The sequence below is a fragment of the Phocoena phocoena genome, chromosome 17 (assembly GCF_963924675.1).
Source record: "Phocoena phocoena chromosome 17, mPhoPho1.1, whole genome shotgun sequence".
Lineage (NCBI taxonomy): Eukaryota > Metazoa > Chordata > Mammalia > Artiodactyla > Phocoenidae > Phocoena > Phocoena phocoena.
In genome coordinates, this window is record NC_089235.1 from 72,450,779 (window position 1) to 73,027,494 (window position 576,716).

A 576,716-nucleotide genomic window follows, 5' to 3' on the forward strand; every position below is an offset into this window, starting at 1 on the left:
GAAGAATTTTCTTGGGTATTTTCGAGTTAAAATTTAAAGCATTTTAGCCATTAGTTAGTTTTAATCCCCATCTATTCATTCTTTTAAAGTAGTTAGCTTTTTAATCTCCCTTTTCTTAATTCATTGTTAAGATTGCCTGCAAGTTGTACAGTACTTTACCTAGAGGTATTGGTAATCATCATTCAAATTTCTTAAAAATTTGGCAGTTATTTTAACTTCTCATGTAATGTTTAAAAAATTCTGTTTAATCCCTTGTGCCTTTTATGCATCAGAATCTAATTTTTTTTTTCTCTCTTGAGGTAGTGAAAAGAGAATTCCGAAGAACAGGATCTCAAGATGAGTAAAAAGCCCCCAAATCGTCCTGGAATCACTTTTGAGATTGGTGCTCGTTTGGAGGCACTGGACTACTTACAGAAATGGTATGGAAAATACGGAGCCCTTGACCTAAAGCATGATATCTGTAGTTTTACATGGGCTGGTTAATTGCTCTTCTTCTGACAGTGGCAGAAACATTAACTTGTTCACATTTTGAATAAACATATACATTGTTTATTTAGTTTTCCTACTCTTCAGATTTTGCAGTTATCAGTACTCTTTTGTACTTAATATGAGCTCTGTGGGTGGTAGGAGGGAGAAGATTAATCCAGATAACCAGATTCCCAAGTTTCAGATAAAACTTGATGCAAATCTACTTTTTTTGGCCTGTGTCAGAGGTGGTCTTTCAAACTGCAGAATATGTTGATGGTTAGCAGAGTTGTCATTCACTGTTCCACCTAAAACCAAAACCCAGTTTACCTCCTCCTTCCCCAGAGTGCACTGACCTAAAGGCAGGTTGTTACTGTTTCCAGTTTTAAATGAGTAATCCTTTCAGGCCTTCTCTTATTTCTTCTCCTATACCAGCCATCTGTGATAAGGGGTGAATTCAGACACCTCCAACATACCCCTACATACAATGGTGTAGGAGAAATTGGTTACCTAGGATAAAATCACCACCTGGAAAGGAGAGAAGGGGAAATAGCACACACCAGGATCACTGGACTGCAGTAAGAATGAGAATTCCCTCTTTCTCCTAGGGAATGCCTTCCTCATTCCTGTTAGCTGGCCTCCAGTTCTGCTCTCTGGGTGGCTGTCTCTTGGTTCAGCCTCAGTTCCTCTTGAAGCCCATTTATTTTGATGAGGGGTCTAGCAGTTCAACAACTTTACCAGCCTTTTTGACATTTTCTTTTCACTACAACTCCCTTTAAAATGTAGTGGGCATTTTGTAGATTTGTCTTTGATGGATTTGTATTAAGTCAACTTCCTGAGTTGGCATTGGCAGGCAGAGAAATCTTGATTAGTCATGATACTTGACTTTAGACCAGCCTGGGGTTTTTTTCTATTAGCAAAAACAAAGGTGTTGGAACTCTGCAAACGTCCGTGACCCCCAGCTTAGTGGGCTCTGCTTGGGACAGTTTGAATCTACAATTTGAGATGGGAAGGCACAGTTATTTGGCGTCACGCCTCCAAGCTGCATCTCAGTGAGTGCTTCTTTTTAGGGGGCTTAATTACCCTCATCAGCTGGAGAATGTACACAGTGTTCTCAGGAGGGGCTTGGAAAGCACCTGGGAACCAGGCAGTAGCATCTCTCCTAGTCACAATGGTAAACAGTGTGTCCAGATGTTGTCGAATGTTTTTTTTGGGGGGGTGGGGGGGTGGAGGGCTTATGTGCTCCTGATTGAGAGCCACTGCATTAGACCATACAATGAAAGATGCTATTTTAGTCAGTAATTGGCTCTCTTTGGTTCTGATTTTGACCAAAAGAAGCTTTTTGCTCTGAAGGGACACACTATTGAACCTCTCTGTGATGCAAGAGTATGAGAAATGCTACTTCTTTGATGTTAATCTTAAATTATTTTTTTTCTTTTTTTTAAAGTTACTGGCTTTTTGAATTATTAGTTAATTCATATTACGCTTTTCTTAGGCTTCCAAACTGACAAAGTTGCGATTGAACTAGCTTCCAGTTTCGGAAAAGCACATAGTTTATTAGTTCTCCCAATGGCCTTAAGGGATATTGACATAATTAACTGGTCTTAGTAAGAAACTCACTTTTAGTGGTGAAATGTTTCCTAATTCATCAGCTGTTGAATCGGTGATTCAGTAGTTAAAAAGATTATGGAAAAGAACTACTTTAAAAATTAAGTCTGAGTTTGCTTTTAGAGTATTTGGAATGTCCGAAAACAAATAAAAGTTGTAGCTTAATTTTTTCATTATCTTATGCTTCTCATCAAAAAATTCCCAAGTGCTTAGATAGAGTGATATCATGCAGATGTACTCATTGATGAAGGTTAGATTTAATTTTAATGACCCCAGTAATAACGGTCTCTTTAAAGTGAGTACACATTAGCCAGAATAATCGCATACGATAATCACTGCAACTTGCTGTCAGTTCGATTTTTGTGAGCTCATTTATATGACGATTTTAGCATTCTGCTCTAGTGGGGCTTTAATTGCAAAAGCATTAAGAGTATTGTATATACGTATTCTAGGTAATTGAAAGAAATAATTTTCTTGTGACTTTGTTACTGTCAGTAGTCTCAAGCAGTGTTTCGGCTTGGGTGGCCCTTTAATTTAGTATTAAAGTACTTTACTGTAGGACAAGTAATTAACTGCTGAGATTTATTGAATTTTATATGGGGCACAAAAGAAGTTCTGTGAGACATGGTGCTCTTAACAGATTTTATTTTTAAATGAGATAAACTTTATTCTTTATATTGTTTCTTTTGTTAAGGGCCATTCTGTATCCCCTATAAATTCCACACATTTTTGCTTTAATATCATGTAAAAATATAGAAGGATTATTTAAGTGTTGAGAAACTTTGATATTCTTACGAGGGCAAAACAGTTAATCACTGAAAATATAGTGAACTAATTTCCTTCCGTCTTTCATCCCTCCCTCTCTACTTTCTTTCATATTCTCTTTGGGTTGCATCCATATTGAGTGCTTAGTCTTCCACATTTATTCATTCAGTTGGAATAGTATTGAGGCCCTACTCAATACTATTCCATAAATGTCTTTTGAATTATAGGCATTGGACAGGGAGGGACAGGCAGAAATGCAAGTATTACTTACTCTCTTTGTACGTAAGACATTTACAATAAGCAGTATAGCTGTTACTAAGAAAATGACTTATATGTTGATACATTAGCTTTTAAAGAGAAGTACGGAGGGAAAGTTGTGATAGTAGGGCACCTGAATGCCCATTTGTCTTATATGTAGAAGGTGTCCTATGTTAAAAAAAGGAAAATATTTTTTAGTATGTACTCTAGAAATAAAAGGATAAACTCTAAATTTAGTGGGCAGAAATTAAAGTTAAGCTCCCACATTTAGGTTTGGGGTAGATTTAAGAGGAAGACTCAACCTATTTTTTGGGGGGAAAGTACATTATTATTCCTTGAGCAAACCATATCACATATTCTTTAAAGTTCGGAAAGATACTTCATCCTCGAAAATACACTCCACATTTTAAGTAGCAGTTTATTACTTTTTGCTTTCAAAGTAATTTTCCAGTTACATCGGAAAACCCTGGTGGTTTGATTATTTACCAATACTAATGAATGCAGGCCCTGAGAAGCCAGTGAGAGGCCAGTTGCCTTCTGTTCCAGTGAGTGGTTTTTGATACCTGGATCTCTTCTTCTTCTTCTTTTTTTTTTTTTAACATCTTTATTGGGGTATAATTGCTTTACAATGGTGTGTTAGTTTCTGCTTTATAACAAAGTGAATCAGTTATACATATACATATGTTCCCATATCTCTTCCTGGATCTCTTCTATATGGACTAAATCTAACTCCTACTGAGAAGTGTGGGTTGCTTTAATTTTTAAAAAATTTGTAGTTTTACTCAAAACATTTTAATGTCTTTCTCAACAGTCTTTTAATTTAAAAGGCTTTGAAAAGACTTTTAATGTGTTAATGTTCACAGCTAACACAGTCAACCATTTTCTGTCTTATCTCACTCATATATGCCACTGCAGCCTCTGTATATCCAAACCTGAACATATTAGCTTTATAATTTCTTGAATGCAGTAACATCATAAGAATGAAGATAAATACAGGTCGTTGATACAGGAGTGTGTTTGGGGAAAGAGAAAGTTCAGAGTTGAAGTTATATTTGAGACACTATCAGTGGATTCTAAAGAGGAAAGAGGCAGGTTCAAATTCAGACTGCCACTTTCTGATCCTGTAAATATGAGTTAAGTCCTTGAACTTGGTTGGCTTAGCAGTAAAATGCAAGCAGTGTTACTGACTTTTACTTACAGAATTATTTTAAGGATCAAATAAAATAATATATTTAAACTTGCTTCAAATTATATAAAATAATACATAATTATAAAGCACTGAGGTAAATGCAAGGGAAGAGGGAGAGTTGAAAAATATATCTTTGGGGATCTGAAGACTCAATGTGTAAGTTTTTAAATGTAGCCTTAGTGTTGACATGAGAATGGCCTGGAATACAGAAGGAATATCATGTCATTGCAACATGCTATAAAACCTTTTTGAGGTGATAATGAAATCCTTGTTTTTGCAGAGTTTTATAATTTAGAAAGCACCCTTAAAAATGTTAAAGTATCTAATCATTCTGAACATTGTTCAGTAAAAAATGTGATAAACCAGTTTTGACTACTGATTTAACTTTTTGACTGAAATTAGAATACTCTATAGCAAGTTTTAGTTGTGAAAACAAAACAAAGTAATATGCTCTGCTGTTACTCTTCAACTTGAAATTATAAAGTCATTTTAAAATATTCAGATGAGTTACGCTCGTCCAACCTTTATTGGAATATTTCTATGTAATTCTCTTCTAGATCTAAAGGAAAGGAAAATGAAAGATAAAAAAAATGTGGAGATGTCTGCAAGTACAGAGTTTGATAGAACAGTATAAATTTGAATTGACAAATGCTGTTTCCACACATTTGGAGTTTTTTGAACTGTATGGAACATTTGCAAATGTGAGTTTTTAAACTGTTCATGAACAGAATTTTAGTAGAGTGGGAAAATCAAAGAAATTTAGATTGTAGGAAGTACAGATACTTTCTAATTTAAATAAAATTACATATTGTCTGAATTAAAAGGGATTGTCTTTTACTGATTGGATTTGCTATTCAAAGGAAAACACTAGTAGAGATAAGTTGTGTGATCTATATTTGGAACAGAAGTGTGCTCCTGAAAAGTAGTATGTAGATGAAATTTAAAAACTGAAAACACATTTAAATTACGTTAGGTGAGTTTGGAATTTGTAAAACCATAGGTGAATACTTTTAAAAATATTATTTTGCTAATATAAATAAAATTTGTCCTTTTGTATGTTGACCTTTCCTAAATCTCTTTGTACTTGGAAAGTATTGATTCTGAGTCACCACCTTTGACAACCTAATTTCAGCTGTAGACTCAGAAAAATGTACCATCGTGTTTATATACCAAAATAACTGAGTAATATATATTATGGGTGGTGGTAGAAAACTTACCCGTGGACTCCAGATTAAGGACCCTGCCTGTAGAGAATTTCAAATTGAAATTCATAAGACTTGTTTTTAAATTCTGAGATTCTTTACATTCAGAAAGTCGCAAGTTTTGAATCCTAAGATCTAAGTGAACCCTCAGTTTAATAATCATCAAACAGGTCTGCACCAGTATACAGACATTTTAGTAGTTTAATTTTTTAAATTTTCCACGAAAGAAAACCCCATGAACTTTTAAAGATAAAGTTCTCCCTTCCCCTCCCCTTTCCCCCCCAACAAAAGAATGTTGAAAGCAAGATTAGAAATAGTAGACATATTTATTTTGAAACACACCTGCTTTGTTCTTATTGTTCTTTCTCTAATAGTCTTCCTTTCATTATGTTGATTCATGTTTTTTTTTAATTGAGCTTTTTCTTTTCTGCTCAAATTTTTTGCTTATCCTAGATTTCTTGAAAGGCAAGAGAAAAGGAATATTGAAAAAAGTAAATTTAACTAAAGTCAGAAAATGTGGGTTCTAGGTGCTGTTCTGCCATGGACTGTGGGACTTTGGAGACTTACTTTTCTGCTTTAATGTCCTTAAAGTGAAGGTGTGACATATTCAGTGATCTCTCAGATTGCTTGAACTGGAAACTCAAGCTCTTTTATCTACTTTTCACCTATTCAGGGGTGACAGGTTTTTTAATCTCACTTTTAGATAGGTAAATAACAGCTTGAGGCAGAAGTAAAGTAGGCAAGGACTATAAGTCCAATGTAGTTTGCCCAAAACTGCTGGTCTCTAGAAGAAGAGAAAATGTATTGAAAAAGGTGGAGAAAGGTGAATATAATTGGGAACAAAAATATAGGGGTTTGAAGTATTTGTAGAATAGTGGTATTGGGCCGGTAGTTACTCTTTCTACATCCTGCTCTCCCATCATTTAAATGCTTTCTCATTAACTGTTTAATTTTGAAATTACTTAGAATCATAACTATTGGCTTTAGTACTTTAACTCACTAACTTTCTGTGTAGTACCCATTCACTAACACATTGGTTCTCTTACAAAGTTCGTTGATCCTACAGTTTTGAAAGTGATTCAGGTGAAGTCTGAAAGAGTAGTTCTTAAACATGAGCCTGCGTAAGAATCACCTGAAGGGTTTGTCAGGCACAGATTCGTGGGCCCAACAGCTACAAGCTTCTAATTTAGTAGATCTGAGGTGGGGGCGATAATGTGCATCCTAACAGGTCTCCACATGATGCCGATGCTGCTGGTCTAGGGACCACATACGAGAACCACCGGTCTAGACCGTACAGAATTGTTAACCTGAAGATACAGTTTTTGAGGCAGACAGCAGTGGAAATATCCTGGATTATTTTTTGAATTTATAGTCTGTTTTAACTGTTTATGTTAGTTGGAGGAAGTTAAAATGTAAGTATGGACAAAGTGATGCATGATCCAGAAACCCTTTTCTGTTATTTTTCAGTACAACAGAATATATTGAGCTGCGTGTGCTCTGGTGTGCGTCAGTTTTCTTGCTCCTCTTTCTGTAGTCCCAAGCGCTATCTGGCTGGATAGTTGTTAGGGTTTAGGCCCTTGTTGCTTTATTAAAAAAAAAAAAAGGCTCCCTGTGGTTACGGTTAATCATGGATTGACTTTTATTGTTCTGTGCCTTGTGTGCGTTCATGTAATGGCAAGGGTTGGATCACGAGAGAAGACAGTTTTATTTGCTTATCTGATATTTGGTTGAAGTTCGGTCATCATCTATCACACACATCCAGTTCCCTATTTGTTACATTTTTCCTGCTGAATATTATTATTATGTGTTGTGAGATTTTACACTTGTCTTACCACATTATGTAATGCTTTGTTTTGTGGTGAGTAATTGATTAAAGTCAGTAATTAGGAAATAATTTATCTGTGGTGGTAATCAATTTTACAAAAAGAATGTTTTGCAATTCTAGTTTCGCTGACAACTGTATCTGCAGATGCTTAAGGGTTTTTAATTTTATTTTTAAATGATTTTTTTAACTGAGGGAGAGAATACTAGCTTTAAGTTTTAAAAATTGGTAGTATAATTTCTTAAAAGAAATTAACATGGTATTGAAAAGGCAGCTTAGTTTTGTTATTCTTCATAAGTGTTTCAGTGTTTTAGTATTTTATATGGCTTTGTATTGAAGAACTATTGACCGTTCCTCCTACCACCTCCTACAGATCATTGATCAGCAGATAAATTTTTTCTTCTTATTAAATTAGAAACTAGTATGTAAATATTACATTATTTCAGTCATTAAAGTCAACACAACTTGGAGAGAATTGTTGCAATAAAATTGAAGAAAGAATGTGGATATTTAATATTCATTGTGTCTTAAAAGTCTGTTTTCTCATTGCCAAAAAACCAACCCTCTTCAATTAAAAATGAATATGTTTCTCCTACATCATGGGTAGGTAAAGTACTGAAGAATAAGCTACTGATGTGAAATGAATTATATACAAGGCCTAGCCCCTTTTACTCATAGAAGGTGCCCAGCAAAATTCATTGCATTTTGGTGGGTTGGTAAAGAATGAGCCCAAAAGTTTTGGGGATATTCTGAAATCTGGTTACCATTGCAGAACACTGCTGCAAATGGATTGTGACTTACTGGTTGAAAACTAAGCATAAAATGATATTTGTCAAACTATTATGAATTACACAAGGGAGGGGGGATGTTTATTTTGTACAGTATAATAAAAGCTGTTTTCCATACTCTCTGGGCTGACGAAAAGCTTTACACATTTTATTTTGTATCAGAAGCAGAAGAGTAAATTTGCAAGAAAAAATAAACACTTGATTATATAAAATATAATACTTGATTATATGAAATATAAAACACTTGATTTTATATTGTTTTTGTTTTCAGGACCTCTTGATAAAGAGCCCCCTATATTTGAAATACTGCAGTAAGTTTTACAAGAGCTGAAAATGATCAGTTGTAAGATGCAGAATATATAATGATCAAAAGCAAATTCTTTAAGAGATAGACAAACCTCCATTCAGGGATCCACCACTGTTTCGACTTGAGAAAATTACTTGACTTTCAGAGCCTCTATGACCTCCTTAAATAACTGGGAACAGTAGTAGTACCTAACTCAAATGGTTCTTTGAGGATAAGCAAGACAGTGCACATTTAGAGCTCTTCATGTTTCCTGCCACATGGTAGGCACTTAATAAATGTTAGCTTTATTAATAATAGCATGAATATTAGTTATTCTAAGAAAGTAGAATCTAACAGGAGAGGAGTCAGTGTAAATTCTTAAAACTTTAACATAGGTGTGTAAGCATATATGACTATCTGTAGTATTAAAATAATTTTTAAATGCTAAATATTAAGGAACAGAAACTGGGTGGACTGCAACCTGCTAGAGTTTGGAGTTTTGTAACAGAATTAAATAACAAAGAATGGTCATGTTGGCCTGAACAAATTATATGAAGTACATAAACTTTGAGTAGAATACTGGTGGCGTTTTTGGTGGAGTGGGAAAGGAATTTTTGATAGTCTAATTGATTCTTACGGCAGGAGACGGTCATGAGCATAAAGGCTAATGGGTGGGCACTTTGATTTGGTCAGCACGGATGGTATGAATGAATGTAGGCATGGCAAGGAGGTAGAGAAGAACAGGAGTTTAAATAAATCCAGTGATTTGAAATGAAACCTTAATTTGAAAGGTGGCTGCTCCGAGTTACTGAAGCAAAATACCTAGCTAACTCTGATCTTACCCATTCTTTGCTGCAAAGATTATGGACAGGTAGGAAGCAGGGTGGTCTGGCTGCTTGTGTTGAACATGTGTCCTTGGGGATAAATGAGTCTGAAAAGAGGGCCTGAGGGATAATGCACTGAGATCCTTAGAATTCAGTGTTGTAAAAGATGTGATTTTGACATGTATAACCATCCTCTGAATGTTCTTGAAATTGTTAATAGACTCTTTGGATTTATACTTTATTTTGGAATATCAGGTTTGAATTAATCAAAAGGGTTTTGTTTTCAGTCTGTTCCTCAAGTGTGAAACAAATTAACATGCAATACCTACAAGCACATCATCTAAAAGTACTGTAATAATGGGTGACATTGTTGTAGAGAGTGAATGGTGAGAAAACACTAGAAAATTACAAAGCATAATGTAAATGTAAAGTATTTCCAGGAAGCTAAAATTTTAGAAGGTTAGCAGGTTATAGGAATATTATGTTTGCTTTGGACTTCGTTCTACATTAATTTTTATTATTTGGCAAATAATCCTCTTCCTGACAATTGTATGTAAGGAAGGTCTCTATTTCTATCTCTTGCAATATGTTTTAGTTATTTTTTATGATGCCATGTTAGAGTTTCTGGCTTATGCAATTCTTATCAACAAAACTGTTCTGAATTGTGAATTCTAACTCCCAAAGATTCTGCTAACATTTAAATTATGTCTAAGTCGTATTTTAAGTGTGTTTCATCCTTTAAAAATCGAAGAACTACTTTATCCAAGAGAACATCTAATTTAGGTACTCCTTCTATGTGCTATATTGTAATTGTATTAGCTTATTGATTCCCTTTTTCTCTCCGCTCCCTGCTGAATCTGAGTTTGTTGATTGTTATTTGTATTTGTAGCTTTATTCCTAGTTTAGTGTCTGACATACAGTGAATTAGAGACTCAGTGTTGAGTTAAATGAAATGGATGAGGAACTGTCAGTTTTTAAATTTATATAAATTAGAAATTTTATTGTCTTACCAATATAAACAAGAACAGGACTATTATTTAAAATACATAATTTGAATAATTTATTGGGTTAATTACTGTTTTGATGTATACAGCACTTATTCAAATGATTAGTTAAATCTCAGAGTGAATTCTGATGCCTTTTGGGACGTTTGATAAAGTCTGGCCTTGCTCAGGGGGTTGTAACCTATCAATGAGTAGTTAACAACCATGTCCTTTGGCTTAAGTGTAGGAGATTGTAGGCCATCAGTGTATCAAGGAATTTCCCTTATCATTTCCTCATGGTTGATGTTCTTTTTTTTTTTTTTTTTTTTTAAATTTTTTTTATTTATTTATTTTTATTTTTGGCTGTGTTGGGTCTTCGTTTCTGTGCGAGGGCTTTCTCTAGTTGCAGCAAGCGGGGGCCACTCTTCATCGCCGTGCGCGGGCCTTTCACTGTCACCGTTTCTCTTGTTGCGGGGCACAGGCTCCAGACACGCAGGCTCGGTAGTTGTGGCTCATGGGCCTAGTTGCTCCGCGGCATGTGGGATCTTCCCAGACCAGGGTTCGAACCCGTGTCCCCTGCATTGGCAGGCAGATTCTCAACCACTGCGCCACCAGGGAAGCCCATGGTTGATGTTCTTTATCAATACAGGTAAAAATCTGGATGTATCAAACTAGGTGATAAATCAGATTGAGTTCTCTGAATTCAAATCATGTTTAATTGTTTTACTGTTACTGCATTGAATATAAAAGTATTTTTTTTAATCTATCAGACTGTAGTTCTGGCATAGCTGCATGCCCATCATTTCTTTCTTCCTTCCAAGGAGAGTGGGGCACCTATAGTTTTCAGTGTTAATAGATGATCTTGCCTTCCAGAGAATTTTTTTTTTTGATCATGGACCCCTTTGAAATCTGATTAAAGTTGGGAACCCCTCTCTCAAGAGAATACTCATACACATCTACACCAAAGTGTTTTTTTCATATAGCCTCAGGGGATCATGGTTTCCTGATCTAGCTGTCAGTCAGGATCTGCCCATGTAAAACAGTTAACACCATGAGCCAGTATAGTAATTCATCTGTAATGGTAATTCCCATTTTAGGTTTCTCACTTCTCTTTGTGTTTTGACAACACACAAGAGTTGATGTTACAGGGAACCAATACAGTATATTCAGTGTGTAGCTAACCTCTTTGGTCAGTATCTGGTTCTTATTGGGTTACAGGTTTAGTTCAGAATCCATAAATCTTGATTCTCTGAACGATCTTGTGTAAATGGGAGGCACCAGTGACAGTGTTAAAATGCTGGTATTAGATGAGGCAATAAAGAGTTACAAGAGTTCAGAGAAGGTGAAAATTATTTTCGTTTTTGTTAATGGTCTTGCTGTACTCTGTTGTTACAGTTGAACTTGACCATTAGAGGATTTTGACCACACTGATTTAGAAAGAGTCCTAAGAAATCAATTGAGAGATTACAGTAGTAGAATTGCATGTATGAGAATTCTGTTAAATTCAGCAAGAATCATTGTAAATGATTCTTCAAATCATTTTGAAGATTCAAATCAGTGTTTCTGAATGCTATTTGTTTCCATTAAACCTAATAAACAATTTAGGGTGGATTATTTTTCTTGCTAAGTTTGCTTAGAGTAAACTGTGTTCTCTAAGATTCAAGTGCAAAAGACATATGAGGGCAAGGTAGGCCCAGAGCAATGGAGGCAGTCCCTTAATTTCTATACAAGTAAATATCATTTAAACAGTGCAAGCATTTCAAAGTGGGATTATAATAGGGAAGACAGTGGCAATTTTATGGTATTTTGCAGTGACACAATAAGGAGTAATAGAGCTCTATGTAGAATTTTGGCGTTGAGGGATCATAGTCCTAGTGAGGTTGCCTTCTCTCCATCTCTTTCTTTGAGCCCTGGAGAGATGCCAACTATGTTTTTATTTTCTTTCTTTCTTCTTATCTCTAATTGTTTTAACTCTGAAACCCCAGTCTCCTACTTTTCAAATCTTTTCCCGCATCATTTATAAATGTTTGGGACTCAGTGTAATCACTATTCTTTACTCTTAACAGCTTTCCATGATTCATTCTTTAAAAAAAAAAAGAAACAAAATATCATGATATCTACCAAATTCAGTAAGAGAAATCTTACATTCCATTCACACGCAGTTATGATAAAACATATTGTGCATCAAAATAATATTGCTGTCGTTCAAGATCTAGAGGCATTTGTGAATGCATTTGTTTGGAAGTATTTTTTATTCACTGTGTGTATCAAGGCATTATTACTATGGGCCGTCTTGAACAAGGAAATCATTTCACTGTATAGAACTATCTGTTAAATTGCCATTTTGTGCATTTTACGTGTATAGCAAAGATGTTGATGTTAGGATTTTTTTCTAAGGTGTAACTGATAACCAAATTAAGTACAGACTTTACGGGATTCCCTGTTTGAATGTAATGAATGAAGGGTCATTTCATTAGTTCACTGTTTCAGAGCCCTTTAGTTTGAACCTAGCTAACCAGTCCAGTCTGATGTCCTACTGTTCTCCTTTACTCACCTTAACTGCTTACCATGTAGCCTAGCCAAAGGGAACTGTTTCCTTGAAGTGCCCCTCCAATCTCTGATCCTGAGGTCCATGAGGACAGAAACAACAGTCTACTTGTCTGAATCTTCCTTGTCTGGTCGATTGCTTAACTCTGAGTCACATGATGGTTTTAAGTAAATGAACATTGATTGAGTAAATGAGCAATGCTTTATGTATACACTTTACCTTCGTACCATGTTCATTAGGTCTAAATCCTTAAAGTTCCCCACCAAGACCAACATAATGTCTCCCAAGAACCTTCAGTGAATGCTCCAATTTTCTCTGAACAATTAATTATAGCATCTTATGTCGAATTTTTGAAAAGTCAGCTATACGTCAATGAAAAAAATAAAGTATATTCAAATTACAAAAAAATATATAGTGGCAGAGAGAAATCATCGTCAAAATTAGCATGAAGTTAGTATCCCACTGCTCACTATCTTCAGGAAGAACTAACTAAACTTGTTAGGAAATCTGTTAATGAGAGAATCAACTCTGACAAGAATTTTTGTTTTCTTTTTAGATACCTTTGCTGTATGTTGTCATTAACCTCATGCTATGTCAAAAGCATAATATCTGGGCCCCTACCAAATAATTGTTATTATATGTCCACCTCAATATTCATGGTTTTTCAGAAATAAAAGCTTGATACAAAGGAGAAAAAAAATGTTATATATACTTACCAGTTTACCATGTATGGTATAATTACTTTGATACAGGCCTTATCCCATTTCTCCTATAGGCTTTTTGTGCCAGTTAGCTTTGACTTTGAATACTCTTACCATGTGTATCCTTGGACAGTCTTCATCTGTTAAATGGTGACTGTGTTATCTGTACCTTGGATGGTTACCAGGATCTAATGAGATAAGGTATATAAAAATCAGCTGATGCTCAGTAAAGAAAGAACATAGGGCCTGACGGATTTATGACTGTCAATATTCTGCTGCTTCTCTCTCTTCATCTAACACTAAGCTAAGCTCCTTAAAGAGAAGAGTTAATTATGTTTCTTTTTAACCTACCATTTAATTGTGTACATTTAGAATTTGAAGGAACTTATGGAATAAACCTTTAATTTTTTTTCAAAATCAGAAAGATGTGATAATAAACACATAAATTAGAAACTTAGAACTGATAGAACATCTGTTTATAGTAAAGTGGCTAGTGAATGTTGAAAAATAAACTAAAGGACAGCCGTATCTCTAAGCTTCCCTTAATGCTACTGACATTTTTTATGTTTTAAAAACCAAAGCAGCAAAAACAAAGCAACACTGCAAAAGACAAGCATTACAGCGCTGATTCTAAGTGAGTGGAATCGGCATATCCACCTCGGAGTATATTAATCCCCTAGGTTTTCTTGTTTTCATGCTTTTCTTGGACAAAACGTTTCCTTACCCACACCTATACCCTCAAAAAGTCTTAAGATCTAACATAAGGTTATAATTGGATCGACAGCCTTCTTAGTTCTGAAGAAATGTGCAGATTTTCTTTCTTTAACGTCACTTCTTATTCATGCCGAGCATTCCCTGAGTAGCCAGTGTGTGTCTGTCACTGTGAAGATGCTGGGGGTACAAAGGTGGCCATGACTCAGTCCCCGAAACTCACAGGCCAGAGTAGTTGCTAACATCATGTTCCTTAGACCTCTACTCTCTCAGGAAATGTTCATAAATACTTTGTGATGAAAGGGTGACATGGTTTGATAATAGTGCATGCTTTATTTCTGTCTTATTGGCAGGACCAAGAAGTCTTTCAGTAAAGAAAACAGTTTATTTAATCCAGTATTTTCCTAGCTTATTTGACCACGGGACCCTTTTTTTGTGTCACACGTATTAATGTCTCAAGGGCTGTAAATGCTCCACAGCACACAGTTTAGGAACGTGCGCAGAGATGATTATGATGAGACGGGTGCAAGTGAGAGCACCAGGGGGCGGGGAGCTGGGGAAGTCTTCACACAAGTGACTACATGTTAAACCAAGTCTTGAATGATGAGCGTACAGAGGAAGGGAAGGGCAGCTTAGGTCCAGGCAGAAAGAACAGAAGGTACAAAAGCACAGACGTTTGACAGTGCCTTGTTGTGTTTGAGGAAACTCCAAACAGTTCAGTTCCTTAGACTGAAGTAAGGAAAGAAGCTATACCAGAGAACAATTCAGGGCCCTGGAGACGCATAAAAAGCCTTGAACAGCATGAGGGATATGTGAAGCAGGTAGTAATCGGTGCCTAGATTTCAAAGTTATGTGAGGTCTGTTGTGCTTTATATTTAAATTTATGTTAACAATATAAATTTACATTTATTCCACAGGGAAAATAAAAAATTGAGATTTATCAAAAACCAGCAAAAGTATGAGATAAACTCTATGGCTGAATCATCTACCATGTGCTGCTGTTGAATTCTGAATGTTATTTAATGTTACTTTTAAAAAACCTTTGAGTCACTGTGAACGTTTAATACAGTACATTAGGAATGAAGAGGCCTATTTTTTTTTTTTTTTTTGAAGAGACCTTGTTTGTGTTAAAAGTTTCAAGTTAGCTAATTTTTATTTTGGAATTCATCATAAGAGAATCAGCACACATGAAGACAGAACAATGTGATGTTATTTTTATATTTTTAAATTGAAGGTTTGAGCTTTCCCTACCGTCATTGATGCCCATTATAAAATATTGAAAGTGTAGAAAAACAGAAAAGAGAAAGTACTTTTTTTTGCCATATAGAGATAAATGTACATGTTGATATTTTTTGCTAGACAAATTTATTTTCTATACTTATAATTCTAGTGAACATAGTACTACTTTTTTACATTTTCCTACATTATAAATCGTTTGTAAGCATTACATTTAAAGTCTATATAATATTCCATTCAGTGGATATACCATTGTTTGTATAGTTATAGACAGTCTTCAGTTTTCTTAATCATATGATTTCTACTTTCTGTTATTATAAATGTTTTGTGTATATAGTTCCAGAATTGGAATTATTTGGTCAAAAAGGAGGGATATGTTTAAGGCACTTGATACATGTTATCAAATTATTTCCCGAGACAGCACAATTTATATTCTAAATTATATAATTTATATTTCCACTGGGAGTGTATCAAACTATTTCATTAGGTCTTAAGAACAATCATTAAAAAGAAAAGACAACGAATAAAGCAAACTTTGTTGGTCAGTAGTTTAAAAATATGGATCCATATTGTTTTGTTTATGGTTGTAATAGTAAGCAGTATTTCAGTTAATACTTTGTACAAACAAATGTAAGAATTTTCTTTTGATATGAAGGCTCTTTTTATTTTTGAGGTATCCATCACGAATTGAAAAAATCGACTATGAGGAGGGCAAGATGTTGGTCCATTTTGAGCGCTGGAGTCATCGTTATGATGAGTGGATTTACTGGGATAGCAATAGGTTGAGACCCCTTGAGAGACCTGCATTAAGAAAAGAAGGGCTAAAAGACGAGGAAGACTTCTTTGTAAGTAGCAAGCTTTTCTGTTTGCCAGATATGTAATGATGTATTTTTAAAAGGAATTCTGTTAAATTTTACAAAAGCTTGTTTTTTATTAAGGAAGTGCTTATTTATTATACATGGTATTGATCTTAAAAGTTGTTTAAAATAGGATTTTAAAGCCGGAGAAGAAGTTCTGGCTCGTTGGACAGACTGTCGCTATTACCCTGCCAAGATTGAGGCGATTAACAAAGAAGGTATGTGTTTGGAATGATCTGAGAATTAAAATGGGATTTATAGTAAAATTTAACTACATTTCTAATTTTAATTAATGTATGAAATTGTTACATATAGCTGTTGCGTCTCTTTGTTTTATACTTTACCTAATGAATCTTCTAATAATACTCTTTTTTAGGGGCATTCAATATGTTATATATTGTATAGAATAAGATACATAATATACTGCCTAAATAGACTGTTTAAATTAATAGAGGTAAATAGATGCTTAAAATTTTTCAGCTGACAGGCTTATATTATATGCATTTTATTTCTACTCCTCTGTTTCCAGTTTGCTGGCTAAGTTATTTTATGAAGATCTCAACCTGAGTGCTAAAGATATAGGAAAATTCAAATCAGTTCAACTTGGAAGTGAAACAGCACAGTTTTCTGAGGAAAGAGTATAGAACTTATCAATTTGAGGATTTCCTTTATTGCAGTTTTCTCCCTGCTCTTTTTTTCTTGATTTCTGTAGATAATTGAGAATTAAATAGCCTTTTGTGGTATCTAATATTACTACTGAGCAAAAGTTACTGAACTTATCAGAAATGTTGAAAGTACCACAGAAATCAGGTGTGTTAGTGTGGCATAAAATGAGAGAACCTGTTGGACAGGTAATGAATTTTAAAAATTGTAGATTAATTTAGAAAGGCATTAATTTAAATTATTATTGGAAATATACTTAAATATTTTATTTTTTAAATTTCTTGTTTAAAATCTCATTTAAAACAGTCGTGAAATACTTGTAAGTATATTTTCCAAAATACATTAGTTTTCTATTAGTTATTTCTTAAACTCGACCACTCATTCATTCTTTTTACTAAAGAAACACATTGAGGGAATTCCCAGGTGGTCCAGTGGTTAGGACTCAGCACTTTCACTGCCGAGGGCCTGGGTTCAATCCCTGGTCGGGGAACTAAGATCCCACAAGCCACATGGCATGGCCGAAAAAAAGAAAAAAAGAAAAAAACACATTGAGTGATAACTTCTTTGCAAGAAGGGCATTTAACCTAAGTAAGGGGATACTTACTTTAAACTGTATCTTGAAAGCCACACAAGTTATCTAGAAAAGGACGGATGAAAAGGTTTTTCTGTCAGAAGAAATGGTGTCTGCAAAAGAATAGTATAAAGGCATGCCATTTTTAAGGAACTGCAAATCTTTGATGTGACTGGAATGAAGGATTCCTTTAAAGGTTGTAGAATAGCAGAAGAGGTGGGAGAGAGAAGCAAGGATTGGCATATGAAGTATCTTGTAGTCTTCCTAAAGAATTTGAATTTTACTCGGAGGTGATGGGAACCATGGAAGGGATTTAAGCTGAGAATTTAAACTAACAAAAAATGAGAAAAATTGAGGTAAGAGAAGATAGAAGAGGAAAACATTTAAAAAGACATATATTTAAAAATGTTAGGTGTAAAAAAGTAAATCATAGTTGTCTAGCTAGAAATGATAATGTAACTTTACAAAAGCCAAGGTCCAATTTATTGGTTTACCTAATTGAAATAACAAATATGGCTATGAGTTTATTACTGGTCACCTGAGGGACATCTCAGTTATTAAGTTTGCAGGTTACTTCTTTTCTAGTGGGGCCTTTAAATCACTGTTCACTTAAACTTCTGGAGAGCTGTGTTATGGAGCTCTTATTCCCGTGTCTTAACTCACACTGGCTCCCCAAGTGTCTAGTCCAGAGCCCAGCACAGAGTAGGCAGTCAGTAACAATTTTTGGAAGGAAAAGAAGTATTGAATCAGTTTTGTAGGTTAATAGAATCTACCCAAAATGGAACAAAGCAAAGCAAAATTAAACAATGCTCTCTCTTATCATTAGGAGAGATTTCTTTAAATGTGTGAGCTTTGGGACCTTTCTTCCATGCTTAAAGCTTCTTTTACAAGTCTATGCATACACACATACAACATACACAAAAACAAACCACCTTCATTTTTTATTCTATCCTGTTTGTTCATGGGCATGTTATATAGAAATTTAAGCTTACATCAGTGGAAGAGTGATGTTACTGATTGCAGCCTCTGCCATTTCAGCAGTAGTTTTGAGTAAGCCCTTAGTGAAATATTGGCAGATATAACTTGTTTTTAAAAAAGTTCCATGGGAAGTATTAATTTGGTCATTTTTCTGTATGTCCCACATGGTGAATGAGCCTCCCCCGCCGCCTGCCACTATCCCCCCGCCCCCCCTGAAAAAAAAAAAAGAAAGAAAAAGGAAGCCCTCAAAGAGTTTTCTGTTCACTACAAAAGCTAAACAAAACTAACAAATGTGAACATTTAGGTATATGTAGTATGTCTTAGAGAAGTTGAAGAGAAGGGGCAAATCAGTGTAGATTGGAGTGGTCAGGGAAGTTTTCATATTATGGGTGGGATTTGAAGAGCTGATCCTTGAAGAGTGGGCTGGAGTTAGGAAGGAGGACAGCATCACAGCAGCTGAAGCAGTGTGAGCAACGGCAGGGAGGGATGAATGCACGGTCTGCGTAGTGAAGAGCCTGCTGCTGTCGGCAGTGCCCTGTGGAGGAGAGGAGGACAGGGGCAAGCATGTTGGGGTGTAAGGGGTTCGTGTGGTTTGGCATTCTCACAGTCTTTCCAGATTCTTCACATTCTTGCTATTCAGTTCATCAGTTGTTTTCATAACTTGGGTTTAGATCTTTATATCTGTGATTTGTACATTATGCTAATTATAGAAAGATATGAAATCAATGGTGTTATTCAAATTACAAAGAAAAGAAAAATCCTTATGCGTAGATTTATTGGCTTTGGCGCCAATTGTTTATACCTCTTTCGTAAAGGTCAAGTATCTGTTTACTTGAAGTGGCACTCTGCCCTCATTTGTATAGGAAATGATAGAAGAACATTGGAATTTCCATAAGTATAAAATCTACGTAACTGATATATTTTCTGATAGTACTGTAAAAGACTTGAAAGCATGGAGTCTGTAACAAAAAGTGAATATGCTTTGAAATAGCCATGTAAACAGAATATTGAGTCCTAAAAGCAGAATGGTTCAGTGGGAAAGACAGAGGAATCAGGGTTTTTAGTTAACGGCTGTGCTGCTGCCTAGCTGTCATTGGATGCAGCATTTCGCCTCCCTGGAAGTCAGTGTTCTTATCTGCACAGGAAGACTGCTATGCAGATGATATGTATATTTTCTAGCTGAAAAGCCTGTGAATCTATAATTCTTGTTTGCCAGTTAATTAATCTTGCAAAGGAATAATCCTTTCCTGAGAAAATGATTTTTTCCCTATAGCAGATCTTTCTCTCCATTATTTAGAAGCTTTCAAAGAGAGCAAATGATGATTCTTAGAAATATTATACATTTTTATAATTAATGATTTTATTTTCTTCAGGTATAATGTACCTGATATGTTACTTAAACATATACTTAAATTGTTATAAATTTAAAAATCCTCCAGTAAAAATCAAAATTACATGCAACTAACTTATCAAGATTTAATTAGTATACTTTATAAGGGAAGTCAAAGTTACTTTTACAGGGGAAGAGACAATAAACTCAGTAAACTTGGTGGGGTCCTTAGCAGGGGTGTGTGTTTGCAGTTATTGCAATCATAGGGTGTTTAGCATTACTTGTTCTATATCATGTGTTGCTGTGAGGTTGAATTATATTTTCTAATGATGCTGACTCGCTCCTATTTCAGGAACTTTCACAGTTCAGTTTTATGATGGAGTTATTCGTTGTTTAAAGAGAATGCACATTAAAGCCATGCCCGAGGATGCTAAGGGGCAGGTAAGAGTGTTCAGCATTCCTAGCTACCCACAGGGATGTTTTCTTGAATGGTGACTGATCAAAATATATATATACAGACATATATATATTTTAAAGTGAACTAATTGTAGGATTATGTGCTGATAGCCCCAAATAGCAGCAAGAAAGAGAAGCTTAGAATGTAAAATAAATTATACACTTGATTTTTGCTTCTTTGGCTTTAGACCTGCTAAAGTTATAGGTCACTAGTTTCTGTTCCAGGTGAAATCCCAGCATCCACTAAGCTGGTGTTGTCCTATCGACCCAGCTGGATCGTGTAACCAGTCTATGGGAAGTGAGGTAAGTGCCTTTTTTTAATTTTGTTTTGTTTTTCCTGGTATATAGTATCATTTAGAAAGTTAATTTTTAATATAAAATTTTATATTGAGTTTCTTATCTTCTTCTTTTCTTCTATAAATCATAGTTGTTAATCTTCTTTCAAAAGGCGCTTACCTGACACTCTGTAGGCTGTTTCAGGTAGGGCTTTCTGAGTTATATGTTGTAAGCAGTGTATTACATGTTTTGTCACTGCTCAAAGCAAGAATGAACGGTAAGCATTTGAAGGAGAATCTGGGATGAAGTTAAACCCATAATTCCATTATGGTTGATTATGTTTCCTGAAATACTGGAAAGAAAAGGTGCCGGTAGAAATTTAAAATATTTTCTTTTATGTTCTGCTGTTATTTGGGATTTTCAGCACCTGGACCTACAATTAATTTTAAGAAATTGAAAGTGATCTATAAAAATGTCTAATATGGAAATATGCTACATATTTATTGCATACCATGCAGTAAAAAATATCATCCTGAACTGTATTGAAATCACATGGTCAGTTCCAGTCAAGTGTATATATTTAGTAGTCTAGAAGGTAGACTATCACAGTTAAAAAAATTATTTTTGATGTTTTCTGAGAAATGCGTGAGTGTTTTAAGTGATGTGGTTTTCAAAAATATAATTTCGAAATCATCAGCTAGCAGAGTTTTTTTTTCCCCCAATTAATGTGGAAATGCCATTTAAAATGGAAATGCTTTTGATCGTGAAATTGCTTTGTGTCTTCTTACTTGTATGTATAAATAAAATGTTCTCTTAAGCATTCAGTGGTGTGATTCCTTGGTTACTGCATGGAAAGATTGATTTAAACATTGGGAAGTTAGTACCTGTTTAATTAAAATTCTCAATTTTTTTTTTTTTTTTTTGCTTTAAAACTATTATTTTGTCATTCTAGTCATTCAAATGTTTATGAGATGGCACTAACCTTGAAACTTTATTTTTTCCAAAGAGACATTGAGCCAGTTTGGTTCGTGGTAAAATAATAAGTTGTAAAAATTAATTTTTTGGTTGTATTGGATGTTTATTTTTAATTAGTATTCTAGTCACACCATGATGTATTTAACATTAAAATCAATGTCAAGTACAAACTCGAGAAGAAAATATTAGTAGTATATTTCCTTTAATTTTACATTTTCTTCATAATTTTTAATTATGAGCATATTCAAAACATTTGTAGAATTGTTTTTTATAAAATATTCTTATTTTTTGAATGTCTTAATAAACCAGGTGTTGTTTGGGCCATGCTAAGAGAATCCCACTTTGCATATTATCATCTAAATTTTGAGTCCTTTGAGAATTCCTTTATAAAACTATACAGTAAAATTTCTTTTATTAAACCAGCAAAGGATAAGGAATCAAATAAATGCAGTGTGGAAATGTTCTTCTTTAAACTTTCTGTAGCTTCTTCTCACCTATTTTTCTTCTTGAGAGTGAGCTGATATAAAATTTACACTGTAACTCACTAGTGTTAAAGATTGGCTCATAAGATCCTTTGCCATTTTTAGAACATTTTTTGTATACATTGTTTTATTGGATTCTTATAGCAAATCCTTTGACATAGGTATAGCTGATATTTCTATTTCACAGTTGAGGAATTCAGAATTTAGAAAATGACTTACCTAAAATTTCACTCAACCATAGTGTGCAGAGTGACTGAACTCATATCTGATTTCATTATAGTGTTCATTATAGTGCAGTGCTCTGTGTTATCTACAGGAAACTTTGAAGCATATCTTTAGTTCTCATTCATGGAAGGATCACACCAGTTATTTATTTATTTAAAAGATTTTTTTGACGTGGACCATTTTTAAAGTGTTTATTGAATTTGTTACAATAGTGCCTCTGTTTTATGTTTTGGTTTTTTGGCCCCGAGGCATGTGGGATCTTAGCTCCCGACCAGGGATCAAACCCACACCCCCTGCATTGGAAGGCAAAGGCTTAACCACTGGATCTCCAGAGTCCCTACACAAGTTCTTTTTGATAGTGAATCTTTCCAGTTAAAAAATGGAAGAACAAAATAATGGGAGAATTCTTTAATCACACAACTGCAGCGATTCCCTGATTAACAAGTCATGTGATCAAGAACTGTTTTATCTAATTTCACTTTTAAAGAGTACAGCATGAATCTCTTTCTTCTAGTTTTCTCTTTATTGGAGAGAGAAAACAACTGGGCTTGGAATTTATCCCCGGCATCTTTTAGCATTTCTCTTAACAACTTAAAGTTTTCCTTGCAATGTGGAACCCAGAATTAAATGCCCTGTTCTTAATAAGACTGCAAACATATGATCTCTGCTGAATTATCACTTTCCTTTGCTTGCCTGTTGTACTTACTCCTGTTTTTCTTTCTGCTTTGTTGATGGCACTCTATAAGTTGTTTTCATTGGTGTTGCTTTTTTCCTTCTACTTAAATGTTAGTCTCAAGTCTCAACTTAGCCATGATACTTAAGTCACCCAGATTGCTCCTTGACCTTAAACCCCTCTTTCTTATTAGTGTACACTTTGCCACCCCTTTGTTTAATGGTTTTCCTTTTGCTTGGAGTGTCCATTTCTTGTTCTTTGCCTTTTTCCCTAGCAAATTCCTACTTTAGGGTTCAAATCATTTATCACTTTCCCTGAAGCCTTCCACTAGTCTTTCTCTTCAGGCAAAATTTTGTTGTTCTCCTGTAATATTTTGTTTATTCTCTACTGTCTCTCCTGTCACATTGTCTTATAGTTACTTTTATTTGCCTGTCAGTTCGTTATGGGCAGGACTAAAAAAGGAGGTGGTTCTAAGTAAAACTTGGATTGGACAATACTGGTGCATCTGGTGTTCTTTGGTTTTACAAACTAGAGATATAAATTTTATTTCACGGGGCTTCCCTGGTGGCACAGTGGTTGAGAGTCTGCCTGCCGATGCAGGGGACACGGGTTCGTGCTCCGGTCTGGGAAGATCCCACATGCCCTGGAGCGGCTGGGCCTGTGAGCCGTGGCTGCTGAGCCTGCGCGTCCAGAGCCTGTGCTCCGTGGCAGGAGAGGCCACAACAGTGAGAGGCTCGCGTACCTCAAAAAAAAAAAAAAAAAAAAATTATTTCACAACTTTGTCATAATTCATTTTCTAATAAGACATGCATTGGGGATGTAGTTTAAAATACGGGGAAATCTGGATATTGAGTGTCTTCCAGGCAGGAGCAAAGATGTGGTCACTCCAGGCCAGTGGGTTCCTGGGGTTTTCATCTAGCATCTTTTATTAGCTTAGCATGTTTCCTGGTATATGTAATAGGGTATCCAATAGAAAATTGGTGAATGAATGTGTTAGGTGGAACATCGCATGATGTTTTCAGTTCATTTCAGTCATGGGGGAGAGAGAGACAGATTTTGTATGTTTGCTTTTAATGGCTTATTGTCTCTACCATATATTTTCAAGACTGAGGAGTCATCAACTTGAATTGCTTAATGGCCTATGTTTGTTCATGTAACCCATGAATTAAATGCATTTGATGTTGTGAAATTGTTTTTAGTTGCTTGGACTAAGAATTTAACGTATTACACATTTTGGTTGGGTCTGAATCAGTGGTCTATTTGATAGCTTAGTGGCATCAGTCATCAGTTGAAGATTAACTCTGTAGAGATATTATAAATATTTGTTTTAAAAGAGTCTTTTTGACTGTGAAAATTTACATGTTAGTACCACTTCTTTACATCTTTCCATCACTATTACAATAAGTGTTTTTAGTTAAAAGTAAAACAGTAAAAATTATTTAGCCACAAACTAAAAAAATTATCACAGGAAATATAAATATTTGCATCTCAGAAGAATGGTAACTAATACAGATTCAGGAAATTGTAGAGGGAGGGAAATTAAACTGGGGTCTGACAGTGTGTACTTTACCTAGGTCAAGTCAAGTAGCTCTTTTTTTTTTTTTTTTTTTTACTAGTAATATTAAGCTGTTGTGATAAATAGGTATCCAAACTTTAAAAGCTTTAAAAAATAATAAAATCATACGTTGATTTCTATGAAATTGACCTTACCTTGGGTGATACATTCTTCCTAATAAGGAATAGTAATTTGCTCAGTGGTAATACAGTCGTCCCTCATTATCTGCAGGAGCTTGGTTCCAGGACCCTCATGGATACCAAAGTCTGTAGATGCTCAAGTCCCTTTTATAAAATGACACAATATTGCATATAACCTATTCACATGCTCCCAAATCATCTCTCTAGATTACTTACAATACCTAATACAAGGTAAAAGCTATGTAAATACAGTGTAAATGCTATGTAAATGGTTGCCAGAGCATGGAAAATTCAAGTTTTGCTTTTTGGAACTTTCTGGAATTCTTTTTCCCAACTATTTTTGATCCGCAGTTGGTTGAATACACGCCTGCAGAACCCAAGGATAGGGCGGGCTGACTGTATGTTTCTTTTAATCTTTGCAGAATTACAACATAAGCTTTTTTTTCTTATTACTTTTATGATCTGTTGCATTATAGAGAAGAAACATAATTCAACGTTTAAACCCTAAAGTTACCAAGGTAGAATGTCATGTAATATTCCACATTTGTCATAGGTTTTCTTATATTTTAGATTTTATTCCATCAAAAGAGTCTTTGATATTGAATATTTTCCCATTTTATGTAAGATCGTGTAACCGATTAGATCGTTAAATTTGATAATCTACCATGTTGATGATCTACCTTGTAAATGTAGTTAATTTGATTTTTATATTTGTGTGCATGTGAGTGAAAATAGCTTTGAAAATGTGATACATGTTTTTATTCATTAGTATCCTTAAATTTTAGTTAATTTTTAATGCTTCACATGTTTTGTGTTTTTCCTTTGGAGGATTGGATAGCTTTAGTCAAAGCAGCTGCTGCAGCTGCAGCCAAGAATAAAACAGGGAGCAAACCTCGGACTAGCGCTAACAGCAACAAAGATAAAGAGAAAGACGAGAGAAAATGGTTTAAAGTACCTTCAAAGAAGGAAGAAACTTCAGCTTCTATAGCCACACCAGAAGTTGAGAAGAAGGAAGATCTGCCCACATCTAGTGAAACATTTGGTACAAAATACGTTCTTACATTCATTCCCTATGGCAGTGGTAAACTCACATAGTGAATAAGTCAAATCCTTTGGCTGCCTGTAATTTGAACATGTATCGAAATTATTAGGATTTTTTCCCTAGCGTAATATGATGGTTAAGTTTTTTAGCATCTTACAGATCTGAAGATTAATGGCCTAATATGGGTGCTTGATAATGGTTACCCTCAGTATTCTTGAATAGAAATGCATTGAGAATTTGATTTGTAACTTCTACCAAGTAGGTTTTGGGATTTCTTTTGTGTGGGTTTTTTTGTTTGTTTGTTTTGTTTTCTTTAGCCTTTAAAATGTTTCTGCATGCATTTCAATATATAATACAGAAAAAGCAGTAAGTCATTCCTTTCCTAAAGCATAACTGCTTAGTAGTGTTTTTATTTCTAATATATTGGTCTAGAGAGATTTGTGTTTTTTAAAGTTGTGTCAAGCACTAGATTGAAAAAATTAAGTGCAGATCTTTTGTATTATTTTGCTATTTTAAAAATATTCATGTGTTTTAACTTTGGATTCTAGATAAACTCTCATATATATATTCTATTAAAAGTAGGACTTCATGTAGAGAACGTTCCAAAGATGGTCTTTCCACAGCCAGAGAGCACATTATCAAACAAGAGGAAAAATAATCAAGGCAACTCATTTCAGGCAAAGAGAGCTCGACTTAACAAGATTACTGGTAAACTACAATGATTCTTTTTGGGGGGAAATGGAGGGTTTGATTTTATGGTAGTTTGTTTTTAATAAAGGAAAATGTATCTATTGGTTTAGTGAAGCTAACTGGTTAATGAGAAGGACAGTTGCTTTGTTTTTCAAGGTCATCCCTTTCAACACCAGGGGCTTTTTCTGTTGGAAATGTGAAAAGTATCACATATTTTCTACCTACCTCACAGGGATGTTGTGAGGATCCATAGGATCAAATGTTACAAAATTCCATAGTTTTAAAATCACCTGCATGGCAGGAGTAGTTTCTCTAAGAATTGAATTATACGCTTTTGTCAACTTGTGATGACATAATGTCTGAGGTTCTAAATATTACACATTCTTACTCTTGACTGGTCTCATTAAAGATGGTACCATATATGGTTGGGAAGATGAATACTGAATTAAATTCAGCTCCCAAATTTGTTATGCCCAATGTAAAAGTACTTCTATACGTTTTAAAAATTTCTATTCTTATCTTCAGGTTGGTCTCTAGAATTTGGACTTATTTCTCTATGCCTTGTTGTTATTAGGAAGTAGAATACTAGAACGATGAAAAGCACTGGAAATTCTAGCCTGGTTAGTGTTTACAGAAGAAGGGACCAGTCATACTAAGACCCACAGTTCCATTCAGCCTAATGATTCTAATCTTTAAAAGAAATTGTGAATATATTTAATTTTTCTGAGTATATGTTATAAAAGGGGAGGTAAAATATTTTAATTAATATTCAGTCATATGCTCTTATTTTAAGGACAAATGAATTTTTGTGCCTTTGGCCTAATAAAGCTATGTAAATCTTTGTTGACATTCTTTTAAATAACTTGAAAAAGCATGGTTTCATTGTCAGACCCAAGAATAAATGTAAATTAAACATTTTGACCATTTTCTAAAGAGTAAGCCCACTGAAAGATGACTTTGCAACTGAGGGTTCTTTAGAGCCACTGTTTTATTACAATGTTCATCTAAGTAATTATAATTGGTTTCAACAAGTGAGAATATTTAGTCTTTCCATTGTTAATATTATTTTTGTGCCTTTCTCTGATAAAGGATATATTTGGCCCCAGGACAGGAAATATTTCAAATCAATTTACCCATTCCCATTCCACCTTTTCCTTAGAAACTATTAGCTTTGGAGAAAGCCAAAATGTTACCTTAGTGATTATTATGATGGCAACTTGAGACTTCCGTTTTGACTTAGAATAATGGAACTCCGAGCTCTGTACTCTGGAATAGTACTTCTAACTGCTGTGATACCAAGATTGAAACAGCCTTATTGGGGGAGCCAAGATCAAGGAAGATGGAAGTGACACTGACGCTACAACTGCCAGTTTCCCAGCATCATGGTTTTTCCTACAATCTGGATAATCTGATTTTAGTTTCAGTCAGTATACTCTTACATGTGTCTTACTGAGAAGTTCAAGCTCACCATTTAAAGAAGTAAGAAAACAGCTCAATCCACAATGATGCAGTATTTCCGCTTGGCCTTGAAAAGACAGTAGTGGGGGGGAAACCATTTTACCATGTACCTCAAGGAAGTTCTAATACTGGTTGCTTTAGTAACACCCTGTGCCTTCTGTGGAGGGACTTTGTCTTCACTTCCTCTTGGGAATCTCAAATCAACAAGTAATAGTTTGGGCAACAGTAGAAAGGCATAAGATTTTACGAATGTGAAACTGGTATGATCTTTTCCCTTTATTTACTCAGAAGATGTATGTTAGTTTTTTTAATAGTTCATCTCTGCATCTATTTCTGATTTCATGTTACAACTATACCATGCAAAAAGATAATAGATATTTTAAGATTGTCTTTTATGATTGAAACTCTGGCTTGCCTCTGTACAGTAAATTTCATCTGTGGACCATAAAAAGAGATGAGAACTAATATGAAATAGCAGTTTTGTTATGGAATTATGGTATATTTTAAATTTCTCAAGCTCACTTATATCTGTCTTTTTGTCCCTTTACTACTGAGAGGAATAGGCTGGTAACATGGCAGCATCTCAGCCTGCTCTGAGGTATTACCCACCACGCACACCATTTTGTTTATTTTTTAAATAGTTCTAACAGGAAATAAGTGGACCAGCAGCTGGATAAATTTAATTCATGTATTTATTCACTCTCTTTCTGTTTCTTCCTCATATATACACCCTACAGAGATTCCAAACATGATTTCTCTACAGAGAATGGAATAGAATGGCTTTCTTCAAAATTTTCAAATAAGTAGACACTGAAATTATTGTTGCATAGTATATATATGTTCTTCCAGAATCTTATTTTTCATTGTCATGTACCTTATTGATAATTATTGATACTTTATGCATACTGATTTAGAACAAACGATTTTACAAAGATAATAAAGTTTATACTTTGGGACAAAGTTGCAAGCAAACTGTAAGCAAATTTGAGTAGATTTTAAAGTACGGGTTGTCAGAGAGTAAAAGAAGAAACAGCAGTTAGTGCATGGTCTGTTTGTAATAGTTCTAGGAGTTCCTAGACATTCAGCCAGTTTAGATATGTTTGTACAGCTTAAGAAATTTAAAAAATAATTAAAAGACCCCAGAGATTTGAATTGGCCAGTAATAAGTTATTGATAATAATATCCAGGATATTTGGTTCTTAATCTAAGCAAGAATATTGTGTTTTGGAATCACTGGATGAAAAGTAGACCATGAATTTAACCACTTTGCTCTTTCTGTCTTCCCCATTACCAGATGCTCTGGCCTCTGTCCTTTTTATTCCTATCAGCAGTGAGAGACTAACTCTATTTTATAGCTGAAGTAGAGTATTGAGAAATTATCACTTTGTGGGTGGGACTTATAAAAATTTATATTCTACTTCTATCTGATATTTAAATAATTTCTTAAAACTGCATAACACATTCTGTTAAAATGTTTGTAGATATCTTATTTGGATGAGGACTTGTTAGTAATATATTGATAAGTAATATATTGATAATTAATACATATTTGCAAATAACAAAAATTAATTTGTATTTATTTTCCTCCAATTAATTCTTGAAGGTTGTGATCTATTTTATCTATTGATGTGATTTAAAAGTATTTCCACCACCTATATGAAAGGAAACGAAAAACATAAAGTGTATTTAGTAGATTGAATAGCAAATATTTGTCCTCTTTGAGTACCCCTTCGAAGTAGGGCCTCTACTCAGTTCCCTACAAAAGAAGAACCTAATTTCCTAATTCTTTTTCTTTTTCTTTTTAGTAGTATTTAACCTCAGAAATATTAGCTAGAGAAGAAAAACCTAGTGAATGCAGCTTTAAATGTTAAAGAAATATTCTGTGCTACATCTTTTTTAGTCATCTAAAAATGTGTTCAAAAGTTATATTATTATAGTTAGGATTGAATTTATGATTTATAAACTATTTTTGTAAAATTACTTATACATTGGGTCTTTTTTCCTCCATTTAAACCTACACTTAATACTGTGTGGGACTTGAGCAATATGAATTATGTCAAACTGCACCAAATAGCAGTTTTAATACCAATCATTGCTGTATCAAAATCATTGTTTTATTCTCAGCCTTTGCTGTTTTGAAGTACAATTCTGAGTGATAGATATTCAACTTTATTATCTAATAATGGAAAGGTGCCTTTTGCCTGATTTAACACTTGGCTCTAGTACTACTTTGAGAATACAATTTTAATATTTGAATTTCCACTTAGATTACTTAACATCTTTGAGATTGTTACGTGAAAAAGTCAAGCGATGTTGCCACAGGGTAGCTCGAAGTTAGGTGGCATTTTGGGGCACCTTTTTTCTCCTATTAAATATGATGTAGACAGCTTTAATAATATAATGGTACAATTGCTGAAGTAAGTTTACTGTTATTTTGTCAGGTATTAAACATGCTTCCTTTGAGGCCAAGGTTTTGTGTGCCTGACTTTGAAATGACACAAAAATGATTTTTGGTGACTTTTTATGTGCTTGGTGGCCATAAGAAGCAGCAAATAAATTTGATTCCATTGAGGGTACCTATCTGGTGCTTAGCAAAGAATCTTGACTAAGTAAATGCCTGTAATTTCTAAATTAAAGCAGAGTTTTAATGTCTTGTAAATTTAATTATATATACTCCAGATAAAATATTCTGTCTTTTGAAATTCAGAATTAATGGTATATATTGGTGAAAACTGGAACTCCCAGTTTATTTCATTAATTGTAGAATGAGGCTATAATATTAAGTAAGCTCAAATGTTGTAGGAAGGATCTGTACTCTTTTCCATTAACATAAAATGGATGCATCCATGTTTTCACCACTTTTGTAAGAAGGTAAGCTACAGCTGGGTATAGAAACAAACTTGTAAAGCTTAGGTTAAAGGATCCAGGTGAAATAAAAAATTGGGAGTATTTTTTTAACTAATAATCCAACAACAACAACAATCTTATTTTATATTCTGGATGCTTGGAAGGATTCCTTATATCTTAATATTAATTCCATATTTTATTTCAGTTGTATAGACAAAGCCTAAGTATTAACAATCTAAGCCATCTTAGGTTTTGGAACATTAAACCATAGAAATTTAAATTTGTACAGAATAAATGTGTATATGTGTGATTTTTTTAAAAGGGTATTTTTAGTTAATTTTTTTATTTTAAAAACTTAATTGTGTAAGCAACTCTCAAGTTCTAATTCAGCCCCTTGAGCCATTATTAAGGGTGTTTGTATTTTTGACAAGTAAATTTCTGAGAGTGTTGTATTTACTTTCTATAAAAAAGTATAGGGGATTTCAACTGCTAAAATTTTTGAGAAGTTAATTAGTGTGAAAGTTGATATTTTTTCTAATAAGCAATTTCTGTACAATTTTTCTCAAGGTTTGTTGGCATCCAAAGCTGTTGGGGTGGATGGTGCTGAAAAAAAGGAAGACAACAGTGAAACGGCTCCAATGCTGGAGCAGGTATGAAATGGTAGCATTTGATTTTTTTCAAGGTTCCCAACTGGAATGATCAAGGAGCTATAGTATCCACATAATTGAAATTGCCCTTTTGATCAGATATGGGAATAGGAAGGTAATTAATTGATGCTATATTTTTAACTCTGCCTTCTCCAAGGTATACAGATAAACTACAGACTTCATTAGTGTTTATTTTCAGTAGGCTGGCATTAAAGCCTTTGTCCCCCAACAGTTGAAGGCCTGGAGGCAGGCATCCCAGGGTATAGGCTTCCAGCTGGATCACATTTAATTAGCTTACAAAAAGACCCTTACACAAATACTTTTCATTTGTGAGTTAAAACAGGGTTTTTTGACATCTAATAAAGCTTCTTTTGTAAGAAGTTTCTTTTATATTGTAACAATTGGTGTTGTTAGACTGACTATGTGTTTTATGAATTGATCAATGAGCCATACATTTTTGCTAGGATGTATATTTTAATAACTACAAAAAAAATTTTTTTAAACTATTAAGGGTCTGTCTTTAAACCACCTAATAGAGGAATTTAAAAGTGAAGGTTGCAGTTGCTAGATTTTGCCTTGGCTACCTTCAGATTCCCACAATACCTGTATATAGTGGACTGTGCATGCTTTTCCATTTTCTAAGGGCTTACCTTCTTGGGCACTGTAAGACTATAAGAACACAGTAATAGCCATAACTGGATTTCCTTGGTTCTCCTGTTTTAAAATCTGAGCCTTAATGTAGTTTTAATATACCCTTTTTGTATTATTTTAATTTTCTTTATTAGTAGCCTAATAAAGAAGACTTTAAAATGAGTACCTGTTGCTCTTCTCTATATGCGTTTTAAAAAACAGTCCAAATTTAATTGATATTGTATTGAGTTTTTCAGGGTTATTTTAGGCCTGATATGATAACAGTGCATTGTTTTGGTGCCTCCATTAATGTTGTATTGAATCAGTGATCTTTTAAATTGATAAATATGTCAGCGAATCATACCTTCTGATTTTCTGTGGTCATCAAACGGTTAAGTCTTTGCCGTTATTGTCAGTATATCAACCAAATTTTAAGTGACTTTTTTTACTGTGTATTACTATATTCAACGTCCCAGATATAACAATATTTTGTATTTTCACCACTGTTTATGGTATTCTCAGAATGCAATAAATCAGGGACTTGGGTAATAAAATGTTTCTGGAAAATTCATTACAATGTCAATCTTTTATTATGCACAATCCTGCTGAGATGAATGTGATTGTGAAAATTATTTATTATATGTGAAAGTTAGTGTAGAGGGCAGTGCCCATTTCAGAGAGAAGTACAAAATTTTGAAACTGAGCTTAAAAAACAGAAAAAAAATTGAGTAACTCGGCTGTTTTTATTTACATAATTTAAAAAATTTTGAGAGTCCTTCCCAGTTTTGTAACAAAGAGACCAATGATTATTAATGAAAACTTTGTAAATTATTTTATATTTTTAAGGAACAGGATGCTGTTCCCCCCCCCTTTTTTGTCATTCAGGTTGATTTCAATGTGAAATGTTTTGTAACCATACTCTTAATTTTTGTGCTAAGTGTTTGCCCTTCTTCAAAGTTAAAAAGCCGAGTTATAAAATTCTTAATTACATCTCGGTATCAACAATAGACTTGAAGGAGAGAGATTGTCACTAACCTCTGTTGCCCTAATGAGTAAAATAATGCCACTCATGACGTAGATTTATAACAGGCCTAAGGCCAAAACTTACTGTCCTAAGGGATTTATTTATTTACATTTAAAAAAAACTCAAACTCTGTGGTCTTGAACCCCAGTTCTCAGATTATTAATTATAGATTATTTAATTGTATTAGGGAATTGTCATGTTATATTTACTTTTGGATAAAACCTGCATTAGATGCATAATTCAGTAAGTTTAAAAAAATGTTAATTTGTCCTTGTTTAGAGGTTAAGCACCTTATCCAGATATTAATTTAAGTATTAAAATCTTGTTTTATAACTTTGTAACTTGAGAGTAATGGATGCTGTAGTGATGTCTCTCACATATGTGAAGATGAACAATAAAATTGTTTATTTACAAGTAATGGCTCTAATTACTTTTCTGGCAACACCTTTTATGATAAGCTTAGGAATCCTTTCTGTATATGGAGGTTTTTTTTTCAAATGATTAATCTGCACTTATACACATGTGTAATGAGTAAATTCAAGAATAGAAATGATGACAACTCAATGAATGAGACACTTGACACCAGCCCTTTTATGTGGTATGTCCAACATGCCATCTGTAGCACAAAGGTGCCATACTTAATACCAAATATTCACTTTTTTTCCACCAAAATTTGAGCGCTTTATAAATTTTTAGTGGGAACAGAAAGCTGTTTGGTCCCCAGACAATGATCTTCCATATTCCAGAGAACTGCAGACTGCAGACCTGATGGTCATCCCTCACAAAAGATATGGAAGTAAAAAGGTATCTTGGGGACAAGCATGTTGTTCATAGAGCTAGTAGCTTGGTTCTTTATAAAAACCTATTCTAGTATAGGTTTTTTTAAAAAAAGTGTATCTCATACTTTGCTCTCAGATAACATATATCAAAAAGAGATACAGTATAGGCATTCCAACACCGTAGATTGCAAATCCATCTAATGTGGCTGTTCTCTGTTGTCTTAGGACACATTCACATATAGTTTTACATATGTAGGACATTTTACTGCCAAATGAATGAAGATATTCTTTATGAAAGAACTGACAAAGTTCTAATTTTTTTTTAAAAGTATCAGTTGGCAGGAAGAAGGTAAAAACTCTCATCTAAGAATGCGACGTATTTTGTTTTTAAATCCAATGTTTTTAACTTACACTTGGTTTTACTCCTTGTTTTTTTTTTTTTGTTCTTGTTGTTGTTGCTTGTTTTGTATTGTTTTTTAGTCTTTTAACTCTGTATTGCTGGTGGCTTTGATTTCATGATGCATTATGCTTATGAAACTCTAGCTTTCAGCATTAAAATGAGTTAAAGAAAATGTTTCGTTAATTTGATCATTGTTTTCCTGTTGAGATCTTTCTTTAAAGGGAAATTGTCTACTTAAACCTCTGCACTGAACTCGATAAAGGAAATTATTTTATAAAAAAAATCTGCAAGTCAGAACCTTAAATGTATTCCTCCAATGCTCTAAAACTTGAAAATGCTGTTTATTTACCTAATTATTATCAATGTCATTGGTAATTATGGTGTCAAAAGAGGTATATTTTAACTCAATACAGAACATATTTGTCCAGTTAGATAACATTTTATTTTCTGAGAATATTATAAGTAATACATTTTAAAAAACCTAAATTTAGACTACAAGTTGACAGCATCCCTTTAAAGACAGCCTATTCAACTTTTAGTTAATAATTTGTGGGGTTCTTTTTGGTTTTTCATTTGTAATAGAAATGTTATATGTTGCTTAACAATGTTCTTGGATACTAAAGATGCTTAACAGTCAAAATAGAAAACAACAAAAATGAAGAAACCAAAATAAAAATATCAATTTTTTATTATTCATTCAGGCGATTTCACCTAAACCTCAAAGTCAGAAAAAAAATGAAGCTGACATTAGCAGTTCTGCCAACACTCAGAAACCTGCACTGTTATCCTCAACTTTGTCTTCAGGGAAGGCTCGCAGCAAGAAATGCAAACATGAATCTGGAGATTCTTCTGGGTGTATAAAACCCCCTAAATCACCACTTTCCCCAGAATTAATACAAGTCGAGGATTTGACGCTTGTATCTCAGCTTTCTTCTTCAATGATAAATAAAACTAGTGAGCACAGATTTTTAAAAAATAGTTACTTATCCTATAAGATACATTAAAAACAGTTTGGTTGTAGTTATATTGTATTTTTATGAAGTTGCATTTTAAAAATTCAAACTTAAGTGGATATGATAGGGAAGAGTTGAAACTATTTTAGGGGCAAAAACCATTTACATTTCTGACTGATGTATTGTACAGAGGTACAGTGACTATACTGCTGGTTAAGAAACCTTAGCATTTAATAACCAAATTCCACTGTAGTTTGACTCTCCTCAACTAATAATCCAAGCACAATGAGAGGCCTGATTCATTACAAAAAAACAGAACAAAACCATTATGAGATACAAAAAGACCCATGGTGGATGTTTTCCTGAACTCCTAAGACTATTCTTATGGATAGATTTAGTTACTGTCCCCAGTTGTCTGTACCCTCTTCGGCAATACATTTTATTCAGTTCTTATTGTAGGATTTAGAGTGCAAACTTCAGTTTAATCTTACTAATGAAAGAAGAAGATTGCTTCCTTGATCTTATATTTAAAGATTTTACTGTTTCAATACCACTAATCTTTCAAGAGTTAACTTGGTCTTTTTTAAATAGCCTGTTGACATGGGTTTGGATATATATAAGACAAGATTTGTGTTGACTGTGTGTTTCTCATGTTTTAGTATTCTAAGTTAGAGACATATGAAAAATAATTACCTGAAAAGTCACTGGGTAAAAGATAATTTTGCTGTTTATACAGTGAATGAATTAGTAACCTGGTTATTAAATGAATATGACACATTTCCTATGAACTTCTCCATATCATATCTTCCACAACAATTAAAAATGGTGACATTGAGAAGACTTCTATCAATCAAATATATTAACTTCCTCTTGCATTCCATTGCTATATTTTTTTTGCCAAACCGTGTTTTTCAATTTTTGATCAGGTTTTGGCACTTCTTTGTTTTGGTTTGGTTCTTTTTAATAAATGAGTAGAAATGATGGAAACAGAAAAACTCAATTGTTTCTTTATAAGCTTCATTTCATTATGGCATTTATCATGAAATAATATCATTAGTAGTCACTACAATGTCACATGACATTGATACGTAGTTTATTTTGCAATTGTTTTGTATTTTGGTATTATGACCAGTGTTACAGCAATTGAATTTTATTCTTTTTTTTTTTCAATTATCACCATGTCTTTTCCATTTTGACTTTTGTAAAATTATTTTTAAATACCCAAAGCATCAACCTTTTTAAACTACTCATTTCCTCCTGCTAAATTAACATGCATATATTGGCTTATGTAGTCCTGCCTGTTCTAAATCATCAAACATATTTACATGCCGTGTAGAAAGAAGAAAATGAAAGGTTAAAAAAAAAATTTCCAAATTCTGTTAATACATAGCTAGAAGATGCTTAAATGGCTCACCAAGTTAGTTTTTTAAAACAAAATAAAGAACACGCAAGGGCAAGAACAGTGTCATATTCTTTAAAAATCCTCGGGTTTTGCCCATAATGAGTCCTTAAAGTTGTTTGTGTTCAATTTTTTTTAATGAATCAGGCCCAAATATGTGTTTATAAAAATCCATTTGCGGGAATGAGGGTGGGATAAGATTACTTACATTAGTTTTACTTTGGCAAGTAAAGCACTAACTCTACAATGCATGTCAGATTTTTGTCACCTATGCCCCTGCCTTTTTTTTTTCTTAGAGTTTCTAGATTTGTAATGTAGCAAAAGGGACATATATATATACATATACATATATATATATGTATATATATATATATGTATTTTTTTTAATCTTTGGCTATACAGAGATTATTTTCCCAAAGGAAAAATGGCAACTAACAAGGATCTGCTATTAGAGAATTAACTGTAGTCTGTTACTTGGGAAACTACCTGAAATTAATGTTCCATGTTATTTTCTTTTGGTTCTAGTAGGCTTTAGATTTTAGAAGTTTTGATTAACCCTTGTGAATGAGGGCAGTTTTTGCCTTTGATTACTTTTGGAACATGCCGTTCCTTGTGGATACCTTACAACATCAGAGGGCAGAATTTGAATCATTTTTCCCATTTTTCTCCTTAAGTATTATAAGATGAACCTGGCATGTATCTGCTTCGTGAACATTGAAGATCTTTTTCTAGGTCCTCCACAGCCTGTGAACCCCCCTAGACCTTTCAAGCATAGTGAGCGGAGAAGAAGATCTCAGCGTTTAGCCACCTTGCCCATGCCTGATGATTCTGTAGAAAAGGTTTCTCCTCCCTCTCCAGCCACTGATGGGAAAGTATTCTCCATCAGTTCTCAAAATCAGCAAGAGTCTTCAGTACCAGAGGGTAATGTATATTGCTTTTCTATAGAACCAAACATAAAAGAAGACAAAACACTGAGATAAAGATTATTAGAATATTAAGAAATTTCTGCCTTTTCCTTAACAGCTTTTGGACTTATAAGCACTTCATTTAATTCTACAAGTATTTATTTAGTGCCTTCTTTATTTCCAGGCACTGTTTAATTTATATAACATTTTAATCCACATGGATATTAACCGAGACAGTGTATTTATATTAACATATTACATTCTTTATTTTGTGTAGTGCCTGATGTTGCACATTTGTCACTTGAGAAACTGGGACCCTGTCTCCCTCTTGACTTAAGTCGTGGTTCGGAAGTTACAGCACCGCTAGCCCCAGATCCCTCTTACCATAATGAATGCCCCAGGGCAGAAAAGGAAGATACACAGATGCTTACAAATATTTCTTCCAAAGCAGTAACTGATGGAAGAGGAGCTCCAACAGCATCAGGTAAAAAAGATTCATTTTACAAGTTAGCTAGGCTTGCATTTATACAGTAAAAACAGTTTGATGTATAATTACATTATTTTAATATGTAGTTCCTCTTTATAAATACTTCTCCATAACATCTGTGGAAGATAGGGTTTCTCAGTCTGTTTAACGTCCTTTTGTGTGACCATTTACTATCATATTCTCTGGAAATACTTCTTATTTTGTCACTTTAATCTACTTCCTTCTCCCTATTTCTTTCTTATATCCTGTTTCTACTAAATAGGAATTATTAGAGCTAAATATAATTACAGAAGTTTCTTGGTTTTGAAGCCAGAAAATAACTTAGTGGGCTCAATACTTAGGTTTAAGGATTTAATAGAATTTAATATTTAAGAAACACTTAGCTTAAATTAATTTATATACCTGTATCTTACATATAATCCCATATTTTGGAGCAGAATCTCCAAAATTTAAATGTAATTTGTTTTAATGTTATTTTGGGAGTCTAATGTGTAAAATCAGCCATACTCAATAAGACATTTTTTGATGATTTTATGACACTTATTGTAATCTGAAATCTTTCGGAGGTATTTTATCAAGTTGATGTTTTAATCTAACAGAATATTAGATTTATATTTATTTATATTTCCCTTATATGGTTACATTGTTTTACTTGGAAGTATTATAGAATTTTAACCTCAACCAAAGAGCCCCTACAGTAAAAGAAAAAAAAAGGCAAATACTAATTTCAAATGCTTTTCCAGTAAATTACTAATTTGGAATTATCAGTAGATGGATAAATAAGGTGAATTGAGTCAGTTCAGAAGTAGGGAAAAACATAAAACTGTTTTTTGATTAGCAGCCAGAGAGTATTGGGATAATCAATTTTAGTAGTATCTTCTCTGAAACCACTTTATCAAATCCTTGGGTGAAGTATAAAATAGAGCTTGCTCTTTTCTGGTGGTGGTGTATATTAAAATGAAATGACTGAAGTAACTTAAGAAGCATACTTTTTATATTACTGCTGTTACCTTCTTGTTCCTTCTTTCAAAGTGAAAGTGTAACTAATATTAAACATACAGTGTTCTACAATTCCATTAATCAATAAAAGATTGAAGTTATTTTGTACATGATAGTGTTTCCATATCTTGTTTTAAAAAAAATCAGAGCCCAAATTTGAAGATTTGTAGGCTTTGAAACATTTCTTGTCATTTCCCAAAACTGATCCATTGTCTTTGGACAATTTCTAAGCCCCTTCTACCTGTAGGGTAATTAATTTTTCTTTTCCCTGTTTTCACAAGATTTCTGAATTACCTTTAACCCTTTGAGATACTTTTCCTGGTGAAGTTCTTATGAGTTCTTTAACAATCTGGAATTTGTTGCTATACTGAATATATGAAAAATATGTTCAAGTTAAAATGATATATATTGGGCTTCCCTGGTGGCGCAGTGGTTGAGAGTCCGCCTGCCGATGCGGGGGATGCGGGTTCGTGCCCTGGTCCAGGAGGATCCCACATGCCGCGGAGCGGCTGGGCCCGTGAACCATGGCCGCTGAGCCTGCATGTCCGGAGACTGTGCTCCGTGACGGGAGAGGCCACAGCAGTGAGAGGCCCGCATACCGCAAAAAAAAAAAAAAAAGATATATTCATTGGGGAATTTATTTTTATTTATTTATTTATTTAAATGATAAAGTCATTAGTTTTTAAAATGTGTATATATATATATTTTTTTTTAAATGTATTTATTTTTTGCTCTGTTGGGTCTTCGTTTCTGTGCGAGGGCTTTCTCTAGTTGGCGGTGAGCGGAGGCCACTCTTCATTGTGGTGCGCGGGCCTCTCACTATCGTGGCCTCGCGTTGCGGAGCACAGACTCCAGACGCGCAGGCTCAGTAGTTGTGGCTCACGGGCCCAGTTGCTCTATGGCATGTGGGATTTTCCCAGACCAGGGCTCGAACCCACGTCCCCTGCATTGGCAGGCAGATTCTCAACCACTGGGCCACCAAGGAAGCCCCCAATGTGTATATTTTTAATTTATGTATTTAATTTATATATTTTTGGCTGCTTCGGGTCTTCCTTGCTGCGTGCGGGCTTCTCATCGCGGTGGCTTCTTTTGTTGAGGAGCACGGGCACTAGGCACGTTGGCTCAGTAGTTGTGGCTCATGGGCTCTAGAGTGCAGGCTCGGTAGTTGTGGCACACGGGCTTAGTTGCTCTGCGGCATGTGGGATCTTCCCAGACCAGGGCTTGAACCTGTGTACCCAGCATTGGCAGGCAGATCCTTAACCACTGCACCACCAGGGAAGCCCGGGGAATTTATTTTTAGATGTGCATTTGAAAACGTTTGTATTTTCTTTTACATAGCAATAGTAACAAGACTGAAAGATAGACGAATGTAAATAGTTGTATAATAACTAAGTTATGTTAGTTGAATGATGTATCCTAAAATGTCAAAGTAGTGATTGTACATGGAAATCTTTAATTCCAGTGATTTTGTGTCTAATCAGAGTACTAGCCTAGTGGTTTTTCGTTTTTCCCCCAGAATGTCTAGTATATTTGTGGAGATGTAGCTAATTATCATTGGGGTGTGGTTCTTGTTTCTCATAATGGTTAAAAAACGTACTGAGGTAGAGGGAAGGCATGATATTTTTTTCCTTTTTAAGTATTCGAAAACTATTTGAGAAAGTCAAAGTTGTAAGATAGTTTTCTGGAAAAGTGAAAGGTAGAGAGGAGTTTGGATTTATAATGTGATGTATTTGTAAGTTTGTTGAAAAGTGAGGATCATCTTAAGTATGGTGATGACTGGCAACTTTAATTGCTTAAATCAAGGAAATGCATGGATTTAAATGTTGATTACTGGAAGTCCATTTGTTAGAGGGTTGAACACAGTCACAGCATTTGAATGTGGGGTTTGGGGGGATTCTGATTTATTTCTATTACCCCTTTTCATTTTTTGTTTTTTGAGGGAAGTAATGGAATTCAGGTCATGTTCTAGTTGGACATCTTTTGATTAAAACCTTGTGAACCTGTCTGACTTGCACTGAAATTCTCAGTGGTCTGAGTGCTTTTCTCTCAACACTTTTGTTAGCTACCCTCTCGAAACTGTTTCGTAGTATTTGTTGGCCTTCTGTCTGCTTCCCAAGTTGTCTTTCATCTGCAGTCAAAGTACCAGGAGTTTTGTTTTTGTTTCTTCTTTCTTTTTAATTTTTTAATTTGTTTGCTTGGTTTGTTTCATGTTAATTATAAAAGTAAATTTTGTTACTGTTGAATTTTAAAACTTCTGTAGAAAGCATTATTTACCAGAACTTGTATCAGAGACATTTTCTGGGGGTATTGTTATCAAATTGGAATTTTGGGGGTATTAAGAATGATGAGGATGTTAGTCATTAACTGTGAAATAGTTTAACAGACTTAGAGTTTTACTTTTTCGTGTGAGTGATATGTGCATGCTCATATCACAGTCATGGTAAAGAATTAATGAGATTATGCAAATTATCCAATTATTATATACATGTGTTCTTAATAGGTTAACACTTGTTTTTCCAGTATAGATAATGAACTTGCCCTAATCCTCTGCATTCTTCCACTGGGAAGCATGCATAGAATATGACTAATCAAGGTTAAGAATACTACTGCCCTGCCGCCCTCACTACCAAAAACAGTCATTGGTGCCCTTGTAAAAATCGATGCCTTTGTTTTTATTTTATTATCAGAATACTTTCTCTAACAGAGCCAACCAGTTTTAGGTAAGGATAGAGTGTTAGTTCTGTTACTAACTGGGATGTTAACTGGTTTTCTTATTTATCTACTGGATATATGTACTGATATAACAAATACTGTATTACTCTGACCCCTTCAAGGAGTTAAAATATGGAAGCTCAGTGTATGGACGGGTGAGACAATAACAGTCACATTCTGACTTGTGGGGACACCAATTTCACATTTACTTTCTAAAAAGCCTTTTTGTTTTAAAGTGTTTTTCAGTTTTTTTCCAGAATTGTACAAAACAGAACTACAGCCAGAGACTCCGTAATCTCCCTCCACCCCACAGCAGATGTTCATGGCTTGTACAGAGCCTGGGGTTTCCATGGAGAGTCTCAGGGATAGCCTCCTTTTTTGCCAGGAGAATCAGATATTTAGCACACTGCCAAAACCTCTCCACATTACTGCGCCTTGCAGGATGTGAAAGCAGGCATGGCTCAGAGATCTGTCACTCTTGCTTTAATCTAAAGCGCTCCATTCGTTTTTTTATTGTGTTTTTCATTTGGCGGCGGGGGGGGGGGGTTGTATTATGTATTGGAATATTACATAACATTTTGTTTGACGAAAATGTTCTGTTGATAAAATTTAGTGTAAAAACCAGTATCCTGTAAACTAATATCCACGTACTTTGGTTCCCAAATTCTAGTGCATGGTGAAATAAGGACAATGTAGAGAACGTCTCATAAAATGAAATTGATTCTTTTGTAGAATTCTTGAATAGATCTTTTTTTTTTCTATTTGGGCATGGGTGTTTTTAAAAGTCCTGCCATTATTGCATATAGGAATATTTATTTTAATATCCTTAATTGTGTAAAATGTTGACAAGCCTTTCTCAGTTCCCCAATTTTACTTGCAAAATTTTATCAGTTAAGAAATATAAAGGTTTGGGACCCACCAGAACATGTGAAAACAATCTAGAACTGGTCCTCCTGAAAGCACTCTGCTAGTTACTGAATCTGTTCTGCTGTGCTGACCTGTGTTCCGGAGCTGAGGTTCAGGACCATTTTACTTGTCTTCCAAGTACCTGAGGGATCCCGCACATTCTAGTCAGGAAAGGCAGCCCTGTAAGGCAATTCCTTCCATTTGAGTCACCCCAGGGGATTCTGGCCTTGCTCCACCTTTCACTCTGGAGATTCAGTGCTCCTGGGGATTAGGGAGGGACCTACAAGGCAATAATCATGATCAAGGGCTGCTTCTGGTATAGCTCTACTATCACAGAGGATTTAGAAAGCAAATCTCTTACTGTTTCCGTTGTAAATGCCTTGTCATTTTCAAGAAAATTGCATCAAATTTGTGGAATTTTCATGGCATTAATTGTTAGTAAACAGTAATTAGTAAATGTAAGTGAGGCATTTGTTCAACAGTTTTGATAATAAGGAAGTTTAATTGTATTTCTCTTTGCTCTGATGTCCATTTCATTTTTTTGTCATAAGAAATCTTTTTGTCATGGAGATTATCAATATTTTTACTTAATTTGAAACTTAATTATTAGAGCCTTATTAGCATTTAATTCAAGTTGAGTGGTATTTTTACATTTTTATTGTGTTTTATTTAAATTATGTAAATTATTTGCAGTAAGATGAATAAAGTGCTAGCTTTTTTGATACTGTACTGCAGTGATTTAAAAATCAAAGAACTCATAACTGGTGATATTAAAGCATAATTTAATAAACTGAAAGTGTATTTTAAATGCACTAGAGTGTTTTTCTTAGATTAACCCTGTACACACATAAGATATTAGCATTAGTGGTTGAATATGAGTTGAGAAGCTTGGTTAAGTGTGTCTGTGTCAGCAGCACAGTTCATGAGGTACACTATTGGTTTAAAAATGTATTTTGGACTATTAGGTAATAAGACCTAAGTGTGCCACTAAGGTTGAATATTTTGTATGTGATAATAAGCCTTTATATCTTACATTTGGATAAAGACCAAAATAATTTATAGAATAATTCTGTTTTGGCTTTTATCGTTACCTAATAACACATTCATGATGGAGTTCAAAGGTACAAGTTTGTTCTAGGCAACAGAGGTTAAATATTAGTTTAAAAATTTTATGCAGATTGTTGAAAACCAGTATAATTTAATGTGAAATTTAATCTTTCATTTGGATGACTGGAATAGCATTTTGTCATAATTGTCACAGGAGCAGAAATGTTACGTGGACCTACCACTGGAGTGCATTTCAACATGGACTGCCAAAGGCTGTGATGCCAGAGTTGATCTTAACTGATTGCCTAGTGCATTTATCCTAACATTTTTTATGTTCAGACCCATATTTATGCTATTTTTAGAACTGATGTAGTCTCAAATTATTACCCCACCATAAAGGAGAAAGTGAGAAAAAACACTTAGTAGTTATCAGACACTAAGCATTTTATCAATACACATTTTGACTCACCTTATACTGATAACAACAGGAGGTAGATGATGCTCTTAGTCCTATTTAACAGATGCGGAAACTGAAGCACTGAGAGATTAAATGATTTACTGGAGGCTGTGAGCTAATAAATGGTGGAACTAGGAATCTAATCTGAGTAGTCTGAGGGAACAAAAATCATTCTTAATTTATTATTCCTTTGAAGTAAGAAATCCCACTTCTTTGTTACTAGTTCAGGCAATAAAATAATGTAGACCTTTAGGAGAAAAGAGTCTTAGGTAGAGTTTTGTGAGCAATTGTAATTTAAAACATTGTCCCATACTTTTAATCCTTTCTGACTAAACTTACATATTTTTCCCCTAAACCTGCAGGAATATCGAAAACAGAAAAAAAAGTGAAATTGGAAGAAAAAAGCTCAACTACATTTGGTATGAACAGAAAGTAATCTTTAAGCAAAAGGCTATAGATGGCTTGGCAGTGGGAGGACATAGTCTGTCCCTTACTTTTTACCGTTAGTGCTCCTTTAGGTGTAAGTGATCATCTGTTTTAGTGTTTATTAGTGTTATTCGGCTCCAAATATGTGATTTCTTAAATACATATCTTGCAGTAGTATGGGTATTTTTTGTCAAGGGAGTCTAAGGCTTTCTCTGAGAACTTGATGTTTTTGAACATCTTTAAAACTATGACTGTTTAAAAATAAGCTACCATTTAATATTGTTGAAACTTAGAGAATGGATGGTAAATTAAAATAGCCTTTTTTTTCAGCTTTTTTTTTTTTAACTTTATAAAAAGTTACTAAGTTTTCTGCTGTCTTTTCTGTCTTCTGTGCTATAATGACTGAAAGTTTTTCTGCTATCTTTTCTGTGCTATAATGACTAAAAGTTTTGGAATAATGGATAATAGTCTTAAGTATTATACAGATTAGCTACCTGGAGCTTGAGTTACTGAAAGTTGGTTTAATATGGTTGATAAGTTATGGGCTAAACCTTTCTGAGTTGGAACAATAGTTGAATATATGTGATGAATTAATTTTAAATAAAATACTCTAGGAAGCTGTTTTAACATCTGTTCATTTTCTTTAAAGTGCATATGATTGGGAAAAAGGAATATTTTAAAATTTGGGGACAAAATTTAGTTTAATGAAATAAGTTTTTTTTCTTTGTGCTTTTAATTTTCATTCTTGTATACACTGGGAAAGTATTGAAAGACTGAAGGAATTATTTGTGGAAATGATCTAGTTTTTTTGTTTTTCCAAAGGAAAAAAAATTCAAGTTTTAATTTTTTTATTTTTTAAGCTTCTAGTATATTTTCTCATTAAATTTTGTGTGGAAATGCTGAGTCTCCTCAGTCAGGTCTTTCTTAAGTTATGGAGTTTATTTCTTGCCACATCAGGAAACTGAGTTATATTACTCATTTAAAGATTTTAACTACTGTCTGTGTTAACTTTAAGGTGTCAGGAGTTGGGATTTCTCAACACTGCTAATGAAGATCCCCTCTTATAGCCCAATAAGCTAATCAGGAGTTCCAGACTCATGACAGGAACAGTTTAATTGAATCCATCCACTCTGGGCAGGTGACTGGAATAGCTGATTAAAACATAAATGCTGCTTTTAGGTTAACCACAGAGGAACAACTCAGGATCAGTCATGATTACTAACTTACTCACTTTGGTCATTTAGGTAAGAGAAGAGAAAAGGATAAAGAAAGAAAAGAGAAGAGGGACAAAGATCACTACAAACCAAAGCAGAAGAAGAAGAAGAAAAAGAAAAAGAAATCTAAGCAGCATGGTAAGTCCAGTCCTCCCTCAGTATCCGGTTGGTGGGGAGGGGGATTGGTTCCAGGACCCCCAGTGGATACCAAAATCCACTGATGCTCAAGTTTCTTATATCAAATGGCATGGTATATTCAGCCCTTCATAACTGTGGTTCCATATCCTTGGAAATTGAAAATTGATCCGCAGTTGGTTAAATCCCCAGTCGCAGAACTTGTGGATACAGAGGGCTGACTGTATGCTAAAATGGTGATTCCCATTTTTTTTTTTTTTTTTTTTGCGGTACGCAGGCCTCTCACTGTTGTGGCCTCTCCCGTTGTGGAGCACAGGCTCCGGACGCACAGGCTCAGCGGCCATGGCTCACAGGCCTAGCCGCTCCGTGGCATGTGGGATCTTCCCAGACTGGGGCACGAACCCGTGTCCCCTGCATCGGCAGGTGGACTCTCTACCACTGCGCCACCAGGGAAGCCCCTTGATTCCCAGTTTTAAAAATTCTAAGATGCTTTCAACTGTCCTTTTCTACCAAAATTGTGGTAGGACAATATTCCCATGTTCTTGACAGCTGAGAAGTTCCTGTAGTAGCTTTCCCTTGTCTTGCTAATTTTGAAAATACGCAGCTCTGTTTTACTACAGTCTGTAAGTTAAGTGGTTTGTAAATTAATCACTGCAACTGATAGAGTCTTTCATTGCCAGCATTTTGGTGGACTGGATACCCTGACCAAGTACCCTTCTGTGTACTGAAGGAATTATTCTCAATCTAGAATCTTACAGTCCCTTGAATTAGCTTTCAAAAATGAGGGAAAATATTTTTAGAAAATCCTGGAAAAAACCAAGTTATTTTTCTATCAATAGCCTGTCTCTAAAGGATGTCCTTTTAGATAGTCATTAAAGCAAAAATCATTCCTGGAGATAGGAGATTACCATATAATGATAAAGGTTCAGTTCACTTTATATCTTTCTAGACATACAATTTCTAAATTTCATCACTGAGTAACATCCTCATATCTTTCTTAGTAATTAATAAATTAACAAAACTCAAAAGTATCTGTAAGGATACTAAGAAAGATGGCAGCTGCACAGTTGATCTAATAGACCTGTCCAGGACACTGAACTCAGCAGCTGCAGAGTAGACAGTTTTATCAAACAGACACAAACGTTTATTAAAATTGACCATGGGATGCAGCTTCAAGCAAACGTCAACACATTTTAAAGATATTATAGTTAACTAAAATCAGTATTGAAAAGACAAAAAAGCCCCATATGTTTAGAAATCAAGCAAAATATATTTATATAATTTATGGATGAAAGCACAGTACCAAAGGGAAAGTAAGATGTTAAGAACCTGACAGGTGATGAAAATGTTATATATGTGTCAAAATTTGAGAATGTAGTTAATATGGCACTTAGAAGAAGAATATCTATTGGTGTACATGCTTATAGTAGAAAAGAAGGCTGAAAGTCAGCTAAGTCTTGAGCTTAAGAAGTTAGAAAAGAATAAGTCCAAAAAAAGTAGAAGTGAATATGATTAATGAACATATGAGCAGAAATTAGTAAGTTAAAAAGAAATGCTAGGAAGAAATGAACAATGCCAAAATTAATTTTTTTGTAAAAAACGAGTAAGATCAACAAACCTCTGGGAAGGCTGTTAAGAAAGAAAAGACAAAATGTACAAATAAACTATATTAAGAATAAAGAGAACATAACTACAGATGCTCCAGACATAAAAATAAGATAATGTAAACAACTTTATGCCAGTGAACTTGAGAGGTTATTTGAAGGTGTGGGCAATTGCCAGAAACCAAACTTATTCAGGAAGGTAGAAACCTGAATAGTCTTCAAACCTTGAAAGAAATTTAATCAGCATTTTAAAATCTTTTCACAAAGAAAGATATCCTGGTCCAACAAGTTTTGCTGTCAAGTTCTACCAAACATTAAAGAAGCAGATTATTCCAAACTTACATAAATCATTTTAGAATTTAGAAAAAGAGGGCGCACTCCTGTAGTGGGATGAATCATGTCCCCCGCAAGTAGGTGTCCAACTCCTGACCCCCATACCTGTGAATATGACTGCATTCAGGAATAGGATCTTTGCTGATATGATTAAGATTGAGGTCATCTGGGTTTTGGAGTGGACCCTAAAGCCAATGACCAGTGTCTTATAAGAGAAAGGAGAGGGGGATTTGAGACACGGGGAGAAGTCTGTGCAAACACAGAGGAAGTGTTTGGAGTGATGCAGTTCCAAGCCAAGGAGCTTGAGCCACCAACAGCTGCAAGAGGCAAGGAAGAATTTGCCCCTAGAGAATTCAGAGGGAGATGGCCCTGCTGAGACCTAATTTTGGACTTCTGGCCCCCAGAACTGAGGGAGAATAAATTTCTATTGTTTCAGTCCACCAAATTTGTGGTAATTTGTTGGGGCAGCCCTAGGAAACTAATACAACTCCAAATTCACTTTAGATGATTTAAATAACTTTGCTCTCAAAATCAGAAGAGAACAGTATGGGAAAGGACAGTCACGGGCTGTTCTTATTTATGGACAAAGATGAGAAACACATAAATAAATGTTATGGAATTAAATCTAGCAGTATATTTAAAAGTATGACTGCATAGGTTTGGAATGCAGAGTTGGTTTGACATTAGAAAATCAATTAATGAAATTCACCACAGTAACATTACAGTTTTGATAAATGTAGAAAAACCATTTGATACATCCATGTGTACTTATGTTTAAAAAAAAAACTGTGAATAGCAGATTATAAAACTTTATTTAGAAATGTGAAGAAGGCCTAAACAAATGGGAAATAATTCATGTTCATGGGGTTGTAGATTCGCTATTGATGTCACTTCAAATAAATCTATAGGTTCATTACTGATTCTAAAACTTAATATGGAAGAGTAAAGAGCCAAAAATAATACAGTCACTCTTGAAGAAGAATAAGGAGAAGAATTACTGTTCAGTTATAGTTATTACAGCAGTGAGGTATTTTGAAAAAATAGACTTATTAAGAACAGGATAATCCAAAGCAGATCCATACGTATTTCAGAACTTGGTTTATTCAAAGCTGACATCTTAGTATAACAGGTAAGGGATGAACTTTTCAGTAATTGGTATTAGAACAATTTATAATCCATATGGTGAAGAAGAATGAAAATGGACTCCACCTTACACCGTACACAAAAATCAATTCCAGGTTGATTAGAGACTTAGTATGTGAAAGACAATATTACAGAACTTTGAAAGTATAGGAAAACATCTTTATTATATTTGGGCAGAGATTTCTAAACAAAAAATGCTAACCCGAAACAAAAAGGTTGAAAATGTGACTAGACTGAAACGAACTTTGGTTCATCACAAGCATTATAAAGAGAGTGAAAACGCATCACAAACCATAAGAAGATACTGGCAATGCAAATACCTGACAAAGCATTAGTATTCAAAATATATTTCAAACCCTTACAGATCAAAAAGGAAAAGAAAACCTAGTATGAAAATGGACAAAAGGTTTCAACAGGTATTTCACAGAAGTGGAAACGTGAAAATGATAAAATGATTATATAATACAGTGCTCACTCTTATGAGCAGCTGCATAATGCAGTTTTCAGAACCTGGTGAAATCTATTTCCTATCTGCCACATGGGCAGAAATTACAAGGTGGATGATGTCAGATGTTGCTGAGGAGATGGAGACAGCTGTACGACTGCTATGGAAAAGCAGTGATGCTTTTCTGATGAGAGTAGAGTTGACGATGTGCTTACCACATGACCTCACATTCCTAGCAAAACTCACACAGTAGGTACATCAGGAGACATATATAAGAATGTTCACAGCAGCACTGGCATTGGCCCAGGTGTCCACCTGTCCATTCGGTGGACTCCGTATCACTATGTAAATAAATGGATTATACCCACTGGAATCTCATCAACAAAATGGTTAAGCTAAAAATCAAGTCACTGAATTGGTTCAAGATGGCAGAGTAGAAGGTTGTGCTCTCACTCCCTCTTGCGAGAGCACCAGAGTCACAACTAACTGCTGAACAGTCATTGACAGGAAGACACTGGAACTCACCAGAAAAGATGCCCCACATCCAAAGACAAACGAGAAGCCACAATGAGACGGTAGGAGGGGCACAATCACAATAAAATCAAATCCCATAACTGCTGGGTAGGTGACTCACAAACTGGAGAACACTTATACCACAGAAGTCCACCCACCCGAGTGAAGGTTCTGAGCCCCACATCAGGCTTCCCGACCTGGGGGTCTGGCAACGGGAGGAGGAATTCCTAGAGAATCAGACTTTGAAAGCTAGTGGGATTTGATTGCAGGACTTCAACAGGACTGGGGGAAACAGAGACTCCACTCTTGGAGGGCACACACAAAGTAGTGTGTGCATCAGGACCTAGAGGAAGGAGCAGTGACCCCATAGGTAACTGAACCAGACTTACCTGCTGGTGTTGGAGGGTCTCCTGCAGAGGCGGGGTGGGGGGTGACCGTGTCTCACCGTGAGGACAAGGACACTGGCAGCAGAAGTTCTGGGAAGTACTCCTTGGCGTGACTCATCCCAGAGTCTGGCATTAGCTCCATCAAAGAGCCTGGGTAGGTTCCAGTGTTGGGTCACCTCAGGCCAAACAACCAACAGGGAGGGAACCCAGCCCCACCCATCAGTAGACAAGCAGATTAAAGTTTTACTGAACTCTGCCCACCAGAGCAACAGCCAGCTCTACCCACCACCAGTCCCTCCCATCAGGAAACTTGCACAAGCCTCTTAGCCTCATCCACCAGAGGGAAGACAGCAGAAGGAAGAAGAACTACAAGCCTGCATCCTGTGGAACAAAAACCACATTCACAGAAAGATAGACAAGATGAAAAGGCAGAGAGCTATGTACCAGATGAAGGAACAAGACAAAACAACTACATGAAGTGGAGATAGGCAACCTTTCAGAAAAAGAATTCAGAATAATGATAACAGAGATGATCCAGGACCTTGGAAAAAGAATAGAGGCAAAGAGCGAGAAGATGCAAGAAATGTTTAACAAAGACTTAGAAGAATTAAAGAACAAACAAACCGAGATGAACAGTACAATAACTGAAATGAAAAATTCACTAGAAGGAGTCAATAGCAGAATAACTGAGGCAGAAGAATGGATAAACGACCTGGAAGACAGAATGGTGAAATTCACTGCTGCAGAACAGAATAAAGAAAAAAGAATGAAAAGAAATGAAGACAGCCTAAGAGACTCTGGGACAACATTAAACACAACAACATTCACATTATAGGGGTCCCAGAAGGAGAAGAGAGAGAGAAAGGACCAGAGAAAATATTTGAAGAGATTATAGTTGAAAACTTCCCAAACATGGGAAAGGAAATACCCACCCAAGTCCAGGAAGTGCAGAGAGTCCCATACAGAATAAACCCAAGGAGAAACACACCGAGACACATAGTAATCAAATTGGCAAAAATTAAAGACAAAGAACAATTATTGAAAGCAGCAAGAGAAAAACAACAAATAACATACAAGGGAACTCCCATAAGGTTAACAGCTGATTTCTCAGCAGAAACTCTACAAGCCAGAAGGGAGTGAGTGGCATGACATATTTAAAGTGATGAAAGGGAAGAACCTACAACCAAGATTACTCTACCTGGCAAGAATCTCATTCAGATTCGATGGAGAAATCAAAAACTTTACAGACAAGCAAAATCTAAGAGAATTCAGCACTACCAACATAGGAGCACCTCAATACATAAGGCAACTGCTAACAGCTATAAAAGAGGAATTTGACAGTAACATAATAATAGTGGGGGACTTTAACACCTCACTTACACCAATGGACAGATCATCCAAGCAGAAAATTAACAAGGAAACACAAGCTTTAAATGACACAATGTACTAGATAGATTTAATTGATATTTATAGGACATTCCATCCAAAAACAGCAGATTACACTTTCTTCTCGAGTGCACACGGAACATTCTCCAGGGTAGATCACATCTTGGGTCACAAATCAAGTTTTAGTAAATTTAAGAAAGTTGAAATTACATCAAGCATCTTTTCTGACCACAGCACTATGAGATTAGAAGTCAATTACAGGGAAAAAAACTGTAAAAACCACAAACATGGAAGCTAAACAATACATTAGTAAATAACCAAGAGATCACTGAAGGAATCAAAGAGGAAATCAAAAAATATCTAGAGACAAATGACAATGAAAACACAACGATCCAAAACCTATGGGATGCAGCAAAAGCCGTTCTAAGAGGGAAGTTTATAGCATTACAAGCCTACCTCAAGAAACAAGAAAAATTTCAAATAAACAATCTAACCTTACACCTAAAGGAACTAGAGAAAGAAGAGCAAACAAAACCCAAAGTTAGCAGAAGGGAAGAAATCATAAAGATCAGAGCAGAAATTAATGAAATAGAAACAAAGAAAACAGTAGCAAAGATCAATAAAATTAAAAGCTGGTTCTTCGAGAAGATAAACAGCATTGATAAACCATTAGCCAGACTCATCAAGAAAGAGGGAGAAGACTCAAATCAATAAAATCAGAATGAAAAAGGAGAAGTTACAACAGACACCGCAGGAATACAAAGCATCCTAAGAGACTACTACAAGCAACTCTATGCCAATAAAATGGACAACCTGGAAGAAATGGACAAATTCTTAGAAAGTTATAACCTTCCAAGAGTGAACCAGGAAGAAATAGAAAATATGAACAGACCAGTCGCAAGTAATGAAATTGAAACTGTGATTTAAAATCTTCCAACAAACAAAAGTCCAGGACCAGATGGCTTCACAGGTGAATTCTGTCAAACATTTAGAGAAGAGCTAACACCCATCCTTCTCAAACTGTTCCCAAAAAATGCAGAGGAAGGAACACTCCCAAACTCATTCTGTGAGGCCACCATAACCCTGATACCAAAACCAGACAAAGATACTACAAAAAAAAAATTACCAGTATCATTGATGAATACAGATGCAAAAATCCTCAACAAAATACTAGCAAACAGAATCCAACAACACATTAAAAGGATCATACACCATGATCAAGTGGGATTTATCCCAGTGATGCAAGGATTCTTCAATATATGGAAATCAATCAATGTGATACACCATATTAATGTATTGAAGAATTAAAAACCATATGATCATCTCAATAGATGGAGAAAAAGCTTTTGACAGAATTCAACACCCTTTTATGATAAAACCTCTCCAGAAAGTGGGCATAGAGGGAACCTACCTCAACATAATAAAGGCCGTATATGACAGACCCACAGCAAACATCATTCTCAGTGGTGGAAAACAGAAAGCATTTCCTCTAAGATCAGGAACAAGACAAGGATGTCCAGTCTCACCACTGTTATTCTACATAGTTTTGGAAGTTCTAGCCATGGCAATCAGAGAAGAAAAAGAAAGAAAAGCAATACAAACTGGAAAAGAAGAAGTAAAACTGTCACTGTTTGCAGATGACATGATACTATACATAGAGAATCCTAAAGATGCCACCAGAAAACTACTAGAGGTAATCAATGAATTTGGTAAATTTGCAGATACAAAATTAATGCACAGAAATCTCTTGCATTCCTATACACTAATGATGAAAAATCTGAAAGAGAAATTAAGGAAACACTCCCATTTACCATTGCAACAAAAAGAATAAAATACCTACGAATAAAGCTACCTATGGAGACAAAGATCTGTATGCAGAAAACTATAAGACACTGAAGAACGAAATTAAAGATGATACCAACAGATGGAGAGATATACCATGTTCTTGGATTGGAAGAATCAATATTGTAAAAATGACTATACTGCTCAAAGCAATCTACAGATTCAATGCAATTCCTATCAAATTACCAATGGCATGTTTTACAGAACCAGAACAAAAACGTCTTAAAATTTGTATGGAGACATAGAAGATCCTGAATAGCCAAAGCAGTCTTGAGGGAAAAAACGGAACTGGAGGAATCAGACTCCCTGACTTCAGACTATACTACAAAGCTACAGTAATCAAGTTAATTTAGTACTGGCACAAAAACAGAAATATAGATCAATGGAACAGGATAGAAAGCCCAGATATAAACCCACACACATTTGGTCACCTTATCTTTGGTAGAGGAGGCAAGAATATACAATGGAGAAAAGACAGTCTCTTCAGTAAGTGGTGCTGGGAAGACTGGACAGCTACATGTAAAAGAATGAAATTAGAACACTCCCTAACACCATACACAAAAGTAAACTCAAAATGGATTAGAGACCTAAATGTAAGACTGGACACTATAAAACTCTTAGAGGAAAACATAGGAAGAAAACTCTTTGACATAAATCATAGTAAGATCTTTTTTGATCCACCTCCTAGAGTAATGGAAATAAAATCAAAAGTAAACAAATGGGACCTAATGAAACTTAAAAGCTTTTGCAAAGCAAAGCACACTATAAACAAGATGAAAAGACAATCCTCAGAATGGGAGAAAACATTTGTAAATGAAGCAACTGACAAAGGATTAATCTCCAAAATGCACAAGTTGCTCATGCAGCTCAATATCAGAAAAACAAACAGCCCAATCCCAAAATGGGCAGAAGACATAAATAGACCATAATTCAAAAAGACACACGCACCCCAATGTTCATTGCAGCACTGTTTACAATAGCCAGGTCGTGGAAGCAACCGAAATGCCCATCCACAGACAAATGGATAAGGAAGATGTAGTACATATACACAATGGAGTGTTACTCAGCCATAAAAAGAAATGAAATTGGGTCATTTGTAGAGACGTGGATGGATCTAGAGACTGTCATACAGAGTGAAGTAAGTCAGAAAGAGAAAAACAAATATCGTATATTAACGCATATATTTGGAACCTAGAAAAATGGTACAGATGAACCAGTTTGCAGGGCAGAAATTGAGACACAGATGTAGAGGACAAACATATGGACACCAAGGGGGAAAGCAGCAGGGTGGTGGTGGTGGTGGGATTAATTGGGAGATTGGGATTGACATGTATACACTAATATGTATAAAATGGATAACTAAGAAGAATAAATAAATAAAAATCAAGTCACTGAAGAAAACATGTACAGTAATATGATTTCATTTATGTAAAGATCAAAAATTTGTAAAACTAAACAGTATATTTTTTAGAGATTCAAATGTATGTAGCAAAAACATGAAGGAAAGCAAGAGAATGATGAATAGAAATTTAGGATAGTGATTACCTCTGAGGTGGACGAAGGAAATTTATTAGTTCAAATTGGAAAGTGGCACAAAGGAAGCTTCAAAACTGACAATGATATCCTCTTAAATTTCATGATGAGTACCTAAGTCTTTTGTAGTATTTATGTGCTTTATGTCATACCCATTTCTTCCCTGTATTCATCAAACACTTAAAAAAAAAAACAGTTTTAAAAACTGTAAAGCCAACGAGGTAATTTCGGAGTTGGTAGTCACTTTTGGTAAATTCTTCAGATTTTAACTCTATAGGCCAAAAATAACATCTAATCTTTCCACAGGATATGAAATTTCTACATTTTCTAACTCTAAAGCTACCAAAGTAAATTTAAAGATATGGGATCAAAATGGGATTGAAAAACTTGAAACCACTTCCCAGAGATTGTCTTGAACATCTCTGGACACTTCTGTGTCTGCACTGGTCCTCAGCCTTTCTCCTCCACCCCACCCCTTCACAGAATCCATACTAGAGAGAACCTAACGTTAGGAGGCTCTGGAGCTCTGTAAACGGAAACCATGAACCACAGATTCCCTTGTTTAGTGACTGCCCTCCCGTGATTATGTATTGGAATGCCGAAATGACAAGCTTCACACTGCAGACCAGACTGCCAGATGTACTCCCAGCTGAGCAGAGGCTGAGGGGATTTGGCTGCCTCGGGTATTCCAACAGAGACACCGAGGCGTGAGTAGAGGAAGGGCCAAGCTTTTTAAGTCACCTTAGGTTGCATTGGCAAACAGGTCTCTTCCAATACTACAGCAGCAGATGCAGAATCCTGTGTACCAAAACACCTGTGAAAGTGGGGAAAAGATAACAGGGAGGGGCTGACAAAGAACAAAGTAAGAAGTGGGCCATACCTGGTAGCAAAGTGAGGGGTAGTTATGAGAATGCAGGAAGTGGTAACTTGAAAGAAAGGAGAGGGATTAGGATTAATAAGTCTTAGAGAAAAAAGTGCAGAGAAAATTTGCACCTCAGAATTGTAACCCACCATTACCTATGGTAACCCTATTTATAAAGAGCCATTAAAAAAATAAACCTTTAAAAAATGTTTTAAAATCAGATCTATAAGTGAAAATCTTAACTTTGAAAGTAGAGTCCTGGTAAATACTAAAGATGTAAAGAAGCATTGCTCTTCATACACGGCAGGAGTTGGGTCGAGTAATTACCAACGTCTTTGCAATTAGTTATTACATTTGAGGAGAATTTTTTCTGGGCTATTTACATTTATCTTGGAAGTGACACTTTTCCCCAGATGATTCAATCAGAAGAGTGTTCTTTAAACTGGAAATAGGGGGGTTTAAGTAACTTTGAAATTTCAAAGACATCTTAATTTTAAAGAATTCACATTATTACTACGTGAGGTTCCTAATAGAATATGTATTTTAGTCTGCAATTACTGCCATTAAGGAGTTTAAAATAGTCTTTCTTTTCATCAGTGTGATTTTGCATATCCTGCTGGTGCTTATTATATACCAAACACTAAGCATTTTACATATACTAGGTCATTTAATCCCTGCATTAACCTTTTACGGTGAGGCCTGTTATCCCCATTTTATAAACAGTTAACTAAAACAGAGAGATGAAGAGAGTTGTCCAAGCTCACATGGCTAGTAAGTGGAGAAAAGCAGATTGAAACCCCGGTAGTCTGGCTTCTGAGTCTTAATTTTAACTTCAACCATCATGCTGTGTTGTTAATCTTACGTCCTGTGTCTTAAAGATTGTTTATTAGGCTGTGTATCCTTCCCTCCTTGTGTTTGTTGGCATACTAAGTCAGTAGTTATCTGTTTAAATGAAGTTATGGAAAGTAGTAATTGAGTTAAGTAGTTCTTTATAATTATCCCATTCAAGAGTGGGTTGACATGTTTCAATTACCAGAATTAGTTTACATAATATAAAACTAACATTGTGTTCAATCTGTGTGTGTGAGAAATTGCCGTGTTGGATTCTATTTAAGAGTGACATCTTTGCCAGTCTTTAGCTTTGTTATTTTGAGCAAATCTCACCATCTCTTTGTCTTTCATGTATCCGTAAATATGAGAAAACTGAAGGCATACAGAGGTTTAAAAGAACTAGAATGAGAAATGCAAAGAGAATCCAAAGTATCGTGTAGTAAAAACCAAGATTCCCTTCCAGGCACTTGTAAGCAAGCGTATATGTTAAGAGTGGTAAAAAGCATGCATAAATATCTAGGAGGAAAGGTATGATGTATTTTGTGTGTGGTAAAAGCAGTACAAAATAAATTCTATTTAGAGAAGCTTTATGTAGAAGATTACATTGCTCTAACCCTGAAACAGCAGTAGACTTTTATTCATAATAGCCTGAGGGCATGGGAGTGGGGAATACAGGAGGGGTGTAGAATGCTAAGAAATTTTGTTCAGTTGCTAATATAATGTAAAGAGATTAAATGTCAGCCGTGTTCTATTTTTAACACCAAATTGATATTTTTATACTCAGCCAGTACTTCTGCTTTCACTTTTGCTGAGAGGGCATTAGAGCATGTCATGGATAAAAGGGCAGCTTTTGAGAGCTGAGTGTGTGGGTTCAAATCCTGCTTGCAACACTTAGAGCTTGGGTGACCTTTGGCAAGTTATTTAAATGCTATAAACCTCAGTTTCCTCACTTGTAAAAGGGTAATGATAGTTTCTGCTATGTAGATTTATTGTTAGGATGCCTTAAGGTAATCGTGAAGTATCGATACTTAACCCAGTGCCTGGCTAGCGTTTAATCAGTGCCCTTCACATTTCCACGCCTGTGCTTGAGTAACACGGTGCTGGCAGCCCTGCAGTTTCTGGGAGGCTATGAGAGAAGGCTCTGTAGGCTGACAGCACCAGCATCATCTGGGAGTGGCCCCATTGCTGAATGATGCAGGTGTGAGGCCCAGGAAGTGGTTTGAACAAGCCTTCCAGTGTGTGTACACGTTAAATGTTGAAATCCACTAGTGATGCTTTTTGTTGAAGAGTAAGGCTTCTGTAGTCAGGCTGTCTGGGCTCAAATGTTGGATTTGCCATTGATAAGCTGTGTATTCTTGGGCAGCTTAACCTTTTCTGCCTCTGTTTTTTCATTTGTAAAACAGCACTAGCAGTTGTAGCTCCCTTATTGGATGGTTGTGAGGATTACGAGTTAGTACACATAAAGCACTTAGAGTCCAGTTTGGTACATAGAGAGCTCTTGGTAAATGTGAGCTCTGCTGTGATATTTACGATGACCACTATATTCGTTTCCCATTGCTGCTGTCACAACTACATAACAGTGACTTAAAAATACACATTGATTATCTTAAGGTTCTGAAGGTCAGAAGTCCAAAATGGGTCTCACTGGGCTAAAATCAGGGTGTCAGGACTGCACTCCTTTCAGGAGGCTCTAGGGGAGAATCCGTTTTCTTGTCTTTCCAGACTCCAGAGGCTGCCAAGTGTCCTGGCCCTTGTCCCGCTCACATCTTCAAAGCCAGCAGTGGTGGCTCGAGTCTTTTCTTACTTTACATCACTCTGACACTGACTCTTTTGCCCCCTCTTTTACTTTTAGGGACCCTTGTGTTGATATTAGGCCAACCCAGATAAGTCAGGGTAATCTCTTATTTTAAGGTCAGCTGACTTCCAGCCTGATTCCATCAGCAACCTTAATTCCCCTTTGCCATGTAACCCAGCCTATTCACAAGTCTGGGGATTAGGCTGTGGACGTTTCAGGGGACCATTATTCTGCTTCCCACACTACCAGCTTGTGATGGATGATACTCAATACACACCAGCATTGGACTGCGCTTCTCTTGTAAGCTTGCTTTTCCACTCTCTACCTTTCTTCAGCTTTTTCTACCTCTTATTTATTCCCTAATCTGCATCAGTTTACATCCTTTGCCTCATACTCAGTTGAGGAAATAGAAGCCATCGGATGAGCACTTGCACACCTCTTATCCGCCACATCCACATACTTACCTGAATATATCAGTCTTCTCCTTTGACTCTACTACAGTGAAGAGACTGTCTATCTTTCTCTTCTTAAAATCCTGGCATTTCTCACTGCCTGCCTCCCCACCCCCGGATTTTTAGATTTATATGGACAGTATGTAGGATCTCCCATCTTTAAAAAGCCCTCCTCTGAATCTGCATTTCTCCTCTGATTTCTCCATCTCCCATTTATACTTCAGCTCCATCTCAGAATGCCAGTTTCAACACCTAGTTGTTCAAGCAGAAACCTGGAAATCGCCCTGGAAGGTAGCATCTCAGCCTTCCATCTCCAGTCCACAGGTCACTGCCTCTCAAATGTCACCCCAGCTGCCTCCCAACCCAGGCCGCTGCCTCTGAACTGTGTCCCCAGCGCCTACATGTGCTCCCTGGACTCCTTCCTCCATTCCACAGATGAAAAATGGAACTGGATGTGTGTCACATCTTGCTTCCCCTTACAAACTTTGACTTTCTGTTGCTTTCAGGATAAAACTTAAAAACAAAAAAAAAAACTTTAACCTGATCTGGCTGGTGTCACTCCAGCCTCGTTGCTCATCTCCCTCACTCAGTGTGCTCCAACCACGGTCTTGTAGTTTGTCGGATGTGCCAGGTATTCTGCTTTGTGGCCTCCCCATGTGCCTAGACTCATACCCTCTCCTGTCTTTGCTTCCCCACCCCACTCTGCTTATCCATCTTCATGACTCATTCTAAGCTGAGGAAGACAGAACTAATTTCTTTCAGGACCATTTAATTTAGTTCAGAGGTTTTCTGCTGAAGAATTTATTGATCGAATTATCACTATAATAATTGACATGCTAGACATCATGAGAACCTCTTTAAAAAAAAAAGGTTAATTTCCATCTTGCACATCTTACTGCAGACATAGCTGTGATTATAATGAAGAGAAAATGTAGCTATAATGCTTTTTCACTTCTGGACTACTTAAGAGTTTATGGGTACCAGTTAGAACATGGTGCTCCCTGCTATGTATATACTGCCTGGGGTGTATTTCCCGGGTGTCCTTGCCAAACCTAGTTCATCAGATGCATAATGATCTAGCTGTTCATGGATGAGAAGAGAAAGTGGTGGCATGATTATTTATGTATCATAAAACATGACTTCCTCATTATTTTTATAGTGACTCTTCTTGATTACTTGACACTTTATTAATATTTCTCTATGTATCTTATGTTGCAGACTATTCAGACTATGAAGACAGTTCCCTAGAATTTTTGGAAAGGTGCTCTTCTCCACTAACTCGATCTTCTGGGAGTTCTCTGGCTCTACGAAGCATGTTTACGGAGAAAAATACAACATATCAGTACCCAAGGGCAATTTTGTCAGTTGATCTTAGTGGTGAAAGTATGTGTAACCATGTAATGCTTAAAACAAGTCTTAAGATTCTTAAATGTGGAACCGAAAATAAAACATACTTTAATGAGGCCTATCTGAGCAGGGCACACAATTTAAAAAGTTATTCCATGAACTAATATGAAAATCTCAGTATTAGAAATTTGAGCTACTTTTTAATTTATATAAAGTAAAATTGGCATTTATACTTAACTGTAGGACAGGTAGTAAGGAAACAATTAGTGTCTACTGTGTACTGGTCTTCTGCAGGTGTTTTTACATGTATTTTCATATTCTTCACTACCAGCTTATAAAGTAGATATTGTTACCCACACTACATAAACAAGCAGAGGCTTATGGGTTAAGTAACTTATGGGGCTAGTTAGCGTTAGAATTAAAACTCATACCAAGGTCTGTCTTAACTCCTAAGGTAATGCTTTTTCTGCCAGATATTTATCGTAGTCTTAAAAATGCACTTTGACTTCCTGATCACAGATATGTCTGTAACCAAAAGTCTGGAAATGTGGTCAGATCAGTGATTTGAACACATTCAGGTATTAAGCACGTAGACAGAAGGCCATGTTAGGTGGTGACACGAGCCCTGCAGTTGGAATCTCTCAGGTTTTCCTGTAAGTCCAGTCCTGACAGTGGAAGGTGTTGAGGACTCTTACCTGCCAGTGTTCTAAGCAATGGGAAGAGGAACTCTCCCAACTGCAGATATTGATGGCTTGAGACCAGAGCTCTAGCACAGTAGGAACCAGAGTCAAGGAGTGAAGAGTAAGGGATGGGGGTTCGTCCTATGTAAAATCCCAGGGATATTTATGGGGAGTGCCCTGTCTTTTCCTTAAGTGCCCTACATGGCAGATGGCAGGTCATGTGTTTTCTCTGGCACTGTTACTGCCTATTCTCTTCCAGGCCTAACTCCCCTCTAGCTCACTGTGGAGAAAAGCATATTCTTCCCTTTCCCCTAAAATAAGCACATAGCACTTTTGAGATTTTTAAATCTCAAATCTAAAAAAAAAAATTGGGGGGATTAAGAAAAAGTTCTATCCCCTTTTCTAACAAATACAAGTCCCCATTTCCCTTTTGGGCCAGTGGTTCTTAACCTCAGGTGTACATTAGATTCACTGGTGTGATGCTAAAATACATGATATCAGGTCCTTCAGCGGAGTACAAATCTGGGATTTCTCGGAGGGTGGGTCCTGGCAAGACAGCCCCAGTAGCCAGGGTTGAAAATCACATAACACCCATACTGTGAGCCATCAAGGTCTCAAAATTGCCTTTTCATACAGAGTGATGGAGAGTGGGAGATAATATCTGGATGACCGGTGTTGCTGGAACTAGAACACTTGAGAGAGGGCTGGGAAGAGTGTCATGAATGTGTACCCTCAGTCCCTCTGTCTTTCCCCTGCCCTTCATGTGTTCGAGCATTGAGCTCTGAGAAGAAAACTGGAGAGGTTCTCAAATGTTACTGTGCGTAAGAGCCACCTGGAGAGCTTCTTAACACACAGCTCTGGGTCTTACCCATGGTATTTCTGATTTCGGACAAGTTCCCAGGTGATGCTAATGTGGAAACCACACTTTGAGAATACTGTCTGGGGAAACAGCAATGTCAGTTCAAGGGGCAGCAGTCATAAGAGAACAGTGTTCTGTGGCCACTCGGTTGGAGCTGTTGTCCAGGTGGCCATTTCAGTGTGAGAAAGAACTTGTACTTGCTTTTCTTATTTAACTTTCAACCCAGTGGCCCGTTTACTTAGCCTCCAGAATTCAGCCAAACACTGCTTTGATGCTTGCGAGTTAGTCGAACTGGATTTTCTGGCCAGTATTTTAAATTTGCCTTCTGGCACCGTAAAGCCTGGCTGTGTTGGCCATACAAGCCTATGTGAGATATACACTAATTCCTTTCAATGATAGTAGTTTTTAAATTAAATTCATTGCTAACCCTGTTATGATTGCCATTCATTGAATACCACATACGTGCTGCAGCAGTGTTTGAAACTGTTCATCCATGTTCTAGTCTGCCATTTTGAAACATGAACTTGTATTCAAGAAAGCCCAAGAGAAAATACAAATTTTGGGTTTAAGTTAGCAAGATTATGAATAAATGAAATTTACTCTTCAGGTTCTCAAAACTACCCATATTGTTAATATTAGAAAGATTTTATAATATCTAATTGATTTACTTCTGGTTCCTTGAATGTTTTTTTGTATTTCTGTACCATTGTCTCATTTCTACTGACCTTACTCTCTCCAAGATGTCCTACAATCCTGAAGAGAAGAAAACATTTGTTTTTCTAGAAAACATTAACTTTTTATAAATCAGAAACAAAACATTCAAAAACATTGAGTTGGGGAAAAAATAAGCACGATTAGAAGCTGATAAGGAAAGCACTAAGTCATGTGAAATATTTAAAATATAAATTGCATGAATTATTTAGTTTGAATTCAGGCAACTTCCCCCTGGTCTGATTAAGTCTGAAAAATTTTTCTCTATATAACGACTCCCTCCTTCCCTCTTCCAGAAACATTCTGGAGTGGCTATCATATGTATCAGGCTTCATCCTAAGCACTGACTACAGAGCATTCAACAATGCAATGGACTCTTGCTTGCTCTCATGGACTCTTGACATTCTAGAAAGGGGAGATGAAAGCAGCAGGTGAAGGAATGGTTGAGAACGTGACTGCAGGTTAGGGTGGTGAGGTAGGGAGGAGCCAGCTCTGCTCTCTGTTCTGAGGAGCAGCCTCCATCCCAGGAGCCTGTGAGCAGTGGTGAGGTCTTGTGTCACGTGCCATGTGATGACTCAGTTTCCCTAACATTTCTCCACCCATACTCCGGCAAACCTGTAGTGCCCTGTCATCATTTCTTTCCCTTTGTCATGATTAAACATTTCCTTATATTTGCCTTGATATTTTTTTTCCTCAATAGCCTGAGCTAAATGATAATCTTTGACTCAACGCTGTTATAAGTACAACCTAAAGCCTAGGATTTAAATAGAGTTGTATATAGTGGTCATCGATATAACCTAACTTCTAGGGTATACTTATTTATTTTTTTAAAGATTTTTATCAAAATGAAATTTAAACCATTTTAAAATTCCTTAGGGAACTCATAATCCCAGTTTAAGAAATGCTGAAATCATTGAGAGCACAGGTGGTAGAGTCAGGCGGTCCTGGTGTGCATTTACCGCTAGCTGGTATGTCATATTTAAAGTGCTTCGGGTGGTACCTGGTGTATATTAAGTGCAGTGGTAGTTGATGATACTGTTACTGTTAAGAATCACAGTACTGCTGTTAGGACCCTAGGCTAGCTCCTTCACCTCTCTGAAGTGCTGTGTAGCTGTATGGTGCAAATAATGGACGCTGTTCTTTTTACAAGCCATTGTTGTTGTGAGGATCAGAAGGGATAATGTTTGTGAAAGCATTTGAAAACTGCAAATTTTAATTGTTAATATCAACCTTAGCCCTAACCTCTGTAAGCACCTGGACTAAGGGATACTTTCTGAGTTACTTGTAATGGTGTTAACATTAAGATGTAAAACAATCATAGTTGCCTAAGCTTCAAAAATCATTTGTTTCTTTGTCTAGAGACAAATGCTGTATTCCCATTCGTCTGCCCTCCCTTTCTAAATACTTAATAGCTTATAATCACTTCTCATAGTGCCTTTCTTTCTAGAAAATGATGTAAAAATGAAAAAAAATGCTGAGTATGCTTTTATGTATATTCTAGACTTATCGGATGTGGATTTCCTAGATGATTCTTCAACAGAGAGTTTGCTCCTAAGTGGGGATGAGTACAATCAGGACTTTGATTCAACCAATTTTGAGGAATCTCAAGATGAAGATGATACGCTTAATGAAATTGTGCGATGCATTTGTGAGATGGACGAGGAGAACGGCTTCATGATTCAGGTGACCTGCCTTCCCTTCAGCACAGAATGAGTTAGTTCAGGTGCTCAGCACATTTGCTGGGGCATCTGTGTGTTCTCTTTTTCCTCACCGTCCTTTTGAAGGTGGAGGCTTCTACCAGTTGTAATGATTGGCAGATTGCTTCTTCAGATGAAGTAGACTGTTTTCTTATCTGAGGATCTTTCTCCGGGTTGTTTATTTTGAGGTCTTCTAGCTGAAATTCTTTTCAAGAGCCATTAAGGTGGCTAAGCGTCCACACTGAAGGGTAGACCATAGCAGTCCTTTTCCTGCTGGTCTGGATCCTGTTGTTTAATAGTTTGTGGTATATAGTCACCCTTCAAAGGGTAGAAAAGTTTCCACAGTATTGAAGATTAAAGGAAAGCTTTGTTGCAAGGATTACCATTACAAATACCCTCTCCCTGTAGAAAAGGTATCTTTAAGAAAAAAGGAAAGCATAACCCATATTTTGTGGTTACATTTTGAAGATTCGGAGATGTTAGTTACAGAAACGATGAAAAAGTAATCATCTTTTTCCCCCTTTTCAGTGGTTTTCTCAATAAGGGAACTACAAATTTATAGGTTCACCACACAGGTAGTACTTTAAGAGGTTGTTGCCTAACGCACTGCTACAAAGTCACCTATTTTTTTTTTTTAATTTCTGCACTTCAGTAAGCTATTTTTAAGAGTTCTAAGGATGTGTGAAATAGATGGGAGAAATAATCTTACGCCTTTTTTTATGATTAAGCCCGTTTATCAAAGCACATTTTAATGGGTGCAGCGAGAGGAAGTGCTTGAAATAGCTAGCTGTTTCAGAAGTGAAATTGCTCGTAAGTCATCGCTTGCTTTTGTTGCGTGGATTAAGAATTGAACTGGCGGCCGCTGCCGCAGCAAGACTCAGCCAGCTAGTTGAAGAGAAGGGGGTCTGTCTTGATTTCTGGCGAGTAAAGCGCGGTTGTTCCCCGGCAGTGTGAAGAGTGCCTGTGCTGGCAGCACAGCGTGTGCATGGGGCTGCTGGAGGAGAGCATCCCGGAGCAGTACCTCTGCTACGTCTGCCGGGACCCTCCAGGTAAGCTTTGGCCCCTGTGCTCATCGCAAGGTGTCTGGAGGTCTTGTTACGTACAGGTTCCGTTGTACGTCAGCTGACTGAGACACCATGACCTCTGTGTCCGCTAGACTCCGCTTCCATGTTAAAATTTAAAATTCACTGTTTGTTATAGTTTCATTTTCCATATTAATTATTTAGGCAGAAGCATTAGCATAGATTCCTCAGCATAAGTACCTACCTTACTGGAAGGAGAGGGTTGTGGCTTTCACCTGAAAAGAACTAGCTCCTTAATCTACTCCTGTGTATTGATTTCTAAATAGGTTAACATATGGCTATTTGAATGGACTCGGAGTCTGAACTCACGCTCCTCCTGACGTGGTTTTGAACGAGTGTCTGATAGTGCAGCAAATGAACCTAACGTCAGAGCAGATGGGATGTCCAGTTATCACGCCCGAGTCCTTTAGTTTACTGACGAGGCAGCTAGGGCACAGAATGTCGCATGCCTCGTGCACAAGGATGGTGCTAGACTGGCCGCACCGAGAGGAAGACCTGTGCCTTTGGGCTCCCTGTCCACTAGGTGCCTTCCTCCACGCAGAGGCTCTCCGGGCAGCAGTGTTCTGCATGTCGTGTGCACTTCCATCTCCGAGGCAGAACCCATCTAGACATCTCAAATGAAAGGCTGCTGCTGCCTTGTTCTGTCTATCAGAAATAATAATAATAATAACATTAAGAAGGAGGAGAGTTATCCAAACCTACATGAAGGTAGGCATTTGTTCATTCGTTCATCCAGCAGCATTTATCAGATGCCTTCTATTTGCCACAATCTGTGGTGAGAGGTAAGGTGATTGATTCTAACCACGCCGTCCTCTCTCTCACAGCATAGTAGGGGCACAGACATAGAAGCAACTAATTGTAATAGGAAATAATTACTATCGGTGGTGAAGATATAGGATTATATTGGATTCTGTGAGCTCTTAGATGTGAGGGAGGGGTCCTTAGTCAGTTAACTAGAGCTCTTTGTTTCGCCCAGTTCAAAACAAATGTTAGTGAGAGAAACAGGTACCCCTGTCTAGTTTCTATCGAGCCCTTTTGGCCTTTTTAGAAAACAGATGACAGAGACATAAAAAATGGAAAGCAACACACTCAAGGTTCCTCTGCAGGTGTGACCTGCCACTGACCACATCCTTCATGGAGTTCGTCCTGCTTACCAGGCAGGACATCTGAAGGTGGGAGGAGCTCTCACAGTGCCAACTCTTCGATGACGCACTGTCTGACTCGTCTTTTGAATTTGTTCTTGGTCCTAGAGCTCGCCTTGTTCACTGAGTGATGTTAATCGGGTAGCAGTTGAAGGGAAATCTGAATAAGTGGAATCCTTTGTCACTTTAATGTCAACTTTATCTACAGGTCAGAGATGGAGCGCAAAATATCGTTATGATAAGGATTGGTTGAATAATGGGAGAATGTGTGGGTTATCATTTTTAAAAGAAAACTACTCTCATCTCAATGCCAAAAAGATAGTTTCCACACACCACCTGCTTGCTGATGTCTATGGTGTTACGGAAGTCCTGCATGGGTTACAGCTGAAGATCGGAATCCTAAAGTAAGTGAAGGGTGGCGAAGGGAGGGGCATACTTTAGTGTGAATTTTAATTTAACTAAATCAGTTGGCTTTTTGCAGGTTCAGATTAGCAGCTTGGAAGACAGAATAGATATTTGAACAAATTTTAACTTTAAAAAAAAGGAAAGGTTAGTAACTTTTTGGATGAATAGCTCCTTCATGCCTATTGTCCTGGAATAGAGAAGCGTGGGTGAATAACAACGGCGTCTAGTATTTCAGCAAATGTTAGTCCCGCCACACTGTTTTGTGGGCTTACCTTGTACACAGAAGTACAGTTGCTGTGGTGAACCCTTTGGTGTGTGTCCTCCTTCAGGAATGCTGTCACGATGAAATAGATGAATGGTATATTTTTAAATTACCTTAAGATTGGCTTTGAAGGGAGCCAACAGGTCATGTAATCCATTTGTCTCCTGTGCACCAAATATGTTATAGTCATCCCGGGCAATTTCTCCTTAAAAACAAAGCAAAACAAAAACAGAAAAAACACTGAGCCTCCATACATATCAGAATGTTCTTGAAGTCCTTGTTTTCAGTTCTTCCTAATACCTCCCTAGAATTTCTCTTTAAAAGTATACATATTTTATATAAAACAGGGTGATTCACTGGTTCTTCACAAGATTTTCTTTATTTTGACTCACTTGCCTGGGCCGGAAACGTGCCCCTTCCCTTCCTTCCATCTCCGTCCCGCCCCTCCCACAGTGGCGAGGCCCACTGAGTACTCTGTCCCTGTGGTTCCTTACCGTCCCCGTCTATACTTTGTAAATTCCCGGTGGCTCCAGTCTTCTGCTCTTTCAGTTCATCCTTCATACTGTTGCCAGTGTGATCTAGTAAAAGATAAAGAGGAGTTGGTCTCTTTGGAGCTTAATATACCATCGTGTCTTCCTGGTGCCCAATGCGAAGAGTGCAGGCTCGTTCAGCATGCGCTCTGAATCCTTCCACGATGCGTATTCTCTCTGTCATTTTGTTGTCATGTCTTCCCTCTCCTAATTTTTCCCCCAAATGTTCCAGCTATACCAAACCATAATCGCTGAATGAAGCATGCTTTTACATAGCTCCAGGCCTTTACTCACAGCCAGAATAACCTTCTACCATTAGTCCTTCTAGCAAATGCTTTTTCATGATTACCTTCCCAACTAGAGCTGATCGCATCCTTGGCAGACTCCATGCGTACTGATTTCAGGCACTTTGGTGCACCTTGTTTATGTCTGCCTCCCCTTACTAAGCCATGGGTTCCTTGAAGGTAGGGCTTGTGTCTTATTTATCATTTTATTCCTAGAGGTTAGTGGAGGGATAAGTACTCAGTAATTGTTAAATGGAATTTGCTTTGGTTGTATGTCATAAACCTGAATATGGATTTCTTTATAAAAAGGCCATGCAAATGCTAAAACTCACTAAGGAGAAACTAAATTATTAAGCTAAGCTTTTTTTTAAAACCTGGTTGTCCATGACACCAATATGAATTTCTGTACATTCATAATTTCACTAAGGATTTCAACTGGACAAATTTTGCCTCATGCCTATAGGCTCTCTTTATGTTAATATTTCTAATAATAATAGTTATTATCACTAGCTACTATTTATTGGAAGTCTACTACAAAACCTGAAATTGGTGGTTTCATGTGCTATTTCATTTAATCCTTACAGTAAAGTTCTTACTTTGTTTGGTAGATGGGTAGTCAAAGGTAGAGTTTCTGTAACTTGTCCAAACTCCTCCTCTGAGGCTCAGCAGGATTCAACACATTGGACTATTGAATTACAAATCTAACTTTCCTTCTACTATGCCTTCTACCGTTGAAGAATTGTTGTATTTTCTGGCTATTAAACTATTAGGAGTTCAAAAGATAAAATTTATAATTTCAGAAACAAGCCTTATTATTAGAAAGAAAACTAATGTGTCTCCTGGTATTTATCTAATTTGGAAATTATCAGTTCACAAACATTATTGAGCCTTCTCAAAGGTTTATGCCTCCAGACTATCCTCCTTTTACTTACTACAGAATATGATGAATGGATTCCTCTTTTGCTTACTACAGAATTTTAATTACTACAGAATTAACTGTGCGATATCATGCTCACATCTTTAGTGAGGATGGGGGAAAAGGGATATTATCATGGACTGTTAGTGAGCATGTAATTAGTACAGCCTCTTTGGAGGCCACTTTGGCAGTACCTGTCAGAATTAAAATGTGCATACATTTTCTAGGAATTTCATATCTAGAAATTTATCTGACTGATAAATTCCCACTTGCGTGCAGAGGTACACACATGCAAACACACACACGTGTATTGGCGGGGAATTGGTTGGTGAGACTAACCTGCAGCACGTTAATACTGTTCAGCTACTAGAGTGAAAGTGAGGGAAAATCTCTGCTGACAAGGCAAGACGCCCTTATGTGTTATATATGAAGAAAGCAAATTGTATGAGAGCCCCATTTGTGTACAAAGAAAAAGTGTGTGCTTACCCACTTCAAAAATAATTTCATATGTACAGAAAAAGTGTGGAAGATTATACTTCAGTTATCTGTGATTGCCATGGCAGGGAGGTTTTTACTTTGTACACATTTATAATCTGAATTTTTTGTCATGAGGAAGTATCACTTTTTGATTGACTAAAGATGTTAAAATATGCTCATGTAAAAGTTTTTCATGTTGTACAGTTTTAAAAAATACAGTGAAAAATGAGTAAAAGAGGTGCATATATCAGATGATGATGTGAACCGTCACAAAAGTACATTCATTATTGCTTTTCCACCTGAGTTTTATTTCTGTAAAATTATGAAAATTTACATTTTGGATGAAATTCTGGGCCAGGTTAACCTAGAAAGTACCTTTACTTTTGTCTTGAGTGCCTGACCTCCTGCTAACCTTGTTTGCTTGGCGGTGCTCTAGGTCTTCAATAGAGAGGTGGGGATCGGTCCACCTAAGTCAGTACACTGAACATACAAAAGGCATGGATAACTGAGGGTGAACTATGTAATTGTACATTCTGAAATTTATTGTGGCATTATACTTGTTACTGGACTTTTTTTTTTCTGAACTTCTCTTTCTCCAACTTTATTTTAAGGAATAAACATCATCCTGACCTTCGTCTCTGGGCTTGTTCTGGGAAGAGGAAAGATCAAGTAATTGCTGGGGTAGAAAAAAAACTAATGGTGCAAGACACAGTTAATGTGGAAGAAAAGAAGTATCATGTACAGAACCATAAGGAACCACCTCGTTTGCCCCTAAAAGTGGAGGGAACTTATATAACAAGTGAACACAGCTACCAAAAGCCACAAAGTTTTGGTCAAGACTGCAAAACTCTCGCAGACCCTGGGAGCTCAGATGATGATGATGTTAGTAGTTTTGAAGAAGAACAGGAATTTCACATGAGAGATAAAAACCGTTTACAATACCCAGTAAAAGAAGATGGAAAGCCCGGAAAGGTATAACTAGTTCATTTGTCTTTGCTTGGAAATACGATAGAACAAAGGAAAGTTTTGTGAAATAAAACATACTGAGATTCCAGATTTTACTTACATTTCCAAGTTCACAAGTACCTTGTTAGGGTAAAGACATTTTTTGCGTTCGCTATAGGAAAACACTGGCCATTTGAACATTTAATTATCCCCTAATTCAGAAATGTCGTAATTCATTAAACTTTTGCCTTAACAAAAGTTTCAAGTTTATAAGTACACTTAGATGCCTCTAAAAACCATGAGCCAAATTTTTTTCCAAGTGAGAATGTCTACGTGTGAAAACATGAAAGTGCATGGGGGTGTGTATATATTAATATAATTTGTGTTCCTTTTGTATGTGTTTTAGATAAAAAGTGGCACTTTTTATCTAAAAAATCATCTTTTTAAAAATTATAGCATATTTGTATATGCATATCAATCACATTGTGCACTAAGTTGAACTCTTACAGCCCTGTGGACATTGAATATTTGTAAACTTATTTCTTGTTCACAACTTAGAGATGTCATGCCTTCATTTTTTATTGATTTTTCAATTAACAATACTGCTTTAAAATTAGTTCTTTATTTTTCTGGCCTCTTTTATCAAGTAAGTTCTATAAATAAATACTTAACTGAATTTGAAAAGCTTATATTAGCCAAAATTTTGCGGTAAATTATTTTGTCAAATTAATATCCCTCTTATGAAATGAGTTATCGCTGGTGAAACTGAGGTCAGATTTTGTGTGTGTGTTAAGCAGTCTGCACTTTTTCAGTTTTTAAGGGTTTTTCTCTCCCCCTCACCTCATCGATTTAGCTGCAATAATAAAGTCCAGTCTGCAGTTAATTAGGCTTTATACTAGCCTTTGCCAACTATCTTAATTTTTTTCCATCATTGCTTTTTGCCTTCACTCCACTTGTGACACAGCTTAGATTAACTGAGGAAGGGGTCAGTCTAAGTTAGCTGGGCTTTCTAGTTACAGAATATAATTAGCTCCTTCATTTCTTCAGCAGGTTTTATTGAAGGGCTTCTACCCTGTGTAGCGCTCTGCTAGGCATTGTGAAGAGACATAGCAGGCATGTCTGCTTTTCAGGACCATCAGATGTAATCTAGTTATGTGCTAGTACTTCCTTTACAAATATTCTGGGAGTCAGGTTGGATTTTACCTATCATTGTGGGTAGTGATGTTTTTAATGCATCTTTCCCTTTATGACATTACATTTCATCCAATTCTTTGTTTTTTCTGTTGGCTCTTTGGAGAAGAATTCAGCTGAAAGGAATACAGTATTTGTTTATAATGATAAAAAGGGCACTGAAGACCCGGGAGACTCACATCTTCAGTGGCAACTCAATCTCCTTACACACATAGAGAATGTGCAGAATGAAGTCACCAGCAGGATGGACCTGATAGAAAAAGAAGTTGATGGTAATTTAAGAAAGAATTGAAATACAATTGCTGTAGTCTGTAAAGTGTGTTTATTGCACTTTTGAATAATTTAATTGAAGTTATTTGAAGTTTTTAAAATTATGGGACAAAAACTACAGATGCTGTCCAGGCTGATGGAGCTTTGCTGCTCCCTTTACATTGTATTTAACACATCTGGCATTTAGGGTCTTTTAGTCTCAAGACAATATGACTGGATATTTTAGGGATTTTGTTTTTTAAGATGGATATTTATTAAATATCGCCCACCTGCCAGGCTCAGTATATACCATATGGAATATTTATTATTCAATGAAAAATAATAATATTATTCATTGAATAATATTATTCAATAAATTACTATTCAATAAATAATATTCAGTGAATATTTTCATTGAACTGTGTTTTTTTTTGGAAGTCAGCCTAAGGACTTTAAGCATATTTGAAATGTGGGGGAAAACATTTTGTTTTCACTCTGGACAGTGTTTGTTAAGGGAAATTAACAACAGAGAAGTCCTGCAAGTTTAAGTAGATAAAGCTTACGTTTGCATATACACATTTTCAAATGTCTTCTTTTATATTTAAAAATTTTATTGCGCTGGAGCCCTAAGGAGTGGACAGGAAAAATGTCATCCCCATTTTATAGTTGAGAAAATAGAGTACCTTAGATTACTAATCTAGTGTTTTCCTATGCTTTTTGACTGCATTTTTTTAACCTCATAGATTGTATCTCCTGCCCACCCCCCCCCTTTTTTTATTTGCGAAAGTATGTGCTACTTTCATCCCCCAGTAAGTTAGAGTTCCTACTGCTTCGTTTTTCCCTGTGAAAAGAAGAAATGGAAACCCATTTCAGAAGCATCTTCTCTTTGGTTATAAGCCAGTTGTAGAGTTAGTTTAGTTAGTTTTAAGTAGATTTTTTTAATATATAAATTTATTTAATTTATTTATTTTGGTTGCGTTGGGTCTTCATTGCTGTGCACGGGCTTTCTCTAGTTGAGGGGAGCGGGGGCTGCTCTTTGTTGTGGTGCGCAGGCTTCTCATTGCAGTGGCTTCTCTTGTTGCGGAGCATGGGCTCTAGGCACGCGGGCTTCAGTAGTTGTGGCTCGCGGGCTCAGTAGTTGTGGTGCATGGGCTTAGTTGCTCTGCGGCATGTGGGATCTTCCTGTACCAGGGCTCGAACCCGTGTCTCCTGTATTGGCAGGCGGATTCTTAACCACTGTGCCAGCAGGGAAGCCCTTAAGTAGATTTTTGAAGAAGAAGAAAATGCAACTTGATGCTATCCCCTATTATTATTAACAAAAAGTATAGAATGTAATTAATTGCATTCTGCCTGAACTTCTAATACGCTTCTTTTTTTTTTTAAAGTACTGATAAAATAGTGGGAATGAAAGGACACTAAGAAATTTCTACCTCCTTTCCTTTGTTAAAAAGAACTTCTAGATTTAAAAAAATGGTTAGAGTAGCTAAGTTTCATTTAAAATGGAGATGATTTAAGCCTAAATTAATAGAAAGCTTGAGCAGGAACAGGGAATGTTGTTTCCTGTTCCAGAAGAGAGTAAAGGAGACACTCAAAATGCAGTTACTTTATATCTTTAAAAGGAAAAATTACCTAAAATGACGACAGGTAGAACAACAGATAAAGATTACTGAGAGGGGCTAGAACTCTTGTGGGATGAGGTGTAGAGGATGCTTAACTGCTCAGAAGTGACTTCTGTAGATTGGCTTTCTAGCGAAAGGGAAGTGAACTCTTTCTCCATCACTTTTTCAGCCTTCTAATTATACCAGTTTTTGACTGTGTTTCCAGTTGCCGTTTAAATGTGTTTGTTCTTCTCTTCTCTCTTTTAGTTCTGGAAAGCTGGCTTGATTTCACAGGGGAGTTGGAGCCACCTGATCCTCTCACGAGGCTGCCCCAACTTAAACGCCACATCAAACAGCTCCTAATGGACATGGGCAAAGTACAACAAATAGCAACTCTCTGCTCTGTATGACAGCAGTGAACACCTAATGCAAAGAATGTGGCTCTGTTCAGTCGACTAATTTTTATTATCCACACGGCTGCTAAGTGGATAGTTAAAAAGCTTAGTGATGTTTGGTCATTTACTGATTTGTGACATCAATAGGATGGCACCTTGGAAAGGAAAATGAAGAACAACTTTATCAAGGAAGCTAATACTAAAAAAATTTATGAGCTAGATACAACTGATGACGTGTCATATGCCAAGGATCAGTGGAGGTAGAATATAATCTGTGCTAAGGGAATCAGATTGGCAGGATTTTTGAATAGTTGCTAACGTGAAGCTCGAGATACCTGTAGAAAGAAATATGGTGTATTACGTAGTTTTTAGTAGAAAGATCTATGTTTATAAACCAACATTTGGCCCAAACCAAAATTGTAGAGGAAATTTAAATTCTGGAGAGTTCTGTAAGCTTGTTGTAAGAACTGTCTTCTCTGCAGTTGATCTGCGTGCACCGAAGTTTAGAGTATTGAAACTTTTATAGGATCATGAGCTGTTTCTTAGGTGATGAATGTCCTTAATCAGAAAACTGACAGTAGAAGTCTCACTTCTGAGGAAAACAGTTGTGGAATTCTTCATTCATTATGAATATATTGTAAAAACAAACAACAAACTAATTGGAGTTTATTGCTGGCATTAAGCTCACTGTAAAAAACAGAATGTCTCGCAGAAGGGTCAGTGTGCCAAATGATGATGATACTGCTGGAAAGAGAATTGTAAATCCTGTGGGAGTTCTCTCACCCAAGTCTTACATAATGCCATCAGCCCATCCGAAACACATATATCACATATACTATATAGAGAATATATATGGTCAAATTTCAATATTCAGGTTTCAACGTACAGTTTGATCCTGAGTATGCTTGGTATTTGCCTTCAGAAAAAAAGAAGTTGTAAATAACCTCAGCTGGGATGAGGAGTGACAAAAATATCAAAATAATTTGTGGCTGTGGATTTTTTAACTGCTGGTAGTGGAATACTGGAAAAGCTTCATCTCTGAAGATGAATTTTATTTTTAAGAAATACATACGCACTCAAAACTCTTAGCTTTGATCACAAATGGACAGATTTCTGAAACCAAAGGCAACTCAGTTGCTGTGTCAGCTCTTGCTGGATTTCGAGCCCAGGCCCTCCCGTCTGCCAGTGTTCTTGTGAGTTGTGTGCTGCCCCCAGTGCTCTGCGTGCAGGTATGCGTTAAGTGTGTGTGCTTGTTTGAAACAAACACTCAACGTACATATGTACATAATCTACACATATTTATATCTACACATATCTAGTTTTATTACTATAGACTATAAGAACTGGTGGTTAACATGAAATGTTACCTTTTAACAGACTGTTTTTAAAAATTAAAAATGTATGTACAGGTTTTGAAACTTTTTTAAAAAGAGGAAAAAAGACTGTTAGGAGGCTATTTGATGACATATGACACTTGAATATTTTATGCCTCGTTCTGTTGATCAGTTCTAGCAATCTGTATAAATGCATTTTAGAACTGATGGACAGTAAACTTGAATTTATCTTTGATAAGAATACATGCCACTGTACATTCAGATATTATTTAAATTTGCAAACACACTGTTCTATATGTAAGGTACTGTATGTAAAACTCTTTATTAAAACAATTCCACATATCATAAAATTTCAGCTTGCCTTTTTGCAGCCTTATATTTTGATGTAAAGATGATTAAAAGAATGTGCAAAACAGTCATTAGACATTTTTATTGCCTTTTGACATTCTCCAACTTGACAAATGTGCCAAAGATCACAGACATAAGATACAGCCCTGTGTATTTACTTATGATACATTAACTTTGTCAAAAATCTTACTGAGAAATGAAAAGCTTTAGTAGAGGGATATGAGGTAGTTATTAAATTTGCATATTAAAGTAAAAATAATAGTGCCTATATTTCATGTGTGGAGTAAATTTGCTAATGTCTCTATTTCAAGTTTGATACTTTGTCTTTCATTTGTGTTTTAAAATAATGGCTCTAACCTTTTCCCTATTATAGTTAAATTCTAGACATTTAATTTATGTCTTTTTTTTCAGAATGGAGCAAGTAGCATCCTTAACAGGCTGTGAATAGCGGTGTTGCCTAGATTCTTGTCACATGCACAGAGGACCCTTTGTACCCAGTGGCACTCATATTCTTAATCCCTGATGACCACAGTTAAGTTAATGTGCATTTGTTCTTGGAGTATCTTAAAATTAGATCACTTTGTTCGTTAGCAGCCAGCAAACTAGAAGTTCAACTAATAATTAGAATATTGAAATTTTGCTCTGCTTTTATGCATATGCATTGGGAGTCTGAATTTTTACTTTATATTTTTAAAGTAAATCTGTATCAGGTTACTTGTATGCACATACCCACTTAATATAGAGTATATCAACAATTGGTCGAAGCCTTTTAGCAACTAGCAGGCCGAGTCATTCCTTATTTAGGAAAGTGAATTCATTTTTGAGAAGTAAGTCCATTGTGTGAGGTTTCAGATGAGTTTTCTTTCCACTTAGTCTTACTTAAAAAATGTGAGTATATATATTTAAATATAAGCAATAAACTAGAGAGGGTGTTTCTTGAAAAGATAACTTTTCATTGCTACCCAGACAGAATAGACTGACATTGGTGGGGAGGGATCCTTCTTAGTATGGTACTGATAAGTATAATTTGTACTTCTTCATACTCCTGTGTGTTTCTACTGACTTATTATTTTCAAACTTAAGAGTAATGCACACTTTCCTTAAAGGAAATTGATTATTCTCATAATTTCAGGTAAAATACTTTTTCCTAACACTCACCTTATTTCCACTGACTTACGTCCTCTCAGATGTTCATATTCTGTGTGTTCAAAATGAAGGAGCCCATTTCCCCTCCAGCCAACTGGGTCTCCTGCCAGCTTCACTCTCTCTGCTTTAATATCACCACCCTAAGAGCCCCGGCTTGAAACTTGCAGTCCCTCCCCCTTATCCATTTCTTCACTAGATGTGCTGGTTCCTTAAAATGGATGTTGTCATCTTCCTCCTTCTCAATCCCACCAGTAGTACACCGTCTTTTACAAAAATCATGTCATGGAGGTATTACTGTGGGCTTAAGAAATTTTAATTTTCTCTTCATTCTGATTCATCAAAATGGTCACTGTCAAGCTAGGGGATTAACATTGAGTGACTGCTCTGTGCCAGGTATTGTACATGTTACCTGCAGCGTCTAATTTCGTTCTTTTGTGGAAAGGTAAGACAGGATCATTTTCAAGATGGGGAAGCTGAGGTTTAGAAACATTTAGAGACTTGTCATAGATTAGTGACAGGTTCAAGATGCAAATCCTGTGCTGTTCAAACTCATGTTCTTTTCCTAGCAGGTGTGTTTCACCTATTCTTGTCATTTGGGTTTTCTGATATCATTAGTGACTCCCTATTTCAAACCAAGTCAGGTCTGTGTAATCTGGATCTTTTGTATTTTACCTAACCAATTCTCAAATCCATTTAAATATAGCCTCACTGTTTAGATAGACTATGCTTGTTTCCATCTCTTGCCTTCATATTATTTTCCTCTTCTGGAAAATTCTTCTTTGTTTGTTGTGTCTCTATAAATGCAGACAGTTCTTCAGGTTTCAATTTCTCTTCCTAAGAGAAGCAGTCCATTGTTGAAGGCCTCTTATAGTATCCTGCGTTGTACTGACGTGCAGGAACCACGTCAGTGAATCATATATTTCCTGTAGTGGAGCAGGCGTGAGCTTTGCAATTCTCTCCTCAGATTTTCACTCTGGCGGTTTACCAGCAGTGATCTCTCTTGAGCTTTGGTTTTCTTATGTATAAAATGGGAAGAATACTTAGGCTAGAACCTGGTTTTGCGAGTTAAATGAAGCAAATAAAGGATTTAAATTATAAAGTTGAAAGTTAAATATAGGGGACACATTGAATGCCATCTGTGTGCCAGCCATTAAGTCATATGGTTGGTTATGGAGTTAATGTTATTGGAACCACAGTCTACAGGCTAACGGAAACATTAAAAAATATTTTTTTCAACAAGATAGGTGATAGCAAAGAGTATAAGGAACCACAGAGGCAAAAGAAAGGAAAGATAACTAGACTTGTATGTAGGTGGAGAGGTTTGGGGGACATAGAATATATATGTTAATTAAAGTGGTGGTCTTTGAATGTTTTTTGACTGTGACCTCTCTGTAGGAATTTTGAAAAATTGTAATTCATTTCTGGTACCTGGAGATCTGGAGACAAGACTTAAGTGTATTTTGTTTATTTAAGAGGAAGTTTGAGTGAGTCATCTAAGGAAGTTGGAGTGAGGAAGAGGGAAAAGTAGGGAAGGGGAGGAAAAAGCCAAGGTAAATATGCACAATTGAGAAGAGTGCTACGGGCAGTGGGGCTTTGATTCTGCCATTTGAAATTGCTCATCATAAATGTAAACAGTTGCAAAGAGTGTGATTTCTAATTTATAAATATTGGCCTATTAAAATCAACCTGTTATCATTTTAAAATGTATGCAATAGAATCAATACAATTTTGCTACTTACCAACATCTATTTTAAAAATACACGAGCAAGCTCTTCTTTAACATTTGAAAATTTTACAAATTTTATATTCTGTTTTCTGCCTTTCCAGTTTGCTTCCTAATAGAATGTTATCTTCTTTTATACTTACAGGCCTTTGTCATCCTCTTGTACTTTTGTCCACATACACACAGAAAAGTAAATTGCATTTTTAAAACGTATTTATAGGCTTCTTAATAGAGTATCAAAATACATGAAGCAAACACTAATATCACTGAATAGAAAATAGAAAAATCTGCAATTATAGTTGAAGATTTTAGCCCTCCTTTAACACCAACTGATAGAACAAGTAGACAGAAAATCAGGATAGAAGACTTGAACAAAGATGAACACTCAACTTGACCTAATTAACATTGATAGAATGTTCCACCCAACAACATGAGAATACAAATTTCCTTTTTAATACACATGGAACACTCAAAAGATGGACTACATACTAGACTATAAAACAGCTCTCAACTCATTTAAAATTGAAATGCATAACATGTTCTCCAACAATAATGGAATTAAACTGGAAATCAGTATTAGATAACTGAAAAAACCCCAAAGTGTTTGGAAATTATCACATACTTGTAAAACAATCCATGACTCAAAAAAATTACAAGTAAAATTAGAAAATATTTTTAATTGAATGAAAATGAAAATACATCATGTTAAAATTTGTGGGATGCAGCTCAATATTAGAGGGAAATTTACAGTTTCAAATGCTTATAATAAAAAGCAAGGTACAGACTTTAGCTAGACTTGTCATTTTGCAATATATACAAATATTGAATCTTATTGTACACCTGAAACTAATGTCAATTATACCTCAATTTAAAAAAATAGACATTTAAATATAAAAGTTACAAAATCACTGGTTTAAGATTTAAAAAAAACAAGAAAAACAAATTAAAACCAAAATAAATGGAAAAAGAAATGTGCTGAAATCAATGAAATACTAAATGGACGAATAGTAGGGAAGCATCAATATAAATGAAAAAGCTGATTCTTTGCACAGAACGATAAAATTGGTTGACTCCTACATAGACTGATCAGAAATTAGAATGGAAGCGGGAACATTAAAACATCCAACATACAGTTTTTTTAAAAGGGTGTTATGAAAAACCAGTGCCAATAAGTTTAACAGCTTACATGAAACAGAGAAATTCCTCAAAAGATACAAGTTAGCAAAACTGGCTCAAGAAATTAAATAAATTGAATTTGAAATTGAAAATGTTCCCTCGGAACTCCAGGCCTTGTGCTCTATAGCCCGCAAGCCACAACTACTGAGCCTGCGTGCCACAACTACTGAAACCCATGCGCCTAGAGCCCATGCTCCACAACAAGAGAAGCCACGGCAATGAGAAGCCCACGCACTGCAATGAAGAGTAGCCCCTGCTCGCTGCAACTAGAAAAAGCCCGTGCCTAGCAACGAAGACCCAACGCAGCTAAAAATAAACAAATTAAAAAAAAAAAAAAGACCCAATCCCTTCTTTAAAAAAAAAAAAACAAAAACTCCAGGCCTAAACGTGACTTCTATCAAACATTTAAGGAAGAAAACTTGATTTTACACAAGCACTGACAGAAAATAGGGAAGAAAGGTACACTTGTTTCAAGACCAACTTTGACCTCATGCCAGAACCAGAAAAAAACACTGCAAGGAAAGGAAATTACAGACTAATACATATCCCCTTTGAACATAGACACAGTCCCCACAAAATATTAGCAATGTGAACCCAGTCATATACAGTAAGGATAATATATCAAGATCAAGTTGGGTATTCCACAGGAATACCAATACAAGGAAACCAATACAAAGTTGGTTTAATGTCAATAAAATAATGAAATTATGTTAATCTCACTAAATTAAGATAAAGGTTTTCATAAATTTCAGCATCCATTCATGATTAAAAACTACCAGAAAAGGAATAGAAAAGAATTTGCATAAGAATAGAGGGCATCTATCAAGAAACTTAAACCTCATAATGGTAAATGAATACTTTTCTCTAAAATAAGGAACAAGTCCAGAATATCCACTATCACCAATATTATCCAACATCAATCTGGAGGTCCTGCTAGTGCAATATGGCACTGGACAATAAAGGAGGAAAAATAAAAGGCATAGCACTTGGAAAGGAAGAAGAAACATTTGCAGGTGACGTGCTGTGTACCTGGAAAAGTCTAAGGAGCCTATCAAAATGCCACTAGAACTAATGTTTCTGTACATTAGCAAGGAGATATTGGAAGTTAGAATTTTTAAAATGCCATTTTCAATAGCATAAAAAAATACTTAACAGTAAATCTGAAAACATGCAGAACCTGTACACAGAAAACTACAAAACAATGCCTAGAATAAAGATGAGATAAATGAATAGAAAGATACACTAAGAACATGGTTTGGAAGACACAGTACTGTTAACATTTGTCAGTTCTTCCAAAATGGATTGATATAATGCAATCCCGAGTAAAATCCCAGCAGACTTTTTGAAATAGAAATTAGTGAACTGATTCTAAATTTTATATGGAAATGTAAAGGACCTAGAATGCCCTGAACAATTTTGAAAAGGAAGAACTAAAGTTGAGGGACATATAATTTCTGATTTGGTGGCTTAATAAGCTATAGTAGCCAAGACAGTATAGAAGTAGCATAAAGATAGAGATGTAGATTGATAGTACAGAATAGGGTATCTAGAAATCAACCTAAAAAAATATGGTCAGTTGAATGAAGGAGAGTTTTTGTTCCACATCCTTCCTTGCCAGTGTTTATTTGGTGTTTGCCAATGTTTTGGATGTTAACCATTTTAATAGGTGTGAAGTGATACATCCTTTTAATTTGCAAATAGATATCCAATTGCTCCAGTGCCTTTTGTTAAAAATATTATTTTCCCTTTGAGTTACCTAGGTCCCTTTGTCAAAAATCAATTGACCATAATTATGTAGGTTTATTTCCATACTCTTCCCATTGATCTATATGTCCTTATGCAAATGTCACACTATCTTGATTACTGTAGCTTAAGAGTAAGGTTTGGAATCAATTGGATGGTGTAATTCCTTTAATTATGTTCTTTCTTACCTGTTTTTGCCAACTTTGGTTTTTTTACATTTCTATAAAAGTTTTAGGATCAGATTTGTTACCTTCTTTTAAAAACCTGCTGGAATTTTGACAGGAACTGCACAGAATCTACAGATCAGTTACCATTCTGACACTATTGAGTCTTTTGATCTAAGAGCATGCTGTGTTTCTCCATTTGTTTAGGATTTCTCTATTTTTTTTTTCAGCAAAATTTTGTAGTTTTCAGTGTTCAGATTTTGCACTTGTTAAGTTTATTTCTAAGTATTTTTTTCTTTTTGATATTGTAAAGGGAACTGTTTTCTCAATTTTGTTTTCAGATGTTTAATTACTAGAATATAAATAAAATTGATTTTTTTATATCTTGTATCCTATGACATTGTCAAACTGACTTATTAATCCTAGAATTTTTGCATATTTCCAAATATTTTCTAGGGAGGAAACTAAGGAGACCTTATAGGTAAATGAAATGTAAGGAGATCAGGAGACTATTGAGAAGCTCCATCTTAAAGCCACAAATGGAGGGCTCACAGTAAGAGTGAGGGGGAACCATCCCTTTATAGGGGAGCAAAATTTGCCACCCCCAGATGTCTCTTCGGCAATGTGGGTTATTTTGAGCTGAAAACAATCAAGGCCCAAAAGACTCAGGAAGAAACTTTGAGCTTCCTCGTAACTGCCTAAGAGAATTTAGATACAGGGCTTGTTCCAGAACAGAGCTATCACTGGAGATCTCTGCAAAGAATATGGGCTGAGTGGGGTGGGGGAACTCAGCAGGGCCTGGAGATGAGAGTCCACTCTGGGTCTCATTGTCTCTGCTTGGCCCAGCAAGCATTTGTTTACCAAATATTTGCTTTTCCATCTCCGTGCCAATTGCTTTCCTCCCCTTTGAAGTTCCAGATCGCTACCCCTAATATCCTTGTTTGTCTGTAGCTGAAGATAGTATTTAAGGTGAGGATTTAGGCCATTTGGGCACATTATTCAGTTCTTGTGGGTCTCTCCCATGTGTACATGTTATTAAACTTTTGATTTTCCCCTGTTAATTTGTCTCATGTTGACTTAATTCTTGGACTAGCGAGAAGAACCTAGAAGAGTAAAGGAAAATGTCTTCTCTCCAATACCTTGAATGGGCCATTGTGTGGGATGCTTATAGAAAATCTAGACAAATGTGAGAAGATTGGACCAGGAAGATCAGCACAGAATACTCCAAGTAATTTCAGTGAGTTTCAAGGTGAGGCAGCCACCTTCATGCAGAGGTAGAAGTACAGATAGTACTTATACCCTGCAGAACATGCCTGAGAAATTTATCAAATGTTGACTCTAAAGTTAAGGCACACAGATAAGAAACCCATTGAAGGGAAGCCAGGCAGAACAAGACAGCATCCGTGTTTGCACGGCAGAATGCCTTGACTGTGACAGCAGAGGAAATGGCAGCAGACAAGATTGGGCTGAATAACTGATGCTCTGCCAGTCCCTGAGCTTCATGATTTTTATCTCTTCCAACTTGAGAGACCCAAAAGGACAAAACCTAGAGACATACATGAGACATAGATGTTAAATATATGTATTTTCCATAAGGAAAAGGGGAAAGAGAGAAACTCAAATCCAGCGAACAATACCAGTCAAAATGAACCAGAGAAGAGAGTGACTTAAGAAGCTATTTAAAGCGTTAGAAAATAGGCTGAGCTTTCCTGAAAGCAAAAGGAGAGCCACCATGGAAATTAAAATGTCAGCATCATATTCCTCTGTTGCAGAAAATAATACAGCAAAACACATACTGCTCAAGACCTGAAGAGTTGAAAGTGAGGAAGAGCAGTGATTCAGGAGCATCAGGCTTCTGGCTGCAAACAAAGAAGAACAAAGAGTGCTGCTCATCACCCAGTTCTACGAGGATTAAGTTGTCAGGCACTGCAGTCAGTGACTCACTATGCACCCTGTGAGGAACTCAGGATGAAGAACAGAATGAGGCACTCTGTGCTTTGGGAAAACAGGCCCCTCAGATAAGATAGTTAGATGTATATCTCAGGAAGCATTTTAATGAATCCAGATTCTTGCATCTTCCCATACATAGAAAAGCACTAAATTATTAACTCAAGGTATCTGTTCTTTGTGACTAGCAGTAGTCTTTTACCAAGATGTATGCCTGCCTACATGTATTGCCTAGGCAAAAAGCATTTAGAAGCTGGTTTCTCCCCTACATCTTCAGAACTACTAAAAGGCCATCTCCCAGGCTACAGTCCTCAGCAAGATTCCTGAATAAAAAAACCTCACAACTCTTACATTGGGCATTTTTCTTTCAGTTGACATGGTCCCACCAGTTCCATGGTGCCATGGACTTCAGAAGCTTCAATGAACTGAGAATGATTCTACAGCTGAAAAAAATGGTGATGAGGAGGAAACATTGCCAAGGCTAAGGTTTAAGAGGGTGGCAAAATTCCAGGACGGCAGTCAGCGTGGGACAAGGCTGTGAATGACTGCCCACCCAAGCTAGTGGATGAGGTATTGCCAGATAAACACCTGCCTTCAGTGCAGCACATTGAGCTTAAAGAGGAGATAGAAGTTGAGATTTTAAGTACGTTGACTGATGTCTGGTGCTCCCACCACTGGAAATTTCTCAGTTTTACAAGAAAAAGAACATTGAGTGCTTGTGTGCCAGGCCCTGCACTATGCATCTTATATTTATGTATTTAGTAATCACATCATCCTATGAGTTTGGGCACTAATAACATTACAACTTCATAGATGGAAAAATTGGGGCATGGAGAGATCAAGTAGCTTGATGGTCATGCCATTGGTACTCTTGGTAGGATCTCATTGAGGTGGGAGTAGGACTACTCTGATGGATGATCTTTTCCTCTCCAAGACTTAGTCATTTTGCTTTTAATGGTTAAGACTATTGGATTTATGGATGGAGGAGTATGTTAGAGAATTGTTAGAAGGTAAATGCCCTGCCTTGTTCTTGGTTTTCAGTCCATGAGAAGGGATTTCCCCCTAAGTGCTCTTGGCCTCTTATTCCACTGCTTACTTTTCCATGGATGTTGTTAGTTACCAGTTTGGCAGGTGACTTTCCCTTTTTTCTGATGTAAACATTGTGCTATAAATTTCCCTCTCAGTACTGCTTTAACTGTGTCCCACAAATTTTGATATGTTGTGTTTACATTTTCATTCACTTCAATATATTTTTAAATTTCCCTTGAGACTTCTTCTTTGACCCATGGATTATTTACAAGTCTGATGTTTAGTTGTTTGAAAATTTTGTTCAAAGAACTGTTGTCTTTCTGGCATTGATTTCTAGTTCATTTCCATTGTAGTCAGAGTATGACATCAAATCTTTCATATTTGTTGAGATTTGTTTTATGACCCAGGATATGATCTTAGTATATGCCCCAGGGGTGTTGCGAAGAATGTGTATTCTGCTCTCGTGGGGTGGAGTGTTCTGTGAATGTTGATTAGATCCTCTGGTTGATGGTGCTGTTGGGTTCTTCTGTATCCTTGATACATTTCTGTCTAGTTGTTCAGGTTGGGTCATTTTTATTATTCTGTCTTCAAGTTCATGAATTCTTTGCTCTGTTCCTTCTATTTTATTGTTTAACCCGTATATAAAGTTTTTTTATTTTGGTTATTTTATTTTTTAGCTCTAAAATTTCCATATGGTTCTTTTTTACATCTTCTGTTTCTTTGTTCGTGACTATGCCTTTACTGAAACTGTCTATAGTTTCACTTGTTTTGAGTATGTTCATAATTGTTTGTTGAAGCATTTTTATGATGACTGCTTTAAAATTCTTTTAAAATAATTTTAATATCCGTATCATCTTGGTATTGGCATTTGCTGATTGTCATTTCTCATTCTAGTTGATATTTTCCTGATTCTTGGTAGGATGAGTGATTTTTGGTTAAAACCTGGACAGTTTGGGTGTGTGTTAAGAAAACCTAGATCTTATTAAATCTTCTGTTTTAGTAGAACTCTTGACATCACTGAGGTGGGAGAAAAGGGACACCACCTCATTGCTGTTCATAAAGATAGATGTCCAAATTTTTGCTCCATCTCCATTGCCCCCTGACAGATATCAGTTGGTTGGGTGTGGGAGTTTAGGCTCCCCTGTCGGTCAATGCTGATGCAACCCTAGCTGGGAGGTTTGGCATCCTTACTGTTGCTGGCTGGGAGTGGGTGGAAGTGCAGACTGCCCACGTGGTCTCTACTGACCCCACAGAGAGAGGGGGCTCATTCCAGCCCAACTGGGGTAAAAATTCTGGCTTCTCACATGGCCTTTCAGTCACCACCCTGGTGGGGGCTTGGAGAGCCTCCTTAACTTGGCAAGGGTGGAATTCCCAAGTCTCCCCCACTGGCTTTTGCTGGCATGGGTTGGGGTGGAGCCACAGTGTTTTCCTGTGGGGGTTGCTGGAATAGAGCAATTATTGTCTAAAAGTTTTCTGTCTTGCCAGGCTCCCCTTTCCTGGACCTTTGGCTCGAAAAGCTTTTCTCGGGGCTTTTTTGGGGGTCTGTGCTTATTGGCATTTCTGGTTGCTGTCTTCTCTAACACCCAGTCTGAGATACATGAGGCAAAATAACATTCAGGGAACTTGCTACCATATTGTTCCTCTGGTCCTGAGGTTGCTTGATGGCTGTCTTCTTCTTTCCATCTTTTAGTGTCTTCTTCTGTTTGTGTTACATATAATATCCAGGGGTTTAGATGTACTTAGCAGGAGCAGTAGGGAAAAAATGTGTCTATTCCATCTTCTGGAAGCAGAAGTCTAGTTCCAGGAATTTTGATTATTGCTCTGGCAACCAAGGAGAAAGAGGAATGTGGCTTTGAGTCACTGGTTATGTGGGAGATGAGAGTAGCTGTCCAAGGCAGTGGCAGGGGACCCAGCAACATGGCAGCAAGTGGAGTTCTAGGAGAGATGGCTGGTAAGCAGTTCTCTGTGGTGGGTCAGAAAGAGTGGCATCTGATGTTTGTTTTGAAGCAGTTTCCTCCTCTGGATTCCAGTTATTCTCCATTTCCCCCAAATCCCCAGTAGGTGCTTATTATACCTAGCACCCTAGTCTTCAAGAATGAAGGAGATGAATGAGAAGACTAAGTGATTGTATTAGGATCGAGGCGGGAGGGAGAGGTGACAGGACCAGTGGTGAAGAGCCTGCCAGAGTGGTGGAGGCCTGAGCCAGGAGCAGACTGGGGGAGACCAGACTAGGGCACTGCCACTCAGAGTTACCACAAAAGCTTGTACGTCCTCCCAGCTCAGGGGGAATCAGGTGAGAGCAGTGACAAGGAGCTGAGTCATCATGAGAAAGGGGTTTTCATGGTGAGGAGGCAGCGTCTTGGTGTGGTTCTCTCCAAGCTTACCGCTCCATCGCTTGGGTGGAGAGAAGCACCTCTCCTTCCAGGTATGCGTCATGCTGACTCTGAAGGAAGCCCATGTGGCTCTGGCCCACTGGCTGCACGCTTTCACCCTCATTGACTCCACTCTGTTACTTGCCAGAGGCCAGACCAGCGAGAATGACTCAGCACACAGGCTGACCTGTGCAAGGTCCGTGCATGCGTGTTGGGAGTAGTAGGAAGTATGGTGAGTGGGGTTTCTGGTAGACCTCTGACCGTGATTTCAATGTTTTAGAAAACTCGTCTGCTTTAGAACACCTGGACCTGCAGAGATGGCAGGGGCTGCAGAAGGCTATGCTTATTATATTGTTATAGGGTCTCCATAGCATGTGTAGAACTACCCCGTGTAATGGGGGTAGCAAGGGGCCACACGGGGGGAGTTCTAATTTTCCAGTAAATGCCAACACATCTTCTCAAATCACCTTTGCCTGAAATCTAAGTCTCGTTGTTAGTTATCTCCCTGACCCCACGGCCAAGTGCTCTTCAAGACCTGCCCACGCTTCCTTCTGAGCACCTGTGGAGGGCGCCTCCATCCCATACCCCTTCCGGTGGAGAAGCGAATGGAGTAAACACACTGATGTGCGAGCTTCCTGTGGAAGACACAGTTCCTGCTCTTTTTGGTTGGCGACATCCGAAGTCCTGGGACAGAAGGGAAAGGAGGATAAATATGAATATGAATGTGTATGTGCGCGTGTCTGGCTTCTCTCACTAAAATTCGTACAGTCTGTATTAATGGTTCTGACTTTTGTCCTCTGCCATCTCCTCATTGCCTAGAATACTGTCTGCTACACTTTTGGGCTCTAAAGAAACATTGTTGGAAGGAAAGAAGGAAGGGAGGGAGGGAGAGAGGAAGGAAGGAGGAAGGGAGGCGGCGTTGCCTTTCCTTCATGGTGGGCCTGAGCCCGTTGCCCAGAAAGCCGCAGAGCTTTGGCCTTTACCCCTGAAGATGAATTTTGAAGTCATGCCCCCCAGTTCTCCTCCCCGACAGCTGCACGAGATTCTCATCACCCACTGGCCACATGAGTGTCCTCAGAGGGAGCAGACGCAGGTGGAGGACCTCCTCGTGGCCAGCAGAGAAAACAGGGCGGCGCTGCTTCACTGAGCGCTGGTGGCGGGTGGGCTGGGGCCGCCCCCGTCAGCTCTATAAAGGCTCCCTGGCCAGAGCCCAAGGAGGCAGCGGCTTCTACCTCTTCGTCCCTGGAAGGGCCCAGGAAAATGGCCCTGGCCCTGGCGGTCTTCAGTCTGCTAGGCTCAGCCTGCTTGGTGTCAGCCAACAGCTTTGGTGAGTTCCGAGCCTGAGGCCATGGAGCGTTGGGTCAGGAGGGAGCTCTCAGGCCAGCCCCTTGTTAGCCAGGATTTGCCCCAGGGCCTTGGAACCTCTGTGATCTCATTTAATCCTCACAGTGTCCCGAGCTCAGTTACTTGCTCTTCCCTTTTCAGATGAAGAGACAGAGGGTCTTGAGAGGGAAACTGGATGGTCTGAGGTCACGGAGTCAGTGATTTGTGGAGAGGAGATGGGAAACCAGATATTCTTCGTTGGATTCTAGCTCTCCCCCACCCCACCCTGTTGGCAAATTTTGGCATTGCCGTTGTTCTTTTTATTCTCTTAGCGATCTCAAGTACTAGGTTATCCGTGTGGGGTATTTGAGAAATAGCAGGTAGTGAAAAACACAAATCTACTTGTGGCATGAAATAGACCTAACTTCTAGCTGTGGCTCAGCCACTTACCCTGTGACTTCGGATAAGTCTCAGCTTGCTTCCTCGCTGGGAAAGTAAGCAGTTGTGACTGTGATTTCTGCATAAGCTCCTGCATGTTACACGCATTCTCCATGGAAAATAAGACACATGGGAGTTATTTTGTATTCCCATGCGGGACCAGGAAGGTGCTCTGTCCGCAGGGAGTGCCTTGGTAAATTCAAGAGCACCTCTGTGGTGTTCTGACCTGACACAGCTGCTCGCTGGGGGAACGTGCAATCCAAGGGTTCACTTTGAATCCTCCTCCTGCCAGCTGTATGATCTTGAACAGACAACATTCCCTGCCCAAGTCTTAGGGCCACATGGGTAAGGTGGAGATAATGCCTCCCAGGGGATTACGGGAGCTAATGTCATACTTGGAAAAAGTGTGAGTAGCTGCAAAATTGCAAGTTAGAACATACTTGATGATGGTGCTAGAAATAAAACCCGGAAGAGCATCTGTGCCTTTAGGGAGCCCGTCTCTCTTACTGGAATCCAGACCAGCAACTCCTCTCTGATGAGTCACTTCCTTTGTGCAGAGTACCAGGTGGACGCCCAGCCTCTCCGTCCGTGTGAGCAGCAGAGGGAGGCGGCCTTTCTGAAGGGAGCAGACTACGTTCCCCAGTGCGCTGAGGATGGCAGCTTCCAGTAAGGCCTACTCCAGCCATGTGGACTCAGGGGCCTTGGAGGCCTTAAAGCACATCTCATTCCTGTCCCCTGTCCACCCTTCCCACCCTCCCTTTACTCTCCTCCTTGAACATGAGATGTGGCTACTGTCACCTGGAGGGTGCCTGCCACTCAGATCCTCAGACTAATCAACACTGAGTCATCTGACCCAGAGCGCCCCAACCCGTGCTCCATTCCAGCCAGAACCAAGGATGTCCCCTCCTTTCCTGCCAAAGCTTTTACCCTAATTACTTTAATAAGGGGCGCAGGGGTGGGGGGATCAAATGATCAATGCTTTGGTGCCTCTTCTCCTCCCTGCATCCTCTTGATGAGTCAGAGGTGGAGGGAAGCAGGGACCTCTGAACTCTCAGGTCAGTGGCTGCCTCCAAGCTGTGCTGAGTTCGGCTCTCTGGGCTGCATGACGCTGTCTCCCCACTGGGCTCCTCTCTGAAAGGGGTTTTTGGCTGCCCTCGCAAGAACTTGGAGCCCGGGACTCTCTCCCGGCAGAGTGGGGTGATAACACACAGGAACCCTTTGCATGTGTTTCACTTTCCCCACGCTGTTCCAGCCACGTTTGAACAAGGGGAACTCCGTCTCTAGGGCTGTGTTCTGGGAAACATCCCTGAGACATCCGTCACCCCCCACCCCAGCTCCATTTTATTCACAAGCTTGCTTTGTGTGCCTAACGAAGCTCGTACCTACTCCCAAGAGCGAAGGCCAGTGCAAAGGCCAGTCCCTGCTTGGAGCTCTGGGAATTCTGGAGCAGAGGGGTTAGGAGGATGGTTCACCTTTGCCGCCTTATTTAATCAGTATCTAGCTGTTCCCGTGTCTCTTTCCTGGCCACGTGCAGGTTCAAGCCAGCCCTGCTCCTCCTCAGAAGGTTTTGCATATGAAGTTCTCTTTACCTGGAACACCTTTTACCTTCTTAGGCCCCTGGTATAACACGTGTCCGCCCCTCCACCTCAGTTTAGCCATCACTTCCCCTTGGAGACCCATGGAGCGCTTCCTAAGTAACCATAACCCAGGCCACTGTCTGCCCACTCCTGGTCCATGTAAGGGGCACCTTTACCCCCTGTAGCCTCCATGGGGCAGGAGCGTGGACACCAGGGTGGCCTTTGCTACAGGGCTGGCAAACTGGCCTGGTGGAGAATGAATGTGCGGGGCTGTCACAGGTGTCAGCGCTTTCCCTTTCTCTAGTCACCTGCCCTACTCCACACCAATCTCTTCTCAGTTTAAATGAATTAAAGCTTGGAGGGATGGAAAGGAAGAAGAAAGGTACCTACCTGACTGTGTCTCCTGCCCCCAGGACTGTCCAGTGCGGGAAGGATGGAGGCTCCTGCTGGTGTGTGGACGCCGACGGCAGGGAAGTGCCCGGCAGCCGGCAGCCTGGGCGGCCTGCATCCTGTAAGTTGGCAGGGGGGACCCGCTGGGGACAACTCACATCCTGGGTAGAGCACTAGGCTTGGGTGTGTCAAGGGTGAGTCTCCCCATGGGCTGCTGGATCTTCCCTTTTGAATTCGACCCTATCTCCTACAGGACTGCTGTGAAAATCAACTTGACAAGTCATTTGTTTAGCTAATCGCCTCTGAATTCCCCCATGTGCCAGGCTCGGTGCCTGGTGCTAAGTAGGAAGCAACAGGGAACAGACATCAAAGGTCTCTGAAACCAGAAAGCAGCCACGTGCACAGGAAGTGTTCTTTCACCTGGGGTGTTTCTAAAATTTAAGACCGAGAAAACTTTCCTGTTAAAATCATTGTTACGATGAGCAGTCAAAGAAAGCCCAGTCCCCATTTAAAGCATATCACAGTTCAGCCTAAAACAAAGGTCAGTTTACACTGGTCATCTTAAAATTGTGAAACTGAGCTTGGAACCACGTATCCTTTAATGGAGCAAAGCTCTGTTTTGGGCACTGGTTTTGGGGACCAGCATGCCGCTGGTTCCCATGCTCTCACTGAGTTCTTGTTCCTTGTCTGTAACAAGGATATAGTATCTGCTATAGGATCAACTGTGATGGTTGAGAGGATTTAAAATGCACATAAGACACCTGGCCCACAGTAGGTATTCAATAGGGTCGGTAATCACTAACGTCACTAGTCCTCATGCACCTGAAGAAGGCAGTTGTATTTTAATTCCGTAGATAACGTGAGTGGGGCACAGAGAGGTGACAGACTTCCTCAAGGTTACACAGCAGGTGTGCGGGGAAAGTTGAATTCAGACAAGCTGTCAACAGCCAGCCTGCACTCCATTCACACTGCACCTCTGCAGCGGCAGGGCTGCGGGGTGTCCCGGGGACCCATGGGACACGATGAAATCTGCCCTTCCAAGCTCGGTCCGCAGGATGTCAGGAGAAATCCTGGGGTACAGAGTTGGGCAGTTGGAACGCTGGTCCTGAGGCTGTTGCCAGCTCATCGAGCACCCATGGGCTGTGGGAAGGACCGCCCTGCCTTCCCGCCTCTGGGGAGGGAGAAGGGTCCTCCTGGGTTACGACCCCTACGTCGTCCCTGCTGTCCTGCTCTGACGCCACTCTTTGTTGCCACAGGTCTGTCGTTCTGCCAGCTGCAGAAGCAGCAGATCTTACTGAGCAGCTACATCAACAGCACGGCCACATCCTACCTCCCTCAGTGTCAGGATTCGGGGGATTACGAGCCCGTGCAGTGCGACCTGCGACGGGAGCAGTGCTGGTGTGTGGACACCGAAGGGATGGAGGTGTACGGGACCCGCCAGCGAGGGAGGCCGACACGATGTAAGTCCCAGCGGTACCAGCACCCCATGAGGAGGCGGAGGCTGTGGGCGGCCTCCCATATCGGAACCAAAACGGGGTCAGGGCTCCCCGAGAAAAGGCAGAGGACCTGGCCCTCGACACAGAGAAGGAAGGGATTTTAGGAAGGTTTTATTCCTTCTGATAGTTCCATATGGTGGACAGCAACATTCACGGGCTGATCATTAGAAGAGTAAGTAGGATTTCAAGGAGCATCTCCTGTCCCAGGCCTTAGTCCCTGTTTGGGATGCTGTCACGAGTGTAGTATGAACCCATGCACCTACACTGCAGAAGCGTACACACCTCCTTGTATGGGAGAATTAAAAATTGTTTTCTTGGAAATGTTTAGGTCCAGGGAGCTGTGAGATAAGAAACCGCCGTCTCCTCCATGGGGTGGGGGACAAGTCCCCGCCCCAGTGTTCTCCAGACGGAGGCTTCATGTCTGTGCAGTGCAAGTTCGTCAACACCACGGACATGATGGTCTTCGACCTGGTCCACAGCTACAACAGGTAAGGGCTGCTGGGCCCCTGAGCGTGCTCATCACGGACCATCCCTTCCCATCTCCTGCCAAAGCTCCCGCTCGCTTTGGGGCTGTATGCTGGGATGCGCACGTGCTCACGCGCGCGCGCGTGTGTGTGTGTGTGTGTGTGTGTGTGTGAGACACGCAGCCCGTGGGAACGGACAGAGGCCTCACGCTCCTTTGCTGTGACGGACGTCTGAAGGGCTACAGCATTCCCCACAGAGCGGGCTGGCGATAGCCATTCAGATTAAAAATAGGCGAACCTTCTGGCCTGGCCAGCCCATGGAGATGAAAACACCACAATGTGAAGATGTATGTTCTGGGATGTCTACTGCATCGTTGTTTATTGTAGCCAAAAACTGGGAACAAAGTGGCTGACAACCCAAGGTGGATGGCTGGATAAATGTGTACCTGCCATAAATATTTCTGCAGCCCTTTAAAAAAATGCAAATCAACTATTCCAGTTGATTCGGAGAGGATTCTGCAGCCCATTAAGATAATATGATACACAAGGTACAGATAGTGTAAGAGGATTTAATTTTTAGAAAACAAACATCAGACAGGTCCCTTCATGTGCATATATGATTCTATATTATGTTCATATTATGTGATCGTGCTTGTGTCCATATAGGATTAGGTGAGTGCAGAGAAAAACATGAATGAGCACATACTGTGTGGTTATCACAGCCGCCTTGAGGGCCAGGTTGCTGTGGAGCAGGGAACCAGCAGAAAAGGAAAAATGATGGCTCCGTAAAAAACGTGGACCGTTTTTATAAATTGCATGTATGTTTGCACTTATCAAGGAGTTTAAAGGTTTAAATAACAAATATGAAAAGGGAGATGCATCATAGATCTTGGCCCAAATAACTGGATAGCTTCTGGTTATTCAAGATGGCTACTCTATTACTGTAAAGGGCTCGCACAGACTTCAGATATAATTGAAACATTCTGAGTGAAAATAAATAAGAATATTAGTCTGTGAATACTGATAGGAATTCTCTTGGAGAACCTGAGCCTTTATGTGGCTGTCTTTCAAAACAACAAGTTTCTTTCCCTATGAGAGAGAGGGATGTGCCAGGAGGGGTCACAGATAAAAGCCTGTGACCAAGAACTGTCCCAGAGATAAGTCTCTTTGAGCTGCATAGTGTTTTAAAAACTGGGGGATTTTAAGTAGAATCCTGTGAAATTTCTGTTTGTGTAGGTAAAAATAGTTGAACATCAGCAATTTTATATGTTCTACATGATACACAAAATTCTGAATTCCTGATTCTGAAGAACAAGGGTGAGGGCTACATGCATTGTCGCATGGCACCAAGAAGCTGATTCTCTTTGGACTGAGCGCCCCCCCGTGCCCCCCACCCTCCCACCGCTGCTCTGGGTCTCTCCGTGTCCTGCTGCCAAATACCTCTGCTCCATCTGTTTGCACTACCCGCCTGGCCCCATAGCATTTGCCCTGTGACCCTCATTCTGACTCTGTCACTGCTGGCAAAGTGACCTGGTCACTTACTTCTCTGAGCCTCAGTGTCCCCATCTATAAGGACAACACCGGCTCATTAGGTCACGGTGAAGATATGCTGAGCCCTTGTCTGTAAAACCACTGCAAAAATTGTAAATTATTATGCATCTGTAAGGAAGATCACCAGCTTCAGCAAATGTAGGTTACATTCAGCAAATGTAGGTTACATTCCCCTCCCCGCCCCACAAGGCCTGCCCGCGTGCACATAGGAATCTGCAAACAGCCTGATTTACTGATGCTCACTGATACAAACCAGCGTGTGCTCAGTTCAAGTTCAACTGGATGTTCACTATATACAGGGAATTTGAGATCCTTTCATTTACTTCAATATTTACAAAAATAATTGGAACTGATGGTCTCTGGCACACAATGGGGAATCTGAAGCACAGAAGTTCAGGACCCTAGCCTAGGAATCACAGTTGGTGGGTCCCAGAGCTGTCTGTCTCCTTTTACCATCCCACAAAACCTCAGGTCATCTCTGTTCCCCACAGCATAGAGCACAGAGCCTTGCATGCAGTAGGCCTACAGTCATCAGAGAACTTCTTGCAGGTGCCAGCTTGAGGCACAATTCATAGCTGCTTCCACCAGAGGGCAGTCGAGTTAAAGGCAAACATTCAGGACTAAGCATCCATTGTTAAGGAACAAAAAAAGTTTACCCTTGAAATGGGAGCCTTTCTTTTATGTAAGCAAGCATGTCTCTGAGCGAATTCTGATTTAAGAAGGTCATGGGAAGGGTCAGGTGGCTGGTTACTGGAAGCCCAGCCATATTCAGGAATTTTCTGATAAGCAGACCTGGGCAGTGCCAGCCCCAGTGACTCCACTGGGGCAAAGTGTCAGGAGCCACGGAGGCTACGTGGAGAGTCTAGATATACACCTAGGGTCGCCAGTTGAAAAAACACCGGATGGCCAGTGATATTTGAATTTCACATAAACAAGGAGTAATTTTTAGTTTCAGTACATCCCCAATACTGCATCAAGAATTTTAAGCCTGAGTGGGAGTTGGGTATATCTTATTGACCATCAGACTTGGATTTTGAAAAGAATGGACTGGGGTCAGGGAAGAGCAGAATGGGTGCCTGGGGGTGACCCTACAAGTTCGGAGGCTACTGTACTAGTCCAGGTGAGAGGTGCTGTCAACTTGGACCAGAGCAGGTGATGGAGAGGACCATGGTGAGATGGAGTGGGATTGGACAAATATTGACTTGGTAGACTCCATGGAACTTGGTGAAGGAACATATATGGGAGGTGAGGGAGAGAAAAAGTTAAGGAGGACTCCAAGGTCTGGTTTCTGGATGGATGGTACAGGAAGAGTCTGGAAAGGAAAAGGCACAAATTTGCTTTTGGCATATTGAATCTGAGGCGATTTCTATGGGAAATTCACATGGAGAAGTGGCATAAGGCAGTTGACCTGTTTCCATGGGGCCACAGGGAGACTGGAAGCCTCATTTGCCAACCTGTTTGTTGTGGGTTCTTGATGTGCTGGGTGATGATTTACACTTGAACTTGGCCACAGCATTTGCCCATCTAAGGCAGATCCTTTTGCCTCTTGAAAAAGGCAGCTGTTAACTACACCTGTTTGGCCGGTGACCAAAAGAACATGTCATGATGGAGTGACGTGATGGAGTGAGCTTTGCTAGTCCTTCTGGCCCCTCCCCCACCTTTCACATTGCCCTTACCTAACCACTAACTAGGGAAGCGTATTCTGGCTAAGCAGATTGTAGTAAAGGGCTTAAGAGCCGATGCCATTATCAAGGCTTTAGTGACCCGAATTAAATTCAGTTGGTTTCTTTATCAGTTCTCGTCCTTAGTGACTGAGCTCGTTCAAACATCTTCAAATGCCTTGGCAACCCATGCGATACAGGTGATCCAGGGGGAAGGAGCAGATGCGTCATAACATGTGGTAAAGGGGCCTCGTTACCTGAACGTGTGAGCGACTGTGTGTGGAGACATCCTCGTGGACTCATCACCTGTTACCCTCACAGGACCCTCTGCAGTGTCTGCAGTGCCCCAGGCACTGTGTGAGTCACAGCGCTTGACTTTGAGGAGGGCTCTGCTAGTCTTCATCAATGGCGAGATGTCTGGAGGGGCTGTCCGGGAGAGGGTTGGAGCATCTGACTGAGTAGGGGGTGTTGGCTCCCTGGGTCCAGGGGCACGAATCCTACCCTGCAGGTGAGCAGGACCGGACGCCTGGCAGGGCCTGACATTTTGTATCGCACGGAGCCTCATTTGTGATTTCTCTAACTCTGTGTTGGCCACAATCTGAACATAAAAGCAGAAACGCCATCATTTTCCCCTCTACTACAATTTTCCTTCTTGAGGACTCTTTTATTCTCATCCTGATAAAATCCAAAGAAAGGGAAGCATCCTTTTCCATTAGTTGAAGGTTGAGATGGGTCTCTGGGTTGAATTGGTGGAATGTGGGACTGGAGTGATTTAAACTTCCCGTACCTCATGCTGGAATGGGCTTCAGAACCTCGGGCCAGCTGAGTGACCCATCACTGTCTATTAGATGCCAGGAAAAGCTCAGTGTCCAGCCTAGAAAGAAGAGTGTCAAAACAGAGGACTGCCTCGCAGGATATGGGGCACACTGCATAACACCATTAGCAGAGATCACGTGGTGGTGAAGCCCTGGATTTGAACCCCCGTTCCCACCACTGGTTCAAGACCCATGGCCAATACACCTCACTTTTTTAACCTCTAAAATGGGCATGAAAAAAATACCACCTGCCTTTTAGGAGGGTTAAATGAGTTAAATGAGTCAACATATATTGAACATTTTGCAGGTTGTCTTCTACAAATTAGTGTTCAATAAATGGAAGTGATTATGCTACTATTATTAGCACTTTTGTAATTGAATTGTCCCATGTTCCAATGAATGAACTTCTGTCATATACCTCCTGTCAGTGGGAGCAACTGGGCCAAGTGAGTTTTTAGTTTCTTTTATTCAACTCACTTAGTGTAACATTCTTTTTAATTTAACTCACATACACATAGTCACAGACCAACTACATGGAAAAAATCCATAATTCTACAGTGCGTTCATAGGTCTTGTTTTGTGCATTCATTTCCATTCAGATTAACTAATGCTCGTGCACCCTGTGTTCAGGCTCTGAGCAGTTCCTGCAAACATACTCCCTTCCAATACTGGTTCGTGTGCATAGGAGCACTTGTAGTATATCTGTACATGCCATTGTGTATTCTACCCTTTTTACATAATATTATGCATGCATTCGTTTGGGGGGTTTACTATAATTCACTTTTAATTTTCGTATCTTTGGACATTAAGGTGGTTTTCAACATTTTGCTAGAATATATTACACAGCAATAGACCTATCTGTGCAGAGAGCTGCTTTTCTGCTAACTTATTGGTTGGGGATATATTTCCAGATGTAGGTAGAAACATACTATACTTGGTTTCATAGACTTGCTATATAGGGCATAAAATAAATCTCCCAATGTTGCATAAAGATGAACAAATCTTCTCTGGTTGCTCTGTCATTGCACGTGGGAAGAACTCCTGATACAGCTTTACGTCACTCACCTGGGCTTCACATTACTTCCAGGATGGGGAGCCCAGCCAATTAGCTCCCTTTAGCAATTGCTGGGTCAGGCAGGATTTAGGCATCCTTTTCCTCAATTTATGGCAAGGGATGTATAGTCCTTGTTAGTGATGTCACATTGATTTGGTGTTTTTTTTCAACTATGGGACTGGGAAATGGCCTACATAAGAATTTCCTATCCTGGAATCTGGCTTCTTTTCAAGCTCTTGAAAAGTTGTAAAGGGATCTGAAGTCGTCTGATCTCCCCAAATGAGATCATCTACAATGTGTACCATATGTCTGTAAAGCACACTTGGCCCTTAGTCTCTAGGGTTATATTCTAGTAAAGGAACTTGTTAATGCAATGCTCATTAACTGTTTTCTGCCTGGTCCTATGAGACACACGCTTGGGCATAAATTGGTCAAATGCCACGAGTGAGAAACATGCTAATTAGTAGATGACAGCCAAGCACAGCTTTATTTTCACAGGTCCAGCCTCGCTCTGGCCAAGGACAACCAATTTAGAAAAAAAAAATATATATATACATTTACTGCAGGAAGCATGGAGCAAATGGCATGAAATAAAGAAGCAGCCATTTCTTTTCCCCAGATGAAATGAGGCCACATTAATTTATTTCTACAGGAAGGGCTCATGATGACTTGCTTTTTATGAAACGGTGGTCATAAATCCCATTGTCTCTTAGGTTCCCAGATGCATTTGTGACCTTCAGTTCCTTTCGCAGAAGGTTTCCGGAGGTGTCTGGGTATTGTCACTGTGTGGACAGCCGAGGGCGGGAACTGGCTGAGACAGGTAAGCGCATTCGCCAGACCCGAGAGCCTAAATGTCACTCCCTGTCAATCAGAAATAGTGGCTGGGCTGCCCTGGATATGGAGGAGGGCGTGGCCTTCGCAGACTTCCAGGGGCGGTCCTTTAAACACAGCTGCTGCTAGTCTACGTGGTGCCTTTGCACACGCTGGAAAGAGGTGCCCGGCCCCTGCCCCGCCCCACCCCGCCCCTGCTCAGATGCAGCTCCAAGCATGGCAAGTAGGACCCAGGATGGACTGCAATCTCTCACTCTCTCAGCTGTGCTCCCTTGTGCTGTGAACAAACTGTGCAACCATACACAGCCGCCGTGACTTTGAAAACCATTAAAGCCTTGTTCAGACCTGAAGCACAATGATGCCAGTGGAGGCTCTGGCCTCTTCATATCTGTTTACACAGCGAGGTCAGGGCCTCCTGTCTGAATGAACCCATCCCTCCAAACGCTTTCTGTCTTGGCTCAGGTTTGGAGCTGCTACTCGATGAAATTTACGACACCGTTTTTGCTGGCCTGGACCTTGCTTCCACCTTCACTGAGACCACCCTGTACCGAATACTGCAGAGACGGTTCCTAGCGGTGCAGCTAGTCATCTCTGGCAGATTCCGATGTAAGTACTAAGCCGACGGCAGATGTGTGTGTTTCTGCTAGGAGAAAACCACTCGGGTTTCAAGTCGCTGCAGTCTCTGTGGCTGTCCCAGCAAAGTGGGTGCGGGGATTGAAACAATCTTACCAGTGCCCAGAATGCATGCTGTAAACACACCAACTGTCCTTTCCTTTACCACGCGGATCTCTTGTAGGCCCCACGAAATGTGAAGTGGAGCGGTTTACAGCCACCAGCTTCGGTCACCCCTGCGCTCCGAGCTGCCGCCCAGATGGGGAGTACCAGGCGGTACAGTGCCAGAGGGACGGGCCGTGCTGGTGTGTGGACGCCCGGGGACGGGAGATCCAGGGGACGCGGCGTCAAGGGGAGCCTCCATCCTGTGGTGGGTGTCCTCTCCAGGCCTCCTCTCTTGTTCTCGTCAGGTCGTGTGACTTTAAGTGTCTATCCAGATGGACCTCTTCATAACCCATTAATTCCACTGCCTCCTGAGGGTGCCCCCACAGGCCTTTCAGGTTCAACATGATGCAAACCTGTTTATCATCATTAATTTCCAGCACATTTCTTGTCCTGCATCAGGCATGGTTGCCTCCTCAGGGAGCTCAAAGAATAGTAGAAGAATTAAGTGTACACGTGCCCTGAGAGAAGTGTGTGCTGATAGCTGAAGGAGCACAGAGCAGAACCGGGTCAATCCTATCTCGTAGCATGTATGGCAAGGAAATATCCAGGAAGGCTTCATGGAAGAGGTGACATGTGATGAGCATCTTCTAAAATAAAGATGTTTCCTGAAGGAGGAAAATAAAGAGAGGTGTTCTCTCTACAAAGAGCAGGAGAAACAAAATTATAAGGATATAAATATGAAAGGGTCCCAACTTACGATGGTTTGACTCACAATTTTTTGACTTTGCAATGGTGCGAAAATGATACACATTCAGTAGAAACAGTGCTTTGAATCTCGATCATTTCCCGGCCTAGAGATATGCGGTATGAAACTTTCTCGTGATGATGGGCAACGGCAGTGAGCCGCAGCTCCCGCCATTAGCCACTCGATTGTAACCCATACACTTATGACCATTCTGTACCCAGACAGCTATGCTGTCTTTCCCTTTCAGTACAGTATCCAATAAATTGCATGAGGGAATTCCCTGGCCGTCTAGTGGTTAGGACTTGGCACTTTCACTGCCGGGGCCCATGTTCAAATCCTGGTCGGGGAGCCAAGATCCTGCAAGCGTCGCGGTGAGGCCAAAAAAAAAAAAAAAAACTTACATGAGATATTCAGCACTTTATTATAAAATGGGCTTCGTGCTAAGATGGTTTTACCCAACCGTACGCTAATGTAAGTGTTCTGAGTACATTTAAGGTAGGCGAGGCTAAGCTACAACGTTGGATATTCAATGCGTTTTCGACTTCATGATATTTTCCGCTTACGATGGGTTTATCAGGATGTCACCCCACCACAGTGGAGGAAGATCTGTAATAGGCATTGGTGAGCTAATGAACAGTGAATCCGCGAGAAGGATAGAGAAAAAGCATGTTGGAGTATGTTTGGGGTGGGGAACTCTGAAAGGCAGGGGTAGTAAGGTCTTTCATAGCAAAGCAAAGGCTTGGGGGCTTCATCCTGGAGGGTCAGAGGAGCTGTTGAGGGTTTTTAAGCTGGAGAGTGCCATGTGGGGTTGGTGTGTAGGAAAGACAGCCCAGGCATTTTGGAGGACAGATTGTACAGGAGCATCAAGCTGCAGGTAGTGGGGTGTTTGAAGGTCATTGCAGTGTCCTGAAGAGAGATAAGGGGCCTATGTTACTTTCCTGGGGTGGCTGTAACGGATGACCACAAACCGAGTGGCTTAGAACAACAGAAATATATTCTTGCACAGTTCTAAAGACTAGACATCTAAAATCAAGGTGTCAGCAGGACCATGCTCGCTCTCAAGGCTTCAGGGGAGAATCCTTCCTTGCCTCTTCCTGGTTTGTGTTAGTCGCCAACAATCTTTGTGTTTTTAGACAGAAACGTAATTGTTTTATTTTCTTATTTTTTAATTTTTATTGGAGTATAGTTGATTTACAATGCTGTGTTAGTTTCAGGTGTACAGCAAAGTGAATCAGTTACACATATATCCACTCTTTCTTAGATTCTTTTCCCATATAGGCCATTACAGAGCACTGAGTAGAGCTCCCTGTGCTATACAGTAGGTCCTTATTAGTTACCGTATTTTATACATAGTAGTGTGTATATGTCGATCCCAATCTCCCAATTTATCCCTCCCCACCCTTACCCGCTGGTAACCATAAATTGGTTTTCTACATCTGTGACTCTATTTCTGTTTTGTAGGTAAGTTCATTTGTACCCTTGTTTTAGATTCCACATATAAGCAATATCATACGATATTTGTCTTTCTCTGTCTGACTTACTTCACTCAATATGATAATCTCTAGGTCCATCCATGTTGCTGCAAATGGCATTGTTTCATTCTTTTTTACGCCAACAATCTTTGGTGTTCCTTGGCTCGTGACTGCATAACTCTACACTCTGCCTCTGTTGTCACATGGCTGTCTCCCTGTGTGTCTGCCTCTATATCTCATCTCCTCTTCTTGTAACGACACTAGTTGTATAGGATTAAGAGCCCACTTAATCCTATAATTAAGAGCACTCTAGAGTAGTAGAGCCTACTCCAGTAGGACCCCATCTTAACTCATTACATCTACAATGACCCCGTTTCGAAAGAAGATCACATCTGAGGTTCCAGGAAGGACATGAGTTCTGGGGAGACTATTCAGCCCAGGACAGGAAGCAATACTGAAGTAGAAGTAGCGGGCTGTGGAAGAGGGTGTGGACTTGAGACATGTCACCAGGCATCCCAGTAAGACTCCATTCCAGGGACTTCCCTGGCGGTCCACTGGTTAGGACTTCTCCTTCCAATGCAGGGGGTGTGAGTTTGATCCCTGGTCGGGGAGCTGAGATCCCACATGCCTCGTGGCCAAAAAACCAAAACGTAAAACAGAAGCAATATTGTAACAAATTCAATAAAGATGTTAAAAATGGTCCACATCAAAAAAAGAAAATCTTAAAAAAAAAAAGACTGTTCCACCTTGCAATGAGACCCTGAAAGGTGTTAGCGGTGGAGCGGAAGGAATCCAGGAGCACTTGCAGGCTTCCAATTTAGGTGAACTGGATGGCCTGGGCAAGATCTGAAACAGTGAAGGAGGAGTACAGTCTTTTTAGAGGCTCAAAATAGACATGTGTTAATGTTCTTTCAATACTTCCTGGTAAACCATTTGATTTCTCCAACTTAACATTTTGAGTTCTTGGCACAGTATTGGGTACCTTCCTATCTGCTAAGTGTGAGGATGTAGAAAAAGAACATTCTGAAGCTCTGCCTTGAAGGTAGTTTTACAATTACACTTTGGTTCTATTAAAACCCAGAGAATATTGTGCCCTCCAATTTCCAGGTGAAAATGAAGAACTGTGATCTTCCAAATTAAAACCCAAAGTACTTCCAAATGCATGGATCATATATATTTTTTTTTACTTTTTCTCTCTGGTGTATCAGTCCTGTGTCCATGGAAACAAATGCCAGATGGAACGAATATCTGAATTTTCTTTTTTTTTTTTTGCCTTGGTAACTCTACATAACAAATGAATGGACACAATATGCTCTTAATTTGGAAAGAGAGTAAGCCGAGCCGTGAGCTTGATTTCTTCCATACCTTGCTGTAATATCCATTAGAGGAAGCTGTGGCCTCATGGACGGATGTGTTATGTGTTCAGATGTTGCCAGTCTTTCTCTCTCTCTCTGACCGCAAGTTCCAGCTCTTTCTCTATTGCCCGGTTACAGAGGAAAATTGGCTGACTTCCTTTTTGGCACCCATGTGAATTGAGGGAAAAGAATTATTTGGAAAAGTTGCGGGTGAGTGGATTGCAAAGGACTTCTAAGATTTATGGTTTTATGGAGAAAAATGGAGCTTTCTCCCTTCCACCTATGTGACTGAGACAATCGGAGTTTGAATTTAAAATCTTTTCTCTGAATGTGGGATGACAGTCAACTTAGGATATTCAGATAGAATGACCTGACCACGCATGTATTGAGTTGACTGAGTTAATACCATCTAATTAATAATTTCAAGGGAAGGTCAAGGAGCCTGGGGGAATGTGCCACGTGTGTTTGCTGAGTGGGCATTATTGTATTGTATTATGGGAAATATCATAATTCCTAAATACTGTATCAATATGTTGAAACAGGAAACTATTTCTAATTATGGGAAATACCAATAGCACTTAAAGTATGGTTCTTATCCTCAAACAGACTACAAACGAGTTAGCCTAGATGAAATGACCCACAAGGAGGAATTGGAAGGCACATGAAGAGCATATAATGAAGCGTTAAAGACCATTAAGAATTCCAGTAGGAGAATACTGGAAAACAACATTTCATTAAAAACAAATAGGAATTTGTTGGTATAGTAGTTTCCTGGGGGGGGGGGGGGGCGTAAGAAATGACCACAAACTGGGTGGCTTAAAATAACAGACATTTATTCTCTCACAGTCCTGCGGCCAAAAGTCTGAAATCAAGGTGTCAGCAGGGCCAGGCTCCCTCGGAAGGCTCCAGAGTAGACTCCTTCCTTGCCCTTTCCTAGCTTCTGATGTTTGCTGGCAATCATTGGCATTCATTGGCTTATAGCTGCATCACTCTTGCCTCTGCATCCATCTTCATGTGTTTTTCTTCCCCGTGTATCTTCTCTGTAACATGGCATTTTTTAAGGACATCAGTCATTGGATTTAGGGCCCACCCGAATCCAGTATGACCTCATCTTAACTAATGACATCTGCAGAGATGCTCATTCCAAGTGAGATCACATTCTGAGGTTCCAGGTGGACTTGAATATTGGGCGAGGCAGGACACCTGGTGAGGAGACACCATTCATGGTGGTGAATGTGTGGTCAGGGTTCCAGATAGTGAGCTGGTGTCTCTGAGCCCGGCCTGAGGGGGAGGTCACCCTGTAATCTAGGAGAGAAAGTCAAGTCACCTGGAGTCCTTACTCCCCAAGATGGGAGCCACAGGTTCTGCTCAGGGGGAAGGAAAAAAATGTTAATCAAAAGATACAGAGAAGCAAGAGGTATGAATTTGGTCCCTGACTTTTTCATCTCACTACCAGAAAGATCTGAGGCCTTGTGTCAGGGTTACTGGTGATAGTAAAACCATTTCTCTGTTTGCATCTCTGTTTGCATTTCTCCTGCAGCTGAAGACCAGTCCTGTCCCTCTGAGAGGCGGCGGGCCATTTCCAGACTCCGCTTTGGGCCCTCGGGCTACTTCAGCCGGCACGACTTGTTCCTTGCTCCCGAGGAAGGACCGGGCTCTCAGAGAGTCACCGGATTTGCCTTATCCTGCCCCTCCTTGATCAAGGAGCTCTTTGTGGATTCTGGGATTCTCCACCCAATGGTACAAGGGCAGGTTACACGGTTTGCTGCCCTAGAAAGTCTCCTCAAAGAAGCCATCAGAGGGATTCTTCCCTCCCAAGAGCTGGCCCGTCTCGCCCTGCAGTTCACCACCAACCCAAAGCGACTCCAGCAAAACCTCTTTGGAGGGAGATTTTTGGAGAATGTCATCCAGTTTAACTTGTCTGGAGCCCTGGGCCCAAGAGGTACGTTTAATTTCAGTCGCTTTTTCCAGCAACTTGGTCTCCCAGGCTTCCAAAATGGATGGGCACTAGCAGATCCAGCCAAGCCCTTCTCCGTGGGACTGGATTCAAATCCTGCCAGGGAAGCCCCTGAAGCCTTGAAGATGGGTGCTGCTATGAATAAGCCAGTTGTGGGCAGCTTTGGCTTTGAAATCAACTTACAAGAGAATCAAAATGCCATGAAATTCCTTTCTTCCCTCCTGGAGCTTCCAGAATTCCTTCTCTTCTTGCAGCATGCTATTTCTGTGCCAGAGGACAAAGCAAAGGATTTAGGTGACGTGATGGAAATGGTGCTTAGCTCCCAGGGCTGTGGGCAGACACCTGGCAGCCTTTTTGTCCCATCATGCACCGCAGAAGGGAGCTACAGGGAGGTCCAGTGCTTTGCTGGAGAGTGCTGGTGCGTGGATGCCCAGGGCCAAGAACTTGCTGGCTCCAGGGTCAGAGGTGGACAACCGAAGTGCCCCACAGAGTGTGAAAAGCAAAGGATGCGCATGCAAAGCCTCTTGGGTAGCCAGCCTGCAGGGTCCAGCCTGTTTGTCCCTTCTTGTACCAGTGAGGGGCACTTCCTCCCTGTCCAGTGCTTCAACTCAGAGTGTTACTGTGTGGACGCCGAGGGTCAGCCTATTCCCGGAACTCGAAGTGAACTTGGAGAACCCAAGCAGTGTAAGTCTGTTGGGTATTCAATCTGCAGACTCTGATTCTCCCCTGGGCTCCTGACACAGTGCCTTACAGTCGTAGCTAAAGCCCCAACTTCTGTTATGACAAAATACGCTGGCTGGTTTTTTTTTTAACTTTTAATTATATATCAGAGTATAGTTGATTAACAATGTTGTGATAGTTTCAGGTGTACAGCAAAGTGATTCAGTTATACATATACATGTATCTATTCTTTTTCAAATTCTTTTCCCATTTAGGTTGTTAGATCATATTGGGCAGAATTCTCTGTGCTATACAGTAGGTCCTTGTTGTTTATCCATTTTAAATATTATGCTGGCTGATTTAAAAATTGTCCAGAAAGGTCTTGATAATGTTTACCATTCTAAGGAGTGAATAGGGAGATTTATTTGGCCTTAAGGAGCTGCCACGTACATGTCTGCCGTGCTGACAACAGCTGGTCTCAACCGTGTTGATTTAGTGATGGGGATGTTCTCTTTCTGGATGATATTTACAAATTTAAGGTTGATGGCATCTCTATGGTTGTATAAGGTGTTAGATGGAGTTTGGACAGTTAAGGTCTTCCATCTCGGTCTTCGGGGCTTATTAAACTTCTTAACCTGACGTGCCTGTGCTTTGTTCCTCCCCAGGCCCGACACCCTGTCAGTTACAGGCTGAGCGTGCCTTCCTTGGGACGGTGCGGGCCCTGGTCTCTAATCCCAGCATGCCGCCCACCCTCTCCAGCATCTATATCCCGCAGTGCAGTGCCAGCGGGCAGTGGAGACGCGTGCAATGTGACGGGCCCCCCGAGCAGGCCTTTGAGTGGTATGAACAGTGGCGAGCTCAGAACCGTGGTGGCCAGGAGCTGAGCCCTGCGGAGCTGCTAATGAAGGTCAGGAGCTACAGAGAAGTGGCTTCCAGAAGCTTCCGTCTCTTTATTCAAAGTCTGTATGAGGCTGGCCAACAAGACATCTTCCCAGGGCTGGCAAGATACTCCTCAGTCCAAGATGTCCCGCTGGCAGTGTTGGAAGGGAACCTGACGCAGCCCGGAGGGAACATCCTTCTGGAGCCCTACCTCTTCTGGCAGATCCTAAACGGCCAGCTCAGCCGATACCCAGGGCCCTACTCAGACTTTAGCACTCCACTGGCCCACTTCGACCTCCGGAGCTGCTGGTGTGTGGATGAGGCTGGTCAAAAGCTGGAAGGAACCCGGACCGAGCCCAGCAAGGTCCCAGCATGTGAGTTAAACCACGAAGACCTGAATTTGTGGTTTTTAAAAACAGGTGTCTGGTGGGAGTGTATTGTCAAAGCTGGAATGGAGTTTAGAGAAGGCCAGGTACATCCCTTCAATGTATGGCTGAGAAAACTGAATGTATTAGTCAGCTCAGGAGGCTATAACAGAGTAGCAGACTGAGGGGCTTAACCAACAGACATTTGTTTCTCACAGTTCTGGAGGGTGGAAGGTCAAGGTGCCGGCAGACTTGGTTCCTGGTGAGAGCCGTCTTCCTGGCTTGCAGAAGGCAGCCTTCTCACTGTGTATTCACATGGCAGAGAGAGAGGAAGAGCTTTGGTCTCTTCATTTTTTAAGACACTAATTCCATCATGAGGGCCCCACCTTCATGACCTCACCTAAACCTAATCACCTCCCAGAGGTCCCACCTCCAAATACCATCCCATTGGGGATTAGGGCTTTAGCACATCCCTTTGAGGAGGAGCCAAACATTCAGTCCATAACACCGAGGCTCACAGAAGGGAAGTGAGTTCCCTACATCTATGCAGTCAGGCATCGGCAAAGTTAATGTAACTCAGTTTTAAATTTTCATATAATCGATTATTTAAATCAATGCCTCAAATTTTAACTGGATGTCTTCTGTGTGCAAAGCATTATCTTAGCCCAGTGAAGGCTATAAAGTGAATATGACCTGGCTCTTGCTCCGTATGGCGAATGCTTTAGTAATCTGTCCTAAGTAGGTGCATCGTTTGGTTAACCAGCACATATTGTGATGGTTTTGTTACTTATAAGGACACTGCTAGGTGCTCTGGACCTCAGGAAGAGCTTCTGTCTTCAAAGTGCCTTTATTTATCGATACTTGAGGGGGGTTAACTCAAGGGCTAATTGAAGAGCTGCTGAAGGAGGTCTGTGAGTTCAGCTTTGTGGCAGAAGACTTACAACAAAGCTATGGTGTCTGACATAAACAGAATGAAGCTGACTCTGTGTCTTAAACTAAAATGCCTTACCACCAAATAGCCATGCCATCAGTTTGAAAGAGCAACGAGACAGGTTCAACACTGGTATTACCAAAGCAGAATCTCACTAACTAGCAGTTGTTAATTTTACAGGTAATATTATAGCTGTTTAAGTCCAATAACATCTCTCCATTCATCCTTTGCAATGTTCAACATTGTCCAGACCTTTCTGGCTATTGTTAAAATTAATCAGACAATTGTTTTAATTTTATTATTTAAAAATTTAAAAAAATTTAAACGGTTTTTAAAGGTTACCGTCCATTTACAGTTACTACAGAATATTGGCTATATTCCCCATGTTGTACAATTCATCCTTGAGCCTATCTTATACTCAATAGTCTGCACCTCCCACTCTCCCATCCCTATATTGTCCCTCCACTCTCACTGGTAACCACTAGTTTGTTCTCTGTATCTGTTGAGTCTGCTTATTTTTTTGTTATATTCACTAGCTTGTTGTATTTTTTAGATTACACGTATAAGTGATATCATACAGTATTTGTCTTTCTCAGTCTGACTTATTTCAGTTAGCATAATGCCCTCCAATTCCATCCATGTTGCTGCAAATGGCAAAACTTTATTCTTTTTTTATGGCTGAGTAGTATTCCATTGTGTGTGTGTATGTGTGTGTGTGTGTGTATGTGTATACACCACATCTTCTTTATCCAGTCATCTGTTTACGGACACTTAGGTGTCTTCTATATCCATTCATCTGTTTATGGGCACTTAGGTGGCTTCCATATCTTGGCAATTGTAAATAATGCTGCTATGAATACTGGAGTGCATGTATTTTTTTAAATTAGTGTCACTATTTTGACATTAGCCGAAGTTTAGGCTTTAGCAGAAGTGGGTTTTGGGTGATAGGAATATGGGATGAGAACGGTAATTCCTTGGGCATCTTGAACAGCCTGGAGACCCACTACTAGGATTCTCCTTTAACATGTCAAGTCCTAGCAATGGGCTGACCTTCAAAGTCAACACACAGATGTCAGCATGACTGTTGTATAAGAAGTCTCATTTATTTTTTGAGATTCTCTGGACCAATGGTCAGGTCTCCTACACGGGGACATTCCTGTATTTTTAGATGATTTAAGACTGAATTTGGTCCTCTTTGGATCTAATTTTTGGGGCCTGAGTTGCTGATACCAAAAGCACCTAGTAAATTCAGTAGCTAGTCTTATTCACTTTGAGACCTTATTCACCAAAGCGTTGGAGCTGAACTTAGAACATACCATCTCTTTCATTGAGTAATGTGAGGTTGTGTAGAGTAGACCACCCGGGTTTATAGAATAATCCACTGGGAAGAAAGTATTAGAACTTCCATTTATACTTAGTATTTTATCTCTTCCTTTTACATTTCTGTTTTTGTTTTTGCCATTAATTGTTGACAGCTGAAACAGCTGAGAAAACCGTACCCAGCACCTTATTATACCGGTACATACATATGCTTTATAAATAAAGAAATGCACATGTTTTGGGGTGCATGTTCAAACTCTTTCGTTGATAGGGGTGTGTTATCAGAAGGGCTTGGTGGCCATTGGTTCAGAGCCCTGATGCTCAAAGCATCAGACTCGAGCAGCATCAACACCACTTTGGAAACTTGTCAGAAATTCAGAATCTCGGACTCCATCTGCTCAATCAAAATCTGCATTTCTGCCAGATCCTCAGGTGGATCTAATGCTCCCTAAAGTTTGAGAAGGATGGACCTAGAAGACAGAGCCCTAGGCATCTTGAATCCGGGTTCTGTTACCTCCTACTCTGTGAGCTAGAGAAAGGTCGTCTGTCTTAGTCTTAGTTTCATCTGTAAAATCTGGGTTATGACAGATAACTACTTCAAAAGTGTTGGTGTGAGAATTATAGCAGATAATAGATAGAAAGTGCCAGGTCCAGTACATAGAAAGTCCTCAACTAACTGGATTAATACAACTGACAGTAAGTAAGGAGGTGACCAGTAACTTCCTACACACATGCAGGGATGATGACTCCTGCCTTTAGGGGTATGATGTCAGGTCCTGTCCATATTGCCATCTCTGGCCTGTTTGCAGTTTGCTTTCTTCACTTCATATGCATTTATGGACCACCTACTGTGTGCACTGTGCCATGTGATGGGGAAACAATCATGAGAAAGTTATGGTGTCTGTCCTCCAGGGGCTCAGAGCCTAGTGTGGGAAACTGACTTGTCATCGGGTAATAAACTGAAATGATAGAACAGAAGTGTGAACACAGAAGACACAATGGAGGATGCCCAGAGAATGGGGATACTCACCAAATGGGGAGTTGGGGAAAGATTTGCATGGCATCAGCTTCTGGATCGTGAGGGATGTTTGCCCAGCCCTGCCTGACAGAGGAAATAGATGTGCCGGGTCAGGGAGACTGTGAAAGGGTCTGCTTTGTTGGGGATGGGTGGAGAAAGGTGGTAGGAAGGGGGGCAGGGTACTTAGGAGGGAATTATAGAAGGAGAGACTAAAGGTAAATTGGGGCCAGATTTTCAAAGGTCTTAAGTGTCCAGTTATGGAATCTTCATTCTATTCTGAAAGACATGAGCAGTAAGCATAGAGTTTTGAATATGAACTTTTGCTTCAGGGATTCCAAATCTGTGGGATTGAGAGAATAGATTTTTTGATCAAGAACATCCACAGAAATCAATGTCTTCAAATCCTAGATGTCAAGAGTTTCTGGTAATCCTGTGCTCTCAAAAGAATCTACTGAACACATTCACTGTTGAATTCAGTGTGATTGATTGAAATAAATATGGCTCGGTGGCTTCTTATAGTAGTAACAATTTCAAGGACAACATGTACCAGACAAGTGCCAGACACTTCAGCTGCCACACTCATAGAATAATTACAAAAACCCTATGGGGTAGATTCCCTGATTATCCCCATTTCACAGATCACAAGACTGAAGCTCAGAAAAGTTAAGTACATTATTACACAGCTGATAAGAGATCATGCTGACCTTTGAATCCAGAGGTCTCTGAGAGTCATGCTCTTTCCTTTTCACAAGAATAACTCTTTACTAAATTACAATGCCTCCTTTCAACTTTTTTTGTTTTGTTTTGTTTTGTTTTGCGGTACGCGGGGCCTCTCACTGTTGTTTGTAGCCCCTCCCGTTGTGGAGCACAGGCTCCGGACGCGCAGGACCAGTGGCCATGGCTCACGGGCCCAGCCACTCTGTGGCATGTGGGATCTTCCCAGACCGGGACACGAACCCGTGTCCCCTGCATCGGCAGGTGGACTCTCAATCACTGCGCCACCAGGGAAGCCCCCCTTTCAACTTTTGATATCCATCTATCCATCCACTCATCCATCCATTCATCCATTCTCCCATTTATCCATCCGTTCCCCCATCTATGGTCTATACATCCATCCGTCCATCCACTCATCCATCCATCCATCCATCCATTCCCGCATTTATCCATCTATTATCCATCAATCCATCCATCTGTCCATCCTTCCATTTGAGGCAGCTGGTCAACATCACTGGTTCTAGAGTCATACTGACTAGACTGGTATTCTGAAGCAACTATTTGCCAGCTAAGAGCTTGTTTAAAGTTATATGAGTTCACCATGACTCAGTTTGTCATCTGTAGCACGCAGATAATAATAACATCATATTGGGCTGTTTAATAAATTAAATTAAGTTGTTTGTGTAAATGTTCATAGTACAATGCCTGGCATGAAATAAACATTAACTACTACTAATCTTCTTACAAAATAGATACTCCATAAATGTTGAGTGAATGCAATTGTGGAGACAAAACAGGAAGAACATTTCAGGTTGTGGAAAGAGCTGAGGTGAAGGAAACAGCTGAGGCAGAAATATGTGTGCGAGTGTGTGTGTGTGTATCTGTGTGTGTGTCTACATGCTCACATACTTCAAAGGGGTCAAAGGGAGCAACACGAGGTGGATGAATCCATCTGTGATGTCTTTACTCCCCTAGGTCCTGGCTCTTGTGAGGAAGTGAAGCTTCGTGTCCTAAAGTTCATTAAGGAAGCAGAAGAGATCGTCATGGATTCCAACAGTTCTCGGTTCCCTCTGGGAGAGAGTTTCCTAGCGGCCAAAGGAATCCGGCTGACGGACGAGGAGCTGGCCCTTCCTCGCCTCTCCCCGCCCCGGGAGACTTTCTTGGAGAAGTTTCTGAGCGGGAGCGATTATGCCATTCGATTGGCAGCTCTGTCCAGTGAGTGCCCCATGCTTCTGGTTTCTTGTTCCTTCTTTGGGGGAAGCAAGAGCTTGAATTAGTTCCTCTTCAGTCATCTTCAGGACTGTGGTTTCCCTGGGCCCATGGATTCCGGAAAAGACAAAGGCTTTTTGTGATCCCAGCCAAAGCTGGAATTTTGCACACCTCTCCAAGATGTCCCCCGATCCTCCAGCAGAGCCCCTTGGGGGCAGGGCTTCACATTTTGTATGGCAGGTGGTGCCTGCCGCCCACCAGGAAGCCAAGCATTCTGGTTAGAAGGTTCAAATATGTGAGCCCCAAATGCTCCCATTCCCCTCATGCCCTGTTCTGAGGCTTCCCCCCATTTCCAAGGATTCAGGAACACCCCTCCAAGGGGGAAAGGAGAGGAACCCTCCTAACTGAGGAACTTCTGGGTTTAAGCACCTTCCTCATGTGAGCGAATCTAATCCAGGTAGTAATTCCAAAAAGCACAACTTAGTACCTGCATATAACAGAACTATGCTCGGAGGACTGACACTGCTCTGGCCTAATCGTAGCTCAGCGTTTCACCTAATTGAAATGTACCTCTGGCCAGGCACTTGCTGTGCTGAGCAGATTAGCGCATCTTTGCATTTGACCCTCCAGCAGCTCCATGAGAAGGATGCTGTAATCCCCATCTTTGATTCTTTTCAAATGTGGAAACAGAGGTTAAGTCACACGCCCAAGTTTACCTAATTAATAACTAGCAGAGCCTGGATGCGATGCTGGTGGTTTGGCCCCCGGGCCTCTGTCCCATGTCCCTGCTGCCTGGTATGGCCAGGCTCGGAGCCTAGATTGGTCTCATCCCAGGGCCCCGTCTCATCCTCCAGCACCTGCAGCCTGCTCTGGCAGCAGGGTCCCATGTCCCTGCAGTCCTCTCGCTGACCCTGCACCAACTTGGCAGGGAGGACCGATTCGTCCATCTCCAAGCAGACCCGAGTTCCCAGCCCCTTGTCAGCTTAGCTGATTCCCTGTCAGGGGTTCTCTGGGCTTGGGCCACAAAACAGCAAAGCAGTGTTCCCCTCACATCTGTCCTGAGATGACGAGCGCCCACGCCCACGGGCTGGAGCCTCCCTGCTTTCGTGTTCCTGGCATGTCTGCCGCCACCTTGACATTGGGTTTCGCATGTCTTTATTTCCTTAACCACATGTGAGAGTCTCCCAAGAGCCATCTTTGTTTCCTGCTTCTCTCGCTCACCAGCCGTCGCTTTGGGAGGACAGGGCACCCGTCTTATTCTTTTTTTTTTTTTTTTTTTGCGGTACGCGGGCCTCCCACTGTTGCGGCCTCTCCCGTTGCGGAGCACAGGCTATGGACGCGCAGGCTCAGCGGCCATGGCCCACGGGCCCAGCCACTCCGCGGCATGTGGGATCCTCCCGGACCGGGGCACGAACCCGCGTCCCCTGCATCGGCAGGCGGACTCCCAACCACTGCGCCACCAGGGAAGCCCCCGTCTTATTCTTTATATCCTGGGGCCTAGAACAGCACTCAACAGATAGTGGGAACCTGGAGAACGTTGCTTAACCACCCTTGATTCTTTCCTCCTCTTTTTTTCTCTTCTCCTTCCTTCCCTCCCCTCATGCCCAGGTACTTTCTTTCTCTGTTCCTTAGAGACTTGGAGATTCTGCTTTGGGCAGGAAACCAGTTTTTTAAAACTTTGTGCATGGGCAGGGTATGATGTAATCAAAGAGAGGGGGAGGGACTAATGCCCCTTGAGTTGTGACCACATTGGTTAGAGAGGGAAATTTAGAGGAAGGGAAGAGAGAACGGTTGGCACCATAGGGGTTTATTCGCTGAATGGTATGATGGCATATTCCTCAGAAGTCAGGCTAAGGAAGTTGCCCTCCACCAAGCCACTGGCTCTGATTTTGCATGTCTGACATCACTGGGAAAAAAGGAAGTGTCTATAGAGAAGGACCAGGGTTGGTCACTTTCCTTGGCATCCCTGCAAATGAGAAGAGGCACGTCTACTGTTGCAGAGGAGAGGAAGCTCTTGGTGTGCAAACCTCCATGTCCTGTAGAGTACGGGGATCGAAGGCCCAGCGCAGAAAAAGATTGAGGGCCACAAAGTGTCTTTGACCATCAGAACCTGGTAGCAGTGTCCCAGGTCCTCGTGAGGGGGAGGGGTGAGCGCAGGAGGAAAGGTAGCTGCTACGCAGCTGTGCGTGGCACATAGTCAACGTGTGATAAGTGTCATCAGTGATCACTGCTATCTCATGTGCCTGAAGACACTGTGTTGACCTGATCAGCTCTAAATGAGAATTCCTGAAGAAGGAGGAACAGTGATTCCATTCCTTCAAACTTCAGCCGACACTTTTCTTTTCTTTTTCTTTTTTTGGGCCGCGCCTTGCAGCTTGTGGGATCTTAGTTCCCCCACCAGGGAGCAAATCCGTGCAGCCTGCAGTGGAGGGAATTCCCATCAGCTGACATTTTAGTTTTATGTTTTTTTACATTTTTATTTTTAATGGGCAATCTGGTGAGTGCCTACCCACTGCTCAGTGAGCCTATTTTGGGTGGAAGTGTTTGTCACATAAATAAAAAGGCTGCCTATGTTGAAACAGGGTCTGTGTGGCTGTTCTCAGGATGGAGCCTACGCGGCCCGGGCTTTGCCAGTCAGGCACTCACATCTCTGCTCCTCTCTCCTGACTCCAGCCTTTGACTTCTACCAGAGACTCCGTGTCCACCTGGGCAGATCCCCACGGGCATCCACCCCTTTGCGGTCCAGCACCTACGTGCCCCAGTGTGACGCGTTCGGAAGTTGGGAGCCCGTGCAGTGCCACACCGCAACTGGTGAGGGGGGCGGGTGCCCTGGGGAGGCCAAGTGACACCACTTAGAGGAAAGAGCCCGGCTCTGGGGGCAAGTGAACTGGACCCTAGGCCCCTGTTTGGCGGCTGGGGGCAAGTCCTTTAGTTTCTCTGGCCTCTGGTTGTCCCATCTGTACAATGGGAGCAGTGGCCTTCTACCAGCCCAAAGGTCACGTGAGTGGTTGCTGAGGTTTCTGGGTGTTAAGGCCTGTGATTGTGGACAATGTTGGGGAGGGCAGACAGATGGGAGGATGGGAGAGGGACCTTATTGGCACTGCTATGCATGCAAATAAGGAAAGTTTTTTAAAATTTGTAAAAGATTTTTATTGGAGTGTAGCTGATTTACAGTGTTGTGTTAGTTTCAGGTGTACAGCCAAGTGAATCAGTTATGCATATACATATAACCACTCTTTTTTAGATTCTTTTCCCCTATAGGCCATTACAGAGTATTGAGTAGAGTTCCCTGTGCTGTACAGTAGGTCCTTATTCGTCATCTGTTTTATATATAGTAGTGTGTATTGCGGGACACTCGGGGCAGGTCCCTCAGGGCGCTTCCTGAACTCTGGCTGTGGCTCTTTTCCAGGGCACTGCTGGTGTGTGGACGGGAAGGGAGAGTACGTCCCTACCTCGCTGGCTGCCCGCTCCCCTCAGATCCCGCAGTGTAAGAGAAGCCCCCCTGACCCGGGCGGTGGGTGCTCTGGTGGGTGGTGCCCACTCCCAGCCTGGGGAGGCTCCGTGGGCCAGCCCTTCAGACGAGCCCCTGAGGGCAGCCAGACCACACCTCCTCTAGTCCCCAGGCCTGGAAGACTCTCCCTGACCTTGGCCCTTCCTAATTGGTGCTCCTCGTTTCCCAGGTGGAGAGAGGCAGCTGCGGGGGGAGAGGGAGCCCCAGGTCTCCCCGCTGCACCTGCTCCCTGGGCAGTTTCTGCCACTTCTGTACTTTCAGCAGCCACCTCGCATCTGGTCTGTAGTCCAGCCTCTCTCCTGAGTTCAGACCCGTGCAATCAAGCGCTCACATTACACCTCAGAGATGATACGTTCCATGTGGGTCTTTGTCCCAGAATCTCAGCCTGCTTCTTCTCTGAGGTTCCAGCTCTATGTATAAGGCACCTCCATCCACCCAGATGCACGGCTCTGACACTCGGGCCAACCTGGGCTCCCCACCCTTCCTTGGCACCCATGGCCAGTCTGTTAAGAGGTCCTCTCTCTCCCCGCCAGGCCCCACCAGCTGTGAGAAGTCTCGAGCCAGGGCGTTGCTTTCCAGTTGGAAACAGGCTGGTTCCCAAGGAAACCCATCTCCAAAAGACCTGTTCATCCCAACCTGCTTAGAGGTAAGCCTCTGAAGGCCCAGGAAGGTTTGAGAAGGAAGCTAGAACTTCCTGGATGGTAATTTTTCTAGTTTTCAATAAATTTGTTTTAGTTGAAAACTCACAGGAGTTCTAGACCTGGGTTTTTGTCCCAGCCCTGGCTGACCCTAGCTGTGTGAACTTGGGTAACTTACTTACCTTCTCTGTGCTTCCCTGTACTTTGTTTTATCCTAAGATCAAGCCACATTTTAATCTTCCCTAGCGCTAGGATTGTTTTGAGGCCCTAAGGAAATATCTTTAATGAAAACTCTTTGGAAAATAATCTACGCATATATAGTTTCTGAGGCCATTTGCCACATCACCATGCTCATCACATTTTAGCTTCTCAACATGAATGGGGGACGTAATATATTTCCCTCCGCAGCTCCGTGGATGGTTGTCATGATTTAGTGCAGTGACTGATGTGAAAGCTCTTAGAGAAAAGCTTCTTGCTGGAATCAACCACTTAGGTGCCAAATGATGGAAATCTCTGTGCCTCAGGCCCCTTTCCCTGAAGTAGGGGTGATAGGAACACCGCCACCCACTCTGCTAGGCTCCAAGGGGCTCCAAGAAAATCAGATGAAATCAGCAGTGTAGAGGTTAGTGAAACTGCAAATCACTGAGCAAAAGTTTCCTTATTATTATTCCTCATTATTATTATTGTTTGGTGCTGTAAACATGGACCCCAATTATGATGGAGTTTTATAGAGAAATTTAATCTTTCATTTTGGCTCACAGCCCCCTACCACTGGAATGAGAGTCTGCTCCATCATCCGGGGTGGCGAGTTCACCCATGGAGGAGGAGAGGCAGAAACCACAGCTCTGACGGAGGGAAAAGGGGTTCAGAGCAGGTCCCAGAGAACTTCTGATCGTGTGGTTTTCCAGCCTGTCTCCTGGAGCACCCAGGTGCCAGGAAACAGGACCCAAGACGTCCACTGCCCAAACTGGATGGCTATACCTTGGACCCAACTCCCGAAGAAAAGTCACGTTAATGGCTAAAGTGTTCTCAGTTTTAAGCCTTTATCCCATATTTTCTCAAACCTTTGCTCGGCTTTGACTCTTACCTGTGTAGCTAAAAAGCTGTGCGCCCAGGAGTGCATCACCTGATTTCTCTGGGCCTCTCTGAGTAGAATGAGGAGAGTGGGCTCCCTACCTCCCAGGGACTGAATGACACCCCCGGGGTGGGGGGGCCTCCTGGTCATGTTCTCTGTAAATGTCGGGTGTTGTTATGATCGTCATTTCTTGTCTGTGAACATGGCACAGCAGAGTATAAACGAACAAGTGCCCAAGAAAAGCCAAGGAAACCTCCAGTGACGGCCAGGAAGCTTGGGGGAGCTGCCCTCTCCCGACACCTGCTGTTACACACGCTCAGGAGAGATGATGTTTTCTTCCATCAACGGTTCTGAGAAGGAACGTGCTCAAGGGTCCATCTAGTCCCACCTCCTTCTTTTTTAGATGAGGAAACTCTCCCTAGTGAATCGAAGGAGCGTTCCCAGCATCTCCCAGCTGGCCCTGGGGCAGGCCGAGGAGACAGGGGCCCCGGTCAGGGTTTGGGTGGCTGCCTTTTACCTTTTCTTTAACACCTGTTACAGGTGTTACAGACTCCCTTTCTCCGAGGGATGCTTGCTGAAAATCATTTCTGGAATGGGAGGCATTATTTCAAGAGAGTGGCTGGGCTTTGGGGCTGGATGGGTTTAGGCCCAGCCCGGGTCTGCCACTCCCCAACCTATGGGATGTTGTTCTGTCACTTTCCCTCTCTGAGTGAGCCTCAGTTTCACCTGCCCTAAAATGGGTTAACTGTGGTTCTTGTTCTCATGGGGTTGTTAAAATCAACTCAAATAATGTGTGTAAAGGGTCTGGAAGAGGATAGCACCTCCCCCCACCCCTTCCATTTGGAGAAGCCATCCCCAGTGGTTCTGAAGGAACATTCTTGACATCTGGCTACCGACCTATCAGCTACAAAATCACCTGCCCTTGGTGACACGACCTCGGCTTTGTCTCAGACAGGAGAGTTTGCCAGGCTGCAGGTGTCAGAGGCCGGCACCTGGTGTGTGGACCCGGCCTCAGGAGAGGGCACACCGCCTGGCACAAACGGCAGTGCCCAGTGTGAGTATGGCTCCTCCCCCGTTACCCCCTACCCCACGCATGAGCACCGGGTATGGAGCCCCAAGAGCTGGGGCTTCACGTCCCAGCCCGGCCACTTCCAGAGCTGTGCGAGCCTCTAACCTCACTGTGCCTCAGTTTTCTCACCTATGAAATAGGGACAATATTCCTCCACTTCAGTGGGTTCTTGGGAGAAATACACACAGCAGGGATTGGGGCTGCGCTTCGTAACTAGAGGCGCAAACCAGCGCTGGTCCCTATTAAGGTGGGCACTGGTGCTTTCATGGGGGACCAGCTGTGCAGCATGGATGCCACCACAGGCTCCAGCCTGGCTCCGCCGTCTGGTTTCCACGGTGAGGTCAAGACGATGTCCCTAAAGTGCAGACGTGTTTATGTCCCTCCTCTGCCTGGAACCCATCGACACTCCCCATGGTCCTTAGGGCCAACCTCTTTGCTGTGGCTCATGGGCCCTGTGTGTGTGGCTCCTGTAGCTTCTTTTGCTTCTCTTGTCTCTCCATCTCAGCATCAAGATCCAGGTCTAATAGACTGTAGTCAGACGTTTCAAGCAGGCAGACACTCTCTTCCCCCGGGGGCCTTAACGTGTTCTGGTTCAGCCTCTGCAAACCTCCCACCCCTCCCCCTACCAGCTGGCTTAATCTTACTCAGCCCACCCATAGGTCCCTCCAGGAAGCCTTTGCGGGCCTCCCCCTTCCATGGCGGAGTTCACTACCTTCCTACGGACTCCTAAACTGCCCTGCACATCTCCTGTTGTTGCCCTTATCATCTGAACTGTGGTTGCTCGTGTGTGTGTGTGTGTGTGTGTGTGTGTGTGTGTGTGTGTGTGTGTAGCAGATAGGGGAGTACAGACCTGAGCGAGGCCCAGGCTTTGCCTTGTCCTAGTTCAACACCCCAGTGGGGAGGCACCCCAGACCCTGGGGCCCTGCAGGCAGGTGGCAGTCGGTGGTGGGTGGTGACAAGGGCTATGGCAGCTTCATGGACAAAGGGCCCATGAGGCTTGTCTTTGCATCAAGGCCCGAGCCTCTGTGAAGTACTCCAGAGTGGAGCTCCCTCCAGGAGAGCCAGCCCTGGCTACACCCCAGCCTGCACGGCGGAGGATGGAGGCTTCTCCCCAGTGCAATGCGACCCGTCCCAGGGCAGCTGCTGGTGTGTCCTGGGCAGCGGAGAGGAGGTGCCTGGGACCCTCGTGGCTGGGAGCCAGCCGGCCTGTGAGAGTAAGTGGTGATGCTGCAGAGGGGCTCCCTGGGCTGGTGGGGTCCTGCTCATCTCTTCCTTTGTCCCGGCTGGGGTTGGGGGGACTCCAAAGGTGCCAGGACAGTGGGGACAGGAAGGGAGACAAGGGAACCGCAAGAGGGATGTGGTCGCAGTTGATTCCAGTGATGCGGAAACTGCGTCTACTTCGTACCAATGCCCAGCCCTAGGGCTCAAACCAAGGAGAGCCCGTGCGGGGACCTCCTGAGCCGGCACCTCACAAAGCTCAGGCCTGCTGAGGGGTGCCGGGTCTTGATCTCCCCATCCTCGAGTGGGGAGGAGGGTACACACAGCAGGATCTCAGTGTGGGTGGGTCCATCCCAGCCGGGGAGCTTTAGGAGTCCGTGGAGGTGTCGATCTGTTTATTTTTGTTTCTAGTTTAAAAATCATTTGGATATCAGATATTGAAACATATCTCTCATGAATATGTATTATACTATTGAAATACATTATTACTTATTAAAATATATTATTTAATTATCAGTTCCTTACCTTTCATTCCTCCTATATACTCAAGTCACAGGACATTGCAGTCACGCTAAAATTTATGGGCACAGGTAGGTCGCATTATCTGTGACTTTCGTTTCAGAACAGTAAATGAAGACCTTGCAGAATATTTATTACAAATTGGGATGTTGGGTCTGGCAGGGTTGAGGGATGTTGTACTAAATACTAACTTTATTGCAACTGCCTTTCTTTTGCTGTCCTTATTGTTTCGTCGCCTTATTTTTAACTTTTGCCGTCTATAAGCAACATTTTGGAACTGCGGACACATTTAATTAGGTCCGGTGATTTCTATGCGTAAAGAGAATTTTTATATTTGTAAATTTATATTTATATTGTAAAGAGACAGGGGGTCTCTTCAAAGGAAGGGTGGGAAGGAAGAGTCATCTGCTCTCTTTGTGGGGCTCTGTCCCCTTCTGTCCATTTCCTCACCTGACCCTAACCTGTGGCGTGTGCCCACGGCTCTCACCACACGCCTTTTCTCCCAAGCCCCCAACTCCCCCTCTCTGTACGGGGCCTGCTTCAAGGGCCTCAGTAGCTGCCATCATGCAGGGAACATAGTAGGTGCTCGATGGGTATTTATGAGTAGAGCTCCCTGCCAGATGCTGCCGAGAGAAGTGATGTGGCAGCCTTAGGGTCGGACGCCATGCACATTGAACTTGCAGGACATCTAAGAGTGGTCTGCACTGTTTGGGACCCAGGAAACAGCCTGATGTGTCTCCTGCAGGAACAGGTCCGGAAGCACAGCTCTTCTGAGGGCTGAGAAGACTCCATGTGGCTTGGCCTTGCAGGATTCCACGATAATAACTTACCTGTGCAGAGATTTACCTGTTAAAATGTGCTTTTCACATTACTTATCCCATTTTTCCTCCCAGCGATGCAGGTAAATAGAACAGTCCTACTCCCCATTATACAGATGGCAAAACTGGGACTCACAGAAGCTCGTTAATATGTTGAAAGCCACACCTCTGGCAAATGGAACAGCCAGCGCTAACGAAGCCCCTTCCTGCTGACCTACTGCAGAGCGTGGTGGAGAAAGCCCAGATGTAGGGGCCAGACAGACAGACCTGAGTGTCAGCTCTGCCACCTCCCTTGCGGGTGACCTTGGGCTAGTCCCTTAACCTCTCTGGACCACAGGTTCCCAATCTGTGAAATGGGCATGGGAAATTGTAGCTATTTCTTAGAGTCATTGTTAAGATTAATTCAAATAGTCTCTGTAAACAGCTTCACCTGGTGGCTCAGAGGGCAGCCTCCAGGGCCAGGCCTGGCTCCCCACTTGCTGCTGTAGGACTTAGGGCAGAAATTTAAGGTCCCGCTTCTTCGGCGTCCCCACCTGTGGGATGAGGGTGACAACAGTCTTGCTTCACAGAGAGGCTGTGAAGAGGAAATCAGTTCTTGGGAGATGCTTGGGCGGCCCTGGCACGCAGTAAATGCGCCGTGTGCACAAGCTCCTGTATGAGGGGCTGGAAGCAGGATCTGGTTTCTAGTCCAGTCACCAGCACGTGCCCCAGGCAAGCCACTCAGCTGCTTTGAGCCTTCGCTCTCCTAGCCTCTAAAATGGCAATGATGCAGTTATCCTTTGGAAGGACTGCGTGAGATTAAGGAGGTAGAGTGCCCTCTCCATGCTGGCCCGCTGTGGGTGTTCAGTTCACGTCAGTTTCCATACTTCCTCTTTTTTCCCTCCTCCCCGACCATGGAGGCTGGATGAGTCAAACCATAGCCAGGGAGTCTGCATTTCAGTGAAACTGGGGAGGAAGGCCGTGGGAAAGCAGGTCGGCTGGGCAGGGTGAGACGCTGGCGAGAGGAACGTCCGTGTCTCAGACGACGCGTAGACCCCAGGAGGAGATGCCTTCCCAGCCAAGTCAAAGCACTCACTGGCCCACTCCCAAAAAAGGCCATGGAGGGGAACCAGAAGAGCCCCAGGGTACAGAGCCATCCTGGGGGCCTGGAGGGGAACCTGCATTTATTGAGGTTTACTCTGTGCACCAGGGGCTCACATGTGCACACTCCCTCACTGACACCTCGCTTTTCACACACACATGCACACACACCTGGCACACTCGTGGAGAACATAGATTCTGGGGTCCGGTTGTGCCGTGTCCTAGCTCTCGGGTCACAGGCAAGATATTTACCCTCAGTGTGCCTCAGCGTTGGCATCTGGGAAATGAGGATAGTGGGACCTACCCCTCAGCTTTGTGGGGAGAATTGAAGGAGTTGGTATTGGTGATGCTCTTAACAGTATCCCGGGCACATACCAAGGGCCGCACAGTGGTTTTTAAATAGAGGTGTGGTATTGGAGGTTCAGATGGTGAGGGGTTTTCCCTGGGGTCCCGCGGGAAGGATGAGAGCCAGTTCTGGGCCCACATATGGGTCCAGCTGGGGATCCTGCACGAGTCCTGAGAGGGGCCTGGCCGAGTACTTGCAGGAAGCCTCGGAGGACAGAGGAAAGAGCGTGGGCTGGAGATGCGGGGGCATGCAGGTTCCAGTTCCGCTCTGCCTGGCGTGAGGAGGAGCTTGGCCTCGTCAGCCTCAGTGGCCTTGGCTGCAAATGGGGGCCTGGCTGCTGGTGTGGGAAGCCCCTCGCAGGTCCTCGGCCCGGGGCCTGGGCGCCCTCCCACCTGAGAGGTCACAACTCAGCGGTGCTCTGGCTTTCCAGGTGCCCAAGACCTTCCCTCCTGTACTTGGCCCGCCTTGGTGGTCGGAAGTGCCAGGGACCTTTATCGCCATCCTAGAGGTCGGACACGGAGGCTCAGAGACGTACGGGGCTGTGCACAATCACGTGCTCAGCACGGAGGGGTGGAGTCCTCCCCCAGCCTGGCGAGCCCTCTGTCTAAGCCAGAAATCGGGCCGCGGCCTGGGAGACGTCCACGAGCCATCATAGCACCGAGTGTTGCGGGCTCTGGAAAGGGTATGCTGGAGCCGGGGAGCCGGGGAGCCCAGGGAAGAGCACCCTTCCATCCCTCAGCAGCGCCAGACTAAAGGGTCTTTCCCTGCTGGGGTAGTGCTTCGGTTCAAAGAACCAGCGCTCAAGCCCTGGCTCTGTCCCTCCAAATCCTCAAACCTCAGTTTCGTCATCTGTAAAAGGGGGGATGATAAAGCCGGGGATCCCTGCTTCATAGGGCTATTTTGAGTGAGGTCCAGTTAAGTATTGATCATGACAGAGGTAAACAACCTCTAAAATTCGTGGTAAATATCAGCTATTATTTCTCTCAGAAGTTTACCCTCGTGGTGCATCAAATGCTATTTCATTGCTCTGAAAGGGCGAGTTCACATCCTATAATTTCCAATCGGGCAATAGTGTATTACGCTTGCTGTTATTGTTAATAACAGTAACATTAATGACCATTTATTAGCTGCCAGTAACTCCTCTGAGCTCTTTACATGCCTTAATTCATTTTGATTCACACCATCCCTAGGTGGTAGGCACTATTGCTATCCTCACCGTTTGATGGACAAGAAAACGGAGTCACAGAGACAGTAATTAACTTGCTCTAGGGCGCTCAACTAGTAAATGATTGAGCCAGGATCCAAAGCTTGCAGGCTGGCCCCATAGCCCACAGGCTGGCTCTTGCCATCCCCAGCGTATACATGGTACTTGGTAAGAGCCAACTCAATAAGCCCTCAAGCTACAGTGCAAAATTTTGGCCAGAGGCCATCGTCTTTATTAGATCGAAGACCCAGGCTGCCCCCTGGAGATCAAAATGGGTCATTCTCCCTCTTTGAGGCCCCCAGATACTCCTGAGTCACGTGTGGGCTGCAGATTTTAAAGCCAGACACATGCAGGCAGCAAGACTGTACTTCGGTCGGATGATGAACCAAACCTCTAGCCAGGTGTGAAATGGTCACACGGAGCACGTCTGTCCTGTAATTTACTTAGTTACCCACTTATTTAACACATACTCATGGAGCTTGTGTTCTGGGTCAGCACTGTGCCATGGCCTGGGTGAACAGAGGAAAGGGGTCCTCTTTCCTCTCGGAGCTCAATCCAGTGGGGAGACCAGAATGCAGATAGAGTCTTGAATAATTGATAACACGGCGGGGGTGGGGTGGGGGGTGGTCTACTCCAAGTGGCCTGAGAGCTTAGAGAAAGGAGGCCTAAGTCGGCCTGGGAGAACCATGGAAGGGTTAGACAGCTTGAGGGGTTGAGCTGATAACTGAGGACCTGAAAAGAAAACTTCTAGGCAGATGAGCAGGCAGAGGGAAGGGCATGGAGTGTGCAACCAGCCTACGGTCAGGGAACGACAACTATGGGACAAAACGGGGCTGGAAGAGACCAGAGCAGAGAGAGGGAGTTGGGTCAGCAGGCGCTCGGGGGGTCTTGAGAGCCAAGTCCAGCTCCATTTCTTTGCCGGCGGCGGGGACTGGACTGGACACGGGAGCAGAAGGGCAGGGGATGAGGCCCAAATGCGGGGAGCTGACGAGGAAGCTTCGATAGCCGTTCAGGAAGAAGATGACGGATGTCTAAATGAAGGAAGTGCGGTGGGAATGAAGAGAAGTCGAGGAGGTGTGAGCCACTGCCTCGACTGATGGGCAGAGGAGGTGGGACCGTCTTGGCTGCCATGTTCCTGGCTGGAGATGGCAGGCCTTGAGCTTGGGGTGATGAAGCCAGAGCGGGTGTGGGCAGCAGACACTGAGCTGTGGACCCGTTGGCCTTGAGGTGGAGGAGACTGGCTGGGAATGGGACTTAGAGATGGAAGAGACGGGAAGAAGCTCGAGAGGGCCTGAGCTGGTGGTGGAGGAACGAGAGTCAGCCCTGCTCAGGCGTGTGATAAAACCAAGAGAGGATGGGCTGGGCCAGGCGGAGGGCGGGGCAGGGTGGGGGCAGGCCCAGGCTGGCCTGAGGGAAGGGAGGACAGGGCCCCCCCACCCCCCCACCCCGTGCAAGTGAGTGGCAGTGAGGGGGGGCAGTGCTCAGCCCCGGCGCTGGGCAGGTGCCCACAGCTGTCCCTTTCCTTCTCCTAGGCCCACAGTGCCCACTGCCCTTCAACGTGTCGGATGTGGCCAGCGGGGCCCTCCTGTGCGCGCCAGCCTCAGGCCCAGGAGGGGCTGCCGTGCAGCGGTGCCAGCTGCTGTGCCGCCCGGGCTACCGGAGTGCCTTCCCGCCAGGGCCGCTGCTGTGTAGCCTGCAGAGGAGACGCTGGGAGTCGCAGCCCCCTCAGCCCCGTGCCTGCCAGCGTGAGTGGCCCCAGGAAGGGCTGCCCGGTGCCCCGCTCCCTCTCAGGGCTCGGGGCCGAGGCCTTCATTTTCCCCACCCGAGTGTAGCGTGTCCACCGTAAGCCAGGTGGCATCAGAGCAGGAGAGAAGGCCCAATGGAGCATTTTCTTCTAGAAGGAGCAGATGTGCTTCCCAGACCCCTGCGGGGGGAGCTCTATTTGTGGCTTCTCTGGAGCAATCTGCCCCTTGAGACACCTGCCATCATTTTGGGCTCTTGGATACAGGACTGCATTCAAGATACAGGTGATACACTGGCCGTACTGGTTACTATGGTGTTGGCAAGCTTAGAGCTGCCGGTCCGGCCTCTGAGAGGGACAGTGACACTGCCACGCCAGCCCTGCCCCCAGGTCCATCTGGAGCTCTGGGGTATGGCATCCTTTCTGATCACTGTGGGCCTGGGCCGTATTTAAATATGGGCAGAGCTCCTTCCTCCTGTTCTCGTAGCAAACCCACTTTCACATGCACATGGCTATGAGGCCACATCAGGCTCTGACTGCATCCGTCCTGGCAAAGGCTGGCTGTGGTTACTCACAGCCAGGCCGGGGGCAGACTCGGGGGACCGGTGCTGGGTCCACCCAGGGCAGCGGGCGGGGCGTTCAGGAGAGAGACCCAGATCCTGGGACTGACTGTCACAAGGCTCTGGGTGGCTGGTAGAGCATCAAAGGACAGTATTCGCCATAAAGCATTCTGAAAGAGAGAATACTATCCAGAAAAATTTCAAAATATTATTTGGACAAATACGTGGCCTGTTTCCCTGGATGATGACAGAGTGGCCTGAGCCGAAATTAAGACCAGACTGGTCACGACTGAGCAAGGGACTTGGGAGAAGAGAGGCACAGGTCCTGAGCTCCTAAAGTGGAGTACAGGGCTGCTGTGTACGACTGTGCAGGTTGTGCACTGAACAACCTTAGAGAAAGCCTTTCACATAGGCTGTGGTGAAACTCTTAACTGGCCAAACCAGCTGCAGTGGCCCTGTTTGAGTGCAAGGTAGTATGGAAGATTTTCCAACAAGAATGTCCAGGTCCCATGTAAATGTAAAGCAGCCTGGTTTAGAGCCTGAGGCAGGACTGAGTTTGCTGTGAGGGTGCGAAGTAATTTGAGACGAGCCGGCATGCTAGGAAGTAGTTAGACTCAGAGGGTGACAAGCAAGATGGCAGTGCTCGTGGGCTCCAAGCTAAATGAAGAAGGGTTATTTTTGCAGAGGAAAAACCAAACAGGGCAAAGAAAAGAATCCCACAGCTCTTCCGCCCCTGTCTGCTGACCTCTGGTGCTTGTCTGCAGGGCCCCAGCTGTGGCAGACTCTCTGGACCCAAGGGCAGCTCCAGCTCCAGCTCCCGCCAGGCAAGGTGTGCCACGCCGACTACGCAGGCTTGCTGCCGGCTTTCCAGCATTTCCTATTAGACGAGCTCACAGCCCGCGGCTTCTGTCAGATCCAGGTATGTGCCTGGCCTTCCCCACAAGGGGGGCTTGGACTGAGCTGAGGGTCACCGGGCAGAGAACCTCAGATTTCAAATGAACTTACGGTTCAACCCACGGTCCTTTTACCAATGGGCAAAATGAGGCCCAGGATGAGACAGTAACTCAAACAAGGCTAATGACATAGAGGCAGAGGCGGATGTGGTAGCCATCTCATCACTGGCCATTCTTTCTGCATAAAGATAGCAAACCAAATGCGTGCTGAGTGCTTAGATTGTGCCAGGCCCTGTGCATCCCTGCATGGGTTAGTTAATGCGATCCTCACTGGAGCCCTATTATTGTTACCGTGTTATTACTAGAGAGTAAAAATAATTGGCCAGAGTCACAGCTGGGAAATGGTAGAGCCAGGCCGGCTGACGTGAGGACAGAGCTGTGGTCACCATATGGTACTGTCCCCACCCATGAGGAAAGAGCCTGGGAATGGGGCAGGGAGGCTGCAGTGCTGCGACACGCTCTCTGAGCTGCTATGCCGGGCCGGTCCTTAAATCTGTGAGGAGGCATCATGGATCCTCCTTGGAAGGAAAATGTTACATGCCAACTGGAGAGACATGGTTACCAAAGAGTTTTTAGCTGTGTAATAGGCAAGGACTTTGGTGATTTGAAGTCCCAAGCGTTCACAGAGGGAGTCTTTAAAAGTCACTCAGTTAAATAAGTCCTTGTTCTGCTCAAAGGCTGCTGTCTCATCAGAGCAACTCATTTCTAGCACCTCATGTTAAGAATTTCGGAGAACACACATTTTCACAAAACCAAATACAAAGAGTATTGATTTTAAAACAAAGAGAAATAAATCTTGCCCCCTTTTATCTAAAGAAAGGCACTTGACAGCAGTATCAGCAATATTTATGGGTTAGTGAGCACTGGTTGTATTCCTGGTGCCAGGCTGCAAGTTCAACTTTTCTTATCTCTAATGATTACAGCACCCTGCTCAGTGGGTATCATTAGCCCTTCATTGGTAAGTGAATTAACTAAAGCCCATGGAGAGTAAGTAAGTTGCCGGAGATTTCACATCACGGAGTAAGTCTAGACTCTCACTACACCACATTTGTTCATTCTTTCACTCATTTTCTCCCTCCTTCATTCTTCCATTTAACAAGTGTTTGGGTGCCTGTTACAGGCCAAGCATGGTTTTAGGCACTGAGGACTGTCAGAGATAAACAAAGCCAGACACTAGTTACAGCGGCCAGGACAGATTTTCATCAGTAATATACTGATGCTTCGCAGCCCCTCAGCCTCTCTGAAGCTAATTCAATCTGTAACGTGGGGTAATGACAGTTCTGACTCCACAGGCCTGTTTTGGAAACTAAACTAGCTAACATGTTTAAAGCGCTCCACGCAGGGCCTGAATAATGGAGGATGTTCAAAAAGTGTGCGCATTGCCTCCCGGGAATGCCAGGTACCTGGCACACAGCAGTTCTCCTCCAGTGACAGCGGCACGAACCCCACGTCCACTGGCGCACCTGCACCCTGGGCATCGTGGGGTGCACGGCACACAGTAGGTGCCTGGTACCAGTCTGTGGTTTGACCTGCCATTCATGTTGAATGACCTCCTGCAGCTCAGGGCCTGTGTTGAGAGGGCATCGTCTGGACCCTGAATGAGGTGGTCGAGGTCACTCGTGCAGCAGGCTGACAGCCAAGGCCCAGATCGACTCTGGATCGTGGGTTGGACAGATATCACTTTCCTTCACAGACCCTTCCTTTCACACAGAACCTTCTCATTCACCTCTAGATGCCCAAGCTTCTGATAAACTAACACCCCCTGGGGCTTGATATAGAAGCTCTTGGGATTTGGCTTTTGAAAGAGCACGATGGGAAGAGGGCCTAATGAGGCTTGTGTTGAAGCCCGGCCCCTGCCCGGCACTGTCCCCAGGCTAACCAGGCACCACCACCGTCCATCCGCCCACCCTGCCCTGCAGACGGTCAGGGGGCACTGAGGGCCGTGCTCAGGTTGGGAGGAGAAGCCAGGCCGTGTGGTCACAATGGAGGAGCTGGTGCTTCCCGGGAGGGAGGGTCGTGTCCTGCTGGATGTAGGTGTTGTGAGGACATTGGCCGAGTCAGCAGAAGTTGTTTCTCCAATGAAGTACAGCCCCGTGAATTCGGAGTGTTTAGGCTTTCTTTTGTGTGTGTGTGTGTGTGTGTGTCTGTGTCTGTGCCCTTTTAATTTTATTTTTTTGAGGATCTTTATTTTTTTCTAAGTATATTTGTTTTCTTTGTAGTTTTTATTTTATTTTTACATATACGTGTATCTTTCTCTTTCAAATTCTTTTCCCACTTACACTGGCTTTTACTCTGCTTGCACCTCTGTCTGTAGGCTGTGTGACCTGAGCAGGTGATTCAACCTCTCTGAACCTGGAACCTCATTTTCCAGCTCTCTCAAGGCTGTGTCCTCCCAAACAGCTCCCACTGGGGACAGGTGGTGGGTGTAGAGCAGACCTTCTGAGGACAGGGGAGGGCTCAGGAGCTCTGATTGCCTGGGGCCAGTTCCCGGGTCAAAGGGAGGTCACAACCCCTCCACAACCTCCTCTGACAGTAACATAAGCCAGTTTAAGGGCCTGGCACGGGCTCGGCAATGCTGGCTCCCTGCTCTGTGTTCTTGAGCTCGTGTCTCTGGGCAGGTGAAGACGGCTGGGACCCCTGTCTCCATCCCCGTCTGCGACGACTTCACGGTGCGGGTGGAGTGTCTGAGTGGGGAGCGGTTAGGAGCCAATGTCACGTGGAAATTGCGGCTGGAGGATGTCGCACCCGCCTCTCTCCCGGACCTGCGTGATGTTGGTATGTTTTCCCGCACTGCTGCTGTGAAGGGGCACAGACTCGCTGGGTCTCAATGCTCCTATCCATCAGATGGAGCCACTGCGGCGCCAGCGCCTTCCTGTGGGGCTCAGGGAGGGAACCATGGGAGGGTTCCCGTGGGAGGAAGGGGCTAGTGGGAGGGGCTAGTTCCTGAGAAGTTTATAAAGAGCAATAGAGTTCTGGTCCATAGCTGACTAGAGCTAAATAATATCACCCGACTGTGCTTTTGTGAACGTTTTCTAATTCTCATCTTCGTTTTCTGGGCACAGAGAAGGAAGACAGGTGTGAAGTAGGGGAGGGTGGGGCGGGGTGAGGGCGTCTCCATTGGTTTATAATTTATGTCCTGCCTACTTCCAAACAAGAATGTCTCAGACCACTGACACTGTTTAAACCCATTATTAACACTATTTAAAATGGAGTGGTAATGATATGGATGAATCGAGAGTAGGAAGATCTAAAGAGAAGCAGAGTGGATCTTATGATCAGTACTCTGAACCAGGGTGGGACATAACCCATGGGCTTCTGACCAGAGGGTGGAAGCTTCTCCACTTCCTCTTCCACTGTCTGGTGGCCAAATGCCGAGGGTCGGGGCTGGCTGGAGCTTGACCTCTGTTCTATGAGGGGGAACTTGTAGACAACGCCACAGTGTAACCCAGGAGGCAGACTGTATCTCAGACATTCTGCAGTGCCTGTGACCCTAATTACCATCTCCCCCCAGTAGCGTTATGAATTAAGGGTCACTTTTTTTTCTCTGGAAACAGCTGGCGTAATTTGGGTATGTTTGAAGCTGCAAATGGATGAGATGTTTATTCCTGGCATCCATGGCCTGGGACTGCCTTTACAGTAGCCGTTGTGGTGTGAATGTTCGTTGCGTGCTGGGACCCTCCCCAGCTCCAGATGTAGTGCTCACCCATCTGCTTTCTTCCTAGGAAACACTTGGAGTTCGACAGCTAGAGGCCTTCTCAGCGTTTAGCTGAACCTGAGACGGAGGCTCTGCCTTCCCTTTGATCGGCCCCATCACATTCTCTCTTGTAATCCTCACCAACTGCAAGAGGGGCATTCCTAGCCCCATTTTTCAGATGGGGAAACTGAGGCTCAGGGATGGTGGCTTGGCAAAGGTTGGGACAGTCGTGTATCTGGATAGTGTACCTTAGACGAGTGACTGAAGTCATGATATCCTATACCAGTGGGGGTCACATTGCTGCCACAGAAATGACAGGAGCTGGAGATCTGGTTTGGAGTCCTAGCTGTGCTTCTGATTCTGTGTATCTTTGGGTCAATCAATCCCCTTCTCTGGGTCTCAGTTTCTCCCTCTGTAAAATGAGACACTGGCAAAGGCCTATGTCTCCTTTCGCTGTGGATGTGCTGGGTGGCTCTGTCCCTGTATCCTCCCTGACCCTTGCAGGAGCAATGACACTCCTGCCTCACCTTGTGTCTTGCAGAGGAAGCCTTGGTGGGCAAGGATCTCGTTGGGCGCTTTGCAGATCTGATCCAAAGTGGAAAATTCCAGCTTCATCTGAATTCCAAGACGTTCCCAGCAGACACATTCATCCAATTCCTCCAAGGGGACCGCTTCGGCACCTCTCCCAGGACACAGTTTGGGTGCTTGGAAGGATTCCACCAAGTCTCGGCCACCAGCAACGCCAGTCAGGACCCATTGGGGTGTGGTAGGTTCCCCCTCTCTCCCTGGACCGCTGTTACTGAGCCATGCGAGGTTGTGGGAAAGGCCCACAGAGCTCTGATAGAGGTTATTCTGACATACAGAGTGGAGACTCATTCATTTATTTATTCGATGAAAGCTTTTCAGTTGTCCAAATATACTCACAGGCATATAGTTTTCACCCACCAGGTAGTAGCTGAAACTAGAGGCAACATGACAGAGGAAGAGCCCCCATGTTCGAGGTTATCCTTCCTCTTAGTCCTTGATGAGCTTGGACCCTGTGGCCTGGGCTGCGCTGTCTTGGTGGAGAAGGCCGATGTCTACCCCGTGTGCTCCATGACTTTTCCCAGTCTGGTTATGGCAACACGTCACTCACCACCATCCCCAAATGGTCAGCGATCATCCCAGGACGTGATGGTTCAGGGGAAGTGATTCCTGGTGGAGGTTTACTGGGCTGTTCTTGGCCTGACACATCAGCAGTCTTGGAAGCCATTCTCACTAGACTGCAGCTGCCGGTTCGCTGAAGAGAAGCTGTGTGATTTGCTGCCCTAACAAATCGCCACAAATGTCGTGGTTTAAAACAACACCCACTTATTGTGCTATAGTTCTGTAGGCTTGAATTCTCACACAGGGTCTCACTGGGCTCACATCAAGGTGTCAGGAGGGCTGCATTCCTACCAGAGGCCCTGGGAGGGAATCAGTTTCCTGATTTTTCCAGCTTCTAGATGTTGCCCACATTTCTTGGCTTGTGGCTTCCTTTCTTCATCTTCAAAACCGGCGGTGTTGTAGCTCTCGGGCCGTTCTTCCGTGGTCACAGCTCCCTTGCATGCTGTCTGTCACTTCTGAGGACTTTATGATTGCACACAGCTGGGTAATCCAGGACACTCTCCCTATTTTAAGGTCAGTTGACTAGCGACCTTAATTCCATCTGCAACCTTAGTTTCCCTTTGCCATGTGACCTAACATATTTAGTTTCCAGGGATTAGAACATGGACCTCTTTGGGGGCCATTGTTCCATCCACTACTGAAACTTCCAGGACCTCATGGTGAGAAGTCATCCTCCCACATGGCATGAGACAGAGGCATTTTTATTGAGCTGAAGAGAGAGAATATGTTTCTCAGTTATTTATTTTTCCACTATTCATGTTGGTTGCAACATAAAAGCTATAAGGCCTTTCCTCTTACGAAATCCATGCCAAATTCTAAGCTCCACACTGGATTTCAGACGCAGCTAACTCTTAACACAGAAACCAGAGACACAACCACTTCTTGCTAATATTTACAGAGGATTTTGCAGTTTACAAAGCACCTTCGCAAATACTTAACTCTCACTATCGCCCCCGGTGGCAGGTCATCTCCCCATTTGACAGGTGAAGAGGCTGAGGCTCAGATGAAATGAGGTCATGTGTCTGTAGTGCCCAGAGCAGGGCTGACTCAAAGGAGGGACTCAGTTCTCTGTGGATGAGTTACCCCAGGTCCTCTGGGACCAGAGCTCACGATCCTTCCACCTCAACAGAGCTGCCCAAACAAAGAAGATAAGAAGTAGAAGCAGGCGTGGATGGTGCCGCCTGCCAGGGTGGGAGAAACAGGGTCACAGCAACGGAGGTGATTGAAACACCTGCCACTGTGTTCTCAGACTTGCTGTGAAGAGCCTTGGGCTCCACTGCCAAAAGCTCACTCTGTGTGTGTGTGTGTGTGTGTGTGTGTGTGTGTGTGTGTGTGTGTGTGGTCTTTGTGCACAAGCATGCATGTATTGGGAGGAGGCTGCTTTTATAATCACCCCAGGCGGTGTTGATAAGGGGGTCTGGGAGCCCCACTTGAAGAGGCTCACCCACCTCGGGTGCCCCCTCTGGAGCTTGGAGCCAAGAGGCGGGACAGCAGGAGATGGAGAGAGGGACCAGTCAAGCGCCAGGTCCCCATTTCCTGAGCGTAAAATAAAGGGGGTGGACTGGGAATCTGGTCCTCGGTTCCCTCTAGGGAACTCGGTTGATGGTTACATGGCCATTTCCTGTCTACCAGGACAGGTAGTGCGGCTCAGCTGGGAAGTGGGAGGGGAAGCTGAGCCAGGAGCACAGACAGACTTGCCTGACGGGTGTCAAGCAGTGGAGACCCAGGGAATCAGAACCCGGCCTCGGGGTGACCGGGCTTCAGAGAGAGTGGGAGTTATAGGGTGGGCCTGAGAATGAAAGGTTTGGCCAGGGCTGCACTTGCTGCAGAACAGGAGTGGCCACCTTTTTCCGTAAAGGGCCAAAGCAAGTCTTTTAGCCTTTGCAGACCATTCTGTTTCTGTCTCGTGGACTCAGCTCGTCCATTGTGGGGAGAGAAACGTGGCTGTGTCCTAATAAAACTTTGCTTGCCAAACGGAAGGTGAGCTGAATTTGGCCTGAGGGCTGTAGTCTACCCACCCTAGCTCTACACAAACCTACATTCTGTTCTTCAACTGCGGCAGCTTTTTACCAAGTTACAGAGCATTGTTGATCACACCATTCAGCCCCACCCCTCACTCCAAATGGTTAGAAAGGTCCAGAGTGGAATTCACAAAAGCTGTACCAAAAGCCCTGGATTTTCTCCAGTATCAATGATAACATCCATTCTCTATTGAATTTCTGCATTGCTCTGGTCCAGGATGTCAGGTATTTTTAATGCCATGGGGTGGACGAAGCAGCTGGGGGGCATACAGTTAAGAGTGTGAGGAAACTGCCCTTGGAAGTCAGGTAGACCTGGGTTCAAGTCTTAGCTCCAGCACCTTCTCAGTGTGGGTTCTTGGGACACTGCCCACCTTCACTAGGCGTAATCTGGAAAACAGGGACAGTAGTACCTATTTCGTGGGGACTGTGGTTTGCATAGCTGAATATAATGGATACAAAGCACATTGCTTCACACAAAGTGAAACTTCAGCACATTGTTTTGTTGTTAATTGTCCGTGTGAGATTTAAACTCAGCCCTGATGTTTCCAAATTCTTTGTTCTGTCCGGTGATTCACAAGTCTCCCTTCTCAACAAGGGCTCTTGGTGAAATCACGCCCTCGGATTCTTGTATCTATTCTTACTGGCTCTTTTTCCTTCTGAAGCACATCTGGAATACAGCTGTGAGGCTACAAGCAGAGCATTGTCCTGTGGAGATAAGGCAGGGTTTCTGTGTGTCGTCTTGGGGGGCCAATCTGGATGGTCTCCAGGGGGACAGTGACTCAGGGAGACCGGTGGGAATGTCCACCCCCCTGACTCAGGCAGACGTAGCAGCCTTAATCTAGGCAGTGCCTACTGCAAGGGGTGGAGGCTTTGTTTGCACCTCCCACGCGGTCAGTTATGTTCACCCTCTTGCCTCACTGCCAGCCAGGTGGCTTCCCCTCAGAATTACCTCCTGGCAACCTTCATACCAGGTTGTTCCATTAAAGAGAATCCCAGAGAAATTGTCTGGATTTTCCATTTCCATTCTGAACACCATTCACTGTCACTCGTTCACTGCAAATTCTTATAATAGAGCTAGTTCTCTACAGATTTTTTCCTGAAGTAACATGTTATGTCTTGTTTCCTTCCTCCCTCCCTCCTTTCCTTCCTTCCTTCTTTCTATTCATGCATCTGTCCATGCAAGCATCCGTCCTTCCTTCCATCAGTCCTCCCATCCATCCATCCTTCCATCCATCCATCCATCCATCCATCCATTCCATCCAACCTTTCAAAATATAATTATGTGTCAAATACCATGTGACATTCTTAGGGAAGCAAAAGTCATAGCTCCAACTTTCAAGGAGCTCACAGTCTAGCTGAAGCGAGGTTAAGTGAAAAGACAGCTAAAATACCATGTGAAAAGCCTTTTGCATCCCAGTCAGGGCAGTCAGGGACAGCTTGCTGGGGTAGTAAAGGCCGGCGCGAAGTCTTAAAGGCTAGTTAAAATTGTCGCTTGGACAAGAGCAGACAAGAAGGGGTGTGTGTGTGTGTGTGTGTGTGTGTGTGTGTGTGTGTACGTGTGTACGCCCCCGTGTCAAGTTCGCTAAAGTGATGAAGCACATTCCAGAAATGGAGATTAGTACAAAAGCAGGGAGTTACGAGGTGCTGTGGCATTATGGGGGCAGTGCACGTGGTTTGCGTGGCAGGAGAATGGGGCCTGAGAGATAGGAGAGGACCAGAGTGGGAGAGGCCTGGGGGCACAGCAAGGGGCTGGGTTTGGTGAGGTCACCAGGGGCGAATTTTAAGTTGGAGAGTGACGGGGCCAGGGGTGGGGTTGAGCAAAGCAGGCTAAGGAGTGAAGGGCAGTTATGCTTCCTCAGATATTTTTCTTCAGCAGAAACACGACTGCTGTTGTTTGGGGACTTTGGGAATGGGTTGACTAGACGGATGGCATAACCCCAAAGCTCTGTGAAACTTGCAAACTCAAATTGGCCAAATTGCCTCATTTTACGGCAGAGGGAACTGAGGCGCCAGGGATTTCCCAGTGATTTCCATGAAGGGATTTAACTGAGGGATAGACATCCAGTTGTTGCGGCGGACTCAGGGTCTCTAGGAGGACCCACCTGCTGGGGAAGGAGGCAACGGAGCCTCACCGTGATGTTCACAAAGGTTCCTTTGGGTGGAAAAGACTCTTGACGTCAGATATGGAAAGAAACAGAACACAGGTTCCTTGCGCGTGGTCGAGAGGCCTGAAATGCATGGCAGCAAAAATTCCCAGCTCTCCTTTTTCTGCCCCTTCACCTGCACCTTGGGTTCAGAGGCAGCAACTAAGGCTGGCTTAAAAGGTTTTGTTTTCCTTTAGCAATGAACTTGGAGACTACTTGAGAAAACAGCCACAGTACTGAGGTAAAAATACCAGAGAAGATCAACAATGTGGCTCGTAGAAGTAACGAAACCCCGCTCTCTGAGTGAGGATGTGCAAGGCACAGGGCAGGCCGGAAAACACACCATTCAGTTTCCAGGGTGTGCCTGGAGTTTCTGATTTACTCAGAAACACCACACACATATGCACGCTCAAGAGAGTAGCTCTCAGATCCACACTGGCTCCGTTTGAGCACATCCTACACGTTTGTGCTCACTTCTTCGTCAAAGGAAGGTGGTTGAATTGGTGTGTGGAGAAAAGGCTTTGGTTTGGCGAGAAGGGGGCTTGAATCCCACCCCTGTCATCTCGCTGCCTAGTTGACCTTGCCCTTGAACATCAGTTTTCTCCAGGCTAGAATGGCGCTGATAGCTTTCCCATAGCATGGTGACATTGTAATACCTGGCACTGTGCTTGGCACGTTCTATAATTTTACTTCCTCCCTGCCCTTTTCAGAAGAGCATGCTGGGGGCGTCATGCATGAATGTCCTGAGGCTCAGCTTTCTCATCTGTGAAGTGCGGGTAGAACGCTAACTCCTGGGTATGCTGTAGTGATGTACACGTGGCACATAGAGGAGTGCCAGGCACAAAGCACCCCCAAGAGTGGGCACGCTTTTGGCTCCCACCCTTACTGGGTAGCAGCTCACTTCTTCTAGAAGTTATTTGGAAAAATCTCCAGAACACAACCCTGAATCAAGAAAAAAGACAAAATAGAACCTCCTCCGCCATCCCCTTCTCTGAGCTGTCGGAATCCGTGTGGCCAAGTTCACGCACTCGTCTCAGAGCAGGGCTCTTGGACACCAACTTAGAACCCTTATGCGGCATGCATCTGTCCAGTTTGGGTTTCTAGTTTCTCAGCTCGTATCATATTGGAGGAGCCAAATTAGGAAGGGTTGGGAATGTTAGAATCAGGGGGACAGAAAGACTGCTGATTGACAGGGGAGCACAGGGAGGAGACGAGTGAGGTGAATGAGGCATCCAGGCTGCAGGACGTGAGTAGGTCCTCACTCTCAGGGTCACACTTGGAGTTTCTGAGTAAATCAGACTCAACAAGCCAACTGTGAGGGCCTCTGTCAGTCCTGTACCCTGGGCGTCTCACTCGCCTCCCGGTAGTCCCAGGTCTGAGCCATGCCATCACCGACTGACCAAGCGGGAGAGGCCACATGCGAGTGAAATGGTGCTGAATTGTTGAAATCACCCCACAGAGGGAGGGCACCCTGTTTGGACAGAGTAGGTGCTGAGGTTGGCTGCCAGGAATGACTCCCTCAAGTCTAGAACGAATTACCATGTGTTGAGCACCTATGAGTCTGGCATTATGATATGTGCTTTCTGTACATCATCACTGCACTCCAACGGGATAATATTATTAATCCTTTTTTTACAGAGGAGAAAATGGAGCCTCAGGGAAGTCCAGAGGCATTTAGGTAGAGTGGGGTGGGGGATTTTACCTGATCTGTCTGACCCCAAAGTTTGCACCCACCACTGTGCTCTCTCATATTCCCACGGCAACCTATGGAGGGGCACTCATCTTTCAAGATGTTCTCCACTTCACCCCGTGACAACCTTCTCTTTGTCTAGTAAGCTCTAGCTCAGCAGCTGGCTTTTATCTTTCCATTCCTCGAATAATCCAAACTCATTCCTGCCTCAGGATTTTCGCACTTGCTGTTCTCTCTGCACAGAATTCTCTTCTGCATCTTGGCCTAGGGTATTCCTCACCCATCAGGTCTCACGTGCCACCTCTCAGAGGGGCCTTCCTCACTATCGTGCCCTCTGCTTCTGCTTCATTTCACTCAACTCCGACATTCTGGTTGGACACCCTCTCATCCTACCAGCCCATCAGCTCCTGGAGAGCAGGAACTTTGTCGACCCTCTTCACGGCTTATCCCCTACTCTTAGAGCCTGACGCACAGCAGATTCTCAGTGGGCCGTTTGTTAAATGAATGAGCTCTTGTCTGATTTTGGAGTTTCAGAGACCCTGTGTGTTCTGAGGTTGTAACTATAAAGCTAGTGTCTTGTTCTTTAACCTCATTGCTCTGTTTCTCTTTTCTAGTTAAGTGTCCTGAAGGAAGCTATTTTCAGGATGAGCAGTGTATTCCCTGTCCTGCTGGATTCTACCAAGAACAGGCAGGTAGCCTGGCCTGCGTCCCTTGTCCTGTGGGCAGAACGACCATTTCCGTTGGAGCTTTCAGCCAGACTCACTGTAAGTTCTAAAGGGTCCCACTTTGAAAGAGAAACCCTACAGTGTCACGGGGACACTGCAGGACATCTCGACCTTGTTACTACTGAAATTTTGAGACAGATAATTCTTCGTTTTGGAGCGCTGTCCCTTGCATGATAGGATGTTTATCTGGCAGCATCACTGCTCCTTACCTATTAGATGCCAGTAGTACTACCCATGCACACCAAGTTGTGACAACCAAACTGTCTCCAGACAATGCCACATGTCTCCTAGATGGGGGCAAAATTGTCCACCCTTGAGAACCACTGGATACAGACCGTAATCCAAAGGGCACCACCTCTGAATGCCTGTGCTCTGTCAGGAGCTAGGCCAGACATTTTGCCCGTGTTGCTTCATTCAATCCTCCCAACTCCCCTTCTAGGTAAACATTATGAACCCAACTTTTACGTATAAAACGGCTAAGGCTCACGGAAGAAATTTAGCTAAAGTCACTCAGCTAGAAAGTGACGTAGCTGGCCTTTGATCTTGGCATTGTCTGATTCTGAAACTTCTGATTTTTGTAAGTCAGTGTTATCAGATTAAGAAGTGGAAGATGTTTTCCACCTACGATCATTACCACTGTGTAGCTCATATTCCCTTTCTGGCCCCATGAATCTGTCAGGACTGTGTGTACCAGTGGCCTTCCTGTATGTCATGTGATTTCACTTGGCCTATTTACTTAACAGTCAACTGGAGAGTGTTGGGTTTTCTCTAGCAGGGGCCCATAACTTGGCTTGTCGCAAATCTTTTCATGTTAGTCTGAAATGGTGTCAACATGAGGCATTGCTTAAAATCAGAGTAGTGTTTAGAATTGTAAAATAATCAAAAGAGGTCAAGTCACCTTCTGTGACAGAGGCAGTTTCCTTGGTCAGGAGAGCAGTGGAAATAGGGCAGTATTTCCAAGAAAGTAAATAGAGGAATTTCCTAGGCCGGAAGTCTGACATTCCTTCTGGACGAGAAACTCTTCCCCAGGAACTCAGAGTGTCCTTGACACCCGGGCGTCCCGCTCAGTTTGCACACGTTGGCTCCAGACACTGTGGTTTGGGATGACATGAAGTGTTGTCACACGGCCCCGAGGAATCCTTTCTTGAAAGGAGGTCCCTGCAGAGCGCTGATCTTTGTGGAGCGGGTGCTGCCTACATGGCAGGGAGCAGAGGGGGAGGCGGAGGCTCGCCGCCCCCCAACCCCATTTCCATCCCCATGCTCCCTCCTACTGGCACTGTGACCTCGGCCAAGTCACCTTCCTTCTCTGAATGTCAGCTTCCAGAAATGGGGATAAAGACCAAGCACATATTTCTTATTATAAATCACAGTGTCAAAGCCTGGGACGGGTAGGAGGCTTGTATTATATGTCAGACACTGAGCAAGGTACTGGAATAAAATAGGGAGCAAAGCCAGATGAGGTCCTTGCCTGCTTGGGAGGGAGTCAGACAGCTGCAAACCGTTCCTTCCCGCAGACCAATGGAAATGATAACTGTGCCGGCTCTGAGCAGAGGTAGGGGTCAAGAGGCGAGTGTGTAACACTCGGGCGTCAAGGGGTCTGGGGGCTTCCCTGAGGAAATGAGGACTGGCCGGTGAAGAGTTAACTCCTTGCAGACTGGGGAGAAGGGTGCACCAGGAGAAGAACCGGGGGGCAGAACCTGAGTCCCAGCAAATGGTATCAGAGCAGGCGGTGCGTTCCAGGCCGACTGTGGACACACAGGGGCACGTGCAGGGTCAGATGGGCGGGGCCAGGTCACAGCGGCCTTAGTGGCCCAAAGGCGAGCCCAGACTTTGTCTTTTGGTCGGGGTGGCGACACTGACAAGTTTTAAGCTGGGGGGTGTCTGGCTCCAACGTGTGACTTGGACGTCTGATCAAGGACTGGGAGCCTGGGGTCCGGCAGGGAGGGGACCCCAGAGGCACGGCACTGAGAGCTGTATCCATCTTTGGTTCCAGGTGTCACTGGCTGTCAGAAGAATGAGACAGGCCTGCGGTGTGACCAGGACGGCCAGTACCGAGCCAGCCAGAGGGATGGGGCCAGCGGGAAGGCCTTCTGCGTGGACGCCGAGGGGCAGAGGCTGCCGTGGTCAGAGACGGAGGCCCTGCTGATGGACGCCCAGTGTCTGAGTACGTGCAGGCCGTTAAGTCAGCCACTCCTGGGGACAGGGCCTGTAATCCCAAGGGCTTTCTAGAAGGGGAGAGACATGTGAGATGCAGTTGTCCCCAACCTTTCATTTCAAAAACTTTTAACCTGTGTAGGAGTTGAAAGAATAGTAGGAAGAACAAATACTTGTCACCCAGATCCAAAAATTGTTATTGTTTTGCTCTTTCTCTCTCTCTTTTAATCATTGGAAAGTATATTTCAGACATCATGAAACCTCACCCCTAAATGCTTCAGCATCATGAGAAATGAATTTAAAAATCATTCGTCTGCTGAGGTTTCCTTTCTTGTGGGCAGCTTGCCTCCAAAAAGCTGGTCAGCGTTTCTCCCTCAGTGGAATGTTGGGGGAAGACCCGAGTGCCAGTCCTTCTTCCATGTTACTTGCTGGGTTACCCAGAGCAAATCGCTCAACTTCTCTGATGCTCATCACCCCAGAAGCCTCCTGCTTGCCTCCTGAGACACCGTGAGGGTCAATATTATCCTATGAAGATACCAAACATTGAGCCCAGCTCTTCAATGAGATAATGGGTGCGAAAGAACTGACAGGAGTCCTATAATCCTAGGTGCGTGGGAGTGGGACCAGAACTAACTTAATCCCAGTGGTGCCCTTCCCTGGTCGTGCAGTGCTGGGCAAGTCACTTATATTCAACAGTTTCCCCATCTGTAAAATGGGATTGTTAATGCCTTAGTGAAGTGTTAATGAATGCCAAGGGTGTGTGTGTGTGTGTGTGTGTGTGTGTGTGTGTGTGTGTGTGTGTGTGTCTGTCCATGGATAAATTGCAAATCCAATGAAAATCTTTATTATTATTTGTCAGTATCCCTCCTCTTGGGCAGAAATAGCAATTGGGGAGTTAGAGCTGGAAGTGCTTTAAGAGATCAGTTAGGCAGATCTTTGTTATCCTTTACAAATGAGGGAGAAGACGTCCTCAGAGGGAAAGCAACTTGCCCAAGGACCACGGTGATTACTGGCCATTCTGGGTGCTTGCATCTTAACTCTGGCCCTCTTTGCATCCGTACCGCGGCTTGGCTGTGCGGATTGTAATGCGCACTTTGTAAAGCATTTCCTGGCTTGTTCTGCCCTGTGTTCATCTGGAGCAGAAAGACCAGTTTAATCAGTGGCACCAGAAATGTTTATGAGGAGCAGCTCAGCTTTGCCAACTTTGATGACGCCTCCCTGAAGTACAGGTTTATGAATAGCCTCCAGGTTGGTCCTCAGCATCTTGGCTTCTTATGCAAAGCTTGGAGCTTAGATTTCCCTTTCTGGATATGCAGGAGGATTTCCATGTTAAGAAGCTGGGCCCCCACTGGGATGGCAGCACGCTGTCTCAGAATCCTTTCAACTTGACTTTGAGATCTTTCTCTTTGGGCATGGAATTGAAGTCTCATTATTGAGGTTTTTGTCCCCTAGAAAAGGCGAAGCGCATAGAGGTCAGCTGTGTAATTCCCCGAAAAGGTATCCACCAGCGAGGACGGTGCCCCTTCCACATCCTGACACCACCTCCCTCTGTCCGACCTGGATCCTCAGACACGTGGATCACTGCTGTAGCCTCCTGATTCATCTCTCTGCTCCAGCCTTGCCTCCATCCAATGACTTGCCCATGGTGCTTCAGAGCAGTTAAGAGGCAATTCTACTTATACAATTCCCCTTAAAATTCTTCAGTGAACCATAATTCAAAAAGTCATGTACCAAAATGTTCATTGCAGCTCTATTTACAATAGCCCGGAGATGGAAACAACCTAAGTGTCCATCATCGGATGAATGGATAAAGAAGATGTGGCACATATATACAATGCAATATTACTCAGCCCTAAAAAGAAACAAAATTGAGCTATTTGTAATGAGGTGGATGGACCTAGAGTCTGTCATACAGAGTGAAGTAAGTCAGAAAGAGAAAGACAAATACCGCATGCTAACACATATATATGGAATTTAAGAAAAAAAAATGACACGAAGAACCTAGGGGTAAGACAGGAATAAAGACACAGACCTACTAGAGAATGGACTTGAGGATATGGGACGGGGAAGGGTGAGCTGTGACAAAGTGAGAGAGAGGCATGGACATATATACACTACCAAATGTAGAATAGATAGCTAGTGGGAAGCAGCCGCATAGCACAGGGAGACCAGCTCAGTGCTTTGTGACCACCTAAAGGGATGGGATAGGGAGGGTGGGAGGGAGGGAGACACAAGAGGGAAGAGATATGGGAACATATGTATATGTATAACTGATTCACTTTGTTATAAAGCAGAAACTAACACACCATTGTAAAGCAATTATACAGGATACAGTAGAATTGCACCGCCTCAGGGCCCTCTCTGGACTCTAGCCTCATTAGACGACATGTTCCTTTGCGGCTAGACCTGTATCTTTCTTTTTGTTCTATCCGAGAGTAGCTGGCGCTTGTCGACACAATGAATGAATGGCTCTAATTATCTGGGCTTCTTTGGAACTATTTCCTAAAGGTCATCAGGGAAAGGGATTCTCCCACCACCTGAATTCCTGCAGCCAGTCTGACAAGCCCCGACACCGAGGCGGGGTGTCCCTGCAGGGGGCAGAGGGACCCAGCATTTCCTGAGTTGGTACCAGGTACTCCGTGCTGCTCTGTTTATTCCTCACACCAGGCAGCTGAGGCTCTCAGAGGCTGAGACATGCCCAGGACACAGAGCTGGTGAGGGCGGTGGCATCAGGACTGGCTGACTCCAGAGCTAGTGCCCCTTCCCCATTGCCAACTGCCTCCACACCTTATCTCTCTCTGCTGCAACTTCAGCGTGGCCCCCTTGATCTTTCTGACATTGCCTGTGGTAAACCCTTTGTTTAGACCTTGGCCGGTGGAAATATTTCAAGCTCATCTTCCCTTTAACTCTAGATCCAGTTTTCTAGTTCTGCCCTTTGTTGGTCCACACCAAAGACTTCATATTCCATGTCAAGTGCTCAAACAGAGGAATACGCCTACCATTGGAATTACACCGTCTTCATAACCTTCTGCCCTGGTTTCCTGGTGTTGTAATGATTTTGGCAGTCATCCATCCATCCAATAAGTAGGAAACTAGTATATATCTGTCACTATCCTAGCTGGCGGGTGTTCACATATCATCAAAACATTATCCTTGTCTTGGAAAGAGACAGGCACATAAATAGCCACAGTACGCTGTGCGGAATCGTGATCAAATAGAGCGATGTGCCCAGATGCTGACCCTTTATACTTTCCCCAAAACATTTGCAAATATCTGTTATGTATGTAAATTCGTAACTATCTGCAAGGCATGTGGCAGATTACACCAACAGAATGTATAAATCTGCACACTAACTCAATATTCCATGGAATCATTGGTAGCTCAGTTCATAAATTGTTTCTGTTCTGTTTGTCAATGAGCTTCTTCACAGAACTCTGAAATGTCAGGACCTCCATCACCAAGGTGTCCCTTGTGTGAAAACCAGCAGATTCTCTAACTGAAGTGCTAAACTTACAGCATTTATGGCTCCTGAGAAGATTTTAATTGGAAACTGAAAAATGTTTCAAATTTTATTTAGTCTCCTAGAATGCTGTAAGCTGCTGGTCCATATCAACCAAGCCTCAGGGACACTGGCTGCATATAACGTGGTGTTTGCTGGACTGCAGCTTCTGGTCCCTATAAATAAGATAACAAGGAGTATAAAAAATAAAAAAGAGAGGAGGAGATGAGAGTGGAGGGACTGAGTATGGGCTGAGCACATGAACTTGGCAACTTCAGTGATCAATGAAGGACCACTTTGTAAAATTAGAATTTGTTTTTTACTTTGTAAAATTAGAATTTGTTTTTTAACATCATTATTGGAGTATAATTGCTTTACAATGTTGTGTTAGTTTCTGCTGTATCACAAAGTGAATCAGTTATACGTATACACATATCCCCATATTCCCTCCCTCTTGTGTCTCCCTCCCACCCTCCCTATCCCACCCCTCTAGGTGGTCACAAAGCACTGAGCTGATCTCCCTGTGCTATGTGGCTGCTTCTATTTTACATTTGGTAGTGTATATATGTCCAAGCCACTCTCTCACTTCATGCCAGCTTACCCTTCCCCTCTTCTCATGTCCTCAAGTCCTTTCTCTACATCTGCGTCTTTATTCCTGTCCTTCCCCTAAGTTCTCCAGAACCTTTTCTTTTTTTCTTTTTAGACTCCATATATATGTGTTAGCATATGGTATTTGTTTTTCTATTTCTGACTTACTTCACTCTGTATGACAGACTCTAGGTCCATCCACCTCACTACAAATTACTCAATTTCCTTTCTTTTTATGGCTGAGTAAGATTCCATTGTATATATGTGCCACATCTTCTTTATCCATTCATCTGTCAGTGGACACTTAGGTTGCTTCCACGTCCTGGCTATTGTAAATAGTGCTGCAATGAACATCGTGTTACATGACTCTTTTTGATTTATGGTTTTCTCAGGGTATATATGCCCAGTACTGGGATTTCTGGGTCATATGGTAATTCTGTTTTTAGTTTTTTAAGGAACCTCCATACTGTTCTCCATACTGGCTGTACCAATTTACATTCCCACCAACAGTGCAAGAGGGTTCCTTTTCTCCACACCCTCTCCAGCATTTATTGTTTGTAGAATTTTTGATGATGACCATTCTGACTGGTGTGAGGTGATACCTCACTGTAGTTTTGATTTGTATTTCTCTAACGATTAGTGATGTTGAGCATCCTTTCATGTGTTTGTTGGCAATCTGTATGTCTTCTTTGGAGAAATGTCTATTTAGGCCTTCTGCCCATTTTTGGATTGGGTTGTTTGATTTTTGATATTGAGCTGCATGAGCTGCTTGTATATTTTGGAGATGAATCCTTTGTCAGTTGCTTTGTTTGCAAACATTTTCATCCATTCTGAGGACTGTCTTTTCATCTTGTTTATGTTTCTTTTGCTGTGCAAAAGGTTTTACATTTCATTAGGTCCCATTTGTTTATTTTTGTTTTTATTTCCATTTCACTAGGAGGTGGGTCAAAAAGGATCTTGCTGTGATTTATGTCATAGAGTGTTCTGCCTATGTTTTCCTCTAAGAGTTTTACTGTGTCTGGCCTTACATTTAGGTCTTTGATGCATTTTGAGTTTATTTTTGTGTATGGGGTTAGGGACTGTTCTAATTTCATTCTTTTACATGTAGCTGTACAGTTTTCCCGGCACCACTTATGGAAGAGGCTGTCTTTTCTCCACTGTATATCCTTACCTCCTTTATCAAAGATAAGGTGACCATATGTTCGTGGGTTTATCTCTGGGCTTTCTATCCTGTTCCGTTGATCTATATTTCCGTTTTTGTGCCAGTACCATACTGTCTTGATTACTGTAGCTTTGTAGTATAGTCTGACATCAGGGAGCCTGATTCCTCCAGCTCCATTTTTATTTCTCAAGATTGATTTGGCTGTTTGGGGTCTTTTGTGTTTCCATACAAATTGTGAAATGTTTTGTTCTAGTTCTGTGAAAAATGCTATTGGTAGTTTGACAGGGATTGCATTGAATCTGTAGATTGCTTTGGGTAGTAAAGTCATTTTCACAATGTTGATTCTTCCAATCCAAGAACATGGTATATATCTCCATCTGTTTCTGTCATCTTTAATTTCTTTCATCAGTGTCCTATAGTTTTCTACAAACAGGTCTTTTGTCTCCTTAGGTAGGTTTATTCCTAGGTATTTTATTCCTTTTGTTGTAATGGTAAATGGGAGTGTTTCCTTAATTTCTCTTTCAGATTTTTCATCATTAGTGTGTAGGAATGCAAGAGATTTCTGTGCATTAATTTTGTATCCTGCTACTTTACTAAATTCATTGATTAGCTCTAGTAGTTTTCTGGTAGCATCTTTAGGATTCTCTATGTATAGTATCATGTCATCTGCAAACAGTGACAGTTTTAGTTCTTCTTTTCCGATTTGTATTCCTTTTATTTCTTTTTCTTCTCTGATTGCTGTAGCTAAAACTTCCAAAACTATGTTGAATAATAGCAGTGAGAGTGGGCAACCTTGTCTTATTCCTGATCTTTGTGGAAATGGTTTCAGTTTTTCACCATTGAGAATGATGTTGGCTGTGGATTTGTCATATATGGCCTTTATTATGTTGAGGTAAGCTCCCTCTATGCCTACTTTCTGGATGGGTTTTATCATAAATGGGTGTTGAATTTTGTCGAAAGCTTTCTCTGCATCGATTGAGATGATCATATGGTTTTTCTCCTTCAATTTGTTAATATGGTATATCACATTGATTGATTTGCATATGTTGAAGAATCCTTGCATTCCTGGGATAAACCCCACTTGATCATGGTATATGATCCTTTTAATGTGCTGTTGGATTCTGTTTGCTAATATTTTATTGAGGATTTTTGCATCTATGTTCATCAGTGATATTGGCCTATAGTTTCCTTTTTTTGTGACATCTTTTTCTGGTGTTGGTATCAGGGTGATGGTGGCCTCATAGAATGAGTTTGGGAGTGTTCCTCCCTCTGCTATATTTTGGAAGAGTTTGAGAAGGATAGGTGTTAGCGCTTCTCTAAATGTTTGATAGAATTCTCCTGTGAAGCCATCTGGTCCTGGGCTTTTGTTTGTTGGAATATTTTTAATCACAGTTTCATTTTAAGTGCTTGTGATTGGTTTGTTCATATTTTCTATTTCTTCCTGGTTCAGTCTTGGAAGGTTGTGCTTTTTTAAGAATTTGTCCATTTTATTGGCATATGGTTGCTTGTAGTAATCGCTCATGATTCTTTGTATTTCTGCAGTGTCAGTTGTTACTTCTCTTTTTTCATTTCTAATTCTGTTGATTTGAGTTGTTCTTTCTTTTTTTTTTTTATGAGTCTGGCTAATGGTTTATCAATTTTGTTTATCTTCTCAAAGAACCAGCTTTTAGTTTTATTGATCTTTGAGATCGTTTCCTTCATTTCTTTTTCATTTATTTCTGATCTCATCTTTATGATTTCTTTCCTTCTGCTAACTTGGGGGTTTTTTTGTTCTTCTTTCTGTAATTGCTTTAGGTTTAGAGTTAGGTTGTCTGTTTGAGATTTTTCTTGTTTCTTGAGGTAGGATTGTATTGCTGTAAACTTCCCTCTTAGAACTGCTTTTGCTGCGTCCCATAGGTTTTGGGTTGTTGTGTTTTCATTGTCATTTGTTTCTAGGTATTTTTTGAAATCCTCTTTGATTTCTTTAGTGATCTCTTGGTTATTTAGTAGTGTATTGTTTAGCCTCCATGTGTGTATTTTTTACAGTTTTCTTCCTGTAATTGATGTCTAGTCTCATAGAGTTGTGGTTGGAAAAGATAGTTGATATGATTTCAATTTTCTTAAATTTACCAAAGATTGATTTGTGACCCAAGATATGATCTATCCTGGTGAATGTTCCCTGAGCACTTGAGAAGAAAGTGTATTCTGTTGTTTTTGGATGGAATGTCCTATAAATATCTGTTACGTCCATCTTGTTTAATGTATCATTTAAAGCTTGTGTTTCCTTATTTATTTTCATTTTGGATGATCTGTCCATTGGTGAAAGTGGGGTGTTAAAGTCCTTTACTATTATTCTGTTACTGTCAATTTCCCCTTTTATGGCTGTTAGCATTTGCCTTATGTATTGAGGTGCTCCTATGTTGGATGCATAAATATTTACAATTGTTATATCTTCTTCTTGGATTGATCCCTTGATCATTATATAGTATCCTTCTTTGTCTCTTGTAATAGTCTTTATTTAAAGTCTATTTTATCTGATATGAGTATTGCTACTCCAGCTTTCTTTTGATTTTCATTTCCATGGAATATCTTTTTCCATCCCCTCACTTTTAGTCCATATGCATCCCTAGGTCTGAAGTGGGTCTCTTGTAGACAGCATATATATGGGTCTTGTTTTTGTATCCATTCAGCCAGTCTATGACTTTTGGTTGGAGCATTTTATCCATTTATATATAAGGTAATTATCGATATGTATATTCCTATTACCATTTTCTTAATTGTGTTGGGTTTGTTTTTGTACATCTTTTCCTTCTCTTGTGTTTCCTGCCTAGAGAAGTTCCTTTCGCATTTGTTGTAAAGCTGGCATGGTGGTGCTGAATTCTCTTAGCTTTTGCTTGTCTGTAAAAGTTTTAATTTGTCTATCGAATCTGAATGAGATCCTTACCGGGTAGAGTAATCTTGGTTTTAGGTTTTTCCCTTTCATCAGTTTAAATATGTCCTGCCACTCCCTTCTGGCTTGCAGAGTTTCTGCTGAAAGATCAGCTGTTAACCTTATGGGGATTCCCTTGTATGTTATTTGTTGCTTTTCCCTTGCTGCTTTTAATATTTTTCTTTGTATTTATTTTTTGTTAGGTTGATTAATATGTGTCTTGGCGTGTTTCTCCTTGGATTTCTCCTGTATGGGACTCTGTGTGCTTCCTTGACTTGAATGACTATTTCCTTTCCCATATTAAGGAAGTTTTCTACTATAATCTCTTCAAATATTTCTCAGTCCCTTTCTTTTTCTCTTCTTCTTCTGGGACCCCTATAATTTGAATGTTGGTGTGTTTAATGTTGTCCCAGGGGTCTCTGATGCTGTCCTCAATTCTTTTCATTCTTTTTTCTTTATTCTGCTCTGCAGTAGTTATTCCCACCATTTTATCTTCCAGGTCACTTATCCATTCTTCCGCCTCAGTTATTCTGCTATTGATTCCTTCTAGAGAATTTTCAATTTCATTTATTGTTTTTTTCATCATTGTTTGCTCTATACTTCTTCTAGGTCCTTGTTAAACATTCCTTGTATTTTCTCCATTCTATTTCCAAGATTTTGGATCATGTCTACTATCATTACTCTGAATTCTTTTTCAGGTAGACTGCCTATTTCCTCTTCATTTGTTTGGTCTGGTGGGTTTTTACCTTGCTCCCTCATCTGCTGTGTATTTCTCTGTCTTCTCATTTTGCTAAACTTACTGTGTTTGGGGTCTTCTTTTTGCAGGCTGCAGCTTTGTAGTTCCCGTTGTTTTTGGTGTCTTCCCCCAGTGGGTGAGGTTGGTTCAGTGGGTTGTGTAGGCTTCCTGCTGGAGGGGACTGGTGCCTGTGTTCTGGTGGATGAGGCTGGATCTTGTCTTTCTGGTGGGCAGGACTGCCCCTGGTGGTGTGTTTGGGGTGTCTTTGAACTTATTATGATTTTCGGCAACCTCTCTGCTAATGGGTGGGGTTGTGTTCCTATATTGCTAGCTGTTTGGCATGGGATGTCCAGCAGTGGAGCTTGCTGGTCGTTGAGTGGAGCTGGGTCTTAGCTTTGAGATGGAGATCTCTGGGAGAGCTCTCGCTGACTGATATTACATGGGGCCAGGAGGTCGCTGGTGGACCAATGTCCTGAGCTTGGCTCTCCCACCTCAGAGGCTCAGGACTGACACCCGGCCGGAGCACCAAAACCCTGTCAGCCACACGGCTCAGAAGAAAAGGTTGAAAAAAAAGACAGAAAAATAAAATAAAATAAAGTTATTGAAATAAAAAATATATATATAATAAAAAAAATTAAAAAATAATAAAAAAAAAGAGAGCAAGGAAACCAAGAAACAAATCCACAATGATAACAAGCACTAAGAACTATACTGAGATAAACATAAAAATCAGAAACTAATCAGTTGCATACAGCAAACCCCAAGTCTACAGTTGTTCTCAAAGTCCACCACCTCAATTTTGGGCTGATTCATTGTCTCTTCAGGTATTCCACAGATGCAGGGTACATGGAATTGACTGTTGAGATTTAATCCACTGCTTCTGAGGCTGCTGGGAGAGATTTCCCTTTCTCTTCTTTGTTAGCACAGCTCCTTGGGTTCAGCTTTGCATTTGGACCCGCCTCTGCATATAGGTCGCCTGAGGGCATCTGTTCTTTGCCCACACAGGACGGGGTTAAAGGAGCGGCTGATTCGGGGGCTCTGGCTCACTCAGGCCGGGGGGAGGGAGGAGTACGGAATGTGGGGCGAGCCTGAGGCGGCAGAGGACAGCATGACATTGCAGCAGCCTGAGTGGTGCCGTGCATTCTCCTGGGGAAGTTGTCCCTGAGTCACGGGACAATGGCGGGCTGCACAGGCTCCTGGGAGGGGAGGTGTGGAGAGTGACCTGCTCTCGCACACAGGCTTCTTGGTGGCTACAGCAGCAGCCTTAGCATCTCATGCCTGTCTCTGGTGTCTGTGCTTACAGCCGCAGCTCGCACCCATCTCTGGAGCTCGTTTAGGCCGTGCTCTGAATCCCCTCTCCTCGCACACCAAGAAACAATGGTGTCTTGCCTCTTAGGCAGGTCCAGAGTTTTTCCCAGACTCCCTCTCGGCTAGCTGTGGTGCACTAGCCTGTTCAGGCTGTGTTGACGCAGCCAACCCCAGTCCTCTCCCTGGGATCCGACCTCCAAAGCCCGAGCCTCAGCTCCCAGCCCCCACCTGCCCTGGAGGGTGAGCAGACAAGCCTCTCGGGCTGGTGAGTGCCGGTCGGCACCGATCCTCTGTGCAGGAATCTCTCCTCTTTGCCCTCTGCACCCCTGTGGCTGCGGTCTCCTCCATGGCTCCGAAGCTTCCCCGCTGCCACCCACAGTCTCCACCAGTGAAGGGGCTTCCTAGTGTGTGGAAACTTTTCCTCCTTCACAGCTCCCTCCCAGAGGGGCAGAGCCCATCCCTATTCTTTTTTCTCTGTTTTTGCTTTTTTCTTTTGCCCTACCCAGGTACGTGGGGAGTTTCTTGCCTTTTGGGAAGTCTGAGGTCTTCTGCCAGCATTCAGTAGGTGTTTTGTAGGAGTTGTTCCACATGTAGATGTATTTTTGATGTATCTGTGGGGAGGAAGGTGATCTCCACGTCTTACTCCTCTGCCATCTTGAAGGTCCTCTCAAAATTAGAATTTTTTATATCAAGATTTTTGAAGGCTTAATACATGCCATTTCTATTATATTAATACTGCCCTCTCCAATTCCCACTCCAAAGGTAATAAACTTTTTTCTGCACTTATTATGAAAACTGAGAATATATTGCTTTGGATGGCTTTGAATTTATCGACGTAATGAAAACCAACTCAGACACAGTCTCTTTTATAAAGCAGTGGATGTGTGAGCAAATGAGGGCTTACGTACATGTTTATAATCACGTCTGCAAAAAACTAGTACTCATGCACTTCAGGGTTTGTTTTTGATAGTTACCTGCAAAATATTGACACTCTTGGGCATTTTGGCTTGTCAGATAAGTCTCATTCCTTGAGAGTTACATGCAATGCTTTTTGCTTGGTGAAAAGTGAGTTCCAAGTCTCATAGCCTTGAGAAGTTTTGTTTCTTTCTCCTCTCTTACCTAGTTCCATGAGCATGTGACTGTGTCATTCCTACAGATAGGAGCTCAGGTGTGTTGACGGTACCTGGGAAAACAGATGCTAACATATTTAAACAAATACTATCATAAACATATCTGAGCCTCATGACACATTTTCAGACTTACGTGAACTCATGTGCACGTTTTATTTGTCTTTTAAAAATAACTTACTTCTTTCCAGAAAGTGGACACATTGTTTTAAAATAAATATGAGATATCATTATAAATAAAATATTTTATTTATAGAATTATACATAAAATAATTATGAGATATCACTAGCATTCAAAGATAAGGACAATGGGCTTCCCTGGTGGCGCGGTGGTTGAGAGTCCGCCTGCCGATGCAGGGGACACGGGTTCGTGCCCCGGTCCGGGAAGATCCCACATGCCGCGGAGCGGCTGGTCCCGTGAGCCATGGCCGCTGAGCCTGTGCGTCCGGAGCCTGTGCTCCGCAATGGGAGAGGCCACAGCGGTGAGAGGCCCACGTACTGCAAAAAAATTAAAAAAAAAGATAAGGACAAGGAAATATAAATTTAGATAGAAAATCAATATCAATGTGAAAAAGGAAGTTGTGAGGACTAATACAATATTAAATTATTCTTCTTACTTCCTGACAATGAGGTGGAAAAAGGAGACATGGCAAGTTATAGCTCTCAGTATTAGCCATGAGGCAGCATTCTGGAACTACCCTTAAAAGGGAATTTCTCTTTTTGGAACACCTGTGTGACCAAGGGCTGTGAGTGGGAAGTGATTTCTTGACCTAAAACTCTTTTTGGCTTCTCTGCAGCGGCCCCAGACCCCTCAGAGTCAAATCTCACAGATTTGCTTTCCTTTCAGTGATGAGGAAATTTGAGAAGCTCCCAAAATCTAAGGTGATCTTCGATGCAGATGTTGCTGTGCTGGTCAAGTCCGAAGTTCCCGGTTCTGAGTCCTCACTGACGCAGTGCTTGGCAGGTGAGGGGCCGGGCACCTGGGTGGTGCCATATGAATATGCTGTGCTGATCTTGCAAGACACATCAAGTACAACCCTTGAAATGATCATCAAATATACGGTATAAAAAATACTTTGTAAATCACTCGATTCTCAAAATGTGCATCCAACTCATAATTTCAGTTAGAAGTTTATAGCGTATCCACCACCTGCCAAGAACGAGGCTCTGCCAGATGTTAGGGAGCAGAATTGAAGGACATTCGTTCCTTCTAGAGCATTTTGTCCAGATCAGGAGATGTATCTGTTTATTTCAGCGGTCAGGCCAGGGATGGGTAATAACAACTACCACTTATTGAGTATTCATCTTTACGAGCATTGTCTCATAATCCTCCAGTCCTCCATGAATAGTCATTGTAACCCATGTTACTGTGTGTGTGTGTGTTTGGGGGGGCGGGGAGTAGGGGTATGTGTCCGTCTGTCCTCAGCATCTCCTGAGGGACAGGTGGGTGACTGTCCCATGGTGCTTGCAGACTGTGCACTAGATGACACCTGCAGCTTCTTCACAGTGTCCACGGCGGGATCACAAGTCTCCTGCGATTTCTATGCTTGGGCAAGTGACAACTTTGCCTGCACAACTTCTGGTCGGGTGAGTCATGGCAGCTGCATGGTGGGTCTGTCTCTTGTCTTACATCAGACATGCCCTGATTGAATTGACACCACTTTGATCAGGTGATGGAATGAGATTGTCAATAGCTGATCCCACGTTACCTCCATTTCTTCAAAACAATGGGACTTTGGGAAATTGGAACTGCAGAGGACCAGTGATGGCTCAGGATGAAGTTAACTTAGGGACTGTTTATCTGAGCAGCACCATTTTCAGACAGATCCATCAGAAGAGGATTTCAGTGATGAGCCCCCTCCTTCTGTCCCCCACCTGTTTATCTCATTGGGTAGCTTGGGCCACTGGACACACCAGGACATTCATTGTCCAGAGACCAAAATACCATATGTCTCTCTGAGCCCCAGACCCCAGCATTCCTTCCCATTGTAGAAGTAAAACATGATTATGGCTTAAAACGGAAAAGAAAGTTAAATATTAGTTAGAACCACATGAAATTGCTGTTTCAGTGAGTGAAAGCTGGTCGGGTATCAGCAATTTCATTGTTACCATGAATTAGGACAGAAAGGTATGCAGTGAAAAGCAATTCTCCTAACTTCCTAACTCTTAGCCACATGCAAATCTCCATTTTCACTCCTCCATTCCTTATGGGTCCTTCCAGAACATTTCTATGTGTTTATAAGTGTTTATTACATAAAAACATTTTTGTTTACATGCTAATATTTTACAATACATATTCTTTTCTACCTTGATTTTCTTACATAATATTTACCTTTCTGTATCTAAAAAATGACCCTTGTTCTTTTTAATGGCAACATACCAATCCATTCTTTGCATAGACCTCATTTATCTCACATTTAAGGGCATATAGATTTGTTAGCAGTTTTTTTTTAATACATTTATTTATTTTATTTATTTATTTTTGGCTGCGTTGGGTCTTCGTTGCTGCATGTGGGCTTTCTCTAGTTGTGGCGAGTGGGGGCCACTCTTAGTTGCGGTGTGCGGGCTCCTCATTGCGGTGACTTCTCTTGTTGTGGAGCACGGGCTCTAGGCGCGCGGGTTTCAGTAGTTGTAGCACACGGGCTCAGTAGTTGTGGCTCACGGGGTCTAGAGCGCAGGCTCAGTAGTTGTGGCGCATGGGCTTAGTTGCTCCTCGGCGTGTGGGATCTTCCCAGACCAGGGCTCGAACCCGTGTCCCCTGCATTGGCAGGTGGATTCTTAACCACTGCACCACCAGGGCAGTCCCCTGTTAGCAGTTTTGCATCAGCACCAGGTACCAGTGCTTGTGTGCAAGTGCATATTCATAAGTGACAGCCCAGAAACCGCATGGAAGGTGGACCCCTGGATTTTAGGACTCAAGCTGGGGCCTGGAGCTGTAGGATCTTGAGAAAAGTAGGGAGCTGTCTTGGATTGAATCTCAACCCTGTCATTTTGGGGCTGTTTACCATGTGCAGGTTCCTTAACCTCTGTCTCGTCATTGGTAAGATGGAGTCTGGTGAGGATCTGAGAGACTAACTCCATACACACAGTAGATTGCTGAGGACACGTTCACTTCTTTGAGTTTAAAGCATTTTGAGGAGGATGACGGCGCCTTTGTTTGTTTTTGTGATCATGATTCAGACCTGCCTTAAGATATATCGGGGGAAAAGGGGGTGGGGTGGGGGAGGGAGGATGGGCTAGTAGACTGGTGACACTCAGCAAGAACTCACCACCTTAACCCATTAAGGTCAGTACTGAGCCGTGCTCTCAGTGTCACCTCTCCTGCCCTGGGACAGTGCAGACAGGCTGGGCTTATTTGTTATCAGGGTCCAGGTGGTGCTCCCACATCTTGGCTGGTCCATGGTGAGTGATTCTGCTAATAATGGGACACCTCTGTCCAGACTTCTGTCAGGTCCTTTGTGGTCTGAGGGTCACAGCTGTCAGTGACAGTGGTTCCCTAGGCAACTGTCACATCCTTGGGAATCCCTGATCTAAAGAACGTCTGCTACTTGTGTTTCCCTAAGGGATCAGAACCAGCTTATAGAATTAAAAATAACAGAAGGAGCTGACATTTGTTGAGCGCTTACTAAGCACCTGGCATTTCTGTGAGTCAGTATCTTAGATTATTGATCATCTGACCCTCTGCTGACAGCTGCTTGCTCAGTAAGTGTGGATTTTAGTCTACAAGGTATACAACATTTCATTTTATTAAAAAAGACAAAAGAAGAACTAACTCTAACTTCAACCCCTCAGCCCACGAGAGACACTGTCTTACAGGGAGAGTAGTTAGAAGGCGACTCTGGAGCCAGGTTGCCTGGGTTCAAGTCCCAGTCTCACTACTTGCTTGTTGCTCTTTTGCACCTTGGTTCTTCAGAGCCCCCATAAATATGGGGTGATAACGGCACCCGCGTCACAGGACTGTTGTGAAGTCATACATGGGAAAACTCACAGGACAGTTTCTGCTGCAGAGGAAATGCTCAATGACCTTTGTCCTAGTCGTCACCATGGTTGTTAGTGTCTTATCCACACATCAGGTCGACGGGGATTCCATCTCAACCATTAGTAAGGCTCCTCTCCGGGGCCGGGGCCCTGCAGTGCCTTTGACTGTGAGGGATCAGTCCACTCAGCCCAGAGCCGAGGCCATGGTCCCAGGAGCCAACTTCAGGCCCCTTGGCGCCACTGGGTCTGGGGCAGGCTGGGGTGGGGAAGGGACTCTTGCTGAGGCAGGGGCCCCGTGCTTTGGGTTACCTCCGCCCCTTCCCTCAGTGCCCACCGCCACCCAGCAGAGCCTGACTGCAGACGGGGCCAGGGCTCCTGTAATCTGGGACCCAAGACTCAGGTCCTTTTCAGTCTGCAGGAATCCCGCCTCCTCAAAGGCCCTTCTTCCCTCCTCAGACCATCATCTGTTCAGTGAGTTTGGGTTTTTTTCAAAAAGCAAGGAGAGCTGTTGCCTTCAAATAGCCTTTGTTTTAGCCTCTGCCCTCCCCAAATTCCCAAAATTGCACTGGAAAACTCAAAGTTGGGCAACTTTGCAGGGGGTGGGGGCAGGGAGGGGGCAAAATACTAGAAACAAGACAGAAATTGATACAGATTTAGCCTACCACGCCCACACAGCAAGAGCTCTGGACCTAGGGGTCAGAGGCACTGGAAAACAGCAAGATCTTTAGAAGCCTGACCTCCCCGTTTCCAGGCTAAAGAACCTTCCCCTGATCCTCCCTGTGTACAAGCTGTGTGCCAAACAAGGTCTTCCCTGGGCTGGACCCTGCCTCTCTCTCTCTCTCTCTCTCTCTCTCTCTCTCCCTCTCCTCCCATCACACCCCTCTCATAACTGACAGTCCCTGAGAACAACTAGACCTAGTTAATGAAAACACCCACAGGATCCCACGTCTCCATCTCTGCCGTTTCTTCTGCTTACAATCCCCCTTCTCTTGTTTCCACCTGACAAACTCTTATTTATACGTCAGAACCCCACCCAGATTCACTTTTTCTGGGAAAATTTTCTAGCTCCCCTTTCTCAATGGAGTTAACCACTCCTTCTTCAGGGGTAATTATCTCCTCTTTTATTACACATGTCTTTGCAGCTAACACTCTGGGCTGGAATTTACTGCTTACATGTCTGTGTGCTTCAATAGATGGGGAGAAACTAAGAAGCAGGAATCTTCTATTTATCTTTGTAAGCCGCGTGCCTAGCTTTGGTTAGAGTTTAATAAATGTTTGTTGAATTTAATTGTTAAGTGTCACCGGACAATAATTCAGCCTCTTTCCACGTTTAGGAGGAAGATGCACTGGGGACCTCGAAGGCCACCAGCTTTGGAAGTCTGATGTGCCAGGTGAAAGCGAGGAGCAGGGGTGGAGACTCTCCAGCTGTGTATCTGAAAAAGGGTAGGTTGATGAGCTGGGTAGCTCGGGGCCCCAATGGCTTAGCCTGTTCAGTGTCTGGGGCTGCTTTCCCGCAAGACGCGTTTAGAGAGGAGCCACGCTGCCCCCAGCGCAAGGGACAGGGAGGCCCATCCTGCAGGTGAGCGATTCAGTTGCAGAGCAGACACGAAGGCTGCGGGCAGAGGCCAGCTGAGTCCACACCGTGTGCCCTGTGCAAGCTCATGTGGCTGCCTGTGATATGGGGGTGTCCCCAGTAGGGCCATAGGCCCTGGGCTCTCTGCAGCTGCCCATCCTGGCCCTCCATCTCACGGAGCTTCACTCCTCTCTCCCTTTCCTGTCCACCCTCCCCAGAAGCTGTCAGACCTTCTCATAAGCAGCCAGACCTCCAAGCTCTTGTCTCTCCCGGCCCTGCACTCAGGACCTCCCGGGCTGCAGTGTGTATGCACGTTACCTGGGGGCTGGTAACACTGCAGATGCCGAGTCAGTAAGTCAGGGTAAGGCCAAGATTTTGCCTATCAAATAACCTCTCAGGGACGCCAAAGCAGCTGGTCCCTGGACCGCACTTTGAGTAGCGAAGCCGTCTCGTGTTTTATAGTTTACAGCTCACTTCCCCAGACACCTTTCATCCCACCCTCATGGAGATTCTTGAAGGAAGTTGAAAATGGAATCATAATCCCTGTTTTACAGATGAGAAAACTGAGGCTCAGAGAGATTAAGAGTGTTGCACAAGGTCATATTGCTAGTAAATTGGGGATCTGGGTTTGAATCTAAGTGCGTCTGATTCCCCTACACGGCCTCACAGAGGGGGTCAGGGAGATACTTTTGGTCGCTGTAACGAAGCAGTGGGTCTTTCCCAAGAATCCTACAGCCTGCACGACTCTGCCCTATCCATCAGGGCCAAGAGAGGGGACAGCAGTGCAGGGTCCTGAGCCCTGGCCCGCGACTACGCTCTGCCGTGAGCTATGATGCCCTTTCTAGTCACCGCTCTCCCAGCCTCGCTTCCTGTGGTTAAGGGTGAGGGGGGCTGGAGCCCACCTGGGGGGTTGACCCCAGCTCTGCCACCACGAGCTGTGTGTGACGGTGGACAAGTTCCTTGACATTGTAGGCTGCTGTGATTCCGTGAGTCAAATAGGAGTCGCAGGTGAACTGAGGTTGTTGGGGGGTGGGAATGAGGATGCTTTCAGAATGATGCAATGCTTTTAAAACACTGTGTGGCATGTGGTAAAGAGCCAGAGGAGGGCTTCTACGATCCTTGTCACTCTTGCTAACAGTTTCCCGATGACCCGAGGCAATGGCTGTGGACCGGAAGATAGGCCAGGGGACCTGGGACCTGAGCGAGGACTGGGGTGGGGGTGAGGCGTTGGAATGAAGGTGGCAGGCATGTCACTTCCTTAGGTCTGAAGCTCCGGGCAGGCAGCCTGCTCCCAGCAGCTTCAGAATTGCGCTGCGAGCAGCTGGCGATGGAGATGGAGAGGATGCCTTGGACCAGGGCCAGGGCCTCGACCGACCTCGGTAGCAGGCTCAGCCCACGGCAGGGACAAGCGTCTGTGTACTTTTGTCTCTGGTCCTTCTTTCGCCTAATACCTCCATCCTGTCTGAAATGAGAGCTCCCCTGGGAGAATGGAGTCCAGCAGAGCTGGGTTTTCTCTGATCTCTGGCCAGGTTTTAGAATTTCTGCCCGTGTTTATTCCAATTATTTTTACTACCCATTTTGAAAAATGACAGAGCACAGAGATTATTTTCTGAAAAGGAAAAACAAAACAAGTAACCCCTCTCAAAAATGTTCTTTAAAACCCTACTTTGGCCTTTTATCATATTTTTTAAAAAAGGCAATTGTATTTCTTTTTAAGTGTTTGTTATTTTTTTCTCCTCCTTGTCTCCTGAAAGTTTATACTTTGGGGGAAAATTGCAAGGGAAATTGTGAAGCTTCTTTGCTGCCAAGCTAAATCAAGGGCAGAAATGTTTTTTGCCTTTTTTTGTTTTGTTTTGCCTTTTTTTGGTTTTGTTTTGTTTTGCCTTTTATATTTTCAAGCAGAAAATGCACAGACCCAGCCATTGTGGGTTCTGTTGTAATGAAAAGAGAAGGGAGGTAAACTGGATCTGGCTTTAGACTCCCCCGCTCCCAATGTACTCGTTCTATCTTTGATCAGGAACAACTTCTTTATTTTACTTTCTGTAAAGTGGCAATAAAGTGGCACAGCTGAGCAGAAAAGGACACAGTTTCTGAAAGTCTCCTGCACAGTCCATGGCACCCAGTAGGTAGTCAGCATGTCCCTCCACATGCCTGCACTTAAATGACCTGGAAGATGGGACAGCTTGGTCCATCCTCCAGGGCCGTCCTCTGTCCATACCCACTTAAGGTCCGTGGCCTGGACTGTGGAGGAGGAGCCATGTGATTTTTCAGTATCAAAGGAAGTCAGGACCTGAAGGTTCCTTGGAGATTATCTAGCCCTCATGTCACAGGTGAAGCCTAGAAACAGGAAGCATCTTGTCCCACTGCATCCAGGTGGACCAAGGACTGTAGGCCCGACCTCCCCCAACTAGGGAACATCTCCCAGACCTGCTCCATTGTCTAGGACCCCACCACCGTGTGGGTGAGCCCAGCACTGCACGCCCCATACATGTTTACTGAGTGCCCGTGGAAGGATACACACTTTGCAGGTGCTGTGGATGCCGCTGTGATCGAAACAGACAGAATCCCTGATTGATAGAGGAACTGGTCCAGCAATAAAAGCACTTCAAGAGGGTGATAAGTGCTTTGATGAAAATGAAACAGGACTTTGGGGTAAAGACGGACGTGGACTACCTAGAAGAGCCAAATTCATGGAGAAGAAAGTGGAACAGTAGTTACTCAGGGCTGGGGGAGCGGGGAGTGGGGAGTTAGTATTTGACGGGGACAGAGTTTCAGTTGGGAGGATGAAAAGTTCTGGAGGTGGATGGGGTGATGGTGCACGATATCATGAATGTTCTTAACGCCACTGAACTATACACTTAAAATGGTTAAAGTGGTAAATTGTTTGTTATGTATATTTTATGACAATTTAAAAAGGAAAAGAAAAATGAACATGAGCTGCTTTGGGTGCTCAGAGAAGGAACTTCAGAGAAGGGAATGTCGGAACTAAGGATGAGAAGGAGCCCACCATGCCCAGATCTCAGGGCAGGCGGTCCTCTGTGCAGGCTGTGGGAGGATGCCCAGTGAGCTGAGACGCGGCCCTACCATCCAGGGCAGCACTGTGCAGTAGAACTTTCCGCAGGGATGGAAATGCTCAGTAAATCTCTGCTGTCCAAAATGACAGCCAGTAGCCACAGGTAGCCACTGAGCACTTGGAATGTGGCTATGGCAGCATGAACTCTGACGAACTGAAATTGATCTTCGAGTAGTCACACATGGCTTGTGACTCCTGCTTGTGAGAGCGGGGACTGTGTCCGGGGAATCACAGCTGGTGGGGCAGCAGTAGCTGTCTCAAGTGGCTTAACTGTAGCGTGAAGGATGACAGAGCCTTGGTAGAGGCACAGACAGAATGTAAGAGAGATCAAGGGAGGGAGATGAATTCTAACCGTATAAAGCTGGGAGATGGGCCCTTTAAGTCAAGCTGGGCTTTAGCGAAGGGTGGGCGGGGGCTTGGCCTGGCAGAATTAGAGGACAGTCAGGCAGAGGGGGGCTGCGTGAGCGAAGGCTTGGAGGAAGAAGATGCTGGCTTTTTGGAGACCTGTAATGTATCTGCTGAGCATCAGCTAAGGGCCAAGCTCATGGTTCAGCCGTTTAATGTCCAGTCTATTGTTTCATCTGCTCAGCATCTGTGAGGATTATATACCATCCTCGCCGGTTACAAAAGGGAAAGCTGAGGCTCAGAGGACCTAAGAACTCACTTGCCAGGGGTGCTGCGGGGATTCGCACTCGGGTCCACCTGGTTCTGAAGCTTGCACTCTTGCTCCCACGCTGTAAGGTCTCCACCACCTTTAGGTGCATGTGTTGGTTAAGACCTGGTGACCTGTCAGGCCACTGGGAAGTCAGGGTGGCCAGGAGCACAGGCTCTGGTGTTCTTTCTGCCACCAGCAGCCGTGTGAACCTAGGCCAGACTGTTCACTCGTTAAGGTTCCCTTTCCTCAAGTGCAAAATGGACATAATAATAGAACAGACATGTTGGCTATAGTGAAATATATATATCTGAAAAAACCTCATATTTGCAAAATCATGCTCTAAAAATAACTGGGCTTTTATGGGAAAACGAGACTCAGGGACAGGCAAAACTCAAACCATGCCACTTCTGGCCAGAGGACTGACAAAAACAATAACAATCCTATTTAAAATGCTAGCAAAACTTTAAAAAGAGACATATTGAATCCGTCACAAAGAAATGCTACAGTAAATGTGAAGGGCCTGTAGCTTGATGGGGGAGGGGAAGGCCTGAAGAGGTTGAGGCGCACAGATGCCCGAAGAGAAGGGAAAATGGCAGTCCTCACTCTGAAGACAGAGCCGCTGGCCGGTCTGAGGCAAGAGGAAGTCCGTGGGCTGATGGGCATCACGTGGTCCTGTGTTTCTGCAGCTTGCTGCCTTCAGCTGCTTGTGTATGTGCTGCATTCACCCGTAGCCGGATGACACAAGGCAGCGACAAGCTGGGGACACTGCAGATCAACCAATGCAACCTCAGCATTGCAGCGGCCTAGCTGCCTGTGCACCCCGTGTTCAAACCACTTTGCCTTACAGAAACACACGTGACAGCAGAGTGGTCCGAACCGAACTCAAGGGCAGTGAACATTACATGAGGCCGTCTAGGTAAAGCACGTGGCCTGGTGTCTGTGTGTATAGTTAGAGCTCAATAAATATTTGCTGGCAATAATAAAAACCATAATAAATGCCATTTCTCCACACCTCCCCTTCAGACCCTCAAAGGTGTGGTGGGTGTTTGTCTAGGTCTGCTGGTTTGGGGCCATGGCTTTGGTGGGCTCCATTGCTCTGCACACACGGGAGGCCCAGGATTTTCATGGCACAGAGAGCATCTTGGTGCACCGCACCCTGTACCTGGTGTGGTCAGAGGGCCCACTGTCATGTGACCAGCACGCTCTGCTCAACTCTACATTGTTTTGAGATCTTAAAAAAATTTTTTTTCTACCTTTTCCCCAGGCCAAGAATTCACCATGACAGGTCAGAAAAGCTTTGAACAGACTGGTTTCCAAAATGTGCTCTCTGGAATGTACAGCCCCGTCACCTTCTCAGCATCAGGCGCCAGTCTGACCGAAGTCCATCTCTTCTGTCTTCTTGCCTGTGACCGTGATTCCTGTTGCGATGGCTTCATCCTCACGCAGGTCCAAGGAGGTAATATGACAGTGAGGGCTGGGACTTCCCTTTTCCACGACCTGTGGTCTACAAAGTTTGGGGAAGGCGCGGGATTGCAGAAGACAGGATCCACAACACGGAGAATGCCTGGGGAAGCGGCCACACTCACTTAGAAAGTGATATTCACAAAATTAGGGACTATCACGGCCCTTCCAACAGGTCACATACTATGTTGGCCACTTTGCGTTTGAATACCACGTTTTTCCTTAGTGCTGCCTTCAGAGGAGGTATTTCGAGCTCCATTTTCACAAACCAAGAAACTGAGGCTCAGAGAATTCAACTAGCTGCTCCTAATCACCCTGCTCATGACACAGTCACGAGTGATGGAGCTGAGATTTGAGCCCAGGTGTATCTTCAACAGCATCTCACTGCCGCCTCTGAAGCCTGGACCCACCACATTGGGTTGAAAACTGTTAGTTCATTCCCATCACCCATGATCGTTCATTCAGTGATTGATTATTTATTGAGTGCCTACTGTATACCAGGTCATGTGACCCATAGGGCTGGAATTTTCAGTTGTCTCTCAACAGTGGGAATAGACTTCTGTTTACAGAAATAAATCCGTGTCCTTGGCTACGTAGCCTCGTGGTTGCTGAGAAGGGGCTTAGGTCAGACGGACCTGGGTTCTAGTCATCACTCTGTAACTATCTCACTTTTCTTGAACAAATTGCTTAAACTAAGTTGTAGGTCCCTTATCCATGAAAGAGAGATAATGATAATTCCTATTTGACTATTCGTTATAAAGATACTGGGTGCAAAATGCTGGACTTGAGCTTGGCTCCTGGTATGCTATTAATTTAGTGACAGAGGGACTTCCCTGTGACCAACTGCATGATTGGCAGCTTCAGCTAATGGAGAATTCTGAAGATTAAAAAATATATGAAGTAGTCTTATATATCTTTTTATGACCCTCACTTCCAGTCAGCTATAAACCTTAAGTGATCACCATACCTGTGAAATCCAATGTTCCAGGTATTGGGAATCTATAAAAGGAGCTTAGAATGCGGTCGGGGAGGTGAAGGTACCGTGAAGGACCATAACCTTCACTCCCTCATCTGTGCTGTCATCCAGGCACGTATGGAGCTCCGCTGTGCACCAGGCTTGATACACAAGGCGACACAAGTGTCTGAGGCCGTAGGAGGCTTGAGTGTAGAGGAGGGAGATGTCAAGGGGGCTTGGTGGTCAGGGAGAGCCTTCTGGAAGAGGAGAGACTTGATCCAGGCTTTGCGGGATGGGTAATGTTTTGTTGGTAAGAGAGGAGAGAGAGTCTGGTCAGAGTGGGTATTCCTGGGAGCTGAGCTCAGTCGGGGAGACCACGTATTCTGGGGAACATCATCTATGACACTGGACTTACCGGTCCACAGACCCAAGGCTATGATCAATTCCAGCATCTGTACATCATTGCCTCCAGACTCAGAAGTAGATACTTTTGGCTGTCTAGCTTGGTCACCTGATGGGACAGTTGTATGGTGAGTGATAGAAGATATCGGATGTCAGATTTGGTGATGGGAAAGGGAGATTTGGGAAGGTCCATATGGAGTGGGTATATGCTAAGTATGAAGTGGCTTTAAGACATTCACAAAATGTGGACTGAGCTTTTGGATACAAAGATGCAGAGCTCAGAGAGGGAGTCTGGGTGGGAGATGGAAATGTGTGAACTGCCAGCGTTGAGGTAGTAGCAGAGGTGTGGGTACGGATGGATTTCCTAGGAAGGGGGTGCTGGGTGAGAAGATGCAGGAGGGTGGGACTGATCCCTGGGGAATATCTACATAACTGATGAAGAATCTGCATAGAAGACAGAGAGGAGGAGACCCAGGAGAGCAGCAGGTCATAGAAACCAGACTGGAGACGGTTGAAAGCTGAAGGAAGTTGTCAACAGTTTTGAATGCTGCTGGGTGTTCAGACAAGGTGACTCCTGCAAAATGCTGAGGTCAGCTCGCAGTGGTCAGCAGAGGCTACAGTGAGAATGTTTTGTTGGAGGTCAAAGGAGCCCCGGCAGGAATGTGGATTGAAGTAGGTTGAGTCCTAGAATTCCTTCTAGGTTTAATGCCTTGTGGTTATGTGATGCGCATTCACGTCAGTGTTTAGATGAGCAAAAGAAATAGACATTGTACACACACGTATACACAGGCACACGCACACAGGCACACCTCATTTTATTGTACTTTATCGTGCTTCGTAGATGCTGCGTGTTTTTACAAATTGAAGGTTTGTGGCAACCCTGCGCCGAGCAAGTCTATCGCGCCATTTTTCCAGTGGCGTTTGCTCGCTTCGTGTATCTGTGTCACATTTTGGTAACTCTCAAAATTTGTCAAACCCTTTCATTATTATTACATTTGTCACGGTGATCTGTGATCAGTGATCTTTGACGTTACTGTTGTAGAAAAGATTACAACTCGCTGAAGGCTCAGATGCTGGTTAGCATATTTTAGCAACAAGGCACTTTTAAAGTAAGGTATGTACTTGGTTTCTTTAGACGTAATGCTATTGCACCCTTAGTAGACTACAGTGTAGTGTGAACATAACTTTTATAGGTCCTGGGAGACCCAAAATTCCACGTGACTCACTTTCTTGCAACTTGTGCTTTATTGTGGTGGCCTGGAACCAGACCTGTGACTGCTCTGAGGTGTGTCTGTATATGTCTTCTTGATGTGTGCCTATATTTAGAAACACTGCAATTCAAATCCAGGGTGCTTTCTGCCTTCTTTAATCTTAATGTCTTTTCTGAGGATACCACAATTTCCCCAGATGTTCGATTACTCACCAGACCACAAGATTTTTCAAATTGGAAAGGTTGACTTCATTTTCCTTAGGATCATCTATGGAGTAATTACTTTGTTCTGGGGAGCGGTAAAGCCCACACAATCCTTTTTTCCATGACATTTCTGGCTAGCAGTTTGCCTGTCTTTCCCTCCCGGTGTAACCCGTGATCCGTGAATTCTGTTGATCTGAACAGTCACCTCGCAATGCTGCAAGTTAAGCTTTTCTTTGAGACACACATCAAACATCAGGCAGATGTTTTTCCCAGTCTCGTCTGATGGGCAGTCCTGGAATTTTAACTTGTGAAGCTTTGGCTGGATCTGCTGATGACCAGGAACAGAATCCCGCTACATGCTTTTACTGCAGTCTGGAAGGGCATTTAATTTCTGGTAGAGTCCCCCTCCTCCCCGCCCCCTCCTCCCCTGCAGGACTCCAGCCCCTCCGACCTCCAACCCTGAAATGGCTTTGTTTCCACTGATAATTATTAGTGAAAATCCATGAGACTTCTGGACCTACATTTCATGAGCCTACTTGTAACACAACAAGGAGTCGAGGCAACTTGGAAATGGGGTTCAGTGGCACTTGTGTGGCCTGAGGCTCCAGGGAGCGTAATTGAAGCTGGCTCACGTGATCAGCAAAGTGATTTCAAATCTCCAGCTGGCGCCCACCTCTCAGACACCCGGAGTTCTCATTGACACTTGAGCGTTAGTTAAAGAAGAAAGCTGCCTGCGTTTCTCTTCCCAGGTCTGAGAGCCGGAGGAAAAACGTGCCCCACCTCTTGTTTAAGTCCATGATTCTTTCTTTGGCTTCGGAGAGGGGCAGCCGCAGAGCTCAGGCTTCCTCTGGGCTCTCGGCAGGCGCTTTCGCACCCCTGCTGCCCTGTGCTCGGCTCCGGCTCTGGGTCCGGCCAGGCCGGGCGAGGCACTCACTGCCCTCTGGTCCTTCCTCTAGTTCTGTGCAGTCACTCAAACAGCCCCATCTGTGAAGTGAAGTGGCCTCACCAGCTCAGGGATTCTGGGACCCGGCTGTGCGCTAGGATCACCTGTGGTGCTGTTCACAGGACTAATTCCCAAATGCCACCCTTGCGACCTGTCAAGTCGGAACCTCTGTAGTTGGTGCCCAGGAACAAGCACTTTCAAAACTCTCTCTGTGATTTTGATATAATCGGTCTAAACACCCTGGTTTGAGAACCACCGAGTTAGTGGGTCTCTCAGGTAACTTTTTACCACAGAGATGCCGCTGGCGATAATGATGACGATTAGTTTTAACTACTCAGGTTAAAGGTGGGACAGGAGAGAACAAAATGTCAAATTCATAAGCCAGGCATCCGTGAGTCACCTACATTGGGGAAATTTTGGTGCAAGAAGTTTGAAACTTATCTGGATTTGGACATAAGTTAGGATAAAGAAGGGAGTAGGAGCTGCGGGGTGGTATGTTTCCTTTTTCTTTTCTTTTCTTCTTTTCCCCCAGGGGAATCTGAGCAACTATACTACCTAGCAGGGTTATGTATCCAAACAAGACATAAAGTATTTAGTTTCTAGAGCTCAGTAAATTCGGGCAATGTACTTATATGAAGCTCAGTTTCCTCATCCGTGAAATGGAGAAAATAATGTCAATAAGAATTAAGGAGATTAATATACTTAAAGCACTTATCATAGTGGATGGCACATCACAGGCATCCAAAACATTTGAGCTACTTGTATTTACCAAACTAAAATCCCTATCAAATTCAGTTAGCGTGGGGGTAGGATTTTCTGCTACTGAATAAATTCATAACATTAGGGTAGCTTTTTTAAAATTCAGAGTTAGAAGATATATTCAAGACAAAATAGTCCAACGCCTTCCAATTACCAAATCTAGTAATGGATTTCTCTCTATGCATCCCGGGGATATGGGCACACAGCCTTGGCTTGGTTACATCCAGAGACAAGGAGCTCATTTCCTAACAGGGAAGCTTGTGCCATGGGTGTATAGCGCTTGGCTCTTAATAGTTCCTTACTTTGAATCTAAATACTGCTTCCTGAGCTCCTTCAAGATTGATCTCCTGTGTGTGTGTGTGTGTGTGTGTGTGTGTGTGTCTACGAGAATGAGAGACAGAGAGAGCTGTTTATTTCCTTGAAGCCTCAAAAAGATGGAAAATGGAGACAGAGGATTCTGGCAGTAAGACCCCTGGTGGTATCAGAGGTGTCATTGCTGCTGTCCCCATGAAGAAGGGCTCTCATGGAGGAGGAGGTGGTGTCCCTCCTCTCAGGAATTTTCCAGTAAGACAACTGCGGGATGATTGGGGAAGGATAACCCAAATTAAAACCAGGCTCCTGATCTCCGGTGTCCACTCCCGAGGAGTTGTTGCCTGCCCACAGCCTACAAGCCTCTCAGGGCACAGACGCGTGTCTCTAAAGGGGCTCTGCTTGGTCCCCATCACACTGACCTCTCTCCCTTCTCATGACTCTGTAGGTTCCATCATCTGTGGGTTGCTGAGCTCTCCCGATGTCCTGCTTTGCCATGTCAGAGACTGGAGGGACCCTTCGGAAGCTCAGGCTAAAGCTGCGTGTCCTGGGGTGACGTATGAGCAAGACAGCCGCCAGGCGATGCTGCGTCTGGGAGGCCAGGAGTTCAAGAGTAAGCCTCTGCCTTCTGCACGTGTGCGTTCCTTCACAATGAGCTGTCCTCACCAGCAAGGTCTGCTCCTTTGCTGTGAGCCCTCTCCATACCCTGAGGTGTTTATCCTTCTGAAAAGAAACTGTACCCAAGAGGGGCAGAAAAAACAACCAGAGCATCTCAGCAGCGCTCCACGGGAAGCGTGACATAGCTCTGGGGCCGCAGGTTGGCTGTGGGGAGGCTGGCTCAGCAGGGCAGCTGCACTGACCTTGGCCGGGCTCTTTCACGTGTCTCGGGGGTCACTTGGTGGTTGAGCGCTCTTGTCTGGACTTGGCCAGGGTGGCCTGGCCCTACTTCATGTGCCTCTTCTGGATGAGCACATTCTCCTATGGGCAGAATCAGGAAAGAACAAGAGAAACAAGCCAGGCCGTTGAAGGTTGAGGCTTGGAACTGTCCCTGTCACCACTGCCTCACTGCACTGGCCCGGCCAGTGCAGTGGAAGTCAGGAGTGGGGAAACATACTCCATCCTTTAGTGGCAGGAACTGCAAAGTCCAGTGTAAAATGTGTGACTACAAGGTGGGGGGAAGAACTGGGGCCAAAGATGCGGTCTGTCCCCCAGGGCTATCTCCCTGGGTGTATTTCCCCTCTGTCAGTCAAGGAATTCCAGGAGGTAACCACAGCACTGCCCATCCTAGATACAGGGGCCCAAGGAGCTTTTGGCCCCCGACAGGGGCTCCACTGATAGAAATAACCATTGAGCTTGCTCCTTTCCCTTTTTTCTTTCAGAAGCTCTTCCAACATTTTCCATAAGCGTATAAGCACTGGATCTAGAGATCACCCCTGAGATCATCTGCCCCACTCCTCATTTTACAGGGAGGGGCCTTAGCACCCGAGGCCCCGGCAGCCAGTCAGCTGTCTCTCTGCCTCCCCCAGCCCCGGCCTCTGCTGCCTCTCAGCAGACCTCCACCAGGGAGGAGTGGAGACTGCTCTGTCCTGAGCCAGGGATCACCACGCCAGGGCTACTCAGTGTGGTCGGGACCAGCAGGCTTAGCATCACCAGATGATCATGAGAAATACAGATTCTCAGCCCTCTCCCCGGACCCCAGGGAGGCCCCAGCAATCTGTTCTAACAGGCTGTCTGGATAATGCCATGCCCGCTAAGTTTGAGAAGCACTGAGTAGGTGACCTGGAAGTTTCCCTCCGACCTGGAGAGTCTGAGTTTTCAGCGTGAACGGGGCCCGGCTGCTCACTTACCTCTTCCGGACCCAGTGTGCAGTTGGCGGCAGCCTGGCTCCATCTTGTCTCCTCTCTGCTCTATTTATCTGCCAGCCTGTGAACTCAGAACTTGACCCCATGGTTCCAGTCCACCCTCTGAGTTGAGAGGGGTGAAAGCACGAGCTGGTGTCAGCCAGATAGAGGAGAGGAGGGGACTGGGCAGAGGTCAAGGGAGCCGTGAGATGCCCTGGAAGGTGGTCCTCTAAGGGCTGGCAGAGACCATGTCCTTTCTCCTGGAGAAGTTTCCATGCTTCTCAGTGTACTGCAGCCCTTGGGGTTCTAATGGCAGAGAGCTCAATGTCAACTCCTCCCAAAGCCCTCCCTGACTACCCCTGCAGGGCTTATTGCTTCCTCCTCTGCAGAGCTTCGTGCATGCTCCATGCATTGCTCTGTTAGACAGTGCAGTGGGCAGTGCACCTAAACCCAGCCTTTGCCTGGCTGCTTCTCTCCCTGGCCCAGCTTAGAGTTTGCCCCCTGGTGTTGAATCCCACCTTTGGACACCAGCTGTGTGACCTTGAGCAAGCCAGTAAATACCTTCAGGCCTGATTGCTAATGGAGTAATGACAGTTTCCCTCTCACTGGGTTGTGAAGATGAAAGGAGAGGGTAAACAATAGCAATGGTGATAGAAACGTCTTGCGTGGTGCTCGCTAGGAGCCAGGTCCTGCTCCAAGGTCCTGGCCTGTTCTAACCAGTGAATCCTCAGCACAGTGCTCTAAGGGAGGTACTACTGGGACTCCCCTGGTGGTCCAGTGGTGAAGACTCCCGCTTCTGCTGCAGGGGGCATGAGTTCCATCCCTGGTCGGGAAACTACAATCCCGCATGCTGCGTGGTGCAACCAAAAAGGAAATAAAGTTGAATTTAAAAAAGGGAGGTACTATTATCATTATCCCCATTTTACAGCTGAAGACACTGAGGCACACAGAAGTGGGGTTTTTCTAAGGTCTCAGAGCTTGCACGTAGAAGGGAGCTGAAACCAGGCATTCTGGCTCCACAGTGACTTTCTTAACTGCTTCCCTATATTGGCACTTACAGATGATACACGCATAGAACTTAGTATGGTATCTGACACATAGTATTAATATTAGGTGATTTTATTATCATTTAAAAATCTGTCATTTTTTGTTATATTTAAGAACTGGACTTACTATATAATATATAATAAGAACTGTGTCTTATTAATTTCTGGATTCACACCATGGAGCATAAAACCTGGCATAGAGAATATACATAGTATCTGTGGAATGCCTATTTACCAAAGCCTGGAAAAAATATTGCAGAATTTGTGGAATTCCATGAGGTTTAGTTTCTTTTGGGGTAAGTAAAATCAAATAGCTTATTTCTATGATGGATAGTAAACACATGGTATCCATTACTCTGAGAGGTAGCCCAGTGTGGAAACAAGCATTTGAAGAAAGACATATGATCCATTCATGGGCAATAAATCCAGAGTGAAATGCTTAATACAGAGTGTGTGCTTGGTATGTGCCCAAGAAGTGAAGACTATGCCCTTGTCTGGCCTCCCTGAGGAGGAGGGATTACCGAAGACTTTTGAAGTTCTTTATATTTTTCGGTGCCCTCTGTGTATATATATATTTTGGGGTGCTGGCAAAGCTTTAAGAAGGGAACCCTTTGATGGGGATTTCAGGCAGCCTGAGGCATATTCATGATGTTCCAGATTGAAGGTTGACTTGCACACAGACTGATCTGGAGGCCACCTCCAACTGGGAACAATAGGACCAGATCCTCCCTTCCCACAATAAGACATCAGCCTTCAGTACAATTAACCCTTGAGAAAATAAACATAGGGGTTTAAATTCTTACTAGAGTGTGAAGAGCTGATAAGTACCTTTTCCTAATGGCAGATATTGATGGAGGGATACTGATGGAGGGAAAGAGGAGTGAGGATTCCAGGTATCCGAACAACTGAAGGAGACACTGTGGAGTGGATTGGTAGCACGTGGGAAGGGGATAGGGATAATAAAGAGGATTTCTAGCCCTCCCACGGTTGGTTGAGGGCCAGCCTCTTCCTTCCATTTTGCAAATGGTTAGATGGTCTTTAAAATACAGACTCTGGAATCAGACCCCAGGATTCAAATCCCAGTGTGAATGCTTACTAGTTATATGAGCTCTCTGTGTCTTGGTCTTTTCCAATTATAAAATGAGGATAATGGTGACTTCTGACGCCTGGGGAGATTGGGAGGATTATAGGAGGAAAGCATGTGAAGCACTTGGAATAGTGCTTGGAGCGAGGCGGGCACTCAGTAGATACTGGAGACCCTGGAGCAATGGTTGGCATTTAAAGTACTGCAGCTGAATCCTGCTTCCTCACCCATCCCCCAGTTCCGTGACCTTGTTCAGAGCACCTAACAACCCTGAGCCTCAGGGTCTTCATCTGTAAAATGGGGGCACACTTTTAAAATATATTACATAAGGCAGTGCTAACGTGCTCTACAGGCTGTAGTTTAAGGTATCTCTTTCCAAACCCCAAGTCCCTGGTCCCCCGGTTGCACATCCAGCAGAGGCACTCTGTAGGATGTCGGGTCTGGACATCCATTCTCACTGTTCAGCTCACCGGTACGGCAAGGGTCTGCTTCAGCAGGTGGTTCATGGAGAATGAGTATTTTCTTATAAAATGTAAGTGAATTGATTGCCAGTTGTAGGAAATCACAACCCAGCGGAACACACTAAATTCAAATAGTAAGCGCGTCAGCATCCGTGCCACATTTTACAAAGCATTTTCACATCCATCAACTCAACTGATCCTTTTGACAATCTGGTGAGGCAGAGGCAATCTGAGGCAGAAGTATGAGGTTATATCACACGTTTGCTCATGGGGGTGAATTTTATAGCCGTGATGTGTCACACTTCAAGAAACTATCTCTGCATTATGTGCCATGGCTGGGGCTTCAACTCAAGCTTTGGAGACCGGAGCTGTCAGGGGCATCTCTCAGTGTCTGCTGCAATGGCCCTGCATCTAATTTACCGGAAGCAGAAACGTGCTTCAGAGGTACCCTTGTATCACACCAGCAAATTAAGGAGTCTGGTAATTGAGAATTTTGCTCCCTGGACATCTCTCTGGGGCTGCTGTACTCCAGATATTAGGGAATGAAGGTCATCTACCAGCATATTCTACTTCAAGATTTTAAAGAGCTGTGGGGAGAAGGGAACAAAAGGTGCAGGAAAGGCAGCGGGTCACGTGTGCACTGCAGAGGTGAGCTGGGAGGGGCACAACAGCCATGGCGAGGGGAGTTGCTGAGCTAGCCCAGCTATCACTCGTCCTGACAAGCAGCTGGGTATGAGGTGCCAGGCCAGGTAACAGACTACAGAGACAGGTAGAGTGGTTTCTGCTCTCAAGGAGCTCACAGGCTAGTTGGGGTGACAGATATGGACATTATTAAAGTATAGTGGGCCTCCTATTTGCTCATCTTATGGACTGATGAAGGACTGTGGGACGCAGAACCCCCTTTAGCACTTCTCTCCTCTTTTGTTAAGCCAGCCAACTCCATGGGAGTAGGGTAGACTTCTAATATTACCCAGAACAAACAAATACACCCCAAAACAAACAACCCCACAAATCACCCGGAAGCAGTCTTACCAGCACGTTTCACTGGCTGTGAGGTTTCTCTTCCTGTCACTGATTTCTGTTTAAGCTGGTGCCGGGTTGACGTGTGTCTCAGTAGAAGAGTCCACTCAGGGTCTGCCTCTCCCAAACTCCCAGTGGACGTGTCAGGTGTGTTCAGCTGTTCGGTGTTGTCTGGATCATCTTCTTATTTCTAAGAAAAAAGGCTCGGGAAGCTCTGGGGCTGCACGTGCCTCATTTCTGACAACACCTTGCAGTGCAGATGAATTAAAAAATAGGCAGACTGAACATCCCCTAGTGCCCACAGGGATTTAAAATTGGGTAGGAAAGACAGGCCTTGGAAGAAATACTCCTGAGTTTTTTCTACATCCCAAAGGCTTCATGTTGTTGATTAATGGTGAGGCTCAGCCCGATGGCTGGCGTTCTCTTTGTGGGAGTCTGTTTTGTATCAATGATTGTCACTACCTTGGGGTGCTGGGAGCTGAGTGGAGGAACTTACATGCATCTATAATGTTCATGGTCACCAACGGCATCTGGAGTAGATGTATGATGGACACCTAGACACAGGATGCCTGTCTTAGTTCTTTACAGTAGCTGTCATTAGCAGGAAGCTAATGACATTCAGAGCCTGAGACAAGGATTCAGGAGTGTAGTTTATATAGGAAGGGCAAGGAATATAAGTAATGACGTGATGGAAGTGATGATACAGAGAAGATAAAATGGCCTGTAAAAGATGGACTCTGGAACCTAGGTTTTCCAGTTTAGGATCATGCCCACTCCCACGTCGTAGATTCAAACTACCCATACCACACGCCCCTCCCCCCCAACACCCCAGATGTAGCACGTGATCTCTGCAGAAGTGTCCTAAAGTCAATTAAGACCGCACAACACCCATCAACCCTCGAGAGTCAGGCTCCCTGCCAAAGCCCCACAGTTCTAAATGTGTGTGTGTTCCTGCAGCCTTGATTACAGAGAGAGCAGATCACCTAAGGCAGAGTCTGCAGGCCTGTTTGTGCAGCAGGGGTATTTTAACTCAGTTACTGTGGAAGGCGTGGGACGATGTCTGGAAAGTCTAAACCATTAGCCAGGAAGAGGAGGGATGAGGTTTCCTTCTGTTCTGTGTATCTTCTCACCATCAACAATATCGAACTGGGGAAGTCTGGGGGAATGGAGTGCAGGATCAGAAGTCTGCATTAGGAAAACTAATTCGGTGGCCAGCCTTCTTGTGCTTGGGCAGATGAGGCTCTGCACTTACTTGGTGGGCTCCAAAAATCATCGATTGCTTTGTTTTCCCTCTTCGTTTGTCTCTGCATTCGTTACGGTGCTGAGCACTGGTTCTATGGCAGGGATAATAATAGGTGTGGGTGATATAAAGAGGAATAAGGCCCATTCTCAGCCCTGGAAGCCCACAGTACATTCAAGGAGCTGGAAAATTATGGTCGAGCATGAGGTTGAAGGCAGACATTCCCAGCCTCACAAATACCATCCCCATTTGCCAATGGGGCAAGACTCTCAGAGGACGTAAGTGACAAGGAAAATTAACACAGCTGTTGAGGCTTCTATGTGTTTGGTTCACTTTAAACCAGTCCATAGTTCCTTAAGTGATTCTCAGTGTCACAGGATCCTGACCCCTCCCCACAGTAGTCCTTCTGGTGCTCTAAGAAAGACACGTGGGCTCTGGTTTTGGAGGATGGAGGGAACGAAAAGTGCCCACTGAACTGAGACGGTATCTTGACACCGTAAAATGAGGCAGGCAGCTCGAAATAATCAATGGGTCTATTTATTATAGGGTAACTTACTCACAGGGTGGGATGGGGATTGAGCATCAATGATCTGGAAGCATTAGTAGCTGCACTCTGCACTACTGAGGAGCCACTAGGACAGTTTTATAATTAACCTAGAGTATGGGGGTACGTGCTTGGAAACAGGACGTGCATTCCTAAGTGAAGATTTATGAATGGGTAACTAGTCTCATGGGTGCTGGGAATACATCAGCCAAGGTCTTCATCATTGTTTGGAGGCTACCAGAGCATGGAGGCCACCTGGACCTAACGATCATTAAACAATATCTATTAACTACAAAGCCCTTGATGACAGAGAAGTGATTTATGGCACAGTACGGCCCTAGGCAGGGTCAGTGGAAGGACAGAAAGGATTGTAGGGGCCCAAGATGGCATCAGTTACGCTAACATCCATAATTCTGGCCAGCTCTGGTTTTGTACCAGCAGCTGGAGGAAAGCTTCGAGAAGATTTGGGGATGCGCCTTGTGTGGGAAACAGAGTTTCAGGCCCAGGAGGGGCCAGTGTCGGGGAGGTAAGGCAGTTATGATCATGGTGGGTCCCCAGTAGGAGCAAGCACACTCAAGCTCATACAAATAAACATCTTCTTTGCAGGTCTGACCCCCCTGAAAGGAAACCGGAGCACCTTTACCAGTTCCCAGCAGGTTTATCTCTGGAAAGGTAAGCTCTGTGGTGGGGGGGGGCGGTGAGCAGACACTGATCACAGGAGACGGTCTGGACCCACTTCTCACTCACAGGGCACTCTGCTCCCCAGAGAGATGATGTAGAGATTTACTTTCCAAGTGAGTGCTCTGTGTGGATAGAAGGGCCCCAACTCTCATCATAAGATAAGATACCAAAGTGTAAAACAAAAATGAAAAGTGTGGAAACCTAAGGAAGGATGAAGGAAGTAAGCACTGGTTCCTGTGAGATCAAGTTCATTGACCACAAGCTGCCCTTGTTAGTAGGATGGGAGCTCTGAGGCCACCGCAAACTACAGGAGGCATTTCTCCAGGGGGCCTCGGCCGCAGGCCCCTCCTTCCCCGAGGCTCGGTGAGGGACAGGACCCCAGGTGGGTGTGCCATGGGCTCCTGCTTAGAGCTGATGCTACCGTGGGTTCATGGGACAGGTTGGGCTCAGATGAAATGCATATTTGGCATCTCTTTTCTGCTTTGTTTGTTCTCCTTTGAATTTAATGAACATTGACCTAGTGCCTACTCAGAGCCAGGGACTGTGGAAAGCATGTACGATGAGTCTAACATGGTGAGAGAGATGAGTGAGGCACAGCCTTGACCTGGAAAGGGCCCCAGCCTCAGGAGGGAGCAGACAGGCAGGGATCCTAGGTGTCACGGTCCTAGGTGCTGGGTGAGAAGCATGAGGAAAGATCCCGGCCACTGTACCACTTCCCTCCTCTTCCCATGATCCCTCCTGACTGATCTCCAGTCCTCTAAGAGATAGGACTGGTGACCTGATTCTATGCCTGTGAAATAGTGTGAGAGAGCACAAACGGTGGGCTTAGAGTGACTGGGTAAGAATTCTGGTTCCTTTACTTCCCACCCGTGTGAGCTTGAACACATGGGTGACAAGGCAATAAAAATGGTCCTGGCCTCATAGAGTTGTGTGAGCATTGGCTCAGTAATTCCCATAATGTACTTAGTACAGTACCTTGTGCATCATGCATGCTAATTAATGTGAGTGATGGTGGATGATGAGCAGGAGAAGGAAGAAGAAGAAGAAAAGGAGAGGAGAGGAGAGGGGAGGAAAATGAAAGGAAGGTGCCCATCATCGTTTTCATTTTAAGGTGACATAATGAGATGATACACTTCTTTTCTCCTTTAGTAATACCCATATGGTACATGCGGGGGTTGATATTCTGTTCACTTTTCAGACAAAAAAAAAAAAAGAGACTTGGAGAGGTTAAGTGAGATGCCCACAGGAGCATCTCAGGAGATGGTCCTGGGGTGGGACCCAGACACTGGTTCCAAGTCCAGTGCTTTCTATTTATTAGAAATCTCTGTGTTGTACAGTATAGCCTTGTAGCTTAATGACTATAAATGGAGTATACCCTTTAAAAATTCTGAATCACTATATTGTACAACCTTGACATATAATATTGTACGTCAGTGATACTGCAATTTAAAAAAAATTAAAATTCTGGCAAATGATTTGCTAGCTGGTGAAAAATTAAGGACTTGCTTCTCCCCAGGACATTTGCCCCACTAAACAGAATCACCCAAAGACCTGCCTAAAACCTGGTTCCCCTGTCACGGAAGACCTGTTCCTGACTTGGGAATTTCATTTAATTTTTTCAACTTCCAATTCATCTACTTTCCACCTGCATGTTCTGGGATAAGTTATTTCAAGTCTGTGAGTCTCAGTTTTCTCAAGAGTAAAATGGAGGTCTTACTCCTTCCCTTCACAGGGGGTTGTAAAGACCAATATTTATAAGCATATTCTGTTAACTCTAAAAGACTTTACCAATGCTAGCAATCTCAATATCAAGGACAATAATAGTTCTCTGATGGAGAGGTGGGCTGACGTTCCACAAGAGGCCGAAGAATGCAGACCTGTGCCGCTGGATTTGTTCCAGACTGTATTGGGGCACCTGGCTGTGGACCATGAGTGTTTCCTACATTGTCATTACCATTTTGTTGACCAGAGGAATATCTCCCCTTTTCCTCCCCAGTATTAGAACAGCGATCCTTTTCTTTTTTTCTCCTAGATTCTGACATGGGGTCTCGGTCTGAGTCTATGGGGTGCAGACGAGCTGTGGAACCAAGGCCAGCATCTCCAGCAGAAACAGGTACCCACCCAAAACCTCTTAATATACTTGGTGTCTGGCTGTGGAGACAGATGGTGATGCCGAGGGTCTGGTCGATGAGTGGACCCATGAACACCACTGCATTCTGCAGCCATGGACCCCGTCTAAGCTTCTAATCCACTATCCATTTCGTTAATACGGACCGCTCCTCGGAGGGGCAATTGGCACAAAAAGTAAGGTGAAATGACTGCAAAGTCACCACTGCTGCTGAGAAAGAAAACAACCATAATAACAAATCCAGCAAAAGACTATTAAAGAGCAAAGTTCATCTGAAGGTGATCAGTGCCTTCGATTATGTCCACGCTGAAGAATGCAAGCAAAATGTTCATGTTCTGGAATTGTTTAATGGATGAGATGTCTGTGAGGGTCTTTTGAGAGAGAGTCATTTTATGCAGTAGAAGATGTAAATCCACAGCTTCCTAGGGGCAGAGTGTGTGTGGTGTCTGAGGCTTCTCCATCGCCCGAGGCTGCAGTTGTTTTTCCTTAGGTGGAGCTGAAAGTCCGGGTTGGGGGCAGAGGGAGAGGGAAAGAGAGCCAGATAGAGAGAGAGAGAGGGGAGGGGAGGAGGGGGTAGGGAGAGGGGAGGCAGGTCAGCCTGCAGCACGGTGGTGGGGGACAGCACACCAGAGGGGAGAAACACCACATTGCACAGCAGAGAGACTAGGGCTGGGGCGGCTTTTGGCAACTCATTACGAACTGCATGGCCATGGGTACTTTGCTCACCTCCTATGAGCCTCGATTCCTGCTGTGTAGAACGTACCTTGCTTTCCACTTATCCTCTTATAGAGAACATACCTGGAAGACATCTGGCACATTGCCTGGTACATAATATCCCCAGATGCCCACACAGTGGTAGTTTCTTCCCTTTCCCATGGCTTTGGTGCAGATAAAAATGAGATCATGTTCATAAATCATTACAACTGGGGCTCATCCCATACTAGCTGTTTAGCAGTTATGAGTTCGCTCTGTGTCCATAGAGCTGAGGGCTCGAGGGCTGTGTCCTGATTCAGAGTGTGGCCCTCAGGTCAGTAGAGCAGGGTTCGAATCCCAGCCCTGTCTACATCTGCCTGTGCAACCCCGAGTCATCTTCTCTGAGCCTCAGTTTCTCCTTCTTTAAATGAGAGTAATAGCAGTCCCCATGAGACGGGATTAGAGGATGTAATTCTATAAGTTGCCGTGACACAGAGCAGGTGCTCAAAAACCGGTAGCTGTTATTATGTGGTAGTTGGGATTATGATCCTAGCACCGAGCCTGGCTCGTAGCAAGCCTTCCCGAAGGTTCTGTCCCCAGTCCATCTCTCTTCCTGTATTGCCTGTCGGACAGCAGATCCCAGCTGGGGATCGTGCTAGGGTCACGGTGCATATTCCCATCCAAATGCCTTAGCAGCTATGCCCTTCTGCACCTTCAGAGGTTTGTAGTGGCAGCTTCAGTCTTGCCAGCGAGCTGGGGGGAGTGGGGGAGTGGGCACCCTCACAGGAGCTGTCTCCTTCTTGTTCTCAGGTGCAAGCATTTAGCTGGGTCCCTCCTGCACAGAGACCTGGGCCCTCTCCTGTCCAATCTTTGCCTGCACTGGCAAATGGGCATATTGGTTGTGTGCTGGGAGCCTCCCAAGCCCATGGCTGCTGTTCAGGTTTCTCTGCTGCCACAGGGGCAGGGGGAGTGAGCTCACCAGGCAGGGGAGCAGCAGTGAGCCCGCTCCTCCTTGAGACTCCTGGGTGCCGGGCCCTGCCTCTGGTGCTTCAAATCCATCACCGCACAAACGTTGACAGCCCTGCTCATCGCTGTCATTCTTCCCATTTTACCAATGAGCAGTGCGGGGCTCAGAGTGCCTGGTAGCCCTCGCTTCAGCCGGTCCAGTGCTAAGAAAGCAGCCACGCTGGGATTCAAACCCTGGTCAGCTGACTCTAAGGCCCAGGTTCTTCTAGAACACAAGCTGCTCCCAGGTGCAGACAGCATGGACTTGAGAGCTGAGTCTTGGTGGCCCCTGGCAGACAGGGCAGACGGGTTCTGTTTGATTTGCAGAGTAGACTTCTGATTTTATTTAACGGAGCCAATATTTTTAAATTGGAAGATTTTATATAAAAATTCAGATTTCCAGCTTCTGTAGAGAAAAACAGAGGAAAAGCTCTAGCAGCGCGGACTTCAAATTTCTGCCTGGCGACCGCCCTCGAGCTGAGCTGAGCTGCCCCCGCCATGGGGTGTGGCTCTCCTGTTTGCCCCTACCCCCAGCACCCTACACCCCTGCAGGCCAGCCTGCCCTGGGGACATTTACGTTCGTGATCCCCAACCTTAGCAGCGCCTCTGAGCGGTAGACAGAACGCTCACGGCCATGTAAATGTGAATGTTTTCCTGGTACTTGAGAATGTTCTGTAAAATCCGTCATTATCCACTGTGCCGGGCGCATCTACAAAGCTATCACATGATTCCCACAGGAAGGCCTGCCTCTCCTCCCCCACCGGAAGACCCTGGAGGGCTTCAGGGTGAATAGACAAAGCCCAGCTTGGGTTTCCCCTTCCCAGCTGATGACATTCCTGGACTTGAGGAGATAACGCCCCTGCAGGAGAAGCCCCGTTGATGGGCTCCCCTGCAGTGGGGTCACTTCCCTGGCCGGTGGTCCTCCGTGCTCCCCAGAAGGGCCTTTCCCAGTCACAGCACAGCGAGGAATGTTCCCCTTTCTGCTTCCAGTTACTCCGAGTGTCTCAGACACACACAGAAAAGCAGAGAACAACCTCCCAGCTGGCAGCCCCCTATTGGCCTCCTGGCCTTCAAGAGGATTGCAAAGTTTTGAGAGAACAAGTCGAAAATGGATTCTTCCTAATGCAGCATCAGGGATAAACTGAGAGGCTACAGTATCCATTCTTTCACCCAGCAGACATTTTTTGTGCACGTACTCGGTGCCCTCAGAAGTTCCCAGGCTGGTGAGAATTCCCATGTGCCAGCCACGGCGGGCCAGGGTCGTGAGGGCTGCGATGGGGTGTCAGTGCAGAGGGATTGCAGGGAGGGAGGATGCTTGGCAGCCTCCAGCAGGTAACAGGGGCTTCTCAGAGGAGCCTGGAAGATCTGCCAGGCATTTCCAGAGAACACCTGGGTGAAGGAGTTCCAGGCAAGAGGGACAGCCTGTGCAGAGGCTCTGAGGACAAAGTGTGACTCCAGGATCTACAAGTGAGCCTCTAGGCTGGCTACGTTGTTTTTCCTTTCTTCCTCTGCTGTCTTAAGGGGTGGCATGTGGGCTCCTACCTATGCCAGGTATGGTTCATCAGGGAGACAGGCATGCAACCAGCCATGGTACAGTAGCATGGGAAGCAATAACCCAAAGGGCGGTGGCTGCACAGAGGAGGGGCTGGCGACACGGTTCCTGGGGTCTCTGTTTGCACTAAACTTCTGGCCCTGCCAGACCTCATACACTTTTATCCCCTTTGGTGGTAGTTGTTGGTGAGGAAACCCAGCCTTTGTGAGCCTGCTTTAAGTGGCCTGAAGAGTGGGCTTCTGAGAAGATGCTGCGGTCCAAGGCAACGAGGGGCATGCGTGAGCCGTAGAGCCCCTCATTCCAGAGCCCCAAGCTAAGGGATGCTGTAAACCTGCCCCAGCTCATTCCATGATCCGCTTTTTGCCCCCAGTGAAAGCCCCTCTGGGAAGTCAGAGCCCTCATGAGGTGCAGAAATGTGCCCCTACTCCTGGGCTGGGGTGCTAGGTCCCTCAACGCTGGAGACCCTCTTTATAGAGCCACTGAACATCAGAGCAGGAGGGAGCAATGTTGGTCCTTGAAGCCCAGGAGGACTAGGCAGATGACGAGGAGGGGGGTAAAGGGCGAGTGAGCATGGACAGTAGTCCTGGGGCAGCAAGCAGTGAGGTGATGAGCTGGAATTACCAGTGTTCTGGGAGCAGAATAGCAATTAACTACACGATTAATGTAGTGTAATGTACATGCTTCTTGAGTGTGAGTTGAAGCAATCAGAGATGAAGCTCCAAATGCAGGTAGAGCCCGGACCAAGAAGAAAGCTTGGACTGCCATCCCGTGGGCAGTGGTGTACCCAAGAAGAGCCTTCAGCCAGAATCATGGCGTATGAAGACACAAAGAAAGATGGGGGTGGGGTGAGGTGGGAGATATGAAAGCTGGAACTTTCAAGTCTGGGGCTAAGCGGAGCTGAGAGCTGTCTTCACAGATGAAGGCTGCCATTGGGGGGAAGTTAGAACTTCCACGTGGCTTCGGAAGACAGAAGGAGCATCAGCGGTTCACATTTACAAAGGGGCAGATTTGGTTCCTCGACTTCCTAATGATGGGGTGGGTGGCTGCGGTGGGCACAGACATGTCACGCAGGGCTGCAGGGACCTCGGCCAGAAATATCGTGGGGAAGAGTTCTGCCTTAGGTGAAAAGTTAAACCAGATGGCTCCCAAGTTTTCTCCCCAACCAAGATTCTAAGGTTTTGCAACTCCATAATTTTTAGGGCTTTCTGGGACCTTCTGAATCTTTCCTGCCTGACAAGACTCCCAACCCTATTGACTCCAGACATGTTGTGGCCTCACACAGCCTGCAAGTGTGTGTGTGTGTGTGTGTGTGTGTGTGTGTGTGTGTGTGTGTGTGTGAGGCAAACAGGCAGACAGAGAGACAGAGATTTTCACCATGGAGATAAAGGCAAAGGAAGTTGACTTGCCCCTTTTTTTTTCAGATTTGACAACAGAGCTTTTCTCCCCTGTGGACCTTAACCAAGTCATTGTCAATGGAAACCGATCCCTGCCCAGCCAGCAGCACTGGCTTTTCAAACACCTATTTTCACTGCAGCAGGCAAATCTGTGGTGTATTTCTCGTAAGTATCCTTAGACCTCCTCCTCCTTCTCCACCCTGTGGTCAGGCATCTCAGGCCTAGTTTAAAAACTCTTGAGACACAGATATGATCAAATTCAATAGCATAACTCAGGGGTCACTTCAGTGTTAGTGTCATGGGTGATACAGAAGACAGGACATAACCCATATCTTCAAGAAGCTAATCGTGTAGTTAGTCTCTACTCTGCTCTTAGAACCTATCATCCATCCATCCACCCATCCATCCATCCACCCATCCATCCATCCACCCATCCATCCATCCATCCATCCATACATCCATACATCCATTCATGCATCCATCCATCCATCCACCCATCCATCCATCCACCCATCCATCCATCCACCCATCCATCCATCCATCCACCCATCCATCCATCCACCCATCCATCCATCTATCCATCCATACATCCATACATCCATTCATCCATCCATCCATCCATCCACCCACCCATCCATCCACCCATCCATCCATCCACCCATCCACCCATCCATCCATCCATACATCCATACATCCATTCATCCATCCATCCTTTACCTAACAGGCACATGCTCTGTTGCACAGGTGCTATGATCTAGGCCTTGTGTTTCACCTTGGGAATAAGAAAATAAAAATCAGCCATATGCCTCCCCATTAGGGAGCTCACGTGTGCCAGTGGCAAAGTCTGACACGGGACTGGGAACAGGGGAGATTGTTCACAACGCCACCAAATTTTACATCCTGTGGTCTGTGGTCTGAGGTCCTGACTGCCTCTGAGATGGTCCTGGGCAGATCCAATGGAATCTTACCCTCTTTGCTCCCATATTGCTGAGTTTCCAGCTGACCCCTCACCCTCTTGGACTTTGCCTGTTTTTGGAGCCACTGGACTCCCTGTTTCATGCATGGCCCTCTCCCCAGCTAGGAGAACCCTAGTGTTTTTCTTGGGCCTTCCAGACTGGACAGCCTTGACTGACCTGGGCCTCTTCCCTGCCTGGGAAGAGTCCCCACAGGGCATTTCTCCCAGAAGGTCCTGTAGAGGTAACCCTCCACTGCTGGCCTCCCTAGGACTAACACCCAACTGTTCTCTTGCCTGTAGGCTGTGTCCAGGAGCCCTCTTTCTGTCAGCTGGCAGAGGTAACAGACAGTGCACCCTTGTACTTCACCTGCACCCTCTACCCAGAGGCCCAGGTGTGTGATGATGTCATGGAGTCCAGTCCCAAAGGCTGCAGACTGATCCTGCCCCGCAGGCCAAGTGCCCTCTTCCAGAAGAAAGGTGAGTGCTTGGTTGGATCAACCCAAACTGCGTTTTTAGTGGGCTGCTGGCTCTGTGGCTTTACAAATATCCAGATCAGTTCTTCTTCTTTGAAAAATAGACTTCCCTGGCGGTCTAGCTGTTAAGACTCTGCGCTTCCACTGCAGGGGGTATGGGTTCGATCCCTGGTCGGGGAGGTAAGATCCCGCAGGCTGTGTGGAGAGGCCAAAAAAAAAAAAATGTCTAAAAGTAAAGTTACCCAGGCTTCTTGTAGAGATGCAAAGGCATTTAGAAATGCAGCAAATTGACTAGAGAGAATAATCTCACTCTGGAATCCCACTGCTCATAGAAATCATGTTTTTTGCACATAGCAGGTGGAATTCCAACTGGCCTTTTATTATAGAAAATCCCAACAACTGTGGCTTCAACAAGATAGAAGTTGATTTTACCCCTTTGAGAACATTAATGATACTATTTGGGTGGAGGGGGGTTCACCTTGCCCAGTGTTCATTTCTTCCAGCATGCTGAGATCTTTTATTTACTGTTCTATCTTCCTTGCTGGAGGCCTTTCTCAGGTGTCTGGTGACCCTTGATTTTTCCACTTAAATGTAAGACAGGGGCCCAGAAACTAACTGGGAAGCTCTGAGTGTGTTGTGGGAGCTTGTTGACTTGGGCTTTCTTGGTAGGATAATCTAGTTGGGCCACCCTTTGGGGACTCCCTCGTCTGTATGTCTAGGCCCTTCCTCCAGAGGAATCTTGTAATATCTGGCCTGGGGGCGTGAGCCTGGCTGCTTGTGGTTTAGATGCCAAATAAGATGGGAAAATTAGGGGATCTCAATATTCACCATGTAGACTGAGTGGAAAAATTCCCTGGCTTCAGTGTGGTACCCCCTCCATTACAACTCAACCTGGCACCCCCGAGAGACCCCATCCTTCCATGGTAGGAAGGGGCAGTTGTTGGCTGTGGAAAAAAGATGAGGGCCTCTGGAGACCTAACTCCTTCTGCAGAAGCTTTCCAGCCCATTCTGTTTTAGCTCACTTTCATCCCACTGCTGCTGATACTGAAACTTTGGGGGATTCCGGAAGGTGTATGGGGTTGCTTCTCAGTTCTTCCCACAGAAAAGTCGAGAATTCAGCTTTCTTAGATTTATTAGGTCAACTTTTACTCCTCTGTGTTTTTTCTAGCTTCCAAAATTTCTCTCTCTCTCCCCTCTCCTATCGTCTTTTGCCTTGGGGGTATATGCCTTTACTATTATTTTAGTGAGATTTGGGGTGGGAGTAGACTGTAAGTATATGGGTTTAATATGCCATCTTAATCAGAAGCTTTCAGTATGGTTTGTATACCTTTGTCCCCCTACAAAGGTATCTTTATGGCTACAGCACATCTCTCCTTACATAATATGTCTTTCTTCCCTCTGTGTAGTTGTACTGCAAGATAAAGTGAAGAATTTTTACACTCGCCTGCCGTTCCAAAAGCTGACAGGGATTTCCATTAGAAACAAAGTGCCCATGTTTAACAAATCCATTTCCAATGGGTAAGCTGTTTCCATTCACTCCCGCCCCACTGCAATACTTAATAATGACCCTTCTGTTTTCATAAAGATGGTGATATATCAGTTAAAGGCACAAGCATAAAAGACTGAAAAACCCAAAGCCAAGGGTGAAAAAGTAATAAGGAGGTAACTATCTAAAAACCATGGCTAAGGTCAGTTACTAATAGTCAGCACAACATTTAGCCCTGAATATCTGGTCAGCTGACGCAAAAGGGAAACACTGACCCGTGTTTTATCAGTTAATACAAGTTATCAAGCATTGTAATAAATTGATCAGCGAAGTCTTCCTGTGCTGTGCTCGAAGTCCAGAGAGCAAGCAGAACTTTCAGCGGGACCATAGGCATATAACGACTTTAATTTATTTAATTTTTTCTTTAAAAAATGTATTTTATTATTGATTTAATTAGTCAGCCGTAATTTAGTTGTTTTCATTAAAGGTGATGTTTCTCTCCACCAGTCTGTGGATCTCACCCATCAGAATTACCAGGAGGACTTTTTAAAAAATGCATTCATTCCTGGGTCCTACCCTGGACCTACTGAATCAGCATTTACAGGGGGCTCAGGAATCTGAGTTTTAACTAAGCTCCCCCTGTTGAAGTTACAATTTGAGAGTCATTGATCTATGAATTGTTGATCTACGAAGTGTTGTTGGTTTATGAAACTATGCCATGCTGCTGGCATTTAAGATCTGCTTTTGAAAATGCAGATTAAAAGGTGATACAGGATAGTCTGCCTTGAGTTCTGGCTGGGCACCACCCATGCCGACAGGAAGGGGGACAAGAAGGAGGGTGGGAAACGGGGATCAGTCTGACCCTGGTGCTGGGATGGGCGCTGCGGGAGCAGAGCTTGTGTGTCTGGACTCAGGAAAGGGTCGTCATAGAGGGCAGGCCCCCAGAAGTCAGTGGTAGCGATTCAGCCCGCCCCATAGGTCCTGCCCAGCACAAACCTTCAGGCCTGCTCTTTTCCCCTCCCGCCAGCTTCTTCGAATGTGAACGACTGTGTGACGTGGACCCGTGCTGCACCGGCTTTGGCTTTCTGAACGTTTCCCAGTTAAAAGGTAATAATGGTAACTCCCTCTGGTCTGCATACAGCACTTTACAGTCTAGAAAACCCGTTCACATCTACAGTCTGATCTAATCCTCAGCACCTCCTCGTGTGGGTGGGGAAGAGTGCCCTTCATTCACAAATGGGAGGTGGGGGCTTGGAGAGGGGAGGTGGCTAATAAACATGGTAGCTGGGACATGGCTCCTGGCCCAGTGCCCAGTCAGCGTTACACGACTCTTCTCCCTGACCCAAGTAGCCTTCCTGCCATGGCTCACTTAGCTGTCTTCTGCTCAGCTTTCAAGACCTGGGTCAGGCAGCTTGGTAGGGTGAACTTTGGATCCATCCGTAGGATCTGCATTTAAATCTTGATTCTGGACAAGCGACTTAATCTCTCTGAGCCTTGGTTTTCTCATCTGTAAATAGGGATAGAAACGTTATCCTCTTCCTAGGGCTGAGTGAGGACGAAGGAGTATGATGCAAACACAGCCCCAGCATAGCCCTAGGCACACGACAGGTCTGTGCTGTCTCCATCGATGTCCTCTTTGGTCAGAAGCTCATTAGGGTAGCGGGTTTTTCATCATTGACTAAGATCGTCGCTGGAATGGTGTGCTGTACCTCAAAAGTCTGCTGAAGAATGAGTTTGCAGAATTCCTCTCGTTCCGTTAGAATCTTCCATCATGATCATTTCCCTGGTCCTCGTTATTTTTTGCTCCAGGAGGAGAGGTGACATGCCTAACTCTGAACAGCTTGGGAATTCAGATGTGCAGTGAGGAAAATGGAGGAGCCTGGCGCATCCTGGACTGTGGCTCTCCCGACACTGAGGTCCGCACTTATCCCTTCGGGTGGTACCAGAAGCCTGGTAAGTGATATTCTCCAAGCAGCTACATGGACATCTTTAGTCGACTGCTTCTCAACTTATGTTAGGATGATGTCCTTGGCCCCGGGAGGAGATTAGTCAGGATTCAGTAGGTGCAAGCAACAGAGACAGATTCTATTTAACTTAAGCAGAAGAGGGACGTATTGGAAGTCTGCTTGTAGACTCAAAGGAAAGATGTCCAACTAGGTCTCAGCTCCGTGGATGTATTCAGCAGGAGTGAATGGACAACCTCTTCAGTGTGACACTGTCTTCCTCAGTCTGCCCCAGAGGGTTTTGGTGGTTGTGTTCAAGCTTTAAATTTAAGGGAGAGAGTCTGGCCCTGGCCTGGTCCTTGCCCTAGAAATGAGAGTAACAGGATGGCTGACCTGAAGGAACCTTAGAGGTCTGTAACTTTGATTTCACATTCTGCATATCACCCAACACAATGCTTTGCCCAAAGTAGGAAAGGAGAGGAGAACTGACATTCCTCATGTGCCCACTGTGTGTCCGCATGTGTGCTGTGGCTTCTACACGGGTTATACAATATATTACTCAATGCCTCCATGGAGTAGACATTATTTCCTCCATTTTAAGATGAGGAGAGTATGGTGTAGACAGTGGAAGTTATTTGACCCAAACCACATAGCCGTCAAGAAGTATAGTCAGGTCGCAAACCCAGCTCTCAAGACTCCAGACTTCACTCTTCCCCTTTACCTGCTGCCTCCTGGCAGGTCTCCCATATGGCATGAGTGACTGTATGTGAAACTGTCTGGACACATTGCCTGAATGGTTTTCCCCCAGCTCAACTCAAACAACCATTTGACCAATAAACTGAAAAAATAAAGTTAATAAACGAAACCAGCAGTAGGTTGACCTCTTGTTCCAGAGCTATGTCCAGCCCGAGAGGCTTGGGATGGGGCTTTTTGGTGGAATCTGGTCCTTGACATTTGTTCATGAGCCTACTAATCCCCGAGACATTCTGTGGCTTCCAGGCAGAGTCTTTTGGGGTTGATTGTTACCAGGCTGAAAAGAATCTTCCTTGCGGATGTCTACTTTGAGCGTCCTGTGACTTGATCTGAGTTCACTCTATTTATTACTTTTATTTTATTTTAACATCTTGAATTGTTTTAAGAAGAACATCAGGAGTGTATGATGAAACATCCTCAGTGGGTTTCTATTTAGGGGGGAGGGATGTGCCATATAGAGGACGGGGAGTGAATGCCTGCCTAGGATGGTGGCCCTGCAGGAGATCCAGTGCCGGCTCTGGGTATTTAGGGCCTTCAGAACTGAACTCTCAGCCCACAATGCCTCCTCGCCCAGCTGTCCTCCCACACCTCTTCCCATCTCCTCACCCCACCGAAAGCTGGAAAATGTCATTTTTCATCTTTCTATTGCCTAGGGAAGAATTGGATAAAAAGAGGCGAAGAAATAATTCATTTGTTCAGAAATATGGGAATCATATCAGAGGGTTACAACATCTGGCAGGAGTTAGCAAGGAAAAGAACCCAAGGTGCTTATTGCCCCCACTTTTTCCATCTGTTCTGTTTCTTTTTATCTGACTGCACAGACCACTGACTTTTTCCAACGTATATTCTGTGGGGTCAGGCTGGGGACTCAGGAGTTCTGACCGAGAACTGCAGGGCAGGGAATTACAAATTCATTCAACAGACACTGACCGAATGTCAGCCATGCCCGGAGGCCTCTGGTTTTACAAATCTAGCCTCTAATCCCTGGGCTCTTACTGTGTGCCTGGCTGGATGCCAAGCACTTTATAAGTGTTATCTCACCTAATCCTCATAACCACTGTTAGCTGAGGTTCAGGGAGATTAAGTCACTTGCCCAAAGTCACACATAGCAGGAAAATGACAGAATTTGGACCCAGAATTTTTGGACCTAGTCAGAAAGAACTGGGTCCAAATAACCAACCATATAACCATATTATATGGCTATACTCAGCCATATGACATATTCACTGTGTTATATGGCTGAGTTGGAATAAGAAATGATTCCTGTCCTCCAGGCGCTCGCAACTTGAGGAGGAGTTACAGCCTGTAGATAAATAAGCCGTTCTAGCTCTGGATTGCTCATGTCGTAAATCTAGAAGTTTTCAAACTTTACTGAGTGTCCATACTGGGTCCTGCACTGTGCTGGGCACTAGGAAGTGTGGGGTTAATAAGATGTAGTCATTTTTTTCTTAGGCGCTCACATCCTAGTGAAGAAGATGCGGGCACATTTGATTAATTGTAGCATCATAGGCTCAGTACTAGAACAGTCATATGCATGAAGTGCTGTGGGAAGATGGGAGCAAGAAATTAATTCTGCTTCAGACTGGTGGAAATCCATTACTGAAAGCCTCCTACACCCTCCTTTATGCTTCAGGGACCACCTCCTGCAGGCTCTGGCCCGCTGGCCTGGAGCTGCCCAAGCAGGCAGGTTTTCACCCTGCATGCCGCCTGCTTTCTGTGTTTGGGTGAGTGGGGAGAAAAATCGAAAAATGCCAAAATGGCGTCAGTCTCTCAGGACCCGTAGGTGAGAAACACCTCGGGATGCACATGGCTTATGGCCATTCTGGTGTGAGTGACTCTGAATTTTCCATTTCAGAAGAGGGCCAGCTGCAGGGGTTCTGGTGGCCTGGTGTGACCCATGACTCTCCATCGGAGCAGAACTAGGTCCTCACTGGTCAGTCTTTTTCCCTTAAGTCGTCTTCACCACCCATTGCGGGTGGTGGGCTAAGTCTTAAGACTTGATGGATCATCTCCTCCTAAGACCCAGGCAGAGAAAAGGAACCTTACTCAGGGAAACTGGTTCGATAAATTAGACCATTCTCTCCGCTGGGTCATATTGACCTAGTGCAAAACCACCTTCCGATTTGTGATATATTTTGAGCCAAAACACACGCATCTTCTGGATTCTGAACCTTAGATGGTGGTGTATTCTGTTTTCTGTAGCAGACAAAACTTCCCTAGTGTAGCGTTGGAAAGTCCCAACAGGCAAGCTGACAGCGTCCTTACTTTCCCCACATCCTTATCTTTGTATTATTATTTTTTTAATTGAGTGGTTAGATTTTTTTTTTTTTTACATCTTTATTAGAGTATAATTGCTTTACAATGGTGTGTTAGTTTCTGCTTTATAACAAAGTGAATCAGTTATACATCACACACAATAGTAGGAAGTAGGGCCCCTGCAGGGCCAGGGAAGCCTGCACAGCGGGGGACCTGAGCCTTGAAGGATGACCTCTCTGTCAGCACAGGAGACACGGATTTTTTACAACGGAATTCTTGCAAAGAATTTCCGTTAATAGGCTTTGCCCTCACTTCAAATCCATGGTTTGGTCATTTAGTGTACTGGCATCTCTGTTGAGTGATGAGCACAGACCCCTGATTTGACTGCAGGCTGAGAGCCAGACACAAAGAAGGTAACACGGGTCCTGTTTCTGAAGAATGACACTGAGGAAGGGGAAAGGAAGGGCTATTTGCTCCTACTATGTGTCAAACACCATGGAAGCATCAGGGGTAGAAGGTCCTCCCCAAAAGCGTTTAGCTTGGCTGGGAAGGCAGAAGTGAGAGACATGGACGTCTCTCAAGCACTTACTAATGTCAGAAACAACTCTCCAGCACTCTCCCTGCATTCACTTACAACGCCTGTGGGGCTGGTACTCTCCTATCCCCTCACCAGGAGGTAATTATTCCCTCTGTATCAGAGAACTACTCAGCCCTGTGGCTTGTGTTACCGTGGGGGGGACCCACGGGGGCTTCTGAAGCAAAAAAGGGGAGCAAGAAATTTTGTTCTATAAGGGATTATGCAAAAGCCACTCTGGGGGAAAATCTGGGCGTAGATAAAGGAAAGCTGGGTGAAGGGCACAGTGGCCGCTGCGTAGGGATAGTGGGTGGGGTGGCCGTGGTCCTGCCCTGCAGCCCCGGGGGCCGCAGAGACCTGCACACGGGCAACATAACCCTGGTACTGGGCTGTGTTCTCAAAACAGAAGTGGGAGTTGAGTCTCCTAGGATCCAGGAGAGAGGCACAAACCTAGAGCAGGGAGCGCCCAGAGGGGCCCCCAGAGAGCCTGCAACCGTGTGCTTTCTGACTGCTGTCCACAGAGAACAGAAATTTGCATGGGTCTGAGCACCAAACTGAGAGGCTCAGGCCAAGCAATTATGATGCAAATGAGGCTGTTGGCAGCCACTTTCCAACAGCAGGACCCAACGAGGACGTATCTTAGCAACCAAGGTGGGAGTGCAGGGTAAGAAGGCTGCTCTGCAGTCCAGCTGCCCCAGAGCTCAGGGCTGCCTGGAGGGGGCGGCCTCTGGGGCACTGGTACCTGCTGCTCTCGGAGAACTGGGCTGCCATTCGCTCCGCAGCTGTGCGTGACTTGCAAGTGGGGCAGGATCTTTGGTTTGTTTACAAAGTCAAATGCGGCATCTAAAAAAAACAGCCGAAGCCTCACACTTCCTTTGTTCTTCTGTTAAGCAAATGTACTTGGACCCTGTAGCTATTCTAGATATGGGAAATGGAAAGGAGATGACCAGCTCTTCTCATTATGCCTCTCTGCAGCCCATGTAGAAACCACCACACGTAGGAGAATTTACTGTGCAATCCGCTCTTCACATCATCACTCACATCCCCTCAAGAGTGTCTGCCATTTACCTAGCACGGAGTGGGCTCCAGGGCTAGGCTAGTGTTTCGCAGGCAACATCTTATTTGGTCCCCAAAGAATGTGATGAGGTTGGGTCTATCCTTACCCGCATTCTCTGCTGTGCTGGCAAATGTGTTACAACTGGGGAGGGTGGCGGGGGCCCTGATTTGTTGTTTTGTAGCGGTTGCCACTTTCCGTGGTGTAAATACTCCAGCCACGGCCCATTTCATGCCACCAGCTTGATGTCACTGAAAGCAGACTGGGAAGAAGCAGAAGGGTTACCATCCATCTGTTTAACAAGCATGAATTAGCTGAGCAACTTGCTCAAGGTTACACGGTATGATTCTCTGTAAGGGCGTCCCCAGGGACGGAGTCCTTCCCAGGGGCTGAGGCTCAGTGCCCCGCGGCCCAGGGAAGCTGAGAACTTTCAGGGCTCAGCTATTCCTGTACAGTGAAGAAGGTCCCACCCAAAGGGCCGACAGCCCCCCGTCAGGAAACACTGATGGAGGATGAGGAAAGGTAAGTAGAGCAGCAGCAGCCCCAGAACTATGTGATGAATGCCTGGCTGAGACGCGCACACAGTAATTCTCCCTGCGGATGTGTGGCAGCTCGCCTCACTGTTCTCACAGCAGTAGACGTATACGGTTTCCAGTGTTTCGTTAGTGCTGTAAAAATGTTTCCTTTGCAAACCGAGCTTGCTTTGAATTTCCAGATAAATTTCCAGAAGCAGAATTACTGGGTCCAAGGGTGTGGGCATCTGAATGCCCTCGATGTAGATTCATCAGATTGTTTTCTGAAGATTGCACTGACTCTCAGGGTCTTTGCTCTGAGAAAGCAAAGATGGACATTTAAATAAACAAGCTGGGCCCCTGGGTGCTGTAGAGCATGGTGGGTGGTTCTGAGTCATTCTGAGTTTTGTGGGAGGAGCTCACAGAATGTTGGGTGACAGGAGCCTTAGCTCAGCAACCCTCAGAGTGAGTCCCTGGACCAGCAGGGTCAGCCTCACCTGGGAACGTGTTAGAAACGCCGGATCTCAGGCCCCAGCCCACACCTGCTGAACCAGACAGTCAGCGGATGGGGCCAACGTGGTGTGTGTCATCAAGCCCTCCAGGGGATTCCAATGTCTGCCAAAGGATGGGAACCAGGGCCATAGAATGATGACCAGGAGCAGGTGCTTCTAGGCAGATGGAGTCAAGCAGGAGAGACACACGACAGCTGGGGGCTCAAGAACTCAGGGAGGCTGGGTCGTGGCATGTCTGACCAAAGTGAGGAAGGCGGCGGAGGGGATGGGATGGGAGGGAACCCAAACCGGGACTTCGGGGACCAGAATAGAGCATGACTCTGACTCGAGGCTTTTCATGGAGGCAGACAAGGCCAAGAGTCAAGGACAAGGGTGTGTCACTGTGAAAGGGCGATATTAAGAGTGAATAGTGGGGCTTCCCTGGTGGCGCAGTGGTTGAGAGTCCGCCTGCTGATGCAGGGGATGCGCGTTCGTGCCCCGGTCTGGGAAGATCCCACATGCTGTGGAGTGGCTGGGCCCGTGAGCCATGGCCGCTGAGCCTGCGTGTCCGGAGCCTGTGCTCTGCAGCGGGAGAGGCCGCAGCAGTGAGAGGCCCGCGTACCACAAAAAAAAAAAAAAAAAAAAAAAAAAGAGTGAATAGTGGCCGGCATTTATTGAGTGCTTACTGTATGCCCAAAGGTTTACATACAACAACTCATCTAAGCCTCACAACCCTGAGAGAGGTACTGTCATTACCCCCATTTTACAGACAAGGAAACTGAGGACAGGGAGGTGAAGCAACTTGCTCAAGGTCACACAATCTCACCCTGGGTTGCTGACCCTTGACTGTGAGCCCCACCCATGACCCTTGACCCCTGACCATGCTACACCATAGCTCAGAGAGGGAGAAGATCTGACAGCACTCCTAGTTTGGGCCACTGGAAGAAAAGGATGCTGAGGCTTTGAAGATTTTGATTTGTTCAGTAAGGGAAGAGGAAGGGGAAGGGGATAATGGGCACTCACGGGTCACCTGCTGGGTCTGCACGGTTTCTCATTTAATTCTGACATGATCCTCATGTGCCAACGCCAGAACTGGGTACAGAGGAAGCCAGGTAACTTGTCCATCTGCCCTGCTTCTAAGAGGCATATGGAGGTTCGAGCCCAGCTCTGTCTGCCCTCCTACTCCAGGCTCCATCCACCTGCCACACAGCCTGTGGTGAATAGCGGCCGTCTAGTGAGTTCTCACCCTGTGTCTGGCCCTACACTACCTCCTGTCATGCCCACAGCCATTCTCAGCATATGTTGTGTCATCCTCAGTGTACAGATGTGGAAACTGAGGCCCAGAGAGGCTAAGTGCCCTCCCTGAGTGAGTCAGTTAAGCCATGGTGGTGGGCGTTTCACTTGTTCACTGTGTGTCCCTGGGTGCTCACTCTCTGGAACATGGTAGGTCTGCACTTCTTCACCGCTGGCTTTGGAAAACGATGTGAAGATGACGAGTGCTGTGTGTCACTCGTCGGCAAAGCTGTGAGAGCAGGAGTGAGGTCCCCTGCCGCAGCGTCTGTGAGGCAGGGGCTTGATGGCGCCTCCCCGGCCTGGGCCTCGAGGGAGGGTGACACAGAGGAGAGAAAGCAGCCCAGCTGCAGTGAGCGTGTGGTGCCAGGTTGGTTTAAGCCCCTGAGATGTCAGGACGTCCCTTCAGCACAGCCTAGCCCGTTCTGACCAGGCGGGAGTGGTGCCGGGCACTGTGGGCCCACCGTCTGCCTTCCAAGTTTGACTTTTCTGTCACCAGGTTGGACCTCTAGTCTGCCTTTCAGGACTCAATGATCGAAAGGGTGAAAAAGAGCTAAAGGGCTGCCGTTGTCTTCTTTTGCAGTTGCTCAAAATGACGCTTCCGGTTTTTGCCCTTCGGTGGCTTTGCCTCCCCTCACAGAGAGCGGTAAGTTCATTGTCTTCCTAATTTCTCCGATGTGATGCGGCCTCATCTTTCTCCTTGCTTTTGTCCCGTAGTTTATAGCTCCCACGACCCTCTCACATCCATGAACTCAAGCCCCTCTCAGTTCACACATGCATAGAGAGGGCCAATGCCAGCAGCACATCGCAGCAGTTTACATGCCAGCCAAGGAGCGCGTCCACCTGGCCGCAGAGCGCAGCGGGAGCCCAGTCCTCCTGCTTTTCATTCTAAGGTTTGTTGCACCCTGTTGTGTAGTGACTAGGCCTGCACAAGCCCGGGGCCGTGTCAGGAAGAGTAGCGCTTGGGAACTATGTGCAGAGGAGTCGGGGCTCCGAGCCGTCGGTGCCCCGTGCGGCACAGTGACATCTGAGGCCGGGCGCTGGCCCTGATCCCAGGAGCACCACCTGGGCTGAGGCTGCCATCGCCTTCTGATCCCAGGAGCACCACCTGGGCTGAGGCTGCCATCGCCTTCTGCACATGGCACCGTCCCCACCACACACACCCTGTCTGGCGGCAGGAAGCGCGGGGCGGTGGTCGCCATGGGACCGGGCAGGGCAGCGTGGGCTTCGCTGCATGTCCCTTTTCTGCTTCCCCTTAGTCAGGAAATGAGAGGCTGTCATCATTCCTGTCCTGTGACATGATGTCTGAGGGGCACTAGATGTCTGTCATTATGGTCCTGGCTGAAGGGACAACATGTAGCTCGCGTAGGAGAGAATCATTTGTCATCAAGGCTGGGCTGAGAGTATAAATGTCCTCAACCATGTTGTCACTTCCTTCCCTCAGTTACAAGAGCTGACTTAGTGTGTATTTTTTTCCCCTGAGCATTCTGTACAGAATATCGATGTCTACATAATATCGATGTCTACAGAATATCGATGTCTCTAAGACATTTGATCTTCACACCAACCTCAAGGGGCAGGTCCTATTTTCCTATTTGTTAATTACAGAAAAATTCAAACAATGCTGAAATACAGAAGGAAAAAATCACAGAATTATTTAGAAGTTACTCCATGTCAGTTCATACATCGGTTTATTTCCTAATCTCCTTAGACTTTTCTGTATGGAAAAGTAGTTGTAATCTTGCTACAATGTTACGTGTCTTGTTTTTACCTAATATTGCATCATGTGTATATTTCCAAACAGTTATATATGTCTAAGCCATTCATGTATGCATGGGTGTATTCATTCATTCATTCATTCATTCATCTGTCTATGTTCTTCCCCTTAAAATGTTCCCAATCTGGTGACGAAGAAACAAAGACAGTACAGTGATCAACCACGGTTGTCACATTATCCTACTAGGTCGACGCACTTTCGTTCACTAACTCATTCCTCTATTTCTGGGCATTTGATTGTTTTTGACTCTTCACTATTACGAAAATACCACAAGAATACCTTGGTACATAAAGCTCTTTCCAATGTTGAGATTATTTCCTGGGGGCAGACTCTCCAAAGCAGAATTACTGGGTTTGAAAACTCTAGATTTTTTGACTCTAGATCTATATTGCCAAATTAGTCCCAAACACTTGTTTGTTGTTGCAGACTTACTAGCAGTGAATCAAAGTGGTTTCTTTTTTGTTGTTGTTTTTTTAATAAATTTATTTATTTTATTTATTTATTTTTGGCTGTGTTGGGTCTTCGTTGCTACGCATGGGCTTTCTTCAGTGGCAACAAGTGGGAGCTACTCTTCATTGCAGTGCACGGGCTTCTCATTGCGGTGGCTTCTCTTGTTGCAGAACACAGACTCTAGGTGCTTGGGCTTCTGTAGGTGTGGCTCGCGGGCTTTAGAGCACAGGCTCAGTAGTTGTGACACACGGGCTTAGTTGCTTCGCATGTGGGATCTTCCCAGACTAGGGATCGAACCTGTGTCCCCTGCATTAGCAGGCGGATTCTTAGCCACTGCGCCACCAGGGAAGTCCCTCAAAGTGGTTTTTTTTCCATCATGTGCTTAGAATCCTTAAGTATTATCACTAAAAATATCATTTATTAAATTTACGGATAAAGAAAACTTCCGTACCTAATGTCAAATGCATATATTAGATAGGAATCGATCAACACATAAACCTCTTCAGGTGATTTTACAATGCTTCCAGTCTGTTTTTGCTAAAATTTGTATTACTGAGACTTGAGTTACTAACAAAAGAAAGAAAAGGTGTAGAATTCCACATCTCCCTTCACACACACACAAAGTCTATGGAGCTGAGTAGATGTTTTGAAGGCGGAATGAGATGTCACGGTATTTTCAAATGTGCCTTTGACGAGTGTGATCTGAAAGCAGGAGAGATGGGGGGCCGACATTCCACGTGTGCTTAGAGCTTCCAAGTTGGAATTAAGAGGTTGAGCATGTTCCTTTGACGGGAGTCAGAGGGAGGACATCATTCTGCCCTCGGGGTATTGGTATGTCTATGTGATTGTGACATGGATTGTGTGCGTGTGCACGTGTGTGTGTGCTCACACTTGCATGTATATACCAAGCATACGTAAAACCCTCATCTTTATGCACTTTTTATTCGGGGAGAAAAGGAAATATTTATTAAATACCAAGCAGTTCATAAATCATTTAATGCTCAGAAGAAAGTTAGATGGTAACAAGGTCAATTTTTCAAATAAGGAGATTGAAGCTCTGTTAGGTTAAATGATCAAGCTGGGATTGGAACCCACATGTGCCTGCCTGGCCCCCCTCAGAGTTAGATGAAAATATTTGGTTTGAACTTCTGGAAAGGGTGACAGAGATGGACTTCCCAGCCCCAGACTTGTCGGGAGACCTAAAGTCTCAGCCTTGTTTCTTTTATGAGATTGTGTGTATAAGCTGCCCATTCAAAGCCTCTTTGAAAATGGGATTCTGATGAGCTGATTGGTCGATGGGGATGGTGAAGCCCAAGGTGGCTTGTGAAATCTCAGGGGCCTGTCTTGGGTACATACACTCTAAACGCTTGGTCTATGTTGCTCCCGAGAACGCTTCAGACACATTAACGGGTGGGGGGCGGGGTTTGAAGACAGCGGGAGTTTGTCAAATGGGTGTTTCAGAAAGTCTTTCCAAAGACACTGCACGTGCAAAGGCCCAGGACCACAAAACAGCCTGAGGCATTCAGACATTGGAAACGGTCCAGGGTGGTGGGCCTAGGGCTGTCAGTGGGAGAGGCAGAAGATGATCAGTAGAGAAATGCTGTAGCTTGAACATGGAGCCGGCGTGGGACTTCGTACTGGGTTTGGAACTAGACCTTGGCAAGGTCTCTTGGGAGCGCTAGGGTGGGCACGAACAGAGAAGCGTGTTATGGCAAAACAGATTCCTCTTTCACTTCAATTTAGTTCAATCTGGTGAATATCTATTTTGGAAAATGGTATTGGTATGTCTATGTGATTGTGACATGGATTGTGTGCGTGTGCACGTGTGTGTGTGAATTGTCACTTACGTTCCAGGAAAGGTGTGCTGTGTTGAAGGTCTTGTTTGCAAAGAGAGTATCCCACCTACTAATTAGGAGAAAGGCACAGGAAGAAAGAATTTAAGGAGATGAGCCACTTACCAAAGTGAAGGCACTTCCAGTGGCAGTGGGAGCCTGGGGAAGGCTCCCCCCAAATTCACCACAGACAGTGAAAGCACCCAGGCACATCATGGCCAGTCTGTGCCATAAAGGCCAGTGTGCATTTGTCAGATGGCCAGGAGGGGGCAGGGGGCATCCTGGGCAGAGGGCAGTGCATGGACAGAATCCCGGGGCCTGCATTAGCATCGCACGTGCAGGGAAATACAGGTAGCTTAGGACTGCAGGGCCAGGAGGGAGGCTGGACAGGGAGGGGACTGGGGCCAAACATTCGAGTGCCTTGGGTACCACAAATCCTTGAAGGGTTTTAAGCAGTTCCATAATGAGCTTTAAAATGACTCAAACGCTCCCCCTTTGGGCTGTGTGGAAGATGCACTGGTGCCTGACGAGCGAGGCTTTGAGAGAACGAGGACAATTGCGTCGTCTGTATGTAGAGTGCCGTTGTACGCTCTTTAGGGAAACGTTGTATGCTTTTTTAAACGGGCAAAACAGTAAAGGTGATATTTCTTCATAAGAGAAAATGTCCATTGCTTCTTAAAAGACCCATGACAACCCAGCTCAGGGTTAGCATGAGATGTCTTTTCAGATGTTGGACCCTGTCTGTAGAATGACCACTGTCTGCCCCCTCCTGCAGGCCAAATGGGGGGCGGGGAGGTCTTCCAAGGGCTAATTCCCAGGAGAATTGACGTTTTGCTTGTCATCCACTATCGCAGAAGCTCTTCTCTTAGAGGTGCCATTGAAACAAATTTAGATTATCTAGAGTATTTAGATTGCAAGCGAGGGGAAAACACAGATGTGAGTCTTTAAAAAGTTATACCTGTACTCTTAAGTTCCTTTCACCTGAGGAACTTCAAAATACCCTTTAAAAAATGCCCCAGCCCTTGACTGTGATCACAGGTTGCTACCAGCAGATCGAGGCTGTGGGTGAAGCGGCAGTTGAGAGGGTGTGACGCATGGCTGAGAGGGATGCCTGGTGAAAGTTTGCCCTGCTCAGCGTCACCGGCCTGGAGCCCAGTGACAGTAACAAAGCTGTCCCTGGGTATATGGAGATAGAAGTGGCCACACCAGCAGTCTTTTTTGGGACCTGCGATTTGTAGTCAATCACTTTTGTCTGCCTTGCCTCTGGCTTTTCACAGCTGTGCCAAAGGGTTGATAGAATTCAGTTGATCTTTTCTGCAAATATTTTCCAGTAAGCTGGAGACAGAGTCGTGTGATCCTAAAAAATGTCAGCACTGGCAGGAGTGTGTGCATCATCTAATTGAGGGAAACATCGGGGCATTCTGGTGTGGAGATGAGATTTGAAGTCCGTCTGCCCAGCTTCCAATCCTGTTCCATCACTTAACACATGGGTACTCTGGGGCCAGATTCCTCAGCCTTGGCCTTCGTAAAATGAGGATGATGGTGAAAAGTAAGAAATGTCAACCTAGTAGGCTTGTGTTGTGGAATAAAGTAGAAGGCTCGGCACAAAACCTGATAAGAGTGGGTGTTTAAGAAATGTCAGTAATAGTGCCCAAGTCCAAACCCATCTTTTTATAGAGGAGGAAACTGAGGCAGAGAGAGAGAAAGTGACTCTCCCAAGTCACAGCCAGTTAAGGGCAGAGCTATAAAATCATGAATTTTTATATTCCTAGGTATTGAGTGACTTAATATGTCAATCACTATGCTAAATGCTTTCCATATTTTAATCCCCACAACTGCCCTAGGCAGTGTGCACCATTATGTCCATTTTACAGATTTGGAAACTGAGGGTCAGAAAGGCCCAACGTCACATAACTAATGAATGGTAGAGCTGGGGTTCAAACCCAATCTGAATCCAAATCCAGAGTCTCCCCACTGAAGATGCTGACTGTTGCTGGTTGGGTTCCTCAGGAATCAGACTCTGAGTTCAGTATGCAGGTCATTTTTTAAGGGAATGGAATCAAGAGGGGTGGGAGAGGGAAAGAGAAGGGCAGAGGGAGAACTTGAGCTTCAGTGTAGCCTTAGAGGAGGCCTCAGCTGACCTCTAGGGATGCTGGGACGATCTTCAAAATTGTTATGCCCTCACGTTGGTCACTCACTGATACGGGCTGCCCTTCTAGGGGGTCACTCTCCCTGCAGGGGCTGACAGTGGGGTCTATCTGCCAGCAGCCCTCCTAGTAGCTGGGGAAGAGCCCTTCATTAATGAAGGGGGATCTGGAGGACATCACAGCCTGCAGCCTAGTGGTGTTATACTTTAATAATCTCATCTGGGGCTTCCCTGGTGGCGCAGTGGTTGAGAGTCCGCCTGCCGATGCAGGGGACACGGGTTCGTGCCCCGGTCTGGGAAGATCCCACATGCCGCGGAGCGGCTGGGCCCGTGAGCCATGGCCGCTGAGCCTGCGCGTCCGGAGCCTGTGCTCCGCAACGGGAGAGGCCACAACAGTGAGAGGCCCGCGTACAGCAAAAAAAAAAAAAAAAAAAAATAATCTCATCTGGGGCACATTTGAGGGTGGAATGGGTGCTGTTAAAACTGTGCAGGCTGCCCTGCACCAACCCTGGGGCATTGTCACCTGCCTGCTGTAGCCACGAGTCTGGTGGTGCATTAGCCCACACAAGCTAATTCTTAATCCCTTTGGTCCTTGGGCTGAAAGGGCCATGTGAGCAGGCACTGACTCCAAAATTGCCTAATGTTTGTATAAAACTTAAATCTCCTTTCCAAGTATGCACAGAGCTGATGTGCGCACACACAGACACAGACACACACACACAAACACACACTTTCTCTCTGGACCTCACGGTGTACACTCTGTCCCTACTTCACGGGAAGTGCTGTCCAGGGGAAGATCCCGTATCCCAGGGCCCATCAAGGTGAGGCTGGCAGGCACGCACTCTTTCCTACCTTCAGTCTGTCAAGAGTGCTGGGACTAGTTGGTAGCTGCGTGCCCAGACTAACACGTGCGGCCAGGATGCACATCTGCCACGGCCCCGAGGCGCCTGGGTAGCTGTAACTGGCAGGGCTGAGTGTGCTCTGGGCACAGCCTTACATGTGGCAGCTCCCCTGAACCACTTCTCTGCTTCTCTGAGACCCAGGGGCTGTGATGGAAGAACAGCTGGCAAACTGGGATCACAGCCACGGCAGACTGAAGGAAAGTGGGACACGTGGGGAAACTGGGCCCCAGCTTGGAAGGCTTCACTTCTCTCCACGAAGCAGGAGGGAGCCTCCGGCCAGCTGGTGAGGTGCTGGATTTGGGACACAGTTATAGTTCCTTCTGCCTCGGCTGCCATTCCCCTGTTCATTCGCTTATTCATTCAACAGGTGTTTAGTGAGCGCTTACTCTGTGCCTGGCACTGGGTGCTGGGGCTACAGCAGTGAACAGAGCCTCAGAAAGCCCGGCCCCATGGAGCCTTCATCCTAGTACCTCTTCAGGGCTGGCTCCTCCTCTGCTCTGAGCTAACATCACCGCCTCAAAGAGACCCCCCTGACCACCCCATCAAAGCAGCCTCTTCAGCACTCTGTACCCCTTCACCTTGCTTTATTGTCTTCTTATCTTTTTGCTATGAAATCTTCTCACTTGTTTACTTCTTGAGTATTCGTTTGCCCTCCTCTAAAAAGGAAGCCGCAGAGGGCAGGGACTTTATCTGGCTTGTTCACTGCTATTTTAGCTCTTAGAAGAATGACTGGTACCTAGTCAGTTCTCAAGAAATAGTTACCAAATGAATGAATATATTTTTCTTGCTTGCTTGCTTGCCAGATTTCGTGCTCCAAAGGGCAGTTATTTTGTAATTCATGGTTTGATCCTAAACACTTAGCAAAGTGTCTAGTAGACTCTCAGTCTTATTTTATTTATAATTGTTTGGTTTTTTTAAAAAAGAAAAAAATATATAAATGTTCACTTTGCTCTAGGTTAATATTTAAAACCAACAGTGATTCAATTAATGCTTGTTGAAAGAATGAATAAACGAATGAATGGTAGCCACATGAATGGATTGGAACACACATGGGATACAGGAATCCTATCTTTGCCACTCCTTAGGTATGGGAACTTGACTAATTTAAAAGATACTTGTGAATCTCAGTTGTCTCACCTATAAAATGGAGGTGATGATGTTTTCAAAGAGACTGTTATTAAGCTGGAAGGATATATTATATGTAAAATTGCTGCACCCAATGTCTGGTGAAGGCTGACTGTGTTGGAATAGCTAGATTAAGTCAAGCACTGCCAGTTCTAAGGGATCCTTTTCACAGGTCATCTTTGTGAATGCTGCCCCTGCAATTGTACAGTATACAACCTGTGCATATGTACATAGTGGGCCTGGGAGGCATTTGATCAATGTTTGCTGAATAGTTGTGTCTTAAACCTTTGTTAGATCTTTGAGGCTGGAGAAAACAGAGGATTTACCTTGATAACTACCTCCCCAGACAACAACAGTTTTGTACCATCAAGGGTTTATTTGCTCGACTGAGTTGAAGGGAGTAGAACCAAGAACAAAATATGCCCACCTAGGACCTACCTTCTTTTTAATATAATATTTTCTCCAAGAGTGGTAACATTTTAACAAGTGGGTAAACCAGAAAGATTTTGTTTTTAAGGAAATTCAGACCATTTGCTAAGCATTTGGGGGAAAATATTTTAGACGGTTTTTTACCCTTCCTAGGAGCCCTCTAATCATTCTGAGTAGCTGACTATGGATTAGACCATTCCTGAATGCAATCCATCAACAGTGGTAGATTTCCTTTAGTTTTATAGATTATAACAATTTTAGCTGTTGATTTAAAAAGGTAATACTATGTTACCAATGGCTACACAGTTTTCTTTAACTAAAAAAAATTTTTTTAATGATCCTTTGGTCATTCTTCATTGATTTTTTTCCCCCCACTGTTGAGTCTGTGCTGAATTCTCTGGCCTCCTTGGTGGAACTGAATTCAATTTACCAAGGAAGCAATCACCTTCCCTCCCCCATGAGTAAAGTCCAGGAGGGGAGAGGAGCCTAGCACGGGAGAGACCGGGGGAGGGGCTTCAGTATAGACAGAGCATCTGGCGTCATGGGAGGGGCAGTGGGTGATGAGGTGAGAGGCGATGGGGTCAGAGGACGGAGGAAGAAGTCGTGGTGTGTCCTGCTGGGATGGAGCAAGGTGGAGAGGATACGCTCCCCGTTAGTGGGGTATTCAAGCATGTTGGAGATTCCCTCACTGTGCGGGGGGGGGGGGGGCTCTAAGTTTCTCTTTTAAGTTTTCTATTTTGGTCATTCTAACGATTGGCTCAGTTATGCTTTAAGGTGTTTTGGTTTTTTTTCTTCTGTTTTTGTGATAACTTACCCACAGACAAGCAGACGGCTCCTGGCAGATGTTTTGAGAAGCAGAAGCAATGAAGCAGAGGGACCTTGGCACTGGGCGAATCTGGGTTTCAATTCCAGTTCTATTCCTCCTCTGTGTAATGGGGGCCAGTCACTTCACTGCTCTGAGCCTTGGGCTCCTTGAGGCAGAGTTTTCATAATATCACCTACATCCACAAGTTGCTGTGAGATCTGGAGGAAGGCGTGTAAGGCAGGTGCTTAGTGCAGTGCCTAGCGTGCCTAGTGGATGCATGCTGAGTGGCGACAGCAGCAGGGGCCCTACCCTCACACTGACTGGAGAGGCAGAGGGCGGGAGTGCAGTGTTGGGAGTTTGCCCACCCGGGTTCAAACCAGCTGTCAGACCTTGTGCAAGTTACCTACAGTCCACTCAGAGGTCAGGATGGCCTCCGTCCCACGCTCTTGTTCAGTGTCTCTGGGGAAGCCTCGGCATCATTGGAATTACTTTACTCAGCTCACATTGGTTCTTATATGCATCTGTGCCTCCAAATTCCTGCAATTTCCCCCAGCTCCCTGGGATCACTCACAATGACCCCAAGAAAGAGGAATTCAGATGCTCTCAGTAACCCATTTAGCATGCCACCTCCCAGGTAGCCTTTGCATGTGGGTGGAATTTGGGGGGTTCCACTTGACCGGAGTCAAACTTCCTAGAGAGAAATCAGATTCAATCTGAGCCTTTGAATTTCCACTAGGAATTTTGCTTGCAATGCATTTAGTGATTTGTCATGAGGACATGGACAGAGTATAGCTCCAAGTCTGGTCTCATGTGTATGCTTTTTTCTTAGACATTTCTCTAGAAGTGTCTTTGAAGTTAGCCGTGTAGAAGATGACTACTCACCAACCACAAGCTCATAATCTCAACAGATGCTGGACCATTTCCGACATCTTTGAAAACCCCTGCCTGAGATGTACATGCCACTAAAGGGAACCAATTTATGAGTCTGGAGTTGAGCCACGGGGAGAAAGGGGCAGCTGTGGCGGGGCGGGGCTTGGGAGGGGGCAGCCAGCCTGGGTCAAGCCCTTGGCTTGCCCATCATGAGCTGTGACTTTAGCCAAGTTATTCCCCACCTCTGATCTTCAGTTTAGTCCCTTGCAAAATAGTAAGAGTGATACAGTGAATGCACAGGTTGATGTCATTATTAAATATCACAGTGTAAGTGAAGATGTTTCACAAACTAGAATGCATCACATAAACGTGAGATATTATGAAATCAAATGCCCATTACTTGCTTCCTATGTGATTAATTGATCAGCTAATTGATTTATTCAATAATTATTTACTGAGGTCTTGTGGTATGAGAATAATTCTAGCGTTAATCTTTATAGAGATGAAAAAAGGATGAGTATCTCATTTCTCCTTTATTAATTAAAGAGCTGTGTTCATTCACTCATTCCTTACATATTTATGGATTGGGCAGCTCATGCGAAATTGTGATGACGTTATTCCTGTTTAGCGTGTAGATCCCTTAATACATGCTAGCTACAGCTATATTACTATTTCTATTGTTAATATTCTTATATGCTCTCATGATAGGTCTTGGAGAATTAATGAAAGCTAAGGCAGAGTCTTTGATCTCAAGATGCTCATAATTTTAACAGAGAAAAGAACATAAGTAAGTTTCGAGGCAGCATATTAGTGGAACACTAGACATATTTAGAAGATACTTAGAGCAGAAGAAAAACTACGGGGGCGTGGTGGAGGAAGGAGTCTTTCAGCGGGGTTTCCAAGGGAAGTGACATCTGAGTTGGGTTTTGAAGGATGATACAAGCTCATCATATGCATAAACTGACTTCACTTTGTCAGTGTAAACAAGGGGAATAGTGAACAAAGTCAGACAACACAGAGTGTGTTGCTAGCCCGCCAGATGTGAATTTGGGGTGGTAGGAAGTGGGCAGACGAGAAAAGTGTCTGGAGAGGCAGGCAAGGGAGGCAGCAGACAGAACGTGAGGAAACTTGGGGGCCGTGCATTTTGCTAGCAAATCAGATAAATGCACTTACCCCATCCACTTACGATGGTAGAATCTGAAATTTAGAGTTGAAGCTAATATTCATTTTGACTTTCCTTCTATAATGACCTTTCTAGATGGGCGTTCAGTCTACTGAAACACCAGGTGAGGATAACGTTGAGCGTTTCAGGTCAGGTAGTCCCGTGGGTGGAGTGCCAATTCTCAAGATAGAGAATATAAGGAGGGGACCAGTTAAAGAGTGTGGGTGAGGATGGAAGTAAGATGTAAGTGTTCAGCTTTCAACGTGCTGAGTTTGGGATGCTTCAGGGGCATCTGCTTGGAGGTGTCTAGTGAGCACTGAGTATCTCAGCGTGAGGCTTGGGCGAAGGTCTGGCCTGGAGATACATTTGATTATTACTGGCATGTCGGTAGTATTTTAAGTCATGGGGATCATGAGATCACCCATGGAGAGTGTGTAGGGTGCAAGCAGTAAAGGTCAGGGGCAGGTCTCTGAGGAATCGCAGTTTTTAAGGGAAGAGCAGAAGAGCAGCTAGAAGAGCAGCCAGAAAGCTGGAAGGAGCACGTGGTGTCATGGAGACCAGGGCTGGGTCAAGTGGTCAGCAGCTTCAAGGAAGCTGGGGACTGCAAACAGTCCCTGGGTTAGTCATGAAGAGTCCTTTGCAGATTTCACAAAGTGATGAGGGAAGAAGCTACATAGTAGTGATTTGAGAAAATGGAAACCACAAACTTTCCCAAAAATCTTGGCTCTGAAGAAAAAGAAAGAGATTGACAGCTAAAAAAAGAACTGTAGAACATTTGTTAGTAACTATCAACTTTTAGGTCATGAATCACCCACGAGAATGTTTTGAAAACGACATACTCCTCCATACGTACCGAATTTTGCATGTATTTTCAGGGAAACAGACCCCCTTAAACCCAGACCCTAAGTTAAGAAACCTTGGGCTAGAATAAAGGGTTGTTTTAATAATGGAGAGATGTGTGTACGTTTTTATGCAAAGAGTGAAGTGTCAGTGTTCAGGGGTAGACTGGGCATATAGGAGGGATGGGAGTGGGCCTGGATGGGGGGATAGTCGGTAGATGGATGTCCCTGAGGGCGTGAGGACAAGCTCTCGAGCACCGATGGGGGAATTGGCTTCAAACAGCCACCCTTTCTCCGTTCAGGAGAAACAAAGAGGGAAAGACGGGACGGTTCATAGAGAGTAGATGGAGGGTGGGGAGTTGAAGCCGCCGCTGATAACGGTCCCTCTTTCTCTGGCTGCAAGAAGTCAGGCTCCTGCTGAGAGTGCAGAGGTCATGGTGATACCCAGGCCTGGGGAGAACGCAAGAGAGAGACGACTGCATTGTCAGGCTGCGTTGAGACTTCAGTGGAGGCCGAAGATCCAATAGTTGTAAAGGCGCCAATCTGTTTGTCTGTGGGTATTTCTTTAGCCGTACTCAGGCCAAGACAAGTTGCAGAGGCAGCAGGCCCATCGGATTAACCCAACGGGGAGGAAAGGGGGCTGAGGGCAGTGGCAGAAGGGAAGTTGAAATGATGGACCCCAACCAATCGGAGGCCTTGGTTTATGAGCCAGTGAAGATGGATAACATGGTGTGGAGGGTGAGAGAGTAGAAATCACAGTGAAGTTAAAGAGCTGGTTTTGATGGAATAAAGTACAAAAATGCTAGAAGGAAGGAGGATTGTGGGATGTAACAGCAAGTGTCCCTTAGACAAGTGGCATTTACAGGGTGACGGAGCTCAGTGCCGTGCCAGGGTTTGGGGTGCGATTGTGGAGGTACTTGGCTGGAGTGAATGCAAATACAGTTTTCTGGGATTAAAGAGGCCAGGAAACTGAGACCAGACTATGAAATAGGCCATCTACTTTCCCCATAGATGACAAAGTCCCCCAAGGTTTTAGCAGGATTTGGGGTGAAGATGAAAATTACCAGCTGGCTGGCAAAGAATTTGGAGAATGTGGGAGAATGACCAGGCACGCCTAGTTGAGGATGAGAAGTACTAGAAGGTTTCATAGCTGGAAGATTGTGACTCAGAATGAGGGCAGGGGACATTATGGTAAGAACCCTTGTTTCCAGGACACAGCGGATAGGGAAGGATGAGAAGGGTTCGGGGATTCGCTGCGACAGCAGGCGGATGGTTTCAGAGGGCTGGCAGCTGCAGAGGCTGGCTCAGGAGTCGGGGGAGACCACCTCCATGTCGAGAAGACAGGCAGGGCTTGGATTCTATCCTCGGGCTGGAGGGCAGCTCACGTTTGCCACCTTTTCATTCTACCAAATAAGAACCCTTTTAAGAAAACAAAACAAACGAATCATTTTGTAAAAGGACATTAACATGCCAGGTTAGGAAGGAGAACTATCAACATGTCATAAAATTACGATACTTTACCTTCCAGATGCCATTTCCCAGATGGCTCCTCATTCCCGGAAAAAGTACAAAACTCCCTGTCGAGTTTCCTGTTGGATTTTTGGTTCCCAGAATGTAGACCCTCCATCCGTCATGGTACATAGTGACTGAACCCCTGTCCCTTCTGTCTCTGTCTTCTGGCCTGGTGGTCGCAAACCACAGCCTGCAGTCTGTTTCTGTGCAAGAGGTGTAGGCTCAGAATGTGACATAGAGCTAACGCACAGCAGAGAATGAACGTGGCCAACAGTGCTTAAAATACTGACATTTACTATTCGGCTTCTAACAGAAACTTCTCGCTCACCCCCGTCCTAGCCTGAAGATGTGCTGTCTTCTCCATCCTTCCTCCCAAGTCCCTGAATCATCAAAGTGGGTCTTTTCTGGTCTTCCTGGGCCATATAACCAGACCTAACCCCCACTGTGCAACACTCTTGACCAGGAAAGTGGGGGGGGGGGGTATGTGTGGCAGCATTCCTATCAGTACTATTAATGCTCGTGTTTTGGTTGAAAATGCCCTGTTTTACAAGTAACAGCGTGTACGCCCTTGTGCATTCAGCAACACGGCAGAGCTAGAAGCTCTGGTTTTGGGGTCAACACACGGTGGGTAAATCTTTAATAAATGTTACTGAGTGCTTGTTATGCTCCAAGCAGTTTGTAGGCATCAATCCATTCAGCCCTCACCCTCACCGTGTGTCCAAGGCCCACTGACTTTTTATGCCACGACACACACTGGGGACAACGATGTGGCATTGGGAAAACCAGATGGGAGGACGGCACAGCTGCTTCCACCCCTCCCCTCAGGGAGGCTAGAAGGATCAATAGCAAGCTGTAACCCTTAGCATATGGGAAACCCTCTCTGTGACTCAGGTGACATCAGGTGACACGACTATTCCAGTTTACAGAGTACGATCTACCCCATGTCAGAGCTGGCAGTGGGCAGAGCTGGGATTTGGGCAGGCAGGGTGCTCCCAGAGTGGTCCCTCCTTAAAATGTGCACACAGTGGTGGCCAGGACAGCCATGCACATGGCTGTGTGTGGATTAAATGAAACAACACACATAGCACATCGCAGCACATCTGGCAAATAGGAAATGGTTGGTAAACAGCCATGGTAATATGTGTTATTTGACATGATAAGAATTACCATTACAATCAGCATTTCTAGGCAACACGGGTGCAGCAGGCTCTCCGTGAATCACGGAATGTTTGTTTTTACTGCATAGTCACTCCCTGTATTAGTTCGGGCTATGTAACAAAATACCACAATCTGGGGGTTTAAACAACAGAAATTTATTCTCTCCCAATTCTGGAGGCTGGTAGTCCAAGATCAAGGTACTGGCAGGGTGGGTTCCTTCTGAGGGCTGTGAGTGAAAGATCTGTTCTGGAACCCTCTCCTTGGCTTGTAGATGGTAGTTTTCTCCCTGTGTCTGCATGTCATCTTCCTTTAATGTCCATTTCTATGTCTAAATTTTCTCTTTTTATGAGGACACCAGTCCTTTTGGATTAGGGACCATTCTAATGATCTCATTTTAACTCGATGACCTCTGTAAAGGCCCTATGTCGAAATAAGATCATGTTCGGAGGTGCTAGGGGTTAGGATGAATTTGAAGTGTGAATCTTGGGATTGAGGGGGCACAATTCAACCCACAGTACTCACTGCCATCCCTCTGCTAAGCTCTGGAGGTGCAAAGTTAAAGATGAAAGCATGCTTCCTGGGTAGCTCAAAAATAGGTATTTGGAGGCTGAACAGAGGTAAATACGTCTCTGGGTATTTTTCTAGTGTTATAAATGTTAAAACGGGTCCAGTGGGGTCTGCTATGTCAAGCATTTCTCTCTGAAGGTATAATAGACCAACAGCTAGCTCTGGTCACATTTTCATCTCTCAAATAGTTGCAAAATAACAAGGGACATCTTTTTTCTTCTTTCTGTTATCAAAGGAACATCTAGGGTTTTTTGGGGTTTTTTTTTTTTTTTTTTTTTTGAGTGTTAATGAGGGTAAAAATAGACCAGTGTGACGTGGTTCTCACTTGAAAGACGGTGTCTGGTGAGAAATCAGGTTGTCTGAGTCTTGGTCCCATCCAATAATGACAGCACACAAGTGTCTTCTGCCAGCGAGAGCTTGTGGCCGTAAGCTGAGAAAGCAGCATTAGCGAGCCTGTTATACTCTGCTGACTCCAAGGTCACGGAGGCTTGCTGGTGCCTGAAATGTTTTCCTGTGTGAAAGACCTTTCCTGCTGAAAGGCTTCAAAAGCGTTGATGTTTTTTCCCCCTGGCCGGCCTGGGCATGGAAACCACCTCCAGTATTTCCTCAGGCTTTTTCGATGTTCAGCACCTATCCCTTCGATAAGCCTTGAGGAGCAGAAAGGAATTCTTCTTGGTTCTGATTGCAAGAAGAACAGTAAGAATCCTGGATTCTTTTCAGTGCTTTAGAGTGTCTGCTTGTTATCTTCATTCTTGGTGATTCTTAAGAAAATCACATTGATCTTTTCATTTAAAAAATGGCTCTGTGATTATTTGAACGTTGGAGAGAAGGTCAGGCATTTGCGACTGGCTTGACATTTCTGCACTTTGATCTGATTAAAAAACTTTGAAAGGCTCTTCCCCCCTAACCCCACCATTTTTCAAATGAGAGAGAGGAGGGCCAGAATGGGAACTTACCCTTGGTTACTTACCCAACCAGCAAGCGAGAGACCTGTTCCTCCTGTCTTAACACAGGTCTGTAGTTCCGTGGGTGTTTGTTTTGTTTTAGCTATTTTTAACAGCTGGAATTACTCTCTCTGGGCCTTGAAATCAAAATCAAACATTTCTTTCTTTAACTGATATCCCTGTGGAAAGGAACAAAGGAAGGCAAGAAGACAAGAAGGCAAGAAAAGAGGAAGAAAGGAAGGAAGGGAGGGAGGAAGGAAAGGGAATTAAACACAGTTTTCCATATATTGGTGGAAATTTTCAAACATATTTTAGTCTAGTGATTTTTTTTAAGCTGAGTCTACATTAAAAGGGAATAATGCTGCCTGGAAGGGAATGGAAATACCTTGATATCACCCCAAAGCCTGCCTGTACCAAGGTTGCAGGCCGTGCTGCCCCTCTCGTTCCCTCCCCTCGGCCCTGCCCACCCTCAGCAATGCTTAGGTGTACAGGGCAACCTAATGGCACAAGGCTGTCCCGGGTTCCAATGCTGGCTCACTACCTTTTAGCTGTGTGGCCTTGGGCAAGTCATTGGCCCTCTCTGGCCCTCATTCACTTTTCTCTTCTGTAAAATAGGGATAATGTTGTCCATCTCAGCATTGTACTGTAAGACAGAATCAGATCATCTTGAATTTGCCAGCCCACTAGATGGTAGACTGTCTGTCCCCATCACAGAGGTAAGGGCTGTGTGACATGGGTGAGTCTCTCTTCCCTTCAGGGTCACCCTTTCCTTTCTGCTAATGGACAGGCAGGGCCACGTTCTTCTGAAGGCGTGTTTCCTCCAAAGTCTTCAGACCTGTTGGTGAACTATTTCATATGTAGGTTGTTTACAGTATGAAAGAGTCATCAAGATTCCACACCACAGGTTTGTGTCAAGGGCTGAGAGGGAGTGCATTTGCTGCTGGGAAGGAGGTCCCAGGCTACAGCCAGGCAGATGGAAACCATGCTGGCAGGGTCTGAGACCAGGCTCTACCCTGTGACCTTGGGGGGTGCCCGGTGACCTTGGGGAGTGCCCTGTGACTATTCCTCCCGGTGGCTCATTGCCTCATCTGCTATGACTAGGATGGATCTGAGTTAACATAAGTAACTCAAATTATGTAGTAAAGCAACATCTCTTTCTACTTATGATTATACAATGTGTTTGGTGTATGGGTGACCATGGCAAGCACCCAGGCCCACCATGTGAAAGTGAGAGGGGTGTGATATAGCTGAAGACCTCAACAGACTCGCCCTGTTACCCCGAGGACATCGGGCAGTGGGTGTCGTAATCAGATTTGGAGGTGACCCTGGTCGCAGTGTGTCGATGGCCTGAGAAGGGATGAGGGGGCCAGTGACAGGGAGGCCCATTTGGGTCTCAGTAACTGGAGCATCTGGAGTGAAATTGATGAGGGCAGAATCTAGGCGGAAAAGAAAGGACAGTTCCCAGAGGGGCTGAGGAGGCAGAACTGCCAGGACAAAGTGAGGGAGAAGGTGATGAAGGTGGTGGGATTTCTGGGTTGGGCAACAGGGTGGGTGGTGGATGCGGTCCCCGAGGAAAGAAAGAGCACGGTGTGGGAGCAAAGAGCAGGCTGGAGAGAGGGGGCGGCGATGGGTTCATCTGGGGTGTGCTGGGCTCACAAAACCTTGAAATGCTGCTGTTTCCGAAAGTTGCTGTATTCGGCAGCAGGCCTCCTGGTCGGGCACGCGTCCTGTGCTAATGGCCTGACCAGGAGTCCCAGGGCCGGAGGCGGGAAGGGAGATGCTGACAGAGGCCCTCCTGGGCAGGCACGAGGCTGCGGTGAGGGGATGAGGCGAATTCAGCAGGAAGGTTTTGAAATCACCAACAGTGATTTGTGCTCCTTTACCCCTTAGAGAACTTCCCCCAGCACCTCAGTCAGGCTCCTACCTCTATAGTTTCAAAAAGACAGTGACCCAAACACAGCAAGAACTGAGCAACTCGGCCCAGAGGGAATGGGATCGGCTGATTTCACTACTCCTACCCCGAGCGGGCTCTATGCAGCTCACACACAGTAGCTCATTCTTTCCCAATGACCATCTTAGAAGAGAGCATCTGGTAATATACCCATTTTACCGATGAGGAAACTGAAGCTCAGAGAGGGTGAGTGCTTTGCCCAGAGTCACAGAGCTGTTAAGTGGAGGAGCTGAGATAAACTCCTGGAACCTGACTTCTTAAGCAAGTACGTGTCATGTATGCCGTCATGAGTTACAGCTGCTGGATGGCATGTATTCCCTAAAACTGGAATCTACTGTGGACCTGTTTCCAAAGTAGCCACAGAGATACGAGCCTGAGCTTCAACTGCGTCTGTGAGTTACATTCAGAGTAGGTTCAGGTCCTGTTAGAAAATAAATACACACAAATACATAGCTTTCCTTTTGGTCAACTGTAACCATTTAAAAAATATGATGGGAAACAATCCCATTCCATTCTTAATGACACCGAAAATTAAACAGAATAAAATTAAAAATCTTTTTCTCAAATCAGTTTTTCCAAATAACATCCACAAAATGTTTTCCTGAAACTTGACAAAGTGATTTTCAATTTCATCTGGTAAATAAACAACCAAAAAATATTTTTAAAGGAAAAATAATGTGGGAAAACTTTTACCATTTGACGATAGAATATAGTATAAAGTGACTCTAGTTTAAGCAGTTTGGGAATAGAGCCAGAATTAGCAGAGATGAATGAAAAAGAATTGGTACTCACCAAAGAAAACTCATTTACATATAAGGACTTAATATATGATAAACGTGGCATTTCAAATTCAAGGGGAAGTGATTTTCTTATTTATTTATTTAGCTAGGTATTGGCCACACTGGGCGGCTTGTGGCATCTTACTTCCCTGACCAGGGATTGAACCCAGACCACACAGTGAAAGTGTTGAGTCCTAACCACTGGACTGCCAGGGAACTCCAACGATTTTCTTTTTTAAATAAGTTATGTTGACAATGCAGTCTGTAAAATATATTTTAAACAAAGGAAGAAAAAAGTAATTAACAAACCACAGATGCTGCATTTCGGAGCAGACTATCCCTTTGGGTGAGTCTGAAAGCTGTCACCATCTCATTCACCCGGAGAGGAGGTCTGCCTTGGAGTAAACCGTGGATTCTGAAGCTGAAGGAGCGGGGCTCAAGCCCAAGCACTGCCACTTATCAGCTAAGCACTTTGGGTGTGTTTACTGGATCTGTTTCCTCATCTGTAAAATGCGCACAGTAGTGATGCCCACAGCATGGGTTATCGTGAACATTAAACAGCAATGGTATTGCGAGGTTCTTGGCAAATTAGTAAACTCCTGTGAAATGCTACCAAGATCACCCAGCTTTCGTGCTTCACTATGCTTTTGCATTCACAAAGAACTTGTTCTCAGAATTTTCATGAGATGCATGTGGAACCCCAGATGTTAGATTCTGCATGGCAGCAATGGCTCAACCGGGGGTCCTGCCAGCCAGGGGAGGGGGACAGTTGCGGGGTGTGGCAGAGAGCTGACTCCAGGCCCTGGGATGGCGACAGATGAGCTGACTCTCACTTTGGAGGTGAAATTCACCCTTTAATTAGAACGCTTTCCCCTAGACATCAACCTAAATAAAGGTGGAGGGCAGCCAAGGCTTCCATTTTAAGACCATAATTGGCAAGTTCCGTCCTGAAATCCCATCATAACTCTTCTCTGAAATTGCAGTGTGCTCACCATCTAAAAATATGCACCTCGGTTTGGCCATGTTGCAAAAATGCCACTTGTAATGACCATGAAAATAGCAGCACGTGGAGGATGCTTAAGGAAATGAAAGCCCAGGGTCTCTTACAGGGAAGCTGGGTCCCAAGTTCAGAAATACACGGCTCCAGATTCTGAGGGTGGCCCTGCAGCTCTAGGACAGGTGTGGGGCTTTCACTTCCTCTTGCTGAGTCCACGCGAAATCTGGTTGCATTATTTGGCCACTTCTCTGGATAAACCTTTTTTCTCACTCTCTTTTTCTTTACTTTCTTCCTTCCTTTTTTTTTTTTTTTTTTTGTCTATAAACAATGTTAAATTTATTAACAAAAGTCCCCTCACAGAGCAAACTTCAGATCTAGGTAGTTTCACTGATGAATTTTATCAAAGAATTCCATTCTTTCTCTTTCTTTGTTTCTTTCTTTCTTTGTTTCTTTGTTTCTTTCATCGAAAAGAAGGGTGGTGGTGCTAGATCGGTTTGCTACTTTATTTACCATTCTAATTTTAGTGATGCTCAGTGCTCTGGTGTCAAAGACAAGTTCAAGATAAAAATGACAGTCTTCCCCGTGTAGCCAAGAGCATGATGCTGTCAAAGACAACGACCTTTTCCTACCTGGGGATAATTTTCTGGAGAGGATGCTCAGCTCTGTAGGAAGCTCAGAGGGATGGAAGGAGCCCTGGTTTAGAGCCAGGAGGCCTGGGTCCGTCTCTGGCTTGGTCACTGTCCAGCTCAGCATTCTTGGAAAGTCACATACCTCTTCCAGCTTCCGACTCCTTATCTGTGAAGGAGGCATTAGAGTCCCTTCCCCACCCCCATCTGGGGTGCTGCGAGGATCAAACATGATGATGTTTTACAGACAAGGAAACTGAGATGAAGGCGTATCAGCCCCAAAGGGCTTGGGCGATAAGTAACGGCACTTTGTAAAATGTGAAATGTTACACCTAAGATTGCCACTGTGTTTTGCTAGCACAAAGTAGACACTCACAAATATTTGTCATAAGGGTAAACTGCTACCGTCTTCTGGGAAAAAAAAAAAAAAAGTCAAAGACAGAAAGAAAAAATAAGTAGATAGATTTTCTCCATTAACTATCAGTGCTGTACCCACTGAACGGTTCCATACAGTATTCTGGTATTAGCACTCCCAAGTGGTCACGGAGGCCTATTCTGGGAGGTGGCATCGTGCCTAGTTTGATGCCATTTGTGGACAGAATAATGCACTCATCCCCCTGGACCCACAGTCCTTCCTCACGGTGGAAGCTTAAGCCCCCCGTGCAGGGTCACCTCTGTCCTCACAGGGACACAGGTGCTCTGGCAGATTTCTTTGCCTCTGCCAAGCATCTCTGTGACAGCCACAACCAGATATCCCTCCCTCTCGCCATGACAGCATGTCCTGTGCGAGGACTGGGAAGCAGCAGAGTAGAGCAGTGGGAGGCACAGGCTCTCTGGATGCAGAGACCTGCTTTCCATCTTGTCCACTCCGAAAGCACAGCACGCTCTCGGGCAAAGCTGTTTCCACATCCCTGTGACTCATTCATTGTCTTCATCTTTTAAAGAGGAGGTCTTAGCTGAGGTTTTCCAGGAAACAGACTCTGAGGTGCAGATTTGCATGCAGAAAGTTCAGTGCTGAGTGCTCTTGGGAGAAACACCTGTAAGGAAGCGAGGGGGCAGAATTGGGCAGGGGGAGAAGTAACACATTGATGCAAACCAAACAATGGCCGCATTGACACCTCAGTGAGCTGTGAAGCTGGCCGGCCCTTGGGAGTTGGCCCATCTTGAGGCAAGGGGGCTGGGCCTTTGTATACCCACAGGGACTAGTTTGGGGATGAAGGCTGACCCTGTGGAGGGGAGGCAGCTAGCCTAGACCTAGGTAGCTCCTAGAGAGGGACTCAGCTGGGAGCCCCAGCCATAAGCCTCCAGCAGCTGGGAAATGAGAGCCTTGGTCCTGCAGGCAGCCGGGCAGCAGATCACACTGACGAGCCTGTTCTTATCATGGTTACTAGCGTTATTCTGACTTTTGCATTATAACAACTGTACTACAGTGTTTGTCTTGTCATTTCACGTTCTCTCCCCTCTACTGTGAGCTGCTCAATAGAAACGCCCATGCTTTGGTTGCTTTGGTTGCTTTGTTTTTCACCCCTGTATCCCTAGACTTGAGCACGGGACCTTGGCTCATATAAAAAAAAACTCTTAAAAATCACAGTAGAATGGAGAGATGGATAAAGAAATGGGGTCACGGGGCTTCCCTGGTGGCGCAGTGGTTGAGAGTCCACCTGCCGATGCAGGGAACACGGGTTCGTGCCCCGGTCCGGGAGGATCCCACATGCCGCGGAGCGGCTGGGCCCGTGAGCCATGGCCGCTGAGCCTGCGCGTCCGGAGCCTGTGCTCCGCGACGGGAGAGGCCACGACAGTGAGAGGCCCGCGTACCGCAAAAAAAAAAAAAAAAAAAGGGAACGGAGACCACCAGGAGGGAGCCCTTGGGCACCCTTTGGGGGCATCGGGTGGCACTCCACTAACTGTCCCTGCTTTCCCTCCTAGTCGCTCTGGACTCGTGGCAGTCCCTGGCCCTCTCTTCAGTAGTTGTTGATCCATCCATCCGGAACTTTGACGTTGCCCACATCAGCACCGCTGCCACGAGTGACTTCTCTGCTGCCCGAGACCGCTGTTTGTGGGGTAAGGGGAGTTTCCACCTCCAGGTAGGGGGTTGATTGGGACGGGACCCCTCTCACACAAGTGCTCCTCAAAATTCTGACCTCAAAAACACATAGGAGACCCCGAGATCACCTGGGGTGCCTGGCCGGAAGGACCTCACCTCGGGGAGAAGACCCTGGCGGGGGGACTCTGCTCTGTAGTCTACTCATCCTCCTGCAGTGTTGGCCATGGTCACGGTCTCCAAGGGGCTAAGCCAGCCAGAAAATGCACAACATTGAACCCGGTCAGAGGAAGATCAGAGGGAGGACCTAGGGGGTTAGTCTGAGATGGAGATGCATGGAAGCTGTGACGGCTGTCCTCAGATTACAGGTGGGCCGTCGTGGCCAGGAGGAAGGATATTGTTCTGGCCAAGCTCATGGAGCAAGCAAAGGCCTATGGGTAAAACTCAAATTTCAAGAGACATTTTTCAGTGCAATATGAAGAACTTCCTAATAGGCAAAGCTGTCCACGGATGCATACTTCCTTTACAGGGTTTCAGTCACTGGTATTTAAACAAAAGCTAGGTGACCATATGATCAGAATGTTCTGCAAAGGCTTCACCTTGTGAAAGAGGCCAAGATTGGGTAACATTTACACTTCTTCAATTCTGAGATTACATGGATCCTCTCCCCTACAAGATTGGATAACAATATGTGCATATTACAGCCAGGGCCACCATGTACGGTTGTATAGGTTGTACATCACGCAATTCTGGGTGGTGCCACAGCACAGAGACTGGGCTATGGATAAGGCCTTTAGGCGATGCACAACTTGCTCAATCAAAGGAAGCAGCAGTCCTTTCAGAGCTGTTTTTAGGACTGAATACCCTAATGCCATGAATCTTTTAAACAGTCTAGTGCATGACCTGGTACACATGGAAAAGGACGTAACCCCTGACGGAAGGTGGTGGGTGTGATGGGGTTGGGGAGGCAGAGGGAGACGAGGCTGAAGAGGAAGGCAAGGGCTGGAGCGTGAAGAGCCTTGTCTGCTACGACTTCAATCGGAGAATGACAAGAGCACATTTGTGAATAAATAACCAACCAATATCCGGACTGTTGTGTGGAAAATAGATTGATGGGAGGGTTGGGTCCTCCACCACCACTATTTTATTCCCAGCCCCTAGCACTGTGCCTGGTGTTTAAATGAAGAAGTGAGTGTTTGTATAGATGGATGCATGCATGCCTCGTTGGATGGATGAATGGATGATGCATGGGTGGATGTACAGATTCATGAGGCGCGATTGGATGGAAGGATGGCTAGCTGGCTTACCCCCTTGGACACTTTGACTTTGGGCTGACCCTGAAGGGGGATGAGGAGGCTGCAGCAGAGAGCCCACCCAGGGTCATCTCTCCCAGGTTAAGTATTTCCTGCTGGGCATCCCAGGTTATCTTGGGATGAATGGAAGCATGGGTGGGTGGATGATACACAGATTTATGGATGTAAAATTGCATGGATGGTTGGATGGATGATGCTTGGATAGATGGAAGGTTGCATGCATGGATTCATGGATGCATGATTAGGTGGTAGCATAGATGGATGGATGGATGATGGATTCATGGATGCATGATTGGATACATGACTGAGGTGATCTCTCAGGCCCAAGCCCCACTCATCTCCTCCTCCGCAGAATGCTCCCATCACCAGGCCTGCCTTGTCACCACTCTGCAAACCCAACCTGGCGCTGTGAGGTGTATGTTCTATGCTGATACCCAGAGCTGCACACACAGCCTGCAGGCCCAAAACTGCCAACTTCTGCTCCGTGAAGAGGCCACCCACATCTACCAGAAGCCAAGTAAGTGCTGGCCTGTGTCGTTGCAGCCATTCCTGAGGGCCTGGGTGTGGCTGGGAGGGACTGTCCGAGCACCTGGTGACTCATGGGCAGTGGCTTTTGAGGTTCTTAAGGGAAAGTCAGTCAAAGTCATCCTAGGCTCTGTGGCACTCACATGGGATGGACTGAAGGAAGGTGAAAAACCCTACCTCTGACCTAGAACTTCTCTGCACTGCCTTTATTCATTACTTCCTTTGAGTTATAGAAGCCATTTTGGCCTTTGCATTTCTGAGTAAAATAATTAAATAGACCGCTTTTTAACTACTATTTTAGAATTTAGAAAGTTGTTTCACATGCCTTATCCCATTTGATACTCACACTATCCTGTGAGGTGGCAAGATAAGGGTTTTATCCCCGTCTTAGAGATCAGGAGACTCTGGTCCAGGGAAGTTAAGTTATTTCTCTGATTTCGCACAGCTAGCGATGACAGAACGGGGACTTGGAGCCAGATCTCCTATCTCTAGAGGCAGTCCTTTCCCATAAAACCGTGTCACCTAAAGACCACACCACAGTGCCCGGAGAGAGCAGCTGCTTCCGGCTCGGTTTAGTTTAGAAACATTGAATAACGTGCTATTATGTGTCAGCCCTTGTGTTAGGTGCTGGTGATACAGGGGTGAAGCAGGCAAGGAGAGAGCCGCATATAAGTGCATCCCTAAGTGAACTAATAAGAGCCGTGGAACAGGAAACGTGGGAATCGAGGGCCTGGGGGACACACCTCCCCCGTTAAACATGCTTATGGGATGAAATGAATAACTTTTTAGAAGTGTTGGCCATGTCTGCCATCTTATCTTCAAGAGCAGATGTCAGCAAACTCCCTCTGTAAAGGGCCAGATCATAAATATTTTAGGCTTTACAGCCACAAGTCTCTGTTACAGCTACTCAGCTCTACTGTTGTAGCAGGAAAGCGGCCACAGACAACAACAAATCCACAGGCATGGCTGTGTGCCAATAAAACTTTATTTACAAAACCAAGTAGCAGTGGGATTTGGGCCCACCCTGTGTTTGAGCATTAACTGTCCTTCAGGCCCGTCTGGATCCAGTGATGTCTCCTCTGCCCACTCCTGCACCTCAGCCTTTAGATCCGGAGAGGGCCCCCAGGGCTGGGAGTGCTTTGATTCCTGTAAACTGAGGTCTTGGGCCCTTAATCTCAAGGCTTGTCTTCTCTCAGGACGTTTATGTCATTCAGTGAGTTAGACAGATTTCCCCCATAGTGTAGCTAATCTGCATGGTAGTCCTGCTGAGAAATGCCTTCACTTCGAGGTCTGAGTTCTGTAAAACAAATCCGACTGCTTCTCTCCTAATTCTGTGTGTCTCAAATTCAATGTGAAATGCTCACTTTCCAGCAGAAGATGCACGCCCACATTTATCTACATAGATGTTATTTGTTTGCACCTAATATATATGTAGAGCTACAGATAACTTTCTTAATCCAGATAGTCACAGGGCCTAAATATGTGGGTATTCTGAAAAGAATCCACATTTCTGCAAAAGATTCCAAAGGGAGAAATGCACATCAAACGTTTTCCCCATGTTGGATCTCTTTCAGTCTGGGATTCACTGGGCAGCCTCTGGAGGGAGGCTTAAATACCACCATCTGTGGGAAAGCAGGCTTGCCTTCCCTCGAAATTCTTTAGCTTTTACATTTTCTGTCTTCGCTCCCTGCTTCAGATGCTGCCACATTGGTGAAATGTGGCTGTTTCCTGCAGAGCTGACCTCAGATGGTTTGCTACTTTAGCGCCCACAGTCCTGAATGCTGGCCGGAGAGCCTGTGATTTGCAATTGAAACAGGAAATCTTGTGAGAAGGAAAGAACCGTGGGAGTGAGAGCAGTCATGATTTGTGATCAAGGCCAGATTACAAATCGGCAACTGTTTCTTTCCATCCTGAGTTTCCATTTTGAGTTCTAACTCACATGCCAGTGTTTATGCAACAGAGAAGTTTTCACTCACTGTTTCCTTCCTTCCTTCCTTCCTTCCTTCCTTCCTCCCTCCTTCACTCCCTCCCTCTTTCCCATTCACTCATTCACGTGTTGATCTCCTGTCATTTGCCAGGCACTGGGCTTGGGACATTACAGGCATTGTGTTATTTATTCCTAACATCTTTGCATTGTAGGGACTGCTACTGTTCCTATTTTGCAGATGGGAAAATTGAGGATGGGAAGAATTATAGAGGTTTTCTAAAGTAGCTGGTCCATAACACAAAACACAGACCTGCTGGACTCCTCAGACCATCCATTGTTTCCTCCTCACCACATTGACCCTCAGTGGCCTGGAAGTCATGAGTGCACATCACGCCAGGGAGTCTCGGCCCTGGCACCATTGACAACTGGGAGCAGAAGTCTCATTGTGGGGACCTATCTTCTCTATTGCAGGATGTTTAGCAGCTTCTCTGGCCTCTGCCCTATGAGATACCAGTAGCTAGTATCTCTCCCCAACCCTTATGGCAACAAAAAGCGTCTCCAGACATTGTCAAATGCTTCCTGGGGTCAAAACCACCTCTAATTGAACCACTGCATGGTACCAAGCTTTTGAGGAATGGATAGACTTCCGCCTGTCTGTCTGTCTGCCTCCTCTCCCAGGCTCAACATGTTGGAAATAATGAGAGACCCCCCGCTTGACACACACACATAGACACACACACACACACACACACAGACACAATCTCTTCACCAGTGTTGGTTTCCTCCGTGTAAGGCCCTAAGGCCTGTGGGGAACCAGGCACAGGCCTGTCTTAAGTCCCTGAAAATGGCATCTGGCCCTGAGCTGGGGCCCAACAGAAGTTTATTGAACCAATGAATGAATGTGAGAAATATAGTGGAGGGCATAAGATAGGGCTGAAGAAAGGCTGATAAGTGTCTGGAGGTTAGCACTACAGGGGGGGATGGAAGGCCTGTGGAGCACAGCGCAGGGTTCGGCAGCACCAGTGTGAACTCACAGACTGGGTGGGATCCAGACCTGCGCAAAGGGGGATGCACACTGCAGACCTGGGCCGAGGCCTGGCCTTGACCCTTTGTGAACCTCTGACCCTGTGGTCAGAGTTGTGGCTCAGAAAAGTATAGCTTTGAATCCTACATCACTTTGAAGTCCTGACAGCTGCCCACCCCCAGACTCTAAACCTATTTCCTCACCAGTGAAATACAAGTACCGGGTCTGCAGTGCCTTAGCTGCAATTCTGAAATCCAAACACTCTAAGAGTCAGAAAAAAAATTTTTTTTGTAAGTTTGTGGCAAACTCGTTTGGTGGCAATATCTGACCTGAAATGATGGAAGAAATGATATTATGTGTTCATCCCTCTTAGTAGGAATAACCTATACATTTCATCCCAGAAGTAACTGGTGTGTCTGTTGATGGGTCTCAACTCCACACCCCCCTGGAAGATTGAACCTTGCCCGTTCTGTGCCCCTCTGTTCTTTTTAAAATCCAAATAATTCAGAACTGTGGTAACATCTGGCCCCAGGGTGCTAAGTCAGGGGCTGTGGGCCTGGGCTACCTCTCTGGGAAGAGCTTGAGATGGCTCATCTGGGGGAGGGATTGCTCAGTGCCTGGGGAAGATCAGGTGTCTTTGCTGGGTTTCTTTTTTCTTTTTTTTTTTTTTTTTCCCACATTGAACACTAACATGACTAGACTTAAGCTATTGGGGCCTGAATGAATAACTAACATTTTTTTTTTTTTTTAATGCAGAAAGCAGTGTTTGGGCTTTTAGATTTGTTTCTTAAAGCATATTCGGAATACCTGTGAATAGAGCACCAGCTGCTCTCTCTCTCTCTCTCTCTCTCTCTCTCTCTCCCCTCCCAGACGTCCCTCTGCTTGGCTTTGGAGCATCTGCACCTTCTGTGACCATCACCACCCACGGCCAGCTGCTGGGCAGGTCCCAGGCCATCCAGGTGGGCACTTCGTGGAAGCAAGTGGACCAGTTCCTGGGAGTTCCGTATGCCACCCCACCCCTGGCGGGAAGCCGCTTCCGGGCTCCAGAGCCCTTGAACTGGACAGGGTCCTGGGATGCCACCAAGCCACGGTAAGGGTGGAGTGGAGTACATTTTGGGGGATGCCCAGGGAAGCCTTCTCCCATTCTAAGCCTTCAAAATGAGACTTGATAACAGAGCAGTACGTTCGAATTTGAGCCATGCGTGGAGCAGGGGTTATGTTTGTTAAGATGGTGTTGAGTGCTTTAACACATAAACTCCCACTTGTCGGTGACTTAACATTGTCTTGGTCCTGCACAATCCCGTTGGTGATGGAGGGGCAGGTGGGCTTTGCTCCATGCGGTAGTGCGGGCACCCAGGCTCATGTGCCTTCTTCAGCACAGACCTTCTAAGGTTCCTTCTAGGAGCCTTCCTTGACTTTGCATCCAGGAAAGAGAGGCTGTGGAAGAGTCTGCAGGGGAGGTCTCCACGGCCACAGCTGCAGGTGGGGCGTGCATTCATCACGTGCCCCAGTGTGGCGGTGACCAGGACTCAGCCTCCCGGCCACTTCTGACTTCAGTGGGGCTGAGAAGTAAGCAGAGAAGGAAAAACACATGAGCTAGTGAAAAAATAATTTAAAAGGACTTTGATTCCCCCAACAGGAACAATATTAAAAGGAATTTTCCAAAAAGGGGAAAAAAAACGGAATATCTTATTTTCCTTCGTCATCAACTGCTTTCAATGTTGCCCATTCCCTCCCATGCATATACCATTGTAAAGAGGTGACAGATTGGATACGATTTTGTGATTTTTCTAAATTAAAGCGTGTTCAGAGCGTCTGTGGAAAGAGCACCCATGTCTCCCTCTCCCATCCCCATGGCCTTTCCCCTTCCCACAGGGGTCCACAGTTCTGTCTCAAGGCAGCCGTATTCTCCCTGTCCATCGCTCCCATGGCTGGCTGCTGGGCAGATCTACAGGCCCAGGGCCAGATGGAGGGATGGGCGGGAGGCTCTGGACTGCTCCAGGCAAGCAACAGTGGAGGCTTAAACTAGGACAGTGGCAGAAAGATGCAGAAAGTCATGGATAAGTCTCCACCATTGGGCAACCAGAGAAACAAATATGGACTAATTAGAACACTTTAGCGTGTTAGGATACACCCATTTGACAGATGAGGTGGTTGAGGCTTTTGAGTGGAGAGTAGTTGGAGAGCTAGGTTCATCAGAGCCTAGTGCTAACAAGGCCTGGGCGGGTAACCATCATGCCTCCATTAGATGTGTCCCAGATGCAGTCTCAGCTCTTATGCCAGGAGATGTTCCACTGGCACACTTGGACTCTGTACTGATGTAGAAAACCGGTTGGGACACCTCATCCCAGCAGGTCTGCTCACTTGGAGCCAGGAAGGGCCCAGGTTGCAGGTGACACACATTTTCCTCTTTATCTGGGCATCCTTCTCTCTGGGCCAGCCCTTTGTCCCTGTAGGATGTTCCTCAGGCCCGTGGTAGAGAGAGGGATGGGCATGCTGCTGTTTCCACCATTTACTCAGCAATCCCTTTAACCATTTCCTGAAGCTGCCTAAATGCTGGTGGGCCGCCGGGCTTTAGGAATGGGGCAGTGGGCTCTGCCGCCGCTGATGGGAAGGGGGCTGGGACTTGTCGCTTTGGTTGTTTTCCCTGCAAGTCATGCCTTCTGTCTGTCTGTACTTGCAGGGCCAGTTGCTGGCAACCAGGCGCCAGGACGCCTTCGTCCCCCGGGGTCAGCGAGGACTGCCTGTATCTCAACGTGTTTGTCCCTCAGAACATGGTGAGTGCTGCAGCCCTGAAAACTATGTTTGCCCTGAAAACTGCCCCATTAGAAATCCCCAGGCCCAGAGCGGCCAGCACGGTCTGCCCTGCGCTCTCCTGGTGGGTTCTTGGCTTCCTGAGGCCTGAGTGGCTGAGAGCAAGCCTGGGTCCCCCACGGCCTCACCTGATCTCCCGCACGGGAGCATGTGCGTGGCTATCCGGCTCCGGCCCTCTAAGAAGTATTCATAAAGCGCCCGTCACAGGAGGGGCTGTTCTCAGTGGGAGGAGCAGAAATAAACAGATAAGCAGATAAATATTGGACAACTGTGGTATTGATATGCTTGTGAAGAAAAACACAGCAGGGGAGGAGACGGAGCGGCAGGAGGAGTGAGGTAGGTGGTGATCAGGAGGGTGCACCTGAGCAGGGGTGCGGACGAGGTGGGGTGAGAGCCACGCGGGCAGGTGAGGGCCAGCCGCTGATGCAGGGCCCCCTGCAGGGCCGTGGGCTGGGGGAGTGTGGAGCTGGATTAAACTAATCCGCAAATGAGGAAACCAGCGGCCCTTCTTGGAGAGACCCTTGGAGAGACCCACCTAGCGGGTATTTCTTTCCATGTGGTCTCTCATTCGAGGCAGTTCTAGAAGGTGAGGTTTGGGAGGTGACCCTGACTTTGGTTAGGTCCTACTTTGAAGGCTGTATCTGCCTAGGTAGCAGCTATTATCCTGATGTTGAGTGTTTGAGTTTCCTGTTTGGGGGGAAGGGTCGGAGCTCATGAGAGAAAACAGAACTGAAGAGCCTTAGGAAACATGAGTTTCTGGTGACGCCAACCCTGTACTGACAGATCCCATGGTACATGTGACTGGGCCACCGCTTCCTGGGCCCCTAGTTTACCAGCAGTGAGAGGCGGTGTACTTTGGAGGCTTGGTCACAGCAGGCTGACCTGAGTAAGCTTTGGAACAAGGGCGCCTAAATGTGCAGGCCCTCCTGGGCTGCATGAATGGAAGAATTCTCTCTTGCTCGCGTGCTACTCAATAAAAATAACTCAGGGTGCTTTGAGGAGGGGATACAGGGCCTGTCCCTGACCTCTCTGGTGGCCCACAGCAAATGAAACCAAGGCCACCTGAGCTGGCCTTTTTCTATGGCATTTAAAAGGCCTCCTATTGGAAGAATCAACAAGCCCACCGAGTGGTGACACCTACGAGCAGGAGTGTCCCAGAGGGAGGGAGGGGGCTGGGGTCAGAATTCTGCTCAGTCCCTTCCTCTCTGTAGCTGTTTCAAGAAGCCACTTCACTGCTCTGAGCCTCTGTTTTCACACCTGTAGAATGGGGGTGCTTAGAGTCATCTACCTTGTGAGGCGGAAGCTCTAATCAGACGTTCTAGGTGAGCACACTTAGCACGGCACCCACCCGGGCAGGTCCTTGGTCAGTGTTTGCTGTTGGTGTCGGAGCCCAGGGCACATGGAGTAGAGAAGTCACAGCCCAGGGATTCAGGGCCTGAGTGAGCGAGAGCCACCTGGGGCCTTGCATTCACCATGGCCTGGGGCGGGGTGTCAGATCCCCTAGACGGAACACAATATTCTGATAGGAAGGGGTTAACCTGGGTTCAGATCCCAGCTCTGCTACTCGTAGCCATGTGACCTGAGGCAGGCTATTTAACACCAGGAAGCCTCTGCTTCCTCATCGGTAAAATGGGAGTAACGACAACACGCCAACCTCACGGAGCTGTTTGAGGACTGAATAAATGGCACACACCAATAGTCAGCATGGTGCCTGGCGCTCAGTCGGGCTAAACAAAGGTGGCTCTGTGTTAACAAGATGGGGTTCCAGGCACGGTGACCAAACTCAAGGACTCCCCAAGGAGGACACAGAAGCGTCTTCCAGAGTAGACGTGGGCCAGGAGCTGGGCTGCTGGGAGACCACGTGGCTGCATGGGACAGGTCCCCGGCTCACTTGGCAGCGTGGGCAACGTGTCTTCACTTTTTAGGGCGCTCTGGGTCCTCATCCGGGAGGTGGGTTTTGCTCCTTTGCTCAGTCTGCTCTATCAAAGTACCACAGACTGGGAGGCTGAAACTACAGAAGGGTGTTTTCTCATGATTTTGAAAGCCAGAAGTCCAAGATCAAAATGTCTACAGGGTTGTTTCCTTCTGAGGCCACTCTCCTTGGCTTGTAGATGGTCATCTTCTCCTCCCTGTGTCTCCACAGGCCTCTCCTCTGTGTGCATCTGTGTCTAAATTTCTTCTCTGTATGAGGACGCCGGTCCTATTGGATTAGGGCCGTCTCATTACAGGACTTGTCTCCAAACACAGTCACAGTCTGAGGCAGCCAGGGTTAGGGCTTCAAGATGTGAATTTGGGGGGCACGCAATTCAGCCCCTAGCTGAGACTAAATACGCCTACAGGGCAGAGGTGAAGGAAGAGTCACGCGTCACCTCACAGTCGGACACCTGCATGGGGAAGGTGCCCTCACCAAACTCTGGGGGGTGAGAGCGGCCGCCTGGAGCTCCCACATTTCTCCAATCCCTACAGGCCCCCAACGTGTCTGTGCTGGTGTTCCTCCACAACGCCGCAGAGGGCAGGGCCAGCGGGGGCCAGCCGGCTGTGGACGGCTCCTTCTTGGCTGCTGTTGGCAGCCTCATCGTGGTCACTGCCAGCTACCGAGTGGGTGTCTTTGGCTTCCTGAGTTCTGGTGAGTTGCTGGCGTTGGTGGGGACCGCTGACCTCCTGAGCCCGTTGTGTTCTTTGTGTGCGTTTAGTCCTTTCTTCCCCAAGGCCCATCCTTCCCAGCCGGCTGCCCTCCTCCAGCCTGCTGAGCGGGGAGTGGTATGACCAGTGCATTCACGAGACCCTCCAGCCATGCTGATGCCCATAGATGAGAGTCACAGTTACTACTGATTACACTTATCATGTGTCTGAAGCTGTTCCAAGTACATGTTTTATCTTGTGATGTATCTGTGTGTGCGCGTGTGTGTACCGAGACCCCAGAGGGCTAGACCCTTGCTCAAGCTCACGTGGTCAGGAAGGAGCACAGCCAGGATTCATCACCAGGGTTGACCTGCCCTGGAGACTCTAAGGCGTGGATTAGAGCTCTTGGGCCCTCAGGAAGCCATTTACTGGAGTGAGGGCTGCATAGACAATGATTTCTGATTCCCCTCGAATTCCAGCATCACTTGTGAATATCCGGCCTGTCCCCTTTCCAGTCACAGATGCCTTTATCACTCTGGTTATGCCCTCCACCTTCCCCACCAGCCCACAGGGCAGAATTGAGGCTTGGACCAATCCCAGCGTCATCCACCCATGTCTTTTCCTCCATCTCCCCACCCCCCCACCCCAACCCCCAGTGGTAGGGCAGTCGTTTGACAGGCAGACATGGCAGAGGGCAGACACGCTGGTCTGGGAATCTGAAGAGCCAAGGGTTGTCTGTGTGACCTTGGATAAAACCCTTCCTTTCTCCAAGTCTCAGTTTTCTCCTCTGTAAAATGGGAATAATTTTACCCAACTTCCAAAGTCACTGTGAGGCTCCAGTGATACGCTACACGTGAAGGGACTTTAGAGGTTGTGATGGGCTTTAGGAGTCCTCAGGGACAGGCACCTAGCAGCATCTCTGTTCTCTGGGGATCTCAGTTAAGACCTGGAATGTCTTGCCTGCTCAGTATGGCTGGGTGGGTGGGAGGTAGCCTGGCGGGAATGACGGACTCCTCTAGAATGTGCCGAGTGGAGCAGGCGTCCTGTGTGAGCAGAAGCCAGGCAGTGCTGGGGAATGAGGGCTGGGTGGACCACGTGGCAGGAGGCCTTGAGTGTCATAAAGAAGATTCTTCGTCTGCACAACAAACATGAAACAGGCAACAAGTTAAGGCAACATGCGACCAGGTGCCAATGAGGAGAATGTGGATGATGACCAGATTCCAGACTTTCCTTCAGGGGTGCGGGGGCAGCTGCTGGAGCACTGAACGCCCTGCCCGGGTTTTCTTTCCTCTTTTCAAACACACGACTGACAATCTGTTCAATCAGGAGCTCCTTTCTCTAAAGAGATGGTGAAACTCAGAACCCAGCCTGTGGGACCCGCTCAGGTGGAGCTTTTCACAGACACGGCTGACTCTGGCTCAGAGCATTTCCAGACACAAGAGAGCGAATTTCCATATGCCATCCCTCTGTGAGGGGGCGGGGATTGTGATTTCATGGGCTGTGATCTTATGGAGAATTCTGTGGGCTTCCTGGAAGGGAAACTCATTTCTGCTGCCGGCGAGGCAGAGTCCGGGGTTGGAACTCTTCCAGAACACCCACACCTTCTCACTCCTGACTTGCAACACTGCCTGTTCCTTGTGCTTAAAGCAAAGCTGTCAGCAAGAGAGGAGAGTTACCCTCACCCAGCGTCCATCTCTACCAGACATCTTTCCTGGGTGACGTCATTTCAGTCTCCAGGCACCTCTGCAAGGTCAGCCCTGTGCGGTCATGTCATAGAGGAAACGACGAGGCTCAGAGAGGTTAAGGGACTTTATGCTCCGCAGCCGTGAGTTAAATTTAATGTCACACTGGGCGTTGAATCCCGTGGATGAAACACTAAGAGAAATGATAGCTTGCTCCCTCGATGTTTTCGGTTTTATTGTTGTTGTTGTTTTTGCAACTTTCACAGTCTCTTTTAATTCAGGACAGTTTTAAAATATCTTTAGCATATAACTTGAGTGTTCAAGGAAATAGGGAAAGGAGAAAAATGTTAACTTAGTTGTTTCACAAATATAATCTCTTTTAAAACTGAAAAAAACCCCAGCTCTCTAAAGTTGACATGTCTGGAAAAGTTATCTGTGCCACTCCCTCTCCCCCCCAAAGAAAAGAAAACTCCTCAAAGAGAATTGCTTCCTCTTAAAGTTGCACATTTAAAACTGGGGTTCCAGGAGTTTCCATGGTGTTTGCCTTCCTGTTTATGTGTGTTGTCTGTGTAAGGGTCCTCTCAAGAATTTGTGGTGTTTGTTCTATTTCTTAAGCTGGGTGGTGGGTTAATGTGTTTGCTTTTTTCTCATGCTTTATATATCGTGCTTATATAACATATATGATATATGATTCATGTAAGGGTAAGCTATTTTTTAAAAAGTGGGGATATATATATACGTATAACTGAATCACTTTGCTGTACAGCAGAAACTAATGTGATACTGTAAAGCAACTATACTCCAATAAATATTAATTAAAAAAATAAATGTAGGAGACAGGGGATACAGAGGAAGAAAGAAGAAAGAACAATACTTAGCAGTTAATGTTAAAGATTGAGAATAGGTATCATTTTAAAAAATAGTTTACTCTCCCTTGGTGTTTAGAAATGCCCTACAGATTCCTCATTCTTCTGTGTACAGAGAGGATCAGTGTTTTTTGGGGTTTTTTTTTTTTGTTTGTTTGTTTTGTGGTATGCGGGTCTCTCACTGCTGTGGCCTCTCCCGTTGCGGAGCACAGGCTCCGGACGCGCAGGCTCAGCAGCCATGGCTCACGGGCCCAGCCCCTCCGCGGCATGTGGGATCTTCCCGGACCGGGGCACGAACCCGTGTCCCCTGCATCGGCAGGCGGACTCTCAACCACTGCGCCACCAGGGAAGCCCAGGATCAGTGTTTTAATTCATTTAGGCTCAGGCAGCTTTTCTTTGCTTTATTCTGGAGACCTCCTAGTACTTCCCTCCCACATTCCTGATCTTTAGCATCTCTTACCTGGAGCTCCTTGCAGTTCAGCCCCTAGGGGAGCCATCAGTCAATCAAGAAACTGAGACCCAGAGAGTGGCCGCCAGGGCCGGTGGGTGGAGGGGCAGCAACACTAGGACACACACACAGGCTCCTGGCTGCAGACGACCACCTCCTGCCAGACACTGAGCATCCCACGGCAAGGTCCCAGGTGGAGAAGGTGTGCACTCACAGCAGAGGGAGAAAAGAGCAGGTGTGCGATTCAGCTAAGCCCCCAATAAACTTCCAACACAAATACATCATCCCTTTCCCATTAAAAAAAATATATAGGGAATTCCTTGGCGGTCCAGTGGTTAGGACTCGGCGCTTTCACTGCCGAGGGCACAGGTTCAATCCCTGGTCGGGGAACTAAGATCCCACGAGATGAGTGATGCAGCCAAAAAAGAAAAGAAAAACATACATATATGTAATAGATTTCATTATTTAGATGATTTTAAATTTACAGAATAATTTGAGCATAAATTACAGAGTTCCCATATGCCGCGTCCTCCCCGGCCTCAGTTTCCCCTGTTAAGGTCCCGCATTGGTGCCACACATTTGTTACACCCCATGAGCCCATAGTGGTATGTTAGTATTGACTAAAGTCCATACTCTACAGCAGGGCTCACTCTTTGTGTTGTACATTCTGTGGGTTTTGACAAACATATCATGACGCGTGTCCACCAATCATACAGAATAGTTTCACCGCCCGCCCTGAGACTTGCCTGAGCTCCACCTACTCATCCCTCCTCCTTTCCATTTTAAATAGTTGGAAACTGTGGTTCAGGACAGGTCTGGAAAGAGCTGGGTGACTTCAAGTGCCAGCCCCAGACTGGTGTCCTGCACAGTGCACAGCATTTGCACCCGAGAAGAGCAAGGTCCAGGAGCAGCTCCTCGCGCTGTGGGGCTCAGGGGCTCTGGGCGGGTCCCTCGGTCCCTCCCTCAGCGTCCCATCCCCTCCCAGGCTGCCCGTCTCTCAGGAGATCAAGAATGTGAAGGCAGACACCGGGAACCTTGCTGGCACCTTGCAGGGGCTCCCGGGGGCTAATGCCCCTTTGCTTTCCCTGGCAGGGCCTCTCCAAGCCAGGGCTCTGCTGCAGCCATGTCCCGGCCCTGCATCTGGCCACCAGCAACTGCAGCCCCTGGCATTTACTGAGTTAGGCCAAGCTGCTGCTTCATGTACATCGTCTCATGTGATAAATGTGTGCACCATCTACTGTTGTAGCCCAGAGTGAAGATAATCCCCCAAGAGCTCCAGACTCCAGAGGCACATTAAGAAAGGGATGGGAGGAAGCTGAAAACAGCAGCTCATGCCAGGCCTGCGGCCGACTAGACAAACTCACGTTCTCTGCGAGAAACCCAGCAGTACTTAAAAGGAGCACGATTCCTGATGAAGAGCAATTGGGAAGGAAGTGAGGGGGTTGGTGATGGGCCAGGGAGGCCCTCTCCCAGCCTGGACCCTGCCGGTGGGACAGACCCCAGGGCCGTGGGGCACAGTGATTATCCTTCTCTCTCTGGCAAAGCAATGCAACAAGGGCAACCCGGGCCAGTGGCGTGCAGGGTCAGAGGAGTGGGTCGGCCATGGCTCGCGGGCCCTCTGCAGGGTGTGGGAGCAGAGGAAGTGGGCTTTGGCTAGGGAGACAGACCGAAGGCCAGACACGTAACACACCCATCACCCCGTCATCCCTGGGGCGCTTGGAGCCTCCCCTCTGAGGGGGTCTGCTCACCATCCTAACCAGAAAAACAGGCACAGAGTCCTGCCCCCGTCACAGGTGTAATTTTTGCTACTAAAGACAAGGCAGACTGTGCAAGGGGCACCTGTGAGATAATGCTGGGACCTAAACCTGTTTCATTTTATTTAAGAAAAACCAAACAAATTCCAGAGTGCTTTATGCCAGGCATTGCACTGTTCTGTTCCTTTTACGGATATTAACAAATTCAATCATCATAACAACCTATTGAGGTTGGTACTATTATTATTCCATTTTACAGATGGGGAAAGTCAAGTCACATTAAGTAACTTGTCCAGGGCCCCGCACAGCTAGTAGGTGTTGGAGTGGGACCTGTGCCCGGCTCGTCTGGCTCCATAACCTGCCGGCTAAGCCCACACACCATGATGCCTTCTATTGATGGCCATCAGCAAGAGCTGGGGGAGAACCTGCTGTGAGCCCAGCTAAGGAGCTTTAGAGGGACAGATGAAGAAATCAAATGGGATAGCAAGAGCCGGTTAGACAGTGAGGGAACAGTCGAATGTTTGCTGGTGTGTTCTGACCAGAGAGGTGGGAGCGTGGAGCTGGGGGGCCATCAGGGCGGTGTGAGGCAGATGGGGGGGAGCGACGTCACACTGTCCGGACACCTTCCACTCACACCCGTCTCCCTCCTGGACTGTACACGCCTGGCCAGCAGAGAGCAGCCCTGTCCAGTTTCACACCCCCAGCAGCACTGCACGCTATGTGTTTGTGGCGGGGCTGAGCCAGGTGAGACGGAGTCCTAGAGGATAAAGAGAATGGAGCTCAACCAAGGCCAGACTGCAGGGCAATGAACACAGGTGATGAGCAGACGCCGATGGCTGGACAAGGGCAGGTGTTAGAAAGTGAAGGGACCCAGACTGTTCAGATGGGCTGAAGTCAATCTTAGAGGAGCTGAAAAGCCAGGAAGGAGTTAGACTTGATGCGGCAGGAATGAGGGAGTTATGAAGGCTTCTGAACAGAGAAAGTTCCATAAATAGAGTACTTAAATTTTTTAATGAAAATAACACAGTGCCTTGCACACCATAGATTTTTTGGACAAATGTTTGTTGAATTGGATTGAATGTTAGGACAAAGGGCTCTGAGTGTGCATTGGATTTAAGTGCCAACTTGATCTCAAATTTGCTTCTTGCACCTCAACAGACTCTTTCCCTCTCAAGTCTCAGGTTCCACCAGGGGAGGAAAGGGTTGAATTAGACCATCTCAGAGCAGCTAGTGGCTGCTTTGTGTGCACGTCCCGGAGGGCGTCTGCTTCGAGGGCCAGGATCTTGTCTATCTTGCTCTCTGCACTACCCAGCACAGCGCCTGGCATGAGGTGAAGCCCAGTTCGGACTTGCCTCCTGAATGCACCCTCATCTCTGACATCCTAGGGGTCTGTAGACCCCAGAATGTCAGCATTGTAAGTGGGAAGCTGGTACATGGGGAGTGAGAGTCAGGGACAGTGGTGTCCCTCCCTGTTGTCACTAGAAATGCAGGCCGTGGGCGTCACTTCCCAGACTGGGTCCTGCTCAGCTGGTGCCTGGCTTTCCTGCCCTCCCTCAGACCTTGGAAACAAAAGCACTCATCCTAACCAATGGAATGTGCGTGTAATCCAGAAAAGTCCGCAGAGAGGATGGTGCCAATGGCTTCATTAAACCCAGAACATGAGAAATGCATTTGAAGAAATTCTGAGTGTCTCCCCAGCTGGAAGAGTAATTCGTACCGTTATGTCCACTGAGCTGGTGTCCTCGTCAGCTTTGTGAACACCAGTTTGGGGAATCGGATGCAAGGTCTTTCTGTTTTTCTATTTGGGAATATGGGTTCTTTCTGATAGTTTTTCACTTGACGTTGAATCGTGTTCATAATAACTATAGTCATTTCATTCACCTAACATTTCATAAGGACCTACTCTGTGCTTCTGGTTTTCATGGGGGGCAGAGTCTAGCAGGGAAGCCAGTGGTGACAAATACTTTGAAAGGGGCCCCTCACTTCCCCTGAGGGCTGCCTATGAGTTGATGGTGTAGCTAAGACTTGGAGGATGACTGGGCCAGAGGAGGGAGTTGGAGAAGGTCAAGGGGAGAGGGCACAGCTCTGGGTGGAGGAAATCACATGTGCAAGCACAGGCATGGGGGAGGGCGGGGCTGGTGTGTTTGAGCCTCTGAGGGGAAGCCTGGCTGGTTGCAGCACAGGACAGTGGGGAGATAAAGGGAGATGTGGCCTGACAGATGGATGGCCCGGTCCCGGCGGGCTTTGAATGTGCTAGAAGAACTGAAGTGGTGTCCTAAGGATGATGGGATGAGAGGGGAGATTTTACATAGGACGGGGCACGGTGTGTGTGTGTGTGTGTGTGTCAGAGAGAGAGAAAATCAAGATTCTAAGTTTAGAAGACCACTCTGGATGCGCCATGGAGAATTCACTGTAGGGAGGAATGTGTGGATACAGGAGGCCAAGGAGAAGCGTGGAGGAAAGAGGGTGGCGGTCAGTGGTGGGAGAGCCTGCAGCGGCTGGGGAGGACGGGGACACGGCCGAAGGAGGAGTCGGGGAGACCCCCGCGAGGCCGTGCAGGAGCAGGGTGGGCGGTGCCGCGCTTGAAGGAGAAGGTAAGAAACTCTGCCGAGGCCGCCGGTGGGAGCGCTCAGGAGACTTAGAATCAATTCCCTTTGGGGCTGAATGGACTTGAGGTGCCTGTGAGACAGCCTCCTGGGGGAACTCGAGGGGCCCAGGCCTGGGAGAGTGCCCTGGGCTGCGGACACAGTCCCGAGAGTCGTCGGCACGTAGGCGGTGGTTGGAGCCACGGGTTCTGCTGGGGTTTCCTGGAAAGAAGCCAGAGACAAAGGGCATGAACCTCGGCTCAAACCAGAGCGGGCCTGGTGTTTCAGGGCAGTTAGCGGTGTAGACTGATAAGAAGAGCCGTTGAATTCAGAGGACGCCGGATGGGCCTGGGCACGGCATGTCCCAAATGCCAAGGGGAAGGGCATGTGTTGGCTATATGGTTTCTTTATATCTGAATCATTCGATTCAAAAAAACATGCTGAGCTTTTGATACATGTTTACTGAATTCTATGAATAAAAGAGAGATGGACTCAACTGAGCGCTGCATATGTGGTCATATACATGACTGTAGTCAAAAGATGTGTGCTTTGGAAACAAGCAACAGCATCAAATGACAATCAACAACAAACAAACAATGTAAGAAACTTGAATTGCAGCTCTGCCTCTGTTGCGAAGGTCATGGAAGGTAGTGGGAAGAGGTGGGACCGAGAGTCTCAGCCGGGCCTGGCCATCATCGGGGGGCAGGAGACACGGAGAGTGGGGGGAGATGGGGGGCCGGAAATTCAGCTCCTTCTCGTCGGATGCGCCAAGCCTGGGGTCGGAATGTGCAATGCCTCTCATCTGAGAAGCCGCCCTCCTCACGGGCAGTGGGGGGAGATGGGGTGGCCGTGGCCCACAGAGGTGGAGAGACATGTCTGCAGTCTCCTAGCTGAAGCGAGAATCCGGGCCGGGTGGGCCTGGTTCCGGAGCCCAGGCTCTTCCCACTGGCCCACTATATTAGGAAACCACAGTCCAGACCTATGCGGGCAGGAGCCCAGGCCCCCCACCGGCACCCCGTGCCTGGCTTACACAACACAAGGATGGTTACATCCCAGGTTGCAGAATCGCGGAGTGCTGAAGGCTTTCCTCTTTCTGAAGGGTCTGGCGAGTTGAGCGGCAACTGGGGGCTGCTGGACCAGGTGGTGGCTCTGACCTGGGTGCAGACCCACATCGGAGCGTTTGGTGGGGACCCTCAGCGCGTGACACTGGCAGCAGACCGTGGCGGAGCCGACGTGGCCAGCATCCACCTTCTAACCACCAGGGCCACAGACTCCAGACTCTTCCAGAGAGCCGTGCTGATGGTGAGTCTCCTGCTCTGCCTTCAGTCTTGCTGAAGGTGGTCCCTCCTTGCCCCAGTTGGCTTCAATTGCTTGGACTTGCTTTATCCTTTGTTCTGAGTGGGTGTCCTGCCCATGGCCATCTTTCCGTGTTCATGTGAGCCAGGATGCTGCAGGGCTCCCCTGACTGCTGTCCACTCACAGCTAAAATGTTAATAATTCTAGACGGGGAAGAGTTTCTATTTCCTGGGAGTTCCTCCTTAGGGTTTAATAGCAATTAAAGCAGTGGAGGGCAGCTGGATCTGTTACAGAGCAACAAAGGTTTGGCCAACTTTGTTGCTGACTGGTGAGTGAAGGCAAAGCATAGAACATAACACTCAGGATTCCACTGGATGGTCTGAAGTACCTGCTGAGTGATGATGATGATGATGATGATGGGATGACGATGGTGTTGATGGTGATGATGATGATGGTGATGATGATGGTGGTAATGGTGATGATGGTGATGGTGATGATGGTGATGGTGATGATGATGATGATGGTGATGATGATGATGGTGATAATGATGGTGACGATGATGACATGAGAATGTTGATAGTGATGAAATAATTATGATGGCGGAAACAACCTATTGACCACAGCATATGCTCTGATGGCTATTGTGTCACTGATGAGCTTCTAATGTTATTGAACATCCAACTGGTGCCAGGTGCTATGCTCATTTTTGGAGGTGCCATGCTAAATAATACATGACCTCGTTCTCAGGAAGCTTGTAGTTTACTGGAGAAAGAGGTGACAAACATTTAAAGCAGATATTTAAAAGAGCATCTTAGAGCAGCTCAGAGAGACGCTCCCAACCAAACTCAGGGGAAAAAGAGAATGTCCCAGAATGCCTCCTGAGAGAGAGACTGTGCCAGCTGATGTTGAAGGCTGTGTAGGCACGTAACCAGAGTCCTGGCACCAAGGGAAAGTTTGGCTCTTTGCTGGGGTCTGCCCATGATGCAGTGCAGCTGGAGGACCGGGTCTGCGTGGACAGTGGTGTGGAGGCAGAGAGCAGCCAGCCTGCAGTAAACACCTTGGGTGTTATCCTGAGTGCATGGGAGCCTTCAGCGTCTTTTGTGTGCTGCTGGTTTGGTTTCCCGTTTTAACCAGTACTAAGTGTACAATTCACTGGCATTGAGTACTTAACAATGTAGTACAACCATCAGCATGAATTGTCACCAGTACTTTTTCATCGTCCTAAACAGAGACTCTGTACCTATCAAACACTAACTCCCCATTCTCCTTTCCTCCCAGCCCCTGGCAACTGCTACTCTACTTTCTGTGTCTGTGAATTTGCCCACTCTAATATGAATTTACCTCATGTTAGTGGAATCCTAGAAGATCTGTCCTTTTGTAACTGACCTATTTCACTTAGCATAGTGTCCTCAAGCTTCATCCACGTTGTAGCATGCGTTGGAGTTTCATTCCTTTTTAGGGCTGAATGATATTCCATTGTACGTGTACAGCACATTTTGTTTATCCATTCATCTATTGATTGATGTTTGGGTTGCTTCCCGCTTTTGGCTACTGGAAATAGTGTTGCTATGAGCACTCTCGTGCCATCAAAGGGTTTTAGGCAGGTGGGAAACTTGCTTAGACTCGCCTTCAGGAAGACTTCTCTTAGAGCTCGGCGGAGGATGCGTGTAAGAGGGGCAGTGCTGGAGGAAGAGAAAGCAACGAGGAGACTACTAAGTGACACAAAGGAAGGTACGAAGGAGAACCACTGAGGCCAGTGCCATGGACCTGCTGGTGATTCTAAGGCCATCAAACCACATCTAGCTCTCTCCAGCCTTCCCAGGATCCAAACCTGTGATCATAAGCAGGGTGGAGAAGTGTCACTGTTTGAGCACAGTGGAGGTGGGATCAGCATCATTGCTGTCCCTGCCAAGGAGCAGGGCCTCCTGCCACTTCATCTCTCCCCTTCAGCCACGGGAGCCTTCTAGTACTCCTTGAAGGGTCCCTGCACTCGTTCCTGCCTCTTACTGGTAGTTTCCTGTGCGTGGATTCCTTTTCTCCCATCTTCCTCTTTGCCCTCCCTACTCGTCTTTCAGGGGCTACTTCCAGACTTTCCAGCCTCGAACCAGGCCCTCTTCCTATGGCTGATGCCATCTGTAAATCTCGTACGGCATCTCTCCTGCTTCCCCACCGGTACATAATTACTCCTACTGCCATGTATGTTTCTCTTACAAGACTGTCATCTCCAGGATAGTCGGGGATGCCTGGCTCTCCACAGAGCCCGGGGCACCCAGCACTGCTGTCTTAGGGTCAATGCTCCGTGATTAACATCCGGGCAGTAAAGGAGCTCATGAACCTGGGAGGGGGGGTTGTCAAGGGACCCACTGGTTAGTCCACTTCTCGCCTTCCCACCTCTTTCTTTTGTTTCTCGTCCTTTGCTTCAGGTTTTCTTCAATCTGTCCCTTCATGCTTGGTGCATCTGAGTGTCAGGGGGCCTGAGCACAAACATCTTTCCGTTCCTGGTATTGAAAGCAGACCTTCCTGACTTTGAGTTGATCCTAAAGGGCTGCGTTGATTCCCCCAGGGCCTGCTCAGAAGCCAGACACTGAGTGGGACCCAGAAGGCAGAATTTTCCTTTTGAAAGTTGTGGAGGGTTTCGATGTTTAGGGAATTTCAAAAACTAATCTGTTTTAACAAATGGTAGTATATTTAAAAATAATCCCTCCATCTGTTTTAGTCATGTAGAGGTAGCCTTTACAACTGCTCCCTGCAGTTTGGGGGGATGCATGTGAAATTATTTGGGAATGAGAGAATTAAAATACTTCAAGATATTAGCAGTTCTTCAATGTGCTCTCTACCAACAGATGTTTGGGGGAATGAATGTGAGTTGGTGCTATATTCTTGGATAAAATCTTCAGTCTTTCTACAAATCTTGGGACCAGAACTGTTGAAATTTGGATGAAACAGACTCCTGTGATAATTAATAACTTATATTTATTTGTTTAGCATGTTTGGGACCATAAGTCACTTCGAATATATTACCTCATAGATTCCTCGCATTAATTTGCCAGGGACATTTATTTTATTTCTAATCTAGACAAAAGAAAGCCAAGGCTCAGAGATGTTTAGTGACCCGCTAAAGAACACACAGTAAAGAAGGAGCTGCACTAGGGGTTGGAACCTGGAGCCAAATCCTGTGTTCTTCTACACTGTGAGGCTCCTTCTCCAAGAGCCTGTGACTCATTCGGGGTCTCAATGTGTCAGAGGAAGAGTGCAGGCCTAGGGTCAGACAAGCCAGAATTAAGATGCTGGCCTTGGGTGAAACACTTTACCACTGCCTTCTTCATGGATAAAATAGGTGTGATTAATTCTGTCTCCCACGGGCTCACGCAGTCACAATATAAGGTTTGTAAAGTGCCCTGCACACTGTGGGAACTCAAGGAACCCGAGCTCCCCCATGTCCCATGCCAAGCGAAGGCAACTCCAGGCAAAAGCAGATCCTGAGTGTTTCACCTGCCCTGGGGGCCAAATTGAAAAAGGAAGATGGGAACCATATTGCAAGCCTGAATTCTGTGGCGCTGACCCCTTGGCCAGTTTTGAGAGAAGGCAGAGGAGGTCATGTCCTCTGTGCTGTGATTCTCAGGACCCAGAAGAAATTTCCATTGCTTTCCTTTGACATTGCCTCAATTCTGCATTCCTCTGAGTGAACTCCAGGCCTCAGAAACTGGCCTCAAGCTAAATTTTCCGGTCTCCTTTCCCACATGAGCCCTACAGTCAAGGCTCAGCAGCTCTGCCACCATTCCTAGAAAATGCTGTGCCTTCCTCTAGATCTTTCCAGGCTCTTCTGTGGTCAGCACATCCTGTTTTCCACCTGGAAAATCACTCCACCCTTCAGGGCTCAGCAGAATTGGGCCTCTAAGGCTTTCTCCAGCTCTAAAACAGAAAGATCTCACGGTGGGGAAGAGACTTCTACATAGCGATTTTTAGGAATTCCGACTTGTTTTCCATGCTTTTTAATTTTTCTAACACATCTTATTCCATTTCTACTGTGACTCGGTGCTTGATTGGGTACGTGATTTATGCTCTTAGTAGCTCTTAGTACGGCCTTAGCACTTAGCTCAGCTCCTGGCTCAAAGAGGGCACCTGAGACCATGCTGAGTCCATTAAACCAGCAGTGGTGGAGAGCAGGGGATGCTGGCTTGGGCCCAGAGCACTGATTTTTCCTGTTTTCATACAGACCTCCCAGTGGGAGCCCTCGCCCCATTGCTTCCCTTAATCAAAACTGGCCTAGCTATTCACAGGCTTTGATGCTTCCATATATATTCTAGAATAAGTTTACAGATTTTAAAAAATATTCCTGATGGGAATTGGATTGTAGTTTCATGTAATTTTTCAAATCATTTCAGAAAAATATCTATGTTTTTAGGATGTTAGTTCTTATATCCATGGATCAGTTTAACCCCATAACCAGGAACATAGTATTTTTGTCTCCTTACGTCTTCTCATGGAGTTTTGAACTTTTCTCCATAAAAGTTTTGCGAAGTTATCTTGAGGCGAGACCCTACGTAAATGGTTTCGTGTTTTCTGTTTTACTTTCCAGTTGGTAAATACGGGTGTAGCGGAAGAAGTTGGTTCCGCATCTGGCGAGCTTTCTTACCGCCTCTAATATTTGGTCTGTCGTTTCCGTTGGATTTTCTATGAAGTTATCTCAGTATCTGAAAATCATGGCGGGTTTATTTCTGTGCGCTTTGGAGCAAATACTCACCTGCTCTAACAAGGAGACCCATCACAAAAGTAGCTTAAATAACAAATGCGTTTCTTTTTTTCCTCTTTCCCATAATGTTTCCCCAAGTGTGGAGTACAGGTATCTCGTGATCTCTCGGGGGCCGGCTTCCTTCTAGGTGTTTCTCTGTCATCCCAGGACCTTGCTGTCATCTGCAGGGCTGAGCCTGGGCTGCCAAGGATTGCAGGCTGCGGGGAGGGGATGAAGGAGAGGAGAGCCACCCCTGCTGACGTGGGGAAGGAAGGGCACATCTCCCGGCTCTGCCCCGCGGGGACCTCCTCTGGTTTTACTGCAATGGCCCCAGCACCCAAGACAGTGTCTGGTATTTAATAGGTGTCCAAAAACATATTTGTAGAAAGAAACTCTTGGAAGAACAAATAGCAGAGGTATCAAAAGTAATTTGCAGGGGTGTCTAGGTGAGACAAAGTTTTCATAACAATTGCTAAGAAATTGTTCTCTCCCTCGATCCCTGGACATCCACCTTCAAGTTGGATGAGGCACCCTCAAAAGTCATAAAACCCTGGTTTCTTAAGGCTGCACCTCAAGAAGAAACCAAGATACTAACCAATACGGGTTAGTCTCGTGTTCCCTGGTCTCCTCTTTCTCCAGCTGCAAGTTTATTTGAAAATTCGAAACCCACAGAGCTTCTAGACGAACCACCCACCGGCCTCACCCAGGAAGCTCTCCCCACTTTCCAAGAATTAAATATTCATTAGGTTTATTTTAATCAGGAATACATACATGAATTAGCAAAGCGTAATGCTTCCCACTTAGAAATCCCTCTGCCTATTCCCCAAATGTTCCAACCACGTGAATCACAACAGAAAACAATACAGAAGATGCTGTACACACAGGTGTTCACCAGGTCACCCTGCCTTATGGCGGAAGCCGGGGTCCCCAGAGCTACATTCATTTCCCATACATTGGCTGGCTCTATAGAAACAGCCTTTGGGGAATGTTGAGGAAACCACAAGTGTCTTCTTGGATAAACACACTGGAATCTGATGATACAGAAAATCATGTAAGCGTGTGTGCACACACCACCAGCACAGTGATCTCAGATGGACAGAATGCATATATACTGGACAGACAAACCTTTCCTGTTGGCAGTGCCCCTCCTCCCCCCGAATCCCTTTGCAACTGGGAAAATGCGTCACGATGACATCTGCAGCCCCCTTCCTAACAGAATCTGGAGGTAAAGGCTTCTTCTGCTCTAGAACTTTGCTATGTTTTCTCTTTCGTCTCTTAGAATTATGTTTGACAGAATTAAGCCACTCCAATTCCCATCTTTTCTAGAGCTGAGCATTTTTATTCCTGTGGCTGCCAGACTCTTTTTAGAATAAGATACTGGATGCGTTATTCCTTTAGAACTTATCAGTTTCCTTTTTTCAAAAAATCCAACCATTCTCACTTACCCAGTCCAACCAACCGTTCCACTGTTTAAAGATCCAGCTGAAACATGAGCTCCTGGGTCACCCTTACATGACCCCACTCCCACCCAAAGCTGTGAGCTGATTTCTGCTTTTACAGCCCCCTTTCACAGTATTTGTTTATACACTTTTCTCCCTGTCTACACTGCTGGGGACTCTCTCTTTCTCTCTCTCTCTCTCTCTCTCTCTCTCTCTCTATATATATATATATATATATATACACACACACACACACACACACACACACACACATTTTTGACCTGACACCTTACACAGAACTTAACACCGTGCCGCTTCTGGCAGTCACTGTCATGAATGAGTAATTGATGCATTAATATAGACAAGAATCTCAGCACCCCAGGGAAGCTCTTCCTGTGCTGCGAGCCGTGGTCGGCGACCTCATGAAATCTTGTGCAGTGCCAGGCCTGCCCTCGCGCTTTCACCGTCAGCAGCCACCCCCCTCCCCCATTACTCGTGGTCTCAGCAGAAGTAGGGAGGCCATCTGACTTCCGCACACGTAGCTTTGGAACGAGAAGCCCAAAGGGATCTCCCCATTCAGGGCTTGTAAGGAAGGTTAGCATTTAGTGTCACTGAACTCCCTTAAAAAGAGAGGAGCCGTATCCCAGAGGTCTCTTTACAGATTGGTTACAAAAGTTCATTGCAGGAGATCAATTTGCAAACCCAGACTTTCTGCCAGGCCACAGTTTCTGGCTTATCTTCTTCTCAGGCTTATCTCATTCAGAAGTTTTCCTCAGGGACCTCAGAGTGAGGCCACCTGGGCGGTGTGTTGGAGAGTGGTCCCTGGTTGGGCGCGTTCCTGTGAGAGAGCATCTTTGTCTTTCCCACACATGTGGTACATGCACGCACGCAGGGCTCTTCTGAACCCTCGCCCGAAGATGCCAGGAGTCCCCATTTTGCAATGTGCCTGATCAAATGCCAGAGAGGGGTTCCCTTTGTCATGACGCAGATAGAGAAGATGAGAGTTCAATTCTCCATGTGGCTTCTCTTGGCTTCTGGAAGATGTGGGGTTCCCCAGGGACCAGGAAACCGTGCCTTTCTGCAAGATCCCAGGTGACAGTTTGAACCTCTGTTACTTTGGGCAAACACCATGGTGTCTGTTCTCGGGCTAGTCTTCAAAGTACGGCGTCGACGAGAAGAAAGAGCTCTTTCTTTTGCTTCCACTGTACATCAAAGAGACGCTTTTCTTCTTTCGATCGAAGGAGGTGCTGTCATCCCCGGTCAGGGACAGGTAGGAGGCGATGCTTTCCCGAAGGCCGTAGCTGAAAAGGGACTCATCCACACTGAGTGGGTTCTCAGCCCCCTCCGGGTCATCTTGCCGTCTGCGAGTGGGCAGAAAGTAGACAGAGAAAGGGGCAAAAGAGAGGGACATAGTGGGATGGAGGACAAAAGAATGAGAAAAGGTAGAAAAACAAATGAAGAGCCTGGTTAATATATATCTAACATTCTAATTCTGCTTCTTGCATTTGCGGCTGTGTAATCTTGGAGAAATCACTCAACCTCTCTGAACTGCCATTTCCTTGGATGGCTAAAACGTCCAACTATAAATTTTAATGAATATTCTTCATGATATTTACAAGGAGGAGCTGTTTTATTCATTTCCCAGGCATTTCTGATGACTGATTTTCTTTGAATTTGCCAATGGGTTGTCTGGATCGGTGTTTAATTAATACAACAACTCCAACTACAGATAATTCCAACTACAGATACCCCTGAAAATGCAATAGCTGACAATCAAATAGGACAAATAAGGGAAGATTTTTTTTTCCCTTAAAAAAATGAAGTTGCCTTAGGATTTTGCTTGTATGTTTACCTTCAAGATTGTTTACAGTAATATTAAATTTGTACAAGATTGATTTGTGTGTTATTCTCTAATTGTTAGGATACTAACAATTAGAAAAAAGCAAGATGGTATCATTCAGCTAGAAAATATTCAGCTAACACCAAAGGAGGGCTCAATAAATGTTTGCACAACTGCGGGGACTGAGGCCATGGTGGGGAGTTGCTAGGGCCATGCCACCCGGGGCATGAGGCCTGAGGCTGGGTCTGCCTCCCAGGGGACAGTGGGATTCCTGGGGTCTGCATCTGCTCAGAGCGAGGGTTTAGCAGGGCCAGCGGTAACTGGCCATGGTGTTCACGTGCCAGGCTCACGTGCTGGTTTGGGGCTTACACGTTTGTTCATGGAGGACACACACACACACACACACACTCACACACATGCAGACACACACCTGGACGCCCTCTTCCAGTCAAAGGTCTTCTGGCGCAAGGTGACAGGTGTGTCGGGGGCCCTCACTGCCGGGGCAGCCGTGGTCTGAGTGAGGCAGGGTGTGGTCAGCACACAGCAGAGGCCGTCGGCCACCTCTGAGGAGGGAAGCAGAGAACCAGTCAGCGACTGTGGGATGCCCCGGCCAGTGTGAGGTGCGGGGCCCTGGATATTCACAAGGGGGAATGGGGGCTGAGATCTGAGAGGGGCTGAGAGTCACGTGCCCAGCTGTTGAAGAAATATTAACGTGTCCTGGGTACACACCATGCTTGGCTTGACACAAGTAAAGAGAAGGGTTTAGGATCCAGAATCCACCAAACTTGGGTTCGAGTTTTAGCTCTGCCCGGATAGTGAATCACCTTGACCCTCTCTGAACCTGTTTCCTCAATTGTTGGATGAGGGGACTGTGCTACTAAGAGAGAACAGCTGGCAGAGCACTCGCATGAGGGCCCAGACTCAGTGGCTTCACAGCAAGGTGCAGGGCCATCAGCTTCGGGTGAGCCTCCTGTGTGTGCGGCAGTGGGGGAGATGTGTGCAGTGTGTGTTCTCCCACAGCACACAGAAGGGGCTCAGTACAGCATGGGGCTAATGCATCTTTAGGAAGAAAGGGAGATAAAGGAAACAAGGAAAGAAGACAGAAAGGAAGGGAGAGAGAGAGGAGGGAGGGAGGGAGGAAGGAAGAAAGGGAGGAAGGAAGGGAGGGAGGAAGATGGAGAGAGAAGGAGGGAATGAGGTAGAGAGAGGGAGGGAGGGGAAGAAGCAAAGACAGAACAAAAAGGATAAAAGACACAGAAATAGGAGGAGAAAAAAGATAAAAGGCAAATGGAAAAAATGGACAAAGAAAAAAAGGAAGAAACATCTCTCTTCTCTACCCTAGATACAAAGAGGATGAAAATTAAATAAATCCTTTCCTTTTATCCCTCTGCTAGTAGGACATAGCTGAGTTTCCATGGTCCCCCACCTTTCCAGGAGCTTTAAGATAGAGCCTCCATCTCTTCGAAGCCTTCCCGTAGCCCACGACATCATGAGAAAGACTCGAGCCTGCTGGGCTCAGATGTTCTTACAGATGGAGGAGATTCTGTGTGGCCCTATTGAGGCCGAAGAGCGCAGTGGGTCTCATGTCCTGGGGGAGATGAGGTGGCCAAGGATGTGAGCTGCCACTGGCCTCTCAGCACAAGGCCACCCCAGCCCCGAGCACATAAATCACCAGGGTTTAGGAAGCTCATCGCCCCTAAGGCAGGCTCCACCTCCCAGCTTATTGATGCAGCTCTTGGGGTGTCCTTGCCAAAGAACAAAAGGTAATGGTAGCTGAAGAAGCAAGCCCAGGCTGTCAGAGGGTGGCAGTCAATAATGCTTCGTCTCCACGTGATTTTCCCTGTGAACTCAACTGTCCACCCACACTGGCTCACACTGAGAAATGTGAGATTGGACCCTGAGGTTACAGGGAGCTTAACTGGATGTGAATCTGAAATAATTACCTGTCACGGGTTGGAAATTGAAACGCCCTCCCAGATCAGGAGGCAAAGGAGACTGAGTCAGACACAAACACAAAAGAAACCAGCTGCAGTAGATAGCACAGGCGGGGGAACCTCCTTCCTTAGCAAGGTTAACACTTAGGCTGAGAAATACATTCTGGCACAGAAGAAGAGGACTAACGCTTCTGAGCACGGAGGCTGAGCCTGGTGCTGAGCGAGCTTGGCATGTGCCAGCTCAGGGAGCCCCGAGCCAGTCTGGGCCATCAGTACTGTTACATCCATTTGGGGAATGAAGAAACCAAGGCCCCTGGGGTCAGGATCACAGCCAGTTCACAGGCATTATTTTTTTTTGGTCCTAACAATAATCCTATGAGGCATTTTAATCCCCATTTTATAGATGCAGAAACTGAGGCTCTGAGATATTAAATAATTTTCCCAAGAGCACTGGATAATAAATATAAGTAACTCATAAAACAAAATCGTTCACGTCGCTTAGCGCACATCTTCTCTGATTCTGCGCCTTTAGGAAGAACCTGGTGGGACGTAAATTGGCCACATCATTCCCACCTTGAGGTCCTGAAGGCACCGGAAGCCTTTCAGGCCTCCATCCAGACCCTTTTCAGTCATTCACAGAGGTGACTGCTGACTGCGATCCCTGTGCTGATGCGATGGCCAGGGGTGCATTTTTGGAAGGCGCTGCTTCTGCCCTGGCGTGAGATCCTCGAGCGTCTGCGGCCTGGAAGCCGTGTGGACCTCCTGGTCCATAAAAATCTTTGCTGGGCCAGCATCCTTTTCATGTTTGCTTTTGTCTATGCAAAACTTATGGTCACCACACCTCTCAGATGATTCTTATTAAAAGCCAAATACCACAACCAAGTTTGACTCATGATCAGTAAAAGCTGACTGTTTCCAGGACTCCCTTCCTCTTTCATTTTTAGCTAAGCTGCTAGGTGTTTGGGTATCATGGGAGTAATACTTGTTATCATTTATTTTGCATCCTCCATGTGCCAGGCTGTGATAAACATGTTACGTTCACCTTCCGGTTCAATGATCATGACAACCACCTGCAGGGGGCGCTGCTCTCAGCCACCTTCCGTGAATGGGGATCCGGGGCTCTGAGAAGTGAAGGTATTTGCCCACGGTCTCACGGAGCCCATACCAGAGCCTGGGCCTGGGTCTCCATAGCGGCCATTCCTCCTTCCAGACCTGCACTTCTTCCAGGCCAGGTGTGATAACCCAGCCCCGTGGACTCCTCCTTTCACCTTGAAGTGCCCTTCAAGATCCCACATCCTAAAGAACCCAGGGTGTGGGGTCAGACATCCTGAGCCCGGAAGGGGGAAGATGCTTACAAAGGGAAAGCAGCTTCCTCTTCCTCCCTTTCACAAGGCAGAAGCAGGGAGGAGGGAGCCCTCCTGGCCGGGGAACAGTGGCTCACATAGCAGGAGCCCACGTCTGAGTGGCCGGCGCTCTCGTCAGCACTTTCCGTGCTCTAACTCAGCGGACCTCACAGCATCCGCGCGGTAGGAACAGTCAGCACCTGCATTATCTGGAGAAATGTGGGCACGAAGGTGGACCGCCAGCCCAAGGTTGCCCAGATCTGAGATATGAACACAAGAAGGTTCCAGAGCCAACTCTTAGAAATGCAGCCACCTTTTTACTATTTCTCCCTTTTCCATAGGATAAAACTCTAACTCCTGACCCGGCATTCAGGCCTTTCCCAATCTAACGCGAAGGTCCTCTTCCAACTCTGCACACTATATCATCGCCTCCATCAAACCCCACTCTGCTTCCACCATCCTGGAGGATGCGCCCCATCCTGGTCAGCATGAAACAGTTGGACTTCTCTCCTGGGCCCAGGGAGGACATATGGATGAACAAAGTATAATCCCTGGTGTCTAAGAGCTTGTTGGGAAACACAGACTAGTACACAGTTAACTAGGTCACTGGGCAGGACGCCCAGAGTTCTAGGGAGAAAAACACCTGACATGCTAGGAGAGCAGAGAAAACAGACCATTAGTTTTCTGACTCTTAGGGCTTCATCAAGGAAGTGGCTTCCTGTTGACCTTGAAGGTTGACGAGGATTTTGACATGCAGAAAAGGGGAAATGAGCGGCATTTCGGAACAAAGCCCCAGAGGCCCAAGCGTACAGTCCACTTAAGGAAGTGCAGACTGTCTGTGGTCGTGAATGTAGGGGCATCCTGATTCGTTTCACTTACAGGTAGAGAGGGGGTGAAGTTGAGGTTGGCTGCATTTTACTTACTTAGGCAGCCTTCACATTCAGTCTGTTTTAGCCTGAAATTTACAGTCTGAATTAAAAAGAAAAGAGCATATGAAGAAGCCAGGATGGGCAAGAGAGCAAAGTAAACCACCTGGCATGTCTTGGTGACCCGTGTGCAGCCTGGACTGAGTGTCCGGGGTAGGGGCGGTTAGCAAAGAGGGGCGTCATGTGTCGGTCCCAATGGAGTGTTTCTTACCAGAATAGTGGTTCACCAGGTCCTCCAGGCACTGGAAGGTGAGCCTTGGGGAAATGTAATACCAGTTGTTTGGCAGACGGAAGATGCGGTAATGCTTCACCTGCCGGTGTCTAACCGAGAGCGAATAAAAACCTGCAGGAAGTGGAGGACGAGTCAGTGGCATTCCATGTATCCCCACCCAAGGGCCGCCAGCTAAGGAGCCCGCCACCGCTGAGGCAGAGAGACCTTCTCAGCCTTGTGATATGATGGTGGTACCCAGACACACGCTTTTGTGTTTTGAGCAACAGCTACTCAAACCCTGTCTGCTTGGTTGTAGCTCACTCTTTAGAGACCCCAGGAGCATGGTATTTGAGCAGCCCAGTTGCATTAACCTTGTTGCAATGCAGGTGTTCAAATGCAAGGAATAAGTCTTCGCTTTGTGAGTTGCCATTCTGGGGGCTTCCACATCCTTTTGTGGGTCCTTAGACCAAATGCAATGACTAGAGTTGGGTTGCACCCTGTACATCCCGGATCTGCGGTCATTCTTGAGTCTTTCCCAAGTTCACGCTCCAAGATATTTGTGCTATCATTTTCCTCCGTCACACAGTTGAGGGGCCCTTACAGTTATGCCCCCTTTTCCTGGTCCGTTTTGCCTCTGACTTATGCTTGGTGTTCCCAGAAATTTAGGAACTGTGGCAGTTAAGATATTTTTCTGAGTATTCCTAAGCGACATGAAATGTGTTTAGTCTCCTTCAGCACCATGAGAGTAATGACCCAAGATGGGTTAATCAGAGTAGAACTTTGGGTGAGCACCCGCCACTACCTCTCTTAGCCTCGACTTCCCCAAATGGAAAGTGAGAGAATTGAGCTTAGGTCATGTTTAAGAGTCCTTCCTGCTCTGTCTTCTGAGGTTCGAGGAGTGAAAAGGCTGGCGAAGCAGTGAGATGGAGGGGCACTTGTACTTGCTGAGTTTTTGCTGCATGTGCTGGGCTGGGGGCTGAGCTATTCCATAGCAACGTCTCTGATGATTCTCAGAAAGACTCTGGGAGGTATTGTTCTCAAATACTATATAGACGGAGAAACTGAGGCTTGAGCACTGCGTGAAGTAGCCTGAGGCACACAGCTTGGAAGTGGCAGCCCCGGATGGGACCTTTGTCCCCCTAGAGCAGGCCTCCGAGCATTCTGCTGGGCGTCCCTCGCCGCTCTGTCCCAGGCCCGCCCTCTGAGTCAGTTCAGCATGTGTCTTCCGGTAATGTCAGCAGGGACTGGAAGTATGGTGAGTAGGTCAAGGGTAGCAGGTGGAAACTTAAGAGAACTTTGCATACCCAAGGGAGCAGGGCCTGGGCCCCCCACCTGGGCCCCAGCTCGGCCGCAGCTCGGACTGATTATTTTTAGATCAGCTCTGGCAACTCACATTGGGTCCGCCCCCGCCACGCCCCGGCCATGCCGGAGTCTGGGTCTCCTGCGTCGGGAGATCCCTGGGACCTGCACAGGAAGTTTTGCCTTTGCTTTGCTTTTGCTCTTACCCGGCTTATTCAGGTTTTGGAGAGAAAAGCTGTTCCTGGATTTTTAAAAAAATTTTAATCCACATATATGTGCTCCCTGCTTCCCCAAAGGAAAGCTGATGCCCATTTTGGTGGAGGGCTCCATCCGGCACCAGGTAGCTCTGGTGCTTAATAAGTGCTCAGGAAATAGTCTCAGATACCACATTTTCTCTTCTTTGATAGCGAACGTACAGGAAGCAGGCTAAGACCTTGAAAATATTTTCTATATTTAAGAAGTTAATATCAATTCTCAGTTAGCCTGAGTAAGCCCAGGCTTTTAATGTTTTGCTTCTGCGAGCTTAAGCGTATACGCCATTCCAGACACCTGCCAAGTATTTTCCTATTATTAATCCCATGTTATAAAGCAGGTAACTTAGGCTTAGAGAGAAGAGGTGACTTCTTAGTAATTCACGCAGGCCAAACTAGAGTTCGGGACCCTTGCTTCGAACCATGACAAAGCCCGGCTATTTCTTTTTCACTGAATTACTTAGTGCGTAGGATGTATGAAAATTAAAACAGTGAAGGTCGTGGTGAACCTGCTGGTCCCGATTCTCTAAGCTGCCTGATTTCATTGTAGGGCACAGCCAGGACGAAGAATGAGGGTCTGCTGTGTAGTGAGAACACAACAGGTCTGCCAGGCCTGCTGTGGGTCAGAGCCTGCACCAGCGACGGCCCCCCCAGCCCCAGGTCACTGCCCCCCGGCTTCGGTGCTGGACGCACTGATGGTGTGTGGGCTGCCGGAAGCTCACCGCGCCGGAGTGATTTGCATGCCTCATAGGAGGAGGGAACCTGAGCCAGGTAGTGAATGAGTCAGCCCGGAGCAAAGCCTGCATGTCTGACCCATGTACGGAAAGATGAATTGGAGGCTGCTCACCTCTCTTGGTCTCACTCTCCCTGATCATGAAGGAGCCGATCTTCGTGTCTGGCAGCTGCAGCAGCTCCTCAGCTTTGTCTCTGCCCAGCCCTTCAAACAGCCAGCTAGGGAGAAGAAAGACAGCCATGAGTATCCTGAATACACCCTCCCCCAAGAAAGACAGGAGGGATGCGGAAATGACCCAGGTCCAGCTAACATAAAACCCTCTGTTGGAATTAAAAAAAAAAAAAAAAAGAGCAAGGCAATCAATGGTTCATTCATTCATTTAATCTTTCAAATAAAATTTCCAAGTACACACTGCAAGCCAGGTGTTACATTGGATAATTAGGACACAGAGATGCACAAAGCATCTTTCTTAGCCTGTTTCTCAAATGCCAGCTGCACTGTGCCCGTTCCGTATTATATAAAAGCATCCTAAAATGTGATAAGGGACCTATTTGGTAGTTTATTTAATGTCTATGTCCCTGATACTCTGACTACCCGGCTCCTCCAGCCATGGGGGCAGGGACTGTGTCTGTCGTTTGAGGTTTTGCCTTTGTGTCCAGGTTATCAAGCTTGGTATATATCTGTGAGTGAATGAATGAATGAACATGAGAAAGGAAGGAAAGAAGGAAGGGAGGGAGGAAGGAAGGAAGGAAGGAAGGAAGGAAGGAAGGAAGGGAGGAAGGGAGGAAGGAAGGAAGGGAGGAAAGAAAAAAGAAAAAAATGGTGGTGCCTCATTTCACCACCTGATGCCCCACCTTGCATTCATTCTATTTCCTCCTTGTCTTCTCTTTTCAACATATTTTAAACTCAGTTGTCATTGCATGATGCATTTCCATATGTTTCTTGCTTTTTTTTCACTTAACAATTTAAAAAAGCGGTTGTAATACTGTAGTCCAGCTTTTCAATGTAATGTTCACCTTCCAGAGGAGAGTGGGCACTTTGAATACGCTTTAGAAAGCAGCTCGGGACACAAAGGAATCTGTGTTCTAAAGGGAAGGGCCCTTCTCATTTTTCAGACCAGGCTGGGCCAGATCTCAGCGTGGAAGGAAATGCCGTTAGCAGCTGGCTGGTATGTACTCGGAAGCAATTGTACATCCTTTTTTAACTGACTCTGTTTCAGTGAATGTGCTCTGGCTTTCAGTCACACGTCTGGATGAGTGCACGCTGTGACCAATATTAACACTCTCCCTGTGGCATGAAAGCGGGCCATTGACGGGGCTGGCTGAGGGCTCCTGAAGCACCGTGTGTGGGAAGACATGCAGGCATAACATCCCGTACCGTTTATTTATGTACTGGTCTCCAAGAAAGATTTTGTTACTAAGGTCATGATGACACCATATTCGGCCAAATAGTTCAACTATTCCCTTAGGTCTCCATAGTATGTGGCACATTAATTACTGCAGCATACATGACATTCATCCTTTCAAGTCCTGACATGAAATTCCACTTATAAATATGAAGACAATAAAACAATGACAGTAACAACAGCCGTGCATGAATACTAATTGTCGGCCACACACCATATTACGCACTTGAAGTCTAAGCCTCGTGTCAACCCCCTGAGACAGGTAGTATTGTCTCTCTTTCCCCGATGAAATACTGAGGGGCAGAGCAATTAAGTAATTTATCCAAGTTACCCACATTGCAACTTATAGAACTAGAATTGAGGTGCATTTTTCGAATTCCATAACCACTATGCTACAACACCTCTCTTCCTGTTATATATTTTAAGAACATTTATTGCATCTGCTAGATTGGAAGTGCTATAGTGTCAGGATTACATCTTATTCATCTGGGTTCCTCACTCCCTGCTCCTGCCAGCATTCAGCACCACATCTTCAACATGAAGGTATCCGTGCACGATTGCTAAGTGAATGGATGGATCAATGACACACAGCTGATGAGAAGAGTTCCATGACTCACTTCTCCTTCAGAACATAACTCTCATAGTAGCTACTGCCCCGCCTCCGCTCAGCTTTGTCATCCTAAGCACAGAGACAATTTTGGGTATTCATCATCAAAATCAGTAACGCTGCAAAGAATTGCACTGAATTCTATGCTTCAAATATTCAGGCAGTTTGCTCTGCTTCCCCAGGTGAGCAGGTGTCATGCAGAGTCCTTCTCTGCCTGTAAGGAAGTTATTTCTGGATCCCTCAAATGGAAAGTGGAGTTCCCTTCTCCCTTCCTATATGCCAAGGTCTGGCCTTGGTAGCCCGACAGATGAGGAGACTGTGGCTCAAGGAGGTTAAGGAAGTTTTCCGAGGCCCCACCAAGGAAGCAGGGCTGAGACACACCTGTCCTGGCCTGGGTGTGCTGGCCACCAGGGCCACCGTCCTGTCACAACTGCAGGGGAAAGCAACGTCCTTGCTTTCTCATCTGCTGTGCCCAGTTATTTAAAGGGTCTCCTTTTCTGCTTGACTTCTCCATTTGTCAGGTTGGGTACATAAGCGTTTTTGTCAGAGCCTGTTCTCTGTGTTCTGGATACGAATTGGTAAGAATGTAGCTAATACGTACTGAGTGCTGATGGTAATGCCAGGGATGGTTTCAAGAAGTCTCCATGTATTGTCCTATCTCATTCTCCTAACAACTCTAGACTTGTCCCACTACTGTATATTATTATTCCTATCATTCTATACTATGATCTCTGTTTGACGCGTGAGGAAAGGAGACTGATTCTTAGAATGTTGAACAACTTGCCCACTGTCACACAGCCAGTAAGTGACGGAGGCAGGGTTTGAACTTAGACTGACTTTTGGCTGCTGCACCCTGTGGTCACAGTTCCTGAATCCTTGTTGCTCCAGGAACACCGCATTAGAGCTGCAAGGTCCATCATTTGTCTTACTATTGAGGAAATCGAGTCTCAGAGGGGGGAAGGTTAGCCCAAGGTCGCACCATTCCTTAGGGACTGAGCTGAGAGTAGAAGTGACCCTCTCGAACCAATACCTTCCTTGCCACTGTCCCAGGCTGGGATCTCTCTATGCAGATGTCTGAGTCACTTGCATAAAGATTATGCTTTATTGATGCTATTTTGGAAATGTACTCACCCATGGTAAACTCTGGCCACACATATTCCAGGAATGTAGCTCTCTCGACCAGTGCTAAGGGAAATGGCTTTCCACCAGCCCCCTTCACTAGAAGGACAAGAACAAATAGAAAAGAGTGAATAGGGGAGTGTCAAAATGAATGAACGAATGAAGAGAGTAATCAGATTTAGCCTGGGATACATTGGGATGTTCCTTTTTTAAGGTCTGTCAATGGCCATGTTAACTGGAATCTCTCCCTATGATAATTTAGTTTTTAAGTGTATCTCCCCCATTCTGAGCTAACAGGAAATCTTCCCACAAGTTGGCAATAGCCACCTTTCAGGGATGAGCAGATGCTGTTTCCAGCTGATCTTCCACAGTTGGAGGTTTTTTAAAAATAAGCGTTTGCTATGCTGAAATAGACCCTGAGATTTAACCAAGATAGTTTCGCATGTCTACATCAATGAGGATCTAAATAAAAGGTGCTCAGAGCCCCTATTTCTTTTATAGCCTATTTCAAATCATGGAGAGACAACAGGCTAGAAGGCAATACCTTTCTGTTTATCATCAGAAGTTTTTTTCAGACCTCTGTGTCCTCTTTCTGAGTCTGCACTAATATATAATATCAACCCTGTCTGTGTCTGGGAGATGAGGCCAACATAAGAAGAAGACGTTGGATCATAAAGCGCCTCAAAAGCCAAGTTAAGGAATTAAATTTTATCCATCAGGCAATGGGGAGCCATGGAAGGCTCTAGAGTACTGGCAGCACTAAGGAGGATTAAGCATGAAGGCCTGCTGTATGGGCCAAATTTCTCACCTCACAACAGGACCAGGGCCCATGTGGAATTGGACAGCTATAGCTAAAATCTAATGATTCCCACCAAAATCGAGTTCTTCTTTTGGGGGCTTTGTAGAAGTTTTGGAAAGCTCACTCACTCAGAAATCACACGCAGTTTCTCCCCACGGCGGAATATCGGGGGGCTGATGTCAGGAGACGGGTAGTCACTCAGCACAGCCAGGAAGTCGCTGTCCAGTCCTGGGGAAACAAAGGCAAAGGGGATGTAGAGGCAGAGGTAAGATCTTCCTGGGGACTTTTCAGCTAAAGACACTTGATTGTTTTGAAACAGCAGTTTTCAGCTGGTCCTCCTCTCTTCAGGGATGGTGAGACAGGATGCTTGAAGGAACCCAGAGGGTCAGGTGACCTACTCTCATGATCAAGTCTGCCCTGGCCCTGACCTTCTCATCTGAGAAATGGGGATCCAGAGGTCCTTGAGCTGAGGTCACAAGATCTGACTCCATGGTCCGCCCCTGTGTCTACTGATCCATATAATCTTGGGCAAGTCCTAGAATGCCTCCTAGCCTTGATTTTCCCATCTTTAAAATGGGGCTAATAATACCTCTTTCCAGGATTTTTTTTTTATGAGATAAGATGAAAGTATGTAGCAGCATCCATGAATAATGAGATGCTGTGAAAACCTCCCATCTTATTACCATCACCTCAGGTACCCTCCTTGGGGCTTGTGGGCCCCATGTCTGCACCGTATCAGGGTTGGGGTGTCGGGCTTAGGCTCTGTGAGTTCTGAGGACCCACCAGGGTCAGGAGATATTAACTCTGAAGCTCAACAAAGCCCTTCTTCCTTGTAGAATGGAAGGTACCGTGTCGGGAATCTACTTAATAGGGACTTCTGCTGGGGAGGGAAGGTGAAAGAAAAATTAAGTACTCATCATACATATGTTGAAGGTAATTCTGGTGAAGTTTTGAAAAGGAAAGCATGCTCTCTCGTTCATTCTGGTTCAGGTGACTACAGCTTACTGTAGACTACAGATAAAGAGATAGCATGAGAGTTCACGTTTTGACACTAAACAAAGCCTTGTTTCACAGCCTTAGTGATTTGCCGTAATTCAGATCACTTAGCTGCAGGGGAATATCGGGGTATGTCTTTGGGGAAATAGCATATCCTACAAATTGGCAAATTCAGTCATTGTTTGCTGTGATGTTGCGTTGATCAGTCTGTCTGCTGGCTGGGCATCTGAACTCAAAATTCTGGGTAACATACCATTTATTCATTCATTCGCCAATTATTTATTGAGCACCTACTGTGGGCCAAGCATGGCGAACAAAGCAAGCCAAGTCTCCCTGCTGTCACGGAGCTCACGTTCTAGAGAATACGCCAATAATGGGGAGAGGGGTCATTCCCCGCCCCCTTCACCCCAAGAAAATCTGTAGAAATTCCAGCCAGCACTTGGGCACCTCAGGCTTGGTGGCCACTTTCTAGGATCCAGACACCCTCATGCGGGACCTCTAGCCCCTGCCCCTTAGAGCCCACATGTCCTGTAGTCTCCAACTCACATGTCCCCTATCAGACTAAGTCGAAAGAGAGCTTAAGTATGAGGATGAATAAGAATAAATGAGAAACGAGTGATCGCTGTGGAAGAGCGCACTCAGACAGCTTGTTCACTTGGGGAAGCTGAGTCACAGACAGTGAGATGGAAATCAAGTGATTCACGGTGGCCACAGTCAGTGAAAGCAGGGAGGGCTCATGAGAAGGAGTGGAGTCGCCAGGGAAGGGCTGACAGCGAGGCCTCTGACCTTCCCTGAGCCTGTGCGGAGGCCTCCCCACACTCCGCTTTGCTATAAAAAGAGTTCTTCCCTTGTGTAGCTCTGGCCCAGTCCAATAATTAGAGGTGGCACTGCAGTTGGGCTTGAAGCCCGGAGTCCTGAGTTTTAATAAGGGATGGGTCCAGACTTGGTGGGACACGAAGCCTATACACATTTGGAGGTCCTCTTTAAGAAAAAGAGCACGAAATTGCTGATACAGTGTTAGGTAGGGGCCCTAGGAAGGTGCTGGGCAGTGAGTGGGGCCTGGTACATAGGGTTTGACCAGCTGCCCGGTAAATCGGCCCCGGTTCTGAGGCTGATTTGCCACTCTGAGAGTGGACCCATTTTCCCCTCTGAGGTGTGGGTTAGTCTGGGAAATGAGGGGTTGGAAAATGCTTTCATGATGGAAATCTGTCCTTCCTGGACTAATTGCTCCCAAATATGAAAGGACCAGTTAGTAACGTGGTCTCCACTGCCTCTGAAGCTGTGAGATAGGCCGTTGTGTTTTTCTCAGCCAGCCAGGTTCCCTCATCCTCAGAGCCTGTGAACAGTCTGTACCCTCTGCCTGAACTACAGTACACTCTGCTGTCCCCTTTCTCACCCTTCCTGCGTCTATCAACTCAGAGGTCACCTCCCAGAGGGGAGGCTAGTCCGATGCTCAGGAGAGGCCCAGCCCTCCTCTTGCACCCCCTCTCGGGCCCTGGGCTTTTCCTTAGAGGCAATCAGCCAGGGTTGTGTGTGTTTTTGCATTTGTGTGGCTGTGAGGGAATGGCTGTGAACCTCAGGAGGAGCTGTCTTGTGGCCCCTAGCCCAGCACCGGTCCTGTCCCACCCAGAATGCCCAAGGCGGGTTTACCAAATGAAAACATGAAGAGGTCCCCATGCTACTAGGCCCTTGGAAAGTGCTACTGGGCTAAGGTTTTAAAGGGTCCAGGAGAAGGGAACCCGACCTGCAGCAGGCAGCATGGGGTGGGGAGGTCATCACAGAACCAGCCCCTTTTGAAAAACAAGTGTGGAAATGAGAGGCACAGCATTTATCTGTGCCGATAATGGAAACTTGAAACACGTTGTGTGTCTACAAGAGGGGCTGGGCCTTTGATCTCTGATTCAAGGGTAAGGCTGTGAAACAGAACAACCGTCTTTTCATAATGCTAAAAACAGAAACAAAAACAAAATCCCATTATAAAAAAATTATTTCAATCGGGGAAAACAGGCTTAAGGGGCTGGAGAGTTTCAATTTTACAATAACAGAGTTGAGTTTCCTGTGGAATTTTCGTAATAATGATTTTTTTTATAGCTATGACACAAACATTGCTGAGAAAATCTTGCAATGGAGCTTCCGCTTCAAGGTTATGGACTTTGCGTGGTCATTTGCCAGGGATTTCAGGTCCATCCCTATCACCTTTTTCCCCAGCATTGGAAAAACAGAAGACAAAGTCAGTGGAAGATAGAAAGTTCAGTTTGTACTTTTGTGGGAAGGGCGGCCATTCTAAGCAAGGTCGGGGGCCAGGATCCCAGCTAAGTCTTTCCTGAGCTTAGGTCCCTATGGTGAAATAAACGCAAGATAGGAAATTTAAGTTCGCTCATAAAGTTCAAACACATTATTATGGACTTCTGGAGCCCCTGGCTTTGTGGAGAGCAGAGCATTTGAATTAAGTCAGATAAATGAGTGATACAGGGAAGCGGAGCTCAGAGGAAGCAGATGGGATTATGGCAGAGTCAAGACAAGGAAACAGATTAAGTGAAGAATACTGTGCGGGGCAGACAAAAGAGAATCTGGGGAGAATTTTCGGGAGAGAGAACCGGCTTTGAAATAAATCAGGCCTGGCTTAAATTCCACCTCCTCAACTTAATTGTTCTGCGAGCTGGAGAAAGATTTATTTTTAACCAATCTGAGCTTGATTTCTTCATGTATAAAACTGGGAAATATCAAAATGGGCTTCATCTGATTGGGTTAGGATTCATGAGGAAGTGTCTGTATAGAGCCTGCCTCAATCAGTGGCAGCTGGTATCATGTTTATGGCACAGGGTAGGGTTATCATGCCGTAATGCAAGGCCAGTCTCAGCCAGTAGTGTTCTAAATTTTGAAAAGCCTCTAGTCCCATACATTTGAAAATATTCTTATCTTCTAAAAACAAACTCCGTTTGCTGAGAACAGAAGATGAAATTCAAGAGACCAAATATTGATGATAGCTCAACTCAGAAATGAATCAGATTGAACACTGCACAAAAGTGTAAAATAGGAAATGAATCCAAAAAAGGAAGGAGACTGAGGCAGAACTTACTAGCGACAAATATTATGTGGTCAAAAGAGGAGAGGCCCTTTTTCTGCATTATTATTCCTTACAGTAGTATTATCATTTCTTTTAAAATGCTGAAAATCTTTTAGTAGATCCCATTTATAACCATCTTGCGAAAGCAGCCATTCTTTACTTCCTTTGCTCCAATACAATGCTGTGGAACATATATTCTTACTTAAAGGGTGAAGGAACCAAGGCTTGGGGGCATGTTAGGAAAATGTCTAGGGGAGAGCATGAGGGTTTCCAAGCTCACGGTCAGGTGCCTAAGCCACTCAGGCCTTTTTGAGACGTAGTTACCAGGCTCTTCCCAGTTGATCTTGACCCCTGACAGGCTGAGACAAAGGCTGATGTGAGGGAGCCTTCAGAGCTGGCACAAGGAGCTCAGTGCCGCTGGCAGGAGAGGAGTAACCAACCCAGTGAGTTCAGCTTCTGCTTTTGCATTTCCTTGAGTCATGCTCAAACTCACGGCCTCGGGAGGGATGAAAGCAGGCCTTACTTTTAGTATCTTTTACTGGAAATACACCCGCCACCCCCCAAACACACACCGAAACAATAAGACAGGGCTAGGCAGACTGGCCTGATAGAAGATCTACTGAGTTCTCTTGGTTACCACGAACCACTTGTACCTGTGGGTCCTGTATTACGGGCTGGAAAGTGAGACCCAGTGGCCCAGAAAGCTCTTGGCTTCTCCATCGCTCAGATGGGGCAGAATGGGACTGAGCAGACCTCTCAGATAGTACAGCCAGGTGGAGAGTCTTGCCAAGAACACACAACCAGTAAGTTGAGGGCCTCGTTTCGGAACCAGGTAACCTATCAGCAGAGGACGCAGACCCCATTCTTGATGACCTGGTCTTCTCCTGGTCACAACTGAGTACCACCTACACTACCACTTACTTAATAGCATTTCTCTTCATGTTAAATTCAGTTTCAAAAAACCTTTAGTCCCCTCCTAAGCAATGTGAAATCAGGGGTTTGATGGACTAATCATAATTTGTATGGTATCCATTAAGTATACGAACATTGTACATTCAATATAAACGTTCAATTATCATGTCGCACCTAAAGCCATAGTATGTACCAGCAGTGGGGTAAGTGAGACCGGATGGGAAACCTGCATCTAGTCAAAGATCTGACGCGGTTCCCGTCTGTGTCCCTCACAAGGGCACTTGAGTGTCTGTGTCATTAAATCTGGTGACCATGCTCTCTCTCACTCCAGAAAACACGTGTGCTTCTTGCAAGTCCGTCCCCTCCAGGCACGTGATGCGTGGGTGAAGAGGGGGGACTAGATTCAGGCCACTGACTTCAAATCCCAGCCGTATGGCCTCGGGCAAGTAACTAACCCTGTTCGTCCCTCAGTTTCCTCAACTGCCAAGTTGAAACGATAATGATAATCGGGATCACCCCTGCACTGTGTGAGGATCCAGGGTGTCTAAAGCACGTGGCATGCGCAGGCACATCCGAGCACCACTCGAATTACCCCCATGTTACCAATGAGGACAGAGAGACCCTAGGGAGACAGCTGGCTTCTCTCTCTCTCTCTTTCTCTCTCTCCTTGTGTGCTGGTGTAGGGGTAGCTCTGTGGTCTGCAAGTTTTAGGGGACTTAAGATGCACCAGGGGGCTTGTACGAAATCAGGTGTGGGGCTCCCTCCCGCCACCCCTGGATTCCCACAAGCAGGTCTAGGGTGGGGCTCAGGAATCTGCAGTTTTGATGATTACCCAGGGGATCGAGGCAGGTGGTCTGAGCACCACTCACTGAGAAGTATTCTGCTGTCTCTGAGGTTCCCTGCCCCCTCTTCCTCCCCCAGAGCCCCACCCGCCCCTCTTTCCACCCACCCTGGCAGCAACCTCGATGCTATGTAAATGCACAGTTTAGCATTATTTCCATCCTTGCACAGAAGGGGGTCTGGGTTTGTGTTACCACCTCTGCCAGTGAGATCTCACTTTAGGCCAGGGCAATAAGAAGATAAGGAACGGGGAGGGGAAAAGATCAAGCAATGTGACTGAAAGCTCTTTTTAAGGTGGAAATATGCTATTTTCCTACTCCTTGGGAGTTCCCTGGCTCTCATTCAACTTTGTACCGCCTATGTTGGGCCCAAAACAGGAGTCTGAACCATGTGTAGAATTTGCAGAGAAAATGAGCTATGTGGGATGATTTGGAAACTAGTCACGGAATCCCCAATTCTATCACTTTAAAACTTTTTTGGGGGGAAGGCCATTTAGACACAGCCTAGTGCAATCAGATAGCCTTAAATGGAGTTAAATAAAAAAAAAAGTTCTTCTACCCACATGTATCAGGTAGCTGCTTTGTGCTGCCATTACTGCTGGGGAGGGATCGCTCTGATCTCCATGTGAGAGCCTCCCTCGTGGGAGGCTGTGTGACTTACCTGTGGTCAGGTAGCTCCCAGGGGACAATACGAGAAGCCCAACAAGGTCATTTGACTTCCAGACCTGCCCTATTTCCATCAAGCCCTGCTACCTCTCTGGGTTTGTGATATTCATCTCTGGGAACCAGACGAATCAGGAATGTTCTTGAAAGCTTAGTTTAGGAGAAAACCGATGGGCAAACCCATATTCCAAAGCATTCACAATCCTGCTCAGGACACTTGTTGGTCTAGAAATCCACAGGTTGGCCTCCTGCTGACCCCTGTGCGGGGTCTGGGGCCTCAGGCCCGCCACTCAGGCTGATGTCAGAGGAAGCACTAATTGTTTGTTGGCCCAAAGCAATGCACTCCCGCGTGACCTCCTAGTATTTGAGACCAATCAAATGAGTAAGCAGGAGTGTTACCTGAGAGGTGCTTGTTCCATGAAAACCCACATTCTTTACATCATTTGAATCAAGACTAATTAATGCAGCATCAACTGTACCACCTGTCCCTTATTCAACTAGGTGTCAGAGAAAAGAGGAAATCAAGTCAGGACTGATCGCAAAGGAAACTTCTCAGGGGCGGGGGGTGGAAAAGCCGCCCCCCACCAGCGCTTGATGTGGTTGTGCCTGGGTCACACACTGGGTGCGACCTGGGGAATTCTCCGAACCAGGGGGCGGAGGGGCGGGGAGACCCCTCTCCCTCCTCTCTAGAGGTGACCTCCCACCCATGCAGTGGAAAAAGAGAAACTTATTTCATGACGATTTGCATTGAGAAAATAAAGGCAAATGGGCAAGTCCGTGGAGGCCCGTGTTTTCATGGGGTTTGCTCAAGCATGCCGCCCCTGCCAGCCCCGTGGGAGGGGCGACCACACACGATGGGCTCGTGGGCGGTGCCTCCCCTGCCCTGGAGCTGGCGCCCCCGGCCTGGCAGTGTCGGTCCTCCAGAAGTGGCCATGACCAGAGGAGGAGACTGAGACTTGAGATGGGTTGGAGGAGGTGAGGGAAGGGGCCCAGGTCCTCCCCCACGGCAGCAGGAGGACTGCACGCAGCTCTGAGCTTTGCATCGGAGGGAAAAGCTTCCCCCGCTTGCTCGGGGGGCCCACGGCGCAGCTCCAGCTAATCATGTGGTCCCATCTCCGGGAACATTCTTCCTGTCTTCCCCCACTTCTGTCTGGGAGGGGTATCGAGGAGCTGGAAAGGAGGGTTGCTAGAATCGCCCCGCATTTTACTGGAGCTGGGGACAGAGCAGGAGGGTCTCTGCATGGTCACTTGGGGACATCTGAGGAGTCATGAGACTGTGCATAAGTTGGGGGTCTCCGCTTTGGAAAAAGTGAGAAGGCGGCTCCTTTCTGAAGGGCCCCGGCAGTCACGGAGTGAGTGGCAGGCAGCGTCATGGCACCTGGCTCCGTCCCCGCTCCGCCCGTGGGGAGCTGTGCTCGGCACACACCATGCTGGGCGTCTGTGCCTGTGAACGTGGCCCAGTTCAGTGCTGCAGGGGATATGGTGGAACCAGCTGGGGTCACCCCCACCAGGAGGGAGGGACCAGGCCCCGAGTACTGTGATGTAAGGCGGGAGGCCCAAGTGTCCCAAATCCCCCACGACTCACCCTGGGGACACTGATGGGTCACCCATCCTCCTGACCATCCCCTTCCTAACTCCTCAAGGACCCACAGGTGCACCCACACTGTCCTGCTAGGAAATAAAGGTGAGGGTGTTGGTGGCCACCAGCACCCCTGAACCTGGAGCTCGATGGCTTTGCTCTCAGCCTTATATGAGCTACAAGGAAATTTTAATAATTAAATTCCTATTTTTTAATTTGTATTGTTTGAGTTTCAAATTTATAATCTCTAATATCATAAATGCTTACCTTATGTTACATGCCTAAATCATCATTGCGGATGTCCCCTCCCAGCTCTCGGGCCATCCCTGAACGAGACTCTGTAGCTTTGGGGGAATGGCTCAGCCTGGCATCTCTGGGAAGAGCTGATTCTTGTCATCCTCAACTAACCCATCACATTGTGCCTTCCCCCTAGAACGCCTGTCCCCTGTGATCCTACCAACGGATACAAGGTTTCCTGTACTTTCAGGAAGATTTCCTAGGGCTAGTGGCTAGCTAGCTTCGTAAAGTTACACTGAAAACACTCCAGCAGAGCTTTGATAACATTATATACCCATGATAATATTATATACCCATGATAGTATCATATACTCATGATAGTATTATATACCCATCATAATATTATATCACAGCTGGCAGGCTATGGTACGAAAGAGCCTAGGTTTCAGAACCAGACCCACCTGGCTTGTAAATCTGACTCTACCAATAGCTAATATACAAATTACATTTGCTTTGTGGGCCTCAGTTTCACCACCTATAAAATAAAAGGATCAGGGCTTCCCTGGTAGCACAGTGGTTAAGAATCTGCCTGCCAACACGGGGGACACAGGTTCGATCCCTTGTCCAGGAGGATCCCACATGCCGCGGAGCAGCTGGGCCTGTGCGCCACGGCTGCCGAGCCTGTGCTCTGGAGCCTGTGAGCCACAGCTGCTGAGGCCCGTGCGCCTGGGGCCCATGCTCCACAACAGGAGAGGCCACCACAATGAGAAGCCCACGCACAGCAACGAGGACCCAATGCAGCCAAAAATAAATAAATAAATTTACTTAAAAAAAATAAAAGGATCGAACCAGCTGCTTCGAAGGTCCATCGCAAAGTGCCAGCGATTCGGCATCCTTCCGGGACACCATTGTGGCTCTTTTTTTAACATTTAACTACAAACATGTTAACGCAAGCAAAGCGAGAGAGACAAGTATAAGGAAGCCCAACGTACCCACTGCCCTGTTTTAACAGCTCTCAGCACCCGCATTGCCCCGTCTTCGCCAAAGAAGCCAGACTTACCCTCTGGGCTAGGCAGAGGCCTCTCGGGAGGCGCCGGGGTAGATCGCATGCTGTTTCCCATTTTTCTCTCTCCCCGGGCTGTCGAAGCCACTCGAAGCCAATGGCTCAGGGGATCCACACGGAGAGTGAGCCACGAGCCCTCTGGGTGGAGAATGACCCAGTTTAGAGTACATCCTGCATCATTTTTTCAGGCAGCTCCCTTCTTGAAAGGCGGGTGTTTTTATGTGAAGATGAGATTCGTGAAAGTTGGTTACATTTGTGCAGCTCTACTTCTTTTATCAAGGGAATGACAGAGAAAAACCACAGAGAGGGAAGTTGCTAGCAAGTGCTGTCGGTGGAGAAAGCTTCCATTCCTCTGCACGGCTGACAGCAAGCAGCCAGCAGTGTTTGTGTGACAGACTGAGTGCCTTTCAGATCCCCCCACCCTGCCTCTCCTGAGCCCTGACCCTCAACTCTCAGGGTCCTGGCATTTGGAGCTCTTAAAACTCAGGAGTTATGTGGCTCCACAATCAAAAGGGGGTGAGAAGAGGGTACTTTCTGTTTCCACTTTCTCTCTTCTGTTGGAGTTTCTCAACATGCTCTAAGCAACGGTGACAAGTGAAAAACCCTGACAATACACTTTGTTGGCTGCCTGCTTCCCGTGCTGCTACAGCACTCTGACACCTGCTGTTACTTTTGACTATCATAGAATCTCTGCATCCCTAACCCCATTTTGCAGAAAGGAAAACTGAGTCTCAGAGAAGGTAAGGATTTTGCCCAAGGTCACACAGCGTGTAACCGGAGAGCTGGGATTTGACTGGCTGAGGCTAAGTCTCCGGTTTGTTCCATAACGTTCAAATTCTGGCTCTGCACGTGCAAGCTAGGTGACCTCGGGCAAGTTCTCGACCTTTTCCTGACTGTTTCAGGGAATAATAATAAAACAACATTGGGTTGTGGCTGCAACGTTAATAGATAAAGCCTGTGAAACACTTAGAACACGACCCGGCATAAAATCCTTGTAGGTTATTGCCATTTACTGTGTGTTTTCTGTTAGTCCATAGTGAGAAAAGCTTGAATTCTGGGTCTTTGTATAAGTATTTTGGAAAAGGACTTAAATGATTCCAGCATAGACGTGTCCTCCCGGGCTGCCTGAGGCACAGAGAAGAAGGCCACATCCTTAGACAGAACTATTTCTGTCTCCTGGGGACAAAGACAGTTGATGGGGCAGAATCCCCCAGCTGGTGTCCATCCCACTGGGAAACTTGCATTCCACCCCATTGTTTGTCTCCAGTTTAAGATCAATGCCTCATGAGTTTGAAAGGGTCCCAAAGTCAGCTAGTCCAACCCCCAGCCTGGCCTTACATCCTTCCTTTATGCATTACAGTTTCAGATACTCGAAAGATGGATGCTCTCAGAGCAAGGCCTTTCCGAGGCTGAGGGAGATCTGCACCGCTTCCTAACTGGGGGGAGGGGATACCTGGTATATTATGAAACAAGGAAAACCAGAGTGAGTGTTCTTTGAAAGTTAATCTATTTTAACTACTTACATGGACAGTTTATCACTTACAGCTCAAGCCAAGAGACTGTAGTGTCATTGTGCTGTCCCCAAGATAATGGCAAGACTTGCAAAAACCGTAAACTTATCGTGCACTGCAGAGAGTGTGGCTGGAATGGGCCACGTGTTCAAATGAGGAGTCCTGTCTTCTGATCCTGTTGGTCTTTGTGACTGGACGCAATGGGGATAGTTTAAGGGCGAGGCCCCTCCGGATGCAAGGTCGGGGCCCTTCCTGCAGGCGGGGCATGTTTTAACAGCAGCACCCTGGCTCCAGGGGGCAAGGACGAGTTTTCTTTGTCCCTGGCCGGTCCCTGCTCTGGCGTAGGCGCTCCCAGAAATGTGCTCCCAAAAAGTGCTGGGGAAACCACACCAGTGGAGGGACTGGCAGCCTCGTTCCCTGCAGTTCAGCGTCTCCTGTGCGGGACCCTGAGCCAGTGCCCGGAGGAAGGCGGCCCACGGGGTCCCACCCGGAGGACAGGGAAGGCCACCGCCTCTGGGGCCCCACCTGAGGTTGGTCCAGGGAAGGAGCGAAGCAAGCAGACTGCCTGGGGGTCCAGCGCCCCACATGAGATGCACAGATGTTCGAGAGGCACCTGCTGCCTCCATCCTGCTCCCAGTGCCTTTCTAGAGCCCACAGCCTCCCCAGTCCCTCAGCCTCCCTCTCTGTTATCACCAAGGCCTTCAGGCCTCTAGAGAAAGCTCTCAGGACAGGTGGAGGAGAGGCCCTGGCAGCCCTCTCATGCGGAGATGACTCTGAAATGTGTGCTGGCCTCACCCCTCACTCTCCCAAGGGTCCTCACCGCCTGCCCCGTCACCTGACTCCTAGAACAATGCCACTCTGCTCCCTGCAGCCTGATGCTCGGCCTCCACGATCGGCTAGACCCCAGGGCTTGTGCCTTTCACCCCCGACCAGAGCACCAATAGGCAGGTGAGCTCCCACCCCTGCAGGCATCCCAGGCCCCTTCTCTGCAGCTTGTCTTAGCCGTCCCCCTACTCCGTCTTCTCCCCAAGCCACTTCCAAGCAACAGCCTCTAGCCATCATGTCCAACACTGGTCTCTACATCAACAACTCCAGAAAAGTCGTGGGGAGAGACTTTCTTATCTATCCAAGTGAATTCTAACTTCACCTCTCTGTCCAACAACTTTATGATTCTTCTCTGGCATTTGTGTGCTATTTGGAGGAGTTCAGGGAATCCAATACAGAAAAACAAAACAAAACAAAATATTGAAAATTGCATTTTACAGATGGGAAAACTGAGGTCCATCCGAGGAAAGAAACATACCCACGGTCTCGAGATGAGAAAGTGGAGTGGAGGCTGGGGGCCCGGGTTCTCGGTCCTCTCCTTGTTTCTGTCTGGCAGGTGGGCGCAAGCTGTGAGCAGGGGCTGGGCTGGGCTGCAAGCACCGTATCCTGCCCGTGCTTTTCAGAAAAGCTCATCGGTCCAGCTGCCCCTTAGAGGTCTGCTCGCTGGCTTCCTACCGACTCCAAGTAGGAGTGAACTCATCTGAAAGAGGCTTTGATTTGAGAAGAGCGAAAGTGCCTCCAGAGACTGAGAGCTGGGGTCTCCCTAATGAAATGACTGAACAATCTGATTTAATCTGTGACAGTTTTATGCAGTGGCTGGAGGTGGGAGCGAGGGTATGAGAGACAAATGCTTCTAGAAACAATAAGGAGAGAGCCACAGAGAAATGAGTTAATTAACATTGGCTGTGAACAGTCTTGCTTTCCTTCTCCCTTTTCTTTGTGATGTCAGAGGATTGAAACTGGCCTCCGCCTCTTCGTTTTCCCCCAGTCTTTGGATCAATGCTTCTTTTTCTCTGCATGACCTTGGGCCCCAGTTTACTCTTCTTAAAAATGAGATGAGTAGAAAAGGTGATCTCCAAAGAGAGAGCCACTGAATCCCTTTCAATTCTAGCAATCAAGACTCAGTGACCTTTGGAAAATTATTACTAAGAGAAAAGACCCACTGTCACTTTCTTACGAAGTCCCATTAGACAGAATCCAAGCCTTGTCTTTACATCCCTCAGGATCCAGGCCAGGCAGTTCAGGTGTGCTGTATGCCCACCTCCTGCTGGGCAATCAGCAGATGCCACTGCCTTTTATCTTCCCAGCATCCCAGGAGGCAGAGTTTCCCAGCTCACCTTCTCTGTATAGGGGTCAGCCAGTTAGCTCCCCTGCCCACACACCTGGGGCTGGAGCCCCGGAGACCAGGGATGCAGGGGCCTACCTTACCCTCCTGGCTTCAGAGCCCACGTCCTTTTCCCAGGGCCATGCTGCCGTCTCCACTGGAAGCCAGGTCCCCGAGGGACTCTGTTCAGCAAATGGCTGGCCACCCTTTGAGCGGACACCTGGCGTGGAGAGGTCCCGGGAATGTGGGCTGTGCCGTCTCCAGCTGGTTTCTCTTTGACCAGATCAGGGATCCTTTTGTCGCGTGCTCTGCGTTATCCTGTGGACACAGGAGCTCAGACTTCTCAGAGCCTTCCACTCCCAGGGCAGCATCCCAGGACAGCTCTGTGCATCTTATCCACTTTGTGCTTCTAAAAGCCAGGCCTCGCTGTGGGAAAGGAAGTAACCTGAACCCCTTCATCGTATGGCAAGGGGGCGACAGCCCGAGGAGCCCCAACCAAGGGAAGGCAGGTCTGGGACAGTTGGGAAACCTTGGCGACAGTCGGAATGTGAACACCTGCTTAGGGATGGAACCCTCCCTTTCGCCCTAGGTATTTCTTCCACAGAGTGTGACAGCGGGAAGCCCACCCACGTGACCTGCTTTTAAGGTGTGGGAGCAGATGGCCCGGGTGGGGACCCTCTTCACCCGTCACATCCAACCCCCCACAGCAGCAGTCATGTCAGGGCCACTGCCACCACCTTAGGTCCTCAGCCCTTCCTCTGCCAGGCACCTGGCTCGGCATTGTACAGCCTTCGTCCCCTGGGTGGCTCACAGCAGCCCTGCTCTACAGGCGACATAAATTAAGTAACGTGTCCAAGGTTATACGATCAGTAAGAGGACAAATGGGTTTTAAACCAGGTCTGCCTGACCCCAAAACCCCTGCTCTCAACTGACCATGAAATGCTGTCCTGCTTCTCTGCCCTCTGGTCCAGCCCAAGAGCTCAATGGAAAGTGATTTTGAAAGGTCATCAAAGCAAGCTTCGGGGACCATAAACTTTAGGGTGAAACTTCAGTCCAGGGGGCTCAGAGGTCCCGAGGGGTCTCTTGGATGTCAGGTGGCAATGTTTGGAAGCCCAGGGCTGGGGATCTGGCTGGGAAGGGCGGGCGGGGCAGGAGAGACAGGAGAAAGAAGCCAGTTAGGGCCTGCTCAGGTTCAGCTATCATGGCCACTGTTAGGTCGCCTGGCATGGTCAGAAGGGCAGGAGTGAATCGTGTGGGATGTTTTCCAGCCTTTCAAAGCATTGTTTTAAAGAACTATTAATGCTATGGGGGAAAAAAAGAACCCCAAACAAACAAACAAAACTAGTCATGTTCATATTATCTCAATTTTATAAAACTTTAACATGCATATGCATATATGTAGGAAAATATTAAAGGAAATCATTGCCAAGATGTTTCCAAGGGCTCTCTCTGAGTAGTGATTTTATAGGTGAATTTCTCGATTTCGTATTTACTCCTTTCTAAAATGTCCCGATTTTTCTCCCATGTGCCTGAATTGCTTTTATGATCAGAAGCAGAACTAGAGAAGAATGAGGGTGCCTTGCAAAGAGGGTTTTCAAAGCAAGCAAGCCTGAGTTCAGATTCCAGCTCCCTGGCCTACTGGCTGTGTGTCCTTTAGCAAGTTATTGCACGTCTCTGATCCTCGATTTCCAAAGGCAGACATTTGAGATATTAACACATGCCCTGAGGGGTTATTCTGAGGATTAAATTAAGGTCATATTTAAGCAGAGATAAGTTTGGTAAGATGGGATAGCTACGGATTTACCCACGCTGGATCCCTTGGGGGTACTGGGTGGCCAGCTAGGTCACCGTGCAAGCTTGAGCAGTCCTTCCCCTCCTTGGGCCTCGGCTTCTCAAATATGATGAGGAAAGAATTGGGTCAGACAATGGCTCACAGCCCTTTTGCCTCAACTACCATGCCCCCCACCCCCTGCCCCGTGCCCCGTGAGTGGTCCCGGGTATCCGCCCAACTGCCTTGGTACTTGCTCAGGGCTGCCTGTGGTCTGCCTTCCGCACCAGGGGCAATAAGAGCTGGGACAGGGCCTTAGCATCAGTTGGCTCCCCTGCCAAGGATCTCGCAGGATTTCCGGGGGGCACCCCACCACATCCTGACCTCGCTTGGCAGGTGCACCACCCCTGTGACCCACATCGTTCCCTGCTCTCCTCTCCGGGCGGGTGCAGCCACAGACATGTCCTCCCTGCCCCCCCGGCCCACCTTCTCCTCCTGACACTCCATGGAGAAGGAGGCTGCGATACAGTCTGCTGGTTGAAACCTGTTTTAACAAAATTGCCCCAGAAGCTCAACATGAAAAATAGATCAAAGCAAGCTGCCGGTTGGAGGCTGGGGGCTCAGCACTCTTGCCCCTTTGTTTCTCCTGAAAGGACTCCCTGATCCTAGGATATCATAAAGCACCAACTGAAACAGAGCAGTTGAGTGCCCTCACATTACAAAGAAAAGGCTCAGAGAGGGCAAGCCATCTGCTCAGGGTCGCTCAGTAAGTTTGGATAAGTGCTATGACCCCCTGTCAAGCACCCTGTCCACCACCCTGTCCACCACAGAGAGCCATTGCCCATTTGCCAGCACTGACCCACATGTCCACGAGCCCCTTCCACCCTCGGGTGTCCGGAAGGGGATCTCATATGCCCTCAGGATAAAAGGGAGGCTTGGCTTTACCCTAAGACCAGGGTGGGTGCATCCTAGAAAACAGTTTATGGTCATTTTAGGATGTCGTAGGAAGAAGCCAGATTTGGGACCTCTTGGTGCTGGGGCAAATCTCAGTTTCACCTCTTAGGAAGTCACTAAACTTCTTTCCACTGTTTTTTGTTTGTTTTTATTTAAAAAACGAGCATAACCATATCTGCCTCGCTGGATTTTTCATGAGTAAGGATTAGAGAGTAGGTGTTACAAAACGAGCACATTGCGGGGCAGGGGCGGGGGGCTCTCTGTGGCTCAACTCTCTGCTGGCAATAACTGCTACAAGCAAGTGCCTTCTCCCCGAACCTACGGGATCCATGTGAAGCGGTGTCCAGCACGGAGAGGTGGGCAATACAGTCATTCCTGACATGGCTTTTAACACGTCATTGAAAGCAAAATTTCAAATTTCCCCATTTCTTTTTTTTCTAGATCAGCTTTTCATACTCAAGAGTCCCCCCGCCACAGCCAATACCCAGGGCTGGTGGGATATGGTACCTCCAGTCTGTGAGCCTGTTGGACACTGAACACGTCTGACAAAAAAATGGTACAAATGAGGTTCAGGCCCCAGGCCAGGTCCTGGATACCCTCATAACCTATAAGCTAACAATGAGAATCCTTGGCAATGAGAATAATCCTTGGCAATGAGAAAACAGTCGTAAAGACAATTATTTTGATGGTAGATCACACAGATACACAATTGGACAGAATGGGACAACAGTGAATATGAAATAGGCTTTTCCTTTCATTTCAAATCTGGATGCTTGGGAAATGCAGGACTCCTTACAAAGAGGAGGGCATCTGGACACCTGGCAGGGATCGTGAAGTTAGTGATTCCTCTATTACATTGCTTTTCCCAACAAGACTTAGTTTTGCTTTTGGGTCATACACACGAACCACCAGCAAGGCTCATAAGCTTATGGAGCGAGATGAAAATTCATATCTTGCCTCCTAACGGCATTTGCATGTGCTGAGCCCCGCGTGAATCACTCGTCGAAACACACAGGTGCCCGGGGTGAGGACCCCCGAGCTACTCTTTTTCAGCTCACCATTCCATCCTTATCTCTTCGGCGTCACCTGCATTGCCCCTGAAGTAGATTATGACTCTGATACTCACTTCTGTGATTGTTTGATGAATGACTGTAAGTGCCGTGAAGACAGAAGTCTGTTTTCACTCAGAGCTGGAACACAGTAGGTGTTCCATAAGGAAATACAAGGAATAGATGAAAACTGAGGAGACACTGTGCCTGGGAGAGACACGCCACTGTCATTATGCCTCTTGTATGATTGAGGAAACCGAGGCCAGAGAGTTTACAGCACTTGTCTGAGTTTATCACCAAGCTGGTAAAAGAGAAGGCAGGGTTTGAACCCAGGCGTCTGGCTCCAGAGCCCGACTCTTAAGTACTCTGCTCTGAGGCATAAGGAAATGGACGGATGGTTCCATAAAGCTGAATTGACCCCTTTTTATGGCAAGATCACAGCACTTCTCTTGTGTGCTAGAGGGTCAGGTACATCACAGGTGTTCAGTAGATGGACCAATAGGCATATTGATAAAGTAGTATGTTGGGAAGTGGGTCCTGAACCCTGGATGCTTAGAAGTTCTGTTCAGAGGATGTAATTTTTTAGCTGACTGTCCATGTGACTTGGAAGGTCTGGAGGTCTGGAAGAGTAGGGGAGATGGCACATCTGTACTTTGAGAAGGAGCGCGGCCGCCTGCCAGGGTTAATATGAGAACTAAACTTAAAGACTTCAGTGACAACTGGCTCCCTTCTGCTCTCTGTCCTGGGCTCGGTGCCTTTCGTGGCTCACGCCACAGTTCGTCATTATGTATTTGTTTCTTTAACAACCCCAGGTTATAGATTCCCTGAGAACACGATCCCATGTCTATTATATTGCTCAATGAAAAATCATTACCTAGCAGGTGCCTGGCACATAGTAAGCGCTCACTGAATTCAGTCGGGTGGATAAAATTACCATCTACAAAGTACCCAGCACAGTGCAGGCAGGTGGGGCTGTGCTTTCAGGGGCAGCCTGACCCTCTCAAGGTGGCCCTCTGCCCCTGAGCACAGTCGGGAGGACGACTCCCACTTTCTTCTGAAGCTCCTTGAGTCTCCCCACCTTCCCTCCCCCCTCCCCAACCCTGAGCCCCCCGGCCATGGTCCCAGCTGCCTGGATGGTGCCAAGGAGGGAAGTGTGACTTTGCAAAGCTGTTTGACAAAAATAGTGAGCCACTTTGAGGCCACACAGTTTCTGTCTGTAGCTCAAGTTACCGTAATTAAATGAGACCCCTCCCTTCGTGGTTCTCAGATAGGAGGAAGTGGTTCGGACCCAGTGTACTTATTTCCTTTGGAACTCTTGGGGAGGAAGGAGAGGGAGGAAGTCAGTCACACAGTACAGCCTCAACGCATATTCATTAAGGGAAGGAGAGATGGATGCACGGGTGGGCAGATGGATGGATACATGTGCTTACAGGGCCCTCAGGTTGGCTGACAGGAACCAAATGCTCTAGCCTCACATGCCGGAAAATTTTAATGAGAATTTTAAGCTCCAGCTTCTTTCAGAGCTGGGGGAAATAAATTCTTGCTGAATGTCAAATGAAAAATTAAAACCCAGCAGCATCTATTAATGCAGGAAGCTGATTGGGGTTTATTGAAATGAATCATTTCTAAGTCTTTAAGAAAGATCCACTCCCCTTGGAAATACATCACCCGCACTCGAAGCTCAGCGTGGGGAAATTTTTTCTGTAATAGGAAAATGATTTCAGTGCAATACAAACCTACCCATCCCCTGCCTGTTTCACTTATATGAGATGGAGGAACACTTAGAAATAAGCGTTCAGAAAAATCAAGAAGGAATGTCCAGGTCATCGCCTGTGCAGTTTGACCCATCGCATTTAACACAGTCTGCTACTGTTTACTGCCTAGGGGTATACAAGTAACTTGGGGTACTTTAATTGTCTGGGTTAGGAATGATATTAATAGCTGCTGTTTAGTATTTAGCATCTCCTACATACTGTATATAATTTAAACTTCTTACTAACACACACGGAAGCTGGTCTTCTTTTTACGAGGAAAAAACTAACCCTCAGAGAAGCAAAGTAACTTGCCCAGAGTCATTCAGTTAGTTCACTGGTGGCGGACCCAGAACGTTGGCCCAGGTGTAGCTGATTAAAACAATGGGTTTCCCTGGTCTTACTTCCCTGATTCTAGATCCGTTTAAGACGCAGGAGTCTAAATAGCTTTCAGCCTGTCTGTTCCATCGTTTGTTTTTTTTTAATTACTATTTTTCTTGAAGTTTATTTAATTTATTTTTTATACAGCAGGTTCTCCTTAGTTATCTATTTTATACACATCAGTGTATCCGTGTCAATCCCAACCTCTCAGTTCATCCCACTACCATCCCCGCCCCGCTTTGCCCCCTTGGTGTCCATACATTTATTCTCTACATCTGTGTCTCTATTTCTGCCTTGCAATCGTTTTTTAATATTATTACTATTATATTTGTCAGAGCATGTTAAGCACTCTTGAATAGCATTTTTCCAACTGGAGACTAAAGATTGCACCAGATTTTGCCAGAACTTTCATTTGGCCTTACCTCCCCAGTTTTAAAAGGACCACAGCCCCAGTTTGCGGCACCTTATAGCAAACTACAGAAAGACGATTTGCAACTATGGGGTGTTATTTCTCCTAAGACAGGAGCACTGCTTTAAAGACAAACTTTCGTCCTTCCCACACCTGCTGTCACTGAGGTAAGGCTCCCGCTTCCCCACCTCAGCCCTTGGAGCCCTCAGAGGCTCTCACCAGCTGTGTGACTTGGATGAATCATCAAGGTTCATAACCTCTCTGAGCCTCATTTTCTCATTTGTCAAAAGCAAATAATCATCGTAATCTTACAGGCTTGTGCCGAGGAGTGCAGGAGAAGAACCTTTCATGCAACACCCCTCCCCTGCCACTCAGCTTCGCAGACTCTTTCCCTTCAATCTGCGTGCATAACCCCGATTCAGGACAGTCTGAGGCCAAAACCCAGGTCACTTCCCTGACACCAGGCTCTCTGGACATCTAAGAACCTAAAAAGATGTGCAGTGTGCCGCATTCCTGAGGGGATTCTGGTTCTCCCAGATCTCTTCTGCTCCTCACATCTTGTTTTCAGGTTTTATGTGCCTCACATGTTTGCCCTACCTTTAATACTGCTCCAGCCCTGTACACAGCCCACCTGCTTGGATCCTTGTTGCTTATTATCATCCGCTCTCGTTGGCATCTTCCCACAGAAGATCCACACTCCCAAACTCCTAGAAGCACTATTGTGATGTCCACCTGCCTGGGCTCCACGTACCTTTAGACGTCCTGACTCCACACTGATAGCATTTATTGAGCACCTACTATGTGTCTGAAACTGGCTTGGGCACTTTGCATATGTCAGCTCATTTAATCTGCTCAATACCTGTGTGAGTTGGGTACCATTATTCCCGCCTCACAGAGGAGAGAATGAAGGCCTGGAGAGGTTTAAATGTCTCACCCAAGGTCACGCTGCTAAAAAGTCTAATAGCGAGCAGGAGAGCCCTTGGTAAGAAGCCTGCTATGTGCTAGGATGTTCTGTGGCTGGAAAAAATCTCCTCTGTCAGGAGCGTGCCCGTCCCAGCTCTCCCAGCCCTTCCTGCCGTGCGGTTCCCCATCACTGAGCAGCCACGACGTGCCAGCCACCGCGTTAGGTGCTGAGCCTCGCTTGGGACCAGGTTCTGCCTGTCCTCCCAGAGCACATCTGTCTCCAGAAAGTCCACCTGCTACCAGCTGTGTGCCTCTGGGGTCCTGAAGCCTCCCCCGCCCCAGACCCCCATGCCCCCCCAGATACCTTCAACAGCTGGGCATGGCCTCCCCTGGGAGTAGCTGAAGCAGGGCTGCCAGGAGCACCGTCACCGCCTCTCCGTCAGCTGCTGCTCCTGCAGCAGAGTGAGCCTTGCACGGGTGCTGAGGAGCCCATGCTGTCGAGAAGCGCAGTTGCTAAACCAGTTACAACTTCCTCTGCTAGAAACAAGAAAGGCTTGCAGAAGGCAGGTTCCTGTTTTCAGCAACGGCACCGAGCAGACTTCTCTCTGTAAGGACAGGGCAGATAGCAGCATTGTTCATTTTTTTTGACAAAGCACTTGGGAATATGGGCAGCTTGATTCTAAATGTCTGGGCCACGCTTGGCTTTCAGACACTGGAACTTTTTGTCTCTAATTAAAAGGCAGAGGAGGCCAAGAGGCTGCTCTCATGGTCCCCAAAGCTCCCTGGGTCCAAGGAGGCTGTAGTTCAGAGCTGCAGCTTCTCTTTTCTCAGTTTATTGATGTCACTGCCCAGTGGACCCTGGAGCAGAGCTTCTGGCCCTGGCTTCGCTGTAGATGAGTTTTTAATTGGCAGAGGCTTGAAATAGTGGACATCAAAGACCCTTTACAGAAAGGAGCAACCCACCAGCCTTCCCGGGGAGGCATACCACCCCTCGGCTGTGCTACAACCAGAAGAAACCAGAAAGGTTATGAAAAATAATCAGCTTCTCCAGGTTTCTGCTTCAAGTTGACTAAGAAAACGGGGTAACTGAATGTGTGATGCTGGATCCTAGATCAAGGGAGAAGGACTAGAAAAACATTGGGATGGAGGTGGGGGATATTCAAATATATACGGCATGTTAGGTCACTTGCGTCGGTGGTAATTGTCCTGGGTGTGAGAATGACATTATAGTTATGTGAAGAAAGTGTTAATTTCTGAGTATTTAGAGGTCAAGAGGCATGGCGTCTTTAACTTTCAAATGGTTCATTAAAAAAAAAAAGGGGGGCTGCCCTGGTGGCACAGTGGTTGAGAGTCCGCCTGCCGAAGCAGGGGACATGGGTTCGTGCCCCGGTCCAGGAAGATCCCACATGCCGCGGAGCAGCTGGGCCCATGAGCCATGGCCGCTGAGCCTGCGCGTCCGGAGCCTGTGCTCCGCAATGGGAGGGGCCACAGCAGTGAGAGGCCCGCGTACCGCAAAAAAAAAAAAAAAAAAGAAAACACACACGCATACAAAGAGAAAGAGAATGAGAAATGTATTTGAGAAATTAGAAAGCAAATGTGGCAAAATGATGGGTCTAATAATTTTTAAATGATAGTGTACAGCTCCCTGTTCATAGCAAGTGAGTCTCAAGCAGGAAAGCCCAGGCACATGGGGCGCAAGGGCTTGTTGGTGGCAGAGATGGAAGCTGCCGGGATGCCGACTCCAGGCGGCCCGCCCGGAGTCGCCTGCGTGATCTGGGAACACCAGATGAGTTCCCTCTGAGAGCCCTGGCCCAACCCGTGCTTCACAGAGAAGACAGAGCATCCAGGGACTTGCCCAGAATCACACAGCTGGTCCACAAGCAGAGCCAAGGCCAGTGTCACGGCCCCAACCCAGCAGGGCCAATACGGCCAGCGGGAACAGTCATTTAGAAACCTCTCTCGGTGTTGTCAAAGATGAATTAAAAACACCAGGGCTGCTTCTAGATTTAGCAAGAACTCTGCACTAGAGAGATGATCCCTTAGACAACTCGTAAAAGCCCCTGCTCTGCACAGGGCACCCTGGGAAGGTGCAGAGGAGATGGTGCAAAGACTGAACGGATGATTCGCCTCGATGGGGAAGAGCGGGTATGCAGGGAGAGGCAGAAGTGGAGTTTTTTTCCCCCAGAATTCACACAGAGGAGGAAAAAAGGTTTAGATTGATAGTCAAAAGTCATGAGCTTTCGGCAACTTTTCAAAAACTATTTACTGAGAATCTATTGTGAGTTAGACTCTGAATTCATTCCCTCATTCAATCATTTATTCAATGATGTTTTCCAGGCACTGGAGTTCAGCCGTGCATGAAAGCCCCACCCTCACTGAGCTTATTACCTCCTCCAAGGAGCCAGGGGATAAGGACTGAACTATAGTAACTGTCAATTCCGGTGACTCTACAAGGAAATGACATGGCCAGTTTGATAGAGGGGCCCGGGGTGGGGGATGGGCCCTCTGTGCCATTGGCTGAGACCCACGGGGGTGGAAAAGGAGCCGGCCTTGGCACAAGCTAGGGGGTTAGAGGCCCATGCAGACTCTGGAGGGTAGGGGAAAGGCACAGTGGGGCTTAAGGAAGCTTCGAGTCTGATGGCGGAGGCCGACAGCAGGCAGGCAGGGACCAGAGAGCGGTCTCCATCAAAGGCAGCAGTCCACACCCAGGAGAAGCTGCTGCAGAAGGAGAAGCCCAGAATTTGGAGCCGCAGGAGCCCGGGTGGCGGGAACCACTGTGCCCATGTCCAGGGGGTGACTGGGTAGCCTGGGACTGTTGCTGACTTGCCCTGACCCTGGTGTTTCACTACCTCCCTGGCACCCCCGTGGTGACCGCGCCGAAACAGAACGTGTGTGAGAAGATGTTCTTGAAGCTGTCAACCGCGCTGCCAAGAATGCTGGGCTGCAGGCCGAGCAGGGGGACGGTCCGGAGGTCGGAGCCCACCCTTAGCAGGGGCTGCCCCTCCAAGGTCCTTAAGGATAAGTCTTGGGTCGGTGACCACGTCGTGTCCGGCAGCCACACTTTAGAGCACATGGAGACACTCAGGTCCATAGGTGTAAAAGCACCTGATTTCTGGAGGGCTTTGTGAGTTAATTCGCTGTTAGGACCCAGGCTAGTGGCCACAGGCAGGTTAGCAAGATGCCCCCATGAGTTGAGATTTGCTCGATTAATTTCCTCGTACTTATGTGCAGTCATCACCTTATTGAAATGAAATGTTCCACTTTGTAAACAACCAGATTTACACACTTAATATTGTCGGGAGTCGGGTGTAACCTCCCCACCTGGGGGTCCTCAGGTCTCCTAACCCAAGCAGGACCAAGCCCACTTCCCCAGCGTCAGGTCTCAGAGGGGCTCCAGGCTCCAGGAGGTAAAGGTGACTCAGCGTCACATGGCAGGGGATGCAATGCTTAAGCCCCACAGTTTACAGCTTGGTCCAGTGTTAGCAGCTTACCAGTTCTACTCGAAAGCACTTTTCCTTCTTTCTACATAAATGTTGGAAAGGATAGAGGGTGAAAGAGGTGACCTCAGTACTAGTAAACCCCCTGTCAACGGGGAGAGTCAAGTATCAGTTAGTTCACTCAGTAGGGAAGTTCAATAAGCAGGTACTGAACGTGAGACTTGTACTTGGTGCCGTAAAACTGTCGATGGGCTTCTCCTTTTCAAAGGAGTTAAACCATACGAGCTTCAAGATCCCATGCAAGCTACTGGGTTCTCTGAGAGCCAAGTTCACGCACCTCCTATGGCTGGATAGGTACTTATTCACTCATTCAGTCATTTATTCAAGAACCATTTGTTGAACACCTGCTATGTGCTAGGTGCTGCCCTCGGTGCTGAGTTAGAGAAATGAACAGGTAATGGCATAGAAGGTGGCTGAGAGAGTGGGGACAGCAAGGAAAAGGCTCATCTTGGAAGAGAATTCTGAAAAGATCCCAGAGTGCCACCAGCATGAAGATCAAGGGGAGGAGTCGTCAGGCAAAGCCAAGGGCATGTGCAAAGGTTTGGGGTTACAAGTTCTCGCAGCGTTCAAGGAGCAGAAAGCAGGGAAAGGGATCTCATATTGGGGGGGGGTGCCAGGAAAGGAACTCGGCTCTTGCTATGGCCCCTCTTTCTTCTTTCCAGTGGCTCTCTGTGTCTAGACTTCACCCGAAGAAACCGAGGTTCCTCAGGTTTAACTTACTTGCTCTGGGTCCCCCATCTGATGAGGTCTAGACCTGGGAGGTGAGCTTGCTGTCACTGTTTTGCTGCCTCCTGGTCCTCTCATGTCCCAGTGCTCTGTCGCTCTGTCCCAGCCCTGTATGCCTGAATGAGACTTAGCGCCTGTCTCCATCCTCCTCAAGTACCTGCGGAAGACTTCTGCATTCTACAGGACCGACTCCATCCCTTTTCAACGTTCATCATGGTTTGTCCTCCCATGAGTCCCCACTCAAGGCCTCCACGCCCCGTGCCCTGCAGTGACCTCCTGCGCCCCTCTGCGCTGCAGCCAGGGCTCCTACCCCTTCACCATGTACTTTGCTGCTGCCCTGCCCTTCCCTTCCCTGGGTGAGAGGTCCTCCCTCCTGCCAGGCCCAGCCCAGAGCTCACCTTGTCCTTACGAGTTCCCAGACCTCCCCCAACCAAAAGGGATTGCTCCCTCCTCGCAACACCCCTTGGAGTTTTACCTGCCCCTGCAGAAATAGGGCACATGCATATTGGAGTCAAGAGAAGAGAGCGGTTCAAGGTATTTTGGAGCTGCGTGACCTTGCCAAGGTTTCTGAATCTCTCTGTGAGCCAAAATGGTGTTACTATAATCCTACTTCTTTCCTAGATTGTGAGAGTCCATAGGAGGATGTGTGTAAATTACCTAGCATAGGGCAAGGCACGAGGTGGGGCACAGAATATGCACGCCCCCCCTTTCCTTTCAAAGTGGAGTATAAGCTGGGGAGGGCAGGGACAGGTCTAACACATGACTGTGAGCCCAGCACCCCGCCTGCCCCCACAGATGAGCCATACCCATCCATCAAGTGTACAGATACATGAAGGTGGTGGATCTGCTTTCTGAATGAAAGCATGTACACTGTGAACACTGGCTCTCCACCTCTGGGGAGCACAGTGAGCTAACCTTGAAAATCACCTGGGAGACGTCAGACCCTATTGTTTCTCTAGAAGTGGGAGTTGTTCATGTTTCTGGAACCATCTCCCAAGCAGGGTAAGTGGTCCATCTGGATGAGCTGGATTCTCCAGCTAGAGTGGGACCTGAACGTACATCATCAGAATCTTTGCGCTTCTCTGGGAGACCTCTTGGAGCTGACAATGTTCTTGGGAAAAAGAGAAGCAGAGGCTCTGTTTGCACTGGGGTTTTCTGCTGTGAGGAGTTGCATAAATGCTGCTGATTCACCAGAGCTGTTCTCTTCTGTTCTTGCTCAACCCGACCCCATTGTGTCCCCCTCAGGGATAGTGCATTCCCAGAGCCGGGGAGGCTCTCTGAGCAGGGAGCCGGTTTCAGCCTTCGCAACGTTGCAACTTTGCTTTCCTTATTAACTTCCTCTAGACGCACTAAGATGCAAACTCTTTTGTTTTCTAGATCTAACAGGTGTTTATTTATGTAAACAAATATTGTATTACATAAATATTAGCCTCACGCCAGTCATGAGGCTAAGCTCTGGGGGCATAAGGATGACTGGGACACATGCCCTGTCACCCAGGAGGTCAGGGATGGACCACAATGACAGGGCAGCACTGTGGGAAACCAAAGGAAATGGTTCTGAATGTTGCAGTGGGCCCGAGGCTCAATGGACGGGTGGTGTTCAGCTCACCTGTGAACACGAGCAGAGTCCACTGAGGCTACACACTTGCGGGTGCTGGCCAGGACGTTCCGTTTGTGCCTTCTCGTTTTTTCTCGTTACGGGATGACAAGTTGCATCTGGTCTGGAGGTGGAAGTGCCTCCAGTGAGGAGGGGCATCTGCCACTCACCGGTCATGCTGCCCCCTGTGATCTCCTCTTCCCTCTCAAATGCACCTGGGACAGGCTGATGAGTTGAGCCTCCTCAGACCAGTTCAGTCTCAGCCCAGACCCGCCCCAGCCTTCCACCCACCCTCCCCACATCGTGCTTGGCATCTGTGTGGATTCCTCCCCGGTCCTCACGGCTCCAACCTGCCGTCTCAGTGACCTTCCCCTTTCTCCTACTGCCTGGCAGGCTCTGATGGCTTTGCGTCTGAACTTACTTCTATTGTTCCCCTCATTTTAGGATCTGCCAGAATCAGGGATGAGTCTCCAGTCCAGGCCAGCCAGGGCTTGATCCTTTCCTCTTAGGGACTCAGAGCCTGGCGGAAGGGCTCATGTTCCCTTTACCCCCTGCAAAAGGTGGGATCAAGCCCTGTGCCCCCAGCTCATGTCCTCTGTCCTAAGGTGATGTTCTTCAGCTGTCCCAATGGCCTATTCCCCAGGCTGGCTCCTGCCCCGTGACATTGGTGGGGAGGAGGGATGGAAGATGTGGTGCCATCTGTCTGCAGGATCTTAGTTCCCCGACCAGGGATCCAACCCGTGTCCCCTGCAGTGGAAGTGCGGAGCCCTAACCACTGGACCTCCAGGGAATTTCCTAAAAAAAAATATGTTTTAAAAGGTTAAGGCTACTTAAGTGATATTTATAAGTAACTATTTTAGAATTTTCTTCCTGTGCTCCAATGGATTGTCTCGTGCACCCTATTTAGGAGACCAAGACTCTAGTAGAAGCATAAAGGAGGAGACAAGGCATCATTTCTAAACGAAGAGCGTTCTTAGCAAGGAGTTTGGAAACATTATGGGTTATCTTCTCTTGGGGCAAATATATAGTCAGTCTTCTGGGAAGGGCACAGAGATCCTTGTGAATTCCACTTAGAACAAAGACAAGAGGCAGTCTCCCCAAGAGAAAGAAGAGGGGGTGCATAGTGGCATCCGGTGGTATCAGGCCCCATGAAGGGAATTTCTTCAAGGGTCTCCTTAACATCTCCCTTTCCCATCTCCATGTTGGTCTGACTTCCAGAACCGTTAAGTTCCACGAAGGCAAGGAGCCTACCTGTTTTGTCAGTGCTTGATACGCAGCACTAGCACCTTGCATGGCCAAAGTGGCCGTCAAGCATTTACTAGGAAGCAGGAAGGGCAGGGAGGGAGAATTGCAGGGTGGGAGAGAGGGAGTAAAAAAACAAAAAAACTCCCGTCCCTGTAGATGACAAACTTTCTGAGGGTTTTAGTCATCTTCAGGTTCCCTGCAGCATCTGGCATATAAGAGGGGCTCAAAAATGCCCCCGGAATTATCCTGATAGAGGACTAGCTTCTAGCAGCAGAGCAGGCTGTGTCCCTGGGCTGGTAGAAATAGCTGGACAGACATTTAGAGATCAGGCCTCTGTGATTAGCTTCCCAACATGACCAGAGTCAGACCTCTTAACTGCTTTGCCCCTGTATTTTCATCTCGTAAACAATAATAGCAATTAAACTCGCCCAAACACCTCGAAATGCGCTTTCATGGCACGAAAGGAGGTTACGATCTATCACAGGATGGTTGTGGCTTTTATTAAGGTCCCCTTTCTAACTTCTAACTTGCTCGTTCTACGATACCTTAACACTTCTGTGAGATAGGCTTTTCACGCGTGACGAGATTCTGTGGTTGTCCTCTAAAGAACAAGCTCAGAACTGGCCTTGATGTAATTTAGAACGGTGTCATCCATTTACAGGCCACTGGATGGGTGTTAAATTGTCAGCCAGCCTTTACTGAGCCTCAGCTGGGCCACAGCTAATTACACCCAGCATGATCAGGCCGCCAAGGAGGGACAGGAAAGGACAGACAAGCTCAGCTGCTTAAAATATCCTTGGCCAAAACAGAAGTTCAACCCCAAAGCCTTCTTTAGACTGGAGAAAATTTCACTATTTTTTTAAATTTTAGTTTGAGTAGCAATAATGTTATAAATAATAATAACTGATCTCTGACAGTGCTCTACAGGTTATAAAGTATTTTTCAAACCTGTTATTTCATTTAATTTTTGCAAGAACTCTTTGAAATATCAATTCTGAGTTTAATGACGGCTACTGTTTATTAGAAACCTAACACATGTAAGCACATTACCTTTTATGTCACCAACTCATCTCAACAAGCAAGTGAGGTAAATATCCTTCTTACCCCCATCTTACATTTGAGGAAACTGAGACACGGGGGGTGTAAATAGCTTTCCTGAGGACACACAGCTGGTAGGTGGGGGATGCTGGACTTGAACCTGGGCTAATAATTGACATACGGCCCATGCTCTCGATGCCGTACCTTGAGACACTATTATATACCCATTTTACAGGTGGGGAAACTGAGACCCAGGGAGTAAAGCCACTTACCGAGTTGTCAGCTCAGGACTCAGTAAGATTTCTCTAATCCCAAAGCCCATGCTCTGCCCATTCCTTTTTCTACACTGTATAATAATTTATACTTGTTTTCCCTGACAAATTTGAAGGGGATGGAGTTGCAAATGATGTGACATGGACTCCGGGAGCTCAGCTGGGGCAAGTATTCAGGAGGGTACCTATTTAGTTCATAGCAATGCATCAGCACCTTAGCCAGAGTCCCCTGGGATTATCCACACGGGAAAGTTTGGGGAGCGGGTCTGCCGGAATGATGGGCCCCGGGGTTACCCTCGTTTACAGGGTGGGCGCTGGGCTCAGACTTCACACCCAGCTAGAGCTAATGCAAGATAAGGAAGTGGGCAGTGGAAATGCCAGGCCCAACTGAACATGCAAGGCCAAGTGCGGGAGGGTTGGGGTGTGAGGCTCAGGCCCGAAGGCACAGCCATCAGGACAGGCCTGGGTCGCGGGTTTCACTTCAGCTCGTTGTGCAGACAGTTCGCCCTCTGCAACCTCAAAGAGCAAGTCCACGGTGGCCTCTGTGGCCCGGACGTTACGGGAAGCCTGGACAGTCCATTTCTGGCGCGGCCTCTGCCTCCAGGCCTCCTCCCCACCCTCTGTGGCCAGCACAGGGGCTCACATCCTGTAACCTGAGCCCAGCACCCTGTAACTGAGCTCCCTGGGGCAGCCCCCTCCCCACGCCTTTGCTCGTGGCACCCAGGAAGGCCCTCTTGGGCCAGCGCCCTTCCTCCCAGCACAGGCTCTTGCCGAGGTGCCCCTCCTCAGCTGACCTCTCCAGGGATGTCACACCCACGCCGGCCACACCCCTCCTCTCTGCTCTGCTCGCTCCACCCAGAGTCACCACCACTCATGTCCACACAGCCCAGGTCACCCCTCCTGCTGCTACTGTCCCCTGAGGGGACACCCTATCCCCCAGCCAGTTCCCCTCCTGCACACACAAGACCATCCACACCTGCCAGAATCTCAGAACTTCCACACACACTGTGCTTCTGCAGGGCAGGCACAGGGAGCCCTTTCTTGGGTCAGGAGCTGATCGGGGCCATTTACTCCAGGAGGGAAGGGAGAAGGAAGAAAGCAAAGGAAGGGGAGATGGAGAGAGGGAGGCAGTCGGGGGTGACGGGGAGGAAACTAGTAATCAGACATGGCTTTTGCACTCCTGGATGTCTGGTATGGGCTCTGCCATCTTCTAGCTGCTCATGTTTGGTGGGGAAGTTCACGCACCACAGCTGAGTGTGGAGTCAAACTTACAGGGAAAACAGGCAGCTCAGTCTCTCCCGTGGGGCAGAGTGGCCAGGCTTCGGTTCTAGGCCAGCTTCCTCGGGGCTGGGAATCCAGGCAGTGCCTCTCACCCCTCCATCTTTCCACCTTGAAATTAGATGTGCAAGTGCAGCCCTGGGCAAGGGCTGGCTAACCCCCAGAGCTGCCGTCAGTACCATTTATTCATGTATCCTGATGTCACCAACCCACACAACAAAACTAAGAGGGATGAATAAAATCCCGACTTTACAAAATGGATTTGGTGAAGTTAACTGATTTGGTGAAGCATCACTATGAACACGACAAGGCCACCAAGGGACAGAGCAGAGGCTCAAACGCAAGTCTTTCTGATTTCTAAGCCCGTGTTCTTACCACTTCTCTACACTGGTTTTGCTTTTCAAAATTTTTAAGAGCACAACAATGTAGAATTAGTCAGCAAAAGGCTGGCATTCCTACTGGGGGGACCCACAGAACTAAGAGGAAGAGAAAGAACGGAAGCCAGTGAAGCGTTTGCTCTGCCCCAGGCCCCGTGCTGAGCTCCTCACACTGTGCTTCCCACACCTCTTGCAATAAGGCTGTGAGGCACGTGCTGTATCGTTGAGGGGACTGAGGCTTAAAGGGGTGACTGATTTGTTCAAAGCCAAAGAATAAGAATGTGGGAAAGCCTAGGCTGACATCCTCCGAGGCCAAGACTTGCCCTCTCTTCCACACAGTCCCAGCTGCCCTAGGCATTATTCTGGGCCAGCTGGTCCCTGAAACAAAGCCACAGGAGCACATGACTGGGAAGAAACATCTAGGCACTTTTACAAGTTATAATTTTGATATTATTTTTAAAAAGCGACACCTGCCCACCGTGTATGTATGAATTGCTTGTTGAGAACAGGGAGAAAGGCTCAGGAGCCTGCCTTTTCAATTCCCTTTGAAATAAAGGGGCAGCCATTGCCTTGGCCATCACTCAGGGTGTCCCTTTTAAAGGGTGATACCTTTGCCTGGGAAAGCAGTACTTTTCAAGTGCCAAGAGTGTAAATGGTTTCTGACAGCCAGAAGGTGACTGAGGCCGTTGGATGTAATGTTTGTGACAGATGGAAAAAGGCATTTTGTCAAGTCTCCAAGAGCCCGGAGGAGAAAAATGACAGGAGAGCAAGCTCTGTTCTAAAGGGGCCAAGCCAAGGCCGAGTAAGTGCCCAGGAGGCTCCCCGACCCGGGAGGGCTCCCCACAGCAGAGACCTGGGCAAGGCCTCCACACAGCGCATCCAGGTACAGGGGACAATCTGTAGCCAGGTCCCGTGGAGAGTACCATTTGCCAAAGGTGTCAGGAGAAGGGAGGCTGAGAGCAGATAGTTGCCTGGTCCCTATTCCCTTTGGCATAGGGAGGCCGGACGGTGCAGCTGCTTTGGAGACAAACAGACTGAATCCAACTCGGAAGCAGTGGGTGATTTGGGGCAAGTCATTTATCCTGTCTGAGGCTTTGTGCCTCTTTCATAAAATGGACACGGCCTTCTCTCCCCAGTTCCAAGGTTTAGAAGATGATGTAAAGGGCGTGCCACGCAGCAGGCACCCACTACCTGCTGGCATCTCCTCCTCTTCCTTCCATGTGTAGACACGGTTGGTTGGTGGGTTAAGTTTGCAAATAATAATGCCTTTTTGTAAGGCATTTTCGCAGCACGTTATAAAAAAATGTTTTAAAAATATGTATAGTTAGAATGCTAGGCAGGGCTCCTGAACCTTGGCTTAAGCAGTGGTTTCTTATATATGACCCCAAAAGCAAAAAACAGCAAAGAAAAAAATAAATGCATTGGGTCTCACCAAAACTAAAAACTTTTGTGTTGCAAAAAATACCATCAAGAAAGTGAAACGACAACCCACAGAATGGGAGAAAATGCTTACAAATCATGTATCTGATAAGGGACTTGTATCCAGAATATACAACGAACACTAATAACTCAGTAACAAAAAGACAAATTATCCCAATTTAAAAATGGGCAAAGGATCTGAATAGATGTTTCCCCAAAGAAGATATACAAATGGCCCATAAGCACATGAAAAGATACTCAACATCATAGACATTAGGGAAATGCAAATTAAAACCATGATGAGATACCACTTCATACCCACTAAAATTTCCATAACGATAATAAAAAAGACAAAGTGTTGGTGACGGTGTGGAGAGATCGGAACATTCGTACATTGCTTGTGGGAATATAAAGTGGCACAGCTGCTTTAGAAAACATGGTGGCACCTTCTCAAAGGGTTAAATATAGGGTTACTATATGACCCAGCATACACACATACATACTCCTAGGAATACAACCAAGAGAAATGAAGACGTGTAACCACAGACGCAAAATTAGACACGGATGTTCACAGCAGCATTGCTTATAATCACCAAAAAGTAGAAACAACCGAATGTCCATCCGCTGATAAATAGGTACACAAAATAATCGTATATCTAGGCAGTGGAGAATTATTCAGCAACCAAAAGGAATGAAGTACTGATGCTTCCATGCTATAACATGGATGAAGGCCACGGTATTGTGTGATTCCATTTATATGACATGTTCACAATGAGAAAGTACGTTAGTGGTTTCCAGGGGCTGGGAGTGAGGGTGGGGGATGGGGACTGACTCCTAGTGGGTACAGGATTTCTTTGTGGGATGATGAAAATATTCTAAAATTAGATTATGGTGATGGTTGCATGACTCTGTGAATATAACTAAAAACCATTGAATTGTATGCTTTAAGTGAGTGAACTGTCTGGTATGTGAGTTATAGCTCGTTAAAACCATTTTTTTTTTTTTTTTTTTTTTTTTGCGGTACGTGGGCCTCTCACTGTTGTGGCCCCTTCCGTTGTGGAGCACAGGCTCCGGACGCGCAGGCTCAGCGGCCATGGCTCATGGGCCCAGCCGCTCCGCGGCACGTGGGATCTTCCCGGACCGGGGCACGAACCCGTGTCCCCTGCATCGGCAGGCGGACTCTCAACCACTGCGCCACCAGGGAAGCCCTAAAACCATTTTTAAAAAGTTAGCTATAGAGACCGAGAAACATGGTTTAAAATACTATCTAAATGTTTATCATACATATACAATACAGAAATACTTCCAGTTAATAAAGGTTTTCACACGGCATCTATTGGGAAACGATTAAAATATTACGTGAACTGCTCATTCAATACGTTTTCATTATCTCGCAGAAAAAACATACGTACACCTTTTGACCTAGTAATTCTTTTGTATATGAAAATCATGATGGCTATGTGAATAGATTTAGCTACAAGGATGTGCATTTCAGTGTTGTCTAAAACTAGAAACAATAAAGCTGTCATTTACTGAATACTCACATGTGTAATGCACCCTGTTGTTATATGAAAATCGTCTTATTTTTCGCTACAACAGTCCTCTAGGGAAACTCTCAGCATCATTACACTCCTTCTTACAGATGAAGGAAGAGTCCAAATCAAAAAGTACAAATCAGAGCAGGGCTTTGCATCCAAGTGTGACCTGCAGCTGCTCCTAACCTCTCCATGACTCTCTCCCTCACAGCCTAAATACCCGATGCACGATGGCTTTAGAAAATCTCCTAAATGGCTAGGTATCAGCACAGACTGATATTCACAATGGACTGTGAGATAAAAAACGACAAGTTCAAAATCAATATGGTTTAACCTGCTTCCTACTTATAACACACACACACACACACACACACACACACACACACGGAAGACACATGCTAGGAGGATAACAGTATTTAGCAGTCATGATTGAGAGGACAGTAAGTAATTTTAATTTTCTTTGTTTTGTTCGCCTGTATTCTCTACCATAGACTTTTGCGCTGCTGTTTTTGCTTTAAAGATTGCAAAGGTTGCCATTCTGCCTTTAACTAAACAGGTGACACCGAAGGCTGTAGGACAATGCACGTTAGCTTTTTTCCAGGGTGTGAAGAAGATTGCCATTTCGGCAGACCTGTGATGCGATGATGCAAGGCTTGTTCTTGGGACCACTCCTCTCGGTCAGGACGGCCTCTCCTGCCCTCGGGGGTCTTCCTCTTATTTCCCCTGCCAAGTGTCCTTCCATGGTCTTGGCCTTGCCACTCATCCACTGATCAGTGACTATGGCTGCTTTCCTCTTGACAAGAGTCAGGTTATGTTTTAGTATGGAACTGATCTTTTAAATGTAATTAAAATTCTTTCTAATTAAAAGTAATATAAATTCATTGGAGAAAAGTTAGAATATTCTGAAAAGTGTAAAAAGCCCATAAAACTCACCCATCATTCCCTCTCCTGGAATTAATAGGGGACTCTGGGAATTGGCAAAGTTGGGCTATCCAGAGAGCCTGGTGGAGTGATAGGCAGTGGGGAGATGGCGTGAATTTCACAGGACCCCTGCCCTCCATCAAGGCAGCATGGCATCATGGGAAAGCCACAGCATCTTGGGGTTCAGGAAATCTGGCTTCTTAACCTCCTTCACCTGGTACCAGTAGCTTGCTAAACTTCTCTGACACCCTTTCCTGAGTATACCCCAATTTCTTTTTGGAGTGAAGTAGGGAACATACAAAAGAGTGATTAAACAAGTAATGTATTTTCTTTTTAAATACTATTGGTTCTTCCTTCTTCATCAGGTGGGTGAGCATATTGAAATGAGATTGAGTGAGCACTCTGTATAAAGCAGAGTGTGGGACAATTGTAAATGCACATCAAAGTGACCGAGGGTGGGTTCTGGTCTGTGTGGCTTTTCCAGGCTGCAGAAATAACGAGGGCATGACAAGGGACCTTTGCGAGCCGTCCTGTGTGACTCTTCCCCATTCGGCACTCCGGACACAGGAGAAGCCAGACTCTCCCCGCCTTTCCTCTCTCTGTCCTGGCCACCCTCGCAAAGATTTTGTTTGCGGGTCATCGCCCATAAGCCACCCCGAGTGGCGTGGAAAATAAGGGTGTGATGGGCTGAGTTCTTGTTGTTTCCAGCCATAGGTAGGACAGTGTAGGGGAGAGACAGCACAAGCTTTATAACCCTGGCTCTGCTGCTTTTAGTCCCAAGACCTTGGACAAAGTACGTGCCCACTCTGAGCCTCCATCTATAAAGTGGGGATGATAACCCATATAGGGCTGTTGCTGGAATCACATGAGAAAATGTGCATGAGTGACTGGCTCTTGAAAGGTATGTTGTAAACATTTAATTCCCTTCCACTTCCCTTTAAAAGTTATATAAAGATGGAGCAGGAATTCCCTGGTGGTCCAGTGGTTAAGACTCCGTGCTTCCAGTGCAGGGGGCTCAGGCCCTGGCTGGGGAACTAAGATCCCACATGCTGTGTGGTGTGGCCAGAAGCTTTTTAAAAAATGTTTTGACGAAAGTTATATAAAGATGGAGAGACGGAGGTGGAGAGAGGCTGTGGAGGGCTTAGCAGGCGTCCCAGGGCTGGGAGGAAGCAGACCTGGCCGTGAAGCCGTACTTCCTGCTCTGTTCCCTGCGCCTCAGAGGGACCAGGCTGTTTGTCTTTCCCGCAGGTTCTGACTCCTGCCATCGGCTGCAATTTATGAAGCGCTACCCCACTTGTCCACACTGGAAGTTGCTTTCAAAGGTTTGAAGAGAATGACAAGGTAGAATTAGTCACCAAAGGGCTGGCGAGCTGTTGTCCTATTGGGAGGACCCACAGAACTAAGGGGAAGAGAAGGAACGGAAGCCAGTGGTGAGCGTGTGCTCTGCCCCAGGCCCCGTGCTGAGTTCCTCACACAGTGCGCTTCGTACACCTCTTGCAACAACGCTGTAAGGCTGGAGCTTTATAGCGGAGAGCACTGAGGCTTAGAGAGGTGATGCATTTCGTACACACACACTTTTCCGTAAGACGGGGAGTACTCACGGAGCCTCTTTCCAGCCTTGCCTTTCACGCGCCCCCCTAGGTTACGATTCATCCCTGAACTTGGTGTTAAGATGCTTCGAGGCAAGGGCAACACTTCGTCTGATATTCAAAGGACATTAACAAGGGCTAAGATACAGCTTTTTTTCCTCATCCAAATTCCCTGGGCTTTCACCAACTAAAAACAAGAACTGCTGATTCCTAAGAAGAAGAGGAAGGGGGAAGCGTGCTCTTATGCCCTCAGACTAGGGTTTCAAGATGAAAGTTGTGTTAATTATCATCCCTTTGACTGAAATTTTGCCAAACTCGAAGTGTTACAAATTAGACTAAAACTCATGCTTTTAGGGATCAAGAAAAGAAGACGATTTCGGTGTAGAAAAGATTAAAGAGAATACTAATATTAACTTGGATGTACAGAAGGTTTTTTTAAAAGTCTATCTCTTGCTTTAGTTTGCAGAATTCTGAGTTGTCCGCCTCGATGGTGTCCCCCGGTCCGGCTAGTCTACAACATTCTGGTCTCAACCTTCCAGGTTTGGGCCCGTTCCTAGGAGAGGGTCCTATGCAGGGCAGTGGCAGTGATGCTCTGGATCACGCCTCACCCCTTTCTCCTCTGGCCACACGAGCCTCTGCTGGGCTTCCTGCCTCAGACAGCACCTCTCCCATTCGTCCCACTCAGTGGTCAACCCACCATCCAGCCATTCCTTTGAGTTCCTGCTCACCAATGTTTAGCGAAGGTCTGCCGTATGCCAAGCTTTGTGCTAGGCTCCGGGGGTAAAGGAATAACCATCCCAACCTCTGCCATCAGAAGTTCATCTTCAGGAAGCTTCGAGGCTCATTTGCGGAGAGGCTATTGAAAGCTATACACTATTTTCTGCACCGAGATGCGAAGACAAATGACTCAAGGACGTTCCTAAAGTACCTTCTCTAACACCTGTTCAGAAGCCTTTACTGACTCCTCGCCGCCTGTGAGATACCTGTCCTGTATCTTGGGGTTTACTACCTTCTAATTGCACCTCTTGCTTAGGCTGGATTTAAAGCCCTCTCCCTTTTGTTCCTCACTACCTCTCTATGCCCATGCCTCTCTTCACCCAGGAGAATTAATTGGTCCATCCATCCACCCATCCATCCATCTACCCATCCACTTACACAGCCACTGGCTCACTCATTCAGTACATATTTTTCTGAGTTCTAAGCCCTGTTCTGGGGATGCTGGGATACTTGCAACGAGCTGCTACCCCCTACAGCTCCCTTGGGTAATCAGACCCCTGAGTTCACCTGCCATCCCCGCCTATTCCCCCCAAGAGTGGCCACCTGGCCTCTTTCCTTTTCTCTAATCATTTCCTCCCATCAAAGCCCACTCAAGTCCTACTTCTGTGCAGCTTCCTCTGGACCCCCCTCATGCTCCGAAATCTCTCCCTACTCTGAACTTTGAAAGCATGAGAATTCCCTGCTCTCTCTTGACGCTGATGATAGACAGACTCATCTTGAGGCCACTAACATGTGTGTCCTATGGATATAGTCCGTATTTTCAAAAAGTAGGAAGTGCATGTGAGCAGAAATCCAAGACAGAGATTGCAAGGGACTCGCTACCTGTCACTAGGTTTGTAACAACAGGTTTAAGTAAGTGACTTTGATAATGATAATATCAAATGATAGTACGTCAACTTGTAGGAGTAAAACACCTATAGGTAACGGTATTCATCACGGTGATAACAACTAACTTTATCGAGGGATGATTCCACGTTAGGTAGTTTGCACCCATCATCTCGCTCACTCTGCGTACCAGCCCCATGAGTGTTCACCAAAGTGTCCCCATCTTTCAGATCAGGAGCTGGAAGCTCAGAATGACAAAGGGACTTGGCAAGATGGCAGTAGGTGGAGCTGGGGTCGAAACCCTGGTCTGCCCGGGCCCGGAGCCATGACCTTCCACTTTGCTTTGGCCTCACATTCACGAGGGACGGAAAGGGACCGGTGACCAGAGGCATAAGACTGAGGGCTCACAAGGTTAGAACATGCTACTAAGGAGCCAGCTGCCTGGGTTCAAATCCTGGTGCCCTCGCTCCCCAGCTGTGAGACTCGGGGCAAGGAGCCTGACCTCTGCCCTGAGCTTCATCACCTGCAAGGCTGCGATAACCCTGTCCCCACCTTGTAGGGTTGTTCTTGGGCGTAAACCAGCCTCTATGTGCACAGCCTCCTAGAGTGTGTGGCACATGGTGAGCGTTGTTTAAATGAGCATTATTGCCATCATTGTTACATCTACATGCAGGGCACCTTCGCAAGGGCTCGGCGTGAATTAACTCCTTGATTCCACACTGTGCCCCCGGCGGGCGCCCAGCTTCCCACCCACCCCCTCTTTCCCCATGAGGTAACATCACCGGCCCCCTCACGGGTGAGGGATCCATTGTGGGGGGACGGGTGGCAGAAGGTGACGGACTCGAGGAAGGAGATGAGAAGGAACGGGCACCTCCTGGAGGGCTCATCTGCCACCCAGAGCCACTTCCTTGGACTCAGCTGTCCCCCTAAGAGAGGGCCACCAGGCCCTCCTGGGACGGCGTGTTCATTACAGAAACTCCCCCCTCCTTGGTGCTTTCTGGGGAAGACCTGTGAATGGCTCACGGAGGTGTCCATTTCAAGAAAAGTCTGGTGTGTCTGTGTGTGGCTGAGTGTGTCTGTGTGTGTCTTTCTATCTGTGTCTCTGTGTGAGAGTGTGTGTCTGCAATGTGTGTGTGTGTCTGTGTGTCTGCAATGTGTGTGTGTGTGTGTGTCTGTGTGTCTGTGCGTGATTGTATGTGTGCACGGCTATACTGTGAGTGTGTCTTTCTGTCTGCGAGCACGTGCTCTGTGCCCGTGGTTGGCCAGGGGCATTCCCTGACTCTCAGGTGACCATAGTGGCTGGCTGAGGTCAAGACACCTTCCTGTGTTCAGAGGTTCCAGAAAGAAAAAGCAGTGGTCAGCAATTGTGGTTTTGCCCTGCACTATTTTTAAAGTTAATAAAAACAGCAAGCGGAAATTCACTGCCACTCGATAGCTAGGTCAGATTTAGATAAAGCGCGGGCCCAGGGCTGGGGATGGACGGCTGGCGTGACAGGCGGGCTGGAGAGACCGTGCTGCCGGTCCCCGGTCCCCTGAGCCCCGCGGCGCTCACAGCAGTAGGGACCTCACCTCCTGCTGTAGGGAAGATGCAGCCACCTCCTCTGGGCATCTTCACCATGACCTGTGGAGTAGGTTCGTCATCCCCATTCACAGATGAGGAAACCGAGGCCCCCGGTGTCACTCACCTGCCCAAGGTCACTACATCAGCGAGCATCAGGGCTGGGGTTTGAACCTGCTCCTTCTGCCCCCAAAGGCCCCGCTCTTTGCACGACTCTGCGCACCACACCCTCCTGCCGCCCCCAGTTCTCCGTCTTCAACCAAGTGCTTCAAGGTGAGGGCTGAGCCGGCCGTTGGCTTGTTTAACCACTGATTTTCCATGAAGAACGTGGCTTCCTTCAGAAAGATCGATTAAAACAGAGTTCTTGAAGACAGGAAAGTTCTCTGAGTTCCCTCTTGCAATGTCAGTGTAACCCACGCCTTTAACCATTTCCTCACCGTATCAGGGACTCTGGCTTCTTACATCTGTAGAAAACGTAGAACGCATTAGAGGGCCCCATCCTGAAGTCCGCACCTCCTCGCAGCCTCTCTGTGGGCAGAGCAGGCTCAGAGGCCCACCTCATCCTTCTGCACTTTGTCAGCTCAAAGCGCCATTTAGAACATGGGGCTTTAACCTTGAATATCGTGAATGTGTATTAGTGTGTGTGTGTGTGTGTGTGTGTGTGTGTGTGTGTGTGTCTTCGTGTGTGTGTGTTTTCCCTTCAGACTGAGCACATTCAGTGGTTCTCAGAAAGGCTGACGTTCTCAAGCGTTGGAAGGATAAACCCACGGGCACAGGGACTCCACGTCAGGGTTCAACCATCATGACCTTTACTTGCCGACACCATTGCTGAGCTCCAGGTTGGCTGGCATTGGCTGGCATATTACTTTTATCACTGCTTAGGACTTGCCCTGGTTTGTAGACGCTGAAGCTCAGAGCAAGAGCCCTTGGCTGGAGGTCCACAGCGCCTCTCTGTGCCTGAAACCCCCTCCTCTACAAAATAGGGTGCTAATTCCCCCTGCCTCGTGGGATGGTAGTGAGGCTTAAGTAGATTAATATCTGTCGGATACCGAGGACGCACAGAAACGCTCCATTGAGGTTGGCTCTTGTGATTCTTGGGCATCCCAGCCGCCCCAGAGGGACCACGTGGATCGATACTTCTGTGTCAAGGTGCCCAGGAGGAAAGGTGCCGAGGAACGTGTGAAGTCAGCCTGCAGACTTGGGGCGGGTCTGGATCACAGAGCTTCTACTTTCGCTGCATTTAGCTTCTGGGATTTGGAGCCTCGACGTTCCGTGTGGACAGGCCCAGCCCCAGGCCCCAGGCCCCAGGCCCCAGGCAGAGGGCTGCCTGCCCTCTGGGCAGCTGCTTGGCCCAGTACTGCCCTCAGCTCTCTGTCTACTCTCAGGGCGGCCTATTGCCATTGCAGTGCCCATGCTTTGCCCGTGACCCTCAGTCCTGACCTGAAGCACGAAGACCCCTGGGACCTCCCGGGGGCAGCGCTGGAATGTACTCCCTATTTCAGGGAACTCGTCCAGCAGGCTCTCAGGAGGGTTGGTGTCCCCGCCTCTAGACCTCTGTCTGTTGTCTCTTTTACACGGTGGGTAGGAACACAACGACCCAGGGGAGCATGGGCACCGTACTTTACAGTTTCCAGACGGAATGCTTCCTCTGCATTACCTCAATGACCCTCTCAAAGACCCAGAGAGAGCTGCACCTGCTGGTAAACCCATTTCACGTATGAGGAAACCGAGCTCTGTGTTGCTGGTGTTTTTAGCTCAGGGTAGGGCCTAAAATGGAAACATATACCATGGAGTCAGCCAGTGTTCTCTTTACATTGGAGCAAGGGGGGCAGTTCAGCTCCTGGACGCACCTTCTTGTTCTGGATGTGAAAACACACCTGGCATCACGGGGGCCTGAGAGCACAGCCCAGGGGTGGGCTGCTGAGACTGGGGTCCCGGCCCTGCCACTCACCAGCTGTATGACGTTGGACAGGATACTGAACCTCTCTGTGCTTTACTTTCCTCCTCTCTAAGATAAGGGCATAACTAGTATTTACCTCCCAGGGTTGTGGCAAGGATTTATTGAGTTAATACATGTGAAGTACTTATAAACTGTGGTTGCCAAGCTCCTAGCTCCTGGTATATATTAGGTACTTGATAAGTGAGGATTCTCCCTTTCCTCTTGGAGCCTTAGTTTGCTTGCCGACAGGGCGGGGATGACAGTTGTACCTACCTTGTGTTCTGGTTGTGACGATTACATGAGACAAAGCAGAAAAGGTTCTTGGGAGGGGGACCACCAGGCAGGTAGCAGTAAGTGCCCCATGACCAATACTCTCCAGCCCAGCTGCCCCTCATTACAGAGGCTGGTCATAGATCTAGAGCTTTCCACCTTCTGCCCAAGGCCCTGGAGCACAGCAGACTCTGGAGCCCAGCTGTCTGAAGCCACAGGCTGGTTCCACCTCTGATAAGATTTTTGGCCTTGGCCAAGCTACTTAATTTCCCTATTTCTTTCTTTCTGTATTTATAAAATGGAGACAGTAACAGCCGCTAACGTACACATCTCTAATGAGGATCCAATGAGATAAAAAGGCGGAAGGTCTCGAGATAGTCTAAGTCCCCAGTCGACGGCCGTTCTGTTACTATTATTAGTGGCAGCATCACGAGTAATGGTAGCGGTGGCAGCAGTCCAGTCCCAGACCGTCCCTGATTCCATGGTGGGCAGTAGCCCGCGTCTGAGCTGGAGGGAAGGGGTGACCCACAGAGGATGGGCCCCGGGGTCCTACCCTGGTCAAGACCCCACTCAGCTCACCTCTTCCACCCCTGGTGGAAGACCCAGTTCCACCAACAGTCCAGGCCCGGAGAGCCATGTCCCAGAACCCAGTAACCACCACCTGCATTCTTAGAGAGGAAATGCTCCCAGAGACCTGAAATTTGTACGGAGACTTACAATGACTTTGATGATACAACTTACTTTCACAATGACTGTGTTTCCATCACCTTTAAGTGGGCATCTATTTTAAAGTCCAACTCTAGCTTAACTGATCCAGGAAAGCTTGCTCTTTAAGGAGCCCCCAGGAGGTGCTGGTGGGATGTATCCACTTTTGCAGAGTCCTCTTCTCAGGGCACAGTTCTGATATTTGTCCCTGTTCAACCACCATCAACTCTGCCTCAATATACAACTTTAGTTCATAGCCAAGACTGAAGATCACTCGGTCCACTGCTCTCACTGTTTCTCACAGGTGAGAAACTGAGGCCTAGGGAGACTCACTCAAGAGCTCACAACATGTTGATATAATATTGATCAGCTCTGACTTCCTAGATGCCTGTGGGTATCCCGGGAAGGGTCCTGGGACTCCCGTACCTAGAAGAAGGATGCAGAGCCCTGGTGAGGCCCTGAGGTCTCTGGGCTGAGCAGAGGATGGGAGATGATCTAGACTTCGGGTCCTGAGTCTGCTTTGTCTTCCAGGGCGGCTCCGTGCTCTCCCCCGCCGCTGTCATCAGGCCGGAGAAGGCTCGGCAGCAGGCAGCTTCTTTGGCGAAGGAGGTTGGCTGCCCCACCTCGTCCATCCAAGAAATGGTGTCCTGCCTCCGCCGGGAGCCTGCCCAAGTCCTCAATGACGCCCAGACCAAGGTGGGCACTTGTGTGCGAGTTGGGAGGGACACCCTCTGATCTTTTACAAATGGAAACCAGACCAGAAAGGAGACAGGACCCACCCAAGGCCACGCAGTAGGCTGGTGACCAGCTGGAACCGAGTGCGTATTTCCAGAGCCCCTGTGCCGTGCGTAGGCCACAGGATGTGATGGACCAAGCACAGGTCCTGAGGGTCGGCAGATCTCTCTGCTCATCAGATTTTATCTGTACAATGGCGATAATGATGGGAACCTTACAGAGGAGGAAAAGAAAATGAAGTGACATAGGTAAAGGGTCTTGCTGGCACCCTGGTGGCACCCCGTCAAGCCACAGCGACATGTACTGAGCACTGTGGTCACGGCTGCAGTGGAGCGAGGCCAACGTGCCTCCTTAGGCAGGACAGTTGTCCGCTTCCTTCTCCAGCCTATAAAGACCCTGCTCACAGCCCCCAGTCTCTCTGGCTGGCCCTGATATTAACAAAGGGGACTCTAGCAGGAATAACTTGTCATCTGAGCTGACACTTTCATCCCTTCGGCAATGAGCCTGGACTTGCAGGCGCGGCGCAGGTCTTATCCTCAGCCCCTCCAAATGTGGGCTAATCGGATGATGGCTACAGCTGATGAATTCCCCTGTCATATCCTGCCTTTGGCCACCACCTCCTCCTCGATCAATATCTCTCGCTTCACTCACTCAACCACAGGCTCAGGCTTACCCGTTCCTCCCTGTGGATCTGTTGTCACTTTGGCGGGAGGCTCTGGGATGCTCCCCTAGGGACCGACCACTGCTCAGAGCAAGACCCCCGTTCCCGGCGCTGTCGCCTGGTGTCCCGCCTGGCTGTTGTCTGGCCACGTTACTCTTATTTCCCAGTAGAGTTTTGGGTAAATAAGCAGCGCTGGTGTTCATTATGGTTCAGACCCGATTAAGTGAAGCAATGCAACGGTGATTCCGGTACCATTTTTATAAAGGACAAAGTCCATATAAATCATTGACACCCCTTTGCTCCTGGCACAGCTTCTGGCCGTGAGTGGCCCTTTCCACTACTGGGGCCCTGTGGTCAACGGCCAGTACCTCCAAGAAGCTCCAGCCAGAGCACTGCAGAGAGCTCCGCGGGTCAAGGTGGATCTGCTCATCGGGAGTTCTCAGGACGACGGGCTCATCAGCAGAGCCAAGGCCGTGAAGGTAGGTGGGAGGAGGCCTCAGGGGCCCCTGCAGGCTGTGGCCCAGTGACTCTGGACCTACGTCTGACCTTGGTCAAGAGTCATCGACTTACTTGCTTATTTTCGAAACAGTCGCTGAAAAACTACATGTGCAAAGGCTCTATAAGAAGCTTGGGAGGTGGTAGGGGTGGGTGGGATTCAGAAAGAAGACACCTGCCGAGTTGTGAGCAACACAGACACATCCACAGATTACAGTTGCGAAGGAATCACCGTGGGAAACTGTCAGCAGGGCTGCCCCAGGAGCTCTGCAGCTTCAGGGCTCCAGGCCGTGGGTACCGCTGCTCCGTGAAAGATGCCTGTCCCACGGAGGCTGGGAGAAGGAGAGGCGTGGGGATGAAGAGAGTCCCGGCAGGGAAACCCAAACACCAGCCTTCCAAGCTCCCAAGCTTCCCAGCCGTCCCAGGAAAGTGTGGACCAGGCCCAGGGCAAGAGCAGCTTCGTGTGTCTTGTCGGAGACGCAGCAAAGTGCGAGGGACTTGTGAGGTCATTTATCTGCCTGAGCAGACACTTCCTGCTCAGACCAGAGAGGCCATCACTCCTCACAGGATGCAGTCACCCAGGAAGAGGTCGAGCACGCTCCCCCCCCGGCCCGCCCACCCCTCCTTGTCAAGCTGCTCCTGATGGGTCCTCTAGGTCATCAGCCTGGGATGGTGGCCCCAGCACATGACACGAGGTGAGGACCCACACTCAGTGTAGGGCTCCGTCTGGCTCTATTGAATATAAGGCAGTTTCATTGGAACGAATCACAACAAAGAAAGAATCATTAATGCAGCCAAATGGGGTCTCGCATCCTTTGGATTATGCTGTTCCCTTGGGCAATCTACCCCACTTAGGGGAATCTAGCTCACAGCAACAAAAGCACCACTTTGACATGAGATATATATACAAGGGTATTAGTCACAGCATTGATTACTGTGGCAAAAGCATTGAAAGCAACTCAGATGTCTATGAACAGGGAAATGGTTGACTAGATGAAGATACTCACTATTCAATGAATATGACGCAGACGGTGAAAAGAAGGAACCAGATACGTCTCTCCTGGCTTGAGGGTGCCTGTGATATGTTGTTAAATGGAAAACAAAAAAATCAGAATGCAGAGGAGCGTGAAATTAACGTAGCATTCATATATTTAAACCAACCTGTGTGTATCTGTAAAATGTAAATAATTGTACGTATTTCTGTGTGAAAGGATAGAGCTGCAGAAAGATACACAGCAAGCAATTAACATGGGCGATCCCAGGAGGTGTGGCAATGTGAAAAAGAATACTACGAATTCAATGTTACTAACGTTACTGATATACGTACGAATACATCACATAAGCATATATGTGTGCATATATATGTATATGTATAAATAGAGAGCATTGTGTCGCGTTGTGTGTGTGTGTATTGGGGGGTGGCATAGAGCAGAGCTTAGGTCACTAACAGCTTCCATCCCGTTGACTCACAGCCATGGGGAAGGAACTTTTGCCCCTGATCCATCTCTACATTTTTCTGCCGAGCGCCCATATATGACTCAGCCCTTTACTTCAAGGGGCTGCAACTTGATTATTGAACCAGACTAACACTCAGGAAACACTGAAACAATGCCACTCTCCGCCACTAGCTCTGGGCTTTTCTTCTCTAAAGTGGGGGGTCTTCAAATCCCCACTACTTTGATCAAGCCCGTCATCAGTTAAAGAACAGTAAGCACAGTCATTTGAGTATAAATCACATACATGAGTACTCTTATACTAAGCATTATAAAAGATTCACAAAAACAAAGAATTATAAAGCAAGAGAAAGAAACGAACGTCCTTACATTTGTGCTGCCCTTCCTGCGTGCTGCCCGAGAGAGACGATGCCCTACAGCATGGGAAGACATGGCCATCGGCCCTGGACCCTCTTCCATGCAACACCTCATTCCACACTGCCCGTCAGGGGAGGATGTGGAAATCTTTGTGCAGAACATGCTATATCCTCACAGCTCTGGTTCTTTGGACCATGCGCTGGAAATGCATCCCAGCCATCTCCGACCTTAGAGAGAGAGGAGAACTCCATTCCCGGGAGCCTGGGGAATCATCCTAGAAGCAGGCCCCAGCAGCACGTTCCTATACTCCGCCCACCCCCAGTGGAAGAGCCATCCGTCGGGGCTGGGGGGAGGGGAGCTGTTACTGGCAGTCTCGGTGCTGGGGTTGACCGCAGGGCAGCTCAAGTTTATATTTTCGGGTGATGTCAACCCATTGTAAGAGGATTGTCTGCGGCTGCCTTGGTGTTTCCTGGTCCTCTCCCAGCAGCATCTTGGGAGTTTCCCAACTCTGCCCTGAATTTCTGCACCCCCTCCAGCAGGGAACCTGCATCCAGAGGACTGGAAGCCCTCCTCAACAATGCATTGAGTTTCCCTCTGAGGCTTTCAAGGAGACGTTTCCTTGGTCCGCTTGCAAAGGAAGATCGTGTCTGCTGACAGAGCTCACTGCCTGCACCAGGAAGGAGATGGGTGGGAGAGCATGCCCTCAAGTCCAGACACCAGAATAGGGAACCGGCTGACTATTCCTGTCTGATTTCCCTTCTCCATTTATTCTCCTTTGAACAGGCGCTAGTGCAGTCGCTGGGTGGTTCTTGTGAGCCTGCATCCCGCTGGGAACCCACCTAGGTGCTGACTGCTGTGGACAGTTGGGAGAAGCAGGGATGCAGTAACAGTCGGGTTTGAGGCCAAGTCCACACTTGCAGTGCCATTACATGCCGGCATCTCCTGAACGTGTACCTCCAGCCCCACTCTGTACCTCCCGCCTGGGCTTTTCCCTTGAACTCTAGACTGGGTTAGCGCAGGGTCTACTTGACGTCTTCACTTAGATGTCTTATCACTTCTCAGTCTTAACACGGCCAAAATGAACTGCTGATTCCACTTATGTCCCCACCCCCAACCAGCTTATGCCCCCGCTGTCTTCACCATCTCAATAAACAGCAACCCAGACTCCAAACCTCTCTCTCTGCCTACCAGCATTCCATCAGCACGTCTATCTTCAAAATGTTTCCAACCCCCTCTCCCCACCTCTCCTGCCACCACCCTGATGCTTGCCATCATCTTTCTCCGGGAGCTTTGCAGTGGCCCCCAACTATCTCCCTGCTTTTGGCTTTGCCCCCTTTGCTCTATGAGAGCCACAGGGGCTGGAGTAATCCCTTTATGGTGTAAGTCAGATCACATCACTCCTCTTCTTAAAGCCGTCCAGTGGCCTCAGCTCATGCAGAGGAAAAGCCACAGTCCTTAACGCCCACTATCTGACGTGGCCACTGTTTGTCCTCTGACCTCGTTCCTGCTGCCCGCCTCCTCCCGCTGACTGCGCTTCAGCCTAACCGGTCCCTGTGGTGTTCCTCAAGTCTGCCGAGCATGCTCCCACCTTAGGGCCTTGGCACTTTCTGTTCCCCCTTCTAGAATGTTCTTCCCCAGGTACCTCATTCCCTCACTTCCTTCAGGGTCTGCTTCTTTGGAGAGAACATCCTGGACCACTCTGGTGCAAAAGGCATCCACACCCCCAGCACCCTCTCTCCCCCTTATCCTGCCCCCCGTCCTCAGCACTTGTTCCCCTTGACATGTTCTATATTCATCTACTCTGTTTCTTCCTCCTCTGGAATGTGAGCCCCAGGAGCTCTGAGACTTTATCTATTTTGCTTTCTGCTATATCTGTGGTGCCTACAAAAGTGGCTGGCACACAGTAAGTGCTCAATGAATCTTTATTCAATGGAAAGAATGAAATTATGGATCTGACCTAGGAGTCTTCAAGGAGATCATTTGTTCCCAAACGACCCTATGGATCAGGGATTATTATCACTAATGCTCAGATGGGAAACCAGAGAGAAGCCAGAATTCAACTCCAAAGGCACCCTTTTTCCATCCCAGCCCTCTGGGAAAAGCCAGGCCTTCCCTCCACGAGCTTGTCGTCCAACAATGACAGCATATGCCGGGTGGGCACAAACCCAGCTAGAATCAGGGCGCCTCGGTGCAAAGGGCTTTGCAGTTGCGCCCACATTCTTCTTTTATCTCAGCCATGATGCTATGAGCTCCGTACCCATGAACCAACATTTACCACCATTGTACGGAGGGAGAAGTAAGTTTCGAGAGGTTTAATGATTGTCCCAAGGTCTACTAGCTAGTCAGTTGCAAAGCCAAGTCTCCACTGAAGGTCCTCTGGCTCCAACTGGGGGCGCTTTGTGTGCTAAACTCTAGGACAGGGATGGAAATGCACTAGCACCACCTACACCACCCTACAGCCAGATCATAGCCCAGAGGAATAATCCTCAGAATCATGCCCAACACAGAAATGCCACGGAGTAGCGTGGACACCCAAGTGGGAACCGAGCTACCAGCTGCCCTCTGGAGGTGGTATTGAAATTCCTCTTTTATTTCCAAACATTCTGTTCACTCGTGCCCTCCGGGTTGCCTTCCCTTCCTCAGCCTGCTCGAGACCTGTATTCAGCGTTGGGTTGTGGGTTTCTCCATTTCCACCTGGAAGGCTCCATAGCACCTGAGTCCAGCTGCCATTAGCCAAGGAGAAACCCAGGATGGCACATTCCTGAGGGCCTCCATCCCAGCGATTCCTTTCCCGAATCCTCTGTCCATCCATATGGGCCGAGCCCTTCCCACCCTGTCTGTGCTGAGAAGCAGAACATACCTGCAACCGTAGAAAATTTCCACATCCGCCTAGAACAGGGTCTCAAGTAGGTTTTCCCAACACAGAGACCTATTCACTGAGTCATGGGGATACTCCACAAGGTCACTTACTATGTGCCAGATGCTGTGCTAGGTGTCTGGGGGCATCAATACAAATTAAATCCTGCCCTCGGGGAGCTCAGTCAAGTAACGAAATAGAAAATGGGCAAAAGTAAGTAACTAAAATGCAGTTTGATACACACTATTTGGAGAGATGGTCGTCCTACTGTAGGACCTCAGGGCAGTTAGGGAAGGGGGGGGTCACTGGACCCACAGTGGCACTGCCAGCAGTAGTGACCCAGTGACGAAGGAACTGACCAGGACCCTGTTCCCCCAGCTGTCTGTCAACGGAGCGGGGAGAGTGCCCTGGGTGTCCATGGATTGTAATCAGGGGTATTTGAGTTCTCCAGAGCCTGAGCCTCAGTTTCCCTATCTGTAAAATCGGGAGATTATTAGTACATATCCTCATAAAGATATTGAAGGAAATCATACATGCAGCAATGTCTGGAAAATACCATGTGCTCGATAAATATTCGTTTTTCACTTAATTCTTTAACTGTGCTACTATGGTCAGTATCCAAAGCTATTGTCCCCAATCCAGAGAAGAATCCCGAGAAAGCAGGAATACAGAGGACACACAATCACTAAATCACCTCGCCTGACCTGAGCCAATTTTCCAAATCCTGGCAGACGCACACACATGCTTTCTCCTCATGCCACCCTGCATCAGTGCCATCCGGAGCCCAGCCCACAAACACACACCACCCAGCTCCCTGGGGGAAGCCGCAGGAGGGGCAGACGTCCCTCCCACCCCAAGTGAGCCCCCGGACTCACGCGTCCATCACATCAGCGGAGACCCACTAAATTCCCGCAGCCCAAAGAGGTTGGGTAGGGCTTCCAGAGATTCCACGTGAACACCCTCACCCACTTACCATCCCAAGCCATCTATGGCCCACCCAAGGAGTCTTAATGATACCAGCAAAGTTAACCACATACCCGCGGAACATCAGCGCTGCCTGAGATGCCTGGAAAGGCTCTGTTCGCAGAGAACGATCTTATTTTCTGAAGTAGCAGCTTTCTGTTGAAATTCTTCATCAGTTGCCATGGTGGGGATTTTTCCCTCTCTTCTCTCTCCCTCCCTCCCTCTCTCTCTCTCTCTCCCCCTAACTGGTGAAACTGACAGTCTGCCTACATTAACCGGGCATTAATTTGCATGATCAAAAGCAGATTTGTTCCAAGAGGCGATGCTCTGCCTTCTCCTCCAAAGCACAGCCATCTCCAAGGAAGGCGAGAAAAATCAGAATCGCTGCCGCTGAGGTGCCCCTGAGCTTGGCCGGGAGTTGGCCTCATCCAGGAGCAGGTGGGATGGGGGCCCTGCGGAGAGTAGGGAGGGGGAGGGCAGCCCGCCTGAGAGTTGGAAAGTGGCACCTGGCAGCCCCAGGCGCTGGCACGAGCTCCAGCCTGGGAAAATCAAGCCGTTGGTGACAGATTATAGCAGAGGACGGTACAGGAGTCCCAGGGAAGTACATGGATTTCCTGCGGAGAGGGGCTGCTGCACCGAATTCCGCAGCCCTTTGGGGTCGGGTGGTTCGAGGATCCCAACCCCGGGCCTCGTGAGGCTCTCTGGAGAGCCCAGGACCTGGAATCAGAAAAATGGGTCACAATTCCTTGCTTTAGCCATGCAATTCCGGCAGGTTTCCTAACCAGTTGGAGCTGCCTTCTCTTTAGGCTTTGAATGGGCACAGGGTGACCAGCCCTGCAGTTATGAGAGGACTTCTAGGTGAAGGAGACAGTACCCAAGCCCTGGGCACCACGCTGGGACCCCTCCACGCCAGCGCTGTAGCCACCTGGCCCTCAGAGTGGTCACGCACACACGGCACCTTGTCTAAGTGTCCCCGGCCCTGATGCTTGGGGTTATCATTCTGAGTGCAGAGGAAGCCAGGGATTGGCGGGGTTGACTTGTCCCCCCAGAAGAGTAAAAGTATTTTCTGACTGTGCAGGTAAAAGATGAATTAGACTGGATTCATTCTTATATATCCATTATTATCATATTTATTTTTTCTTCTGATTTTAAATTAAAAGGAACGTTTTATTGTGTGCCCCTGCAATGATGGTGGGGTCTGGACACCGGGCCTGCTGGATGGTGGAGAGATTGACCCATTGTCCCGTCACATCCACACCCGGTGGTCGGGGCGGGAACGGTCCCGAGCTGATTCGTGCATGCAGCCAACACATACTCATTGAGGGCTCTCCTCCAGGCTGGGGGGGAAAGTTGTAACCTGAACAGATAAGGCTCCTGGCTCATGGAGTTTCTCTTCTCGGGAGAGGACACAGACAGGGATGCGTAAGCAGAGAAAGTAAGAGTTTCAGATCTTGAAGAGTGCTCTGAAGGAAAGTGTAACGGGAGAGGAAGTGATGCAACGGGGGAAAGCACTTTTGTACAGAGTTCAGGGAGGTGGTTTCTGGTTCTCAGTGATGAGAAGGACCAGCTGTGGGGCGAGTGAGGCGAGGGGCCAGTGCAAAGGGCTGAGGCAGAGCTGGTTTGGGGGACACAGAAGGCCAGGTGCTGGGAAACCCAGTGGATGATGGAGGAAGCAGTAGGAGAGGAAGGCAGATGTGTTGCAGGGACCTGTTAGGTCATCAGAAAAGTGACTTATTCTACTTGCAGGGGGCAGTTATCAGAAAGTTTTAAGTTAGAAAATGATCTGATTCATCTTTTTTTTTCTTTTTTCTTTAGTAATCAGGAAAATTCACTTTATTATTATTTTTTAAAATAGTTTTACCATACAGATACAACATTGTAAATCAACTATGCTGATTCATCTTTTTAAAGAGCATTCTGGCAGCTCTATGGAAAATTGACTATGGAAGGGTAACAAAGGAAGTAGAGACCAGACTGAGGTCCATTGCAAGGTCCAGGGAGCAAGCTGCCATGTTAAATGAAGGTTAAAGACGTGGTAATGGTGAGAATTGCCCAGATTTGGGATATATCTTAGATTGGCAGCTGAGTAGATGAGTTGGGAGTTCAAGAAAGAGTTCAGAGCTATAGATATCGATTTGGAGGAAAACCAGGAAACTATGATGTCACAGAAAGCCAAGAAAAGAACGTTTTTCTGAAAGGAAGCCGAGGTCAAGTGTACAATGTCATTGGAAGTGGTGTGAGTTGAGTGCAGAGATCTGACCCCTGGACCTGACAGAATGTAGGTCCTGGGCGCCCTTGGTAAGGGCCATTTCAGTGGGGTTAGTGGAAGGCCTGACTGATCGGAGTAGGCTGAGGGGAGAGTAAGGAAGTGGTCATGTGCTTCCCAAACTCACCCTCTTTCCACTTTACCTCCATCTCCACTGGACACCAACCCTCAGCCAGGTTTCATGACCACTTCGTTCATTACCACATTACCTCTGCGACCTTACCAGGCTGTCCCATGGCAAGATCTGTGTCATGTTCATTTCAAATCCTCAGTTGCTGGCCAACAGTATGTCTTTCATTTATGCCCATTAAATGAAAGAGTATTTGTGTCTCCACCTACCTCAGAGCTCTAGAGAATTCTGGGGGCATTTGTTCATTCATTCATCCTTTCAGAGTTCACCCAATTGCCTTTGGAGATGCTGCCCCAGGTCTCTCTCTTCTCAAACTTACGAAGTCATAGCTATTTTGCATAACATCAAGAGTAATCAATGCACGAAAGTTAATTAACTATCTTCCATGTACAAAGCACTCCTCCTGCGGTCCCCACTCCCCAGAGAACATTGTCAGTGCTTCTGTCCCAGGGTGGGAAGGAGAGGAGGAGGGAAGGAGCCCCGATGGGGCAGTAGGAGTGGACAGGAGGAGTGTGTTGAGATGTCCTCAGGAGGAAACTCAACAGGACCGTGGTACAGCAGAGCACTGGGGAAGATGAGGAAGTGGGAGGAGTCTGGAAACATCTCTTTTCTAATCAGGTCACTGGGCACTGGTCTTCATCACTGAGCTTGGGAAAATAGGAGGGGAAGAAGGTTCTGGAGGTGAGGAAGCACACATAGGCTGGAGAGAGATTTAGGAATCGTCAACTTAAAGATCACTGTCGAAACAAAGGGAGGAAATGGTACCACCTCATGAGCATGTGTGGACAGAAGGGGATGCGAAAGGGCAGGGGTGGCAACTGGGGGGGGGGGGTGGCGACATCAGCATTTAAAGTGGGCAAGACAGCCAGGTGGCGGGGAGGTTCAGAAATGAGCCCGAGATGGAGAATTTTATGGAAAAGGAGATGGGGAGGGTCACCAAGTCCAGGCAAGAAAGAGCCCCAGGCTGGGATGGTGAGCTGCGCCGGCACTGGCGCTGACCATCAGCGACCTTGGCAAGCATGGAGGTGGGGGAGTCGAGGGGCCAGGTAGCTGTGGGGTGAGGGGTGAACTCCCTGTGCTGGGAACGCGGAGGTGGGCAGACAGACACCTTGGCTGGCATTTCGCTCGGGGTGGCGGTAGGAGTCACGGAGAGTTGCACATCGCATGTTCTAAGAGCGGGGAGATTTACCCAGTGATGTCGCTGAACAAGCAGAGGGGAGTGTCCCTAGAGCGCCGGGCAGTGAGGCATCAGCCTCAGAGGGAAGGAGTGTCCCTTGGTCCAAGAAGAGGGAGGGGATTCGGAAAGAGTCCCTGAGAGTAGAGGATGGTGTGGGTGTATGGAGAGCTCTGAGGATCACCTTGGGGTTCCGAGCAGCCTCGTGGGACCCACATGGCAGAAGAGAGGCAGTAAGAAGCAGCAGCTCCTGGGCTCCCTCCTGGGGCCCTGCAGAGCCCACACCCAACACCCGCTTCCCTCCAGTCTCAGCTCTGCTGTCCTCCACAAGGTCCGAGGCCCATCTCATGAGCCCATTTACGATTTCAACCCTCACCAGCCAGCACCCTGTGCTCTCCCCAACCCTGCTTGTTCACTTGTGCCATAGTGATCACCACCGAACCTCCTCTGTTACAAAGATTTGTCCTGTGCCATCCCTCCCCCGAACTCGACTAAAAGCCCCCAAAGGGCCAAGAACATGGGCTGTACGGTTCCCCGATGTACCCCAGATGCCTGGAGCTGCTCCTGGCACATGCAGGCGCTTGACAGAAGTTTGTTGACTGAACAGTGACTTGAAGATAAAGACCCTGCAGCAACGTGGCTGTCATCCTGTTCCTCAAACTTGGGGTGATCACAAGGACACCTACTTTTAATAATTTACTAACCAGAGGGGAGAGAGAAGTAATATCTACTGTCACCCATTTGATAATAATTAATTTTCTTTTGATTCTAACATCAGCCCCAGGCACAGAGAGGGGTATTCAGTGAACGAACTCACTGACCAGCAATGAGTCTTCTGAGGTTGCCTGCGGAGCCAGGTCCGAACCCCACGCTCAGTCCCCTAGGTCACAGGCGTCCAAGGTGACTGTGGAACCCTCCACAGTCGCTAAATGTTTCCCAGGGCTCTAACTTTTCTACGGGAGGTGTTAAAGGCGGTCCTTTAAAACTGCGCACCGCACCTGTGCCAATTCTTGGTGGCCCTTAATGAGACCAGGCCCAGCAAACCCACCTCTGAGGCACGTCTTGCCTGTCATTACAGCTTGTGGCTTCGGCCCTGGCTTGGCAGTCACGTGGTAGCCACATCCCTCCCGCTGCCTCTCTAATTAAACCAGCAACAGCATCTGCGCTTCTGTCCTCGACAAGAAGGAAGAGACCCGGGTCTTCCTGAAAACGGGCCCCTTCGCATCCCCACGCGCCCCCCGGGGGCTCAGATCCGCACTCCAGCCGTCTCTTCAAAATACTGACTGTGGATGCAGCCACGGCCCAGCTTGTCTCAGGGGCTCAGATCCCCTCAGAATGGGAAACGAATCGCAATCTTGTGGAAGCAGAACCTGGGCCCCTCCCTTTAGCATTCTAGCCATGGAATTGTTCAGATTGTTGGAGGTACTTCTAGCAAGGCCCAGGGCTTGGTGCCCTGCTGCTCCTAAAAGGTGCATGTTATGGAAAGAGTTTCCGCAGCACCCGTGAAGGAGGCTCTGTCCTTTGGGTGAGGTCAGTCGTTTTCTAGCAGTGATCCGGAAGAGGAGTTCCCAAGGATCTGGACCCACAGCCAGCAGGACCAGCCTGGATCAGGCCTGGCTCTAAAGCATGGGCTCCCCTGGGCCAGCCGAGCCGCAGACACCTAGCCGCCGACATCATGCTAAGAGTGTGTAGGTGTCATCTCATTTAACCTCAGGGCAGTTTTATGAAGAGGGTGATATTATTGTGCCCATTGTACAGAGGAGAAAACAAAGGCAGAGAGGGATTCAGTAAGTTGCCCAAGGTCACATAACTAATACGTAGCAAAGCTGGCATCCAAGCCCAGGTCTTTCCAGCTCTGGGATTTGAATCTAGGAGGTTTTACTTTGGACTTGCAGCCTCACCTGTGTTATCTCTGTGAAGGTCAGTGTCTCTTCCATTCATTTGTCCAACACTTATTTCCTGGGCACCCGCTAGAGCCCTGCGTGCCCCTCTGCTGCTTCGTAGTTCTGGAACACTAGGCGTTAAACTGACAATAACAGCACCTGGGGATTCAGCGCAGCATCTTGAAGCACCCCAGGGGCCCCTGCCTGCGCCTGGGACAGGGCAAGAGTAAGCGCTCTCCGCTACTGACCATGTGTGCCCAGAGCTGTGCTAAGCCCCTTAGATGCGGGTTTCACTGGAATTTGGCAATGATTCTATGCAACTGCCCAACTCATATGGTGCTTTTGATACCTCAGTGAAATACACATGCTAAATGTTTGGCAATAATTGGAGTTATGCGAATGGTGACTAATATAATTTTTGTGATAAAATATTCCAAAAACTCAGAAAATAACAGGGAATAACATAATGCAGGTTTCCCCCTAAACTATTAGTAGGCTGTGAAGTCAATTAAGTAGATTTGAGGCAGGCATTTTTGAATAGACTAGATTAGGCTAGACTAGAATAGAATGGAAACTCTCAGATTTATCATGTGTGTCAACAGCAATGAGTATGAATGTTATTCGTGAACGTTACTACAGGCATTGACGGTGAGTGTGTGTGTGTGAATTCTGCATGTATAAAATGTCTTTTTTATTATAGATCATGGTCAGAAATATTTGATATAAAAAAACACTGATATAAGAAACATCACTATTCAGATTTAACAGATATTAATATTTTGCCACATTTGTTTCAGATCTTTTTCCAAGGAATAACCCGTTATAGATAGATAACGACGATAGATAGATAGAATATAGATAGAATTCAAATGAAGCCCTTTTTGCACACCTCTCCCTGTCTCCTTTCCTCATCCCTCCTGAAGCTGGTGTGTGGCCACCAGCAGACGTGCCTCTGATCAGTGATTCCAGCCACTGGTCCAGCCTCTTGGTGAGCCAGGCTGAAGGCAGTCCAACCCAGAACCCCAGGATGTGCTGAAAGAGTGTCTCGGACGGAAGGGGTCACTTACTGATCATACCCACTCCTTGAATTCTAATCACAGTTCCTGTGTACTTGGTAATGTTTAGAAAAACAATTTAAACATGTCAGGATATCCCGATAAGCACATGTCAGTGTTGAAATAAGAGCCTAGAAATATGTAAACACACATCCTAGGACCGTACAAGGGCCGAGGGGTCTGGATCTCCGACACCAGAGCTGCGTCACTGATACTCCCTCCCCACCCCTCGTCTTCAGAAATGAGGGAACTGAGTCCTGAGGGGATGACATGGCCTCCCCAGACTCTCCCAGGCAGACAGGATAAGAAAGGAAGGAAGGGGGAGGAGGAAGACAAATACCATATGATTTCACTCATATGGGAAACAAACAAATGAACAAACCAAACCAAGCAAAAATAAACACGTAGCTACAGAGTAGTGGTGACCAGGGCAGGAGGGTTGGGGCGAGGGCAAAATGGGTAAAAGGGATTAACTTCAGTTTCATTTACTGACTCAAGTGTGTGTGACCAGACGGAAACTGAACCTTTGGTGGTGAGTGTGCTGTAGGGTACACAGAAGTAGGAATGGAATGTTGGACACATCAAACTTATATAATGTCATCAGCCAATGTTACCTCGATTTAAAAATAAATCTTAAAAAAGAAGAGAGAAAAAAGAGACTGAGGAAGAAAGAAAAAGGAGGAAAGAAGGAAGGAATGAAAGGAGGGAGGGAGGGAGGGAGAAAGAATTATCTCCATCTGGACACACATCCCACAGAGCTCCCTGCCTTCCCTGCCCATCCTATATAAAACAGCCCTGCCCCATCCCTTCACCCTGCTCCGTTTCTCTTCATAGCACCTGTCCCAGATGAACTGCACAACTCTTGGCTTATATTCCGTCTCCACCCACTAGAATGCAAGGCCCTTGAGAGCAGGGAGCTTGATTAGCGTGTTCAGGGCTGTTTCCCAGGCCTAGCAAGCCGCTGGCCCTGGACCAAGAGTGTGTCTATCAGTAGAAAAGGGTACAGGCGCCCTGTCTCTACGTTGAATGCTTGAGTCAGTGAATGCTGACTGAAGTTGGCTCTCCTAACAAAACCAGGTGACAAGCTGGCTGAGAGCCAAGTGCACGAGCCACGTGAGACCTGTGATCAGCCTGCAACAAAGGCTTGTGTTCAGTGAGCACTTACTAGGCACCAGGCGCCATTTTCAGCGCTTCACGTGTTTGAACCCTTTTAACCCTCACCGCCACCCTGCTTGGGGGCTCCACTGTGTCCACCTTCAGGCAGGCACAGAGGGGTACAGGTGCTTGTTTAAGGCCACACAGCTGGAAAAGGGCAGAGCTGGGATTTCCACCAGGCAGTCCGGCTCCAGCTCCCACGCACTTCTCGCCGGCTTCCACTGCCTCTGAGAGAGAAAATTCTAGACCAAGGGCTTGAGCTATGCTCAGTCGGGCCTTTCAGAATCTGACTGGGGATTTTCCGTATATTTTCTTTTAAGCAATTTGAGGAAAGTCAAGGCCGGACCAGTAGCAAAACAGCCTTTTACCAGGCGCTGCAGAATTCTCTGGGCGGCGAGGCGGCGGACGAGCGCGTGCAGGCTGCGGCGACATGGTACTACTCCCTGGAGCACCACGCGGATGACTACGCCGCCTTCTCCCGCGCCCTAGAGGCGGCCGCGAGGTGAGCCGCCTGGGCGCACCGTCATGCCTCCGCCTCCCCGAGGCCGTGGGGATGCCCAGATCCTCCGGGAGGACCGGGGCCTGGTGCCGCTGCTTCATCTGTGTCGGTCGTTCAGTCCACAGCGCGGGCTGCCTGCCCGCCAGTGGGCTACACGAGGGGTGACCCACCCCTCCCCTCCGTGGTGCGCGCGCGCCGTCAGAGGGTGCCTGCTTGCATATGCCCCGAACCGAGAAGCTGCGCTCAGCTTGTGTAGATGGAGAGCGGGCGGGGGGCAGTCCAGCAGAGAGGGCCCCACCTCCAGCCCAGTACCTGGACCCCTGCTGCCCTTGAGAACAGCGCGAGGAGAGCTCCAAGGGTGGCTAGAGCCCAGGCCTCGTAAGCATCGGTAGTTTTCAAGCCTCCCCCAGGTGACTCTGCTGGGCGGCCAGAGTTCACCTTCCACAGGAAATGGAGGCCTAGACAGGGGAAGGCTTGTGCCTGATGTCACACCCAGAACAGAAGACCCGGGGCTCCTGACGCCGTACATCCCCTTCCCGGGGGTGGGGAGTGCTGTTTCTGCACTCACTGCTTATGCGTCTTGTTGCTCAAGTCCACTGCTTCGAGCTTCCTTCCCTGGGAAAGTCCGCCCAGGTCCCCCAACCCAAGAGGGGTTAGTGGGTGCCTGCACCCATCACAGGCTCTGCCGTCCCCAGAATGTCCCTCTCAGCACCGTCAAGAGATAGCCAGGATTCCAGTTCTCTCTGCCTGCAGAGCCCCCTGGGATGAGACCGCAGTGGGGACTCCAGCTCTCGTGTCACCTTTGAGTTCCTCACGGGCCGCTTGACATGTTCTGTTTCCCTGACAGGCCCCCCTCCAAGCCGGGAGAGCGTGGTCAGGTGGTTTCCGCATCTTGTAACTTCTTTCCTGTCCTCGGGGAGGGAGGTCCACACTGGCCCTTGCTCACTGTCGCCGGGGACAGAGCCACTGTCGAGGCTCAGAGGCCCTGCTGAGCTTGACTCGGATGTTGAGGCCCACTGTCCTGCTTGGTCATTCCTCCCAGGGGCCTGTGGTTTCCAATCGGAGGCTCACTAGCTCAGAATAAAGCTTTGTGCCACCCCCTGGCATCTTGGGGACAGGAAGGCTCTAATTTTCCTTCTAGTAGAGAGCTCAGCTTTGAACAAAATAGCCAACACCTATTCCTGGAGGCCCAGCCCCAGACTGGACCTGAAGAACTCACAGATGTCCAAATCCTGGACCCTGAGAGGCTCACAGCCAAGTCGGGACTGGCTTAGATCAATGTTGTAGAAAGAGCTCAGGGCTAGAGTTCAGAAACCTATGTTCATTCTTGCCCCAGCTTTGCCTGTAACTGTGTTTGAGGACAGTCTGTGAACAGGGGCAAGAGCAGAGGCCTGAAGGAGGGCAGGTAACCAAAAAAGGCTTCACTGAGGAGGTGGACTCTGTTCCTCCCTTAGGCCAGGTCCTCATTCTCTCCTGGCCAGACTGAGGCAGCAGCCTCCATGGGCCTCCCTGCCCCCAGTCTCCTCGGCAAGGTCCATCCACAGCGCTGCCAGGGTGGAACCTTCCACTCCCAGCTGTGACAACCAAAAGTGTCCCCCAGACATTGCCAAACGTCTTCTGGAGCGTGGAGGCATCCCAGCTGAGAGCCACTGGTCTAAAGGTGTCATAACCTGAAACGTCCCTGAGGTCTCCATCTTCCTTCAGAATGCACAATTATTTTATGTTCAGCTTCATAGTATATTATATTTATTTTAACATAAAATGTTTTGCTCCCAAGTCTTTGAGTAAAATTGATGTCCTGGGAAGATGTTTGTCCCATGGGACTCTTGACCCTGCGATGCATCGTATGGACATAGTGTGTGATCGTGGCCCTCCATGAAGCAGGCTGGACCATGCGCCAGCAGGGGGGCCAGCAGGGGCGAGAGGAAAGCTGGAGGGTGTGAGGAGGGGCGGGGGGTGTTCTCTGCAGGCCTATGCAGAGGGGCTGGCTGGTGGCCCAGGTCCCTTGCCTGGGAGAAGCCTTTACCCGGCACTGTTGTCCATAGAGCTGTGCATAGCTAGACCCCATCCGCTGTCCTCCTCTCACCAGGGACTACTTTATCATCTGTCCTGTGATCGACATGGCCAGACACTGGGCAAGGAGAGCCCAAGGAAACGTCTTCATGTATCACGCTCCTGAAAGCTACGGCCACAGCAGGTAAGGTGGCTGCGTGGCCACAGCGGGTGTTGGCACACAAAGAGAATCTGGCGGAGGGTCCCTGTCACTTCTGTGATCCACAGGGCGGCAGAGAAAAGAAGGCAGGACCATCATACAAGTCCTGGTTCAATGACATGGGACGCGTCACTTAACTTTTCTGAGTCTCAGTTTTATCATCTGAAAAATGGGTGGAATAGTAATCACCACTTTATCTCACAGCCTTGTAGGAAGAGCAAGTAAAAGAAAAGATATAAGAAGCAGTTTGGAATTGCAACATCAGACATTCGTTGACTGACCTGGCTTGGGGGGAGGAGCCATCTTTATTAATCCTACCTGTTTATGTCTCTAAAAACTGAACACTCAACTTAATTTAAGAAGATGACCTTCCAAAGTATAAAAAGATTTCTTTTGCAACAAAAGGAGTTTTATTTACCCCTAATTTATATACCCTTCTAACTTCCAGAATAAGTTCAATGTATCTTGTAATAAAAGTCTCAAGTGCAATAAAATTATCAAAATGGAAAAGAAAAATAAGAGACACAAGCAAAAGAAAACCAGTGATAAAGGAAGCGGCGACCAGTGGGCCCAGGATGTGATCCTAGTTTCCCGGAAGCCAAAGAAAAGAATTGAAAAGTAAAGAAGAAAAGAACAAAGGTTCGGTTTTCATAGCGCCATCAGCTAAACAAAGGAACAGAGAGGAGTGGTGTCATAAGGCATATTTGGTCTCGGCCAGTGGGAGGGCAAAGCCACGTGTGTCGCTGGGGCGCAAGGTTTCCAGGGCGTTGGAGGGAGGACTGTGAGGCCGCGTTTTCTACTTCTTCATGACCTTACAGTCCTGAGCTCTTCACCTGTGCTGGAGAACCCCAAATCCCTCCAGTGCTGGGCCAGTAACTTCCCACATAATCTGATGTGATTCCCACAAATTACATCAGATGAGCCACTTCACATTGGAGCTCCTTTGGTAACAGAATGTCAGCGGGTCAGGTGTCACAAGATGCCAGAGTGTGTTGCTTCATCTCATACGAGAGTATGAAGCAAGGACACATGGAGCAAGGACATCCATCGCCCATGTCCATGGTCTGTTACTGAGTGTAAGAAAGTCAACTTTTTTGGGGGGCTGTGTTGGGTCTTCGTTGCTACGTGTGGACTTTCTCTAGTTGCGGTGAGCGGGGGCTACTCTTCGTTGCAGTGCGCAGGCTTCTCATTGTGGTGGCTCCTCTTATTGCGGAGCACGGGCTCTAGGCCTGTGGGGTTCAGTAGTTGCAGCGCACGGGCTCAGTAGTTGCAGCACGCAGGCCCTAGAGCGCACGGGCTTCAGTAGTTGCAGCACGTGGGCCCAGTAGTTGTGGCTCATGGGCTCTAGAGCACAGGCTCAGTAGCTGTGGTGCACGGGCTTAGTTGCTCTGCGGCATGTGGGATCTTCCCAGACCAGGGATCGAACCCGTGTCTCCTGCATCGGCAGGTGGATTCTTAACCACAGCGCCACCAGGGAAGTCCCGAAAGTGAACTTTAGAGCTGAAGGATGAGCTCCACTACTAGCCAGCTGTGCAGCCTTAGGCAGGCTCCTTTGCCTCTCTGATCCTCAGTTTCCTCATCTACAAAATGAGGCTAATGGTTTCCTCTCACCGAGTTGGTGTTAATAATACCTGGATTATAAATTATCCCTCTCTAACCTGTGTTGCTTTGCACCAGCATCAAGGGACGTCTTACAACCATACACGATTTCTTATTATAATTGGCAACATCCCTATAGTAGGTTGAACAATGGTCACCTGAAGATACCAGGTCCTAACCCCTGAGATCTGTAAATGTTCCCTTATAAGGAAAAGGGGTCCTGCAGATGTGATTAAGTTAGGGATCTTGACGTGGGAAAGCTATCCTGAATTATCCCAGTGGGTCCTAAATGCATTCACAAGTGTCCTTATAAGAGAGAGCAGAGAGAGATTTGCTACACATAGAAGAGGAGGCAACGTGACCACAGAGGCAGAGATTGGAGTGATGCACCCACAAGCAAGAAATGCTAGCACCCACCAGAGCTGGAAGAAAGAGGAGTGGCTTCTTCCCTAGAGCCTCCAGAGGGGGCCTGGCCCTGCCCACACCTGGAGTTTGGCTCAGTGAAACCGGTTTTGGACTCCTGGTCTCCAGAACTGTGAGACAGTAAATTTCTGTTGCTATAAAGTCATGAAAGTTTGTGGTAATTTGTTACAGGAGCTATGAGAAACTAATACAGGCCCCCAAACATTCTAGTTTTCCTAAACAAGCACTCGTTACCTGGTTTCCCCCAACGGGTTAGTCAATTTATAACACTTCACGGAACACCCATCTTTGTGAGGCCAGCGGTGTTGGAAAGAGCATCTCTGTGTTACAGATAAAGAGTCTGAGGTTCAAGAAGTTCCACGTGATTTCCCCAAGGACAAGCAGCCGTTGGTTATAGAGCAGTGACCTACTCGTAGCTTCTCTGAGCCCCAGAATTCTCTTTCCACTAAAATACGCGGTCTCTCTGCTTAGAACTGTTTATAATTCCAACTTGATTTACTTCCTAGATTCAAGCAACTGCCTCCAGGTTGTGGGAAGGGAAGTAAATGCCAGGCCAGGGCTCTGGTGAGAAGGCATTCGGGAGAGAGGGAACGGTGAGAAGAGCCGAGGGATTGGACAGAGATGAAAGGCGGTCTCATAATCCCATGGCCACCACGTCCAGGAGGCCAGACCACATCCAGGGAGGCCAGGCCACATCCAGGGAGGCCAGGCCACATCCAGGGAGGCCAGGCGTGGGAAGCCATTCGTGGAGTGCTCTGGCAGCACCTCCCCAATGCCAGGGCTCTCAGGAGTTCACACCCAGAGCGCGAGTTCTTCGATCTGGTTCTCCACCTTCCCTTCTCTGAAGGCAGAGATTGTAGCAGAAGCCGCGATACCCCTGCAGCAAGTCCATCAGAAGCCTTCAATGCGTGCGTACAGCTTGGAGCTCCAAAAGTTCCAAGTGGCAAAAAACTAAGAACTGCACCTGTTATATGAGGACAAAAACAATCAAAACATAACGTAGCAAAAGGATCCATATGATTCCAACCAGCATCAGTAATGCTTTGAGCCCACCTGTATTTGGTTCCTAGGGCTGCTGTAACAGAGTACCATACCCTGGTGGGTTTAGAGCAACAGGTATCGTCTCACCACTATGGAGGCCGGGAGTCTGAAATCGAGGTGTCGGCACAGCCGCGCTCCCTCTGGAGGCTCTAGAGGACGATCTGCTCCAGGCACCCCACGCCCCAGCTTCTGGAGGCCTCAGGCATTCCTTGGCTTGTAGACAACACCTTTCCACTGTGTGTCTGTGTGCAAATTTCTCCTTTTTATAAGGACACCAGTCAGACTGGATTAAGACCCACCGCAATGACCTCATTTTAACTTGGTTATCTCTGCAAATACCCTATTCCCAAAGAAGGTCATATTCTGAGGTCCTAGAGGTCAGGGCTCCGACATATCTTTTAAGGGGGACAGAGTTCAACGCAAAGCACCACGCTTCTCTCTAACATGACAGCCCTGCTGGGGAGGCTCCCGAGGGGCAAGGGTGCAAAGCAAGCTGTTCTGGACCTGGGATCAGGGTGGTTCCCAGAGGAGCAGCCCTTGAACGGGATCCAAACCACACCCTCAGTCTCTTGTGGCCAGTTTGGGTTTCTCTGTTGCTGAAAAGCATCCTCACGCCCCTCTGGGAACCCACAGACAGGACGCCACTGCGCGGATCCACGGAACCCTCCTTGAAAGGAAGCCACACCCATGCGTCAGAACCACACAAAGTGCCTCCCGGGTCACCTCAGGGCCTAGAGACCCTCCTGGCACAGAGGAGGCATAGTAGGTGCTCAGGAAATCATGCTGAAGGACAGAAGCTGATCCAACTACCTCAGTTGACAGGTGGGAAAGGGTCTCTTCCACTCTAGTTTACAGGCTCCTTGGGGCTCGGTTTTGCTATCTGCAAAATGGGAGTAAGGAGGTGGGACAGGTCAGGAGTAGTGATTCTTCACTGGGCTCTGTGGACCCGGGGGAGAAGGAGAGCGAGATGGAGGGTCCGAGCTTCCCAGCCCCTTTCTCTGTACTTCATAACTGAGCTTCAATTAAAATTTCAAGGTCATTCAGTTTACAGAGATATGAAAAATGTCTGGGCTCAGTCACCTCTCAGACACCTTCTGACTCTGACATTTTATCAGTTTGGGAGGAAAGAGACACTCAGAACCACTGAAACATTTGACAGGCAGAGATGTTGCCAACTGTACAAAGGCAGAAAGTGTCCTGGGTAGAGCAGCGACTCTGGGCCAACTGCCTCGTTAGAAACCCATCTTGACGCTTATTAGCTCAGGGACCTAAGGTGAGTCACTTAACCTCCTTGGTGACAGTTTCTTCAACTGAAAATTGGAAGAAGAATAATCGTACCTACTTCAGGGGCTTATTGTGATGATTTGTGTATGGAACAGGACCCGGCAAACAGAAAACGGTAAGAGTGTCTCATTATTCTTGTCCATCAGAACACGTTCTTGATATCTTTCCGGGCATGTATCATCTCTCCCCACCACGACCATAATATGGTGCCATCTATATAGTAGATACTTGAATCAATGAATGAATCATAGAAACTAACCCATTTAATTGTTGGCAAGTTTATCTTTTCTGCTCGAAAAGACATCTCTCTCACTCTGCCCTGGAGCTGTCACACTCTTGTTTATTTCTGGCTGAAATCTACAGACTTAAAATATATGCGCGTGCCTTATGGTTTCAGCCATCTGTCTGTGAGCATATATTAGCCTTCCTGGCATAGCTAGTGAACAAAACACAATAAATTACCACTTTCTCGCAGACTCTTGTTAATTGATCACAGCATTGCATGCTCACCTGGATTATGTAGATGAGATTTGCATCTCTGAAATTGAGGGCCAACTTTTGTGAGGAAAGAATAAGTGTAATGGATGGGGGAGGAGACAAAAACAGGAAAATCTGCAGTGTGAGAAGAAGGTGCAATTTTAAGATCCAGATTCAAAGAATCATAGACTATGTAAGATGATTTCATCCAACTCATTTTACAGATAAAGAAACAAACGCCCAGAGAAGACTGGAGTTATGTCCCAGTCACAGAGTCAGTAAGCGGCAGTCTGGATTCAAACCCTGCCTCCTGCCCTTTCTCCAGTTTCCTTTCAATTGCACCCACTTCAACCCAAAGCCTCTGAGTGCCTGCCATGGCTAGGTCCACCTGCTAGCTGTGCGACTTTGGACAAGTTGCTTAACCTCTCTGAGCCTCCATGCATCTTTATCTATCCAAGGGGAGAGTAATAGTGCATGTCCCACAGGGCTGCTGGAAGGGTTCAAGGGTGCAGTGTCTGCATCTAGGGTGTGTTCGTGGATGTGTGTACGTGTTTGTACACACCACAATGCCTGGCAGCTTTGCTCACCAAGACTATTGACACGGGGACAAAACTTAGCAATTTTCTTTTGCTCAGTTCTGCTCACTGGGGAGATTTTGAGCCAGTCTCCTCCATGGCTCCCATCTATAGCCCGCTGTTTCATGAAGAGGGATTTTCAGTGACGATTGTAATCCAGGGTTTCTCAACTTGGACGCTGTTGACGTTTCAGGCTGGATAACTCTTTGCCATGGAGGGCTGTCCTGTGCAACCTGTGCTGTTTAGCAGCAACCCTGGCCTCCGCCCAGTCAATACCAGAAGCACCTTCCCAGTTGTGACCACTGAAAATGTCTCCAGACAAGGCCACTGTCCCTTGGGGCCCCAAATGGTCCTCTGTTGGTAAGCACTGCTGGCATCCCTTAAAACGGGAGTTGTCACTAACACCACCTGGAGAGAAGGTGTGACCCCCTTTCCCAGATCTTATCCCTGAATCAACACAAGATCCCCCCACCGCCAGGTACTGTCCCTGGTCCCACGGACCCTCGGGCAGACCACAGTGCACCACAAACAGGAGCATCTGGCTCTTCTGTTACAAAGCTCACCTGGAAGGCGGGCAGGCTCTCTCCCATGGTCGCACCAGGCAGGACCCTGGCCTGCTGTCCACTCCTAGGTCTGAGGCCGTGGCTGTTCTCTCTCTTGCCCGGCTGTGTCTAGGTGCCACCTCCCACGCTCTGCTGGGACTCTTCCCTCCCTGCCAGTCCCGGCATCGCCGTCTTGTTGATGACAGTTGATGTCTTGCTCTCTAACCAGCTCCTCCCATAGGACACTCTCGCCCAAGTGTCTTCCTAGGAGGGACCCACATTGTGTCCTCTGCCACTCACGAGCCACGGACTCCAAGACCCTGTGGCCATCCCTCCAGGAGCCAGGCCCCAGCGAGTGTAGAAGAGAGCACTGATGTATTCTCTGACGTTGCCTGTCCTTAGGGGGCTTATCCTGGCTCTGCCTCTCACTTTGAGCCTCTGGCAAGTGACGACCTCTCTGAGCTTTGGTTTCCTCATCCGTAGTTGGAGCTAATAATAGTACACTTATAGGAGTGTGTCGGGATCAAATAAGACAAAACACGCAAACAGCCTAGCTAGCTAGCTGGCATAAAGTTGGCACTCAGTAAGTGCTACCAATACTGCTTAATGTCTTATGCTGGGAGAACCCACGTTGGAGTGAACAAGATCCAGGAAGAAAGCAACCACAGAAGAAGTGGTTTTTGTGTACTAGCTCCTGAAAGATTTGCTGTGGCCACTTCAGAGGGGAGATGGGGACCCATCATCTTAAGATTCCTGGGGGTGGTACCAGTTCATCGTTTCCCATGGAAATTCACCTCGGGGCTGTGTGCGAGCCATCACGCTTGAATTATGTGCTGTGTTCAGGTCCTTATTCCAAAGTCCTTCGTCCCCAGAGTCCTGAGATGTCATTGCCACGTCTCAGCAGTGCAGAGGCATCTTAGAGAGATGAGACTTGACTTTGAATGGGCAGTGGGGTAGGGCTCTTGGGATTAAACACCTACCCAGGCTCCATGTAGGCTGTTGGACCAGTCTTTACTTTTGGGAAAAGCAGTTCAGTGTAGTGAAAGAACACATCCTTGGAGGTTAAACCAACTAGGGTGTTAATCCCATTTCTTCCGTTTGTTAGCTGTCTACGTTTGAGCAAGTTCCTTCACCTTAGTTTCCTCACCTAGAAAATAGGTGTAGTTACCTCTCCTTCACAGTGTGAAGATTCAGATCAATGTACATTAAATGCTTGGCATGTTGTAGATGGTCAGTCAATATTTGGGTTATTTTCCTTTTAGGAAAAATAAGGTTCTGAGAAGAAAAATTATCAGAATGACTAAAGAGGCAGTAACGTTCCTCCTTCACAAGTTGTCCCAACCCTGGAAAAACAAAGACATCAATTCCAGGCTCAAGATATTTTGTACACCACTGCATTGGCATTCTAGATGTTTCTGTGCATTCCAGGGGCCTTTAACATTCCAGATTCCAAATATTATGTTTTTACTTGACTGTCTTGGTGAATTAGTTGGAATTAGCAAACCAAAGCAACTATTAAGTGGTTGAATTCTTGAACTGGGTCCATTGGCCTGGCTACATCCTGTGTGATTAACAAGATTATTTCCCAGTAAAGATGGAAGTAAATCATTTTCTGAGACTGAAGCCAAATTCATGACGTATAAGGGCTTGTGCTATATATCCTCTTCAACACTGATTCGACAAATAATTACTGTCTTCTCTGCCCCAGATTCTCTGAGATGGAGATCCTAGAGATGGAGCAGCTGGTAAGACAGAGAAGGGACTTGGGACTAACACTGTAGTCAGGGGGGTGGGCTGATGAGGGTCTAGGGCTAGGGTGCAAAGAACAGACAATACACAAATAAATATGTAAAGTAAATTCAGATAACTGCCCTAGGAAGGAGAAAGGGAAAGGGATTGACATGTTTGAGGATAAAGACGGACAGAGAGCTGGAGTTTATTGAAGAGGAGGAGAGTAGTTGGAGATATGGGGAAAAAAGACAGGGTCTTGCAGTTCACATAAGAGTTTGTAAGCTGTGGCAAGCAAAGAGACAGTATTTTATCTGAGTATGATGGAAAGTCATTGGAGATTTTTAAGACAGGTTATATAGAACGCACCTTGGTCTTTTCTCTCACACTCATAACACAACTCACTAAAAACCAGATTTTTAATTGAATGTAGAATAGAAACCCTGTTATCCAATATGATGGTCATTTAGTTAATCAAAAAAATCAATTAAAGTGGGAACTTATGACTAATGAATATGCCTTAAACATTTAATTTTCACTCTAAGCGTACAAACATGCATTTACTTGCCATTCTTCTCATGCAGGGTCAAAAGTTTGAGTAGGAAGATGTGGTTTGGAGTTCTCCCTTTGAAATTTGTGCAAACCCATAACCATAATGCAAGTGAATGTCCACTTCTGGTTTCTTGAAAGTGGGGCATCCACGTGATATGTAATGCAGTTAATTCAGCTCTATACTTACAAGAAGAACTATTACTGGCACAGACCGGTCAGTGATGAACACAGTTGGTTCTTGGTAAACATCTAACTTCCTGGTGAGAGTAGATGTGTTGGACCAGGAAAGTTCAGCCTTTTCTGAGCAACAGTTGTTACATCTCATATAGGGAATAAAATGTCCAGGTTTATCCAGCAAGTCCTCTGAAAGCTTCGCCTGATTTGCCAAACCATATATCATCCAGCTGTGCTGGGCTTTAGGGAGTTATGGAAATATTGTAAGTGTCTCATCTGGGGCCGGGGGTGGGATTGAATTATTTAAAGTATTGCTGAGCGAATCTCTTTGTAAAACGCGAGCCAAAGCATATAATTACTTCTTGATTAATTCCTAGGCAGAATCTGAACTTTTGCATATTAGATTTGCCCAAAGAGAAGTACACTGGTAAGCTCCTATTTGTAAGTTATTTAACAATCCCTCAAAAAAAAAAGAAAAAAAATCCTGGGAAGCAGAAGGGCTTTTATTCCTCCATGTTCCCTAATTTCTTTTGGAGGAAGTTATCTAGAGATGCTGGCTAAAGATTAAAAAAAGGAGTATATTTTATGGGGATGAGGTCAACAAGCCTCCTCTTTCAGACAGAACAGCAAGGATAGAAGTCTCTGGAACAGCAGACTCTCAAATCAATCCAGTGAGATGGGGTGGAGCAGTGGGCCCCAGCCAAAAGCCTCTTCAAGCCCTGGAAGGTAAACATGTGGCCTGTTTATGTCAAGAAGGATCCTACCCAGTCCCTCTCCGCACCCTGATCCCCAGCTCGGGTCACTGTGCCAGCAGGGCCCAGTGTCAAGTGCGTTCCTCTGGGGACACCATCTCAGTCGTGCTCCCTAACGAGCCCCAGTGTCCACACGTGATGCCTCTCTTATACCGGAAGCAGAGCTCAGGTCAGGAGCTTGTACATGAATAGTCTCTGAAAGGTGGCTTTGGCTTTTGACTTGCTGGAATGCAGGATGACTGACAGGTAAGGTCGGGGGTCAATCTGTAAAAAGAAGCAAACTTCTGTCTCTCCTGGATAACTGCAGCCACCCTGTGATTTCTCAGTTCTAAGCTTTCTTCCCAGCCCCCTCCGGCAATCGTTCCGAAAGAGATGCAGCCTGTGACTGGCTTGTGTAGAAACCACCAATGTCCTTTTTCCCTTAAGATGTGGCCCTCAGTTCCTCTGGCCTCAGTTCTCATGCCTTTCACAGGACCGGAGCCTAAAGACCTTAGCGGGCATGCTCTTGAGTGGTTCCCAAACTTTTGACTTTCCTGGATCAGGAAAAACTCCAATTTCATTTTTCAGCGTGATGCACTTCTCACAATACATGAGGCCCAGAGCACTGGAGAATCCGTCACCTGCCGCCACAGCTCCCCGTCCTGCCTCCACCCCTCTGTGCCAGGCCACACCTCCCACCCCATCGTCCGTACAAAGCGCAGAACCCAGTCTGTGATTCACACACCCCGAGTCTCTGCCCGGACACCCGTCCACACTTCACCCACTCCTAGAGACCTCCACTCACGTTTCAAGGCACAAATCAACCGTCATTTCTCCTTTCTGACTTTCTACAAACTCCTCGCCATTCCCTTGCCTGAAACAAGTAGTATTGCTTTTCTGTCTCTTTTTATGAAGTTTGTAAGCAATTCTATCATTTGATATCTATTTATCTATCATGCAACCCACAGAATTTTATTTTTTTAATGTTGGCTTGTTTGCATTTCCTGTCAGACTGTGAGCTCCCTGATGGACGGCAGACTTACGCCTCTTTTCCCCCAGCACCTATTCAGAGCATGGTGCGCAGTAGGCATTTGGCAAATATGACTCGAGCGCAGTCCTGCCCCGACAGGCAGTGTTTTGCCACTGTCCTCACTGAACTGTATTCACATCCTGAAACCGAAGCCCACGCTCAGTTGTCCCCCGGACTGTGTGGTTGCTCAGCTTTCCCGCCCTCTGGCTAAATGTACCGTCACCAACACCAGCAACAGTAGCTCTTGCTTGGATGGCAATTCGTAGCTTTTAGAGAGATTTCCACCCGCCGTCAGTCTGTGAGCATCTGGTAATGCCACAGGGGAGGCTGAACAGGGATGATCAGACCCATTCCACAGGTAGAGCAGCCGAGAGTCAGTGGGGTTTGAGCCAAGCTCACCCAGCCTGGGCAGGGAGCTTTCCTAGGCCCCACGTCCACATGGGACGATGGGGAGATCCAGACCTGGTCTGAGATGGATGCGTGACTATCAGGTTAGGGAAGGATGATGGGAAGATTATTATCAAAGACAGCAGATGACACCGAAAAGCTAAATAAAAGCAGGGTGGCCATATGCCCACATGAGTGCCACAAGTCTGGGTATATGACGTACCAGTGATCAAAGCCAGCACAGAACCTAGAAGCCACATTAACAGGCATGAACTGTCTACCTCAACCTGCAGCACTGCAGCCATTCAGCTAGCGAGTTCCTCCTTTTACCTCGTCAGTCCCTGGAGTGTCCTTCCGTGTCCCCCTCTGCCGACGCTGACTCCAAATCCCTCTTCTTCCTCCAGAGGGTCAGGGACTCTCAGCCCAGACTCCCTGAGGCCTTGGTGCTCCGATCCCATAAGCCCTCTTCCAAGGCTCCCACTGCCTGCCCCTCCTCCAGATGTCTGTCTTCAGCAGCTTGAAATAACTCCAGCATCCTGGTAAGGATCAGCCCTGCTCAGGAACGAGCAAAGCAGCCGTCCTCGTGTACAGCGAGCCCTCAGATGAAACAGATCAGATGCGCTGGAAGGCCAGGCCTTTCCCCAGGGCAGTGCCCTGTCAACTCTGGGTGGCGGGCTGGAGCCAGCTCGCGTGTGCTCCCGGGAGCCGCTGTGCACATCTTTCCCCAGCTTCATGTTCTATGACATCACTTTGGGAGTTTGGCATCGTCTCTGGTGGGAGACCGTGGAAACTGGCAAAAGCCAATCATTAAGCGTTTACCATCACACCATCGGCACAGATCTTCTGGAGAACGTGATGAAAACTATGAAGCTTCTCCCAGGAAATCTGCACATACGCAGTGTCACGGCATGTGTTATACCGAATTTCAGGGACTTGTGCTCCTCTGAAACCCTGTGCTGGACCCTCAAGTTAGAGACCCTTATTCCTAAGCTTTCTGACGGTTCTCATGGGGAAACGAAAATAGCGATGAACACTGGAGCCAGATACTGAGCAAGGGATTTGAAAAATTTTGTTGCTAAACCTCATTCAATGTTTGGAAGCGTGATTGTGTCACCATTTTACAACCTCAGAGAGGTCGTATACCTTCCCCAGGATTTCATAGCTTTAAGTGGTTGAGCCAGGATTTGAATGCTGTTCACTGCACCATTTGGAATGCAGCTTTCTTTGGAAGAAACGGTGGAAAAGGCCACTGTGGAAGGCAGGATATGGCCCCTCCAAACATCCACGTGTGAATCCCACCCTACCTGTGAATATGTCACCTTACGTAGCAAAGGGTCTTGGCAGGTGGGATTAAGATTCAGGACCTTGACGTAGGAGATGATTCAGGATTACCCAGGTGGGCCTGATCTAACGACACGAGTTCCCCAAAGCAGGAGAGGGGCCAGAGGAGTGGGTCAGAGAGATGGGACGAGAGAAGGACTCCACTGACTGTTGATGGCTTTGAGGGTAGAGAAGGAGGACCGTGAACTGTGGCCTCTGGGAACGGCCTTCAGTTTACAGCCCGCGACAGAACGGGAACTTGGGTCCCTCCCCTCAAGGATCTGAATTCTGTCACATCCCCGATGAGTAGGAAACAGATTGTCCCGCAGCCACTGCCAAAGGAATGAAGCCCGCTGACCGCTTGATTTTGGCCCGATGAGACCTATGCTGGACCTTTGAACTCCAGAGCCTGTGAGATAGTATACGTGTGTTGTTTTAAGCCCCTTAGTTTGTGGCATTTCTTAGGGGGCAGCAGTAGGAAAGGAATAAAGTCACTTTCTCTTCAGGGCCTTCCGCGACGTTTCCCTTCCACACACTGTAGGGGAGGAGTGGGTTCGGGGGGGAGGGGCAGCGGGGGGAGGGGCCGACCCCTGCGACTCTGGGCTCCCCCGGTTCCTATGCAGCCACTGAGATGCACAGACCTCAGCCAGCCCAGTGTCGGTAGTGGTGCCGGTGGACGACCCCGTGCAACAAGACCAAGAGGACAGCGGGCCTTGGAGTCCAGACCTGGTCCTGGCATCGCTGCCGAGCTTCAGGGCCTTGGGAGGAAAATGGCCTCTGGGAGCCTCAGTTTCCCCCAGTGTAAAACTCCATGAATCATTCCAATACCACCTACTCACGGGGCCCTTGAGACAATCAAGGTGACAGTGATTTGTGAACTACCAAGCGTGGGTATTAGTGAGAGATTTTTTATCGCCCTTCTTACGACGTCTATCTTCCTGGCATGTTTTTGTCCTGTGTTCCTTTTCCTTTTATGGCTCTTAAAACACCACTGAGAATTTGGGGCATTGTTACCCAAATTAATGGGTATTGATTTGGTCCTCAGCGCTGCACCCCCAGAGGTAGAGTAGACAGAGACAGGGTTTGGGGTCTGGGAAGCAGCTTCCGACCCTGGCTCTCCCGTGTCCCTTCACCTTTCTGAGCCTTGGGTCATTGCCTGGAAACGATGCAGGTGATACACTTTGCTTCCTGGCTGGTCCTGAAAGTTGCTGATCAAAGACCAACCACAGTCCCTGGCGCATCTCAGGTGCTCAGGAAACAGTAGCTCCGAACAGGCGCTCAGCAGGGCTGGCCACCGACTCTGGGCTCTCGTCTGAGCTTGACCAGAGCTGGACAAAGGACTTGGCTCTTCGGGTCCCAGGACCTATAAACTCTGATGCCACTGCCTCTTTCTGCTTCCTGCTCAGGAATGAAGTAAAGCTTACAGCTGCTCTAAGAGGGTTGGGGTCCCTGACAACAGTTGCAAAGAGACATCACCCTTTGGGACTGTTACTCTCTCCATCCTGACCGAGTGCTGTCCATCCTGTGTGGCTCACACTGTCTCGTGTTCCTTCTATGATGCCTTCCAGTGGAAGTGGCCGATATTCACACATAATAACCATAATCACAGCAGTCCCTGGCATTTGTGAAACACTTGTTTTAATAGCTTCCACGTGCGATGGCTGCTCTGGTCTGTATCTCACAATGTAGAAACTAAGCCTCAGAGAAGTCAAGTGACTCATCCAAAGTTCCACGGGTGACAAGTGACAGAGCGGGGTCTCTGCTGAGTGACTCAGTGGCGTGTCGTTTCTTCTGCGCCGTGCTCCTAGTCACGTGTACACCTGCTGATAATTCTTATGATGGAAGGAGGAGTTCCAGCTCTCGAGCCCCTCAGAAGTCCCCAGGCTGGGCCAGGTGCCTGGCTTCCAGCTCCAGCCCCGCGCTGGTGGGTCACCTCAGTTCCCGACATGAGCAGGCAGGGGTAGCAGAGAAGGCCCCCTCTTGGCTTGAAATGTTCCCCTTCACATCCCTCATCTTGAGGGTCCCCTTTCCCGTCTCTGGGGTCATCACGGTGAGTCACCCTGAGCCAGCGTCACACTGTCTATTCACACAACTTTGCATCTTGATTTAGAGTAGTTTAGCCTCTGTACAGATTGCCTTTATCTAGGAGCCACCTGGTCTGAGCCCTTTCCCAGGACATCTGTCCAATCGGTATATCTGCCCATTACACCGGCGTGGATGAGAGTCACTGGTCGCCTGACCAGAGACACTGCTGCTACCTTACAGATGGTTGATCACATCCGGAAGTATTTAGAATGATGGATGAGAAAGCAGCGGGCCAGGCCTTTAAGTACCTACTGCATATACACCGTCTTATCTCCAGCTTCACAGCAACCCTGTGCCATAGGTATTTTATACCCATTCCGTAGACGACGAAGCAGGGAATCAGGGAGGTCAAATAATTTCCGAGAAGTCACACAGCTTGAAACTGGAGGAGCCACGACCCGGGGATGGCGCCCCTGGGCCCCTCCAGGCCTGTGGTTAGCATCGTGCTCCCTAGCAATGTTCCCGACCCGACCCTGCTGCTCAAGTTACAGCGTGTCTCTGTGTCAGTCAGGAAACCGCTCTGAACTTCATCTGTAAGATTAGAGATTGGCTCTTGTGATAAATTAGGCCAATTACAAGGTCACAGAACACAGTCTCCACCCAAGATCGTGCTCATTTCTAACACCAAGTGCAATTCGGGGGGGGTTCCCCAAGTCACCCTCCGATCTGATAATTCACTAGAAAGACTCACAGACCTCACGGGAAGCTGCTTTATGCGTGGTTGAGGTCGTCACCGGGAAAGGATGCAGATTAAGATCAGACAAAGGAAGAGCGACATAGCGGCGGGCCTGGGGGGTTTCCAAACACGAGCTCCGCTGTCCTCTCCCCATGGAATCAGGAGGGCTCACCCTCTGGGCACTGATGTACGACGATGCACACAGAGCGGTGCCGACCAGGGAGGCTCCCCCAGACTTGGTGTTCAGAGGTTTGATTAGGACCCCGTTACATAGGCATGATTGATTGCCTGTGTGGTTGGTGTCAGCCTCCAGGTTGACTGTTTCCATGTGACCCAAAGCCCCCCACCCTAAGTCACGTGGCTGGTCTTCGGCATGGATGGCCCCTGCGCTGAGACTGCTGAGTGAGGCCACATTTACAGAAGGTCCAGCGTGGCCAGCCGCTGCCCTAAACAAAGACACTCGTATCAGGTGTGACATGGATTACCTCCCAGACACCAGAGGGCAAAGGCCAGACTTCTTGGGAAAAGCCAGTTTCTCTACTACACAGCTTTAAAGTCCCTCCAGCTTTTCTCCCACTGCTCACTCCCATGGCCCCCTGTACCAGTGCCAACTCAGTCCATTTAAACCACTCATCTGGCTTCCAAATCTTTATTCCCCCCGTCTGCTGCATATTAGATATCCAGTTCAGCACAGCATATATATTACTAACCAGCTATGTGCCAGGCACTGTGTTAGGGTTGGTTCCATGGATGAATAGCAACCGTGAAGAGCTGGAAAGTATAAGCCATCTATGAACAAGGACTAGCACAGAGAAGGGGTTGAAAATGCAGGCTGTTTTGAACAAACAAATGTTCAATTGATACTCTAAGTATCATGGTTGGAATGTGGTCAAGAGAACATTCTCTTGGAAAATTGCTTACAAACTTACAGAGGTTGTTTCCAGGGAGTTAAGTGCTCAGCACTGAGTACACTTTAACCCGTAGATTTGCCATGGATCTGCCCCAGTGGGGCCATTGGACTAAGGGCCAAGCAGCATCTCTACTAAACTAAGCACCAAACAGTAATCCTAAACATAAAGAGAGAAAAATCTTCGCTGGGCAAAGAATATTGGATTTTGGCTCCTTTGGTTCTTCCAGCAGTTTATTATTCCTTTAACTTTTGCTCCTTCTTCTTTCCGTGTGTTTTCCCAGCTTGGAATTGCTGGCAGATGTTCAATATGCCTTTGGGCTTCCCTTCTACCCTGCCTACGAGGGGCAGTTTACTCTGGAGGAGAAAAGCCTTTCCCTGAAAATCATGCAGTATTTTTCCAACTTCATCCGATCTGGGTGAGTGGACCACGTGTGCCTGGAGGCTGCCCCGCGCATTCCCTCCCCTCATTCTGAACTCAAAGGCCACACTTTGCGTTGATGGACTCACCCTTTCCTCCCTACCACTGGTCTCCCCAGCTCAGCCTCCCCTTCTAGCCAAAATGACCTTTACATAGATTAATCTTAACAAAGAAACATCCCAGTCACACACTCCCTTGTTCAGCCACATTTGATGGCTCTAGATCAGACTTTCTCACCCTCGGCACTGTTGACACAGGGCTGGATAAGTCTTTGCCTGGGGCCGTCCTGTGCATTGTAGGCTGTTTAGCAGCATCTCTGGCCTCCACCCATGAGATGCTGGGAGCACCTCACCCCTGTACCAGTTGTGAGAACAAAAATATTTCGGATATTGCCAAATGGCCCCTGGAAAGCAAAATCACCCCAAGTTGAGAACCACTGTCTTAGATGATCAAATGAAGTTACGACACTCGAGACCCTTCCTTGTCTGCCTCTGGCCTCCCCACAAACCTCTATTCTAGCCCAGCTATAGCATACTCACCATTCCCACTTCCAGAACTGGTTCCTGCCCTCCTTTCCACCCTGTGGTTTACCTGTCTCCCTTTACACCAGACAAGCAGTGCTCACCTAGCACGGTGCTCAGCCCCCTGGAAACTTCAAAGGGAAGTTGACCTTCAAAAGGAAGGTGGCCAACAGGTTTGCCCAGCTCCTGGCCCACCTTCCTGCACAGGCCTTGGGCAAACAAAGGCATTCCAGACACTGTCTGTGGTGTCCAGATAAAGGACGCCAGGACTGAAAGAGACACGGTGACGTCTTGAGCGTTCAGAGAGTCAGAGGGCAGCATTAGGTCCTGAGTGACACTGCTGGGTCGCGAGCTCACACCTTTCCTCTTCCAGAAATGGCCCAAGAGCGATGAGTTCGGGCATCTGCAACCTCTGTTGTGTGTAATGCAGCTGTTAAGAGCACAGCCCTGGAATCCCACAGGGCGGGTTCAGCTCCTGCTCCGACACCTGAAGATGTGTGACGTGGTCCTCAGAGACCACGTGTAAGTGGGGAGTGATCCCAGGTGATGAAAGGAGAGAGCAGTTTCCCTCACGGGGAACTTTCTTGCCTCCTGGGGAACTTTCGTTCTTTCTTCTCATTCCCCCAGAAATCCCAACTACCCGCACGAGTTCTCCAGGAAAGCGCCTGGATTTGCGCCCCCCTGGCCTAACTTCGTGCCCCGTGACGGCGCAGAGAGCTACAAGGAGCTCAGCGTCCTGCTGCCCAATCGACAGGGCCTGAAAAAGGCCGACTGTTCCTTCTGGTCCAAGTACATCCGGTCCCTAACGGCCTCAGCAGGTAGGGATCCAGGGCCACTGGGTTATTGGGATGCCATTGGCATTGCCCCTTCCTGTGAGGAACTCACAGTCTTTGGGGGGGCGGCTTCTCTTTGTCAAGGGCCTCCTGTTCTGATGGGGGATGGGAGGGGCACAGGGAGAAGATACTGGGAGGCCCGGGCTGGGGAGGGCTGGGCGGGTTCAGTAGGGAACCGATGGCAGCATTGGTGTGGGGAAGGAAGGCAGGGTCTTGAACCTCACGCCCGCTGCCCTTGGTGGCTCGGACGAAACATCTTGGAGAGGGATTCCTAGCCGGGGGAGAAATGGGTATTTCACTGCTTCCTGTTGAAGAGAACTTCCTGTTGCAAGGGTGCTGAGAAGAAGTGAATCATAGTGACGGCACGGGGAATATAGAGATCAATGCAGTGCCCTAAGAAGCTTCCAGAAGAGTGGGGGAGTGAGTGACAGAACCCAGCGAATGTCCTTCAGCTTTTTGGGTGCCATGATGGAAGTCTACCCCCAAGCTAGTGAGACCCCCAAAGGAGGGAGGACTCACATCTCCCCGGAAGCCTTCCTGGGGGAGGTGGTGCAGGGCTGAGGTTTTCAGCGTGACAGGAGCTCTTCACGTGGCGAGGGGCAGAGTCTAGCATTCAGCAGGGAAGCGACCTTTTGCCCAATATACATTTTAGACTCTCAACTCTGCTTTTATCTTCTCAGTTGATGAACCCAAGTCCCTTGTACCCTTAGCATGTCCCTAGAGCCAGGAGGTAAGTCTGGTGCCCCACCCCAGAAATGTCCCTCTGTAGGGCATTAGTAGGGAACTCCCATCAGAGGCTGGGGTCTCTTTGGGCCAGAGGGAAAGAGACGAGGGAGGATGAGTCCTGAGCCAGGTTAGACCAGCCTTGCCTCTCCTGTTCCAGGTGAAGCTGAGGATGGGCCGTCGGCAGGGACTGAAGAGGAAGGCCATCCGTTTGGCCCTGGGCTGACAGAAGACCTCCTAGGTCTCCCAGAGTTTGGCTCCAAGACCTACAGCAAGTGACCAGCCCCCGAGATCCACACCCCCACCCTGCCAGCCTCACCCCAGCTGCCACCCTGGACACCTTATTCTCCAACTTAGCCACTAACTTTCAATAAAGTGTCTACATGCAGAGAAGCATTGGTGACTCAGATTTGTTCATTCAAGAACATCCCTGGGAGACACCAAACTATGTCTTAATAATGCTCCCGAGGTTTGAATCCCAGGCTGCTGTTTCCTTCCAGTAAATGTTGATGGAGCATCCTCTGTGCATCAGGCCCTGCTGGGTGCTGGGGACGCAAGGACCCAGGGAATGGGGATCCATCAAGGGCAGGCCCCAGAGTGACACAGCCTCACCTGTGTGTTAGAAAGAGTTCTCTTGTGAAGGTTCCAGAATGGAGGTAGGAGACCAACTCGGGTTGGGACAAATCTCTGAGTGAGAAACAGTATGGTCTGGAAAGAGGCCATGAGGGCAGAGATGGAGGGGAGGTCCAGATCCATGGACTCTGCAGGAAGTAGAATTGGCCTGACTGAGTGTGAGAGGGCAGAGGTGCAAGGATGCAGAATCTTCACCCCAGCTATTGGTTGCATTTCCAGATAAGCACCTGAGTTTATCATTCATCTCCTGAGGGACACATTTATGAAGGCAAATCTTCTGTTTAAAACTTTTTCTTCCCCACCCCATCCCCATTATACATACACGCAATTAACCCAAAGTCAAAGCAGGTGGGGCCGGTTAACAGTCTGTCATTTACATGGCATGTCATAAAATGCGTTCACACGTCATTTCATTTGAACTCAGACCAAAGTCAGTGAATATTCATATGTTGGGACTATCACCCCCATTTTGCAGATATGGAAGGCGGAGCTCGGAAAGCCTTATGTTACGTCTGAGTTCACACAGGGGCAAAAGCGCAGGATCAGAGTTCAACTCAGGTCTCCTGACTTCTCTGTTTCCTCACTCTTCCTGGACTTCACATACATCTATAGCCACATCATGTGTCCTGTAAAACCTATTTATATCACTGAAAACCCCAGGTAACCTCTAACCTTCATTATAGGATTTTTTTTGTTCCATTTAAGTAAACAAAGACCCAACTACAAGGCCTTAACTAAAGAAGACTCCCAGAGGCAAATGGTCCCAAGATTGATCAGTGGCTCAGTGATGCCATCAAGGACCCAGACGCTTTGTAACCTTCCTCCTTGCTATCTTCAGCACGTGGATGATGGCTCACTTCACTAACACAATATAGCTGCCACAGCTCCAGACATCACATCCCCTCCTGACAGCATCCCATGCTGGAAGCAAGCAGAGCAGGGTACCAAGGGCCTTGCCTTCAAGTGCCTCTTTCTTTTCTTGGAGGAAAATCTTTCCCAGTAATTTCTAGCCAATTTCCCTTTGCATCTCATTGGCCAGAATAGAATTGTATCCCCACTTTTAGACCAATCACTGACAGTGGGGAATGGGCTTACCATGATCTGATGAGACCAGGCATGACTTATTCCCTAGAGTAGGAGATATTGCTGTCCCAACAAAGCTGGGTGAAGTTAGCAGAGATGAATGGAGACAGTTGTTGGGTAGGTAGCTGTCATTCTGCCACATAAGCAATCTTTGCTCCCAAGACCAGAAGAGTTTGTCCTGCCCACTCATCCTTGGGGCCATTCTTGTTTGACCTGGAGTTGGAGTTGGCCCGCAGCACCTCTACCTCTTCAGTCCAGAGTGGGCTGTAAAATCAGGTGAGCATGAGTGCCCCCGTGTCAGAGGTCATGGCCCTGGTGCTTCCTGGTACCTTTCCTATAGGATCAGGCTCCGGGGCCTGGGGACTCAGACGGGGGGCAGGGGACACAGCGCCGAGAGGCAGTGCTCTGCCTTCCCAGGCTTGTTTGGCTCTTTCTGGGGATCCAGAGGTGGAGGTGGGTGAGATCTCTCTTTGTTTCCTGTGGCTGCCATAAGACGTTACCATAAAGGGTGAGGAGGGTGGTCCTAAGACAATAGTAATGAATGGTCTCAGTTCTGGAAGCCAGAATCCAACAGGAAGATGTTGGCAGAGCCAGTGTCTCTAAGGCTCTGAGGGAGAATCCTTTTCATGCCCCTCCCTCAGCTTCTGGGGGCTGCTGGTGACCCGTGGAGTCCCACCAATCTCTCTTCCGTCTTCGCACGGACTTCTCTGTATGTGTCAAATCTGCCTCTCCTGTCTCTTACAAGGACACCCTACATCCAAAATGATCTCATCTTGAAATCCATAATTACAACTGCAAAGGCCATATTTCCAAATAAATTTATATCCACAGGTACTTGGATGAAGACTTGGACCTGTCTTTTGGGGGGACACAATTCAACTCACTGCAGGATTCAAGACCTGGGGGGTCTGACACTGTGTCAGGGAGGGATGGGAGGGAGGCTGATGCCCAGGTGGCCCACCCAGGACTGATCTGGGAGAGCCTTGAGCTCAGATTCCCGCCGGGGGAGAGAGAGGAAGGGGCCAGCGCGAACTTTGGGGTGAGGCTTCACGCACCCAGAAGGCCCTGCTGGCCTTGCTCTCTCCACAGCCCAGCCCTAACAAGACCAATAGCAGCATCACCATTTTCTGAGGTCTCACACCCTATGCCAAGTTTTGTCCTATAAGCACTGTCTCATTTTTCTCTCCCAAATGAAATCCTGTTCTCGTGTTGCCATCAGGAAATGGGTGCTTGAAATTCTACCCCTGAACCTTTGTTCCCTTGGTTTCAACTACAGTCTGTCTCCAGTTAAAGTACCAATTCCCTGCAGAAGAAATGAAGGTTTCTCCTCTACCAGCACCTAGTGGGGGCTTTGAAGTAAGACAGGCCTGAGTGCAGTGCCTGCTTTTTCAGGAGCTCACAGTAGGGCAGTGACTTGGAATAATTCCTTTAGCCCAGTGGCTCCAGGCCTTGGCTGTTGGTTAGAATCATCTGAGTGTTTGTAGCAAATCCCAGCGCCCTGGCCATACCCCAGATGGATTAGATCAGAATCCCAGAAGGGTTGCGGGGGGGGCATCAGGGGATTTTAATGCACAGTCGAGAATGAGCCCCGGGCTTCCCTGGTGGCGCAGTGGTTGAGACTCTGCCTGCCGATGCAGGGGACACAGGTTCATGCCCCTGTCCGGGAAGATCCCACATGCCGCAGAGCGGCTGGGCCCGTGAGCCATGGCCGCTGAGCCTGCGCGTCCGGAGCCTGTGCTCCGCAACGGGAGAGGCCACAACAGTGAGAGGCCCGCGTACCGCAAAAAAGGAGAAAAGAATGAGCCCCATTCATAAGCTCTCTAATCTTTAGTTTCATCACCTGTAGAATGAATTCAGCTGTTTACTGGATGAGCAACACTCAGCAATGGGTAAGCGGGAAGTATTTGTATTTTCTCCTACCATTTCCCATTAGTGGTCGGCAGAATGATGGCTCCCCAAAGATGAACGCAGCCTAATTCCCATAACCTGTGAATAAGTAGGGCTACAGGGCAAGGGGACATTAGGGTCGAAGATGGAGTTAAGGTTACCAATCAGCTGACCCTAAAATAGGGGGAAAATAGCTGGGATTACCTGGGTGGGTCCATTGTAATCGCAAGGGTCCCGAAAAACAGGAGGGGGGCAAAGGAGAGGACCAGAGAGACGCCAGCGTGAGAAGGACCTGGCCTGACACAGCTGACTTTGAAGATGGAGGAAGGGGTTATGAGTCCAGGAATGTGAGTGGCCTCTAGAAGATGGAAAGGGCAAGGAAGTGTGGATTCTTCCCTAGAACCTCTAGAAAGAAATGCAGGCTGCGGACACCTCGATGTTAATCCACTGCGAGTCACGTCAGTTTCTCATCTACGGAGCTGTAAGATAATAAATTTGAGCTGTTTTCAGCCCATAAATGTGTGGTAATTTGTTACAGCAGCCGTAGAAAACTAATACATTGCTGTGCTTGTTCAGAGTATATTTTCTCCTGTGCTTGGACCAAAGATCAGGCATAGCTTGTTAATTTCCTGGTAATAAAAGCTTCACTCCTGTCCAATATCAAAACCCCAAGTTCACCATCGATAGCCTGGAAAATGGGGCATTCACGTTCTTTAACCTGGCTGGGGTAGGTGATGGACTGATGCTCACAGAGCCCGTATGGCCCACCGACTTTGTAAACCCTGCACGTAGGGCCTAGCACCGGATGCCACCGGCTACTCGTTTGCAGCCTTTGAAAACTGAGACAGAAGACATCCCATTTGAACATTCTGTCATCATCCTCATGCCGACTTTGCAGATCCACCCTCTGCTGATGTGCTGTGTACAGGAACAGAACACAAGAAAGTGCTGTCCACAAAGCCTGGACAGTTAGCCATTGATTCAGGCTACCTACTGCATACCAGGCAGTCCGTGAGAGAGGCAGGGATGGGGAACCAGAGGGTCCAAGGGCCAGGCCGTCTTGGCTCTGCCCTGGAACAGCTCTCAGAAAAGCCTGGCCAAAGAAACACATACAGTAGTTAGACCGTCCGAGCTGGAGGAGGCCTGAACCCACATCACGAGGAAGGAGCTGAGCGGGGCTCGCCCAGTCTCCACCGCCAGCCCTGCCGGGGCTGCTCTCAGAACTTGGGCCCAGCTCCCATTCTAGCACTTTCTCCTGCACTGCAGACATGCCTCTGCAAGTCCCTGTCTGTTCCCAGATGGTCTGGGCCAGCCTGACGTGTGGCAGGGCAACCATGAAGACGTCAAAAACTTTCCCCGCCTCTGCTAAGGGCAGGAAGGCCCCAGGACACCTGGCATCAAGGCGAGGGTCACCCTGGAGCCAGGAGGTGAAGGGGGCAGCACCTCCCCCTGAGAACCATGGTGACCTTGGGGATCAGTAAGGCAGGAATCAGGAAAGGAAGTGATGACATTCACCGTGAGTCCAGCGTCGTTCTGAGTCAGCTTCCTCCTGAGCTGGAAGCCAGACAGACAAGGGGATGAGGTGAGGAACTTTCTCAAAGGGAAGTTGTAGCACAGCTTCAAGTCCCCCAGCTCCAGGCCCCAGCACAGAGGCCCCGGGGTGTTGGGAACTCGGGGAATCCAGGGTCCCCAGTAGAGCTGGGAAGACAAGGGCATCTCCTCCCGGACCATCCAAGGCTGTCGGGCCATCGGTCCAAGAAAGGTCTGAGCGTGTGAAAATCACCCGAGGTTCCTGTTCTCAAACTTTTGAGGATACGTAGGTCTCGGGTAGGGCTCCTAAATCTACATCTTCAAATAAACAATACCGCTACTTAAGGAATTCCTCCCTTGTTGCCCCCTCTGCCATAATCCCATTTTCCCGACTTCTCACAGTTTTCATTTTAGTTCAGTCTCCCCGCCGTGACTGTAGACCGTGAATGTGTTTCTATTTGTGATTTATCAGCGTCATACTAAGACTATTGATTTCCTGCTGAGAAAGCTGAAGACTTAGCTCACTTCACCTCGCCCAGCCTCTCCTCACAAACCTCCAAAAGCCCAGGAACGGTATAATTCTTATTTCTCCTTTTGGACACTTCTGTAATTCTGAGCAAGATATTTTTTTCTTACGCCACCAATTTTCTAACAACCCCTATCTTGCTAGTTAAGTGATGAGTGTGTTTGTATCCTGATATCTCTTCTTCTTCTTTTCTTTTTTTTTGCTGTCCAGGCTCTTAGAATCATTCTGTCCTGTAGCCTCCCCTAAGCCTTCCACGCTTTGTCCTCTCGGTGATTTCTACAGTTAAAATCCAGTTAACTTCATTTACCAGGTTAAGATTTTATATATATTGCTCACAGGCCAAGCTTTGAGCTAGAATTACACATTCTGTTCTCTTGGTCTGTGATGCAGCCTCTGGGCATTTCCAGAGGCCTATTCGTAGCCTCTAGATCAAATAGCTTCTCTTTTACTAGACTCCATCAGTTCCTTAAAATCATGCTATGTGTTAGAGCAATTTCTCTTTAGACTATAGTATTATAGTACAACTTCTTGTTTTATCTAACATTTATAATTGCTTTCTTTCCTCTTCTTTTCTCTTCCCTTCCTTCCTTCCTTCCTTCCTTCCTTCCTTCCTTCCTTCCTTCCTTCTTTCCTTCCTTCCTTCCTTCCTTCCTTCCTTCCTCCCTTCCTTCCTTCCTTCCCTCCTCATTTTCCTCTGTATTTTTTTCACATCTTCCAGGAGTGTGTATGTTCTTACATCCCCCTTAATGAGTCTCAGCCAGGTTTGGGTATCACTGCCTTAAGGATGATATATGGCTTTCAGATTCAGACAGGAGTCTGAGTTCTGACTCAGCAGCTCTCCCACTGAATGACCCACCAAACCCCTCCACCAATGGGGCATTAGCTCCACCTGGAAAATGTGGACACGTCATCACTCTCCTGGCCCTGCTGTGAGGCTCCTATAAGGCAAGAGAAATCAATGTCCTGCATAATTAGAAATTGATGGACAATCATTGGAAGATGTTTTCATTACGAATATATGTTTCTGTTCAGCTCATTCCCCACTTTGGGCCGAGCCCTCTACTCGGGGCTGAAAATACAAAGATAAATAGTCCCAATGCTTGAGGAGCTCCGGGTCTAGAAAGAGGCTCAGACAAGTAAGCAGCGGGTCTCAATTCAGGGCAACGAGTGTGCTGATAGAGACAAAACTGAGGTTTCAGGAGCCAGAGGGGGCACCTAAGTCCGATGGGAGAATGTCCTCCAGAAAGGTGGCCCCAGGCTGAATACAAAGGATGAATAAAAATAATCCTGGCATAGACAGCTTGGGCAGGTGGGGATGGTGTTCTAGGCACCCCCCATCCCCTGCAGGAACAAAAGCACAGCTGGCTCCTGCAAGAACAAAAGCACAGCTGGCTCCCAGCAAGCGTACAGGAGCCCCTAAGGCATGACAGCATCTAGTAAGCTCACATGTTCAGGAGCTGCCTCCCTCCAGCCCGGGTCCCAACCCGCCACTTGCCGGGGGAGCCCCAGGTCCCTTCTGAGTTTCTTTCCCATCAGCTCCCCATCCTCCCAGGTCTCCTGGGGTTGCCCCCCTTCCCCTCCCTCAATGGTCCTGCTTCCACCCTCCACCTGAGCAGGCGCTCAGCTTCCGGTACCTGGAGCAAGTCTGCTCGAATGCCGTGCCAGCGCCCCCGTCCCAGTGGTGCCTGTGTGAGCCAACCTTCTGGGCCTTTCCAAGGTCAGAAAGTGAGTCACAGTGGGGAAACAGACAAGTGAGGGAACTTTACCAACGAACCTGGGGGCAGTGACCAACGTCTGGGGCTCTGCCAAAGCACTGCCTGGCCTGGGACGTGGGCTGCCTTGAAAGGGGAGGTAGGACCAAAGTTGGTCCCAGGCCTTTGCTGGCTGACCCTTCTCTAAGATACCCCTGGGATCGTCTCATCCTCTTTGTTTCTTTATATTCAAACTGGAATTCACTGGGTCTCCCCTCTCTCTGAATGAACCCTCCACCTCCCTCCCTTGCCCTCGTCCCGCTGTCCCCAAGCATCCTTGAGTCCAGCTGTGTGCCTGGTCAGTGGTGGGGTAATGAGAGAGAAGGGGAACATAAACCTCCTCATGAGGACATGGCATTTGTGTGTATCTCACTGAAGGACTAGAACCAGTCATGGAAGAGCTGGGGGAAGGGTGTTCTGGAAAGGAAAAATAGCAAACCAGGACAAAGCCCCACCCCAACAGCAGAGAGAAGACCCAGGAGTCCTGGGCCTGTCCCATTAGGTGGAGAAGTCAGTGTGACCTCAGACACCAGCCCAGGTGTCTGGACCAACACGGTCCCAGAGAAGGACAATGCAGCATAGAAATGCCAAAGCTTGGCTTCCAGATTCACAGCCACCATTCTTTTTTCCTTCTGGTGGTCCTTCTAGCCCCGGGGTCCCGGCTTTTCTGAAGCTCGGTTTGTTTCACTGTAAAAGCGGGGAAGGAAATGACCAACAGCACAGAGTTGTGTGACTACAGTATAAATCAGGGACCCAAAGGGCTCGCTGGTCTCCACGTGGCCTGGTTGGTTGTGAGTTGGCAGAGGGCACGCCTGCCCCTTTGAATCCAGACTCTGCACCTTGCCGGCTCTGTGTCCTAGAGCAGGTTACTTAACATCTCTGAGCACCTCCAGACTTAGTGATGAAATCCCATACCTACGCTTCTCAGGAGCCATAAGGAGTAAATAAATTCACATCTATCAACGGCACCTAAAAGCATTTACATGCAGCAACTGTTCGAGAGGTGATTGTCATAATTAAGAAGAATATTAGTAACTGGAGGTGAATTGCTCTTATGATGCAATGCTTTTTATTTGGATATTTCTGGCTTTTGGCCACCGCCCTTCTCACTTAGTTCAACAGCATGCATTAACACCTAATTTGTTCCCAGTTGTCTACAAGACTGTAGTCTGAAGCCAACTGCTCGTTACCCTTTGAAGGATGAGCTATAAATACATCAGGTCATCAGAAAGAGGAAGGAGCACACCTGGGCAGCCAAGAACATGTAAATTTGGCCAAAGGAGATTTCAGGGCCCGGAGCCCACCCAGCACCCTCTGGCATCTGCAGAGCAACTCTGGGCATCCATGTCAGGGACTGCAGGCCAGCTGGCTCCCCCTCCAGCTTCCTTGGGAAACCCCCCGGGGTCCCTCAGGAAGACCACAAATGCAGACAGCCTCACACTCTAGGGAAGAGGGAAATGGCCCCCGGTGCGGAGGGTCCAGGGCTTGGTCCCAGCAGGTGTGGTGTTTCCCTCTGTGGACTGGAGGTGTCCGGAAGGTCTAGAACCTGGACGGCCCAGGAGGAACGAGCAGGTGAGTCCTGACTGTGCAACATATAAGCTGGACGATCTTGGGTGCATTGTTGAACCCCTGAACCCCAGTTTTCTCATCTGTACAATGGGATGTTCTTGACCATTCTAGAAAATGCATGAAGTCACCTGCCACATCGTAGGTGTTCAAGAGGAGCCAGTTTCTTTTCCTCTTTCCTCTTAGTAGTATATTATCATTTCCATGTTGTATCCCAAACACTTAGAAATTTCCTGGCACCGGGAATGCTCAGTGAGTGCTTTTCAGAAGGATGAAGGAAAACTCAGAGACCCCAGATCAGACAGAATTCTCCAGGTGGGACAGAATTCACTGCAGGGCGTGGCAGACTGAATACTGGCCCTGCAAGCATGGCCATGCCCTGATACCTAGAACCCATAAATAGGTTGTTACACGCCAAGGGGGGCTTTGCAGACATGACTCAGTTTAGGGGCCTTAATACAGGAAGATATCTGGAGTGTCTAGTTGGGGTGGGGGCCAATCTGGTCACCTGACCCCTTAAAAGCAGGGAACTTTCTCTGTCTGGAGGCAGAAGAGATGCTGCAGAAGGGGAAGGCATGGAGATTCCAAGCATGAGAAGGATTCAACTTGCTGTTGCTGCCTCTGAGATACAGGGGCCTGCATCCAAGGACCAGGCAGAAGCCTCTGGAGCTAAGAGTGGCCGCCAGCTGATAGCCAGCAAGGACCTCAGTCCTACAACCACAAGGAGCTAGATTCTGCCAACAACCTGAAGAAGGCTGGAAGTAAATTCTTCCTCAGAGTCTCCAGTGAGAAATGCAGCCCTGATGACACCTTGATTTTAGCCTGGGGTGGCCGTGGCAGACTCCTGACCTACAGAAACTGTGATAGAAAAAAATCTGTATTGTTTTAAGCCAATTTTCTATGCTAGTAATAAAAACCAATACACAGAACCTCCAGGTTATGAAGAAGTCAGAACCTCTAAACTCCTTGGCTACTGTATACTTTTACCAAGCATACTGGAAGTATAACCATCACCACTCTTTGTGGTGTCTGCTGAGAGCCAGGCTCCCATATCCCTCTCTTCCTTAAACATATACCATCCTTCAAGATATCTTACCAAGACCCATGGACCGTTAGACTTTGGGCCCCTAGGGTACCAGGTAGGGTCAATTAAGACCAAGACTTTTTGGCTGGGAGAATCTTGGGGGGATTTCACTGGAACTAAACATATCCCATACAATAGAATTCAAGTAATGTTCCAGACAAAGTCAAGATTTTCCCCAAAGCTTTCACAAGTGCCGTGGTGAACTAATGTCCTGAATCCCTTCCCATTGATGGCACCCCTCCCAATTGTGTAACGGCTCACGACCATTTGATGGGTCATGCTGACAGGTGGGGATTCATGGGGGTGGAGGGGATGGAAACAGGGAGGGGGTGGGGGAAACTTTGCTGGGAGGACAGCTTGTTGCTACTTCCACCTTGAACTCTGATATCACGTCGGGGGGGAAAATCCTTTAGTTGTGGTTTCACAGGCCATTAAGGTAAAAGTCACCATTCTCCTCTCTTCTCACCCCTTTTCTTATTCACAGAGGCTGCAACTGGGTCAAGGATTTGGATGCGTGATGGTTCAGAACAAGATGTGGCAAACGCGATCAGCTGGGCCAAAAAGAACCAAAACTGTGGCCTGGTCTTTCAGCGACCTTCCCTTTAAAGATCTCCAGGGTGCCTGGGAGAGAAGGGAGACCAGCTGACCATCTCTTTCTGAGTTCATTTCCAGTTTTAATATCGGATATCTGTCCTGATTTAATCATTATTTCCATCCCCCTTTTTAACTGATGAGAAAGTAATTCGGGTGGGTTTATGTAAGGTGCCACAGTGTCCAGAAATGTCCAGGAGAAGCTACCATGAGACACAAAGGAAGGTTATTTGTCATGAGAAGCAGCAAACAGTAACCCGGACCCAGGCCGAGCTCTGCCAGGATCATACATGAAATTCCTCGTATCGTTCTCAAGTGAAGGGAGGGGTGAAGAATCCATTTCCCCGAAATCCAGAGGAGTGAGAAATCTTGCCCAAGACCACACCCTGTAAGAGGGATTTGGCCCCAGAAGTCTGGCACGAGGGCTCAAGCCGTGAATATCCATACCACGCTGCCTCTGTGTGACCACAGAGGAGGGGACTTGGAAGCAGGCTCTTTGAAGGATGGGCTGAGGTTAACCGTGCAGGGGTCGGGGGCAGGGGCTGCTGCTGGGTAGAGGGCCTATCATGAGACGAAGTTCAGGGTCAGCCGGGGATGCAGAAGAATCATCAAAATTGACCTTGAAAGCCTCCTGCAAGGTACAGTAGACACAGTCATGATATGGGCCCTCTCGGTGGTGGAACAGCAGGAAGCATGCAGGCTGGGAGGACTGCGGAGGGCCCGGGCATGCCAGTCCCCCGAGGGTAGAGGCTTAAGGCCAAACCCGCCAGTCCTAGCCAGCTCCTCCTTTTCAGCCCTGGAGCTTCTTGGGCTGTCGTGGTGGATTCCTATAGACCAAGTCCAGGGGAGGCAGCTTCCCGTGCAGGGAACAAAGGGGCCGCCTCCAGGGACTGCCCCACCCCAGTGACTTCACTGGTCACAGAGCCACACACGCAGACAGCAGATGACATCATAACCACAGCCGTGGGCCGGCCCGCCGGGTGACATCACAGGCCCCGAATAGCTCCGACGTATGTTAGCAGTTGAGAGAGAGGGAGCAAGGTCACCGGGCCCTCTACGGCCAGCCTCTGCCGTTCCTCCTGGGCCCTCTGGGGATTCTTCCCCAGCTGCTCCTTAGATCAACCGGAGACTTAGGACTTGGATTGCAGAGGCATAAGAATCATTACTGAGAGAAACGAAATCACCCCAAACCCCAGTACCCAGAGAGACACACTCACATCGTTCAGAGTTACATCTTTCTACTTTGAGTGTTTATGAACATACTCCCGTAGCATATGATTATTCACACCCTTAAACAGCAAAAAAGGCACATATACTATACACTATTTTGTACCCTACTTTAAGAAAAACTTTTGTAATCAAATGTGGGCACTTACTGCATCATTAATTATTCTTCTAAGTAAATTTTAATCACGGTGTATTACTTTAGTACTGAATTTAGTACTAGTACTAGTATTACTCTGAATCTTGCAGTGTTGGAGGGAGGTTAGGCTCTGATATCTTGAGTAAAAATCCTATACAGCCAAAATTAACCTCGAAAATCTCCTGTAAATGTCCAATAGGTACAGTTGTGGTATAGAGTACGCCCCTTTTACATCTATGACCGCTTTTTCTCTGATGTTGGAGCAGATCTCTGTTCTTTTGGTTCATCACAAAAGAGCAATAGGTAGCTTGTATTTATAGGCATTTGATTTTTTAAATTTCCATATTTCCATCATACCATTATTATTACTGTTTACTTAGTGCACAGAGTTGACCATTCTGCAAACACGATGCAGTTTCACCATGTTCTGCTTTATTGAACCTTCTTCAGCTCCATTTCGACCTCCTCACTGAGGACCAAGGAGGAGGTCTGAAGGTCCAAACAGTCCCACCACAGAGACCACATCGTATAGCACTGTAGTCGCATAGAAGGTCAGAGCTTGCAGGGACATCTGGGATCATCTTGACCCCTCTGCCATTTTCTAAATGGAAACTGAAGCTTGGAGAAAGGAAGGGACCCACAACAGGTCAACAGCAGCTGGACCACGTGTTATCAGGGCCCCCAGGTGAGGCTGGCAGGGACACTGGGGATGATGTATCCTGGCCTCACCTTGACTGGCCAGGTGGGGTCACCAGACTCCCACTCCTGGCCTCTTTTATATAAACATGACTACCTTGGGGTGTCCACAGGGCATGGATGTTTATAACTCGTCTGGTCTCCACACCAACTTGGGCAAGTAGGCCAGAGAGAGAGCAGTTATCATCTGCATTTTACAGATGGGAAACTCAGGCTCAGACGGGGTGAGTGACTTGCCCACCATCACAGAGCTGTTCCCTTGGGTCTCCTTGGGTCATTCATCTGACACACTCCGGGGCATTTTTTCATCACGGTGCACTTCCTCTCGCCCAGTGTGTCACGCTGTGTTTTGTAAGATGGTGGGGAAATAGAGCCCCTTCTAGTACCTTCCGAGTAGCCACAGTGGGATTAGAGCACAGGGCTCCTAACTGCAGGCCAGTGTTCTTGGAACTCTGCTCTCCATATTTATGTTGTTGGCATCTATGTCGTTCAGAACAAGCTGCGCCCCTCTGGGGAGGCCCCTGTAGCTTCGTGGCCTGGTGACAGGCAAGAAGTGGACTTCAGCCACTGCCCTTAGCCCACTGGTGGGGATAAGCCGATGCCGCTGTGCAGAACGGGACGTCCTCCGTCAGATACAAGGGCGTGTCTGCATTGCCTAACCAGTTTCTCCGCTGTTGACTACAGAGCTCTATCCCTCTGGCTGGACATCTATTTGGAATAGTCATATTTTTCCTCGTCAGTTCTTTGTTCAAGTTTTTAAAGGCGCAGAATTTCTTCCAGCCAGGCCACCCCCTCCTCAACCCTGCTGGGAAAATGGGAGGTGACGGTAGACCTACCTTCATGATACAGGGCTGAACACCCAAGGCTAGAAGTTTCTGCCTGAGATGTCACGCTTTTCCTTTGTAGACAATGAGCTCTGGGGAGGGCAAGAAAGAATAGAGTTTCAGACCTGCTCCCTGCAGAGGCCAAGCCAAGCCTCGGGGTCGGACGGCGTCACACCCTTTAGCCGTTTCCTCTGCCCAACCTCCCACTTGCTCACCCATGGAACTCTTCCTATATTTTCCTCTTCTCTTCTTTCCAGGCTCTGGCCTCTCTCTCCCTGCCCATCAGAAAAGATCTGGAATCCCTATTATGGTATCAGGTGGGTCATCTTCACCTACGGCCAATCTGGGTCCACGTCCCGAGGAGTGTGGCAGAGAGAAGTGTGCTTGTCCGAACGCAGAAGGCCCTCTATGGCATTTTTCTAAACCAGAGAGTCACCCGGCGTCATCAGTGATACCATCCCTTCCATCATAATCTATCTCTAGCTACATCAGGACAGTTCAGAGGCTTTGCAGGCGTCCCTCAGCGCACCCCTCGATGGCTTCCACCCTGCCCCTCCCCAGCTACTGCACCCAGGCAAGGCCCCAGTTCCAGTGGAGTTGCCCATTGGTCACGGGTTGTGTCACTTCTTCCCTTCACACTAGCACAGCAGGAATGAGCGAGTAAATACTGCTTCTGTGTGGCAGGGAGGGTGTATGCATAGGTCGGGGCCGGGGGTGGTGTGAGTGCGTGTTGCACATGCGCGTGTGACAGGCTGGAGACTGTGCGTGGGCATGTGCTCCCTCGTGCCGGTCCTGGCAGTGGCGTGTGTCCTCACGTATGCCCGAGCTGGAGGTCAGGGGGCTGAGGGGCAGGAGGACATTTGTATATGACTTGAGGGTTCCCAGGCCGCCTTTCGCCAAGTGGTTTCCTCTGAAGCTCAGAATCAGCCCACACGGCCTGGGACGGAAAATACCAGCGTCAGCAGCCGGTCCCTGACTCATTCCGAAAGCCCGCAGTCCTGCCGCCGACAGACGGCCCAGAGTCTCCGGCCTGCGCCCCTCAGCTTCCAGGTGGTGCCTCTGAAGACCCGTTTCCTTGCCCACAGCTCGGAGGCCCGTGGAAACCCTTTACCACCTCCATCCCCTGACTCCCTCCCTCTGGCTGGTTCTTCTACCCAGAACACAGCTCAGCCTTCCACCTTTGCCCTCGGTGTTCAAAATCTCCCCAACCAGAGCCTTCCCAACTCGCCCCAGGAGGTCCTGGAATGTCGCCGAAGTCCCACAGGTCCCGGCGACCATGTCTGCCCTGCTGTCCCTTTCTTTCTCTCCTACTCACGCTCCCTGTGGGGACCTGTCACCCCAGAGCCACGTACATGTGACTCAGCATCAGCTCTGCTGAGACGGGGCACTGGGACAATGTCCAGCCGAGGAACCACCAAAAAGTGCACATTTTCATACCCCAGAATGCGCACCCCAGACGCCTCACCCCGTCCGAGACCCTTCCCCTGCCCTGTGGTGACAGCCCGGGGGTGGGGGATGGTACACGGGGCAAGACAGGGGAATATTTGCAAGCACGTCAGTCAGCAGGACAGGTGTCCATCATACAGTCAGACCAGGGCACCCTGATGCATCGAAAGGCCACATCGAAGGGCCCCAGGGTGGTGCCGCCTTCTGTGCTGGACGTTGTATCCCATAGGCGGGTGTTGCCCTGAGCTGAGGCTGCCCTGTAATTTCACGGGTGTACCTTCTGCTACCACGGAGAGAACCAGTGCTGGTGTTTGGCTGGAATGCACTGGAGCCACCACGCTGGTGATTTACAGGCAGCAAGCAGGCTGGAAAGCTGATTCACTTGCCCTGCCTGTTGTTAAATATTCGCCCCTTGGGGTCGGGGAGGGAATCCCTCCCACCCACTCCCCATCCACCGCCCCCTACACTCACTCATGCATTTGGGACCTCACTGCCATTAAGGCACCCCAAAAGCCCCCTTGCCTCTCAGGTTAGCAATTTCTTCTGAGTGAACTACATCATCTATTTCTGCCTCTAGCCCCCTCTTCCTTGGTGTCAATAGACGGTGAGCAGAGCCAAAGGGAAACTTCACACAGCCTTGTCTTCCCAAATCCCCTCTCCTAGCTGCTTCACTACCTAATCCCTCCCTCCTGTATCTGTCCTTGATTTCTGCCTAAAGCCCCAATTGCTGCTGGACTCCAGGATGCTCTCTGGAACGACCCGGGCACCAGCAGGACTTCCACACAACCCAGGAGGACACTGCCTCGCAGAAACAAGGCTGGGCCCAGGAAAAATAGATGCTCTGCTTACAGGCTGTGTTATCGTTGCTTGAAAAGCCCTCAGGGAGGAAGTTCATTACCTATCACCTTCTGATCACTATTGCAGTAGATTCTGAATTTTACTGTCACCAAAACAGATAACAAAAGTTCAACTTAAAGTCTATTTTGAGGGCCCATTTTTGCCAGGTAACAGAAAACACAATGTAGTCATTTCTTGACAAATTGAGTCACTGCAAGTACATGTGGGGACTCTTTGGGGTGACCAGGCAGGAACAGACATTCCCCTGCCTCTTCTCTCACCAGGAAACGTCTGAATCCTGGATCTCAGGGCATTGACAGGGACTGGTTGTCTGGTTCATGTCCCCTTATGTCCCTTAATGATGCCCACCAGATGTAAATGTTCTCTGCCAAGATTTGGTCTTTGCAAGTTGGGGTCTCAGGAAAACAGTGGTGGGGCAGGCTTAGCTCAAGGTGGGAGAGGCACAGCTGGACCACAGCCTGGCACCCTGGCCGCAATCTGCTATTCTTGTTTCAAGAAATGATGCATTGATCATGTTGGTCAATCTTTGACACATTGATTAGAAGTACATGCCGCATATTATTTTTAGTAGCTCTACATTTTAATCCCCAGTGGTGCTACAGGTGAGGTAAAGGAAGTTGCTGGAGAAGACTTGGCCTCAACATATAGAAGCTACTACTTGGTATGTAGTAGGAATATGGGCTTTGGAGAAGACAGATGTGCGTTTGTAATAAGAGTGTGAACTCCTGGGCTTCCCTGGTGGCGCAGTTGTTGAGAGTCTGCCTGCTGATGCAGGGGACACGGGTTCATGCCCCGGTCCAGGAAGATCCCACGTGCCGCGGAGTGGCTGGGCCCGTGAGCCATGGCCGCTGAGCCTGCGCGTCCGGAGCCTGTGCTCCGCAACGGGAGAGGCCACAGCAGTGAGAAGCCCGCGTACCTCAAAAAAAAAAAAAAAGAGTGTGAACTCCTGACACACAAGAATTAAAATATGTTCTGAAAACATTGTGGACTATAGGATGAGGACTTGGGCTTGAAGGGTCTTCCTGAGGAAAGAGACACACATTTCTTACAAGGTCTCTATTTTTTTCTTTTAAGATTATCCATTACTTTTTTAATTGTAAAAGTCACACAAATTTGTTATGGGAAATTTCGTAAAAATGATATGAATAAAAAAATTTAGTCACCCATAATCCCCCCAGAAATGCCGGAAATAATTGTCACAAATATTTTGACAAAGTTTCTTCTGGCCTTTTGTCTCTGTGTGTGAGTATGCGTAGATTTACATAATTATGCTACTCTTTTACATACACTTTGCATCATTTTTTGTTGTGTTTTTGTTCGTTTTCTTGTATCTACTATTATACCATGAGCTCTTTGAATTTTCCACTAAGATATCTGTGAAGCCACCAAAGTACAAGGTGAAAGAGAAACTTAAATTTTCTTTTTTTTTTTTTTTTACCTTTTTAGCATATTATGTTCTGGTCGCTGAGTGTTTAATATATTACATATCACCTCTCTTCACAACAGCCATAGAAGGGAGGTACTTTTCCCCCCATTTTACAGATCAGGAAACTAAGATTTAGATGGGTAAGTAATGTGTACGAGGTAACAGATAGTAAGTTGTGGAAATAAAATTGAATTGATTCCACACCATGCCATTCATCCATTTATTCATTCACTCTACAAATGACTGAGTATTTCCATTGCCAGGCATTGCTCTGGAATACATTAGTGATCAGAACAGGCAAAAAGAAATGCCCTCATGAAGTTACTGTCTATTGGGGGTCAGTGGGTTGAAAATAGAAAATGAATAAAATAAATACAAACATCTTATAGTATAATAAATGGTTATGAGTGCTATGAAGAATTAGCAGGGAAAGAAGAGGAGGTGAGATGGGATAGCATTGCAATCTGAAATAGGATGCTTAGGGTAGATCTCAAGGAGACAGTGATATTTGAGCAAAGTCTTGAAGGAGGTGAAGGAGGACATCGGAAAGGATGTCCCCCAGAGCCGGCAGCACATGCAAAGTCCCTGAGGCCGAGGGTACTTGGACCGTGGGCAGGAGAGAGGGGTGGAGAAGATAAGACTTGAGATTTGAGTCAAAGGGTCCAGTCAGTCTTGTAAACCAATGTCGAGACCCTGGCTTTTCCTTTAGATGAGATGGGATGGCATTAGAAGACTCTGAATAGGGTGACATGGTCCAGCTTGTATTGAAGAAGAATCCCTCTGGCTTTCGTGTGGAGAAAAGGCTGTAAAGGGAACAGGAATTAAAAAGAGCAGAGTTAAAACTGTACTTAGCATTTTGTAATAACCTATAAAGGAAAAGAATCTGAACTGTAATAGGTATATACACATATATGTATAACTGAATCACTGTGCTGTACACCTGAAACTAACACGACATTATAAATCAACTATACGTCAATTAAAAAAAATTTCTGTTTAAAGCATTAAGAAGCTATTGCAATGATCCAAGCCAAAGATAAAGGGGGAGGGGTTGGACCTGGGTGATAGAAGGCAACGTGGGAAGTGGTCAGATTCCAGATCTCCTTTGAAGGAGGCAGAGAGGACACAGGAGTGTGGGCGCCCTGAGAGTTACTCCAGGTGATACTTGAAGCTTTCAGGTTAGATGACGTCACCTGAGAGGTGTGTTCTAGAGAAGACAGACGTCTGAGAACTGAGCTCAGGGCCATTTAACAAGCAGAGGCTGAAGAGGAACCAAGAAAGTTGAGGTGGTGAGATGGAAAATGAGTCTCTTTTGAGTCTGAGTTGATCCTCAAGCAAGTTGAGTGAAGTGAGTCAATGCCTGAGGTGCGTTAGTTTATCACATCCCCACCCTTCATCCTCTCCCCAGTTTATAGATGAGGGAACTTGACGTTCAGAGACAAGAAGGGAATTATCGACGGTATCAAATAAGGATGTAACGGAACTGGGATTGAAGCCTTTTTCTGGGTGATGTGGTGATGGGCAGCTTTCTTGGACTGGCTGTGTCCTACACCCACGCGTCAGACAGGCTCATGTGAAAGTGTGCATTTCTACACCAGCCTTCCACCAGGACAGAAAGGGAGTTGATTTATACACACTCCAGCGTCCTCCCTCCATGAGTGGGATAATTCTGAGCCACAAACTGCACTCCCTCCCAGAGCTCCCCATGGGGTTGGGCTCCCGTTGCCCTGGTCACTGCTGTGTGTTGACGATGTTCCTTGCATTCCCTGTGTCCCTTGACCATTCTCTTACTGGGATTCCCCAAGTCACCTCCCAATAACTCCCTTGCACTTGAATTCTCATCTGGACCTTCCTCTGAAGAAACTCAAACGTAGACTTGTTCGCATTCTGGACAAAGAATGTCGCCTGTCATTTCAGTAAACAAAGGATGTTGCGGCCATAAAGCCACCAGCCATTGCAGCTGCCCCTGCCGCCCTCCCTCAACTGTGCACCTTGAGGGGATTCAGGATGGAGAAAACCAGGATGCTCGCCCTATATAGTGAAGGTGCACATCAAAGGAATAATTTCATTTAGCCCAGACTCTTGCATCTCCTCATACGTAGAAGAGTGTTAAATTCATTAACTTGAGAGGTCTGTTTTCTCTTTAATTAGATTATTATCTTTTGATGTTTGACCATCTGTTTATGTTTTCGGTTTTGGACAAAACTCCTATATATCCCGGCCGCTCCCTTACCTCTTCGGAACAGTCCCCCAGAGCAATCCAAGAGGCTGTATCCTGGGCTAAGTCCTCAGTAAGACTGCTGAGTAAAACATAATTTTCAGCTTGTAGATTGTGCATTTTTCTTTTGTTTTTTTTTTTTTTTTTTTTGCAATACGCGGGCCTCTCACTATTGTGGCCTCTCCCATTGCGAAGCACAGGCTCCGGACGCGCAGGCTCAGCAGCCATGGCTTACGGGCCCAGCCGCTCCGCGGCATGTGGGATCTTCCTGGACCGGGGCACGAACCCGTGTACCCTGCATCGGCAGGCGGACTCTCAACCACTGCGCCACCAGGGAAGCCCAGATTGTGCATTTTTATTCAATCGACAGTATGACGAACAAAGTCACAGAGCCTGGGGAGGAGAATAGACACATCTCAGAGGCCCTGCTGTGTCCCTAATCCAGGGGGGGTGAGGAATGGCTTGCCATGCACATCGAGCCTGTGTGTGTGAGACACGTAGATCTGGGCACGCATCCTCGTGTGCATGTGGGTGGGTATCCATGTCTGTGGGCCAGCTCATAAGCTAAATATAGGAAAGGAAAATGTAAGCAGCTTCTTATGTAAATATTGGGCAACTGAATAATTTTCTTTTCTTTCTAGTCATTTCAGTTTCTGAAACTCTGCTGCCCTTCCCCTTGGATGGAGGGTAGGAGTAGAAGTGGTGGAAAATGAGGTTATTTTTGTCCTGGGGATTTCAGGGTTCCTCCCTTTATGCATGTCTCACCTCTCTCACCCACCTGAGCCCCCAAAGGGAAGATCTACTGAAGAGAGGAGGTTCTTGTAACCTTGGCAAAGAAGACAGTGCCTCTGCTCGTCTGGATAGCAGATAATCCACTGAAAGACACAGACCCACCCAATGGCTCCCCGCTGCCATCCCGCCTCTGGTATCCCAGCCCGAGAGAAAAGGGGTGGGCAGGCACCAGAGCTGAAACAGTTCTAGATTTGATGATGGAACCACAGGTTTGCAATTCACCTACATTTGTGACAAATGTAAGTCATTCAACCTTTCTGAGTCTAAGAAAGGGGGTGATGGAGGCTGCCTTGCAGTCCTCAGGGTGGCTGTGAGCTTCAGATGTGCTTAGGAGCCAGTGGAGAACATCTGAAAGAACAGGTTTTAGAACGAGACAGACATAGATTCAAATCTTGACTCTGCCGTTCCTATGACCTTGAGAAGTAAATTAATCTCTCTAACTCTGTTTTCACATGTGCAAACATACTGTTCAATGAATGTTTAAATAAGTATAGTTGACCCTGGAACAACATGGGTTTGAACTGCGTAAGGTCCATTTACACACAGATTTTTTTCCAATAAATATTTTAGAAAGTGCTTTGGAGATTTGCGATCATTTGAAAAAAACACAAACAAACCATGTGGCCTAGACATGTTGAAAAAATTAAGAAAAAGGAATGTCATCAATGCCTAAATGTAGGTCCTAGTCTATTCTCACATAGGCAGAAGGTGGGTGATATTTAATATAACATTAATAATGTGTCCGTTTTCCTACTGTTTCATAACTTTGCTTTCAAACAATTACATTACTGTACAGTATGCCCCTCTAATAACAGGAGAACCTGCTATCAGCCTATTATCACAAGTAAGTGGTTTTTCTGAAAAAAAGCAACAATGTTTCCAATACTGTATAATGACTATGACTCCAATACTGTATGGCATAAAAATTTTATAACAATGTATTCATTGGTGTACAGGCCAAGCTACAGTGAAGCAATAATATTGATCACCCTAGGCTACTGTAAAGCAATCACGCGGCTGCGTCTTTGTTATCAATGCGTGAATTGTTATACTTGTAAATAAATGTGAATTTCTTTTTCACATTATCTTTTCTGTTTTGATGTCTAGTGTTAGTAAATACCTACAGTGTTTTGTGTCATATAAGAAAAAATTGATGTAGATACTGATAGAAAATTCATCTTGTTAAACAGACATCATAAACTTACAGTATCAACAGAAGTAATATTCTAAATGTATTTTCTCTTCCTTATGATTTTCTTATTAACATTTTCTTTTCTTTAGCTTACTTTATTGTAAGAATACAGTATATAATACATATAACGTACAAAATATGTGTTTCACAAGTGTTCATGTTATTGGTACGGCTTCCAGCCAACGATAGCTTATTAGTAATTAAGTTTTGGGGGAGTAAAAAGTTATTTATGGATTTTTGACTCCATGGGAGCTCTGTGCCCCTAACCCCTGCATTGTTCAGGGGTCAGCTGTAATGCTACATTACACCAGGGAACATTATGGGATTATTTAAAATCCATATTTACATTACATCAGTTTGATTTATAGAATGTATTTTTGAGTGATACAAGTGAGATGCAAAGAGGTGTGTTTACATTATATTATGTCATTCTGGTAAAGCAAACTGATCAAAAAACTGTATCCATGGATGTACACATACGTGGAGAGCAAAGCAGATGGGGAATGTGCACATCAGGTTGGGAACACTGATTATCAGGGTGGGGTCCAGGGGTGGGGGGGCTTATGACGTGAAAGGAAGAGGGTGAAGGAAGCAGAAAGACAAAGGAAGAGAAAAGCAGGTCAGCGAGACCAAAAGCACATACAATATAATCTCATTTTGGTGTGTGTGTCTACATCCATTTAAAAATTCAGGAAAAGAAAAGATTCCATTAGGTGTACAACATATGACTCAGTGGAAGGACATGGCACGTTGTTGGGTAACATGAAACTAATAACTATAGTGAAAATGCCAATGAGTAGGACTTGAACTTTGAGTGACGTAGGGAAAGGACAGTCCCAGCAAAGGAAGGAGCAGGTGCAAAGACTCAGACCTGAAAAGCGGGGGTGCCCTCCTGGCCTGGAGAGGCACGTCCCAGGGTAGTGGGAGAACAGATACTAGAGAAGTGGCAGCAGGAGTGTAATTAAGATCACAGAAGTTTTCCTCCTTTCGTTGGCAGTGGAATGGCCAATAGAAGTTGTGAGAAGGTGGAGAAAGGAGAGGAAAACGTAGGGAGTTTAAGGGTCCTGATGTTCTCATCGTAAACAGTAGAAAATGAATTGGCCCCGTGCAAACCTGACGAATTAGAAGTAATTAAAAATTAAGAGGAGTGAGAGAGATCTCCTAAGAGATGATACATGTCATACCTCTTAATTAACCAGCATCTTCAGATGACTAGAATATTCCATTTCCCAAATATTCTGGAACTGCAAAGTTCATCACTCAAACGATGAATATTTACAGACTCTTTTGGAAGGAAGAGGCATAGAAATCTCACACGTGTAAGCATATCCTGAGTCAAAGGAAACTTCAGAAAAGTTTTTTATATCCCTTCTCCCATGTCTTAGCAAAATCTCCAGTGCTGATGCAACTCCATGCCCTCTCTCTGATGGATCAATTAGCAGGCGCCATCCAGGGAGGAAGCTGGGATCGGAATGGTAAGAATGAGGAAGGAAAGGAATCACTAGGTTCAAGACCCATCTAAGAGGTGAAAAGAGGATTTGTTAAGACAGGTAGATAAGGAAATGCAGAAACATCCCCATTTTTCTGGCATTAGCCAGCGAGTGGATGGTTGTAGCTTTGTTAACATGGAGAGACTGTGGGAGGGCCGTTTTGGAAGTTCTACCAAGAGCTGAGTTGAACATGTTGTCCTTGGGATGTCTACGACAGATCCGTTGGACATACGAGTCTCAGGTTCGCAGGAGAAGACTTGCCCGGAAGTGTCCATCCGGCAGTTGCTGGCATACTGTTGTCATTTAAGAGCACTGGAATGTGTGAGGTCACAGGTGAAGCAGAGAAGAGATCCTTACAAAGTTCAAAAACCAATTCAGTTATTTCCAAACAAAATACCCAGATCCTTGAGGATTTTTGAGATAAAGGATTTGGAAGGCTTTCCTCTGAGGAGCTTTGTTCCGCTAACCATCTCTGGCTGCAGGAGTGACATTGCAGCCCCGGACCTTGGCTGGCCCATGCGGTGCAAAACTGTCTTGAAAACCGCGTCTCCTCCAGCGGTCCCCGTGCCAGACCCTGTGATCCCACTTCCTCCCGTTCCCCTCCTTCCACTCCACCTCTGCCCCATGAGATAATGGGACTCTGGTCTTAGAGTTCTGGAAGGAGGGATTTAACAAGGGTTAAACAAGGATTTAACAAGATTTTGCCTTCTTTTTCATATACTACAACTTCAATTAATATTAGTCACAAATGTCCAGAAAGGAAATGAGAAAGCCAGGTCTGTGGGATTGTGTTTTGGAGATGCCTCAGTTCCAGAATGAACAGATACTGGGGGAGGTCCAGCAGGGTAGACACAGAATAAAAGGGAGGGCTCTGGTGTCTGCGCAGGTAGAGGTCACCGCAGAGGGAGGAAGGGGTGTGAGCAGCTTTCTCAGGTAGAGCGTGGCTGCGGATTTCAACATCCCTCCCCTTCCACAGCCCATCCTCCACACAACAGCCAGGGTCTTCTTGCTAAAGAGTGAGATGACTATGCCACCCCCATGCCGCGGGTCCTTATTCTTAGAGCTAAACCCAAACTCTGTGGCCAGCACTGCGGTCCAGCTCCTGGCTAATTCTCTGTTTGCATCTCCCTCTGTGCTTCCTCCTATCACTGTGCTTCTCCACACTCACCTCCCTTTTGTCCTTAACCATATCACCCTCATCTTGCTTCAGGACTTTGCAATTCTCTGTTCCCTCTGCCTGGACCACCCTTGCCCCAGACCATCCTGTTTCTCTGCCTCTTTCTAATCATTCAGGTTGCAACTCAAGTGCCACCAGCTCTCTGGTCTTCCCTGAACTTGGCTAAGGAATTGGCTGCCTGAGTCTCCATCCACCAATATTACCTTATTTTTTGTCTCCATCACAGCACCTACTGGTACCTGCCAGTTTCTTGTTTATTTAGGTAGATATTTGTTATCTGACTTTCTTCTCAGAAGGTCGGGATTCTGTCTGTCTCTGACACTTCTATATCCTCCGTGTGAAGAAGAGTGTCTAGCACACATACGGCACTTAATAAATCTTTGTTGATTGAGAGTTAACGTTTAATAACCCCTCACCTTCTCCTGGGAAAGATGTTCTATGAATAAACTTCAGATTTTAGTTCATATGAGCTATGTGGTTTCTCCAGCCTACTTAACCTCCCCGAGTAAACGGGGAGATAATAAATGTTTGTTGTTGTGTTTTTTAAAAAAAGAAAAAGAACCCTTCCTTCAAGGAGGTGAAGATGCAAAGGTCACTGGAGTTGAAAAGATCACCTGTTTGTTGAACACTGCCTGTTCTCCCATTTAATCTTTCCAACGGTTCATCTGGAATGAATGTTTTTGTTCCACTTGACAGATGAGAAGACTGACACTCAGAGCAGCTAAAGGATCCACTGGCAGTCACACATGCAAAGTGGCAGAGCAGGACCTGTACTATCCACACCGACAGCAGCGCTCAGGCCTTCTTCACGTCACCTCGAGCTTACACTGGGCCTGTGGGCACCTATCCAGCTCTCCTCCTTAGTTTGCTGTTAGCCTCTCTTGGCCTCCATCTTCCTGTCTGTAAAATAAGCAGATGGTCCTGATACCACACCCTCCCACCTCTCAGCTAGCTCCCATCTGTGACCCACAGCCGGGCTGTGAGGACACGTGGGGCTGAGGCCGGCCCTCACTCCATTCCTGGAGTGTCTTGTTATTCTCCAAGAGTTACTCGTGGCAGAGAGACAAAACCCACAGCTCAAGTCCATGAGGTTTAGGGGGTTTAACTCTGAGGTCAAATGCTGGCTTTGGGTACCCCTCGCCAACCACAGATCTGCTCCAAGCCCAGGGCAGGCTTGTCTCACCCAACCCCCAGGGCGGCTCGCCTGGCTCCTGAGTGAGTGCACGGTGGGCGAGCAGTGGGGGGCCCACGGGGTCGGCTCAGATTGGTCCAGCACATGGTCCAGCCATGAGAGACAGCTTCCTTCCAGATGTGTGGAATGGCCTGAGACCAGGCGTTTGCAGACGCCTGGAAAATGTTAGCTCTGGAGCATATTATCAGCCAAACCTCAGCTCTGTCCGTGGTTAGACCGAGAACAAGGAAGACAGCAGGAGAGAAGGGGCAAAGGGCATCTCCTCATGGAGGTAGGACAGTGATGGGAAAGGGGATGATGCGAGCGGGCGGCGGCACGGCCTCCCCTGCTCCGTCCGTGAGTTCTTCTCCCCGCCTGACCTTGTTCAATCCAACTGCTCTTTTAGAGGCAGTCTTTCTTTTTTCTTTTCTTTTTTTAAATTTAACTTAATTTTATTTTTTATTGAATGAAAGATCCTTTAAATTCTATAATGCTTTACAATTTTTTAAAGTTTCATGCACGTGATTTCATGTAATCCCATAATAACCCTTTTATCCCCTACCGTTATATTGCCCCTCCCCCTTCCCTCCTCCCACAGGTAATCGCTACTTTGTTCTCCATATCTGTGAGTCTGCTTCTTTTTTGTTTTACTCACTAGTTTGTTATATGTTTTAGATTCCACATATAAGTGATATCAAGCAGTATTTGTCTTTCTCAGTCTGACTTATTACACTTAGCAAAATGCCCTCCAAGTCCATCCATGTTACAGCAAATGGCAAAATCTCATTCTTTTTTATGGCTGAGTTGTATTCCATTGTGTGTGTGTGTGTGTGTGTGTGTGTGTGTGTGTGTGTGTGTGTGTATCACATCTTCTTTATCCATTCATCTGTTAATGGACATTTAGGTTGCTTCCATACCTTGACAATTATAAATAATGCAGCTATGAATTTTGGGGTACATGTATCTTTTCAAATTAGTGTTTTTGTTTTTTTCAGATATATACCCAGGAGTGGAACTGCTGGGTCATATGGTAGTTTTAGTTTTTTGAGGAACCTCCATACTGTTTCCATAGTGGCTGTACCGATTTACATTCCCACCAACAGTGTACGAGGGTTCCCTTGTCTTGTGGACATCTGATTTCTAATGGTAATTAGGCTCCAGGCCATTTATTATGTAGCAGAATAAATTGTTTAAAGGTACTACTAATTGGCACCAGAGTCCCTTCAATTCATTCATTTATCCATCCTTGCAAAAATATGTGTTCAGGCCCTGTGATATGCCTACACTCGTGTGGACTTTATGGATTTAATAGTAAAGATAACGAAGTCCCTGCCCTCCTCAAGTTTACATTCTGATGGGAAGGGAAACAATAATAAACATGGAAACTATGTATAGTACAGTCGTCCCTTGGTATCTGCTAGGTATTTGTTCCAGGACCCTTGACAAATACCAATATCCAAGGGTCTCAGTTTCTTTGTACAAAAGGGTGTGGTATAATCAGCTCTTTATATCCACTGTTTCTGCATTCGCAGATTCAATCAACTACCTGTGGTTGATACGGTGAGCTGACTGTATTAGGTAGGAATCAGTGCTTTGCATAAAGTAAAGATGGGTAAAGGGGTAAAGAGAAGGGGGTAGTCATTTTTTATATGATTATCTGAGAAGCTTCTCTTAGAAGGTGACATTTTCGCACGGATGATTGTTTAGAAATCACCTTTGATCAGCCCCTTGTGGAACCTGAGGGTATAAATTAGTAAGAGACAAGAACTCAAGGAGTGTTAGAAATAAAGATGGATTTGGGGTCAAGGGATGGGGAGAAAAGAGAAGAGAGAAGGCCAGCCACATGGCAGAGAGGCTGGTGACCCGGTAAGATGAGAGACGGGTCTAATTCTTTTTTTGAGCTGGTGACCCGGTAAGATGAGAGACGGGTCTAATTCTTTTTTTGAGCTGGTGACCCGGTAAGATGAGAGACGGGTATAATTCTTTTTTTGAGCTGGTGACCCGGTAAGATGAGAGACAGGTATAATTCTTTTTGAAGTCGTTTGTATTACTGTGAAGAAATTTTCCTCCATTTCCTCAAAGCTTTATGGTAAGCTTTGCTACGTACAGAGGCCCTGTGTGTGTGTGTGTTTGTGTGTGTGCATTTGTGTGTGTGTGTGTGTGAAGTAGAGGGCTGAGCCCCAAGTTTGCATCCATCTCAGGACAAGTTGCAGAGTCAGAACAAAAATGCAGAGGTGGCAGAAGGATGTGACAGCTGGAGGTGACTATCTATGGTAAACTGCAGTCTTTCTGAAGCCCCAATTTTTCTCCTAGGCAGAGGGAGTTCCGTGAGTGTATCATCCTCCACGCTTTCTATCCCGTCACACACCCGGTCCCAGGAAAGAATAACTGGGCAGCTTAATGCAACTCTTGCCCTGTCCTCTGAGGAGAGAGCTGCCCTCTGGGAGCAGGCATCCGTCTCTGCTCTTCTAAGCCCAAGTCTTACCTGGACAGGTTCTCCACATGGATTCCATGGATAATTCCACCCCCAGAATCAGGTTGAAAGATCCACTCATCCAAATGTTAGTTTTCATTATCATAAGTGCTACTGTAAGATATAGACTGAGTCTTATATAAGCAAGCAGATTCGGCACACAGAAAAGCCACAGATCCAAGACTTGGAAAATCCAGGCAGCTTCCTGGAGGAGGCATTTCAGTTATCTATTGCAGCATGACAGACTACCCCAAGCTCAGTGTCTTAAAACAATCATTCTGTTTTGCTCACAGTATGATGCATTGGTAAGGGCTCAGCTAGGTGGTTCATCTTTGATGCACGTGGCATTAGGTAGGACGGCTGGGGCTGGAGCCCTCACTTCCAAGATGGCTGCTTTACCTTGGCACTTTGGCAGGGATGGCTGGGAGGCTGGGCACCTCTGCCTTTCCACATAGTCTCGGGACCTTTCCAGTACGCTACAAACAACCAACGAAGAGGCTTCCCATCCTTTTAAAGGCAAGACCCCAGTGATTTCTGCCACACTCCGTTGGGCAAAATAGTGATGGGACCAGTCCAGATTCAGGGGCAGTAGAAATAGACTCTACCTTTTGCTAGAAGATTCTCAAAGAATTTCCTATCATCTGTAATCTTCCAAAGGAGGTGATGCCTGAGCTCAAGGATCCAACATTTATTGAACACTTACTACGTGGCAAGCATTGGTCTGAGCACTTCAACTTTATATGTAATAGCTCCCTTAATCTTCATCACATCCCTCCAAGATAGGTATGATCATTAGCCCCATTTTAATTTGTGATAAACGAGGCTCAGAGAGGTTGAGTAACTTGCCAAATACCACACAGATTTAAAGTGACAGAACCAAGATTAAAACCCAGACTGCGTGACCCAGAGCTCACCCTGTCTAGCCCCACTCTTAGGAGGTGGCCAGGTGAAGGGGCTTGTGAAAAAACCTAAAATCAGGGATGTGTCTTCCTGGCCAAGAGAACAGGATGAGCAGGGTCCAGAGGAAGAGAAAATGAAGAGTCTGAAAGATGCTGGGGGTCGACGGGTCAGGAGAGACTGTATCCCAGAGGGGTTTGGGTCCCAGGTTTAGGAGTTGATCTTACCTTGAGAGCAAAAGGAAAACTTTTATAGATTTTAAGAAAGGGAATGTAACAGTCAGGTTTCTCTTGTAGGCCAATCACTACAGCAGCCGGGAGAGGAGGAACTGGAAGCAGAGGGCTGTAGAGAGATCAGAGAAGAATTTGCTGCGAAGTGAGAAGATGGATGCTGAGACTCGTTGTAGGAAGACGTCCACACGCAACAGGAAGAAGGGGTTTCATCTGGCACTTATCAGTGTTTAGTCCTTTTATCTGTCCCAGCCCCTAGCAAGGTTTTCTTACATGTGGAGTAAGTAGAACGAGAAACACATGGTTCTGGGTTTCTCACACTTAGGAAAACAAAAACAGCTCTACAAGAGAAACTTCTGAACTCGTGCTTTGAAGCTCTGGGCCAAGCCCTGAAAGATAGGAAAAAAAAAAAAAAAAAAAAAAGATTGTCAGCAAATATCACGCTTTTTACCCATGTTTATACGGCATCTCCCCTCACTCCACTTCTTTCTAAATCCCTTAATCTTCTCCCCTCTCACCAGGCAGGCCATGTGGGGAGGAGGTGGGTGCAGGTCCTAAAGAGGGTGTATCTGTAGCTCCTTAGTGAGATGTGGGTGGAGACCAGGCTCCTGGATTTCTGGAGGGAGGCCCAGGGAGGAGCAGTGGGGAGTGCAAGTCGGGCAGAGATGGAGTTTGAGAAACTCAGAGACATTGGCAGGTATTGAAGCCTCAGCCCCACAGGAGGATCTTGTGGGTAATACAATCATCCAGGGCTTTGGTCCCAGACAGACCTGGGTTCACATCCCAGCTGCGTGTCCAATGACAGGGGATTGTTCTCATAAATCACAATGGGTCCACACACAGGATATCATGCAGCTAATTCACCCCAGACTCTCCCAGAAAACTGAAGGCACAAAATGTTTAGCTTAAAATATCAAGTAAACAGTAAATAAATAAAAGTAACAAGACCTCAATTTCTAAATATACATGTAATTTGTACATATACAGAAAAAAATGACTGAATGTCACTCAGTGGTAACAGGACTTATCTCTGGGAGTCAATCTTGGTGTATTTTTTGATTTGCTTCTTTAAAAATATTCCTGTATAAGCGTATGTTGTTTTTAAAAAATATAAATTATATATACATATATACACATGTACACACACACATATGGTATTAAAAACATTTCTCCATGTATCAGACATTTGGCGAGACTCTTTGTAAGTGTTCTATTCTAATTCTCACAAAAGCCCTTTCTGGTCAATTATTAGTAATTCTTCTTTACAGATGAAGAAACTGCTAAAGATATTCAGCAAGTGAGCAGAAATTAGATTTCACACCCGCGGCTTCTCCCCCGGGGCCTGGAATGCCCGGCCGTGGGCCCCAGTGCGCTTCCAGCCCCCCAGGAATCAGCTACATCTGTCGAGTGTGGACATTGGGGTGAGTTGCTTTGGAAACCAGTCTGGGCTGTTTTGCCTTGGAAGATCACACTGGTTCAGTTTGTTGACAAATGCCAGTTTCCCACTGACCTGGCAGCTTTCTCCAGAGCAGAATTTGCTGAATCTCATAGAAAATAGGGGAAAAGAAAAAAGTAGACAGATTATCTAAGCCAGATCTGGAAGAGAGAAAAGAGGCAGCATTGTGTCTGGGTGAAGCATGCAGGCCGGGCACAGTGGGGACGAGGCACCACACACGCAACCCCCCCTCACCCCCTCAACCCCCGGCAAGGCTGCCCACGCAGAGCCAAAGATGCCCTGGAATCTGCAAGGCAGACGGACCAGGCGCCATCCCGCTGGCCAGTGGGCCAAGGGGCTATCCTGATTCCCTCATCCAAGGACGGAGCTGAAGTTTCCCAGGCAAGTCAAGGACAGTTGGAGGTGAAGTTTCAGATGGTCCGTCCAACCCCTCATCTTACAGAATAGGAAACTGAGGTACGGAGAGGGGAAAGACCAGCCCAAGGACTCACAGTGTGGTAGTGCCCAAATGTACTGCAGAAGCCAACACCCCTTGCCCTAGACTCAGAGGGAAGCACGCTGACTCTGCACCAGGCCGGGGTGCAGCTGTGGGCAAGAGCACAAGCTCATTGCTGTCTGGACGCCACACGTCCATGTGATAAGCGCTGTATCCTAATTTAACAGAAAGGGAAACTGAGAGCTGAGGGATTAAGCAACTTGCTCCGAGATCACTCAAGCAGGGATACTTGAGGTCTTCCCTACTGTCTTTGCACACACAGATTCGTGAGTAGAAATAGCCCTGAGCTCAGGGCCAGGAGTCAGGTCTTTAGGCCCAGTTCTGCCCTACAACCAGCCAAGTGACCCTGTCATTCTCTGAGACCACCAGACCGCAGATCGCAGGGCTAGCCCTGCCATCCCAATGGTTTGCAAAAACTCTAACATTGCTCTTCGGTTCTCCCACATTCCTGTTTCTTCACCCATTTAATCACTATCTATCCATTCATCTGTCTGTCTATCCATCCATCCACCTATACATCCATTCATCTTTCTAACCATCAAACCACCCACCTATATATTCATTTTCCCAATTCAGTCATCTTTTTCTTTATTATTTTTGCTCTTTATGCTTCTTTTCCTTTTTTTCTTTCCTCTTTTCTCCCTCTCTTCCTCTTTCCGTTCCCCCCTTCCTTCCTGTAAACACTTAACCTGAACAAGGTCAGACATTATTAGCACAGGTGTACCCAGCTAAACAAAGTCGCACTTCTGACCCCAAGTAGTTCACAGTCTGTCGAGAGAGTTGAAAGTATATCCACATGATTATAATACACATAATATACGTGTATATTTTATGTGTAACATCTGTAACTGTCTTTTGAACCGAACAGGGAAAAACAAAATGCTGTAGGAACGAGAGATGGAGTGAGACCTCTGGCTGACACCTGCATGAAGGAGAAACGATGGATGTGGAACATCTGAAAGCATTCGGAGCAGCAGGGATGGGAGACAGAGTCGTGCTCTGGTCTGCAAGCCCGCTCTTGATTTCAGTGTCCAGCCTCTGTCTCCATTACTCCTCCAAGGGCCGTGCACTCTGTGGGGATCCTAGTCAGCTAGTTCCCCAGCCATACCCAGTGCCGAGCGCAAGGCTGCAACTTTGATGAGCTACTCACCTCTATTCTCACCTTCACTCACGCTGCTTTCCCCCAGGGGTGGAGTTTAACCCGTGTCTCCTGAATGCCCAGATTCTAAAGTCAATCAAGCTGGCAGCTGTCACAGGTGTGTTTCCACCTCATCAGGTGTCCCTTCTCCAGCCTGGGACCCCAGCCTTCACACTTGTCTCCCCTCGTATCTGCTTTCTCCCCACCACTGCCAATCCATCCATCCATGCGTCATTCATTGACCTCTCATCATGTCACCTCCTTCTCAGAAGCCCGAGGAGCTGCCATCACCTGGAGACCAAAGTCAACTGTCTCCTGACATGCTCTCCTTTCCCCGTTGAGCCTTTCCCTCTACTACACCCCTGGTGTCCCCCGAGCCCCAGTCTCCCCGCCACTGTACCCTAATCGGCTTCCAGCTGGACCCCCGCCAACAGCTCTCTCCTCACCAGGCCTTTTCCTGGTGGCTGCCACCAAGAACATTCTAGAAGATCTGACCACAGCACTGTTCTGTCGACACCTTTTCAGTGGTTCCCACAGCCCTCAGAGGGACCCCACACTCCTTAGCAGGACCGCAAGGGTTTTCTAGTTCTGGCAGCTCCCCGGACAGGCTGGACTCTTCCCGGCCCGCAGACGTGCCGTGCCCTATGTCCTCCACCTGCAAACTCCCACCCACCTCTGGCCCCGTAGACCATGCCTCCCCCAGGCTGAGTGTATCCCCATAATTCCCTGAGTTTGCCTCAATGGCAACTCTACTGCTTAGTATTGAACTTGACTATTTCTTTATATGTTAATGTTTTGGAGGCCAGGGCTGTAACTGGCCACCCTAACCCCAGCCCCTTCCAGTGTCTGGCACACAGTAGGTGCTCAGAGAACAGAGAACAGCGAAGGGGAGCATCCCCATCAGGCCTGTAGAGAACTAGATGGGAACCATGTTAAGGAGGTAGACTTGGAGCCAAGCTCTATGGGTTCGAATCCCACCTCTGCCACTTATGAGCCATGAAATTTGAGGCATGTGGTTGAATTTATCTGCACATATAAAATGGAGACGAAAGGACTGCTGTGTTTTGCGGTGAAGATTATTGAATGAATATGTGTAAAGTGCTTTACAAGGCACTTGGTACAAACAAAGAGCTCAGTAAACACAGGATTGCATGGTGAATCTGTGCATTCTTTCCTCTGCCTGGAATTTGACTCCCTCTCCACACCCTACCTAGCAACCAAACTCTTATTCATCCTTACGTGCCCTTTAGATCCTGCCCATGGCCTTCCCAGGTTTGCTCACCTTGATGCATGCCTGGATGACCTCCATCTGCCATGTGGGGAAGTTGCATGTGGACCTGCTATGATCCCCATGGCTCTGCAGTGACCAGGACCTCAGCTTATCCCTTTGGTCACCTTGGGGTCACCTCTGTAAGTGAGGGCCTAGCTCCCGGTTGGGTCTGTAGACAGTGTGGAGTTAAATTAACTCACTTTACACAGATGTTAGAGATTTGAGAGTGGGGAGGACATCTGAGTTGGTGCAGAGTGAAGGGCAAGGGTCAGGAGGCGGTCATGTTGCTTCCCCACAGTGACATCTATGTCTCCATCTGTTCACACACACTGGACACAGAGCTGGGGGAGAGTATGAGACATCTGGCACTCAAGGACCATGATGCCCAGAGACCAACATCGCTGCTCAGAGGTACCGGGAAGAAATCATAGCCATCTCCAAAAGTCCCAGACGGGCTTGGCAGGAAAAGATGCCAAACCGGGGATGCTGTCTGACTTTTGGGACCTCCCATGCGCTCAGAGCTCCAGGGAATCGTGTGGGACTCCGGCCAGCTGGCCTCTATGTTGAAGCGAGCTGAGCGCTGTGGCCAGGGGAGAGAGGTCATCCCAGCCCTGCTGCAGACTGGCCGTTCATCCAGAAGAAGCTCTGCGGCTCAGAGGACTGTGCACAAACCCACTAGCCACCTGGCTTCCCCAAACCCCGGCCCACGGTCCGCTAGGCTGTCAAGGCCCTGCCACTTACCACGTCCACTTGCCTGTCCCCGGAGAATTTGCCCTGATGATTGATTCAAGGGAATTTGGCAAGGATGTGTGCAGAGAACCAGGGCCAGACCGGTCGCTCAGACACGGTCAAAACAGACTCATGAGGATGTTAGGGCAAGCGAAGCATCACGCTGTGTGTGCTTTAGACCTGGGTCATCTGTGGGTGGGCAAAGGACCGAACGGCCCCGAAGGTTTGGGTTCAAGTCCGGCTCTGTTGATTACGAGCCATTTGTTATGCGCTGGGTTGGATCCCTCCCTAAAATTGATGTGTTGAAGTCCTAACCCCCAGGATCTCAGAACGTGACTATATTTGGAGACAGGGTCTTCAAAGGTGTGACTACGTTAAAATGAGATCACTAGGGTGGACGCTAATCCGTTGTGACTGGTGTCCTTATAAGAGGAGATTGGGAAACAGACACCCACAGAGGGGAGACCTTGTGAAGACACAGGGAGACATCTTCTACAAGCCAAGGACGAGGCCTCATAGACACCAGCCCTGCTGACATCCTGGTCTTGGACATCCAGCCTCCAGAAATGGGAGAAAATAAATCCATTTCTGTTATTTAAGCCATGAAGTCTGTGGCACTTTTTTTTTTTTTTTTTTTGCAGTGCACGGGCCTCTCACTGCTGTGGCCTCTCCCGTTGCAGAGCACAGGCCCCGGACGCGCAGGCTCAGCGGCCATGGCTCACGGGCCCAGCCACTCCGGCATGATGGGATCACCCCGGACCGGGGCACAAGCCCGTGTCCCCTGCATCGGCAGGTGGACTCTCTACCACTGCGCCACCAGGGAAGCCCCCCTGTTTAAGTCTTTCATTCATCTTTGGGTTCACAGGTCTCGCCTGTTGCTCTGGGCAAAACTGTACGTTGTTTCTCCGTGGTTTGCATTGTCCACAGGGTTTACTTCCCCGTTTTCCCCACGTGGACACCAGGCCCCCTCCAGCGTCTCATCACCTCAAGCTAAACCCAGATTAACATCTTCCCACGTATCCCTTTATAGTCCCTGGAAAGAGTCTCGGGGCGTATACACAAGAGTGGGGCTGCCGGGCCATAGGACGCACGCCTGTTTTATTTTATTGATCTTATTAAACAGTGCCAAATTGCTCTGCAGAGTGGCTTCCCAGCTCACGCAGGGAAGGGGGCTTGGCCATGTAAGCTTCACCTTCAGCCGATCATCTCCAGGAAGGTGGGGGAGGGGGTAGGTGTGGCTTTAAGGAGGCAGTGACTCCCAGCCCTTGGCCCCAAAAAGCCTCCAACAGTTGACAGACAGGACCACCCATGGCAGACACCTGCATTCCCCATCCAGAGCTTGGGAGAACTGAGGATATAGCAGAATGTCATGTGTCTAGAATGTTTTTCTCCCTAGAACAAGGATGCAAACCAGTAGATGTGTGTGTGTGTGTGTGTGTGTGTGTGTGAGCCAACCCAACACCAAATCCTGGGGCAGCTGGATTACAATGCAAATGGAATTCACAGCCTTGCAAAGAAGGAGGAATTGGGAAAATGAGACCATCGATATCAGACTGAGGGCATGTGGGAAGATTCCAATGAAGATTCCAAGGACCACAGAGTCCCTAATTCTATAAGCTTCCTTTTCAAGTAGAAAACGGCCCTTCCTCCCCGTCTGAGAGGCTCATCTTCCCTTGTCTGCAGAACCTATGAAGAAGAGTCCTGAAGGGACTGCAGGTGGGGCAGTGTCAATCCTCCCCGAGGTCTACCTCCACCAGCTCACGTTGCTCCTAGATTTTCAGCCAGATGCGTCTTCCAACAGCACTAAGGGATGCGATGTATCACCTGTAAAATTTTGCTAATTGGGCTTCCCTGGTGGCGCAGTGGTCAAGAGTCCGCCTGCCGATGCAGGGGACACGGGTTCGTGCCCTGGTCCGGGAAGATCCCACGTGCCGCGGAGCAGCTGGGCCAATCAGCCATGGCTGCTGAGCCTGCGCGTCCGGAGCCTGTGCTCCGCAACGGGAGAGGCCACAACAGTGAGAGGCCCGCGTACCGCAAAGAAAAAAAAAAAAAATTTTTGCTAATTTATATGAACAGGCACTTAGGTCATCCGTGTGTAAGTGATTCATAAGGATGTCGAATCAGGGTGCAAGGAACATGATACTGAATCAGGTCTTATTTGTTAACATGATCTAACTAACCAGAGAGTCTGGATTCAACATGCCAGCTTAAGCAGCTGTGAGTAGTTTTAACAGTTTGGTAAATTCACTGAAACTGGCTCAAAGGTGGTCAAAACAGAACAAGGTTGAAATGTCAGAATTTCCTTGGACTTAGGGAGACTGGATTACTAGAATGGGTGGGAGGGAGGGAGACGCAAGAGGGAAGAGATATGGGAACATATGTATATGTATAACTGATTCACTTTGTTATACAGCAGAAACTAACACACCATTGTAAAGCAATTATACCCCAATAAAGATGTTAAAAAAATTTTTTTTAATTAAAAAAAAATGGAATGGGTTTTTTAATTCAATGTGCTCACCCACCCCCGAGTTAGTTTCCCCAGGAGGTTCAGTGGACATTCCTTCTTCAAGCCTTTGGGATACACACTGGGGAGGGGGCTCCAGCATCCTTGAAAGCCTCTGATGGCAACGTATCCTGCAGAGCGGTATTGACAGTGGGAGGTGTTCCCATCAAATGTGCGCCCTGCGTCCCGCAGGGATACCAGAGTCTCAGAGCAGTAACTGCTGGAGACCCAGTGAGCATGGGGGTCACGAGGGGCAGCAGGGTCAAAATCAAACTCTGGTGGACTGATTGGGGACTGTTCCCTGACCTCACCTCTCCCCATTCCTCCCTGTTCAATACTCATGTGTGTGAGCACTAATGCCGAAATTCCCATACAGAATAAATTCCATAAATTCCTTTGTGCAATGCAAGGAATCTGTATTCCCGTTATGCTTACGGCAATTCCTTTCCCCCTCTGAATCCAGAGTGATACAGAAGCTTGCTGGGGGCCGTAAACCCTGAGCAGATGCTTGAAGGATGAGTAAGAGTTTGCAGCAAAGAAGCTGCTGAAAGCCTCGGTGGGAAGAGCAGAGACCAGGGTGCAGCCTGGCCCTGTGGGACATCAGCCTGGCCTGGGCGGAGGAAAGTGAGGGGTGTATGGTGGGACATGAGGCTGGAGGTCACCAGGGACAGTGTTGGGTACACGGTTAAGGACATTGGTCCCTCATGTCTAGAAAACCCCACTTTCCGCTGGAGCCCTTGATAATCTCTCTTTCCTCTGCGCCAATGCTGCCTACGCAGTAGAGATGTCATTCAAATGCAGAGCCCGGGGCCTCAAGGCTGCAGAGTGGAGGCCTCCTCTTCATCACGTGGATGGGGAACTGAGTCCCGGAAGGGCCGCTGATCTGCTCCACACCCTCAGGAAATACTGAGCAGCTGGGCTGATTCTCAAAGCCCCGACACCCCCGAGGGCCTGCCAGACTGCACCCCTGCATCTGGTGAGGCCCCGAGTTCCACCACGGCCACAGCACTGCACCTACGGGGCCAGCCTCGGCTGCATGCCCAGCCATTGGAGTGGCTACCAGACCTTCTCAGGACTCTCCCGGGGCTGACACTGTCCCTGGTGAGCCCAGGTCACAGGACCTGAATGGTGGCAGTGGAAGTGGTAAGAAGTGGTCAGGTTGTACATTTATTTGAAGGTAGAAAGAGCAGAATTTACCAACAGAGAAGCAAGAAAGGGCAGGAGTAGAAGAATACTATTTATTGAGCCCCTGTGATGCCCCAGGCCTTGTACTGAGAGTTTTCAAATATAGGGGGTTGAATGGTAACTGTCCCAAAGATGTTGGGTTGGCCAAAAAGTTCGTTTGGGTTTTTCCATAAGATGTTATGTGAATGCGACCGTATTCAGGAAAGGGGGCTTTACAGATGCCGTTAAGTTAAACATCTCAAGGTGAGATCATCCTGGATTATTTGGGTGGCCCCAGATCTAATGACAAGTGTCCCTTATAAGAGACACACAGTGGACAGACACACAAATAGGAGAGGAGAGGCCATGTGAAGACAAGCAGGAACCAGAGCAATGTGGCCACAAGCCAAGGAGCGATGGGGCCCCCCAGGACCTGGAAGAGCTGAGGAACAGTCTCCCCCAGAATTGGAAGAAAGTCCAGCCTGGCCGTCACCTCGATTTCTGATTTCTGGACTCCAGAACTGTGAGAGAATACATTTCTGTTGTTTTAAGTACCAAGTTTATGGTCATCTGTTACAACAGCACCGGAAAACTAACACAGTTTTTCATTTCATCCTCATACCCTCAATGGAACGTATCTTATTACCCCATTTTACAGATAAAAAATCAGAGGCTCAGAGAATGTCCACAGCTTCTCCAAGATGAAACACTGACAGGAGCCGGGATCAGACCCAGGCCAGTTTGTATCACAGCACAGGCTTGATGACTCTGACCAGTTTTTCAAGTCAGGCTCCAAGGAAGCCCTTCTTCAGACTAACCAGGAAGTGTTTGTTTAAAAGCAAATTTGCAGCCTTTTCCAGACACACTGACTCACAACCTCTGAGTTGCAGTCCTGGGAATGTGTACATTTTAAAAGCTTCCAGGTGAATCCCATGCACAGTTCCTTTCAAGAATGCCCAGTCAACACTGGGCTGCATCTGAGGCTGGTCAGACACCCAGGGGCTCAAGAATGAAGACACAGTGGCTCCCCCAGCCTGGTGCAGATGCTGGGGTGTCTCCTGGCACAGGCTGGTGTGGAACCTTCTTGAATGTTCTTTCCATGAACGCTTTGGAAAGCCTCAGAGCCAAGGACAAGGGTAACATGACGCTCCTTTCCACAGCGGGGCTGCTCTCTGCTTCCCAGCCTGGAACCCAGCTTCCTTCCCGCCGGCTGCCGACCCAAACCCAGTGCAACCTGCACAGTCCAGCATGCACGTAGCTTTTTCACCAAACCTGCCCAGGACCCCAGACCATGCTCTTCCTCGTCTGAGCACTCAAGAGCCCTGGAGCCCCGAGAGCCCCTCCTCCCTCAGAGAGTCATAAACCTGGGCAAGGGCACCAGCATCCTGGGGTCCAAACCCCAGCTCCACCCCTCATGTGACTTTGGGTCATTACTTACTTCTGTGAACACAAATTTCCGCCTGAGTAAAATGGGGATGACGTTAGTGACTGCCTGTCCAGTGGCTCTGAGGTGATGAATTAAAACAACAGTGAGATGCTACTCTACACCTACTAGAATGGCCCAAATCCAGGACACTGACAACAGCAAATGCCGGTGAGGATGTGTATCAACAGGAACTCTCAGCCACTGGTGGTGGGGATGCAAAATGGTAGATACACTTCGGAAGACACTTTGACAGTTTCTTACGACACTACACATAGTCTTACATACAATCCAGCAGTTGTGCTCCTTGGTATATACCCAGATGAGTTGAAAAGTTATAGCCACCCAGAAACCTGCCCACGGATGTGTATTCCAGCTTTATTCATAATTGCCTGCGCTCAGAAGCAACTGAGATGTCCTTCGGAAGGTGAATGGATAAATAAATAGACAAGTGCATCCAGACAATGGAATATTATTCAGCACTGAAAAGACATCAACTATCAAGTCATTAAAGACAAGGAAGAAACTCAAGTGCATATTGCTAAGTGAAAGGAGCCAATCTGAAAAGGCTACATGCTATAAGATTGCAACTGTATGACATTGTGGAAAAGGAAAAACTACAAAGAGAGTAAAAGACCAGGGGTCTCCAGGGGCTAGGGAGGCAAGGGGATGAATGACAGAGCTCAGAGGACTTTTCGGGCAGTGAAACTACTCTGTGTGATACGGGGATGGTGGATATATGTCATTGTATATTTGTCTAAAACCATTGAATGTACAACACCAAGAGTGAACCTAACTGTGGACTCTGGGTGATAATGTTGCATGAGTGTCAGTTCATCCTTGGTAAGAAAGGTACCATTCTAGTGAGTGATCTTTATAATGGGGGAGGCTATACGTTTGTGTGGTCCGTGGGTATATAGGAAATTTCTGTGCCTTCCTCTCGATTTTGTTTTAACCCTAAAACTGCTCTAAAAACTAAAGTCTTTAAAAAAAAAATGGGAGAGCTTGGGGGAGAACCTAACACATAGAAGCAACCTGTGTCAGCTCCTATCCCAGGGCTCGGAAGCACTTTCTTTGATTTAATGCTCACAGAAATCCCATGCAATAGATGGCATTATCCATCTCTAAGAGGGTGAGGGAGTTTTGTTTTTGTACCTAAAGTCTATTGAGTGACTCTGCATGCCTAGCAAAGGGCCAGCTCCCAGGGGGCGTAGAGATGACAAGGGTGTCCTGTGACCCTGTGTCCCTTCTACCACCCACAGCAGCGCCTTGCTTTTGCCCAGGAATCCTTGTAGCTGGAGCCCAGGTCCGGGGCTGGAGGGGGTCTCTGGGTGGGAGAGTTCAGGTCGCATTTACATGTGGTTCTGAAGGGGTCTTCAGTGAGGTGACCCCGCCTCCCCTTTAGGGGAGAATTCCCAGGGTGTTGTCAGGGGCCAGCAGGGAGTGAGTCAGGCCAGCCAGCACTTGCTGCCTCTGTCTCACCGGTTTCATTTCGCTTTCCTCACCTGCGCACACCCCCAGTCAATTTCATCAAAGAGACCAGCAGAAACACTCACCCTGAGGACTGGGAGATTTTACTGGAGGAGGCGGCGTGAAGAACAGGGGACGCTGTGTCCCAACCTCAGCCCTGCTGAGGACAGGAGACTCATAGCTGGAGGGGAGGGATCAAGGTGACCCGGGCGGAGGACACTGGAAGAGTGTCTGTGATGAAGAGCAAAGAGGAATATTAATAACAACCATATATTCGGCATCTACCACATGCTGAGCACTAACTTCATCTCCATCACAACCCTGGGAGGTAGCCGTTATCATCACCCCCATTTTACTGATAGGAAAACTGAGGCTCAGAGAGGTGAAGTGGCTTCCCCAGGATCTCCCAGCTTGTACATAACAAAGCGAGAGTTTGACGCCGGCCCCCCTAACCCCAAAGCCCTTGCTCTTCTCTTCCACCTTCCCTGGGGGCCCCTACCTGTAGCCAAGGCTGGCGCTAGAGGTGAGCTTCTGTCCAAGTCAGTCGCAGCTCAAGAAATGAGTAGCAGCTGTGGAGCGGGCCAGGGACTGCCCAGTGACCCTCCCAGAGCCGCCCTAGCTGTTTAGTCTGGGGCAGGAGGGACAGTTACCTTGACCTTGACCTCTGAGCAGACCTGGAGCCCAGGGTCACCCTTCATCAGTGCCTCCATTCTCGCTTAGGCCCCAGGAGGAGAGGTAGAGCCCCACCTGTGCCACCGCGCCAGCATCACAGGGAGGCGGAAGGCAGAGCAGACCAGTCCCAAATCCTCTGCTTTCTAAAGCAGCCGTGTTGGTTCAGCGGAAGTGGCCTCTGCTGGCCCGGCTGGGGTGTGGGGTGTGCATCTGAGTAGCCCCGGGAGCTGGCATCGTGCCGCCATACTGTATGGGCTCCGTGCACATTCGTGGGACAAATAAACGACAAACAAATAGGATGTGAGCAGATCCGGGGCCTCTGGATGCCTGGTCCCGAGCGTCTCTGGAATTCTCTGTGCATCTGGCTCTGGTCAAGGAGGCCTTATTGTTTGGCGTCGCAATGCTTTCAACAGGCCTCTGTTCTTAAACCCCCTCCACCAGCCGCTCTTTGGAATTTATTTACAGCTGCTCTGGGAGGTCTGTTAGAGAAACCGCTGAGAGGTTGGGCTCAGACTGAAGGAGAGCTTACGAACAGCTGGACGCAGGGACCCTCGGCCGGGAGAGGCGGAAGTGGAGCCGTGGCCTCCTCGGGCAATGAGGCCAGAGCCCTGACACTGTCCCCACCCCAGCCTCTGTCCTCCCCGCCACATACGTCCCGAGTGCCTGCTCTGTGTCAGGTCAGGTTGCAGGGCCCAGACCTGGACGCCCTCGTCCAGACCCTGCCCTTGAAACACTCCCGGCCCAGAGTCCAAAGAAGAATATTCATCACGGACCAGGGGCTTTATTGAGCATCTACTATGAGCTAAGCGTGTCTAATACATCCTCCCACAGCACTTACCCTGTGCGAGGAGCAATTCAGAGTGATCAATACCTCTCTCATCCCTGTTTTAGGGATGAGGAAGCCAGCACACAGAGAGATTATGTGACTTCCCCAAGGTCACACAGCAGGAGAGTGGCAGGGGGCAGGAGACTGACCCAGGCTTGTGCAGGCAGCCCTGAACCATGGACTTGATGCCACATGGGAATGGCATCAACAACGGGAACAGCTAAGGGTGAGGCCTAAATCCCAGAGAAACTCCCCAGCAGGCCTGGCAGGTGGGGAGTCGGAGGTCACAGGAGGGCCCCTCACTAGGGGGATGAGATGAAACAGGACCCGAACGTCGCACACTGGGGAAACCAGGGCGACGGTCAGAAGCCACACACTGGAAAGAGGTAGCCAGAGAGGTCGGAAAACTGGAACAGACCGGGGGAAAGGAGAAATGACGGGGCTGGAGCATCCCGCCCTTTACCTAGAGTACAAACTCACACGTGTCCTCTCTCTGCCATGCATCTGCTCTCTGCTGCGTGACTGCTGTGTCACCTCCTGCACGGTCCTTTAGCTCCTCGTGCCTCGATTTCCCCAAATGTAAAGAGGGGATGAAATGAGCACCGACCTGAGAGATTCTCAGAGCAGAGCTTAGCACATCATTAGTGCTTTACACGCAATTATTAAATTGACAACCATTCCATACTTTATAAGGCCACATATATGCACATTGCTCAGGGATGTGGATCCTGCTGTCGAGTGTGGGGAGAGGTGTGGGAAATGGGGACGAGGGGAGCAGCAAGTGCTGGACTCAGAGGGGCCCTGTGTGGCCTAGGCAGCGCACCGTGAACCCTCTGCAGTGCAGATAGAAATGAATTACAGACAGAGATAAATAACCCTGTGCGATGGCCCTGGGCCCCACGCCTGGGTGATGTAGTCTGTCACCCAGCCCCACCACACATTCCTGCTGTCAACCAGACACAGCTCAGCCCCGTCTTTCCTGTACTCCTGAGCTTCCTCTTTCCACAAATGGACTCTGAAGACCTACTATGTGCTACGCAGACCTACTATGTGCTATGTGCTTTGAGAAGCAGAGGCATGTGGTCTTGCTGGTCTCTTCCTCTAGGCCTGCCCGCCTTCCTCCTTTTCTTCCTTCCTTCCTTTTATTTCCTCCCTCCCTCCTTTCCTTCCTTCCTTCCTCAATCCATCCCTCTCATCACCACGTCACTCGTCTGCTTCCTTCATTCATCTGGCCCTTCACTTGAAGTCTGCCTCTAACACGTGCTGTGCCGGGTTCTGCGTGTTGCTGGGCTTCAGCCTAGAGAGGCAGACAGGTGTAGGCCTGGCTTTGCCCGTGGATCTCATAGCCCAGGAGGGAGACAGTCAATAGCTGAACAAACAAGCAGTGGCGCTTGGGCCAGGGCGGTGAAGGAAGCCAGTGGGTGATGGAGCTGAAGAGTTAGGCAGAGTGGTCAGAGAAGGGGCACACAGATGCGGAAAACTGAAAATGAGGAGCCCATCCTGGGGAGACCTGGGAAATGGAATATTCCTAACAGTGGAATCATCTACTCACACATTCAGTCATTTGTCCATCTGCCCATCCGTCTGTCCGGCTACCGTATTCATTCATTCCTGCGTTTATTCCCTTATTGGTTCCACTCATGAGACAGCTTCATCTACCTGGAAAAAAAATTGTTTTGGAGTCACACAGGTCTAAGTCCTGATGACAATTTTGCCATGCGTGTGCCAAATGGCTGGGGAAATTTATTTCATCTCTCCATGCCTCAGTTTCCTCATCTGTAGAATGGGCATGAGATGACTTGAGATGAGGATTCAGTGAAATGGCAAGTGTCTCCAGGGGCGCAATAGATGCTCCATAAATGCAGCTACTGTTCCGGTCACCACCAGCCAGTCACTTAGAGATTGCCCAGCTCATGAGCGGGAAGTGCCAGGTCCTGGACCCACACTCACCAAGGTTGACCCCAGACACACACCCAGGCTGCAACACGAGGTCTGCCAAGACGCCTAAGCCCTGACGTAGGATGGGCGCAAGGCCACCCAATCAGACCGGCCTGGGCTGCGACCCATCCTGGCTCCTGCACTCGCAAATGCTGGGACACGCCAAATTGTCTGCTTAGGGGGCCTCCCGACAATCACACAGGGTAGGCACTCATATTCTCCTGCTTCTTCAAGCAAACAAAACTGAACACAGAGACGGCTTCCCTGGTGGCGCAGTGGTTGAGAGTCCGCCTGCCGATACAGGGTACACGGGTTCGTGCCCCGGTCCGGGAAGATCCCACGTGCCGTGGAGCGGCTGGGCCCGTGAGCCATGGCCGCTGAGCCTGCGCGTCCGGAGCCTCTGCTCCGCAACGGGAGAGGCCACAGCAGTGAGAGGCCCGCGTAACGCAAAAAAAAAAAAAAAAGAAAAGAAAAGAATAGAAAAAAACTGAGCACAGAGAGACTGCTGGTTGTCCAAGGCCCACAGGTGAGCAGCAGGGCTGCGGTGGCGCCCCAGGCGCTTTCCCTCCTAACCCACTGCCCTGCCTGGCTCACTGTGTCAGCTGTCAGCTTGCTGCAGGTTTCCTTGGCGATGAAGAGCGGCAGCTGAGCCCTCTGAGGTTCGCCGGCAGGCACAGGGGCAGCATTTCGAGCATGATTTGGGGGATCTGTTGCAAGTGCTTGCTGCAGTCAGACTTCCCAAAAGCGATCCTGGCATCCTCTGGGCTCAGCTTTACTCTTATTACAGAACATTGAGGGACTTTAGCTGGTGACGCCGGCTTGGAAGGGCTCAGTCGCTGTCAGGGTTCAAAGACTTTGGTTCCAGCCCCCCTCCTGCCCCTACTTTAGTGCATGTTCCGACATCACCTGGCATCTCTGAGTCCCCGCTTCCCCTCCCCCATAACATGGGGTAGTAATACCGTCCACCTTGTGGTCATGAGCTGTCTCTTAGTACAGGGCCTCTACTTACCTGGTGTTCATCAGAGGGTCACTGAACCTGGATTAGCACCTAACACTTTGGGTGATTCCTTTAATGACACTTTTCCGCAGTGCTTGCCTCATGGAATTTGTTTTAAGAGCATCAGGTGAGTTCATGAGAAGAAAATGAGGATTGATGTTTACTGGGCAGTTTCTTTGTGACAGATACCCCACTGCCACTTTACATCCATGATTTCTACAAATCCTGTATAGTCATTAAGATTATATGAGCAAATTACTCTTAATCTATGGCTTAAGCAATAAGTCATCAAATTAATTCATACAGTGGGAAGTCTGAAGGTCCAGGTTGAATTCAGTAACACCTTAAGTTCCAAGGACCCAGGTTCTTGCCCTCCTTCTGCTCTACCATCCTCAGCATGTTGGCTTTTCATCCTCCAGCTTGTGCCTTATATGCACAAGATGACTGCTGCAGCTCCAGCCATCAACTTTGAACTCAAGGAAGAAAGAGAATGCATAGAGAAGATTTTTCTCCTCCTGAGGAATGGAGTCCTTTCTAGGAGCCCCCAGCAGAGTCCTCTTTCTGTCTCATTGGCCAGAATTGGGTGAGAGGCCCACCCCTAAGTCAATGAATGGAGAGATCATCAGAGTCACCTCTTATGGAGGTTGTGTCTATGGTCATAATCTCCCTCCACAGGCACAAGCCTGCCACCACCGCCGAGCAGACACACATCGTTCAGCATCCCCTTGTATATGTTACAGTAAAAGGGAAGAGATGGCGTAATTGTTATGAAAACCACAGGGGAGAGAGTTCCCACTGAGGTCCAGAGATGAGAATTTGCTGGGGTGTGAGAGGAACAGCAAGGAGTCCACCGAGGCTGAGTGTAGTGCAGGGGAGGGAGAATGGAAGGAGAAGAGATGAGGGAGGCTGCTGGCCTGGAGGCCACGCAAGGGCTGGGAATGCCATGCTAAGTCAATGGGCAGGCTTTGGGAGGCTGGAGCCAGGAGACCGCCATCACCTTGGTTCTATTTGCCAAGGATTGTTCTGGTGGCTCTGAGAAGTGTGGACGTAATGAACAGGAGGCTGGGGGACCAGTCCAGAGGCTGTGGCTGAGGTCCACGTGGGGATGAGCGGGCTGGATGAGGGCAGACCAGGCTCCAAAGGAGACCCCTCACCAGTGTGGCAAGTGTCCAGCAAGGGGTGAAGGCCAGGCACCCCAACCCACCAGGGGTAACAGGCACCCAGACATCAGGAGACAGCTCCAGTACCCAAGGGCTTCAGGCTAAAAGCAGGGGTGGGAACGCCTGTAAATTGGAAACCAGAGCTTTAATTTGTAGAGGAGGTGATGATGGTAACCAGGGCCCCAGCCCTGAGCTCATTTGTGAATTCATACCATTTCATGATCAGTGGACTAAAGCCACCCTCCTTTGCTTGCAGCCAGGGAGAGAGGAGTGAAAGATGACAAATGCAAACCAGAAGTAGGAGCAGCCGGGAGGGAATGGAAGGGAGTTTATTTTCTCCACTGGGAGCGCTTTCAAAGCCCGTGCCAGCGCTGGCCCCTGTAACTGTATCTCCACCTCCGCCTGGTACCCTCCCACCATCTCCCCCGCCCCACCTTTGAGAAACGCCTAGGCAGGATGACCCCAGCTCCTTCTGTGAGAATTTACCGCCCTGATGTGAAATCATAGCCCTGTAACTTTCCCTTTAAGAGCTGTCAGAGCCGGGGAGGCTGGCCAAGCTTGGGCTGGAGGTGGGGACAGAGGGAAGAAAGAAAAAAAAAAAAAAAGAGAGAGAGAGAGAGAGGCAGGAAAAGTTTTTTCAGAGGAAAATGCAGGGTTTGTCCTTAACCCTGACGTCAGATCTTGCTTTAATAAAACCCCCTCAGGGCTGCGGGAAGAGGCATATCTGGCACTCCCGATGGGCCAGGTCAGTCTCGGCCCAGCTCCCCCGAGAGGTGGCCGGATCCTCTGGGCTGCTCCGTAGATGCCTTGGCCACTGACCTCCAGGCATGAGGTGGTTCCTGCCGTGGGCGCTGGTGGCAGTGACAGCAGTAGGAGCAGTGGGCAGCACCCCGGCCATGGTGAGTCCTGCCCGGAGGGGCACGGAGAGGGGTCCCAGCTCCCATCTCCACCGGTCCTGCTGCATGGGTGGGCAGGATGAGAAGGGCTGGAATGTTAGGGGGCAGGGAGGTGTCCACTGAGGAGCAAGGGCGAGACGCAGGGTGAGGAGTAGAGCTGCTGGGGACAGCTGATCCTGGCAAGGGGAAGAGCAGAGCCAGCACCTGGGGAAACAAAACGAACAGGACTTCCACGCCTTTTATTCCCACCTGAAATGCAGCAGAAAGGGACACTCAAAGGAACAGAGTCAGGGAGCCTGGACGCCAGACGTAGGAATGCCCAGACTGGCTGTGTGACCTTGGGCTAGTCACTCACCCTCTCTGAGCAGCATAAAGTAAGGAAAACTATTGTTAAACTTCTAGTCTTTGAGTTTGGAAAATGAGTTTCCAAGTGTCGGAGATGCTACAAGGCAGGGGGTGGGGGGTGGGGGAGTTAGAAAAGGCGAAGAAAAGTTGGAAGGGATCATGTCAGCTCCCAACAAAAGCACTAAGGGTGGGGGGTGGGGGAGTTAGAAAAGGCGAAGAAAAGTTGGAAGGGATCATGTCAGCTCCCAAAAAAAGCACTAACTTGCACAAACAGTGCTTGTGCTGATTCTCTAACCCAAATGCGGCCGCCTTGGGCTTGCACAGCCCTCTACAGTTTATGAAGCATGTACATTCGGGTCTGCAGAGGAAGCCCGCTGTTTCAGGGGAACCCTAAGGGTTCTCTCTCTCCCACCTCCATCCCAAGGCACACGGAGGGGAAGGGAGGAAGGTCTGCACCTCCGAGAAGCCAGGGAGTAAGACACGTGGCAGCACAGAGCCAGGCGGCTGGCTCGAGGCTTGGAGCAGGCACGGGGCGGGCAGGAGGTGGGCAGCTGTGAAGAGCTTCTGAATCCAAGATCCCACAGCCCGGGCCAGGGCCTGCTGCCAGTAGTAAGGCCAAGAGAACGAGGGAGGATGGCAAGAGGGAGTTTATTACCCATGGACAGCTTTCTTGGGGACTGATGTGCCCCATTCCTAGATGAGGAAGCTGAGGCTTGGGGCTAAGCTACTTGCCCGTGGGCTCAAAGACGCTGGTTCTGAATCAACCAGATCTGAGGCTGAGAGCTGATGGCTGACCACAGGCCAGTTGCTCATAGGCGCTGGGTGATGGATATTCCTCCAAGCACGGTAGTGTGCATTGATGAGATCAGGGAGGGCGTCTGGGTGACTTGCTGTTAAATCCTCCATAACTTGTGCGGCTTCTGAATGTAGCTGGTGCTGAGCCATCCTACCAAAAAAAAAAAGAAAAAGAAGAGGGACTTCCCTGGCAGTCCAGTGGTTAAGACTCTGCCCCCACAATTCAGGGGGCACGGGTTCCATCCCTGGTCAGGGAACTTTTAGGGAGTTTGGAGTTTGGGGTTGACATGTACACACTGCTGTATTTAAAATGGACGACCAACAAGGACCTACTGTAGAGCACAGGGAACTCTGCTCAATATTCTGTAACAAGCTAACTGGGAAAAGGATTTGAAAAAGAATAGATACATTATACGTATAACCGAATCACCGTGCTGTACACCTGAAACTAACACAACATTGTTAATCAAGTATGCTCCAATATAAAATAAAAAGTTTTTTAAAAAAGGATATTAATTCCATTTTACAAATGAAAGAAATGGAGACAGGGCAAATAAGGGACCTGCCCAGGGTCTCACAATTAATAAGTGGGACGGCTCAAACTCAGATCGTTTCCTGCCAAATCCCACTCTCTCTTCCATAGCTTTCCTGAAAACTGGAGCACCCAGAAGACACCATATCAGCCTTTATTTCAGGGTTGCAATGTCTGGGAGGACAGGGGGTGGATGGAGAAGAGGTGAGAGGGGTAGGGTAGTGAGGTCTGAGTGAGGAGAAGGAGAGAAGTATGTGGGGGGTCCCAGTACAGGGGAACCCCAGGTACCTCCTCAGAGCAATCTGCACTAGGGAAGAGGGGGTACAGACCCACAGGCTCAGCCGAGGGGACGCACAGCACAGGAGTTGGGAGTCCAGGCAGCAGGATGGAGGGAAGGTTTCTGGGAGGAGACAAGGTACCTCTCTTCGGTGCCCCTGTCCGGGGACCTTCTGTGGGGACCCATACTTCCCCCCTGCAACACTGTTATCTGATTCAGGAGCTCTCCGGATAGAGCCTTAACCCCCCAGTGAGGGCTGGGAGACAAAGGTCAACCTGTACTTTCCTTCAGAGCCAAGTTCCTTCTGTGGTCATCTTCCCCAAACTCATACATAAAGGGAATGTGAGTCCATTCAAGGTCCCACTGAGGTTTTAATGGGAAAAAATGATGATAGATGTGTCCATATGGAAGAAAAGGTTCATGAGAATTGCCAAGAAAACTTCTAGGAAGTCGAATTGTGAGGGGGGACTTGCCCTGTCGGATAGTAAAACATTATCGAAAAGTTCCGTAATTGAAGGAGGAAGAGGCCAACCCAGGAAGAGATAAATCCAGGAGCGGGACAGGGCAGTGAGCTCAGAAACGTAGCCAAGTGTACCCAGGAATGTAACATATGATAAAGCTGAGCTAGAGAAAGACCTTGTTTTTCCATCTCTTTGTTCTTTTCTTCCTTCTACATGTAGTAAGTACCTCCCTTGTGCTAAGAGAGAGGGTCTACATTTGGGGGGGGGGGTTGCCAAGCACTGCGCCAAAGCCTATATATTTATATACGTAAGACCTTCCTCAGTTCATCCACGTGACATTTATGATTATTTATTAAGCATCTCCTAAATTCTCATAGCAATACTATTAAGCAGATGTAATCATCTTCCTTTGTAGATAAAAACTAAAGCTCAGAAAGGTTAAGTAATTTGCCCAAGGTCACACAGCTAGTCATCTGTGGAGCTGACCTTTGAACATAGGTCAGCTCTCAACAACACAGCCTCTTGCCTCCCTGGTCCATGTACTTCTGCAAATATGAGAAGCACAAAGTCCGTGACCCTACTGAGCTTACAGCAAGTCCCCTAACCACTCGGACCTTCCCGTCCTCTCTTGTTAATCGGGGCTGACAACCTGAGCCCCATCAAGTTCCCCGTTGCCGAGGAGTGAACACAGGGCTGCTTGAGGGAAGCCTCTCAGAAGCATATGACCAGGTACACGAACGCTGTGCTGATAAATTCCGGGGCACACGTTAGGTCTCTGGTTGTCTGTGTACAGCTGAGACCCATATACCTTCTCCCATAGAAATGTGTCTTGGTGTGCACAGGGGTAAAAGCGTGCATGTGTAAGTGACTGCGGCTTGTCTGAAGGTATAAAGTCCCATGGTGTGTGCGTGTGTGCCTGAGGATACGTGGGCTGAGTGTGAAACGCAAACCCACTTTCAGCCCCTCAGACCAACTACAGAATCACGTGGCCCCGGGTAAGTGGCACATCCCTTTTAAAAGATTGCAGGATGGCTTCTTTACACTTCCTGTGTATAGCTGGGATCTGAGCTAGCATTTCAAACCCCACACCCGCCAGCTCCCTGCTCAGAGCCTCTTCCGTCAGATTGGACACTCTGCTCCCAGCTCTGGGCCCCTCCTGCCCACTGCTTGTCCAGGATGCTGGCGAGAGCACGGCTCGGGCTGGCGTTTTCCACCTGGGCACGGCCCTTGGTGAGGGCTCACCCTCTGGAACGGGCACGGGAACGGTGCTCCTTGGGAGACCCGATCCTGACCTTGGGCTGGGCAGTACCTCCAGGCTGTCAGCGGCACCACCTCCCCAGGTTTCAGGAAAGGCCCCTGCCCCACGCCGGCCAAGCAGCCCAACGCCAGGAGGCTGTCTTTGTACAAACAGAAACCCTGGAATTCCTCCCAGGAAACTTTGCCATCTCTCTGAGCGGTGGGAAGGGGCTGCTACACACACTGTAGGTTACATATGGGAGCAGGGAGGTGAGCCAGCAGTGGTCCAGGGTGGGATTGTGGGAGGAGCTGGGAGGGATGCCAACCACAACCCAGGAAGTAAAGCCGGGTAGGAAGGCCCACAAGAGAACCGTGTAACACTGCAGACGTCTGCGGGCGAGGCTTCAGCACACTGTTCATTCATTCAGCAATTCCCGTGGAGCACAGTCCGTCACAGTAACATGGATGACGATGGGCGCTAACACTGATCCAGTGCTCACTGTGTCCTGGGCACTGCATCCCCAGCATCTGCGTACGTCAGCTCCCTTGAAAACCACACACCTACAAGGCAGGCTTATTAGAGTCCAGACCTGCACTGCCCAACCAGTAGCCACTTGTTACATGAGGCCGCTGGGCGGCTGAGATGTGGCTGGTCCCAGCTGAGCCGAAAGGCTAAAATACACACTGGATTTCAAAGACTTAGTGTGAATACAAGACCGTGAAATTCTCATGATAATTTTTTTCTGTTGACTCCATGTTGAAATGATAATACTTTCAAGATATTGGGCTAAACAAAATATATCATGAAAATAAATTTCACCTTTACGTTTTAGTGTGGCTGCCAGAAAATGTAAAATTCCATTCAGAACTCACATTATGTTTTACTAGACAGTGTTGTCCTGGAAAGACACAAGTGTACATAGAACGGTCGTAATAGGTGGGGAAGGGAAAATACTGAGCTCCTCTCCTTGCAAGCTGTGCACCCTCAGACAAGTAACCCAGCCTCTCTGAGCCAGTTTCTTCATCTGTAAAACGGTATAATGTTAGTACTCACTTCTTGGGTGCTAATCCTCTTGGGAGGCTTAAAGAATAAAGGGTAAAGACCCCAGGCTCAGTACCAGGTGGGCAAGTGGGGGGGGGCAGAGTAATTGGTGGGCTGTGCTGGGCTCAGTGCTGAGTTGGTCTTCAGAAGATCTCGAGGTTTCCACATCCTGGCCAGCTTCCCAGAACATGTAGAGGGAGTCAGTAAAGGCTTCTGGATTATCACGTAGGAGAAAGAAATACTGATGATGATGATGGTGATAATGTTGATGATGATGGTGGTGATGGTGATGGTGGTGATGATGAGGCTTGAAGGGGAGACTTGTGTCTTACAACCCTGAGTCAGGTTGACAACGACAGTGATTTTCATAGCCCATCCGCTCACTTGTTCCATGGATGTCAACAGTGTGGCTATGTGCCCAGCCCCTTCCTATTTCTAGAGATGTGGCGATAGATGGTTAACTCAGTCCCTATCGACAAAGACGGCTCACGTGTTGGAGGCAGATATTTTTTCCCTAGCACAGATGAATGTGTTGGAAATCTGACAGGGAAGCTTAGAGGGCTTGCAGAAGAAAAAAACCTAATGTTGGGGCCCTGAGCCTGAATTCCTGGGGAGACCTCCCACCCCCAGCCCCAGGCACCTGTACATTAACTGGCACCTTGAAGATTCTTACACACACATGGTTTCCAAAACCATCGAATTAGAGAGACTCTGGTATATCCTCCAGCCGTGACGTCCTGATAATCCACCAGCTCTCCTACCCTTCTTCCTTCCATCGTGGCGGGGGCGGGGTGGGGGGGAAGAGAGACAGAATCAGAGAAGGAACTGGGCCTCTCAAATGTGAATAATGGGCATTCCAGGGGATGTGATAAAATCTGCTCATCTCATCCCCCTAATCTGGAAGCAAGTCCAGGCTTGGGGCATGGGCCTGGGCTCTGCTCGGCCTTGGTGATGGTATAAGGGGGAAGACGGAGGAAACGAGAGCCCAGGCCCAAAGGACAGGAAGGGAGGGGTCCTCCCCTGCCCCTCCCATAATCCTGCATCGAGTCTTAGAGTGGAGAGAGGGGCCATGTGCCCTGAGCCCGCCCAGGGCTGAAAGGGGCAGGAGGAAGGAAGTGGTCTAAGGGTGGAGGAATATTCTGAGAGAGCTGGGACTCAGATCCCGCTCCTGGGGCAGAATAACGCACTCGCGCAGAGAGGTAGTCATCACCGCGACATCAGACAAGCCACGTGCCTTCATAGCGCTCATTTGCTAATCTTGAAAATGAGGAGGTTGGACTTGACCCCAAACTTGCTTCCAGCTGGAGGCGTGAGCCACTCCTAGGGGCCACAACTCATTCATCAGGTGGGCCAGTCACAGGGCTCGGGTGCCATGATTCTTGTAAGGGAACGCATACTGCTGCCTCTTCATTAAGAGTGTGGTTGGCCTGACACCCCAAAAGCCCATGCTCTGGAATGTTCCTCTAGATATGCTTCCTCCCTTCAAGGTGTCCCCAGATATTCTCCCTTTTTCCCACGTCTCCTCTTTCAACTCTCAGAGCGTAGTCCTGGTCTCATAAAACTGGAAAGCATACCACCAGCTTAATCTCCAAGGGTCCCGCCATCTCAGTGGTACCCGGTCAGCCCTGGTCCTTAGGATGCCCGGGTGTTGCTGCAAAGACCAGCGGTGCCTCCCCTGGGCCTACTGAGCTGGTTGAGCAGCCATCCAGGACTCCAGAGTTTTGATACTTTCGACCACAGTCAATCCTTGAGGCCTCGCAAGTTCGAGAAGCATCCTTGTAAATACCATTAAGAGCTTGGTCCCACCTGCCTCCACATCTCCGTGAATAATGCCTCCATCTGCCCCATGAGAAACCTGCACCGTTATCCACCCTTTTCTCCCTTACCCAGGGCCTCCAGCTCCCCGCTCGGACCCGGTCACTAAGAGGACTGATCAGCGAGCCATAGCCACGGGCGTGGTTCCTGAGCACAGAGCAAGGAGTCACAAGACCCCATTCTAGTCTAGGCTTTGGTTTCATCTCTGAGCCTGGATTTCTTCATCTGAAAGTGGAGACGAGAAACCCACTCTGCCCGTGCTCCCGGCAGGATGGAGTGGTGGCCGAGGGGAGATGGCGGCACAGCACCTGGGGCTGAGAGCCAGCCCCCCACCTCCGGGCTGGGCCTCAGCTTTTCATCCATACAAGGGACCTAAAAGCCCGACTCACAGAGCCCCAGCGACAGAGGCAGAGAATGCAGGTTGGATGCTGAGCACGCGTCGAGAAGGAGCTTTGGGGCCGCGATGAGAGAGTGATGATCAGGGTGCTTTGGGGTTGGGGTGCTGTCTTCTAGGCTTTTCCGAGAGCTCCTGGGCAGCAGAAGCTGGTGGGTGGGTTCTATGTGGACTGGGGACTGCAGCCGTCTACACGTCCTCCCTACTGCTGCCCTTGGTGTTCAGATCTGCCCCCCATACACACACACACTCACTCCAGCTGTCGCTGGCCCTATACCCCAAGTAGCCACGTCCTGACAACTGCAAACTTCAGCTCTTAAAGGATCAAAAGCACCAACCCTTGCTGGGACCTCGCTGGGGGCTGAGGACCACACGGAGCTCACTGAGCCTCACTGAGTATCACCCCCACTTTACAGACTTGGAAACTGAGGCACACATTTTGATGACCTCCCTGCGATCCACGCTTCAAGAACACCCCCAAGCTCCCCACACAGGGCTGGCAGGGCCCCTTCCCAGGGTGTCCTGTGCCCCAGCCTCTTGTCCACGTTCTGCCCTCCCCACCCGAGACAGGGCCCCATCCAGGAGGAGGGAAGGGGGAGCGGTCGGGGTCCAGGCGGTGGATGGAGGGGAGGCCTTATCGGAGGCCCAGCTCAGTGAGCCGATGGTCAGAGTCAGACGGCGCCAGAGGGATTGCCTCAGCCCACTTGCCCCTGCCCTGTCAGGGGGGCAAGCAGCTCGTCCAAGGCCACAGTCTCAGCATCAGGGCTGCAGCCCAGGGCCTCCCACCTACAGGTCCACCCGTAGGGGCTGAAGACGGTTCCCTCTGTGCTACTGGACGGCTGCTAGCTCTTCCCTGGTATGCAGAACAGGCTTAAGCTCAGAGGGCAGCTTCTTCCCCCTGTGTCTGTACTGGCTCTTGCTCCAGGGCTGGTCCCCTCCCTGGTCAGCCATGGCCACCACCACAGCCAGGCCTGGGATGTGGAAGGCTCTCTGCTCCTTTTCGTGAGTTGAATGAACTGGAAATCAGGCAAGAACAGGGTCTCTTAGAGGTTGCTGGGGGAATACGAGACCCAGAGTCAGAACAGAGTGTATAATTGTCTTGCTGTGTCTCTAACCTCCACGGGCCTCAGTTTCCCCATCTGTCAAATGGAGACCATCAGCACTGCCCTTACAGGGGTGTTCTGGTCATTGCCTGGCACAGTGGGTTGGCTGACTCAGGAGAGATCCCCGTTTTCCCCCCAGCAGGCGCACACGTCCCAGGCATGGCCCTTAGGTCCTCTGGCCATGAGGCCTGCTTGTCTTCCCCGTGTCCTTGAGCCCTAAGCCCCAGCAACGGTGACCACTGGTCATTCCTGCTCCATGCCACTTTGCAGCACCCACACGCCCCTGCTTATGCCGTTCCTCAGCTTGGATGTTCTCTTTGCCGTTCTGGTCAATTCTCACTCCTCCTTTAAAGATGCAGACCAAATGGCTCCTCCTCCAGGAAGCCCTCCCTGCTTCCACGGCCCCATCCCTTCCCCTCTCACCTTGCTCTCATAGACCCTAGACTCTGCTGAGATACCCCACCTTGTGGCCCTTGGGTGTGATGCCTTAAGAGACTGATACTGGTTCAGATCCCAACTCTGCCACTTGTGAATGGTCTTGGGCAAATGATCTGACCTTTCCGTGGCTCAGTTTACTTATCTGTAAACTGGGGGAGATGATTCTAAAAGCAGCCTGCCTCTTAGGGTTCTCACAATGACTAGATGACTTAGCGTGGAAACTAATAAAAGAGGCATAAAAGGCAAAATGCAGACCATGTAGACCTCATTTTGATCTTGATTCATAGAAACCATCTGATTTTTTTTTAAAGCGTTGCGGTAATCAGTGAAGTCTGAATACGGACTAAGTATTTGCTATAGGGAAAATTACAAAATTGTAACCAAACTAAGTTAATTGGTGTGAAAATTGTTTTGTTTTGTTTTGTTTTAATTCTCCATACTTTAGAGACACTCTCTGAAGAATTTCAGGTAAAATCACATGATGTCTGAGGTTTGCTTTGAAATCCTCAAGAATGAAAAAGTATGTGTATAGGCGGGAGAAATAGAGCAAAGGAGATGGACAGAGGTTGGTTGATAATTATTGAAGCGGGAATAGGTATGTGAGATTCATTATATTATTCTCCCAACAGTGTGAATATTTGAACACGTCCCCCAAAAAGAATGAACACGTTTTAAGTTTGATTATACGTAACCCTGGTAGAAATGCCCACCACTGGCTATACACTCCGTCAGGGTTAGCTCTTATTAATAGCGCTGTCACTCTATAACAGAAGTTAGCGATCATTTCCTAAAAAAAGACCAGAGAGTAAATATTCTAAGCTTTGTGGACTATAGGCTCTCCATGGAATCTTCTTTTTTGTTTTTTTTACAGCCTTTTAAAAGTGTAGAACCTGTTCTAGTCTGTTACAAAAAATGCTGTGGGCGGGATGTCCCTGGGGGCTGGTTTCTGATCCTTGCTCTATAATGCAATTGCCTTTTTCATACTCCTGTCTCCTGGGGAGGCTGGGCGCTCCCTGAGACTTTATACGGGGAACTTTGTAGATGCTTTATATTCATTTGATGAATGAACAAATTCATGAGGGCTCGTTATTTGGAAAGAAATCTGGCTTCCTGCCCTTTTTACCTTCTCCATATAAAGTCGACTTTTCCAAACAGACGCTCATAAGACTGCATGTTTGCAAAACTAATTAGCAGAAAAGCTCTACAAACCTTCCACCTCCCAAGACGTGCAGCCTGGCCAGCGCTGGGCCTCACGTCCCTAGAGATCCTGCCATCGGAACCAGAGTGAGCATGGAAGGCTCTGGGCAGTGCTGGGACCTCCAAACACTCAGGCCAGGTGCCTTGGGGAGGTTTGAGCTAAGAGTTTTCCAAGACGGTGACCCCACCTGCAGGGCATTCCTACCAAGCCCTGGGTACAGACCCCTAGGGGTATCCTCGGAGGAGGAGATGCTCAGAAAATGTGTCCACCAGGTCACATGGTGGCCGCCTGTCAGTTACACCAGAAAAGTGAGAGCAAACGGTAGGAGAGGGCTGACCACGGGGCATTCCCCAGCTCTGGACCCAGGTCTGTGTCCACATTCTCCCACTGCCCACCGAGGCGTCTTTTCAGGGAAGGAGCAAAACAGAAACTGATTCCAGACAAGGCAGCCCTTTCCTAAAACCCCCAGGGCCCGCTGAGGCTGGCTCAGGCCATTCCTGTCTCAACCCTGCCCCCTGGTGGAGCATCTGGGGGTGGCCGCCCAAACGTGGGCAAGCCCAAGCTCTCTACCATCCCTTCCATTCATGAAGCACTAGCCCACGGTGTGCCAGGCTCAGTGTTGAGCACCTAGGAGTCAAGAAAGGGCAATGTGTCCCTGAAAAGCCCCGCGAGAGGCTCCCATCTCCTCTTCCACCTCTTCCAATTGTCACCACCCCGTGTTGTAATCTTGTGTGTGTGTCCATACTGTGACTGCCTTCGGGTAAGAACCACACGCCTTGTTCATCTGAGCACCAACCGCGCAGGAGATGCTTAGTACACGTTTGTGATGGGAGGATGGAGGAATGAATGTATGGATATGAAAATGAAGGAATGAAGGAGTAGGGCAGCGTGGTGATAAGTCCCTCTGGAGGGACACTCTGGGGACACTCAGAGACCCCTTCTCAGCTGTGAGACTGTGAGCAAGTTACTTAAGCTCTTTGAGCTTCAGTTTCCTCATCCGTAAAATGGAGGTAAGACTATAACTGCTCATTAGGGCTGCTGGAGGATGCTGTCATCATTAATATTTTACAAATGAGGAAACAAGCTCAGAGAGGGTGAGCACGGCCCCAGGTCACAGAGCCTTGGGAAATGGGCTCCACTCACTGCAGATGCCCTGCCCTTTCCTCCTGGTCCCAGGCCCTGTTCATCGATGAACCACACACACTCTCAGAGGATGGTGGGGTCTGGCTCCATCATCGATCAGGATGATTAAGGTCTCAGGGTGGCACCCCACCACTGCCAGCCTCCTACTCTCTGCTCCCATGCCTACCACCATTTATTGTTGTAAAAATGTTTTCCTTCTTAATTTTAATCTGCTTAAGTTTGTCCAATAAATATGATTAAATGGATTGATTCATTGCTTTCAACCTGCCTACTGATTACCCTCCCTGCCCGGAGGGTTAAGTAGCAGACATGGTCTTAGCCCCTTTGGGCTTCTTTAGGAAACCACACACCGGGTGGCTAACAAACAACAATTTGTTGCTTCTAGTCCTGGAGGCTGGAAGTCCACGGTCCAGGCCAGCATGGTCACATTCTACATGAGGACCCTTTTCATAACTGGCATCTTCTCATCGTGTCTTCACATGGTGGAAGGAGCCAGGGAGCTCTCTGCGATCCTTTTTATAAGGGTACTAATCCCTTCCATGAGGGCTCCACCCTTGTGACCTCATCACCCCCCAAAGACCTCACCTCCTAATACCATGACCTTTAGAGAGGTTAGAACGTCAACATATAAATTTGAGGGGACACATTCATTCAGTACCCAGCTGACACTTAGGGGTCTTATCATGGACAGCTGCTCCTTTTCTATTTCTTTCATTTTTCATTCTTTCTCACAAAACAGTAAAAGCAAAGTACATCATTTTCAATTAACTACATGAGGCCTGCTTACCGAAAACGTTGTGTGTTCTGCAGTCTGGCCTGGACTGCTTTGTGGAAGGTTGATCAAGCTGCCGACAGGTTAGGCGTGTAAGTGATGTTCTAGAAAAGTCATGTTAAGAAAGGAAAATGGCCTAGAATCTCCCCATCGTACTCTCCCCTGGCCCAGTTCTCTAAGACGAGGGTTCCCGTTCTCACAAGAATCACCAGGGGTGCAGGTCAACATGTACATTCTGGGCCCAGCATAGAAGAGCTGAAGCTGAATATTCCAAGTGGGCTTCAGGCATCTGTATCTTAACCAGGTCCTTAGGCAAGTGGACCCTTGTCACCCTCGGCTGCAGTCAGTGCCCAGGATTCTGCCCAGACCACTTCAGTCAGGCTGTCTGCGGACAGTGGCCGGGCATCAGTGTTTATCAAAGCTTCAGGGTGGTTCTAACATATGGCAAAGTTTGGGAGCCACGGTAGGAAGTGACTGTGTAAGCCACTGCCCTGGGGTCTCTGAGGATGGAGGTGGGCAGTGGGCTCAGCCCGGGAACTGAGGGGTTGAGCGGGCAGAACCAGGCAGGAGCCTGAGCCCTGGGTGCCCAGCCCGGGAAGCATCAGGGCACAGCCCCACCCTCCTGTCTTTCCTGTAAACACAGTGGTGTCCGCGGGGAGTCCACATGCAGAAGCACATTGTAAAAGAGACTCTTATGTGAACAGCTGCAATTTGCAAGTACCCAGGGCTCTTCTTGATTCTCTTTGGCTTTTCCTCCAGACGATAGATATTCTCCTTGCTTTCTGACTGCTTTCCTTCCCTTTGTTCACCCTTAGCTTCTGCTGTTATAAAAAATGATGTAGGCCCAGTGAGTTTGCAATAGTCCCTGTACCGTGACCAAGGGCAGGCGGACATGCAGTGCCATCTTGGGTATTCAAGGTGGCTGATGTGTGTGTGTGTGTGTGTGTGTGTGTGTGTGTGTGTGTGCAGTCACTTTCCCTGGGGTGTGGGTGCTGGACAAGGCAGTCGGGATTCAGAGGGTCATGCACCAAAATGAGGAGTCCTCAGGCCCTGGGGTCTAAAGGTCTTCCCACCCCACAGCTCTCATCCAGGACCTTCTAGGGATGGGAGATTTCTACCACTAGATGGCGCCAACAGCAAGGGCTTGGCTCGGCGGACCCGGGGCCCCTCCCTCCACTGCCCCACGGTGCCATCACCTGCTTCCCTCATCCAAGGCGGGGGGCCTTCTCTGCAGCTCCCCTTGAGGAGCTGAGTGCCCTGGGGCTCCCGGCATGTGTTTGGAAAGGAGGCTTCCTTCTGGGGAGGTTTAACTTGGTATGGAGACAGCAGGATGGATAGTAACCACGTGGAGGTGGTTACTATCCAGATTCCAGACCATCCCAGCTCAGTTCAAAATGTCCAGACCCCCAAGTCTTGTGCTGGGCTGTGTGGGTGCGAGGCAGGGCGCACAAGCAAGGGAGCGCAAGGGCAAAGTCGTGCTTTCGAGCGTCTGCCCTTTTCCAGGCCTGCATACACAGTGCTTCTGCATACACAATGCCTCCACCCTCCCAACAGTTCCCGAGGGGGCATTACTGTGGCCATTTCACAGATGGGGATGTTGAGGCTCAGAAAGTTTGTCCAAGGACACAGAGAACCCACTTCTGACTGTCTCAGGTCCCATGCTGTTTTCTTGACCCTCAAACTTAGAGCAGAGAAAAAAGCTTCCAAGATGGTAGACCCTGAAAAATCAAGAGACACCAAAGCCCCTTAGAGTCAACAATTCCCCATCCATCCATTCCACCAGGCGACACTTACACAGCCCTGCTGTGGGCCGTGAGCCGTGTTTCAGGCCCACACAGAGAAGTAAGGCACAGACTCTGCCCTTTACAAGTTCACATTTTAGTGGGGGAGGCAGCACCTCTAATACAACCTGGGAAAGGCATGGAAGGCTTCCTGGAGGAGAGGGTTCTTTTTATTTCCTCTGCCAAGAGTAGGTCTTGAGGGTCTAGAGACTGTCAGAGGTGGTCTGGGGGACTCATAAAGCTCCAGGCCTCCACTGCCACAGACTGACAAGGAAAAGTCTCTCTGCACAGAGTCAGAAAGATGAGGGTGTGTGAGTGTGTGTGTGTGAGTGTGTGTGTGTGTGTGTGTATGTGTGAGTGTGTGGTTTCATTGATTTGGGGGTTTGGGGTTTTGTGTGTCACGTTGTACTTTTCGAGGAAAAGCAAACAAGGGAAGGTAACCTAAATGTTTCCCGATGAACACAGACCAGCCCTGCCAACCTCCAGCGCAATCTGCTCCCCACCAGCAAACCTGCCTGAAACCAAGCCTAGAGGTGACGAAAGCCTCAAATCAACGTTTGCATTTTTGACTTTCAAAGGCCCTTAATGTGTCAAATCAATATTTACTGCACTTGTTATGTGCCGAGCACAGAACCAAGAGCCCAACTAATCCAACACTTCAACCTGGACCATCTCTCCTGGCCTCTGGTTCTCACAGCCAAGCACTCAAGGATGCACACCACTCACCTCGGCAGAGAGCTTCCTGCCCCGGTAGTCAGAGAGCTCCCGGGGCTGCCCCGGTGCCCAGCACTCACACATGTCTCTCCTATAAGCTGTGGTACCACAAGCCCAAGACGTTTTTAACTTCATCTTCAAACGCCTAAAACTTAAGAGAGACAGTGAGCTAGCTCAGCAAATGTTTGTGGAGTGACTGAAAGAGCCCAGAGGGGGCAAAGGTAAAGGTCCCAGAAATGAGAGCTTGGAGAGTCATTTGTGCCTAGGCCCTGACATGGGCCGTGTCATCCTGGATGTGTCCCTCTGCCTTTTGGATCTCGCTTTCCTCCTCAGGAAAAGAAGGAATCTGTCGGAATATCTCAGCATCTATTGTTCAAAGAATGAAGCGCAGATCTGTAAGTCCACAGAGCAGGCTCTGGTTCAAGATGGAGGAGCTGGCCCGTGAGGCACCCCGCACAAGCCCTGGCTCCACCTCTGCTAACCTCAGAATTCAGGAGCCCCAGACAGGAGGCTCCCCAGCAGGAACCACCGCCTGGGGGTGGGAAAATGCAGCCTCCACTCTCCATCCTCAGGCAATTCCCTTCCTCCCTGGGCCTAGGTTTCCTCCAGTATAAAGAGTGAGGGGCCAGGAGGGCTGTTCAGGAAGGCAGCCGGAGGGGCCGGGCGGGGGACTGGATCCCTGAGATACAGGCAGTTGGAAGTTCCTAATACTGGCCGGCACCCCAGAGCAGCCTCCCGTTCTATCTGCCTGATCTTCAGCGCAGGGGGGGCTCTTTGGGACTTATGTCTCCTTCCCCGCTGGCCTGTTGTCGTGTCCATCATATTTGCCAGCATAAAGATGAATATATGGGCTAGGGGATGGGAATGGGGTTCTGGGGAGGAGTACAGGTGGGGGAAGTGGAGTGGTGGTCCGTTACCCTTAGCACAAAATAAGACCCCTCTCTGCATGGTTTGCACCAGCAACAAGAGCATGACTCCCTTCCCTACGGAGGCAGAGCAAGCCAGCTGCAGGAGGCACGAGGCTGGACACCGCTGCCACCCATGCAGCCCTTTCCTGGGGCTCAGAGGGGAAATAAGAAGGAGAAGAAAATTAATAAAAATACCTGCCTGAAACCCGATGTTAAATATGCATATCACTTATATGTGGAATCTGAAAATAAAAAGATACAAATGAACTTACTTACAAAACAGAAGTAGACCTACAGCCATAGAAAACAAATGTATGGCTACCAAAGAGAAAGGGGGTAGAGGGATAAATTAGGAGTTTAGGATGAACAGACACACACTACTGTATCTAAAATAGGTAACTGACAGGGACCTACTACTGTAGAGCACAGGGAACTATACTCAATATCTCCTAACAACCTATAAGGGGATATAATCTGAAAAGGAATTTACATATATGTGCATGTGTCTTTGTATGTATGTATAACTGAATCACTGTGCTGTACACCTGAAACCTCAGTGGAGAGGGTAGATCTTTAGGACGCAGAGAAAAGAGCAACCGGTTGATGGGGTGTGGGCCGTGCCACATCAGAAGGCATTTACTCAAAGCTGTAGCTCCCTCATCTTCCATCGAGGCCAACTCAAGGACCTCCCAGGTTTCGGGATGGCCAGAAGGGAAGGAAACACCCATGGGGCTCAGAGATCTGACCTAGAGTCTGCCCCTGCCCCCCGGCCTACCAGCTGGGGAATTCGGGCAACTGGCTTAAGTCTCTGAACTCCGGCTCCTCCTATGGTTGCACCGAGGTGAAAGGAGACGTCTGGCTAGTAAAAGCAGGGTGGAGAAACATAATTTCGCATAAGCCTTTTGAACACCATGAAGATGGGAAGGTGACTGCAGACCTTTGGCCTCTGAACCCCTGACCTGGCACCTCCCTTTATGTCTGCCCTTCCCCTGCAGGCCCTCTCTCCAGCTCCCACGGCCACGGTCTTCACCCCGGCTCCCCTGGAGGACACCTCTGCACACCCCCAGTTCTGCAAGTGGCCGTGCGAGTGCCCGCCATCCCCGCCCCGCTGCCCGCTGGGGGTCAGCCTCATCACAGACGGCTGCGAATGCTGTAAGATGTGTGCCCAGCAGCTTGGGGACAACTGCACGGAGGCTGCTGTCTGTGACCCCCACCGGGGCCTCTACTGCGACTACAGTGGGGACAGCCCGAGGTACGCAGTAGGAGTATGTGCACGTAAGTGACACCCCACGCACACCATCCGGCCAGCCCCCAGCATCCCCAGCTCTGGCCCAGGGACCCCCACCCATTGCCCTTCCTCTGGCCTGGCTCCAGTTCTGCAGGAAATACCCCCCGCCCCCTACCCCAGGCCGTGATTAGAGGCCAGAGGCTGGGCTCTTTCTGAGGAGGGAGGGATGCTGCATTCCTCTGGCACCCAGAACCTGGCTGTCTTCTCTGTTCTCCATCCATGGATGAGTCCAGGGAAGAGGCATCCCCCAGTCAAGACCTAAGCCTGGCTCTGTTTTCTTAGTGGTAGAACTCTTTGCTGGTTGCCCATGGCCTCCCAGGGGCACCAGGACCCTGCAGAGCTCCAGATATTTCAGTAATATTGGAAATTAAAGTAACATGGCTCTAAAACATTTAGTAGCCTTGAAAGAATAAAACCCAGCAGCCTGAAACCATCCCTTCCTACCACCCACCCATGTTTCCCTGGTTACTACAGTCACTTTTAACTTTCAGCCCTTTCTTCTGGTAGCTGCAAATACTCAATACATGTCTTCAGTTATATATTGATCGGCTTTAAATATCAATTGTGGATAGTCTATGAATGATCCCTATATGGTAGCTAATGTCTGAGTTCCTTAATACCACCTGGCATCTCCCCTATCTTCCAATATCATTGTCATATTTTTGGTTATAAACCACTATCTACAATATTAGGATTATGTAAACGTTTTTCACTGTGACCTGAGATAGTGCACTTGTTTGAATGTCCTTTATTATGAAGCCTTTTGTTTTTCCTGGGGTTTCTATTTGCCTTTGCTTTTTCTTTACCCTTTGTCCTTAGAATAGCCCCATGCCGGGGGAGAGGCTGTTTGTTGTTTGTTTGCTCTTCACAGGGTTCTACCATTTCCTTTGTTGTTCTCAGAGACCTCCTTTCTGGGACTTTCTGGTCTCCTGCTTCTATCTGGACTGTGATTCACTTAGCTTGAATCATCTAAGTATTTATTCAAGATACCTGATCCAGCATGATGACATGATGACACAGCAGGCTAACTTCTGAAAAGTTACGCAAAGCCTCATAAACCCAAGAGCTCCCTTCTTCCCTTAATGCTGAATCCAGCTGTCCCCGTAACTATGATTCTAATACACACCACTGCATATTCACACAGCAGACTCTCCCATCCTCAGTTAACCCATTATATTTCCTGAAGTGGGTTGTTGGTGAGGGTTATGCACGAAATGCCAAGTCAAAACGATCATGGTTAACTTATGAGCACTTTCCGCTCTTTTGACCTCAGTTCATGCCTCAACTTTCATGCCAAGTCATCTGTCTCTAGTGGTCCAAGTAACTACCATTGATTCTGCCATCTTTCCATTTTCCCCCTTTTACTGAGACTCATGATTAGCCCCACAAAACTCTGTTCAGTGAAAACGTGCAGATTCCATCCGCATAGAATCATCTGACGTGTTGGTTAAAAATGTTATTCCTGAGCCCCACCCCAGACTTACTCATTCCAATTCTCTGGAAGTGGAGATGGGAATCTACAACTTTAACAAGCTCCTTGGACCACCCTCATACTCAGGTTTGAGACTGCTAATGTAGGTAGCCACTCATATACTCTCTCCCCGTACCCAGGTAAGGAAACCAGGCTGAGCCTTCCCGCAGTAGAATCCCCTCCACGTCTATGAGACTGTCTCATCATTTCTTTCCCCTTTTACAGCTGTTCTTTAAGGTCATTAAAAGGAAATTCATTGTGACTATACGATTCCCTAAAGTTGCAATGACATCTCACCACGTGCCAGGCACCACAACTCTATAGACATTCTCTCATGGACCCATAGACTGTACAGACCCCGGGACGGCCTATCCTGCCTGCCTTTACCACCAGGGGCCTGGAAAGCCACCTTCCCAATCCAGCACCAGCCCTGTGTCTTTAAATGTCAGCTCCTGTGTTCCCCTGGCTCCCTCTCATCATGAGTCTGTATTTCCATTCCTTGTATTTGAAAAGAAGACTGTGGTTTTCGGGAGACTATAATGAGTATCACACTTGCCAAGTGTTCTCTGGTCGTATAGGTCTACAGACTTCGGAATAAATAAGGTTTAGTAAGTGAAACAGAACTTTTCAGAGGTTTTAAACGTTCACGTCCATTGTCAAATTCCAAAAAGAGAGCCGTCATGAGAGGACTTTTGTTTTTGAACTTATTTGCACAGTGAACACGTTTTTCCAGGCAGATTTTTACCCAATCACCCACCTACCCCACCACACACACTCACTCAGATACACACACAGCATGCATACATGTGCACCCACACACACACACACACACACACACACACACACACACTTCACCAGTGTGCTACTGAACATCTTCCCGGAAATGCTGCCATAGTGTCTGAATTCATGAGACCCTAATGCGAGAAAGAAGAGAGTCCAGGTTCTGAGACGCTAGAGAGGAAGAGGCTTTGGGGCCAGAGGGGAAAGAGAAAGAAGTGTTCCTCTACACACACAATCTGTCAGCAAATGGCCAACAACCAATGGACGATCCCCAGGCCAGGCTAAATCTGTCCTCAGAGATGTGTGTGTCATTAAGCCAGGACAAGGAAATAAAAATAAGCAGTTGCAACGCTGGCACAAATAACTCAAAGAGAGGACCACAGGGGTTATGGCAAACTAGTGAATGCAAGCTTTGGCCACTGAGGCCAGGCGGAAAAGTGAGCTTGGTCTGATCCAGTCTGCTCCGTTTTCAAGTGAATCCAGAAAGAAATCCAGATTTGTGTAGGATTTCTAAATGTTGGCAACACATTGAAAACTTTTTTTAAAAACACTCCATGGGCCAAACAAAACACCTCTGTGGGCAGCGAGTGACCTCTGGATTAAACTGTTTGGCTATTTTCGTGGACAAACATGACTGCATTCAATGCAGCTGGGTCAGGATTGAGGGCAGTGTGGTTTGCTGGAAGGATCATGAAATTTACAGGCAGACAGACTTGGGTTTTGCCTCCTGGCTCTGCCACTTACTGGCTACGTGACCTTGGGCACGTCACTTAAGGAGCTTGATCCAACCAGCTTTGCGTGGTGGTTGAGGCTGAAGCCTAAAACGTGGTCGGCTGCTCTTGGTGAGTGTCTCATGTGCTTCAGCTTTCCTTTGTAGAAGTTCCCTTAGCCTTGTCCACGGTCATCCTCAGAGTTTGGGGGCAGGGCTGGTTCCAAGTGCAGACTCTCCCATCTGAAGAGTGAGGGAGTAGAAAACCCATGCATGGGGTTTGGAGCTAGACGACCTAAGTTCGAAGCCCAGTGCCGAGTGAGGGAGTAGAAAACCCATGCACGGGGTTTGGAGCTAGACGACCTAAGTTCGAAGCCCAGTGCCGAGTGAGGGAGTAGAAAACCCATGCACGGGGTTTGGAGCTAGACGACCTAAGTTCGAAGCCCAGTGCCGAGTGAGGGAGTAGAAAACCCATGCACGGGGTTTGGAGCTAGACGACCTAAGTTCGAAGCCCAGTGCCGAGTGAGGGAGTAGAAAACCCATGCACGGGGTTTGGAGCTAGACGACCTAAGTTCGAAGCCCAGTGCCGAGTGAGGGAGTAGAAAACCCATGCACGGGGTTTGGAGCTAGACGACCTAAGTTCGAAGCCCAGTGCCGAGTGAGGGAGTAGAAAACCCATGCACGGGGTTTGGAGCTAGACGACCTAAGTTCGAAGCCCAGTGCCGAGTGAGGGAGTAGAAAACCCATGCACGGGGTTTGGAGCTAGACGACCTAAGTTCGAAGCCCAGTGCCGAGTGAGGGAGTAGAAAACCCATGCACGGGGTTTGGAGCTAGACGACCTAAGTTCGAAGCCCAGCGCCGTAACTAGTACGATGGTCTTAGGAAAGCTGCTTAACCGTTTTAAGTGTCAGTTTCCTCATCAAGGAAAAATGCAATGAATGAATAACGCCTACCTCTCTGGGTGGTTAGGATGTCGAGTGCCTGATACACAGTAGAAGCCCAATACGGAGTAGGTTTCACCCCATCTGACATCCATCCATCCGTCCACTGATTCATTCATGCAGTGAACACAGGTTAGTGATAATACAGCAATGGGGTTACAAGGCATGGCCCACTGTCCCTGCTCCCAGGCAGGTGACAGTCCAGCAGGGGTGGGGCAAGGGGAGTAGAGATCCAGACGGCACAGCAAGGTGACTGGAGTTCCTTGAAGTCTGTCAATAAAATGAAAGCCCACCAGTTCATGCCTGGACTTGCACATCTGAACGGGGAAGGAAACTCAGCCAGCTTCCCCATCTAGCCAGGAGCTGGTCCTTCAATTAGTCAGAAATAAATCGAATAAGGAAGGGGTGCCAGAGTCCGCTGATGAGACAATCCACAGCCATCACACCTACCAGCCATCGCTTGTCCCTACCCCCGAAACCTCCCAGGAGACTGGGAACAACTTCTAGAGGCAAAGGTTCCCAATGCTGGCTGCAAACTGGATTCATCTGGGAGCTACCGAGGGCAAAACAATAAAAAATACTGAAACCCAGGTCCACCCTCATATACTGGAGCATGGTGTGGGCATCAAAATTTTAAAGAGCTCCCTTGGTGGTGCCATCGTGCAGCTGGTGTTGAGAACCACTGTGCTAAGGACTCCCAGCACCCAGCGCTGCCCTCTCCACCAGAAGTTCCCACACACGGGCAGAGACGGGCTTCAGCACTCCTTTCTCCCCCTCCACCAATACACACGCGCACACGCGCACGCTCCCTGGAGCAAAAGCGCACCGCCAGGGGTGACTCAGACACAAAGATCAGTGATTCACCCAGTGCTTCCTCTGCTTTGTTTTGTTTTCCTATTTCCCCTCCTTTACTGGTGTCTGGTGGAAGGAAATGGATGGTGGAGTCAGAGCCCCCAGGCTTTGGGAGCAGCTCCATGAGTCACCTGTTGGGTGACCTCGAGCACTAACCCCACACCCCCAGTTCCCGTCTCTGCCAAAGGAAGAAAACAAAGCTCTCCTAGGGCAGTCCCTGCGAGGACTGCGTGAGATACCAGATGGTGCCTGGCTCCAGATCAGAGGGGCAGTAAGTGTTAGCGCCTTTCCTTTCTGTACCTTCTCCGGCACAATCACCTCCCAAGGAAACCGGCAGTCACCCCAGTATTCCCACAGGCTGCCCTCACTGCTCCGCTGAGCTGAGCTCTGTGACCTTAGGTGCGTGATGCAACAGCGCTGAGACTCAGGTTTGCTGTAGGTGAAAATGCAGATGAGGATGTGGTATCGTTTCCTTATGGGATGAAATCAGCAAAGCAAGGAAGCCTAACGCAAAGCAGGTCAGGCAACCAAGAACCCTCACTCCTGTTAGATACAGGGATGATGATGACGACGATGACGATGACGATGATGGTGATGATGAGATGATGATTCACCTTCGGGTGGATCCAGGAGATAAGCTGGAACTCTTGGCAGACTAGCTCTCCTCGGGTGAATGCCCTTGCCACCCTGGGCTCTCTGCTTGCACTTCCAGACACTGTCCTCAGGGTGGAACCCGGCATCAAGGGTGGGAATGCTGGTGGGGGCCCAGCAGCCCCAGATCTCTCCTGGAACTCCAGGCTTGCAGAACAAGCTCCACACGGCCACTCTGATGTCAACCAGGCATCTCGTGTCTAGTGAGGAACTTGAGTCCACCCACCCCAACCTTGCTCCTCTGAGGACAGAGCATCCCTCTCCTTCCAGGGCTCAGGACGTAGAACTAGGAGTCCTTCTTGATGCTTCTCTTCTCATCCTTGCATCCTGTCTGTCAGCCGGTCCTTCCAAATATACTCAGAAGCTGAGCCCTTCTCCTCCTGGCTGTCCCTCACTGGTCCAATCACCACCACCTCTTATCTGGATTCCTAGTGTGGCCTCCTGACACCACCCATACCCATCAGTCTGTTCTCAACTCAGCACCACAAGTGTTTTTGTGAAACATAATTCATATCATTGATTCAACAGTTACTCATTGAGCACCTACTGTGTGCCAGCCTCTAAGAGCTTTGTATTTTCCGCTGAGCCTCCAGGGAAGCCCCCTCTCACCTCATCTCCTGCCTCCTGACTTTCTCTCACCCTTCCCTGCCCTCTCCCACATCCCAGGCTGCTCCCACCTCGGGCCTTCCTGCCTACAGCCCCTCCCGGCCTGGAAGGCTCCTCCCACAAGACCTGGGCAGCTCACCTCCTTCCCATCTTTGTTGAATCATCCTCACCCTCCGTGAGGCTTTGCTGGCCCACCTTGTTTAAATCTGCAAACCATCCCCCCCCTCCACTCCCCTCAACTGCTTTACTGGCCCCATCAACTTTCTAGACGGTCCATTGTCTTTCCTCTCTCCCCCACTACAATGTAATCTTTTCGAGGGCGTGGTTTTTTGTCTCCTTGCTTCACTACTAAATCCCCAGCACCTAGACTACTCTATAAATTTGCATTGAATGAACTGAGTCTTTGTTTCCAAGTGTTCGAATTGGCTTTACTGCCGGGCTCAGAACCGTGACCCTGGAGGCAGAAAATTGTCAGGACCAGGTTTTGTGCCACTTGATGGGACAGGACCAGGGGCTAGCCACCTGGCTCCCCGTCCCGGCCTCCCCCCGCCCCGCTCCAGGGTGGCACCGCGTATTTCTCCGCGGGTTAAATGAACTGGCGCGGCCTCTGCTCAGGTGCCACCGAACTCCCCCCACGCCGCCGGCTGGGCCCAGTGGCTTCTCACTGCTCTGCCTTCGCCCCTCCCCTACGACGTGAACGTGGGGGGGCGTGGTCCAGCGGGGGCGGGGCTGCCCTGCGGGGGACGCCGGAGCCCACCTGCCTGACCCTCGGCGCCTGTGTCCGCAGAGGTGGTCGGCGTGGGCTGCGTGCTGGACGGCGTGCGCTACGACAACGGCCAGTCCTTCCAGCCCAACTGCAAGTACAACTGCACGTGCGTGGGCGGCGCGGTGGGCTGCACGCCGCTCTGCCTCCGCGCGCGCCCCCCACGCGTCTGGTGCCGCCACGCCCGGCGGGTGAGCGTGCCCGGGCGCTGCTGCGAGCAGTGGGTGTGCGACGACGCCGCCAGGAGGCCACGCAAGACCGCGCCGCGCCACACGGGCGCCTTCGGTGGGTGCTGCACGCGGGGCGCGGGGCGCAGGGCGCGGGGGCGGAGGGCAGGCCCTGGGGTCCGGGGGTGTGGGGGCGGACACTCCCGAAGCTCTGACTGCCCACCTGTGACTGACAGGAGCCCCCGGCCCCCAGTCCCCAGTCCAGCACTCAGGAGCGGTGTGACCTTGGGAAAGTCACATTTCCTCCGGGACCCTATTTCTCCACTGGTAAAATGGAAATAAGACCACCTGTCCACCTGTCTTATGGGATCCTTCATGCGTAAAAGGAGGAAGTGCTTTGTAAAGAAGGAAGCAGAGGCCTGCGGTTCCTTATTCTCCTACTAAGGAGTTTAGGAGGGGAGGGGCGGAGGCTGAGGAAGGACCAGTGTGAGGGTACCCCGGGAGGAGAGGCTTGAGCAGCAGGTGGAAGGGCAGAGAGGGAGTGGATGGCTTCCCGCTCACTCTGGGGGATGGGTGGACAGGTGAGACTTCAGCCAGGTAGGCCAGGCCAGAGGAAGCTCCGGAAACAGAGGACAGGGACAGACCTGTTTGTTTCACCCACAGCTTACATGAGCCTAGCCAATGCCAGACACTTAGCTGGTACCGAATCAGTGTTTGTCATATGGATGGATGAATGGATGGAGGGATGCATGGATGGATATGTGGGCCGAGGAGACCTGAATTGGGGCAGTGGGAGCAGAGGTATCAAGGAAGGGACAGATGCAAGAAGAATTGAACAAGTAAGACTGAAGGGCTCGGCATCAATACAACGGGTGGGGGGAAGGAGAGAGAGGGGTAACAGAGACTCCCCGGGCTCGTCATTACTTAGGACAGAAAGCAGGGAGTACTTCTGGGGAGGAGAGCGCCCTTGCTGGAGACAGGCAGAGGCTGAGGCTGGGTGCCCTGCCCATGAGATCACCCAGAGGACCGTCCTGCGGGGAAAGCACTGGAGGGGGGAGGTGGGGCGGAGAGAGAGCTCCGGAAGTCTCTGGCCCAGAGCTGCTGAGGGCCTAGGGGTAACGTGTTGGAGGGGCCTGGGGCAGAGGTCTGGGGGGCTGATGTTTGAGGGAAGACAGAAGAGGAGACCGAGGGGGAGACAGAGAAGGAGAGCCAAGCATGTAATGGGAAAACCAGGAGCATCTGATGACGTGGGAGACAGCAGATGAGGACACTTCTAGAAGGAAGTGTCCACCAGGCAAGTGGACATGAGGGAGTGAAGAAATGGCAATGGAGTTTGGGCGTTCTGAGGGTACTGGTTGTTTTTTTAAAGTTATAAGTGCGTGAGAGATGGTGCTCAGAGAGATTGCGTAGAGCAGGGTTTCTCGACCTCAGTTCTGACCTCATTTTGGACAGGATCATTCTTTATAGAGGGGACAGTCCCGGGCTTTGTAGGAGGAGGTTTACACCTGGCCCCCACCTACTACGTGCCAGTAGCACCTTCCAGCCAAGTAGCGACAACCAAAAATACCTCCAGACATTGCTAGTTGTGACCTGGGGGGCAAAATCGCCTCGATGGAGGACCACTGATGTGGCCCTGCGACACCACCATGTAAGGTGCGAGAGAGAATGAAGCTGAGGAAGACAAATCCAAGAGGCAGGACGGATACAGGAGAAAGAGGGTTTCAGAAGCCAAGTGAGGGAGGATTTCAGAGAACAAACTGGACAGGAGAGGGGAGGAGAAGGGAGGGGAGGGGAGGGGAGGGGGGAGTGTAAAGGCCAGAATAGAGACCTGTCCCCAGGCTACCTGCCCCCAGGGGTCTGACTGGACCAGGAAGGAGGGTGGTACTGCCACCCCTACAGTTCAGGGATGCACAGCCTCTCTGGATGGGGCCTGGGGTGCCCCACCCGGGGCTGAGCAGCCCCCTGAAGCAGCAATCCCCTGCCCATGGAGGAGGTGGCCGGGGAAGTTCTGTCCCCAGCAGGCCTCCCAGGGCAGAGCACAGGAGGGTCACGGGGTGAGGGTGCAGGGCAGCGGCTGTTCTGCCCATCATGTCATTGTGTGTGGCCCAGTGACCCCGTTCTGACCGAGCACAAGCAGAGCCCCTGCCGAGTGGCTGACCCAGAAACCAAAGCCCTTTCATCCTTCCAAGCAAATCCCTCCCCACTGCCCTCTCCATCCGTGCTCGCAGCCCCAGCTCATCCCAGCCCGGACCCTCCTCTCTTCTGTCCTCAGAAGCCTCTTTTTCCTTTCTTCTGTCTTGTGCGTCCTCTTCTCTTGCTCATTTATTCCTGCGTTCATTCACCCATCTCCCCTGCACACCTGCTGTCCCTGCCTGTTCCTCTCTCTGGTCGCCATGCGTGTGTGTGCCAGGTTGGACTGGCTTCCTCTTCCAGTCTTTCTCTCGGGTATCTTGGTCTATCTCTCTGTGAGATCTCTGCTTGGTCTTCCTGGCTTTTTACCTGCCTCCATCTCTAGCTCACTCCATTTTCCATGTTCTGCATGCCAGGATACACGCGTTGATAGAACCAGCCAAGAGTTGGGGTTCAGTTCACCTTTACTGAGGGCTTACTAAGGGCCAGGGACAGCTTGAGCGCTGTCACGTGTCTGAACCCATCTTTTCTGTCCCCAGCCTGGGAAGGAGGGAGAGAGGTGCTACTGTCAACCCCTCTTACAGGTGGGGACACGGAGGTGGGAGCTAGTTTATTGGAAGCTATCCAGCTACTAAGTGGTGGTGCTCAGAGCTGAACCCAGGCCATTTGCCTCTGAGACCTGTGTGTCCCCTTAACCACGATGCCCGCGGCATCGCCCAGATGAAATCCTGGTACTACAGTGCAGGCATTTCCCTTTGACCTTCCCCACATAACGTAATCTCTGCAGGGGCAGGAACAGTGTCTTTTAACCTTTTGTTCCCAGCCCCTTGCAGATGCCTGATGGGTACTCAGTCAGTATCTGGACCCTTTTATTGCCGTACTAGCCCTGCAGGGCAGATGTGATTATTCTAGTGAAGCCTGAGGCCCAGAGGGACACAGCCTCTAGGTGCTCAAGCAGGAATTGAACTTAGGTCCACCTGTCTCTAAAGATGGTCCTCCCTCCGGAGAGGTGTAAGGAGCTCAGAACAGCCCTCCTCTCCCTGGGAAACTGCTGGTTAGAAGCCAACTTGCCCTCTTGCGCTGAGGGACAGCCCACCTCTGTCCTGCCTGAGGTTCAGGGACCCCAGCCCTTAGGGCGGTGGCGACAGGAATTGGGGGCTGACAGAGACTGGAAACTCACAGGGCATCTGGTTCCCATCCGCAGCAGCCATGGATGAGATAGAGCCGTGGCACAGGAACTGCATAGCCTACAGCAGCCCCTGGAGCCCCTGCTCCGCCAGCTGCGGCCTGGGGGTCTCCACCCGCATCTCCAACGTCAATGCCCGGTGCTGGCCTGAGCAGGAGAGTCGCCTCTGCAACCTGCGGCCGTGTGACGTGGACCTCTGGCCACACGTCAAGGTGGGTCCGCCTCCCAGGGTGGGGCAGGTGTCTCGGGCGTAACAGACAAGGCTGGCTTTGAGCCCGGCTCCTGAGCTTGCTTGTGGGGGGTCCGTTTGTATAATAATTAAGCCCACGTTGTAGCAGTTTCTTGGGATAACCTGTGTCACTGGTGGGTTGTGAATTTCACTCAGTGGAAGTGGTGACCATGTTATTACAATCAAGGTGACTCTGGAGAGATCCCAGGGTCCCTCAGAAGTGCTCTCCTGTGGTGATTCCAAAGACCCCTCACCGACTGCTCCTGGGCCAGCCCCCACTCACGTGACAGCCACACGGGGCGGTAGGGGACAACGGGACTCAGGACTGCTGGGGTCAAATGCCCATCTGCTGCTGACTCTGTGTGACCATGGCCAATCTCCTTGCATCTCTGAGCCCCAGTCCCTTCATTGGTAAAACACCAGAATTGATCTCGGACATCCCTTCCAGCTTTGAGAGTCAAAGATAATTAAAATAAAGGATCAAGGGTGTAGTGGCCACAGGAGGCTAAGACCCAGTCCTTGGAGTTAGAAACGGATCTGATTTGCTTAACCCAGGACCTCCTTGCTAACGCCTTAGGACTGGTCATCTGCCTTGGTGTCACGTGAAAAATAAAGAGAAAGAAAAACTCAGCACTGATTCCTCTTGGGGATCATTGGTGGTTTCTTGGGGATGCTGAGGAGAGGGTTGTCCAGCAGACAAGACAGCCTAGCTTCCCACAGTTCTCCCCTTGTCTCTTTTCCCTCTCTGATTAATTTCCCCTGCCCTACTAGCCTTTGTATTCTTGGTGCTTGGTACTCAGCAAACATCTCTTAACGGAAAGCATGGGAGGGAAATTTACCAGCAACAGGACAGAGCGTCCTGAATGCATGGTGCATGCGAAGTAGGGGTGGGCTTACCACCAAACGAATTCACGTCCCTTGCTGTTGCCTCTTGCTTTCCACCCAAGTTCATTTCCATAATTATGTGCCTAAGAGAGCTCTCAGATCAACCATACAAGCCTCAGACCCACCCCACATCGCCTGGCTCTGCTCTACCCCCGTTTCTGGCATGGTGCCGGTACAGAGTAGACCCCGACAACCATTCATTCAGTGAGTTTAGTAAGTGCTTACTATGCACCAGGCACAGAATCAGACTGCAGGGACACAGAAAGAGCCCCACTCTCGAGTGGCCCACAGCCCTGTGGAGAGACAGAGCTCCCTTTAGATAATGGCAATCCAGTTGCATGGAAAGGGTGTGTGGGAGAGTCTGTCAGAGGCAGAGGAGGAGGAGAGTTTAGGGTAAAATGCATCCCCCGATCAGGAAGGCCATGATGGTTCTGCCCCTAACCAGCGAGGGGTACTTGATTGGCTAAAGTGGCCGCAAAGGCATTCCGTGTTAGTGAAACTGACCAGGGACTGGACATTGGCAAGGCAGGAACACAGGAGAGAAAGGAAATTGCAGGTTGAGAGGTACCACCACCGCAAGGCAGCCCCCTCCTGTGCTCTTGTTTCCTCCTGCGTAATATGACTGGGTCTTGCTGTATTTGGGGTGGTCCTTCCCAGTTGGAAGATGCCGCAAATCTGAAAGTGAGGCGTGGAGAGTGAAAAGGGAAGAATTGAGGGCTTGGAGGGAAGAAAGTGGCTGTTGATCCTCTGAGCATCTCAACTGAAACCTCCTTTCCTGCAGGAAGGGAAGAAGTGTCTGGCCGTGTACCAGCCAGAAGCGCCCGTGAACTTTACACTGGCCGGCTGCACCAGCACACGTTCGTACCGGCCCAAGTACTGTGGGGTCTGCACAGACAACAGGTGCTGCATCCCCTACAAGTCCAAAACCATCGACATCTCCTTCCAGTGTCCCGACGGGCCTGGCTTCTCCCGCCAGGCCCTGTGGATTAATGCTTGCTTCTGCAACCTGAGCTGTCGGAATCCCAACGATATTTTTGCCGACTTGGATTCCTACCCTGACTTCTCAGAAATTGCCAATTAGGCAGGCACAAAACACGAGCTCCAGGCCTGGCCCCATGCTTGTAAAGCAGGCAGCCTTCTGAGGCCCACACTGATCCTTCTTTTGTCCACCTTACCCTGATCCGGACCCGTGGCCCCCTTTCCTGTCTCCGACCACCCAAAGCACCCATCGTGGTGCCGCTCAAGCCCAGACAATGGGTCCTCTCCTTGACAATTCCACGTACACTCCAAGGAAAGTGCCTGTCTCCAGCCGTCCTGGTCAATACCCAAGGCTGATCCGGCCTGTCCAAGTCACTGGACGTCTTGCTGGATCTTGCCCAAGTCTCAAGGAACAGAATCAGCTAGGCATGCAGTGTCACTAATTCCTTCTTTAAATACCAAATCGTAAGACTCTCTGGGTCCATTCAGAAGGATAGATGGGATTTAGAACTACTCCGATGGACAGTTGTGACCACCGCACACCAAAGTATCTCTCATTCCAAAGATTTGTGCCTCCCAAGGTCACCCAGCATTTGCCGAGTGAGGTGAATTGCTGTTTGGGTTTGGTTTTTTTAATGAACAATTGTATCCATTATTCCGGGCATTGTTGAGGTCAGGTTTCTCTTCACCCCTGCCCTGTGAAGGGTGTACATTGGGTTCATCCCAGTCAGAAATGCAAGATGATAAACTTCCTTCTTGTTCCTGGGAGAAGTCCCCAGTCAATACTCCAGGGTCAGAGCAAGGTCCGCCAACTGTCAGAAGGAGCGATTGACCCCAGCACTGAATCTGCTGCTCGTGGACAGGGCAGGGCGCTGGGCAATCGGCCAGGCTCCTCACTTCTGGGTCCTCTCCCTGCACGGGGGCTCATGGGAGTTGGTGGAGTCCCCTGGGGTGATGTCTCTGACCCCTGAGAATGGTGCCCTGTGACATTCCTGTGCTCTTAGGGAGCCTTGGGTCCAGCGTGAGTGTGGGTCAAACCAAGAAGTGGTTTCAGAAACCAAGAAGTGGGTCCAGTCTGCATCAGCCTAGGTTGGCAAGGGTCCCTGGGCCCAGGACATGTCTCTTTCTGCCTCAGTGACCCATTTCACAGACTGGGGGTCTACTGACCCATAAAACCCAGTTCTGGTACAAAGACAGAGGTTAACCAGTTGTTTCAAAACAAGTATATTTAACAGGGATGAAAAGCTGAAAGGGCTTGAAGCTATTCAACAAAAGGAAGAGAAAGTTGCTATTAATGGAAATGAGGCTATTATTTATTTTATTAGTAAAGTATAAATATTTACTGCTATAATTCTTTTATATAGTACCTTCTATGTGTCAGACATTGTTCTCAGTGCTGTACGTAACCGTTAACACTAGCTCATGGAAACTTCGAGGCCGTGTTGAAAAGCGCCCGTTACTATTTCTGTTCTTACAAATGTGAAACAGAAGCTCAGAAAGGGAAGGGAGCTTGACTGAAGTCACCCAGATGGCCAGTGGAGGAGTCGGAATGCAAATCCAAGTTGAAGTGACTCTATAACCCATCTTTCCCCTCTACTTTTAGAGCTTCCAAATGTGTCAGAGCAGGAAAACGTGTCAGGACAGGCGATTCTTGCATCATTTTTGCTTCTTATTGTTGTCTCTCTAGCTCTTTTCACGAGAAGAGAGTGTCTGACTTTCAGATTATTTACGTGTCTAAGCGTCAAACAAAATCTGGGCTAAACCAAAATCCATGCCTCCCCTACAGCTCGTTCCCTCCTTCAAAGCTGAACCAGCTCTCATACGTGTTTGAAGATGATTTTGTTACCCAGTGCTGCAGACTGAGTGACGGGGCGGTTATTCCTGAGGGAATTCTGGGTGGCGAATTGTGGGTGGGATTCCTAGACGGGGAAGAAGGGTTGAGAATGTGTCCTTAACGGTGGCCTCCGGAATGCCCGATGCAAGGCATACAGTGGCGCTCAGTGTGTATTTGATGAATAAAGGAGATTGTGTACACGTTCCTACTTGTATTCAGAAGATCTCTTTCTTCCAAAGTACATGACAATCCGATTTTTATCAGCCAAGTCTTAAATGCCATAGAAAGACATTTACTATTGAAAGAAGTGTACATTTTTTTTGGAAAAAAAACAACACAAAAGAAGAATTCCTGTGTCAAGAGAATTTACCCCATGAACAATCTCTTCTCAAGTGTACGTGGAACATGTTGGATTTTCGTAGAGTGAAATCACCTGCCACCTACAAGCTACAAGGACTAGATGAATGCTGACCCCATTTGAAATTCAGCAGACACCCGAGAGCTAGGTTCTTACTGAATTTGCTTCCCAGCTTGGGAAAGTGAGCATGGCTTCCAAGATCCTAGGAAGCCTGGTTGGTGGAATTGGGGGTTTTATCCTGGGAATGGGTGGGATGGCGTGGCCGGAATGCTCCGGTTTGAGAAGTGGATCTGTCCTGTGCAGGCCCCAGAGGGAACGTCTCAGCCCCGTGTTTTGAAGTCATGGGGAAGGAGCTATGGGCCCAGCCGTGGTGTGCCCTGAGTCAGTAAAAGTTAAGAGTAATAGTCATAACGAAAAGCTGTCCCTCTATTTAGAGTGCTTGCTTGGTACCAAGCGCTCTTAAGTTTTGAATTATAGTACTAATCATCACAGCGATTTTGAGTAAGCATCTCTTGCCCGTTTTATAAATGGAAAGTCTGGGACTCAAGAGGCCGGGAAATCTGCCCCCCAAAGTAGCAACCCAAATCCCAGCTTATTCCACTCTTCCTTGCTCTTGGGGAGGCCTCCGGGGAGAGCCTGAATGAGCCCTATCGGAGTGTCACGTAGGCGGGGGGCTCAAATAGAGCAGGAAGCTTGCCACTCTAGTCCCCTGTGACCCCATGTTCTGGGGGAAAACGAAAGGTATGCTAAAGATTTGTCAACTTTCGGTGAAGAAATTTATGTAGGTGCTTGGAGTGAACATCTCATGTGTGTGTAGGTGTGTAGGGGAAAGAGGAGACCTGAACTTACTGAACCACCGATGCTTGCTAAACCTTATTAGCATCTGTTGAGCACTTACCAGGCCTTCTACTGGGCCCTTTACTGCAGTGTCTTATTTAATCCTCAGAGCAAACCTATGAGATGTGGCATTATTATCATTTACCCATTTTAGAAATAAGATAGCTGAGGCTATTAGAGGTTAAGTTATTTGCTCAGAGTCTTACCAGCTAATGAATTACAGACCAGGATTGCAAACCAAGGTTAGTCTGACGTCCGAATCAAAAGGCACAAGACGTGCTTTACTGACAAGAGCTGCAATTTTAACTTTGAAAGTGATTCAGAGAGTGATCAAAGAAGGTAGATTGAAGTGATATGATTGTCTAGACTCTCATTGACATTGTAAGTACTGTGTATACCTAGAGGTTGTGGGGAGGTAATGTAGCCTGTGACTATTATACTGAATTAGGTCACTGATTTTTAAAGACTTACTTGATCCAAAGTAACTGCAATGATAACCCTGCACAGCTGGGAATCATGGATGGTCAGAATGGCCAGCTGTGTATTTCTGCACATATACATACGTGTTGTATGTATGTGTAAATATATATATATGTGTGTGTGTGTATCTGTTTTCAGACTATGACTTAATATTTAAGTATTCCTACTGCCATTTTGGTGACTACAAAATACATATGAAGAAATGTCTTGGAATTTCCCAATAGGGGAAAAGTAGCACTTGGGCAATCTCGCATGTTTTACAACAGTCCTCATTTTTCTCATGATTTATGTAGCACGGAACGTGTTTATTTAATGTGAAGGGTTTTCATTGCTCAAATTCCCTGTTTATAGCTTTTCGCCTTAAAGCAATATATCATCAGCAAAGTGACTTACTGGATTGGGTGAATTTTCTTGTATATTCAGTTATTATGAGGCAATGATGGAACATTGAACACGTTCAGTAAATGTGCAGATGGTGGAAATTAGGTCCCAGATATTTTATACATGACAATAAAAATAGCTAAAAGTTTGGAAATGCACTGAGGAATATGAATTCTGGCATGTAGAAAACACCAGGGGTACAAATGTGTCCAGGCCGGAAGACATCTCATGTAAATATAAAATGAACATTTGGCATTCATTCACTTACTCATTTATTCCATGCCTTTTTATATCCCCAACTGCCCTGTGGGTACCTGGGGGTCAGAGACCATGACTGCATCCTCTGAGCCTTGTATGTGTCAGGGACTGGGTAGCAGGGGTTGGATGGATGGAGGGATGGGTGGATAGAGATCCATTGCCAGCTGCCTTGGGAACCAAGGGGAGTGAAATGAAGTATAAGGAGGGTTGCAGGACGCAATGGGACCAGTTCTGACTTCGGGAGGCCGGTGGATCTTTCTATCTTTTATTCTTTACTGGAATTCCTCACTTAACCGATCTGTGCTTCAGCGTCCTCAGCTGTGAAATGCAAAATATGACAGTACCTTCCTTGTGGGGGTGATGATGTGATAACCAAAATGCATGAAAAGCTTTAGAATAGCGCTTGGTACGTGGTAAGCACTTAACAAACGCATCTATTATTTAGCTGAGTCGGTTTCCTTATGAACTGGGAATAACCCGCAAGGCGATGGTAAGAATTGAAATCAGTGTTCGTGTCTGCATATTTTTAGTCCTATCGCAAAGGTAAAGGAAACATGTCACCGATATTCAGTTGAATGCTTTAATATTTTCATCCTACGCTTCTCGATCCCTTAACTTTTTATTTTTATGTTTTCATTTTATGCTGTAATTTGATTAAGCAGCTTCTTGAAGGCAGGAAGGGTGCCATACTTTGTGTCTCCCAAACCCAGTGCTGTGCATAGCACATGCTCAGCTCTTTGAACAGACGTGCAGATGGCTGAGAAAATGAAGTGAATGGTGCACTTGATACCTTCCAGCTAAATCCCCCTCATCAACCCAAAACACGTTATGTTATTCTAATAAAGTCTAGGGGAGAATCCATTCCAGTACAAAAATAATTGCCCCATGAATCATTTCCAAGTACACTTCTATCCTGAAACATATACTTTTTTCAAAATTGGAATTCAGATCGTGGAGTCCAATGGATGCCTCCAATTAAGATGCGTGTGTGGACTCTGGGAAAGATTTCAGATGATATCAGGTGGATGAAGTTTTGGGAAAATGGGATTCAGGGAAAATGGCCAGAGCATTTTATTATGAAGGTGAAAAAGCATACAGCGGAGAAGCCACTGTTCTCTCTCACCCTCCACCGACGAAACAAAGATGCAGAAGCATCCTATATATTCAGAGGTCCCAGTTCCAGCTGAACCTGGGCTCTTTCCAATGTAGAACTGAGCAAAAATGACTTCTAAGGAGATGAAAAGGCTGGCACCAAACCCAGGTATGGTTTCGTATATTATATGCTGTAAAGAATGTTTCCAGATCTCCATGCTAAATCTTATTTTTCACACACCACTAGCGAAAGTGGGTTTCTTAGTCCATCCCATAAAGAGGAAAAGGAAGCTGCTAAACCTGGCTTATTGATGGCCATGAGAAAAATGTCAGCCTGCCAGCGAAGGAGGAGACAGAAGAATTAAGAACCAGATGAAAGATACGGTAAAGGCTGGTCACCGCCTAGGTGGGACTACTTAATGGAGGGACAAATGTCCCCATGGGCAGTAAAAGCCGCAAGGTCCTCTAGTTTATTAGTCCCAGGAACTAACCAATGTTCTACAGTCCCAAGACGTCAATAGGTGGCTGCATTAGTCATGTTCTCAGCCAGCTGTTTTCCAGACAAGAGGGACGTAATCCATTTTAGAAATGGTTGCACAAGCCATTTCGTCTCTGTGAGCCTTGGCTTTCTTATCTGTGAAGCAGATAAAGATAAAAAGGGAAAAGAAACTATAATAAACGCTACATATTACTATTATTAGTGATGCATTCTCTGCAGGGTGCCCTTGTCACGAGGTCATATGGTCAGTGCTTCCTGGGGAGGGCGGGGTGTTCAGGAAATTTCTCGGAGCAGGAATGAGGAAGGGCCTTTCCTGCAACAGTGAGTTTGGCTGTCAGTGGGTTTAATGGCAAAGCACATAGCAATTCACCGGCTACAGCTACATCAACTACTCGGAATCCTGCCGTGTGTATGTGAGGGAGGGGATGGGAGTAGTGTGAACTAACCTCTGATTGCAATGTAGCGTCTCTCTGACCTAAAGGTGGGCCACAAACCCTAACGTCACCAGTTGAAGTCACATATATTATCACAATGGTGACAGTTATCTCGAGATGCTCTTACGCTCATAGCTGATTGGACAGCGGCTGGACACGTGAATCAAGCTGGTCCCGTTCAATTCTTACCCTTGAAAGACACAAAGACCCGTTTAGTTCCAGGTCCAAGAACCAGAAGGTCAAGGATCCCATCGGTTTATGCTTTAGAGATGCAGGGAAATCTGTTCTTAGAAAGAAGGAGGCTCGTCTGCTCACTGGGCCCCCTCCCTAACCCCATCTCCAAACCCATAAGGACAAGCTTCCCCTCTGCCCTTGGATTCCATGTGGAACACAGTTGAAGGGTTTCCATGCAGCCTGAGAAGCCCAAGATGGATTTAGGCTGTATCTAGGGACCCATCCAGTGACCAATAGTGAGGTGGTGTCTGAGAAGAGGAATGAGGAAGGTGGCAGATGGGCCTCAGTTGCCCCTATAGAGCCTGCACGTGGTTGGTCTTGGTGCACACTTGGTCTCCCAGCTGCTGCCGACACCCAAGGGTCTGGGGATTGAAACCAAAATAAGCAGCTAGGAAATCAGAAATAGATCCCCAGCTGGCAAAACAGCCTCTGGGCAAACCATCTCTAAATAGCATCTGATACATGCAAACACCTGCAACCGTTCATTTCTCTCGTTGGAAGCCTGAGCTCCAAGGAGCTGATCGTGGCAGGTCCAGGGGCTCTCTGTGCCACATATGCACCCACTGCCATGGTGATTCCTTGCTGGCTCTTCTATGCCTGCCTTTCCTTTGCTCCTGACTCTCACACAGGATCCGTCACAGAAAAGGCCCTTATTGTGAATGGAGAATAAGGGTGAGCCTACACGCTTCTCCTCCTGCATCGAAAGCAGGGCTCCTTAACCTCGGGTCCTTGGACCAGGGATCCATGGATTAAATTCAGGGGTTGTGTGCTTGGATGGGGGGAAATGAATCTTTGTTTTTACTCATCTCTAATTGCAGTGTGGCATTGTGGGCCACAAACCCTAATGCCACCAGTTGAAATCACATGTATTTTTCTTACCACAGTTGTGGCAGTTTTCTCGAACTGCTGTTATGCTCATCACTTCCTTGAGACCTGCCTCCACATCACTATTTAGTAAAGAAACGTCACACAATCGGAACATTTGGAGAATTACACTTCACCATCAGTGGTTTCTTCTGCAGTTATGTGCTGTATTTCATGCGTTAAAACCCTTCCTGACGTGCACACCGCACACGGTCACCTCCTCCTTCCCTGCCCAGGCGCCTGCTGCATGATGATGTAGGCTGCAACGGCGTTTACAGCTAATTATGCTAAGAAACTCTTCAAGGTACGTGAAGAAAAAACCAATATAATAAACGGTAAGATGGTTGTTTAAAAAGGAGGGGCGTGTTAAGTGTGGGCTGCATTTAGGGACTCGCTTCCAAAGAACAAGTATGGGGCTTCCCTGGTGGCGCAGTGGTTGGGAGTCCGCCTGCCGATGCAGGGGACGTGGGTTCGTGCCCCGGTCCGGGAGGATTCCACATGCCCGGAGCGGCTGGGCCCGTGAGCCATGGTCGCTGGGCCTGCGCGTCCGGAGCCTGTGCTCCGCAGCGGGAGAGGCCACAGCAGTGAGAAGCCCGCGTACCGCAAAAACAAAACAAAACAAAAAGAATGAACAAGTATGGAAAAGCAGAAAAAGTAACTTAACAGTTGAGACACCTGGCAAACACGACCTCAGCCAGGCGATCAAAGTCAACCTCATCCGTGTTAAATCACGCTGGTCCATCATGCTGACAGCACGAGGTGATGAGAATGGCACTGAGCCTCCGGGGTCTTCATTCCAAAAACTCAGAACCCCAACTGAACCATGAGAAAACCACATACGCAAACCTCGATTGAAGGCCATTCTACAAAATGCCCCACCAGGGCTTCTCAAAACCGTCAAGGTCATCAAAAGCAAGGATAGTCTGAGAATCTCTTACAGGCCAGAGGAAGCAAAGCAGGCGTGATGACGAAATGTAACCTGGTATCTGGACGGGATCCCGGGACAGAAAAAGGACAACAGGGAAAAACTAGTGAAATCCCAAGAAAGTATGGAGCTTAGTTAATAGTAATCGATCAGTGTTGATTTCTTAGCTGTTACCAATGCACTGTAGCAGCATAAGATGATGATAATAACAGGGGAAACTGGAGGTGGGGTATATGGAAACCCTCTTACTATCTTTGCAACTGTTTTGTAACTTTCAAACTGATTTTAAATAGAAATGGGAGGTGGTACTGAAACCTGTTGTGTCTACATTTTTTTTTTAAAATACAAGGGCCAGAAGCATTGCAGGGATTGTCACTGGGTGGTCTTTCCACATGCTTTTCTATAATAAAAATAAAATGTGAAAAAAGATGTTTCCTTCTGATCACAGGTTGAAAACCTTGATCCCCTTATCACTGTATTATGCAGCTATTGAGCGCTTGAAACGAGGGCTGGTCTGGATTGAGATGTGCTGTGACGTAAGACACACCCTGGATTTCGTAGTAGGAAGAAAAGAATGCATGATACCTTAATAATTACACTGATCCTATGTTGAAGTGATAATATTTTGGATATGTTGGGTTAAATGATTAAAGTTAATTTCACTTGTCTCTACCTTTTTTAATGTGGATACTTGAAAATTTGAAGTTACATCTGTGGTTCGTATTACATTTTTACTGGACAGGGATGCTGTAAAGCAAAGAATTCCAAAGGTGAGGGGCATGTGCTAGGAAGCCCCAGGTAAGGAAAGACCCATCCCAATGCACGACCTCTCAGGCGGAGGAAAAAGACACAAGCCACTGCAAAGTTACAAATTTATTGGTCTGGAAATAAATACAAATATCTCATTAAGAAACTCCTCTGGAAAGACTTGTACACAACAGTTTCTTGTTCTGATTCAGCCATTTCTGCCTCCCAGGGGCTAGGTCGCAGATAAACTGAGTCATTATTCCCCCAAGCTACCTAGAAGGCTTGACTATTCCTCCCAGTAACCACCAGGCCCCGGCGGCTGAGTCACAATGTTCCTTTCACTCTGATCAAACTTCCTATAAGAAGATCCACGGTTAGCCAAAGTAAAAATCAAAAGGCAGTAAGTAGTACAGGAACTTGACAGCTACGCTGACGTTGCCCAGAAATGTCAGTGGTGCCACCCCGTTCAGCGAGAGGTTAGAGGGGCAGGGTAGAGGGGAAGGCGGGAGAGGGAAGGAAATCCCATGGAATACACATTCCAGAATCCTTGCATCTTCTGGGCCACCACTCCCCAAGGGAATCCCCACCCCCTACAAGAGCGAACAGTTCTATCTGAAGATCCCGGAAGGTCACCAGGTCAGAAATGTTTGGCAGTCAAGTTCAGATTCAACCCGGGTTGTCCAAGATTGGAAGCTAGATTTAACTCAATCACACATGGTTCCTGGGAACCTGATGGGATCAACTGAAATCACAACTGCACTGGACTCCATCACAACCACGAGGAATCCTTTACATCTAATAACCAAAAATACCAGCCCACCTCAATGCCCCCGCCCCCCTCCCCCGGCCGCTGCATGGAGACGCATCACAGCCAGGCACGGCCCTCCATTTCAAAGCAGCAGCTACAAATCTACGTGATCTCCCCCATGAATGAAATAATCACTCGTCCATGTATCTGGGGTAGGAAGTAGGCGACGTGGAGGAAGAGGCAGGCAGCAGAATCAAAGCCTCAAACCCCCGATACCAAATGTTTGCCAAGACCGTCTCCTTGAAAAACTGGGAGATTTTGTCACCTGCTTCTGTTGTCCATTAAAAAAATGCCAGAAAAACAGGCTTCTGGCATCGGCACTGAAAAGTGTATATATGCACCGACGTTAAAAATCTACTTCTTCAAGTTCACAACAGAGATCTGCTCTTCCAAACACTTCGGAGCCTCTGCATAAATTCCACCTCTTTCCCCGCTTCCTGTTTGGCTTTGTTAAAAGAGCTCGCCACCATTCCCCCCTCTCCCCCTCTCCAAATCAGAAGGGGTTTGGTTTCCAGAAACTGGGTCTGTTTTTTCTTTAGTTGGAAAGGAAACAGGAAGTAGGTGGGCTGGGCTTCCAACAAAACGTTCCTTCGCGCCAGGATGCTCAGGTCAGCCCAGCCTTGGATTGATCAAGTGTTTGCTCTGTTTCTTGTTTTTGGCAGTTTGGTGTCTCTGAGGGAGGGTAAGACAGTGGCCTCTAGGCCGCTCGCTAGTGGAAACAGGACACTGAGATGCTTCTTTCCCTTTGGTCCACTCCACCCCGCCCTCGCCGGAAGGGGAGCCCTCCACAAACCCAATCTCACTTTGTCCTCACCAGAGCTCACTCGTACAAAATAAGCTTTGGATTAATACCGAGCTACATGTGGTTGGCAGGCAGGGGCGGGGAGGGGCCGGAGGAGGGGCAGCTACAGCGATTGATCCCAGAGTCCAGGGGCGGCCGTCCCCAAGGCCACCTAGCAGGACACCTCCGTGGAGTTGGGCCCTGCGCTGCTCCCGGGGCCGCCGGAGTTGGGGACGATGTCCAGCCGGGCGCCCTCGCTGGTGTGGGAGCGGCTGCGGGCGCCCTCCAGGGACGTGACGCTGGAGCCCGAGGCTGTGCGGGACCTCATCAGGCGCGTCATGCTGGCGGAGGGCACTGCGAGAGAAGAGAGAGACCCGTGAGGGGATGGGCCAGCGCTGGAAGCACCTGCACACCGGGGATGCTGCCTGCTGTGCGCCCCACCCGCCTGGGCACCTTTGCTCCTGTCCATCCTCGCAGCCACCCGGCTGCTGGGCTCCGCATCGTTTCTGTCTCTGCCCACAGAGGTGGAGCGCAAGACCCAGGTGGAGTAAGGACTTGCTACGATCCCACAGCGGCGTGAACCCACAGCTGGTCTGAATCCCAGCTCTGCCTGCTACCCGCTACTTGAATCCCAGCTCTGGGGCTTTGGGAGTGTCCCTCTCTGAGCCCCCGGCCCCCCCCATAAAATGGGAATACTACCACTGACACCCTGGTAGCAGCGCTGGGGTGTGTGTCCACCACCCTGTAAGGCCAACAATTACCAGAGCGGGGAGGACATTCAAGGTTGGCCAGGCTAATCCCTGCATGCCACAGGCTGGAAACCAAGGCCACACAGAGTGGTCAGCTGTCGTCTCTCCCTTCAGGAAACCTGCGAGCTCCCAGGTACTATCAACGGCACTGTCCATTCCAAAGGATTTAAAATGCCCTTGAACACAGCAGGTGGCTTACAAGGTGGAATGAAGACAAAAAATCGCCCCGTCTGTACTGGGTGGAATGGCATCCCCCCAAACTCACGTCCACCGGCACCTCAGACTGTAACCTTCTTTGGAAATAAGGTCTTTTCAGATCTATTTAGATACGATGAGGTCACCCTGGGTTAGGGTGAACTCTGATGCCATGGCTGGTTTCCTCTTAAGAGAAGGAGACACAGGTGCACACGGGGAGAAGCCATGTGAAGACAGGGCAGACAGAGGTCAGAGTGATGCAGCTACAAGCCAAGGACTGCTGGCAACCACCAGAAGCTGGGACAAGGCAAGGAAGGATTCTTCTTAGAATCTTTGGAGGGAGCATGACCCTGCCCACATCTTGAGTTTGGTCTTCTAGCCTCTAGAACTGGAGCACTGTGAGAGAATAGATTTCTGTTGTTCTAAGCCACCCAGTTTGTGGAGATTTGTCATGGCAGCCCTGGGAAACTACTACACCACCCGACTGAAGCATCATTGCCAAGGCCATATTGAATAATGGATATCACACACTGAGGCAGCTGATAAATACACAGGCATGTAAGGGTTACACTATTCACTCAATGGGCATAGGTCCTGGCTTTCTGTGGCAGACACCCACAGACAGAATTCATTCTTGCTGTACCGAATCCTCTTCTTACAGAGCTAGTTGCTGAATCCGGAAAAAAATGGGATCAATTCTGTATCTGTTGCTCACATATTCTCTCTGAGCCCCTATTTCTTGACCCCAGATCTGGGGGCTTACTGACCTTGCAGGGCTCTGGTGACCCTAGCACGGTGTCATGGATGCTGAGGGCTCATCATTCTGGCCCGCTGCTGAGCAGGCACTCAGTAAGTGAATGATTCCTTTGTCTTTAGTTGATGCCTCCAGCTCTCTCTGCTGTCTTTCCCTACAACCTGCAGGATGCTTCAGCTTTCTGGAAATAGAAGCTTATGTGGGGGGCGGGGGGGAAACAAGGCCTGCCTTTCACTTCCTTTCTCCCCAGAATGCACTTTCAAAGCAGAAATCTAAACCCAGGGCAGGTCCAAGACAAACGAGTTGCAATTCATGGCTGCAAGGTAAATGAAGGCCGTCTCCAGTTACTGCCTTTGCCTGCACATTTTCTTGGAGGGAGAGAGGGTGGAAAGGCAGGAGACCCACGAGTAGATGGAAGAGGGCACGTTGGGACAGGGATCCTGTCCGAAGCATGTAAATCAGGCTCGTCCACTCTCAGCCACTCCAGAAACTAAACACGGCTGAGGCCAACCTTAAGACCGCATTGCAGTCAGTTGACCAAACATAACGTTACTATTTTAAATGAGCAAAAACAGTTTAAGCCTCAGCAAAAAAAATGGGGGGCGGGGGGAGTGATGAGACGCTGAGACTTCCTTGTGAAGGCGGGCACATGAATTATAATTCCAGGCCGCAGACAAAGAGCCACATCGGGGCCGGAACCGTGGCTGACACACTGACATATACCAAAGGGGGCTGCTGCCCAGCAGTGCGCTGACACTTGGTGTTGCCTGTCCTGGTCACGGGACCGCACTTCTGAAAATGTGTCTGTGAATAAATGTCTGTAAATGAACGATACTCATAGCGCAAGAAGCTCCAAGTTCGTTAATTGTGCTTCTATTTACCTTCAATTCCCAAACCTAATGATTTAGCAAAGACATGCTCTGTCTTGAATGTAAGTGGCTTTATCACCCACTTGTTCAGAGCTTTACATTTTTCAAAGGACTTTCACAGATCCCCACTCTGCTCCTTACTTAATCTCTCAAAGCCTCAGTTTCGTCATTTGTAGATGAGGATAAGAGTATCTCCTAGGATTATTGTGATGATTAAATAAGAGAAAAATAAAGGATTTATTAATCTGTCATCACCACCACCACCACCATCATTGCCATTTTACCAGCATCGCCACCATCACTACAAGTCTCTTAGAGAGTATGTAATCAAAATTTAAAAGATTTTCATGGTCTTATTGTTTGTTGTCTTCTTTGTGCTCAGAGGGGTAATCCTCACCTAAACCTTAAAACACTCCCTGGTGTGAAACAGCTTCTGTTCAACAATGGAGGGAGAATGAGGCACTGTGGTATGAAGAGATACGGGAACCCCTGCCCTGCGGCCCATCCTCCACACACCTAAATACTTCTTCCCTGACCTGCCCAGTTTGCAAAAAGCCTGAAGCTGGCCGAGGTGATACAGAATACTGTACTCATCCCAACCTGGTTCCAGTTCCCACACCTACCCTTCAACCCACCGCCTGCCAGGAAAGGCCATACTCACTGTATCCCATGCCCTGCACGAAGTACTTGAAGGCCTCGGCAAGCTTGGCCGGCTGCAAGAGAAAAGAGGGGAAGTGCTGTCAGTCACCAGAGGTCCAGATCATGCAGCCATGCCTGTGGGCACCTTCGTTAAAGAGCTTGGCCCAAGATACAAGGCCACCTCAGGTGGATAGGACAAAACACAAAAGGAAAGGAAAGACTATGGGATAATTATGGAGACCAAAATTAGCTTTGACCAGAAGTTACATGACCTGTCTGAGCCAGTTTTCTCACCTCTAAAATATGGGCAGAGTGCCACACCTACTCCTGAGGGCTTCTCTAAAGAAGACATCATTGGATAAAGTGATGTGTCCAACTCAGGGTCTAGAATGTAATAGCCACTCACTGTGCTAAGGGCTTTGCAGCATTATCTCATCTTCCCGACAACAGCCTTACGAGGTTAGTACCATCTTCATATATGTTTCACAGCTGAGCAGACTTGGAGAGATAAATAATCCGTCCAAGGTCTTATGATTAATCAGTGGTCTTGTATATTAACCCAGGGCTTTCCAAACCCCATAACAGTTTACTCTCAGCCTGGCTGGCTGGATGAAAGGATGGTGGATAAATGGATAGATGAAAACGAAAAAAGATCGATGGAAAGAAGGAAGGAAGGATGATGGATAGATTAATGAAAAGAGAGGCTGTATGGATGGAAGGAAAGAAAAAGATGGTCAAAGAAGGAAGAATAGATGAATGGATGAATGGATGGATGGATAGATGGATAGGTGAACAGACAAATCAATCAACTGGGCTACTTTAAGTAAAATGAGTTGGGAATGCTGAGAACACACCCAGTTCTACCAATTACACTCAAAAATTTAATCTAAATGGGAGGTGAAGGCCATATTCGCAGGCTAATTAATTCCAACTCTTTTTTTTTTTTTTTTTTTTTGCGGTACACGGGCCTCTCACTGTCGTGGCCTCTCCCGTTGCGGAGCACAGGCTCCGGACGCACAGTCTCAGCAGCCATGGCTCACGGGCCCAGCTGCTCCGCGGCATGTGGGATCTTCCCGGACCGGGGCACGAACCGGTGTCCCCTGCATCGGCAGGCGGACTCTCAACCACTGCGCCACCAGGGAAGCCCTAATTCCAACTCTTAAATGCAATGTCCTGGGTCTATTCTCACACCCTCTCATTTCACTGGTGAGCGGTCATCGGGGAGGGAGTGTCCCTGCCCACCTCCACCAGCTCCTGCCACTGTTCTCAAAGAGACAAATGACATTTAAAGAAGAGCCTGTGCTGCAGTTGGCCTCTGGGGGTCACGTGATGATGGTAAGAAGGGGACGAGAGTTGCAGGGACATCTGTGTTCAACATGGCGGACAGAAACAAGAGGACAGGCTTGGAAAGGAGAATATCTGGGCCCAAACTCGGCTCCCCTGGGTGACCAAGGGCAATCTCTCCCATCTGTTAGCCTCAGTTTCCCTTCTGTGACTGTGACAGAATGCATGCTCTTCCTTCCTCTAAAGACTGTTGCAAGGATTGAATGGAATGAAGGATGGGAACGCCCTTTGTAAAAACACACCCAACTTGCAAGGGCAGGAGGAGGAGGGATTACACAGTTACTGGTCCTCACTGGGCTGCTCTCCTGGGAGCCTGGGCTAGCTCAGCTCCTGCCATGACATATAAAACGTGTTTTAACTAAGGATAGAGTTAGATTTTTCTCATTTCAAGTAGAGAAAGGAATAAAGGAAGGAAGGAAGTGTAGGTGGAAAGAAAAATGGCGCCCCTCCTCTGCAGCCAGCTTAGGTGGCACTGTCTCAGTAGCAGTGTCGAGCGGCCTGGGTGGACGGACTAGTCACCAGTGTGCACGTATTAATCCTGTTTACCTCTAAGCAGGGCTCTACTGGAAAGCCATCTGTTCCCTCTAGAAACTGAGACAGCCCACCCTTCTCTGGCTACTCCAGCTATCAACTGGGCAAAGCACAACAGCAGATAAAAAGTTGAAAATAATTTGTTCTTTGCCAGTGGGAGCAGAGAGAGACACTGGGAACAGAAGTTAAGAGAGCCACCCGAGGCCACTTGTGCCTGCCCACTCTGCAAGCGAGGCTCCCAGGGAGCTCAGTGGGACTTGTCAGGACCGGGGGGGCACCTAGAGCTAGAAAAAGGCACACATCCGATTGAGAAATCGCTGGATTACTGAAGCTCTGAAGTCCCTTTCAGGACTGGAGGGAGAAAGAAGGTCAGGGGACAGTTTGGTGGAAAAGACAACCCAAAATGCACAAAATATTTCATAGTAAGATAGAGTGCAAAACTGTACTGATAGAAAATTATAAGAAGAGATAAAAAATTCATTCACTTGTTAGGTGGGGGGGCGGGTATTTATGGGTGGAGACCTGGAGGGGACAGTTACTGTGCAGCAAACACACTACAGTGACGATACGTTTATACGTGCACGCACACATACGTGTACACGCATACACGTATACATGTGCACACACATACGTGTACACGCATACATATACATACACGCATACACGTATACATGTGCACACACATACGTGTACACGCATACATATACATACATGCATACACGTATACATGTGCACACACATACGTGTACACGCATACATATACATACATGCATACACGTATACATGTGCACACACATACGTGTACACGCATACATATACATACATGCATACACGTATACATGTGCACGCACATACGTGTACACGCATACACATACATACACACATGCATACACGTATACATGTGCACACACATACGTGTACACGCATACATATACATACACACATATGCATACACATATGCATATACACACACGTATACATATACACACACATGCATATACATATGCACACACACATACACGTATACATACACACATGCATACACGTATACATGTGCACACACATACGTGTACACGCATACACATACATACACACATGCATACACGTATACATGTGCACACACATACGTGTACACGCATACACGTATACACACACATGCATACACGTATACATGTGCACACACATACGTGTACACGCATACACGTACATACACACATGCATACACGTATACATGTGCACACACGTGTACACGCATACACGTATACACACACATGCATACATGTATACATGTGCACACACATACGTGTACACGTATACATATACATACACACATATGCATACACATGCATATACACACACGTATACATATACACACATGCATATACATATGCACACACATACACACATACACGTATACATACACACACATGCATACACGTATACATGTGCACACACACGTGTACACGCATACATATACATACACACATGCATACACGTATACATGTGCACACACATACGTGTACACGCATACACATGCATATACATATGCACACACATACACACATACACGTATACATACACACATGCATACACGTATACATGTGCACACACATACGTGTACACACATACATATACATACATGCATACACGTATACATGTGCACACACGTATACATATACACACATGCATATACATATGCACACACGTATACACACACATACACGTATACATATGCACATACACATACGTGTACACATATACATACACACATACGCATACACATATGCATATACACACGTATACATATACATACACACATACACGTATACATATACATACATACACACATGCATACACGTATACATATGCACACACACATACACACATACGCGTATACATACACACACATGCATACACGTATACATATGCACATACACATACGTGTACACATATACATACACACATGCATACACGCATACATATACATACTCACATACACACATACGCATACGCGTATGCACATACACACATACACACATACACACATACGCATACACGTATACACATACACACATACGCATACACATATACATATACACACATACACACATATGCATACACGCATGCATATACATACTCACATACACACATATGCATACACGTATACATATACACACTCACATACATATGATTACACGTATACATATACATACTCACATACACACATACACATACACGTATACATAAACATACATACACATGCATACACGTATACATATACACATACGCATACATGTATACATAGACATACACACACATACGCATATACATATGCATACACGTATACATATACATACATACACATATGCGCACACGTATACATATACATACATATGCATACACGCATACATATATATGCTCACATACACACATATGCATACATGTATACATAGACATACGCATACACATATACATATACATACACACATGCATACACATATACATACATACACACATATGCATACACGTATACATGCATACTCACATACACGTATACATATACATACTCACATACATATACACATGTGCATGCACACACACACACAAACACAGAAACACACCCTTTGGTCCATCTCTTCTCTGCGCTCCCTGCTTTGCCCCTGGGCTACAGGAGCCTGTGGCTCCAGCGGAAGCCTCTGGTCTTTGCGGTCAGGCACACCTAGATTCTGGTGTGCGACTGCCAAGCTGTGTCCACTTGGCAAATCCCTTCACCCCTGTGAACGCCAGCATCAACTACTCCACAGGGGCTTCTGGGGGACGACCAAGCAAGTCCTGACATGCAAGCACCTTTCATAAACGGTAGCAGGTCCAAATGTGTCATCAGATGTAATAGCAAGGTGGGCGGCCAGCAGGCAGTGAGGGAAAGGGGGGTAACGGGTCACAGAGGCAAGTGCCCTCCACCTGGGGAGCGGGGACAGGTGTAACTCACCTGGGAGATCTGTGGGAGGCCGCCACAATCCGCCATCTGGGAGAAAGAAAGCTGGTTAGTGCCAAAGGCCTCACGTGGAGGGGATGCCGGCTCTGTGGACCAGCTCCAAATGGGCATCCACTCTGCCCGCTGCCCTGCCCCGGGCCTGCCTTGCTGAGGGGGGGCCTAGACATGTTACAGGTGGGGAAACACCCACCTCACCTGGCACGCCTGCTTTGATTACTATCTGTCTCGGCATTAAACTCCGCCTTCTTGGCAACCATTACTTGCAGCTTACAACAGGCCAGGCGCTGTGCTAGGCCCCGTAGATGATTTCTCTGCTCCCCCAAAACCCTGGAAGGGACGACTGTCCCACTTTAAAGGCAGAAACTGGGCCAGAGAGAACTTGAGGAACTTGCAAAGTTCTGGCCACGGTCTGTCTGACCGGAAAGCATTCACTGCACGAGGCCCTGGACACACAATCTCTTTAAAGACCCCTCAGAAGGAAACTGCAGGATTCAAGGCTTCAGGCCTGATGGGGCTCCTGGTTGGCCACCCTTGGTAAATGCTATAATTTCCAGAGTTGCTAGTAAATCACCAAACCCAAAGCCATCATCACTGCTTAAAGCCATTCCAGGCATGTGTGAATATTTATCCAAAGCCCAGGGTTCTGGAGCACTTGGGCAGCGAGGTGAGGATGAGGAAATAGGACTGGAAGGTCTCGGTGAGACTGAGTGGGGCTGTGGCCAGCCTATAGCCCAGAGTCTCAAGACTAAATCCCAAGGGCTAGCCTCAAGGTCAGCTAACTTGGGGCAGCCTTCAGCCCAACGGGAATGCAGCGACAGAACTCCAGGGGCCCATTCAGCAGGGCAGGGTGGTGCAGTGGGGACAGGCTGTCTAGAATCAGGCCCCACCCACACAATCCCTATCCATCCCTCTTCAGAGCACCATGGCCGGCAGCCCGTAAACTCCTGGGGTGCCAGAGAGGGATCCCCTCATCTTTGCAGCCTTGGGTTACCAGCTAGCACCCAATAGATGTTTGTGAACAGACACATTAATTCACCATTTCTGTGATTTCTGACCACCAGCTTTGCCATAATCAGGCACAACTCAAGTTTGCAGGAAACTTAGGGATTTCTGAGAGAACAAATGTAACCCTCCATCATTTTCCCTGTACCTTGAGAAGAGTGGTCTTCGTTGGGTCCAGTTTCGAGTTGCACTCCACCTAGACAAGAAGAGGGAGAAGAAATTTGCAAATTGTCTACCTGGAGCCAAAGTCATAAATTTTCCCCCTCTCCCTGCCACTCTGCCACCATCACCAGGAGCTCCAGTATTCCTACTGTCATGGAAGAAAGAATGTGGGCTTTGGGATTCAACAGATATGGCTTTAAATTCCAGCCCTACCATCACTAGCTATATGACCTTGGACAAGTTACCTAACTTCCTTGAGCCTCAGTTTCCTCATCAATAAAATGGGGATAATATCTTTTTCAAAGGGCTGTTGTGAAGATTAGCTAAAATGTAGAAGGTGCTCCAGAAACAGCTACTAAATGAATGGGCTTGTTTAACCAGCTGCTTCCAGTAATTCTTTAGATTCAACAACCCCAGTCCCAACAACCATTCTTCAAATGAAATCATATCCACCAAGATGGTTTCTTTCTTCAGTTTGTCAATGACCCTCTTAAAAGTGCATCTAGAAGTAGGCAAAATACCCACCCGTAACGTGTGATGTTCAAAATGCCTATGGTAGAATTATCACCTCCCTTAACATAAAGAATATATCTTTATTGATGCATCTTATGATTATGTCCAGTGGACTAGATTGCAAGTAATTCATGGTTCATTTGGATACCCCAGGTCTTTACTAAATGAACATTTGCTGACCTTGCTCTAGCCTACTGCACAAGGCATGTCACTACTCTAGGACTCTGCCCACTAGCCCCCAAGTCTCCCGTGTCCTCGGCTATGGGGGTGTTGGAAAGATGGAGTCCGTTTTGCCTCTACCACATCACAGGTGGGAATTAAGGGGTGAAATGAGCCAGAAAACCTTTCCTAAGCCCCTCTCCCCAGAGGCCTGTCTGCCCCATCAGATGGATCAGGCTCCAACCAGGTCTGAAAGCTCCACCTGATTCCCAAACACGCAGACAGTCTCCTGGCCAGGAAGCCAAGCAGAAACACGCCCGTATAAACAAGCCAATGGGAGGCAGATCGGCAGGTGAGGGGGCCTGGGAGAGGAGACAGAGGTCCCACTGCCAAGCAACTAGGGCTGGCAGTCACCAGGGAAGGAGGCTGGTGGCTGGACCCTCTGACCAAAGGCCAATATGGCATCTAGAAGATGTCACTTGCCCTGATGGGAGCAGAGGAGGGGAAGAGGGTGGGCAGGAAGACTTCATACCAAGGTAACTAGAATTGGACCGTTGAGTTAAGCACAGAAACCAGTGGTTGATTTCTACATACCACAGCGTCCACAGCAGGAGAACTGTCCCCAACCACCAACAAAGCAGGACACCTGGGGGCAGGGAGACAAGGGGGAGTTAACACAAGGTTCACTGAGAGATTCTCATGCCCCCAGCCCTGCCAGGCTGGGGCCAGAATTAAAAAAAAAAAAAAATTGACTTTGTTTTCCCCAGTACCTTTGGCTCTTTTTACTACCTTCATTCTCTATCCTCTGCTTTATTCTTAGGAAAAAACGGGTTAGTAGTCATTTACACCTTAGTATGAATTTCAGCCAGAGAATTTCCATGCCCTGATGTTTTATTTTCAAGCACCCTCTCCGTAAGGAAGGATGAGTAGGACTTTGCCAGCAATCAAAAACAGAGATGAAAACGACATGCCTGACATAGAAAATGGCACGTGCGAAGTTCAGGTGTCAAATAATACGGTTCACTTAAGGAACTATAAAAAGACTTAGTGTTACTGTTGGAATCCAGGTGGCTGTACCCACAACTGTCTTTTCCTTCTAGCTCTATAGGGCACTTCAGGGTGGGTCCTATGTCTTATTCATCGCCAGGCTCTGTGAAGCAAAGCCTCACACAGCACTGGGCACAGAGCAGGTGCTTCATAAATGCTGTCCAGTTGTGGTTATTGGCATTCCTTGTTCGAGGTCCAAGGCTCCCCCCACAGCTCTCAGGGACACCCTACAAACCAAATTCCTGCACAAGGGGAAGACGAGTGAGTCTGGGCCGTGCCCAATCCCTGGGCAGAATCCATGCAGTTCTCGCTGACTGGGCTGTCCTAGCACAAGGGGGGGCAGTCCTGCCAAACTCAGAACTAAGGTGCTGCGGGCAACGGTAAGCACAGCTAAAGAGACGGTGCAGGAGAGAAGGGCAACTCACTGCAGGGTGACCGTGTGGGTTCCGGGCATCGGCCGCTCAATCTCCAGGTCCCGCCGGCTACAGACAAACAACAAACAAACATACCTTTACATCGGCAGACCCTCCCCTGGAGGAAGCCCCTCCCACCGAGCCAATCCCAGAAGCTCCTGCACTGGCCCCTCTGGCAAACACCCACCTACATCCCAAGCTGTGTGAGGTCCCACCCCAGCCTCTCTGGGTCCATAGAAGTGGCTTCAGAGACAGCGGGACTCATGGACCCCACCTCATTGTCCCCCAGGTGCTTTCTTCCTTTTATGTACAAATCACACCCTCCTCTACAGAGGGTCCCTGCTTCCCGTCCCCCCTCGTAGGAGCCTCTACCTCCCAAATGGTGTCCAGCCTCTTCTCTTAGCCTCACTCTCACTCTCGCCCCCAACTCTGAGTCCCCTACATAGTAACCAAACCAACTCTTTAGAACTCAGACCTGATCCTTTCACTCCCTCGTTTTAAACCCTCCCATGGTCTCCCACTGTACCCAGTGTGGGTCCATTACTCTCCCCTGCAGACGGGCACCAGCCTCTCCCTGCCTGGCAGCTCCCACCATGAGACACCCTTTCCCAGCTCACAGCCCGGAGCCAGACCGGCTGCATCCAAATCACGCTCCTCTGCTTCCTAGCTGTGTGACCTTTGGCAGGATGCCGAACCTCTCTGTGCCTTCACTTCCTCAGCAGGAAATGATGGTGAGAGCACCCTCATCATAGGGCTTTTCAGAGGCACCAGTTCGTCCCTGCAACATGTGGGGCAGCGAGGGGTTGTTGCTCGTCTCCTCTGGGTGCCCACTGCCCAGGTGAAAGCCTGCCCTCTCCAGTCCTCACTTAGCACTTGCTGAATAAATGAGCACTCAGCCTCCGTGTCTTTGGTTACACGCTGGGGCCATTACCAGTCACCCCTGCACTGAGAGGCTGGGTGGAGGGTAAGAGGAAAGGGACACGAATGCCCTTCATAAAGTCAAGTTACTAACATGTGAGAGACACAGAGCCCAGGAGGCTTATTCCTGCCCACTCTGTGGGAGCCGCAGGCTGAGTTCCCTGGAGATTCCAGAACCCCTGGCTGCTCCCAGGGGCCCCGAGCTGTCCCCTCCCCTAGCTGAGCCCCAGACCAGCACTCAGGTATCCTTAAGAGGGCTGCACCCTCGCCAAACGCCATGCTCATGTGTCCTTATCCTTGGAGTGACTCCTTCGCTTCCCAGCAGCCTCCCTGGATTCTTCCCGTCCTCTCCCAGTGCTTTGCTGCCCTCCCGCTCAGCTCTCCCCACATCCGGGCCTTCCTTAGGGTCAGCGTTGGCACAGGCATGGACGCAAACCCTTTGCGATGTGACTGTTCCCACTCGTGCGTGCGCCCCTGGTGGTCTGGAGTAGAAGTTCAGCTCCTCGCAAAGCACTCAAAACTCCAGGAGGCACCTGACTTCCCAGGGGCCCTCACTGGGCACCCTTGTTCTGTTCATCTATTTGCTCAGGGGCTGCATCTTATATTAATTTTATAATCCCTCCTCTCTTGCCCCATGTTCGTTCCGGAACTACAAAAGGAGCCTGACAAGCGGCCATCATGTGGCCCAGCGGCATCCTGGTACCTGTTGTAGACGTTGATGAACAGGTGCAGGTTGCCGGGGTTCATGTCGTTCACGATGTGCTGGCGGCAGGTGTGGACCACCTCCACGTTATTCTGCATTTCCTCCTGCATTGACAGAGGGGAGAATGTCGTTCGTGGGAACTGCGGCCACGGGCCGGTCACTACCCCCACCATTCTTCAGGTTATCCAGCTACATAGTGAAGGCAGTAATGCCTACTCCACGAGCCTGCTATGGAGCCTGAGGGAACCTTCAGGAAAGCGGAAGCCGCACCCAGATGCAGACTGATGTCTGGGTATCAGCTGGGAGCAGAGGGAATGCAAAGCTGGGGGGCAAGCACGCCCTGTTGGGCTCAGACTTCAGGAGTTTTGATCTGAAGTCGGTCCTCTCGGCTCCGTCACTGCCCCTTAATTGGGCGAGTGCTTCACCTCTCTGAGCCTCAGCTCCCTTTTAAAAAAAAAGAGTGGGGATGACATTACCCGCCTTCATCAAATTGTAGGATTTATCAGAGGTTGGCCACTCTGGAAAGCTCACTGTCAACAGTAAGCATCGAGGCGACTGTTAGCAATTACTATTATATTCTTTTTAATGGGGAGAGGTGAAAAGGAGATTTTCATGTTTGCAAAACAAAACCAACTCATGCAACAGGAAGTTGCCGGAATGACGGGCAATGTTGATTTCCAGGAGGGCCAACCAGACCCTTGCAGAAGGCTGGCCTCAGCCTTCCCTCTCCCTGTTTCCTTTTTGAATGTGACTTGGGACAAACAAACAAGTTATGAGCTTGCTCTGTTTCTCATTTGTGCGACAGCGGATGCTACAGTTTTCACGAAAGGGTCTGATGTGATTGACAACAGCCAGATCAGGAGCGAGAGGGAGAAAACGGGGCCCAGTGTCTCCCCGAGCTGTGTCAAGACAGTCCACCGTCACTGAAGCAACAAAGAGACCAGTCTTATCCCCAAAAAACATCAGGAAAAAAATAGTCCGAGGAATTGTGCTGGGGTTACAGATTGAAACACAGCTGCAGCAACTCGGGGGTACCAACATATACCCCAGGTAATTTGGGGTCCAGTCAGGCAAAGTTCTTACTCTATACTTGACACCCCTCTTCCAGGAAAATACAGATGCTAGCTCTGATCTTTCCCATATTGCTGTCAGATTCAGATTATACACTCAGGGTGGAGAAAATGTATTGCAAACCGTGAAAGGAAGCATGAGAAAGGAAAGGGGACTCTAGTGGGCTACAAGGTGGCCCCAAGGACATGTTTCACATCAAATTCCTGGACTCTGCGAACGTTATTTGGAAAAAAGGTCTTTGCAGATGTAATTTAAGTTAAGGATCCAGAGATGAGGTCATCCTGCCTTATGCCGGTAGGTTCTAAATCCAGTGACAAGTGTCCTTGTAAGACAAAGGCAGAAGGAGATTTGAAACAGACACAGAGAAAGCCGCGCAAAGATGGAGGCAGAGAGTGGAGTGAGAAACCACAAGCCGAGGAAGGCTGAGGCTACCAGAAGCCGAAAGAAGCAAGGAAGGATCTTCCCCTAGTACCACGGGAGGAGTGTGGCCCGGCCAACACTCGGTTTCAGATTTCTGGCCCCCAGAACTGAGAGAGGATATATTTCGGTTGTTTTAAGCCACCCAGTTTGTGGTACTTTGTTAGAGCAGCCACAGGAAACTAATACAAGGACCAAACGCAGTGCACACTTTAGCAGGCCAGCAAAACCTCTGCTTCCCTGGGTGTCATATGGTCACACGCCAGACGGTCACTCTTCAGCTAAGGAGGCAACAGTGGTGTGTAGGCCACACACAGTGAACAGACAAGTCACCTCAAGCTGGGCAACTTGAAGGCCACGTCAGACCCCTGCATCAGAGCAGTACATCCTCCAGCCCAGCAGGAGGTACAAAGCCAGACTCAGGGGCCACGCCGGCCGGGTGGCAGGGCAGAACCACACACCACTCGCGTGCTGCCAGGGGCTTGGTTCAGCCCATGCTCAGTGGGGATAAGTGCACCACAACCCACCTGAGAGCCAGGCTCCAGCAGAGGCACAGATGGTTACCGGAACCCACACTGGAGCGAGACTCATAGGTTCAAAACCCAGCCCCTCTCGCTCGCTGTGAGACCTCACACAGCTCACTCAACCTCTCTGGTCTCAGCTTCCCCATGTACAACTGGGGAAAAAAACAGATCCATAACTAGGAATAAAAGGTCCTCCTCATACGGGTCATAGAGTCCTTAGGACCAAGGCTGACGCACAGCAAATTCCATGGATGTGTTTGCTGTAGGCTTTGTTATAGCCCAGAACTGGAAAGAACCCAAATGTCCATCAACAGGTGAACGGAGAAGCAGCCTCTGGTACACCCATACCACAGAACACCGCTCAGCACTAAAAAGGGACGAACTCTTGATTCGCCCAATGACATGATGGATCGCAAAATACTTTAACGCTGAGTGAAAGAAGTCAGATTTAAAAATAAAAGATACTGTTGACATAAAAATCTAGGAAATGCAGATGAATCTACAGTGACCCAAAGCAGGTCAGAGGTTACCTGAGGAGGAGAGATGGATTACCAAGCATCACAGGGCAAGTTCTGGGGGTTACGGTATTTCGTTAGTCATCTGTGATGGCTTCAGTGATGGTTTTAAGAATGTCAAAATTTGTCAAATTTGTCAAATTTCAACATGTGCAGTGTACTGTACTTCAACAAAGCTGTTAAAAAAAGACTTCTGTTAAAGGGAGAGCAAGAGAGAAGGAATGGCGTGACGATTGTGAATGAGTAACGATGGGCTATTTCTGGAGGGTCAGATGGAGCGGCTCCTTGCTGTGCCTGGGCCGTCTCTGCGCTCTACATGCCTGGCAGTACACGACTGAACAACACAACGACAGGCCACGCTGCTCACCTTCCCGAAGAGGTGAGACATCACCATGTCTGGAAGGGCTTGGGTCCATCCGGAGATCTGGGAGGACAGAAACAGGGATTAGAAAGCCGGCGTTCACAGTAGCCGGACAAGGTGAGGCCAATCCCACTGCCCTGGGGGCGGAGCAGCAGTGTGGGCTCCCTGGCACTCAGGTCTGAGGACGCCCCTTTGATGCGAAGGCGGTTACCTGTCTCCAGTTACTCACTGAACCTGGGGCCCCGGAAGGCAGGGTCATCGATTCTCCTTACTCTCAGAGCCCGGGGCACAGGAGATGCGGAGAAAATGCATCTGAACAAAGACCCCACGTACTCCCAGCTTTTGTCAGGCCTCAGTTCACCAAGTCCTCGGTAAAGGGGGCCTGTCCATGACTTCTAAACACACACTGAGCTCCCAGTCTACACGCCAGGATCTGCTTACCTCAAACTATATCATCCTCTAGATTTTCCCTCTTAAGCCAGTTTCCTCTCTCTGAATATACTGACCTTCTCTTGTCTACCTGCTCCCACCAACAATGCTAGGTACAGAGCAGGAGCTCCATAAATGCTAGGCATACAGCAGGAGCTCCATAAATGCTAGGTACACAGTGAGAGCTCTGTACATGTTAGGCATACAGCAGAAGCTCCATAAATGTGTGTTGGCCAACTTCAGTGTCAGGCAGGAACCCACAGGGGAGAGAAGCTCTAGACCTGGGGGACCTAGGCTGACCCATCTGCCACCTCCTAGCTGTGTGGCCCTGGGAGGGTAGCAGAGCCACTGGACCTCAGACCTCTCATCTGTAACCAGGATGCCAGGAGCTTCAGAGTCACAAGGCCAAGGTGAGGGTTACACACGGCAACTACACATGTCACAGGATCAGACCCCAGTGTCTGACACACACTAGACCCCCAAGAGAGGTCTTCCTCTTCCAGGGCTTGGGCTGGAAAGGAAGGATATGGTGCAAATACTAAAACCCCCCAAACAGCCCTCGGGCTCCACTTTAGCCAGTGGTCAATGTCCCAGCCCCCACGTCTGGCTCAGAACAGCTACCAAGAAGCCAAACTGGCCAACTGCAGTGCCATTCCCTTTGCTGGAAAAAAAAAAAAAAAACAGGGAGTGTGTTCCGCTTCTGAATATCACGCTGGTGGGAGGAAAGGGCTCCCTCATCCTGGCGGAATGTTCCAGGAAGGAATGAAATATCACAGTGGCCAGGATGGGGTGGGAAGCAGGGGGAGGGGAGACCCCTTCAAACCCCCTGTCCCCAAGAGCCGTCCCAAACTTGGCAAAAACACACTTTCAAAATGAGAAGCCAGGATCACCCCAGCTTGAAAGTCTATCCTGTTAGAGTTGGAATGGTTTCCCCCTCTCCTTGGCAAATACTGGGGCCTTTATGAAAAAAAAAATCATCTTTTTAAAAGATAAACAAGGAACCCAGCCAGAGCACAGCTTCCTGAGACAGCTCGGGCCCTTTCCCCAGCTAGGGATGTGTCCTGCTAGCTCTACATTCCCAGACCTGCGGTGCTTGGGTCTCGGCGGGCATTTGACACCTGCTGACGGAGAGACGGGGCCGGCGGTGAGCCCAGCTCAGAGGTGATTCCAAGCACCACAGAGTCCAAGGGATCTTGTTTGGCCCCAGTTCTCCCACTGCTTGGCTCTGTGCGGCCCTAGACAGCTTCCTAACCCCTGCGACCCTCAGTTTCCTCCTCTGTAGAATGGTTTTAACAATCCCCACTCCTGGAGTGACTGAGGATTGAATGAGGTCATGAAGGTATAGCCACGGAGAGTAGAAAGAGAACTTGATAAACATTCAACACTTGTTAGCTAATTATTATTATCATAAAGTTAAGTGGCATAGAATCAGTACCAGATACGTTATTTCTTTTTCATTAATAATATGTAGGTGACTGGGGTGACAGGCATCTGTCTTGTTCATCTTTTTATTCTCAGCATCTTGATCTAAGCCCAACATATGCTAAGTCCCCAGCGAACACTTCTTAACCCAGGCTGTCCTTATCAAAGCTGGCTCGGGACCCATGTCCCAGTGGTATTGCTGGCTTGGACAGCAGTGTCCTATTGAAATCTGAACGGCACATGGCTGCGGTCATGTTCACCACTCAAAGCCAAGCGGAGGAAAGCTGCCTTCTTTGCTGGGGGTGGTGAAGGGGTGGGGCTAGGAGAGGTCTCTTGCATTCTGTGCTCCAGGCGGAGTCAGGCACACCTGCCCCTCTGCAGACTGGGACACCCCTTGCCCGACCCAGGCCCCCAGCCTCACCTTGGAGGCGGCCCAGTCCATCCAGCCTTCCGCACAAGGGTTCACATTAATGAGGACGAGGCCCTCCACCATCTCGGGGTTGTTCAGCTGCAATTGGAGACACGAAGTGAGAGAGGCAACCTAGCCATCTGAGAGACTGTGAACTTTAAAGTCAAACCAAAGACTGAGAAAAGTACCAGAAGAGGACCCGTGTAGACCCCCAGAGCAGGCCGCTGCTCTCGACACTGCCCCCCTTCCAAAACTGAGGTTCCAGCTCAGTAGACACTAATGGGGTTCATGAGAGAAGGGAAAGGGGAAACCATAGGAGAAGTAGGAGCACATGTGCTTGGCAGACCTAGGTGGGACAAGTCACTTCACGCTGCTGCCCCTCAGCTTCCCTAGCTGTGAAATGGGTACAACATACCATGGCCCTCATAAATCAGACAAGCTAATCAGCTCTTCAGTAATCAGTAAGAATTCTATTACTTCTCAGAGATATGGAGACAGAGACCTAAGATACAGTTGAGACCTTATTTTATCTGCTCAGAGCCTAGACAGCCAGACCATTTTGTATTTGTGCCAGCACGCCTAACCTCTAGCAAAGTCCGGCAAATAATAGGCCATCAGATTACATACGGTTGAATAAAACGAGCATCGCTGCATTTTGAAACAACTGTTTGGTAAGGATCCAAAGGACCCAGCAGCACCTGACCTGGACCCCTAGTAACGTAAGTGACATCTGTCATGGTAGCACATATATCTCTGATTAGGTCAGAGTTAGTCAGGGTCCAAGAGTTCCCTGGCCACAAAGCCCGTGCAGCTATCACAGAGAAGTAGCACAGTAGTCAGTGACATGAGGGCCTGGCCACAATCACCGCGAATCGAGCAAAGATGATGATAAAAGAACATGTCTCGTGCGGCATTTCGGTGAAGGGAAAGAGCTGCTGGTGTGTAAATGAGTGCACACCCACACACCCCATGTGCATACGTAACTCTGGACCACACACCCCGAAGTGCACTGTGGTTCTCCTTTGGGAAATGGAATTATGGCTCATTTCTTTTTCCCTTTGGGGAGTATTCTCTGGTGCTTTTCTAATTTTCTTCCTTAATCTTGAATTAATTTTCTTTAAAACATATATATATTGTGCATATAGAGAGAGAGAGAGAGTTTTTTTTTTTTTAATGGGAGAACTCACAGCAAATCGAGTGAGGATGTAGGCACCCGCTCCGGTTCCCATGCCAATGATGCTTTTCAGTCTGGAAGGAGAAATAAAAGTTCATGTCCCAGAAGGAGTGAGCGATGGGAAGCGCCCTTTGAAAACCTTCCCCGCCCCTTGCCCTGAGGAACCTCATCTCCCCAAGGGTGTGTCGTGGGCATCACTGAGGGTGGCTGGCAGGCTAGACAAAGTGGGACCACGCTGCCATACGTGCGCTGCAGGACCTGCAATGCATCATGCTTTATGTCTGGACAGAAGACCATGACCTTGGAAAGACACATGCCTTTCCCTCACTCCTCGCCCGACCGCGGCCAGGCTCTGACAGCCCCGCTGTCATTTCCGGGAAGGCCTATTTACCAAACTGCTTCTTCCCGCTCTTCAGCTTTATTTTGGATTCTAAAACTTGGAATGAAAAGGAATTGGGCAAGAACATGGAGATGTTCTCATCGTACAAAAGGCTCCACTAAGAGGTTTCCTTGAGCCCTGAAGAAATAAAGGCCTGGAGGGAGACGTTGAGGGTTCAGGCAACCCTATTCCAGAATGTTCCATGGGAAAGAGAAAGCAATAAAAGAAGAGAGGCTAGGGAAGGATGGGTGGAGTGGCTGTCATCGGATGATGGATTTTGACTCAAGGAGAAAAGCCCGACTTGCAAGAGGCAGATGGGAGTAAAGAGACTGCATGAAAAACAGTGTCTGCAGAGTATAACAAGCTGATTTCTTCCCCGATCTTTAAGCATTAACCTAGATTTCAGTGCTGGGGCCAGATCAAGACCCCAGGAGAGGCAGAAGCTAGAGATCACCCTTCTCTGCAAGCTGGTGGGGGAGTGGATCACTCACTCTTACCCAAACTGGTGAAGGACTCCGGGCAGCATTTCCGCCAGCTGGTCCATGGAGGGGTACATGTACCTTGGGAGAGGCCATGCAGAGGCAGTTAGCAAAAGCCGGGACCTCAGCGGAAATGAACAGCGCAAACGAAAACACACTTGATAGGCGGAGACCGTGCAACAAACCGCCCCGTGCGCCCAGACTCCCCAGTCTAGTCCCCTCCCGTGGCCCCCATTCCGAGCACCCCACCGTGTACACGGCCTGCTCCTCTGAGCAAGGATGCTCTCCAGGCCAATTCCCCCACCTTTTACTTTGTAAAGTGACCCTTTACAAACCACTTCCTATGTTCCAGGTCCCACAACAAGCATTTGATGAGCATTGTAAGCTCATTTAATCTTTACAACTAGTCTATGAGGTTGCTATAATTTCTCTCATATAAAGATTGTAAATATCATTAAGGCTAAGAAATAAGTGACTTGGCTTCACAGACAAGCAGGGATTTGGAGCTCTCAGGATTTCAAGGCCCATGTACTCACTTACCTTCCCAAAGGAGGCCTCCTGGCAGCCCTCCCGTGAAGCCCTCCTGACCTTGGGGAAGCCCCTCCCTCTCATCTCCTCTCCCCAAGAGATGCTTGAGAAGAAGCCTGGGAGACAAGGCAGAGAAGGCAAGCCACCCTGATTGGCTGGACACAGTGGCTTCGGGAAATGGGATACCCAGGGCAATTTTCAGGCACAGGGATGCCTCACCTCACACATCTTCCGGGACCACTCCTCCTGTTAACAGAGGGCTGGGGGAGCTCCTCTCTGTTCAAAACTGGCCCATGACAGCAGGCAGCGAGGAGGGTGACAGTGGTGAGGACTCACTGGGTGACCAGGGAGCCTGCAGGCTGCCTGGGTCTGTACATTAAGGCGAGGGCTTCCCCTTGTCAGGAAACAACAGTTTCCCATCATCAACTCCTTAGCAGGGCCTGGAAAGGGTCTCTTGTTCCCACTGTGCCCACCTTTCCAATGGGGACAGCAGGGGCCACCCACCAGGCTGGATCCTTCTCGGCCAGCAGGTTCTCCTTCCAGATTACCTACCATTTCTAGACTGGCTCTCCTCTTGGCCTTTGCACATGCTGTTCCCTCTGCCTCCCCAGAAGCAAGTGTATGCTCACCTCCCTTGAATTTCCAGAAGGAAGCCCTAGAGTCTTTGCCCGGCCAGGTGCCTACAACCCTAGCCAGAGTTCCCACACATTTTCTTTCCCATCTTCCTGGAAGGAACTCAAAGATTTGTCCTTTTCACCAAGGTCTTGGCTGTCATCAGGGAGTCTGGCCCGTTTTATGGAAAGTGAGTCCATACGGCACGCTGTGTTAGGAGCCAGCTCCTCCGAATGTCCCGTGATCCTGGAGGCAGGTCCCTGGGGGAGCCGTCAAGATGCCTCACAAGACCCACTCGGTCTAGGTGCTGGGGGGAGGGGGGTTGACACCCACTAGAAGGCATTCCACAATGCCGACTTCGGGGCTCAGGCAGGCAGGAAGGAGTCCCTTCAACAGAGGAGCTGTTGGGCCTTTCTCGTGCCAGGCTCCTGGCGAGGCAACGGGAACCCACGTAGGCAGAGCAGACACGGTCCCGTGCAGGAGCCGGGGGGCAAGTCAGCAGAAACAAATACGCGTGACTCATGACAGTGGCGACCACCGGGGAGGGGAAGGTGCTGAGAGCGGGAGGCTGAAACAGCGAGATCTGTTCTGACCAAGTGGAGGGCTTCTTGGAAGAAGTGCCATTGAAGGGGACGTGGGTTGGGGGGAGCTTGAGGACTGAAGAGTGTAGGGAACGTTCTAGGCTGGGGGACCAGCATGTGCAAAAGAGAGAGAGCCAGGAAGGCCCCGGTTGGCGGGGCTACACATCGATGAAGCCGTTGTCTTTCTGAAATGGCCACGGCTCGGTTTGGAGCCAGCAGCCCCCAAACGGTGAGAGTTGGGGAGACACCTAACTCCACAGCTTCTTTCCTCACTGCTCTTGGGGGGTGGGTACACAGCCAGCAGGCAACAGGACTCTACTCACGAGGCCCCATGTGTAGAAAGCCGACTCCAGAGCCGGGAGTGACCCGGCCAGGGGCCCCCATCCCTGCTTTGCCGTCTCAGCCTCAGGATGAAGGGGGTGCGCCCTGGAGGGCCTAGGAGACCCCTGACCACGCCGGGCCCCGCTCAGACAGTGGGTCCCACCAGCCACACGCTGGAATCGCCTGGTAACTTAGGGGAACAAACACCCTGCGCCTTGACCTCCGGGTCAAGTGAATGAAAATTCCTGCGAGCAGGGCCCAGGTTTCAGAATATTTTTAAAATCTCCCCGTGGGGAGCTGAGAGTCACTGGGTTACCCCAAGTCTTTCGAACAATTTGTCCAAACAAAGATGGATGCACTGACAGACACTTAATCTGCTGCTGTATTAAGAAGCTTTGAACTCTTTTAACGTATGTCTGGGCATCCCTTCCCTTCCCCGCTGATAAAGATTAATGATTAAGGACGATTCAGAGCACTAACAAAAAAGATCTCTTTGTGATACCGAGAAGGCCTCTTTGACAGACTTTAAACCCAAGAACCTGGTCCCACCTTGGTTGAATCACAGCACGGTGAGGGGCCTCCGAGAGGTCTGCCACCCCCATGTGACCCTGACTGTCCAGTGCCCTCGGTAAGCCTGCCCCCAGCCTCACAACGAGAGCTGAAAGTCCACATCAGCCACGCACTGGGGAGGAGCAGGCAGTGTAGACACCCGGGACCGAGGCAGCCTGATGTTCCGCGAGAGTTTGAGTCTTAGAGCCAGCAGACTGGGCTCAAACCCGACAGCGCCCACCCCCAATTAAACCAGCACAGCAGTTAACCCCTCCACGCCTCAGTTCTTCCATCTAGAGAATGGAGCTACCAGCACCAGCCATGTAAGGACTAAATACAAATGACATTTGTAAATAAAGATGGTTAAGTCTGGCCCACAGGACGTACTTCATCAATATCATTTCCAATTATGGTCTCTATTTTTCTTCCCAACCTTCTAGATCTTTCTCCTAACTATTTCTTCTTGTCAAGACCCTCTTCCACTTTAGTCCTGTCCGGGCCATGTACCCCTAGTAAAAAGCCCGTCTAGCTGGGCTGCTGTGGTGGGGTGGGGACGGGGTGTCTGGAGGGGTGAAGGTCGGGGAGCTACTGATTGATGGTTATGGGGGTTCAGTTTAGGCTAATTAAAAGGTCCTGGAGATAATGGTGGTGATGGCTGCACCACTGTGAATGTATTTAATGTCAGTGAACCATACACTTACAAATGGTTAAAAACAGTAAAATTTAGTTTATATATATTTTATTACAATTAAAAAAGAAACCTTAAAAGCCTGACTAATGCCTCCTCCCACCACCTGTTCCCACCCTGCAGGGCTTTCCTTTCCCTGTCCTGGGGCCCGAGGCTCCCTCCTCTTACCCCACGGGGAAGGATGGCGCCCTGTCCTGCTGGCCGGGGGCGTCCACGTGGCAGACAGCAAAGTGCTGGGTGATCTCCTGCATGTCCTCGGAGTTGAAGAGGGGGTTATAGCAGGTTTTGTCTGGAGAACAGGCACGGGAGAGAGAAGAGGAAGAAGTCAGGAGAGAATAAAGTCTGTATTCATTCTGTTGGTTTCATGCCTACACAGCAGGGGGAAGGAACTTTCAAGAAAGAATGGCTACATTTTCTTTCCCACTTTCCTCTGGTGATAAAAGGCAAGAATAAGTCATGAGGCAAGGGAGTGGGTGTGGAAGTGGAGACGGTCAGTAAACTCTCCTGCCTATGCTGGTGGATGACATAAACTTCCAGGCAGCGCTGGGAGGGGATCCCATTCCAGCTCCTGCTTCTTCCCCCAACAGTCGTGGCCGTGACGGTCCTCGTATGAGATGGGGTTGCCCCACTGACACTCTCTTTCTCTCTAGGTGTCCTAAACCCTCACCTCAGGGATACTGGCCAGGGCACACAGGATTTTCAAACAAGGAGGACCACTCTTACGTGGGCTTGGATGAGCCTCCTAATCGCTGAGGCAAAGATGGCCAGCTGCTCACCAAAACACTTCCCTTTTCTTCCAGGACACACTTCTGGACTACATTTCCCAGCCTCCCTTGCAATCAGAGGCAGTCGTGTGATCAGATTGTAGCCAATAGCATGTGAGGCTCCCCATTTCCTCATAACACCTGCCACCCAATCCTCTAGGTTTCTCTCCTCTTTCTTTCGTGACTGCCAGGTGTGGAGGAGCCAACAGAAGCCTCGGAGGCTCCAGGGGACGGTGGAGTCACAGCTAGAAAGAGCCTGGGTCCCTGAATCACCACATGGAAGGTGGCCCACAGAATGTCCACTGAGTTGTTACATGAGTGAGAACTAAACATATATCATGTTAAGCCACAGAGGCCTCGGGTCTGTTGTTACAGCACTCACTGTACTCTAACAATGGAGGAGTAACACCGCCAGATGCAATTCCATATCCTCATCAGAGTCAGTGGAATAAGGTGGTATAGATCAAAGTACCTAGCATCGGATTTGGTATATGATGGTTACAAGGGGGTATATGGGGGAAAAAGAGAGAGAAAAGAGAAGTGAGAGTGAAGGAGAAAAATGGTTTTCAGTGACTGACATCATTCGCAGCCTCGAGGTATTAATAAGCTGTTGGAAAAACAATGTCATTCAGTCCATCTGTTAATCAAAAATCAAGCAAGCATCCAGCTCGCAATACGCACCGGACCAGGAAGGGCCATAAACGCCTTCTGAATCATCACAGAAGCATTTCTGTTCTGTGTACCTGTAATACTAAGTAGATCTTATTCCAGTCCCATTTGTGAAAAACCCACATTTGGGAACCCTTCCTGGTCATCTTAAGGATTCGCGATCTAAACATCCATAGCAGCGGTATTCAGAATAGTCGAGAGGTGGGAAATCCAAATGCCCATTAAACGAGGACAGACGAACAAAACGCGGTGTATCCGTACGATGGAACATCATTCAGCGAGAGAGGATAAAGTACCGATACATGGCACAATGCGGACGTACCTTGCAAACATTACGAAAGAAGCCAGTCATGAAAGACCACACGTTGTGTGATTCCATTGATAAAAAATGTCCAGAATGGGCAGATCTTAGAGACAGAAAGTAGATTAGTGGTGGCCCGGGGCTGGGGGGTATGGGAGACAGCGGGGCGATAGATAAGAGGACAGAACTTCTTTTCAGAATAATAAAAATGTTCTAAAATGGATCGCACTGAAGGTTGCACAATCCTGAGAAAACACTAAAAACCACCGTAGACCTTCATTAAAGGCAGTCACTGTCACACAGACTGATGGTGGAGGACTCCGGAGTCCCCAGCATCTCCCAGCGCCCAGGCGGTGCATTCCGGGCTCGTCCAGTCTGTGGCAAGAGTTTTCCCCAGAACAGCTCCAGGAAGTCCCGGCAAAAGAGGATGAGGCAGACTCCCTGCCAGCCGCCCTTCCTAGCTATCCTCTCCTCCAACCCTGGCAGACACCCGCTCGCCCAGGACACGCGGCTCCTCGGAACTTACGGTTCATGCCGATGTCGTGGTAGGTGAGGATGACGGGTCGGTTCCCCTTGGGGGTCCCACACAGTGTGACGTGAATGGAGCCATGCAAAGTCTCGATGTCCTGCTCCTGGGGAGAGACAGACAGACGGGCCTGTCATGTGGGACCCGCAGTCACGGTGTGGCTGGAATTACAGCCCGCAGACACCCAGCGCGCGTCTCACTGCGGATGGAGGAAAGCTCCTAGTTTGGTCGTGGGAGCACTGGGCTTCGGGTGGCAGCTCTCTCTGGCCAGAGAAGCCACTCTGAGAAGCAGAGACAAAAGGGGAAGGGGGACCAAGGAAGCACCCCGCCATTCATTGAGGTCAATGGTTGCCAATCTGAAGAACTTGGCTCAAAAATAAATACACCCCAATTTTCAGGTTCCACCTTGAGAGCAGGAAAACTCAGTATCTGCGCTTTGAACAAAACCCCTCTCCCTTCTCCATCCCAGGCTGCGAGATGCTGGGGCTTCCAGGCATCCGCTCTGAAGACCCCTGAAGCATCTCCCAGGCGGCCGTCGTGCTTCTGCAAAATGGGAAGAATAATGGAAACTCAGGGGGAAGGGTGAGTGCTTAGTGCCCAGGCCCATCCCCAGCACAGGGGTCCTCCTGGGCCACCTGCCTTATCCCCCCAACCAAATGAGTGCCCTGAACACAGAGGCCCCCATCCCCCCAGCCCTCTCTCTCTTCCTCTGAGTGCCTGCTCACTCCTGCCTATACAAACGCTGGAAAAATCCGCAAACGGTGGGGCAATGGTCCAGCCCCCAGGGGGGACCACAGATCATCTGCTGGGCGGAGCCCTGGCCCTGAAGCCACCGTGGGAACAATGGTTCACTGTGGGGACGGCATTCTCTATTGTCTCCTCAGCTGACCCACAAGGCACCCTCTAAACATAGGCCAGGCTGGGCAACGTCCCCACCAGCCTGGGGCATCAGGGTTCAAATCCAAGCTCTGCCTTCCCCAAGCCCTCTGAGCCCCCGGAGCCCCATCTGTAAGACGGGGGGGAGCTGGCCACCCCGGGTTCCTCAGCAGATGAGAAAAGCCTGGTGAGGGATACAGTCGCCGGCGAGATGGGGCTGCTCGGGACACGGGGGCAGGGGGTTAATGATGCGCCTGAGCCCCACCTTGGTGGCAAGTGTGGGGCATCCGGCCCTGGCTGGCACCCAGGATGTGTCTAGCGGCACCCAGGATGTGTCTAGCGGCACCCGGGGTGGGAATGGGTAACAGATGCTGATTGATTTCTTTGAAGGCCTTAAAATTATAAAGCCGTGGGACCAGAGCTAAATTTGTCCAAGAAGGAAGAGGCTGCCTCTGTCCTGTTTACTATGACATCCTCGGGCCCTGGCACAGCTCAGGATCTGCTGGATAAAGACCTGACACTCGCATGATCATGGTAAACATAGCTTCTCTAGAGAGTCCATTAATCTATTTTGGGTTCAGGCTCCACTCTGTCCCCTAATTGGCTGTGAGGGTGTCGGCAAGCTCTCTCCCCACAGAATTCCCAGGACTGGTGTGAAGTCTCCCAGGATTGGCACAAGCCCCATGGAGCACTAACGCTTCACCCCCACAAGGCACCACAGAAGTGCTGTGACCGTGGCCCGCGGCCTCACACCACTGCAGACTTCAGCCTGTGCCTCAGAAGAGGCATCAGCTGTGGTTATCCTTATGTGGAAGGATAAAGAACCCAGTCTCAGAAGCTGGAAGTGGCCTGGTGTAGGTGTACAGGTGTGGCAAGGTCACCGAGATACAGGGATAATATTCGCTAAGTGCCCACCAAGAGTCAGATGAGCTGAGCGAACCCATTTTCCAGATGAAGAAATCGAGGTGACCCAGCCCCCGGCCAAGAGCACACAGCTTGTAGTGTGAACCAGGATTACAACCCACGTCTGCTGGGCCCTCATGCGGGTGTTGGCCCCCATCAGCCCTCCTCTGAGTTCTGTGTCCACCTGCCCACACGGGGAAGAGGAGGGAAGGCAAGTGTGACCTTCCCCATGCCTGAGACCCACTCCTTAAGTCACCCGCGCACACGCACAAGGTCCTCAGCTGGCCCTGGGCCTCTCTTTCCACTGGCCCAAACCAAGAAGGCTGGGTCTGAGACTGGATGGAGGAATTAAAACTCTCACAGACACGTCCCTTTGTCCTCTGCAGTCCCAAAGGAACATTCTGCCCTTCTGTCTCCGTGGGGATGAATCACCCAGTGTCCTGGAGGGAGGAACCCACCAGTGTCCCCCACGTTCTCCCAAAGAGAGGGCACCGAGGGACCCAGAACTGCATGGTCCACTCCCTGTGCTGATAGGGGAAAGCCTGTCTCAGGGCTCCTCAGGGGTCCCCCGTATGGCTAGAACAGTGGCTGGAAACACTCACAGAACCCGTCCACCACCCAGACCGCCATCCTCAGCTCTTCCAAGTTCAGAGCCAGATCTCAGAAGTCCGGGCTCGCAGGGGTCTGATCCAGCCAGGGGCATGCAAGAAAGAGAAGGCCAGGCTGCCTGGTTTTTCCTCTCACCTCCTCTGGAAGAGTCTAGAAAGCCACTCTCTCAGGGTGCAGAGGGGAGGGCAGTATGATGGCAATTATCATTGTATCCGGCCCTGCTCTGAGGATTTTACATCCACTCTCCCGTTGAACCCACACAACCACCCCACTGTGTAACATCTGTCCGCATTTCAGATGAGGAAACTCAGGGGAATTTGCTCAAGGTCACACAGCTGGAGCAGTGCGGCAGGATCTGAACCTGAGGCCGTCCAAGTCCAAAGCCTGTGCTCTTTGCTGTCTCCGTTTTAACACTCTGTACCAGGTGCCCCGTGAAGAAAGAAAACTTTTAACATACAATGTGCACAGTGACTCTCTAAAGAGGGACACAGGAAGTCAGGTCCCCATTGATGTGCTGTAGATTGTTTTTTATCTCCCCAGCAACTCCAAAACCCAGTAATCCACGGGGCAGGTGCTGGGATACGCTGGTACATAGAACAGAGAAATAACACCTGCTCCTCCCACACTCCCCAAATACACATCTGCCCCCAAACTGCAGGCATGTACAGTAGGCGTGTCTGACTTGGAACGGCCTTGGCACAAACGTCACTTCCTCGGGGTGGCCCCTCCTGCCACCCACTGTACACAGGACACATGGCTCTTGTCCTCTTCCTTGTAGCATTTACCACACGTAAATGCGGCACGTATCTGGTTCTTAGCCGTCTCCCCAGCCTGACTGCAGATTCCCAGGGAGAAAGGCTTGCTCTGCCCTGGAGAAGGTGCTTAGAGATTTACACAGTCTACGCCACCTGTAAGCTGGTAAGTTGTGAAACGGCACCGATGCCTACTGTCTACACTGCCTGTAAGCTGGCAGGTGGTGAAAACAGAACCTACCACTAAGTGGTCCTCAAAGATTTCAGCTCTTCGGCTGCCAATTCTGGCTTGGGAGCTTTGTGAGCTATGGCAGACTATGTCGCTGGGCCTCCCAGACATTCGTTGTCCTCTTCTTAACGACAAAATTCCCAGCAATGTGCCTGATGAAATTCTCTCCTTCCACATCTCCCTTGTAGCCAAGGATGGTCAGAAGATTCAGTTCGGGCCAATGAGATGTCAGCAGAATTTGCTGCAGCTCTGAGGCGAATTCTTTTAAAGACTCAAACTTGGCCTTTTAATTTTTCTTTTTCACCCTTCCACCTGCTTACTACCTGGAACATGGATGAGATGCCCAGGGATTCAGCAGCCATCTTATGAGCATGAGGACAAAAGCTACACGCCCAGGGTGGCAGAGCAGGAAGCTGAAAGGAGTCTGAGACTGGGTGATATTCACAGCCTGCTGTACCAGGCCTTCTGGGTCAGCGAAAATATCAACCATTTCCTTGTTTAGGGCACTGTTTGTTGGGTGATATTAATTCTAACGATACACCCACCATGGGACCTTGGCCAAGTTACCGGACTTCTCTGACAATTCCTCTCCTCAGCTGTAAACTGAGGTCAGTAACAAAGCCTTCTGCTTGTGGAGATGCTCCCAAGACTTTTAGTAGGGACCGGAAAGTGTTTTGGAAATTGCAGCGTTTCCCTCCATGCTGGCTGTTACAGATGCCCACCCCAGAGAAGATTACTGTCAAGCCACAGGGACTCGTCCCCGAGGTTTAAGGCAACTGGTTGGATGATCTAGGAGAGCTCTGAGACCAGCTGCTGCACCTCCCTCCATAATCCGCCTGCCCAGCAGGCCCTAGGGAGACGCTGAACGCTTTGGACTCTAAGAGGATGACACACTTACCCAGGCTCTAAGTCAGCTGGCGCGCTGGGCCGCCCCTCCCCTCAGTCTAGCAAGCCTTGGTCAAGCCACGGCCTGAGGGCAGAGGGCGCCCTCTGGAACAGCAGGCAAAGAAAGCTGATTTAGTCATCAGATGTAGCATTAAGTCAAGGCTTGCTGAGGCAAGCAAGGCAAATCATGAGAACAGAGGCTCCAGAGAAAAGGCCAGGGGCCTGCCCCACCACCAGCTTTATGTGCAATAACCCCTCCCCCTATCTTCCTGGTCCATCTCCTGTGCCCGCAGTGGGGAAGGGGAGGCCTGGCTGAGCCACTGGTCTCGTCCTGAGCATTCAGTAAGGAGCACATGGATTATGAAGACTGACAGGGGACGGCACGTGTGTGGAAGGAGCACAATCGTATTTGCATAGAAGGGCAGCCGTCCCCTTACCGGACAAACACCATAAAGCCAGGGCTGGCCCCAGTGCTCTCAGGACAGACATTTCACAGATGGCAAAAGCCAGCCTCCAGGGCTGAAGCCTAGCACCCAAAGCTACACAGCTGCAGGTAACAGAGTTAAGATTCCAGACAGGCCCTTGGGCCTCTGAGTCCTGATACCTGGCCCACTGGGACCCCTAGAAGAGAAGAAGATCTCAAAGGGGCCAAGCTCCCTCCGTTTCTCAGCTTTCTTTAATGCTGCCATCACATGGAGAAACAGAAGAGTTATACTCAGGAAATGATCTGTAGCGGGGGAAAGGGTGCCAGCCTGGGAATACAGCGGAAGCTGGAACCCACATGAGGACGGCGATTCTCCAAGCAAGAAAGAATCAGGAGGAAAGTCTCTCTTGGATTAGGGAAAAGCGGAAGAGAGGAAGCAGGGCCATCCACGGAGCAGAGGGAAGCAAAGGAGGCCTGTATGCTGAGTCTGATGCTGTGTTTACGTCACAATCATGACACCCTGGGGACAGGGCTACTACCCCCATTTTTACAGGTTAGAAGACTAAGCCCCCAGGAAGTCAGGTGACTACCCAAGAACGCAGGGCTAGCAGAGGGAAAGCTGACCTGAACCCGCTTCTGTCCACTGTATCTATTTTGCAACACCAAGAGATGTGCGTCTATACTAGGTCAGCCTGATGGCCTGGGCTGGACCGACCTGGGAAGCCCATCGGAGCCCCATCACGGGGACGCTGTCGGGCAAGGTGCTCTGTCCCCTCCACCGGGAGGGCATTCCCAGGAAGCCCACAGAGGAGGGCAGAAGAGGCAAAGCCTCCCTTGGCACTGACCCAGATGCGTGCCGCTGCCATCTGTCGCTCAGAGTTTGCTCTAGGTCCTAACGGCTTTCTCAGAAGTGAGGCTGGGGGCAGGCGGGGATGGGAAATGGTGGGCTGAGGATTTCCAAGCCTCCAAGGTCTTCCCACCTTCAGTCAGGGGGCAGGAAAACAAGAAGCAATCGTGTGCCAAGAAAGAAACTCGTAAAAGGTCACCATTTCCATTTTCCCTGTGAGCTGATCTGCCTCCAAGAGACGGGGAAAAAAAGTCAGCACCCACACAATGGGGATCAGACGTCCCCCCCTGGCCCAGCTCCACCAGACTGGGAGCTCCAGAGCAGGAGCCAGACCCAGGAGACCCTCCGGCCCACTGCCCCTCCTGCCCCGGCCCCCTCTGTCCCCTCCACCCAGAGGCCCTGTGGGTAACATCAGCTCATTGCCCGGAGATCCCTGGTGAGCACACAAACACAGATTCCCATGGAAACTGAATCAAATCAAACCATCCAAATAACTAAAGATCCAGGTGGAAGGAATTAGAAATAGCACCAGGAGAGGAGATTTGGGGCCAAAGGAAGTTACCCAGCCCCTGAGCGGGGAGTGACGAGCAGTGGACTCAACTCCGCTGTCCCCACGCCGCCCTCCCCCCCTCCCCCCCCAGTTATATGGCCTTTGGCTCCGCACTGAGTCAAGCGTTGCCATCTATCTCATCATGGTGTGACACTGGGCAAGTCCCTTAAACCCCCGTCTCTTCAGCGCGGTTGGCAACAAAACCTCTTTTAAAGGGTTGTTTCGAGAATTAAATGAGATGATGCAGGAAGAGAGGGCAGCACAGTTTCTGACAAACAGCTGACGCTCAAGATACACCAGCTCTTACGACTCCCACGGTTTATTATGTATCTAACAGTCAGATGGACCAAACTTAGGACTATCTCAATAGTACCCTTCGACGAGTTTCTTAACATCTCCAAACTGGTCTCTCATCTGCTAAGGAGAGTATCATTTCCCACCTTGGCAGGGAAGCCCTGAGACAACGGGTGGGCACGCAAATACCCATTTGTTCCCTTCCCACCTCTTCCCTCCCCTCAGTGGCCTTCCACAAAGTGGCTCCCCACCTGGAGCAGAAGGGGTAGGGCTGGAGAATAAAGCATCTGCCAGCTCTGATATTCTTGGATTCTAGAATTCTAGCCAAAGAAAATAAACCAGAACCCAAAATACTCTCACTTTCCCCACTCATCAGATTTGCAAACACAACTGCCTAGTCTGATGCCAGAACCTTCTCTGCAGAGTCAGATCAAACCACTTCCTTCCTGCAGCCCCAGCACCTCAGGCCAGCCGCCCACCCAGCTCTGTGCTCTGAGGGCTCCAGAGCCTCTCCAAGGGGGGACAAAGTAGGGTCTCAAGAGCTGCCCATCCTAAGGTGACGTCAGGCCAGAAGAGATAAGGCCGAGATGCCATCTGCTCTGGCAGCTAAGCTGTCTCCTAAGACAGCAGATCTGGAGCTGCTTCTCACTGAGGACCTCTGGGCTAACAATGTGTATTTTGATTCATGCAAAAAAAAAAAAAAAAAAAATTCTCGACCACTTTGGGAAAGGAAACGAGTCTCCCCAATTTAGTCAAAATGCTGAAGTACCAAATACTCCTCGAAAAATACCATTGGCTGCTTTTGGACACACACAGTGAGGCAGCTCAGCCTCCTTAAACTCAACTCCCAAAGCGCTGCCCAGACAGGGCCCTGATTCCATGAGCCGTAAGGACCAACTAAATAGAACAGATGAAAGTGGGCTGCCGTTGAGGCATGTCAGTTCTCGGGTCCTTACAGCAGCTCCCCCTCAAGGGCTTGAACATAAACCCACCATAGCACTGTTCAGATTATCTACCTGGCCAGATCCTTTTTGATAGAAATTGCAAAGGTGACCTAGAATCTAGCACTGCAGTACATGTCGTGGTTGAGAGAGCTGATCTGGGGCAGAGTTGGGTTCGATGCGGCCCCTGCACAGTCGCTGGCCATGGGAAAGCCTCAGTTTCCTCATCTGTCAAGAAGGCATGAGGGTACAAAGTCCCAAAAGATTCAACAAAAGCCCCTGGGAAAGCCTGGGCCCCCGCCTGGCTCCTCAGAGAAGCTGAAGCCCACAGCAGGCAGGAGACTGTCGTTTTGCAGGAGCTCCCGCGTGAATCCAAGGTCAGGGTGGGTGGGAGAGTCTCCGCGCTGGTACGCTTTGCAGCCACGCTTTGGCCACCGCTGACCAAGGTGCTGTCAGTCTCTGCTCCCCACCCCGTGACCCAGAGAACGTCAGCCATCACGGTGCATGGCATCCTCTGAAGGACATCCTTCAGCGACCCACGCCCACGATTTTAGAGACTGCTGGAAATCTGGGAAGCCTTCACAGATATCACGAGTCAACAAGATCTAGTAGCCAAATCTAAATGAATATAGTTTTATCCAAAGGTCATTCTGGAAACAACCTTGACAAATTGTCACTCGGCACTCGGATGCAGCTCAAATATTGTGATTCATTTGTAAGATGGATCCTATTAACAGCTTACAGGAAGAATACATTTCGCCCTTGGAGGACTCAGAATCCAAGCCAGAGGGACCTCTGCATGTGCCAATGCCTCTGCATGGGTGATCGGTCCCTAATCTCCTCCTGTCATATGACTTCACAAATCACTCAGGTCTCAGTCCAACGTCACCTCCTCCAAAAGCCTTTCCCGACCCCTTAACCTGCCCCATCTCATCAACCTACACCATCGTCTTCCAAGCCCCTACAGTAGCTGGGGTTGTCATTTTGCTGAATCCTTCGTGTGTGCTGCCTCCCCCTTCTAGGGAGTCAGGAGGCTGGGTGCAATCCTAGCCCCACCCCTCTCCCACCCCGTGACCTCAGGCAAGCGACTGAACCTCTCTGCGCTCAGGCTCTCCATCTGTCAGATGAAGACAGGGTTTGCTGTGAGCAGTAGGAAAGCAAAACCCGGCAACACGCTGGGAATACGGTGCTGAGCTATTCGTTTAGAACTGAAGCCCCTGGAAATAGGGCTCACTGCCTGTCAGGCTCACTCCAGTATCCCCAGCACCTAAGACAATGCCAGACACAGAGCTGGCATTTGTTCCAGGAACAAAGGAATGCACAATTGGGAAAACGCATCCACCTCCCAGGACAGCTCTGGGACTCACTGGGAGGGCTCAGCCCAGGCTGGGGCACGATGTTGATGAGCCGTCTCCTGCCTCCCCAGCCCCTCGCCGAGGCTAACCTCTGTGGTCTTCAGGTTGCCACTCTGCTGACGTTGAGAGGACGTGGCAGCCTGCCCACTCCAGCCTTAGCCACCTTCAAGTTCGCCTGCGCAGGGCCCAAACTCCTGTCCCCTGCTCTTGCTACTACCTGTGCCCGGAGAAGGGAGCGCATAACAGTGCTTGGCAAACTGTCAAGAGTGACACAGAAGCGAGGAATTATCTTCACAGAGGAGAGGTAAACTACGTTTTCCAGGTTTCTTGAATGACCAAAATTTTAGCAATCTACGATAACCATAGGACTCAGCAATTCCACTTTGGGTACGTACCCAAAAGGACTGAAAGCAGAGTCTTGGACAGGTGTTGCACACCCATGATCACAGCAGCAGTATTCATAGCAGCAGAAGGGTGGAAGCAACCCCAGTGTCCACTGGTAGGTGAAAGGCTAATTAAAATTCGGTCTAGACATATAGAGGAGTATTATTCAGCCTTAAAAAGGAAAGACATTCTGACACAGGCTACAGCGTGGATGAAACTTATCCCACGTGACATTAGGTGAAAGAAGCCAATCACAAAAGGACGAACGCTGTGTGATGCCACTTACGTGAGCTACTTGGAGGAATTAAATTCTTAGAAACGGAAAGTAGAATGGTGGTTGCCAGAGGCTGGGTGGAGGGGAATGGGGAATTAGTGTTTCATAGGGACAGTTACAGGTTTGCAAGATGGAAAGCGTTCTGGAGGTTGCCAATGGGAAGGGGGTGGGGGAGGGATGGACTGGGAGTTTGGGGTTAGTAGATATAAACTGTTACATATAGAATGGATAAACACCAAGGTCCCACTGTAGAGCACAGGGAACTCTATTCAATATCCCGGGATAAACCATAATGGAAAAGAATATAATAAAGGAGTGTGTAAACTCGTGTAACTGAGTCTCTTCGCTGTGCACCAGAAATTAATGAAATTTTGTAAATCAACTATACTTCAATTCAAAAATTAATTTAAAAACATTTTTTTAAAAAGAAAGAGTGCTGAGATGGAGGGAAGTGATGGTTGCCCTATATTATGGATGTACTTCATGCCCCTCAAGTGTGGACACTTAAAAATGGTTAGGATGGTAAATTTTATGTTGTCTGTGTCTCACCACACACACAAAAATAAAAATTGGAAGAACTTCATGATACAGTTGGTAGAGCAGGTGTGTTATTGGACCAATACTGATTGGGAAACATCACATCAGGGTTCCCCTCTGTCACTGTCCTCTCTACACAAGGCTGGAGCGAATTTCCCCATTTCACAGATGAGGAAACTGAGGCTGAAGGGAGGTGAAGCATCTTGCTCTGGGTCAAACAGCCAAGAAAGGGCAGACCCGGCTCTCGAGTCTGGTTGAATCTGTGGCCTTGACCTTGGGGAGGAGGGACATCCAAAGGCTGCTGCAGGAAGACAAAACCACAGAGGGGATGGCTGCTTCCGTGGCGGGAGCGGGACCAAGAGCTGACATTTCAGTGACAGAGAAAGTACATTAGTCACCCTGCCCGGAGCCCCGCCCAGCCCAGCCCCGAATGATCAGCCAGCCCCTGGGGCTGCCACTCAAGCTTCACAGCCCCCTGAGCCCATCAAATAGCCAGGGCCGCGGCTGCCACAGCTGCTGCATCTTTGCAGCTCTACTGCCCTGTCACTCGTCTCTCCCTGTTCTCAGGAGGGTGGGAAACGACCAGACAGAGGATCACATGTCATCACCCTCAGCTGCCCGCACCTCACAACCCTGGACAAACGATTCCCCTCTTTCTCTGTCCTTCAGTTTCCCCAGGTGTAAACTGAGGGGCTGGGTGAGCCAAACCTGGGACCCCTGGAGACAACTTATTCACCTCCCACTTTCCCAGAGCACCCCCATGTACCCAGCGTCCTGTGAGACAAGAGACCAGCGAGGGGAGCTCTGGCCCGGGGACGGGAGAGGCAGAGACCTCGGCCCGGGAACGGCACAGTGAGAGCACTGGCTTCCTTCCCGCTCCGACAGACCTGGGTGGGATACCCAGTCCCAGCCTCCAGCCTCAGTTTCCCCATCTGAACGATGAAGATAACGGTACCTCTGCTTATGCTGTTGTTGAGGAGTTAAATGAGATATTGGCCGGGAAGCCCTTAGCACAGGGCCTGGCTCGCAGGAAGCACCATTAAACCAGCCTCATCAGGCGTGGGCAGAACGGGAAGCTCTCAGGGCTGGAAGAGGCAAGGCCCGGGGTCTGGTGGCACCTTCCTGTCACTGCAGGGGACCTCAGGCAAGTGGCTTCCAAACCCTGACTCTCCTTAAACAAGTATAACAGAGTAGAACCAGAGGCCATGTCCCATGAGACCAAGCGCTCCTTGAAGACCGAGGTCTGTGTTCTGGGTGCTGATACAGCCAGTGAAGTGATGGGTTCGGGTCCCCCAACCTTTGATGGCCTAGAAGGTGCAGGGAGCTGACAGTCTGAGTCACAGTGGGACGAACGAACCAGACATGGTCGGTCGGTGATGGGTGGGGCTGAGTGACTAGCCGTTGTCCTGGGCCTGAGCTACTCATAGCCCCGCCTCCTGGCTCAGTCTTGGACCCAGGGAGCTGCCCTAGTCCTACCCATCCCAGGTCCCTCTCTGTTCCTCTGCACAAAGGTGGGCTGAGCCCACCGGGTGGCCTGGCTTCTAGCTCTAGTAGGGCTGCAGGCTCAGTCAACACCACCCCGCTGAGCCCCCGCCAGCAGTGACCCCAGAGGAGAAAGTGTGCCTGGAGGTCTGATCACGTTTCCTCCCACCCCTGGGGACATGTGCAGGGGGGAGCTGGTGGCTCAGGGGGTTCCCAGACCCCGGAGTCTAAGGGTCACTTCCACATGTCCATCCATGCCTATGACCTGCATTCTTGCCGAGTGTGGCCTCTGCTTTCTGAGCAGTAAGCCCGCTGTGAATGGCACTGGTGTCTGAGTTACAGCCGGGAGAGATGGGGAGAGGGCCCGGAAGTCGGGGCGGCCTCCCTGTCTGCATGACCTGGAGGCACCACTGATCTGCAATAAGGTGATACCAGAACCCACACCCAGGGCTCTTGCAAAAAGTAAATGCGTGCACTTAATTTAATTAAATTAAAGTAAAGGCGGCCTGCCCAGAACAGTGCCTGGCACATAGTAAGGGCTCAAAATCAGTCATTCTTACTGTTTTATTAATTTTACAGATGGAGGGTAAGGGAGGCTCAGAAGAGTTGAGTAACTTGTTCAAGGGCACACACCTTGAAAGGGTCAGCTAGAATTAAATCCGGTTGGCCTGACTCAAGAAAGGGGGAAAAAAAGATGTTTTTGTTCAAGATGCCATGACATCTCAGCTGTGGCCTGACTGTGGCAAGTTTCACCGTCTGGGTGGCTCAGTTTCTTCATTCATAAAATGGGGAGATGCCAGCCCTGATCTGAGTTCATCCACTGCAGATGCACCAAGAGGCTGGGACAGCAGCGATGCTATAAACCCAGGGCTGATGAGTCAGAGAGCTGCTCCTGGGGGGTGAGAGGGCATCTCCAGGCTCAGCTGCTTTTAATCACAAACCCCTGGGGTAGAAATGACCTGTCCCAGCCCAAGCTGTCCCTGCAGACTGCCCCAGATGCCCACTGACAGCGAGGGAGGCGAGAGGGCCCCAGGCTGGAAGGACCTCCCTCGGGCAGGCGGCATCCCTGCCAGCTCACGGAGTCGCCTTCAAGCCAAGCCAGCACCGCTCTTAAGTAAAGGGCACGTGATGGCTGCTAACCCTTGCTCAGGCTGCCTGCTCTTGGTCCTGACACAGACCCTGCTAGGAGGCCGTAAAAGCAGGTTTCATAGTCAAATCACACCAGGCACTGTCTAGCCATGCAACTGAGGGCCAGGCACGCTTAACCTCTGAGCCTGTTTCCCCAGCTTTAAGAACGGAGACAGCAATCCCGACTGCATAGCGCTGTTGGGGTTCAGTGGGGTGTCCCCTGCAGAGTTCAGGTGTCACACGTCTGGATGTCCAGGGCCTGGTGCACAGTGGTGGTGTAATAAGTGTGCTCTGAACAAGTCAGTGTTACCCAGTAGGATGTGTTGGCCTCAGAGAACAAACGGCCGGACAGAAACCAACACCTCGGACACGCCCTGTGGGTTCCACGGGCGCGGGTCAGGGGGGGTCTCCAGGTATAGCCAGGATGACGCATAAGTGCACTAAGGCCCACACACCTTGAGTGTGATCTTCGCACATTCACCTCCCTGATTTCACCCCAGCCGACGTTTCCAACCCCTCTCCCTCTCTCCCCTCCCTTCCAAAGACAACGCCAAGATTCCCAGCCTCTGGTGGATGGTGGGCCGATCGTTGAAATACGAGATTCAGAAGGATGAGTGAGCTATTTGGCGTGGAAGGGGGTGAAAGGTATGATGGAGACGCAGGGCTCAGAATGGGCCGGAAGCCCGGGCACCTGTGTGATGTGCAGGCAGAGGTCCAGGTGAGCGTCACGGCCTGCGTCTGGTCTCTCTTCGGTCCTGTCTTTTCCGGGAAGCCCACAAGACCTGGATGTGCTCAGGCTTCCGGCTCCACCCCCAGCACCTGGCACGGCATGGGGCCCATGCAGCTTTGGGATAATGAGTCCAGGATTTATAGTTCCTGAGGTTCTGACCCGCCCCTGGGCCATGAGAGGCCAACCCACTCTCCCCAAAACTTGTTCTTGGACAGACCTTCAGATGCACCTCCCACCTAGCTCTCATGTCAACCTGGAGCAGAGATGGAGCCAGAAAACCACAGAGAAGGCTGGTTTCACTTTCCCAGGCACAGTCAAGAACGTCAAGCCTCTGCTTCCTCCATTCCCTCCCATCGCAGGGTCCCAAGCCCACTCAGTGTCTTGCCATTCCCTCCACACACGCCCCACAGCTCTGCCCAGCTCTGCAGGGTTGAAGGGGGCTGGATATCTGTCCTGCTTTCACAGGGGGTAACTGGCTCCTACGCCCTTGGCCAGAACTCAAACGCACTTCTCTCCGGGGAGAGAAGCTGAGTGTGGGGAATCAGCTGAGGCCACTTCCTTCTCTCCCCTTACCCCTAACATCTGAACACTGATCTAACCAATGGAAGAAAGAGGAAAAGAGAGAAGACAGAGTAGGAAAGGGGGAAGGGAAGGCACGTCTTCTACTTGCCTGAACATCAAACTCTTGCAGGAGGCCAGTGATGGTCTGTGGAAAGACAAGAGACATGGTCAGTTTCATCAGTTTCCCGGGGCAGAGAAATTATGTCAGAACACACGGACCTCTCCATGCCCTGAGTCTGTTATATCTACCCTTTGTCCTCTGTGGGGCCTCTCTAATGCCTTACAGAGACAGACTTTTCATCTCAAAGAATTGCAGTCCAGCAGAAAAGTAGACACAGTAGATGGATTCCTTTTTGACTGCAGCCTTAGTGAAAAAAGATCTGAAGGTCTAAGCTGACCACAAGCTTGAGAGATACAGGACTGTAATTGCCTATTAACTGATCTCTCTGTCTCCACCTATGTGCTACACTTTTAAAGCTCAAACCTGACCATGTTACTGCCTTTAAATTTCTTCCACAAGAGCCTATCATCTAGATTAAAATCCAATCTCTCATGGGTGGAAGAGGAGAACAGACCATTTCCCTCAATCCAACAATTCTGAGTGTCCAGCCCAAATTCCATCTTTCACCAGAGCTGACACTGGCAGGCCAAGCCCAGGAAGACAGGAAAGGGGCCCTTGTCCCCTGGGTAGCAGTGAAAGTACAGCTCAGAGTCGAAGTTGGAGCCACCTGGGCCAAAATTTCCAAGAGATGTTACTGGCATGCTTTCCTCTCAGCTCAGAGATGGAGTTCAAACACCCCCTGAAAGCGGAGGCCCAGTTAGACCCACCACTACCCACCATGAAAGAAAACAGCTCAGCAGAGCAAAAGGCAAAAGAGGTGACAGAAGGGGAAGGAGGACCCCTTGGGACAGCCAGGGGTTGGAAGATAAGATTGTAACAGCCGCCTGCTGAGAGAGATTAAAATAGCTTCACACCCCCTGGGGCTGGGGTTAAGAACATTAGGGAGTTTGATAAATTCAGGTGGAAGCAAATGTGGCCAAAAATACTTCGTGTGTGTGTGTGTGTGTGTGTGTGTGTGTGTGTGTGTGTGTGTGTTGCTAGGAGAGAGTAGAAAAGCTATTCTGAAGAACCCTAACCTTCAATATGTTAACAAGAGTGCAGAGGTCATCGAGATTGAGGACAGACATCAGGAAGAACTTCCCAACAGCAAACCTAATTAAAAACGCTTTGCTGAGTCAATCTAAGGAATTGGAAGGTTTACTTCCATCTAAACCTTGAAAGAAAGGGTCAATACCTACTTAGAGACAGGCTGACATGTAACCTGGAGTTGACAATCTTTTAGACGTTTGTTTGAGAAGTAAAATTTTCCAAGGGTGGCACTGTGCTGCCTAAAATATATAAATGCTGTGTTTAAAAACGCATTTACCCTTGCACTCAGCGATGCCACTTGGGGAGTTTACCTTAGAGCTGCACCTGCGTGTGTACGAAATGACGTACATGTAAGATCCAACGAGTGTATGAACATCCTGCAGCACTGTTGGCAATGGCAATGCGGACCCAAGTGTCCACATACAGGGCACTGGTCAAATAAATGTGGTGGAACACTGTGACACTGGAAAGAGAGAAGCAAGTGCTCTATGGACTGACGTTGGAAAGGTCTCCATCGTAAGTGGTTAAATAAATAAAGCAAAGCATGGTATACTATTTCATATGGTTTTTCAAAAGGGATAAGAATATGTTGATATGTATTTGTATCACCTAGGGGTTGTTTTTTTTCTTGTATGTTTGTTTGCTTTTCAATACTGCGTCAAAGATTCAGACAGAAGAGGAAATGGATTTGGAGCATGAATAGTGAATAGTATTGTAGCTGGCAAACTATGGCCCTCCCCATTCCTCCACCTTTTGTTTTGTAAATAAAGTTTTATTGGAACACAGCAAGCCCATTTGCTTACATATTGTCTAGGGCTGCTTTCATGCGGTAACTATAAAACTGAGTAGTTACAACAGAGACCATGTGGTCCTCAAAGCCTAAGATATTACCATCTGGCCCTTTATAGCAGATGTCTGCAGACCCCTAGCATGGCAATGATCTCAAGCATTCTGCAGCTTCGCCTGGCCTGGCTTCTAATACTAGCTGTGTCACCTATCCAAATGAACTTGGGCAATTCCCTTCCCAACAAGACCAGCTTCCTTATCTATATAATGGGAAATAGAAAGTTGCCTCCCACTTTCATAATGAAAAGTCCATGAACTAACGGACATAAAACAGAGCAGCCACTAGCAGAGTCATAAGCCCATTCCAGTGGCAGCTGGCCTGAGCTTGGCTCCAAGCCCCACATTTTGTAACCATGTGACCGACCCAAGAGGACAAATTAACCTCCTGGAGACTCAGCTTCCTCTTCTGTAAAATGGGAACAATCAATGAACCTAGTTTCTAATCAACCACAGCCTTACCCTTCCGTTTAGCAGGAGAAAACCCATGAAGTGTGACTGGCCCAGAGACAGGCACCCAGGACGTGGCTCATGCATGCGAATTTTACTTTCAAAAGCATTCAGTTGACCTTAGAGTAACTGCACTTTTGAACCTGAGCTTTACATTTTAAAAGAAGGTGTCTCATCACTGGCCGTTGTGAGGCTCCGTGAAAACTGGGACACGAACATAGTTTAAAAATACAGCATCAACTATGTAAATGAAAAGCTTTTTCACATCCATCCACAGCTGGTCCAGGATGGATCATGCCAGGCTGGGCTGTAGGGCAGGGGCTTCTGTTTCCAACAGGGAGGCCTTGTCGACCTGAAAGCTTTGCCCAAAAAGATGGTAATAATTGTAGCAACAAGAGCTCATGAGCAAAGCTGGTCCCCTTCAGGGCGGACAGGGTTCTAACGGCTCCACATGAATGAACCCACTCTATCCTCACCCTGGCCCCATGACATAAGTCCTAGAGTCACTGTTTTTTAAAGTTGGGGGCCTGGAGCACAAAGAGGTCGAAGGATTTGCCGGTGGTCACAAAGCTGCTGGGTGTCATAGGCAGGATCTGAACATAGAGAGTCTGGTCCCAGTGTATGTGGCCTTAACCTCTAAGCTACGGGGCAGACAGAGTCGATGGACAACGGACTTCATGCTGCAGGTTTTAGAACCACGGGACGCCAGAGGTGGAGGTGATTAGAGGAACTCTGGTTCAATGTCCTTACTTCACAAATGAGATCAGTGAGGAGAGGGCAGAAAAGCCAGCGGTGGGTGAGAGGCCTGGCCACAGTGCCTTAGCACTCGGGAGCCAAGCTGGGACTTGAACTGGTACTTCTTGTCCCTTTGCATCCCTGGACAAGGTGACCTGTGGAAACCAGGAAGCAGTGGGCATGTGCGTGTGTGTGCATGTATACACACATGGCAGTGTACATGCACGCGTGTTCCTGTTGTGCGCACACGTATGCCCGTGTACGAGTGGGCACGGGACGGGGTTAGCCAGGGGCATCTCCACTCACCTCCCCTTTCTCCACCAAAGGCTTCACCTCAGCGAGGTCCACGTCCTGCAGCTCCCGAGACATGTCCCTGCTGTCACCTGCCTACAAAGGGACAGAGACCAGGAGGTTAGCGCTTCCTGCTGAGACATGCTTTCAGAAAGGAGCAAATCTGAGGCCAGGGAGCAAGCCTTCGCTTGCACAACCCAGCAGCTCCTACCTCCTGCCCACCGCCCCATCCCATCCCACTCTTGCCCCTGGGGACCCAGGGGAGTAGATTTCCTAGGATGGGAAACTGAGGCTTACGGACGCATCTACACTCAAAACCAGGCCCTCAAGCCCAATCCAGGACCACCCACCACACCGAGGACGTTTCTCCCTGCATTTTAGAAGGAGCTCCACATTGCCGAGCCCAAAGTCAGGCAGCCCCAGCTTGACGACCAAAAGGGGGCAGAAGGTCGCGGAAGCCCGCCACAGGCAGGCGTGGCACTAGCTTCCTCCTTCTTCCTCCTCAAACTAGAGGGGCCCCAACAGAGAGGCGGCCACGCAGATGCCCCCGTGTCCAGCTCTGTGCAGGGCACTCTGCTCCATGCTGGGGGAAGAGGGGCAGGGGGCAGGGAACACCTCACGCCAAGGGGTCTGACACTGACCACTCAGGAGGATTTTGAAAGAAAAAGGACTTTCGAGGCAAAAGGCACTGCATGAGCCAGATCAGGGGTGGGAGAGCAGGGGTGGGGAGGGTTGGGGTGGGGGCAGAGATCGGGGTGCGGCAGAAGAGGTCCTCCTTGGCTCTGACGCCCAGGCAAGTGCAGAAGAAGCCAAAGAGCTAAGCTGAGCCAAGTTCGGGCGGCGGAAATGCCACCATAATCGACTCCCTGGGGAGCGAGGCTTGGGCGGTGACAGTTACTGAGCGCACACCTGGGTGCCTAATCAAGGACCTGGTGGCATAAACGTTTCTTGTTACGGATGAATAGTCAAACTGGGAGAACGAAGCGCCCACCAGTACCGGGGTGAGGCACAAAGAGTCCAGAATGAGGGTTCCGGGCTGCAGGCAGAGGCCGACGAGACAGGGTGAAGAAGTAAGTGACCGGAGGAGGCCAGGGACCCTCAGGTCACAGACCCAGACCTTCCGCGTCGGCTACTTGGTGAAAAGCCGCCTGACCTCGGCCCTCACGCTGCTCCTTTCCGGGATGGGGACCTCGCCCCAAGCTCCCCGCAGACGTTAACAGCCAGAGAGAGAATGCAAGTCTCTGAACTTCCAGCCCGGGGCTCCTCTGAAGATCCAGCTCCCCGAACCCAGAAGAGCCCTCTTTGTGACACACCTCTCAGAGGTCAGCGGGCGACAGAGCAGGGGCCACCCGGCCCCCAGCCCTGTGCCGCTGTACATGGCATTCCGTGGGCAGGTCCCCTGGGATGCTCGGGTCTGGGGCCCCGGCACGATTTTCCCCAGTAGATAGCCAGCCCCACAAGAATGCCTTTATGCAGCCTTTGGAGTCCAGGCTCCAGAACATTCTGAAAACAAAGTCGGTTTTATATTTGTGAACATTGCTGGGCAGCTGCCAGCTTGGAAGCAGGAGGCATGAAAAGCCGTCTGTCGGCCTTGCTAACTCAGCGTGTTCGTGGTCCCGAGACCCTGGCCGTGGGACACCTCGCCTACACAGCGCAGGGAGACTTCCAGAAGCCCGGGGCTCTGGCAACGCCACCGTTCGTGCTCAGAGGGAAAGGACTTTACATTTCACAGGGGCTCCTTCAGAAGCCAGGGATGAAGTCGGGGTCTCCCGCTGCCCCCTGCGCGGGCCCAGGCAGGCCTCCTTCAGCCCCCTGTGCGAGTTCCTTAGGACAGGTAGCCTACCTGGCCCCTTCCCTTCCCTACCTGTAGCTCCTAGCATCACGGCCAGGTGCAAAGTCGGGCCTCAACCCGCCTGTTGAATAGACAGATGAACGGCTTTCGTGCAGCTTCAGAGCAATGTTCGTACGTAAATTCACTCTTACATGATCACCAGACCACAAGAGTGAAACACTGTGAAAACAGGTCTACATTTATAGGGGCTCATCCCAGACCGCAGTTCAGCCCGGTGTGCTCAGGTCTCCTTGGCTGCCAGGTGCCATGATCCCACTAGACTGTTGGCCTCTACCTGCCCCCTCATCCTCCTTCAGAACAAGAAATAGTTCAAGTCCAACCTTCCTGGCTTCCCAAACATGCTCCCAGAGAAATCTCTTTACTCCACGCCTTCTTTTCCTTCCGACAACCCAGCTTCCCAGACCCCAAGAGACAGTGGGTTGAAAACTGGCACGCATCCCTTGAACATCAGCATTTGAGAATCGCTGCTTTGGGCGGGTTGGGTGAGGGCGCCTCCCGGAGCCCCGCCCTCCATGTGCTCAGGGCCTTGGGGAGGCTCAGGGCGGAGCCCACGGAGAGCTATCCCGGTGTTTGTCTAAACGAGGGTGATTCTTCCCCCCACCCTCCATTTGGCACTGTCCGGAGACATTCTTGATCATCGTGACTGGGTGATGCTACTGGCATCTAGTGGGTGGAGGCCAGGGCAGCTGCTAATCACCAGACAGCGCACAAGATGCTCCCGCGGCAGAATTATCTGGTCCCAGTAGGGAAGAGGCTGAGACACCCTGGCCTAGACCAAGAAGCAGCTAGTGAGGTCCCCAGGACGCTGAAGTCTGCAGGGAGACCAGATAAAGCAGAGGGACGCTCCAGTTCTCCTTGTCCGGGGCAAGGGGGTGCCTGCAGGCCCCGGGGCAGCCTGTAGCTGATAACCGTAACTGCAAACGTCCCAACAGGAAGAGTTGACCGGGACCTCCGTCTAGGTCACTGCCCGCAATAACCACGGCTGCCCAAATGGGCTGCAGGAGGTGCACCTTGAACCTTCCCCCTCCCCATGCCCCCCACCGCCCTCCCTGCGCTAGTGGAGGAGCAAGAAGACAGCCTGCTTGGCACCCAGCTCTGCCGACTTAGGCCACTTGAGGCCAGCCCTCACCCTGTCTCTGTCGCCTCAATCCAAAAACTTCGCAAACTTTTGGTTCAGAAGCTGTTTGCCTGAAGGAAACCTTATAAGGAAGTTCAGTACATAAAAATGGATTGTCTTTAAGAAGAAAGCTGACGTGCTTTGGGCGAAGCCAGGGACATCTCCCAGCAGCCCCTCGTGCCCCCCCTTCCTATCATCTGCCACGGCCCCCCTGGCAAGACTAGCCCTCAAAGACCATCTGAGTTCCAGCAAGCGTGGACTGTACGGCGATTTACTCGGAGGTGGCTTTCCCGTACAGTAGGTTCTCATGCGACAGGCACTGAGCAGAGAGAGAAAGGACCCCTGGTAGCTCCGTTGACAACTCTACTATGTGACAAGTCAGGGACCGATGGGAGGTGACCTGATTTGGGTGCTCTGGCTGGTGCCCCCGCCCCCACCAGGTGCCACTCGGAGGGTCACACCAGGGTCACTCCCCGCAGCCGACCTGAGGCCCAACTTGGCTCAGCCAGCTCTCTCCCTGCACTTGAGGCCGAGCGTTGGATGCCCGTCCCCGCCCTTCTCCACGGCCTCCTGAAAAATCCCAGCGCAGCGTCGGACTGAAAAGGGCTGAGGCAATCATGCAATGGACAGGGGGTGACAGGGCCAGGCCACGCAGGGCACAGGGGTGGGAGCTCAGGAGTCCGACTCCCAGCCACCCTGCGGCATGGGGATGGGGCCGTACCTGCCAACTGTGTCTCAGTACAGAAGGAAGCTGCTCCAGACAGGAAATGAGGTTGGGACAGGCCTCCTTCTGCTAAAACCCCACTCCGTGCCCAAAACAGGGCTCCAGGTCACAACGCCAGCTGCCGGACTGGTTTATACCACATTTTCCTTTCCCACCTACTTGCCCAGAAGGAATTCTGAGAAAACCAACATCGCAGAAGTGAAAGGTAGCCAGGAGCTAGGCGGGGAGACTTGAGGGTCAGACCTGGGCATCACCACTGATTGGCTCTGTGATCTAAACTCTGAGCCTCAGTCTACTCATCTATAAAATGGGCACAACAACTCCTGTTCCCAGTGAGCAGCAGCGGGGCTTAAATGAAACTATGGCACAGAGAATGTGGCAAATAGCTGCTTAATTAATCAGCGCACTTTTCTGGCTGCCTCAGAGACCGCGGACATCTGTGGGGACACAAGTCTATGTTTTATACATTCTTAGTCCCCGAGTGGCCCAGCAAGCAGGGGACACAGAGAAGAGCTTCAGCAGGTGCCACATGGGTTTCCAGCAATCAGACCCAATGCACCATCACACAGGTCAATGAGTAACAAAGGCCCAAGGGGGGCGGGCAAATACCTTTCCAGTTCAACAGACCCAGGAGTCAGTCAGCAATTAGCTGGACTTCATGTTACAGGGAAGCCAAGACTGAGATTTGTCCAGAGGAGGAACGTAGGTGACCTCGGGGACTGGGAAGGCAGTGGGCAGAGAGGCATTTCAGGCAATGAGGTCACATGAGAGCTGTTAACCAGTCACCGGGAGAGCGAGGGGACACAGAGCCTGGGATTCTCAAAAACCCTGGTAGAGCAGCAGGAACACTGCTTAGGAGTTGGGGCATGGGAACCCCCCCACATGACTTTCCCCAAGTCATTCATCCCCTCCCTGGGCCTTGGCTTCCCATCTACTAAATATGTGGTGTGTGTTCTATGGACAGCACATGGTCCCCAAAGCTCAGGATGGATGGGAGCCTAGGCGGGAGTGTGCTGCATACAGACAAAAGGGCCGTGCACCCTGGGGTCCTACCAGGGCCCCATGCAGCTTGGCTCTGCCTGGATCCATCTGCCCTGGGAACCTGGAAGAACCTCTCCTCCCGGCCTCGACCCCTCCCTGGCCATTAAACAGGAGTCTCCCTCCAGCTCCGGCACTCTTCTCGCAAGCCACACAGGGGGACCTATCTGCAAGTTCTGCTGGGCCCCTAGAACTCCCCCGAGGCAGGGCGGGGGTGTCCAGCAGACAAACAACCAGGATGTGCTCTGGGAGCCCCAAGATGCACCCATCTCAGCAGGAGTGGCCAAAACCCTGCACACACACAGCAGGATCACAGCAACAAGAACTTCTATGGCACCTCCTGGGCTCCAAACGCTGTCCCTCCTTTGAGCTTTCCAGCAACACTAGAAGGTGGACCTTATCGTGAACAATCTGACAGGGAAAAACGGAGGCACAGAGAGATTATGAAATGTACCCCAAGTCACCAAGCATCAAGATGGCACAGCTTAAAGCAACCTTAAAGGGGACAGTTGACCACGACACCAGCTTACTCTAAATAGACATACATACCGTGCACCCAGCCCCAGGGTGAGGATGTGCTGAGGATGGGCTATATGTGTGCCCAGGAGGCTTCCCCTGTGTGGATCAGCTGGGGAAGTCATGTGTTTCTCCCTCTACCATGGGCAGCCCCCCAGAGCCACCACGAGAGGCCCCCTTCCCTGCAATACCACCCGGGATCTTCCTGTAGGTTCTCAGCCCCCCTGAGCCACCATGAGAGGCCCAGCCCACGTCTTAGACTTTTCTGTTCTCCCTTCACAATACCCAGAAGGACTTCTGTGTTTAGCTTTTCCCCAGAGTGCCTTCCTGACATGGCAAATCCAATACTTTGAAAAAGGGTTCACTGCATTGTTCTATCTGTTCCTCAAGGAGGTCCCTGGAAGAATGTGGATCCGATCATCCCAGCTTACAGATGGGTCACCTGAGGCTCAAACGCCAAGGCCCATGTGACTCCCTTAAGGCCTAGACTCCATCCTTCGACGTGGGTGCAGGTGTGCAGGGCAGGCGCAGGCAGACCACAGCCTCCTGGAGTCCTTCAGTGAAGCAGAGAGAGAGGGCCCAGGAGCGATTGTTGATAAGTTTGCATCGATTGTGACGGTCAGCCAGTGGTCCAGATTTTGTCTGCTCCAGAATACGCCTGGTTTCCAAGCCACATGAAAGCAGTGTTTTTTCTAGCACACTGGACTCTTTATAGAACAGAATTTAAAAGGGGGGCGGGGGGATCAATGGGTGCTGCTGTCGCCACAACATCTTCCCCGAATACAGGGATCCCCGGAAGGTTCCAGAGAACAGACCCCTGTCTGCGTTAACCTCAAGGAAAGTAGCCTTGGGGTATGCCTTGCCTCTTTCTGCCTTGCTGTGAATGCGTTCTTTGGTCCTTTCTTTGCCAAAGAGATTTTGATGCCAAGCTACCAGGCAGTTGGTGGGTTCTCTTGATGTTTTCTGGACCTTTCGAAACCCAAGGCTCTGGGGAGGGTGAGGAACTTGGTGGCCTTAACTCTCAATGTTTTTCTTAAGTAATAAACCTAGGAAAAAATATGGCTGGACTCACTGGACCTTCAAGAATGTTCCCCAGTTGAGGGGAAGGGAAGTCAAAAATAGGGCTTTCAAAAGTCAATAAAACAGTGACAACACAATCGCAGAAAAGCAGATCAGACAATCAGAATTCCTCGAGGCCCCTGCTGCTTTGCATGGAGGTTGAACCTCGGCAGCATTCAACAAACTGATTGATATTGAAAGAATGAAAAAGGAATCACTAAAGAGAAGACACACCCAGCTGCATGCATTCCCCGGGTACCAGTCTAGAGCTGAAACGGAACTTGTCTGTGTTCGGCCAGAGCACAGAACCAACAAGAAGGTCAGGGAGTGTGTCTGGGACACAATAGCAGGAAGAGGGAGGGGCCAGCACTTGGTCCTCGCCCACCCCCTTCCCTGCAACACCACCCAGGATCTTCCTGTAGGTTCTTAGCGGAGTTTTGGCAGCCCAGCTACGCGTTTGGCAGAGAGAAGATCAGACCGTCTGCAGGGACGAGCAGAATGACGGAAGTCCAAAGGAGGATGCTGGGTGGGTTAGAGGATTTTTCTGAGAATCTGCGGGACAAGCATAGGCGGCACTGGATGGTCTGTGGGATAATTTGTGGAAAGCACACAGACGGAGCCAGTGTTCGCATTGGATGTGGATGTAGTTTCTTCCTACAAAACCCTTTGTCCCCGAGATGGGATGAGTGCCACGCTGACGGGATCAAATGGTCCTGCTGCTTCTACCCTCTGGATGGCCTTGCGACCTTTCCTACACAAGAGGGCCCAAGTTATTTCCTTAATAAGTGGAGGTTTCCTTTGGACCAACATTAATTGAGTGCCTACTAAGTGCCAGGCTCTCAGGTCTACAGGGAAAAGGGTGAATAAGGAGACAGCCCAGAATGATCCAAGAAGGGTACCTAACCCAGCCTGCCTGCCCGGAGGGGAAGGCCAGGGAGGGCTTTCTGGAGAAAAGAGACAAGTTCAATGATTAATAAGGAGAGGGGAAAGGAGGTGAAGGCTCCCAGCTAAGACAGTCCTCAGAATTACCTGCCTCGTAAGAATGCCTCTCACATCCACATTCAGAGAGGGCTGCCCAGAACCTTCTCAAAGCCAACAGGGTGGAGTCGGGGGTCAAGATAGGGGAACAGGATGGAACCCCGGTCCCCATCCACCTCTTTAAGCAGAGCTGCACATGGGTGTAAAATTTATATGTACAGAGGTTTCCACAGGTTTAAGGAGGAAAAAAAATCTATAAAAGATAAGGCCCCCAGACTGCTAACGAGTCCCATTTCCTACCACCTGTTGGAGGAACAGCCCTACCGGAATGGAAACGCCTGGAGATGGAGCCCGGGTGAGTAGGGGTTGGCAGGTCTTCAGTAAATGAAGTCAAGGATTGGGTCAAAGAGAGACCTCTGTGTGGACGCGAATTCTGTAATCTGGTCTGTCCTGTGGTGCCAAGTCAGATTCCCAGGATTACCCAGGTCTCTTCTCACAAGGCGCCCACCCTGGAGAGCTGGGCTCCATGCACACCTGATAAGAGTCCCCCACCCCTCCTGCCCACCCCTCTCCAACAAGCCTGGGCTGGCACAGCAGGGGGCCAAGTGAGTGTCCAGGGAATTTAACCTCCTCAGGTTCTGCAGCAGAAATGGCCAACCCGCCTGTCTCTGTCTCCAAACATAAAGAGAGAGAGCAAGCAGAAGGGCAGGGCTGGAACCAGACTGAGATCAGGGAGGCAGGAAGGGCTGCCCGAAATGAATCCAAGAAACAAAGTTCAAGTTCTAAAGACAGGTCCAGAAGGATGTGGGCGGGGAAAGGTCCAGGGCAGCTCACGTGGAACAGAACCCCATCACTTGATTCTGGACAAGCCAGTGACCTGTGCAAGCCTCAGTTTTCTGACCTGAGAAATGGCAAGGATGTCTCCTATCTCAACTGAACCAGGCGATGCCCTGAAATCACAAGTCACGTTAGCCAGATAAGAGCTACTTACTGAGTACTGTGTCCCCAGACCCTGGAGGTATGAGAAATGTGGCCAGCCCTTTCTTTTCCTCTGCCCCTACCCATTATTCTGGAGCAGGTACCCTCAACTCTGGCCGCCTTCAGTACACCCTACCCCCGGCCCAGCCCAGGGAGCTTTGAAACAATGCAGATTCCTGGCATATCCCAGACCTACAAGGCCTGGAAATCTGCATTTCAGACCAGGCTCCCATTACATTTTTATGCATTCAGCATAAGCCTAGCTTTTTTTTTTTTAAATAAGTGTATTTATTTTACTTATTTATTTTTGGCTGCGTTGGGTCTTTGTTGCTGTGTGCGGGCTTTCTCTAGCTGCAACGAGCAGTGGTCACTCTTTGTTGCGGTGCGTGGGCTTCTCACTGCAGTGGCTTCTCTTTTTGTGGAGCATGGGCTCTAGGGGCGCAGGCTTCAGTAGCTGTGGCATGCGGGCTCAGTAGTTGTGGCTCGCGGGCTCCAGAGCTCAGGCTCAGTAGTTTTGGCGCACGGGCTTAGTTGCTCTGCGGCAATGTGGGATCTTCCCGGACCAGAGCTTGAACCCGTGTCGCCTGCACTGGCAGGCGGATTCTTAACCACTGCGCCACCAGGGAAGCCCAAGCCTAGCTTTTTGGAAAAACTTCAAGAAGCAAGACATGAGTCCAGCATTGCAGGCGCTCCCACTGGTCTGGGTAAGTTTAGAACAAAGGTTCCTGCCGCTGATTGCCAAGGAAATGCCTTGTCATTTGTGGAACTGATTGACAGCAAAGTCCCTCACGGTGTCCTCACAGGCGAGTACCGTTCTCAGTTCCTTCCACAGATTAACTCAATTCATATTTACACGTCCCAGTGAGACAGTGCTGTCTGTTATTCCCATTTTTCAGGGGAGGAAACTGAGGCCCAGAGCTCCTGATTGCCTCTCTGTACTTTTCATTCAAGCCCTTATGCAATCACCCCCAACACACTATCATGAAAAAGAACAAAGGCTTTCAAGTCTGACTCCCTGGGTTCTAAGTCTGGCTCTCCCACGTTCAGTCACGTGGCCCACAAGCAAGTCCCTTCAACATTCTTGGCCTTGGTTTTCTCATCCATTCAATGGGGCCAAGACAGCGCAAGCAGAGCTCTTGCAAAGATGAGATGGGATGCGAGGATGCAGCCACCGATCTGAAGAGAGAGAGGTCTTGTCCCTCCCCGGCCCCCTCCGCCTGAGTCAGACCCCCTCCTTGCTAGAATCTCATGCTGAGTCATCACCCTGGCTTCCTTTCTGAAGCACAGGGCCTTCTGAGTCACGCCTTGGATGGGATTCTCTGGAGTTGGGTCCCAAGGAAGAACTGCAGCTTCAGGCCATCAGAAAAACACAATGCAATCTTTCTTCCCCTTCCTTGCTGAGGCAACTCAGGCCAGATTTCAATGCACTGAGGGGAGGGAAAGGGGGGTCCAGCTCTGTTTAGATCTGGGGTCCCAGCTGGAGGAGGCAGCCCAAATCCCATCAACCACCGCTTAGCGGGGCTGCAGCCCTTTCTCACTAGACTGAGTCTGCTAATCTCTCAAGAACACACAATTCACACTGAAAATCAATCAATCACCCACATTCTGTCTGGAAAGTTTCCTTACCGGAAACTCAGTGAAGATCCAATTTATTTTGGCCCCTCTGACAGCAGAAAATAAATCTCTCAAGACTGAGACCCCCTTTCACCACCTTCAATCCCAGCCAGGAGACCCCTGGAAAGGGTCTTGGAGAGCCGATTCCCAGTTTCGGCTCATCCTTGGTAAGTCGTTCCCTGTCTCCGTTTCCATCTGTAAAATGGGTAGAAGTTGGACCAGAAAGTTGTGTGAGTTTTTAATTCCAGTCCAAATTATCAAACCAATGGATAGTAATCCTGGATTTGATTCTCAGGAGAGGAGACCCCAAGAGATGCTCCAAGGTCTCCTTGGAAAGCCCAGGCACATGCTACCGCCAAAAGGTCTACTGCCTCCTTGGCATGCTGGCTACCTGCGGGATCATCGGGGAGTGGGGCAGAAGAGAAGGAGCCATTCAATTCATTCAGCGTCTGTATTTGATCCCTGCCCAAGGACCTGGCCCTGGGCCAGGTGCCAAGTGATGGGGCGAGGCAGGCAACACCTTCCTTCTCACTCTCTAATGGGAGACAAGGTCCCACAAAGCTAAGAAGGGACATCCCAGGCTTCGATCCTTACACCAGAGCACTGTCCCTTTGGAGGTTTCCCAGCACTTCCGGACCGCCTCTACCTCCCCTCCTCCCCTGACTCCCACCCTGTGCCGCTCCGTTCCAGCAGTTACCACCACAGAGGGCTGGGGGCTGCACCCGCACCTGCATTCCTCCCCCACTTGGTGAGCCCCTTGAAGGCAGGTGCCGGGGCCGGCACTCTCTGTACCTTGCTTATTTCAGTTCACGTTTGTGAAACTCAGTAACGACTCCAGAATTTCTATAGAGGAGGCTGTGCTGGAAGGTTTGCCTTGACACTGCATTTTTCATAGCAAGAACACGGTTTGTGTTTAGATATTTTGTTCTTTAGGAGAAGGTGAAGTATGGCTAATGGCCATTAGAAGGAGGCTAAAGCCCTCCTGCGTGGCCACTGGCTGAACTCTCTTCGAATCTTTAATCTTTCCCAGTAACTCAAAGGAACCAAACAAACTTCAAACTGAAGCGCCCAGGACATCTGCGAAGAAGAGTTGGTCTCGGGCACAAGACAACCGGGCCCTCCGCCACCAGATTTCCCTCCCCCACCAGCCGCCAGGCACCTCCCCCTTCCAAGCCACAAATCGGTGCTGCCCCAGACCCACAGGGACGTCTGACAGCAGAGGCGACAGACGGCCGAGTGGGACTGGTGGGCTGGGGTGGGGGGTGGGGGGGGAGGGGTAAGGAAAAGAGCCACTAAATCCCAGCGTCAGCCACTAACGTGACCCAAGCGGTGACCGCGCGTTTGCCCCGGAGCGCACCGCTTTGCACCACACGCCCTGCCCACGGCTGAACCAGAGACCGCGGCGGATGGCCCAGGAACGTCCGAGCAACTCCAGCGGCTCTCCTCCTGCAGGGCAGGAGAGGCGGGCCCGGGAGGCAGGGGAGAGAGGCGAAGCGGGGGAGGGAGGGCGGAGGCGAAAATGACGCCACTCGAAGCCCCCTCCGGCCCAGGCCACCTCTTCCGCGACGCCACAGTGCCCACCCCGGGCCACCTCGGGGGCCGCACCCTGCCACCCTCGCTCCCGCGCGTGTCACACTAGCTGTGACACACCTCATACCCACCCCACCACACACACACACACACACACAAGCGCGCCCCACCCCTGCTTCCAGGCTGAATGGGCCCCCGCCCCTCGGACGCACCCTGACTCTGGGCACAGTCTGGGAAGCAGGCACACCCACGCCCCTTTCTCCCGCCTCATCCCCATCGCCGCTCACCCCTACCCACCGCCTTTCTACACACGCGCACTCAACCCCTCCTTCACTAGACACCCCACTGCAGGGACAAACGCCACCCCGCCCCCGACACACGCACTCTTGGTCCCTCCCCCTGCTCCCAGCTCCAGCTCGCCCCCCGGCCCGCGGCGCCAGCTGTGATCTGGGAGGGCCCCGGGAGCGCGGTCAAGGTGTGCCCCGAGCCTCTCCACCCCCGACCCCGACCCCCAGGATCCCACTTCCTCAGCTAGGGGAAAGGTGAACGGGGACCTTATTTTCCTCTTGTAGCCGAATCGAAACCCCTCACTCCGGCAGTGCCCGCGCCCCCAAATCCCCTGCTCGCTCTCGCCCTCGCGCCACGGGGAAGCCGAGCACTTGCAGCTCCGCGGGGCCACAAAGGGCGGTCCAGGAGCTGCAGCAGCACCCACGGGCGACCAATCCCTCCCCGCCCGGCGGGAAGAGGGCGTCAGGCTTACCTGAGGTTGAGAGAGAAAAGCAAAAAGAGCCGGAGCTAGGCTGGCGCCGCCCAGAGGGAGCGAGGAGAGCGGCGAAGAGAGGCGTGCGCTGCCGAGCCGGAGCTGGGAGCCAGGGGAGGTTGGTTTATGCCCCGGAGGAGGGTGACTTTATAGGCGCTGTGGCCCCGCCCCCCGTGCCTCGCCCCGCCCCCGCCCTCCTGGGTCCGGCTCGCAGCGGGGACACACCCCTCGCCGCTCCCTCCTCGCGGGCGCTCCTCCCGCTCCCTTGGGCGCCACTGGCCGTGCTGGGGCAGCGCGCGGCGGGCGCCCGCCGGAGCCGCCGCCTGTTGCGCAAGCCCGAGTAGGGGCGCGGCGGGGAGGGGCCTCCGGTCCCGGCGGCCGTTAGGCTCTCTCTGCTGTCCCTTCCTTCGCCCGGAAGGCCGGGGCCTCGGCGTGTGCAGCAGGCGTGTGTGCACCGGGGATGCGTTTGTGCGCGGGTGCGTGTGCCTGTGCGCGCTCGTGCGTGTGCATGGGGACTTCCGTGTGTCTCTGTGTGACCATCTCCATCTCAGAGTTTCTTCTTCCGAGTCCCGTCGCGCCACGCCCTGACATCCCTTACGGGCGACTCCCCACTTCCTCCAGGTTTTAGCTCCCGAGCCCCATTTAGCTGCCTCCTTTGCTTCCCGGAGACCCGCTCCCTGCGACTCTCACCCCATGCCCCTGCCTTGTTGCATCAGCTCTCCGCTGAAATGCACGCTCCCATTTAATCACGTCCGGCTTGCTCAGCCCATCCTACAGCCTGGACACCGGCCCGCCCCCACCCCCCACACCGCTTCCTATCCGCCTCCAGAGTTCTGAGCCCACCCGCCCTTTCCCGCCCTGGCGTCCTTCTCCCCGCCCCCAGGACCCTGACTGGAAGGGAAGATTCTCACTCTTTCCTCTACTGGATCCCAGAACTTGTACTGAGCACCCTTTCCACGCTTAGCTGCCTTGTCTGCTGTCTGGTTTTTGACTCCGTGTTCTTAAGCCGCTCTGTAGGTCAGAATGCCTGGCCGAACTCTTTTTTATAAGGTACGTGCCAAGGCTCCACCCCAGGACAGTTGGATTAGAATCTCAAGGATGGCAGAGCAGACGTCTTTTAAGAGCTTCCCAGATGGTTCTAATGTGCAGCCCCGGTGAGAATCACTGCACTGCGAGAGCATCATTTTATGGGTGAAGAAAAGACCCTGTCGTTGTCCCCAGGCCCCTTGCCCAGACTTGTGTTTGCAGGGACCTGCGCCCCTCCCCCTCCGTCTGCCAGCCGGTGGCAAACCTCTTCCTACCACCAGCCCAGGCTTTGCTCAAGGCAGTGGCCTGCCTCTCCTCTGTGTGTCCCATTTGCCTGCATGGGCTCTGATATTTACCTATTCTGTCATTCCACAAATATTTATTGAGCAACTGCTGTGAGCCAGGTCCTGTGCCCAGCTTCTGGGAAAAGGAGTGAAAAGGCAAGGTCCTTTCCCTGGGGTTCATAGCACAGGAGCCCCAAAGCTCATTTTCTCCATCTGCACAAGGAGAAGGTTAAGCCGAGCTCATTCACTGGGTAACTGGATTGAGCACCTTTTCTGTCCAGGCTCTGTTCTAGACTCCGGGGACATGGTAATGAACAAAAAGTTTGCCTTTTCCAGATCCACCCTGTTGTAGGAACACCCTCCCCGGTCTAGCAGTCTGCAGGCCAGCTTTCTTTTACCCCGTTCATATACATCCATTTTCCCTTACCTCCCCCATTTTGACTTTGAACACACATTTCTTGAGCCCCTATGGTTTATTACCTGGCAAAAATATAGACGGTCCAGTTCGAAAGTGGAGTAGGCTGCCTACTCCTTCATTAACAAGCGGAACCTTTGAGGAAGACTTGGGGGTGGGGCACACAGAGGAACCCAGACCTGTAGCCAGATTTGCCCAATGGGAGGCTAGGCTTGTGCTTAGGAGCCCCAGCCTTGTGGAACACAACGAGCAGAGAACAAGTGAGAGGACAGAGGAGACAAGGCACCAGAGGCAAAGAGAGGAGAGAAGAAGAATTCTACCCGGGAGGAGAATGTTCTGAGAGGGGTGGCGTTCTTCAACCAGGGTGAGAGGAGATCGTTGCAGAGTCCACATCAGCTTGGAAAAGTTCTGATGAAGGTGTCATTTGGGTCCCAGACTCCCTCTCATGGGTCCAACACAGCCACGTTTTCCTTCAGTGCTGCAGTGCCTTGTTGTTTCTGCGATGCACCGAGTACCAGATGAAGCGGTTTTCTTGCGTTTCGCTGTAGGAAGGACTGACTTGGGGGCAGCCCCGGCTGCGCACACACGGGTAGAAAATGCTCATCCCGTGGAGCAGCCCCAGGGAACTGAGAGCTTCCTGCACCTCCGCATCCCCCAACCCAGGCCAGCTGAGACAGCAGAAGCTCTCGGAGCCAAACGTGGGTGCAATTGTACTGAACTGTTTAAATTATTTCTCTTTCTCACTGGTCAGCAGTAGAATTAGGTTTGCTTAGTAAATGCACGTGTGCTGCAAAGCCATCACAGAATGAGACTGGATTTTCTGGACTAATGTCCCTGGAAATTTCTAGTTAGCAACACCAATTTTTTTTCCATAGGCTGTTCTAACTAAAATGACCATAGGCATCATTCTTCCCAGCCTTCTTTCTTGGAGTTCATGGGTACTCAGGCTTGAGAGAGACCCAAGAGAAAGCTGGAGTTCAGGGGCAGAATGCCTGATTTCAACACCCAGGAGCTGTGGTACCTTGGGCAGTTACCCTGCCTCTCTCTGAGTCTCCTCGGGGCAAGAGGAGCCATCAGACCTAATGACCACATTTTATGAGCCCACTGCTGCAGTTCCTATTTTCCCCTCCCGTTAAGATGAGAAAGTGTCTCTGAAAACCCAGCATCCCCAACTCTAGTAGTGGGCTCCGCCCCCCATCTTCGAGCTTCTCCAGAATCCATGTCTCCCTCTCTTGTGGGTTGTTCTAATCAACAAGTACACATTCACTGCAGTCACTGACCCATTCTAACAACCTCCCCTTCCTTTAACTTTTCAGTGTTAATTAATCAAGCTGCTCATGGGTCAGTCCTGGCTTAATAATTCTACAAAGCTTGTTAGGAAAAACAATAGCCTTCTCGACCTCCACACCCCACCCCCCAACTTTCTTACTTTCCGCTCCTCCTCGGAAGCCAATTACTTTCATCTCTTTGCAGATCATCTGTATCTCCTCTCTGCCACTCACCAGCTTTCTACCCCTGGGCAAGTTCTATAATTTCCTGCCTCAGCCTCCTCCTGGAGAAGATGTACTCATAATGACAGAGTTAACTTCTAGGGTTGTCCTAAGAAATATGAGTTACTACATGTAAAGGACCTGTGAAAAGTCCTAGAACGGTGCCTGGCACGTAGAAAGCCCTTGAGAGAATGTTAGTCACCACCATCATCATCACCATCATCATCTCTTCCCACCTCTCCTGACATCTTGCAAAGTACCTGATTCATACAGAAGTCCAGTAAATATTGGTCGAATAAGTGAGTGAATGCAAACGTTTATTCCTGAACTGTCCTTACTTTATGCAGCCTTGCTTGGAAACTTTGTTGGGAGGGGAAGGGATCTCTCTACTTGCTTCAGGAGCCCAAGTGGAAGGATCTCTCTCTGTGGACCTATGTACATTCTCCCAGTCCTCTGAGAGCATCCTTGACATATAATGTCCAGTTGTGAGCAATGGGGAAAATCCACAAAAGCAAAACAATTCCAGAGGAGGGTAGGTGTTAGCACATGTTCAGGGTCTGTAATGAATCTGTTACTTTGAACAGAAATGAAGAGGTATCCAATTTTTGGCCCATAAAAATCAGGGTCTCTTTGCTCCTGGTTTGTAATAGTTTGTCAGGGATGCTGTAACAAACTACCACAAACTGGGCGGCTCAAAATAAGAGAAATGTATTGTTTCACAGTTTTGGAAACCAGAGGTCCAAAGTCACAGCGCCAGCAGGGCCCTTGCTCCCTCTGCAGCCTCCAGGGTAGAATCCTTCCCTGCCTCTTCCAGCTCCCGGTGCTTGCAGGCAATCTTTGGTGTTCCCTGGCCCGTAGCTGCATCTCTCTGATCTCTGCCTCTGTCATCACCATGACCTTCTTCCCTTGTGTCTCTGTCTCTGTATCTCTCCTCTTCTTATGAGGACACCAGTCATATTGGCTGAAGGGCCCACCCTAATGCAATATGACCTCATCTGAACCTAACTGATTACCTCTGCAAAGACCGTATTTCCAAATGAGGTCACAGTCTGAGGGGTGAAAATGAATTTGTTGCGGGGAGGGGGGCAGTGGTGACAGGATTCAACCCAGAACATAGTTAATATGTATTTAACAAATATTTGCAGAGAGACCTACTTACCTGCCGGCTTGGGGCAGCCCTGATGAAGCTACTCTGGGATATGATCCCACAGTGGTTCTTGACCAGCTCCCCACCAGCCGCCCCACTTCTGTCATCTACCCTCTCCATTCCCTTCATCCCATGCTTGGCTGGCATCTTGAATAACCTAAATCATAGGTCCTGCCTAATTAAACCTTCTATTGCTCTCGCTGCCTGCCAAGTTCACCACCCCTCCCCCGTGTGTCAACAGAGATGTCCCTTGACATGTCCGCATTTTTCTCTCCGTCCTTCAGTCACTGGGTTACTCACCGCTTTCCCTTGAGTAGACCCTCACGTCTTCACCTCTGAAGCTTTGGCCAAGATGTTTTCTCCTTCTAGAAAGCCCTCCTACATCCCCTTCTCTGGAGTTGTCACTCATCTGGGGAAAACACTGATTTAATCTAGAAAGGACCTGCCTGAGAACAAAGCTGGTGTGGGAGATGCTGAGAGCTGAGATGCCACCAGATTGGTCACCCCCATTTCAGCTCTTCCACCGTCCCTGAAAGGAGGCACATGGGTGTGATTTTCACTGTCAGTGAACGGGGAGTGGAAGTGATTTGTGTCCCTTCCAGATGGGGACTTCAACAGCCAGCCTATAATTCACCTCCTGTCCTGATCATTCTTAGCCCAGCCACACTGACGACTCCAGATGGTAGAAACTCCACCCCCTGGGCCCTGGAAGGAGGAAACTCAGAGCAGAGTCCCCAGCTGACCAAAGTGGACGTGTGACAAGGAGAAGAAATAAACCCTGTTGCCACGTGCCACTAGCATTCTGAGGGTGTTTGTCACTGCAGCCCAACACAGCCCATCATGACTGGGTCACCATCTTCCAAGGCTACGGCAAATGTCAGCTCCTCCAGTAAGCCTCTCTTGTTCTTCTCCAACTAGATTCACTTTTTTAAAAAATTCAATACGTAGTTGGTCTAGCATTTAAAATCCATCAGGTACAATGTGAAGTGCTCTAAAGAGATGAAAACGGCATGATTCTATAATTGGAATTGTTACACGTGTTGTTAAGAACACAGAGACTTAGAAGACTATATGACCCGAGATCTCACCTACTCTCAAGGTTTTAGAAAAACCCTCCTGAAAAAGGGGTATCTGAAGCAGGCAGCCATTAGACTAGGCACGGATACACATGCTCTTACCACCTTCCGCCCCCAGAGCATTGTGCGTTTTCCTTTCTTGTCATTAGTTAGAACTCATTAGTGTGCAGGTGGCATAAACATAATTTCAAATGGCTTAAGCAATAAAAGGGGGACATACTTAGGGGCTCATGTAGCAGTAATAGCCGGAGGAGGGCTAGCTTCAGGCATGGCTGGATCCAGGGCCTGGTGTCACCAGATCTCTGTCTCTCTAGCACTCAGTATCTCCCAGATCAGTTTTACTCCATGTTGGCTTTGTTCTCGGATGGGTCCTTTCTAGAGTAAATCAGAAGGCTGTCAGTTAATCAGAAGGCTGACCTAAACTAAACAGTTTAGGTCAGTTCTTTAGAGAACTCCTAAACTCTGAGGAGGACAGAACCCTGGGAAACTTCCCCTATTTTCTCTGAGAGGTCATGGGAGCTTTGAGGAGCCTGAATGTATGTTGGGCAGCTGCTCATCCTGAAGTTGCTGACCCTTCACTCTCCACCCGCCTTCCTGGCTTGACCTCCTGTCTCCACCACCACCCGCAACTGCACTTTCCAGCCTAACCTGCCTGCCTGCCCGGCCCAGCCGTTCTAGCTCCTTCATCCTCTCTGCTTTGCTTGTACCTCTGTAGGCAGAGCTCCCTGCAAAAAGGAGCAGCAGCTTCTCTGTCTTGGGACCACACTACTTTGCACAGGGCAGGCAAAACTGAAATAATATTTGCTAATTGAACAGAAGGAAGGAGGAAAGGAGGAAGAAGATGTGAACTTAACGTACGGACAGTCGACTTAAAACTACTGTAACCAAGCAGGATACTGTGGGGCCTTCCCAGGACAGACACCCGCCACCCATGTCCTCCACCTGCCTCTTGTCTGTAGGAAAACTTTGGCCAAAGAATAAATTTAATCAGAGAAACAAGAAAAAGCCAAGGAAAGCAATCAAACAAGACCCAATAGTAATAGTTTACCCATTAAACAAAGTCAAGGACTTTTAGTTCCTCCTCAAGGGCTATAGATAATATTCTGAGCCATATCCTTTGAGCTGTTTTGCAGATACTGAAACCCCCGCCAGGTGGGAGAAGTTAACTGTGTGCTGCCTACAAGCATGTAGACCCCAGACCGGGTGGAACCAGAAGGTTGGTGATGCCGACTCCCACTTACCTCCCCACCAACCCATCAGAAGAGTGTCCTCGAGCTGATCACATACCCTACAACCTCTCCTTAGCATGTAGCCCTTTTACTCTTTTCCCTGCATAATCTCTGAGCAAAACCTGGGAAGCGGGGAGTTGGTTTTAGGGGGACATGAGTCCACCTTCTCCCCAGAATTGCAGGCTTCCTCAATAAAGCAATCTTTTCTTTTACTCAACACTTATCTCTAAGTTTTGGATTCTTGAGCCACGAGCACTGAACCTGAGTACTGTAACACAAGCACTAATCCTCCAGCTTTAGGAGATAGGATGGTTCTTTGGCATTTCCTAAACTTTAATCTGCTCTTTTTGCCTCCGAGTCTGCATTTACCTTATCTCTGCAGGTGCTCGCTGATGTTCTGGGCAAAACTTTAGATTGTCTTAGTTGGTAGGAAGTTAGACCAGAGTCTGATAGGTGTCCCTGGGGGCTCCTGGCTGACAACTCCCCACCCACCATCACCTGGGACCAGGTCAAGAAATGCGAAAGGACTTTTTGGGTAGCAACCATGAATTTTACTTCCCAGCCAGATTAGAGAAGGAGTATCACATGACTTTGCATTCCTGGTGTTAAACCTCAGCCACCACCACCCCTTTCCTGGACCTAGCGGCAAATTCCATCTTGGTCAATAAATTATCCTGCCAGGCCCAGTGTTATTACAATTAGGAAAGGGAGTTAACTGCCTTCTTCCCCCCTCACAATGCTTTCTGAAGTTAAACCTGAATGATTCTTAGCTTCACCGCTTGCTGGGAGCGTCCAAAAGCACAGCTCAGCGCAGCCCTGATTCTGCAGGGGCCTGTGGCTCCCTCTTTCTGGACAGAGACTGAAATTTTCACCCTACCCAAGCATTCAAGCAACATGTGCCCTTGGCCACCATCAGGATCACGTGCAAGAGGAGGAGGCTGTGCAGTGCACCTGGAGAAACAAGGTGCAAACATGCCCCCTGCAAGCTGCAAGGAGCCAGACGACAGACGTGGGCATGGACAGGGCAGAGCGGGCTGGAGCAGAAGTTAGGTCATTTTCAAGGTACAAGGCAGACGAGGCATAGCTGCCCTGTTCCTAAGAGAAGAACAGAGGGATGTGGCGGGAAGACAAACAAGTCTACTTAAAACCCAACCAGGTTTGGGGCTTCCCTGGTGGCGCAGTGGTTAAGAATCCGCCTGCCAATGCAGGGGACACGGGTTCGAGCCCTGGTCCAGGAAGATCCCACATGCTGCGGAGCAACGAAGCCCGTGCACCACAACTACTGAGCCTGCGCTCTAGAGCCCACGAGCCACAACTACTGAGCCTGTGGAAACACAGCTACTGAAGCCCGCGCGCCTAGAGCCCATGCTCCCCAGCAAGAGAAGCCACCGCAATGAGAAGCCCGTGCACCTCAACAAAGAGTAGCCCCCGCTCGCCGCAACTAGAGAAAGCCCGTGCACAGCAACAAAGACCCAACACAGCCAAAAATAATTAATTAATTAATTGATTTTTAAAAACCCAACCAGGTTCACCTGAGCAGGTGGACAGGTTTGTACCTAGTATTCTTTCTGCAAGTGCAGAGCACAGACTTATCAGAGGGAAGTGCCACTTGTTCTGTGGGCAGTGTGGGCACTTTTAGCCCCATTTCACAGATGAGGAAGTTGAGTCCCAGACTGGGCTGATAGCACAAAGCAATCCAACTCTTGGCCTAGGCCTGGGAAGGTGGCCCTGGTGACCCGCAGTCTGCATGGTTGCTGGACAGGGAGCTGGTGACCTGAGCAGTTTGTCTCCAAGAGGAAGCCAGCCGGGGAGTGTACGGAAAGGAGAAAAAGTGGCTGCCACAGTCCCCCAGCCTTCCAGGGAAGCAGGGGACAGAGCCCCCAGAGCCATGTCGGGGCGGGGGCGGGGAATGGAGCCTGAGTGGCCCAGTGCACCCACAACAGACAAACAAGCCCTTGTTTATATCAAGTTCAAATGCATGTTTGTCCAGGCAGATGCTGACTTAACCTTCGGCATGTGAACGCCAGCGGCAGTGGACCATGGCTTAATCCTGAGCCTGTTATGAACCAGGGAATGCTATAGAATGGGTGTTACTCCATAATAAGAAACAAAAAAACGTTTCAGAAACTAACGCCCCCTGTAGAACTATTAGAAAATTCAGAGGAGCGCTAAATACATATATATACATACAACCGAAAAGAAAGTACAGAAAATTCAGTAAACAAGCCACCCCCCAGAAATAATCTCTCTGAATATTTTAGTGCTTTTGTCCTTCCAGATATTTTCCTATGGGTATGTGTGGGTAAATGTATATTTACAATCGTATGATAACATTTAATTGCAAATAGATATTTTGATGACAGCATTTAAAAATGCTATCATACTATATTTTTATATGCTTTATATATAAAGATACATATACGTTTATAACCTGCTTTTTTTTTTTTACAAAGCCATACATGATAGACACCTTTGCATTTTAAAAAAATCGGTCCGTACATTTTTTACTTTCTTCTTATAAAATGCAACATCATAAAACAGAAAATGCATCAAATGTAAGTGTACAGTAGACTAGAATAATTATAAAGTGAACGCCCATGAAAATGACAGCCGCCTGGCGTAAGACAGGGACCATGGCCACCCCCTGGATGGTTTCCCCACTACCACCACCGCCATCCACGAGGCTATAAGATCCTCCCTAGTGACACATAGTATTTATTCCATTACATGGATGGACCACACTTCATTAAACATGTCCCAGATTGATGGATATTTTGGGTGTTTCCAGTTTTCTGCTGGGATGACTATCCCTGTGTATGCTTCCCCAAACCCATCATTGTATAAAGCTATAGAGCAAAATCTCTGGGCCAACAGATATATATATACATATATATATATATGTGTGTATGTGTGTATGTATATAATTATAATAATATATGTTTATATTTTATATAAATAATTATAATATATATAAAATATGTATTTTATATATTTTTTTTCAAGGCTTTTGATACAGTGTTGCAAACCACCTTCCGATAGGCAGTGTGAGGTGGGGTCCCAGCAGGTGTGCGTGGGCACATCTCCACCCCTGGGACTGTTTGCCCATCTGATACGTGAAAGCTGGCACCTCATTTTCTCAACGCATTTGCACACCTTTGTTTGCTGACGAGGCAGAATGATGTCATTTATTTTATGTATTTATACTTGGCCTCCCAGGATTAGAAGTGAGAGGTCCTATTATTAAGACATGTCATCTCAAGAGTTTGTCCCATCTCTGTGTTCATCCCTAAGAAATAAAAATCCCATCTCACCCCTCCTCTCTCTTACCCCACGTCCGGAGCCAGTTTTCAGCTCCCAGGCTTGAAGCCAAACTCTGTATGATTACTTTAGACAAAGTCCTTGGCTCTAACAAAGAGCTTTGGGAACAGGGCTGCCACCCGCCTCTCTAAGCCTCATGATCCTGGGCAGACAAGAGGAGAGAACAATCAAAGTGGAAAAGAATTTGAACTCTATTTTTTTTTTTTTTAGAGACTACTTATTGAACACCTATTATACACCAGGTACTGCATTAGACATTACGCATTTTATTTCTAGTTTTTACAGCAACCTGCAAAGCAAGTATTATAATCCCCATTTTACACTCGAGGAAACTGAGGCTCAGAGAGGGCAGGTGACTTGCCCAAGGACACACAGCTAGGAAGACTAACCAGTGTGGCTGATTCCCAAGAACCTGCTGTCTCTGGAGGGCCTGGCACCACCAGCAACTCTTTCCAGTATATGGAATGACCATCACTATTAAATGGCATCTGGGAAATATTATGTCTCAATCTGGGAATTTTCTTGGAGAACGTCACTCTTCTCCTGCCGTGGTACCATTGCTGCTTGGTGCCACATCCAGACTGATGGAGAGACTGCTTCATACCTGTCCAGAAGGCTCTCCCTGATGGAAACTCAGAATGTCTAACCTGATGATTCTTAGAAGGAAAGCCCTGATGGAAACTCAGAATGTCTAACCTGATGATTCTTAGAAGGAAAACAATGAGGGGAAGGGGCTTTCAGTGACTAAATGTCAATTCTAAACCAGGGTCTTTACACACGTCATTTCCTACAATTAGCAGTCTAACCTCAAAGTTGGGGTTGTCTCCATTTTGCAGATGGGGAAGCTGAGCCTCAAACAGATAAAATCCTGGGCCAAGGATTCATGGCTAAGGTGAATAGCTGATACCTATTAAGCACAAGGTACTGGGGACTGTTATAAATCATTTGCATGTGGTAATCATAATCTTCGCCACATCTCTAAGACTTAGGGTACCATTTCTGTCATCTCTACTTCATAAATGGAAACACCAAGGCAGAGAAAATTAAGTAATTTGCCGAAGACGGCCCAGCTAGTACATAGTAGAGCTGGGATTCAAACCCAGGTGGTCTGGCTCCCAAATTTGTCCCTAACCACTGTGTCTGGAGGGTCCCCAAACCCACATTCTTTCCCCTAAACCACCAAGTGCCTTCTAAATGCAACAGGCTCTACAAACACTCTTGTATGTAATGTTGGTGGGGAGATGCTTGCAGCCAACACTTTCTCTCTGTAGGTGGAGGACCTGACAATCAGAGAGAGTACATCGGGCCCCAGGCCCCCAGCCCTGTGACTCTGAATCCAGTCTTCCCACAATTCCAGCCAACACCACCTCTTCTCAAAGGGAGGGAGGGTTTTGCCAGTGATGTCACTCCTGCCTGCTCCAGGGCAGTAGGGCTGCACTCTGGGAAGGGGTGACAATGTGTTTAATCATTAAGTGCATAACCGTGGCTGGCTTCCTGTGGCTGATTATTAATAGAAGCTGGGGAAGGTGGACACACTCACCGACGGGCCAGCGGTTTCTGGCATCACCTGGGTGATTCAGATTTTAGGCCGTCTCCCTTGACACGCCCCCTGGCTGTAGGCTGGGCCTCTCACCACTGGGACACCGCATTTCCAAGGCAAGCTGCTGTCTCACCTTCCTCCTTGTTCCTCACCTACATCATCTGTTCCCAGGCTGGCTGCAGGAACTGAAGCTTCTAGTCCATGAGACCTGGGTTTAGATCCTGGGAAACCTTGGCTAAATCGTCTGACCTCTTGGAACCTCAGTTTCCTCATCTTTGAAATGGGCACGACGACATCTAAGTCGCGAGGACTGGTGGGAATAATCACATGGCAGACATTCAGTGAGCTGCCACCATTCAGATGAACTGCCCTGAGGCTGCCCCACTGGAGTCTGGTTGCCGCGGAGCTTAACGGCCTCTGTCCCTTGGCATGTGCTGTTCCCTGTGCTGTTCCCTGTGCTGTGAATGTCTTTTCCTGGCCTCTCGCTTTCTTCTCCTTGTGGGGCATCACAGTTTTATGAAGAAGTGTAATTAATTGCAATATTAAACAGTGGGGTTCTTTTAAAGTTTTTTCAGTAGGGTTCTAGGGAAAAAAACCTGGCCATTTTGAGCCTTTTTTTTTTTTTTTTTTGCTGTACGCGGGCCTCTCACTACTGTGACCTCTCCCGTTGCGGAGGACAGGCTCTGGACGCGCAGGCTCAGTGGCCATGGCTCACGGGCCCAGCCGCTCCGCGGCACGTGGGATCTTCCCAGACCGGGGCACGAACCCGCGTCCACCTGCATCGGCAGGCGGACTCCCAACCACTGCGCCACCAGGGAAGCCCCCATTTTGAGCTTTCTTGACCCAGAGTTGGGCTTACTGGGCTCAAAGCAAGACACAGTCCCTGCTGGGTTTTGTTTTGGTAAAGGCTGAAGCAAGTAAAATTTTGATTCTGGCCAAGAATACCAGAAGGGAAGGAGAGAAGCTAGAAGGTAGAGGGGGAAGATCTCTCTGTCTGGGGTGCGGGCAGAGTCTAGGGTTCTATTAGCAGCCGGGACCTTTGACCCCATGTCTTAAGGAGGGGGAGGGGCGGCAGTATCCTCAGCCCACCCTCTCCAGAGGGTCCTGCTGCCCAGGAGGCATCCCCTGCCCGGAAGGAAGCTTGGGTTACCCAGTGTTTGGCTGTTCCGTAACCCGGCCCTGGAACCTTGCTGTGACACCGGTGTGGGAGAGCTGGGTGCCCGCTCAGGACTGAGACTGAACTTGCCCCAGAGCTGGCAAAAAGGGAACTGCCAGTCAGGTTTTATCTGACTTAAAGAAAATAAGGAAATGGACGTTTCCTGTGCGCCTGAGTGTGTGGCCAGAGGTGTCAACACCACACCTGCAGCAGGGTGCCTGCATCCCCGCAGGACACAGAGCACCAGGGCATGAAGCGCTCCTGGAGAGAGCCTGCCTTAGGAAACAGGGTGGACGCAGGTCTAATGAGGCAGCTTCCTTGATGCCCAGCCCTGCGTTTTCTAATATAATAGCCAGTAGCCACGTGTGGTTATTTTTAAATTAATTCCAATGAAATGAAGTGAAAGATTAGCTACATTTCAAGGGCTTATGATAGCCCCACGTGACCCAGTGGCTACTGCACCAGACAGCAAGTACTTCCATCATAACAGGAAGTTCTACTGGGCGCCGCTGATCTGGACAATTCCCTGGGAAACAACTTTCTCTACTCTGCCTGACAGCAGGTGAAGACCTCCGCCCTTCCCAGGGACAGTTTTAATAATTTCCAACTATCAACATGGAAGAAGAGGCTTAGAAGAAGCATGGGAGACAATTAAAATTTACTCGGAGGAAGTGTTCATACAAACAGTGTCTACCTGGCCTGCGAAGGTATTTGTGGTCATTTTGTTCTCTGAGACACATCTGTGGGTTCCACCTCCTCAGACCTTCCAGGATGCCATCTGGAAGGTCGCCATTGCCATTTCCCCCCCATGGCGCCCCTAAAGGAGGTTTTTTGTGATGGCAACATTGCAATGAAGCCTGAATGTTTTGTTTGCAGGGCTGTCTCTTCTTTTGTGGGGCTAGCTCTTTGAGAAAACTCTCCTGGTGACCAGTGTGTCCCCAGCATCCAGAACCTGGCTGGCACAGAGAAGACGCTTAATAAACGTTGATGGAAGGATGCATACGTTGCCGGATGGCAGGCTGGCTTGGGGTGGCTGGCTTTAATGTCTGACGTAATTATATCTAAACCTTATTATCTCCAGGAAATTTCTGCCAACTACAGCCTCCAACTCCGGGCAGAATCATAGGTATTTAAGGGCCAGAATTGCTCTCTGTAGGGATCCAAGATTTCCCCATTGCTTTCTTAGGTTCACAGAACTGGCTTTGGGATTACAGGTAAAAGGGCAGAGAGATCAGTGACCAGAAAATGGGGAGGGCCGGTGGGGGGGTGTGGCGTCGAAACTCAATATGCAAAAAAGGAGAAAGATGGATGTAGGCGGGGAATTTGGAGTGGACAGGCCCTTGTGTCTGCCCAGGGCAGGTGCCGGCCGCTATGCTAACAGGCAGCCCGGCTGGAAGGGTGTCTCGCCTGTTTCTCTGACACCCTCACCCTGTTTGCGTGCTTGGTCATGTCCTGCTCGTCGGCCACATCCCCCATGCACGCTGCGTCAGCCTCACAAGATGCAGGTAAGCCTCTGGCCCAGGCCCAGGTATGTCTGGTAAAGGTCACCTGCTGGGCAGCGCTGACTGAGTGTCACTGCCTCTCCTTTCCCCCAAATACAGAAATCCCCCATTTTGACACTTGGGCACTGACTTTGTTTTTAAGCATTTCCATCTAGATATTAGAGAGAGAACAACTGAAAACAATTTTAGTCCTGCCTTCTTCCAGGAAGCATTTGAAAGGGCATTCATTCATTCACCCATTTGTCCAACACTATTCCCTTCTAGGAGCAGAGTGTTTTATATTCCACTGAGTGCTAGACATTGGGAAATAGGTTGGGAATCTCTGCCCTTGAAATCTGGTGGGGCAGGGGGACAGGTATTCTTCGTCATAATTATTCATTTACTTACTGAGGCCCTGTTCTAAATATATTCTGTGTTTAAAGCCTCAAAACATTCTTATGAGGGAGATCCTATTGTAACCCCAATTTTATAAATGAGGGAAATGGACACAGAACTTATGTGAAAAGATGTCACACAGCTTGTGTCAGTTTGCTAGGGCTGCCATGGCAAAGGAACACAGACTGGGCCACCTAAGCGGCAGAAGTGTATTTTCTCAGTCCTGGAGGTTGAAAGTCCAAGATCAAGGTGTGGCGGGATTGATTTCTTAAGTCTTCTCTCCTTGGCTTAGAGATGGCTGTCTTCTCCCTGTGTCCTCACGTGGTCTTCCATTTGTGTATCTTCTTGTCCTAATCTCCTCTTCTTTTTTTTTTTTTATCTTATTCATTTTTATTTTTTTATTTTGCATTGAAATGTAGCCAATAAACAATGTTTTGACAGTTTCAAGTGCACAGCAAAGGGACTCAGCCATACATATACACGTCTCTTCTTTTAAGGACAACGGTTATATCGGATTAGGGTCCACCCTAATAACCTCATTTTAACTTAATTACCTCTTTAGAGACCCTGTCTCCAAATACAGTCCCATGTTGAAGTCCTGGAGGCTAGGACTTCACCACATGAATTTTGGGGGCCACAGTGGTGGAGTCAGGATTTGAACCTAGGCCGGCAGCTCCAGAATCCATGTACTTGGGCCAAGTACTGCCCCTTACAGAGAATTGCCACTGTGGATGACAGAGCCACAGAGGTCCCCTAACCTGAGGTTGGAGGAGTCCCAGAGTAGGGGGCACCAGGAGGCAGTGAGAGGGACTGATGGCTGGTGTCCTGCAAGCCCCCTCACCACAGCTCTCCAAACCCTGGTACCCCACGTTCCCTGGAGTTCTCAGGCTCCAAAAGGACCTCCTTACAAGGCCAGGGAATCTCTCTTCCCCTGCAGCAGAGCGACAGACATGTAGACAGACATGTAAACAGAAGAAAAGTCCCTGCTCTCCACCAGGCACCCTGCTGGGTGCTTCCCCTCAGGACCCATTCAATTCAAACAATAACCCTGCAAGTGGATGATTGGTATCCCGGAGAGGAGAAAATGGAAGCTAGGTTCTTTGTGGTCCTACCTTTTCCCACATCTCAGAGACATCACGTCAGAAAATATTCTAACTGGGAGGTTTATATGAGCTACAGGATTCAAGAATTCTAGAGCCGAGGATCCACTGCGGATGAGAGAAGGCATGTGGTTTACTGAAGCCATAACACTCGCTCCAAAGTCATAGCTGGGACATCCAACGGGACTTTGAGCCTATAAGGGCAGGGATGGGGTCTGCCTTAGTCACCCTGAATCCCCTGCATGGAAAACCAAATGAGAAGAAAGTAAGCCTTTTGTTCACATTTGTGCATATTTGTTTGAAGAAGGAATGAACAGTGAATAAATTAATTCCTAGACCAAGCTTGTTTGCTTGTTTTTGCCCCATTCCACTCCAGAAAGAATGGGTTCTATTAGTTCTCTTCATCTTTCTCCATCATAGAACACCAGTTTTTAACACAAAACCAGCCAAAATAAATATGATATTTCCATCTCTCTTGTATGTGTCTAAGTTTGGAGCAATACTAAGTTTTAAGTAGAAGTAGTTGAAATCTAAGAAATATGTTTAAAGGGAGAAAGCATGCATAAATTAATTTGCTTCCTCCTTCACGATGGCAAGAATGAAATGCAATGGCTGGAGCTCCAGCAGCCATGGTGGACCATAAAGTAACCTTAGGAATGAGATGTAGCATAGAACATGAGAGAAGGAACCTGGGTTATTGATATCATGGGGCACCATACCAGCCCTGAACAGCTCCTCTGGACACCTTGGACATGAGAGAGAATTAAATTTCTCTATTGCTTAAACTACTGTTATTTGGGTTTTTTTTTTTTCTATTACTCAAAATTAGACAAAACTATTTCAAGTCTCTAGCAGAGAAACCTATTTAGCAGAGAGGAATTAGTCAAAAGCAAAGGCTACAGATTTAGATGTACTTTCTAAAGGATCACCTTGTACAAGTTACTCTACCTTCTAGAATCTCAGTTCAGGGTTAGTAATAACTTCTACCCCGTAAGGTTGGTGCGCAGATTAAGTGAGATATATCGTATAAAGTACTTAGCACACAGCTCACTGTGAGGTCCAGGCAGTGGAATATTCCCCTAGAGCTCCTGCCCTGAGCGCCCAGGCCCCAGCATGGACCCAGGATCAGCTTTAGCCAGATCATGATGATAATGACGATGCTTTCCTTTCTGTCACAGGTGACCGTGAGTCAGCCTGGGCTTGACCATGGGATGGCCCAGGACGCTTGGCTGAGCCTCCATCAAAGGGGGCAGAGAGCTGCCAGGCCGGAAAAGGCACCTGGGGAACTCCCTTGACTTTCCAGCCTTTGCCAGCTCAGAGAATTCTCTGCAAATGTGGGTGGGCCTAGGGGGAACTGGGCTGACTGTTCCACCGCACCGCAGGAATCAGAACACCACAAACTCTAACCATGAAACCATATGCATTCAAATCAAAAATTTTTACCACTCTATGCCCCCAGACTGTCCAATACTTTAAGTTATAGGGACAAAAAGAAGTCTGGCTCAGACAGTTTTAGTTTGGAAGGGTTTGTCCTGTCTCGTATCTGTTATTTAAACAGGCAGGAAATTCGTTCACTTGGTTTACCTGCCCTGGAACCTTGGGGAAGAAGCCATGTTAACTCGTTGAGCCTTAATTTTGTCACGTGTACAATGGGGATGGTAATACCAACCTCAAAATGTTGCTAAGATATAAAATACAATTTTCTGACAAACAGTAGGTACTTAATAAATATTCTCTGTTCCTTCCCTTACCCACCCCACCCCCCAGGGCCACAGTAGTGGGCCCCTAGAGGACACAAAATTTATTTCAAGAGAGCAAGTGGAGAAGGATGTGTATTTGTCCTACGTGATCTCCTGACCACAGGTGAGCCAGACAGGGGCAGAGCCCAGGCCAAGTGACACATGTCCAGGTGCAGCAGTGCCTTGCAGGAAAGCTCTGCTCCCTGGCCTGGTCCACATCACACCAATGAGAAATGTTTTAATGTGAATTAAATGTTAAGTAATTTGGAAGTGGCAATATCTTTTAATTTTTTAATTAAATATTTAAATTATTTTATATTTTAATTTTTGATAGAATCTGAGATATCAGAGATAGCAAGATTGTAATGGGACTTTGGAGATCTGTCTAGAATGGATAAATGGATTTCACCTCTCCTGCATGGCGGTGGATGAGAAACGGCTGCCTGGAGTGCACTGCGTTAAGAATTCTCTCGTCATAGCAACTAGTGATGTCTGCCCTTCATGTCAACTAGTGATGTCTGCTCTGGGCACAGGGCAGAAGTGTGACCATATACACATGTCGGGGTATTTTCCATCCCTGGGTTAGTCCCTTCCTATCATCTGGTTAAAGCTCATGAAGCTAGGTAATAGCTAGGTAGTAGCTCAGAGACCTTCCCTTGGTGAAGGTCTTCTCCAGGCAGAGCTGGAAGTGAAAGATACATGGATCCTGTGTTAAGTTATCTATCCAGAACTGAGCACAGAAGACCAAGCATTTCATACACATTGTTTCTGATCCCCCCAACAACTCTGCAGCGAGACAAGAGGATACCCATTTTACAGATTAGGAAATTGAGTTTCTGAGAGTTTAAGTGACTTGCCAGAAGTGTAATGAACTGTTAAATGGCAGAGCTAGAATCTTCCATTCAGCCACACCGTGTTCCCATGGGGCAAAGGAGTGGACCCTCCAACTAGACCATTACAGAAGCTCTCTTTTCCTTGGGCCTCACAGAGTTACCCAGGCAACCTCTTTGGTCTCCATTTGGCTTTGACTCTGGGATACAGCCTTGGCTTTCACCAGACAGTGGGGTGGTTCTTCCAGGGGTTGGGAAATGCCTGTGTTTTGTCCCAGACAGTTCCGCTTGTGCCAGAAGCACGTTCTCCATGGACTCACCTTTGAAAGTCATTTTCTCTGCATGCAGAGGCAGGGCCAGATGCTGACTCAGGGCTGCCTGGATGGTGCGGGTTGCTTATTCCAGCAGAACTGGGAGTGTTAATACCTGTGTTCTCTCCACCAGCTTCTCGCCTGTGGGCCAAGAATCTGGGGGGCCAAAGCAAGCTCTTCATGGGAGCCTTCGCTCCCCCTCACCTGCACCCCTTCTTCTTTGTATTGCCTTTGCGCTAATTTTGCAAATGTTTTCATGTTAAGTAACTTTGAACAGGGAATAAATTTTAATAGCTTAACAAAATAAGCAACATAAAAAGGTACAGATGAAAATGTCTTATTCCCGCTCCTGTCCCAACCATTGAGTTCCCTCCCCTCCACCGTAACAACCAGTTTTGTTACCTTTGTGCAAGTCTTTCCTAGTTTCCTAGAGAAAACACTCTCATATCTGAACATATATGTTTATCACCCCACTTCTACTGGGCAGAAGTTAGCATAGTGTATATATCACCTTAGACCTTGTTTATTTCAAGTAACAATATATCCTGAAGCTCTTTCCTTATAAAACATTAAAAAAAGTCCTTGTTCTTTCTGACATTGCATAAATTCTATCGAATGGATAACTAGAGTATTTGATTAGTCTTCACTTGGTAGATATCAGGTACATTTCCAAATTTTAACTGTAAGTAATGCTGCAGTAATACATGTCACATAGTAACTGAGTGAGTTTTTCAGTTGGATGAATTCTCGGAAGTGGGATTGTTGGTTCAAAGGGTACATGCTTTTATAACTTTGCTAGTATTGCCAAATTGCCCTTCATAAAGTTTGTGCCAATTTACACACTCACCAGCAATGAACCAGTTTCCATCCAATCCAATCTCATTAATAGAATGTATTATAAATATTTAAATTTTTAAGTAAAGCTGATAGGTGAAAATGGTGTCTCAGTTATTTTACTTTAATTATCTCTTATTTTGTGTCAAGCTCTACATCTTTTTAATATCTTTAAAAGCCATTTAGGGGGCTTCCCTGGTGGCGCAGTGGTTGAGAGTCCGCCTGCCGATGCAGGGGACGCGGGTTCGTGCCCCGGTCCGGGAGGATCCCACGTGCCACGGAGCGGCTGGGCCCGTGAGCCATGGCCTCTGAGCCTGCGCGTCCGGAGCCTGTGCTCCGCAACGGGAGAGGCCCCAACAGTGAGAGGCCCGCGTACCGCAAAAAAAAAAAAAAAAAAAAAGTTTTGCATTGACATCTATTAGTGAGACTTGTCTCTGTGTGTGCACCTGTGCCTTCAGGAGCACGTGGACAGCAAGCTTGCCATGGCAGGAAGAAAGGGAGGAGGTGTGATCACCTGCAACTGACACAAGTCACTTTTGCTCATCGTCCGTTGACCAGAAACAGGTATAGGGTCCCAAAGTAAGTAGAAAGGATCAGGTAGATATGGGGTGAGCATTAACGTCTTCTGCCTCAGGTGTTATCATTAGTGTCTGTATGTTATAATGGTATCACTAGTAACAGTGGGAATGCAAAATGCCTTCTGCTTTGGGGGCGGATAACAAGAATTGTTTTGTGAAACACGTGTGTCAACTTTCCTACTCCTCGCTGAAGCCCTGTGAGGTGGGTCAGAGCGTGATCCCCATGTACAGCTGACTCAACCAGGGAGAATGAAGTTAAATAACTTTCTCTCCATGGCTGGCTAGGAGAGGAACAGGCAGCCTGCTTTTAGCGCTCACTGGACCACTTCATCTGACAGCTCATGGGAATGGAAGCGTGTTAACTGCAGGTGAGTCAGTAATAAGACGTTATTCTACTACACACCTGCATCTTGGAAGAAGAGAAAGGGGTATAGTGACAGCTTCTTTGATAAGACTTGGGCAGCACTGAGATTCCCTCTCAGGAGCAAATCATGGTTGTCGTCACCTCTCTGGTGGGTTTCAGCGGAGAAACGTGAACGATCTAAACCGTCCGTCATTCAAGGAAGAGAACAGTGTTGGAAGACAGTTGCTTCATACAGAGCGCTGAGTAGGTGCCAGGCTCAGACATCTGTGTCATTTAATTGTCACAACCCGCCTGTGAGTATCCATTATCACCCCATTCTCCGGATGGGAGCTGAGGCTCATGGAGGTGAAGTGGCTGGACCAAGGTCATAAATGGAGCAGGGTCAGGACTCAAATCAAGTCCTGTATTGTCAAAACCCACGCTCTTGGCTACACCCATAGTCCATCCCCAGCTAAGATGCCAAATGGTCTTGGAACATGCTTGGAGCAGGAGGGAACAGCCTGGAATTGGAATCAGAAGACCTGGATTGGATTCCTGATAACTGTGTCCTGGAGCAAGTGACCTAAACCCTCTGTGCCTCTGTGTCTTTAAGCACATAGTAGACTTAATGTAAGGTACAGAATGTGAAAGCACTTTGCAAACAGTAAAATCTGGGAAAAATATACAAGCCGCTGCTTCCTCCCCTGTCCTCCCTCTCCTGTGCCTGCTTCCCAGTCTTAACCTCTAGGGAATATTTAAGTCCCCTTCCTGAGCCCTGGACCAACAGGCTGCCCTCCTAAGATGAGGCAGAACAAGGTTCAAGCTTGCTCCTTCGGTGAATAAGAAACAATCCCATTTGTGCTTATAAATGTTCCCATTTTAGGAGGAAATTCCAGGGTCTCAAAATGTAGGAAAGACTTAGCATAGGGAGGGGTGGCTGCTTCATGCCATCCTGTCTTCTAATTGCACAGCAATCCAGGGACGTGACAGTGATGGGCACACCCTGGCCACCACATTTCCCAGTGAGGTACACCGAGGTCAGAGGAGCCCGCACTTTCCGGAAGGGCTCGCGGCAGAGAGGTGATGGGAGCTGGGCTGTCTGATTCCACACTCCCTCCTGCCTCACCTGTCCTGTCTCCCCATTCCCTTTCCCAGCTGATGACTTCACTCTCCACTCTGGGCTTGTGGGTGTTGCCCTCTGGCTGAAATTAGGCAAATCCCAGATCTTAGCTAAAGAAATAATGGGCCCCAAGAAGTCAGATTTAGCTTAACGAAACATCACGGGGATTACCCAGGGGGGTTTTATTAAGTCGGAAAGCTAAGCTAGAAAGCATCTCTTCTTGCAGGGCTGCTTCTCACAGGCACAGATAAAGCAGGCCCGCTCTGCTGCTCAAGGACGTGGTAGAGTCTGCAGAGCTTTCCTGAAGGCGGTTCCTCAACTTTCATGGGAAGAAGATGAGTCAAGCTTGGGGAATCTACTTTGAGAAGGGGTCCAGGTGGCACCCCCAGGGGCCTCCCCGCCTGGCTGCCATCATCGTGCACATGTGGGTGCCCCCCTGCTCCTACGAAAGTCCCTTCGCACCACCCAGCGCTGGGGAAGGGAAGCAGGAGGACCACTCCGGAAAGCTGGGTTGGTTCAGAATCCAGTCCCAGTGGAGTTGATCTGCGGCAGCCACGGGCACCCATCTTTAAAAGGCCCTTGCAGGGCTTGTACGGAGATTAAATGCATGGATTCATTTATTTTTCAATTATTACTTCATCCATTTTGCCCATTGCATTGAGGCCGACCATTTGTCAGACACGAAGACTCCAGCGGAGCCTCGGAAAACATGTGCTCGTCCTGGTGGAGCTTACCAGCGGGAGGAGACGGGTGGTATCACAAGATGACCTGGAGAGCCAGGTGAGCTAAAAGGTAACCAGAGCGAGAGGGGGTGGTTGGGAGCACCACCCAGGAGATGCTGAGAAGACCTGAAAGACAAGAAATGTCCCCTGCAGATGCGGTGGAGAAAAGGAAGTTTCTGGTAAAGGAGAGAAAGGAAGGCAGTGGGCGGGCTGGAGTGCAGGAAGGCGGGGCTGAGTGGATTGAGAGGGAGGTTCCCCAAGCTGGTGGGTGTGCCCAGGAGCTCAGGTTCCCTTCCAGGGTGACAGGAGGCCTGAGGTCCTCAGCAGGGGAGCCAGGAGATGATTTGACTGCTGCGTGCAGGTGTGGGGCAAGGTTGGAAATGCAGCGGTCAGGAGGAAACTACCACAGCTGTCCTGGTGAGAGGTGACAGTGCCAGGTCCCAGCCTAGGCGGGGCAGGTCACGTGGAGGGAAGGGACAGAGCCGAGATGCGTTTTGGAGGTGTTACTGGTATGCTATCCAGCCCAGACCCTGGCGCATAATAGGTGCTCAGTAAACATTAGCTCCCTCTGCTGTGGGCTCTGAGCGTGATTAATTTCCGCACTCTCCCTGCCTAGCTTGGCCCTTGTAAACAGTAGATGCTCATGGGCCTTTGTTGTGCTGAACTAAACACCTTTTACCTGTGTGACCTCAAGGAAGTCCAGTAACACCTCCACGTCTCAGATTGCGCATCTGTAAAATGGGCGTGATACCGGGACCAACCTCACAGAGTTGTGAGGACTCAGTGAGTTTCGAACAGGCCCGACACCTAATAAAAATTATCAAGTGGTCATGATTAGTTTTATTATCGTTATTTACGTCTCCCCTTCACTCTTACTCCCGCATACATCATGATCTGGCTAATGTGAGTCACCTAGAAATGCTATCATACCCTGCACGGTTTATTGTACAACAAGGATTACCCCACTGAAAACTCTCCCACTAGACATCCACACAAGTAAAACAGCCTTTCATAACGGTCTGAGCCCGGAACCCATTTCTCTTTTGCATAGACACTTGAAGGAGTTTTTGCGCGGAGTTAATATTCCCTGAATTTTCTAGGATGTAGCTACCATGTAAATTGAGGGAAATTTGTGCTTTGTTGGCTCTGCGGTCTTTTCAAGAGTTGTTCACTGTTTTGGAAAATCACGTCACTCCCAGAAGTGCTTTTCGTCACCAACAGAGCACACCCAGGTTGGTCTGTATCTGTAACTATTCATGGTGATTTTTTTATTTACAGGTGTAGGCAATCTGACTGCTTCGTTATGTTTTCCAGTACAGTCTTGCCCGAGTGTTTACATATCAAAATACGTATCAGTGTATTGCAAAACATTTTCCTCTTATTCCTCCTTTGTATTAAAGTTAGATCATCATATATATTTTCTTAAAATCATACATCAACTATGCTCCAATATAAAATAAAAAAATTTTAAAAGAAAAAATATACGTAAAAGCAGCTTATACTACGATTTTGATTTCAAGATAGTACGGGATTACTTTTAAAGGGGGGCATGGAGTCGCTGATTTTTGCTAGGAGATAAGTAGGTCAGGAAGAGGAAGTGCCTTGGTAGAGGGTCATGGTGGAATTTGAGGCATGTAAACATCACTTAGGGAAGTTACTTGATGCTCCTCCAGTAATTCCTCCCCGGCCTCAAGGCTGCACTTACTTCTGGTCTTTAAGACACCAGCGATACCCATGTGTCTTTGCCCTTAAATGGCTTTAGAAATAATTAAGGGTTTTTGCTCTTCAGGATATGGGTTGCATGTATTTGTCTTTTACAGGGCAAGGGGCCTGGCTGGAAGGCAGAAGTCCTCAGTTTGAGTTCCCTTGTGCGGCTAACTTGGGGACCCTGTACTTCTCTGAGCTTCTGTTTCCCCAACTGTAAAAGCAAGAATGATAGTCCCATCTCTGAGGGGACAGTGTTTGGGGATCTGTAAAGGGTCCCATGAGCACAAGGCAGCTTGCCCTGGAGGCTGGGGCCCCAGGCACTGCGGGGAGTAAGTCAGGACGCCCTGGAGAGTGAGGCATGCCGAGAAGGCCTCCAGATCCGCTCTGTCCACCCCTCCCCCTCCTCCCTCCCGCCCCCATCGGCACTGCCACCCCAGGTCTGCAAGGCTTACCTTCAGTCTCCCCATCCGCAAAGCAGGCACAGAACCCACTCACCAGACGTGTCCTAAGGCCCATTTGCCCACGAAAGTCCCATGAGATTAATTTAAGGTTAAACTTCTTCACGGAAAGGGGACATACATTTACTCAGAAAAAATAATCTCTATTCTAATAATGCAAAGAAGCTAAACCCCAAACGTTCCACATGTCTGGAAATAGCCTCAGGAGGAAAAATGACTCCCAGGGAGGAGGGTGATGACGGTCACTTCCACGTGCTGTGCCAGCTCCCAGGCAGGGATCCTGTGTCTGAGCTGTGAGCAAAAGGCTTTCCCTCCTCAGACACCAGGTCAGCCCAGGACCATCCATCTTTCATTTGATGAGCACCTTCCCCCAGCCAGGCCCCTCGGGTTGCTCCAGGTCAGTGAGGAGATGGGTACAGAGAAAACTAAGCACAGGCTTTTGTGCCCACCGGATGACTGAGTGCCCACCGGATAGCCTCCAAAGTGACGGAAGCACAGCGTGGGGCAGGTGTTAGGGAAGGTGCTCGAGAAGCACCACACGAGATAACATTTTTAGACAAAGAGAGGGATTAGAAGGCATGGCAGTTCCAGGCAGTGGGAACAGCAAAGGCATGGAGGCATGAGAAAATGTGCCGTGTTTAAGACTGATTAGTAATAGATTTATTGGGCATAATATGGGGTTTGGAAAATCTAGAATCAAGTTTAATTGGGTAGATGGGGGCCAGCCAGGAAGGCCCTTGTAGACTCTCATAAGGATTTTTTTTTTTTTTTTGGCCACGCCTGGCAGCACGCGGAATCTTAGTTCCCGACCAGGGATCGAACCTGCTCCCCCTGCACTGGAAGCACGGAGTCTTAACCACTAGACCGTCGGGGAAGTTCCCATAAGGAATTTTGACTGCCCTTTGGGCACTTGGGAACCATTGAAGTTCTGCAAGCAGGAGAGGACATAGATTTGTGTTTTCAAAAGGGCTTGACGTCTTCCATTGGGTAATGGAAGCACAGAGCAGGGAGAGAGTGGGTGATGGTTATAAAGGGAGAGACCATGGAAACTGAACTGAGGCTGTGGCCATGGGAATCATTACGAGGAGATGGGGCTGAAAGATGCTAAGAGAACAGAGCGATCAGAGTGCAGCCTGAGTGGCTATCACCAGCAGGTCCCCGGGCAGAGAAAATTTGCCCAGAGGTGTAAAGGACAAAGCTGAGGATCTGAGATACAAGATGATGAGGAGTTTTATATGTGTTGCACCTGACGTGGGACAATGTCACACGAATCTTTGGACCAGTCCTGAGAGTTGGTTGGTCCTGGGATATTTGTTCTTCAGAGAGAGAAAGCGACTTGCTCAAGGTCACACCTCCAGGAACCAAGCCATGATTACATCTGCTTATTAACCGGGACCCTGAAGGACAGAAGTTTGGAAGGCCCTCCCGGAACTCTTGGTTGTCTGCCGCTGTGACACTGAAATGTGTTTCAGCATCTAAGGAAGGGTGTGGGCGGTCCTCATGGGAACGCTACCTGGATGTCATGGCTTTGTGAGCCTCACGAGCTATCCTGGGAGAGAAGATACAAAGCCATCACTTTGAGCAGAAGGGTCTTTGGTTACCATGGTGACTGGGGATGGTGAGAGAAGCTTCTTGTTCTCGTTGTTAAAAACAAACAAACAAAAACAAAACAAAACAAAGTGAGGTGCGGTTCCTTCTGTGATAAGTTATAAAATGCCTGACATGTTCTCCCAATCTGGATACCTCTCCTCTCTTCTCTCTTCCCTTTGACTTGTGAATTTCTCATTACTGCTAAATAGGTCAGTTGAACTGGAAACATTAATTGTTTGTGCTGTTGGATGCCGAGGTTCCTGCCTGGCCTTCCTCACCTGGCCCACACTTCAGAGCCCGACTCAGATGTCCCCTTCTCCTTGAAGCCCCCCACCCCCTGCTTGCCGGCTCCATGGCCCCTACAACATGCCCTTGGCTGATTGAGGAGGTCACTGTCTCTGGAGCCCTCCTGCAGCATTGACGTGACCCCTCCTGGAACCCATTCCTGAGGCGTCTCCCCTACCTAGACTCTGAGTGTTCTCTCCTTTGTATCTTCCCACCTGGGATGTGACTGCCGCCAAATTGTTGGATGAATCAATGAACAAAGGGATCAAACCATGTGTGAATTTGAAGGACAATAGTAAGATACTGTAATGAAAACACTGTCTTTGATACATTTTACATATTTTATTACAATATTTTTATAAAACACACATACTGAATCCAAAAAAATCCTGTAGTGCCTGTTTCAGTTCGTTCAGGCTACTGGAACAAAAATACCACAGACTGGGTGACTTCAACAGCAAACACCTGTTTCTTACACTTCTGGAGGCTGTGTGGTCCAAGATCAAGGCCCTGGCAGGTTAAAGCTCACTTCCTTGTTGGTAGACGGCCAACTTCTCACTGTGTCTTCTGCGGTGGAAGAGGGTGAGGAAGCCCTCTGGGGTCTTTTTTTTTTTTTTTTTTTTTTTTTTGCGGTACGCGGGCCTCTCACTGTTGTGGCCTCTCCCGTTGCGGAGCACAGGCTCTGGACGCACAGGCTTAGCGGCCATGGCTTACGGACCCAGCCGCTCGGTGGCATGTGGGATCTTCCCGGACCGGGGCACGAACCCGTGTCCCCTGAATCAGCAGGCGGACTCCCAACCACTGCGCCACCAGGGAAGCCCTGGGGTCTTTTTTATACAGGGCACTAATCTCATTCACCAGGGCTTCACCTCATGACCTAATCCTCTCCCAAAGACCCCACCTCCTAATACCATCACTTTGGGGATTAGGATTTCAATATATGAATTTGCGGGAGGACACAAACGTTCAGTCCATACAGTGCCCAAGGGTGTCAAATGAAAAGTGAGTCTTTTTTCCACCTCCTAAGACCACTCCCCAGGTGTTCCAACCCACAAAACGGTCTTCTATATTTTTAGAAATTTCCCTTTTATATGTGTTACATAACTGAGGACATGTTATACAAGTTGTTCAATTAGAAGAAATAAATAAAACAAAACAAAATAAAATCTTTTTTATTTCTTATAACAATATTATGGAGATACATCAATCTTTATTTAGAGCTATATAGAGTTCCATTTGACAGATACGTAATAATTTATTTAACCGAGTTTCAATCAGAAGATGAGGGTGATATGCCAATTAACGTGCTCACGACTGGGGCCTGTTTTCCTTCATCTTCAGTAGCACTAGGTACTATTTAACTCATCTTCGGACCTCACTGGTCAACTTCTGGATGAAAGAGGTGGGGTCGTCAATGTATACTTATCCATGCCATTTACACTGTGTTATACTTAACAATTAATATGTCTGTGCGTTTTCCCCGAAGACTGTGAAACTGCTTTGAAGGCAGGGGCTGTATCTTGCATAATTGCTCTTCCCCATGTTCACTCAATAGGTTTGTGGAATGAATGAGTAATTGAATGTCTGAATGGTCAGGTCTGGATGACGTGAGGTAGGAAAGGTTGGCAAATATTTTCTGACGCCAGGTCAGTGGCATAAACACCAAATTCGTTAAGATATTTACTGCGTGTTCCACTAAATCAATGCAACTATTTATTTGGTCCGTGATTAATGGATAGTCAACTTCCTTTCAATTTTTTACTATCTAAGCAACACTGTACGCTTTTCTGAGTATTTCCTTACCGAAAAGTTCTGGGAAATCCTAAATGTGGAGCTGCTGAATCAAAAGATTCATTATTCTTAGAGATTTTTGTTCCATCTTATCAAAATTTCCCACCGGGAAATTTACAGAAAATTTTTATCCCAACAATGGTCTATGAGTTTTGGCAATACTCTCTTCCATTCTTGGGTGGGGAAAAATTAGGTGAAGTTTAAATGTGTATTTCTTCAACGATGTTGGGTTGAATATATTTTTATACATGTGTTGGCAATTGGTATTTCTTATATGAATTATTTGTTCTCATCCATTGTCAGGTTTTCTGTTGGGATTTTGTTTAATTTCTCATTGTGGCCGAAGGTTTCTTTGGTGTTTCCAATAAGCCATGTCTCCTGGTATTCATGCCTTTGCTCCCTTCCCCCTTGAACCTGGGCTTCTCTGGTGACCTGCTTCCACCGATAGAATGAGGCAGAAGTAACACTGGGACAGTTTCAGGGCTCAGCCTTCACAGACCTTAGCAGCTTCTTCTTTGGCTCTCTCGGAAGCCAGTTGCCAGGCATCTAGTCCTACCACCATGATGCCACCGTACTGCCAGAGGCCCAGTCTAGCCATATGGACAAGCCCGGAGGTAGAAAACTGAGGCTCCAGCCAACAACTCTGGCTTGGCTCCTGGCAGCCAGCCACGTGAGTGGCCACCTTGGGAGTGGGTCCTGCAGCCCATTCCACCCACTGCTCGCTGATAAGCAGACACGCAGAGCTGAGAGGAATCGGCCATGCCAAGCCCTGTCCAGTTGCAGGATCAATAGGAAAATTGATGGAACAAATCAAATTGGTGTTTCAAGCCACTAGTTTGCAGTCATTCATTATACCCCAGTAGCTAACCAAAACGTCTACTGTTTATACAAATTCTACAGATTAAAGTTTATACGTGGACAATATTAAATGTCCGGAGTTAACCATCAGTGGTTCATTTTATTTTCTCCAGGATTTATTTGGGTCTTCATTATAGCTGATTGATTTAATCAAATCGATTCCTTGTTCTCTGCACAGCTTCAGCTTTTGAGGTCACGCTTGAAGCTCCTGCTCGACTCAGTAAAGTACACTAATACTCCCCTATATGTCTGCTGTTGTATTATTTATTTGTTTATGTTTATTTATTTACTTTTATATGTTTTATTGAATGTTTTCATTAATCTAGAATTCACACCGAACCAGGGCAGAGGTAGAGGAGAAGTCAGTGGGTGCCCAGGGCTTTCTCTGGACCTGAGGTGAGAAGATAGAGGAGGTGGGGTGGGAAGGGGCCAGCTATCTGAGACAGCACAGTCGGCTGGAGGAGGGCTGGCAGGTGACATGGGGGGCAAGGGTCAGGAATAATCCAGGTGCCCTCACCAGCCCGGGGCCTCTGGGCTCCCTCTGATGTGACAGTGGTGCCTCGTCCCCAGAGCCCGTCTTCTGTTCAGGCCCCCCTGTGTCCCCATGGCATGCGCCACCCCTTTATTGCTGAGAAGGTCACCAAGAGTCCCTTTACTAACACCACCAGTTCTGAAAATAGCCACGTTCAAGCCCATCTGGGGACGAGTTGTAGGTGGAAGAGGGGAGGGTGAACAATACCAGGGTGTGGGGCATCCTTCACGATGTCTGGCCTGCCCTTGACCAGCAGCCAATGTCAGGGAAAAAAGACTGAACAAAAAAGGGGCAGGCAGGAAGCACACATCTAGGTTAAAAGAGACTTAAAATACGTCATACATGATGCACTGTGCAGATGTTGATCAAATCCTGATTTGAAAGAAAGAAAAGAAACATAAAAGTTATTTGGGAGACAGTTCTGTACATTTGACTCTGGGCTGGGTATTAAATGATATTAGGAATTTATCATTAATGAACTCAGGTGAGGCGATGGAGTGTGGTTATATGAGACAAGTCCCTTAGTTTTAGAAGATATTTGTTGAAGTGTTTAGGGATAAGTGACCATGATGCCTGCATCTTATTTTCTAACGTTCCAGCAAATAAAACAGCAAAATAAAAGTAAGATGCGAATCCTATTGAATCTTAAGAAGTAGTTATAAGAAAGGTCATTGTGTTGTTTTCAAAAATGAAAGAGAAAATGCAGGCACGGTGCCAGGGAAAATGAGACACAATCTCTTTGGGTCCTCTCTCAGTATTTTATCAAGACCCTCAAGAAAATGCCGGTCTGCCTCAGTGGTACTCCAGGGCTCAGGCCCCTCCCCCCCGGGGCTGACTCTCTAAGTGCCCATCATCAGGGTCTGGGCATGGCAGAGGGAGTGTCCTCCCTCATGGGGCTGAACTTTAGGTCTTATGGATCCTAGAAACTCATCCAGGGCAGCCCTCAGCAATTTAAGGAACCTCTCTGAGGACTGGACCCAGCCTGGGAGGGGGGCCCAGCAAGCCCACCACCGGGGCGAGCTGAATGAAAGGGTATAGATGTGTGTGATATTCCTTCGCCCACCATACGAGGCGTGTTGAGATCCAGGGCCTCTCTGGCCTCCTTCCTCTGCCCTGCCAGGCTGTGCAGTCTGCCGATCCCTGTGTCATGCATTTGAGCCTGGCGATCGTTCTCTAGGGCGTAACTTAGAAAGTGGGACACAGATCACTATTGATTGCTGGATACCACGAGCATTTCCCCACGGGGCTGGAAAGGTCATTGGCAGTTCATTTATTCACTCATTCAAGAACCTGGCTCTGCTCAAGTGCTGTTGACCTAGGGACTGGCGGACAAATGAGGCACAAACGGTGATCAAGTCCATCACGGGCTATGCCTTTAGAGTCAGCATGGCACAGCGGAATAAAGAGGAGGGGCTTACCCAAGCCAGGGTGAGGAAGGGAAGGGGTGGGGCAGGCAGAACAGTGAGTGGGGCAAAGGGGCTTAGGATGGTCTCATGAACAGTGATGTTGATCTTTACTGAGGTCCTTGCTCATGTCAATGCGGCAGGCGGCGGCGTCTTCAACCCTCCCAATGATCCTAAGAAGACCTGATTCTCATCCCCAGACGGGACATCACGGTTGAGAGAGGTTAGGTAACTTTCCCTAAAGGCTAGCGATGCGGATGAGACCTGAGCCCACCCATGAGGCTGCCCACTCATGAGCTGTGCTGCTACCATCGGGCATCGCTGCTTCTGCAAGGAACACACAAGCCAAGAAGGGGAGAGCTGCCCATAAGAAGGGCAATGAGTTTGGCAGAGCAGGACAAAGGGTGTGAGGGGAAGAGCTGAGACCTCACGGGGCTCAAGCCACAAACCCTTTATTAGCTCATCTTGCCGGAGTGGAGCCTATGCTCAGGGAGGTTAAGGGAATTGCCCAAGATGCACAGCCCCAGCGGCTGAGCAAGAATTCAGAGCCATACTCTCCTCATGAGGACCTGTGGCTCTGAGCGCTCCGGGGCTGGCCTGACAAGCACTGGTTGACCTTAGTCTCGAGCGGAGCCAAGGTCAGCTGGGCCTTGGAGATGGGGTGGGAGATGTGAGCAGGGGACAGGGAGCAGGGAGCTATTTTTTTTCTTTTCTAGTTAAATAAAAAACTGGATAGCAGAAATGCTGCCTCAGCACTCAGCCCACATGTGCACGAGGTCATGGACAAACGCGTTGACTGGGCTGACTGACTAAACTCCTCTGAGATGGGGCCAAAGAAGGCAAATATTTAACCAGGGAAGGGACAGGTATGTCCTGTGCTTCCCAGAGCCCACAGGACTCAGCCCTAGCGCTGACCCCGGGCACTCCTGAAAAGTGCCGTGTGAGGGCCCTGCCTGGGGATGCCTTCCCCTCCCGCCTCTCGCCTCCCCTGGGGGTGCTTCCCGGCAGCTCCAAGCCTATAGGGTGCAGGCTCCATCCTTTTCTGGGTCCTCAGTGCTGGTCAGCTAAGGTGCAGGCATCTCCTATAATCAGGTCAGAAACCCTTAGCTATAGAGGTTTCGGGGGATTAGGACTTCTGCTTTACAGACGGGGAAACTGAGGCCCAGAGAAGGGAACCCCTTGCCTAGAGTCGCACTAGCAGAAGAGGGATACAAACTCAGTCTCCTGACACCCATCCTTCTTGTCTTCGCCAGCTCAGGCTGCTGTAACAAAAGACCATATACTAGGCGGCTTAAACAACAAATATTGATTTCTCACACTTCTGCAGGCTCAGAAGTCCAGGATCAAGGCAGATTTGGCTCCTGGCGAGAGCTCTCTTCCTGGTTTGCAGATGGCTACCTTCCTGCTGTGTCCTCACAAGGTGGAGAGAGAGCTTTCCTGTCTCTTGTACTTTTCATGAGGGCGTTAATCCATCATGAGGGCTCCACCCTCAAGGCCTCACTAACCCCATTCAACATATGAAAACAGTGAGCTTCAGAATGAGAAAAATAATCACATAGCAGGCAAGTAGAAACAGAATTCTGCTGGGTCCCAAACCCATGAGACTGATTGAGATCAATCTCTGTGGGCAGGTTCCTACACCTGGGAGAACAGGGATGGGCAGAGAGGCCAGAACAGGAAGTCCAGGGAAGGTAAGAAAGGAATCGGGGAAGCTGGGGCCTCCCCGCTAAGTCTGACCTACTTCTCCACTTTGCTGAGGGCAGCGCTCAACATGGGCACCATCCGGCCTGGACGGGTCCTCCCCCGGCTGGCTCTGAGCCCCGGGGTCCTGCCCCTCTGAGAGGCAGCAGTGGGTCAGGCCAGAGCTGTGCCAAGTCCCCCCACCAACCTGCCCTGGCAAAGGTGGTGCTGATGTGGGGAGTGGGGAAGAGGGGAGGGGTCGGAAAGCGTCTATGGGGTCCCAGGCTCCCTCTGCACCAGACCTTGGGGCAGGGCCATGCCCACAGGGCAGTGGTATACCAAGGGTCTCTCTCTACTCCTTTTCTCCACTTAGTACCAGAAAATGTTTCAGGAGGCTGACAACGTCTGCCCTGGGATCCTGGGATCTGGGATGGCTCACCCGAGCGGGGCAGCTCATGAAGAATAAAGGGACGCGACGTCTGTTTGTCATTGCAAGGGTCAAGTACAGCCATCAGAGGAAATTCACAACAGCCAGAAAAGGTGAAAAGGAAAATAAGTTGCCTACGATCCCACTGGCCAGAGACCACCACTGTTAACAAGTTGATGCATTTTCCTCCCACACCTTTTCTTGGTCCAGCAAGGGAGAGTGGAAGTCATCCACTCACTCACTCATTCATTCATTCATTCTGCTGGGTGCCAGGGGCTATTCTAGGCTCGGGGAATGTATAGTCTCCAGGTCTCTTCCCTGGCAAATCTGGATTCACCTTTTGCTCAGCCTCCCAGTGGCCCAGTGACTTTGGGCGGTGACTCCATGTTTCTGGAGTCTGTTGCAGAGTCTGTAAAATCAGAATCAGGGGGCACAGCTCAGGGCATCGCCAGCGGCCTGGGAGGCAAGCGTCTTGTCGATTGCTCTCAGGGTAATGGCGGCGATCATCAGTACGCTGTCCCCAGGATGCGCATCGGTCCCGGCACCCGTGATGGGGATGGTCCAGCCCCTGTGGGTGGCTGGCCATTGTGCCTCACAGAGCGGGTCCATTCCAGCCGACACCCAGAGGCTCCGTTACACCCTGGGCTGCTCCCTGGAAAATGTCCAGCCTTATGCCTCAGTCTTACGTCTTTGGGTCACAAGAGCCAGTCCGCACCTGCTCCAATCCGTGGCAGGACCCCATGGAGTTGGAGTTTGATTGAACCCAGCCCTGGCTCCTAGAGACGCTGATCCTGGCCGACACACCACCCTCTCTGCGTCTTGCTTTCCTCAGACCTAAAATAACAACAATAATGATTACCTGCCGTGAAGGGTAAATGAGATAACACCTACAAAATGGTTAGCACGGTTGCCCGGCACATGGTAAACACCCAATAAAGGTTAGAGATTTTATTACCCTAGTTCCATTTGTGAGAGCAAGATGTAAGTTACCAAAAGTCTGCCTGGGAGGCTTCTCATAAGCTTCAGGGTGGGGAAAGTGGATTTAGTGGATCTCACGGTTTTATTTTATGGTCGCCTCCAGTTAAAGCCCTGGATGGCTGTATAATGGGCTGTGGTCATTATCATGATTAAGTCACTGGTCTCTTCTCCAGACTGAGTACACTCTTCACGTGACCAGTGTCCCAGTGGGCCGTGCCATAGTCTGTTACCAAAGGTCCCTCCCAGGACCCCTCCCCAGGGTTTGAGGACTCTGTGGTCCCTCCCACAGCCGTCAGAACTACTTCCTCCTGACAAGAGCACTTCCTGCCGCCAGAACAGATTTGCTGGGAACAGGCTCTGCTCAGCCCACAGGCCTCTGCTCATGGAGATGGCGTTGGGGGCTGCCAACATCATTTTCTGCGGCACAGTTTCAAGGCATTAAATAAAATCACAGAGGACGAAAATTATTCCCAAGTTAATTCCTTAAATCCTCCCTGTTACACCCAGAGCAAGTCTCAGTTTGCTACTGGCGTTGACGTTTCTCTAACACTTATTCTCCTTTCCTCGTAACAAGGAGAAAAGCAGTCTCTGTGCTCAGAAGCTCCCCGGGCAGCTGTATCTAGCTCGAATTTAATACCTCTTTTGCCTTTGATGGTGTTTATTTCTACCGGTGATTTCAATTTATGACCAGCAAAAGGGCTTCTCCACTTAGAACCGTGATGCAATGTTTTCCTTAATTTTTTATGTTTCAGTTTATATAAGGGAATCCATTAAAAATTTTTTTAAATGTGAAGTAATAAATTTTACCAAATGTGCTTGGGTGATTGCAAAAATCATAAACATAATATTCCAAAGACTGCCGTTTGGGAAACATTACTCAGACACAAACCTGAATCCAGGCAGGGAAAATGAGGCCCCAGAAGGGGACGCCAGGCAACCAGTATGTGGAGGAGATGGGACCACCCAGGGAGTCACATTTATTATGTACCTACTTTCCCTAGGTTACTCTTGCCACCAGCCTGCAAGATGCCATTTTCCCTGTTGTGGTTGTGAAAACTGGGTTTCAGAGACGATCAGTGACTTTCCCAAAGTCACACAGCCAATTGAGGTGGAGACAGGACCAGAGGTCTTGTCCCCTGGGTCAGTGCCCTTTCCACCCTGATGTGAAGCTTCCCTGCTCAAGGTCCCTTCTCCCCTCCACTGTACATTTAGGGAGCTGAGTTTGCAAGCTCTGAGCTGTCTTTTCTGAGCACACCTCTGTCCTCAGTACTAACTCTAGTCCTGGTTATACTGGCTCCATATAGGGGGTGGGATTCCTCATTGTGCTGACCCTCCATGAAGCTCTGATCCTTCTCCTAAAACTGCACCAGACCCTCTCTATTTTCTCTTGCAAGAAGCCATGCCCGCCATCTAGAATTCTTGCACCAAGGAGCACCTTCTCGGACCTGGGGCCTTATTTATATTAACTTGACCTTGCGCACAGCCTTGTGTGTTACCCCACTTTCAACCTGAGTACACTGAGGACCAGAGTGGCTCCGTCACTTACCCACTCACCCAGCGGACAAGGGGAAACACCGGCATTCCAGCTTGGTCCCCCTGCCCTTGACCTATAATTTCAGAGAAGCCTCCATCTCCCTGATCCTAGTACCTCTGTAATAGCCTGAGTCCCTTACCTCTGGTCTCTCTCCTGCAGCTGGAAGCATCGGCCACTTGATGCTAGGCCATCAGTTGTCACAACAGGTTCCTGGGAAGAGGTGGTACTGGGGGATGGAAGGGAGGCAGGAGCACCTGTTTCCTCTCCTGGAGACCCCGCCCCTGGGCGTGCAGACCCTTGGCTGCAAGGGCAGAATGGAGAGAAGAGTCTGGGCTGGGAAATCGGAAACCTCCGTCCCCGATCACTCACTCACTCTTAGGGACGGACCTTGGGCAACTGTAGCCCGTCAGTTTATTCATCTGTAAAATGGGGAGGAGCTTCAGGAATTGTGAACTCAAGGGCCTTATGTGGCCCACAAACACTCGTTTGTTCCTTTCTTTCTTTGTGTTCCCACCCTCCCGCCAACAGCAATTTAAAAAATCAAAACATTTCAAATAAAAATCCAACTGTCCAGATTTTTACTTGAAAAGGACAAAATTGGCATCACTGGCCTCATTTCCTGCAGGACAGAGGTGGCTGGAGTACAGTTCCGGCCACCCTGGGGTATGGGACACCAGCTCTCCAGACCTCCCCATCCCTCCTAAGCCCTAGGGTGTCCCCAGGTCAAGGGTCAGCTGCCTTTAGCAGTGCGTTTCTTCTGGTGGTTTATTATAAGGGAGGAATAATTCTCAGTATCTGTGTCTTTCTAAAGTGAGAGAGGAAAAAAGCTGAATAGAGAGTTTATCCAGGAAAGGAAAATTTTCCCTTTCTTTCTTGCTTTTACAATTTTTTGGTTTTTTGTTTGGTTTGGGGCGTGGGCACACACACGCACGTGAACACGCTCACTTATGCACACATACACGCACACGTGCATGGAACTGACAGATCTTCTTATTTAATATGCAAAGTGGGTCTCTCATTTCCGTGGTCGGCTGTCTGCCCCTGGAGGCCCTGGAGAAGGCTGTGGCCCAGGGCTGGGAGAGCTGGAGCTTCCTTCCCGGGAGACAGGCTCTGCAGCAGCTGGCTGACCACATAGCAGCCCAGAGGGTCAGCCGCCTGGAGGTTGAGTCCAGAAAGCACTGTTTTGTTGTGTAATTAACACACAGTGTTCATTTTTTGGGCCTGACTTGGGAACAAGAGCCAAGAGCATTCCGAAGGGGTCAGGAGGGAGCGTGTTTACCGTCAGGCTGGAGAAGGCACTTCCTCCAACAAGCCCTTGGGGCAATGCTTTCAAGATCCCGGACTCAGCAGATTCTCATCAGGCACCTACTGTGTGCAGGCTCTGGACCAGGCCTGGAGAGCAGTTCCATCAGTTAGATGCCGTCCCTGTCCTTAGGGAGCTCCAGGGCTGCGCGAGAGGCTGCCCTGTAAAGGGAAACCCCAGGGGGGTAAGAACAGTGACAGTGATAAGCCCAGGGAACTGTGGGGAGGAGGGTAGTGGGCAGGGAGGCTGGCAGCCTGGGGCGATGAATCCAGGGAAGGCAGTGGAAGGATGAGTTTTCCTCTCCTAGAAGGCCATTTGCAAGTGTCTTCTTTTGGAATCAATGATTTCTTTTCCTGACTGCAAGTGTGTCATTTGTTCTTTTTTCCCAAAATGTTAAATGCTATGAAATGTGTGATTTCAACCATACATATTCATCGGAGATAATCTACGACCAATGTCGGCTGTGTACGTTTCTCCAGGATTTTCTTCCAGGCTTCAGCATAACCAAGACCCCTGGGGGCTCACTTTGCTCCAGGCCTGAAAGCATCATGTAGTTTCACTTATTTAATCTTCACAGCAGCTCCATGAGGAAAGTACTGTCTGCAAACCCGTTCCTACACGGGGTAACTGAGGCACAGTGAGAGTGAGTCACTGTGAGTGAGTTACTTCCATGGGTAACACACAGGAAGGAAGGGGCAGAACCAGGACACCTGGCTCTAGGTCTGAGCCCTTAACCCTGAGACACAGGAAGTCAAGATCCTCACCCGTCCTCATCCACACTCTCCCAGCTGGTCTTATTCTAGAACACTTGGACTTAACCCTGCTTTCTGCTGCCTTCAACATAATGGTTAAATATATACACCTACATTAAAATGTTATTTGTCCCAATGGTCTCCTGGTGTACTAAGTATCCTGCATTTCAGGTAGATCTTGTGCTACTTTCACTGTCACTACAAGTAAATCTACCTCCTTCATTTCAAAATCTGGTACTCCAAATTCGAACATACCGTCATTGATCTGACCCATCTCTTCTTTATGGCTTTTGGGGTGGTTTCCAGTTTTCTGCTCTTACACACAATGCTCCCACGGAAACCTTGGCAAAGGCTGATGAGCATTTCAGCTGGACTGGTTCCTAGAAGAGGGACTGCCAGGTCAGTGGTGTGGACATGAAGCCCAGACGGGCTTGCCAAGCCGCCCAGGAAAAACTGCTCCAGCACTCACTTCCGTTTGCTGGAGCAGGAACGTCCGAGCTGGCTGGTGTTTAAATGCCTTTTCCCAGCCTCCATGCACTTTGTGTTTTCATCTGGGCTCTTAGATGGCTTTGAGAAGGTCATTTAAAAAACAAACAAACAATCGTGCAATTAACAAAAGCCGCCATGCGGTCAGCAGCTACAGTTCCCAGGAGGACAGGTTGGTTTGGTGGTCCTCGTGCGTAAGTCACATGGAGGTGCCCCTTCCTCCCAGCAGTGGCAGCCCCCAGCCAGCATACACAGCCCAGAGAGCAGAATTCAAGCTGGACTTCAGCCTCCACGTGTGCCCCTGCGCAGGGTACAGCCTGACCAACCTCGCATGTCGTTCTAGTTGGGGCAGTGAGCTGGATCCCGGCTGCCTGGATTCAAATCCCACCTTTAAGTACCATGAATCATGTGCTCTTGGACGAGCCACTTAAACTCGACGTGTCAATTTCCTGGTGTGAAATGATGCCCGTTATAATACTGTCTCTCTGCCTAGGCAGCAGCTGTGACAATTAAGTTGAAGTATCTAAAGCCTTTAGAGGTGTACACGGTAAACATTAAATAGATGATATCTACCAGGCAGTGAATCATCCCGCTGGGCAGTTATTAAGGCCTGACCATCCCTCCCGGAGGCTTTGTTTTTCTCCAGCAAAAAGGCTTCCTTTGGCCTTCAAGGCTGCGTGTTTTAATGGAAAGATGCTTAATTTGGGAACCAGAGAGAAAGGAGCTGGGATCCCGACTCTCCCCTCCAATCCATGTGACTTCAAGCGACTCCCTTCTCTGGTCTGATCTTTACATCTCAGACTTTTGTGTATATATTCGAGACCTATCAGTGTACCTAGCCAAGAGGGGCCCCATGAATGCTGGCTTCTCTATCAATTCAAAGAAACCAGGAGAGGGTGGGATGTGGGGAGCTGGGGACCAGGGGGGAGGAGACGTGTATGGAAGGATCCAGAAAGGAGCCCATATTTTTGGCTTCCAGGGCAACCTTCCCAAAGCCATCCATGGTGGCCAGATCCTGCCTTGCCAGCCTCCCCAGGGCCACCACAGAGCCATCCTGAGGCCAAGGCACCAGCAGACTCAACACCTCAGGGCCCAGCACACTCCCTCCTCCAACCCCACTCATCCTTCAAGACCCAACCTCGTGCCACCTCCTCCTGGAACTTGGACATTTTCTCCAAACTGGAATTGTCCCCGCATGGGATCTCCCCCGACTCTTCTCTTGTACCTTTTTGCAGGGACTTTGATTCCACCTGGATATCAGTCCCTGTGAGCTGCTCAGTTCTCCCTGGGAGATGGAAGATTCCAGAGGGCAGAGGCTGGTGTAAAGCAAGGCAGGTGGGGGGCTGGGGGCTCGTAGTCACGAGGTTACCATCAGGCGGTTCCTGGGGCGAGGCACTTAACCTCTCTGCCTTAGCATGAGTCGGGGCGACACTGGTCACCCTTTGCGAGCACCCACTCCACCCTGCTTTGTAGCTGGAGGGCTGCATGCATTCTGTGGATTCTTAGCGCAGATGGGTTCTTCTCCCTCTTCTGCTTTTGTAGGGAAGGAAGCAGTGGAGACTCAGGAGATAGCAAGAGATTTGCCCAAGGACACGCAGGCTGTAAGGGGCAGAGCTAGGATTTGAACTCAAGTTTGCGAGTACATGCTCCCAAGTGCCACCTCCTTCACAGCTCTGCAGGTGGGAGAATCAGGGGAGAAGTTGACGGGGGAGAGTTCTGTATCCTATAAAACATGGCACATGGATTTCCGATAAGGAATTTGACCCGGCAACAGCACGCAGATGTTGATTGCCTCGAGCCATCATGATTCGGGTTTTCGAGTCCAGGTGGAGCAAATGATGCCAAACCCCCAACCAATCCCTTGCCAAGCCAGGAGACCCACCCTGCAAGAGAAAAAGAGCTGTGGCCCCGAGTCAGGAGATGTGTGTTTACCTCCCAGCTCTACCCTGACACTGCCGTTCTCCCCTGAGCCTTGGGAACCTGTTTTGCTGTGAGGATTTGGAAGCAGCATGTGTGAAAGCCCTGGCACCGTCATGACCATCATCACAGACGAGGAAACTGAAGTTTAGAAAAGTGAAAGAGCCCCCGGCCTTCTAACTCAGGTGAGCCAGTGGCATATTTAAGCACCAGACTTGACTGTGTACGTTCATCGGCCCTGCAAGATGCCTGCACATGGGGTGTTTATATGAGACGTGCAGACCCAGGGGCTGACATGGCCTGGGTCTATGTCTTTCTCCACGCTGCCTGCCCCCAGCTGTTTATAACGCTATTGGAGTTTATTTCTGCGAGGCAGGCAGCAGCCTGCCCACTGGCACTTCGCTTGTTTTACGACTTCCACGTATAAAATGAGCTGAAACCCAGCCAGATAAGGCCTGACCCAGTAAAGAGCCTGTGGAATGACAAACGTTTCAGCTTGTCCCTGCAGTGGCCACACCCAGTGCCTCCTGTTGGCTGAAACTGCTGGAGATGTGGTGTCCCCTCCCCCCCAAAGAGGTGGCACCTTTTATGTTTTTTGAAAATTGTGCGAAGATGGGTGGAAGAGGTCTATTCCTGCAAAACGCTGGTTTCTCACCCCACTGGCTCCTTCCTCTAAGTGGACTGGTGTAAGGGAAGAGCATTCCAATCACAGGTTCCTGGGCCAATATTAAAGCACCGGCTGTGTGACCTTAGAGCAAGTTACTAAACATCTCTGAGCACTGCTGTCTTCAGCTGGGACAATTCCACATATCTACCACCCGGGCAGGGAGAAATAATAAGATAGAAAAAGCAAAAGCAGTGCCGGCAGATGGATGATGCTTGGTTTATGTTAATTTTTTTTCTTTGCCTTACCGTTAGAAAGAGATAATTTTATCAGTTCTTTTTTCAGAAATGCGTTTTGGTCTGCAGAGACGTGTTCGTAAGATGTCGCTCCTGGGAACGTGATAAAAATCACTCGGCCGCATTGCTTGCTGGTTTGTGAGTCTGTATCTAGGAGCTGACTAGATGGCGGCCTGTTGCATCAGTTAAACTGCCAGCATTTATTGTGCGCCACTGTAGACCCAGACTGGAGCGAGGAGCCTGGGGGTTGAAGAAACCCAGGTCCAGTCTGCAGGAGCTCGCAATCCAGTGGGAGAGGAGAGACAGCTGCAGCCAGAATGGACAAGCACGCCGGGGGACACCGCCAGGGAGTTATTGCTTCAGACTGTGGGGCTCTGGGGGTGCATCCTGGAAGGGCTGGCATTTTAAGTGCCTTAGAATATGAGCAAGCCTGCTGTAGGCAGAGCTGGGAAGAAAAGTTATCCAGGCGTAGGGAGCAGTCGTGGAATGACTACGGTGTCAAATTTGTTAAACTATAGTGTAGATAAGGGCTTCTGGAATGCTAGTTGGCACCAGAATCACCTGGAGGGTGTGTGAAAAAACAGATCACACAACCGAGATGTCCTGCAGTAGGTGAGTGGGTAAACTGTGGTCCATCCAGACAGTGGAATACTATTCAGCCCTGAAAAGAAGTGAGCTATCAAGTTGTGAAAAGCATGGAGGAAACCTGAATGCATACGACTAAGTGGAAAAAGTCAAACTGTACCGTTTACATACTGTGTGATTCCAACTCCATGACACTGTGGAGAAGGAAAAGCTATGGAGACAGTAAAAAGATCAGGGGTTGCCTGGAGCTAGGGAGGAGCGGGGGATGAAGAGACAGAGCGCAGAGGATCTTTAGGGCCGTGAAAGCTACTCTGTATGATATTGTACTGATGGACACACGTCATATACGTTTGTCAAAGAGAATGTCCAACACCAAGAGTGAGCCGTAATGTAAACTATGGGCTTTGGGTGATTATGATGTATCAGTGCAGGTTCATCGGTTGTATCACCCTGGGGGGAGACGTTGATAACGGGGGAGGCTATGAAAGTATAGGGGTAGGGGTATATGGGAAATCTCTGTACTTTCTACCGAATTTTGCTGGGAACCGAAAACTGCTATAAACAATAAAGTCTATTAAAACACACACAGATCACTGCACTCCAGCCCAGAGTTTCTGGAGTGCAGCTTGCAAAGTTGCATTTCTACCAGGTTCCCAGGTGCTGCTGACGCTGCTACTCCACATGGGGAAGAAGAGATTACAGAGAAAGAAAGTAGGGAGGTTGCATGGAGCCAGACCACAGCTAAGCTCAAGTGCCTGGCTGTGCGCTGGGCGATGCTCGTCGCACCAAGTACTGGCCGTGGTCCTCTATGTGTTCAGCACTCCTCCACTGAACCAGTACCTGCCGAGCCCACCATGTACTGTGGCTGTGATACAGACTCCAGGTGTACAGAGGTGGAGGAAATAGTCTGATTTTTGCCATGATCTTTGTCCTGCTGGCTTACAGTCCAGAGGTGGATGGGTGCTATCACACGCGACATCCTATTGCCAACTACACCGACACCAGGGTGCACTAGACAGGACTCTGCAGGTGGGACTTGCTGTCAAAATCACGTCTGTTTAGGGCTTCCCTGGTGGCGCAGTGGTTGGGAGTCCGCCTGCCGATGCAGGGGACACGGGTTCGTGCCCCGGTCTGGGAGGATCCCACATGCCGCAGAGCGGCTGGGCCCGTGAGCCATGGCCGCTGAGCCTGTGCGTCCGGAGCCTGTGCGTCCGGGAGAGGCCACAGCAGTGAGAGGCCCGCGTACTGCAAAAAAAAAAAAAAATCACATCTGTTTAAAGAAAGACCTCGTCTTGACCAGAGTACCCCACAATGTCTGAGGGATGGATCGCCGTGCCGTGATCCTTGGTCATAGAGGGTTATTGCCGTGCCGTGACTCTTGGTAATGGAAGGTTATACAGACCATTTGTTGGACTATAGGGTCAGCTGCTCCAACAGAGACAGGCTTAGTCACGACCAGAACAAGAGAGAATTTTATTTCTGTCTCCTGTAACAGGCCAGGCTTGGGCAGCACATGGCTGAAATGTCTGTTCCACGTTGGGCCCTGGGGGGACTCGGCTCTTTCCCTTCACTGCTCTGATATCCCTGGGGGTTGCTTCAATCCACAGAGTTGGAGATGATCTATCATCCGGCTTCTGACTGCACGACTCTGGGGCCATTTGCATGGGATGCGGTGAGTACGATGCTCCCGGGAGTTGTGCAATGTGGTCCCATGGTGCACCACAACCTCTGTGCAGAGGCAAAGCGGGAACGGGGGTGGGAAGGGGAGGGAACGTCCCTTGAAGACTCACCCTGGAAATTGCACGCCTCTCTTCTGTCCACAAACCACACAGCACAACCTAGTCACGTGGCCTTGCCTGGCTGCAATGGACGTCGGGGTGGGATTCAATGACCACTACCTATTCTCTTTCCTGTCGTTCTGTGTAGTGATTCTTTCTGAAATGTCATCACCCGCCATCTGGTCTTCCTCCTTTTATGGAAGGAACCTGCAGAGATACAGGTAGTGCGGACAGTCGTTCTGTCCCATCAAAATTCTTTCGAAATCTTCTAACACTGAGACAGAATTGTAACTTTGCATCAGAATCATCGGGGAAGTGGGTGCTCTTAAAAATACAGATGCCCAGGCCCTTTTGCCAGAAGATCCAAATTCAATTTGATTGGGGTGGGGTTGGGACATTGGGGATTTTACAAAGCCTCCAGGAGATGCTGAGGTGCAGCCAGAGATGGGAACCCCTTGCCCAGGCTCACGCCCTGTTTTCTTTTTACTATTAGGTTTTCACTCTGGCTGAAAGGGGCTGGAAGATTCCGCTATATTAAAGAGGAGGTCTTCAATGATCTGCTTTGGAAGGTGGCATCCAGGATCCATGCTATGGCCTGACATAAACACCATCGCTTGGCTTGACATAAACGCCAGCTGCGCCCAGGAGGGCTTTTTCTTCACTGTTCTTCCTTCTGGGTCTGCAAGCAAGGACAGTGACAGCAGCCCTCAGAGACCAAGGCGGTCATCATCACCATGCCCCGCCGCTGGGGAGTTCACGAGAGAATAAGGGGTTTCCCAAAGTCACAGCCAATCGCTGTGGAAAGTGCGATTCCTCCGATGTCACATGCTGGGTGGATGTCCCCAAGGGTGCCTTCTGCCTCTACGGCCCTGGGCAGAGGACAAAGGGCTGGGCCTGGGGGACTCCTCCAGGGTGCTATCCCGCACCCACTGAGTCAGCTGCAACCTCCTTGACCTCCTCCCTGTTGTAGCTGGGGGGCCGACTCAGGGCTTAAGAACGATGGAACAACAGCACGGCCTGAAATCTGAGGAACCGGCACACATCTCTCTAACTCTGGGTGGGCCCCATGCTGTTTCTCTTCTCCTACAGTAATGGTCACCTGAGGCAGCACCAAGGGCCTGCAAGGAGATTCTGTATAGATTCTTGGGATGTGCGTGCCTCAGTCCACAAGGTGAAGGGCACAGACCTCCCCTTGGGGGTTGCGGAGCCTCCCTGCTCTCTGTGTCCAGGGTTCAGGGAGGCAGTGGTTTCCTGAGCTCCCGCCTAGGGGTCTGGACATTCAGAGGGGACCAGGGTGCCCAGGTCCCAGCCCTCAGGAAGAGGGGCACAGTCAAGGAAGGGAGACATCACATACACACCCCATCTCAGTCCAAGGCAGCACAGGGCGATAGGGGAGGCTCAGAGGAGGTCCTCGGTCCTTCCAGGAGGAGGTGGTAGAAGGGGAGAGATGTGTCCCTGGTTCCCTCCGGAGCCCGCGCCTGGCACCCACCCCTGACACTTTGCACCCTCCCCTCCCTGCCCCACCCCTCCCAAAATAAAACAAAAGGAACTTTAAGATCCTGACTTGCTTACCTTGGCCACAGGCACCCTGCTTACAATAAAATGTTCGCTCAGGCTTACCTGGATTCTGGCAGGGCAAGGTATGATAACTGGGCTGATCGACACCACAGTATTTCAAAGGGGAAGACCGAAGCCAGAGAGAGACATTCCTCAAGGTTCTTGAATCCCCCTGCCAGGCCCAGAACTTGGGTTCTCTAACTGAGTTCTCCATTGCTGGAGGTAATCAAGGATCCGCAGTGGAAAGCTTGTCAGGGAGCAATCAGGACCGCTATCCCCCTGTTTTCCCATGCATAGGGTCTAAGGCTCAGATTCTGTGTCCCCTACTCCTCATTCACACACCGTCAATCTGTCCTCAAACATTTAATGAGTGCCCCGTGCCTAGGCCTAGGTCTGGATCTGAATCCCGGCTCTGTCTCTCACTAGCTGTGCAACCTGGGGCACCCAGCTTGTCTCTGTGCCTCGATTTTCTCATCTATAAAGGGGGGATGGTAACCTCTATTTGCAGAGTTACTGGAAAGTGCCCAGCATACTGCAAGCACTCCATAAATGGTAGTTGTCATCAGTCCTTAAGATGTGAAGAGTTCTGCAGGCTCTGGGAAGTCCTGAAGATGCCAGGGTGTCCCTGCTGCTGTCCCAGCAACCTTGGACACCCTGCCAGTGGGACTTGCTCTTGTGCAAGGAGACAGCAAGTCCCAGTGGAAATGCAGGTTCCCTGAGAGCAGTGGAGCTCCCGGAAGCAGCAAACCTGCAGGAGTGCATGCCCGCCCTCCCCCAGACTCCAGCATCAACCTTGAGCATAGCTAATGTTCTCCCCAATTTTCCAAACAGGCAGAGAGATAAAGTAGCATGTCCAAGTCAACGGGTTAGTCTGGAGCGGCACAGACCATGCGTCCAAGCATCCCTGTTCCACAAGCACGTCTGTCTACTCCATGCTCCTGGGATACACATAACACCTAAGTCACCTCTGCCCTGCTGCTCCCTGCGCCGGGAACACCCCTCCTGCCTTCCAGGCTCTTCCAGTTCCAGAATCTTCTGCAAACCCTAGTTCACAAAGCCCCTCCTCCTGGAAGCTTCTCTGTGGGCTCTGGACAAAGGTTTTGGTTTCTCCTCACCTCCCACAGTCCTTTACCCAAGGCTCTATTACAGCCTTATCTCCACCACCTTAATTACCTGTTTGTCTCCTTCCCAGTGAACTGGAGCCACCCAAGGACCAAGGCCTTAACTGAGAAGTAGGTCTATTATCTCCAGGACCTTATCACTCCCCTCCCTGAATTATAGTTATTTAGGTTCCTACCTCCTCTCCCCACGGTGGCTGGCTGAGCTCTGGAATGATTTTAAAACCATTTCACTGTTTCTTAGCCAGCGCTTCCCCAGCAACAACTAGGCTGAGGCCCCTGACAGTTTTCAAATCACAGGTTGGGGACACATGTAGGAGGGAGAGGCTCTGGGAGAGGTGGGGAAAGAGAGAGAGAAAGAGAAAGAGAGAGAGAGGGAACAGAGAGAGAGGGGGGGGTGGTTTGAAATGCTTAAAATGCCCAATGAAGGGACTTCCTGGCGGTCCAGTGGTTAAGACTCAGTGCTTCCACTGCAGGCGGCAGAGGTTTGAGCTCTGGTCAGGGAACTAAGATCCCGCATGCCTCGCGGTGCGGCCAAAAATAAACTCATTAATTAAATAAAACAAAATGCCCAGTGAAGACAGAGTTTACCCTGGTTCAGATGCGTCCCCCAGGGCAGCACCTTTCTCCAGCTCAGCCCTGGACCTGGTCCCGGCTCCGAGCCACCCATGTGGCTGCTGCAGAAGCTGCTTCCTGGTGGAGACCCCAGGACCTCGCCCGCCAGTGTCTGGCTCCACACTACAGAGGGCCAGCCCAGCCGGATCCTGAAGCCGGCTTCGGCACCAACAAGCTGTGTAATTGTGAGCAAGTTACTAGGTCCATCTGAGTCTCAGTTTCCTCCACCTTGAAATGGGACTAGGACACCTAAGGCACAGGGACCCTGGGAGGGTTCAGTGAGATGATGGAGCCAGAGCGTGGAGCACAAGGTGGGAACTCTCTTTCTGCTGAAACTGAGCAGGACACTGTGGGGCTCCTGCACACTGGAGTCTTTCAAACATTTGCTAATCAGGGAAGGAAGGTGATGCAGAGACAAGGGAGGAACAGTCAAGAAACAATAGTAGAGCCTTGAGGCAGGTCCTGGTGCTACCTTGAGGGATACACATAAGAATATCTCTGAGCTCTTCTGCAGAACTAAAACCGGCACCAAATGGAAGATGTTCCAGAGAGAAGGTCACAGTTTGATAACCTTGAGAAGGTCATCAAAAGGTTACCTGAGACCAGATTAAAGGAGTGCAGGCCCTGAACACACTCTGATCCTTATCGAGAGCCCTGCCCTTGACCCATAGTTATAAAACTCCTCACCAAATCCTCCAGGTTGGGACACAGTTTTTCAGGGCACCATCCCACTGTGTCTCCCTTTGCCTGGCAAAGTAATAAAGCTATTCTTTTCTACTTCATCCGAAACTCTGTCTCCAAGATTTGATTTGGCATTGGCGCACAGAGGCTGAGTTTTTGGCATCAGAACCAGAGACTAAATAAATGAAGTCCAGGACCTCCTGCGGCTCCCGCTGTGACTTGTGTAATTGATGGGGTAGCATCATCGCACGTACACTTGGGATGAGTGCACTCTGCTCAGTTTTCTCTAGTTAAGTAAGTTCTCAGTTAAACAACAACAGCAAACATTCATGGCAGCAAAAATCCACTATTTGGGCCCAAGCAGCTGTCTTCTCTATTAGATAATAACACTCATTCAACCGACTACTTGTTGCATCTTCAACTACCCATTGTACAGATGAGGAAACTGAGGCCCACGTGGTCAGGCACGGAACAAGGGTTGAGCAGTTGGGCCAGATCCAAGCCGGTCTGCCCACCAACTGCTCTGGAATCACCAGGGATCGTGGGGCAACAGGCACCTCCTCTCAGCAGACCCTCTGCCATTCACTGCCTTTTGTTCATTCAACAAACATTTCTGAGGGCTTATTAAGCACAGGAATTGAGGACACCGTGGAAAGCAAAGCCAGGAAGGCTCCTGCACACGCGGAGCTGAGTCTAGAGGGCAAGACACACAAAAACCAAGTAAACAAGGTGACTCTGACTGACAGTGACAAGCATTTTGCCAAGTAAAACCAAGAGAAAAAGAGCCAGTGAGGTCCCCTGGGTGGTCAGGAAACACCCACCTACCTCTCACCCATCATCTCATTTCTTCTTGAGGACACACTTTGCTGTAGGAAGAAGATGGAATGTGCCCATTCGACAGAGAGGCCAACTAAGGGAGGTGGGGTGTATAGGTAAGACCCCAAGCCCTCCACCCTCCAAAAGCTTGCAAAAGGCCAATCCGGGCATAGCCGCCCAGCAAGCATCTGGGTCCCTTCCTTCCTGAGGCTCCCCTGCAGCACCCTCGCTCCACCAGCCTCTCCATCTGACTTCAGGGAGGCCTATTGGGCAGTCTGTGCTCCACTTGTCCTTAGCAGCCTAGCAGACAGGGCGGAGCAGCGTTATTTATGGCCATTTTGCAGATGTGCCAACTTGCAGCTCAGAAAGCAAAGAGCTGGGCCCACGGTCACTGCCGCTGGATGGCCAGGCCTGGCACCTAAAGTCCCTGTGCCTTGGGATAAAATTATAGGTCTGTCTCGCGCGGAGCCGTGGGCTCCAGGAGCAGTAGGCAAGGTCTGGGTGCCTGAACCCCAAGAGGGCTTTTAGCTGGTGCCCAGACAGCCGGGTCTTTTTCTGGTTGGGACTGCCCATCAGCAGAGAGGAGCTGGTGCCGAAAGCCACCCTCCATCTCCCCCTCCTGCCCGCCCCGATCCGGGACGGGACGTGCTGTGCTTCATGCTCCTCCTAAGAATCCCTCAAGGCTGAGAGGTGACTCAGCGCCCCGTGGGTGTGGGCCGGTAGGCGGGGCGACCCCTCCCCCGAGCCACCAGCACCTGCCCTGCCAGCCTGCGCTTTTTTCATCCCCTGCCGCTCCCTCCAGTTTCCTTCCACTTTCCTAGGAGGGACCTCACACATCTGTCATGTCCTCCATATTACCGTCCTCACTCCCTGGGCGCAGTGCTGAGGGCTCCAGGGACGTTCCCTCCTGCCATCCTGTCTGCAATCCTGCCAGGCCGGCATGGGGAAACTGAGCCTCAGAGAGGGCCGGTGACTTGGGTAAGGAGCTGAGATTCAAAGCCAGCTCAGCCTGACCCCAAGACCAGGAGCTTTCCCCATGGCAGTCACGCCGAGTGGGGATGGTGGGTCCTTTGGGGGCTATTGACAGCCAACCCCGTTTTGCCCATTTTACAGAGAGGAAGACTGAGGTACAAGGAAGGGAAGTGGCTGGTGGGGGAGACACAGGTCACCATGACATTGTCCTAGAACAGGACCATAATCCCCTCTCTGCTCCTTTTCGGGGTGGGCTCTGTGGCTGACAGGAGCAGGGGTCCACCCAGAGGAGGGGTGGTGAATGAATGAATGAGTGAATGAATGAATGAGGTGTTGGGACTGTACTGCCCATATGACAGTTTACATGTGGTTTTAGAGCACTTGAGTTGTGACCAGAGCAACCAAAGAACTGGGTTTTTCATTGGATTTCATTTTAATTCGTTAAAACAAAAAGTTAAAAACCGATAGTCAATGCAGATATTGGAAAAGTTTGAAGTGTGTTTGGAATGGGTTGAGTACGTGAACCTACTTTTTCCAACTGCAAACTTTATGAAATCTAAATACAGATCAAGTACTTCAGATGAAAATTTAGCATCTGAATAAAGATGTACTCTATGTAGTGTGAAATACACACCAGATGTCAAAGACTTGAGAAACAGAATATAAAATATCTCATTATTTTTTTTATCGATTACATGTTGAAATCGTGTTGGGGATATTGGGTTAAATAAAAATATAAAATTTGAGTTCAGTTCATTTGCTTCTTTTAACTTTTGAAAACATGGTTACTAGAATGTTTTATGTATTAAATTACATATGTGGCTTGCATTATAGTTTTATTGGACAGCATTGTGTTGGACAGTGGCTCGGTCAGGATAATTTCACAGCTTTTCCAAAGAACTTTGCATCCTTAAGTTCAGAGGGGCCAAGGGACTTGCCCAAGTTCACACAGCCAGGAAGTGGCAGAACCAGGAGAAGAGAATATGCCTATCCTGACTGTCTGCCAGTTTCCTTCCCGCTTTGGGCTTTAATCATAGCTTACTGGCAGGCCCACCTCTAAGCTCTACACCTGCGTTATCTCTCTTAATCCATCCACCTCCCTAAGAGGGACTTGCATTACTCCAGTTCTAAGACAAGCAAACAGAAAAGTTTCATTCCTTGCCCGATACTATATGGTTAGAAATCTGCAGAGTTGGGATTTGAACCCCAGGCGCTCTGGATTCTGAGGCCTAAATACTATGTGAACAACGTGGAAGTGAATGGTGCACGGGGCCTGTGGATTGGACAGCACTCCTGTCACTGAGGCCTTTGGGTGATACCTTGGCCTCTGGGCACTAGGAAGCCCTGGACGGGGGAAGGGGGCGGTGGTGAGCTTGGGGCATGCATGTCAGACAGGAGCTTTAGGAGACGGCTCTCACTAAGACATGGGGAGGGACTTCAGGGAATGAGTTTGGGTTCCAGATTCCAGGTGCGAGATTGCTAAAGAGCCAGGTGAGAGATGACTCAAGCTCTGAAGGTGATGCAGAGAAGAAAGGACACGGAAGCAGATACGGAGCTTGGTTGCAAAGCCAGCTTGTCAGACGCGCACTGGGCAAAAGCCTGGGAAGCGGCTGAACCAAGAATCTCAGGTGGCAGCCTCACCTGCACAGAGTGTGGCTGGTGGCAAAGACACCCTGGGGGAGAGCTGCGCAGGGAGCCCACCCACCGCCCAGTAGGGCCCTCCTAGGGCCTGGGCCCTACTGGGGACAGCTGGACAGAAACTCGAGGGCATGGGGTTTACCTTCAGACAAATCAGGATTTCAACAGGACCTTGCTGCTCAGTGGCTTCAGGACCTTGTGCTCACGGTTTAACTCTTCAAAGTTGCAGTTGCAGCCTCCCGACCAACCCAGGACGCCAAACACACCAAGTCATGGCATTTCAACCAGACACGGTGCCAGGGAAGATGTCTTCACCCAGCGTCTTCCAAGGGCTCCCTAAACACTAGCTTTAAGATCAGGACAGAAATCCTGGAGGGGAGCGAGCAGGGAGTAAGATGATTGAGTTTGTAAAAGATAGACGTATGATTAACTTGGACGAATGCTTAAAAATAGCTTTATTGAGTAGTAATAAAATGTTTGCTTACTTAAAGGAACTACATATTTAAAATTGCAAACCACCCACACTCCTCATGCCCAGTTCTTGTTCCCCAATTGTTTCTTTCTTTGTAATACTGATCGCTGTTTAATATTCAGCTCTGTGTCATCTATGAATTTATTTTGCTGAAAACCTATCTCCCCCAAATGGAATGTCAGTTCCACTAGACGAGGGAAGTTTGGGTCTGCTTTGTCCATGGAACTCACAGTGCCTAGAACCGCACCAAGCACTTAGTAGGTGCTCAATAATCATCTTTTCAGTGAATGAATGAAAGCATGGTGACAATAAAACAATGACCGAGCATATAATGCGGTGCCCCTGGCAGGAGTGGGGGATGAGGCTAGGAGGTTGGCCCATCACAAGGGCCATGCCTCTGACATGCATTACAGGCTCACTATGGACCAGGCCCTGGCCCAGGAGCCTTAGAGAAGGAGTCTCACCTAGGAAACCTGTCAGGAAAGGAGAACATGGTCCCCTAAGTCCAAGTGTCTGGCTAGTGCAGCCCAGGTCTCAGGGAAGTCACCTTAAGCTCAGCTCAATGCCAGGTGCAAGGTGATAAGCGTGATTGCCTGCTGTAGGCCAAGCCGGCCTGGCTGTCAGCAAGGAAAGAGGGGTGGTGTAGGGGAGGGGCGTTTTCCCCAGTGGGGCTGGGGAGAGGCCTTCTGGCTTATCTTGTACCCTGGGTGTGTCCCCTTCTGCTTCTCCTCGCCCCACCCTGCTCCCCTGTTTGCCCTGGATATAGTCATTGTTGCTTTGAAGCTGGCTGGTCACTCTGGGGAATCTGGAAGCTCTTCTAGCAGTTCCATGCAAGGGGGACTCGCTGAGAGGGAAAGAGGCAGGCAGTGCCAGGCTGGTCTTGGTGGATGCAGAGCCCTGGAAGGAGCAGCTCAGGACCACCCAGGGGCCAGCGGAGCCGATCTCCTCTGTTAGCGCTCCTTGGTGTGGACTGTAATGGCGGGGATCCCCTGGGTTCTAGAACTGCCAGGGCCCTGTTCAAATGCACCAACAAAACCTCTTAGCTGTGTGACCTTGAGCTAGGTACTTCCTCTCTCCAGACTTTGGTTTTCTGCACACGAGTGCACACACACACACACACACACACACACACACACATAGTCATTATTTTTTTGCCTTACAGAGTTAGTGTGACTATTAAGTGGCATATATGTAAATGCTCCCTTTTCCTCCTTTACACATGACTTTGAAATCTTTTTAAAGATGATCCACACTCAAGTCATACACGCTTATTCCAGAAAGATTTGAAAATACAGGAACTCAGAAAGAAAAAATTTAAAAATCACCCATCATCAAGAGAACGAGAAGACAAGCCATAGACCGGGAGAAAATATTTCCGAAAGATGTATCTGATAAAGGACTGTTAATCCAAAATATACAAAGAAACCTTAAAACTCAACAATAGAAAATAAACAATCCAATTAAAAAATGGGAAAAAGACCTGGACAGACAACTTTACCAAAGAAGATATACAGATGACAAATAAGCATATGAAAGAAAATGCTCGATATCATATCATTAGGGAAATGCATATTAAAACAACAGCAAGATATCACTCTACACCTGTTAGAACGGCAAAAAGCCAAAACTCTGACAACACCGAATACTAGTGAGGTTCAGGAGCAACAGGAACCCTCTTTCATTGCTGGTGGGACTACAAAACGGTGGAGACGCCTTGGAAGACAGTTTGGTGGTTTATTACGAAAGTAAATATGTTCTTACTGGGGCTTCCCTGGTGGCGCAGTGGTTGGGAGTCCGCCTGCCGACGCAGGGGACGCGGGTTCGTGCCCCGGTCCGGGAAGATCCCACATGCCGCGGAGCGGCTGGGCCCGTGAGCCATGGTCGCTGGGCCTGCGCATCCGGAGCCTGTGCTCCGCAACGGGAGAGGCCACAACAGTGAGAGGCCCGCGTACCGCAAAAAGAAAAAAACACTCTTACCATACAATTCAGCCGTCTCCCTTCTTGGTATTTACACAGATGAGTTGAAAACGTATGTCCACGCAAACACCTGAACACGAATGTTTATAGCACCTTTATTCATAATTGTCAAAATGGAAGCATCTAAGATGTCCTTCAGTAGATGGATGGATAAATAAACTGTGGTGCATCCAGACAATGGAATATTATTCAGCACTAAAAAGAAATGTGTTGGGCTTCCCTGGTGGTGCAGTGGTTAAGAATCCTCCTGCCAGTACAGGGGACACAGGCTCGAGCCCTGGTCTGGGAAGATACCACATGCCGTGGAGCAACTAAACCTGTGAGCTGCAACTACCGAGCCCGTGTGCCACAACTACTGAAGCCCACGCACCTAGAGCCCATGCTCCACAACAAGAGAAGCCACCACAATGAGAAGCCCGCGCACAGCAACAAAGATCCAGCGCAGCCATAAATAAATAAACAAATCTATTAAGAAAAAAAAAAGAAATGTGCTGTCAAACCATGAAGAGACATGGAGGAAATTTAAATGTATATTTTTAAAATTTAATTAATTTATTTCTGGCTGCGTTGGGTCTTTGTTGCTGTGCGTGGGCTTTCTCTAGTTGCAGCGAGCAGGGGCTACTCTTCGTTGCAGTGCGCGGGCTTCTCATTGTGGTGGCCTCTCTTTGTTGCGGAGCAAGAGCTCTAGGTGCGCGGGCTTCAGTAGTTGTGGTGCACAGGCTTAGTTGCAGGACTGATTTTAAAGTGATCCGGACAGAACAAAGAGGGAGGGTGGTAAGAATGTCACCTGAGTTTCTTGTGACAGAAAGATAAGTCTTTCCCTTAGCTCAAAGTTCATTTCAGTGATGGAGTTCTCTGTATCCACCTTCTCTGAGAAATTTCCCCATGAATACACCAGAAAGGCATTACTCTTTGTCAGTTCCATGGTCAGGGTGACTGTATTACCAAGCCCAACGTCTGGCCTGGGGGTCTAACAGGGCAGGGGGCACTTGTCACGTCACCACTGACCATCCAGCAATAAAGCCACTCGGGCCTGGGTTTGAGGCCTGAGGTTGCCACTTTTTAGCTGTGTGTCTTTGGTGAAGTGAATTAACCTCTCTGAGTTTTAATCTCCTTGTCTGTAAAGTGGGCACAATAACAGCACTCACCTTCTGGGGTTGAGGATTAATGGAGATAATGCAGTGATGCCCATGGGGCACTGTGTAAAGCACCCAGCATGGGCTGAGAGTTCATCCAGAGGGAGCAAGGTGTTATTATCACAAATCCACACACAGCACTTAGTGTGTGCCTTTCCCACAGTTCTAAACATCTCCCTATTCTAACTTATAGGTGAATTGTTCTTGGAAATTTGTCTACCTGGGACAACAGACCCTGGGTCTGGAGCTTATTTTGGAAAGAAATGCCATCTCTCCTATGGTGGGATCTGTGTCCTCAGGGAGGGAGGAGACTTCAGGCCTGAAGACCCAAGATGGAGCCGCAGCCTCCAGGAGCTCAGGGTCCTGCAGTCACTTCATGCTCTGAGGCTCATCGTCTCCATCTGTAAACCAAGGGAGGACGGCCTTGATCCCTAGGCCCTCCCAGCTGTAACAGTCTAAAATGGCTTCCCAGAAACATTCAACACAGTTATCTACCCCAAAGGCTTGCAAACTACAACACACAGGCCAAATCTGGCCCAATGCCTGTTTTCATGGGGCCCACCGGCTAAGAATGGTTTTTACATTTTTAAGTGGTAGAAAAAAATCAAAAGAAGAATAGCTTTTTCATGACAGGGGGAAAATGATGTAAAATTCAAATTTTAGTATCTATAAATAAAGTTTTATTGGAACACAGCCATGCTCATTCATTTACATACTGTCTATGGCAGCAGCTTCAAGTTACTGAGGCAAAGTTGAGTGGTTGCCATGGAGACGGTGTGACAGGCCAAGCCCAAGATATTTACTATCTGACTCTTTACAGACAAAGCTTGCTGCCCCCTGGTCTAGAGTTGACTTTTCAGATTACTCACTGTCTTTGGAATATTTCACATTTTTCTTTCTTTCTTCAAAGGTCACTGCCTCCAAAGACCAAGATGATTTAGAGAACAAAACAGCATGCATAGACAATTCCTTTAGCGGGACCCAGCTGCAGGGGCAGGGGTCAGAGGAACAGAAAGCCCACTGCCCAGGTTCTGCAGGTTCGGCTCAGGTTAAGGGTATGTGAGTGAATGGGCTTAGTGCCACCTCCCTCCCCATGACACACTTACTTGAGGAGATGAAGTTTAAAAATGCATTTTTGAAAATCCCAAAAAAGTATCGAAGAAGAAAAACCCTGTCCAGTGGAGTGTACCTGAGCACGTGGGCTTGGAGTCAGATAGATATGAGTTCTGACCTCATCTTTTGACTTCTTAGCTTGTGACCTCGGATGAGTTACATAACCTCTCTGCTCCTATATTGGTAAAATGGGAAAAATAGTACCTACCTGTATTAACCTGTTAGGGCTACCGTAACAAAGTACCACGGACAAAGTACCAGAATTCTTATGATTCTGGAGGCTGTAAGTCCAAGATCAAGGTGTCAGCTGGGTTAGTTTCTCCTGAGGCCCTTCTCTTTGGCTAATAGATGATCGTCTTTTCCTGGTGTCTCTGTGGTTTTCCCTCTGTACCTGTCCTAATCTCCTCTTTTTATAAGGACACCAGTCATATTAGGCTAGGGCCCACCCTAATGGCCTCTTTTTAACTTAATCACCCCTTTAAAGACCCTGTTACCAAATCTCGTCACATTCTGAGGTTCTGGAGGTTAGGATGCCAACATACTAATTTGGGGGAAAAAAATTCAGCCCATGACTCTAACTTATAGAATGCTGGGAGGATTGAATGAAATCAGGAATGTTTAGCACAGTTTCTAGACTAGTACTGAGTCTTTAGTAAATGTTAGCTCTGATTTTCATTAATGGTAATTACTATTATTGCTGGCATGGTGGAGCTATTCCATCGGGTGTGGAAGAGCCCTGGAGGGATTTCCTTAGGGTTGGAGGGTATCTCGAGTGGCCTCCCAGCAGCCCCACTGGGTACAACCCCACTTGGCCACTCGCTCACTGCACACCTCCAAGGGGCACCATTCGCATTGTTATTACTAATGATTTGTATGTTGATTAGGACAATTTTTCTGGCAGATGTCAGTGGAGGAAAAGGCACTTTTTCTCAAGTCCCCATGAAGTCACAGAGTGGCCCAAGGCAACGCTGCTTCCTAGCCTGACAGAATTTGGTGGAAGAATATGGCACAGAGGACAGAACCTGGCACGTAGTAGGTCCTCAACACATTTGCACTGGATAAATGCGTGTCAAGAATACCTCTCCCTGACATTACCTAGAATATAAACTGCAGGAGAGCAGGGGCATTTTCACATTTTCTGTCTCCGTCACCAACGTATTCCAACACCTACACAGTTTCTGGCACATAGTAGGTGCTCAGTAAATATTTGTTTCACGAAAGAAATGAACCGAGTAAAGTAGCCATTCTTTCCTTGCATTAAACAAGTCTTCGGCACATGCCATAGAGACTCGAGATGGGACCCAGCATACATTTACTGAACACTTACTGTGTGCTGGCTGCTCACTCATTCATTATAGCCTTTCCTCTTCACCCTATGTCTCACCATCACAGCCCCATGAGGTAGATTTTGCGCTGGAAAGAGAGTGCACTGTCAGTCAGATCCAGCCTCTTCAGTTCTCTGAGCTTCAGTTCCTTCTCCGCCAGGAGTAGTAGATGATGGCTTAGCTGAGTGCCTGGCAGATGGTAGGTGCTCAATAAATAGCACTTTCCTTTTCCCCTTTTCCCCTAAGATGGCTGGAATAATTCTCTCTACTGTTTGCCCCTGGAGCTTCAGAGATGATGACGAAGCAGAGCAGGGGAAAGGGGAAGCGAAAGGGAGACCCACCCAGGTCGTGTGGCCGGGCCGAGATGCCTAAGCCTCTCAGACGAGCCGACCCAGGAGCGTTCGGGGAAAGGAAAGCTGCCTTCACCCTCACAAACTCCGGGATGTGTCAGGCAGGCCGCAGCCCCAGAGCCCATCCTGCACTGCAGCCGGGGGTCACAGGTGGCTTTGGGGAAGCCAGGTCCCAGGATAACTGAGCACACTGCCCCGAGCTCATGGGGCACCCAGGGCCAAGGGCTGAATGGGCCCTTTCTCTTTCGTAACAAACACAGCCCTTGTTTGTAGGTTTGTTTGTGTGTTTGTTTCCCCAGGCTGTTTCTGTTCTCCTTCTCTTCCCACAGGCCCTGGCCTCGGGCAGGCATCTCCCAGATCCCCAGGCTTTGAGACTATCCTGAGCATTGCTCATCTCTCCCCGGGCCCCGGGAACACCTGGGGGTCTAAAAGGAAGGGAGGTCTTTCCCCTTTGCAAACGGACTTGGGAAGACAAATATGGCCGTGGAGGGAGGCCTGACCTCTAAGATGTGCTTACCAAGGCCCAGGAGCCATGCTGGGGGTTTGGCAAGAAATCTCATGCCAGCCTCCCCAGTGGGGCACCATTAGCCACACTTGATGGATTATGTCACCACCTTGCTTGAAACCCTTCAAGGCTCAGTTTTGCTGGCCAGAATGGGGAGCTTGGGACACAGAGATTGAAACTGAGTGGCACCCTGTGGGGTTCCTGGGCACGGGAGCCTTTCTGTTCAGCCTTCAAGACCTTCCCTGAGTTCCAAAGGGCAGGTTCAAACAGATGCTAATCAGGGAAGGGAGGGGATGCAGAGGCAAGGGAGGAGTGGCCAAGGAACAGTAGCGCAGCCTTGGGACAGGTCCTGGTTCCCCCTCAAGGATACACATAACAATATCTTTAAGCTCTTTACAGAACTAAAACCCAACAAATGGAAGATGTCAGCTTTCTCCATTTCAGAGAAGACCACCTGAGGCCAGATTAAAGGAAACAGAGAAACTCATCAAGAGATTAAGGGAGGGACTTCCCTGGTGCTGCAGTGGTTAAGAATCCGCCTGCCAATGCCAGGTACACGGATTCAGCCCCCGGTCCGGGAAGACCCCACATGCCGCAGAGCAACTAAGCCCATGCACCACAACTACTGAGCCCGCGCTCTAGAGCTCGCGAGCCACAACTACTGAGCCCGTGTGCCACGACTACTAAAGCCCACGCACCTAGAGCCTGTGCTCCGCAACAAGAGAAGCCACCGCAATGAGAAGCATGCGTACCGCGACAAAGACCCAACGCAGCCAAAACTAAATAAATCAGATAAATAAATAAATTTAAAAAAGAGGTTACCTGAGACCAGATTAAAGGAGTGCAGGCCCTACACACACCCTAATCTTATCAGCAAACCCACCCTTGAACTATTGCTATAAAACTCCTCACCAAATCCTCCCGGGTCGGGACACACAGTTTTTCAGGGCAGGAGCCCGCTGTGTCCCCCTTTGCCTGGCAAAACAGTAAAGCTATTTTCTTCTACTTCACCCAAAACTCTGTCTCTGAGATTTGATTCAGCACCAGCCCACAGAGGCCGAGTTTTCAGCATCAAGGTCTCAGTGCCCTTCTAGCTGCAGTGGTTGAATTTAAACTCAGACCTGCCTGCCCTCCTCCGTCCTGCCTCAAGTTAGGACCCAGACTCAGCACCTGCACCTTCCCATTCAGCTCCCAGCTACCTCACCCTTTGACTCACTTCCACTCCACGGCCACTGAAATTCTCCTAAGCTCCCCGGGACTTGCTTCTGTAAGACAAGGTGGCAACCATTGCTATGGACCTCGGAGAGTGTGGTCAGGATGAAATGATTTGCTTCCGCGGAAGCCCTTAGGTCACTGCTTGGGAATAGATTCCAGCTGTTTTTGTTTCTTCACCTTCAGAAGCATGTCTCAGGGGGATGCTCTTCTTATTCCCATTTTATAGATGGGGCCACTGAAACAGAGCAATTAGGAAATCAGCCCAAGGCTCCACACTCCTAGAAATTAGAGCTGCTGTCAATTAGCTCCTTCTGGCAAATGCTCCACCCCACGGTTCAGCCTGCATGGAGGTAGTGCAGGGAGGGGAAGGAGGGGCCAGTCCCCCAAACATCCTGACCTGCAGAGAACCAGGGGGCCAGAGGAAGGCTGGACGCGAGCGCATTTGCAAGGAAGAGTTGATGTACTCACTGATTGGTAAACTCTGAAGGAGTTTGCAGGAACCCCGATGTCAGCCCCTGTCCCTACCTTTTGATGCTGAAAACTCGGCCTCTGTGCACTGGTGTCAAGTCGAATCTCAGAGGCAGAGTTTTGGGCGATGTAGGAAAGAACAGCTTTATTGCTTTTCCAGACAAAGGGGGCCACAGCGGGCTCCTGCCCTGAAAAACTGTGTCCGAACCCAGAAGCATTTGGAGAGGAGTTTTATAGCAATAGTTCAGGGGTGGGGTTGCTGATAAGATTACGGTGTGTGCGGGGGGGGGGGGGGGGGGGGGGGTGGGCCTGCACTCCCTTAATCTGGTCACGGGAGATCTCTTGATGAGTTTCTCTGGCTCCTTTAATCTGGCTTCTGGTGGTCTTCTTGAAGAGCTTCCCTGGTTCCTTTAATCTGGAATGAAGAATGCTGACCTCTTTTATTTGTTGGGGGTTTTAGCTCTATAAAGAGCTCAAATATATTGTTATGTACATCCATTGAGGCAGAACCAGGACCCTGCACTATTGTTTCTTTCCTCCCTTGTCTCTGCATCCTCTCCCTTCCCTGACGAGCAACTGTTCTAATCTGTCCTTTGGAATGCAGGGAAGGTCATGGAGGCTGGAGTCTATTCCTTACAAACAAGAAACGGGGGACAGAAAGGCATCTGTGCCCAGGAGCCCCACAGGGTCCTGCTCGGTTTCACTTTCTGGGTATCCCTTCTAAAACCAAGCATCCCTGAGTAACTCAGGGGCCACAGGTCCTTGGGAAGGTGGCTGAGGTGGGGTTGCTACGGCCCAGGCAGCAGCACACACTGGAGACTCTCCCCCTACATTCCTCAAGCTTCCACACAGGGCCGGCCTCCCTGACTCCCATCAGCTTCCTCCCCATGGTGCCTCCCCAGCTCCACCCCAACAATGGAGCTCTTGGCTCCCACCCCACCAGAGGGCGCAAAACAAAAGGCCTCCAGACAAAGACAGATCCACCAGGGCCAAGGCTGCGCCTGTCCGTGAGCACACCCTGAGGTCTCACCCAGACTCAAAGATGGTGGAGGGGGAAGCATATCTCCTTCAACCAGGCAGGGTCTCCCTAAAGGGATTCTGCAAGTGTGATACCCACTCCGGGGTAAGGGAGGGCCTTAGCAGGTGGAGAATATGTGTGATGGAGGGACAAGACCAGGTCAACCTAAAGCAAAACAAGAGGGGTCCTCGGATCTCCCCTTGGTGTTGCAGCAGAGGGGTCTTGGGCAAGTCACTGAGCCTTGTTGGGCCGCAATGGCCTCCTCTGTGAAAGGAGGCCGAGACGTCCAATGGTCTAGGCTCACTTCCTCATCTTTCCCCCAGACCACACTCATGTCAGAGCTGGGCACTTCGCCTCTGTCCCCTCTATCCCCAGGGCTCGGGCCACCCTGACATCTGGGAGCTGGTATTTATTGACGTTATGGAATACCCTGTGTATGCCAAGCATTCCACGTGGATTTTCCTATTTCACACTCGACACCGTTATGACCTCCGTTTCACCAATGAGAAGGCTGAGGCTTAAGAGGGGAAGTCGGTGGGACCTGGTTATTGAGCAGTTAGTGGTGGAGCCACAGTTCAGCCAAGCAGACCGATTCCAGAACCTACCAGCCTAACCACCATTCTACATGAAGGCCACGTGTGCCCAATAACTGCTTCTGGAACACTCAGCCCAGGCTGTCGAGAGAATTAAATATGTAAAGAAGCTAACATAAGACCTGGTGTACGGGGGGAGCTCAGTAAACCAGATCTGCTTGAATGAATGCTGTGTCTAGCCCAGAACTGCTGGATGCTCTAGAAATTTACCAAGCTCAGGTGTCCTGAGTTAGTGCTGGAGGGATCGCAGGTCCAGTCCAACGACATCTTTCCCGCGGAGCAAGTGGTCGGTCGCCTCACGTAATTGATGTTTTGTCTGAGCCTAGGGTAGCCCCATGAGCACAGCTGGGAGGTGAAGGCTGGATCCTGGCAGCACTCACTGGTTTCGAGAGAGTTGTTTTCCAATTCACCATTGGTTCACTAGAACTCTGTCTTGTGGGCTGCATGCGGGGAGGAGCACGGAAGAGCGCGAGTCTTAGAACTCTATGGGGGCAGCAGGAGTGGTTGCCCCGCCCCTCTGGGCGCTGGCCACAGAAGCAGCCATGTTTTCTGGACGTGGCTATTGCCTGGAGGGAATATGATGAGGGCGGGGCCCTAACCTCCCCTGAGCAGCTGTGGGAAAAATAATAATAGCCAACTGCCAGTGTCTATAGAGTCTGTATTATTATGGCTGTTCTAAGCACTTTGCATGAATTAACTCATAGATGGAGATCATCACTCTCATTATTCCCATTTATAGATGAGGAAACTACAGCACAGAGAGGTCGGGTCATTTGCCAAAGGTCACCTAACAGGCAGGGGATGGAGCTGGGATTTGAACCTGGGCTTTGGGGTTTCGGAGTGTTTTATAATAATGCGTTCTCACCTGCTGCCTCTCGGGCTCTGAGCCAGCCTCTAGCCAATTTTTCGGTGGCTAAGGATACAGTCTTTTTTTTTTTTTTTTTTTTTTTGCGGTGCGCGGGCCTCTCACTGTCGCGGCCTCTCCCGTTGCGGACGCTCAGCCTCAGCGGCCATGGCTCACGGGCCCAGCCGCTCTGCGGCATGTGGGATCTTCCCGGACCGGGGCATGAACCCATGTCCCCTGCATCGGCAGGCAGACTCTCAACCACTGCGCCACCAGGGAAGCCCAGGATACAGTCTTACACGGTACTAATAGAACAATCTTTGTTTGATTTTTTTTCTGAATTATTCCAACAACCTTAGATTGGCCCAGAGATGAGTTAAGATACCTTCCCTGACTCTTGAAGGACAGGGAGAGGAAAAGCGAATCGCGATTTTACAGATGAGGAAATCGAGCCAGAAGAGTTGAGGGGTCAGCCCTAGTTCCCACCGCGGGTGAGGAGTGAAGCTGGGATTCCTCCCCAGGTATGGCCCACTCCCTGCCACACTCCCAGGCAAGTGTAGACGCACTTTGGCAGAAACGCCAGGCATGTACCAATATTCAACGGGCCTTCCAGGGGAGAAAGCTCCAGCTCTGGGCTTCCAGCGGGCAGGGCTAGTCACTTATTGGAATTTATAGGGAACAAACTAGAACCCACTATGAAAAAGACCTTCCGTTGAGGGAAGTTCATGTTTCTCTGAGAAAAGCTTTCATTTCAGGGACAAAACTCTATCTCTGGTAGGATAAAGAGACCAAGGTTTGAACCCCAAGTTAGCGCAGGATGGAGGAATACAATATCTTCTTTTTGTGCTTGATTCTGTCCTGTCTAGAATTGAAAGTGCTTCAAGGAAAATACCCCCGGTGCTCATGTGTTCCCACCCAGCACGAAGCAGACAGCATCTTGGTTGGAATAATGTTATCCTGTAGGTTCTCCTCCATGATTCCCTCATAAATTCATGTCAATAAAAATCCGAGAGGAACCCAGTGTTTACGTAAGGCTCTGGTCTTGTCCTTCTCACTCTTATGAAATTAGACTTGGGAAACAGAGGGGGGAAAAAATGAAAATATGTTCTTTATTTTTTACCTCCTGGTCTTTGCCTGGATGTTTGCATGAAAATTAACAAAAAGAACAAGAAAGAAGAAAAGAAAGATTTATGTTGCCAGGAATCGAATACATCTTAGAGGTTGGTGTCCTAAGCCTTGCCTGTTGGAGAACACCCGTCAGAGATCTGGAAGTTAAGGAAGGATCAGAATTCACTGTCTTGTTCTCATCTTAATGATCTGGTTAGGGTATACAGCCCCTTTCAAATCTAGCATTCTAGAATCATACGTGAGTTGTGTTTTGTGGGGGGTTTCCCCTCCTGAAAATGATCTTAGACATTGCAGCACAGAATTGGTAATCGTGCACTCCTGGATTCCAGTCCTGGCTCTGCCACTCATGACAATGACACCTTTGGAAATCTGTGTCATCCCTCTGCATCCTGGACCCCTCCTCTTGCAAAGGGGGAGGGGGAGCTCATCCTGTCCCCCGCGGGATTACTGTGATGATGAAATGAGATAATTCGAAATGACTGGTGGGCTCGTGGTGTGTGCTAAGGAAAGTTATTTAGTCTTTTCTCTTTAAAAAACCTTTCCTAATTGGATTTTTTAAATTGTAAAGCAATGGATTCTCATTGTATTCAGCCAGAGCATGTGAAAGTCTATTTCAGAAAAAAAAGTGAATAATCTTCTTGTGATAGGGATCATGGCTTGCTTACCCAATATCCATTCTCGATTTCTTTCTTAGTAATAAAAGCTTTATATTACCAAGGCCTACTATAATAAAATAAAATATAATACAATTATTATAGCCAGCTAAAAAACTCCATTTCTCAGCCTCGCTTGCAATTAGGTATGGTTGGTGGGACTTTTGAGATAGATTTCTAAAAGAGGTATAAAACAACTTCTTCTGTGTTCCTGCCCAGGTGTGATGGCTGAAGCACCAGCCGCCATCTTGGACCACAGATGGCCTTTGGGGCTAGAGGCCATTAGTCAAGGATGATGAAGCGAAAAGCTAGTGCTTGAGCTGCTTACCATCGAGCTACTGCCACATTAGTTCTGGACCATCTTCTTCTGAACTTCTTTTTGTAAAAGCAACTAAACCTCCTATTTACTTAAGCCACTGTTTTTTTGAGTTTGCCATTGTATGGACCTAGATCTAATGATAACTAATAACTTCTCCTCCCCTTCCACTTCTTGACATGACTGGTATTAACAACCACATCTTTTATAAGTTTATGCTCACAGCAAAGATATATTTATGAATGCATGCCTAGAAAATGATATCATCCTGCATGCCATACTTAGTAATTGCTTAACAGTATATATATCAAGGTCAAGTTCTCAGGCCAGGGCACACAGAACTCCAACATAATTTTTTTCACATTAGTCTATTAAATTATAGTATGAATATACCATAATTTATTTAACAATTTTTCTAGTGATATACTGAGGAGGTTTCTACTTGCTTTTCAACTAATATAAACCTTGCTGCAATAGATATCTGGTATAAATACCCTCACCACTATGCTTTTATATTTCAGCAGACTGCCACAGCGGGATGACTAGTTCCTGTCCTTTTTAAACCTCACCACCTTCTTCCTTTTATAGATGAGGCAAGAGAAGTCTTGAAAGATGAAGTGCCAAATATAACAGAGGGAGACAGTGGCAACCATGCCTCCAGAATCCTCCCCATTATAATCCAAATTCCACACTCCTATTCATCCAGTGTTTGGTAGCAGTGATATTTATTGAAGGAATATCTAAATAATCTTTACAGAAATAGTGTTCTACCAGCCTCTTCTTTTTTTTTTTTTTTTTTTTGCAGTACGCGGGCCTCTCACTGTTGTGGCCTCTCCCATTGCAGAGCACAGGGTCCGGACGCGCAGGCCCAGCGGCCATGGCTCACGGGCCCAGCCGCTCCGTGGCATGTGGGATCTTCCCGGACCGGGGCACGAACCCCTGTCCCCTGCATCGGCAGGCGGACTCTCAACCACTGCGCCACCAGGGAAGCCCCTACCAGCCTCTTCTTGAACTTATCTGGTGACAGGGACCTCACTACATTTCTTTTCATCTTTGGAGAGTATCGAATGTTCTTTCTTACATGGTGTTATAATCTGATTTCATAAAACTTCTGCTTACTGGTCTCAGTTTTGACCCCGGAGAACTGGTCTACTTCCTCAAAGGACAGATGAGACTCACCAAGGCGGGCTTAAGAAAGGAATCCAAAGTTATCTACCTGGGGCTCCTGACACTCAGATATTTCTCACGTATGGAGCATACACAGTTGGTCAGGCAATGAGCATGGCTTTGAGGATGCGAAGAGGAACAGACCTGACCTTGACCTGAAGACATTTACTCTCCAGGGATGGGTGGGATGTCTCACAGCAATGTGGTCCCTCCTCTGACGAACCTGCCTTTGGGGTGACATGAAAACTCATAGTTCTGGTCACAGGGGCACAGTTAGGAATGTTAGGAGTTCGGAGAGGAGAGCATTTGGGTGGGGTTGAGGCCTTGTTTGGGAGAAGTAACTGGCCAAGTGGGCAGCCTGTCCTCAACAAACAGAAGAAATCACTTCCTCTATAAACGTTGATTTGTTTTTCCTGGAAAAGTTTCTTTCTCTTAAGCAGTCACATTCCCATGAGCGCCTCTAGCTTGCTCTCTCCTCCTCTTTCTTTCTCTTTCTCTCTCTCTCTGGTGGAGACAATGTTTAGAAAAACAGGCTGAAAGAACACACCCTTTAGAAGATTTTCTCCTCCTGACCTTCCAAGGAAGCCTGACTCACTTGGTCATCTCAAAGTGGAATCAGAGCAAATAAATCTCACTCTTATAAAATACAGTATAATTCAGTGGCAAAATAAAAGGTAAAACTAATGGTTGAAATCTATAGGAATTAAATTTTAGGCAGTAAAAGGGGCAGGCAAAACTTTGGAGTAGAAAGAACATAAGGTCTAAAGCCAACAGGTCTTATACTGGAGCCCTACCTGTCACTCATGGCTGGGGGAGCTGCCATATCACTTCTTATAATTTCATTTCCTTGTTGTAGACAGAGGATAGAATGGAACCTACGCAGAGAAAGTCTGCGAGGGTGTAAATGAAATACAATCAATAAATGACCTCTGTAAGGTGCTTGGCCAACTGACAGTGATCGGTGTCTATGAACTCCTCCTTTTGTATTTTCATGGGGCATGGTGTGGGAGCATATACTGAACATCCTTCCTGTTCTACCTGGGTGGCTGAGGATGTACAATAGTCCTCAGAAGTTCAGGTGTGAAGAAAGTGGATCAGAGAAAGCACGAGACTGCACAGCATCAGGGGTCTCTTGAGCCTTTGTTCGAATCCAGTGATGCATAACTGCCCCATGAAGTTACTAAGCCAATGGGTTTGGACTACAGGTTTGGTTCTCCTGTCCAACATTTGGCTGATTGCACTCGTTGTAAGCCAAGAGGTGATAGGATAAATGCAGTCAGTATAGGGGAAAGGGGCCTGAAGTCTTGTCCTGGTTCTGCCACTAACCAGCTGTGTGACCTGGGGCAAGTCAGTCAACCTCTCTGAGCATCAAGTTCCTGCAGTGTAGAATGGGGGTTCAAAAGCCCTCCTTGCCTCTAGGAAAAGGATATGAAACACTTCATAAAATGACTTAGTGGTGAGGATGGGACAGCAGAACATAATGACTGCATTAGTTAGTGTTCCAGTTTGACCCCTGTAACACATAGCCCCAAAGCAATAATAATTCAACGCAGAAATTTAGATTTAATTATCTTCCCCATAAAAGTCTGGGTGGATGGTCCAGGGCTTGTACAGCAACAGCAATCAGAACTTAGCCTTCTTCTACCTCATTGTTCTGTCATTCTCAATGTCAAGCTTACATCTCATGTTCCAAGATGGTGGGTCCAGTTCCACCGACCACGTTATTCCATCTAATGAGCAGAAAGAAAGAAGTTACACATAACCTTTCCTCTCCTATCCTTTGAACCAGAACTAAGTCACATGGCCTAATTGCAAAGGACTCTGGGAAATGGATATTTTAGCTGGGTATCCTGCCCAGGTAAAGAGTTTATACCTCTAATAGAAGGGAAGAATGGATATTGGAGACCTCAGTTCCTTGCTGCATGCATCTCCCCATAGGGCTGCTTGAGTGTCTTTGTGACACGGCAGCTGACTTTCCCCAAAATGAGTGATCCAACAGAGAGAACCTACAGGAGGTCACAGTGCCTCTGAGGACCTACTCTTGTGAGTCTAAACCATCACTTCTACCACATTCTACTGTCAGAGTCACCAAGAACAGCCACACTCAAACAGGGCAGTTAGTCTCCACCCTTTGAAGGAAGGAGAGTCAAACAATTTGTGGACATATTATAAAACTACCACAGCAAGTTAGTTAGTCTTGCTTGCTGAAATGAATTGTCCCCAACTATAAAATAATAGTAACACACAACTCATAGGACTGGGTGGGGGGGCGGACAACACATGGAAAGCACCAGACGCTTAGTAAGCAGTCAGCAAGTATTAAGTAATATTGCCATTTCCTGATTTTCTTCTCCTCTCCCAGGCAGACATGCTTCCCATCACCCCACCCTGCCACCGCCATCTGGCTCCATGCCCTGCCCAAGTCCCGCTGGGGTTAAACCTCCCTACCAGGAACCCTCCAAAAACCCACCCTCTGAATTCACCTTCCCTTCCCTGCTCTTCTGTCCAACTTTGAACCTCTCCAACGTACCTAGCACCTCTTTTCTGATAAATGGTTATTAGTGTATCTATTGATTTCTTCCCACTGGACTATGAATCAAGGAGTTTTTTTGTTTGTTTGTTTGCGGTACGCGGGTCTCTCACTGTTGTGGCCTCTCCCGTTGTGGAGCACAGGCTCCGGACGCGCAGGCTCAGCGGCCATGGCTCACGGGCCCAGCCGCTCCGCGGCATGTGGGATCTTCCCAGACCGGGGCATGAACCCGCGTCCCCTGCATCGGCAGGCGGACTCTCAACCACTGCGCCACCAGGGAAGCCCAAGGACTTTGTCTTATTCAACTATATAAACAAGAAAGTTGTCAGCTGGGGACAGCCAGTGCATCTCCCGGAGTGAAGGGCTGGAGCGACCCACCCCGCCTCCCGCCCTCACTGCCCACGAGGGCCAGCACAGGCTCCTGGTGAGTGTGGCTATGGAGGGGTCTCCAGAACCAGGGCCCCGAGATCCATGGGGCCCAATCCTGGGCTCCGAAAAGAGCTCAGCGCAGCCGGCTCTGACTTGGAGCACTATGCCAAGCTTCCCGCCACCGCCCCGAGTCAGCTGGAGGGCCCGGAGCCCACCTAGACGGAGGAAGGCCTCGCTATAGTAACGGCACGGAAAGAAGTAAGAAGACGTTCTGACGGCAGAGGGAAGACTTCAGTTTACCCGATTCTCTGCACAGAAAATGCTGAAGGTGACCCTCCCTCCCCCCGAAAGGAAACAAAACAAAACTCAGGAAACTCAGCTCGATTGCAGGGTACAAACTACATCGACGCTACAGAAATCGGTTGCCTTTCTGTACACTCACAACAAACTATCCGAAAGAGAAAGGAAGAAGACAGCCCCGTGGGCAATGACGGTAACAACACAAAGAAAATACCTAGGAGTCCATCGAACCCACGACCTACAAGACCCGTAACTCACAAAATGGGACGAGAGTCATACTGATGAAAGAAAATGAAGACGACACACCCCCAACACAGAAAGATAGGTGGTGCTCATGGATCGGAAGAGTCCATCTGGTGCAAATGATCCCACGCCCCCGAGGCAACCCAGAGAGTCGATGCCATTCCTCTCAAAATACCCACGGATTTTCTCAGACAAGTACAACTAAGAATTCCGAAATGTGTCTGGAAACACAAAAGAACCTAGAGCGTGTCGATACGCGCTTCAGAAAGAAGTGCAGATTTCGGACGTCCCGTGCTGCCTGATTTCCAACTAGACTGCAAACCTGCCATCATCAAGACAGCATGGTATTGGCACAGAAGACATCCACACAGATCCAAGGAAGAGAACGGAGAGCCCAGAAGGAAAGCCATGCTTGTGCGGTCAGTTCGTCTCTGACAAAGGAGGTGAGAAGGTCCCATGGGAACAAGATAGCCTGTGCAATGAGTGGCGCTGGGGAAACCGCACCTCTCCGTGCACAAGCATCACACTGGATTCCTTTCTCGTGCCACATACAAGAGCCTCACACCAAATCGACTACCGCAATGTCCAACCTGAGGCCAGGTCAGGCCTAGAAGAAACCCATGGGCAGTACGTTCTTGGACCCCAGTCTTGGGAGCAGGTCTGTGGATCAGTCTCTTCAGACAAGGGAAACAGAAGCACAATAAAGCCAGCTGGGGCTCCAGGTGTCTGAAAAGGATTTTCAACAGCATAGGCAAAGCGCCCACAGCAGAGCGAATGAGAGAAAACAATGATTTGCAAACGATGTAACAGAGAAGGGGGATCATCTGGAAAACAGACGGAGAAGTTGCACAGCGCAAGCCTTCGAGACATAAAAACCCTAACCAAGGGCTTCCCTCGTGGCGCAGTGGTTGGGGCTCCGCCTGCCGATGCAAGGGACGCGGGCTCGTGCCCCGGTCCGGGAGGATCCCACATGCCGCGGAGCGGCTGGGCCCGTGAGCCACGGCCGCTGAGCCTGTGCGTCTGGAGCCTGTGCTCTGCAACAGGAGAGGCCACAACAGTGAGAGGCCCGCGTACCGCAAAAAAAAAAAAAAGAAAGAAAAGAAAGATAAGAGTTGGCGAGGATGTGGAGAAAAGGGGACCCTCGTGCACTGTTGGTGAAATGTAAACTTGTGCAGCCACGTGGAAAGAACAGTAGGAAGGTGCTTCAAAAAATTAATAATAGGACTACCGTGTGATCCAACAACTCCACTTCTGGGCGTTTATCCCAAGGGAATGAAAACACTAATTCAAAAAGGTACCTATACCCCCATGTTCACCGCAACATTATTTACAATAACCAAGACGTGGAAACAAGTTAAGTGCCCATCGATGGAAGAAAATCCCTTTTTCTCTGCATGAGGAGAAGAAACCCTCCTGGGACCTGCCTTCCAGGCGGCAGTGTCCTTCTTGGCTCATCTTGGAGCGAGTTTGGAATCTGAACAGGAGGACCCAAGAGCTGCCCAGGGCCACCCGAGTAGCTCTGCCTTGAAGGCCAAGGAGTGAACCTAAATTTCTCCACCAGCTCATGGGCGTCTTTACATTTTAAATTAGGGTTCCCAATTCCTGGAAGCCCAGCCCGGGCTTAGTAGAGAAGGCAAGAGAGGGAAAGAAGCTGCTTTTCTCTCCTACATTCACTTAATAAGTATTTATAGAGCACCTGCTATGGACCAGAACCTTCCCACTGGGTATAAATGGGTGAATAGGAAAGACACAACCCTTGCCCTGGGTGAGCTTAAAGTCTTGTGAGGGCAAAATATAATAAACAAGTGAACAATTAAACAAATGCATTTTGTAATTGTGATACGTGCTCTGAAGGAAAGAATAGGACAAGAGAGAGAATGAGAAAATCACAGGGGTTGGGGAAGAGGGGGACCGACTTAGTCAAGCTGATTAAAGGAGAGTTTCTGTGCAAAGGAGACATTTAAGCCAAGACTTGGAGGGTGAAAGGAAGACAGTCAAGGCAGCAAAGCACTCCAGGCAAGGGATCAGCCCGTGAGACCCGAGGTGGGAGAGGGCCTGGATCACTGGAGGAAGTGAAAGGCAGACGGGAGAGGATGGAGATGGGAGGCCAGGCCTATAGGGCCTCAGAGCCAGTGGGAGGAGTTGGGTTTTATCGGAGGCACCTGGGAGCCCCCCTCCCCCAGTGTCTGGCGGGACACTGAGCCCTTTGGGAAGCTGCTTATCTCCTACTAGGCTGGAGGTACGGGAGGCTGTCACAAGCCCCCCGTCTCTCGGCATAAGCTCTGGAGACCCGGAGCTCAAGCCAGGCCTCGGCCACCCCACAATAGGGAAGTGTGCATTCCCACAGTATTTTTAACACAGCACAACACACGCTCCTCTCTTCCTGCATGGCTGAGGCCCTGAGCCAGGTGGGGCTAGTCACCAGGCTCCACCCTGCACCCCTGACCCAGCCCTGGTGGCCCAGAGGGTAGGGTGGAGGCAGGAAGTGGCCAGGACGCCCTCCGGCAGCTGCACACACCCACCGGCCGAGCTTTGGGCAGGGCAGCAGATGCAGGCCTGGGGCTGGCTGGAGGGACGCAGGAGTCCTTGGAAGAGAACCCAGGCCAGGCCAGACCTCTGGGCACCATGGTGGTGTCCGCCCCACAAGGCTGAGAGTGAGGTGATGCAGCGCCCATGACCAGCAGGGAAGGAAGAGTGGGGATACTCAGAGGGCCTGCAGGGGTGGAGTGCCGAGAGGGAGTGGGCAGTCCCTTGCATTTGGTTTCCTTTATCATCCAAGTTATTTGATTGTATGTTTCTAAGAACATATTGCGAAAGAGGGTCAGTATTAGTTTCCTGTGTCTGCTGTAACAGGTGACCACAAACGCGGTGGCTTAAGGCAACAAAAATGCATTCTCTCACAGTTCTGGAGGCAGAAGTCTTACATGAAGGTGTCAGCAGGGTCGGTTCCTCCTGAAGACTCTGAGGGAGGGTCCATCCCTTGTCCCCCTCCCGGCATCCAGTGGCCGCCAGCAGTCTTTGATTTTCCGTGGCTTGTACACGCACCACCGCAGCCCCTTCCTATGTTTTCATATGGCCTCTCCTCTGTGTCTGTCACCAATCTCTCTTTCCTTCTCTTATAAGGACACCTGACATTGGATTTAGGGCTCATCCTACACCCAGCGTGATCTTAAGATGCTCAATTACATCTGCAAAGACCCTTTTCCAAACAAGGTTGAATTCACAGTTTCCAGTGAACATATCTCTTCGGGGATGGAGACACCATTCAGCCCACGACAGGGTCCCTGAGATTCCCCAGACTCCCAGAAGGGGTTCTTTGAGGATAAGTGCTGTGGCTTTGGGTCTCCTCTGTGCCGTGAGCACGACAGTGCCGCCTCGGAGGGCCCGGGCAGGTGTCAAGCAGCAGGGATGGCTGCCCTCGTGAGCTCAGCAGGGGCCACGGCGTTCTCTCTTGTCTCCTCCCCTTGAGTAAGGGGGTCTTCCGACTTGAGAATAGAGGGGTTTTAGCTGCAGCTGCCCCAGGCCCCTGGGGACAGAGGGGGGAACTGAGACCCACCAGCGGTGGGCCAGGGCCCAGGGGAGTCACTGACCAAGCTGAGAGTCAGGCCAGGGCTTGGGCTCTGGGTCTTGTATCACCTAGGAGAGGTCGCAGAGGTGAGAAAGGATTTGTCTGGTTTGAGAATCGGAAAGGAGATCAGCGTGGCCGAGGTGAAGTAGGCACTGAGTGAGGTCGACATGCGGGCAGGGCCCTGATGCAGAGGCGCTGCTGTACCCATGGGAAGATGGTCAAAGGAGTTTCCACTCCAGGACGGGCTGCCCACATGTGATCTGTCCCTCAGACAGCAGACCCCAGCCACCTTCCCAGATCAGAGTCTGCTTTGGAAGGAGATGCAATGAACCTCTTCCTGCTAAGGTCAAAGAGCGCTAGGACAGTCAGGTTAACCTTTTCAGAAGCACAGCCTTCTTTGGACCAGGACTCTGAGAGGATGTCACCTGTAGGAACCCTCTCTCCAACAGACAGGGCAGTTGGATTCAGAGAGGGGACTCGACTTGCCAAAGTCACACAGCAAATTAGCAGCAGAGCTGAGCCCCGAGCCTGGGGGTGTCTCCAGGTGCCTGGGCTGTGTGAGTGAGTACTCAGCCTCTGCATGGAATTCTCCTAGTTCCAAAGCTCTCATCTTACAGATGAGCAAGACGGGGCTGCCCGCTGAGAGTTTCTTTGTTGATCTGGGAACAAAAGAATAAAACAGTGTGTTATATAGACTCTTGTTTTGCTCACAAGCTGAGATCTCCTGGGGCAGTTTGCTGGGTCCCCCAGAGTTGGTGATTCTGTGCATGAAGTTTCTGTGTGAAACTTCAGGCCACCAGAAACCAGAGAGAAGGAGAAACCTTCTCTGGGTCTGGGATAGAATGAGGGCATCTTCCTAAAACCCCTGAGGAATAGCCTTTTGCTCATGACCCTTGATTCCAAGGTTGCTTCTGTTCTGAGAGTCGCTTCAGGGGGCTGGTCAGAGGGGGTCTGTGTCTGGCAGAACAGACTCTGTATCCTGGAACCCCCTCTTCCCTGCTGTGTGACCTCAGGCAGGTTGGTTGACCTCTCTCTGCTCCGAGTCTCCCACATGCCCCGCTCAGGGCTGCCCAGAGGTGAAGTCCATGAGACCCTGTTCCTCCTTCCACTCAGACCTTCCCAGTGGTACAAACAGGAACTGAGCCAGCTGGGAGGGCTGTTGAAAAGAACTTTCTGGCCTAGAGGGTGTTTGCGCAGTTTGGTTCTCTGCCCCCTGTGCTCTGGGAAAAGTTCCAGACCTGAGCAAGTTTATCAGATTCCTTTCTTTACCCACCCAGCCTTGAATTTCATGGAAAACAAAACAGAGAAGAAAAAAACCAAAGTAGTCTAACACTTGAGTCAGTTATCGCATGGAGTTTAAAGTCTTTTAAAGCTGAGTTTCTGTACTTGACCATCCACTAAATGGATGTTTTTGTTTTGTTTTTTAAATAAATTTATTTATTTTATTTATTTATTCTTTTTGGCTGTGTTGGGTCTTCGTTGCTGCCTACGGGCTTTCTCTAGTTGTGGAGACCGGGGGCTACTCTTCATTGTGGTGCGCGAGCTTCTCATTGCGGTGGCTTCTCTGGCTGCGGAGCACGGGCTCTAGGCACGCAGGCTTCAGTAGTTGCGACTTGCGGGCTTCAATAGTTGTGGCTCGCGGGCTCTAGAGTGCAGGCTCAGTAGATGTGGTGCACCGGCTTAGTTGCTCCGCAGCATGTGGGATCTTCCCGGACCAGGGCTCAAACCCGTGTCCCCTGCATTGGCAGGCGGATTCTTAACCACTGCGCCACCAGGGAAGCCCTAAATGGGTGTTTTTAGGCAACACATTTCAAGCCCTCTCAGCCTCAGTTTCCTTGCTTCCTGGGTGTAAAATGGGCATAGTAACAAAGATCGTGCCGTGTGTTGAAGGATGAGCAGTCATTCCCTGGAAAGCGTGCCCCACAGTTCTTGGCCTGGAGCCACGATCTTAGTGGGACCGAGATGGCCAGTGTTTCTCTGGGCAGCGCTTCCCCACACTCAGACTCACCAGCCCCTCCCAAACATGTCCATATTCCTACTGCCCAGAATATGGTTTTGTTTTTTTTTGTTTTTTTTTTTTGCGGTACGCGGGCCTCTCACTGCTGCGGCCTCTCCCATTGCGGAGCATAGTCTCCGGACGGGCAGGCTCAGCGGCCATGGCTCACGGGCCCAGCCGCTGTGCGGCACGCGGGATCTTCCTGGACCAGGGCACGAACCCGCGTCCCCTGCATCGGCAGGCGGACTCTCAACCACTGCGCCACCAGGGAGGCCCCAGAATATGTTATTTTACATGGCAAGAGGGACTTTGCAGATGTGATTAATCTAAGGATCCTGAAATGGACCAATATAATCACAAGGGTCCTTAAGAGAGGGAGGCAGGAGAATCAGAGTCAGAGACAGAAGGAGGGAATGTGACCATGGAAGCAGAGGGAAAAAAGGTGATGTGGAGCTGGCCAGGAGCCAAGGAATGTGGGCGGCTCCTAGAAGCTGGAAAAGGCCAGGATCGGATTTTTCCCCTGGAGCCTCCAGAAGAAACACAGCCCTTCTGGCACCTTGATTTTAGAATTTGGACCTGCAACATTGTAGGACCATAAATCTGTGTTGCCTTAAGATACTGAGTTTGTGGTAATTTGTTAAGGCAGCCATAGAAAACTAATACAAACCTTCAGGAGACAAGGATGCTGAGACGCTAGTGCTCTCGGTTTCTGCACTTTCCCGATTCTGTGCCTCCAGCCTTCTCTCCAATTCTGTGAGCTCCCTGGCATTCTGCATGGCACAGGCTACCAGCAACCAGCTCGACGTTCCTGGGCTCCCCCAGCTGGGTGTGTTCTTTGCCACGCGTGGTGCTGTTTACACCCCTGTGGATGCTCCTTTAGCCATTTATTTCTTTCACATTTTGGTTGACAGTTGTGACTCATAACAGGTGACAAAACACATGCAGATGATGGTTTGGACTCGTCGCCTGTACTGAAAGGAAAAATACGGTGCTGGATGTAACAAAAGAGAGTTTTCAAGTTACTTGAGCTGCCCTTCAGAAAATGTTGGAGAAAAAACACAAGACAATTCGAGTCTAGAATCCCCCTGCAGCCTGGGAGAGTTGACTCCAATTGTCTGAGCTCTGGTAGCTGGCAGATGTGACTTTGAGGTTTGGAGAGAGCAAAGCAGCGCTTGCAGGTATGTGGGATACACAGAAGCCAGGCGAAGGACACTCCATCCAGCTCTGGGCTCACCGCTCCCATTTCCAGGAAGGCTTTTCTGGTGCTAATGGGCTGAGCCTCTCAAAGAGTCTCCAGTTACCTTTTGAATTCCGTATGCCTCTCATTAGACATCGTCAAGCTCCTGGAGGTCAAGGGCAGATTCCCCTTTGTCGCACCTGACAGGTGCCAAGGGCCTGGTGTGCACAGCGAGTGCCCCGCGGACACGTGCAGAATCAAGCTTTCGCTTCTCTGGCCTCCTCTCCCGAACTGGGCAATGGCAATCCTTCTACATCTCCAACACTTTACATTTACCAAAACCTTTTAGGAAGGTCCAGAGGGAAGAACGTGTGTCTGGGTTCAAGTTCCAATGCCACCCACGCCTTGGCCTTTGGGAAACCTCTCCCACTCTTCAGCCGTGGAATGGGGGTAATAACACCCTCGTGGGTGGACAGGAGCAGCTCTCAGCAGGTGCACCTCACAGCGCCCAGCACAGGGCCTGCACAGGGTGGGCTCGGTAAGTGTCGGTTGCTTGAACTTGGGGGGCTATGTCTAGAAGTCAAGTTCCCTCTCTTCCCCACCGTCTGCCTTTCTTAACCTTCATCCTTTTCCCCTGGCCTCCAGTGTCTCCTCCCTTCTGAAGCAGGAGTGATCTGTCCAAAAGGCAAGACTGAGCACTGATCTCCACTTGCTTTACACCTTGAAGGCTCCCCCTTGACCTCAGCCTAAAGGCCCAGCTCTTAAGCATGGCTGGCAAGGCCCTCCCTGCTCTGGTCCCGCCCTCTCCCTCCATGGGCCGCTTTGTACCTCTCCCTCCAGCCACATGGAATGCTACTAGCTGCCCACCCACCTGCGGGTGGTTAGGCCTCCGTGCCCTTTCTCCATCCCTTCCCTCTGCCTGTCATGCCAGGCTCATGCAGGGGGTCGAGAGCAGTGGTTATGAGGTGAGCTCTATGGGGCCATAATCCCAGTTCTCCCACCTCCTTGCAGTGTGGCCTTGAGCACGTGACTTAACCTCTCTGGGCCTCTGTTTCCTCATTGGTCTGAGAGGAAAATCATATACTTCCTTCTGAAGCACAGCGGATGAGTTCATGAATTTTTGCTGGTAGAACTTAGTGCTCGGTTTACCTGTTATATGATATGATTACTGTTCCTTGCTTTAGCTTAGAGAATCTTTTTTGGTATTTTGAGTCTCAGCTCAAACGTTAGCTCTTCCATGGAGCCTTCTTTGAGATCTCTTATTATTTTTGTGTTGCTGTCTCTTTCTCCCTTCAATTCTGGCAGTGTTTTCTTCATGTGTTTGGTAGCTCTGATGTTTGGTGCATAAACATTTATAGTTATTATATCTTCCTGGAGAATTGACCCATTTATCATTATATAACATCCTCCTTTTTTTTTTTAACGTCTTTATTGGAGTATAATTGCTTTACAATAGTGTGTTAGTTTCTGCTTTATAACAAAGTGAATCAGCTGTACATATACACGTATCCCTATATCTCCTCCGTCTTGCATCTCTCTCCCACCCTCCCTAACCCACCCCTCTAGGTGGTCACAAAGCACCGAGCCGATCTCCCTGGGCTATGCGGCTGCTTCCCACTAGCTATCTATTTTACGTTTGGTAGTGTATATATGTCCATGCCACTCTCTCACTTCATCCCAGCTTGCCCTTCCCCCTCCCCGTGTCCTCAAGTCCATTCTCTATGTCTACGTCTTTATTCCTGTCCTGCCCCTAGGTTCTTCAGAACCGTTTTTTTTTTTTTTAGATTCCATATATATGTGTTAGCATACAGTATTTGTTTTTCTCTTTCTGACTTACTTCACTCTGTATGACAGACTCTAGGTCCATCCACCTCACTACAAATAACTCAATTTCATTTCTTTTTATGGCTGAGTAATATTCCATTGTATATATGTGACACATCTTCTTTATCCGTTCATCTGTCGATGGACACTTAGGTTGCTTCCATGTCCTGACTATTGTAAATAGAGCTGCAATGAACATTGTGGTACATGACTCTTTTTGAATTATGGTTTTCTCAGGGTATATGCCCAGTAGTGGGATTGCTGGGTCATATGATAATTCTATTTTTAGTTTTTTGAGGAACCTCCATACTGTTCTCCATAGTGGCTGTATCAATTCACATTCCCACGAGCAGTGCAAGAGGGTTCCCTTTTCTCCACACCCTCTCCAGCATTTATCGTGTAGATTTGTTGATGGTGGCCGTTCTGACCGGTGTGAGGTGGTACCTCACTGTAGTTTTGATTTGCGTTTCTCTGACGATTAGTGATAACATCCTCCTTTGACTCTTACGACAGTTTTGACTTAAAGTCTATTTCGTCTGTTATTAGTCTAACCAAGCCTACTCTATTCTGGTTACCATTTAGATGGAACATCTTTTTCAATCCTTTCATTTAAATGTGTCCTTAAAAAATTGGGGTTCTGTTACCAAAAGGATGGATTTAGCAGTTAGCAGTCATCTCTAACCTACTTTTCCATTATTCATAACAGAATATGTGAAGGAAATTGTCAATAAGCACAAACATTTCTCCTTTCCCTCAGCTTGCCTTGTCCCTAACAATATTAATTAATTAAAAAAAAATAAACTAAACTAAAATGGACCAGTGTGATGTCCCCTTGTTCTTGAGGAGTTTTCTGATAAACCTTGCCATGCATTTTGGGCTTCCTTCCCTCTCTGCCGTCTTTCAGGTTCATTGGTAGTCTATCATAATAGTCTCATATCTTGAAAGTCAATATGAGGGGTAGAATCCTAAGGAAATAATCTAAGATGCAAAAATAATGCCGGGTCCAATGTTAGTCATCAGAGTGTTTGTTATAATGCAGACGTTTGATACAATCTTAATGCCCAGCTCTTACGTACTGAGCAGATAAGGCGAAGATAAACCACAGTGTAGAATGATAGGCAGTCATAAAAGGCAGGTTTGCAAATATCTGTTTAACAAGAAAATAAAAACTCAGGATATGCTAGGTTAAAAAGCAGAATAGACAACTGTAAATACATAAAACTGTAACTTCAATCACCAAAAAATATGTGTAATAAAAATAATCTGAAAGATAAATTACAAAAATATTCCCAATGCTTATCTCTGGGTGATGGGATTTCAGGTGTAATTTATTCCTTTCCTTTCACGTTTTTGTATTTTTTAGACTTTAATGTGAAAGTATTGTTTCTAGAGTCATGGGGGAAGAGAAATGCATATAACCTCATGCAATGGCAGGAAACACAGTTTCATCCAGTTTGGATTGCATGGGTGGGACGTGGTGGGAGTGGCATCTGGGTTTATGGTTCCCTCAGTGGAGTTGAAAATGAACATTCCTTCCAGAAAACCCTCAAAGGGTGGAGAGGGAAGGACTCTGAGCTCATTAGACCAGAGTTTCTCTTCCTGCAGCCCCAGAGATGATCAGAAGTGGACAGGTTGGTCTGGGGTTGGGGCAGGATCCTACGCCGTCCACTGGGACACACATGGTTTCACCCAAAGGCAACAGCATCCCAGGAAAACCTCTGTACCCCTGCCTATGGCTGATGCTTTAGACACCCACCCTGGTTCTTTCTGAGGCCCGTTGCTTCTTTCCCCAGGACGGAAGCACCCCCAGCCTGTGCTCAGAGCGGCTCGGGGGTCCCAGGAGCCACTGTGACCAATGGCAGGTGGGAGTTGGTGGCTGCAAGTCCAGCTCTCTTGCCCTTCGGTGAGACAGCGCTGAGTCAGGTTCTCTGCCGTCTCCCAGACAACCCCCGTAGGAGCGAGCCTCAGGGTTCCACAGCCACGACCTGCTCATGGATGCATCCGGCATTGGTGTCCGTCCCTTCCCTGCTTCAGTCTCCCACCCCTGCTGCTTCCTGAGAACATTTCCCCAAAAAGCTACCGACACACAAATCCTTGTGTTAGAGTCTGATTCTTGGGAGACTCAACCTAAGACTTGGCAACTCCTGCTGGCTCTGCTTCCTCTGGCATTTGGAACATTCTTTACTCCTCATTGATCTTACCCCCAGGGACACATGAGAGGCAATTGTCTTGTCCCAGGCACTCACTCCCATTCCCAGATGTCTGGTGTGCCCCGCCCTCCTTTCTCTAGCTCCCTATGCCCTAACCTTTGCGTAAAGACCCATCTGTGCTTTCTTTTCTGGTTTTGCACAGTTGGCCGCCATTATGTTCGGGTTCTCTTCTCCAGCCGTTTCCCTGATTCCTCAGGCATTTATCACTGCATAAGAGACTGTCAGTTGCTGTCTTCCACCTCTCATCTGCCCCCATGCAATCCGCTCTTCCTTTAAGCCAGATGATAAAGATGGAAACCCCCAAGGAGTTTGCTGGAATCATTCAATGAGCTCGAGGGTGGAGGAGACAAGAACAGTGCCAGCACCCACCAGGTGCTCGGTTGGCCCCCCCTGCTGGCTATACATCGGAGGTGTCCTAGTGCACCTTGGATTGAGTTCTGCTCCTTATTTGGGGCCTGGGACCAGGAGGGTGGCCAGAGAGGCAGCTCAGCCTGGCTCTTGTGGGTGGAGCAGTATGTCTCATGATACATTCACAGAAATCACACCGTTGGATGGATTCCTACTGGCCCAATTGATGGCCAGCTATCAGCTTGGAGTGGTCCGTGACACAGCAGCCATCTTGCTAACAGCAACAACAAAGGCAACAATAATAATAACAGTTATTTCTTGGCCTTCAAATGACTTCCCATCTCCCATGCACAGAAAAAGCCAAAAACTTTACAGTGGCCACAAGGTCATATGTAATCAACTCTCCTTTCCTTCTTTTCTGGTCTTATCTCTTCCTCCTCTCTTTTTCTTGCCCCAGTAATGTGAAATATAAGATACAAATAGAGGAGAGATAAACAAGGAAGACAAACCAGAAAATATTCAACTTATTCTTAAGTAGGGTTTCTGAGAAAGAAAACGTAAAATGGGAGAAAAATTATACACATATGTATTAGAGCGAAACTTTCCTGAAATAAATACACAGATTAAATAGGCAAAGTCCCAGGGGAAAAAAGCCTGCAAAATAACGAATGCCAAGATATAGTTATTGAACTTTAATGCTAAGAGAAGGACCAGAGCGTCCATGAGCTTTTTTTGGAGGAAGAAAGAAGAAAGCAAGAGAAAAACCAGTTGATATGAATTCCTGTCACCCAAGCGATAAACCAAACACAGGACCCTGAGTTGGAGAAGCTCTACAAACAGACTAATGATGAACATCTAGCCCATTTAAATGCCCAAGTGATTCAAAACAAATGCAAGAATTATGGTTCTGAAATAGAATACAAGTTGTATCAAATTTAATATTGAAAACCTCTATAATCAGAAAAGTGTCATAACCCGGTGGTAGAAATGGAGGAATGTTAGAAACATGCATAAGGACGTAGATTTCCTTTTCGTCATCATTCATTCATTCAACAAATATTAGTTGAGCACTTACTGTGTGTCAGAACAAGGAAAAGTCCCTGCTCTCATGGAGCTGACATTCTACTGGGCACTAAGACAATTATTCCTGCTACTTGCTTCGTTTGGGGTCTTGTTATGAATCCCTTGAAGAGTTTCAGAACCCACCGTGCTTGTCCATGCTTTTTAAGTGTCCTTTTTGCCTGGAACGCTTTTCCCACCCTTCGTCTGTTTTGCTTTGTTAACTCCCACTCAACTTTAAATACTCAGTTTAGGCATTACCTCTTCCAGGAAGCCTTCCCTGATCTCACACTCTGGCTGTTTTAGGTATCCTTCAAATGTGACTTCTTCAGCCACATCTCCTCTCCTTAACCCTGAGAGCTTTTGCTATCTTGATATTTATCATACTTATTGTAAGTGGCTTTTACCCATCTGTCCATTCTTTTAAAGGCTGAACTATTCAAGACATAGATTATGTCTTTTGTGTCTTTGTATTCTGAGAACAGTGCCAAGCAGAGAAATAAGTACTAAATACTGTAAATGTTTATTAAACAGATAGATAAGTAGATGAACTGAGGCTGGATGGATGGGAGGATGGATGGATGGATGGATGGATGGATGAATAGGTCAGTGAATGGATGATGAATGAAAGAATGGATAGATAAATAGTTTAATGGATAGATGGATGGATGAATAGTTGGATGGATGGATGAAAAATTAAAGAATGGATAGATTAGTTGAATGTAGGTATACATGTATGTATTTATGAATGAATTAAGGAATGGGTGGATGGACAGTTGGACGGATGACGGATTAAAGAATGGATAGACAGTTGAATGCATGCATGGATGGATGGGTGAGTGGATGGAAGGACGGATGGAAGGAAGGTAGCGGATGAGCTGGTCTCTCCTTGTGCAGCATCACCCTCTGTAATCCACACTTCATCTTATTGTCATAACCTAGAAACCTAAGCATGTCACACAGTGCTCTCAATCTTTCTCCTTCATCCCACTGGCCACTTAATAAAGTCCAGGCTCTTTACTGTGACGTATCATGCCCTCTGTGATCTGGTTTCTTCTCTCCTCTCCAGGCTCCTGCCTCAAAGCCACGTCAGCCCTCGACTCAGCCAACACTTGTTACATATAGGCAGCCCCACGCTCTAATCTGGAATGACAGTCAGCTCCTCGACACGACCTCTAACTGGCCTCTTCTCCCCTTTATGCTTTTGCTTTTCCTCCTCCCTCTTCTTCGAATTTCTCAGGCTTCTTTTTCTCCTTGGTTGTCCTGACACTCCCTGTATAGAATTACATCTTTACAACCGAAACTCTCTAATTTGCTTATCTGTTTACTTGTTTGTCATCTGTACTAGCCTGTGAATTCCTTGAGAAAACAGCCCTAAATATTGTTCACTTTAGAATAAGATACTACACCTGGCAAAGAATAGGTACTCAGTAAATACGTGTGAAAATATAATTGTGTGATAGGCGGACTAATGGCCCCTAAAAATGTCCACGTCCTAATTCAGAACCTGTGAATATCTCACTTTACGTGGCAAAAGGAACGTTGCAAATGTGATAAAGTTAAGAAGTTTTAGACAGGGAGATTGTCCTGGATGATCTGGGTGGGACCAAAGTAACCACAAAGGGCCTTCAGAGATGGAAGAGGAGGGCGCAAGTGTCAGAAAAGGAGATATGATAGAAGCAGCTGTCCCAGTGAAGTGATTGCTGACTTTGAAAGTGGAGGGAGGAGGTGGGGGGAGAGGTGAATAAAAGTGGGGCTTCCCTGCTGGCACAGTGGTTGAGAGTCCGCCTGCCGATGCAGGGGACGAGGGTTCGTGCCCCAGTCCGGGAAGATCCCACATGCCGCGGAGCGGCTGGGCCCGTGAGCCATGACCGCTGAGCCTGCGCGTCCAGAGCCTGTGCTCCGCAACGGGAGAGGCCACAACAGTGAGAGGCCCGTGTACCAGAAAAGAAAAAAAAAAAAAAGTGGAGGGAGGAGGTGAGGGGAGAGGTGAATCAGGAGTTTGGGTTTAACAGATACACACACTGCTGTAGATAAGGTAGATAATCAACAAGGACCTGCTGTAGGGCACAGGGGACTCTCCTCAATACTCTGTACTGACCTATATGGGGAAAGAATCTGAAAAAGAATGGATATATGGAGAGTTCCCCGGTGGTCCAGTGGTTAAGACTCCATGCTCCCAATGCAGGGGGCATGGGTTCAATCACTGGTCAGGGAAGACCCCGCATGCTGTGTGGCACGGCCAAAACATTTTAAAAATTAAAAACTAAAAAGAATGGATATATGTATTGTGTAACTGAATCACTTTGCTGTACACCTGAAACTAACACAACACTGTAAATCAACTCCACCTCAATATAAAATAAAAATTAAATTAAATTAAAAAAAGAGAAAATGATGGGAGGGGCCATAAGCCAATGAATGCAGGCTGACTCTAGAAGCTGGAAGAGACAAAGAAACAAAATTTCCCCAGGGCCTCCAGAAGGAACACGGCCCTGCTGACACCTCGATTTTAGCTCATGGAGTGCCACTTAGGACTTCCGACCCCCAGAACTGTAAGATCCTAAGTTTGTGTTGTTTTAAGGCACTGACTACTTGTTACAGCAGCAGTAGGAAAGTATCACAAAAGGAATAGCTAACATGTGTGGAAGGCTCCTCGTACCTTCCCCTTGCTCAGCCTGCTGCATTTGTTGTGTCATTTAGGCTGAGAAGTGACGTGACTGTCATGCATACTAAGGGCAGGTGGGGATTGGAACTCTGGCTCCAGAGCCCCAGCTCTCAGCTGCTCCTCTGAATTAAAGGGTTTGGGCATCTTCACCTCTGTGATCTCAAGACACTGTAGTTGTAGTTGACTGTGTTAGTGTTGATTCTGAGGAAGAATCTAAAAGGATCTTAGTTCCTTCCTAATCCAGACCCCAGCGGTAGGAACCTCTCTTTCTTCCTTCCCTTTCCTTTTTACCTTCTTTCTCCCTCCTTCCCCGAGGAGGAAGCCGGCAGGAAAACAGCTGGAGCAGAGGTTTGTCCTCGCTGGGAGCCAAGTGAGCTGAGAGGCAGGTCGGGGAGCCAGCCAGGCTGTACCCCTGCCTCTGCCCTGTGGCTTCCACGCCTGGCTTCCCGCTGGGGAGCAGAGGCTTTAGGGTGCCAAGGCGGGCTCGGGCGCTAGCCAGGTGGGCTGTGGCTTTTCCCAGAAATCGTCACTCTGTGCCAAACGTCTCCCGGAATCCACGCTGCTCGCTGTGCCAGGCGGAGCTCTGGTTCTGCTGCTCTGGCCGGCCTGCACGGGAGTGGGCACCAGCTGGGTGGGACCTTGGGGCGGGACAGGCTTCCAGGTCCTTCTCCAGAGTTCTGCTAGGGCTTCCCTGGTGGCGCAGTGGTTGAGAGTCCGCCTGCCAATGCAGGGAACACGGGTTCGTGCCCCGGTCCGGGAAGATCCCACATGCCGTGGAGCGGCTGGGCCCGTGAGCCATGACCGCTGAGCCTGCGCGTCCGGAGCCTGTGCTCCGCAACGGGAGAGGCCACAACAGTGAGAGACCCGTGTACCGCAGGAAAAAAAAAAATCCAGAGCTCTGCTAGAGGTCTAAACCCACGGCTCCTGTGAGCACAGAGAAGAGCAAGAGGAAATGTGGACGGCGAATAGGAGGAAGACACAGGCCCCCTTGCCAGCAATCAAAGAAACGTACACCAGTTACCTGTCACATTCGTGAAGTTAAAAATGCTAATACTCATTCTCTCAAAGGTCTTGAAATAAATGTGCTAGAAATCAATTAGGCTTATGTGTTATTTGGAAAACTTCATACTCTCTGACCCACTAATTCCACTCCTCGGGACTCATATTCAAAAGGGAAAGAAGACAAAGCAGACATCTGAGCAATGATTTATGTAGAAACATCATCAATGCCATGTTAGGTATAAGAATAAAAAAAGGAACAATACAAAAGTCAAAGTAGGGGTAATTCTGTATGATGGTAGGCTACATAGACTCTAAAATGAATATTTTATAGGACTTCAATAGCATAAGAAACTTCTTCTGATAAAGGATTATGTGAAAATGAGAAAATACAAACCTATACATACTGTGATTCAATAAGGATGCGAACACACACACACACACACACACACACATACACATTTTTAAAAGAATACACCAGAATGCTAAGCATGGTTATCTCGGTGACTACTAGGTATAGCTTTTATTTTCTTTCTTATAATTCTTTGTGTTATCCCAAATGACATTATATTAAGTTTTGGTTACTTTTTTTTTTGGTTGCTGCAGGTGGGCTCCTTAGTTGCGGCTCGCCAGCTCCTTAGTAGCGGCGTGAGAACTCTTAGTTGCGGCAGGCACATGGGATGTAGTTCCCTGATCAGGGATCGAACCCCCTGCGTGGGGAGCGCGGAGTCTTATCCACTGCGCCACCGGGGAAGTACCTTGGTTACTTTTAAGTCAGAATAAACATAGGTGTTATTTGTTTAACCCACATCAGAGATACTCTGTCTCCTTCACGCATCATGTTTACCAAGTGCTGACGCTGCTGTCAGTACTAACAAACCCAGGTGTTACTGAGATGCTCAGGCCACGGCAGGCAAGCCTGCAAGGAGTCCTCAAGTTCACGGAGGCAGCAAGAGCTGCGGCCAGCCCAGGGACACTGAACCCTCCTGACCTACCTCTTCTTATAAAAAAAGAGGCAGGTCTGTCTGTGAGCTCCACCATCAACTGCACATTGAAACAATCGGCCCCGGGGTGCGTCAGCTGACCTCACCCTGGCTTCACATGTGCCTTTCTGGGAAGGATTCCAGGCCCCTCAGGTGGACATTTATATTTTTGGAAACAAAACTGATCAACAACAGGCAAAAGCATTCTTTGCCTCCACTTTCAGAAACCCAGCTCCGATCTCACAAGGTGGTGTCTCAGACTCCTTCTTCCCCTCATCGGGCAGCCCCGGGTGTCCAGGCTCCTTCCTGCTGTGTAGACGGTGCTCTTTCCCCAGAAGACCTGGCCGTGCAGACGGGAAGCTGAGAGCAGAGAGGGAGCCAGAGGCCTGGGTCTGAAGTCCAGCTTCGCCACTTACAAGCTGCTTATAACCTTGAGCAAATTACTAAACCTCTTCAAGCTCAGTTTCTTCATCTGAAAAATGCTTCCTCTTTCAAAGAAATGGATATGTGAGTGTTCATCAATTACTAAGTTCTCACTGTGTGTGGGCCCCCTGGTACGGAGGGCAGGAGGCCGTGCCGGTAAACCACGCTCTGCAAAAGAAGAAAAAAGCCCTGGTGTGTGGCCTTTGCCAGATGCTGTGGTGTAAACACACCCACTATCATCCATTTCAAGCTACCAACAGTTTAACTGGTTGGCAAGGTTCCTGCATCTTTAACAACCAGGATCTCATGAGCTTCTGCACTCAGCCTGTCCCACGAGGACAAACTTAATCCTGATCTCCATGGGCTCGCGGTTTAATGGGAGAAAATCAAGAACTCTCTGTATGGTAATTTAATACAGATCTGTCCCACCTCTAGGCTCTGTGAGGGCAAAGACTATTTTTATTTTTAAAAAACTTTTTCTTGTCATGTTATCTTTATTTTGGGGGGGGAGGGGGGTGCCCCACGGCACGGACCTTAGCTCCCCGACCAGGGATCGAACCTGCACCCCCTGCAGTTAAAGCACAGAGTCTTAACCACCGGACTGCCAGGGAAGTCCCTTGCTGTGTTATCTTTAGTCCTGGCAGATAGGAAGGTGCCTAATAACACCTAATAACACGTTGAACGAATGCGTAAATGTCTTCAATAAAAAACCAAAATGACCGAACGCTGAGTTGAATGCTGAGATACAGAGTAAGAAGGAGAAAGTCTTTTCAGTAGGTAGCCTCTCAATAACTCAATATATGATACCTAATGTTCCCTTTCTTTGTTCTTTGAGGCCAAATCACTACCCCAGTCCAAATGGGGCGTCACTTCCTGTCACAGTCTCCTCTGACTTTCTTCCCGCTACCATGACCCTCTGTGGAGACCCCCATGGCGGCCCTGCCCTAGCTTCCTGGAGGGGTCAGCGTCTTCTATCGCCCATGGCTCTTGTGGCTGAACAGAGGCATCTGCACATTCTCATACACACGCTCTGGAATGTTCTGGCTCTTACTGCCCAGCCGAGAGCGCTGGGTCTTCTCTCCAACAGGGGTGGCCTGGGAGCCTGAGGCTGCTGGGAAGAAGAGTGCAAGGGTAGAACTGGCCTGTGTAAGGTCACACGTCTACCCGGGGCATAACCCTGGTTAGGAAGATCTGGCCAGTTACCTGACTGTCACCTTGGGCAAATCCCCATGTTTTGGCGTTTCAGCTTCCTAATCTATAGAATGAGGATCTGGACCCAACGGTGTCTGCGCCTCCTTCAAGTTCTAACGTGTTAACGTTCATATCAGTTGACACTCTCCAAAATGTCCTTCAAACTCTCTGGGCCTCAAGAACAAGCTGTGCCTGGGAATTCCCTGGAGGTCTGGAGGTTAGGGGGTCCGTGCTTCCACTGCAGGGGGCACGGGTTCAGTCCCTGGCTGGGGAACTGAGGTCTCGCAGGCCGTGTGAGGCATGGCCAAAAGAACAAGCTGTGCTTTAAACATGGCCATCAAATAGCCTCTGGCAAAAGCACACACAGCCTGGCCCCCGTGTCCCGGTAGAAGGCAGGTCTGACGAATGGAGGTGTCCTCTTGACGCCATCACCTCTGCTGTTCTCCCCCAGAATTTCTTCCCATCTCCCCAGTGGTCAGCATCTCTGGAGTCCCCTGCCAGTAACACGTGGCTCCACAGAATCTTAGGCCACTGAGGAGGCCCACATACGTCAATCTTTTCTTTTCTTTTTTTTTAATACATTTTAATTTTTAAATTTATTTTTATTTTTTGCACTATGCTGAGTGGCTTGTGGGATCTTAGTTCTCCGAGCAGGGGTTGAACCCAGGCCATAGCAGTGAAAGCGCAGGGTCCTAACCATTGGACTGCCAGGGAACTCCCTCAAACTTTTCTTAATACCCCACATGTGGAAGTCCAATCTCTCCTCAAAAGCTTCCAGCCGTGGGGAGCTCCCTACCGTACGGAATGAGGTCTTCCATTGTTGGGGGTCTCCAAGGGTGGGTTTGAGGGCTGTGGAGCTGATAGGAGAGAAGGGAGCCCACCTCTACTAGGCACCTACTATGCACCAGCCACGCAGGGCACAGCGTTCTGTCAGTCACCTTACTGAGTCCTTCTAATCTGGGGATGCACGACTCACTCTCATTTCAGACCTGAGGCTCTGAGACACTGAGTCACTCGCTTGAGGACACACAGCCGGGATGCCTGAACCTGGCTCTTTGCCTCATGTCACATGCTGCCTGGTGCACAGAGCCTGAGCCTGACACCACTGGGATGGCCACCCCTGTCCCGTGTCCACCTGAACGATGTCCCTCACCAGCCGGACATGCCTCTCTTAGAAACCCTGGGTCACTGGGAGCCCCCTGAGGGCAAACTCACACCAACTTGGGTGGCATCCAGGGACTGAGGGGAAGGGGTGACATCCGGGGACTGAGGGCAAGGGGATCTTCATGTATTGGGTACTTACTAGGCAGCCCAAGTTCCTTCATCTACTTTCCTTCCATCCTATCACATACTCCTGAGCACAGGCGGTAGAGTTCATGGTTAATAAGGATTTGTCAAAAGGACAAAGGCATGTCCCTTGCAGAGGCAGACACGGGGGCCTTGAGAGGCGGGGTGACCCACAGCAGGTAAGGAGAGCTGGGTCCAGAACCCAAGACCAGCTGGCTCAGGGCTCAGGCCCCCATCCCCACAGGAAGCTGCATGTTCTCACCTATGTCAGATTTGCCCCCAGCGCAAAGTCCCCAGGGAGACTGGGCCCAGTGAACGGTGTTTATGAAAGGCAGGTATGGAAGCCTCCGGCTGCAGGTTGCTCATTACATTTTACTGGATGCTGATATCGCCAGCCCTCATAAATAGGCCAAGGGGTGCTAAGTCATCAAAAGGCCAAGCCAGACAAACAAGAACCTTACTGATTAACCAAGCCCTGCTTTCCAGGCCTGCCAGCTGCCCTGCAGCCCTGGGGAGGCCAACACCGCCATCGCCACCAAGGATCAAAGGTTGGGCTTGTTTGGGGGCCACTGTCAGGAACCTTGAAAACCAGGAGTGGAAAGGGCCCCTGGAGTCTCCCAAAAGCCCTGTTGTGGGGGGGGGTATTTTTCAGGGGAGGTGCTCCTTGAGTCCTGCCTCCTCTGACACCACGAGGCCCACCGGAGGGAAGCTGGCTGTCCCACACCCTGGCCCCAGGCAGCTTGGGGACTCGGCGGTCCCCCTTCCCACAGGACCCGGGGCCTCAGCTGCCACCTCTGTCCTGGCTCTCACGCTGGCTCCAGGTTGGGGACCCTGGCAAACGTTCTCTGGCACTCCCAACGTGAGCCCACAGTTGTTGTTGGCTTCAGAGTTTCATGAATAATATTTGTAGAGGGACAGAAAAAGGGGAAGAAAAATGACCACCGAGAGAAGCAAACAACAACCTCAAAGAAGTGCTGGGATCTTTCAAAGTCCCCACGGTGCTGTCTTAGCTGATGGGGGTGTGGGCTTCCTATGGTTGCTGTAACAAATTGCAGCCAGCTTGGGGGCTTAAAGCCGAAGGAATTGGTTATCTTATAGTGCTGGGTGTCAGGAGTCCAAAATGAGACTGTGTTCCTTCTGGAGGCTTGACGGGAGAATCATTGGCTTGGTCTTTCCGGCTTCCAGAGGCTGCCCACCGCTCCTCGGCTCAGAGCCCTGCATCGTTCTGCCGTCACATCTCCCCCTGGGACTCTGCCTCTCCCGCCTCCTCCTTATAAGGACCCTTGCCCAGCCAGATGATGCAGGACCATCTTTCCACCTCAAGACCCTTAACTTAATCACATCTGCAAAATCCCTCTTGCTTCCGTGTAAGGCAACACGTTCCCAGGTTCCGGGGTCAGGATGTGGACATCTTTGGGGAGGGGCCGTTATTCAGGGGGGCACAGTGGGTTTGCGCTCTCTCTGCAGTGAGCTCTGACAGCCCCGTTGTCCTAAGGTCACCAAGCTTCTCACTGACCCCTAGACACAGGAATCCCAACATCTCCTTCCTCATGGCCTGCTCCCCAGGGCCGGGAGGAGCCTTCCCTGAGGCTGACAAGGTGCAGCTGTGCTCGGCGGGGGTGGCACTCATGCTGCCAGGAATCAGCCCCTCTGGGCACACCCTCACCCTTGGATCCTGATGGAGCTCTAGTTTCTATTCTCAACCAGGGCTCCTCTCTCAGCCTTGGCTTCAGAACCAGACTTGGCCATGTCAAGGTCATGAGTAACACCGTACAGATTACTCCCGCCTCTGACCCTCCATTTCCTCACGCACACAAAAGCGCCAATGCCATCTCCTCCCCAAAGCTATTGTGAGGACTGGAAATGGCAAACTGTAATTCAGATAACTCAGACACCCATAAAGGTCCCTTTGCCCTTTGCAAAAAGAACAAGATCTCTGAAAAACACAGCTCGGATTCTGGCACTCCCCGCCTGAGATGCTTCAGCGGCTTCTGGTAGCGCTTGGGTTAACATCAGGCTCCCTCCCGAGGCTTCCCAGAACAGCAGAGTCAGGCCCCTGCCCACCTCTCTCCTCTCACCCCAAATCATCCCCACTGGCCCACTTCCTTTCCTTAAATACATCAAACCCACTTCTGGGATTTGTCCTTCCCTTTCTGTACAGAACACTCTCGCCCAGCTGTGTGAACCAGTCTCCCCCTCGCCCTTCGGCTCTTAGCTCAAATCCCATCTCTTAGGAGCATTCAGTCTGAGTTGGTTCCTCCACTTCCTCCCCATCTGCACACCGTGTCTCTCCCCTTCATCACACGTGTCACTTTCCTCCTCCTCCTGGACATCCAGCTGGACCACACCTCCCGCCTTCCTTGCAGTGAGATGTGGTCACGTGACTGTGCCCTCGCCGCCCGTGGCATGTGGGCAGGAGGGGTGCCCACTGTTACATCAGTCTGTTATACAGACCCCCTGCACGGTCCTCCCTGCTCTCTCTGCTCCCATCTGTAAGGCCAAGTACAGAGGGTCTGTACTTGAGGATTAGGTCCTAGCAGATGGGGAGGGGGTCACATTCGAGTAAAGCCTGCACCCCCTAATCTGAGAAGACCTGATAAACACCTCTATTGGATTTCTCCATAAGAAATAAAGTTTTATTGTTTTAAGCGGCTGAGATTTGGGGGTTGTTGGCTAACCCTGACATTTTTGTTTGTATCTGCTTCCTTGTTTATTGTCTATCTCACTAAAATGTCAACTCCCGGAGTGCAGGGGCACTGGATGTCTTGGTCCCTGTTGTTGTCTCAGCTCCGAGCACAGTGTCTCTGACACAAGGTAGGTGCACAACCTAAGCTTTTTAAAGTAATAAATACAGGAGTGAATAAATAAAGCTGGCCTGACTCCCCATTCTATGTTCTATAGAAATCCGAAGCCCACCCCACGTTTTTGCAAATTCCCATGGACTTGGGCTCAAGGGTTCAGGGTTCTGGCGTTTTGCTCCCCTTTCCGCTGGATTATTTAAGTCTAAGCGTCTTCATTTCGTCATATTCACAGCTTGATAAGTCGAGCGTGGAAACCCACCTCTTTCTGTGTGCGCACGCTCACATAGAACCGCGCACACGCACACACCAGCCCAAGGTGGACTAAAGTTAGTGGAGGGAAGAGGGTGACATTGCACGCAACGTTCAAATGAAGTCAGCAACTCATTTTTACTTTCTGGGGCCACCCACTGCTCCGCCCAGGCACTCTGCCCAGCCATTTCCCTCTCCATGCTGTTCTCACCGCTTGGCCCTTTTCTGGTTCTCTTTTTCCTCCTTCTCTCCTCTCTCTCCTCATGGCAGATCGTGCCAAGATTGTAACACCTTCTCCCATCTTGCACGCTCTTCAGCTATGGGACCTCTCCACCCTCCCGTCAAGAGGTGGAGTCTGTGACTGCTTCACCCCGATACAACAAGGGGGAGGTCATATCACGTGATTTCTGAGCCCAGGTCATGACAGGCAATGCGGCTTCTGCCTTGTCCACTGGGACGCTTGCTTTCGGTAACCTTGGCTGACATGTAAGAGGTCCAGCTCCCCCGAGGCCACCCTAGTGTAAAGAAGCCCAGACCACATGGAGATGCCGTGATGCTGGCTGTGGCCACCAGCCCCAGCTGAGGCTGCACCCGCCACCAGACTTCTGATGCTACCTGCCGTTGAGTCACCCCATTCGGCTGAGTCTTCCCAGCCGAGCCCCCTGTCTGTGCTCCACCCCAGTTTCCAGCCCACAGAATTCATGAGCGTAATAACATTGCGGTTTTCCAACAGCAGGTTTGGGGGTGCTTTGCTCTCCAGTAATAGAGCAATTGAAGCATCTCTTCCCAGCTCTCCCAGAGGCAAAAAAAAGATTTTCCTCATTTTCTTAAGCATCCCATTAGCCACTTCTTTTGTTGTCCCAGTCTCTGCCCTCAGGGTCTCAGATTCCATCCCAAGTAGCTTATTAAGGTATTTTCCTAAACAAAACTTCTCTCTGGGATGTGTCCTGATGCCAGCAATTAAGATAGCAAAGTGTTTTATTTCTGCCAATTTTTTGAGTGCTTGGCATCTAGAGATGCTGAATTAATGTTAGTTTTGAATTCCGTCTTCTTCTTTGAACTCCTGGGGAGCTGGAAGATGAATAGAAGGCTGGGGTAAGGGAGCAATTTTAGAATTCCAGAAATAAGCCACCGGATCCTGCTGGACTCGGCATTTATATCAAGCAGGATCCAGCAACAAAAAAACCCTTACCAGGAAGTTTAATAGAGAACATTTAATACAGAAAGTTAGGTACAGTAGTGTAGGAAGAATTGAGAGGCCTTACGTGTAGGGTCGCCAGATAAAATACAGGACGGCCGGTTAAATTTGCATTTCAGGTAAGCAAGAATTATTTTTTTCACGTAAGTATGTCCCATGTAATATTTGGGAATACTTACTTATACTAAAACAACGATGTGCTGTTTATCTGAAATGCAAATTTAACTGGGCTTCCTGTATTTTTATTTCTTAATTCTGGTAAACTCTACTCATGGGAAACTCTGAGGCAACCTAGAGTTCAGCAATAGCAGGAAGCATCCCTTCCTGGGGCTGGGGGACAAAAAAGGAGGGGCTATTACCAGGGTCCAGGGGCTGAGGCTGCTCCATGGAGCTGGTACCGTGGCAGGGAATGCCTTGCTGGGGCTGGGGCCCAAAGCTAGGAGAAGTTCCTCAGCCTCTAGGCTATCTTCCCAAACAACTAGATTCTGTGGCCCGAGGTTGGCCTGGCTGCTTCTGGGCAGTAGCTGCCACGGCTTTATTAGTGGAAGAAGCTAACAAGCTTACCTTCAGACAGCCACTGGAAGTCCAGACCCCTCATCAAGTACAAGGGATTCTGGAAATTAAAGGCCACCATTGCCTAACTGGAGGCTGCCTTACTAAGTGCCAGGCTTTACTCCTTGACTCCCCAGAACTAACCCTTAAAACTTGACGCACCCTCAACCCAGCTACACTAATGCCTGCTGAGGCCCAGAACTAACACATTCCTGCCCTGAGACCCTTGACCAGGTTTATACCTGTAGACCTGATCTAACAGATCAGGCCATAGGAAACCTTGAGGAAGAATGGTTTACTGATGGCAGTAGTTTCATTAAAGATGGAGTCAGGACGGCAGGGTGTGCTACTGTGAGCGCTTACAGTGTTATATAGAAGCAAAACCTTCGCCACCTAACACTTCAGCCCAGAGGGCTGAGCTAATAGCCCTAATTGGAGCCTTAACCTTAGGGGAAGTAAATTATAAATATACATACAGGGCTTCCCTGGTGGCGCAGTGGTTGAGAGTCTGCCTGCCGATGCAGGGGACACGGGTTCGTGCCCCGGTCCAGGAAGATCCCACATGCCGCGGAGCGGCTGGGCCCGTGAGCCGTGGCTGCTGAGCCTGTGCGTCCGGAGCCTGTGCTCCGCAACGGGAGAGGCCGCAGCAGTGAGAGGCCCGCGTACCACAATAAATAAATAAATATATATACACTCCAAATATGCCTTCCTTGTGTTACATGCCCACGCAGCTATCTGGAAGGAAAGGGGACTTTTAAATGCAAAAAATTCCCCTGTAAATTACGGGCCTGAGATTTTATATCTTATAGAAGCTGCTCAAAAACCAAAACTAGTAGCAGCCATTCACTGCCGCGGGTACCAAAAGGAAACTCTCAAGTTACCCAAGGGAACAACAGGGCAGATCGGGAAGCAAAGAAAGCAGCCCTGATGCCCACACCAGATAGAAATCAACATTGAGAAAATTTGACAACAAGCCACTTGGCTTCAGCAAACAATTAACCACCAATCCTTGCTATTTGATATGGGTGAGGAAATTGAAAACTGGTTCTCTAGTTTGTTCTCTTGGATCCCACAAGGTATAAAAAACTTTCTGGGGACTTCCCTGGTGGCGCAATGGTTAAGAATCCGGCTGCCAATGCAGGGAAAACGAGTTCGAGCCCTGGTCCGGGAAGATCCCTCATGCCGTGGAGCAACTAAGGCCTGTGTCACGACCACTAAACCTGCGCTCTAGAGCCCACAAGCCACAACTACTGAGCCCACGTGCCACAACTACTGAAGCCCGCGCTCTTAGAGCCCATGCTCCGCAACAAGAGAAGCCACCACAATGAGAAGCCCGCATACCGCAACGAAGAGTAGCCCCCGCTCACTGCATCTAGAGAAAGCCCGTGCGCAGCAACAAAGACCCAATGCAGCCAAAATTAAAATTAAAATAAATTAAAAAAAAATTTAAAAATAAACTTTCTGGCAGGAGGCTTTTATTTTCTTATAACCTTTTCTTTTCAGTCATACTGACTTGTGCTGTTTCATCAAGTGCTCCGTTGTCTTCCCTACTGTGGTAAACCTGTGACTGAGACTTTTCTGTCCAAGAAGGAGACCTGGGACCAACGGGTCCAGACCTTCCATTCTAAAACTAGAGAAACACATTAAACTTTAACCCTGAGATTAACAAAAATATACACCCAAGCAGAATGGCTTCTTGGCAGGGGTGACATCACCTCCCCTGTCTGGTCAACGGTTAAGGAAGCCCTCCCAAAGTTAAGCTGGTTCCTTCCCTTTCCAGGCCCTTTAATGGCTACTGTTGCTCTTCTCCTTTTTGGCCCTTGTTTATTTAACCTTTTGATTGAGTTTGTGTCTTCTAGGCCCCAACAGTTTGAAGTAAGGTTCATGATGACTCAAGAATTCAACCCATCCCAGTGGAGGGTGGCCCAGGTCCCTACAGGTCCTTGGAACAGTCAGCAAGGGACTTCTACACCTCTAGGGGAGGCTAGGGTCTGCGGCCCCTGTCCAGGAGGAAGAATTTTCAGAAGAAGAGACCTCTGGCCCCTTACCCCTTAAGAATACCAGAGTAGAGTCTCTCGGGGCAGATGAGACTGGCTGGGACCTGGGACCCTTTGCTGCAGTGCTGCAGTGCTCACACCTGGACAAACCTCTCCTCCAGCAACAAAATACAAAGAAACCATAAGGGACTAAAAATAACTGCATGCATGCACAGGTGGGGCAAATTCTGGACAAAAGGTACAAAAGATCAAAAAAACTGCCACTTCTGAAGAGCTGGGAGCAAAAGCAGGGTACCGAGCATGCCCCCTGCACTCGACACCACCTAAGTGGTGGGCAAAACACCTAAGCTACCCCTCCAGCCCGACCCCTGGACACACCCCTACCCTCAGCCCACATAAGGAACAATCTCACCCCCCAACCCGGGAGCCAGCAAGCCAGGGAACCTGTTGTTTGTTCTCACTCCCTGCTGCCGCAGCGGGGGCCCAATAAAACCTTGCCTGAAAAAAAAAAAAAAAAAAAAAATATATATATATATATAAGACTTCTTTAACCATTTCTTGAGCCCTCACAATGTTTGTGGAACCGTATTAAGCAAGTCACAAGCATCACATCCTTCAATCCTTAACCAAACTACAAGGAAGACGCGATTCTTTGGCACATTTTACAGAGGAAGACATTGAGGCTCAGTGAGATTAAGACATTTGCCCCAAATCCCACGTAAAGTACGTGGCAGGGGCAGGTCTTTGCTATGCCAGCAGGAGGTACTTCAGTCCTGTGGGCAGGTTGGGGAAAGGATGGGAGTCAGAGAACCACAGCAACATCAATTCATCATAGACTGTTGGGTCTGGAAGGGACACCATCTTGATCTGTGTCCATAGGCTTTGGCTAACAAAGTCCCATTCTTCCTAAAGGCATTCAATCCATTAGTTCTTCCATTCCAACACCGCAGACTCACCCGTTGGCAGCCCGGTGTGGTAGAAAACAGCAGAGTATAATAGTCAAGAGCTTGAACTACGGAGTCAAAGGGCCGGTTCAAATCCTGGCTCTGTCATTTACTAGCTCTGCGACTTTGGGCAAATTCCTGAAGCTCTCTGTGCCTCTCACTCTTCATTTATAAAATGGGGCTGGTGATGACAATGACGATGGTGACAATGATAATGATGGTGTCTACATTACAGGTAGGGTCACCATGCACAGTCACTGCTGCAGGCTGCATATGGGTCTCTGCTCAAGGCTGCCTCTACAAGCAACAGGCCAGGAGCAACCCCGCCCATAGCCATGCACCTTCAATGGATTCTTCTATGGCGGGAACCAGTACAGCGCCTGGCCTATAATCTGCACCCAATAAATGCCGGCTGTTATTATATATATACTAAAGAATTGACAAGTGCGGGGCAATATGGGAAGCCCTGAGAGTACAAAGCTAAAAGCCCCCGTGAACCGTGTGATGGGGGAGGGGAGAGGGGGGCGGGGAACCACACTGTTTTAGCAAGTTGTACTGAGTGCTAATTCAGGCACTGTCGTTAGGCCAGGGGGACAGAGGAAAGAAGGGACCAGTTCTGGCTGGAAATAAACAGCAGGACCGGGAAGGAGTTGGTCTTATAGAAAAGGGCATCAGAGGCGGGAGTAGACAGTGTGTAGGCATGGAGGTGGGGCGTGATGGGCAGGTGTCCGAGGGAAGGAGGGGAGGAGGGGCGTGCCAGATGCAGAAGGTTGGAGAGGTGGGCGAGAGGCAGGGCCCTCACGAGGAACTGGCTGTCTGCAGTGACAGGGAAGCTTTTCAAGTTGAGAAGTTGAAACATCTCAACAGGAGGGCAGGAAGGAGCATATGCTTGGTGTCAAGCCTGTCACTGTTTTCCTCGCCCCGCCAGCACCGATCGGCCGTCACTTTGTTGCACTGAGGCTGGCATGCCAAGTAATTTACACAAAGGGTCCCGGGCATCCAGACTTACTGAGTGCTTTCTCTTGGGTCAGTTTTGCAGAGACCTTCAAAGCCTAATGAAGGATGGCAGCAGTGCTATGTGTTGTGAGGTCTTCGATAAGCCACCGCTGCTCCCTAAACGTGGAGCTGGTGGCCTCTGCTCCCGGCTGTGTGCACGGGTGCAAGCAGCGAATATGGCTGTGGACACAAACGTATAAGGGGAAAGTCAGAATTTGGAATACTGCGTGATATTCCCGGGGACCCCTGACTCCTAGCACAAAGTACCCCCCGATCTGTCCACCCCCGTCCCTACCCCAGGTGGATCCTTCCAGGTGATGTATCTTGGTCCAAAACTTCTGACCTGAGACTTCGGCCTTGGGAAAAGCCCCTCCATGCCACCTAAGGCCCCAGGCTCCGAGTCTCATAGAGGATCAGATTAGGAGAGGCCTTCTGGGATTGGGTCGCCCAAAGCCCTTACTTTATGGCTGAGAGAATCAGGGTCAGAGAAGGGACAGGGCAATCCTGTGGCTTTCCAGTGGGTCTGGAATGACTCAGGGAGGACTCTCCGATCTTCACACTTCTCGCCCCCCATCCTTCATGTCAGCTTCATCTCTTCCATTTACCTGTCCACCTATCCAGCCAGCATTTTTTTTTATTAATTTATTTTATTTATTTTTGCTGTGTTGGGTCTTCGTTTCTGTGCGAGGGCTTTCTCTAGTTGCGGCAAGCAGGGGCCAGTCTTCATCGCGGTGCGCGGACCTCTCACTGTCACGGCCTCTCTTTTTGCGGAGCACGGGCTCCAGATGCGCAGGCTCAGTAGTTGTGGCTCACGGGCCTAGTTGCTCCGCGGCATGTGGGATCTTCCCAGACCGGGGCTCGAACCCGTGTCCCCTGCATTGGCAGGCGGATTCTGTACCACTGCGCCACCAGGGAAGCCCAGCCAGCATTTTTAAAGTGATGCCTTTTCCCATTCAGCCAGCACTGCCCGAGCACCTGCCAGCTGCCAGCCACTGTGAGAACACAAGGAGGACTCCCCCAACCCTGACTAAGAGCTGCTAATTTTTTTTTTTTTAATTAACCATTTTATTTATTTATTTTTTGGCTACACCACACGGTACGTGGGACCTTCCTGACCAGGGATGGAATCCGTGTCCCCTGCAGTGGACGCGTGGAGTCTTAACCCCTGGACCACCAGGGAAGTCCGCAAAGAAACAATCTTGGTGCGGAACAAGCATGTTGTTCTGAGGCTGGACGGCTGTCCTGGGAGCTCTGGAAGCATGATGAGACGTGAGATGTAGGTGCCAGGAGGGAAGGGGTGATCCATCCTCCAGACAAAGCTGAGAGGGCAGTGGATGACTTTCCCGTGGCCCAAGGAGGCTGCTCCTGTCCCCATCCGGCCGGTTAGCACCAAAGCAGGAAGGGAGGTGGTCCACGGCAGACCAGCCAGGAGATGGCTGGCAGAGCTGGAGGTCGGGGATGGGGCTGGGACAAGCCTTTGGTCACCTGGGCTGGGACCTGGTTTCCCAGGGACTCGGAGCTCCCGGGGAAGAATCTGACCGGAGGCATCACCTGATCAGCTCTGCTCTTTCTAACCTTCCACTCTCAGCCGTGCCTACGTGCATCAGGACGCAGAAACTTGCACTGTTTATGCAGCTATGACCTGGAGAGGCTGCGCAGTTCATTTTCTGCCTTGATTTGGAAAGTTCAGCTGGTAAAGGGAAGCCACGCGTTTGTAACAGGAAGTCGGATTTCCAGGACGTGCCTGCAGTCACAGCTCTATTTCTGGAACAATTCTCGGGCTCCAATTTCTTTAGAAAACTTAAAAGAAACCCTGCAAGGCCAGCTTTTCTCTCTCGTTGTCTCTGGTCCTGACTCGCCCTCCCTGCCTTCTCCCCGTCCCTCCTCTCCCTTCGCAGAGACCCGGCTGTGGGGAATGTGTAACCTGGACACCTTCCTTCGGGGCTTCGAAAAGAATCCCCTACCCATTGGACACAAGGCTGGACAGCTGCCCAGAGACTCCGCCCAGAGGGGGCTCCCGTCTCCCTAACCTCTGGCCATGGGCCCAGTGATGCAAACACCGGCCCCTAGATTCTTCCCCAAAGCTGGACAGTCAGGGAATCTGGTCCAATCTTTCTCCTGCTGCTAAGACCCTGTTAGACTCTGAGCAAGCCTTTAACACGCTGGGCCCTGGTTCCCACGTCCATAAAAAGGGATTATTAATCCACATTCTGCCCCCCTCACAGGGCTCATCAAATGAGAGAATATAGGAAAACAATTATTGATTACTATTTTAATCTTTTAACTTATGCGAAATCTAGATAATATATAAGTAAGCATTTTAAAGTATACTATCTAGTGGCATGTGGTACTTTCACAGTGGTGTGCAATTACCTCTTCTATCTAGTTCCATGACATTTGCATCAACCCAGAACATACCTCTGTACCCGCTGAGCAGTTACTCCCAGCCCTCCCCCTGACCCCACCTCCAGCCCTTCCTGTCTCTGGATTGACGAAGTATGGATAGCTCACAAGAATGGAATCATATCATATGTGACCTTTTGTGTCTGGCTTTATTTGCTTAGCATAATATTTTCGGGGTTTATCCACATTGCAGCATGTATCAGTACTTCATTCCTTTTTATGGCTGAATAATATTCCATTGTGTGTGTACATCACAATCTACCCACCCTTCTGTTGATAGACACTTGGGTTGTTTCCACCTTTGGGCTATTTGAATAGCACTGCTACAAACAGTATGACAATAGCTGACTGATACAATCAAGTTTGGGTTTTAGTAGATTACATGCATGTGGATAATGAATTGGAGAGTGACAAGATGAGTAGCAGAGAGAGGACTTTAGAGTTAGTAGGTCCTTGATATTATCTAATTGCAAGGTAATAAGGAAGGCTTAATGGGGGTTGGAATGGAGCTGTGGAGAAGATTAGATGTGAGCAATACATGTTATAGAAGCAGAATGGACAGGGCTTGGGGGTGGGATAGCTGTGGTGGGTGAGAGAGAGGGAGCCCCAGGGATGCTACCTTGCACACCTGTTTTGCAGACCAGGGAGGCCGGTGGAGACGCCAGGAGCAAGAGCAAAGGAGGAAGATGATGGATTTGGTTTGGATTTGTGGAAGGTGCAGGGCTTTGGGACATAGAAAGGAGGATATGCAGAAGACACATGGATATGTGGGTCTGAGGGAGGAGAAAGGGAAAAAATAGAGAGTCATGGCACCAGCAGTGAGGGGCAGTGTGACTGTAGCTTGTAAGAAGAGGACCAAAGATGGCGTCTTAGGAAGCCCAGATATATGAAGATGAAGTGGGAGATGGGGAACGTGCAAAGGGCCAAGAAGGAATCAGAGAGGAAGGAGACGTGCCACAGAAGCTGGCCCTTCAGCTGGGGAGGCCCTTTCCCTGATTTTCCCTTTTTGGTAAACTCCTACTTTACCCTCAGCACCCAGCTGAGTGTGACCATCTTCTCTTTTTTGGAGCTGCACAAGTACGGCTACACCCTCCACCCCAGCCTGGTCAACACTCTTGGCCAAGGTGAAAATTAACCTTCTGGCATCCCTGGGCATTCCCCAGACTGGGCTGGCTCTTCTGTGATGAATCAGCCCACGGGGCTCACCTCCAAAGTGCCTCGGTTTAGAGCAAAGCTGAGTTCCCTGTCCCCATGGCCTTGGTGGCAGATGGAGCACACATAATCCTTAGTCATGACTCATTTCATTCCTAGCATAATTTATCTCCAGGAGCTTGTCCTCTATATGTCCCATGGCCTTAGGTGCCTCAAAGGTGTTTGACAGCTATTTAGGGAGACACTGCAAGGGGCTTAGGGGTTCCGAGTGCAGGCTCAGAGCCTGACCACCTGGTTTACATTCAGGGTCCACTGCTGGTGGGCTGTGTGCCCCTGGGCAAGGTGGTCTACCTCTCAGCGTTTTGGCGGGTATTTTAACTTTTTATTTTATATCAGAGTATAGTTGATTAACAATGTTGTGTTAGTTTCAGGTGTACAGCAAAGTGATTCAGTTATACATACACACGTATCTACTCCTTTTCAAATTCCTTTCCCATTTAGGTTGTTACATAATACTGAGCAGAGTTCCCTGTGCTACACAGTAGGTCCTTCTTGGTTATTCACTTTAAATATAGCAGTGTGTGCACATGTCAATCCCAAACTCTCTAACTATCCCTCCCCCCACCCTTTCCCCCGGCAACAAGTTCTCTGAGAGTGTTTCTGCCTTGTAAATAAGTTCATCTGTATCATTTTTTTAAAGATTCTGCATATAAGGTAAATCATATGATATTTGTCTTTCTTCGTCTGACTTACTTCACTCAGTATGACAATCTCTAGGTCCATGTATGTTGCTGCAAATGGCATTATTTCATTCTTTTTAATGGCTGAGTAATATTCCACTGTATACATATACCACATCTTCTTTATACATTCCTCTGTTGACGGACATTTAGGTTGCTTCCATGTCTTGGCTATTGTAAATAGCGCTACAATGAACACTGGGGTGCATGTGTCCTTTCGGACCATGTTTTTCTCCGGATATATGCCCAGGAGTAGCATTGCAGGATCATATGGTAGCTTTATTTTTAGCTTTTTAAGGAACCTCCATACTGTTCTCCACAGAGGCTGTTTTGGGTTTGTTTGTTTTTTTTTTCTTTTTTTTCCTTTTTTTGCTGTATGCGGGCCTGTCACTATTGTGGCCTCTCCCGTTGCGGAGCACAGGCTCCCGACGCGTAGGCTCAGCGGCCATGGCTCACGGGCCCAGCCGCTCCGCGGCATGTGTGGTCTTCCCGGACCGGGCCACGAACCCGTGTCCCCTGCATCGGCAGGCAGACTCTCAACCACTGCGCCACCAGGGAAGCCCTTGGGTTTGTTTTTGCAGGTCTTTTTTCTTCCCTTCCTCTCTTGTGGTTTGATGACCATCTTCAGTGCTGTGTTTGTGTTGCCCTTTCTTTTTTATCTGTAAAATGTGCATGCCAGGAAGAATACTTGCCCCCGGAATTGTGTAGCAGGTAAGTTACATCCTGCAAACACTACAAACAGACTGGAACATGGGAGATATTTAATAAATGTTAGCATTCAATTTAAACTGAATAAATTCCCAAAGGCTCACTTAGTCAAGCAACACAATTTTTGAGTGCCTACTACATGTCTGCTACTGTGCTAGGAGCAGGGAATTCAGAAGGGAAGAAACTGACACCGTTCCTGGCCTCAGGGAACTTCTATTTGTGACTTTGGGCAAGTAGGAGATTAGATGTCCTTCGGTATAAAGGCTTGAAACACATAGATTTTGTCCAGATCTTCCGATGTACAGATCTGGAAACGGAGACCCCAGAGCCAGTGTATGGTCCAGCTGCCATGCTGTCTGCAAGAATGGGAATGGCTTGGAGTCACTGGCAAACTCCACCCTCTCTTCCCAGTGTGTCTTTCCTGACGTCCAAATTGCTCTTAGCATCTACCAAAAGTGGTTCTCTGGCCTTTGCTCAGACAGCTACCCAAAGAGAGCTCACTTCCTTCCTGAGACAGCAGCTCATGCCGTTGCTGGGGGGTCTACACTGGGAAGAACCATCTTGCACAGAAGAAGCCGGACAAAGGTAATGCTCACAGCCGCCTGGACACACCAAGCTTCTCATCTGCACAACAGCCCTTCGGGTAATAGAAGGCATTGATGAAGACGAGGCTGAACAGCCTTGATTCCACTACCCCTGTCTCTGGGGTCCTTCTCTAGGGTCTGGGCTGGCCTGTCTGCATTTCGCTGAGCCTGCAGAACGGAGTGCTCTGCCCAGGTACACTCAGGACTCACAGGGCAGAGCCAGGTGGCCTCTCACCAGCAGCTCTCTGATGTCTGTGACGTCAAGGAAAGACATGGGCGGAGATACCGCTCCTCTTCTGTCCCAGACACTCCCCCGCATTCCCAGCCTCGCTTGCAGCTTTGCTTGGACCACGTGGGTAGTTCTGGCCACTAGACCTTGAGTGGAAGTGGTGGGTGTGGACTCCAGGTTAAGACTTAGTGAGTCATTTCCATCCCCTTGTCCCCTTGCCATTGAAGGCCAATTGAAGTTGAACCTGGTACTGTCACAAGACGAAAATAACAGGGGAGCGCAAGTCACCACATGGACGGCCCATGTAGGGAAACTGCCAAACCCATCAGACTCTGACACAGCAAGAAATACACGTCTGTCGTCTGTTCGAAGTCACTGGGGTTCTTGGGCTTATTTGTTGCTGCAGCGCTAGGCTGTGGTATCCTGACTGATGGAGTCAGGTCTGATCTTGAATCCTCTGATCCCTCATGGAGTGTGCGGCCACAGGCAAGTAGCTAACAGTCTCTGAGCCTCGGATCTTCCGTGAAGGTGGTAGCACTATCGCATTCAAGGGGCTCTTGTGAGAACTGAATGAGAAAATGCATGATGAATGCCTGGTACAGAGAAAGAACTCAGAAAATGTGATGCTGCTGTCTTTGCTTTCCATATGCTTTTTCATTTAATACTCATTCTACAGATTAAGAAACCAAGTCCAAGAAATCAGGTTTACCCCATAGATTAGAAAGCTAATGAGTCACAGAGAAAGGGTGGGAGTTTGAAGCTAGTGAAATTCTGAGGTCTGGAGGTACAGCAGGCGCCTGGGCCCAGCTACGCTGTGTGAAAATGCGACACCACGTAAAGCTTTTTAGCCAGTCCTCATTTGCTTGGGGTTTTGACCTTTTCCAATTGCGTGCAGACTTTTCCTCTTGACACAGTTCTCTTGGCTGACTGACAAAGATCTCAATCTCCTTATCTGGAAGTGGTGGACTTGATAATAGCCAAGGCTTTTTAAGTTCTGACCTGGGTGTGTGTGTGTTTTCATGTGGTTTTCAAACCCTTTCTGTGTTGAAAATCCGGCTGAAGGCGATTCCATTGCACCCTCTGGTGGCCACTGTCTCTCGGCGTTCTGGTCAGGCTCTTGGCCAAGATCACAGTGAAAGTTTGGCAGCTCCCAGGGCAGGGCAACCACTGTGTGAGGGCTCATCTCCAAAGTGCTTCAGTTTGGAGCAAAGCAGACAGTCCCCTGTCCTCACGCTCTTGTGGGGAACTCAGCATCTTGCTGTTGAAGCCCTGGCTCTACCCCTCCCACCCTGGCAAGTTACTTCATCTCCTGGAATCTCAGTTTCCTTGTTAAATTCTCCTCTCGAAGGAACAGTGCCTCTTGGCAGGATTGCTGCAGGATTAAATGAGATTAACGTAGGCAAAGTACTTAGCGTGTGAAAGGGAACTATCATCATTATTAATAATCTCCCACTTTTCCTGGTGTTACGGTTGTCCCCTCATAAGACTGTGACCTTCTGATGGCACAGAACCTGCCTTGCCCAGCCCCCAGTGGCTCTCGGTACATATCTATCAAATGAAGTGTATGGGTACATAACGTATGTTAGTTTCTCGTGCACTCCCATGAGACAGGCAAATCAGGAATCATCGTTC

General features: G+C 47.7%; 5 protein-coding genes across 8 annotated transcripts; 3 read left to right on the plus strand and 2 right to left on the minus strand.

The window, feature by feature from the left end:
* Positions 1–336: 336 nt before the first annotated feature.
* PHF20L1 (PHD finger protein 20 like 1) lies at positions 337–73,634 on the plus strand. 2 transcript variants are annotated; one of them, XM_065895216.1, is made up of 20 exons: positions 337–419; positions 16,060–16,231; positions 16,377–16,461; positions 20,138–20,226; positions 20,467–20,544; positions 25,396–25,609; positions 26,192–26,317; positions 31,172–31,254; positions 34,786–35,038; positions 37,169–37,357; positions 37,619–37,825; positions 44,312–44,368; positions 45,620–45,727; positions 60,068–60,232; positions 63,948–64,129; positions 65,093–65,192; positions 66,576–66,771; positions 69,853–70,213; positions 71,487–71,649; positions 73,492–73,634. In XM_065895216.1, the coding sequence occupies exons 1-20, from the start codon at positions 337–339 to the stop codon at positions 73,632–73,634; spliced, it is 3,054 nt and encodes a 1,017-aa protein (XP_065751288.1). The 2 variants fall into 2 exon arrangements, with proteins under 2 accessions (XP_065751288.1, XP_065751289.1); XM_065895217.1 differs by lacking the exon at positions 20,467–20,544.
* Positions 73,635–87,824: 14,190 nt separating this feature from the next.
* Positions 87,825–331,584, plus strand: TG (thyroglobulin). The gene is made up of 48 exons (XM_065895070.1): positions 87,825–87,928; positions 88,920–89,028; positions 90,353–90,450; positions 91,586–91,789; positions 92,154–92,313; positions 98,084–98,190; positions 98,664–98,807; positions 98,998–99,183; positions 104,031–105,131; positions 105,773–106,360; positions 111,310–111,549; positions 114,217–114,354; positions 114,953–115,030; positions 115,588–115,700; positions 117,719–117,821; positions 118,850–119,050; positions 124,554–124,766; positions 126,087–126,241; positions 128,894–129,050; positions 130,511–130,735; positions 137,585–137,734; positions 139,689–139,859; positions 152,025–152,141; positions 152,649–152,764; positions 156,490–156,598; positions 161,721–161,912; positions 167,148–167,312; positions 174,542–174,607; positions 176,649–176,729; positions 181,416–181,553; positions 182,644–182,820; positions 184,223–184,334; positions 185,330–185,409; positions 186,112–186,255; positions 193,759–193,821; positions 215,973–216,107; positions 217,753–217,917; positions 221,747–221,966; positions 223,560–223,653; positions 226,157–226,316; positions 234,747–234,949; positions 295,912–296,076; positions 297,088–297,255; positions 310,886–311,067; positions 313,154–313,261; positions 329,092–329,226; positions 330,377–330,567; positions 331,466–331,584. The coding sequence occupies exons 1-48, from the start codon at positions 87,862–87,864 to the stop codon at positions 331,582–331,584; spliced, it is 8,313 nt and encodes a 2,770-aa protein (XP_065751142.1). The 5' UTR covers positions 87,825–87,861.
* SLA (Src like adaptor) lies at positions 242,262–263,001 on the minus strand. 2 transcript variants are annotated; one of them, XM_065895451.1, is made up of 7 exons: positions 262,935–262,995; positions 253,710–253,809; positions 252,795–252,881; positions 249,766–249,869; positions 247,369–247,500; positions 243,385–243,517; positions 242,262–242,475 (listed from the first exon to the last, which is right to left on the minus strand). In XM_065895451.1, exons 1-7 carry the CDS (start codon positions 262,993–262,995, stop codon positions 242,262–242,264), a joined length of 831 nt encoding a protein of 276 aa, XP_065751523.1. The 2 variants fall into 2 exon arrangements, with proteins under 2 accessions (XP_065751523.1, XP_065751524.1); XM_065895452.1 differs by lacking the exon at positions 247,369–247,500 and having other exon boundaries at positions 262,935–263,001.
* Positions 331,585–388,990: 57,406 nt separating the features above from the next.
* Positions 388,991–407,043, plus strand: CCN4 (cellular communication network factor 4). The gene is made up of 5 exons (XM_065895155.1): positions 388,991–388,996; positions 394,300–394,579; positions 401,390–401,650; positions 404,867–405,064; positions 406,748–407,043. The coding sequence occupies exons 1-5, from the start codon at positions 388,991–388,993 to the stop codon at positions 407,041–407,043; spliced, it is 1,041 nt and encodes a 346-aa protein (XP_065751227.1).
* A 10,601-nt stretch (positions 407,044–417,644) lies between these two features.
* Positions 417,645–460,492, minus strand: NDRG1 (N-myc downstream regulated 1). Of its 2 annotated transcripts, none has more exons than XM_065895574.1 (15): positions 460,430–460,492; positions 457,055–457,090; positions 443,185–443,290; positions 441,093–441,213; positions 437,664–437,726; positions 436,801–436,861; positions 435,626–435,712; positions 433,360–433,416; positions 430,466–430,569; positions 428,857–428,913; positions 427,979–428,030; positions 426,699–426,746; positions 425,543–425,578; positions 420,701–420,752; positions 417,645–417,826 (listed from the first exon to the last, which is right to left on the minus strand). In XM_065895574.1, exons 1-15 carry the CDS (start codon positions 460,490–460,492, stop codon positions 417,645–417,647), a joined length of 1,125 nt encoding a protein of 374 aa, XP_065751646.1. The 2 variants fall into 2 exon arrangements, with proteins under 2 accessions (XP_065751646.1, XP_065751645.1); XM_065895573.1 differs by having other exon boundaries at positions 435,572–435,712.
* Between the last annotated feature and the right edge of the window lie 116,224 nt (positions 460,493–576,716).

Excerpts from the sequence above, each read along its gene's own strand:
- PHF20L1 (XM_065895216.1), top strand. The coding sequence starts at position 337 with ATGAGTAAAAAGCCCCCAAATCGTCCTGGAATCACTTTTGAGATTGGT. Across the intron at positions 25,610-26,191 it reads CACATCTAGTGAAACATTTG|GACTTCATGTAGAGAACGTT; the intron begins GTACAAAATACG and ends TATTAAAAGTAG. Across the intron at positions 66,772-69,852 it reads CTGAAGATCGGAATCCTAAA|GAATAAACATCATCCTGACC; the intron begins GTAAGTGAAGGG and ends CTTTATTTTAAG.
- TG (XM_065895070.1), top strand. The coding sequence starts at position 87,862 with ATGGCCCTGGCCCTGGCGGTCTTCAGTCTGCTAGGCTCAGCCTGCTTG. Across the intron at positions 92,314-98,083 it reads CTGGTCCACAGCTACAACAG|GTTCCCAGATGCATTTGTGA; the intron begins GTAAGGGCTGCT and ends ATTGTCTCTTAG. Across the intron at positions 139,860-152,024 it reads GATGGACGCCCAGTGTCTGA|TGATGAGGAAATTTGAGAAG; the intron begins GTACGTGCAGGC and ends CTTTCCTTTCAG.
- SLA (XM_065895451.1), bottom strand. The coding sequence starts at position 262,995 with ATGGGAAACAGCATGCGATCTACCCCGGCGCCTCCCGAGAGGCCTCTG. Across the intron at positions 253,810-262,934 it reads GCCTCTGCCTAGCCCAGAGG|GACTGGACAGCGACTTCCTG; the intron begins GTAAGTCTGGCT and ends TTGTTTCCCCAG. Across the intron at positions 249,870-252,794 it reads GTGGCCAGAGTTTACCATGG|CTGGCTGTTTGAAGGGCTGG; the intron begins GTGAGTACATTT and ends TCTTCTCCCTAG.
- CCN4 (XM_065895155.1), top strand. Across the intron at positions 401,651-404,866 it reads GCGCCACACGGGCGCCTTCG|CAGCCATGGATGAGATAGAG; the intron begins GTGGGTGCTGCA and ends TCCCATCCGCAG. Across the intron at positions 405,065-406,747 it reads CTGGCCACACGTCAAGGTGG|GGAAGAAGTGTCTGGCCGTG; the intron begins GTCCGCCTCCCA and ends TCCTGCAGGAAG.
- NDRG1 (XM_065895573.1), bottom strand. The coding sequence starts at position 460,492 with ATGTCTCGGGAGCTGCAGGACGTGGACCTCGCTGAGGTGAAGCCTTTG. Across the intron at positions 441,214-443,184 it reads CCACGACATCGGCATGAACC|ACAAAACCTGCTATAACCCC; the intron begins GTAAGTTCCGAG and ends CCTGTTCTCCAG. Across the intron at positions 428,914-430,465 it reads TTCATCAACGTCTACAACAG|CCGGCGGGACCTGGAGATTG; the intron begins GTACCAGGATGC and ends GTTTGTCTGTAG.